The sequence below is a fragment of the Athene noctua genome, chromosome Z (genome assembly GCF_965140245.1).
Source record: "Athene noctua chromosome Z, bAthNoc1.hap1.1, whole genome shotgun sequence".
In the NCBI taxonomy this organism is placed as follows: domain Eukaryota; kingdom Metazoa; phylum Chordata; class Aves; order Strigiformes; family Strigidae; genus Athene; species Athene noctua.
In genome coordinates, this window is record NC_134077.1 from 83,679,840 (window position 1) to 84,256,555 (window position 576,716).

General features: G+C 40.1%; 7 protein-coding genes across 16 annotated transcripts; 4 read left to right on the plus strand and 3 right to left on the minus strand.

Annotated features, from left to right (window-relative positions):
• Window positions 1–4,709: 4,709 nt before the first annotated feature.
• CKMT2 (creatine kinase, mitochondrial 2) lies at window positions 4,710–31,382 on the plus strand. Its single transcript, XM_074932920.1, has 11 exons — window positions 4,710–4,861; window positions 11,178–11,251; window positions 14,363–14,535; window positions 15,820–16,018; window positions 18,242–18,337; window positions 19,078–19,299; window positions 21,695–21,780; window positions 24,272–24,395; window positions 26,738–26,872; window positions 27,221–27,346; window positions 31,153–31,382. Exons 3-11 carry the CDS (start codon window positions 14,384–14,386, stop codon window positions 31,270–31,272), a joined length of 1,260 nt encoding a protein of 419 aa, XP_074789021.1. The 5' UTR covers window positions 4,710–4,861; window positions 11,178–11,251; window positions 14,363–14,383; the 3' UTR covers window positions 31,273–31,382.
• A 14,245-nt stretch (window positions 31,383–45,627) lies between these two features.
• On the plus strand, window positions 45,628–53,066 carry ZCCHC9 (zinc finger CCHC-type containing 9). 3 transcript variants are annotated; one of them, XM_074932922.1, is made up of 6 exons: window positions 45,628–45,693; window positions 45,975–46,339; window positions 47,492–47,642; window positions 47,916–48,008; window positions 49,103–49,171; window positions 51,318–53,066. In XM_074932922.1, exons 2-6 carry the CDS (start codon window positions 45,995–45,997, stop codon window positions 51,431–51,433), a joined length of 774 nt encoding a protein of 257 aa, XP_074789023.1. In that variant the 5' UTR covers window positions 45,628–45,693; window positions 45,975–45,994; the 3' UTR covers window positions 51,434–53,066. The 3 variants fall into 3 exon arrangements, with proteins under 3 accessions (XP_074789023.1, XP_074789022.1, XP_074789024.1); XM_074932921.1 differs by having other exon boundaries at window positions 45,689–45,772; XM_074932923.1 differs by lacking the exon at window positions 45,628–45,693 and adding an exon at window positions 45,802–45,824.
• A 2,703-nt stretch (window positions 53,067–55,769) lies between these two features.
• ACOT12 (acyl-CoA thioesterase 12) lies at window positions 55,770–88,082 on the minus strand. Of its 2 annotated transcripts, none has more exons than XM_074932918.1 (15): window positions 87,876–88,082; window positions 85,196–85,265; window positions 81,050–81,110; window positions 79,903–80,004; window positions 77,573–77,705; window positions 75,314–75,464; window positions 71,820–71,939; window positions 70,281–70,431; window positions 68,462–68,517; window positions 66,931–66,991; window positions 65,380–65,463; window positions 60,180–60,313; window positions 58,624–58,752; window positions 57,403–57,529; window positions 55,770–56,577 (listed from the first exon to the last, which is right to left on the minus strand). In XM_074932918.1, the coding sequence occupies exons 1-15, from the start codon at window positions 88,009–88,011 to the stop codon at window positions 56,443–56,445; spliced, it is 1,650 nt and encodes a 549-aa protein (XP_074789019.1). In that variant the 5' UTR covers window positions 88,012–88,082; the 3' UTR covers window positions 55,770–56,442. The 2 variants fall into 2 exon arrangements, with proteins under 2 accessions (XP_074789019.1, XP_074789020.1); XM_074932919.1 differs by having other exon boundaries at window positions 77,564–77,705.
• Window positions 88,083–91,938: 3,856 nt separating this feature from the next.
• On the minus strand, window positions 91,939–285,476 carry SSBP2 (single stranded DNA binding protein 2). Of its 6 annotated transcripts, none has more exons than XM_074932432.1 (17): window positions 285,351–285,476; window positions 243,399–243,471; window positions 237,423–237,484; window positions 235,693–235,777; window positions 161,315–161,404; window positions 142,290–142,349; window positions 137,470–137,536; window positions 137,219–137,289; window positions 133,313–133,380; window positions 127,046–127,094; window positions 125,488–125,520; window positions 120,866–120,920; window positions 117,638–117,708; window positions 116,258–116,336; window positions 113,232–113,260; window positions 107,991–108,089; window positions 91,939–105,189 (listed from the first exon to the last, which is right to left on the minus strand). In XM_074932432.1, exons 1-17 carry the CDS (start codon window positions 285,407–285,409, stop codon window positions 105,160–105,162), a joined length of 1,080 nt encoding a protein of 359 aa, XP_074788533.1. In that variant the 5' UTR covers window positions 285,410–285,476; the 3' UTR covers window positions 91,939–105,159. The 6 variants fall into 6 exon arrangements, with proteins under 6 accessions (XP_074788533.1, XP_074788532.1, XP_074788530.1 ...); XM_074932431.1 differs by having other exon boundaries at window positions 125,485–125,520; XM_074932429.1 differs by having other exon boundaries at window positions 125,485–125,520; window positions 133,313–133,404.
• A 71,361-nt stretch (window positions 285,477–356,837) lies between these two features.
• On the plus strand, window positions 356,838–438,808 carry ATG10 (autophagy related 10). Its single transcript, XM_074931687.1, has 8 exons — window positions 356,838–356,898; window positions 358,777–358,902; window positions 363,835–363,954; window positions 408,451–408,577; window positions 417,599–417,696; window positions 437,352–437,449; window positions 437,715–437,834; window positions 438,217–438,808. The coding sequence occupies exons 2-8, from the start codon at window positions 358,777–358,779 to the stop codon at window positions 438,227–438,229; spliced, it is 702 nt and encodes a 233-aa protein (XP_074787788.1). The 5' UTR covers window positions 356,838–356,898; the 3' UTR covers window positions 438,230–438,808.
• Window positions 438,809–451,441: 12,633 nt separating this feature from the next.
• On the minus strand, window positions 451,442–453,720 carry RPS23 (ribosomal protein S23). Its single transcript, XM_074932854.1, has 4 exons — window positions 453,404–453,720; window positions 452,970–453,129; window positions 452,110–452,230; window positions 451,442–451,638 (listed from the first exon to the last, which is right to left on the minus strand). Exons 1-4 carry the CDS (start codon window positions 453,405–453,407, stop codon window positions 451,492–451,494), a joined length of 432 nt encoding a protein of 143 aa, XP_074788955.1. The 5' UTR covers window positions 453,408–453,720; the 3' UTR covers window positions 451,442–451,491.
• A 4,877-nt stretch (window positions 453,721–458,597) lies between these two features.
• On the plus strand, window positions 458,598–475,861 carry LOC141973763 (V-type proton ATPase subunit S1-like protein). Of its 2 annotated transcripts, none has more exons than XM_074932659.1 (8): window positions 458,598–458,802; window positions 461,170–461,408; window positions 467,401–467,441; window positions 468,294–468,355; window positions 470,103–470,344; window positions 472,939–472,989; window positions 473,716–473,959; window positions 475,139–475,861. In XM_074932659.1, exons 2-8 carry the CDS (start codon window positions 461,284–461,286, stop codon window positions 475,439–475,441), a joined length of 1,068 nt encoding a protein of 355 aa, XP_074788760.1. In that variant the 5' UTR covers window positions 458,598–458,802; window positions 461,170–461,283; the 3' UTR covers window positions 475,442–475,861. The 2 variants fall into 2 exon arrangements, with proteins under 2 accessions (XP_074788760.1, XP_074788761.1); XM_074932660.1 differs by lacking the exon at window positions 458,598–458,802 and adding an exon at window positions 460,172–460,340.
• Window positions 475,862–576,716: the final 100,855 nt, after the last annotated feature.

The window sequence follows — 576,716 nt, forward strand, 5'->3', positions numbered from 1 at the left end:
GTTCTAAATCCATCTAAAAGTCCATCCATCAAATTCAGACTCTCTACGTTAGAGAAAAGGGTGTTGTAGAGGACTGTGTCAAAGGCCTTACAGAATTCCAGAAAAGTGACATCCGTATCTCCTCTTTTCTTGTCTAGTGATGCAGCCACTCCATTGCAGAAGGACACTAGATCAGTCAGTCATGATTTGCCATGTTGACTGTCTCTCCTCAGCTCCCTGCCTTCTATATTTTTTCCATATGTCTTCCAGGATGATCTGCTCCGTGAACTTACTGGGCACAGTGAGATCATGGATTATGCTTTTAAGACATATTAGAAGGGGGGTGGCTGTTTTCTACTTTATAGTTGCAAGAAAACAACTAAATACTCTGTAAAATGGTAGGCTACTGAAATAATCAAATATCTGAGGAAATCTGACAGCACACAACTCTATTCTTAATCTCGATCATGAAGAAAGAGGGGGAAGCTAGCTGGTACAGACTGGTCAAAATCCTCAGTTCTGTGAAGAAAAACTGAAACTGATCTTGACTGATTGTGCAGAGCTAGTGAATGAGAATCGTGAAGACTGAACTATGCCTTGAAAATTATATTCTAGTATTCCGGCCCTCTCTGTGTATCACCTGGTAGTAAAATCTGAGAAGAGCAGATTTCTGCTTGAAATTTCCAGTTTCGAAGAGGACTGAAACAATCACTGGTGTTCATTCCAATTCCCTGAATGCTGGAGACAACCCTGTACGTGTGGGTTGGTAAGTGTGGTAGCAGAAGACATTTCAATTTTATTTTCCTAGAGGTAGCAACTCCACTGGGTAAGCCTCTTTGAATCAGACACCACCCTACTGTGTTAAAGCTTATGGTGTGCACATGCCTGGATGGATGGGTCAGAGAGTAATAATCATTATTACTAAAGGCTTGTGTTCTCTCCTGCTACTCTTCCTGGAAGCTCTTCATGTATACAGATTGGGGACAATTCATATAAATCATGTCAAGACCCTAGATATCTTTCACATAAATCAACATACTAACTTTTCCAGCCAAAGACACAAAATCCCATCAATGCTTTCTATTCCGCTCTAAATCTAATATTTTATTTATTTCATTTTATTAACTGTTAAAATTTCATCTCTAGTGGGAGAGCCATCTGAAAAAGAGCACCTTTTTCCTTCTCTAATCATGCCTGCTGGAGTTTCCATGACAAAAAGTGCTGGATCAGCATGGTGGAAAGAGGGAACATGTCCAGAGTTCCACATATCTGAATATATTTGTTGGGTGTGTTACTCTTATTACGCTCTTGAATTCCCTGACAATCACAATCTCAGGACTGATTAATTTTGCCATTTTAGTAATTTTAAATTAACTGCTGCATTTTCAGTACTGTTTTATGAGGGGAATAAGTATCCCACCTGTGGAAATGCTAGTATTAGAGATCCAGATCCATAGCTGGGTTGTGTTTTGAGGAGAGAGCAATGGTGTGCCTGACTGTGAGCCTCCATCGCCAGCTGTGGCTGGCCTTGTGGCAGCAGTGGAAGAACAGAATGAATATCCTCTGCTGGCTTGGAAAGCAGAGAATGTCAAAGTGTCCTTTTGTAAAGCAGTAATGTTTGTTTGCAGCCGTGTTCTCAGCATATACCCTTGAGAGAAAAGAGCATTTCAGTAAGATACAAATACTCTTTTTTCATTTTTTAAATGACACAAAAGCATCGCCAAAATGTCATGCAAGAGCAACTTTACAAAGGGCTGAAATTGCCTGAAACAGAATTGTCCCTTTGACATGCACGATCTACACTAGACAATTCCTACCTTCAGTCTTTCCACTCTAATTAAAAACATAAACATTGTGATAGTGTGCAATGCAGCCTGCAACACAGCTGGCAAAAATAGTATGATCACTTTTTAGGCAATTGAGCTGAAGGCTACATGGCTCTGTTGTAAGGATTTTGGATATTTTCCCTTTTCCAAAGGGTCAAGTCCATTTTTAGAAAAACCTTTTCTCCTCTCTTTGGCCAGAAAACACACTGCTAATTATAGAGAACCTTTCATATAGTATGTGGTGGATGTCCTGTGAAGAGCAACTTCAATAACTTAAAATAACTCGGGTTATTTTTAACAGGTTGGTTGGATCTAGTTGAGCTCTTTATTTAGTAGACATTTATTAGCACCTTAAAGTGCCTTTCTTTAATATAAGTAATCATAACTGTAGGAGGACTGCTCTGTGCCTACTTATGCACTTGGTCATGGTGAATTTCTGCCCATGCTTAGCACCAAGTACTTCCATAAATTCCTTCAACTGCAGTGGGACGTAAGTGGTTGAATGCCACATCAAACCAGAATATTTTTCCAGTCTGAAATCTCAGTGACTGCATATACTCTATGTAAGTGGGTACTGAACATCCACAGCCACAGGGAAATCTCAGTAAGATGTCTGGAAACCGTTTGATAAACAATTATATTTATTCCCAAGATGGTATGCTTCACTGCATTACTCTAAGTCTGCATTTAGGAATCTCAAACATCAAAGGCCCATCGAACTTGAAAACCAATGATTGCCATTGCATTGGGGGCAAGCTGACTGCTGGCTTGTAAGGATACCGTGTGTAGTGTCTCTGCAGCTGTACAGTAACAGAGCTCTGACTCCAACAGCAGGAGAGCTAGTGATTGCTGTCCTTGCAGGCTCTTTATAACAAACTCAGCATCCTCTAATTCCTCATTTGATACATATGCTAAGTAAGAATAACTAAACTTATAATTTCTGTCCTGATACCTTTGATTACTAATAAATTATTTCCCATGTATGTAGTTTGACTTTATAGACATTTTCTTGAAAGAATTGTGCTAATCAGAAAGGATTGCCCATAAAACAAAATTAGCTGCATCTGGTCTGCATAGGTAACTTCTCTGTTCAGCAGCTTTCCAAAACAAACTTCAATGGGGCACAAATTATTGCTGAATTTCAGTTGAACTCCCTGTGCAGGGACAGATGGCATTAATATGAATAGCAATTCAATTAACACTCAGCTACTGCTACCTCCCCAGCACAAGCAATGAAACCAAGACAGCATTTTAATTGGGAGATTTCACATAAATATTTAGGTTAGATAGAGAAGAAAATAGGGCATTATTTATGGATGGTTCTTAGCATCCCAACTGTTTCTGTAACAGAGTTCCTCATAAAATAGATCAAAGAACAGTAGTAAGACTAAACTATTTTTTAAGTATTAATGGTATATTCCTCAGAAGTCATAAGGGAACTTGCTAATGCTCTTTGTCAGGTGTTTGTGAAGTTAGCTACCTGGCTGAGTTTTGTTTGCATCTTCTGTTCTTCCAGGCTCTGAGCTGGCAAATAGCTTAAACAACATCTGTGTAAGACAGCAAGGCACTTCAGTTCATGGTCTCACCTACTTGGAGGTGAAGTTCTTTGTCTGTTCAAGGGCTTTAAGAAGAAGGCTGCCTTTAGTCAAAAATTTAAAATTAAGTACACACCTCAGTCGGGAGCTGCTGAACTGGAGTGTGGGAGCTGCATCGCTGACCAAGACATGACAGTGGCCACCACAGAAATGCTAGTACACAAAGCCCTGCATTAAATGCAGGCTGTGGGGCTTACAGCAAAAGATGTGACACAGCCATAAAGTAACTCTCAATGACTACAAAAGCAAAAGCTGGTTTCTGGTTTCTTTGCCAGTTCCTGCACAAGGGTGGACTTCTTATGCTCATATTTCTGTACTTGTGTTACTGTAAGAGATCCTCAACTGGATTTTTTTTTCTGCTAATACCAGAAACATAGTGTTGGGTAGATAAAAGCAGGTATGGTAAAGAGAGGGTGTTTCAAATACTTGGTAGTCCATATCCATTGATTCAGAGGGGCTGGTTTTTTTATAATTAGTGGTAGGCATGCATGGCTCTCATTAGTCCAAACAAGTAATGACATTTTGGGGAGAGACATCTACACTTTTTAAAGTTTCAAAAATCTGAGATTTGAGTTTAGGAAGTTGCTATGAATAATTCAAGGAATTCTAAATGTACAAAGGAAGAAGTATTTTAAAGTCTTAGATTTTTAAAAGCCTCACAGTACTGGCCTCTGTGTTCCTCTGTCAGCCTTGATAAATGCTCAGCTTTGCTAGGAGCAGAGCTAAGTGAATGAAACTGATTATTCTTTTTTTTGCTTTCCAAAATATCAGGTGTTATTTCTTCCAGTACTTTACCACTGTGTAGCTCTAGTAATTCTAAATGGTAGGCTTCAGATACCCTCCTTTTACATTTCATGTTTCTGGACCCCTCTGCCTTACAAAGAGTCAATGTAGGAATTAAAAAGTAAAGAGGGGAAAAAAGAAATGCGCACTGTGATCTCAGCTCATCCTGCATCCCATTCCTGCTCTGATTTGTTTCCATGTGGGATGCATGCAGGTGGATGTATCCTGCTCTCTGTGTCTCAGTAGGTGTTCAGGCAGGCAAAGCAATCCAGCACAGAAGCTGCTCTTGACCTTTCTCTTTTGGCTGTTACTAAATGGGCCCTTGGGGGTGGATCAGAGGAGGTGCATCTCATTGCAGTTAAGCATCTGGCCAACCATTTGCTGACGTGAACTCTTCCCCCTTGGTAAGTGTTTGAAAGATGATGTTGCTATCACCCAACTGCTACATGCCCCCCTCCTGCCACATCCCGCTTACATCAAGGGCACCCTTGTGCAAGCAAATGTTATTCATATAACCCAGTGAAATAGGATTGGCCACTGCAGCAATTATTTTCGTTTCCCTCACACCCTTTTCACCCTCTCATATTACCTGGGCTCCTGTCAGCACACCGACGTGTTATTCCCTTTACACTCTGGGCTCCTTGCAGGCAGCAGGACGTCTCTACCTTCAGCCTCAAGGTCAGTTTAACTACCTGTATTGCTTTTCTAGCCTCAGATTCTGGCATTTCCGATATAAGCATTATTTAAAATGAATTCAAAGCACCACAGGATATGGTGTAATTTGGTTATAATTTATTGATTTGCATAACTACCTGGTGCAGGAAAAAAATGTGTCAGCCCGCTATGCAGCTGCTTCAAATGCTGACCCTTAAGTAACAGTTTAAGTAAGGGAAAAATAAGTCCCTTTACAGATGTGTAACAAGTTCAGAGATAACATCTCTAATTCAATAAGGGGTTTTTTGGATTTTGGTAGTAGTAGCTCTCTGCACTGTGGAGATGAGGGTTTTATGCTGTAAAATAGTGTCAGACTGATTCAGAAGGGCAAGCACTCCCCACACCATGGTTGGGCTTCAGTAGTAGAATCTGAGCTTCTGAGTCTCACCTGGTCAGGTCTGAGTTGCCAGACCTTCAGCTGATAGAAATCAAAAATCATGTTGGTACTAAGGGATAGTTACTAAGGGGTAGTTGTCTGATCTATGAAGAATCACTGATGTGTGTGACTTCTGTTTTGAAGAAGACCTTCCATGTCTTCTCTACATGAATCTATCCATAGTTGCATAGTTTTGGTATTTTTTTCCAGATTATTAGTTTTTTATAACCATTCACTGACCTCTGGCATTACAAGGAGAAAGAAAGTGAAATTTAATTGATTTTTCATGGAGATACTCCATGCTGTGATTAAGGCACAGTTAGAATGATATCTGCACTGGCATTGTTTCTGCACTCTGGAGACTGTATCTTAAAGCCGAACTAGTCAAAAAGGTTTGAGTCTTGCTGAGGGTCAGCTGTAAGAAATTGAAAAACACCACCAATATTGCTTTATGAGAATTAACTTTTTAATTTACATCTTATCTTCTGAACCTGTAGATGATACAGCAAACCAAGAGCAAGGTAAAACTGTTTTCTGGGCATCTAAAAATGGTCTCTCATGCATGTAGTCACTTGTGACATTTATTGCAGATATTTCTAAGGTGCCAGCAACTTCCATAGACGGGCAGAGAAAACTTTCCACTGGCATCTGTAGCCTTTAACTCAAGCTAAAGATGACTCAAAGGACTTACTTCTCAAATATAAAAGACCTGCCTCCTTCTCCCTCCACCACGTGAAAGTTCAGCTCACTGCAGTGATACCGTTAGCTAAACAGCTTAACAGTTTAAGACGTGCGTATACGTTATCTGTCATTATGAGCCTGTGTGAATTTTAGCTATCACTCTGCCATACCTCTAAATGTCACTCAGGATCACATGGTGTGGCAATTAATACCACCCAAGGCATGGTTCAAATATTTAATCCAGTTCTATTTCTAGAAATGTCACTGTAACCCTTGTACCTTCCTTCGCTCCTTGGCTAAAAGCACATGTGCTGCCTAGTGTGAAATATAGGATGACCAATAACTGTTTTCAAATACATTAAGAGAAGAATGGAGCTGACAACTTCCTCTTTAAAAGAAGTTCAGGAAAGTGAAGAATTATTTGCAAAACCTTTTTTTTTTTTTTTAATAGTTAAAGTAGTAGTGAAGTTCACAAGTCCCTTAAAGAATAAAGAAGTGGTTTGTGCATTTCTGATGATTCACTCTCCTCTGAAGTTCCCAGAGAGGGATGCAGCAGCTCCACTGATGTGCAGATCCCAGGATCTCCATGTGCAATGGGACACGGCTGAGGCAGTCCGAGCATGGTGGTAGCTGTGAATCAAATGTCCTGGAGACTCTCTGAAGCCTCTAGCCAAAGCAGCTATGTCAGAGTTTTCTTGATTTAAAAGAAGGAGCTTTTTGGTATTAGTGAGGAACCTGCTGTACAAATGCCATATTTCTTCTGGAGAGCACTTTCACCTTAAACAGAGGCTTTAATCTAGGTATATCGACTGTAAGAGGGGAAAGTGGTTTAAAGCCCTGACATAGGCATTCTCCAATTGTTTCCATCCTGGGCTTCAAACTGTAGTTCCAAGCAGCCCCTTCACCTTAAACGATACTTGCAATCCTTTGGTCTGTTTCTCAACAAGCATCAAATTTGCACTAGAGACTTCGGCTAAATCTTGCTGCTGGATTTTATCTCCGTCTTCTGGACATGGTAGGTGATACATATATTAAAACCCAAATACACTCCAGGCAGGATATTAATGTCCTGGTTACAGGTAGCTGAGCATGTCTTCGGGGGGAAAGCAGAGAGAGAAAGGCTATGACCTCTAAGATCATGACCTTTCAGACACATTTTGCTGATTCACTGCCCACAAGTCATCATGATGTATGGGAATACCACTTTAGGAAAGGCAACACCAATTTGACTTTGAATTTTTTTACCCTTTATGGTGCCAATGTGGTGAGAGGATGGGAATAAAGAAACCTTGATTTTGAAGACACTTCTACATGCTGTACATCTTAGTGGCTGTTAATTTAAGTCAGTGTTGCATTTATTCCCTTCACAATTAACCACTGCAGACATTGATCCACAAGATGACTTGTAAGGAATTAATCAAGACTGTTCACTGTAGGAGGGAACCTGGTGCATGGAAGATACACAACAGCTGTTTCTGAGCCAACTGCTCTGTGTTTCTTCGTGCCCTGATTTTTGCTTTCTCCAAGCGATAGTACAAGTACAACGACCTTGGAAATAAAAGTTTAAAGGACTTGTTGACAGTGACAAATTCCTCTCTCAGAGCTACTGAGCCATGTTCCATGCCCTGGCCTTGGCCCAAAATGTAATCCTGGAGGCACAAAAATTACATCTTAACTAGTTATCATGAGGCAAAGCCAGTATCCAAAGTATGAGCAGAATGACATAATAAGGCGAAAATATGCAAGGTAAATTGTCCGAGCATCTTGTAAAGCTGTTAGATTTGAAATACCGGGAATCTTTAAAGTGCCTTGCGGCACACCTGACTAATAAAAAAAAAAAAACAAACAAAACCTTCCCTGTCACTTTACTTGTAGAAAATCCACCTGATGCTTGATACCAGTTGAAACATGTATATCTTACCCTCCAACTTCACCAGTGAAAGGATACCCAGTTGTGGTCACTGCTGAAGACCACGCTACCTGCAAAGGAGAGGAAGACAGACGTGTTGTAAGTGCTGGGTGACAGTAGAGCAAATCAGCTCTGACTGTGGTAAGGAAAGGCAGGAGATACATCACTTGAATAGGACCGTTCCATGAGAGCCAGCAACCTTGTCACTCACAACAGTGATGCCATGTGCAGCAGGAGTAGGTGCACAGTCCCAGTTACAGCACAGTCTGTCACTGCAGTGCTCATGAGGTCCTGTTTTTGTGTTTCTGCCATCTGCTAAAAGATTTGAGAAGCTCATGCTCTTCTCTCCCTGATATTCCCTGCCTGCTCTTCTTTCCATCAGACTGCAACAAGGTCAGGGCTGTCCTAGTCTGTGGATGTGAGATAGCACTCCATTTTATATTTCCCCACTGCAAAATACCAGTTCTCGTTTAGTCCCTTTGGGCTGCTGTGTCTCCTGATGTGCCGGCGTCTGTTGATCTGCATACAGAATGTACACGGTACTCCAGCTTCATTACAGACTTACCCCAAAACAGTACAGTTTAGATCACATCTATGAATATTTCTTACACAATATGTCAAAATCCCTACATCATCAAATAAGTAATGAAGAAGCTGTCTGACTCTTAATGTGCCTATCTGTTACATTTTGGAAAAGCTGTATTACTACTATCAGAGTATTGTTTGAGTGACACATGCCACAGATCCCAAGAATCTTGGTGAAATCTATAAAATAAAGTTATTAAGGTTTATATGTTGAAAAAAGTGTTGTGTTCAACACCACAGAAATTAGACCTCGCTTGGACAACTGAAGAAGACATGTTCATAGAACTAAAATTCAGTGCAGGTTTAGATGCAGCTAATTCTGCCTTATGTGTTGCTGAAGTCCAGATTCACACATAGCTTGTAGTGCATTGAAAGAACTTGAAAAGTCCTCAAAGTTGGTGCAGTTACAAGCCACTTAGCAGTGGGGAAAAAAAGAAAAAAGAAAAAAAAAAGAAAAAAGAAAACCATAAATTATAATTGGGAACTATTTAAGAATATTTTATCAGTACATACAGAATCCCACAACAGAGGAGAAAACTTCTCTGCTTATTAGGAAGCATTCCAGTTTAAAGGGAAAGATAATAGTAAAAAAAAAATTATGGGACTGATAGAGACTTAAGTTAACCAGGTTCCTGCTATTGCAGACAACCCCATCACATAATCTTACTCGGAAGTGTATCTGTGTTAATATCAGATATATTTCCTGACTGCTGCGGTCAGGAAGATGCCCAGGCCATGCTGAGGACTGCAGTCATCACTCCCTACCCACAGTTCAGGGAACTGTGTGACTCCCAAAAGGTGCCAGCACTTGGCAGCCAGTGACCACGGCATGCACTTCTAGTGAACCGCTGCAGTCCCAAGGGGCTGACATGAACTCTGAATGCATAAGCTATTTAGCAGAGATAAGCTCTGCTGCTTCCATGCTGGGGAGCTGGTGTGACCATTACTGGGATGAAAAGACAGTTCTGGTATCAGGAAGGTGTTGAGGATGAAACAAAATGGAAAGAGCTCAGCATAAAGCCAAAAAGTTATTAATAAATCTGAAAATATGATAGAAAACTGATGGAGAGATGTAAAACAGAGCTAATTATTAAGTAGCTACTTGTGGAATGCATAATGAGTAGAAATTTCTACAACAAACCAGTAAAAGTAGTAACAAAGTCCAGGGATTAAAACTGAAGACAAACAAATGTGGGCCAGAAATAAGAGGGTTTTTTGATTTTTTTTTTTAACCTGGGCTCATTAACCCTTGGAACTTCTTTATCATCTCCAGACCATACTCTCTCTTCATAGTTCTGAATGCAAGACAATGCTTTCCTAGTGCAGGTGTTTTCCTTCCAGCATACCTGATCAGCTCAGGCAAGTGCTCAATTCCTTCTCAAGGGTTAAAACTGATAATCACAAAAGTTCTTCTGATCTTGAAAACTTATTCTCTCCCCTTCCTAGCGGTGCTGCTGTAGCACCATAGGCATCTATGACAAAATGGATTTCTATCATCATGAGCACAAGAGAAGACCCTTAGGAAACTCTTACAAAAGAAAAGTATGCACTTTCATTTTTTAGGCTGAGCAGTGGTTAAATTTCCATGAAGAAAGTTAAATCCTTACAGTGGAGGCCTAATGATAGTCTGTAATAAAACTGAATCACAGCATGGTATTTCTGGTACAGTGTTCTTAGAAAAACATTATGCCTTTAACGATACCTTTAGCTGGGATAATTACGTTTCTCTGAATCCACAGAGGTGGTGATGGTGCAAACTTATTGTTAGGACAGGTTGACATTTTCTGTGGGGGAAAAAAACCAGCTGAATCTGTTAATGATTTGAGGTCAGATTTGACAAGTAGCTTTGATGAGAATTTTTTTTAGGTTGAGACCATTCCATTCAGACTCTTACAAAATTGATCTTTTTGAAGAGCTTGTTTTGAAGCCACGCATTACTTAGAAATCATGCTAATTTTAGAGAGGAAAAAAAAAAGAAAACCAAAACTAAATGGTCTTGTTTCCTGTCATATAAAGTGTCTTATTCATTATGCACCTTCATTATGTAAAAACTGTTTGCTGAACTTGTGCACCAGGTTTTTGTGCAAGTCTATTTGTGCTATTTTGATTGTATGTGGACTGACTACCTGTGCAAGGGGTAACATGGACTCGGTTTGTGCTCCAGTACTATGTGCATGTATGTTCAGAATTATAGCCCACACTTGTGGCAAGAGGCATTTACTGAATTAGGAGTTAAACCATATTGATAAAAAGAATTACAGTCACCATTCCACAGCAGTCCAGATGATGTTTTTCTTCTCATAAGACATTCTAACTTTCATGTTCCCCTAGACCCTTTGCATTTGACAGTCACAAATGATGGTCCCTGCGATGGCAATGCCACGCTGCAGTCAGAAGGTCCTACCTAAGGAGCAGAAGATCAGGCCAGCTGTCGTCTCCCAGTTCCTGCAGGCAGCAGCCACGTGATGCTATGATTGATGCTTGTCAGGTCACCTTCTCAGCAGAGTCACCTTTTCTGCAGGAGTGACTGGGTTTAAAAAGCTGAGGAACTTACCGGTAAAGACAGAAACTGAACTTCTGCTTACAGAACTGCAAAATTTGGGGATGAAAATATTAGAACAAGGAGTGCTGGGCTTCAATTGTAAGAAGAGATGTGTAGTTAAACATTAGTTTTTTAAAAAACAAAAACCGTCTGTCTTACTCTGATTTATTTTTTTATTTTTTTTTAGGTAGTTAACCTACGCAGGCTGTGGCATCTCCAGTGTTGGAGGCTTTCAAGAGCTCTTTGAGAAGCATCTGTCAGGTAAAGTAGAGCCTGCTTTGGGGTAAGGGAAACCTTTTCTGTGATCCAACAATGCAAGAATGTCTTGGGGGTAAGGCACGCAGCCACAATGGAAGATAAATTTGTCAACAAGAAAAATACTTGCATTGTGGGTTTTCATTAAAACTCAAAAAGGAAAACAATTTTATGAGCACAAAATCTGCCTTTGATCCCGTGTCCAAAGCCAATCATTCTGTCCCAAAGGTACAGACTCATTTAATGTATCAGACCCTGAAAGGGTGAGAAAACTGCTGATGCTGCCTGAACAAGGGAGAATGAGACCATGAAACTGTCCATACTGAGAGGGTCTGCTTTAGGGATTAAAGCCTGGCATTGCACATCTAGTGAAAGACAGGCATAAATAAGAGTGAGGAGGGGGTACTCATACTCATTCAATAGACTAAGTAAGGTAAAGCATCCCTGTATTTCCCAGATCAGCCATGGCACAAAGCCTTCACCGTCTGAGTTACCAAGGAAGCCTTTGCCTTTTCAAACTGGTTCCATTCCCCCCGGGTTCATCCATTTCTTTTTCTGGGTGGTTTATTTATCTTTCTGTTCACAGGCTTTGATTTCTGTTACAACCTTATACTCAGGCACACAGTGTAGTTCAGCCTGAAAGTCAAGGATGCCAAGCTACCCACAGCCACCCAGGGTACTGTTTGCACACCGCATTCTGCAGAAGGCTTGCTCTGCTCAGCTGCTCTCAGGATCAGGCACTCTTTTATCCAATGGCTGTTGCAAGGGCAAGGCAAAGGATGCGAGAAGCACTGAATCAGCAGCTAAACAACCTTTAGCTTTTAACAGCTTCAGCAAGCACAGTTTGTCTCCCAAGGAAATCACAGAGAGCAGCTTCTAGCATTCCTCACCCTCGCAGAGCTCCTGTGTACTTCTCGGCTCCTCCAGAACAAATTAATGTCAAGTGCCTAGCAAAGAGCACACTGTGCTTACCTTCCAGTCCCAGACCACAATATTTTGCTGATCCAGAGTGTAACTTTCTGGCTGGTATGTTGCTTCAATCTGTTGTGCATCCTTGATCATTGGAAAAGGCTTGAAGGTAGAAAAATACGCAGCCAGTCAATAGCTGATGTTAAAAAGGATAGGACTTTGCCATCACATTGCATTAATACAAGGGATGGAAGTTATGTGAAAACAGTAAACAACACAGTGCAGGCTTGCCAGGAAATATGTGACATGGCTAAATATAATGACCTGTCTGAGGCTATAGCTTTACCTGTTAGGCTGTGGTACGCGCCGTAGTCAATAGATGCGCTGCTCTGGTTATTTCTGAAGCATTATAATTGTTGTGCCTCACACTTCTTTCTAAATACAAACTGCACACAATTCCTCTAATTTAATCAGATGTACAGACCAGATTTGTCCCTTAAAATGACACAGGATTTATAAGCTCCCAAAAATCTGAGTCTGGTGGAGATGCTGATGAGTGCCTGGGGTCATGAAGTCATAATGTCATCAAGGGGATTTTGATATGGCTTCTAGTTTTCAGGACAGGATTTTGACTGGCAGTCAATTCCTTGCAGTAAAGATGACACATGTGAAACAGAATTATAAATACATAGAACTGCTGTGAAAATACATGTATTGTTTCTCAGACACTTAGGTATAACAATAATAGTTCTATGCAGATTAGTCATAAGCAAATATTTCCAGAGTGTAGGATGGGGATGCTATCCTGTGAAAAGGCGCAAGAACCATCTGCTAAAAACACACAAAAGAAAGCAGCACAAAAACCTCCATCACAAACCATCTAACTGATTTTGATTTACAGTCAAACAATCTCCCACTGCATTTTGGGAGGGAGAAAACCCATTGCAGTCATGAGAGCCTGTCCTGTAACTCTCACATAAATGAATTCCGAGATGGAGGAGAGACACTCGCAGAGATGATAAGGCTATGCTTGATGATCTGCCTCCTGTCCCATCTGGGTGTCAGCACATATTTCATTATATTCTTGTGCTGTGCAGCTAATTATTGAGGACTTGGAATAACAGAGGAAATTGCAACTTATTCCTGATGGAGAAAAAAAATGCCCTCACTGTGTGGTCTCTCCCTATTTCTGTTTGAGATAAATTCTTTCAGTAAAAAAAAATATTGAAATTTCTGTCAATCTATCAGCACTTTTCTCTAGAAGGAAAATTAGATAAAAGTGTATTGCATTTCAAAGGCATAAAGGAAACAGAATTATCAAAGTTCAAGTATAAAATTGTTTAAACAAGATACAGGACATGAAACAAATTACTCTCAAACTTGAAACACACCATCTCACATATGTGACTAAAGTACAAAGAAGATAGAGCTTTGAAACAGGAAACCATGCAAGCAGATGAGATCGTTTTACCAAGTGAGAAGACATAGATGCAACATTGCATTTGTCTTTAGACAGGAGTGGAAAAGGTGAAGAAGTACAGGGTTTGGGGCGAACTAACCCAGACCTACATGAAAATTACTGGAAATTAGAATACTTTGCTGGCTGAAAATAAAACCAAATGCTTCGAAGTGTTTAGTTTAACCTCTGAAAGAATGGTGAAGAAATTTCATAAACAAACACTTTTTTTAAAACTTAAAAAAAACAACTGAAGCAGCATATCCTGGGGGAAAGGTCATGTTTTCTCGTAAATCTTCAAGCCTACTTCCCAAAGATGATTTACCAGAGTCCAGTTTTAAGAATTAGCTTCTGTCAAGGACACAAATTGGAATTTGTGTCCTTTATTTAAATACAAGTTATATCTTCTGGAGGAACTCACGGGCACTGGCAATACTAGTCAAATTCTCATTCTTGGGAGAAAAAATATGCATCCTCTTCTTCAGGCTTTCATAGAACATGCCATTTTCTTTGCTAGACTTAGATATCTCCTGTACTCCAGATATAATCTCAGTAGAATTAAACACAAAAAATACATGTATAGGAATAATACATACAACTACTAACCATTTTCCTGAACACACTATATAAGTGCAAATCAATAATAAAAACAAATTTCTTCCTTACAGGGCTACCATTTAAGGTGAGAGTTTGCTTGTCATTTGCACTGCATGAGGATTTATGGTTTAACATTGGGCTGTCTTCTCTTCCAGACATCATATCCTCCAAGAGGAATGGCTAGCACCTTCTGTCGTCTCCTGGCTGGCCGTGCAACCACTGCACTCTTTGCAGCCGCAGGCACAGGGGTGTTAACCACCGGGTACCTCCTCAACCACCAAAATGTGAAGGCTGCTGTTCATGAAAAACGGAAACTCTTCCCTCCAAGGTAAGGACTTGGGGTTAGGCAGTCAGCTGAGTCACCCTGTTAACCAGGCTGGATGCAACGTTTAACTCTGTAGAGGAAGAAGATCCCTACAAAGCTGCAGAGTCCTCAGTGGCCACGCCATCTCTGTGTCTGTCCATAGGCCATGTAACCCGAAAACGAGCACCCTTTATTAATAACCCCAGTTTTAGGTAGCACCAACAATGGCCTTCAAGACCAGAAAGGAGGAATGTGAGATAGTATCAGCACTCAAAGAAAAATTGCCGAACAATGACGAGCCTAAGAAATATTTCAAACTTTAGGCAGCACACTACATTAGTCCTTATTTTATCTCATCAGCTATTGAACGTTTTGCAGCTCTACCTATTGGGCTAGCTGATTGTATGGACTGCACCATTAGGCAATGTGAAAATATTTTTATTATGCAAGCAGTAAAGAAATTTCCCATGTAACTGCTGTGACTGAAATGCTCCTAATTTGTTACAAAATGGGTGAGTGATGATTAGAAACTAATTACAGATCTCCATCTCTATAGAATAATTTTGCTGGTCATACTTGTGAAAAACAAAGGGCATCAGGCTCTGACAGACCTTTTTTTTTTTTTTTTTTTAAGTAGTGAATACTATCCTAGTTAAAATACATTCTTATAGGAATAACAGAGTTGTGCATAAAGCAAATCATTACTAGCACGAGGTAGCTGTGGTCTGACTCAGTTGCAAAAACTACATGTTATAGCACAACATCTTTATTTTCCCTGGTTTAGTACACCATGCAGCTTTCTATAAATATTGATGCTATTGAAGCAGACCCAGATATTGTAAAAGAGCGAGCTGACATAGATCAGACAGTCCCACTGATGTCCACAAAGCTGTGAGAACACCTGGGCTCTGAATTACAGAGAACTTGTTCAGCTAAACTTAATTCCCTCCCTACTAACAAAACAATGTTAGAGCTCTTTCCTTTCTGAATAAGAGTGTCTCAGCAGAGATTTAATGGGGCTTAGTACACTTTCAGATCTTGTTTGGACTCATTTTCCTGGTGGCCCCAAGTAGCAGAAAGCTGCAATTACCTGTTGGTGTGGTGGCCCACCGGTGTGCAATGTGGGATACTTTCAGTGACAAATCTTCCTTCCCAAAATTCAGTGCAAAGTATGAAGCAAGAACTAATTATACTTTTAAACCATGCTGTCTACTCTGTATCTCATGATCCCTTTAATAGCTTCATAAACTACAAGGATCACTCTTCAGAGGTGCCACATTAATTGGTTGGGATGATTGTTCTCTTCAGCGCAGACTATCCTGATCTCCGCAAACATAACAACTGCATGGCTGAGTGCCTCACGCCGGCCATTTACTCTCGGCTAAGGGACAAGATGACTCCCAATGGCTACACCCTGGACCAGTGCATCCAAACTGGGGTTGACAATCCTGGCCACCCTTTCATTAAAACTGTGGGGATGGTCGCAGGTGATGAAGAGTCCTATGAGGTAAGACATTTCCACAATACTGTTGTATTTGGTTCAGTTTTCGTGGTATGGTTCACAAGAACTTGTTAGATGAAGACAGATTCCCAGCAGGGTATGCACTCCTAAGATAAATTTTATCCCACAGAGTACATAAGTGGCAGGCCATGTGCATAAAGATGGTGTTTTCCCTACTCTTCTACATTAGGAAATGCATGAATATAAGGTGTCAGTACAGATGTCTTCTCTGCTGCAAATGAAGTTAATAAAACATACCTGCTTGGGAGCAGCTGCTACCTGACTCCAGCAACCACCCTTCTTTCTACGACTAAACTTAGTTTATGGTAAACCTATGCAAACCTAAGACACACAAAATAAAGGTAATGTGGAAATCACATTGTGGAATAGCAAGAGGCAGAAGTGAAACAAAAATGTCTTCTGTGAAGTGCCAGGCATCATTAAGCCACAGCTTTGGGATGGTTGTGGTTTGAGCTCAGAGGGAACTGAGCACCACACAGCTACTCACTCAGCCCTTCTCCCTCAGGAATGGGAAGGAGAAAATAAAGCAAAAGCCTCGGGAATCAAGATAAGAACAGGGAGGCATGATTCAACCACTATGATCATGGGCAAAAGACAGATTCATTAGGGGAAGAAAAAGAAGATCACTTTAATTCAGACACTAACAAGAACAGACACTAACAAGAACAACACTTAACAGACACAGTGGAACAGTGAGAAGCATTACCACATTTTAAAAACACCTTCTCCCCCACCCCTCCCTCTTCCCCGGGCTCGTTTTTTCCCAATTTCTCTACCTCCTCCCACAACAGCAGCACAGGGGGCAGGGAAAGGTAGTTGTGGTCAGTCCCACCACTCCTCCCTCCAAGGTGGGGGAACTCCTCACACTCTTACCCTGCTCTAGTGTGGGGTCCCTGTCACAGGAGACAGTCCTCCATGAACTTTGTCCAACATGAGTCCTTCCCACTGGTCACAGCCTATACTGAGCTGCTCCAGCATGGATCTCTCCCACATGTTGCGGTCCTTCCAGCACTGAACTACAACAGCGAGGGCTTCTTCCTACAGAGTCCCAACCTTCTTCAGGTGCAGCCACCTGCTCTGGCGTGGGCTCCTCCATAGGCTGCAGGTCAGCAACTGCTCCACCGGTGACCTCCATGGGTGGCAGGGGGGCAACCCTGCCCTCTCACCATGGGCTGCAGAAGGATCTCCTTCTCCTCCTCCTTTTCTTCAACTGACCTCAGTGTTTGCAAAGGTGCCCTCCTTGAAATTCTTCCTTGCAACTCCAACTCCTCCCTCAAGGTTTCCCTTCTTAAATACATTATCACAGAGGTGCAGCCACCATCATTATGTGGCTCGGCCTTGGCCAGAGGCAGGTCCAGGTTGGAGCTGGGGGAACTTTGAGAAACTTCTCGCAGGGGCCACTGCTTTAGCCCGCTCCCCTGCTACCAAAAACCTCACCACTCACTCAAACCCAGCACAGGGATCACGATGAAAACTGAAGACAAACAGCATCAGGGTGGACAGGCTTATTTAACTCTGGAATAAGAAGAAGAGGAAAAGAGAGGAAAGAGAGGAAAATCCTTATTTTTATTGACCTCTGTGGTCTGCTTCCTTCAGTATACCTACAATGGTATCTATTATTATACAGTCTCCTAACAGTATCCCAAACACTGGGCTGCTGAAGATGGACTGAGACATCTGGCATCCTGGACTATCAACTCCTGTGGTTCGGTCTACCCATTTAGATCTGCCACTGCCACTGCTCCTCATCTGCATGAAGGTGTGGTTGTGATTGGTGTTGACACACCTGAGCCAAGTGGCCCTAACAAGGACTAGTAGCCCATGGCAGTGAAGACATAGGGCATTATCTAAAACCAAGAGGCAAGCTGCTGGGGGACTCCGAGTGTGTGTTCTGGTTAGTAACACATCCTGAAACCTAACCTAGTTGCTACCACATCCAGTACCTGTTTGGGTAACTGGAGTAAGCTTGTAACTTAAGTAAGGTGCAATTGCACCTTCTTTCTGTTGTGAAGACAAGCAACTGCTACAGAGCACTGTCTGAGTCAAAGTACCCCTTCCCTCCATATTTACCCTGGCTGCATCTGCAAAGCTCCCTTTATGTCTGTCACCCAGGAGCCTGCACCAGGGAACTTCTACTGTGACTGAAGCTGGGGAATTAAGTGTTTCTGTAAAAATACAGACTCCTTCTAGATTCTTTTGACTCCATAGGTGTTTGCTGAGATTTTTGATCCTGTCATTAAAGTGAGACATAATGGCTATGATCCACGGACAATGAAGCATCACACAGACCTGGATGCATCCAAGGTAGGATTGAAATAAAATAACGAGTCAATAAAGGCTCAGGGCTGCTTCTTACAGCGATGATATTGTATGCAGTAGTACTTTTTCCTGATACAACTCCAAAGACACCAGTTTTATGGTTAAGGAAAGTGGGATGCCACTCATGGCTGTAACAGCAAGACAGCTGCATCCCTGCCTTGTTCCTAGCAGGGGGATCAGTCCCAGCTATTCTAAGCATTTGGGCCACGGTCTTACTTGGCACAGTGAGTCTGTTCATGAGCTTACAGACAACCATGTGTCTAAGGGTTGGAATGAAAGCAACAGCTGACTCCAACACACCCACATACACATGATCAAACCTTACCTGCTGCTTAATATTTCCTTCATAGTTCAGCTACACTGTGGTTTAGCATCTTCTGGGGCTTTCTTGTTTTGAAGGATTTTCCTTACCTGTCTCCCTTCCTCTGCCTATATCTGTGTTTCCAAAAGCCATGCAGATTCCTTCAAATTCTGGGACTGCGAAGGACTAGCAGGTTACTCTGACACATTCATTCAGTCAAAGAAACCTGTTGTTCCTATAAATCCTCCTGGTGTCTGAAACTCTGGGACGCTCTTTGTATCCTGAGTATTTATGATCTCACAGAGAGGTTGTCATACCTGGGCAGAAAGATGACCCTTTTTTTGTACAATGGGATTTAGGTTTTTTAGTGGTGGGCTACAAGACAGGGGGATATATGTGAACTAATAAATCACCCTTCCTTCAGATCACCCATGGTCAGTTTGATGAGCGCTATGTCCTCTCATCACGGGTGCGGACTGGCCGCAGCATCCGTGGCCTCAGCCTTCCTCCTGCCTGCACCAGGGCAGAGCGGAGAGAGGTGGAGAACGTTGTGGTCACCGCGCTCTCTGGGCTGAAAGGAGACCTCTCTGGGAAGTACTACAGCTTGACCAGTATGTCTGAGAGGGATCAGCAGCAGCTTATTGATGTAAGTATAGCTCCAGTGCTGACACCACCTTCATTTACTCTTGTTAATCTTTATCTTTATTTGGGGTACATGCTTTCCTGTGCACCTAAGGAGGATAAACACATCATTAACCCAGTAGTTAATGGCCTGTTGATATTTTTAATGTGATGGCAAATCATCCAGGTTCTATATTTTGGCTATGTACATAACTGTGCTCGTCCAAAACACGGAGCTATATTCCAGACAGCAAGATCTGTGCCAAAGCAAAGATACATGGCTGCTGACACCTCTTAGGACAAATAACGAGGAAAATTCAGGACAATTCAGGACATTTTCTTCGTCGTTTCCTTGAGCAAAAATTGATTATTTTCTATATTGATAACCATTTTTAACTAAAAATGTTACACGGAGATAAGCATTACATATTATCTGTATTCTAGACTCAGCGTGGGAGGCTTTGTCTGTAATTTCTTCACATCAAAACTACACTAATTTTAATTTCCCCAGAACGGCTGTAGCCTGCTGCACCCAGGTGACCTTTTCTTAGTCCTGTAGCTGTGTTTAAGGACTTGAAGGATCATCAACTGTCCATAATGACAGTTTGCATTGTCACACGGATGGAAACACAAGGATTTCCATCACAGATTTTGTCACAGCATGTGACATGTCAAACAAACCTTGAATGTGCATTTTAAATATCCAAAAGAATGGCTGTACCCTGTTAGCTATATTCATGGCACATTAATCCATAACATCAACCAAAAGGGAGCTGATGAAGTAACATAACTATTTTTAACCCTGGAACTAGGTGTCTCAGGCTGGATTAACCAGGAGTTAAGAATTTATGTAAGGTCAGTAACTTTTTAAATTGAATGTCCTTGGTAATATGTTTATTGACAAGAAGTTGATGACCTATTGTAGGTTTTATTTCATTGCCTTTTTTCAGCAAGTGAGAGCTCCTCAGAAAGAAGAGGTAGAAATAGGAGTGCAGAAAATATAGTTCCTTCATAGTTTAAGGCTAAATCCTTTGGGAAGTGGAATAGGCTTCACTGATTCAGCACCTTACCTTGTTTTGTTTGGTTTTGTGGTAATGGAATTTATAGAAATCAGGGCATCGAATGTTGTAACCTCAGGTTCCATCTTTAATTCATACCTTTGCTTATCTCCCCCAGTACTTTAGGACCTTGAACCTTTATGGTATGAGGCTTCCCACCAGCCTTTAATAAGCACCATTTGATCTTGTTAAGATCAAATCAGTGCTAGCTGAATGGCATTCAGTACAGAAGGCATTTGGTACTTTGCAGATTTGGGCCATATGCACATAAGAAAAACTAATAGTGTTCAGCTGTTTTCTTGCAAAAGGGGAATTTTTCTTTCAAGCAAAAGTGTCAAGTGAAGGAAGCTGCGGAAGGAAATGTTGTGTCCCTGTGAAGAGCAAAGAGAGCTCTATACCTACTCTTTCTGCATGGTTGGGGTTCTGGCTGCATCATATCCATCACGGGGTATTGAAAGACGAAAACCTAAAATTCTCCACTAAGGGAAAAAAAGAAGTAAAGCATAACAACTTGTCTACCATGTCATATTTATTCTGGATAGCTTGCTTTACTGTTCTTAATTAAATCCTACAAACACCCCCCCACTCCACCCCCACCCCCCCTGCATTTGATATGGCAGTGTTTGAGGAATTAAGAATTAATAATTTTTCAACACACACATGAAAATCAAATATTTATTTGCTTTGTGAAAAAAACAGCTCAGTTAAAAAAAAAAATCTAAATGATCTGGAATGAGGCAAGTCAGTGGCACAGCAAATGCTACACTTATTAAATCAGAAATAGCATCTCTGTTAAGGAACGAATGAGTCTGTGATTCCAAAAGGTCAAGCTTAGCACTGATTTAATTCCTACCTTGACTTCATGCTCAGAATAAATTGCTGAATCTTTGTACTGGAGAAATATCTTTCGGAACTAGCTCTTTGGTTTTGTTTTTTTTTTTTTTTCCTTCTTTTAATCTTTAAGAACTCATTGCCTTCTCCTACCCTGAAATACATTTGTATGCAGAAAACGTCTCTGGTACGAACAGTCAGGTCCTTCCAGAGTACCCTTTGGTGTGTGTATGTGGCATTAGGTCCCCACCTCCCATTCCTACCTACTGAAAAATATTTTTGGCAAAACATGGACATATTACCAATGTCAATGAGAATCTGAAAGACTCAAGAAAATCACCTGGGTAAAATGCTTTTAGTTCTCAGAAGGAACCAGATTCACAAACTTTGATTTACTTGGACATTGATTGCCTTCACATAAAGTGTATTAGACAACATTAGACAACATTATGCTGCTTCCTTGAATAACCTGAATTTTGTTTTGTTTCTCTCTCTCTTCCTCTCTCCTTTTTGCCCCATTTCTCTGTCCAGGATCATTTTCTCTTTGATAAGCCAGTGTCCCCTTTGTTAACATGTGCTGGGATGGCACGTGACTGGCCAGATGCTAGAGGAATCTGGTATGTTGTGTGACATGCAGAAGCTTGTGTCATGTTTTAAAGATTATGTTACAAGTCTCCTTGCTTGTCCTAACCTTGCAGTCACTCTGTCCCCATACTCACAGCATGTTCAATTTGATTAAAAAAAAAAAAAAAAAAAGTTTTCTTGCTTAATTTAAACAAACAAAAGAATACAAAACAAAATCCAGTAACGAACGGCAGAATGGGACATCATACACACTACACAGAATCATAGGCATGGCTCCTTCTTTGGGTTTTTATCTCCCTTTTTTCTCTTTCTAGATAAAAATTTGATGGGGGAAAGAGCCCATGAGTCACCTTGCGGTCAGAAGAGCTGAGGTTACAAAAGCAGCTCTAACAGCAGATTGTAGCCGTGCTGTCTGCTAGGAACCACTGGCCATACAGCTGCAGGACACCACACTGCAAATTCCTGTCCCCCTCCTCACTGTCAAGTGACAGAATGTTATTTTAATTCCCAGAGCTGAAAATAAGCCTTTCTTTCCAAACAAACTGGTCAAAAAGGAGATACAGAAATTGAATTTCCTAATTTGTTCTAGGTCTGTTTCTACTTTCACAACACACTTGACGTATCGTGTGCCTAAATACGGTATTTTTTGTGGAAAGACAGGGGTAATAGCTCTGAGATCACCCACTAGCAGAGGATGGGGGCAGCTGTGCAGTGCATATCATCTGCATCTATCCTGCTATGCTTCTAGGTGTTACGAGATGCTTTAATTCTGAAAAAAAAAAAAGGCTAAAAAGGATTCTGAGGAATCACCTAGCCTGTTTTCTTGCCCTAGGCAGGCCCATGATCAGAGAGGATGGGAATTTATGTGGAAAAAACCCCAACGGTTCTCCAAGCAGTGTCTGACAATACTGGCTCTTGTTCAGAAGCACAGCCAATATTACTGCAATGAGCTAAACTTGATTTCTGACAGGGAGCAGGCACTGTGAAACCTGATCACCCCTGAAACCTGATGACCTGCTGTAAATGTGTGAGGATTTTTTTATTTCAACAAGCTTCAGATTAGTGCCCTGGTCCCCATCTAAATATGAGGAAGAGGAAAAGGGTAAAGCTGAGGCATCCCATTCATTTTCTCTATAAAAAAGCAGAAGAAATACCATCAATATAATTACTATCCAGGGATCTGCTGAAAAAAACAGACTTCTTTTTTTTTTTTTTTTTTTTTTCCTTGTTTTACATGTGAAATATCAGGCAGACTGGAAAAAGATTAGTATGATTGGAAAGTATTTCAGTAAGCCACATTCAGAAAACCCGTCTTTCTCTTGAAAAAAAAAAAAAAATTAATCAAAAAGAGCACATGTTCTGGAAATTATTTTGCTTATAATGATTGTGATCCTGTCCTTGTTATGGGCTTCAGGACCTATTCCCACTGACCTCACTGTGGCAATAGCACAGTTTAAATGCACTCACCATGGCCTCCCTCTGTGTTCCTTAAAGCAATCAGGAGACATAGTCAATTAAGGGGGGAGCTGAGTCAGGCCAATCTCAGACTCGTTGGAAAACCCTCCCCTGAACATTTGTACCTGACAGGAGATGAGGTAACTGGACCTCAGGTGACCATAATGTCAGGGCACAGGATGTTTACACAATCTCAGAGTTGCTTTGGCAAACACCAAGTGCAAAAAAACCTCTTATGCACAGTAAAAGACCAGCTGAAACTCAGGATCTCAGTGAACCTGAACTTTCAAATTTCATGGGTTTCAAACCTGGTAATATTCCACGGTTTGTACAAATGTGTCTGATCCCATCAATCACCTTCCACATGCTGTAGAAAGACTGTAGTAGAAAAGAAAGTGAAGAAAAAGCCAGGAAAAGTGAACTCAGGTTTGACCCAGCACTTAAAAAACTGAGTCACATCTGTTTGAGGTAAGCGGGGGTATCTTCAGCCATTTTCACCTTGACTGACAAGGCAGCATCACTAACGTGCTGTCCAGAAGCAACATGCAGCTGCTGCCCTCGGACATGTAACTTGACTGATGTGGCAATCCAGTGATACCAAGCAATACAGAGAGCACTGGGATTTGATTTAGGGAGGAATACAATTAAGTAAGGACATATTGCTTGGCCCCCAGCCAACATGTAAATGTTTTTTCCTAGCTACACAGTTTTCTAAGAACAATAAAAACATCCCTGATGACAGAGGATGCAGAGCTTGGCCTCTCCCTTTGCTGCAACTCCCAGCTCATGCGAGAGGACAACATATTTTTCCTCACTCAGTACCACGGTGCATGATGTGATCAGAAAATCTGCTCTCCTTGCTGTGCCTGAGAAACCCCTATAATGCCATTGGCATGGGGGAACCAACTGTGAAAGCAGCTCAAATCTCCAACTCCACAGAACAATGTTATTTCACCATGCTTAACCGCTCCTCAGCCCTGAAAGACTGTGAAAAAAATAAGGATAGGGAGAACTATTTTTCAGGGCTTCTCTTTTTAAATATACTATTTTTTTTCCCCTCTCAACCAGGCATAACAATGAGAAGACATTTCTCATCTGGATTAATGAAGAGGACCACACCAGGGTGATCTCCATGGAGAAGGGTGGCAACATGAAACGGGTGTTTGAAAGATTTTGCCGTGGTTTAAAAGAGGTAGTATCTCAATGAGTTTATTACTTCTGCTTGTTTATTGTTGGGCTGTTGTCAGAACTGCTTACTGCGGTTCTGACTGAGGTGACATCTCCAGGAGCAACAAAATAAGTAACACCAGTCCACATAGCAACCCACACTAATGCAGTTAAAGAAGGAAACATGGGCAAATTGCTAGCTGAGTTGCAGGGGAAAATAAATAAAATATCTTTGTGGCTTTTCCATTCAAATCTTAAGCACAGGCTGGCTGAAAAAATATCCCTTTTTGCCAGTTTGTGCCTGTGGGCTGTGGGAATTCATAACTCAAGCATTTGATTTGGATTGCTTGATTTGCTTAAATGAAGACTTTATTTGGCCCAGCCTCCTGGTTCTCATTCCTGAGCAGAGTGGATGCTGCTGAGGTTGTGCACAGGATTCAGAGCTTAGGACCCCTTGGCTCACTTCCGCTTTCAGGGAGATACGTGGTTTTGTGATGGAACTACTAAGAATGATAGCCAGGGTGCCAGGATTTTATTGTGGTCTAGCTATTCACAAAGATAAAAAAGCTTTCATGAGACAGTGTGTGGATTAAAACAGTTTCATCTAGACAATCCATGGCTCAAATCAGCTCTGGGTCCAGTGCAGCCCTGTGTACTGCTCGGGCACAGAAAGAGCTGCTTTATCAGGGAAAGAGGACTTTACTGTGTCCCACAAGCAATATAACTACATGCAGTGGAACTGATGATGTGGCCAAAAAGTATTATCCACTACTATTTCCACATCATTCCTGGACGGACTGCCATAGTACAGGGAAGCCTACAGGTTAAGCTATGGAAGACTGAAATGGGTTTGAAATTGTCTTCAAGACTGTGAGAATATTCAGGCTGCATAAAAGAAGTATTTGTCCTCATTGGGGTCCTTGGCACACTTACTTCACCTGCACTGCTGGAGGAACAGCATTTCTCTTCATCACACTGCTTTTCTTCCTGGGTATGGAAATGCATATTGGGCCAGCCTTGGACCTCTTGTTTCGTTCATGTCACCTTGGCAAAACAGCTTCTCTGACTCTCTAGAGACACCCCTCTCCAAGAAAATCCCCAGCAAGCTAACACAGCTGTGCACTGCTTCCAAATCACTGCACAGCCCTCAGCCAAAAGAAAGCAAGGCCAAGCAGGGACAGCAGGGAGCTACAACCTCTTGGTTGTGGAAGCAGAGGAAGTTCAGGACATCCATAGGGAAGTTGGAGTATGTAGTAGGTTTGGGAACACGGAGAACAAAAGCACCTAATGGATGCTTCTTTGGCATTGTGGTGGTTAACTGGGACCTGTTAGGTCCAGGGCATACCCGTGAGACTGACCAGTGCACGGCTGGTGGGTGCTGTTCCCAGATTTGCCTCTGCTACTGTGCTTAGCTCACATTCAACAGAGGTGGAGCTATGGGAAGTGGCCAGGCAGCTTCAGAAACTGCGACCAGAGCAGGTGTCTGTGTCAGGAAACCAGGTCTAGTTTCCCACTATCAATTCTGGTGTCCTCACACAGTATAGATATGATGTTAGGAGAGTCCTTTAATCTGTAGCCATCTGCAGAACAAAAGTATTCACCTGTATTTGCAGAGGTCTTATGAGCATGAGCTGGTTTATGTATCCAATTCTCCTCTGAAGGAGAAGATAACTGAATTGAAATTGTATTTGGATTACAGAAGTCCAGGAAGTGTAGATGAGTGAACAGACTATCAGCCTGTTCAAAGGTCAATAGACCCTTGTGATTTTTCTGCAGATAATTATTTTACTCTCCTTTCTAATCTGGTCAGAGGTCTACTAATGAAAAGCATTATATACAAGCTATGTTGTCTCCTTATAATGGAAGTATGGCTGTTAATACTAAGCATTTAGAAGTCAAGTGTCCTCCCTCGAGAGTCAGAGCATCACCTTGAAAACTACACAGAACTCAGCTTCAGCTCCTTTTGTTTGCTTCATAGTGTTTGAGTTCTTTGGCCTTGTGTGTTGCAACCTTGCTCCAAAAATACCAAGGTTAGAAATGCATGACAAAAGCCTTATTTCTTATGTGAAGGTATGGCTTCCTGGGCTAAAGCTATACCACCATGACAGGGAGCTGTGTGATAAAGAGTCTGAAAGCTAGTGGTTGTGAGAAAATGAAGAAATCCTTGTAAAATGCACTGGAGATCTTGGTGCCTGATGAGTGCAAACATCTGCATCAGACGCAAACCAGACTCTACTCAGGTGTAAATTTATGCAACTCCACAGAAACATGGTGAAAAGAATCTCAGCTATAAGCAGACATCTTAAAATTAGACATTTGTATGCTGCCCTTTTCTTTTTGCCTTTTTTTTTTTTTTTCCCATCATAGGTGGAAAGATTAATTAAGGAACGGGGCTGGGAGTTCATGTGGAACGAGCGTCTTGGGTATGTTCTGACCTGTCCTTCCAACCTCGGAACTGGTTTACGTGCTGGAGTCCATGTTAAGCTGCCCAAACTAAGCAAGGTAATTTAAAAGGCCAGTGACATCAGTCAGCTCTTCTGATTTATAAAAGAACAAGTGAAAAATGACAGTTTACAGAGACTGCACATTAGCATGATGTGTAACAAGGTCCCAGGGATAATGTATGACTAATTGAGCACACTTTTATTCTGCAAATTATCGTATTTGTTATGGAAATTAATCTACTCAGCAGACAGCCACCAAGACAGGGTGTAATCCAAGGACTGAGAAAACTATCCGACTCTGCCTGTCTTTCTGGAGATGTTATTAGGTCATGGATGATATCATTGCAACAATCCAGCAAATACGCAGCGTAAAAGGCAATAAGCTCAAGCCTGTTTCTTCTGATAGGATCCCAGGTTTCAAAAAATCCTGGACAACCTGCGTCTGCAAAAGCGTGGCACTGGTGGAGTGGACACAGCAGCTGTAGCAGATGTTTATGATATCTCCAACCTGGACCGCATGGGTCGCTCAGAGGTAACCTGTTTTTTCTTTCCCCCCTTGCTTTTCAGCTCAGATCCGTACTGATATGAGTCACTTTCCCTCTGGTTGGTTTTCCTCTGCTGACCTCAGTGTAGCCATGGCAGCTTTCACTCCTGATGAATTTGGTCCAATAGAAGTGCTTACTCAAAGAAAAATTATTAACATGCTTGACAAATATTCCTGTCACAGCAATGAAAAAAACCCAACCCAGAGCAAGTTCCACAAATGTGACTTGCTCTCACTACATGCTGAGTATCTCCGTGGAGAGCACGCAGGGGCTGGAATGATTTGGTTTTGGTAACAGACATCCCTCAGGATGATGTTTCTCAGCATCTCAGCGCAAACTCTCGGACCTGCCTGCCTGCTGGAGTGCCCAGCTATAAAATTGGTGTCCAGCGGCCTCTGCAGTGCTGGACTCAAGACATGTTTGTAAGTTGTACAGCGGGCACTGAGCTAGCCACTACACATTGGGTGGTACCTGCTGCATCCACTGCAAATTCTTGGGGAAATAAACTGAGATCAAGTCCTAACCCACCCAGGGAGTCAGGCACTGAAAGCAAGACTGGTTTAAGGTGTGTTCATTTTAGTATTCAGTTGTGCACTTTCTCCACAGTTACACAGCAGGACAAGACAAGTCCTTTCACCCCAAAATAACTGAGGAGGAGGAGTTGGTGCCATCTTCAAGTGTCATATGTGGCACTGAGCAGAGAATCCGGGAGAGCTAGGTTTAAATCAGGGCAAAGACTTAAGTGTCAGATCTGAGCCCTCCTTGTTGGACTGTAGGCTATGATAAGATGGGTTCGTCTCAGACATTTGTTTTGAAGCTATTTCAATTTGAATGAGTATTTGTTGTGCCAGGGAGTGGAAACAATCGTACAGCCTGGTGGTGCTCCTGCTCTCCTGGGAGACTCAAGTCCCAGACCTCATTCTAGTTTCACATTTAAGTATTTTATAAAGGAGAACAGCTCCTAAGGGCAGATCTACTGGAGGATGGGGGAGAAACAGCTGTTTCAAAGAGTTGCAGCCTCCTTCCACTAGCCCTGCCTGAGCCAAACCCTTATTCCAGGTCACAGGCTGTAAGTCCTGTGGCACCACTACATCTTCACTTTCCTCAGCTGTGCTCACCCTTGGCAACATTGAGAAAAACCAAGACAAAAATTTACCTTGAAAGGTAAAGTCCGGTGATTTGAGCACTCTGATAGTTAGGTAAGAAACACAGGTTCAAACCTTCTGTCAAACATGTCTTTCACCCTGTCAGAGGTGTGCTGTAACCTCTCAGCTATGATCAGTTGGGCAGGTCCTGGTGGGACTGACGTCTTGAGGACCCTTTTTCTCCACTAGCAATGCAACACACGATTCGGGCTCAGATGCCAACCTGCTTGTACACATCAGGACTTGAAGGGCTGCCTGCTTGCCCAGCAGCAAAATTTTAATTACCTTGGGGGCTTTGCTGCAAGTTAAAACTCCATTGCAAAGAAAAGCACGGTGTCAAGGTGTGTTTGTCCAGAAGAGAACAGCTTTAGCATCTTAGATAAAGATGCAGCCCAACACCTGTGTTCAGCCTGATTCTGGGTAGGTTTTCATAACATGAATATAACACTGCAATAACGCACCTGGGTTACAACTAGATTCAAACTGGTTCCCAGACAGCCAGCTGGCTTCCCTTGCTCACCTTGGGTTTTCTGCCACTGAGACAGAGCCAAGTCGGGTCTTCTGTCTTATTCAGACATGCCCTTGAATGCTGTCACGGACAAGGGTCATTTGGACAGAGGTTTGGAAATTTTGAACATTGGGATTTCATGTAGGCAGCTACGTACCTTTGGATTTAGACTGAAATAAATAAGAGTGAAAAACTATTAAGCTACATTAATTTGCAAAAACAGTATGTGACAAAGACATTTATTAATACCTGAAACATCATGTGTGCTTTATACTAAAATAACACTAATAATACAAAAGGATTATATGGCATGATTAACTAACAGGAGTTCTACTGACAGATGGCCTAAACCTATAAATTTTTGTTTATATGAAGATTACTACTGAAGTCAGTGATGCCTCGTACAGCAAGGATTCAAAAGTTTAAGTCAATAGATAAGATACAATCCCTACCTTGAAGATTTTGAAATCTAAATAAGACAAGACAAACTCAAGGGGATAGAAATGTTTTATTATAAGACTTTTTTTTTTTTCAATACATAATAAAATAAATTCCATTATGTGTTAAATGTGTTTGCAGAACTGAATTATGTTCCCAAAGATGCAAGATAAAATTGTTTGGGTTTTTGCTTTGTTTCAATTATTGGTCAATGCAAACTTGATATGAAATTTCCTTTCTCCTGCAGGCTGCGAATTCAGACCTCTGATTTCCCAACACAGCTGGTCTGTAAAAGACAATAAAATAAACTGCTAAACCACTGAAATGCTTTATAATAAAAACAAATCCCTTGAAAATCAGTGACTGTCACAATAAAGAGACAATGGGATTAGGTCTTCACATTTGGTTTTAACAAGTCAGTCATTAAAGGTTGCTAATGAACCATTTCATGAAGATTAAGAAAAATCAGTGCTATAGTTTGCTAGCTAACTATACCACAGGGCCTGTGGTCCTTGCATGTCACCCCCTGTGGAGAAAGTCTGCTGGGGACAAGGCACCTTGTATTTTTCAGAACTTCTGAAAAGGGTAACAAAGACACCACTACACCCTGCCATATAGAACTGCCAATTTTGGCACTGCTCTGGGCCTTGAGCTAATCCCACCCCTGTCAATGTAAATCTAGAGCTGAAAACAAAGGACTGATGGATGATGCAGAGCCAGCATGAGTTTAGGATGAGTGCCTCTGCTTCAGAGATGTAGGTCCTGGGCTTGGCAAAACTGCCTTGGGAGAGCCAGCATGCTTGGCAGAACAAGTAGGACATCTCTCCGCACAGCTGACAAATCATCACAGCAGGGTTCATGGTCATGTGCAGGGGAACATATGGTCCTGAGACATGCCTGTGGAGAAGTACGAGACCCTGGTTTGACGAGCTGTCTCAGGTAGTCTAAATGTCTGTGGCCAAACAGATATTCCTGCCATCTTCCCAGTCCCTGCCACATGAAGGACTCCTACCCCATGCCTCCAGCAGCACTCAGGGCCAGCGTGAATCAGGGAAAGGAGCCTCTCTCTTCCTCTCCTTGCACCACCATCCCAGTTAGTTTCAGTCTGACTCTGTGCTCACAGAGGCACTACCAGCCTGGAACCCAGGAAGACACAGCAAGGGCACTTGCTGATTCAGTGAAAACTGTCTGATGATGCTGAGCACTCACAGCACTGCTGTTTTGGTTTCTTTGTTGCCATACACTGCGTGCAGGGAACACAATGGACAGGCATCCCTGCCTGTGCCAGGCATTACTTCTCAGCAAACATCTGGGAAGGATCCTGCACCCTCATGGTGGTCACATTTGAAATAGGTCTCTCAACTCATGACTAAACATTTTATATAAGGATTTCCATTACTTTGCTTTTTTCCTATAGGAATATGAGCAGAAGCAGAATTTGGTGGAAATAACGTCAGGTGCCAATTTTAAAACTTCTGTTGCTGGCAGTTCAAAGTTAGGGCCAACAGGAGAAGGGAATTACTATGAGTTTCCACTGGACCAGCATGACCCATACTCCCTGTGCCACAGGGTGTGTGATCTCTATGCCATGACCATCCTTACTTATAGCTTTACCTGCTGTCATTGTACTACAAGCCAATTTTCCCTTCCTCTACTAACAATAGCTAAAGCTTCTACTACTATTATTTTCTTCTTCTCGTAGGTGGAGCTAGTCCAGATTGTCATTGATGGGGTCAATTATCTAGTTGACTGTGAGAAGAAACTGGAAAGAGGTCAAGACATCAAAGTGCCACCCCCATTGCCTCAGTTTGTCAGGAAGTGATCTTGCTCCTGATGGCGGCACCTGATGGTAAATATGGCTGCCATTCTGACAGAAAGGCACCTCTGTATATCTCTGTATAAATATCATGTGCAATAAAACACTGCCCAATACCTGATGTCTCTTAGATGCCTGGCTGCACTGGCAGGAACTAGTCTTTGTGCAGCTTTGCTAGGATGTACCCAATACAACCACCTGGGTATGCTCTTTTGTGGGGCCTGCTTCCCTTCCTTGGTTGGTGATAAAAGTAGGACCTCAGTGATACAAAAAGCACAGATCTCTAATTCTGTCCTACATTTTCACTTATGGCCTTACTTACAAGTCTCCCACAAGCACCCTATTTTCATTCACAGACACATTTCTCTCCAGTGACTGTCCAGGCAGCCAAAATCTCCCAGCCTGAGGGGCAGGTGCTGCGAAGTGCTCACTGCTTTTTCAGCAACTGCTGGACACCATGGTGAGTTCAGCAGTTAACTGGAGTTGCCTTCAGTCGCTGAAGGAACCCAGTGGTGTCTCTGCATGGGAGCTGTCTTCTCAGTCCAGGATTGGTCTGCACACAAACATCTTTACCATGTCATCCCAAACCCTCACACTTTTTCACTCCTAGAGAACTCACCAGGTCACTTCTCAGCTGTTTCCCTCGGGCATCCTTTCTGGCCTGTGGTCTCAGGCTGCAGCAAGCTGGCCCAGAAATCAGCAGGCAAATCAGTTTGCTGATACTCTTCAGCCAACATAAACCTGTCAAGTATGGCCTGCCCCAGTCTTCTCCTGCAGCTTTTAGGTTCCAGGTGATGAGGACCAGGCTCCAGTTAACCATCACTCATCAAAGTCTTAGCACATACTGCCACCCTGAGTAAGATCTTCTCCGTGGTCACCACTGTTCCATGTGGTGAGCAGCTTGGTAGAAATTAAAAATAGCAGACACTAACAGTCCCACTGCTTCTTTTTAGCATACTGAAACATATTCAGTGATTCACAGTAACCACATTCAAAACACCAGTTCTTAAGAAAAAAAAAGTCAAAGCATGCTCTGTTGAATGCACTGTCTGTGTTTCTGCTGAGCTAGGAGTAGTATCAGCAGAAAATGTTTCAGGACTGTGTGGGCAGGAAAAGGACACTCCAAGGTGACCACTGTTGCTGTAGGCATTGGTATGTCTCGGGCATACAGTCCAGTAGTACCCAAACTGGTGCTCTGGAGCCCACTGCAGCACCTTGAGCAATGCTAGTTTAGTTTATAAAACTCATGCACTGTGAGCTCTGGGAAAACATTGATAAAATATTTGTTAGACTTAGTTTAATTCTCATGTGGTAGGAGCTCTCCTAACAAAGCATCCTTCATCAGAAGCCTCTCAGCTGACATCTACTGTGCAGTGCCAGCCTGGTACAAAGCCCCTTTAGGTTTTTCAGTGAGTTGTATCTGAAGAGCCGTGACTGGATAGCTAGGCCATAACCAGTTACAGACTTTAAAAATCACAATTGGAAGAGAATTGAGAGCTAGATGGTGAAGTAGCAGCTCTTGGAAATCAGCATCATGGTGCACTCTCATTTCTTGCTCAGGAGAGCTGTTGCGTATAAAGTAGGTTGGAGCTTCCATAGGATTGCTGTTTCTTCCTCATCTATGTTGGGTACATTCCCTAACATTTTGCTACCGTTTTTCTAAATGGTGGCTAATAATAGTAATTCTGGGGGAGGGAAAGAGAATTCTGCTAATTTCACACAGAAGGCAAACAAGTAAAACTGGAAAGACTTCACTGTTAGCTCTCCAAAATATTCAGATCAACACAAAATTCAACTGTGAGCCGAATGTACTCAGATTATAGCTTCTACTCTTTTCTCCTGCTGACTGACAAACCATTGATAGGCAGTGTCCAGCTGGTAGCGTGCATCCAGCAGTGTTCAGCAAAGTCCAGCTGGCAGATATTTACTAATAGCGATCCTGAGGGGTTGTCGTTGGACCTGATGATACTGTTTTAATACCTTTAATAACGACCTGGATGATGAGGTGCATTACATGGTCAGCCGGTCCACTGTTGGTGCTGAATAAAAGGGAGCAGCTGGTATCAGTGGAGAGCAGGGCTGCTCTTCAGAGGGCATTTGACTGTAGAAATAGGCTGGGAGAAATCTTATGATGAAGTTCAACAAAGGCAGAGGGAATGTCCTGCTCCTGGGATGGAGCAACTCCATGTAACAGCACAAGCTGGGGGAAAACTGGGTGGAAAGCAGCCTTGCAAGGACTGGTGGACAGCAAGTTGAACATGAGCCAGCAGTATGCCCATACTGGGCTGTACTACACATGAGTGTAACCAACAGCTTGAGGGACACAATTATTTCCCCTCTGTTTGGTACTTGTGTGACTTCATCTGAAGTACCACATCCAGTTTGGGGCTTCTCCAGTACAGTAAAGACAATGAAAAACTGAACCAAGTCCTGGTCAGAGCCAAAAGAGAGTGAGGGGGTCTGAAGCATGATGCATAATGCGAAGCTGAGGGAGCTGGGTTTGTTCAGTCTGGAGAAAAGGCGGCTAAGGGCAGATGCTACTGATGTCCACAACTGTTGTCTGCATCGGAGGATGCAGAGAAGAAAAGCTCAAGACTTTTCTTGGAGGTGCACAGTAACAGAACAAGAGGCAACAGACACAAGCAGGGACACTGGAAATTCCAGTCTGAGATGAGGAAGACGTTCTGCAGTATGAGGATGGTCAAACACTGGAGCAGACTTGGAGATACTCAAAACTCAAGGAACAAGGTCATGAGCAATCTGATTTAAGTTGGCCCTGCTTTGGGGTTGGGGTACAATGGGTGGGATGTGTTGGACCAGGTCACCTTCAGACCTCCAGTCTAGATAATTCTGTGATCCCGTGATCTAATCAATTACTGCAAAATATCTGCAGATGAGTAAATAAACCAGAGAAATGCTCTGGCCATGCTGTGCTCTGACCAGACATGGAATTGTAAGTCTGCACAAAATATGGATACCCTGATATGATTTACTTTCTGCTATGATTAAACTGTGGCTTTCTCTGTATTGCCGGCTTCCAGGTGTGTCCTTCCCATACAAAATACTCTTCCTCATATGGATTATTTTGTAAAGGCTTGTTATTTGCCATCTACATTTTTCACTTCTGTGATCTATCTCACTCTCCATGACCTTTATACTGTCAGCAAGAGTAACTCAGCTCATTAATATGAATGATGTATTCTCATTCTGCACTCCACATCACTATTTAATATTTTAAAATAAACTTGGACAGTCACATATCTATTAACATTATGTTGGACATCTTTACTCAGTGCTGCTCCATCATTACGGTCCTCAGATCAGTTTTCTGTCTGCTTGGACCACATTTATCTCCAGGTCAAGTACATTCTGGGGCTGGGGGGTGTGGGGAGGTGTGTGGGGATCTGTTCCTGTAAACCTTCAATGACAGCTTAAAGGCAGCAACACTGCAGTTGCACTGGTTCCAGAGGATACGCTCTGGTGAATGGCTGCAGCAGGAAATAAACAACCTGAAAGGTTATCAGACAAAGAAAAAGAATCATACAGATTATGATTCAACAAGAAGATACTGAAGGTTAAAAAGCTGGGCTGGTGCACTAACCCTAGACATACAATGTTACTTCTTGCCTTCTCATATTTAGTTTTCTCATGACACCAATTTTGCATTGCTGAGATTCCTTTCTGGCAATAAAACTCTTTCCTGATGGATTCAGACACTGGTTCTCTATAAATCTTTGAAATGTATTTGATTAAATATTCCAAGTAGAGCTATATGCCATGCCTCAAGTACTTTAATAATCTTCTTGATGAACACTTCAGCGACTAGGGATCAGCAAAAGTAAACACAGGTCATGCTCCACCAAAGCCCACCTGAGGTCCATCAGGCAGTTCATGCAGGGTAAGAACTGGAGAGGAATTTGCCATTGGAGGGCAAGGGAAAAGTGGGAAATGTACTCTGAGCTCTACCAGGAAATGGACAATGACTTTGCAAGGGGTGCCTCTGTACAACTGTGAACACATTCTTTTGTGTTGAAACTGCCATACAAATATTGATCTAACAATAAATACCTTGTCTAAATGGCTGGGGTGATGGGAATAAACTGTGTTGATTTGCATTTGTACCATAGGGGGACCAAAGGCCTTCAGAAAGCTACAGAACCTTTGACCTGTACACTACCAGAATGTTAGCATACGGACAGACCTGCTTTTTCAAGGCACATAGGCAATAAAGAGACAAAACAGTGGATGAGAGAAGCACAGGCTGAAAGCACAGGAGAGAAGAGCCAAGGGAAACAGAAGTTAAGTAATTCTCAGAGAGTCAGGAGCATAATTACATTTATCAGGAGGTTCAAACATGCACACGCAAGACAAATTATTTGTGCCGAGCCTGAAATGGGTTTGGAGATGTATTGAACTTCACGCACACAGAAACTGACCACAAGAAACACCAGCTCTTGCAACAAACCATGGCCTGGCTAAGAAGCAGTCAAAAAACTGGAAGGTCCAGGGGTGGCTCAAATGTAAAAGTCAAGCCAGGAGCAGAGTGGGAGCCTGCACCAAGGTGAGGGAGGCAGGAAACCCAAGCCCAGGGCATGGAGCAGCACATGTGGGGCTGCCCTGGGAGGAGGCAAGGGATGCTTCAGGACAGCAAATGCAAAGAAAGAGAAACACACACATATACTTTCACAAAGAAGGCTAAAACTTTACTGTACTTGAGTCCTTTCTTTGGCTGGGATAAAGATAATTTTTCTTCTTAGTAACTAGAATAGTGCTGTGTTTTGGATTCAGTGTGGGATTTGGTATCAGAAGGACATTGACATATACTGATGATTCCAGTTGTTGCCAAGACGTCAAGGACTTTTCAACTTGTCCTGCCTGTGTGCAAGTGCACAAGAAGCTGGGAGGGAGCACAGTCAGAGAAACGGATTCAAAATGGCCAATGGAATATTGTATATTGTACAATGTCATGCTCAGTATACAGGTGAGGGTTGGCTGGGAAGTTCGGGGACTATCTTTTAGGGGAGCAATCGGGGGACTATCTTTTGGGGGACAATTGGGATTGCAGTTTTACTAGCCAAGTACAGGCAGTGCTTCAGTAGGCAGGTGGTGAGCAACTGCACTGTCCATTACTCGTTTGTATATTCTATTATTATAATTATTATCATTATTATTTGAATTTTATTTTATTGCAATTATTAAATTGTTTTTATCTCAACCTACAAGTGTCCTTACCTTTACCCCTCCAATCCTCTCCCACATCCCCCGGGCGGGGAGCGTGAGTGAGCAGCTGCGTGGTGTTTGGCTGCCCGCTGAGCTGAAACCACAACAGTCCTTCTAGGTGTCCAACGTAGGACTCAAAGTGTTGAGATAATGACAGATCTGAAAGCAAATTTGTTAGAAGCAGTCATTGTATTGGTTTAGTAGTCGCTAGTTGCAATGGTGTTTCTTTTGGTCTCAAAGTTGGTGTGGTTGTTCTTAAAGTTGCCTTATGTAATACCTTACTTGCAGTATATACTCCCTGTTGTGCTGTTTATTACCCGTGGGACCTGGGCTAAAGTTATCGTGTTGTACTGTGTAACACCGACTTAGGACAGAAGAACAAATACGTTATTTGCACTCAGCATTGCCGTCACCTCCGTACTTCGGGAGCCACCTATTGGAAACCATTAATAATTACACCTTCTACCTTTTCTCCACGAAGAGCCAACCTGTGGAGGAGATACCTTCCCAGATCTTCCCCTTCTCCGACAGGCTAATTACAATAGCATTTGAAAAACTGAAAAGTTTCTAATATCCTTCAGATGTTGAAATCACGGTCCTATTGCTAGTAACCCGGAATAAAGTTCAGGACTTGTTTAGGGTTAAACATCAGTGCAGATGTGAGTGTTGTGCAGCTACTCCAACCCCCATGACAAGAACTGAGGCTACTCAAACCTGACAACAGGCTTTGCAACTATTCACACCCCAGTGATGGGTGATGCAGCTGAACCAGTGCCAGTATCAGTTGCCCCCATACAGAAGAAGAAATGGATACAAAAGTCATCATGCTTAGAAAGGGATGAAGAAGCTACTCCTAGGAAGGAAGATGAGGAAGAGGAGGAAGACGAGGAAGACAGGATGGTAATCACCACCACTCGATCTCAATCCCTGAGTGAGCTGTGGGATATACGAAAATATTTCAGCCACCATCAAGGTGAGCACGTTGTCACTGGGTTGTTCAGATGCTGGAATAATGGGGCCAGTAGCTTGGCAGGCAGCTGGAGTCCCTTACTAAGGAAGGGGGCATTGATAAAGCGATTGGAGAAGGAGCACAAGCCTCCAGCCTCTGGAGGAGGCCCTTGTTACGTGTGAGGGAATGGTATCCCTTGAAGGAAGTGATCGGGACTGAAGCCCAGCTCCTCCTGGCACCCTGACTGCCAGTGCAGGGCTGGATGTTCAGAGGGAGTGTCCCCTCTACACACCATGCAGCTGATGCCACAGGGAGTGAATGAGTTGCACTGATCACAGTATAGGCTCAGACAGGGAGACCCAGACATCTGGGAATAACGGGGGTGATCACAAACTGACCAGAAGACAAAGATTTTAGAATGGTGCCAGAGGAAGAGGTGATGTGTGCTGAAGAGGCCCCACCATATAATAAACTACTGGATAACGAGAAGCGATGTGCCCTGTTTACTGACGGGTCCTGTCGCATTGTGGGAAAACACTGAAGGTGGAAGGCAGCTGCATGGAGCTCCACACAACTGGTTGCTGAAGCTGGTGAAGGAGAAGGAGAATTGAGTCGGTTCACCAAGGTGAAAGCCATCCAGCTGGCCTTGGATATCACTGAGCGAGAAAAGTGGTCAGTGCTCTACCTCTGTACTGACTCACGGATGGTGGCAAATGTGCTGTGGGGGTGGTTACACCAGTGGAAACGGAGCAACTGGCAGTGTAGAGGCAAACCCGTCTGGGCTGCTGAATTATGGCAAGATATTGCTGCTTGGGTAGAGAATCTGGCTGTGAAAGTACTCCATGTAAACGCTCATGTACCCAAGAGCTGGGCCACTGAAGAACATCAGAACAGCCAACGGGTGGATCAGGCTGCCAAGATCAAGGTGTCTCATGTAGATCTGGACTGGCAACATAAGGGTGAACAATTTATGGCTCGCTGGGCCCATGACTCCTCAGGCCATCAGGGCAGAGATGGAACATACAGATGGGCTCGTGACCGAGGGGTGGACTTAACAATGGATGCTCTTGCACAGGTAATCTATAAATGTGAGACATGTTACGATCAAGCAAGCCAAATGGTTAAAGCCCATTTGGTATGGAGGATGGTCAAAATATAAATATGGGGAAGCCTGGCAGATTGATTATATCATGCTCCCACAAACTCAGCACGGCATACACTATGTGCTTACAAGGGTGGAAGCAGCCATCAGATGGCTGGAAACATATTCCATACCCCATGCCACTGCCTGGAACATCATTTTAGGCCTTGAGAAGTCTTGTGGTGGCATGGCACGCCAGAAAGAACTGAGTCAGATAATGGGACTCATTTTTGAAATAATCTCATAGACACTTGAGTCAAAGAACATGGTATTGAGTGCACATATCACGTCTTCTATCATGCACCAGCCTCTGGGAAGATTAAGTGATTCAGTGGGTTGCTAAAAACTACACTGAGAGCAATGGGTGGTGGAACTTTCAAACATCAAAATAAAGTTAGCTAAAGCCACTATCATCATCCATCAAAAGCCTATCCATCACTAGAGAGCTGAATGTTAACTGTTTGTACAGAAAAACAGCAAAACAGTGGAGGATTTACTGTAACACTGCTTTTTTTCCTAAGCAACATAACACAATGTGCACTATAGCACCATCAGAGTGGTTAGACTGGCCGGAGAGGTCACTACAGATTGGAAATTGGCCAATGTGACACCCATCTATAAGAAGGGTCAGAAGGATGATCCAGGAAATTACAAGCCTGTCAGCTTGACTTCGGTGCCCGGGAAGCTGATGGAGCAGCTCACCCTGAGTACCATCACACAACACATGAGGGACAACCAGATGCTCAGGCCCAGTCAGCGTGGGGTTATGAAAGGCAGGTCCTGCCTGACAAACCTGATCTCCTTCTACGACAGGGCGACCTGCTTATTGGATGAGGGAAAGGCTGTGGATGTTGTTTACCTTGGCTTTAGTAAGGCTTTTGACAACATTTCCCACAGCATTCTCCTGGTGAAACTGGCTGCTCGAGGCTTGGATGGGCATACGCCTCGCTGGGTAAAAACTGTCTGGACGGACGGGCCCAGAGAGTTGTGGTGAATGGAGTTAAATCCCGCTGGCGGCCGGTCACGAGTGGTGTCCCCCAGGGCTGGGTGTTGGGGCCACTCCTGTTTAACATCTTTATTGATGATCCAGACGAGGGGATCGAGTGCACCCTCGGTCAGTTTGCAGGTGACACCCAGTTGGGTGGGAGTGTTGATCTGCTCGAGGGCAGGGAGGCTCTGCAGAGAGACCTGGACAGGCTGGAGCCATGGGCTGAGCCCAACTGGGGGAGTTTCACTGAGGGCAAATGCCGGGGGCTGCCCTTGGACCACAACAACCCCCAGCAGCGCTACAGGCTTGGGGAGGAGTGGCTGGAGAGCTGCCAGTCAGAGAGGGGCCTGGGGGGTGATTGACAGCCGGCTGAACAGGAGCCAGCAGTGTGCCCAGGGGGCCAAGAAGGCCAATGGCATCTTGGTTTGTGTCAGCACTAGCGTGGCCAGCAGGGACAGGGAAGGGATCTGACCCCTGGGCTCGGCACTGGTGAGGCCGCCCCTCGATTCCTGGGTTCAGTTTTGGGCCCCTCACTCCTAAAAGGACATTGAATGACTCGAGCGTGTCCAGAGAAGGGCAACGGAGCTGGTGCAGGGTCTGGAGCACAGGTCTGCTGGGGAGCGGCTGAGGGAACTGGGGGGTTTAGTCTGGAGAAGAGGAGGCTGAGGGGAGACCTCATCGCCCTCTACAGCTGCCTGAAAGGAGGGTGCAGAGAGGGGGGATGAGTCTCTTTAACCAAGTAATAAGCGATAGGACAAGAGGAATGGCCTCAAGTTGCACCAGGGAAGGTCTAGGCTAGATATTATGAAGCATTTATTTCCAGAAGGGGTTGTTGGGAGTTGGAATGGGCTGCCCAGGGAGGTGGTGGAGTCCCCATCCCTGGAGGGGTTTAAGAGTCGGGTCGACATAGCGCTGAGGGATCTGGTGTAGTTGGGAACTGTCACTGTTGGGTTGATGGTTGCACTGGATGATCTTCAAGGTCCTTTCCAACCTAGACGATTCTGTGATACTGAGGTATCTTTGAATTTTGGCTTTATTTGACACACTGGTGTTCACATAACTCATGGAAAGAGCAAACAAAATTCATGCCTCACTAGGGGGGTCCCCTGTAATGAAGTCTTTGGTAAGGTGGGAGTACATGCATGGAACTGATTTATTTTCTGAAGCCTGATTTAAAAGCTTAAGACATAAGCCTGTAGCTATGACAGTTGTAATTGATTTCATTTGTTGCATCTAACACCTAAAATCACTCACTGTCCTACAAAACCCGACTAGACAGACTTCCAAAGTTCATGAAACGTCACTCTTACAAGACTAATGCATACCTGAACAGACCTGATGTAAGTTTTCTCTGGAAATATCAAAAAAGGGAGTAGATAACATGGGGAATGACTTACAGCTAATATTTATATGCAGAATTACTTTACTAGTAAGATTTGTTTGAATGCAATTTAAGACCTGCCAAAGTAATTAATGTTCATCTTTCTACTCTAATGCCTTTTACAGCTTACTTTCAGCTTAAAGGCTTAATTAAAAGATTAAAGACTTTAAACAGCCATTTCTTTTTCTTGCAAATATGCCTGAAGACATGGCATAACCGAAGTACACTACATTAGTAAAGAAGTCCTACCAAGTCAGGTCTTTCAAGGGGCTACAAACATACAATCATCTTTTGCACATCACATTGTTGCTGACTGATATCACATTTTTAATTCACTCCGTATAAATTATTATAGAAGAAAATTGGGCTCCTAATGAGAAATACCAGCTATATTACAAAACTAAGTTTATCAGTAAAGAAGGGTAATGAACATATTTTGTTCACCTACCTATTTTTCTGGGAACTCAGGTAGATCCAAGAGTTTCCTAGACAAAGGGGAAAAAAAGTTGATTAATGATGTCAGTCATTTTTAGTTCATTCTGTGCAAATGTGTATGCACAGGAGGGAGGGGGAGAGAAACAGGCCACCATCCCACCTCCTCAGAGCTCGCTCTGCTTCTCCCCCACAGGGCATCCCACTCGAGTTGTTTGAGACGTCCTCTTTACCAACAGTTTCTTGTTTATGAATAGTTTGTGACACCACATCTTCCAAATTTTCATTTTGATATAGAAATAGTAAATAGCAGTGTTTCTTTGCAGTGTACTGTAACTAAATAGAATAAGTGACCACAGATTAACCTTTAAAGACTTCAGTTGAATCCAGGCACTTAAGCACTTGCCTAAATATAAACCTTTAAATATGAGAGTTGATCCAGCAATATATGTGAGTTGATTGAGCAACATTCAAGCACTTGTCAAATATGCTAAAAAATTAGAATTCTTCAAAAGCAACACAACCTGGAAATAATATAGGGTGATGGTCAGCTGAGCAGGTTTACTGAAGGTGATGCAGCCTTGGCTGTAGCAAGTAAAATCCATAAATGCAGTATATGTAATCATTTAACATAGACAAGAAAGCCAAAAAAAAGATCAGTAATCTGTCAGTTTATGGTGAATCATCTAAAGGGAATCCCTGTACAGAAGCCCTCAGAATACTGCAGATATAAAAGAATTTAAGCAGCAAATGGCCTTACTTTTCCCTTTCTCTCCCCAAGCTTAAATCAAAATTATACCAACCAAGAAAATGTCATCCTGACACTCTGGCAAGTAGTAACTATGCAAACAACACAGGCAAAAAAGAGTGAACGCAGACACCATCAGTCACATGTACATACAATGAAAGTCACTGGTACATCTTCAGTAGATAAAACTTCCTTTTTTGGGGTTTGAAGTTTATTAATATTATCAACTAGAACAAATCCAAAGCTACCTGTCAAACTTTGTAAAGAACTTGACACTGTGACACATTCAGCTTCATGGCTGTGCCTGTATCAAATACCAGACTATGGGAGATGTCTTTATATTCTTTTTCTAATTTACTACAGTCCTTCTTTGGGCCCCAAAAATGCACCTGCATCATCTCCATTTTGTAAAGGAGCTGCAGCACAGCTGTGAATCCCGGGGTTTGCAGGCAAAATATTTTTCCCTTGGTATTTCTTCATGATTTCTTATTACTGCATCCTTCTTGTCCTTTTGCATTTTTCACTCTTCTAAACCTAAATCACAGGCCCTGTCCAGCATTTAACCACTGTAATTTTTTGTGTCAGCCCACCTTCCCAAGACATGCTTCTTTCAGATCTACCATTGAGATCTAAGAGGACAACTCCCATGAACATGAATGACAAGTCAGGCCTTGAATTATGCTACTGGATACAATAACAGGTGAATCAAAGAAAAAATAAAAGCATCTTTGAAGGAGAAAGAATCGCACATGCTCCTCTTTGTCTGATTATTAACATCAAATGATTCAAATCACGATATTCCAGGAGATTTCATCACAAGTTACCAGAGTTGCTATAGGATCCACTGGTCCAGACTTTCAATTCTGTTGTCTCAAATCTCCAAAGCATTTTATGTATGTGATGGAACTATGAAGGAAGTCTCGTAAGAGAGATATTAGACAGTGCTGCCACAAACACTGTGCTGTGGACAGGCAATTTGCTTTCTCTTAGTAAAATATGAAAAAAAGGCAATAAAATTTGGATGACTGCTGTCTTGCTCATTTTTCACCTGCTGCCTCTGTACAGAAGAGCTCCCAGGCAACAAATATCAAGTTGTAACAAACCTAAACCAGTGCAAATTTTAACAAGCATGGTCACTATCAAAAAACTGACATTTGGAGGGGAAATGCTGTCTTACTGATTTAGCAGAAAAGTGTTAAACAGTGTTTTCCACTGCCTGCAAACCTCGTCAGTGATCCTAAGGGCCACCAACCCTGCGTAGACACACACACACATAAAATTTCAGACTGAAAAAGAAAGACGATACATTTAATACTTCATAAGAACAGAACGCAAAGCAAGTGCCTTCTCATTGGTCTTGCTTATGTTGGTCTTCATCTTTTCTCTACACCCATTTCCATGTCCAGCACAGCAGTGGATGACCTGTCTGTTGTGAGCTCAGGAAGGAGGAAAGAGGAAGCTGCAGCCAAACAAAAACCTGCACAGAAGTGAAACCAGTGAGCAGCCTGCATTCACCGAGAGGCATGCTGCTGTCTCCACTCAGTCAAAATAAGCTGTTAGACAGACGGACATACATACACGGATGTAACTAAATGTATGTGTGCGCGTATTTTTGCTTGACAAGTAAATCGGTCCTCGCCCACTGTAATACATAAAATTAATCTGGCCATGCATGCTACACACAGATTAGCAGACACTTCATCCCAGGGCTTTAAAAAATCCCACCATTTAAAAACTTTCTAACACATCTATACACACCTATTCATAAACCACCACCTAATATATACATAGCATACCTATGCCTGAAATATGTGTGATGCCCATGGGATCTTTGATTGCCTTTATCTTCCCTACCCTTGGGTTTCCAGCTGCCCTTTCTGGCTGTGCGAAACAGCTTTGGCTCTGATTTTGAATCTGCAGGCTCGCGGGCAGCACGTTGCAGGAACAACTGGGACTTCATGCTGTGCTTGAGCTGTAATATCGACAAATTAGTTATTTTTAATTATTTTTAATGATTATTTATGATTTTATGTCTTAGCATATTAACAGTGACTCTTAAATCACATTCATTAATTACTTTTACCTATTATTCTTAAATCTGTCCTTGTTCTTGCTGGCAGTGATGCAGTTTAAGAGCAAGATCAACGCATGCTTTGTGCACACCTCCCTCTAGCGGACGGAAAGCCCGGGAAGATCACCAAAGAACAGCAAGGCAGTGTCTCTATCTAGGGAGACGCAAATACTAAGGATAACTAATGAAGAAGGAATGGTGCCCAGCTGTCCTTATAACATCAGCTCAAGATTACCCGGGAAGTAATGGACATTTAGTAAAATGCTAAAAATACCAGAAACAGAAGACTGATTTGAGAAAAAAGTCTTACTGGATTTATAAAAATTTATTTAATTGCTAAGCAGGAGCCTCTAACATTATAGTCCTGGAGATTTATTTTGTGAGCCTTCAGGGAGTGGTTTGGAGAGAACAGAATGTGTCATAAATTATATCTCAAAAAGCTATCCTCCTTGAGAAAGCCTGCTGTAAATTTTTCATCTTTAGGTTTGGATCAGCTTCACTATTGCACCATGTGGGTAGGGACCACTTTGGTGACGCAGCATTGCTCTTGGTGAAAGATAAACCCCACTTAAATAAGACTGACTTTTCTGGACAATATGACCATTTGAACTGGTGTAACTGCACCAGCAATTCTCCCCATCTGTGAAAAGCAGCCAAGCAGGCCCCAGCCTCTGCAGCCTCCCCTTCCTTGCTATCTCTGTGGCACCCCTGCAACGTCACCCTGTGCTGTGACTGGGGCACGGCACGGCACGTTGCTCCCCTACACTGGGATGCAGGAACTCAGCAGGCACGAGCTGCTGTGCCCATTCACCCACTCCACCTTGAAGGCTGCTGGCAGCAGGGAGAAAGGTCCTTGCACACGGACAGCAGCTCCTGCCACCCCTTTGATCCCCCAACTCCTCTGGCTGCTGCCAGGAAGGCACAGGGTGCCTGCAAACTGCTACGTCCCACAGCCCTTCTATCCCTGCAGTAACGAAGCTAAAAGTCTGGAAGAGGGTTAGTCGTTTCGAAGTGCCTTCACAAACCGCCAAGGCACGCTGCGTCAAGGGGCGCATCCCTTCAATGAGGCCATATAGAGAACAGCCCTACACACGTTACTGTTGGCTGGCAGGCGGGAACACCGCGGTTAAGCAGCAGGAGCACATCATGACCCCACGGGCGGCCTCTGAGTGCGGCAGAGAACCGCTCCGGGGGGGCAGCGACGCCGATGGACCGGTCCCCCCAGGAGGCGCTTGCGGCCTCCTGCCCGCGTTCGCGGCGGGGCGGGGCGGGCCCGGCGGTGACACCTCCACCGCGCTCCTGAGGGGGCGCGTCCCCGCCGCGCTGCCCGCGCCCCCGCGTCCCGCCCACAACATGGCGGCCGGGCGGACCCGGAGCGGACGGAAGTGACGTCGTCTCCCTGCTGGCCTGCCCGCCCCATTGGCTGCTGCTTCACTTCCGGCGCGCGGCGGGCCGGGCCGCTCTGTGAGGGCATCTCTACTGCCTCGGCGGACTCGGGTGAGCGGCGTCTCGGCGGGCCCCTCCGGCTCGGCCCCGCCGGCGGCCTCCCCCTCTGGAGACGGGCCGCGGGGGCTCGGTGAGCCGCCCCGGCAGCGCCGCCGTCCTGGGAGGCGGGCGAGGGGCCGGGGGTGAGGGAGGGCGAGCGCCAGCGGGCGGAGCGGGGGGCGTCTCAAGGGTGCACAGGGGTCGGCCGCCTGAGGGAGCGCAGGCCGCGCTGCGCTCCCCCGCGGGCTAGGGGCTCTGCGGGCCCCCCTGTTCACCTGTGGGTCTCTGTTCAGGAGCTGTCCGCGCCGCTGCCATGACCCGATGGGCTCGCCGAAACGGCGCTGCCGGCGCGAAGGCGCTGGATGCGACCCCCTGGGAGGAGATGGCGAGCGGCCCCTGGGGGCGGGAGGGCCGCTCAGGCCCTCTCTCCCTGAAGAAGGAGCAAGAGAAGAGGAAGAAGAAGAACAAAAAGAAGAAAGAATATCTGAACGAGGACGTCAACGGGTTTGCGGCGTACCTGCGGCAGAGCTCGCGGGGTGGCGAGGTGGCCGAAGCAGACAGCGCGGCGTTGGAGAAGGAGGTCGCGGTGGCCTTGAGGAAGGACAAGCGGCGGGAGAATAGGAGGCTGAAGAGACAAGAAGTGAAGAAAAATGCCATGGTGAGTTTTCCCTTGAGTCGTGGGTGTTTCCCTGTCACTGGTAACTTGTTTAAAAACTTGGGAAAAGCTGCGTGGGGAAAACGCATATTCCTTGTTCCTTATTCTCTGCTGATGCTGTCAGGGGGTGGTTCAGTGAGGAGACCGAGTGCTGTAACTCGTGGAAGGGTAGCGTGTGCTAAGTGACACTTCAGGTTAATAAAGTGAACTTGAATGGTTCAACTTTGAAGCAAACAATGAATTTCCCCCTAAGTCTTAGCCTTTAATACAGCTCTTCATGTTCAACACTGTTCGTGCTACCCTTTGGTAAATTCTCAGCCCCTCTTGGCTCCTAGGTGAAACTAATTCAGTGCATTTCTATATGTAATTCATTACTACAATGTTCCTGCTGTTTTGGGGCCTCTTTTGGCACTGTCTTCAGCTTGAGAATTGGAGTGAGACCTCCATCAGACTTTAGTAAGGCTATAAAAGAAGTTATCCCAGCACAGACTTACACATTCAGCATAGATTCATGCTGAATGTAATCTGGGAACATAGTAAAGAGAGTTACTACTAATTAATCTGAGATATCGAAGTTCTTTATGAGTAAATTATAGGACTGGTGCAACATTGCTTATATTTGCCTAAGCACTTACCGCAGTAGTGCTTTAGGAGCTTGTGAACTATGTTATCGTTCAAATCGAGTATCTTTACTCATCCAGGGCACTCAGTTGTCAATGAGTGAACACCCTGTACAGTGCATTGTTGGTAAAAGGAGAAAAGAACCATAATAATATGACTTAATGGCACAGACCACTAACAGTTATTTTGTGACAGGGTACAGTGTCTCTTGTCTAGCTATTTTTCCCTGAGGAGAAAATCCCTTGATATGTTTGGCTTCTGAGATTCTGGAAGGCCTTATTAGACTGTGATTTTCAGGTCTTTGAGTGCAATTCACAGAATCTTGTCTTTTTATAGTAACCTTAAATCTCAACAGTAGAAATACATATAGTACCCTCAGGGTTTCAGTCAAGAGAAATAGTGGTCTAGTAAAAGTCTAGGGGAAAATCAGGTAATAGGAGTGAGTGAATTCTTCAGTAATGTCACTTTTATAAGTGATATGTGTTTTGCTAAGTGTCTATGAAAATGCATATAACACAATTTTTATTTTCAAAGGTATGTTTCCACTGTAGAGAACCTGGCCACGGTGTTGCTGATTGCCCTGCAGTACTTGAAAGTCAAGATATGGGTACAGGAATCTGTTACCGGTGCGGATCCACAGAACATGACATCAGCAAATGCAAAGCAAAAATAGATCCAGCGGTTGGTATGTCTCAGAAATTTGTATTTTGAGATGCTTTGGTCTGAGTTTTCTGACTACTGAAATATAAGCTTTGTGGTTTAGTAATTTAACTATTCTGAGGAGATAGGTTAATATGTTTAAAGGAATTCAATATTAGAACTACCTAACAGTGTAAGAGACAGTATAGTTTTTATAGTGTAATAGTGCAGTAAAATATTGTCTTTATGGTGTGTTCACAGTTGTCTATGACGTTAAAAAGTTTTTAACGTGGATCATAAACTCTATGGGATTTTTCAGGGGCATTTCCTTATGCGAAATGTTTCATCTGTGGTGAGATGGGTCATCTGTCAAGGTCATGTCCAGATAATCCCAAGGGATTGTATGCAGAAGGTGAGTGTACTGATTTACTAAAACCAAACCATATTTTTCATACTTACCTGATATGGAACAAAGTAACATTGCAAGTGAATGAGGATCTGACTGAAAGGAATTTCCAAATCTCTTTTGCTATTGGTAAAAGCAGATTAATTCTGGGGAATTCAGTGTTAATACCCCTGATTGCCCAGGGATTTCTGTTTTAATTGTAAGCTTAGTGTTAAACAAAATGATACGCAAAGTACAAGAACTTGATTGTGCTTACAGTATCAGGAGGCACACAAAGAAACAAAATCATAATAGGGTGCATGTATGTAAGTCCGTGTGTATTTAAATGAACATATACCAAAGTAAAAACATAGTCATATATAGCTTAAGACTTTGAGAGGTGTTCACATGAAACAAGGGCTTCACTAGAAAGAAGATGTGTTCGGTTTAAGTGACTTTAATGAGAAATGTGATCTAAGTTTGAAGACTGCACTTATGTTCTTCTCTGCCTGATTTCTCTGTTGGCACTGACAAACAGCATTCTGTCTCCCTGTACAAACTTGAAGGTCTGGCAAACTCAAAAGGGTGATCTTACAGCATGGTTTAATTGGTAGAAAAATCATTTTACTTTCAGTGTTTGGATTATGAGTAGAATTTGTATTTCATATCTCAGTACCTGCAGTTGGATTACCTGCCTCAGGAACTCCTATTAATTTCAGAATTTCATTTGAATATGAACTTCAGCAGATTTCAGCTTGTTTCTCAAAAAGTGAGCTTTACAACAAATCAGAAATACTCAGTGTGTGGTGACTGGAATTTGTAGTATGTGATGCTTTACAGCACAGTGTGATTGCAAACAGCTCTGTCAGACAGAGAGACAGAGGAGGCTGTGTTTGCAGGCTTCTAAGGCTGGCTGCATATCTGCTCCACAGTGTTATAAAATAGAATATTATTGTGCCAGGGAAGGCAGACCTGTCTGTAGGGACATTTCCTAATCTTACAGTTTGTCACCACAGTTAAGTAGAAGATTTTTCAAGATACACACAAGAGAAAGAGTTTGGGGTTTTTGTTGTGTTTGTGGTTTTTTTACCTGGATGAGTAACAACTGTCTCCCTTAACAGGTGGTGGGTGCAGACTTTGTGGCTCTGTGGAGCACTTCAGAAAAGACTGTCCAGAAAAACAGAACGCAGGTGAGATGCAGGGAGTGTACAGAGTGGAGTTTGAGTGCACAGTTGAGTAATGCTTATTTACTGCTTTGCCTGACTTTTGTCAGGAGAAAAAAAGCTTTGAGAAGAGAAGTTGCAAATAGTAAATGTGATCTTCCTTTGGGAGTGAGCCCTTATATTAAGGGGTACGTGGGGGAGGCATTAAGTTGCAATGGAAAACTTGAGCTTTCTGTTAAAAAATTATAGCTTGTGGGTTTCTGAAGATAACACGAGCTAATGTGTATTTATTAGCCAATATTTATGCTGCTGTTCACAACTTAGCAGCTGTAGGACAGAACTGGTTTCTTCTTTTGATTCTGATTTCTGTGTGAAGTAGTGGAACTGGATGTAATGTCAGTTGCAGGGTGATGGTGCTGGCAGCTTGCAAAAAGCTCCATGTGCAGGCAAGTGTTCAAGTCATCCAAGACAGCAGAGAAAGAGGAGACGGGAGGTTTGTCCAGGGGGACTCACCAGATAATCTGCTTACTTACGTGTGCTTCAGTTATCTTTGTGGGTGGAAAAATTAAATTATATACAAAAAAAACCTGTGCTAAGGAATGCAAAAAGCATCAAACAAGGGTTTGAAGAATGATTCTGTTACTGAAGTGTGACATTTTGGTGCATTTTTCTACTTTGTTTGCCTGGCTTATACAACTTAAATTCCACTGAAGTGGCATATATTATTATGTAAGAAATAGGCAGTAGAGGCCTATACTTTAGCCGTTTTGTGTATCTGATCTTAACATATATGATGTTGTTGTATGCAAGAGCATATGTAACATTCCAGACGTGCTGCTTTGCTAGCTTAGAACAAGTGAGAGTGATTCTTAACTGGTATGACAGAAGTTTCTGGTATGAAAAGACTTTAAAATTTCCCTGGACTCATCCTCTGTGGCCGATTGTTGGGCAGTGCCCACTCAGCTGCTGAGTTGAAAGCCTGTAATGTACCCCTTTTGGGATTTCTGCACACTACTTTTATGGCAAACTACCTCTGTGTGGTTAACACTTTTTGTAAATCCAAAACCAGTACAGGTGCTGTAGGAGAAAGGAAACATTTGTAGGGAAGGGCACTGCTCAAAGCTGGGCTGGCTATTCCCAGGACACGTCAGCCTTCAGTTGTTAGGGCAGTCCAATGCAAGCCTTTCTGCTCTCTTGCAGTAGGGTTCTGAATTATATGTGAAGCAGAAATTGAATTTTTTCTGCCTTTTTTTGGAGAAGTTTTATGTCCATAATGAAGATTGACAACTGCTATTTGATTTCCCAAGGTACATCGACTTTATGCCGATGCTTCAAAACTAGTATTGCTGGTTACAAATAGTTGAAATAACTGGAACCGTGACACTGTTAGTAGGAATTGTAATACTCTTTGAATCAGTTTGCATCATGCAAAGTACTTTCAGACTACAGGAAGGTAGCTGATAGCTGTCAAAGAAGTTTAGGCACTACAGCTTGTTACCTCTTTAGGTTAGAGGTATTTGGTCTGCTTTAACATACAGAAGTTATTCCAGGTAAACATTGGTATATATGTGTGGTATTCTTGTTGTAATTTGATTTGTCGCTCTAAAAATTAGATTGTCATTCAGAAAAGAACTATCAGTTGATTAATGGTGTTTTCTCTGGGAAAGGGGTGTGAATCGGTCTAAGTTCATTTAAACAGCAAAAGAATGATGTTGACTGTATGCAGGGATGTAAGTTGAGAAGTGTAAATTTTGTTCTGTTGTGCCTCTTCAGGCTTAGTTTTCTCATCTGTGCAACAGAGGAGGTCTTTCCTGTATATCCAGAGATGCTTGACATATTCTGAATCTTCATCATAAGAGTTATTTGAACTTGTGGGAGAGCTAATATATCATCTGCATGCTCTCTGAATGTTTCTTTGGACAGACAAATAGGAAAAAACATGTAGCAGTGATTTCTGAACCTTGACAATCTGCATGGGGGAAGAAAAGGAGTTTACAAAACACAATTTAAAAAAAGTTGTGTCAGGAAAGTTGGTTTCAGAGGTACAACTAAACGCACAGATCTTTGGTGAATCAATGACAGGCCTTTGTGGGCCAAACCTTCCTCAAATGCAAAAGTCTGACCAAACAGTAATGCTTAGCCTTTCCATAATCTCTTGTCTCTCACTCTGCAGATCAGGTTACAGTTGGGCGATGGGCCACTGGAATGAGCGCAGATTATGAAGAAATTACAGAAACACCAAAGCTGCAAAAAACAAAAGTTAAAGTACCCAAAGTTGTTACTTTTTGAAGTCCTCTTGGTTCTAAACCACTGTGAGCCTGCACTGCTTCACTCCAGAGTAGTGACTCTGTGAAAGTGGATTGCTGGTTCCAGAAAATCAAGCAAACTGCTGCTGCTAAATTATTTCTGTTTTGGTCCCCCCTCACTTTTCCAGTTTGTTTCCCAGACTCACTCAGTTTACAGAAAAGCTGGGATCAACAGAAATGCAGCAAGTGGAAATTTTATTTTTATACGTCTCTGCTGAAGTACAGCATTCCCTCTCACTGCCAGCCCTCTGAAGAGGGAAACTGGCTATTTGTAACAGGGATCTGGTTGCAGTAACCAAACAGGGCATGTGCATTTTATCACGGGGGTTTATGACCACTGGATCTCGGTGGTTGGTATTGTTACCTTACAAGTGCTGCTTTTACTTGTCAGAGATGAACACAATCATGCTGATCTTATCAAGAGCATTTTTCTGTTTCTCTGTTTCATTCTTCTGTTTTCTAAAGAGTCTCACTGGGTTTTGGCTTGGTGTTGCCTTATCCTTTTAGGAAGAATTGGTTTTTTGCTCTAAGTGCCAACGTGAGCAGTCTTGTGGCAAAGTTATTTGGTATACTCTGTGGCCTGTAGTACTGGGGTTGCAATTCTTGCTGCTCATGGTAGGTCAGGTAAAATGTGTACATGCATTAATCTGATCGCTTGCGCATGTTTGAGTGTTTGTTCACTGATAGAAACAGAATCATGCCCTTCCTCTGATACCTGTAGTGAAATACACCTGAAAAGACTTGGAGAGCAAGTGAGCCACTTGCTTAGTTTCTTTACTTTTTTCAAGGAAAGTGCTTAAAAATCTTCATTGTTTCTATCCCTTGGTGAGTTGGGAGTAAGCTTTGCTTTGTCTTATGCATGCCTGCTTAATGGCAGACTGACTTACTTTAAAATGGAGACTGCAGCCTGAAAAACTACACCCTTAGAAAAAGTATCAAAACCGACTCAAAACGAAGTTCCTGCAACAGCTCTCCAAATACTGTGCATAGTACTCAGCCAGTGCAGCTGGTGGTGGTTGGCCTTCACTGTGGATCATCCCTCCTGAGGTGAGCCAGGAAGCTGGATGTCTCAAGCTCCTCTCACAGGCAGCGCCTTGTGCTGAGCACGCGCCCTGGCAGCGTTCCGGGGAGGAGCTGTGCTGTGTCCACGCTGTGCTCCCCGTGCTGCGCCACCTGGCGCGGACCTGTGTGCCGGCCACGTCGGGCTCCTCGCTCCTCTGCTGCGGCTCTGGTTGCCATCGGACGAGTACAGGACTTCAGTGCTCCAGAAATCTTAAATGTGCCTTCTAAACACTTCAGCTTGCCTCACGCAGTAATAAGTAACATTCCTTGAGGGAAAGCTGCAGAGTGGTAATGCTGTTGCTTCTAAAGCAGTCATTTACCCTTCCAATAAGTGCCCTAAGGATCCATATGTCAGCTGGGTGAGAACACGGAAGGAACATCAGAGCCCAGACTGGAGCTCAGGACTGGGTTTTGAGGTGCTTAGGACCAGCTACTGAAACTGTAGGGTTGGAACATAGTTTTGTTACAGCAGAAGTCAAGGACAGGAATTTAATTGTGTGGATATATTTTATATTTGTACATGTTAATTATTTTTAATAAAATGCTGCTAAAGAATGCAATAGTTGGAGCTCTTATTTTAGGGTTTCTGGTTCTGCTTTGGATACAAAGGCACATTAAGTTGACTAAGATGGGGCATGTGTATTCAGTTTATAATAACTGGAGCACACATTTAAATGGGGAAGAGGAGTGGATGTGACTGAAATCAAGGATTAATTACAGAGTTTTAATTAGGTTAAAGCTCAAAGCAGTATCACTTTATTGTGGACATTTTGCAACACATTTTTTCCGCCTTAAAAAGTGTTTCTATTATATGAATAAGTATATTGTTTAAAAAGCATCCGTTTAGATAATTTCCTGTCTTCAAAAACTCTCTGGTATTGTGCCATGTCCTTTTGCCCATAGGAACTTGAAGCCCTGCACAGTGGTACCGACAGTTCCCAGATAAGGGGTTGTTGTAGATGGTGTGGTGTGAGTTGTGGTTTCAGAGCACAGCCTCTCCTCCCGAGGAAATGGCTGCTGTGAGCCTGTGGCTAAAAGCCAGACGTGGTTGCCCAGTTGTGCTAATGCAGTCTGCGGCAGAAGCGTCCCTTTGACAGAACTGAGTTATGCAGTCATTCGGAGGAAAAGAGAATTCACGGTTCCCTTCCCACAGCTGATCAGTGTCCCTTCTGCTTGCTGAGAGGGACTGCTAAAACTGGGATGACTGAGAGGGCAGTTGTGGCAAAAGAAGTTCCACAAGCAGCAGTGGATTAATCTTTGTTCTTGAAATACTGGAGCTCAAGTGGGACATGCTGGTGTCCAGCTTGCACACCTGAACCCCTTCAGTCCTTGTCATGCTCCTCTGGGGGTCAGTGAGCCTTACGGCCCTCACTAGGTGAAACAACCTTGAGTTTTGTACCTGTTGCTTTGATCCATCTTGCACTAAAAAAACCCACTTGTTGGGTTTCTACACCTGACTACTGCTCTGTTCTCCCCTGAGAAGAAATAACGGCCTTCTTCAGACTTAGAAAATCGCAGGGTAGGGGCTCTGTAAGAATTTCAGTAGAAAGGCAGCAGCTGTTCCCAGGTAATCACATGTGCTTGCGTGGGACCCCCTCTTATCCTCTGCTTCAGTGACTGCTGAGAAAAAGATGGCGCTGAAATGCTTGTACTAAGCTCTAAAGCAGCTGCACAGGTTAGCAATTTTCAGTAACTTGCACAAAACTATTTGTTAAATGCACCCACTAATCTCTTTTCAGGTGATTTCACAAAGGTATGTGTAGTTGAAGAAAGCTGTTGGAAAAGCTATTTTAAAAGGTGCTGCATGTAAAGTTGCATTGTGTCCACAGATAAATTCAGAAGTTAGGCAAATAATTGAGTTTAAGGCAAAGTCTGTGCACCAGAAACCTTAATTTCCTTGTCTTAGAAGTTGCAGAGAGGTTGGTAAAATACAATCCTTGGTCTATGTTAAAAAGACTCTCCCCCCAGGCCAAAGGCATCTGGTGGCTGCTTCTGGAGGTACTTTGTGATACAAGGGCCAAGGTCTCAGGTTTGGAGGCACAGGGCAGAACCTCTCATATGGGCCTGAGCTTGGCAGAATGCTAATATTTCAAAACTGCCAAAAAATGTTCTCCAGATAGCCCTTGCAGTAGCCACACTGAGCTCAGGGTGTAAGTGCCTCTAAAGGCAAGTTATAAATCGTGCTGCGTAGGAAGTCACCCAAACAGCTGGTAAGAAATGCTTGGTGCAGGCAGCGTTGGGACTCCTCGTCCCCAATGTGTAGTGCATGTATTTAGAGCTGAACATTAGGTGTCTCTGCTCACTAAAAATTGGGACTGCAGAGACTTACCTGCCCACCCCAGAGCTTGTCTGCCATCATCTGCACCCAGCAAGTGTGGGCAGGACTCGCAGAGCTGAGCCCCTGGGCCACAGAGGACGCCTGGACCCTTCTACTACCAGCTGAGCCGGGAGGAGGCAAGCAGGGCCTCAGAGGTTTTTGTGCCGGGAGGGGGCTGCCCTGTGGCTGCTGTCCTCAGCCCATAGGATGAGGTGTTGCACCTTACCCACGTGAGAAAAATGATCATCCAAAATCAGGATCTGGATCTATAATCTCTCCTCCAGAGCCGAAGACCAGGACCCGCTTTAGTTTTTTTATTTCTAGTGCAAAGGTATCCCTGTGTTGTGTGGCACGCTGAGGCCAGCCTTCACTAGGCATAGAAGGCAGCAGCTGATTCCACTGGTGCTTTGGTTCAAGGTCGTACCCAAACTAAACTAGTCTTGTTGAGGGGCCAGGTGATTCACGGTGCTGGTGTACCCACAGGGCTTCCAGGACTCCAGTTGGTGTCTCTTCTGCAGCACCTGGTAGACGTGCCATGTCCAAAATGTGCAGGCATGCTGTAACTATAAATCACTGATGAAAGCTTTGATTTGGTTATGGGTCAAATTGAAGATATTGTTTAAGTGGGAACTGGACCAGAGCCCTAGAGCTCTTGCTCTACCAAGGGTGAGACTACAGAAGATAAAATGCCACTGCTACAGTTCACAAGCTTTGATTCTCTTAACACCCCCGCATTCATGTTACAATCTGACTGCTGATGATCATACTTGTTTTCCTGAACAAGGCTCTTTTTAGCAAAAATAAGAGCAGAAAACATAGTAGACGCAGCACAATAAAACCTCTGAAACCATTCTCCCTTTTCATCTGTGAGGGAGCGGATCCAAGAGTCTTACTGTTCTGCATTTATTCAACACTAGCAAAACAGTCTTGCACAGAACTTGCCAGCAGGAGGTCATGGCGCTTTGCAAGAGGCCAACAGCCCCCATCATCAGTACAAAGCGGTCTTTCTGGAACATCTGATGCCACTTCAGAGATAACCCTAATAAAAGTTGCGATGGATTTGTATAACCTCAGAAACATAATTTATTGGAATTCACAGATAAACTACAAGCATTAACAATTAAAGCCCAAATATTAGCAAACACTAACTTATATGGGGTATAATCAAGTTATATGTAATGGCTGCACAAGGACTTAAGACAACCAGGTCAGAGCACTGGATAAGCTACTTAGCAGCCCCACTTCTCTGCAAATTACACAGGGCATTTACTGATTTAAGACTGACTGAATGCTATTACATTCAGAATAACATCAAAATAGTGAAATAGTCCTATGAGCTACAATTCTGCTGGGCCAAGTTCTGCCTCCATTCATTAATGCAATCAAGAGCAGTATCTGTCCCTTAGTCTTTGTAAAATTAAAAATTGGACCCTAAAGCCTAATCTTAATTTGACAGAAAATGTTTGTACTGGATGTTCTCAGGCTCAAGCCCAATACTGGCTACATGATCTACAGTAACTAACCTGCAGAAAAATGATCAACATGCATGCAGGAATTTAAACCAGTACTGCTTGAAAATTTTTAGAGGTCTCTTCAGAAATCTGTTTTTAACTTCAATACTTGCTGCCTTTCAGCTCCAAGAACTTTATACATTCCAAAGCAGTGTCTTCAATGGATTTTGATGAGCCAGTGAGATTTGCAGCTAAGTACGGCATAACACCTGATGTCACTTGATTGAAGTAACACACCTGTTTAAACAAAAATAAATGAAACAAAGAAGCCTATGGAATGCAATAGTTAGCAATTTTTTGCAGTCTAGATGAGTATCAAAGTTTTTATGGATGCTAATAGAAACACATAGTGCTTCTGAAACTGAAGACAATAATTAGCAAAATAGACATGCCTTTTTTGCAGTACTTTAATGATCTCGGTGTCCTCACTACTGACAGGTCCTCAAGCATCTGTAGGTAAATGTACACAGCAGTGCATCAAGAAACATTGTGTGTAAACTGTTAAATATATGTGCTTTATGAACAAAGCTGTTGCCTGAAGAAAGAATTCCAGCCATTGAGAGTGAATATTTTCAGAAATATATTTTCTTAAATGAAAAAGTTATAGCCTTCCCATGGGAAAAATCAAAAGGGGAAGACTGTCATTGATTCAGAGATGGGATTCATACTGCATAATTTCTGACATATGAACGTTTAATCATTTAATCTGAACTAATTCCTTGGATTTCTTCTGTAGTCAGTGAAGTGAGATGGACACCACCAGAGACCAGTTTAATGCGCACCTTCTAGAAGTGTGTTTTAGGATTGAATGAATGACTCTGGAGGTGCCTGGCCATCTCCAGTGCTTAGTTTAGATTTCATTCCTAACATTCACGTTGGGCAAGACAGATTGCACTTTGTGGAACAAAGAATGTCTTAATAACCAAGCTGAACTCTGGGTAAAGTGACTCATTTTTTGTTGTATTGCTGTTACTGTTCTAGACTGTCAGCTCGAATAAGATTATATGCACATGTATATACTACTGGAAAGGAGACACAGCTGAGGTCTGCAGAAGTACTTACTGTACAGGAGCTGTTGCAGTCACTGTAGATCTGGAATCCAGCACAAAGGACTTCACTTCTGCAGTATTCTGAAGAAGGTGGCATAGACTTGAGGGTCACTGACTTTACAGCTACTATGTAGGGTTCACTGCAGGGCAAAGGGAAGAATCAAATATGTCTTCAACGAGATGTTAAAAAAGATACTTGTAAATGACTAGACACAACTACACCAAAGATGTGATTTTTGTATGAAGGCAAACAAGCTCCTGTATGTTTAAAGATGTATGTTAAAAGATTCAGCCCTTTTGAGTCTCATTAAGGCTTTGACACAGATTCCAATCAAGAAGGCTTCTGTGGAAAGCCACAGAACAGTCACACATAAAACACCCACTTCTTAAAACTTATCCACCTCACCATGACCCACATATACAGAATCAGGGCCTGGGAGCAAACCTTACTAAGAGGCTTTACAGCATGGCCCCAGAAAGGTAGGCAGGATTCAGTTCCCAGATGTGGGGGTAAAAAAGCAAACATTGCAGAATATGGCATTTTGGAAGCAGTGTTCTGTCAGCATGAAGAATTACTGAATATAAGACAGAAACTGAGAATAAAGAACAATGATAGATCAAATGATCCTGTTTGTCCATGTTTCATTAGGCAAGAACAAAAGGAAATCTAATAAAAAAAAATCGATGTATATTAAAGTGATGATGAGATTTTTTAAACCACATTCAGCAGCAAAATTTAAATTTAAAAAAAAAAAAAAAGCATCACACTGAGATTTCAAGAAAGGCCAAGTACCTCCTTCAATCAGAAAATCTCCAGAATTACTTTGAATGGGATTATAGTCACTTAAAACAAACAAACTACCAGTTATGTGCTTTCCACTGACAGGCCCTCTGGGACATGTTTTTTTTCCAGAATGCCTGTTTGCAATTCTGGCCTATTTTCCCTCAGGATGGACCACTCCTGATGAGTCACTATCAAAGAAGCAATACTGGATTACACTACAGATTTGTGATGCTCTGAATTTACTTCATTGCACCTTCATATTGCAAAACAAATCTGGTTGTGCAAACTCAAGAAGCAACATATTTTATTTTAAATCAGCTACTAATCTAATTTTCTAAAAAATAAAATGCCATCTTTGCCACCCAGTGACAGGCCTAGATAAAGGTCAACAGTAATTAAAACTGTGGCTCCAAAGTGCTCACAGTTTTAAACTTGAAATTGTATACTCACCTTGGCTTACAGGGTTGCCTTTGAGACACAAGAATCACAAAATCTCTGGATTTATGGCCAGTGATGGGTGGAGATGTAACATAATATATCTTCTCATCTTCATTCACAGCTTGTAGGACTTTGCAAGTTCTGCAAATACATTTAACCCACACATATGCAGATGCAGACCCTGATGTAGGCAATAGCATCTCTTATGAAAAGCACAATATCAACATATATTCCATTCTAACATTAAGCCTACAAGTTTTATGTTCAGTCAGCAAGAAAGAGAGAAAGACAGAGTGAAAAATTGAGGTTTTCTGCAACACTTCATCTGACATCACCTCTCTGTCCCACAGAACTGTTAAAAAGTGCTGCAAGGTGCTACCGCCATGTCTTAAAGGCGTATCTTTTGCATTCTGTCGATTTCTGTTTGGAATTACATCAGCTTGCTGAATGAAAACATTGTCCATCTGACACACCACAAGACAGTCAGGAAACATTTGTAAAATTTTATTCAAAGTGTGTCCTACTCCTTTTGGACAGGGCCACCTGGGTAGGACACACTCTTTCACTGTCTTGGAAGTACTGATCACTATTCCTTGAGTTTTCACTACAAAAAAAAAAAAAAGTCAGAATTTTCCTATACACTGGCAGTAATTGATTTATTTAATTTCAGCTTCTACTGCCTCAGCAATAATCACTGCTAAGCTGGTATTCAATTTTGACCAGTCAATCAGGCTACACAGTAGTCGTAAGAAAGGTGAGATTTTTGGCTGTAGATACAGAAAGTCAACATAGTATTTCTTCAGATTTCATTTGTCCCAAGCCATAAATTCAGCAGAGATTGTACATTTTCAAATATCCCTAAGCTTCCACTTTCACCCTCTGATCTATCTTTCAGAAGAGGATGACTAACTGAAAAAAGTTTCTCCTTTAAGAGAATATTTACCAAACTGGTGTCATATCAACTCAATTCTCTCTAGTCATTATTCTACACCATATAAGGTAAATAAAAAACCTCAAACACCTTTACAGCAATTCTGAAACCCATTCCAATTCTCATACACTTTATAAGATGCTATTTTTCTAAAAATATGCATTTTGAAGAACCCCATTTCTTGCTTTCTCACATTGAATGTACGATGAAGCTGAGCATGAGTGTCCTGAACAATACCAACATGAAGGAGTCCACACTTTGCCTTACTTCTTACAGAGAGCACGCACAATATATCTGCCTCAAATTATATGCAATTTACTAAACTTAAGCCTTTTAAGACACACATGTCTAGGCATGGAATTGTGTTCATTTTAGAAAAGGGTAACCTCTGTCCCAGCTGTCTCTCTTGACAGTCCAGAGCAACTGTGTTTTAAAATCAGACTAAGAACAAATTAAATTTTATTTTTAAGGTAAGAAAAAACAATCCATACTTTGACTAATGAACCTTTAATGTCAGCTTTTACAGCAATTCCTTCTTAATTAGGTAGAAAAGTGTCAACATCTCAAAAAATATTTGTATCCGAAAAGGTTAGTTGTCAGTGGACTCAAACAGTCTTAAAGAAAGGTAAGTTCTTACAAGAAATGTTTGTCCCATTGTTGGCGGAATGTGAAGTCAGACAGAAGGGAGAAAGCTAGATGTGACGGTACCTTCACCTGCATTTCAACTTTGAGTGACAACACATCACCCTCCTCATGAGTCCATATTTTTATCTGAAAAGTGAACAACATATTTAAACCAAATAATTATTACTATAAATATTTTAACACTTACAAATGTTACACATTTAGGACTTAAGCAGATTTTCTCAGGACTACCTATGTAACTATATCTGACAGAAGGCATCTTAGTATTCAAGATTAGTGTAACATTAAAATACAGCACAATGTAAAATCAAGTACGCTGATCGCATACTGACATCACACAGCTTTTATTACGTCGCTTTAGGGATAGCTGAATTAGCTTGCAAGTGGAACTGGATGAGCAGGAGGCCAGTATGACCTTCTCACACTGTGCATACAGAGTCTCTAAATACCCTTCAAGCTGCAGGTGCCTTGGAACAAACTGAGTCATTTCAGTGTATTTTTTTTCTTGTCAGGACCATGTAAATGTCATCATAAACAACATCAGATCCACTTAGGAATGAAGGTAAAAGGCTCTTCTCAGCCTTGTTATAGAAAGTCTCCTCATAGAGACTCCAGAAACTAACGGGGCAGCCTGAGGAACCAATGCAATTATTTTTGTGAATTTGGCGTCAGGTGACAGGAGATAGGACTTTTTAAACCTGGGCAGGTGAGTACTAGTCTAGAATTCTACCATTTTTTTAACCCAAACCTTTAAGCCCTTGAGCCAGGTCGAGTTACATAAATATGGGAAAGCAGGGAAAGGTAACATACAATTTATTAGGAAGGCATGAAATAAACTTTATTAATGTAGGTTTGTGTAAAGTATCTACAGGTGATGGTTACTTAAAGCTTTCCAGAAATTTGAAACTACAGAGCAGAATCCATTGGATGTGGCTCTGGTGAGCAGGAGCAAGCTGGAGTGTGGCCATACTAGAGATGAGCATCCTTGCAGTATGTGTGAGACTTCATCAAAATAAGACAAACCAGGCAACTGCCCTCCCTGCCATCTGGATTTTGGAACACATCCAGCAATCCTGCAGATTGCAGCTTCGGAGAGCTTATCTACAGATATCCATAAGGGACCAAATTTTTACAAAAACACTTTCTGAGCTTTAACAGGGATGGTTTTGTATGATACAGGGTCAGTCCAGTAGCCTTGTCTTTAATTAGTAGTTAGTAGAATTCAGCCACTTCAGCTCTGTTTGTCTATGCAAATCAGTCACACTTTGGCCTATGTCCCCTTCCCCTGAAACGACTCAACATTTCTCTTTCCAAAATATCTTTTTTTTCCTTCTCCCCTATGTGAAGCAGACCGCCTGGACTTGATGATATACTGAAAAACCATTTCAAAGCATAGTTTTGCCTTACATGTCCCACACTTGCAGTATTTTGTCTTATTTTGGGTCTATTTCTAGTCATAGGCCTAAACTCTAACACAGAGAATTCAGAAGGAATAATACAATCCTTGCAAAAGAAGGGCTTGGCATGTTCCATAAACCCTGTATAATGGAAGAAGATGGGTAGAAGAGAGTGCTTGGAATTAGTCCCAATTTTTAATCTGATATGCTAAATGGCTTCTCAAATCCTAGAAAGTTTTACCAGATTTTCATTTCTAAGTGATACAATATTCATGAGCTTTGTCATCTCTGTTGCTTTTTTTTTTGCTTTTTTTTTTTTTTTCTGTATTAATAATTAACAGTCTTTTGGTTAACAGAGCATTTGTTCAACAACACAGATTTTGTATGTTTTCATATTTTTCATGTTTTGGAATAAGAAAAAAAAAAAGCCAACATAATCCAGCAAACATCTTGCTGAAATAAAGTCTGGCATAAAACAAAAGGCCTACAAGCTTTAGAAACCAGATGCAGGATGCATGGATCAATATTGCTCTAAGGCATAGAAGAGAAATCATGCTGTCTTAGGAGTCTTCTAGACTTGAAAAATCACAAAACAAAGTGGGAGGTGCAGCTGTTAAGTGGACATTGGCAACGCTAGATTACTACTATAGGCCTAAAAGTCTTGGGGCTCTATGTGAAAGAGCTCACAGTGCCGCTTTCTACCTTCAAAAACCGTCAACCAACTTGGAGTCATTCTAGTTCCAGGGAGAAGGAGACAAATCTTCTGCATATAGAGAAGCTCACACTGCTTTGCCAAACCTACCTACCAGAATATTTAATTCTAAAACATTTAAGTTCAGTCTAATGTCTCCTTTCCCATAGTACTCTGCCTTCAGACTGATCAGTACTACCATCTGATTCCCACTACTTGTTCTTTCAGCCTCTCCCCAAGAAACCATTTCATGGACATTGAAGAGATCTGTTTGACTGGAGATGCTGCTATGTGTGTCTACCAGAGAAGGCTGAGTAGTTGTTCTGTGCCTACTCCACTGTACAAGGATCAAGACCTGGTATAAGAGTGCAGAGAACCTAAGACCGCAAGATGTGTGTGTGCTGGCCTGCAGTGCTTAAGGAAAGATGATGTAATGTTTAGAGCTGGCAGAAAGCCTTCTTGGAGCTGCACCTATACCAGCATTTAGGGATTCGAGCACACATCTGAATTTGACTGGAGGAGCTGTATAGGTAAAGTCCAGGATAGATTTCACTCTCACTTTCTTTACCAAAGAGCAAATCTAATACACCTAGTGTGTTAATTTATAGGTAAGCATACAGTCACATATCAGCACAAATGTACCTTCTGCCTACTGCTGACATCCACACTTTGTCAGCAGCCTACCTTGTGCCTGCATGTAGATGTAAGTAAGTAAGAAGACTTACTGGAATAAATGGTACACAGCAAGTGAAGAGGCCTGCGTAAGTGTGGTTTGCTACCACTGTTCACTGCATACATCCTTTCAGACAAAAAAAAAGGTAGTGTGCTACCCTGGATCCCTGACACTTCTTTAAGGAATATCTTTAAGTATTCTGACAGATTATGCAGAACTATCCAGAACAATGGGAGTAGATGGCAACTCTCCACCCATTGACAGCATCAGTGTGGTTTGCATCCTACATCCCTCCTGAGATTTTGCTAGATTTAAGATGTGTACTTCCATTGGATGAAAGAACAGCTAGGAAAAGCTACTGAGGTTTTGCCACCAGATAAGGCCTAAATGGCTTAGAGGCAGATCTTACTATCAAGACTATTTTAAGATATTGAGAAGGGGGTGAAAGTTCCTGACTCCAGTAGTACTGGAAGGTACCTGGTGTCTTGCTGAGAGAAAGAAATAACATCATGCTGTTTTGAAATGTCATTGTCATGGTTTGATCTCGGCTGGCAGCCGAACACTACACAGACACTCTCATCCTCCCCCTGCCTGGTGAATGGGGGTGATATCAGAGGGATAAAGGGACATTTGTAGGTTGAGATAAAAAACAGTTTAGTAATTGTAATAAACCAAAACAATAACAGTAATAGAAAGTACAAATGGGTAATGCACAACGCCACTGCTCACCACCCACTGACCAATACACAGCCTGCCCTCAGCCAGCGATCCTGACAGAATGAAGATCCCACCATTGCAGACCAGAAGGGAGAGAGAACCCACCTCCTTTATATACTGAGCCTAACCTCACAGGATATGGACTACTCCAGTGGCCAATCCAGGTTCAGCACTCCAGCTGTGCCCCCTCCCAGTTTAAGGAAAATAACTCTATCTCAGCCAAAACCAGAACAGTCATCCAGAATGTGCATGGGGTTTGTGTTTTTTGTATGAAGTAATTTCTTCATAACATTTGGTGCTGGTCCTATTACAGGTTTCAAGCATTTAGTATTAAGAAAGAAACTGAAATTGTGGCAGTCCCAGTGGATGCAGAAAGGAAGTTTCACATGGATAATAATGCAGTCTTAGCAGAGGCTTGAAAAATAACGCTTAATGATTCAGTCTGATTGTTCAAGCTTGGTTTTTCCAGCATGAGAGCTGTCCATCATCTATTTGCCACAGCACTGTTTGCTGAAAGTTATTAACCACTGGAACAACCTACACATGGAAATAGCAACTTTTCCATCACTGGAATTCCTCATGATTTATATATGCTCTTGCTCAAGTAGCTTATCGACTAGATCCAAGAATAAGTAAGTAAAGTTTCATAGCCTGTGACATGCAGGAGGTCAGTCTGAAAGATTGTAACAGTCTTTTCTTGTCTCAAAACATCTCTGAATCTACATGATCTTAAAGTAAGCTTAGTGACTGAATAACCCTATTTCAGAAACCAAACCTTAAGATATCTCTCAACAGTTTGGAAAATATGCACTGCATCTAGATTAAAACTGAGTTTTCCCAACTAAATTATCTTGCTACTGGTTTTATTAACAGCATCTTCCTACCTTAAAACTGGCTTACACAAGATTCCTTACTGATTCTGATCTTATAACACTGGTCAATGAACAGGGAGGTGCTTTGCTTTCAGGCTTTTGTACTTTTTAAATAGAAAAAGGGCAGAAAGAAAAATAGCTGAAAGAAAAAACATGCACAGAAAAAGTCAAGTGGTCTTCTGAGAAAACAAAGACTGAAAAATCGGGTATATAAATTGCTGCTACCCGCCCACTGGCAGTGTCCATTTGGAACCATCGCATGATAGTGACTGCTACTTAGAAATTTCTCCCATGCTGCAAAACTGGTAAAGGCAGAATATTACAGACAGCCACACCCATTTTGCTTATCACAGTGATACAAGAAGCCCCAAGAGCACTGCCTAAGCAAAGATGTTCTAGTTTGGTGTTTTGCTGGAATCAAGCAATTTAGCAAAACCACAGAAGCACATCAGTTGTGGCAAAGAAAATGCATCACACAAATGAGATGGTAACTGTGTTTTTACACTCTGCTGTGTGTTGCTCAGCAAGCACAGCTGATCAGTTGCTAGCAAGCCAGCCCTTCTGGGATCCCAAGTCCTGTGTTGATTCACAACCCATTCAGACCATCTTAGAAGAACTCTTTGGCACTTCCAGGTTGCAAAGCACTCTGGACAATCAGAGGTTGCTTTGCAACATTTCAGGGCAACTGCAGTTTTGGTTTTCAGACCTAGCCACTGTAAAAACAAACACTGCCTAGCCAGTGTATTTATTTACACATGTAAAACAATGTTTTTCTCTGCCCACCTCTTATGGTGAGACATAACTGAAGTGGCCATGTAGCTATTACACAATTATGCACTTACATCATCCAGCATACTGGTTATTTCCCATCCCGGTTTTGCTGCTAGCTGTGCCAGTGCAGCTATATTGCTGTAACTCACGTATGCCTGAAACACAAGAAACATTTCTGAAAATGAAGTGGTAAAGGTACATTTCACTAAACATTGCAGAAACGAGATGCTCTTTTTCTGTCAATCGCAAACAAATACCTATTTTCCCCTAAGTGTTTTCCTTCCAGAAAACACAGTCAAGTAGTTTCTGAATTAAATACTTTCAATAGCCAGATGATGTGCTCACATGGCTGTTGGCAAAACAACCTTAACTAAACAAAAACATAATACTACTTTTGGTTTCTCCAATTATGAAGCAGTGCAGAAAAACTGTGACCACCAGAGATGTAATACAGGTAACCTCTCAGACCACTAAATTAATGGGTTTGTCCATCTTCCTCCCAAGTAATTAAAACCTACTAGAAAATTAACCTCTTCGTTGCCATCAAGCTGTGGTTTATCTTGACAACTGCTTTACACAGCAGGCTCAGAGCATAAAAAGTGAAAATATATCCTTTATTTATGTTTGACTACAGTGGATGGAGTTCTTCTTTAATCACTGCATAAAGAGAATAAAGCCTTAGACTCTTTAATGACAGATTTTAATTTAATATTAAATAAATCTTAAGCCATTTTTATCATTGTGAGCATATTTATATTTATTGTTTTGCAGAAAATAAATGCTGCTTCAGACAGTGGAAATGCCACTGTTAACAGCAAATCACTTGCTGCATATAATTTTTATTTTTTTTTCCATGTAATGGAAAAAGACCTGGTAAAATTTCTGGGAGCCACTGAGATCTTAAAAGCAAAGAAAATTTAACCACAAAAATTTGACACTGAAACAACATTTAGGGTGTCTATAAATCCATCTAAATTCAGGTTCGTCTCTTCATTTCATGACATAGGCACATTCTGTGGCCTAGGATGTCCAAGCCAGAAACACATAATTCTTGATGCAGAGTGTCTAGAAATGAACATTTTCACCTCTCCTTCTCATAGAAAGAAAGTTTACACTATTTCACTTTTCATCTGTCTGTTGGCATTGCCCTGTCTCTCCCCACACTTTTAGCATTTACTAAATGGTCTCCTCACAGCAATTTTTAAGAAAGTCAGTGTCTGAATAAAGAAAAAAAAAAAAACAACCCCAAACTAATTCCTCTACAGGAGAATTCAGTTTTTTTATGACCTGGGGACATGGGGACATAAATCTGTAGGAGACCTTACTACTCAGCTGCTTAAGGGACCACCTGTAAAAAGAGTCTATCTTAAAGAAATCTTTTATGATTTGTAAGAGATTTACTCTTAAATCAATAGGGAACCATCTACTCTCTTCTTTCAGAATTAAAAAAAACATTCCTTATTTTACATTTATCCATTCTTCCATGACTGTTTTAACACTTAAGTACACAAGGTCCGCTCTGGAAAGTGATATGGTCTGTTCAACTGTTTTACACATCCAAAAAATGTACAGATACATCACTTTTAATACAAGCAGACAGTAGGATATGATCCCCAGATTACCTGGTTACTTCTCTCCCAGGGATCAGAAGGTTTGTCTTCTTTAGCAGACAGCATGCATTTTCTAAAACAAAATTAAAAGAAAAATAATAGTGTGAATTGGTTTTTTACACTTTTCTTCTATATATGCTAGAAACAGTCACTTCTACAGGCTTAAGTGTCTTCTAAGTACAAATATTTTACCATTTTTTGGTTGTAAGACAGGTTTGCAAGAATTCCTTTTTCTTGCCATGAAAGATGGCAAAAAAAAATAACCTACAGAGCCAGCTATTTCTAAGATTAGCATCCTCTAATAATTTCAGTGGAACTCAGGCAAAATTATTTGGAAAGTTAAAAAACGTAACAGCTATGTTTGAGGCAACTGTGACTACTTAACTGTGATGGATGTACTCAACCGCCCCTTAACCAAACTTGCAGTGGTTTGGTACAGGCTCCAAAGGAGGTAAAGGCCTGAGCTGTAGCTAGGCCAGGAACTCCTCTGGGAAACCCACAAAGGAACAGAGTGACCCAGTGAGCATATGAGCTTGGATCACCAATCATGCAATTAACAGCTGAATAGCAGGTTGTTTTTCCAAGACTCATTTATCAAGGAACAAATAAAGTTGTGGGCACAAGGAGTCTCATGCATACCTTTCCCATTGTATGCAATCTGACTATGGGCCAACCACTCTATCCCATAAATATGACAGCCTAAGTGAGCCTTCTCTGATCTCTCCCTGCTAGGCAGTGAGGCTGCATGGCAGTGATCTCCCTGTGAGCTGGGATGTCTCTTAAGGTTGCTCCTCCACTCAGAGACCTTTTACAAATGACAGACTTTGGATAAGCCCAATTCAAGTTCTCCCTGGATGGTAACTGGGCTGCACACCAGCTGACTCTCCCATTGAGCAGGGATGCCTCTCAGGTTTTGAGATTCTTTATCTGAGATTAAGAGATCCTTCCTTACCCAAGGCAGAGAGATCCCTTATTCACAGCAGATCCTTGGTAAATGACTGATAGCATGATGAGTTAATATCAATGAAATCCATGTAGCTAATTCCATTAGACATAAACTGTTGTCCCAATCTGAGACTAGGGCTAGATCTAGTTGAATCCAGACTCCCTTCTGATAAGTTTAGGAAGCAAGGGGGTCCACTCTGAATCTCGTGACTCAATGAGAGAGTCTCCCTTTTTGCATGTCTGGTCTCTGTGTAAATCACTCTAGATTGATTCTAACTCGATTTTCTTTTGTATGTTTCTTCTGTGTAGCAAGCCATAGAGTGAAACTTGCCAGCAAACCTTGTCAAGTCGCACTTTCACAAATTCAGATCACTTTTTGCTAATACATTTGAAGGTGATTCTTTAAGTGATCTAAATCTCCCATTCATGACAAGTAGGCATAATCAGCAGGATTCTAAATCAGGATTTGCGACAAATTGAGTGTAGTTGACAGGATCTCAAATCACTCATCCACAATATTAACAATGATCACATTTTTAGAGCATATATTAAAAAATAAGGTTTTCAAAATCACATTCGCCTTGTAACCCAACAATACCTGGCTAGTCGAATTCTCCTTCGGGCAATAGCTCCATAGTATCGCCTCAGGCCATCCTTTATAAAAGGTAAACCAGACAGTAACACATCTGATTATTTTAGGACACCCTCTTAAAAAAATACAACTAAACCCTATTTTTTTATAGATGGGCAAATGCCAGAGTTGTATTACAAATAAATAAAGAATTGTACTCTGTGCATTAGACTTTCCCCAGATTAACTTGACTCAGTGATTCACTTCTGACTTGACAATATTCCCTTAAATTTGCAAAAACAATCAATAGAGAAGTTGTGTCAGACTAGCATTCTCCTAGCAATTTTTGGGTCCTAAACCAGTGGCAGTGCACCATACACATCTATTCTTTCTAAATGTGCCACCCACCAAATAAACTAGTAAGCCAATTCATCATCATCTGATGTTCAAAGCACAAAGGAAGCACGGAAGAATCCTTATTCTACTGCACATGGATCTGGGACACAGAGAAAGCACTGTGCAAATGGATGTGATCTGCCCCTCAAGGTGGCAGGTCTTTCCCTTCCCCTACTGTTACTCTGCCGGGGTGGATTTTTTTTTGCAGCACAGAAGTGACTGAAGAGCATACACCACACCAAACTGCATTAAAGGTCAATAGGACTTGTTATCTTGAAGGGTACGTCACTTTGAAAAAACTTATTTTTCTATGCTTTTAAGAGCTGACATGTAGCTTCTGGAATAAGAAGAATCTCCAGATTAGTGGATCTCAGCCTTTTTTAAACATAAGAATACATAATATTTTTTTAAGACTTCTCTTACCTGTTTTGTAGAGCACTGCCATACTAGTTGTCAAATGTCAGTCAAATGACAACCAAAAGTTTAAACTACCTTGAGCACATGCAAATTTTCCCAGATTTGCTTGCTTGACTTTTGAAGGAATGGGTGTACATGTTTCTATCTTGATATTTAGCTTGTGGATGGCTCTCTGAGGAGGTCTTTAAGGGAAGCACTGTTTTTCTGACAGAAGCTAAATTGCTATGGCTTTTTTTGGTTTGTTTTTTTGTTTGTTTTTCCTCTTGGAGCAGTCTGTAATGGGCAGTAGTGAACCTTACTGCCTCACCTAGTACAGAGGACACATTGATTTATAGGTCCAGTTGCCATCCTGTGACATAAATGTTAAGTTCACTGATGTTAAATAATCATTTAATTTCTGTCTATACTGGCACTCTAAAAATTTCATAATTGGAGAATTAAGGTTAATGACAGGTGACATCACAGCAAATAATTCAACTATAGTATTCAGATGGCTCAGTGTGCTTCATGAACCACTTTTCAGGGGAACACATGCTGAGATCTCCATGTCATAGCAACCAGAAGCCCACTTCTGTCATGGGATTCCTACAGACTTCTTTATTAACTCTGTTTCTCATCTTTGTTAAGGGTTTATAAAAATAAACTTTATTCACTGAACACTTAAGAGTCAGTTTTTTGCTGTCTGAGCGGCTTCTAGTCAGTAAAAATTGCACAAGACAGATACAAACAGGTGCAAAAGTCTGTAAAAAGCAGATTCTTTTGCCCTGCCCATTAACTTCAGAACTTCTAATGATGACTACCCTCCACTACACCTTTCAGTTTTGGATGACTGAAGTTAACAATGACAAATCTCTCACTCAAAGTCAAAGATTTCATTTAGAGGTTTTCTGCTTTGCAATAAGGTGCATTTCAGTGCACAACCTTGTTTAGTCCTTGCTTTCCTAGCAGGATTACAGTGTGACATGCAGTGTGCTGGGCTGGACCACATAATCTCATGTATGCATTCATCCTACTCCTGAGAATGACAGCTGACCTTTGTAGTAGGTTTGATTCTAGGGAAGGTGAGCAGCTCTCCTTTGTCATTTACAGCTTTAAAAATGAGAAACGCGCTGTTAATGTGCCGTGCTTGGTCTTTGATCCATTCTTCACAGTTATATGCCTCAACACGGACACCAACCTCCACACTGAAATAGAAGTTTAAATTAATTATTGAACTACTACAAGTGATGCAGCCATGAGATATACTACAAAGGGCTGCTGTACACTTTCCTGTGTGCAGGAAGCCTGACTCAAATACCTTGTATAGTATACAAAATAAATTACTCAGTCTGAATGTACACATTTCAGAAATAAAATAAAATAAAAAGTGGTACTAGAGAAATAGCATTAATAAGAAAAACGAAAATTGAGCTAAGTAGCAAAATGAACACGAGTAAGCATACTGTGAAAACAAACAGCAAAAGTGATCAGGATGATATTGATTTGACATTCAGCAGAAGCATATATGAAGGTAATTCATGCCCCTACTGGCATTCTGAGGGGACTAAATACACCTACAAAGAAAACAGCCATAAAACAGCAATGACAGGATAACATTTGTCTCATGTACAGTTGGAGCAGGAATTACTTTAGCTTCTGCCTTCTTGTAGCTTGTCTTGCTATACTTCTTGCAACTTCTGAACATGTTCTCCTGCTGAAACAGGGCTCCACATCAGATGTGTCACACCCTTGGCATAACCAGAGGGTCTGTTGTCCCAAAGCACCATTTCTGTAAATGGGGAAATAGCCTAGAAGGGACGTACTATCCCTTTGCCTAAGGTCAGAGGGGAGTCGTTCTCTGAGGCAAATATAACAGTATCCCTGAAACTGCAGAGGAGATAGCGTATGCATAGGAGAGAGAAAGAGACAGTAACCATTAGCAGGCAGGATCTGTGCATGATTGGTCAACAGCCACATCACTAAATTCCAGGAGCAGGCATTCAGTGTGCCAAAAATCTATGTTTCACGCTTACAGTGACCATGTGCTCAACTGAAGATAAAATTTCAGCATGGGCTGTAGCCATTTATTCCAAACTGCAACTGGCAAAGACTCACCCCTGCATACACCCAAACCAAGGCTGGGAAGAAATAAACAAAACAAAGCATGAATTTTGCCAGTAACCAGCAGTAAATAGAACTCAGATCTGTCAATGATGCCAAGACAGGAAGATCCTGGCAGCAAGCTGAAGTTTTCTGAAGAATCAAAGGTGTGGGACCAACTCATCCCTTGAAAATCTCTGAATTTCAGAGATATACTTATGGTCTGAGCCTGCAGAACTGGGATTTGGTTACAAATGATCTTTAAATTGAGAGTGAAAGTCAGAGAATAATTTTTTTTCAGATTTCACTAAGTAAAGAAAGCACATATAGACAGATAGATACAGAGACATAGATAGATGTAGATATCCCTCAAAGCCCCAGCTGAAGAATAATTCATTAAATAATGCAAATCTTACTGATAGCTGAAACCTGAAAGCTGCAGTCAGGTTGGTGCTGGAGAAGTCAAGGAAGACAAGTAGATGAGGAATTTTACCTATTCTGAAATGTATTGTTCACAATCGCATTGAAGACAAGGCGGTCGCCCACAACAGATGGTCCCCAGAATTTAAACATATTGACTGATTTCAGGATGGGATATGAACGACAAAGGCGGCTGAAAAAGAAAGCAAGAGAGACAGAGAAAATCATACAGTCATGTTAGAGAACCTCCTTTGTTAGGTTTGAAGTGGGTAGTGATTATAACAACAAGGTTAGCACAACCTAGAAAATAACTGTATTACACTAATTTATTCCATAACCTACTGAAATACAGTTAACATGTTCAGCTACAAGAGGACATAATTCAAGCTTCAAACATAATAATACCACTTACGTTGTGCTGTTTCATTTTCAACACACTTTACAAACACTGACTAATTAATACTCACTGCTTGATATTATCTTCTTTTGGAGCCAGACTGTGAACCCCTTACCTACAAAGTAGCCACTTGCTTCACGGAGTCGCATTAATTTCTATATGACTGCATCAGGAGTAGGATATTGTCCAGTATGTAAAAATGCCAGATCATAAAGCCTTTAAACCATTAAAAGAAACCTGGGCAGGAGATTGAGCACCAGAAACAGCATTCTAGCAAAATGTCAATCTATCTATTCTTTTAATTATTGGTACTCTTTTCTTGTTTGTCAGATGTTTTCTGCTAGTGTTGCATGAAATAAGACTAAAAAACTACTCATATAACTACCAAATATGTAGTTGGTTTTGTTTTGTTTTTTAATTTGGTCTGATTTAATAAATTATGTGCAGTTTGCTTCTGGTGCTGACTTGGGAAACTCATCTTTGCACATACAAAAGAGACAGAAAGATGTTGAACTGATCACTCATCAACGCAGTAACACAGGACTATTGGCTAAATTTCAAAAGCTGAAAGCACAAACACAAAAATCTTAGTAATTCTATTCCCTTTGTCCTTCCAATTGCATAGTGCATCCACTCACCTGTCTTTCCTTATTTCAGACCTGATCCTGGACTGTGTTCAATTACACGCAGTCAGGTTCAGCTGGGTTGTTCTACTGGACCTCTTTGAAGTGCTTGTGAAATAGCCTATAGCCACTCTGGCAAAACTTTGCTGGCCTAGTACAGAATACTGTCTGGGCCAGGTGAGTACCCTTTCCAGGAACATACGAGCAAAGATACTCTTTGGACAGATACAGTGGACAAAGAGATATACACCTGATCAAACCCAGCTACACTGCTAAAGGAAAAGTCTTGCAATACTGTGTCATCTACAATAGGGAATTCCAACAACGCACCACTTTTCTGAACTTCACAGATGTTCCAGAAAAAAATCTGCAGTACAGATACAGCTTAAGGCTTTGTGGATCAGGATCTAGTTTGCAAGCTTTCCACAGCTGGCAAAAATTAGGTTTCTTCAGCAGTTCTAAATGTAGTCAAAGCCCCACTCTTTACTGGGATCTCTGTGCATCACATGAATAGGGAACAATATACAATAATGTCATTTATTTTTAGACTTTGAAAAAACATGCTCCGTCCTCATCTATGTGTGCAAAACTCCTCAGTAAGAATCCCATATGCACATCTGAGAATAGATTTTTCATTGTGCAGTTTTTAAACTTGAAAAATACAGCTTTGTAGTGTTCCTAGCTTTTAACTCAACTGCACTCTGCAAACTAATGTGCCAGTATTGTTAAACACACACAATTATCTGTAGCTAATTAATTGACTGGTACATCTTTTTAATAGACTAATAAATTCAAATGACTTTGTGATTTCATTAAGAATAATTTGCTCTTCTGATTGGAAATGGTAAATGGTGTTCTTATTTACAATGTTCACTATAAAGATGCAAACACAATTTTTGAAAATAAAGAGGAACAAAACAGAAATTTGGCCTAAATACTCAATTTTTCCCGGAAAACTATGCACTGAATGCTTTTACTGCAAGTGTAAGAAATAAGAAAGGACAGATCCAGTTCAAACTATTATTACTAATATTCAAATGGATTTACTGCTATCTGCAAGATTTCAATTTCCTGTCCAGGCAAAATTGTGGGAGTGGTGGGGGGGAGAGGGGAGAAAGGAAGGCCTTTAAAAGACCTTTAAAATGCCTGTAGAAATGTATTTGTCAAGGGTTAGCCCTCCTCTTCCATTCTTCCATCAGAGTTTGTGGCCATAGCAACTCTTAACTGGCACCTTCAAAGGTCAGGTCTAATTGTGAGTGGCCTTGCAAAAGGTTTGTAGCAAGACTAGCTATTTCTCAAGCACAAACTACAAAATCTCTGTTCTCAACAAGCCTCTGTCACCAGCTATTATTTCTGAAATTTTCAACATGACAAATCTTGTTTGACATTCATTAGTTCAAAGAAAATTTTTTCAGTACTCGGTTTGCTGATGTTTTCCTTCTCTTTTTAAACTTAATTGTGACTCTCACTAGCTAAAATCTGTCAAATGAAAACAGGTAAATATTTTGGGTCATGTTATGGCAAAAATCTGAAACAATCCCTTTGAAGTCAACAAAATTACACACTGGGGTAAGGTCAGTGCATTCTAATATTACTAAAACAAGCTGTTTATCCAACCACTACAGAAAATCTGTTGTTATCAGTAAAACTACTGGCTACAAATCAAAACTATATGAATAATGAATGGAGAAGTCATTTAATTATTAAAGTTAAAAAGTGAAAACATATCTAACATCCCTGCAGTGAATTAGGTCACTCAGTATGCAAGGAGAATTCAAACTGAAACTCAAGTGTTGCTTACAAAGAAGCTTTGTACAGCATCCAAGAACAAGGAAGGAGAAAAACAATGGCTTGATTTCAGGGGAAAAGAAATTAAATTATTATGTCTAGGCCATACTGAGAAGCAATAGTAGGCAGTGTCACAAAAATACTTTGCACTTACTACCTGAATATGTCAGAGCTAAAAACAGAGCTTTAAACTGCTAAAAATATTACAACTCATAGGATGCAGGACTCCAAAATACTAAAAGGTTAAGTGACTTGTGGAAGGTTATGCATCCATTCTGTGTGTGCACCAACAAAAGAGAACGTGCTTCTTTTGATTCTTCTTCTCTGACTTATTCTTTCTTCTGACATAAGGATCTGCAGACTAGAAGGCTGTTCACTTCTGGGTATCAATTGATAGAGGGTCACTATCTGTTTTATTCTGATTTAACAACTTTACTTTTTTAAAATACAACCACAGGAAGTTTCTAATCCTATGTCCAACGCTGACTTTCTGCAGAGATTCTCAAGAGGATAACATACCCTCTTTTGCCTTAGGGTCTGCATGTAATAGAAGAATAATATTTGACTCCCACAGTGGTGTGGCATGCTGTGGGAACTGTACCACACAAATAGTTCAATGGCCTCCTGCAATCTGAGGAGAAAGAAAAGTCACAAAAGTTTGGGTCTGTATTTTTCATAAAATAAATCCCTGTGAAACCCTTAATATTAACATCACATCCATTGAGAACCATGTGTAAAGACTATGATGCAGAAAAGTACCTTGCTGAAATACTTGCCACTGTCTCCATCCAAGCCATGATCTGGCCACCAAAAGTGTTTCCATGATGGTTTGCATGAGGAGGCTGGACAAGCTCAATACTCTGTACTTGGGTAAGGTCAGTTGAAACTGCATCTTCCTCTTCAAAAGTATCTGAAATATGGCAGAAATGTATTAATGAATTATTTCAGCTAGTAACTTTGATAGGCAAGAACACTCCCAGTTACTGAAGTGTGCCACTTGCTTCAGACACAATGAAAAGAAGAAAAAAGGAAGGACAGAAAAGATATCTGTTCTTTGCAAAGGAAGCAAGAGGCTAAAGATTTCCTCCGTTCTTCCAAGAGACACAAGAGGTGGGGGATGGTGCAATCCACAGTCTATCACAGCAGAGTGAGTCTTCCCGGCCCTCACTATATCCTTTAAAGAAGCTCTGTAAGAAGCAGTTATTGTGAAACTTGGCTAGTGGTGAATGCAGGAGCCAGCAGCCTCAGCAGGTGCTTGTGATTATTTATGGCTGCTATGCGTGACCTCTGACAGATGTTTTCAGAGCAGTTTATCACTTAGATGCTTTTCATAGACTTTGACATTTGGGCATGACGTCACATGGTATGGACTATCCCTCTGGTCAGCTGGGGTCAGCTGTCCCAGTCTCCTCGCTGGTGAGGTGGTGTGAGAAGCAAAAAAATGCCTTGACTCTGAGTAAGCGCTGCTCAGCTATAACCAAAACATCAAAACTCTTTCTAGCACAAATCCAAAACATAGCCCCATACAAGCTACTGTGAAGAAAATTAACTCTACCCAGCCAAAACCAGCACAACCATGTATGAGAGGCACCTGTGCAAATGTGTCTAATCAAGGTTGGAGTATGACTTGATTATTTCATAACCTGTTACTAATCTTGTGATTACCAGAGACAATACAGAACACACAAAAGAGAGAAATATGGATGTGAATCAGTAACCACCTTCTACTGAGTATTTCCAGTTCCACTCTCAAATGTTTATCCATACATCCTCATGCTAATCTTTGAGTTTTTTTCAGTTGTATTTTATAAGAACAGATTTAGGCATGAGATGAAGTCAGTCATTTTAAAAGTACATATCTTCACTAAAAGCTACTTGACCTGAATTGTACTTTTGACTTTTGCCATAATTAACTAACTTTATGATTATATAAATGTGTGGATGCAGCATTTGACTAACTCGCACTTTGGACCTACTTGAGTTGTTGCGTAAGATCCACTCAGAAGACAAACTTCACTGTCGGGATCTGATTTATACCTATTTTGCTACCTGGCAGACTTCACATGCAATATTTTTCTCTCTCTTTACTGTATTGTGCTTGTTCTGTCCCTTTAAGGAGGTGAATTAGTGCTAACAATTATAACATCCTTCGAGGAAGTTTCCAGGCAAGGCAGTGGAAACCAAAATCATCAACCTCTGATTTGTCTTTAATGGTATTAACCATAAGACTATTACCATAAAGTCAAATAACTTGTTTGCTCAAGTCTCTTCAGGTCCACACAGTCTTACTGAATTGTTAAGACTAGAATTTGTATTTACAACATGTTTCATCTTTCCTCAGTAAAACCACATGATGTCTGTTGTTTATACATGGAGTTACAGCTCAGATTTTCCAAATACCAGCATATTTCTTAACTGTTGTGAGTAATTTCTTCTGCAGGGTAACACAGCAACTTTTGAACACAACCATCATTAAGAACTGAGTTACTATCAGAAGTAAAGACAAACCTGTTTCTTCACTCAATTTTTCTAATTTGGTTAATTTTTTTTTAACATGTTTTGACCTCCATGAAATGAAGTTTCTCCTGCTTGTTGGGAATGATCTCACAGCGTAAACATAGTTCTTAGTGCTTTCTTGCAAAGACATGGCCATAAACCTGAGTGAATTTTATCTATCTACATTACAACTAGTGTCATAGGACTTTATTACCATATTGCAAAGTGCTATGTAAACTGTTAAACTTTACACATATAACCTACATGAAGATCTTCATTTCGTGTCTATTTAAATGCTTGGCCTTCAATCCTGCATTTTTAAGTCTGGAGTTTCTGAAAGACAAATAAATACCACTCTGCTAGAATAACTGTCTTACACACCCTCACAAATCCGGCACACGCTTTTCTATGTGATACCACAACATCAAGGAGCTTTACTCAGATGTTTTGTGTGCTTTTTTCCTCCCTTTCAGCTACCCATAAGTCATTTGTTCCATCTTCTATGCTGACCACAGTAATCACCTTCCTTATTACTCTCCTCCATCAGGTTCTGAAAGACCTGTTCATAGCCCAGTCGGATTCTTCTTCTCTCAATAGCCAGAGTGTACTCCAGGTGGTCTTCTGTAGACAGAACCTTTACAGGTTCTAATTCAATCTAAGCAAACAAAAAAAAAAAGAAAAGAAAAGAAGTACTGAAAGCCACAATCATAACAAAGCGTACTTTGAACTTAAATGGCATCAGCATTTTCTACAACCTTTTGCTATCAACTGTCCATGATGACAAGTTGTATTAATACAAACAAGCACAGAGTTAAAGTTCAAGAGATTCTGCATTATCCTTTCAGAATTATTAAAACTCAATGACAAAGTGCTTTTAGCTTTTAAATACAAACATCCCTGAGAGCACATGAAGTTTAAGACAGTTCTCAGTAAAAAAAAAGAAAACAGAAAAAAGAAAAAAAAATCTTAATATGAGGGTTAGAGTATTGACTTTTTGTATCAGAAAAATAATTCAGTCACATTGATCAGTGGTGTAGTATATTGGAAGGTGTACACCAGAGCTCACTTCCCCTCACTACACACATAGCCCTCTTCCTCTTTAACAATACACTCCATACTCACAGATCCATTCCAGCTATGTGAGGACTTATATTCAAAGAAGCACTGGTTTCCTGAGGTGGAGAAGAAACCCATGAACACCCAGCACTTGGTGCAGCTTCAGCCTCTATATATTCATGCCCAAAATCCTCCATGTGCCCTTCTCCTGCCAGGATCAGAACTTTTGCTCCCTTAAGTGCTAATTCCCATGTATGTCAGTTCAATGACAGACCGAACCCAAACCTGCACTGGCTTAAGAAAACTACAACATTTAGATAAATACTGCAGAAGTGCCACTGAACAGTCACTTGTGTGATTTGTCTACAAGGTCTAGCCTCAGAAACCTTAAAATAATGTACAAGCACTGCAACACAGACAAATTCAACACTTTGTATCCTGCAGTGCTGCTGCTAAAATTTCTCAGTCTTTGAGTCTTCATGCAAACCTTCTTGCAGTTTCCTTTGTTCCTTTCTGGTCCCCCTCAAGAGCTTCCTAGCTTTTTCCAGATGGTCCAGCTAAAAGATTAAGACAGTGAGTGCATACTGTTGCTCTCTGCAAAACTTTAGCAACAGTTGTTCAGAAAAGTGGATTTGAAAAAAACAGTCTTTAATTTCTCCAAGACTTTAATTTGTGATGGAATTTGAACTGAAGCCTCAAACTCCCTCTGGGGCATTCCTGTCTTAAGCCTAATCTCAGTTAATCATCACCAATTTAATCTGAATTAACCTCTCAGGAAATTTGGACAAAAGGTAAATAGGTTGATGACATGGATATATCAAACCAATAGTAAACAATCCTTAGTTTATACTATTTTAGTGCTTTAAGTGCTTTAGCCCTTATCTTTTCAGAGACAAGGCAGGCTTTAGTTTTGGTGAAACTGTTCTGATCTGTGAAACTGTAATACAGCATTGCAGAAAAGAAAGCAGAAATGATTTGATATATTAATCACTTACGGGATGACTGCTCTCTGCCAGTCTGCAGTGGATGTTAAAAGGGCAGAGTCACTGTCATAACACATTCAACAAGACAGAAAAGTCAGATCTATGATTCTAGTTGCTCATGTTCAAGGAAGTAGAATAGGACATACAAAGCAAATTTATTAAGATGGTCTGAGGAATATTCGGCCTTTCTCATGTGAAAACTTTAAAAGAATTGTGCCTGTTTGGCGCAGCAACGTGAAGGCCAGCCAGTACCATGGCTGACTTCTAAATACCTCCAGGAAGCCAAACACTGGGGAAAAGAAAAAGCAATGGCATGAAAACTAATGAACATGAATGGCAAACAATTAACTTAGATTGGAAGCTAGCTTAAAAATTTATTCTATCTGAACAGTGATATTTGAACAACCTCCTCAAAAGGGAGAGTGAAGGATAAAGAAACCCGATCTTCAACACCCTTACAGGTTTCAGGATAATAGATCAGTTTTTGAAAAGGAGAGAGACTGTGCAGACTCACAGATATCTCTCTTCCAGCACTTGCATTTGTCAATACTGCAGCTCTTTACAAAGACACCAGTTCTATTACTAGCAAATGTGCAAGAAAAAGTGGAAACAATAAAAATCCCCTAACAATTTCAGAGCAAAGATGTGTGAAAAAAAACGTCCATAAAGTCTGGACTTCATGCTGATTTCCTATTACTGATCAGAATAAACAGGTATGAACATTTTCCTGTGTTTCACAACCACAAAAGTTGGGTTATTTCACAGAAACTCTGTCCTAGTAACTTGAAGCTCATAAGAAAACAGAAAGAATACCTTTCCACCACCAACTGGTTTGGCTACATATGTTGCGTATGCCACGCTCACTATTTTTTCAACATTAGTCAAAACATCCTGTACTGTCACCTTGATGCCAACCTACAAGGAAGGAGGTAGTGGAGGAAGGAGACAAAAAAACAGTATTTACATCATTGTCAGTTGAATTGAGACTCACCATTTTTGCAGTGTTAATAAAATTAATCATATCCAGTCTCTCAAACCTAAAAGAGGTAAAAAACCTGCTCTGCTAATACTGATACATCTCTGAACATGTAAGAACTTTGCAGCATTTGCTGAGCTCTGAAAAGCTTTTCAGTACAACTGTATAAGTATGTATGTAGAGTAAAATGAAAAATAGAAAAGACACTCAGATTTGGTTTTACGGATATCTCTCTCCATTTACTTGTGTGCCATTTGGAGTCCCCATCGGAATCTTTCTAAGATCTGTGTGAGATAGAAAGTCTGTATAAATGTATAAAACACACTGAAACACTTGAAGGTGAAGCATTGTATTTGATCCTGTGAGACAGGCCTGATGTGTATCAAAGCTTATGATTTTTCTCTGATTTTTAAAACTTTTTGGAATGCATTCTCTGTGAGATGCACCACTCACACTAGTATTAATGAGAATTGGATTTGGGCACAATGCAGAGAAAAGCACCCTTGAACCTTAAGGTTCAATTCCAATTTCAAGTAAGTGATTGGGCAATGCATTGCATACTTGTTACAATATGGAGAATAAGAACATGCATACACCTGAGATAAATATTTTTGTACCAGAAGTTTCAAAACTACATAGAACTCCATCTGTTCAGTGGATCCTACTCTGATCCAAAGACTGCTTAGAGGTCAATAGCTTTGGACAGGACCAACACTACCTATTCCATCCTGTTCATTACTCCTGCCAAAGATTTAAAGTCCTCAGGGTCCAGTTTCTATTTTGACATGGATTATTTTACAGGAATTGTGCAATTATAATAGTCATTATGAAATCAGAGTTTCATTAAGTGGTGTTATGGTTTAGGTATCTGCACAAAGCTTCTTCTGAAACAAATAAGACTGGTCCCATGTTACATTCCTCTACTCCTCCTACCTCTCTTCTGTTCTTTAGATATTGTTAGGAATAAGAGTGATGATCTCTTACCTCCATACTGGTTTTGAATGCTCTGTTCACCTTAGCCTTGATTGTAATAATTTGTCCAACTCTGTTAAGAAGAATAACATTTTATGGTATGTAATCATGCAGCTCAATAAGGGCTTGAACCTGCCTCTCTAGGTATTCCTAGTAGTAGTGAAGAAAATCTCATTAATCAGTCTGTGTCTTCCATACTGTACTGAAAATGCACCGAAACAGGTTTAGCACTGTTAGTCATCAATTAGGCTTCATTCATGCTCAGTAATTATTTTTGTTACTCAGAAAATTGCAAAAGCTTAACACCAGCATTCTTTCTCCTTGCTGATGTCTGTATGATGTCAGGTGTGCTCTAGGCCCCAAGCCCCCAAGAACTTTTGACCTAGATTCTGCTTTTGCTCAAAGGCACATCTTGTGGTGAGTAACACCAAATCATTAAGTATAGCTGCAAAACCACACAAGATATACCCCATGTGCATTCTTGAGCATACAGATACATGCACATGAGGAAAAAAATCCCAGGACAAAAAGTGCTCTTTGACATGTTTGAAGGGTGAGTAAAGAGTTCACTTTCTACATTTTGGCCAAAACCAAGGCTGCAGCATGTCCCTTCTGTCCTAACAGTGTATCACTGAACAACTACTCTTTCCCATTTGCCTACATAGAATACCTAGACAGAATTACATATTTTTACTTACATAGAATCAAATTTAAATGAGAAAATAATTTCTTTCCTTCTAAAGTACCTGCTATGTATTGGTAACAAGAATAACCCTTGTCTTCAACCTCCTAACATCCTAACAGAAGGCAATGCTGAAAGGCTGGACAGACAGCACTTTCTCCTGAAGTTGCCTTATTGAGCAGAGCAGTAAAAGAATATGATGTGCATGGTAAGTAAGAGCCACAGCCACAATAACTGGGCATGAGGCCACTTTCTTCGGGGGATTTAGACTGACTTGCAACTGCTAAAGATCAGACCCAGAGCAGGCAAAGTACAGCTAGCTACATCTGAGACTGCAAAATATAACTCAGACTGCTTGAGTACCTATGTAAGATAGGCATTTACAGCTAATGATTTGACATGGTTATGACGTCAGTTTATAAAGAAAAATTCTTTATAATTTCTTCCTAATTTAATGAATAGAGTTTTGACATTTAAAAGTAAAGCTTTTCTTAAACTCTTTATCTCAATGCCAGAATTTCCAATGAATTGTTACCAAACACTAAGGAAATAGGAAACCTGCTCGATAACAGTACCAGACAGGAACCACCAATTGCACAGAAACTGTCTCTTTCTTGTCCACATTCAAGAACGCTAGTGGAAGCCTTTGAGTAGACAGGGGAAAAAAAAAATGGTTAAAGGAAAGAATTAAGACCATCTGCAGATACACAGCCCTCATTAGTTTTTGAAGAATACGTTCAGAAGGAGTTTTTCCATCATGCATTGCAAAGAAAAAGCACAATCATTAATGTACTAGTTCTAAACTGCACAACTAAGGGAACCACCAGTTCATTTACAAAAAAGAGAATGTGTTCAGTAACAAAATATTTATGTTTAAGATTGGAAAAGAAGTTAACATTATGGTCTCATAAAAAGGCCTTAGAAAGCATGAGACAGAACTCACTCAAGTACCCTGAAACACCTCTGAAAACTCTGTCATAAAACTCCCAAGAGAATTACAGTAACAGAGCAGTAGAGGTAATGACAAGGTGAAAAAAAGACAGAGTACATTAATGAGATAAACTCTGTGTTTGAATACGACACATGCTGATAGTGAGTGTGAGGCTTTTCTTAGAAGAGGGAGAGTCCAGAGTCCCTACAGATGCTTGCAGAGGACGTTGCTGTCCCTTCCAAGAACATGATGCTGCATTGTCCATGACGTCCCAGCAGGGACTGCAGAGGTCTCTACCTCAGGCTTACTGGCAGGGTGAAACCTTTGTGACCTTTGTCAGTGACACCTCCCTGGTGACCTCTCCTCCTCTGTGCAAGACATTGCATAACAGAGTTTGAGAGAGGTAAGTCTGGGTCTGTCCACCTTTGAGGAAACTGCAGGGTGGGAACAACAGAACAAAGCCGGATGTGATCTCACTCAGCCTGAGACACCAGTCCCGCAATGAGGTGAGTTTAGACTGCAGACATTAGACACCCTGACTGACTGACTGGCATCTCGCCTGGTGCTCCAGTCTGTGCAGCTGGACTCACATTTCCCTGTAGAAAAGTGTAGGCCTCTGGGGTCCATGGCCATATCAGCAAATAATGATGTCTGAACTGAGGTGGTCAGGTGGTGTGATACCAAAACACCTTTTCATACACTTTCAGGAGCTGTTTCAGAATGAAATGTTTTACGTTGTATCATGTATTCTGGCTCTGGACAAACTGATGTAAGCCAAAAGATCTGATCAGCTTGGATGCTTAACAGATATGTAAGGGCAGAAGTCCCAGACCACCATGCTTTCACTTATAACCGGCAGAAAGCTTTTGAAATGTATCAGAGTGAACTGAGTATGATTTACATATGGAGCGCTAACAAAATTTAAATAAATATAATTTAAAATCAGATGTTCTTATTACCACCGAATTGATGCATTAAAAGACAAGGAGGAGGGATTTATTAGTTATCATGGCATAAAACTGAGTTTTGCAACATACAGATTTGTAGAAATCTGTTTCCATGTCAACTGAAAAGAAATATGCACACAAGAGTTAATCCTTACAGAACATCTGGTAACCTGAGTTAGGCAAATGAAACCTTGCAGCAGGTAACTTACAGAACATGTTTTTAATTTACTAGAATGAGATACAAGAGCTCTCTTATTTGTGTAAGATGTTTGTATAATCAACAAGATCTGGCAAAATTCAGGACGTTACACAGTAACCTACAAACAGGATGTTAGGGATGACCTGAGGCTGAAAAATAATTACAGAAACCACTTCACAGTTGCTATGTTTGTACCCTATATCCTTGTTAAAAATGAAACATTGGCACCACAAGTGGAAAGAGAACTAAAGACACAGTCAGAAACAAATTGGGAAGGAAAAGTATTTTCATTATATTTTAGAAGCTCTGTTCTGCTCTCAGAAACAAGATCAAAATTGCTCTGAAGCTACTGAAGTCTGAAACATTAGGCCTGAAAGAAAAACATTACCCTGACTTCATTTGTAGGAATCTTTGATTACAGTTTTCACAGACAGAATTTTTTCCTAAGGACAAAATTAAAACCACAGAACAATTACAGGCAAGACAAACACCTTAAAAATTTTGTAAAACAGAACAAGAAATTCTCCTGTTCTGGATTCAGTATGACCATGCTCACTTCTTTGCCACTGGTTCTAGATCTCATCCTAATGGCCACTACTCTAAAAATCCACTGTTCAGAAGTGGGAGTGGATACTTATCTTACACTTGTGTACTCGAAACAGTTTTGAATTGACATCAGCTGTACATTGGACAGACAATGTTGCTTCATTCACAGTCAGGACAACTGCAAGAGCATTGGTCAGTGTAACCAGGTCCATGCCATCTAAGCACTCATTAATTTCCAGATTGGAGAAAACTACAGAGTAATGCCTTTAAGTTTCTGTAATGATATGGTTTAGGAATAAATTTGCTATTTCCTCTTACAGTAGCTTTTATCCCTTGGAAAATAACGAAAAATGGTTAAAACAAAAATTAAGTTTTGTATTATCTTGTAGACTTAGTCAATTTTCAGTGATCACAAATGCAAAACATTTCAGTTTTGTTATATCACAATTTTTATTTTAAAAGAAAAGAGAAGGTAAGAAATAAAGAGCACTTGCAACAATAAAAAACCCAATAACTGTTACAGGCATGTATTCCTTATTTAACAGAGCTAAGTAATGGCCTGCAGCATTCACTTAACTAAAGCCAAAGATCACTGAACTGTAAGTTTTTCACCTGGCACCTAGGTTGCCAAGTCAAAGTAACTACAGTTTATTTTTGATCTGTGAAATTGATCTGTTTTCTAGGTGGGTCAGGTTATCACAGATAGAAAAGAATAATATTGAGACTTAACCCTGTGACTCTGGGGAGTTCATTGGCCTGCTATCTCAGATTTTATAATGCCTCCATTTATCTCTGCCAAAAAATAATAATCTATAGAGTGAAAACATCCGACAGTTGTTAACTGGTTTTGTACCTGGCAGCCTCTTCAAACTGTATGTCATCCATAGATGCTGTCACACAAGACACGCCAGCATGTTTCTCAGCTTCAAAAGAGACACATGGACACACAATTACCACATTGCATTTGCAGCAAGCTATTCATCTATATACTTGTGAGAGACAGAGATGAAACACAGTAGATCCCAGTTCCTTTGATCACCCTAATGCAAGTTTGCTGTGGACCCCTTAGAAAAAAAGAAGCTAAAGATTAAAGTTAATAGTTACCGTGAAATAAGGGTAACATCAGGAGATGAGACTAGATGAGGTAATGATTCTACTCAGTTTGAAAAGCTCTGTTTAAGGGTTTTCTCTAAAAATGAACATCCTGGTAAGAAAGGACTAACAAGCATGTTGCACCACAAAAAGAGTCACAAAGTGTTAATCAGTGTGGAAGTTTTGTCACTTGAGGATTCTCAGACACAGGAGAAAGATCTACTGGCTAGTTAGCGTGGCCACAGCAGTGGAAAGCAGGTAAGTACATGTCCTCAGTGCTGTACTAAAAATGCAGACCCTAAATAAAACCAAATACAAACAAGATTTAAAAAAATCAAAACCATGTATTTACTTATTGTAAAATATTTTTACCAAAATTTGAACTGTGTTCTTCATCTGCCTAGTATGCATTTTATTGTGAAAAATAATGCACCCTATGTGTATTAATTATGAAGGTTAATCTGGAAAAGGCAAACTTCTTCTTTATTGTTAATGTTTAATAGACCAATAGTTTTCTTTTACAGCAAGTTATTGTGATTTATTATTTATTTGACCATAGCGCCTAGAGTTCCAAGTCAGAGGCTAAATCTCTACCACAGTAAGAGCTGCATAAACCTGGAACCTTTGGAACCCCTGTTCCAAAAAGTTTCCTGAGTGACAGAGGCAAAAGAGAACACTAGCAGGAAACCTAGGAAATAGCACTGCAAAACAGGCAGGAATTCTCACTTCCAAGCAGCCCAATATTTTTAGTGAGCATCGCAAGAAAAAGCTTGGAGGAATTGGAGGATGGTGTACCAGTTATACGAGTATCTGAGGGGTTCCCTTTCAAAATACGAGGGTTAAACACATGAAGGCACTTACCAGAAATACAGAAAACTGCAGTGAAAGGGAAGAGGTCACTGTTGACTAAGGCTGGAATCACCACTGTGATAGGTAATGCAAGGCAATGAGTAAGATAGTGATAGTCATAAATAGCCTCAAAAGTGAGGAAGCAGCCAGCCAGGTGGATCACACAGAAAGCAGCAGGATATGAAGTGAGGAAGGTGCAAAGCCCAGGCACTTGCAACTGCACCAGCTGGCACTGATGCATGAGGAGAGATGGGAAAGTCAAAGAAATCCGTGCCTGGCATGTTGAGTTTGCTGTGACCGAAAAAGCAAAGCGAGGGTAGATGTTAAAAAAATCCTTTGTGTGCAATGGGACTAGCCCTGTAGCATGAATGACGGCTGCTGCCCTAAGTCTAACCAAGTAAAAGCAATTATGAAAGTAAGCTCTAGTGGCAGATTTGCAACTGATGAAGATCATCACAGGTTAACCCGAGTCCAGGGAGCAAAGATGAACCATTGTAGCAGCAGAGACCTGAGTTCAAGGGTTGCTGAGATCAGTCCAGAGTCTCTTCACAAAGAGCTCCGTTAAGGGGTAAAATTGCTGAAGGGCTGAAATCAAATGACTCTTTCGTCCTAAAATAAATCTCAAAAAAAGTGTGATCATACTAGGAAGTTGCTACGTGCTAGGTAGTTTCTGGGTTATTGTGTGGGACAAGTTCTCCAGGATCCCAACTCTTTCTATATAGGAAGCGCGGATTATGTAAAGCCGCTCCAAGCGCGGCACACACCTACGCAGCGAGCGCACCACGGTCACTGCGTCGCATGGAGACGCCATCCAGACATGAGTTCCCCAAATATACCCGCTATTCTCCACAAGGCTCATTATGGACTGCTAATGTATGCAGCTGTACTTGGAAACGGAGTTCACTGACAGCAGAGATGGCAGAGCCTTGGGTTTTCTTAGTGCTTTAGATGCGGCTTTCACTTCCTGAAGTTAGCTGAGGAGATTTTAAAAGTTTTTGAAGCTGAGTTACACCAGACACAGAGTGCTCTTCATGCTGGTTGCACTTGTGGTGTGTTGTTTGTGTTTTTTTTTTCTACCCATGTGCCAGCATTCTTAAATTAGTACTTTTCTTCTAGTATTTCTCTTTTTTCCATCCCTTTTTTTCCCTCCGCTGCTCTTTTGAAATTCTCCTCATCCTAACCACCATCACCCTCTTCGTCGCTATCCCCTGAGGTCTGATGTTCCTCTCCAGCCCCACACGCCCTCTCACTCCCTTGATGCCTGTTCCTAATCCGAACCCCCAAATCTCATACATTCCCCCTGCCTGAAACCTTCCCTCGAGCCCCCCTTTCCCCAGCTCCCCAGGGGCAAAATTTCACCTCCTCCTCGCCTGTCATCGACAAATACCGGGACGGGGCTACCGGTATTCAGTGAAGGAGGGGCTGTCCGCACGCAGCCGGCGAGTTCAAGCCGCATTTCTGAGGGGAGCGGGCACAGGGAAGCCTCCGGGGCACAGCGCGGCGGGGGCGCCTCTCTCCGCCGCCCTGAGGCGACGCTCCGCCGCCCGCCCTCCCGCCCTCCGGCCGGGCCGCTGCCGCCCCTGCCTCTCTACCTGCGAGGCAGGCGGCGGCGTCCATCCACTTGAGGAGCTGCCCGGCGCCCAGCTCCGCGCGGTGGTTGGCGTGGGCCGGGAAGACGGTCTGGCACATGCAGATGCTGCCGCCCGCCGCCGCCCCGCACAGCTCCATGGCGCCAAGAGTGAGGGGGGCAGCGGCGGCCGAGGCTCCCCCGGGCACGCAGAGAGGCAGCGCTGGCCCGGCTCGGCCCCTCGCTGCCTCCTGGGTTGGGGCGGGACCGTCCCGCCCAACGCCCGGGGCTGAGGCGAACTCGCCTCTGGCCGGGGCCGGGCCGGGGAGGCGGGAAGGAGCCGCCGTTCTGAGGGGAAGCGAGGGGGTGCCGGGGCGCGCACCGGAGCACCGCAGAGCCAACGCGGCCCCCGCGGCGGGGAGGAGGGTGGCAGCGGGGCTGTGGCCCGTTTTTACCGCCCTGCTGCCCGTGTCCCCTGTCCTCAGACCTCTGAGGCCGCCTCAAGGCCCGGCGTCCGCCGCCACGATGGCAAGAGCCTGTGCCACTGGCGGCTTTCAGTGTGCACATCTCCACTGGAATATTTATAATCCGCCCAGATTATTATTATTTTTCTTTTATTGAAGTCTTGCTCTCCTGTGTTGTCACCAACTTGACAGCCCAGCAGATGGGCCCAGGGAAGACACGTTCCCATCTCCAGAGGCTGGTGATCCCGGCAGGAAGGTGCCGTGGCCTGCTGAACCCCTGTCACTGCTGGTATGGACATTTTGACACCTACCTCGGTTGCCATGGCCCCAGTCACGTGTTCCTGCGGGAGTTAATAGCTGGAGACCTCATAGAGGGCTTCTCCTCCTGCATCCTCCTCCTCCTCACATAGCTAGCAGGGTACTGCAGGATATTGCTGCTCTTGCAATCTATTAAAATATAAGCATTGCTGAGGAAGAGTAGAACGATGGCTCCTGAATCGGTCAGGAAGGTCAACATTTGACTATTGCCATGGATACAGCATTATTGCTATTGAAGCCTCAATCACGTTGAAGAGGCCAGTTAGGAGATGTTCAGGGGCTGGGCTTGTCATCTGTTAAGGCAGGGCTGGTCAGTGAAGCAGACCTGTTGCTTCAACAGAGCAGAGTGTGTAACCTGTAAATGGTCTTTAAGGAAAGACTGCAAAGCTTATATTTGACTCTGCTATTTTTCCCGTCCTGAATATTGTAAATAGCATGGTTTTCAATAGAGCAGAAAGAGTATTTGTTTTCTGTAGTGTTTCCTTACAGTCTTTATCATCTAGCTACAACTTGTTATCCACTATTCCACTGACAGGCTTCCCATGTTTATTAAAAACATACATAAATTTATATCATGAATGCTGCTTCATTTAAACATTGTTAAAGATCCAGCTTCAACCTGTAACAGCCAGGAAAATTTGAATTTTAACCAACCTGCCTCACCAAGATAGTGTTTCCAAGTACAGTAGGGATTTTCTTCCCACATGATTTGTTATTATCCTTGCACTATAGCAACATCTCCATTTCTTTGTAACATACCCTTTTAGCAAGCAACAGGATGGCTTGTACCATCATACTAGTTACATTCCAGAGGACACTGGCTCTCAGAATCAGCATGCTATGCTATTCCCTAGATTTATTTCTGTTCTGTTGCTTCAGAAAAAAAAAGTTTGTACTGATTTCTCTTTCCTTCTTTGACTGGCTTCTATGAAGGAAAGAAACAGACTCTCTTGAAGTGGCAGTGGCCAACCTTCGTCTTGCTAGCTGAACTGGGTTTGTCCAGTGTGCAGCCAGTATTTTCACCTATCTGCTCAATCCAGATGACAAAAACTCAAGTATCAACTTCTCACACCATGGATCCTGGATCTCAGAAGAGTTTAACAGATCTTAACCTTTCTCTATTTAAAAAAAAAAACCAAACAACCAAACTTGTGTTTTGCCTGCATAGGCCACTAATTTTCAAATTTGTTTTCAGATTTACCTTTGTCATGCTCATTGATCAGGATTTCTCTAAGATAATGCTTATTTGTTGTTCTTTCACAGGTAGCTTTCCCCTCCATTTAACATAGTGCCAGTGGTCAGGTGTTTGGCTCATAATATATCTGTTGTCTGCTGGGAGATTAGGAGCTACAAAGCTGTTAGTGTCACAGAGAGGTAAAAGTTAAATCTAAATCTGCTCACACCTAAAACTCTCTGAAGTATGTGGAGGAGTACATGCTTGGGGTGAGTGGTAGGCAGAACTCTCTTAGGCTGCATGAAGGAGATTTTAAGAAACAGAGAAGGTGACTTCTTCATTTCTGTTGGGAAAAGCTGGTATTTGAAAAACACACCTCAGAGCTGTACATACCCCTTGATGTCTAAGGTAAGGATGTATTTTGAAATATGTCCGCTGGAAGTAGAGCTGCCCTTCAAGAACAGGAATGGCCACCCAGGATGCAAATAAGCAACACACAGGCCTTCCACGTCAATGGACACTTGGCAGACACACCTGGAGACTGAGGTGAGGGAACTCACAGCCTAAAATGCCCCTTTCCCAATGAGCCTCTGCTTTTGTATGCTGCATTTCTCCTGCCCTCCAGCTCCTCTCCTTGGACCCTGTCTGCTGAGATAACAGACTTCAGTGCCTGTCTTCCAGCTGGCTTCAGACTCCTTTCTCTGCAGTCCATTATACTCCTTTAGTTTCTTACGGAGTCTCTACTGGAGTAACTATTTTACAGTGTTCAGTGTATTTGTCATCAGAAAATACCTGCATGGTCAGTATTGCTCTCCTTTCACAGCTGAAAAATCATAAAAATTAAGTTACTGGCCCAAGTTCACAGAGATCTGTACTTTTCCGTGGTTTCCCAGTTGAAAAGTACCTTTTGTGGCACAGTAGCCTATACTGGCACCTCTGGCATCACCACTAGATAAAGGCAGCTGGACCAACACTACGCAGCTGGGAAGCAGCTTTGTGAACCACCAGGTTTCTCTTTATTGATGCCCACTGTGGTGATAGGAACAAATGGTCAAGGGCAGATGGAGGATGCCTTACATCCAAACCCATATATCACTCAGTCACTGACTTAATGAGAATTGGTGGTGAATTAGTGAGCTCAACTTTAGAAGTCTGGTTAACCGACTAAGAAATTAACTTCCCTTCAAGAGCTGTTGCTTGCTAATGCAGTTTTAAAAAGATTTTGTTGCTAAATGATTCGCGCTTAATGGCTTGAGGCTTCTCCCGCTGAACTGAAACAATAAAAACAACAAAACCAAGAGTGCAGTACTGTTTTAAATACATTTTCAAAGAAAAAAACAGAATGGCTATTAGGTTACCATCTCCTAATAACATGCATTTGTAATTGAAGCAACATTACTTAAAAAACTGTGCAGCACAACAGTGCATCTCACGAGTGTTGTGAGGAACAAGACATGATGCCTGTACAGGAATTGTGCCAGAAGAGGCACAATTAATAAAAGATGAGCTCATTATTAGATGTGAATAAATCTTCTGTAAAGTCATTAAAGCCAGCAAGAAGTACTGTTCAGTCATACAGCACATAGACAGCTAGCAGCCCACTCAACTAAGAGTGTAACTGCTCCAGCCGTGCCTTTCATCCAAGTTAGAATTTATTCTGAGAAATGGTATAGAAAAAGGGAGTAGCAAAGGAGGCTTGATTAAGAACCAAAATTCCACAAAAGTCTCTAATCTAGAATTGGTTTTCAGGTTTCTACCAAAATTCATTCTATATTTAAACAGATGTATGTGTGACTGGAAAGCTTTAGTGTTCCTTGGAAAATAACACTCGTGATAATCGTGACATCTTTAACACCTTCACAAATCTTTTCTTACCAATGGAGTCAGCAGCTGTAGGACACACCTCCAAAATGGATCTTTTTTGGTAATGTTTTAAATACAGATGTCCATTACTGCAGCAAATCAACTACAATACATAGCTGTGCATCTTTTTAGACTATACTTCTATCTTCTTGAAACTATTACTGCCTGAAGTTATAAATGTTTTAGAGATTTGTATGCTTCTTTCATAACCCTAGTTATGGAAAAAAGGTTTTTTTTGACACAGCTTGTGAAAATACAACTACTTCTTGTAAAATGAAACTTTATTCTAAAATGTATCCAAAATTGCAAGACACAAGCACCATTAAACAGATAAATAGACATATATTTATGTACAGAGAGCATCAAAACACAAAACAATTGTTAATATAATTCTTATACCATTTTAATGAGTATCCATCAATAAAACTTTACAATTTAAAGAAGACTTTTCAATTGCAAAACAGTTGTAAAATCATACGTATAAATTATGTTTACTACAATTCCAATAACAGAGGCAAAGTAAAATACAAAAATAATAATCAATACTGCAAATTCAAATACAAAACCCAAAGTAATGCTGCACAGGTACATATGTACACTGGATGAATTCATGCAGCTAGGCAGTGCAACAAATTAACTGCTGAGTTTAACTTATCACAAAATGGAACAACCATGTCAGCAAACAGAAGAAAATATATTTTTGTAACAAATCATAGTGCATTTTGAAGTTAGACTTTATAAAATGATTGTTGAGTGATATACTTCTAAAATTCCCCATGTTATCTGAGATTCCCCAACTCCTCCTGCAAAATAAAATACAAATGAGAAAAGCTAAAAACCCCACTGTAGTGTAGAGTCTGATGTACAGGTACCATCTTGATTTTTTTTTATTCTCGGTATCAGACTTGTCTGAAGTGTGCACGTCCACAGGGACATGCATTCCTCCTTGCTACCAAAAGTAAACCTTTCACGCTCCAGTGCTATCTCCATAAGCTGAATCTCACACGATGCATAGACTGCACTGGTTTAGAGAGACACAGCTGAGCCTTGAACAAAGAACTCTTAAATCCCTATGAAGTACAGAGAGAGAGTAAAATGGAGGATAGAGAGACCTCATTACTCCTGAAGCTCCTATCCCTAATTGCTTTAATTACATAAACACAGAATAACATAAGAGGCTTTTATGGCTTGGATGAAATTTCTGCTAATTTGCTGGGCAAGCGCAAAGCCCATGTTTCTCCACAGGGCTTGCCTTTCACAGTGCAGAAGGCTACAGACTGTTTTGGTGGGTGAAAGGAAGCCTCAGGTAACTATATAGAAAAATACTTCCGCGGTGAAAATGCATCAGCAATAAAGAACAGAATCAAAACAGAACCTTTTGAAAACTGTGATTTCTTGTGTAGCTGCGATACTAAAACATGGCTGTTCACCCTTCAGTTCTGCGTTGGTTGGTATATCATGAACATGTAGCTAAAACTGAGGTTCATGCCTCATTGAATATTACCGATTAAGTGTCAAAACTAGATGAGATACAATTACATAGTCTGACACTTTTTTTTTTTTCTTAAAATCTCAAGTGATAAGCACGCTCAGTGTTTTCACTAAGAAGTTACCACTAAAATGCTACATTTCTTTGCTGAGAAGACATTAATTTACAGCAGACTGTAAACTACTGAAGAGTGGCTCCCCACATCCTTTGTGCTTCCAAAACCCCCTTTCAAGCCATTTTTAACTTTAAAGTTGATGGGAGTTATGAGCAAAAAAGGGATGCAGAAAAACACCTGTATTGTGTAAATAAGGTAGCAATTTACACATCAGCATTTCTAAATTTCCAACATGCAAGCATATGTAGAGAGAAGCTAAGAGACAGCATGCACTGTGTCATTGTGCTTATGTCAGATGAGAATGGCATGAACTATGGCATTTTCACCTGGGAAAACATAAATGTTAGCCCCAGAAGACTCAAATAGCCAGTATTAATGAAGCCATCCGCTACTATGTAGTAAAGAACACCCCAAAAGAGGGAAAAAGTTTGTCTGCTTGTAGCTTATAGATACTGAAGCTGAAGAGAATTACAAAGGCACGATACAAGCCTGTATTTCTTGTAAATTATATATATATTCAGGTATTTTTGCTCATACCCCCTCAAAATACTGAACAGTAAAATGTAAGTGAATATACAAATGTTAACTGAAAGTTAAGCACTAAAAATAAATGATTGCTGGAGAAGACAGCTCATTACTTGCTACACTTCTACCCTTCCTGGGTGGTGAGCTTGTCCACCTTTCCTCCATTGGCTGACAATAACCACCAAGATATTCAAGAACGTGGTGATCCACCGAGAAAACTGGAAGAGTGTCAGACGACAGAATGCCTTTATGCATCTGAAAAGTTGTCAGTACGTGGCTGTCACAGCAATCTTTTCCACTGCAACTGTTTTACCTTTGGCCCAGAATTCACTAAGAACCTAGAAACATTAACTGGAATTTCATACCCATTTTCATGCAGAGATGAGGCTAAAATAATCTGTGAAGGTAACATTCTGGTTCAGTTCAGCACTCAAAATATTGAACAGCAGAGCAGGGATTGTACTAGCGTATCATAAAAACCAGATCTTAATTTTTCTATTAATAGCTACACATGATGCATAACATTTTCAACACCGAATGACTTGCAACTTGGGAAATAAAGCAAATGTATCAATACCACTCCTGTTAAACTCACAAAACAATTACACCCACTTTTGTGTGATGAAGCTATATGGCAACTTTGGAGACAGCTGCTCTCTCAGGCCCAGCTGTGAGAATTGTGGACACATCATGAAGGTGAAAAGGTGTGAGTTACAACATTCGCATTTTTAAACTTCAGCTGTTCCTCAGCTCACAACAAGAACTGGTACAACTGCTGTTATGATTTTGTACTGGCAGTTAATGAAGAAAGCTAGCAAGTTGAACTAGAATAAGGTAGGTGTACGGTTCAAGCCTGAGGTGGAACCTGCTATAAATGGGCTTTGCTAATCCACAGCAATGCTGTTGGCAAAGATCTGGTCTGTCTGAAACTGGGTACTTTCCTCATGTCCAGACCAGCATGTGAAATCGCATACATTTTCTGCCAAGCTCAAAACTCAAAAAGCCATGAACTGCCATTGCTACCTGTATTCTCACAATCCTAAATTAGGAGCTCCTAGATTCATTACTTAAAGCTCTCAGGAAAGGAATCCTCAGCCATCTCTAGAACGTATGAACATTAATATCTTAGTTACAACCTCACAGCTGTATTTAAAAGCAGCATATGCTATTGCTGGTGTTGATTCATCTATGCAATCGTTTCTTCATGTGTTGCATTCAATGAATGAATCATTGCAGTCAAAGCGAGAGCCCACTTAACAAATAAAGGTGAGGGTTTCTAAGCAGGTGTAAACCTAGAAATGTTCAAACAAGTTAGTTCAAATTACACTTCTTCATAAAAAAGAAAGCAAAGATGGAGAAAATAGCAACTATAGGGCAGAAATCTTGTGTTTGAAGGATTCAGAAACTCATCTGGAAGCCGCTCAGACTCAGGTTCTTAGGAGCTGCATTATTCTTGCCCATACCAGGCTCAAATACACTTTTGTGTCTAGGGACGTGAAGGTAAATATAAACCCTTGGATTCATTCCTCCTAATTGTAGGCCTTTAAAAGCATGCAGGATTTATCAGTGGAGAGGGCAATTGATGCCGTAATACAATCTACCAGAGGCATCCCCTCTTCTGTCCCTCCTCTGATTTGCGGAAGAGTCTTATGCTGGTAATTTTTAGGCAGCTAAAATTAGGGCAGGATGAATCAGGACACAGTGTGGAGCGGAAACTAGTCCGATGGGGTGCTACAGTTATTACCCTTACAAAACAGTCTGTAAAAGCCTCATCTGAGGCTCCAACCCAGGTACGCTTTGTGGTTCGTGACCCACAATCCATGTCTTTGCAGCTCCCCAGTCTCACAACGAACTTTTTAAAGATACATGAGTGAGGCTTGATTTTATGACCTTCTTGGCCTTGTTTGGTCCTTAGACAAGGCAGCTTCTCCGAATACCAGATTCCCGGAGCTGTGCTACACCAGCTGTCAGAGGCACTCTCTGAGGGGAGGCTCTCATGATATACAAATGCACAGAGGGTTGTATTTTGGTATGACAGAGTCAAAACCACCAAACCTCTCAGCACTTCAACAGCTGTGAAAAACAGCTGTACGTTTCAAAAAGGATTTTGAAAGAAGGGAAGCCTTCAGGGACAAGTCTGTTTTCTGACAGAGTCTAAGGGCCTCAAATAAAGATGTATTTGTGGTACATATTCCAAAGGCTTACTATGATGCTGTGGGAATTCTGTATTGCCATGCTTTTGAACTCTTTCAATATGGCATGGATTGGCTCTTTGTGGTAGCTGTTGATAATGAAGCACACACTGAGGAGAAATAAAGCTTTTCTCAAATACATGACCTTTGCAAGATCCCCAATATTATCAATATTAATGCTTAAGGTCAGAGGCAGTATCAAGTTTTGCAGGTATTTTCTACACTAATATTTATATTGACAAATTTAATTCTTGCTGGCTTGGAAAATTACCGTGGTTTTCTTTACTTCCAAAGAGTGGAGTTTGAACATGAGGTTCATTTATGATGTTCAAAGTCATTGTCTAAAATACACTTGCCTAATTGTTTAAATGTGACCTGCAAATACTTGGGAATAAGGGACTCGGATTACCCTGTTGGTTTCTGCAATGGGCTGAAGTAATCTGTAGAAACATGGGGGTTTTCTACCTTAGAAATGCAGGGAATTTATCTACAGAGTGGCTTGGAAGTGTGGGGAACATATATTACAAGTACTCAGTCTTATGTAAAGGTGCAAAGTCACAAACAAAGAGTGCCTTTATTCCAAAGATTAACATAGACATTTAAAACTATCAATAAAAAAACACAGAACTTAAAACAATACATATAAGAATCCCCTTCAAATTTCCCAGCTTTTTCGCTTTCCCCATCATTGTGTTTCAGTCTAGACAGGACTTGAATTTCTGATGTCAGAAACCAGCAAAGAACACACACACATTTTCAGGTCTTTGTTGTGTATCATAAAATACTAATTAAAAAAGAATCCAGAGTTCAAGAATTCATATTATTTTTCTGTCTCAATAAACAGACAAATAATTAAATTCTCCTTAAAACACTGCCTCATGTAAAGCCTCTGGTAGCTGGGGACAGGGACACAATACAGAGGCAGTGCTTTACCCACTCCATACCCTTAGAGATGGGTTTCTGTCCTGGCACTGATGCAGAAGTTTTTTGAAAAAAAAAGACACCAGAGAAAAAGCTAGTATGTCTTTGCTCACATAGTGCAAGGAAGCCTGCAGGCTGGCGGGTCTCTCTGCGAGAGGTGCGCTGGCCAGGGGACAGCAAGAGGAGAGACTTTCCCTCCTGTTCCCTGCACAGGGTCTGATCTCTCAGGCTCGCAGGTGCCGGCAGGGGGAGAGCACACACTGCACACCCGGCACGGAGCCACGAGATGTGCTAACCTGCAGTTGCCTGTTGTCTGCTAAAATCCAACCCCAAGCTCTCAGAAAGGATATGAACTGGGTTGAATTATCTTACATTACATTTAATATTCCCGTAAATGGCTTATATATCTGCTGTTTGAAATAAATTCTGAAACCACTAAGCGTGCTTAACAAAGCTTTAACTATATGTGAACAGCAAGGTTTGAGGACAGAACAAGTACTGTTGTAGTATATAATACACATGGCTGTACAATCAAAAGCCACCTCTTGCTTCAAAACAAGAATTTACAGTAGTAAGCAATGGTGACAAGGTTTCTTACACAAAACCTACAGGAATTTACAGAATATGCATGGATCACTGAGGTTATAATGCCAGCAGTAGACTACACGAGTATCTTGTGCAATGTGAACAAAGTTGACAATAGTTTACCAATGCTTAAGTAATTCACATCAATATGGTAACCCACCCACTATCAAATCTTCCTCCTCTCCCCATCCGAAACAAGTTGCTAGATGCGTGTACAGCAATCCATAAAAAAAATCAATCTGTTTTTGTGGTTTTAGGCAAACATGCACAAAATAGATTCACTGCAACATTTTTGCAAGGGGATACTTGCCACAAAAAAAAAGCACTCACAATTCGTCTCTAAGCATAGGCACCATTTTGATTCACACTTCTCAAATAGCCACTACAAGGCAAAAAAGTTTATTGTAAGAATGCTTTTTTTCCTGAAAAAAAAAAAAAAAGTACTTGATTCTTAACTAACAGAAAGTGCCAGCTTCCACTTTGCTCATGCCACTCTTCCATGTCTCACTCCTTATTTATCATTACACTCAAGTGTCCCTAATGAAATAAACTTTATACAGTAGGGCTCTAGTTACAGATGTGAACTTTCTGTATGTTTATTGGGCAAATAGCTCTTATTTTTGTGCAAAGATCTGGCACAGTACATTTAACGGGAAAATCTAAGTAAGAGAGAAAAAACCATGAAGATTAAAGAACAAAAATAAAGCCTACAAATATCCAGTTCATCCAGTTGATAATATGGCTCCTCAAGGATCGGAGCAGTTGTTCCATAGCAATAATTCTTCACATCAGAAGTGATTACTGATGATTTCACTCTAAAGGGACAAATATAGGTTTGGTCATGGTTACTGTTAAAATTCCCTCCTAATCTGAGGAACTGTATATATCTCTGTAACAGACCAAACTTCTAAACTGTATGGTCTATTTCCTTGTATAACCAGGGTATTGCGAAAATGCATCACCTTGCAAAATCCCCATGTTTTGTGCTGATTCCCTATGAAAACTGGTACTAAACTGCCAGAATTTTCTCTTAGCAAAGTCTTATTGTCTCGGCACTGTAAAATCTTAAGAGTGCCCCAGAGCCAACTGCAAGAATTGTACAAGTTTTCATGAGAACAGCGAGGTAGCATATGAATACTGTGTTTCTGAGCGCGCACCTGGTGGATATATTATCCAGTCCTTAATTACCAGACCCTGTGAACAAGCCTGCTTGACCACTCGGTTACTCTTCTGAGAGATACAACCACAGAACCCTGCACAGCTAAAGGGCACCCTGAATCATCCATGAGATACAGTGAAAACACAGAACAGACAAATGAAATGACTATTTGTGAATTAGGTTCTTACAAAGTCATACATATCAGATGTTAGGTAATCCACTTTGGGGGATGTGGAAGGAGCTTTCAACATAAAGTCCAGATGTATTATTCATATCGAGTAGGTAGTAAATCTTGTTTTGATCTGATTTCCCCAAAAACATGTCTTTCAGCAAGTTATTTATGATGCTGAAATCAAATAAATAAACGAATAAAAAGATAATTTGTTTTCTTTTGCAGATTGAATTAAATAGTGGCTAGAAAGTGACCATTTCAAATTATAACTGAAAATTGCAATTTTATTAAATGTTAAAACATGTACCCAAGAAAACCTTTGTACATTTTTATGGCAAGTTTTCCCATTACATGAGAGGCTTTCTTACACATTTTAAGCTTAAATGGAGAACAGTCACCAAATAGAAGTTTGGACTAAAATTGCAAAGCTGTTAGCTATGTTGAGGGAAACTACGGCTGTACAATTGAAAACAAGGTGGAAGGACAAGTTCACAAAAATAGTTCATGGAATAGTGAACAATGGTCTAATAAAATAAGAAACAGAAGAAAGCCAAATCTGGTCTGCGTATCAGTACTAGATACACAAACATGTTCCTGAATTGCTAAAATCTTTAAAATAATGTCTGCTTAGGGAAGACTTAATTTGAGCTTCTAGGCTGTCCATGCTCAAGCATGGTTTTAGCACATTAGCAGTCCCACTGTCCGGAACAATACTACTTGTATTCTTAAATCTGTTTAAAATTAACTAGGTGCAGGCTTAATTTCAAACAAATGTGAATGAGTTTTCAGGATCAGAGCTTTAATATGCTGAGTAGATGATCCATTTATTTTCTCTAAATTTATTACTGTAATTTGTTTCTAAGAACACTGGCAAACAATTTGCATGCATGCAGGCAGTCAAAGCACTATTTTATATAAGGGTTTTTTTCTTGTTTTCCATGTTGAAGCATCATTTTGGTAATTTCATCAGACCCTCTGTATTTTGCTCTACTTACTCAATTTACGTATCTGCCAAATAATGTCACACCTCAGATAGATTATATATTTCACCCAGATCAGGGTGAAATCCTACCAAAAAAATGACATTATGTGAGTGGTTTCATAAAAGTTTGAGCAGGACAACTGGCATGAGCAGCAGTTTACAGGACTGAGCCAGTAATGCCTGGAAAGTAGACAGAGGAAGCTGCACACCCTAAAATTTAAATCTAAATAATTTATCAGAGTGTGCTGAATTTTTACAGTTATTTCATATCATTAAATCCTGAATTAAAACCTTAGTGTGATCAGTTTGAAGAGAAATGAGCTGTCACTGTTGAAAGAGTTTTTTGGGTTTTATCTGAAAGATGCACTTTGTCAGGATTCCCATCCTTAGGGCCTAACCAAACCCAAGAATGTTTGGGACAGGAGTCATGGTTATATCATTACTTAAGATGAATTAAAGAAAAATAAATTTACCTGTACTGATTTTTTTTTTCATCATTAAGCTCTATATTACATTCTCCAAATGCAAGCATGTAGGGTCAAATCTTGAAGAATCCAGTCCGTATTTAGCAACCACAAAACCCACAAAGAATCAGAGCTGACTAGGAACAGGAGATAACACTTGAATTTAACTAACTAAGCTGAGAAACCAGTGAAATATGTATCAGTTGTAAATTCATTTTGACTGGTCAAGGGTAAAAAAGAAAAAAATGTTCAGCACTGAATACTGTAACAGCTGGTCCCTCACTGAATTACCCATCTAATTCTAAATCCTCTGTACGTGCAATATTTCATTTGCTAGCCACAGAACAAGGGAAAATTCAAATGATTTTTAGACAGTTCAGGAAGCTGTCCTTCACACACATGAATTGCGATCTATAAAGAAGCAAGAGTCTGTTCACTTCTTCCTAATTTGAATTATTTAAAATAAATAACTAGCCCATGTATTTCTCACTGCTTATTCCCACTTCAAGAGAAAGCAACAGCTGGAGGTCTTGGGGCATGGGCATTCAATGCAAATTAAGTGGAGCAGGCTGCTAAGTCTGAAAGTTGCTACCGTCCCTGAATACGTGACCCACTGGTGGTCTGGGCTATGCAACCAGAAGGCTTCCAAATAAAATCAGTAAATGTGGCCTCAGCCACAGTCTGATGGGTGACCCTCTGATCTGGGCACTGTCACTCTGAGATGCCTCTGAGCCAAGCTGAGGCACTTTTATGTCACTGGACAGCATACTGTGTGGCCAAGTCTTGACTCAAGGTTATTGCCATGTTTTTTACATGCACCAAGCTCCCACAGTGGAGGGAGGGAACATGGAGTACAACTACAGCTCTTCCTCACGCACAGGCAATTAAGAAAATAATGCAACCCATACATGCAAATATCTAGGTATTTTTTTAATGCACGTCAGGCCACATGCTTTACATGTGATTCAGAGTTTCTTTCTTGCCCTAAACCCCGTTCTTGCCTATACAAAATTTGGACATGGAGATAAAATCTGAGTAGAAATACTCCTTTTCATAGGTTTAAGCAGGAGGTAAAAATACTGGTTTCACTGTGAAAAATCACATCAATCCCAATTTTGGCTGATTACTACAAGACCAGAATATTTGCCAGAGTTCTCCTAGTATGAGAGATTTATCACTCCCTATTTTTCTAAGACCTTATCAATTCTTTTTTTTTAAAAAGCTTTACTTTAACCTTGCCTGAAAGATCCATTTATTCTATTTATTTCTATATTAAAGAGAGAAATCTAACTAAAAACCCAGTGTGGAAAAACTTAAGTGCACCACTTAAGATAAAAATGAAATTCCTCTCAGAGCTGAACAAGTTCTGACATTATCAATACTGCTGTTACGTAAGGACAGATATAAACAGCAGTTACATTACACACTGATACCTAGCGCATTAGAAGCATAAGCGGGAGTGAAGAGTCAGTGCTTGGAAACAGTCTTTCTCTCCACTTTAATACTCTAGATATGATGAAAATCCTACAATCAAAAAATGAACAATCAAAAAGCTCTATGCATATTTGAAAAAAAAACCAAAAAACCAAACAAACGCAAAGGGATACTGATAATTTTAAAGTTGAGTATTTAGCATGTGAGATTGTTTTCTAATGGTTCAGCTGCAGAACCTATGTATGGTTATCATCACCTGATCTTACAATGCCTGAGTAACCTTACCCATGTACGCAGGCATAGGGATGTAACCATTCCCTACAGAAAGCAAGACGATTAAAATTCTAACACTAAGATATGTGGTAAGTATTCAAGCAGATCTTCCAAATCTATAATTTCCAAGCTTGCACATTTTTTATTCCACCTGTCTGTGGGGCTATGTTTGAGAAGTGCTGGACATACCTAGTAACTTGCAATATCAGGGCACAAAATGACAGGCTACAAAAGCAGGGCCTGATCCTGTTCATTTTGAAGTCAGGAATGTATTTATTGAGATTAATGCTGCAGGATCAATGCAACAACGTTTAACGATATTGATGTTTTGGAAAAGAAATGGAAACAAAGATATGCCGGCAGTGAGAAAAATTGTATAGAAGGGAGTTCGAAAGAACTACAGAAGAAAAGCTATGTCCCTGAAAGGACGTCATGCTCTTGTATATAAATTAGGATAATGTATTTTGATAATGATATTTAAGGGGTTTCTTTGCACAAGTTTAATTTAATGGTCAGACTTTCATCCTTAACAGGTGCCTATAAGCTAAAATATTGCAGGTAATGCCAAATTCAGAAACTCTGCTTAATTCTGCCACGGTATGGATCTTCAGCAGCAGCATGTACTCTGTCTTGTAGGAGAGCCCTCAGGGGTGCCACCATGGGCAGCTGCCGCGTGGTCACTGGACACACTGCTTGCCTGCAGCAGCCCCGGGTTGGTGTGGGACAGTACAGGGGGTACTGCTGGAGATGCAGAACAGACCCCACACGCATCCAACATCTCATCTTAAGAGCTCACTTGAGGGCACGCTTACGTGGTGCATGAGTGGGCTTTGGCACCTGATGAATAATCCAGACATACCTATTTATCTTAGTCCAGTAGTAGTGACATCATCTGATTGAAAGTGAGCAGGAAAGAGTCCTAAAGTCTTTCTTAGAAGGCTACCAAGGATAATATAGATGTCAAATGCAGGCTGCAAGGATGGACTCTGCAGTGCTTATAGCAGAAGCTATGGTGCACTGGGGGCATAGCCACTGAAACCAGTGGTATTAGTGACAACAGCAAAGGGTCTGAGGAAATTAGATCTGATTTTGTAGTTTTGTTTACTCAAATCGATAGTAGGGGCTTCTTGCATCTTTTGAGACAGCCACAAAGTGTTTTCCAAAGATAAGCAAATTAATATAACCTTCATAATCACTGGGAATAAAGTCCACAAACCAGATAATGACTATCTAGTATATGTTTACAACTAATCAAAGTAGTTATTATTACTAAAATTAATGCTACCAAAATCTTTGATATTTTAACATAGTTTTAAGCCTCTGTTTTATCTTTTAATAGCCTCAACAAGAGAGTAAAAAGTGACACCTTTTTATTTTCATATACTATATATGAAATATTATATATATAATATATGTAAATAAAAATGGGCTAGGAGACTGTATTATTCCTTACACATCCCGTTATGTGCATCTACCATCACAATGAGCCGATTACATAATGTTCTTTATCACAAGTTCATGCTAAAAATCTTGCAAGACTTCAAGGACATTCTACATCTCAGAACTGCTCCTCCCACATAAGTGGTTCTTCTATATGCAAAGTCCAACAAGGGGACTTTGCGTTTTGCCTGTGATGTGAATTTTTGTTCAGCCATTTGGTGCCTGCATTGCTGATCGTCAACCTTTTGATCACTACACAACTGAAAACTTTTGTTTTCCTGGGGGAGCTGAAAGTCATTAGGAACTAAAAGTACCATAATGGTTTTAAAGTTTTGCCTGAAGAGACATGGGATTGCCTCCAGAAGCATTTCCTTTAAGACCATATGTCTTTTCTCCACTCTGTCCTCAGCTTTCATGTCTAACAACCTGACCTTCTTATGAAATGGCTCAGATCTTTGTTTCTCTTCTGTTCATGGCAAAAGGTAAGACCCTCACAAGGTCAGTAGTCATAAAAACTTTACTCCATCATTTTGGCTAAAAGAAAAAAACCCCAAAGCTTTTTACTGGAAAGTTTTGGGGGAATTCATTCTGGTAGACGTGGTGAAAAATACACACCCAAGTATCAGGGTGACCTGATTTTCTGACTGGGCTTGGGAAATACTGTTTAGAATTAGGGCTGTGGATTGTTGTGATTCAGCCAAGAATCACCGAAAATGGGAAAAATAATAGTAAGTTATTAAAGATATTTTCGTGATAAGGACTCTACTGTATTTCCACTAACTACGACCCCTACAGAAAATCATGCTAAATAGAAAACTCATTTCCAAGGGCAGAAGCAGCCCTGACATTTTATTGCTAGATTCTATAGCAATTGGAGCTCGCTTACAGTAACCTTATAGTACTCTATATAAACTGAGAAGCTTGTATCAAATTCAGGCTTCCATTTAAAATAGATATTGCAGATATTAGGCTTCAATTAAAGAAGAAAAATAACCTTCAGTGCTTCTTTTTTTTAAAGGTAAAGTGTAAAAAAAAAAAAATCACCAAACTAGGTGAAAATTATTAAATTTCTCCAAAAAATTAAGATGAGCTTTCTTCTATTTCTTGAGACAGCACAGTTTGTGATTCACAGGGTAACTGGTATCAAACACAAGTTAATGAAAGCTCTTATAAGCAATTTTATTCCTATCCGTAATGGCAGACATTTACAAAATCAGAAGAATTTATCATTTGAGTTCACCTTAAAAAATAACTTATAAAGCAGTGATATATGCAACATAAAACAGTTCAGGAGGGGAGAGGGAAAGCAAATTTTAATAATTAAAATGTAAACGTGAAAAAAAAAAGAAAGATGGAATAAAAGTCCCTACTTCTCATTTCTACTTAAGATGTCATGTGATAGTATTTTACAACGTCCTGCAGGTCTATATATGTATGTGTGCATTTCTATATCACACACACGTACATATACATTAACCCACACATGTACATACACAGACAATTGTTTGCAGTTCCATCTTGGGCAGTTCTGTTACGCCACTCTTTAAGCTGTCTCAATCATGTTTGGGACCCAATTTCTTGACAAAACAGGGGAGATGGTAGAAAAAAAAAATGGCGGGTCTGATTGTGTCTGAGATCCTTTTGTTAAACTGTACACTGGGACGAATAATTTTCTTCTGCAGTAGCTCTCTGAAGAGGGCCAACTCACTGTGGTCTTCATGGCGAGACTTGTTAACGGATCACACACTCATTGTCATGCTAGGGGAGTACTGAAAAAAGAGGAATTCACATTTTAACAACCATTTTTTCCCCCAGGTAACTAAAACCACTTCTGGACCACAGCAATAAGTTCAAATGTCAACACGCTCTTTGAACTTCCTCCTAAAATTGTACCGTAGCCTGTTCTAAGGCTGTAGTTCAATTTGTGGTATTGCAACTTCTGTTATGCTTCTCTCATTATGCAAAAATACAGCTACTGCTGAGAAAGCCAACTCCCTTGAAGACTGTTTTGGTGTTACCCGGGTGGTGTGATGAACCAATACTTCACTGATACTTTCCACGCCTTTTCCTGGTCAATGCTGGCTACTGGGGGGATTAGTTAGGCAGATGGCTAGTCTCAAGTAGACCAGCTGCATTCATGGTTAGCTGAACCACATAAATATTTTGGAGAGCTTTTTATGGGAAGAAAGGAATAAAGATATGCATTACTGGAATTAAACTAGGTTTTCAGTCTGTATTATTCTGTATTACCAATTCTAGGAGGCAAGCTGATCCACGGTCATTCTCCTTTATGTGAACCAAAAATTAAATCACTGCATTACATTATTATTGTAACACAAATTGAACTGCAGCCCTTATACAAGCTATAGTTGCCCACAAGTTAGCAGGTACTTCATTACACCAATCAATGGGGCACCACAATGCCTAGAAGTGCACATCTATATGCCTAATCTGTTTTTCAGTTGAAAACTTCAGACTGCAGAAACACTTGATTTGGCCTAAAATCTTCTAAGTAGAGGAAAATGTTCACAAGCAGAAGTATTAGCATTATGAAAACTGACAGAACAAACAGAAAGATAAATTTGCCTTTGCAAAAACAGATATGCAGTAAAAATCCTGCTAAAGCTAGAGTTTCAAGCCGTCTGTTTCCAAGTGTCCAAGCATATTAGAAAAAGCATTTTGTATGGGTCTTTCCCGTTATGTAAACTACATAGAATGGACTACTTGGGCAATGTCTACTTTGTTGCTTGTCATGTCTCTGATGGTTTGTCTGCTTTAGGGCTTGTTCCCATCATGTCCTGCTGAGCATTCCCACAGTGGGCCAGCAAAGCCAGTAAGAACATGCTTATCTTTAGCCAAAGTCAGAGACCAGCTCAAATGCTTAAAGCAAAGCATCTGCTCAAGCGATTTCCAGTATCTGAGCCAAAGTACCTGGGAAATTACTTTGGGCAAGGAATCGAAAGATGATCTGAAGCTATTTGTGATTTTTAACATTATTATCCAAGCACTATTCCCCATGCCCAGCCAAAACTCCTGGTGAACTGAATAGCAAATCTGCCTGAGAAAGGACTTCATAATACTGCCTACTCTAAGTAGCCAAGTAACAAAATATGAATCAGAAAGCAAGACAGTTCCCAAGGGCTACAATGTGACCCATGTTAGAAAGGAACCGATACCTAGAAGTAGACTCGAATGCACAGGGCATGTATAATGCATGTCTTGTAGGCATACACTTCATGTAAAACCTCTGAGAAATATGGGTTCCAGATTCTTCCAGGTAGGAAAACAAAACCTAGGAGCACCTAGAATCCAGTAAGTGTCTGAGAAAACTAATTTTCTTTTGTGTACAATTGAAGTCCTTCTTTTCATGACCTTAGTGTGGTGAACTGGCCTGTCGATAAGACTCCCTGCTCTCTGTACAAGCAACATATGCCAAATCGAGAGTCAAGGATTACCGTGATCAAGGATCACACTGTCATGGAGATTCTAGGGTTATTGGTTTTTTGGCAGATATTGAAACATCATTTGTTTGGGGTTCTACAAACCAATTTTCTCCAATACTTCACAAAATCTGAACGTGTGCCCTCTTTATGAAGACACCAACAGCCAACTATATAGAAACTCTTCCTTTTCACTAAAGCAAAACCCCAAAAACTTGGTTCCCATGACATCTGTCATGTAATTTGACTGTTTCTGTGATCTAATGGAAACTGTTCACTCATCATAATTTCTGAAGTTCACCACTGGCATAGTTAATGAAGCTGCACTCACTTCTGGCAGCAGTGATTTCCAATAAGAATAGAAGTGCTGAAGTCACTCAGCACTTCTGAAAAATCAGGCCACTCCTATTTAGGAACCTAAATGTGGGTTTAGAAACCCAGCTTCAGGCACATGAGTATGAAAATACTATAGTCTTGCTTTGTAATGGATTTTACACCATGTTTTGCTGCCTCTAGCATTCTCCATATTAAAAAAGCATCATCTGTACCAGAACGAACACTAGAGGGAACCTTTGCTTTTTCTGGCTCTTAATAGCACACTGCATCTTTGCAACATGAAATCTACTTCTGCTTTAATTATACGCCTCAGTGTGAATCTTGTTCTAAAAGACATTCCCTGCAAAACACATTGTTTAGGAGTCAAAGGTTGGGCAACCACACATTGAAACACTCAGATGTAAAAATACGTCAACTATGTGTATTTAGGCTGCTTGGATATTGCCTGACATTGTGCATTACTGAATATGTGAAGCATAATTACTACTGCTTGACAGATCTAACTTTCATTGACAACTGACCTCTTAATCTAGGAAAAGAGCTTCTGCAGTAAATCTACACCTCCCACATTTTCCAGTTTCAGCTCAACTTCTAGCAGTCTTTTGCACAATTTTTTGTCAAATCAATACTATAATTTTAGAAGCTAGTAAAAAACACATAAGGCACAGTACTGCATTATAAGTACGCTACAAAACTGTTTGTTCTTGCTGTTATTTTTCTTTTTTTAAACAAAAGACACAAGATAAAGGTTCACAAAGTTAAAAACCCCCAAACCTAGGTAAAGAAATACTTACACTCTCACTCTGAAAAGGGTTTAGGAAGTTTCCACCCATCTCACCGTCATCCCGGGGAGTGCCAGGCTGATTACTCATGCTCATATTACTGGGAGAGTTCTGTTAAATAAGATTTTAAGATACAGATTAAGTGCTGAAGATTTCAGTTCATTTCCCAGCTTCACCAAAGTGTGCCAAAGGCATGTTTTTCATGATACTGCAGTGCACCGAGATGCATTGTGCAAGGCACTGAGATTTTCAAAGACAAAATATAAGTGTCTGAAGAGTTCTGCATGATTCAGTCACTAATTTTAGTAATGTAAAGTAATGTTTTCTTCCCTGAAGCAAGAATTATTTACTCGTAATTCTTCTTTTCAGGTTATAGCCAACATCATCTCCTGCTAGGTCAGGAAAAGCTATAAATGGCTGCAGCAGGTATACGATGTAGCCCTGCCACTACATTATATCATGTGGTCAAATTCACTGAAGTCTCTGAACGTGTGCCTTGACATTTGTGACTTACGAATACGTAATTAAAGGTAGACATACAGCTGGATCTGGTCCACACAGACAAAAGCCTGTGCCTGAGGTCTTTGTTCATAGTGTTCCCAGTTTATTGAAATAGTTTCACAAGTTGTTCACAAGTGGGATTCAAGTGCTAAACCACTTCACTGAGCACAGCTAATACACAGCATTTATAGGAAAGAAGAGTTAACAAGAGTTTTAGAGAAAAGACTCTGAGTAATAGCTGGGATAACCAACGCTTTCAGGAGAAGCTACACTTTGCTATTTGCTTGTGCAGAGCATAATGCAACGGTGTTTTAATCTACCTTTTTGGTGTCTAGGTGTAACTGAAATGCTAATAAATAGTAACAATATAAAGGCTTCTGAAGATAAATTCCTTTCTTTTACAGACATGGACAAACACCTCTGTTATGTTCAGAAAATGCTGTCAAGATTCAGTCACTTAAAGAAAAGGTGAAACAAGATAATTGTCACTAAAATTATTCTGAGTCAATAGCTAATACATGATTATTACAGACTGTACAATTAGTTGGGTATTTTTATAAAATTGATTTGAGGTACCCTACCATGCCTGGAGCATGGGCAACTCTCTTTCCATCACTGTTAAGACTCCTACTTATAGAAGGAGCTGCGATGGAAAACGAGCAGTCAGGGAAAGTGGGGAGTGAAGTCATGGACATCATTATGAAATGCTTATGTCTATCACAGTTCTTCCCTTCATATTTTTTTTTAATTCAGCAAAATTGAATGCAATATTGCTGTTGAGATTTTACTTATACAAATGCAAATTTGGTATGTCACAATAAATTTAACACAAACTTGGTGGAGGCAATGGGCAAGCTAACAAAATGCAACTCCAAGTAGTGATCTTGATCAATCATAATAGCTCTAAGAATACTAAGTGAATTTGTCCTCTTCTTCTGTTATTCTCAGTTACAATCCTGACACTGTACATCTGTTAGCACAGATATTTTTTCTTTAAAAACCCCAGGTATTTTTCACTTTGAAAATACCTGCATGCAGTCTTCATTTAGTATAATTAAACCTCCAATAACTCAAACTTTGAATGAAAAATTGGAAACATTCTTGGCACTTTCCTCATAACTAGAAGGGCTATCTATCCTACCCTGGCACTTTAAAGATGTACACCAGAGTGTTCACTCAACAGAAAATGGGATGGGATAGCTATCGCTTTTACTTCCCCTTCATAACATATTTCTGCATGCTCCTGTTTGTAACCACGAAGTCCCACCTTGACCGCTGTCCGTAAGTTAAATACTGCAACATATTGCACTGTTTCACAGATTTACTTCACATCCAAACAGAACAAAAAAGGTAATTCTCAGCTTCACCAAATACCACAACTGAAATGAGTTACGTTTTGCTACTATATCAGCAGATTAGAATGTCTGACCGCTGTACTCACTAGCCACTTTGTAATGTATTTTGTATGGTTAGTAAAAGGCTGCTGCTAAGTTTTCCCCATATTCCTCTGAGGCAGTATCACCATTCTTAGTCTGAAAGGCCAAGTATGTATATGGGCTCAGCTCGGTGTATTTATTTTCAGTTATAGATGAATTATAAATTGTGTAAGCAACATGCAACCGTTAACTTTTTTATTAGCATCTGAAATGCAGCTTACAGAGCTGGGTCAAAGCCCCTGCCTTACCCCTTTTGCTTTCTTCAGTCTAGTTCACTGCTTCTCAAACTGCGATCCCCAGATCTCCAGGAATCACTGGACAACATGTCCATCAAATACAAAAGCCTAACTAGTTGATTAACATCAGACAGTAAATGTGTTATTCAGGAAAGTTAGTATAACAAATATTTATTTAGGGATTCACAGTCTGAAAAAAGCTGATATATACTGCTTTAGTTCAACCACCACAGCTACTGTACCTAAAGCAGGAATAAATTCAGGGAAGTTCTGTTGCCTGTGTTATGCAGGAGGTCATACTACAGAATCGTATCAGTCCCTTCTGGCCTTAAAATCTATGAATATAAAGTTTAAAACCCACTAAGGCCTTGCCACATTTATTTTATATGATGCTCCTGCACTTTTGTTTGTTCCTGGGGGATTTACCCCTATTTTATCTTGCTCTGCGTAGCACAAAGCTTTGAAATTCTGCAACTGCAATGGTACGCCAGCCCCAAAGGTTCAAATTCCTGACATAAACACTTTTATAGCAACTCCCCATGGCTGCTTTTATAGCCAGTATGGGGTCTAGCATTGTAGCACTAGCTGAGTTTTTCCAAAGCAAGTATATATTTGATGCCTGCACGGATTCTATGGGCACTGCAAGAAACACTGGTTATTAATGTTTATTTAATATGCATAATTTCAGTTCATTTACTTCCTCCATCTCAATCTACTTCATAAAAACTTAATGTTTTGCCATTCAGCCAATTAAATTAAAATCTTCTTTAGAAAATGTAGCTCTGAATTCTGTGAGCTGTACCAATTCTACCAAAACTGGACTAATTTTCTATGTCTTCTGCGAACAGATAACCATGTCCTCTAGTATGCATTTTACTCTACTGAAGTCCTGTGCCTGGACTTGACCATCCCACCCCAAACTGTATTAACTTCAGTGAACAATTTCCATCACTGAAAACTGTGAAGAAGCCAACTGCAAGACTAGTTGGTGACGTATGCAAGGTGACGCGTCAGCAAGAACAATCCTGGTAACTGTGTACAAAATTGGAAGGCAGCCACATCATTTTGCATGTATCAACCCCAGAAATCTACTCTTCCTTGCAAGCATAACTTTTCCATTCAAGTTTCGAAAGCATTAGGTATTACTACCTACCTGAAATTACCACTGCTACCCCCACACTTTCACTACTGTCAGTAAAGGCTGCATACTGGGCAGTGCTACCCCGAAAGGACATAGTGGCTTAACAGGACAACTCTGTTACTTCCAAAGTTAGCAGCATTTTTCTTGTAGTCATTTGAAAAAGACCTGCATCAAATGTGATTTCCATGAGTTATTTATTAAAGTTAACAAATTACAAGACTTCCAGGTGATTTTTGGATGCCAGCAAGTTTTTAGAGCTCCTGATACTTGTATTAGCGCATATATACTGATACTTAATATCAGTGAGTTGAATAAAGGGTTTTAAAAATAATCCCATGGTAAACTAATGGAAATGTTTTCGGTTTTATTCCTTAAAAAATATTGGAGTTTGCAATAAAAATACTGAAGAAAAAATACAGACATTGACTTAAAAAGTGCTGTACACTTATCTCATTGGAGGCTTTTATTGAATCTACCCTGCACATCTAAGCACAGTACAACAAAAGCAACGTGGTCATTTCAATCCATCATTTTTACTCTTTGGAGAGCCTAAAAATGTTATAGATCTCAAACAAGTACAAAAATATGGGACTGCTGTAGATGCTGCTCCCTCACAGGAGCAGCAATGGCCTTGGACACATATTGTGAGGTCCTCCTCTCCAGGGAAGACACATGCTAAGCACACTTTACAGGCTACCCCTCTCCCATACCACACCACCAGAAGACCACAAACTAGGGAACCATACAGGGTTCTTGTCCTCCTTTTTGGATATATAAATATGCATCATAAATGAAGAATGATTCCTGCCTTTTGAACACCTGGAAGTATATTTTCAACAAACTCACACTACAACTTCTGTGTTCACCCATGGGAATTTAGGTGAGCATTTTGTCCCCTACATGTTGGCATCTCATCATAGCTCCTGAGAGCAGACCTACAACAAGGTCCCTAGTATGACTGGACCTAAGGCAGAGCAGCCTTAGGTAGATCTGCAATGGCCAAGTCTGCACTGGGGGAGATCTAGTGACAGCACCATGGTACTACGTCCTTGGGCATCCGAAATATACTGGCAGCTGATATGCCCCAAAACAAGCTTACACTCCTTTCTTGGAAGATTGTTAAGAATTTTGCTACAAATGAATAAATGGTAAGATTTTAACTGAAACAACCGCTTTATCAATTTCCGCACTTAGAGATCAAATGTACAAAAGTGCAGGGAGATTGTTGTAGTGATACATTTATTACTTCCAGTCAGTTACACCTCAAAACGCTGAGTACAAAACATAGTGTTTTGCAGGGGACTGATATATGCCACTTTATTAATACCAAATAAGATCATTAATTCCTAAATTAATGATGATCACATATGTAGTAGTTCTATTTTTATGGAAGAAGTGACACATTCAAGCACAGTATTATTTTCGTAGATGCAAAATCCCTGCAGGTTAAACTCTCATTCATTTCCAACTATTTAATGGTTGTGATACCAAAATAGTGCTTCTTCTGAAACGACTTCTTAATCTAGCTTTTAGGAACTTATACTAATGATTAAGATATTAACATTGCCTTACAGAGCAATCATGCAGTGCACAAATGTAACATCCTAATGACATTTGCTCAAATTTATATTTAACTAGAATTGATTATTAGAACTATATTCATTTGTCTTAACAGTATGGAAGATTATAACATGATCAATCAGATTATGAACTCGATATAATTAATGACATTCATTAATACACATCATTATGCAGTAAGGAATAAGTCTACTTCTATTGATTATACTGGTTTTAAATTTTCAATTAATACTAATTCTGTCTTCACAGCCTCCAAAGCAGAAAATGTAGATATGTAACAAAAAGCATTGTAATAGCGAGAAAGAAGATATGTTTAGAGTGAAACATTATAAAAATTCCAAATATTTGATCAGATACTCACTTTGGAAATACTGTCCATGTCTCCTGAGCCTTAAATTAAAATAGACAAGTATTCCGTTAGTTTTGAGCGGAAGTTAACCATTGTATTTTTTTCACAGTAAATATATAACATGTTTTCAAACATAACCAACCATACATCATCTCACTTCCTTCCCAGTCTCTCTTAGCAAAAGTTTACAATCAGTACTGAACAATGTTAGTCTTTTCTCCGTGTACACAGCTGGTGCAAAAAGCAAGAAAATAATGACGGACACACTTCTGATCTGTATCGGTTATTTGGATGGCAGCCTTTCAGGATGAGACAGCACAGCACAACTTAAGAAACTGTATGTCCAACCTCCCTGTCCTCTTAACCACGGTAGGGTACAGGTACTGCCATTAATTTGGGGTTCATCCACCTATGGGAAATGTTGCTTCACCTTAAGCAAAAAAAAAGCAAAATCATGGCTAACTAGTAAAAGTTGATACTCCTGAGAAAAAAAACCCCAAACACTATTATCACTAAGGTTAGCTGGGAGGGGGTTTATTAATGTCTCTTCTCCCAGAAACAGATGCTTACTACTGAAATTGGCTGAAATGACATCAATTTTTGATGCATTACAAATACTGATGATGACAGTATCTTTCAGAAGAAAGCAGATGATCATGAGGACCAGAGTAACAGAAACCAAATAAAATTAAATATAATGAGTGCCAAGACTATCGAAAATATTTTTTTCACATGTCGTAGCTCTCACTTAGGTAAAAGCAAGAATAAAGGAAATACAACTTTAGGATGGATGTATCAAGAAAACCATTTTTAGCAGCTCCAGTAAACAACTCTGGTCACCTATTTTCGGGAAAGAAAAATTCTAGAAGAATACTGAACACAAAACTAGAAGAGTATCCGAGAAAAACAAGAAAATGGAGTTGTGGGAGGAGACTGAAATAGCTTACTATACTTAGCCAGGCAAATTAAGGCTGAGAAGGAATGTGATTTCTCTCTATAAATACATCAGATACATAAATGTTGCAAAGAGTTATTTTGTCATGGCCCAAAGGATAAATTTTGGTGGAAACCAGGAAAAGACTTCTAAACATCAGAGCTATGAAGAGATATCCAACAGAAGGGTTGTGCTCAAGGAAGCTGGAAAAGTTCAAGATAGATCTTGACCAATTTATCCACCTGATTATGAGACACAGCTGCCTACTGCTGTGTGGAAATGAATGCAGCGTATCTCCCGTTAAAGAACTCGGGTTTCAGTTTATGTATGAACTTACCCCCAGCAAGCAGTCATCATTAATTTGACTAAGCACTTTATTGCTTTCACTAGAGAAAATAACTGACCAAATGCTTGGTACACATAAAATCCTTCCACAACTGTTTCAGTTTAATTTCTTCTTTTAGCTAGGAAATATTTCTCAGGCTATAGAAAGTGACAGAAGAAAGATGTGTATTACATTTTACACAGTTTTTCATTTATTTGAATGTAATGTGTATCATTATTAATTAAAACAACAATCCATTTTAGGACTGTAATATGTAAAGAAAGGCTGTAAAATCACAAGGTGTCCTTATGCAAAGTAATCTAGGAATTTCAGGGACATGCTTTCCTAGAAAAAAAGATAATTTTATTAGGAAATAGATGCCTACTGCTGAATTTTAATCGTTCAGAACGTGTCTGCTAAATGAGGTTCGATGGCTTAATTTTTTCTCATCTTGTCACAGCCTCTTTGAATTTCTCCCTTTGTCTTATCTGTTTATGCCTCCTGTCTCATAACCTCCAACTTTTAGGCTACAAGTGACAGATTCCCACCCACCATGGTAGTACGGACTTAAATGGTATGGAGTTTAGGTTTGCACGTGCCTGTGCTGGGAAGATGACAGAGATTTTCTCTGGTGATAGAAGCAAGGGGAACGCTGGCAGCTTGGCTTCCGCCTGCCTGACCTGTATCCAGCTTGCTTGGTTTTCTCCCCATAAAGGAAAGCACTGCTCAGCAGGGTGTTGCTGGTGCCCCTGTGGACATCAGGCCAGTTCCCAGATGTAGAGGAGAACCTTACTGGTGGACCAGGGGGATAGAAGAAGAAGAAGAACAGGTTCCCCCCTGTTGTTACCTGCATGACTGACAACCCTTCATGCAGATAGAAGTGAGAAGTACAAAGCAAGAACTGTAATCAGAGCTCTACTGGCCCAGGGTTAGGGTATGAGCAGGAATAAAAACAAGGTATTTATTGACCTTGTGGGTATGGAAGAAGGAGGCATAAATGCAATTTATTTAGCTGTAGCATGTTTCTTAAATTCCTTTCAAGAGTATCATGTTTCCAGCAAAAAGTAAGAGGAAAGAGTTTGCTGGGATGGTCAAGAGATAAAGCAGTCTGTGTTTTTTGCAGAGTTATGCAAGGCTTCTCATCTAAATAGGAGTCCTTCAAAAATCATAGTGTCAAAAGTCAAGCAGTACGCCGTTCGTCCTGCCTCTGCACTCCCGGACAAGAATTCATGTTCTTTTAGGGGCATTAAAATTGACATCTGTCTGAAGCGGCTAATGGGGATGGAGTAATAATATTCACATCTAACAGACATATGGCTTAAGTATAGAACCAATAAGGATATCCAAGTGTTGGGATAAAACCACCTTTACACATGCTTCAAAATATGTAAAACTTACTTCCTGATAATTGATATAAGTGTGCACCAGCATGTCATAATTACACCTTCTCAAGATTTTCAAAGAGAAAGAGAGGTAAATAAAAATGGCTCTTAAGTCTTCACCTCTGCATTACTGTGATGGTATCCTTTAGACAGGTTTTCGTCAACTGGAGTAAAACTATACTCTTACGTAAATAAAATACTTCTTCCAGTTGTGCACTATGTATGCCAACTCATATATTTAAAAAGTATCTTAATACTTCTTATTGAGGCATATACAGCTTTTTTAGTTTTTAAAAGATTATTACATACAGTCTTCCACATAATTCAAATAACTGGTTATGGAAAATGGCACTAGTAATTGAAAATTCACAGTGTTCATAATAGTTACTACCGTTACCTAATGATCCATTCATATGATGTGAATCCATTCCACCCAGTCCACTCATAGGTCCATCTGACCCTGGCCCCATTGGAAACTACGAAAGGATCAGACATTAAAAACTGGTATTACTGTACAAGTTTTTGTAGATAATCTAGTAAAAATAAAATATTCCTCAGGAAAAAAAAAAAAAAAAAAAAGGAAAAATGCACAGTCCCAGCTCTGAATGCACAAATCAAGTGAAAGTCTTTCATGAGAAGACTACAAAAACATCATTGCTTTTGTTCACTTTTTCCAATGCTACCTTCATAATTTTTGGAAACGCTCACCTCTATAAACTGGAATATAATTTAGGAATAATTTGTAATTTACTTCAACAGTTTGTGTATGACTTTCAAACTTGCTTGTACTGACCGAGCTCTGCTCCACTGAAGTTACAGGCAGCTTTATGTTTCTCTTCAATGAGTAATTGATTAATTAACATTTTTCAAACCCCACCTTATCCAGAGTCAGGCTACTCCGCATTACCTTTGCAGCATGAGCGGTTTCTGTCCAATTTTAGCTATTAGTCTTAAATTTAGTTCTTCAAAAACTTAAAGACATTAACATTACAGAAAAATTTCTAAAATTCACCATATAATGATTTATCAATATCTAACTATCTATATTTTTAAGTTCTACTGGCCTTTTCTTCAAAAGGCCCTTAATATGGATCATGATTAAATTATATATGGTTGTAATCAGAGAAATACAGTAAAACTGAAGGCATGGAGAAAGATCAGAAGAAACAAGTTCTACCTAAGAATCCAGACTTTTGTCAGCTCTAGGACTGCTGAAATTTAGACTAAAATAGTCAAAAAGTTAACTAGTTCATTAGGCAAACGCTTAAATGCTATTAACAGGTTTCATTCTTAACATCTCATTTAGCTAAACAGGGAAGTTTGTTTCTTCTCAGAGGCATTAATTTTATCCTTTTTTATAGAACATCAGGGCAACATAATACTGCAATCTCATCATCCCTTTTCAAAGGTAGGTAATTTTTTATAACAGAAGTATGAATCCTGCAGAAAGTAATGCTTAGTGGCAGCTCCTAGGATGACATCTTATCACAAATAAGTCTATTGCACCACAGTGTGACAAACTATATTGTCCCCAAGATCCACATGCAGAAGCCTCTAAGGTCTTTTCCATGTAGAAGAATATACTCCAATCATTATTTTGCATGTATTGGCATGATTGATTTGGGAAACATGAAAATGCATGTGGTCGGGGGGAAGCAACTGAAGTGTCACCCATAGAAATGAAAAACTTAGTATTAATGATATGTGATGGAAACATAGTGTTTGGATAAAAAAGGCTGTATAATTCAAAGAAGTATATAACTAGATTCATATTTACATTAGGTCTGTTGGGTCCAGGTGGTACTGCATTCATTAAAGTGTACATGTTGTCTCCAGAGTTGGTTGAATCTGTAATAAGAGATTATTTTAAGTGCTAATATATACCTTTCAATAAAACTACTCATCTAATACACTTCCTGTCATTTTGTTCATATTATTTCTGTGCCTGAATCACTGATACACAGTGGTAAAATAGAAGATTTCATTCCCTTTCTATCTATTGCTACCACACAACAGAGCTATGAAAAGAAATAATTGCAATAGTCCCTAAGTGACTACTTCTAGACTCCAGTTTTATGCATGACTGTTAAAACGTTTATAAATCACCAAGTATCTGTAACTATTTAATTCCATAAACCCTTTTTCCTGGAGTTCCAAATTACTTCACTCATCTTCAGTATTCTCTATAAAACAGGAGTTTCTTTCTTATCAATACTTCCTGTAATTTGTTTTCCCTCTATTAATAAATGATAAAGAGCTTCTCATTATATGGCCTGCAAGTTAGTATAGCACATGAAGATTTTTTATTCTTATCCATGTCAGTCTATTTGATTTTGGATATATATACACAGGGGAACATTGTGCAATATCCTCACTCCAAGGACAGCTTTAGCTGATATATCTTCATGGTACAGTGTGGTGCAATGCTTCAAAAAAACCCTGAATCCAACACCAACAAAACCATCCTGGCACAGCATGGTGCTTAAGCTAGTAAATTCTGCCAAGAGTTTCACTTGGCCTTGCCAGAGCCTGACGCAGCTATATTGTTTCTCAGTACTTTCCCTGCAATTGATGCACATGAACTTTCAGGTGGAGCACCTCCAGAGTTGAAATACAGGAATCAACCTAGAAAACTCTTCTGGTTAAACTTAAGTTGAACTTAAGAAACCAGTCTAAGAACCATCAGTAGATACAAATTATTCATTCTGATCTCTAGCTTATCCTCGCTGCCAATACACACAAAATCTTAACAACCCTTTATCAGTATTTGTATGAAAGAGAAGGCAAAAAATGCAGCAGATAGTAAACAAACTGGGCAAAAACCTTTCTCAAGGGAACTCGACAAGAGATAGGCCATGTAATGAAAAAGTTTACTGAAAGGAGAACGACCTAAGGAAAGTCTAAATGCAACCCTAAGGGGACAGCATGATTAAAAAAAGTATTGGCAGCTCTGGAAAATCAGTATCTGCAGAAAGAATAAAGTATAGTTTAGTACTTTGTACCTAGATCCTCCAAAACACCATTCCACCTCTTTGAACCAGTCTTGAGATTAACAACACAGATAAAAACCACTGCTGAGCTGTAATTCCTACTCCAAGACAAGGTGATGGGGAAATTCTGAGGTAGAAATAGTGAAAGTGAGAAAGCTGAAACCATTAAAATGTGTTGGAACTGGGAATGCAGCCTGATCTCCTGCAAAAATGTATTTGTATGTACACTGGGAAGCTAAAATCAAGGTTTTTATCTATTCCAAATCTTTCTGAGACAGTTTTCTAAGCATTAATTCACCTGGGTGAGTAAATAATTCCATTATATACAGAGCACTATGTATCACTAGAACATTCAAATATGCTGTTGGAGGAAGAGGGGGAACAAAAACCTCTTAGCCTAAAGTTATCAAAGTAAAATTAGCATATAAAAAGTTATTTTTAGCATTGAATGAGGTAGGCAAAAAGTTCTTCAACCAACAGATCCTTTTGCAACATACTTCCCTGGCTCACCCCATGTTCTGCTGGCTCATGTAAAAATACATACAGGCTGGTTGGGCCACGGGAGACCTCCGAGCTGGTTTGTCTCAGAGGCAAGTAAATACCTTTGCAAAATTCTCAGGTGGCCAATTTCTAAGTGTTTTCACACTTTGGAAATCAGAGCCTAAAACATCTTTGAGTCTCTAACTGAAAATCAGAACAACTGGCAGCAGAAGCTTTATTTGAGCTGCACAGAGACAGCCTAACATGTGCCATAACTGCAGTGCTGACTATTTTTAAAACTGCAGGCTATGCATAAGTTTGTTTTATGTTAAAAGAGACTCTTAAATTTTAAATGCCAGCTTGCACTGATTATCTTTTGCACTAATAATATGAACAAGGGAGTCCTATGCTTTATCTTAGGTTGCATTTTTTTAAAGACCTGGAATTACATTTACTGAAGGTATTATATTGGTGCAAGGAGTTTTCATAGCTAGTTAGGAAACTTCCCGACCTTCTTGTGCTGTAGAGGATAGCAAGAACATGTGAGACATAAGGACTGAGGATGCTGAGGGAACAGCATCCCTCTTAGCTGGTGAAAGTGAGCTACAAAGGCAGATATTGGCCAAAAGGAGTAGCTATTGAATACTGGGTTACACAAGATGTAATTAGTTTCATTCTATCAGATTTCTGATGATGTCCATGGGAGGGGACAGCATCCTCCGCATTCTACAGTTCTACCTTCATATCAGAATCTTTGCAGAACATCGATGGAGAGAAATACTTACATCTAGTTGACCACCTTCAAGCCTCGGGAAGCTAGCTAGCCATCCCGAACCCTTCCATCGTACCCCTCGTTTCTTCAAACCTTAGTAGGAATGTGGCCAATCTTTTGCATGGCCAAAATCTCTATATGGTCAGAATTGCAAGATACAGACCATGTTACTTAGGGAAAAAATGGGGCAGTTTAAGTTCTGGGAACAGATCACTGGTAGGACATGACGATGGCTCCTCTGGGGCCTTACTCCTCCATTACAAGACAGAAGAGAGCAACCTGTCCAGCATGACCCTGCTGTCAGTCAGAGGACATAGCCACAGGATGCAGCACATCACTCAAGAGCCACATGTTGGACAGGTCTATCCCATAGGATACTTTAGGGAAGTTTCAGCAGATCTGTCAATCTCCTGATTTCCAAACTGGTGGAATTGTCCCAAAGAATATTAGTAAAAGCAAACAGAGCCTGCATCTTCTTTTGTTTTTAACTTGGTATTGCTGAAATGGTGCAAGAAAAGATGGGCTCAAAAGCCAGAGACATTAATTACTCTGAACTGCAGAGATACAATGCTTTGTATTTCTGCATCATAACAGGGAGAGAGAGAAAGAAAGTGAAAGTGGAGAAAAAAAGCTGATACAGAAAGTATAAAAGCAATAATTTATCATTATCTGATTATCAAAATCAAAGTCTGAAAAATAATTTGTGTACTTCCTAAAAATCCTTTAAAATTATCTTTCATTATTTCTGAACATATTTCAGTACCTGCAGGACTAGGCATGATAGGTGTTCCTGGTGGCCCTCCACCTCCTGGTGGTCCCTAGAGAGAGAAGAAAATGTCAGTTAGCATGAAAGGGAAAAAATACTGCAGTAAAAAAGAACACAGTATAAATTAAGAGAGAAAAAAAAAAAAAAGGATCATGAATATCATGAGTTACTCTGGTAAAAACACACAGATTTTCTGATAAGCTAGTGAAACAGCTCATCACAGGTTAAGACAAGGTAACTAACTGTGTCAGTGAGCTCTGGCACAGACTTCTGTATGTGGGTATACAGACCCAAAAGATCCATTAGTCAATAACTCTGTGTCATGCTGTGAGTCAGACAAGAGAAATACTTGGAGCACAGCCTAAGACAATTACATTTAATACCCTCAACCTACTTCATTACCACTGTTTTTTCAGCTGGCATTTCTGTTTTGTTGTAATCTGTACAGTCAATAGTCAAGTAAACAATGTTTGCTAAGCACGATACAATGGGGTGTCCTATGGGGACAGAAGAGCCTAATCACCTTAAGAAAGCTTTCTTTTTTAAGCAGTCTTGGTATCTTGATGCAATAGGCATCTTAATTCTGTCTGTATAATATCCTACAATTTTTAAAAGAACATCTGTATCCATAATTTCTTCTCAAATAATAACAAATGGATTAAAAAGGGCAGGATAATGCTGGGTACAGTCATATCATGTGCCTAGACTGCTAAATCAAAGATAAAACCAAAAAAAGCCCCACCAAAACCATCAAGAAACATGTTTTCTTAGTTTCAGGTATCTCTGTTTTGCAAATCTGTTTATGAGTAAGAACTGTACACAAACTGCTCTGGCTGTTACACAAGCTTTTTAAAGTGCTTAAAAAACTTCTCCATGAATTTTATTCTAAATGTCCAAATTGCTTAGTACAAACAGAACTGTAACTTCTTGCTTCCTATGTTTTCCACATCCACAAATATTTTTAAGTAACATGAAAAACTACCCACTTCCAGTTTGTAAAAATGTCTGTCAGTAAAAGTCAATAAATATTGACTTTCCATTATATAAAATACAGATTGCTAACAATGATTCTTTTAATTGCCATATGACTCTTACTATATTGTTATATCTTTTCTTATATTTTAAAATTTTCTTACATTTTAAAATACTGTTCCAGATACACATTTTTTTCAGCAGCACTGAAAATAAAGGTTTGATTGTTCCTGCCTGCTTACAAGGGCATTGCTGAGATCTGCTATAATTCACTCAGGTATTTTGGAATGACGCAGAGAAGTCTTGCATTTAGAACAACAGACCCTGTTTCTCAATGGCCTACTTAAAATAACATTTCTCACAAAACATCTAGCAGTAACATACTAGAATACAGGATTTTCAGACAATCAGTAATGTTATCAGCTTTTCAGATTGATACTGCTCCTCTGTGGGTTTGTACACATAAAATACTTTCAGCGGGAAGTATCTCTGTCTGCTAGCCAGTGATCAACTCACAGTTAATTGTAGATGAAACAGTAATTTTTTACCCAGAATCAGCAGCACATCCCTGCAGTCAGTCAACATATATACCTCTACGACCTATTATGTAACCCCACCTACCAGTTCTTGATTTTGTGCTTCCTCTTGTTTGTGAACTAAGCAAGGTCACCGAGTACCTTTCATAAAGTGTGCAAGAACAAAGGCTTGCTCCATCGTGAAACCCACAGAGCAGCTTATAAAAATCAAGGCATAATCACGACTTCATGTCATAGCTTCCCTCCCTCCAATTACAACTGAATCAGAAATTAAATGTATTAAGATTGGGCTTCCCAAAACTGTGTTAATGGCCTATTCAACCCTCGGCAATAAGAAATTCCCCCATTGCTGCTGCAGAGCTACAGACTCCAAATTCAAAGGGACATTTGAATCACATACATGACCTCCTAGTCATCACAGGCTACGACTTTTTATCCATGTACTTGTGCACGAAGCTCAGTAACTTGATTTTTTTAGGTTTATATGCATTTTTCAGCATCATTTAAAGAGATGTAGAAACCACTGACTCGTCATTTATTAGAAAAGTTACTTATCTTCACTACTAACTTTCACATCTGATTTTCATTTTGTATTTATTCTCATTGTTTGTATATTTACTTCTCTTAGAAAGTCTTTTGGTATCAGCTATTTTCAACTCTGAGAATATAGTAATATGTAATAGAATTATTTCTCAAACCGACCGCATTAAGCTCTCAAAGCGTGTGGTTCCAGATCACAAATCCTTTGGCTAAAAGGCTGCTTTAAGAGCTCTCTATTCCACACGTCCTCAAATACTTGCTCTCTTGGACTATTGCCCCCCAGTTTTGCTTATTTAGCTGTTTGTATAGCTGGAGTTCATGCACTCCTTTTCCAAAAGTGATGAGCCTTTCTGAAGCAAGACTACTCTCTCAGCATCAGACAAGACATGCACTGTGCAAGCATTTATGCTGGCAGAAGATTTCAACCCTTGGCCCATCTCAGCTGCTTCACCACTGTCCTCTGCTAGCGGCAGCCTCAGCTCAGTTTGGAGCTCCCACTGTGAGTGTCCCTCCACTTATTTTGGGTCAACTTGAGTGCTTCAGCAAGGACCTGGTTCTTTAAATGCCTCATTCAACTTCAGTTATTTTGGATGAAAAGGGTCACTCATCCAGGGAACTCCAGTGGCAGACCTGAAGGAGTGGTAACCTTCAGCAGCAGAGTGGGGACAAGGAATCAGGCAGAAACCTTTCCCACTAGCACAGCTGGAGTCCAGAGAGCACATCTGAACCAAGGCTCAGGCATTTTCTCCTATACTTCAATCTTTTGTGTGTCTCATTCTTGCCTCTTTGCAGATCTTTTTATTTCCCTTCAATGTTGCCAATTAGATGCAATGTTCCAGCATCAGGCTCATCACTGTAACTCAAAGAAGTAAAATCACCTCTTTACTCTTACTCCTCCTCTACCTATCCAATGATATATGGCCATGCCCTCTCTTCTCCAAGTGATTTATCCGAGCTGACCTTTGGTTTGATGTGAGTTAAACCAACAGAGTCTGCTTCTACAACTTGCTTTTTACTTAGATTTGTTTCTTTAAAGTAACTTTCTATAGTATCTTATTTTCTACTTTTCTCAGGACTTCATACTTCTGAAAAATGAGAATATGAACTCAAATATGAAAAAAAAAATCTTCAAAATCTGCAACACTAACTGACCAGTACTGTCTTGAGTGAACCGAAGGAAACCTCTTCTCAACAGAGAGAAATTTACGAAGTTCTGTATTAAAAGAACTGGTTTGGAGATCAGCAGATTTGGACTGTTTCCACTAAACATATGTCAAAATGAATACTATGGTTATGGACATTTATGAGAATCATAACCTTTTTCACAGCTAATTGTCTAAATAAAGGACAAAAGAAGTTGATTTTGTCTAAACAAAACAAACTCATTCTTGAACTCATCCTTCAGCTCTGCAGGATCATCTCTCTTACAAGAACTGAAAGTAAAATAAACCTATAAGCAGCACAAACATATGAAAAAACACTGGTATAATGTCCTCATGGTGAAGGACCTGATATTTCCATATTCTGAATTAGCTTCACGTTTTATGCTGGTTAAAGTCAATGCCCTGCAGCTGTCTAATCTTCAGGTGATAAAACATGAAATATCAAGAGAAAGGTCTACTGAAACATGACCAACCAACAGAAATTTGGAATCCAACATAAATATATATATATATATATATATATATATATATATAAAAATTCTCCCTTGTTTCCCTGTGACACCAGTACTAAGCATGTGATAAAAATAGATGAAACAATATGCCTTAGAAGAGTACATCAGAAGTATAAATAATCCAAGTACAACGGTAACAACAACAATAAAGAGCCTAAAAGGATAAACAAAGTTAATCTCTCAGGAGACAAAAAACAGCAGTATATACTCCAATAAAGAACATTCTGTTGATAGCTAAAGTGCATTTGTTAATTTTCAGAGAGAGGGTTAAGACATTTTGTGTTCTTTTGAATGACAGATCAAAGCTGGGCCTATTACAAAGTTTTAACTATATCATTTGAAAGTACAGACTAAAAAAAAAAACCGATACCAACTAATTCATAATAAATCAAGACACTGTCTGTAAAATGAAAGCATAACAAACTACGGAGAAAAACAGAATTTTCAAGTCTTCAGAAGGCAATTATAAGAATATAAATTTCCCTTAAAATCTTAGCTATAAGGGCTGATTTGTGTATTTTTGGGGAGACAAAAGCTTGTTCTAATTCTTAAAATGCTTTTTTTTCTGAAGTTCAGAGAATCATACACAATATTGTGCTACTGAGAAAGCTGGTTTTTTTTGTCCTTTATTACTGAAGACAATGTATTGCGTTGTTTATACAAATGTTTGCTGAAATAAAACAACACTCAGGGCAATACTGACCAGACTAAAAATTCCAGTTAAGGACATCAACATATGCACCGTGGATAGCAGGAAAAAAACCTAAGTGCAGATCACTTGTTCAGTTCTCAACCAATACACAAGGGTTCTTCTTAAAATCTGGACAGCTATTTCTTTGCCTACATAAAATTAGTACCTATTCTAATCAGCACACACACACAAGTGTACTTACTACATAGTTCCCAGGGGATGCTGAAGAATAAGGTATCTGTAATATCAACAGAAACGATACAGTATTTTTTTTTTCTGCAGTGAGATGGAGTCCATACACACATTTATGTACAGCTGTAGATTAATGCTTATTTGTTTAATATTTTTCAAGACACAGTTAAGTAGTACAGGAAAAAGCTACTGTTGACAAAACAAGTACCTCCCCTTGTCGTTGCAAGTATGCTCAAGTGCAAAAGTAGCAATATAGACACAAAACAAATTCAATACCCAATACTTCACAGTAAAATATTCAGTTACTGTGCTCTGGTAGTCACTCTAATTAAATTAATATGAATGACATAATTCAGACACTTAAATGTCCATAGGCTGAGATCTGGTATCTGCTCTCCATTGTTTAATAAGTGAGGAACGCATTTGTAACAGCCAGCATCATTTTTTTAAGATACCAGTTACAAGGTCTAGCAAGAATTCAGTTCTTGCATCTACTACAAGAGTCTTATTCTTATTGTGGGAGCCAGATTAAGGTCTGTAAATATCTGCAAGTCTAGTAAAAGGTTAAAATGTAAGATTATTAAGGCAATATGCTTTATAAGGTTGTAGACAACTTGTCAGCAAAATCATTTTTACAAATATATCTATTACTGGACATCTCAATAGAATGAAAATATTTCAGCTGTCAACTGAAAAATACCCTAACATCCATTTTAGTTGGATACATGCAAAAGAAAACTGAGGAAGAGTTTTAGCTCTTTTTTTTTTTTTTCCCCTGACTGTCATTAGCAGAATTAAAAAATGAGAACTGACAACAAAAGAAAGAACCAGGCTAGTGTGTTAAGCCAGACCCATCTTATCCAACTGCAAGTGCTAAAAAAGGACACATTTTTATACTAATGATGTATGATCACTGAATGAAAATGAAAACTTTACCTTTGTGTTTTCTTAAGAAATACCAGACACTGTTGTTCATGTGGGATGCCTCCCTGACCTCCTCTTTCTTCAAGCTGCTATTAGACTACCTCATTTTGTAGTTGTTGCAATGAAATTTGAGTCCAGTGCTTTTTACAAAAAGCGTGTAAAAATGTCTGATGTCTTGCAAGCAATTGCTCATGATTCCATATTCCCTAGCTAAGAGCAGCAAATGTGCTTTTGTTATGTAAAATATGTGAGCACACATTAAGCCATATCTTAACGAGCTGCGATTTCTGTAGAGCTTGCTGGCCAGATAGTGTTGACCTAACTCATTTTACTTGTGCTAAAGGAAGCTAAAATGTATTTTAAATACACCCTAGAATAACTTTTGTGTTATGGAAGTGCTGTAACTGGTGTTAAGATGCAGAGCTGTTGTGTGATTATGAACAGAGCTTGGATATTTGCAGGTCAGTGAGCTCTCTGTTCAGATGTGCTCCTCACTGTACCTGCTCTGCATCAGGGTTACAGGGAAAAATATAAAACATGCAGTATTCTATTTGTTGAATGATGTGGAATTTTCTTTCTGGTGTATTTATGAGAAATACTTCCCTAAATATAAGATAATGTATAATGTATTTTAAATATTTACTTACAGAATTGGCATTAGTCGGATTTGGCCAAGGTCTACCACCCCCAGGACCCCTGTAACAAAAGATGAAAGATGAGATACAGAACAATCCCCATCTTCTGACCAGCTCTGAGGAAGCAATTGAAAGTAATCTGTTTCCAGAGCAAGGAAGGAGATGGCTTTTTTTAAGTTAATATGTGTTTATAAACCATAACTACACCAAGTTACAATGCTATAGCAAAATTCTCATTGTTGCACTACCATTATCATTTAATCAGTTTATAAGTTGATTAAAGATTATTTGTTTATTACTACAACCCTGCAACTCACATTTAAGACACTCTAGGTCCTTACTCATTCTGGTAATTCTGTACTCTTCAGGTCAGGACCTGCCAGAATGGCACCATAAGATTTCTTCCCCAGTAGCTGCATTGCCAGAGGCAGAGGCACAGTTTTGCATTGGTCCCAAACACTTGCAAATTTAGGAAGTGTCAGACGTTCCCCCTTTATAGTCTCAATGGAATAAGCTGAAAGATATTGCAAATTTATGTCCCTTGAAGTGCTTTCCTTCCATTTGCAGAGAAATTAACACCATGTTACGTAGATGCAGCATTTTAATGTGACACAGAGGTTTTGCAAAGAGTAAAAACACAAGTTCCCAAATTCTTTAGGTTTTCATGAGGAGTGTTTTCCCTTGTACTCTGATAACCTTTTTAAAAATATTTGGAGGAAGTATCACATGTTCCACGGAAGTCTAGTTACAGTACAGACAAAAGCAGAAAGGTACTAAAAATGTTAAGTGTAACTTCAGTCACAGAAAGAATACTTTTGCTTATATAAATAAGTACCTTTCTGAAGAATTGAGGATGCAGGCATTTACTGAGTATGGATCTAGATTACTGTTAGTAAGGTTTCATTAGTGAAAGTGATGCTAGTACCTTACGAACGTTTTTGAAAAACCTTTTTTTTTTTAAAAAGATCAAGACACAGAAAATATGTTGCTATAACCTGTGTCTGATAATAATAATAATAAATCTCATGTATTAAAAATTTAAACCATGCCATTTTATACATACACTTTAAATATATGTTTAGGCGTGTATCTACAGTTTGCTACTTGACTAAGGCTGCCTTATCTCCGCAGAAGTTACAGAAGCATGAAAGTTATCATACAGCAGGCAAAATGGAAATTTCAAACTTTTCAGACATTCTCACTATGCTTGGCCCAAATGGTGTACACATGATTAAGTGGCAGCTCCCCAGCAGGAGGGACAAGAGTGTTCTGCAGGCAGATCTGTTTGATAAAGCCAACTCTGAGGAGACATCAGAGGGGTACTAAAAGCAGAAGGGAATGGGGAAAGGAAAAAAGCAAAAACTGCCCAGACAGAGCACGTTCTTCTCACAACTCTTGGTGTTATTTTAAGTTTCTTGCTCTTAGCTGAGCTCAGAAAAATAGTTTGGTGGTTAGGGTTCGTCTTTTAACAGTCCTGAGGGAATTAAGCCATATGGGAGGTAAAATCTCCAAGTTTACAGTCATAACACCTCAATAACCATAATTATTTCTGGGAGCATTAAGAGCTCCTACTTATTTATAAATAAGATTAAATCACTTTTTGAAGGCCCTGACAACTAAGAGGCAGAGCAGATGACAAAACTTTTGCATTTAAAATGGAATTTTGGCCTCATTTGCTTTAGAAAATCAACATTAGCCACGACAGCTTACCAGACATGGGAGAGTGATTTAAATATAGAGAAGAAAGCAGGCTTTATTAATGCATTCAGGAAGTTTTCTATCTATTTTAAAGCTTTGCATAACTAAAAACTATTAGATATAGATATGTTGCGCAACGGATTTAATATTGAATCTTATTTTTTTATTACACTGTTGATGAAACTATAAAGAAATTAACTCAAACAATCAACTGAAAGTTGATTTATTTCTGCTGACATATTTTTGGAAGGTTAGAAAACAGGAATGTAGGTGATTGTCTTTTCTGCCTTCTTCAATGGGAGGAGGGGAGGCAAAGCAAGGAAAAGGACTCACAGCACTCATGCTCCTCAGGTCAAATATTTAGCAACTTCTCTGCTAATGATTACAAGGTGAAATATGAGGTGAGGGTTTTTTTTTTCCCTTTTTTTCTTTTTTCTATGTACTATATTTGGTTTATTGTATCCTCTATTGTAGAGAAATCAGGAATATTTGTAACAACACCGGAAGTCCCACACTTGTTGGTGTGGCATTAAGTAACGCAAATATATCTAGGAAAAAGCATCAAATGGAAAATAGCTGTGACGACACTGCAGATTACAGTAACTACAGAGATATTAAAAAGCCGACTCAGATATGTGATTGGATTAAGGCACAGCAACATGGAAATTTAGACAGGCCTTATGAGGAGACTGGGAAACTCACCTTTCACCTAAAAAGCTGTTGGAACTTGCAAATTTACTGGAAGCCATGAACAGTTCTAAGTATAGACTTAGAAAACACTGTAGCAGGTTCTGCTGGAAAGCCATATGGTTTTTGTGGAGCCAACTGTTGTTAGCTTATAAAACACATTAAAAAAAACCCCCTACCTGCATTTTTTTAAAGAATTCAATACAATCAGGTTTTTTGCCCTTTATTAAATGTTTACCTTGGAAGCATTAACAGAGTCATAAAACACTAATATGAATGTACCAATTCCAAAATAGAGTCATTTATTAAGTATCTATCGCTATGACTAATTACAGCTGGATTTTATCCTTAAAAGTTAGTCCTATAGCATTGATCCTAGTACCTGAAAAAATAAAGTCTGAAATTTCAGTTTCCCAGGGGGCAAATATATCCAATCAGGAAATTAAACATCTAGACACAAGTCTGTGAATTGAAGTTAAAAACAAAATCACGTTTCTTTTTCTTTCCAGGCATGACAGAGATATTCTTAGTGCTTGAGACAGCACTGCAGGTCACATGGGCCATTAAAAAGTGTCACTGAAATGTAACACTGCTGCCTGAAATTTGCCATTTTGTTCCAAAGAGGGCATTTTTCCACAAAGAAATAAAATCTTACTAAAAACGGCAACACCAAGTTTCAACTTAAAACCTTATAGTTAAAGTTATTTTGTAGAAGAACACAGGATACATACCAGCTGCCTCAAACCGTAATCTGATAGGCATTAGTTATGATGGAGCAAGCAATTATTTAGCAGTACTACATCTATGGAGAATATGCTCCTGGACCAAAGTACTGTCTATGAGCTCTCAAACTGGTTGTTGTCATTTTTGACAATAAAGAACAGTTTTTCATCCAGAAAAAATGTAAAATTATATTTGGCAGATATTCTGCTCTTAACCAAAACAGCTTCCTTTTGCACCTTCTGAGAAGAGAAAGCTGGATTTTAAATGGCAACTGTTTTTGTAAAGTACACACTTTAATGTTTTAACATTGCCAAAAATCCAAATACATTGAATAGAACACTGAAAAAATTTCATGTAAGAAAAGGACATGGCTATGTAAAGAAAAATGTACGTTACTATAAGGCAATATCCTTATATATAGCTATCCGTTTCCTAGAAATGTAAGTACACTAAATGATTTACACTGTTGTTTTTTAGGACTGTGCAATTGAAAAATTGTAAGGAATAATACAAAGAATATATTTAACACAGTTGGGTCAGTCTATTGCCATTGCCTGCAGGTTATCCTTGGATGCACTCTGATCCTGAATGCTGGAATTTACCACACAAGTCCTCACTAAGATTTTGGTGTAAGGACAACTTTTGACAGCAGTACTTTACAGTAAGAAATAGACCTGATGTCCTGGAAACACAATTAAAAGAAACCCAGACCATCATAACCCATTTGTTTCTTTTTGATCAGTATATGTCACTCTGTTTGACAGATGAAAAAAATTACTCAGCTTGACGATAAAAAAATTATTCATACAGTCAGGCATGTGATAACAGAGCTCCTTACAAAGGTCTGTGATTCAGCATGTTAACACAGGTCATGATATGCTATAGCTTAATATTCTAGTACTAGCACTTTGGACTCTCTTATGCCTTTAAAGTGCATTGTAATAAGCAAAGGGACACTATGGAGTCGTGTTCAAAACCAAGAGTGAGTATTCTGTTCCCACTTACATCTGACCTGGAATAAAGATGAATTTGTATGAAATCTAAATGACTGGAGTATATGCCTGGTAAGTCATGGAGACAGCTACAGTTACCTACTTCAAAATTATTGTTTCACATCTTGTTCTTCTCAGAAGATCACATACTCTATCATAAAGTCCATGAATTTCCCAAGTAAAGGACTCCAATTCATGGTGTCCTCTTCAAGAGGACATACAAGTTCAAAGGAAAATACACTTCCCACATCACTGAATTAAAAGATCTACATACATTTACTGGTTTATGTACTTATGTATATTTACATTTCACAACATGAAATGTGATTATTAAATGCTGCACTATGGAAATGTTAGTATTTCAATCTTTCTGGCAGACCAGGAATTCTTTTCGTCATTCAGGAACCTTTTCTTATTTTTCTCATATAAACTCTCATTTATGTGAATAAGTAGCCTCAAAAAATCTTGGCTATCCTCGATTTTAATTCTACAGCATTTTATTTTAGAAAGTTAATTTACTTTTCTTATAATTCAATTTCCTCCTGAGGACAGTCTCTGTAATGCTTATATTACATTCACACTGAATTTTAAATATCTAGATTTTTTTCTAGATCAATTTTATTTAAAAGAAGAAATTCCTACCCTTGGGAAGGTTCCCAGAATTGTCTTGAGTCCAATATATGATGTCTATAATACAGTAAAACCCAATTTAAGATTTTATTTGCTTCAAGAATTCAAGGTATGTCTGGAAATAAGAAGAAATTAAGGATATGGTGGATTATATATCTTGTTAATGGCATTATCTATCTCACCACCTCTTTTACTTTTTCATGTTGGTAACTATTTACTAGAAATTAAAATTATCATCTCTCATTTATGTTTCCTATAAAAATAAGAGTAAAAATGGGTATAATATAATGATAACAAGCATATACAAATCTTCACTGTGTTTTCTGTGTCAATCCCTGAAAACTCATTCTTGAAAGGTGAAATTGTAAAATGAGTAAGAGAATAACATGTTCTCTGCTTTAGATTATAAAATAATTCTAGTGTCTTGATAGCTGGACCACCATGTTGCCTTCTGTAGAAGGCAACACATGGTCTGCAAAATGTTGGCTATGAAAACATGTACTAACTTCAGTAGAGGTAAGGCCATGATACAAGAATGACTTGGTAATCTCTGGTCTGTGGTATGCTAAAGGTAACTACTGCAGCCCTTAACATTTGTGAATCTCTTAAGAGAGAAATCTAAACAATACAAGGAGCACCTTGTTTGGTTGTTTTTGTTTTTGTTTTTGTTTTTGTTTTTCCCCAGGCTTGTTAATCATGCAAGCAATTCCAAGCAAGCAAACGTGCAGAAGATTGATCGTGTTGGGCCACTTGGTATGCCAAAATCCTCATCTTAGATCTAGTCTACTCTAGATACACTAATTTTGTATCTTAAATTTTTCTACACACTTAGAAAGCAGGGTTGTATACAGGTATAAAAGGCATAATACACTCCCATGACTAAATCCATGCCTGGAATAAATCAGTATAACTTAATTGAATTCAGTCTACATCAATTTCTACCAAACGATGACTCAATCCCAGAAGTACATAGAAACACTGAAAACCTTACACTCATATCTGTAATACTCTTCTATCTGTTTACAGTGGAAATAAATGGGGTTATGGAAATAAAAACAGCAACAGAGAGAGAATCATGCACACTTCTTTCAAATATGTCTTTTTTTATAAATAGTTCTAGACAATGGTTTTATTTTGCCAAAATTAAGTACTTCTTTATTTTGCAGAAAAGAACCATACTTGACCATTTTTAACAGAGTATTTAATCAGTAAAGTAAAAACATAAATTTAAATAATGTATTTTTTAAAAAATGCATCCAAGGATACATCGGTGAATATACTGACAAAATATTCCCAATATTTGAACTTTGACCTGTGAAAGAAACTGAGTAGTTGTACAGACCTGCAGGGACACCAAAGCACCTGCTGTAAGAGATGCATGCAGAAGAAGGAAACTGCCATGGGTTCACTTTTAAAAATTGCAGTTACTAGTCATCAAAGCATGTTACTTAACCAAGCATGTTATCCTTGTCTTATGTATCCCAAATGTTACTTCTACAATGAAATAATGATTTTTCTAAATATTATAAGATTTTATTATTGTGCTTACATGTTCATTCCAGGCATCCCCGGGCCACCTAAAGCATTCAGTGGGGGTCTCATTGCACCTCCATAGTTCTGCAATGATAACCAAGGGTCAGACTACCACAAAACAAAAAAACAAAACCAAAGAGGAGGGGGAAAGAAAGGACAGCAGGTTAATGATATCCCTACATAACTGCTGACTGGATAGGCCAGTGTAATTCATTCTTTCAGGAGTTTCCATTGTTGACTTAAAAAAATAATAGTTAACCCCAAGGAGAAAGAATTACAAACAACAGAAATAGGCTGAGAATACTTAAAATGTCATTTGTTTCAGGACGAATCATTTACACATATACAGGTCAAGGCAACAGCCTGCAAGGGACAGGTTTTATAACGTACTCAACTTTTATATCAAGGGAGCTCATTCAAAATCAGAAACCTGGATTTCTAAGACTTCTACATCATGGATTTTAAATAGAATTATTTTAAATCATATTTTATTAGGATATCAATGAATACTTGTATAAAATTATACCATATGATACCACTTTTATAACATACAACATAACTGTCACTTCAGTTTTCTAATCAGCCAGTTTAATAAGTCTATGGTAACCTATATGAAAAGTATTAAATATGATAATGAATGTCACAGTAATGCCAGCAAATGAATTGCCCAGTGCCTATAAAATCTGAATTTATGCTCTGATAATGCAAAAAAAAGCCAAACCACACTATTTACATGAAAAAATAAATTAGACCTATTTTCTTCAGGGGAATACAAGCAGAACAGCCTATCTCACCTCACAATCATAATGCCCTCCTAATCTGTGTCAATCCTGCTACATTTTTCTGATATTTGAAAAGAATGGATAATACTAAATTCTCTGAACAGCTGTGCATTTTGGAAGGAGAATGGGGACAAAGAAGAGGTTTACTTCAAAAAAATTTAGGTCAGTGTTATGGTTTATTTTCCAATAATGAAACTATTACTCTATTTCATGTATAGTATACTATAAACTCCATAAACTATATGACTCACGCTTATGGGTGTTCTCTATATTGGTCTGATTCACTAAACCATGTAAACATGAAGCCAAGAATACATGGGAGAAATCCAACAATGATATTCAAAGTGTTATTCTGGTGCTGTTTATACCTTGACTGATATGATGTATCAGCTATCTAGAACTGATCTGTAACTAGAAGAGCTTCTGTTACTGGAAACAGAACCCCCAAACTTAAAATTTCTTCATTGCTACCAATCCTAGAACTGTCTAAATGATAGCTGGTTTGCAAGAACACAGAGGCTGCAAACAAACGTCCTCTTCCAGACCCAGCAGTGCCGTCTGAAGATCGTATTATCTGCAGCTGCTGGACATCAATCACTACCCATTCCTGCCTTTCAGTGTGCAGCTGGTAGACTGATTGGTGCACACGGTCAGGCAAATGTCAGCCAGATTAACTCTAACCTCCTATTTAACCTAGGTTATCCTAGATGATTTTGCCTGAGCAACTCCTTTGTCAGAACTATAAGGCAGTAACTGGTGGCTAGTAAAAACTGCTGGGCACAGTAATGTCCCCAGTGGCATGACTGGATCTGGAAAAGAACACAGTCTGACTGTAAGAAAACAGCCATCTGTTTTATTTCATTTTTCCATCTTGATGTGGAGGGATAAGGCATTCTCCCTATGTGGTCTGTCTGGTATCTTCCCGCTTTATTTTAATTCAGGACTCATTTGTGTTGACTGGGGTTAAAGATCTCTATGGAATCCTGTAGAACCGGAATAATCCTAACCAAATGTACTTCTAATTATGGCTAATCCTCATCAAATGTACTCCTTCGTCCTAAAATAAGAGTGCTGTCATTAAGGCTACCAATATATACATCCCTTCAGCTGCAGCCACGCTCTCTGCAGAAGTTAGCGCCTCAATTTGTTCCTTACAGTTTTTTTACTCAAAGTCACCACTACCACTGTTTATCCTGTAGTTAAATTCTTCACAAAAATGCTCCCTAATGTCAGGTGGCTAAAATGAGCCAGGTTAGCCAACTTTTTTCTTAAATATTTAAGATGATCTGATTCTTTTTGACCGGAGGATGTGGGAGGATCACCAGCAGATATAAAGGATGGGAAGAAGTAGCAGTCACAGATTGGACGTAGTACCCCATTCATCTAGCATAACTACAGCTTGAAAAGAGCTAATTCTTTGGAGCTTTTCAGAGTTTCAAGCATTTGCAACCATCCACTGCATTTTTTTTTTCATAGTATTTAGTTTCAAACAGACTAGAATCATAATATACAAAACTGAGGTAAATTTTCTGTAAGTTTTCAAGCATATGCATGCTATACTTGCTATATTGGACATAAGCTTTTTTCTATCAACACATTAAGTGTTTTGCAAGTTGACTGCTTGTGCAGCAAGGCAGCACGGCCTCCCACTACGGGCAGACCTGAGTCAACTTTACAGCACTGAAGCAAGAGGATGTTAAAAGTAGGTGTGAAAGATTCATCAGATTTGGTTTTAGAACTGAATTCTGAAAAGATCCTAAAAGCCATATACAAAGCTAGATGATGAACCATTTATAGAAAAGATTGATTTGTGAACATAAATTTTGTGTAGATTAGCTACATATTTCCCCATTTTAAGAGGATGTTCGGTACAAGAAAGAAGAACTTTACAAAACCACAGGATTTTAGAGAGCAAAAATGAAAAAATTATTCTTATAAACACTGGCATGAGATTTGCCTGCTGCGTGACTAATGATGCTGCATAAAGTATCAGCTCAATCTCATATGGCAGCATTGCAAATCTTCTCTTTCTACCTCCAGAAGGAAAGTGGTAAATATACTTCAATGCTACAGAAAAAAACCCCAAATGTATTTAATAATGGATTGTTGGTCACACAGAAGATGATGTGTAGAACTGCACAACTGGTTTCTACCAAGAAGACCCAAAATTTAAAGACACTTATGACCAGATTTGAAAGGCAAAGCTACTTAATAATTTAAAATTCAGTTGCTATTACAAGGAACAAAAAAAAAGTCACTCGAGAGATTATGTGAAATGGGTAAGTGGAGGCACAACAAGCATACTGTAAAACAAAATACTGACACCACCAGTATATACCACCACCACCTGTTTTCTCTCACTAAGAGTGATGATAAAATACAGAATAATATTTTAGATTCATATTTCAGGTATGCATCAGAATTAATTTGTTTTCTACCCTAGTTTACTGTTGAAATGTAATACTGACAAATATCCACTCATATTTTCACACTTTTGAAGAAAGAGCCTATGAACAACTATGACCAGGTCAGGACCATGGAGAAGGATGATTCTTGCAATCAAAGGTTGCTTTGCTCCTTGGAAACAGAGCAAGAGATGCTTGCGATTGACAAGGGGGAGAAATGGCAGCATTAACGTCTCTTTTTACAGTAAAATCTCTCTAGCACTCACCAAAAATCTAGATCAATAGCAGATGAAATTAAAACTCTACAGAATTTTTGGGGGTATTTTTGGTACAAAGAGTTTGCCTAAATTAAAAGTATTAATCCTTTCCTTCTAAACAGCATAAGTAATTAGGTTTGGAAGATGAGGAAACACCTAATCAGTCCTTGGTATCCTTTACAAATGTCAGCCTTTGATTACAACATACACTGGCTATAGGACAAACATAACTTTTCTGAAATAAGCAAGTAAAAGAGATTCCTCTTTTAATTTCAAAACTTAATTCAAATGACTGATACTTTCATTTTAGACTCTTTACAGTTGCAACTCAGAATTAATGTTTGTAAAACAGAAATTTCTATTTTAAAATGGGATTACAAAAACAAATCCTGGCCATCTTCAAGCTATGGAAAGCCAGAGTAATATATTATAAGTATAGGCCTATCAATAAATATAGGTATCTATCTGTGAAAGGTACCTGTGGTCCTAATGGAACCATTCCTCTTGGAGGAGTCATTCTCTGCATTGGCCCACCCATGTTTGGATGCCCTGCAGATAAAATGATGTAACTTAAAAAACTATGCAATACACAAACACCTGCTAAAACAACTTCAACAAATCATTCCTTTTTAATTAACAAAAAGCTGAAAAAGCTGCAGTAAGCAGAACAGAAGGTGCAAGTTTGAGAACACAGTACTTCTGAATGGTCCAAATAATTATTTCACTCACCTTGCTGCCGTGTTGGGTCCATCCCGCTAGGCAATAATGGCTGACTTCCTGGAACACCTCCAAGTGCCTGCAGGAACAGAAACCATATATTAAAAGCATACAATGCTTTGAAATATATAAGGCATAATGCAGATATTTTGGTTTTAATTCCCAGATGTTTCTTCTCAGTCAACAGTAATGTGGTATAGTTAACTTTCTGTCATGGTTTAAACCCAATCTGCAGCCAAACACCACACAGCTGCTGACTCCCCCACCCCCTCCAGGGGTATGGGGGGATATTATTGGAGGGTAAAGGGAGATATGTAGGTTGAGATAAGAAAAAAAAAATTAAATAACATGAAACAATAACAGAAGTACAAACGGGTAATGCATAATGCGATGGCTCACCACCTGCCAACAGATACCCAGCTGTTTTGCTGATTAGGGAGACCAATTAAACTCAGACATCATAGTGAAAAAGGAGCAGGTGTATTTTACTAGAAATAACTAAATAATATAACAGAATAACACAGAAAACATACAATAAGAAAGGACAGAACAGTGCACTTAAATAGGAAAATACAGGGTAATGCATGAAAACATGACTACCTGAGAGAGAGAATAGTGATTAAGAAAGATCCATCACCACTGGCACACGTTACCATCACCCAGCCCCGCAGTGGCTGGGCAGCCCCGGTCACAGCGAGGGTTTGCAGAGCCTGTCCCGGCAAGGGGGAAATCCTACGCGGTGCCTCCACCCGTAGGTGAGGCTGCCAAAGTCGCTGTGAGCGGGTCCAGCCTTATATACCCCAAAATCAACAAGCCAGAATAGCTGGCACCTTTGTTTTAAGTGGAAATACCTGGTTTCAATCTCACATTAGATTCCCCCAGAGCCTGGCCAGGGCTCAAGGGAGAAGCTCAGGGGGTTTCTCTGCTTATCTGATGGGATTATGTGCAAGGTCTCACATCAGGTCTCGGGGACAGACACCTGCCTCCATGACTCTGTTGTTCTATTCACATACAAAGGGAGGGAAAGCTACATCCTCCATGCATATTTCATTAAGGATTACACTCTGAGTTAACAGTTTCGGTTCAGGTCCTGTTGCTCAGGCTTCAACACTCCCACCTTTTCAATCAGGATGCATGGTTTATTATAACTTAGTATAATACCTGTTAGCACAATGGTTATCAGTTGTAAAATATACAGGATTCATCTATAGGTCAGCTCTGGCTTGGGCCTATTGTCCAAGCCTTAACACTTCACCAGCCTGTTCCTGGCTAGAAATCCTGAAGAAAACCAAGATCCCGAAACCACAATCCTGGAAGCAAGAGAGAATCCCCTCCTTCCTGGCCAACTCTCCTCTATATACTGACCATGATTGAACATGATAGGGAATATTCCATTGGCCAGTTTGGGTCTGGTGCTCTGGCTGTGCTCCCTCCCAGCTTCTTGTACACCTGAGCACGGGCAGGAGACGGTGAGTTGAAAACTCCTTGATCTCTTGGCAGCAACTGAAAACATCGGTCTATTATTGGCATTCTTCTCATACCAAATCCCATACTGAATGCAAAACACAGCACTATTCTAGCTACTAAGAAAAAAAAAAAAAAAAGCTCTATCGCAGCTGAAACCAGGACACTTCCTAAATGCCCTAACTAAATGTCCTAAGTGCCCAAATAAACCAGAAGTCCTGAATGTCCCATGACCCTGACTATGGATCCATATGGACAAATTCTTGGACTTCTGTTCAATTATGTACAAATAATCTCCAAAATATGTCTGCCTAATTTGCTTCCCCCTGCACAATACTTCCTTCACTTTAGCTTACCTGTTACTTAACCTGCAAAGACTGTCTTTTTCTTGGGTATGTGACAAGTTATCCAAAGCTTATATTGCTACAGTTTTCCCTTTTACTCATTATTTTAACATTCCTTTCAGGTCAGGATGCGGACACTGATATTCTCTGAGAGTCAGCTGTAGCTGAGCCAACTGCACAGCATTCGCAGGGTATGGTTAATTAGGGCTGTGATATGGGGGACATTTTGTCTTCCACTCTACCTTACTCTTGAAGGGCACCAGTGCCAAGATAAGCTTATTATTCATCTATGCTCTTAAATCTTGCCTTCAAGTGTGAAGGTACATTGTGTTGTCATTTCACCTCTGGTCCAAATCACAAACACTTCTTTTATTTTTCCACATTTTAATCTGCCCTTTGGGCTTACAGTAACTGAAATTAGGTTTAAAGATAATTTCTACAGTCTCTAACTTACAGTTTAGTTAACTAGAAAAATGTTTTTATGAGTGGATCTTTGTAGCTGATCCACTAGGTGCTATTTAGCATTTCAAAACACCACCACATTTTCAGTAAAAACGTATCCAGAATGAGGAAATCTCTTATTATGAAAGTAATCTACTCAGGCAATACGTGTATTGCTTACTGTGGGAAAGGATAAGCTACTCATAACCTAGCAATACTGTAGTAGTCTTGGATACATACAAAGGGGAACCTATCTGCAAATATTATAGTTTGTTTCCACAAGAGGTAGGAAATTAAACAATAAGATACATGTTATTGCCTCAAAGGTAATACAGTCAAAAGGTACTGCACTGCAAGATGAATGGAATAAACAATCCGAGATACCATAATTTAAACCAGAATTTTACATGTACTCCAGTGGCTTCAAGTCTGGATGATACATAAGAACGATACATGAAGTGCATGAAGAAGTGTCAAATACTAACAAAGCGGGACCTGGTCACTTCTGCCAGAGATGGCAGGTGACATGCAAGGACACAGAGGCATTTGCTGCTGTGAGCACATGTGACCGGTGACTTAACTCATGCAGTCATCACACTGTGGATCCTTACAGAAGAGACTGTGGTCTACCTCAGACATACCTCTTTTCAAGAAAAACAAGTGTACCTGCACAGCACAGCGCACTGCCAAACAGCAAACAAAGTATGTGATCGAGTACTGGAGACAATTTAGGGGCACTCCAGTGGCAGTCGGTTGGTGCTGACGTTCGTGCTACAAAGCCTAGATCTAGCTCAGATAACCCTTACACAGCACTGGACAGTGCTGTGCACGTGTGCCCTGTGTTACCCTTCCTCACCTAAGAAACACAATCCCTACTGCAAGGCACTCAGGAATAGAGTTACAGTGGGAATTTTAAATCTGATTTTTACTGACTTCCAACTCATCAGAATTTCAGCCTTAAAGCTGCACAATGGTTTATTACTTCCACACACTGCCCATCTATACTGCAACATAAGCAATGACAGCGCTGTTAAAAGCAGTAATTCATGAATGCAGTATAATGTAAATGAATTGCAAAGGCTGTATTTCACTAAGATTATGCGATTATGTCACATTTCTGAACTGAAAATATCACAATGTGCAGACAAAAATCTTCCGAAACTAAAAATGCAGGTTGGCAGCACTTTCTCAGCATTCGTCACATCCACTTTCTACCTGCCAGTATTTACAGTCTTCAGAAACATAGAAAGCAAAACAAAGGAATATGTGAAGCCCAAACACTGGTGTATTTTTGGCTAAGACAGAACTGAAAGGTGCAAAAATCAGAAAGTATTTTGTACTGAGTTACAGTATGTCTGTAACAAATATTTCACTGAAGTGCTAATGACACTGCACTCTTCTGTTGTTCCTTGATGATCATTTCAACAAGGCTAATTTCATTTCCCTTGTTAAAAAGTAGCTATGGTACAGGTAACTTAACCAGCTCCCAAACATCACCATGTTTGATTTGGAGGAACACTGGAAGAAGTCTTGTGACCTCATCTATCCAACTCACTGAATTTTAAACTTCAACATTCTGGCAATATTGTGCCAGTGCTGAAGACAAGGTTGTTGACATTGTGTTACACATATATAAAAAATAGCCAGAACTGAGGTTGGAGTGGAAAAGACTCCTCATCAAGCTGTGACAAGAAGCCTGGAAGTCTAAGTTGCACCAAAAAAATCCATTCCATCTGTCCTATCAAACTTTCCCAATATTGTAAATGACCCAGTTTTAGTTTCAGAGCTCCACTGTTTTTCTGTCTGCTTATCTCTAACTTTTCATCTGTTGACAACTGCTTTCTCCTCCTCTATCTGCACTATGGAGAACTTAAAAATACACTGCTATCTGCTTCCAGAACCATCTTTTCACAGATGGGCCAATAAAGGTCTCTGCTGACGAACAGCAGCTCATTACTCATTCTTGTTACGCTGGCATGCATAGACTTTGATGGAGATGGGAGGAAATTGGGAACTCGATGCTTTTATAAAGTTCTGAGAGTGTCTAGAAGAGCCATTGAATGCTTTATGATATCTATGATATCTGTGTCTCCCCAATAATCTCCACACTTGCTGTGAAATAAACATACTTTACCTATCCAACAGAGAATAGGATGGAGTGATGCATTTTGTGCAGAATAAAGTCCAAAAATTCTCAGAGCTAACTCCTGATGTGGTTAGTGAAGTTTAGAGAGTGTAACAGCTATGAGGACATTCTGCCTTCAGTCTCAGAGCATGCAGTGTAGGCTGGCTGAGGTTAATGCAGCACCACAGAAGGCAAGTATATTCTCCTTCTGCAAATAGGCTTAACATACAATAAATTTTGAGGTGTAGACACTGATCGAGCATGGGAAAGTGAACTGGAAGTGGCATGGCCACACCTTATCAAAATAACTACTTAATGGTCAGACAAAATGGGATGGAGAGGGACTGAGCAACTTTTGTAGCCAATGAGCCGCTGGTAGCCAACAAACCAACACTGCCTCCTCCCAGTGCTGCACCATGACCCTGGACCACAACAGTGCATCAGTGACAAATTCTTACCTGATTGGGTATTCTTAAAGGTGGCCTTGGCCCTCCAGGGTACCGAGGGGACATGAAAGGCTATGAAAAAAAAAAAAATACCGCTAAGTAATTCAATGTAGCTTGTAAATATCACATTGAGTCACTGGGCATATGGCTTGGGTCATGCTCACACTTCAGGCATCCAGTTTAAATATTTCCACAGAGCATTCAGTATAATCTTCCACAATATTTAGCAGAACTAAATAAATTTAAAGATTCTTAGCAAATCCATCTACCAAGACAAATTATTTAAAACTGTTACAGCTATTGTGAACACAGGACATAAATTAACTGAGAAGAATAATAAACTATTTAGATCATATAATCACAAATCTGTACTTTCCACTGGCAAAGGGAAAGATAGAAAACCTAGAATATAAAATAAAAATGTTTTGGGGAGAGTCAAGAGGTAACTAACAGCAAAATAATTTGCAAATACTTTCTATTCACTTTTTCATAGTAACATCAAAATGCAATACAAACTTTAACCTGTGAGGGCACAGATTTCAGGTTTATATCATAAATATTTAGAACTTTGGTGGTTTAAAAGCCATATTAATTCAATGTTATTCCTTCCATCCCTCCATACGTGACTCCATGCTCTCAAAACCAAATATATACCCAAATCTGTCATACCATCCTGCACCCTGTGAGGTTCTAGTGGCTCTTGGCTACTACTACAGTACTTTGTAGCCCACAAACAACGTCATCCCATTACAATAAACAAATGGTAGTATCAGTAAATACGTTTAACATTTCCATTACATCCCAAAGTGTGACAGTAATCTAGAAATCTAAAAAGCTGAGAGGTTAGCGGCAAGTGTGAGATCTACAGGAAAAAGGCACAAACATCTGACGAAACAGATGATGAAGAGGATCATTTTGGCAAGCAAATGTACCTATAACTCTAAAAGAAAATGAGGAGCTGAAATTATGCTTTGACTGTGAATACAGGGACAAAAAATACTGATTCTTTATATGATGAAAGAGGAGCTCACTTCAGTTCATGACACTGCCACTGGAGACAAGGGAGAGAAAAAAGAAAGGAGTCTGCAGGGGCTTCCCAGGGGCAATCTCTGATGACAAATGAGCTGCTGCACATTTCAACCCACTCTTTGGGGTCTCTTCAAATAGAAACAGATATACCTACACAGGCATCATCTAGTCAGCTCTAGCTAAGGACCACTGGCAAGTCACTAGAAGTCTATGATCAACTTCACTGTTTTACAAATGAATAGCATATTTTAGCTCCATCAGCAGCACTATGTTACAAACTGAAATGCCAGTGATCATCAGTGTTGGTAATGCACGTATTAATAGCAGCAATAGCTAGCAAAATAATTATAATTATGTTACCAATAATTAGCAATTTTTCCTATGATCTTGCATAAAAAATTTAACGGAACCTTTCACATCTCAGAATCAGATGAAAGCTGAAATAATGTAAGCTACATAAATACATGTGCAGAATAGGTACTAGAAAGTAATTTAAAATACAGAGAGTGCACAAACTGTAGAAGGAAGTTCAATGACAATTGTGAAAAATTACTTTAATAAAAAAGGCATTTCAAATGATGTGCTATAGAAGAGGGAGGCTTCTTCATGCCCTCTCTCTGATGGCAAGATTCACTGATAAGAAAGAAAGAAAAAGGGCTGTACATGTGGTGAAGGCTGTAAACATGCAGGCCCTTATAAAACAGTAAAAGTGTAAGGAGGTTAGAATTTCACCAATTTCCATAAAGGTCAACCAAGTGCATTGTATGGAGTGCACACACTCTAGTGAGTATCTTGCACTTAGCTTGCCTCACTCAGCAAATGAAACCTTAACTTGTACATCTCATAAAAGGAAAATCAGTAGTGTCTCAATTCAACCATATCTTAATGCAGAATCACCCTACTAATATAAGTATGTAATAGTGCATTATTGTCAGAACACCTGCTCCTTCCTTCCCATCCTTTCCAGGATGGAAACCTGCTCGTCCCCTCTCTTCCCAGTAGGTTCACCTTTCCATGCATTTATAAAAATACCTAAAACTTACCTTTTGTATAGAATTTAAATTTTATTTTAACAGCTGAAACAAATACCCTACTGCATTAAGGAGAGAAAGAGGCTTACTCATATAAAGTCACAATTTCACTTTTCAAAATATGACTTGCATTGTTTCTGCCTGACAATTAGAGTCCATTATTTTTTGGTTTGCTGTGCCCCTGAGGTCAGTAGCTGCTTAAATTTCTGCAAAGGTCTGGATTTAAACAGGTCTCAAGTCTATTTAATAAAAGACTCAGAGAGTAAGTCTAGTATTCTTCTCTGAAATTATATATAAATCATGATTTAAAAATTTTTTTCTGAGGCATTGTTCCCTGAAGCATCAAAAGAGACTTTGAGAGACAGTTCATCTATTCTTAACTGACTCATTAGTTTATTGTATGGAGTAACTACAGGAGCATCTTTGATACAACTCTGTCTTATAAGAAGGTTTATATATTATAAATATTTACTTATCTATGTATTCCCCTTAAAAATATTTGTGTAAGTGTTTAAACCTTCTCCTATTCTTTAAGCAACTGAACCCAAGTGGAACCGCAACATATGACTTCATCTAGTAAATTTCAAATAGTTCTCATGGTTCTTGATGATCCATGGATACAAACACTGCCCAGTTCAATAGGCAGAAAAAAAGATATAAAAAACTGGGAAGCACAACTAATGTTTTAATGAATACAAGTATCAGTAAAGGTCCACATAGCATCGCAGAAAATGGTGAGCTAGTAACGTTCAAGGACAATTCTGAAAATTTTACACTGATTTGGACCAACATTTAGTATTTAAACTTACCACAAAAATTCTACCATTAAAAAGAAAAACTTTAAATATGCTCATTTTTGTGCCAGCTACTAAAGTCCTCCCTCTCCCAACATCATGTTTGTCCACAAAAATTTCTACTGAGATGGATCAAGACAAGAAAGAAATTCTGTCAAACATTTTAATGAAAATAAATACGAACAGCTTTTCACTATATTGGTAGCATTTTTTTCAAGTCTCTCTCACACACACACAAACACACACACACACACATATTATTAAGCACCAGGCATTCTGAAAGACACAAACTCAAGCAGTAGGCACTTTTTGTCACATGTTGTTTCGCTACTTCCTTTGCAATTACTAAGAACAGCTGACATGTAGTCTCTGATCTAGTTCTACTTTGTTGTTAAGGGTTGCTGAAATGACCATGTCTTAAGGAGGAACCACTGTGAACTTAACATTTCTTACACCTACTAGATCTCTTTCCTTGACTTCTTGGAAACTTTTTCTTCCCCTTCTCTTAATGATATTGCTGCCCATGAATCACAAAAAGTAATGGGTTCAAAATATGGGCACTAAATTAAAACCAGTGACCACAGGTTTTGAATTGGCCAGTGTAGCACTTGTCTTCTGAAGACAAACAATAAATTCTTCTCATGTTGAAGACTTGGACATTTCTGCCTGCTACATCAGCCTTGTGTCAATCCAAAATTCACCACCTTGATAGTCGAAAACCTTTAATGGATCTCCACACTAAATTTTCAGCAAGATATATTCCTTATTTGTCTCGGAGTTCAGAGGGAGAGACTGGATAGGTGCCATGGTAATGAATCAAATACTTCCTTGCCTACCCCAGCTAGCAGGGATGGAGAGGCTGTCAGTAATGCACAGAATACAAGAGCACTTCTTCCACCTAAGCATTATAGAAGTATGGCTCTTCAAAAAATAGTCAGGGTAAAAAATAGAAATAAATAATTAAGCTGGAAAAATATGCCAGATGATATGTGATTAGTAATGCACCAATAACTTTAGCTATCAGGTAGGAACAAGACAGATGGGCAAAAGATCTTATCTCCCAGAGCCCTCTCTATGCAAAAGGATGTACAATACTCTTCAAAAAATATATGTGGTATTTCAGGGCCAGATCTTGCTTAAGATGTTGCAAAGCCTGTCTCACGGAAACCAATCTCTTGCAGCTAATCTGACTTGAGGAAGAAGGGTATTACCAGAGTGGCTCCATCACACAGTAATTTCCAGGTGCTGAAGTGGGTCTCAAGGGTTTCCAGTCACTACTGCAGCCTTCAAATCCCTCTAATCTTCAGCAGGGATATATCAAGTGCTAAGAAGTGTAAACAACACTATTGTGCACTTCCATAAACTGCAATTAACCTCTCAAATGGAGTTCAGGAACTGACACATGTATTAAGAAAAGCAAAAAACTAAACCAAACCCCAAACAAAAACCCAACCCAACTCAAAAATGAACAAACAAGAAAAAAAAAAACAAAGGAAAAAAAGAAAGAAGGTGGTAACATGAAGAAAAAAAAATAGCAGGCAAGAATGTCATATCTAAGCCACAACTGAGATGGAGATGCTATCAGTGTTTGAAAAAGATGTGTCATGCAAGTTGCAGCAACTGCAGAAGATTCTGGTAACTGTTTTGGAGAACAGCTGACCAAACACATCTGCAAACACCAGTATATTTTAATTACTGTCTTCGGGTATAAAATTCAGTAATTTGGTATCACAAAAAGCATCCTGAAGGCTGGTGTCGTGCAGCTGAGACCAAAGAAATACCAGCAGAAGCTTCTACTAAACTGGGTGAAAAAGAAGCCAGAAAAGCCTTTTCTATAGTCACCACAGAATATATTTAGTTTTATTTAGTATTTAGTAACTTAAAAGCGTTTTTTTGTATTTAGTATTTTATATTTGTATTTAGTATTTTATTTGTATTTAGTAACTTAAAAGTGAAAAAAATCCCAACACCTAAAAGAAGTACTTAAAAAAATACTAAAATGATACTAGAAGAAAGACTACACAATATAAAATCAATATGTGAAATGTTAAATTTAGTAAGATCCCTGTTCTTACTTGTAGCATCCTATCCTGTTGAATTGTTAAAAATACTTAAAAAGAATTAAAGTTCAAGAACTTGAATGATGGTGCCAGACTTTCTACTACTTTTTGTTATGCTTCTGCTAAAGAAAGAATCCAATGGTGTACAGGGAGAGTAAAGGTTATCTTATAAACTGTGTATTTAATACAATTTTTCGAGTCGTGTGTGCATGTGCAATGTAAAAATCTCATAAAATACTATTATTCATAATCTCTGGGAACACTGGGGGACAAGCAGATAATAAGTTTCTCAGTAGGGAAGTCTTTGAAGAAGCAGCATTGAAGCACAGTAGTCTTACTGCCCATATTTTGGTTCCAGTATTCAGGAAAAATGATTTCACAAAAAATACCCACCAGGAAGCTGATGACATAATGGCACAGAAGCTGGCACGTTCTTCTGCCAGCTGTGTAATTCTTACTCTTTTTTTAGTTGTTTGGGCAACTCTAGAACATGGTGTGTTTTAGTTTTCTTGTCCCTAATACTGGTGGAATAAAATAATTTAAAAGATGATGTTCTACTAAGTATGACAGATTTCAATAAATCTATTTTAATTTAAATTTATATCCTTTCCAAAAGATGGGAATACAATTTACTTGCTTCCAAATATGGGTTTGGGCAGGGTTTTTTTGCATTGACATTATCCTTTTTTTTTACTCATACCATCAATTTATTGACCACATTTTGACCCACATATATTGCACAATTTACAATAATCCACAGTCAACAAACTAATCCTGAATATTGCTTACATTTCAATTCCCATTGAGATCGAATTCCTACTGAGATGAATTTACTATAGATATCCGTATCTGTTCCAACACACACATATTACCCTATGACTTGTTATACTGAATAGAACAACCTCATGTAGTAAACACGCACACACCAGGAAAACAAATAAATGTAGTTCAAAAAATATTACCACAGTTATTGCGCATGCGTAATGGAGAGGTTGCACACATCTGCTAACTGTAAAAATACCAAGAGTCAAAATGCCAGTGAATAAAGCTCGGGCTGAGGAGAATAAAATGGAATGAATATTGCTTGAACATGAGAACCCTGCCTAACTGGCAAGAAAAACCTCACCTTGCTCAGTAACGGTACTTTAAAGAAGCTTGAAAAAGCTTTCAACCAGCTGAACAGGAGCCAGCAGTGTGCCCAGGGGGCCAAGAAGGCCAATGGCATCCTGGCTTGTGTCAGCACTAGCGTGGCCAGCAGGGACAGGGAAGGGATCTGACCCCTGGGCTCGGCACTGGTGAGGCCGCACCTCGATTCCTGGGTTCAGTTTTGGGCCCCTCACTCCAAAAAGGCCATTGAATGACTCGAGCGTGGCCAGAGAAGGGCAACGGAGCTGGGGCAGGGTCTGGAGCACAGGTCTGCTGGGGAGCGGCTGAGGGAACTGGGGGGTTTAGTCTGGAGAAGAGGAGGCTGAGGGGAGACCTCATCGCCCTCTACAGCTGCCTGAAAGGAGGGTGCAGAGAGGGGGGATGAGTCTCTTTAACCAAGTAACAAGCGATAGGACAAGAGGGAATGGCCTCAAGTTGCACCAGGGAACGTTTAGACTAGATGTCAGGAAGCGTTTCTTTCCAGAAGGGGTTGCTGGGCGTTGGCATGGGCTGCCCAGGGAGGCGGTGGAGTCCCCATCCCTGGAGGGGCTTAAGAGTCGGGTCGACATAGCGCTGAGGGATCTGGTGGAGTTGGGAACGGTCAGTGTGAGGTTAATGGTTGGACTGGATGATCTTCAAGGTCTCTTCCAACCTTGATAATTCTGTGAAAATAACAATGCTCATCTAGATTCACATTAACATCTTCCCAGCTGGCTGTACTAAAAGGTTTTTCAGGTCGGGAAAATATGTGTTTGTCTGGTCAAAGGAAAACAGGAGGTGTGTTTTAAAGCATACCACCAATCTGGTTTAAATGACTACATTTAAGGCTGCTGCAGAAAGCAGGGCAGCACTTATCCAGCCAAAATACACCCTCTGAGGCCAACTGGCTTGCAGTGGGTGACCTGCTAAGCAGGATGCATGGAAGCCCCAGGATGGATGCCCTTGATGCACTGAGTACTCATGCCATGAAGATATCCCTGCCCAGCTCGGCCCTCCTGCTGTGCCCAAGATAAGCATTCCTACAGGAGATCTCCGAAAAGGGAAGGTGTTTACATATCTCAGGTACTTCAGCACAGTGTCAGCCAAAACTGGTCAACCACCTGCAGGTGGCCTTACCTGGACACCTCTGCCTGCCAGGGATCTCTCTCTGCCCCAGCCTGGGGCAGCACCACCCCACTGCAGGTGAGTGGTGGACATCAGGGAGAGAGGATCAGTCTCTAACAACAGCTCATCCCGACCCAGAAGAGGATGCCCATATCACAGTCTTACTGCATTTTACATGGCTTAAGAAAGCACAGGAACAGGTTCTGCTTGCACCAGACAGTACTCTGCAGAGCTTCCCAAAACCACCTCTAAATTGTGTTTAGAAGCAAACAAAAAACAAGTGCTAACTGTTTTTCAGCATACTATAGTGTGTTTTTTTAACCTGCATTATCAAATTTAGAACAATGTGCTTAGACTGTATGTCTCAACACCCCGAGAGGTGGATGATGCTCCTAACTGGAGAACATCACTTAGGGGAATAACAAGAGCACAACACAAATTAAAAAATACAAGAGGCAACACAGTTTTAGCACTCAGTACAAAAAAAGACTGAAATGGTATTAATTGGCTTGTGTAATTCAGTCACCATAATCAGGACAAAGTCTAAACACTACTGAAATGGGAACTGCAGTTCTAATGTGTACACACGATGACTAATTAATTAATTGTGCTGCTACTGAAGGAGTAGGTATTGTAAGAGGGTCTAAGCTGCCACCATCAAGGTCATAAGATAGGTGGAAATTCTCATGACTAAATCTCTTCACTTATTAATTTGGAGTTCTAAATTATAAGTGAAATAAACCAGAAATCTTTGTTCTCCTCTCCTCCATTAAAAAAATGAATTAAATTGCAGAGTTACCTATTCTGTCTCTGAAAATACAATTCAGATTCATCTTTTTTGGTTTTCAAATTCTATTTCTGTTATAAAGATTGACAGCACTTAACTATTAATAGTCTGAATGGCAAGAAAGAAGACTGCTTGAAGTTTTAATTTTCTTGTTATGGTAGCAGTACTAAAAAATGACTAGGAAGTAACATTTTAATGTATCTCCTCAAGACTTCTGTATTTTATAAGATGGTTTAGAGGTGCTTTACAATTCCCACTGGTGTGCGTACTTCCATTCTCAATGAAATGGGGCTTTGTACACTTGAAGAGTACCAGTGGTGAACCATAAAATATGTGTGAATTGAATGTATGCAAGTTAGTTTACAATTCATATACTTTCATTTATTTAGTTTCCTCTGTGTTTTTTTGTGGACATCTCCATCAGCAATAACAGTCACCACAGTGTATAAGAGACTCCTCATTAACACATTTTAATTCTAACCAGGACTAAAGTAAATTAGCTCTCAAAATGACATTCTTTTGCAGGCACAGCCTGCTGATAAGCACAAACACGTAACTTTTCCTCTACAAAGCTCAGACAGGCTATCATCAATTCTTAACAAAAAATTGTTTTGCTATTCAATTGCATTTTACTATTAATTATACAACCCTTCAACTCCCCAATTGGCTACCACAGTGTTAGAAGTCTTTGTTTTATATTTTGCTAAAGTATTTCAGAGATCAAATTTGGGTCACACACTACACAACTTCTAATCTACCTGTATAAATCAAACTAGATGTTTTCATCTACACTGTTTCACATAAAATTGTATTAGATTCTCAGCACTGAGACAAGATTTCTCTCTACGTTGGCCTTTCCTGATGACCAAACCTATTTCCATGAGCAAGTTCTCCTCTGTGCTTCAGATGAAGATCCCTGTAAAAATAATTTCCATATTTATGGTTTTCTAAGAGCAGTCTGACACACTCCAGCAACCTATAAATAGCAACAGTAAGAAGTTTGATTTAATTTAGAGAATAGCACAAAATTAAAACTGGTTTTAGAAAATCGAAAAGCCTTTCACACGCATCTGTCTTTCCACATATAAAATTCCAAAAGTTACAAAAGTACTAGAATTTCAAACAAAATTAATGCTTTATCCCTGGACAAGAAATACAGGACTCATTCCACCATATGGAAGAATACTGCAATACATACCTTGCATACATGTATACATTCATGTATAGGAGAATGAAGAAACAAACTCTCTTTAAAAAAAACCCACAAAACCTCTTTTGTCCCTAGCTAGACATTTCTCTGTGATGCTAAGAGCAGGATCTGCCCACTTGTCTGGCTACTTCTGCAGAAATTTGAGAAAGTAAATAAATAACACTCATTTGGATAACAGATGATCTTTAGGAATTATACTGTTACTACATCTGTCTCACTTTGTGGGAAATGTCATTATCTCAAGCTCAAGAAGATTTAGAAAATGAGAGAGAAAGGGGCTAAGTTCTGCACATGATATTTAATGGAAATTTTGAAAGAAACGAAACTTTAGAAGGGCTATTACCTACATGCATTTTAAATCAGGTTAATAACTTTAATTTTTATTAAATACAAATGCTACAGAAAATAGAGCATTTCAAACCTGACAACCTAGAATGAAAACATCAAGGAGTATCACCCTCTTTTCAAAAAATAAACAAACTGTGCTTTTAGAATCATGCACACCTATCACTAAGCTTAAGAAAGCATTTTCTTATATTTAGTAAACCACCTAGTCACCCCTGATTATGATATACGATTGAGTTTTTGGAACAACTTTGACAATGACAAGCTGGAGTTTTGTTATTCCTGCTGTTATATTTAATAAATAAAGTATTTCAAAGCTACCTGCATTATCATCATTTTGGCTTCAAACACAAACACTTGTGTCTCATGTAAAAGGAAGAGTCAGACTCTGACAGTAACTGAATTAACCTCAGCAGAAGGAAGCATGGTATATAAATGACAGCCCTTCTCCTACTCTTTAGTACCACTTCAGCAGCAATGCCAATTTCAGTGTATGATCAGTGCGCTTAAATTTCTGAAATTTATCTCGCAAAGAGAGAGCTTGAATTTTCAGGATAAGATTTTAAAGTTCAGAACAGATTTCCTAGCGCAATGACTTGTGCCCAATTCCACCTCTTCCCCTTGCACCACTTCACAGCTAGCAGTGGGTCTGTGGCTGCTTGAGATGTACATGAGGAAGGGGCGGCAGGGGAAGCGCAGAGCTTATTTAGCTACTCAAGCTGAGTAGTCTTAATTTGTTCTAACAGTTATGAGCAGTAAACTATTAACACAACTGTAGGATAAAATTATCAAAGCCAGCAGATTTTGGACACCTTTATCTTTTTAAAGTTGACTTTTTTTCCTGATATTTAGAGAAAATTAACAAAAAAGAAAGGAACAAACATAAACTACTTACGGTTCTCTCTAGATGCTAATTCAATCTCATATAGTCTCAAAAGTCAAAATAGTTTTTAAAATTAAAAAAAAAAAAAAGCCTGGTACTGGCAAGGACAAAAATGCATAGATCCCAATTCTACAAAGAATTAGACATACACATAATTGTATGCACTTGGGTGTTCCCAGTGGCTATCAGTCTGCTATACAGGGGTGGATGTCTTTACAAACAACAGATTCCAAAAATACAATAAAATTCTGCTTACTAAAATTAATTATATAAACCCGGGGGGGGGGGGGGGAAATCCCCTTTAAAATCTATTTTCAAAGCATTTCCAAGGCCTACCAAAGCTGCTAGCTTTACGCACAAGCTGTATTTGTAGGTTTGGTGAAATTTCCTTCGCTCACAGTAATGTTTTAACAACCATAGATACTTTTCAAGCTTCTGAGACTTCCCTGTATCTGCTCTGCTAAGGGCCCAATTCTTTAACTTTTCATTCCTTCCCCTGCAATTATCTCATTTGCTCCACTGGAATTTACGATAGGTGTGAACATGTAGAAAATCCATCTAATTTTGCAGTCATGCTCCAGCTCATTTTTAATGATTTGTACATTCTAGTTTAGAAAAAAATAAGGCAGTGCTGCAGAAGTGGGAATAGCATGAGGCTCAGCAGTTAAAGGTAAGTGATGAAGCAGGATGCTACCATTGTTAAGTAGGGCTGTTTGAAGATGGGGTGTAAAACATGGTAATTCCCTGGAAAACCAGGAAACTATGTGTTAAGGGAAAACAATAGTTGAAATAGTTCAAAGGCATTTTAAAAAAAACCGAAATGGTTTAAAATCTATATAGATCCAAGTTATGGTCATGCCAAGACCAGTCTCAGAGATGCCTGCATCTTCTAGCTTTAGTCATGTAATTTAGCAGCTGGAATTAGGAATCCTCATTCCTTGTGCAAACAACGACCCCTCAGTGGACAATTCAGAGAAGCAACACAGCCACTCCAAAATGGCTTTAAAGGGACGCTGGAGGATTTCTTCTTCCTCATCATTCTTACTACTGGATGCTTGTTCAAATGAGCAATCTAGGACGACGTTCTTCAAGTGTGAAGGGGCTGAGGATCATGTACCCAGCAGATCCCTGGCCAATGCAGTAGTTTTAGGGAGACTAATAAACATGAGCTAGGTTAAAGTGAGTGCAAGGACTGAGTAAAACCACAAAGGGGCTGTTTTTACACCAGCTCCCATGGAATCAAAGGATATATAAAGGTACCATCCATATTTGGGAGACTTTGACCAATGACTTTTAAAAAGGAACACATATTCTACGCTTTCCCTTGGAAAACAGCCCAATCATCATTTTGCTTGTTAGTTTTCTTGGGGGTATATAGCAAGGATTTAACAGTTCTAATCAAATGCTGCATTTATTGAATTTGTAATACAAATTCTATTTTTTGAAATGTCTCATAGCATGACTTTACTATAGATTGTAAATATAAGTATAATTTAAAACAGTACATTATAAAGATATTTTACATCCTTACACAGAAGCAAGCTTAGAAATCCATTTTCTTTTTAAATATAAATAGTCCACTATTTCTGTTTCAAAATGCAAGAGGTGTGCGTTGTTATTGATTTTTAGTTCTCTAACTTACTGTGCTTATTTTCACTATCTAAATGCTATTTAAACTTTTTTTTTGTAGCAAATAGTAATGCTAGGCAGGAAAAGAAATGTAAAAGTTCTCTCTGCTCATGTATCTTACTGTAATGATGCTCTCCTAATGCATTAGGTCACCTCTACTAAGGCACAACAAGGCTAAAAATAATACTTTAGAATAATATGGATTGAGCTAAAATGAGAATGAACAACTGCCACTAGATGGCACGACAGCCTTACAGTACTTTGGTGGGTTGGGTTATATCTGTTCCGAGCCCCCCCCCCCCCGTCTATATATAAGAGGAATATGTAACATTTGTATTTCAAACATGGTGTCGACACATTTTTCCCATGCCACTGCAAGTATATCTGATGATCACAAATTGGTGAATGAAGTAAACATTTGGCAATTCCTTTAGAATATATATATATGCACTACAGAAATAAGGTTTAGTGGCAAGCTCAACTAGAACAAATTTTAACAAATTTGTTGAATAAAAAGTAATGCATTTAAAAGAGAGAGTGATTTACTTATATGTGAAAAGGCATAGACAGTGGTAGAATATAACTTTTAAAAATATTACCAAATCAAACAAGTGAACTGTCAATTATCAGACAACCTGCTTCCTCTAAACCTCATTTGGCACTTGATGAGTTAACTATTCAGCAGTGTCTCTCAGGTGAGTTAAGCACAAACGCAAAGTTGTTACCTGCCTGAGTGCCTCTGAAAACCAGATAGGTTCCTTATACAAAAGCAGACACAGCAAACTTTTGGACCACCATGTAATAAAAGAGGTGAAGATAACTGGGGCTTAATTAAACATGCATATAAATGTTTCTCACAATTGCAGAGTAGAAATAATCAAACAGTGCTGGTTGTTACTAACTTGGAGAAACCTGATGAATTCCACTGGATTAGAACCTAGAACTTCTGAGCAACTCGGGCTAGTGGAAGGTGTCCCTGACCATGACAGAGCGGTTGGACTAGATGACTTTAAGGGTTCCTTCCAACTCAAACCATTCCACGATTCTATGATTTTAACTCTGCATTTAAGTGTTTTAAAACTGGGAAAGTAACTAAAACATAAATAAAATCCCGTAAAATCAACACTTTCTGTTTAAAAATTCAAAACAATTCAATGAACACAAGCTCAAAACTTCCCTCTGGCTTCTCTTTATTCGCCTACTAAAGCTGATATTGTCCACAAAGATCAAATAAATAGTCGGCAAAAAACCCAAATGCAATGTATCTCAAATTTTTTAGCCAATTTAAAGATCAGTGAAGAGATGGATGGAAACAGGCTGGCACTTCACTACCTGAAGAGCAGTGGTTTGCACCTGAACACAACCCTCACATTTCATGTGGGCACACTGGCATGTGCTGTAGAACAGAAGTATAACCAGGCTTCAAAATTTCCATGACAATATTTCCAAATATTCATGCTGTTATCTTCTAACTATATACTGTACTATGATGTGCAAGTATAAAACATGATATTTTTCCAACCTCAATGTCCTCAAGAAGGAGGAAGTGAGGCTAGTACTGAACACTTTGAAGACATTGCTCTGCTGGTATCTAAGAGGGCTTTCACAAGTAACAATTCTGTACTGCATATAACCAACCCTGGTGAAAAATGCTGGCTGTCCTCAGGCCACAAGCTGGAATATTGGCTGTGAAAATCTGCAACTCTTTGAATTTCATTCCCTAATCCTCTTTGATCACAAGTGGATGAATTTAACTCACCATAAATAAGTTTATTACAACATTTTGTAAAGCTCTGGCTGCTGACATTACAGAATCATGGAATCGTCTAGGTTAGAAAAGACCTTGAAGATCATCCAGTTCAACCTTTAACCTCAACTGACCGTTCCCAACTCCACCAGATCCCTCAGCGCTATGTCGACCCGACTCTTAAGCCCCTCCAGGGATGGGGACTCCACCGCCTCCCTGGTCAGCCCGTGCCAACGCCCAGCAACCCCTTCTGGAAAGAAACGCTTCCTGACATCTGGTCTAAACGTTCCCTGGTACAATTTGAGGCCATTCCCTCTTGTCCTATCGCTTATTACTAGGTTAAAGAGACTTATCCCCAGCTCTCTGCACCCTCCTTTCAGGCAGCTGTAGAGGGCGATGAGGTCTCCCCTCAGCCTCCTCCAGACTAAACCCCCCAGTTCCCTCAGCCGCTCCCCGTACGACCTGTGCTCCAGACCCTGCCCCAGCTCCGTTGCCCTTCTCTGGACACGCTCGAGTCATTCAATGGCCTTTTTGGAGTGAGGGGCCCAAAACTGAACCCAGGAATCGAGGTGCGGCCTCACCAGTGCCGAGCCCAGGGGTCAGATCCCTTCCCTGTCCCTGCTGGCCACGCTAGTGCTGACACAAGCCAGGATGTCATTGGCCTTCTTGGCCCCCTGGGCACACTGCTGGCTCCTGTTCAGCCGGCTGTCAATCAACACCCCCAGGTCCCTCTCTGACTGGCAGCTCTCCAGCCACTCCTCCCCAGGCCTGTAGCCCTGCTGGGGGTTGTTGTGGCCCAAGGGCAGCCCCCGGCATTTGCCCTCAGTGAAACTCCCCCAGTTGGGCTCAGCCCATGGCTCCAGCCTGTCCAGGTCTCTCTGCAGAGCCTCCCTACCCTCGAGCAGATCAACACTCCCACCCAGCTGGGTGTCACCTGCAAACTGACCGAGGGTGCACTTGATCCCCTCGTCCGGATCATCAATAAAGATGTTAAACAGGAGTGGCCCCAACACCCAGCCCTGGGGGACACCACTCGTAACCGGCCACCAACCAGGTTTAACTCCATTCACCACAAGACTTTGGGCCCGGTCATCCAGACAGTTTTTTTACCCAGCAAAGCCACAAGCAGCCAGTTTTGCCAGGAGAATGTTGTGGGAAACGGTGTCAAAGGCCTTATTAAAGTCATCCAACCATTAACCTTCTCTGAGGATCCGTATTCAAGAAAGCAACTTAGCAGAAGCACTGACCCACCAGACAGACATCACCCCATTGAACTGCACTTGACCAGTTATTTCAGCCTGAGACAAAATCCACTCAAACTTTTTTGAGTTTAGGAGTCTTGTATGACAGAACTATTGTCCTTGCTCCTCCTGTATGCAGTCTCACACTCAGTTTTGCTGCTAATGGACCAAGAGCAGATTCTGTTACTCTGTAACTCTAATTTATTTCCAGAGTATCACCTAGTCTATTCACTGAAAGAAGGATAAAAAAAATACAGAGCTATGAAATTCAAAGTTACTCTAAAATACATACATACCAGTAGATGAAATTAAGACACATCCTAACACTCCATAAAACTGTTTCCTTGACTTTCAAATTTAGTTTTTGACACTGTAAACAATTATCTTTAAAAAAAAAAAAGTAATTTAATTTTATGATAATGGTTGTGCACAACTCTACCACCTTCCTTTCACTGTATATTTGCAAGGTGTTGCCTTTTTGGACTGTCAGCACTGTAGTGATCATCATCCATCATCTGAACTGAAGTATAAAACTACAAGTACAGAGAGATACAAGACAAATTCAGCTGCTGGCTTCGGAAGTCCACTGCTGTGGACAGGCATAAAATGCCAGAGCTTCTAATTAATGTTAGTGCTAGTGGCCTACATATACATGATAAATCTCATTTTATAAAGAGTGTTTTAAAAGATACTGTCTGAGAAACCATACTTCTCCTACATTTATCTATCTCCACATGCTACACTAGTGTACCAATTATTTTCTTTTCTGAAAAATAAAAGAAATTTATTTTATTTTCTAAAAAAATAAATGTCACACAAACAATGCTAGTGGTCAGCAGTACCAATAAAACTGTAACTGGTTCCCAGCACAGTCCCCATCTAAGTTGCCACCTTTCCCTAACTTGTCTGGCAAGAAGTAACTGCAACAGCAAAAGCATCCATTACGCTTACATCCCAGTTAGCGGTTAGTGATGCACACCGAAGTAGAGTTGTGGTACAAAACTAAGAGACAGTACTGATGAGAAATGAAATGACATTAAATTGTCTAGCAATTCTGAGTTAGCCAAGCAGAGCTGCAATGGCTGTCAACAGCTTTACCTTAGGCCGATCCAAACATTATGAAAGGAAAAGGCATCCTTATAATTTGATGATGACCTTCTAGATAAATTTTAGGTTGCAAAAAGTTGAAATGTTACTGTGTTTTCGTAGTGCAAAGTCTTAGTGAACTAAAAATAGATATGAGTGCCATTCTCCCACTGTTTCTATAATCTTCTGAATCTTAAAAACCCGAATTGTTCGCTTTCATAATGTAAGTTGCAGGTCTAAATTCCAAACTCTCAGTGAAAGAAGGCCGGCAGTTCATAGAAAGGCTGAAGTTTCTCAGTATTCACATCCAGACAGATGAACATGTTTTCTGTGTGTTTGGTTTATTCTTGTGATCAGTTGGGATCAGACGAATTGCAGAAGAGTATACAGAAACCAACTGTCTAGTTAAAGGTGTACTAGAAAGAAAGCACCCATGAAAGAAGTAGGAAGTTTTGATCATGAGTTTCTCTTTCTTGCTTGTCATTTCACCTGCTTTTTATGGCAGCAGATGATGCTCCTCAATTTTCAAGGTTCACATACACGGCTATGTCTGCCAATATATTTTCTTGTCTTCAGATAAATTGACATTGGTAAGATTCAGCTCTGTCTGAAGGTATTACAAGATATTAACTGCTTCTTGACAACACTCACTCCAACACAGCAACACACTGTCATGGACTGTCTATACATACTTGTTTTATACACACCTTGCAGTTTCAGCACATTGTTATATAACTGACTGGATTTTGGCTTAGGTCCCCTTACTGGGATTGCTCCCAACCACATCAATGCATCCGCTATCAAACTTGCAGTTGGATTTGCTAACTAGCATGCTATTTCTTTACATATATTCTTAAGCAGATGACTACAGCAAAAAGTAATAATCTCTTGAAAAATGTTTCTTTGATTGACAAGGTCATTCAACTGAGGAAAATAGATCTCTATCAATTAAAACTGTAAAGAACTAATCTTGAGTATTGCATGTTACAGAGAGACATGATGGCACAGACCCAGCAGTTTCAAGGACAGGTGAAGGGTGATGTCTGGAGGAGACCAGAACAGAACTGTGTAGACCAGCTCTTGGAACCTGCCTTGCAGAAGACTCATTGGCCATGCTGTTGAGTTCATGATAACTCTGATTAATGTCATAAAGTATGTTACACTGAAAATGGATTTTCTCCTATTTGTTTTCCATCCCAGGCCTTGCAAAAAGAGTCGGCTGTTGGTGGGGCTTCAAGTAAGACTTAAGTCAGATACCAAAAGATCACGACGTTTAACCTTACTTAACTTTCTATCATCCTGTGTTTCTTACATCTTTCAAGATCTAGTCACTAGAAATCTCTTCACACTTCTGAAAACAAATCTCCCAGAAAACCTTTGAAATAGTTACTCTCTACTCTGTATTTCACATACTTGCCGTATCTGAACCCCTTACCCTCTTAATTGTCCTCAAAGACAGTGAAAGAAAACAAACTTTAAATTCCTTTGACATTACAACTGGAGTAGACAGCTAAAATGAAAAAAAGTGAAATATTTATACAATATAAAAATTAAGATAAAATTGCTTTTAAAAAATCTACCTAATCAGCTGTTAAAAACAGTTAAAAGGAGAAATAAATTAATTAATTAGTTCTGCCAGCTCCTGAGGATTTTGTGACTGGCAACAATACGGTTCCTTATTGTTGCCAGTCACAAAAATCCTTATTAATGAAAAGATACTTGCAAGTATCTTTTCATTCATGTATTAAAAATTATGCCTCAGCTTTTGAGTTGATGAAGGAAACAACATGTTCATGCCAGGTTCAGGGTTTCTTTATGTAGGCATCAATACTGCAGATAGCAGTTTTTTTCCTCTGTGACTGTAGGAAAAGGAAGACCATACTTAATACCTTTGTCACTTACGCATAGTGCAAATAAAGACTGTTGATATTCTGCCATTTTTGTGCAAACACCATTTGGATAAAAAGATAAATAAAACATTTTTTTCCTTTTTTTTTCCAGATGAAATATGCTTCTTTTGTCTGTGTATCTCAGAGAAGAAGGAAAAAGACTCTACTTGGATTTCAGCATTTGGTTTTTACAGAACATCCTATGATGATGTTCTCCCCACATCACAGTCCTGGAAATCTGGGCTGTTTCTTTCATATCATGAGATCAAGTCCGTGAAGTGGAAATTTCTGTTCTTCCTAAAGAGCTGTTTCAATGCTAGAGATGCTGCTAGTTTTTGCTCCTGCTGCACAGTCACAGTTTGCCAGTGTAAAGAAAAACAATCAAGCTTTAGTGAAGAGGAGATGCATCTTGGATTACAACTGTTAGGTTGGCCTTGCACTAAAACCTACAATTTTTTCCATCATAGTATTCTGTCCTGTCAATGTCCACAGTGATAACTGCGTATTTAATTTCATTTATGACAAAACTTTATAGAAGCAACACATGGTCTAAATCCTTGGCTTGTTTGTTTTAGGCATTAGGGTTAAGATCTCCAATGTGCAAGGAGATGTTCAGTGGGATATTCTTAATTGTCTAGGTCTAATTCCCACTGAAACTTGAGCATCTTAAAAATCTGGCCTGTGGCTTTACCACAAAGCTAAACACGACCAACAACGTTCTTACTTTAAAGTTTCAATGCAATGTATGTATATTATCACAAGAAATTACTTTAAAATTATATTCAAGCATTTTCAGTCTCCACTTATAAACTGGCACCATTTCTTATCCTTGAAATTTTGAAATTAGTTGTGCTGTAATATCTCATAAATGAAATACTTGTCAGTCAGAGAGATCCCTTCCTTTCCACCTATTCACTTCTATTAAAAAATAAATTGTCAAGTATTGCACCATATAGTAAGACATAGTTTAGAACAGGACCTTCTCTAAGACTTGTAAACAGTATTATGGAGGATTTTCTATCCTAAAATTCCTGTAATCATAATTTTTCTGAATACCTGAAAAAACCCCGGTGGTACAGGACCTACTGGCATGCCATCTCCTGGGGGAATGTTTCCTAGCACTGGACTGGGAGCTGCTGCAGCACTCTGAAAAGAACAAAGGGAGAATAAACCTTTGTCATTGCATGGTAGGCATTAAACCCCCTCCCCCCAAAAAAACCCCAAATCAAAAAAGCCCCCAAAACCTGACCAAAATGCAGAAAGTAATTCTCTGGATATGTCATGACGTCATTCTTTCATCTGAAGGTAAATTAAAATTGTATAGTATTTGGTCTTCATTTATACAAGTATTATGATTTATTAAAATAACAAAGGTATGTTGAGGGGAAGGGTGCTAGAGATCGCATGGATATACAAATATGTGTCAATTAAATAAATCTCTACTAGGTTTTTAAAAATATTGCATCTGAGTGTGTTTACATATATACAAATGTGAACGTAACTTGCACACTTTTTCTTGTAATATGTGTATAACCATCCTCACACATGCACAAGGATATACATATAGCGTAAAGAAATTAATGCATTTTATCAGCAATTTCCAAGCACTTTAAAGGTAATCTTAACAGACTGTAATATTCTTTCAGAACTACATCACGTTTCAAAACAGTGTTCTGTTACAAACAGTACAAGAAGGAATGCTTACCATTTTGCTGGTAATGCTTATGATTTTCCCAACCCCACAAATAACCACCATGACAAATTAAAAGAATTCAGGTTATGTTTTTGAGAAGGTAAAGAAAAAAAGGGTTTTTAAGACGTGAGTCAAAGGATTAAATTAGTTACCTTTGCAAATCCTTCAGTTTGAATAAGCAAGTAAAGAATATTGCTTCTGGCAATTTACAAGTAGGAGATTGCCACAAAAAGGGAAGCCACACTGTTATTGTTGTCATGTATTGGAACCTGAATTACTTTTAATTTCTAGCAGTCTTCCTTCCTGCAATATGTTTCTGTAGGGCACAAGGCTGAATCACCCATAAAGGCTTACAATCTTCTGTGAAAGTACTCGTGCACACACAATGCATCGAGAGCCACTTGCAGCTTACTAATGACCTGCCAACATCTGCCCTACAGAATATGAATGGCTTGCGTTTATTAACTTATCATCTATTGTAAGCGCACACTTGATATCCAAAAGATGCAGATGTGGAAATTGTATTTCCAGGTGTCTGGCACACTATCTAGGAAATTGAAGAATAATGCTGGAAAGTTTTGAAAACTGGCACAAAGAAGGGCTGACCTTTTTAAACCAAGCAGAAAGGAAATAGTTAATTAACACAAGACTCTTGAATGGCTTAAACTATGCTTTGGAATCAAACTTCTGAACAACTAGCAGTAGCATATTTAGCATCTAAGCTGTATGTTCCTTCCAAACAAAAGTCTAGAACATATCATTAAAATACAAAGACTGCAAAACATGCTGGCTTCAGAACTGAGTACAAGACTTCACTAGAAAACTCTGTAAAAACCATTCTTATTTATGCAAGGATCTGGTCTGCTGGATCAGTGTTAAAATACTATATAATTGCAATTGACAGAGAAAGCCAGGCAGGTGAGTTGGATGCAGCCAACATTTTTGAATCATAATACCCTCTCATGAGAGGCTACCACAAACGAATCCAACCACCAGCCTATAAAGCTGTAGCAAATAAGGACGGTTGTCCGCTAGCCACTGCTATTCTTTGGGCACTGCCTGAAGTTCATGAGACTGGAGTATGATGCTGCGTAGGTGCAGGCAAAATCGTGCAAGTCCCTGGAAGGTGTCAGGTACTTCTCTCAGGTCTGTGGAAGTCTCTTGGCCTCCCAGACAGAGGGGGAAATAAGCAAGTGGTATGAATGCACAGAAGTAATTCCTGAAGAACAGAATAATTTTGTTACCCTTCCTTTCTTTTGCATGGCTTCAGTGAATGTCTACTAATTACTTTCAGATCATCTACATTTCCAAAGGGAAACAGAAGATAAAAAGTTTTCAGCTTTTTTTTTTTTTTTTTAAGCACAAAAATGACCTGTTTAAACTGAGTATTGGGTAACAATGTCAACTGAAATCATGAATAGGTGTAGACACAGTTTGAGTGAAGTGTGTTGGATCTTACCTCCATATGTACAGGTTTTCTAGATGAAGAATCAGTAGCATCACTGATGAAGAAAATCAATTATGTTAAAAGCCTGAGCATCTTAAATGTCTGAAACAGCCTGCACTCCAGCCTTTGACTAAGGAGTAGCCCATTAAAAGGGCACTAATAATGATGAATCTTATTACAGTATCATCCATCCTTGCATATTAATTCCTGATTGCCCCTATGCTACTTTAGCTGTGTCCACCTTTACCAGCCATGTAATATGCACTGTCAAATGTCCAGTGGAGCCAACGCCACAGAATAAAGCATTTGAACAGACTGTAATAAATCACCTGGCAAATGTATCTCAACAGCATGAAGTCAGATAGGCAAAACACTCTCAAAATTGCAAGATCTCAGAAAAAGAGCTAAGCAGCACCTCCTTGACACACCACCAGTTTTCAGAAGCCTCCCATCCCAGGTTCCTCACTCCTGTTCACATTATTTAAACTCAACTACGCCAGGCATTAATGCATGACAGAGTGCCTTAATGCACTCAATGGGTCATAGATGTCTTCCACAACTGCAGCTTCCCACAGAGCCCCCAGGTGATGAAAGGATGTAAGAGAAGGCGGCAATGCCTTCTCAGGATGCAGTGCTCCTACAGGGATATAGGGATCTGCCTCTGCTGAATTCATGCCATTTCCTGCACTTTAAAGAAGGAAAATGGCAAAACAGACTTAAAAGTTTAAGAAAAGAATTAAAATTGTATGTTAAGATTTATGCTAGCCATTAAACCTCCTTGCAAGGCATTATAAGAAATATGTCTAAAGATAACATTTTCATAATTGCCTCAATAGCGGTTTCTTAAAAATTTAAGGTTTTTTTCTTATTTTTGAATCTGACTTAGCAGTGATACAAGAGGAAGAGAGCTTTGCTCCTCAGTGAACCTCAGAGTACACAACTTAGAGAGAGAGAACCTCAGTGAACCTCAGAGAGTGCACAACTCTCCTGGAGTGGTAAAATGGGCACAGGGTGATTCTGTCTCCTCAGGTACAGACATAGCCATGAATGACCGTAAGTCTACCTCACACGTGCAATTAAATGCATTGCTTTCAGAGGTGCTGCCAGTTCCTGTGAAAGGCACATCGCTCCGAAGTAACCACTTTTTAGGAGGAGCGGGTTTTGTACAACAATGTTGATGAAGAAGATAATGTAGAAAGGAGCCAGATGAAGCCAACACACGAGGCTGGAGAGCTTCTACAGCCTTCTCTGAAAGCCTTCTGCTCAAGAACTGAAGTTCCATTCTGCCCAGAGGGTGGACAAAACATCTGAGCAGTGCTATCAGATGGGTATCAGAGAAATAATTTGTAATAATGAAGGAAGAAGAAAAGCAAGGTCTTGTGGAGGTGATTACATAACAAGTGATCCAGACTGATTTAGTCAATCTTGGTTCTTGTGGTTTCCGGAGAAAAAGGTCTCAACCAGAAGGGAACTAGCTCTTTGTTTCAGGCTAGTTACTCAAAATTAAATTCATTTATTAATGCTGGCCATTTTTTGATTGTGAACCATGATGTTTTGGGGAAGTATCCAATGTGTTGATTTTAATTGGCCTAATTATTTGAGATTTAATTATATCACTCGTGCAAAACCGTCTCTCCTTTATATTTCTGAGAAGGAGGACAGAATGATGCAAAATTTGAGTGGCTGTAATAGTGGATCAGTTTTACTGACATTTGAAGTACTGCTTAATAATTGTAAGAATATTATAGTTATAGGCATTCTGCAATAGTCCAGTCTGAGGTGTTACAGAAACATCAACTTCTATCTTTCATTATTTAATGTACTAGGCTTTTTTTCTGTTTTCATGTTTGTTTGTTTGGGATTACCTTCGCTGATGGGCACTGAAGTCCCAAAACCAGAAATAAAGCATTTTCAGTGTTTTAGGTATATTACATTTTCTAGCTTGCACTATCCAATGGTTTTAAGAACTTATACCAATAAGTAGATCAATAAGCAAACCTGCAAATGCTGCATTAAAAATATTCTTATTTATTCTATCCTGATTAATTATTCAGTTCTTTTTTTACAGTCCCACAGCAAACCATGCCTTCTTTTTGCATGCATTACAAGTTGTTCACCATTTATACTTCCATTAGTTTGATACTCCCTGCAACTTGCTTTCCCTGCTTTTCATAATAGGATGAAATAGGAAAGTTTAAATGGTCCAATACTTTTGTATAGTATCTTACCCCCTTAAAAATGGAAAACTGTATTTGCTTTTGTAGCTAGAATACTGAATTTATCATATATCTTTACAAATATTAATTGAAAAGGTATACTTGAAAGAAACTTATTGTGATCATTGTTTACCAGCACTACCCTTGACAATGTAAAAATAGATTACTATATTAAAAAGATCAAAACTAGCTATGGGTTAGACTGGTTTTTACAATACAGAAATCACAAAGTAAATAAAAAATTTAAAAGTTTAGTTATTGCATTAGTATGGTATCTGAAATATAAAAATCTGCAACACAGGCTATCACAAGAAGTGGTTTATGATGGAAGCTCACAGAATAATTCAATTTACAATCAATTAATTTTACAAATAAAGGACTTTGACTTTATGTATAAAAATCCTTATCCAGCTCATTCACAAATCTGGGCTTTTAATTTCAGGTATTTTGCTTAGATTAGGGAATCCTTATTTTTATCCGAAGTGAGAAATTTATCACGTTACTAAATTTTTCCACCAAAAGGAGACTTCTAATGTTTTAGAAGTCTATTTGATGATGAATGATGAAATCTACCTGGTGATGGATGAGAAGTGGACCTCACGTACAAGACACACCTATGGCCACTCTTGTCCACTCATTCCCTTATCATCCCAGCCTCCTCCATAAACCTCCTCTGCATCAGCCCTAAATCTGCTGAGTTAGCTGGAGAGTCCCAGTTCCTGCTGAATTACTAGAGGTGGTGGGTACCCACATCTTCAGCTGCATCAAGCAACAAGACAATCCCTCCTGCTACTGGCTTATTCGGAGACAAGTGTCCTTGTGTCCTGTCTTCTGTGGTAAAGCATGAGCGCAGTACTGGTGTGTTGTGCTCTGAAGACCTCGCAACTAAAAGTCCCTGCTGGACTCTAGACAAAGACAAGGTAGTGCTTCTAAAGGTCACTGAAACTACTGGGACCAGTGTCCATGATGCAGGCAAGTTTAAACTTCTATGTTAGGATTTGATGATGCTAAAACTGGCATCAAAGAGGAAGAGAGAGTAACAGTTTGTTGAGAACACAGCAATAGTGTCAGGATAAAAAAGGAGCTGGTTTGGAAGAAGGCATGGAGCTAGACCTAAGTAAGGCCCAGGTGCTTGCCAGTGCTGTCAAGTGTGCTAGTTTGAGTCCCTCTCTTCAAAATAAGTTATTTCTACAGGGAGAGTCTGAAACAGTTAAAAAGTCGATTTTCCCTTTTAATGATGTTTCCTCTCACTATTCCTACAGCAGATATGACTGTAGTTTCCCAGTACCTACTGTCACATAGCACACATGAGTGAGGTGTGCCTGAGAACGCTTTGCTGTCAGCCCAACTTGTGACCCTTCCACATACTGCTGGAAGCAACAGCCTTTTGATAGTTACAGGCTGACAGACCCTCTGACAAATGGTTCTTATTCCCTAATATTAGGGTTAAACAGAGTGTTCTCTGGAGGGGCACTGCAATGCCTACCTAGAAGGTTCACACATTTTTGCCACACGGCCTGATACACGGTGAGTGTGATGCACTGTGAATGTGGCAGTACAGGCAAGCCAGGATGAACACATGAAAGTGAATTAACAGCATCAGTATGATTAAAAATTTTCATCCTCGTAGGATTTTGTAGCACAAATGTGTCTCAGAACATTCTGGAAGAACAAACCTCCAACTTGCCTTCACAAGTCCTACAAGCTGAACAGCATGATCAGAAACATCTTACTGCAGAACTGGCTCTAAGGTATTGCAACTGCAAGTTGTATGCACTAATTTTCTGGGTTCAAGATGAAGAAACTAACTAAAAATACCCAAGAAACTTTGTGTTTACACCAGATCTCAAAAGTCCAAAGACTAAGCAGCACTTGTTAAAAGTACTGTATGGTGTAGGAACTCCTACTTCTCATATCCCATTTGCTCAAACTCTAATTAATTACTTTAATAATCCAACTGAAAGCTTTGCTTTTGATTATTCAAAAATTTTATATCTGATTTTGAGTGATAATCAGAAAAAACTGCTAACGTTCGCTAAACTATTGTAAGCAGTGCCAGACATACCTTAGTTTTTTTTCCTCTTTCTGAATCCTGCTTCAGGGAGAAGTTAGGTCATGAGAATTTTGGCAAGATCTTCAAAAATAATAACACTTAAATCATTTTCTCTGAAATACAGGTTTTTCATCAAGAGTGTTATTTTCATAAGAAATCTAATACAGAGCAATTCCGAGAACTAGCTGTATTATATATGCTGTATTACATTTCATCTAAACCTTAACGTGACTAAGATGTATTCACTCCTCAAGTTCAAGTATAGAAATATGAATAGGAAATATAGATACAACTGGCACTTAATGTGGTGTTAAGGATCATTTTGATCCTGTAATAAATAAACCCATTATTATTTTACTTTAAAATCACTGAGCTTTCTAAGTTGAATGAATTTAAATGTCTTTTTTTAAATTGTAGCATAAGTATTAATATAATCTTTTCATATATGCAACCAAAATACACAGAAACCAAACAAAAATATTCCGTCATGGAAGATATTAATACAATCAGCTGATTCAAAACAAGAGCAGAAATGTTCAGCATCTCAGCTTACTTTTGTATATGATATTAATGTATAGGTAATTTAAATAAACTGAACAGCAAATGTGTCAAGATGGATGTGAAGGACAACACAGGGAAACTACAACTGCCGTTGGTACCAAGTCTGAAACACTGATGACAACAGCATACTGTTGGCAGGAAAAGCAAGAAAATGTTTAATTTTTGGTATATATCTTCTTGAAACCCATGCTGAAAACTCACACTGATGCTAAGCATAAATAAGACTCTGCTAGTCAGTTGATACAGCTCTGAGATGAATGTACGAGTAAGTTCATATGAAAGTCAAACATCTCTCCAAATCAGTATTGCTTAATTCATCACATCCAGCGATGCCAATTAAGAGACTGTAAATAAACAGGAACAGATGACATTGGGGCCATTGTGTTTAGCGGTGACCAGTCCCTGATGCACCAAAAGCACAATACTAAGAGAAAAATAATGTAAAAGCCAACTGTCTATTTTTGTCACTTTCTCATACCCTCCTTTTTCCAGAAATTTTGTTAAGTTAAGCGCAGGATTCTGGTTGCTTTCCCATAAAGGCATGGATATGTATAATGCACCAAAAAGATAACTGCTTATTACCAACTTACTAGCTACCATCTTGGAATTCTTCTAATTCACAGTATTTCATGCTTTCTCAAGCTTACTACAAACAAACAAGAAACTAACAACAGAGAGAAACACGCAAGATCATGTATTAAGTTTTATCACATTTTACCGAGTATTTTTGACGCAACTATATTGTCCTCTTTAGCAGAACACCTATAGAATTGTTTCTTTCTTTCCTGAGGACGAAGAAGAAATATTTAGTACTACTTTTTCAAGTTCATGAATTTGGGAGATGATGGGAATTAGGGAATTTAAATTCAGGTGGTTTTTTTTTTCCTCTGAAAAGACAAATGATGGACAAATTTATTTCCAGTCACATTCACCACATGCTTCATTTCTGGTCATTTGCTAGCTTCATAGACATACTGTAGTCAGTACTGCAACAACATCAGCAAATTTACATTTCTAAACACTTCAGCTTGCAATTTAACAATTTTTTTCTAAGCCATTAGCTAGTCACAAAATCATGCTTCATTATTTTTTAACTACCACAAATCAGAGAAAGAAATGTTAAGAGGAACTACAATGGTTAACCTTCTCATTTTTTTCAAGACAGAACAAAAAAAACTACTCACCACTCTGAACAACAAAAAAAAGAAATAAGAAAATTTAAATAAGCTGTTATTCTTTTTACAGAGCCTTTGAACACTCAGCTGTACACAAAAGACCCATAACCCCTAGACTGAGCAGCTATGGTTTACTTAAAATGAATTGAAGATCTTGCCCCAAAGGGTAGATTCATCACAGTGATAGAAGCAAGCCATTTGAAAGATCTGGACCACAAGACCTAATTAATTCTTGGTGTAGTTCCACTGATATATTTTTGTTTAAAATGTTTCATTTCTGCTCTGTAATAGGAAGGCATTCATGTGACAGCAGTTGTCTGAGAAGTGTAACTGTAAAAGGTTATAATGCTATTTCTTGTAACTTATCAGTTTTCCTCAAATTGGAGCTCCTCAGAGTTTGATCTGGACTCTGGCATTGTATTTCTTTTCACTCCATCTAACACATTATTATGAGTGATGAAAAATATATAATGTCATATGATAATAATTCTATGAATAGCCAAGTTATGTATCTGTTACCAGAAGAAAAAAATTACATTTAATCTCATTTTCAGGGGAAAAAATGTTGTTTTGCTCAGTTTACATCAGTACACCTGTTCACCTAGTGAGAAGCAGACCTGTTGACAAGGATGGCACACTCTGGGGCTCCATCCATTCTTCTTTCCCCAAGAAATAATCCTACCCCCAAAACAAACCCACCGTAAGCAAAGCTTCCCTGTATCTTTAGGAAGATTAGTTTGTGTTACTGTATCCCAGTGCCCAATCTGGGGATTTCATCTATTAGCTGAAATAGTGAAATTCTATTACAGAACTGAAAACCAGGTATCAGGTTGGAAGTATACTGTTAAGAGTAACAGAAATTATTTTTAAGTAAACCTTTTCTATCAATGAATAAAAGGGTTTAAAATTCTTGTCAAAAGACAGCATTTCAGTCCTGTCTCTTGGCTGCTTCTTGGATGACTTAGAACACAATTTTCAGACAAATGTTTCTCTAAAGTATGGTTATAAAGAAAAGCTATTTTAAAATGAATATTGGCCACTGGAAATTACTAAAATCACTATTGCACTTAGGTATCAACAGAATGTTCACTTTAAAAAAAAAGTGCAAAATTATTTAAGTATGCAAATAAGGAATCAAATTTCTGTCCATTCTTTTTCATAATGGAACAGAACTGTACTTAAAAGCTGAGTATCTGGCTTGTCCTGTTTCTTTATGAAGATGCAAAATAATTGTTTTCAGATAATTTTCTAGTAATCTTTCATTTCAGCTTAATTCCAAGCCCTGTGCTATTTAGTAATGTGTACCTACGTACAGAATCGAAACACCAAGGGTTAGGCAGCTGAGTTACGTTATGCTTTTGATAAAATGCAACAGTACTGTCGGATTCATCAGTAATAACCACGCTGCTGACAAGTTAAAGGCACTTGAGGACACAAAACATTGCTGTTGCAGCTTGGAGCCGAGTTGCAGTGATATTTCAATGAAATGACTTCTTTCCAGAAGTGACACTTACACCCCTCCTCCAGATTCCCTGGAGACCAAGACTGCTTCGGTCTGCTAGCTTAACAACCACAAAATACTCAATGCGCTATTTTTTTCCAAGCTGCACCTCCAGATCACATCTTTGTTGAATAACTGACATCACAGACCATAGGTTTAACCCACTGCCTTCCTCATCAGGAGGAATCTGAATGAAGGTTTGCAAAGATGCTTCTCCTAAAAAGGAGAAAAACGATTCAAATTGTTTAACTTACGTGATCATGACATATTATGAGTATCCGAATGAATTTCTACATCAGTCATCAGATCAAAGCATTGCTTTTACGTTTAAAATCGCTGAAATACAGAACTGCATCTATTGTCTTTTCTCAGAATTTTCTCAACAGCTGATGAGGTCATAATAATAGGACTGCAAAAAAGAGGAATATTGCTATAAGATTTTTAATATATACAGTCAAATATGGCTAGCTCCTGAAATAATTATTCCAAATAATTTTAAATGGTGACTGATGATATGACATCCTCTCCAATCAGGTCAAAAATAGGTACCTAAAGCTAATTTTTAGAAATACAGTGCTTAGTCCACCTATGAGTTTCAGTAACCGACAATCACTGTGCTTAAGTCAAGACACACTGCACAAAGTGGGCTGACCACTGCTAGCCTCCCTGCTCCAAACATGCTCCATTTTGTTCTGTTGATGTTCTACAAAAAATTCAGTTGGTACAATTGTACTAGTTGGTTTAGTATGACAAGACTATCTTATAATCTAACTTTCTTTAGTAATTAGGATGGTTGGCACAAAATCTTTTAATCTTTTAATTAACCTAACTGTTAAACCCATTTTGTTTTCCAAAGATTTAAAGATTGCCATCATGTTGTATTCCAGTTCTCATGCCACTGCACTCCACACAACAGTCAAGTTCTCTCCTATTTTAAGAATACAGTGGTTAGCAATGATAAGATTAAAGTTTATCTGCATCTCTCTATCTTTTCTAAGTTATGAAACACAATTAACAAAATACACTGTGATTTGAAAGACCAAATTTTGATTATGAAATAAAAAATAGACAAGTTTGGGGTTAGGGTTAGTCACATGGGAGTGACTCAGCAATCTTGGCAATATATGCATATCTTGAGGAAAAAAAAAGAAAAAAACAAAGAAAAAAACCCCAACACAACAGAAGAAAACTCAGTAATTCCCTCTCCATCCAAAATGGATTTTTGTCTCCATTTGTAGCTGACTGCAAAAGAAAGCATTCACACAACTCCCTGAATTTTATTTCAGAAGGAGCTGAACTGCAGAATTTACCTCATGATGAAACTGCTTGTCTGCTCAAGAAATAGTATATTTTGGGTGTTCCTGTCCAGATCTTCGTGTCATGAAATTCCTCTTTAACAACCATTACTAAAATACTAACTAGAGATGTATCTCTGTCTTTTTCAAGGCTGTGCTGTAAATGTTATTGCTCTGTCCTAAAACATGAAAATATGTGACTTAACAATACTGTAATATTGACAGCACATTTTCATAGACAAAACATACATTTAGATTTTTTGAACATTACCTCCTTGTTGACTGAGTTAGTGGCAGGTAACACAATACATACTTTAGGCTGAATTTCAGGGCTTTAAAATCAGTGGTATTTCCTGTGTATACTGGTGCTGAAAAATAAGTGCTTAATTCCATAACCAGTATATGTTCATTTTAAGACACTGAGAGACTGCAGCTAAAAAACTGCCACACATTGTTGTTGTCGTTGTTGTTATTATTATTATTATTATTATTATTCCCTTAAAGAGGTTTCTCTGTTTTCCTTAAGAGTGAAGCTGTTCCCTAAATGTCCTGAAGTTAATTCCATAAGCAGAAAAAATCATCACAAGGCTAACACTTTCAGGAAACTAACAAGCATTTGAAAATTAAAGATATATGCTGGAATATCTCAATTTCCATATAACACTGAATAAAGCCTTTAGGAATACTTCCCTACCATCCTAACTAGACCAGTGAGGCTCATCTCCTCAGGCACCCTCTACAGCCACCACAAAGAGAAAGCCGCTCCAAGACGTCCTCTGGAGGAGCGTGTCTTTTCCCATCATCTACCAAGGATGCGTAGGGAGACCAGCCTTACCAAAACTGAGATTCACTTTTGTGAAAACTCCCTATATGTTCAAGAATTTTTAGCTTAACTGAAGTGTTGCATGCAACGTACAGTGCACAGCATTTATAACAAAATACAGTCCAACAGACAGGACTTTTCAAACATGCCTGTAACTTGGGTTTTCAGCAACAGCTAGAATGTTTACCTCTTAATATTCACATCTGAGAAAAACATTGCCAATTTGAAGAAAGCTAGCCTGTACAGTATCTAATTTTTCTCATGTTGTCTGAGTATCTATCTTTGGATAAATGCAACTTGTTGAGCACAGAGTTAACACCTCTAAGTGCTAAAACAGAATTACGCACTGTGCTTATGAAGACCTAACATTTTCATGCCGGTGACTATTTGCTATGAAGTAGTTATCTTGGGTAGCCGACTAATAACAGGAGCCCAACCTGCTACTCCATGGGGTACAAGAATTCAAGGAAGAGGCAGTCATCCGCACTCAAGGGACAGCAGAGGACTCAGTCCTCCAAGGACCTGCCTGTGTAAAGCTTTTTAGATGTTCTTCTAAATGCTTCAGTATCTGAAATACACTGCCTGTGTCTCAAACACTTTCTGTCTGGAATGGTAGTCTGATGCACATGTCTGAGACTTTTTAAAATTTAGGATATGGGTAAAAAACAAACAAACAAACAAAAAAACCTCAAACCAAAAGGACTAATAAATGGCACTTGAAACCCAGCAGTTCTGCCACCCCACCAAAGAAGCCAGGCAGAACAGCAGTGTCCCTAAAGTTAAACACAAATGGATTACTGAAGATAAAAAAACCTAAACTCTCCCCTTCCTTTGGGAATTACATACAGTGCATCATGCAAGACAACAAAATCTGTGAGTGCCCAGCATGCACCCATGGCTTGCTAAGGACTTGAGCTGAGAACAAACAGCCTTGCCAGGAAAAGCCCCAGCTTCAGCCACAATTAAACTTGCTGGGTCCCCAAGTCACACTGCAAAGCAGATAAAACCCAGGTGGTTGTCTCAGGTTACTTCTCCTCAGGGAACCAATTATTTTATACCCCATGGTGTGAAAATCCATGGTGGTGATAATGAGAACCTGAATCTTTTAGGGTTAACTAGCTAGTACAGCTCTTAAACAGACCTTTAAAATCTTAAGATTTTGCCTATTCTAATATTATTTATGTTTTTAAGTAGTGCCCGCACAGACACTGGCATGGCCCTTCCTCCATGCTGCCAGCAAGCCCTGAACGTGGGGAGCCCAGTCAAGGCACCTCCCTTCCTGGAGGGATGCTGATTCACACACACCTTCCACTTGAAAAATGCCAGTATTGGTAGTGTGTTTTCAAATACATATGTTAATACAGGGAATAAGAGACAAAATCCATCTGATTTAAGACTGATTGCAAAAACTTCTACTTCACCATGTAATTCTCTGCTGCACCCATGAAGGAAAAAAAAAAAAAAAAATCAGCCTAAATCAGGAACATGGTATGAAAAAATTCCCTTCACAAACTGACAGAATTATGTCAGCAGCTGGAAACAGTCAGGCACCTGTCATCAACAATGGTACTGTCCAACCGTGCCTGTAATAAACATTTACACATGCACAGATTGAACATAGATAGACTTTAAATATGAGTTATAGGTATAGATATTTTCACTGAAGAGGCACATACTACAGGGAAGGAATCCTTATAAAGTAAAGCATGTATAAAAAAAAAATATTTATATAAATAAATTATGTCACATAATATCAATCCAAAAGAAAAGCAAGCACCTTTTCCCAAGCTCCCTGACAAAGCGCATGGGTGCAAACCTAACTGTCATAGTCACCTTCACTTCAGCACAGTTTCCAAGCTGACCTAAAAGACCAGAGATAAATGTTAGTGCTTACTGGTTGCCATAATCCATACTTCACTATACATAAAATGCTGGCTTCTTCCTCTCAGGTAACACTGAGAGGCTGGCAGGAAGGTAAGCAGAGATAGATCCAGTTTAGCACTGCTCACTGAAGAAAATTATCTGAAGTGGAGGACAGCACCTGGACACCTTAACACCTCCTAGTCCAAAATGCTATTAGAAGTTACTTTAAACTCAGGTGAAACCACAGCAGTCTAAGAACTATGTAATATACAGGCTGGTAACAAGAGAAAACAAGAACTAAAAAAAATTAAAGCTTACTCCCCCACCTAAACTATCAGAAAAAATTAACAAATTAATAAAATTGAAGCCTTCTCAGACAGGTTGGGTAACTACAGAGAGCTGTCTGGTTGCAAGTGCTATGCTACCATGGGATAATATAAGCTACAAATTGCTGAAGAAAACTATTACTCTGGCAGTGCCCTCTACTACCAGGTAAAGAGCCTGTATTATGTTGGGAAAGTTGGTAGTGACGATACAAACTTTTGATGGGAAATTATACAGCTCTCGCTATCTGCTGATAAGATTCACACCACTAAGTAGTAGTAGGAAGCTGACATTCTTCTTCCTTCAATCCTAAATGGGGGAAGTTTTGACAAGGCCTACTTGTACAAGACAGCTGCTGAGCTACCGCAACTCTGTTCACATCTGCGCGGTGTTTAGTTAACAGAACGAGGGAAATGCAGCATTTATTGGTATTTCCTCTGAGCAACAGCCAAGGCACAGAACCTTAAAGCTCATCTATCCCATCGTCTCTTCTTCTTCAATTCCACTTCTAAGTCTTCTAATCCCTAGAAACAACTCTAGGCTTTTCACTTTCCGGGGACTTCACTCCATCTCACAAAAATAACCAAGTTTCTGCTGGCAGAGGGTTCCACGGGAGGGGTATCCATGTTTAGTACTAAAGCTGACAAAACTGAGGTAGTGTCAGGTAACAGTTGATAATTAAGAAGTACTTCATTCAACTGCTTAATCTACCCCAGTAGCCTCAACACACCAAGTCCCGATGAAAGGAAAAGGATGCAGATTTCTGGGATGGTTATGTTGGTTCTTTTGCAAATTACTTCATCAAGGCTTAAACCTCCTTACCTGTATGCTTGATGTCCTTCTCATTCCCAAGTTCATGTGAAATGAACAGCTACCACATTTGATTTTCCTTGTGAGCACCACTACCCCCAATGACGCAGTGCAACACTGTGGCTTTGCTTCATGAAAGTGACTTTCCATGGTCTGTTTTCTAGAAAAGAGTCTGTTTTCTCATTCCTTGTGATTATTACTTACATTTCTATTTTGATAATAAAAATAATATATAACAGAGGCTGCTCTCCTTACTAAGCACTCAATTTGCTACCTCTTTAAAATGGGTAATGACCACCACCTTCTCAAAACTGCCTATATTGTACAGCAAATGCTTAACACAGTTTGTAAGCAACAAATACTGCTCTGTTACAAGTGTTTCTCTCACTCCTGCTGTCCTATTAGCCCCTTCATATCAGCACTGAGGTATGAATAATGCACACCAAATACAGTCAGAACAGATGAGCTGGACGAAGAAAATAATAGGGTTTTTTTGATAACTTGGTAAGAAGAAAGTTCAAGAGACACTAGATAATAAAGTTTCAAGTACCAGGAATATATAATTCCTACTCGGGTATGTTTCATTTGCAACCTAATTAAAATGTTACCATTCCAGCCTTGATATCCAAGAGAAAGGTGCAGAGTTTTTTAACAGAAGGATAACCAAAAGTTTATTTTTTCCCTTAGTGGTCCCATCTTGGTGTTATTCCTGTACAGACTTGTGTTTGTGGCATATTGTATACTGATGTATACATAGCAAGATTCACATTTAGCGCAACTATTTCAGGTCAGTGAATGTCTAGCTATAGCTAGACTGAATGAAACAACTTGTAATTTCCAGAGTGAAAAGCAGTCAAAAACACAGTAGTAACTATGTGAAAAGGTGACAAAAATATGGGCTTAAATATATACAATATATAGTATAGAAGCTTGGACAAAATGTTTAACTTCTCAGGCTGAGGTAACTTTATCACAATTTTTATCAGCCACAGTAATGAACTTATACAGCCTTCCAATTATTTTTTAAAGTCCTCCTTCATGCACAGAACAGCGTGCGTGACAATGATATATGCACACTTGATAAGGCACCATAAAAAACAAGCTTCCATTTTATTACTTGACTCGGTGTAACCATTGTTAAATCCTTCTCATCCTCAACAACCCTCAACCCTATCAGTGCCTATTCCTGTGATATTTGTCAGGCACTCTAGCTCTGAGTGTATGTTTTTTTTCTGAGAAAAGAGAGGTTTTAAAATAAAAAACCAAGTGGTTTTGCCACAAGTACCAACACAAAATTACAAGAAGCAAGGGTAGATCTCTCTGCATTTTCAAATCTAAGTTGTGCCATAGCTGGCACATGAAGAAAAAGACGTGTCTGCCTGCAGGAAGCCTTTGTAAGTATTCAAAACCCCAAATTTGGGGTGCTCTGCATCTGTCATAGATGCTACTCAGATCCACGTGCGAGGAATGAACAGTGATGCCCCCTGCACCCACCAGCAGCTGCAGAAAACACACCTGGAGTCTGCAAGGAGGTTTATTTTGGGTGGCCTCTGGAGGTCAAAGGAGGAGAGTAGAAGATGGCAAGGCAGTCTAGGACTCACAGTGGGGAAAGTAAAGGTAAACAGTCTTTTTAGGGCAGTTCTGAGTCACCTCCATCCTTGCAATGGAAGAAAAACAAAATTGCAATGCAGGGCAGAAAGTTCAAAATACGCCTGCGAAGGGTATTTTAAAACTGCCTGTTGGTCTCAAAACTGTCCTGTAACCAACACTTCCCTTCAGAGATGAAAATGTTTTGCACAGGCAACCCTCCCCCCCAGCACTTTTTAGGCTGTTGCTTTTGGCTGAGGCTACTGTTACAACAGGAAATAAAAATTATATTACTCAGGAAGGAAGCTAATGAGTTTCCCCTCCCCCAAATGTCATTAGACACTTCCTGAATAAAGGAGAAGCACATTAATATAAAGAATGGTGGTACGTAAGTAACCAGAAGCTGAGCCTGCTGTATGATTAAAGCTACGCACAGTTTCTGGATGGAGAAGGAATACCATGTAGCTGCTGTAAAGCACCACCACCATTACGCTGCTTTATAATGTCTGTGCCAAAGTGTTTTGTCCACTCTGTTTTTAAATGACTCAAAAGCAGTGATGCTTTCATCACTTCCTCTGGGAGAATATGCCAGGCGATAAAACAACTCCTTGTAAGGAGCGTTTTCCACGCACTTACTTAGAAGGTACTCTATTCATTTTATTGTTTTTAATTTAGGGCCACTTAATAAAACCCCAAATCTGGGCTTTTATTGTTTGGTTTGGTTTGTAGATTTTGGAAGTTCTTTAGACTGAGGGATTTCCCAGTTAGGGAAATATCCAAAGCCTGAAAAATACACAAAATACAAACCACCAAATTTTTGAGGCTCAGTGACTGACCTTGCTGTGTTACTAGCATTCAGCATTACTGAGCTTTTTCAGTAACCTTTTCAGTGAATAGAATATAAGCATTTTTGCATCACTCTATGATAAAGAAACTGTATAAAGACTTAAGTCAAAATCATCAAATTTTCCATGTAGTTAATCTGTATAATGTATTTTGCACTGTAGTTACTTTAATTCATTCTTGGCATGGTGATTTTATTTTATAATCTATTTACTGTAAATAATTTAGGGGGTGATTCTGAAAAAATGTAAGCAAGTACCATCTGAAGTGAGTACAATATGAAAGACTGAAGTTTTGCACCTGTTTAAAATCTTCACAGAAGCAAACCTTCCCTGTAGAGAAGTACCCTTTCATTAATGGTTTGATCACAAACACATAAAATATTTCAGTTTATAGCTATTCATCATGAGATGGGCTTTTCTGACAACCTCAGCGTGACTATCAGTGAAAGCTACAGTGTATTTCCAGGATAAATGCCCATGTGCTGTATGGCATTTCCTATCATCTACAATGACCTCTTGGTCCTTTCTTCTCCTCCTTCCTCTCCAACGTTTTCAAGACAGTACCTGCAAACTCCACTTTTTCTGCTTTGGCATATTCTCTTCTCACTTTAATTTTCTCTTCAACTTGTTTCCTTGCCTCCTTTCCATTCCTCTCAACTCCTCAATCCACTACTCCTTTCGCCTTTTCTCATTTAGTTTAGTTGCAGAGACTCAATATGATGCTAAAAAAATTAAACCAGATTTTCAAGTTTAACTCTTTCTGGCAAAAACGGATAGGGAATGAAAGTGCCCCTACTGGAATACTGTCTGGGCCACATGCCCAGCAGCACATAGTCCTCATCAGAGAAAAAGATAAAGTTAATGAGGAGAGAGCAACTGCTTGCCATAGCTTCTCCCAGTATTTGCATTCTGCAACTTCTGTATTTAAACACTGTCTCAGAATTATTCTACATGCCATTTAGTTAGTTTTAATTTCAAACAACACCTGAAATGTAGAAAACAAAATAATTAAGAGCTTAACTTACATAATTTTAATTTTACCCATCCTTTTCCTAGTGTTACAATACATGCATTATTTTATTGTACTTATAATATAAAATAGGGCCATTTCATAATCACACTAAGACATTTTAGAGTGTGTCTCACGCTGAGATCTTAACATTTCAGTAGCTGAGACACTTGGCTTTTTTGTCTTCCAAGGAAATTAAGACAGCAATCCACCAACATGACACCGTGCCTGTTGAGTCTCAAGATTTAATTACAGGATCTTATTTTTTGAAGAGGAGTCCCTATGCCATGTTTAAAAGAACAAAAATGTGTCATTTAATCCATATTGATTAAATTCCTTTGCTACACATTGCAGATAAACATTGTGTTAGTGATGCTAACATACAATACTTAGAAGGCAAAAAAAAAGAAAATCTTCCTTCCCAATTTGTTCACCCATTCAAGAAGTACAGCTATTATTTACAGTCGAAACTAGCAGCCTTTGGCTACAAGAACTGAACAACAAAACTAGTTTAAATTATTGAAGAGAATCTCTCCGTGAAGTAGGACAAGCTGGACTGAGGCCAACGCTACTAGTCAGTTTTAACCAGGTTTTGTTCACAGTGACCCTACCTAAGACCAGAATGCCTTCAGACACTGCAGTGTGGACAGAAACAATCAAAAAATCCCAGCAAAACAAAAAGTACATACATGCATAAAACCTTTCATGTCTCTCGCTCTACAGAAAGTAAATGTTAGTGAACAGTTGAATTTCAGCACTTCTTAATTCCTCAAAAAAAGCAGAGTAACTCTGCAAGGAATTAACACTAGATTAACCAAAAATTGTATTTTTTTCCCATAACTGATTGCTTTATGTTTTCAGCACTCAAAACATGTACTCTAACTTTGAGTAGGAATGTATCTGGTTGAGAGTGTTTTTTCACACTCCTCACAAAGCTTGTCATTAATCACCAGCCAAACATCTAACAGTTTGCAGCTTCTTACATAACAGAGCCTCTACATCTGTGGTTTCTGATACCAGCATATTTTCCTAATATGAGCATAAACTGTAAATACACATAACGTTTTCCCACAATTTTTCTTATCAGTTGTAGCTAAGCAACACAAAATCTAAACCTCACACAAACCCCTAAATCGTTACCCCACTATTCCACAACCATTTTTTCTTCATTTAAAAGCCAATAAACATTACATTAAAACAGAAACATACTAAACTATTCATTTTTTTCCTGTCTTTTTTTTTTTTTTCTTTTTTTCTGGTTAACATGTTGCAAAGCCAGCAAAACGGACGAAAGATCATCCCAAGACTAGAAAGGTGTTTAAGCAGCACAGGCATTTTAAAACTACTGCATCCTTCGGGGGACAGCCCTCTAGTTTCCCTGCAGGTGATGCTCTGAGCCTGCTAGCCCCAGGCCAAAACACCATGCACTTAGTTCTCTGCTACAGAGAGCAAACAGAAACTACGGGGCTCAAACATAAACTCTGCATCTCTAGATACAGATAAATTATAAGCATTTTAAGGATGACAATCAAAGATATCTAGAAAACGTCTGACTGGTTTTTTTCATCCCTTAAAAGAATGGACTTCCTAATAATAAAGTAATGAAGCAGTAAATACTCTCGCACCCTTATACTGTAATTTATTTCATGTGCCCTGTTCTGCTTTTTGTTGAGAAAATTGCTCAAGTATGCTAAAAAAATCAGAACTGCTTCAAAATCCATTTGAATTCCGTAAGATTTTTCATTTTTGGCCTATTATACTGACACTATCACTTAATATCCATATGAAGAGCAAGTTTCTTTTCACCTGGAGATCTACAAAGTGCTGGGCAGAGAAATCTGTTTATCTTTAAGGTATTCAACATCTTTGAAATTAAGATGCGAATATTCAAAGAATGCCTCCCACACCAAGCCTAAAGATAGTAATGTTTCATTCCCATTGTATATTTTGAACTCCAGAGCTGGCAGTTTTGGATTTCTGAATTTCTGAGTGCACTGGTTTTACCTCAGAACATAGAAAAGACTGCACAATGATTTCATCAAAGCTCAGAAAATATTTTTAACCCTTATTTAAAATTATGTTCAGTTTGCCTTCATACTTCTTACTCCATCTCGGGGGAGATCCAACTCTTCCATAGCACTTCAGCTCTTTTGTAAGGCATAAACAGGTCATTTATGTAGCACTAAATCAGTTGCAGATTCATATGATACAGCAAAAACCTTCTGAACTGGTTTTCTAGAACTAAGCCATCTAACAGTCCTGAAAAATTGACTCAAAATGAGCTTAGCCATTGCAGATAAGACTTGAAATAATAGAACGCAAACAGAAAATCCTAATAGTTTAAAACTAATATAGGGAATTTTGACAGGCTTGGTTTGAAGCTAAGTCCATCACAATACTATGAGGCAGTGGCACATAACAGTAATGACTATTGTAGCTTTATAGAAACGGCTATTACAACAGTGGCTACCCAAGATTTAAAGAAAACCAACAGCAACAAAACCAGCAAAAAAAGCACTCTCCTTGATATTACCAAAGTGAAAATAAAGCCCTTCTTGACTTGTATTTTCAAAAACAGTAAACCAAGCTTCCCTGAGAATCACCTTGTAATTATATGGTTTCTAACCGCTACAACCTTACACATCCATTATGTATTTAAATAAATAATAGTTTCTTTGGTGTAGTAATAACAATGAAGGGTATCTTAATATAAATCAGAAGTCTGTACTTGTAAAAAAAAAAAATCTAGACCAAGCAGGATATAACTTCTCTGGGGACTGAGGAGGCCTTGTGTGTAAACTGTCAACTCCTTCCTCTTCCCTCTGCAGCAGGAAAGGAAGCATTAAGGGTGGGACATCTCTTACATGTCTTATAAAAAAATCCTAGGGATCACATATAGGGCAGAAAAAACACCTATATCGCAGACAGAAATAAATGCATTTTTTTCATCAGGGAGGAAAAGAAAAGACCCATAATTACCATATTGCTAGCTGACACAGGAGGAGAGAGGTGGAGTAAATGCACAAACCATGTAAATACAAATACGTATGGCTGGACTTTTTGTACTGGCTGGTAACAAAGGGGGGAAAAAAAAACCCTTCAGATAAAGTTCTTTCTAAGAATGGAGCAAGCCAAAACCTTCTCAGCATTTGAGGGAAGAGAATGCACTTACAGCCATCCACAGTGCTTAGATCTGTGCCAGCTAAATCTCACTTAATAGGATTTCAGTAAATTTCATTCAAAATTGTTATATTGGAAAAGGAACTTCTTACTCTAAAATTATTTAATTTATGACTCACAAGTCACTTAGTTACTGAGGTCACAAGTTCTATGAAGACAAAACTGACACCAGAGAACAATCAATCCTCAGTCAAAGTTATTTATTTTCACTGAAGTCAGTGAAAGAGCTTAAGAGGTAATTTTAGAAAGGTCCAAGGAGGGATTCTACATTGTCTCAGAAAAACATTTTCAGTTCAGCAGGTTCATATCTTGGTGTAACTTTTCTTGTACTTTTAACGGATGTTAATCTGTCTGTGACAGAATTTCACAGGCCCCTAAGCAGTAGTTCATGCCTGTGGTGGTTTCGTAGAAAGTTCAGAGAGATTTCCTTTCACAACAGGCTTCCTGGGTTTCAAGAGAGCTTTAAAGATTGTATTTGTTTCAAAGACATTTGCTTGAAGGCTTTGTTCATGGAAAGTATGAAATTACTGTGCCATTTACCTGTACACCATAAAAGGTACCTTCAGTTGGACAGGCTGACACCTGTGGCCATTCCTAGCTTTGAGCACCCGCAACCCTTAAGGGTTCTCTCCGCAGAATCAATGAGGACATGAAGGTCTTTGGGAGCATTAAAAGACACTGCACATCCCAAAGTGGCTTCTCCAGACTTTTGTTCAAGAAACTTGGATGTAGTCGCATTTGAGAGGATTAGGGATAATCTTCAAGGATTATAATGAAAAGACAGAAAGACGAAGCAGGATTTTACCAAAACCTGGCTCTGGTTGATCACCACAACAGATACCCTTTTCTTCTGGGAGAAGCAGTCAGCTAATGTGCAATTCAACTGAGAGCCACAGAATAATAAATGAACACATTGCTACTCAGCCTACTTTAGTGGAGGCAGTCAGTGCTGCTCTTTTACTTCGACAAAAACAAATTAGGATGAAACATGCATACAGGGCAGATAATTCACAGGGCAAAGTATCTCAAGGCAATTGTCACTATATCAAAAAGAGGGCAGAAAGAACTAGCAAAGGAGAATATGGCCAGTGCACAACGTAATCCCATAAACCTCTACAACACTCTTAAAGAAGTTAGTTTCTTACTAAGTCTAGTCCAACCCCTTTACTTACAGCAGAACTGACTACAGCAGGACTGGGTCCAGCCAGGTTTTGACTGTCTCCAAGAATGCAGGCTCCACAGTCTTTCTCTGGGAAGTGTCTACCACCACAGTAAAACCATTTTTTGTGATGTCTAAATGGATTTTCCTGTAGTTCAACTTGTGCCCGTGTGTATTAACTCATCTCAATTAGCAAGATCTTGTATTAATTTGTGCTCAATATTCAAGTTACAACAGACATACACTAAAATGAATTAAGCACTGTAAAATTACTCCAGCTAGTTTAAAAGGGTATCTCCAATTCACTACATGGTACCCCTTAAAAAAAAAATTAAACAGCTATCATCTTATGCATAAGAGCAAAAACGTGGTCAAAGAAACAGTACTTAAAAGAGTTTCCTTAGGTAATAGGTAAAATGCAAGCAGAGTTTTGAAAAGAGATTATTTTTCACCAGACTTTAAATAGAAAAGTATAAAAAAGATTCAGGAGTGGAAAGTATACTTGTTGGCCTTGCAAAGACATTTCAGGGCTGGTTGTCCAGCTCAGAAGTCTGAGTCCAAGCTCAAAACCAGAGCTGCAGCTGTTTGTTTGATAAGATTATTTTTATGCTGCTTCCTAAAGAGTCTGTTATTTTAGTATTTCTTTTTCAAAAGAATTCACCGAAGCTCCACTCACTTCAAACTTCGAGGACTACCAAAGTGACCAGGGCTCAAAAATTAAGAAGATGGATATTCCAATGACCAGGAAGGACCTGACCTTTCATCAGACAAACTGCAGAATTCAGTTTTTTTCCTGTACATGTTTGCTTAAAGCAGCAAGAAAGCAGCATAGCATGCGTTTCAAGTAGCCTATCATTGTTGAAGCCATGCCTTACATCAATACTCAGCACTCAGGCATGATACATGCACAGCTGCACAGCCACCACAGCTCTATTATTACATGGCAGAAGGGAAAAGGATTGAGTAAATCTCTAGAAAATACTATACAAGTAGTCAAAATTTTTCAATGATCACAGATATTATTCATTAACTTATACCAAACACAGCAATTCTAATTAGACTGATATAATCATGAAGTGACCAGGGCTAGTTAGGTAAAACTAGCCTGGTTTACGTCAACCCGTCTGCCACTTCTTAGCTGGAGGAGTAATTAATGTAACCCAGAAACACCTTATCCACTGCTAAGGTGTGCCTATTGCCATGGATGTAAATTATTAGCAAGTGTTCATTGTGGTATTACTTCCAAAAAGAAAAAAAAAAAAAAGTTCGAAAAAGTTCACTGAAGAAGGAAACTAGCTTGAGTTGAAAAATCAAATAAATAATACTAAAACATCCATTCTACCAATAATAAACTAAAACATACCATTCTATCAATTCTACCAAGCAAAGTTCCAATTCAGCAATGTTATGATGTGTGATGAGGATCTAAACATGGAAGAAAGAAACCAGCTGGTGAATAAAAATATTTTTCTAGAAAAGTATTGTAGAGGTATGAAGTTTACATAATCTTGAAAGTAAGATGAAGTAGAAAGGTCTTAGTCAATTTCAAAGAGAGAAAGGAAGGAAGAACTCCCTAGAGGTATAAAATACGAAGGAAAGACAAAGAAAAGCATAAGCATGCCTAAGATTATTCATCAGCAGCAGTGTCTTTTCTTCATAATTAAGCTTTAGTAGTTTAATTTAAAGACATGTTTAAGTCCTTAACTGAACAGGTATGAATACGAAGTTGTGCAAAGCAAGCCCTAAAAACAGAATTACAAAATATTATATTATTTGCAGATTATTTAAAAAATGAGCTTTCAATTATCACCTACTACCTTTATTCCTCAAAGCCAGCAGAAGCATCTGAAAACACCCGACTCCGTGATAAATAACTAAAATGAGGGACTAATCTGATGCTAAAACATTAGCTATAACAGACATCTCACAGCTTAGCTGCTGCGCCATATGGGAAGAAGTACAAAAACTAGTGACAGAATCTATTAACTCTAAAAGGTACTTTTTTCACTTGAACAAGCATTGTTTAAAAGCATGTCTGCAATTCACATCTTCTGCTATCAAATTAAAAAAAAAAAGTGAAATCATACAACCCTTGACAACATCTGAAGAGTCTTCACAATACTAAGGAATACCCAAGGAAAAAATTGTTTTTTACACTAAGGAATCTTGTGCCACGATGCTCTGCAAAGTCATTCTTGTATATGTGGTGCACATTTTCTGTAGTCATAGAAATTACGAATCTGTAATAAAACTAAACTAGATAGAAGTCTTCTGAAATATGGCAAAGCAGCTCTTCACCTCTAAACCGATATATAAAATTATTATCCTACTTCTATCAAATGAGGTCACTTGCATCATTGTATTTAATCTATTTTACAGTTATACAAGAGAAGACTTAATTTCATCATCTTTCTATACATGTATAGAAATCTCATTAACAACAATGAGAATTTCATATCAACAGGGAGAAATATATCCAGTCACAGGGACTTAGGAGAATTTCTCATGTTACCTTTTTTTTTTTTTCCTGCAATATCTGCATATGCTCCCTCTGAAAGGATACGGAAACAATTTGCAGGTCTCAGTAGTTGAACAAAGATTAAAAATAAATATGGGTCATTAGGATTTTTGGAATTAAAAGCCCAGGCTCACACTGTGGTTTAAAGCAACTGCAGTACCCAAAGCTGCTTGATCTTAGTTGTTGTATTGAAAAGATTGATAAGAGGAGCACAGAATTGGAAAAAGAAAAATTATCAATTTGACTCCAAGCTAAACAATAATCAAAGCAAAAGAAGTGCCAATACTTAATCAATCCCTTTTAAGATTGGACCCTTCCAATTTACATGTCTACTGCAGCCAGATTAAATGGAGGCCATAAGGCAAACAATTTTAGATTTTCTGGGATTAAACCTTCTGATGCAAGATAAGCATTTTCCTTATATTGGCCATACTAATGGCTAAAACCAAAGACTATTATGGTGATGATTCTAATCAACAGAATCCTCACAGAGATGCTACATCTCTCATCAAGCAACATCCTCCAGGATAAGTTACAAGACTCACAAATTCTCATTCTTCAGCACAGGTAAGATTCTTAAAAGAGCTTAAAAGAAAGGCACCATTTCACACACACAAATCAAATCTGCATGGTTATTTGTTGAACTCAACATTTTTCACAGTATGGTTATTTTACGAAATCATAATATAAACACAGATTTTGAGCATTCTAATAAGGCATAATATCTTGTTTGAGCATGAGTTTCTATGAAACTCACATAATTCGGTTTTGCAATTGCTCTTATATAAAATTTTTAAGAAATCAAAACATTTCTACTTCTACTTAGGTATTTGCAACAATCATGTACCCTGTAAGGTTACCAGGTGAGTGCAGCCAGAAAGGGTTAACATTTATTTTGGCATTCATATGTGGTTGCATTCTTTTATTAACCAAAACCAAAGACTGATGCAATCACTGCTGAATAAAATGCAGCTTCTGCCCATCATTTCTAGACTCAAAAATACAAAGGAAAATGTTGTCATGGAAACCAGTCTATCCCAAAGGTATAGTGCACTTTGCTAGATCCAAATTATACTAGTATCCAGACTTCCCCTAATAGTAGAGACAACTTAAATTCTTTGCAACATCACACATCATGCTGAGCATGGCCGCAATTTAACACAACTAAGAACAGCCTGGATTTTAAACAAATTACTAAGTAATGTTAAGAAATGTATCTAAATTATGAGTTTTGGTAATGCATGAAGCTATAAAATCTTCAAGCAAATATGAAGATGAATGCTAAATCACAAAAGACAAGCACCAAGTAATTGAAGATTACAAAATGTTTTTGGAGAAGAATCTGAGTGTTCATGCTAGCCTTTGGCTAATTTTCCAGCACTTTCAAATGGATACATGATTCCAATCCATCTCTGCACCTAAATGCTGTGTATTTACACATTTGCTGTGCTAAATTCCAAATTTTTAAATAAAAAGAATAATAAAGCTGAAGAGCTTTAATAGTGATATTTCTATTGGGAAACTTCTCTATGTGAAGATGTCTGCTGCAATTCTATGTTAAAGACTGCATTTTGTTAAAACTTCATCGCATAAGCACAAAATTTGACATCATCATCCCGGTGCTTCCAGTTAAATGTAAAACAGGATGTAAGTAAGAGCAACGTGAAGGGGAAGTGTAAGAGTAATCACATGAACTGCATTTGGCCATGAACACAGCCTGATCACTAACTACAGATCTATAAATTGATGCTAGTACATGGGTCAGATACCTCGTGCTGTCTTTCCACACTGGCCTTACTCAATCCTTCCAACAAGTCAGCTTCTCAGCCCCCTCTGAGTAGAGCTCCTTGGATGAGACAGCAGAGCTCCCAGCCGCTGAGCCCCTGCGGCAGGGGTACACCAGAATGTCACACTTAGTGGACAGGAGGGTGTCTGGTCTGCAATACCAGTGTTTGTTTATACTCGTGCACACGCTCCCCTACAGAAACACCCTAAATAAGATTAAAATTGTATGTATTTTCATAGGGATATCATGAATACTGCGGTGTTTTAAACCTAAAATTTTCTCATATCTGAATACTGGAATTGTTTTGACGGTATATGTGGAATTAGTTGCTTTGCCCGGTATCACAAAATGAGTCAGTAAGCAAACCTATGAATCTAGTTCAGAAACATACGGTTTGCTTATCTGATCATAAGATAAAGATCCCTCCGGATACTGCAATCACAAAAATAATCTGGCCTTCCAATGCTATTTCTCTAACGCCTGAAATGAACCATCTTTGTATTCACCACAGGTTCTACTTGGTAAAGAACTCAATGCTCTTGCAATGTCCTTAGGGTCCTTCAAACACCACTGAAGGCGAGTGAATTCAAAATGGCAAAAGATAGCTCAAATTATGCAGTTTTAAGTAAAAAATGAGGTTTTTCTTTGTAGTTTAAGAAACACTGTGCTAAAGTCTGGTATTTGAGATGAGGGTGATGATTACATCAACCCAGAACAATATAATCCACAATCTGCAAGTGCAGTCTCAGTGGGAGGGTATTACCTGTCAACTGAAATAACTACGCCCAAATTCTCATTAATATTTTTCCAGAAAGAGCAACTCCTGGACACCACATGACATCCTACTTCAGATGTAATTCTTGCTCAGATATCTGACACTAAATGCACCACTGTAGTACATAAAGAAAAAAAGTCAAAAAGCATTCTGGATCCAGGTGAATCACGGCTAAGCAGAAAAACAGGCTAATGAAAAGTAATTCCAACTTTGACTACTGAATAGATAAAAAGAAGCTTCTCAAAGATTTTAATTACAGACTGTCTCAAGAATATTCATGCACCAATGCATTTATTAAGAACTAGGTGAAAAAGGAAAATGTCTGCCTATTTGATTTCCAACTCAAGGAAATGCAATCTCAGAAAATATTCCTCTGAAGGACCAGTACTTTCAGCCTCCCCAAAGGAGGACAAGAGCTATAAAAACTGCTGCCAACCAACCAAAAAGGCAAAATAAGAGAGTCATAAGATGACTCTAAGGTCCCAGTTTCAACTCCTTCCAACTTGCCAATGACCCTGTTAGCTAACGACACCAGGAGGCTCAAATTGTACACTTGGACTTGGTGAACTTCTGCATGGCATGACCCAATGTAAAAACCTTGCACAAAAGCAGTTAAAAAAACAATAGGAAGTTTACAACAGAACTTTTTGCTGGCAGAGGAGCACTGGTGATGGGACTGGGGAGCCTTGCCAGTTTCTGAAGTGCTGAGGGTAAGTAAAGCAGAGAGCTTTGCAGAGCAATAGATATGTTTGCCTCTGTCCTCTGCTGCATTACTCTTCTTGCACAACTTCTCCTCTACCATGCTCTCTGTACACTTCCCATCCCTCTATTTCCCATGTTCTTGCTCCCTGTGTCTTGATCTCTTTGCTGCTTCTCTGATGGCTGTCCTTCAGGCTACCACACGCACAGTCCCAAGCTGTCCGTAGTCAGCACTCCTTCTCCACTGCCCTCCCAAGGCTGGCTGGCAAGAAGTTCTCTCCCATCTCCCAAATTTATCATTTTTCCTCAGGCTTGCTCCTCACAGGACTCACTATGCAGCTTCCAAGGGGTCATCCAGCTGATGAGGAGCCACTAATTTATCTTGAATTTGTATAAATTATACTAGCGCAGAAGCATTTTTTTCCCCCAAGTTAAGCTGAAAGTGTATGTGAAGATGAATCAAGAGAGTCTACTGGAGATGGAAAAAGTAAAGCCTTTAATCACACATAATGCAGTTAAATCTAGGACTGTCTGAAGAAGAACCACAACATGATGCACTGGAAATGTGTTTACTGGAGGGTCTTCCTCCTGGCATTTCTGGGAGGAATCCATTAATCATGCCAACACATGTCTGTCTTGGCAACTCTATGAAAAAGACAGAAGTTTGTTTCTTAAATACTTATTAATAATTGTGAAATATACGGACAGACAACCCTGGAAATAGTATTTTTTTATTCAATAGATATATATTCATATATTTCAATGTAACTTGTTTTGATGATCTGTGCTGTATCAGGAGCTTTTGACAATGGTTCAAACACCTCTTGCCAAAACTGATGGATAGGGAGAAATCAACCTGATGTTCACAGTTCAGTTTCCACAGTCACACAGAATTTTACCTTTCTTAGAAAAGTAAAGTTATGAGGTAGTACAATTCTGAAGAACATCCAAGCTCCCTCCTAGGACATTAATATTTTACTCTGCTTCTCCATGACAGTTTAGGCAATTAGTGCCAAAAGTGAGACAGTGGATTTGCTACACTGCTATCTACTTACCCAGAAATGAATAATCAAAAGATGGCAATGAAGCTGATAATCTGGGGACTAACTGAATGTCCATTTCAAACTTTAAAATGCCATATCTGCCTAGCAATTCAAGCCTGTGATTTTTTTAAAGTACATTCCTTTCAAAATCATCTTGAAGTGCCCTAACAGCATCAGGCTGTCTATGATTTTGACAGGTCACCGCTTCTGAACTTCAGTTTCTGGTAGCTCAGTCTCAAGGTCAACAAAGGCTGGCAATGAGGTGAAGGTGGTGAATTCTACCACGGACAATGCATCCAAGGAACTAAGCTATACTGACAAGCGAGAAGAGCACATCATCTTACACACTGACAATTTGGATACTCAAAAAACCCCTCTAAATTAGGTGTCAAGCTTAAAACTTGTGTCAGATCATGATAACTACTCTAAGGCAATAAAAAAAATAACGATTTATGGAATGTGTTCACTAGACACAGTCTATGAAAATTTTTAAAAATAATTGTAATTATCAAAATTAATAACCATAATGGTGGTTTTCTGTTCCACAATTTCCCCCCTTTCTACAGACTTTCAAGAAACCCCAAATGATGCTGTAAATGTAATGGCATGCTTTGTGGGCACGCTTTAACTTTTTCTTTGAATAACATTTTAGATGCTCAATGGGAACATGAACAGAAATGTAATTTTAAATACATTTAAAGATGAAAACCTGACATGGTCTACTGTCAGTAGCTGACTTCTGTGAGACTAATAAAAATTTTAAACTGTAGGATATATCATACCCTAGTAACCTACATATCCTATTTACAAGTCTTGTTCAGAATGTTTCAAAGGTAACAAAATAAAACTCTGACTCTTCATACAGTCTGCAGTTTCACAAGCCTGTCTTGGAACAACTTGAAACTGGAGAAAATTTTATTCTAGATTTCTACAGTCTGTAAAGTTCACTCATGGGAATTTCCATCCTAGGACTTGAGATACACTCATTCATACTACAACTAATGAAAAATTATTTATTTGTTATTGCTAATCATCCACGATGGATGTTCTCTGGGCTATATTTAAACAAATTACATTCTTCAACACCACCAACCCCTCCAAATCCTTCATCTGCTTCTATTTAGTGGCTATTAAAATATCTTAGATAACTCACACTTCAATGTTCTTAGCATTGTGGAAAACACTGTTCCAACTCAGGACTTCCCAGTAGTTACAAATGACTATAACCTTTTGTAAATGAAGAGATAGATAATCTCATTTATTTTTTCTGAATTTAGGCAGCCACAATCTGAGGCATACAAAACTGTGAATCATGTATGGAAAATCTATTCCTTCTTGAGCACAATCGCTGTGCAGAACTCGTTACATGGAGTAGAGTCTACGACTTGCTGATATTTAAGCTGCTACATGCGCATTACTGGCCTAGCCATAATATGTTCCTGGGGAATACAATAGTCTACCAATCTTATATTACTGCCAAAACAAAATCAATGTCATTGTTTGCTCAACAATATTCAATACTCGTCTTTGACAACTCTATTCCAAACATTACAAAGTAACACCTGTACAGAGTTAATACTGACAAATTTTTCAGAGTGACTGAAAAATTGTGCCATTTCCCCATAAATACAGTGAAAGCTGTGAATAATAAAGAATTAGTGTGAGAAAAGCAGCAAATTATCTGGAGCAAAGGGAGTATTGATGGCAATTAGTCTGCCACTACCCTTACTTTTATTTAAATGGTTGAAACTTCTTGTCTCGTATTTATTTTTCTGTCTTCTGCATTTGATTCCATCTATATTTTCAACTTTCTTCTTAGCTTGTTTTTGTTCCAGGTTAACTGTATTTCCAGACCACATTATGCCTATCAAACTGCAATACTATAGATAGTCCTTTCAGTATCTTGCAAAAGTCAAACAGGAAATTTTAATGCCTCACTGATAAATACTACCTGCCTGCACACAACACCATATTTCCTTAAGCTGCTGATAGAACTTAAAAATAGGCAGTATTACAAATTAACACATGGGCAATTCAGTGCCACCTGAAATAAGGCACAATTAAAGTTCAGAAATTCACAGAATCACAGAATAGTTGAGGTTGGAAGGGACATCTGGACATCACTCAGTCACGGGATCACAGCAGGGTCATCTAGAGCAGGCTGCTCATATCCTTGTCCACATGGGTTTTGAGTATCTGCATGTGTGACCTCTACATCCCCTCTGGGCAATCTTTTTGACCTTAACACCCTTACAAGTGAGGTACTTACTACGTTTACAAGGAATCTCCTGTATTTCAATTTTTGCTCTTTGCCTCCTGTTCTTTCAGTACGCACCACTAAGAAGAGGCTTCTTTACTCCCATCACATATTTATACACACAGACAAGGTCCCCTTAAACCTTCTTTTCTCCATGCTGAACAGACCCAGCTCTCCCCTCTACTCCTCCTTTGTACAAAAGATGCTCCAAGCTCTTAATCATCTTTGTACCCCACTGCTCAACTCACTCCAGTAATTGCTTTTCTTTTACTGTGAAATCCAGAACTGGACACAGCACCCTAGATGTGTCCCACCAGGGCTGAGAGAAGGATAACCTTCCTCAGCCCCTGGGTGCTGTTGGCTGCCTTCACTGCAAGGGCACACTGCTGACTTATGGTCAGCCTGGTGTCCACCAAGATCCCCAGGTCCTTTCTGCAAAGCTGCCTCACAGGCAACTGGTCCCCAGCCTGTACTGGTCCCTGAGGTTATTTCTCTTCAACCATCAGGACTTTGCATTTCCCTTTGTTGATCTTCACAAGGTTCCTGTGGGCCCATTTCTCCAACCTATCAAAGTTCCTTTGAAAGGCAACATAACTTCCTGGTCTACCAACCAATCCTCCTGCTTTCGTGTACCTACTCACTTGCTCGGGGTTCACTCTACTCCATCATCAGATGATTAATGAAGATGCACACACAACTCCATCAACTTCCCAGAAATGGGAGGTGAGGCTGATTGGCCTGTAGTTTCCTGGATCCACCTGACTGTTCTTCCCAAAGACAGGAGGAGATATTTTCTTTCTTCTAGTCCTCAGAAACCTACCCTGATCACCATGGCCTCTCAAAGATAATCAAGAGTGGTTTGCAATGACATTGGCCAGCTCACTCTGTACTTGCAGGTGCATCCCATCAGGTCACAGAGACTTCTGTATGTCTAATTTATCTAATGTTCCCTAACTGCATCCTCCATCATCAAGGATAAGTCTTTGTTGCTTCAGTCCTTCCCATGGGTGTCAGAAGCTTGAGACTCCTGAAGGCAAGTCATACCAATAAAGACCAAGGTCAAGAAGGCATTAAGTACCTTGGCCATTTCCATGTCCTTTGTCACCAAAGCCCTGTTCAGTTCAGCAGTAGGACCACCTTCTCAGGACTTCCTTTAGCTGCTGATACACCTGCATAAGCGTTTGCTGTTGCCCTTCATTGCCTCCCTAGCTTTCATTTCAGCACTCTAAATGAAGTATTTCACTTGAAAACAGTCATATCACATTTGCTCGTCCACAATTTGGAAGAAACTAAGATCGAACTCCTACCTCCCCCTGCATACAGCAGACATATCTGGTGAATTACCTACCACCTTAATCGGTACTTTTCTTAGAAATAAGCTGAGGGCAGAGGGACGCTCTTGCAGCAAATACCCCATGCGCTTGCACTACCTCAGAAGCTCTAGAATCCCTGAAGAGGACTGAGAAAGCAATCACAAAACTAATCATTATTTGCACTGGAGAACAAAGGTAGTGGAGATCCGGACTTTCCCCTGGCTCTTGGTCTGCCAGAGGAAGAGGCAGAAGATCTATTTAAACTTCTTGTTTTGTATCTGTTCTTACGATGTCACTCTGAGCTTTTTCTAATTCAAAAAGTTAATTATTCTAGTCATTATTCCAAACTACTTTAAGCATTCCTGGCCTTCAGGTGACTTGCCCCCAAGTACAGTTATGACAAGGTCGTAGCTTCTGCTGATTCTGGGCCTCATCACAAGATATTCCAGGTCACCTAGAGAGGGCTTTGGTATTATTGCACAGAGCTGAGATGTTCCCTTACAATCTGGATGTCTCAGTGCCAAAGTATGTTATTAATACCTTGTTTCCCATGTCTGGGAAAGCAGGGGGTCGGAGGGAGAGAAAGTACAAGGGATCCATGAAGATCACAAAGGATGGCAGCCTACTTTCTGTTTCACAGCAAGGCTGCTAGCTTACGAATGGCAGGCCATTTTTGACAATTTCTTTAAACTTCAGCTGAAATTATTTAGACTGCAACCATTGCATCTTTTTTTTGGCTCTCGTCTATTTCAACATCACTAAAATATACCAGCAGTATCTTAAAATTTTCTGATCATCTGTGGTTTCCAGGGACCAGGCAGATGTGCTTCATACTGCCCTCATGAATCTCTTCTGCGTGTTAAAACCTCCATCCATGAGAACTGTAGCATCTTCAGAATTTTTACATCTTTGAAGTCCAAGAGAAAGCATTTTTATCAGTGTTGCACAATCTTACATATTTACTGTCTTCAGGCTTTATCTATTTGAAGCAGAATTCAAATTGTTCAAATATTCGGTGGCTTACCGAATTTCAGAATGTGTCACAGCCAACTGAACAGAACAAGAGACTGAATTATGGGGTGGGACATCTAGACTAACAATAATTGTCAGGTGTGAATAATTCATAGAGCATTAATCACCTTCCTAGCATATTGCTACTGCTAGCATCCAGAAAAGGTTCACTTTGAATAATCTGAAACAGTAGAAAACGTTGGTGCTGCAGACTTGTAAACTGTTCAGGTTTGTAGTAAAAGCAAAGATTTCTGTGGGACAGGCAGAGCACTGGACTGTACAGAACAGCACTGCAAGAATGCAAGTTAAAACAGGATGGATTTGGGAAGCACAGATGAGAAGTATACCTGTGATAAAATGGAAAAGTGAGACCAGTCGAGAGACCAAAAAGAGGGACCAAGAGACACATTTCTTAAATGTAAGCTGCAGAAGATTTTCTTTTCAGTCTCATGCAAGAGGCATTTATGAGCTAGGCCAGCAGAGCTAGTAGGCACAAACAACAAAATTTAGGGAAGACATTAAGTTAAATTCATTCATGCTACTCCTAGAAAGCTTCTTTTTTTTGACTGTGACAATGGCTAAAAATATGCGAAAGCACTTTATACCATTAAGTTAAAACTGCATTTTACACAAGTATTGAAATTAAATCTTCTTGTCCCTTCATCCAACAAAGAAAAGAACAAAATTTAAAACAAAATCTAGCATCTAAAGCTCTTCTTATCTAGTGCTTTGTGGTTTTTTTCCCACACTGGTAGAGCAACAGCTGTTTCTGAATATTTTCAAACACAAGAGGTTTTCTTTTAATGCTGCTGTACAACATGGCCAAAATTTAAAGTGACAAAAAATTAAAGCTTGTTATTGTCATAATAATGGCAGTGTAGCATGTTTCAATGGTTCTTAGAGACTTGTCTTCTGGAGTTAAAATCAATTACACCTGTGCTGTCTATTGCTGAATTATTCCAAAATTACAACCTCTGCTGAGGTTCAAAAAAATCCCGAGTTGATTCATGTGTAAACTCTGTATTTTTAAATGAAGGACATATCTAAGAGATAAAGTATGATGAAAATAACGTAAAGAACCGTGCAAAATAATAGAACATGTAACATGACATATTTTTCAGCACACAATGCTATACCAATTTACCAATTCTCTTTACAACTGCTGTTTTCAGGATTAGGTTTATTTCTGAAATAAATGATTACTTAGAAGATTTATAATTCTGTTTCAAGATAAATATGGTAGGAATAATTCCCTTCAAGAATGGCTACAAGATTGCATGAGCAAGCAGGACACTGCTGATATTTTTTACCACTTCGGGCTTGATGTTCTGATACACAAGATGATTTCATATCAAACTCAGAAAATACCTTTTTTTTTGATGTGGCCTCGGAGTGAACCTAATTAGTCTGATTTCGCCAGACAGACAGCAGAGCAAGGGAATCAAGAAGGATCTAATACATTCAGCATAGAAGCAGATACATCTGACTTGCTCACACAAGCAGTATTCAGATGGTGTTGCTGCTGTTCCCTCTAAATTTCCATAGATTTAAACTGGAGGAAAAATTCTCCAGCTTTGCTTTTAACTAAATGTAAGATTCTGAAAATACACCTACTTCCAAGGACTCTAAAAAATCCTACTACTCCAAATTCGGTAAAACAGCTCTATTTTACAGGAGTACAAGAGAAAGCTTTATGGTTACAATACTACAGATCCACAACATGCTGATTTTTTTTTTGCTAAAATGTGCTACCTAAGCAGATGGAACATCACTGCTTTTTTTAAACCATGAACCTTTAATGAAAGCAGGGCATCCCAGTACTTCTGTCACCTTTTGCTGAAGTTCAGATTTCTACAAATAGCCATTCTGAGTTGCTGAAATAATTCAGTTTTTTAATAATAGCATTATTTTACATTTTTCACATCAAAAAAGTTGAACCTAAGAATCATAACTGTAGAACGCAAGTAAGGAACATCATAACTAAAATGGAGTAAATTTAGAGAGCTAGTTGTTATAAACAGATGACAGCAGGAAGTACTAATGCGAATATTTGCAGCTTTCAGCAAAAGCAGAGTGTGCTGCAGGCACCACCACCGCTGACCGGCTGGCTATCTGATGGCATCGTGGGTGGCACCCAGGCATGCACCCTGTACTCTTTGGGGTGGGATGCCCTTTCTGAAAACTCTTGAGTTTTCCACGCTCTGTGAATCTCAGTCCCAAATTCAGCCACAAAAAAAGCAGAAAAATTACGTTCAAGGTCATTCCGTTTTTGGTTTTGGGTTGGGTTTTTTTTTTTTTTTTCATTCCCCAACTGGTATTTGAATAAAATATCAAACTTACTGACTAGCAATCATAGGGGAGGGACAATTTCAGACTACAAAGTATAACTAACCCATTCAAGTACTTCAAGTTTTTCATGAAACTAATAGAAGGCTTCAACTCCACTGATTCCATCCAAGGTATAGTAAGTTGAATTTAAAATCCCATTTCACTGGAAAGAGCTAGGTTAAAACACCTATTAAGATTTACAGCTACAAACTAAATAATTGACAAATACGATTTCTTAAGGAAACTGTTGAACCAAAGTATCTTACTTCCATTTATAAAACCTAAAGAAACAAAATTAGTGGTTATTGTGTGCAGAAAAAAACATATTTGAACTATGTAGAAGTTGTATAAGTTAGAAACAAAAATTATCCAGAAAAAACAAGTGCACACAAAAATCTCCAATGGTTATGCTCCCAAGAAGCTTTAATACTCTGTAATGATTCCTCTTGTCTACCATATGTTAATTTTGGCAGCCGTTCCTCGACAACTATTGTCAGTGCAGCTGATCTGACACTGGGATCTCACTAGCCATTACACCTCCCACAATCTGCAAGCATTAAGTGGAATTTTCTTTTTATCATCTTCAAAGGCACGTTTATGGTTTTTTAGTCTTTAAATCATTAAATGAAAGGAACTGATTAAATGACTTCAACATAAAAATTTATCAGAAAGAAAGAGCTTCAAAACCCTATCTTACCAGATTTGTTTAAGGACTTTATTACACAGGAATAGGACTGTAAGAAATCAGTACAAAATCCTTGCAAATTCTGGCTTCATGGAAAGTAAGTGAAAGTTTTGATGTCAGCCTGGCCAAAACTTCATCTCCTGATTTTTTGCAAAAATCTACCTTGAGTGAAAATCTTGTAGGTAGACATTATAAAACAGATTAGAGTTCAATATAAATATGTAGATGGACAGATGTCAGAATCTGCAAATGTTACCATTTTAGTAAAACTAAGAAATAAATGAATTACTTATGGCACCTTTATTTTGTTTGTATATGTAAATATTTGGCAAAACTGAATTGAAACTGAAATTCACAATAATAAACCTTTTTCTGGCAACAGATCTAAATACATAGATTAGTAAAGACATACTATTCAGGTTCCCCTAGCATATGAAATTAATTATTTTACTAATAAAATAAACAACTCATGCTTGAAGTATATAATTTACTGAGATACTAAGGAGCCAGTCTCTGTTATAGCTGACTTTTCAAGGAGGATGTGAGCAATTTTATAGAAAGAAAAATTCACAGTCTAACAGGAGTTTCAGTGCAATCAGCTGTCAGATGCCCTTCTTTGTATCATTGTCACACAGGCCAGTGATGCCTCCCTCCCCCAATCAGAAGAGTAGCAGTAAGCCACCATGATTTAGTGAACCTGTAGAGACAAAGCCCCAAGCACTGCCTCTGTCAGAATTATCTCCTCTTCACAAAACCTTTCTTTCAGCTTTGGAAAATACTAAATATTTTCTCTACTCACAGAATTTTAAGTTATAACTCAATAAGTCATTTTGCAAATACCTAAAAAAAAAAGTTAAATAATCGTCAAAACTCTTCCTACCCAATCTTTCCTGTGAACTAAGGAGGTCGAGCCCCTGTTAGCTCAATTAAGAGATGACCTATGCAAACTCTTTACCGAACACTTGAAAACACAGGGAAATTGGAAGCCAAGAGATGCAGCACAGAAGTAGGAAGTGACATATTATTTACCACTACTAAAAGCACTGTCTGCATATGAGGAAACATAAACAGGAAAATCAGCAGAACAATTTGCATTGTGGTTTACAGTGCACATGTACACGAACACAGTCTAGAGCTCATCTCTGTGAATACACAGGCTCATAATGCATTTATGGACACCACGTTGCAGTAGGAGCATACCAATAAAATTTGGTAATTGCATGAAGTTGAAAGGTCTCAGTAGTGAAGAAAAGGATCAGAGTGTCACTGGTGAAGAAACAGATGGATAGGATGACCCTCAAAGGGATTAAATCTAACAAGTGTAAAGTAGAAGATTAATAGCACACCTATAAATTAATAGTATCTATTTTTTAAAAAAATCGAAGTTATTAATCTATAGCAAGATGAATATATATTAATAAAGAATGATTATGATATCATGAAAGCAAACATAAATCCGAAATTTTAAGTAATTTTGGTAAGCATAGGAAAACACTGGTCTGCAAGATCCTGCCTGGGACACTGTGACAACTCTGACCATTCAGTCTAAATAAAATTAATTTGATCTGTAACAGAATTAGAGAAACACTAGTATGACAACTGCAACAGTGGGAAAAGCTTTGACCCTTAAGTGGTGGTGGAGATCTAATCAGGCTTCTATGGCCATTTGTTAACCATGACTATTTTCATGATGTACAACCAATTTATGTACTGGTGGAACCAATTTAAGGTGGAGCATTTTCAGATGGAGTATGTTCTTTTTACTTTGACATCTTTTGAAGCAAAACATCTGTATAAAATTAAACAAAAATTAACATGACATTCTTCCACATGTAGCCTTTTTTCTGGTTTTGGGGGAAGGAGAGGGTGTTGACAATAGATTGACACAAACCATATTATAAAATCATCAGTTAGAATGAAAAGAAATAAAATCATGCTAATAGAAAGGTTTGTTCCAGCTCCCATATTTGGGGGGTAAAGTGTAAAATGACCAATTCTATCTCCTTCATATATAAAATGCTGGAAAAAATGTTACAGGTGCTCATGTCTGTGTTCATATAGTACACTATTTTGTAACAGTCTTGTGCAATATGGTCATAGGTTCTTATGACCAAAATAACTCCAAATAAATTCCTAGCAAACAGAACTGTAAATATTGTTCTACTTCTTTTGACTTTGATCATGCTACACCAAGTTACCCTGGATGAAAAGCTGCCCCAAAACATTAATGTCAAATCCTGGTTCCAGTAGTGCAGAACAGGGAAAAAGAAACGAAAGACTGAGACAAACAAGGTAAAGTCTTTTTTGAATATAAACCCAAGCAGTTTTTCTTGCAAGTTAGTTCTCAAATTAGATTGTTTCCTTCAATGCTTATATGTAATGCTAATAATTTATATTCTTTAATATTTAAGACCAGTAAGAAATTTCAAATGCCTTTATAGGTAGTAATATCCACTTCCCCCATCTTACAGGAGCACAAAAAAGACACAGCAAGTTTGAGGAAAAAAGTTCACAGGGCAGAACAACAACAAGACAAGGTGGAGACAGGGAATCCCCGAAGTCCCAGCCCCAATCCAACCCTTTTTATCATACTATCTTTTGTAAAACTGTAAATTGAGTTCACAATGCAAGTATGTTTAGATGAAGAATTAGAACATTCCCAATCTCCTGGGTTCATTATTGAAGCAGGTGTTATTACAGCTTTGTATTTACATAACACATATAAATCTTCTCCTACTTAATTTTGAACAATTGTGATCTAATAAACATGTACAGTCACATATATATTGTTCAAATCTGTAGCTGCGTACATTCAGTTGATAAAGGCACACAACATGTTAATTGCATTAAGGCACGCAGAGAGGCATGGATCATACGATCTGTCCACTGCCCTGGCAAACAGCCCACGAAGGACAAATGTGCAAAAGCTGGCTGATGCCTCCTGAAGTAGCATGCAATGAAATACAAACCACACTGAGTGACCAAACACACTTGAAACTTAACTACAGCAAAAATACTTGCTTATTGTCATGACCCAGTGTAACTGCAGCAGACCTGTACATAGCAGAGCTTATTATTTTTTTCCCAGAAAATCTCTGCTCAGTTGCAAGGACCCAAGAGAACAAATGGTACTTGAAGAAAATGGGGAGGGGGAAGGAAAATCATGTTCAACAATAGACAAGCATTTATCTTGACGTCACATTTCATCCACAATGCTAAAGAGATGGCAGCAGGTCATTTTATCGTGGCCACTTGTGTACAGGTCAGTGGAAGGTATTTTAGAACAAACGGTTTTCTAGGCATGTAATAACTGTATAGAAAAGTGAAAAATTCAATTTCAGAGAAAAGGAGTCACTTAAGAACTGTGAGGTTCAAAAATCTAGAGAATGTCCTTCAATTTCAATATAAATCTATGATATATTTTTTTAAAATTACAGCTAATGCTGGAAATCACAATAATAAATTAATTGAGGATTTTACATATTAACATAAAATGAACTCTATTTTTAAAAAGTGTTACTTCTTTCTCAAAGATAAGACACAAAATGCAAAATTCTGCCTACTTTTGTTGGAAGGGGGTGAAATCTAACTGTACCATGTGTAAATAACTAATAACAGCAAAAATCCCTGCCATAAAATCCTGGTGACCTAACTTACTCAAGCTTGTACTAAAGTAAAATTTCCCATAAATGATGCAAACAACTGTGAACAAGCATGTTTTCTTTCTCTTCTTCACTCACACTGCACCACCTCACCTCTGTTTTCGAAGAGACTTACTCTTGAACACAATGTCTGCCGTTATTTTAAATATGCCACTGTAATTACCCAAAGGGTCTGCACATGAATACTGCCTTAAAGAAAATTTTTTAAAAGTCCTTCCCCTGACTAGAAATCTCACTATTTCTTTTTCATCCCAAGCAAGCTGCAAGTATTAAATAAAATACAATAGTCTAAAGTGCAAAATATCTTAAAATACGAAAATTTTCATGTGAAAACATGATCACCAGACACTTCTCTGGACAGCAAATTAAAATCTGGTGATTGGCTGCATATGAATAAGTATGTCAAGGAATGTCTTTGATCAGAAAATACTGTATTTTATCTTTATAAAAGGTAATTTTTAAGAGATAAACTGTTGGCACAAGCAACTTATCAGTGAAGGTGTTAAATGAAAATTTGCATCACAGTAAAACTAGAAAATTTGTTTTTCTAAACTAGGTATTAAAAATTACTCTTAGGCTAAAATGAGATGGCTATACTATGGCATCAGAACCCTTCCATGCCTTCCCTTCATTTAGGCTCTCCACAGAGAACATCCCATTGTTTGTACACAGGCAGACTTGAACTCTGAGCATACTCAAGCCCACCAACCATTAATTTAACAGGCTAAGCCACCACCTAACTATCAAAGACTGCATATAGAGTTTGCAGAAAACTAACCTCCTCCTTCACCATTCAAAAATCCAATTAATTACTCCGCTAGCCTACAAACGTCAAAACTGTTCTCATTTTTTTGAAAAACTCTGTAATATTAATATTCAAAATCTAGCTCACTGTGTAATTATTTCCCATAACAAATGTACTATATGGAGTAACAGCTTATAATCCTTTCTGGAAAACATCACCCCAAATCAAAGTTGGTTCTGTATTAAATATGAATGATCCAAAAACCACTTGGATCTTATCATGAGGGCATATACAAGAAAGCTGTAAGGAAGAAAGTTTTTAACAGCTGTACCACAGGTCTTGCTTATGAAAGAAGGGAAATGTGCCTCCCGTACACGTGTTACAGACAGTATCAGTGTCAGATGTCAAGCTAACATTTGCATTCACACTTACTATGTTGAAACTCTAATAAATGCTGGCTTTTTCTTCTCTTGAATGAGAAAGGAAAAGACAACTACTGAGAGCACATACTGCTGCCATTGACAGAGACTTCAGAAATATTCTTTGCTCCACTCTTCACTATTACTTACTGTGAATATCATATGAAGGCCAGGGAACACAACGTTTTTCAGTATTTTCAAGAGAAAGCATCTTCTCAGTTACAATTCTTGAGAAACTTGGTTTGAAAAGGCTTGTTCAGGATGTAAACAAAACTATTTATATTGCTTATCTAGTGTAAATCTGTCAGAATAGAAATTAACACCACAGTAACTTTTATTCCTTCATTGCAGAACCTTTGTATTTGATTTCCATATTTCTCTACATAATTCATAGACAGATGTCACTTATGTGTGTTATAAAATGTGATATAATAGGTAGGTTGGATGTTACTTATTAGAAAAGGTCAAAAATAATCTTTTAGGATTTTGAAATTTTACTAGGATTTGATATGGCATGACCATTAAATATTTTAATGAAATAAAATTTAATAGCACAGAAAAAAGATCAAAATAAATGACAATGTGTATCTTGAAATTAAAAAGGCATATTCTTCCATCATGATGTTTTTTCAGAATGAAGTATTTATCCACTTTTAAAAACTATTTCCATAGTAATCTAAATTGACAGCAATGGTGGAGAATGCTAGCATGTAATTAAACAATATTTTCCTTTAAAGGTTTCGTCAGTAAAATTGTACTGATAATTATCATCAACAGAAACTTTATTTTACTATCAAATAAGCCTAAAATGTTTGTGAATTAAGATGCCAATAACAGAAATATTCTTAAACCAAATATATTATTTGAATCTGATGTTGAAATCCATATTTGTTATTAAATACTGCAATATACATATTTTTAAAGTTATTTAATTATGTTCTACCTCTATTTTAAATGAAAGAGAAGATTGTGAGTGAGAGCTTACTGTACTATAAAAAAACCTCTGGTAATTCAAACCTACAAGAGTGAGAGTTTAAAAACAGTACTTTTCCACACAAATAAACTATAATGATCATAACCCAACAAACTTAACTATTATAAAACAACTGGAGTTACACCACATCTTAAAATAAGTCCTGCTTCCACAGTATACAATGTAATGTACAACTGATTTTAGATAAAGTTAACAGAATTCCTGTTGAGTAGATTCAGCTTTTCTGAAAATTTAGTTTAATCATGGAAGTACAAACCATACATGCCCTCCAGTGCATCAATTTTTTTAAGTGCCATATTCCAAGACCTTTTAAAAAAAAACTTTCTCATTGTGAAAAATTAATCAAGCAGCAAAGTACTTACAATGTCTTAGATATGTGGCTGAAAGTCCAAAAAGATTTTGTCAAGTATCAGATGCCTGATAAGCATCTGAGGAATACGATGATGGTAAGATATGGGACGATGACCGAGGAGAGATGCAGCTGACTGGAGATAAAGAAATGACAGAGAATATAGCCATGACAGAACGTCAAGCAGCAAATACGAAGAATAAGGAAAAGGAGAAATAAATCTTTGTAAAAGACAGAAAACGGGAGGAGAGGAGATCCATATGGTTAAAATTACATTTTCATCACTCAGAATTGAACAGTGCCATTTCAGAAGCTGGACCAAGACACAGAGAATCCTTCAACACAGAGACTGTAGGACAAAAAGCTTACAACACTGTGATTGATTGTTAAAAACCAGTATTTAGCCATATGTCAGCCTTTTGCTGCCTACCAATACTGCTGTGGAAACAGAACATATGTAAAACCCCTCTAGAACCATACCCTATCACTACAAGGGACAAAAAACTTGAAAGTCAGCAGAAAACTCTGAAAGCAGAGTTGAGGTAAGTTGATCATGGCATTGTACTTGATTCTGGTTTTCTAATATTATATGTTTGCTTCATCCCTGAAATACATTTAAACATAACTTTCTAATATTTTTATACCACTCATTGTGGATGTTGCTATTATCCCCCAAAATGTCAAACCCCTTCTGACATCATGCACTCTTGACTTTCACACTTTAAATGGCAGAGCGTCCTACAGCCTAAACATACAGGGTGAGAAATTTTTTTCCTTTAATCAGTTCTACCTTCACCATTCTTAAATTTTATTCAGTACCTCTTTTGTTGTGAATAGCCCTGAAAATCATCCATTTTAATTCATAAACATTGATTCTTGCATTACTCCACTCCTATAAAACTGCAGCCTCTCTCATCCAAATCTACTGATTATAATTTATGACCAACATCATGCTTGTCCCACCTCTATGCTCACAAATTTATACCCTTTGAACCCAAAAGACTGATTGTCTTCCTATCATTAACTACTGAGTAGGTGAAAACACTCTAGTGACCAAGAATAATCTTAATTTTAATGACTTAATTTCGATTTTTAAAGAACTTTAATTCTAGTTATTACAAAAATAACATCACATAGTTCTTACTTCTGCAAGTGAAGTAGTCTTTCTATTGATTCTCTAAACCAAAATACAGGAATAGGACAGTTTTGGAGAAAGGGTGAGTTGAGAAGGGAAATAAAACCACCTGTGTAATTAGCTCTAATATCTTCAATATCATGTATTCAGTTTCTATGTTCTTTCTTGCTACTCATGCGTAAGTGTCCTTTTTTTGTAGCTGAGGTGATCAATATTGCACACAGAAGGCAGATGAGGCCATAACACTCATTCTTCATAATGAGGTTATAAAATTTTCCATGCTGTTTACCACTCTGTTTATTATGCAAGTCTCACACAAGCTTATTTTCCTGTGTTGTCATAAATAATTTCAAACTGAGGAACATTTTTTGGATAGCTAAGGAGCAAACTTCCTTAAATCCCAGTTTCACAAATACTATGAGCTGATACCAAAATAAGCCATCAAAAGCCAGCAGCACTGCGAACAACATGAGAAGGCTGAATACAAAATGCTTGTGTCATAAAGCTGGTTAGTTTGAGCTCTGGATTTATACATCATGTGAATAATTAAGTAGTGTTTTTCATAGATGGCATGTTTTGTCAAACAAACTTTTATTAAAAAGTGTATATATTAATTTATACGGTAATTATATTAATATAGATTTCTTTATATACTAAGAAGGATTACAAATTTTAGCGACAAATGTGCAAACCGAACAGCAGTATGTCTGCAATTAGAACACTGCGCTCAGCTTTGGAAACACTGGAATTTCCCAGGAATGACTACAAAAAGTGACTGAGTTGCTGAACAACAGAAGTTATGAACCAAATATTTACGATACCGAACATCCACCTTATAACAGAATTAAAATTCTGTTGATATAGGCACTAACATACATTAAAATCTTTGATCATAAGGGGCTCACCAGTCTTACTGGAGCATAACAAGATCCAACAGCTGGATGTTAAAGTCATGTTTTTTAAAACTGATACGTATTCAACAATAAATGCTACTTCCTAGAAGTCAGGATTATTAAATTCTGAAATCACTCAATAAGAGAGGTCATGGGCTTACGTTGTTAAGGTGGGACCATGGCATTTTTTAAAGTTATGCTCTTATCCACTCTGAGAAAAAAAATCATCTTGTGTGCACTGGAGCCCGATTTTCTCTGCTTCTTTCTTTTTTTCGTCCTAGGGAGAACCGGGTTGCTTGCATTGTACTCAATGTTCTTGCAACAGTTGTAACCCTGCACAGTGGCACCCATCATAATAAAATATCATCCTTAACAGCTTCTTTTGGTTGCCTTTCAGAGTCCAGGAGCAATTACGAACAAAAGTTCAGCTTATGAGTTTTATTCTTCCCTTTTCACTGAAGTAGGACTGGTTGGACATGATGAAGTAACACAGCCTCTCCTTTTCAGAAGCTAGTTTTTGACTTGACAGAGATATGGGTGACACTTCATAGTCTCAGAAAGCCAGAAAGTCAGACTGACCCCTTTAATCTTCCCTTCTGATTTTAATTTTACCTTAATTAGTGTTTCGGATCACAGTTACAGATTAATGCCCTGCACAGAGTTCCACACTGAATTATCTGACAGTCCAGACCCTCTTCTCCATTGTTATAGTGATGAGAATTAAGTATTTTATGGGTTAGTCCCAATTTTTAAACAATTGAGACATTTCTCAGTTTAGCTTTCCCAACCCTCTGATTATTTTGTAGGTTGTCTTAAATAAACTTAAAGAATTGGTTTAATTTTCTACTTTTGACCACAGAATCTTGAAAATCCATTCTCATCCTTCTAATTTTCCCTTGAACACTGCATGCTGAAATTCACATTACGTACAATTTACCTCATGAAAATTTCCATATGTCTTTGGAGATGATTTTACACTTTACTGGTTAAGTATCCCATCTTACCTCCCCTTTCTGTTCAATAGTATACAGACTTCTAAGAAACTGCTTGTTCTCTTAAGTAACATCCAGACCATGTCTCGAGTTTCTTTTACTTTTTAACATTTAACCTCAGGGTCTCTCTGACTAACTAGCTCATTTTATTGAAATCACTTCCTCTAAAGCTTAGTCTCCTTCTGTGTTGCCGTTTGGTTCTATATCTCCCCCTAGGATGTTGAATTTAATTATACTGCAATTATTATTAAATCGGTGGCTCAGCCATTCCATCTCAAATTAACTTCAGTTCACTATTTAATATTGAGAATAATGTTGGCTCTCCAACTAACTGTTCTGAAGAAGTTCTTTAATGTGCTAAAAAGCGTACCAAAAATTTTGTGCTAGTCACCCATTTAATTCTACCTAACTGAAGTCCTGCATTACAATAATTTAGACAAGATTGCACAGACTTCAGCTCTCTGTTGGTAAACCAGTACCTTTGCTTGATTTATGTCTGATTATGCAGCATATTTAGTTTCCTTCATCTGGGGATGAAAATCTGAAAACTACTGGCTTTAAATCCACCAGCTAACAATGCCTGTGTAAAGAAATAAGCAAAACTTGAATAAAATAAGCATTGCTTGAACTATATGACTGCCACTTCTCACTTTTCACTTGCACAGAAATGCACACCACATCTGAAAATATGGCCAAAAACCAGTATACTCTGGAAATCTTTGCCTACAGGGGCTAATAAATTTCAGCCCGCCTCGGGGCTTTTTTTCTTTGCAATGAGATCCCATGCTTATTATTACTAATCATTCACACTTTAATAAAAAGAACCCAGGCAAATCAGAACCTGATTATGGGAGACATTGTACCAACAAACCCAGACAATACTTACCACAAATAATTTACAGTTTAAATAGAGACAAGGTCTAAGAAAAGGACAATTATGCCCACCTTATGGGTCAGGAACTTGAGGCAGAGAAATTAAATTATCTTCATACAGGAATCCTGCCTCAAAATTGAGCATTTTCCTCAGCCTTCACCACTTAACACCTTTGTGGATATATAGAGAGATAGATATATATACACATTTAACTACAAGATTACCCATTATTTTGGAATTGGAAGGGAAGGAATAAAAAGAAATCATTGAAAGTCCTCCCTCTACCTCTGTCTTCTGTGTACTGAATGGTTTAATGCTGCATGATAACCCGTCATAAACAAGGAGTCAAACTGGTTTGCCTGTATGTAGCAACACAGGCATGTTTACCTCCTCTGTTAAACAAACAACAATTGTTTGTAGTATTTTTACATTTTGCTAATATGCTGTGGATATTAGAAAAAACTGAAACACTATTAAAAAATTATGCATAATGATCATGCAGAATATACATAAGATCATGATGCAAGTGACTGATGTGTCTGACTGATGTGTCTCTCACCAGTGGTTTAATGACAGAAAAGGAGTTCATTAACACACACAAGAACTGAAAACATCACACAGCAACAGTTGAGTACCCTCCTTTATGGCTTTTAACATTTACTAGTTTGCCATATGAAGAATTTAATGAATCTGTTATACCCAGACTACTTGGAAAGACCAGTGATGACTTTCACTGCCTTTTTTTACTGTTGGGATTTATTTCCTCATTCTTTGATTAAAGGAATGTTAGAAATGCAATCATAGTTTGTATTCCTTGTTCTGTATTGTCTGACAAATACATGTTCTGTAATATAGGAAATATGTTAATTCTTAAAAGTCTGATCATGCATTACAAAGGGAATCAGTCACACTGAAAAGACTTGATTTTGAAACTGGAAACTATTGTGTCACTGGTAATGCCAGGAATACCTCCACAGATTACTTTACAGACTTTTGTATAATCCAGGTATCCCAGAAGGGACGTGAATCAACAGTTATTCAACACAGATGTACCTCACCATGAACCAATTGTAAAAGAAACAACATGACCTCTCTGAAGTAGACGAGCTCTACTTCACTCTTGTATAACTAGCACTGTTAAACTACACACCATGTTTAATTTATATCTGAATATTTATATAAACTAGTCTATTTGATATCCCCATCTCTTTGCTCCAAAAACCTTCATAAATACAAGCTTTTACACATATATGTACACCAGTGTATACAGATTTTAATTTGTGCCCTACAGTCAGGTTAACTGCTGCCTCATTAACAACTGAGAAGTATATTTCATTCCTGCCAACATAACTGAAATGTGACTTTATTGTTGCTTTATTCTGTTGTAGAACAATAATTAGAGGAATAAATAGAAGTTTATTCCCCTTTCCAGTGTAGCAAGAGAAGACTTCAGAGTTTTGTCATTACTAGGGCAGGTCGTGCCTTTGCAGAGGAAGAGACGTCTAGAAATGGCCCCAGAAGTAAGAAAACCTGAGAATGTCTCATCTGAAATACATTGATAATGTACCACCTGAGATCTATCATGTAGTTTATTCAATGAACCATACTTTAATATTAGACTGCTGATACTGTCTTTCACTTGACTACTTAGTTTTTAGACATGGCAAGCCTTAACCTGTGCATGTTGTTGGATGTTCATAAAGGGGCAGAAAAGCACACTACTTCCTTACATCCTCTTACTCATGTGCCCACATCTAAAGCTTAATAGAAAGCATAGAATGTATTGCATCTTTTTGCTTTGTTTACTAGAAAAAGGTTATTTGTCCATTCTTTCACAATTTAGGAAAAAAGGGAACATAAAGCTCATTTTGCACATACTCTTTAGTTCACAGTTTTCTGAGTATTTAGAAACTGTACAAAACAGTTCTGCTTCAGATTCTCTTGCTGACCTCAACATGTCAGGCTTGGCACTACTTAAAATAGGATGATTTTCTAAATACCAAGGTCCCTTTGACCTCCAAGAACACAGAACTGCCTGCACTGACTGACTACTGCAGCTGTGCACAGGGAGTCATGAGAAAAGAGAAAATAAAATAAAAATACATGTCCAAGTTTCCCTTCCTGAAGAAGGGAAATTGCTTTGCTTGAGATCTTCTGTTAAGTGCAAAATTATCATCAAAGAGGATATGGAAACTGTTGCTTAGATATAGTAATATCTTTACAGGCACAACTATCTGCCAGTTGAATCTCTGGGAAAGAATTTACTTTTAGGTTGTATCATGGTTAACTGAAGAGGTTAAAGCAACACTCAAACAAAGTCTGGATTTTTCTGTTATTACTGTCTTCCTATTCTACTCAGACAAGGTTTTCCAGATCTGCATAGAAAGGGATACAAGATTATTTTTTTTTAATGCTGCTGAGTGGAAAATATTTTCTCCTTTGTTTATTCTTTTTTTCCTGTGCTGTACATGAGGATGAACATCCAGGGTATTAAAATAACTCAATCATTGTTTTAAAAAACAAACATGTACACCCTAGGGGAATAATCCTTCCTGAATTTCTTCCTTAGATGTATCCAGATCCAATTCTGAGAACTCTTTTTCTCCTTCACATGAGAGAGGAAGAGATACACATGCTCTTGCTTCTTCATGTTTGGGATTTTCTTTTTTGTTTTTCTTTGATCTTTGGACTTGCTTGAAGAGGAATTTCAACTATAAATTTATAAAAATACTCTTTTCCAACCTCTTCCAAGTAAGAGGGATTAGTCTTCCTAGCAATACCCTTGCTGCAAAATAAAGACAAGTCAAACCAACGTTAAGATTTTGTGGCACCTCTTCTTACTATGACACAGCGAAGTTTTGGACAGACTGAAGTTACGTTTGAAGGGAGATGATAGATGTTGATTGGAGATCTGTTTACACTCACGGGAAATAAGGGATCACCTCACTTCCTCTGCATGAAATTGGTATAAAAGTGTCAGGCAAAGATTCAGAGAAGAAAGAAGAGAAAGATGGTTTGTTTCTCTCGAGTAACTGAACTGATTTATAATCAGGGCACTTGCAGCTGCAAAGAACCATCTGAAAGAAGACTGCTGAACTCAAAGCAGACACAAGACTTTCTCAGAAAGTCCGAAAACAACAGTATTAAGAAGGGAAAAGTGTTAAATCACTAACAGAAATTAATCTAAAATTCCAAAGTAATTTTAATACATTTGAAACACAGCACACAGCAGTGAATTGGTAAGCAACTTTCTAACATAAACAACATATTGAGTAACAGCTAAAATTGTTCAGCTCAAGTTAAGTATGACAATACTCACAAAACCATCTCCACTTGGCTGTGTATTGTCTCAAATCTTTCTCCACAGTTATCTAATTTTATCCCTATAATTTATACCTTTGTTGGGTTTATACCTTTTTTTCAAAACTATCATTTGGATTATTAGAGACACTACTGATCACACCTTTACTTCTGAAGATTTGTTATTTGGAAATTCAGTATTTTTCAAAAAACACACTAATATAATGGGGTATGTCTTTGACTCCTCTAATTTATTTTAAACAACGTACATATATCTTTCGTGTACCATCTCTGGTCATCAGGCCTTATTCGTACTCCAGCCTAAGGAGCTGCAATATTCAACTCTAAAAATCTCCCCCTCGAGACTACCAGCTTTTTTTCTCCCCTCACCTTGCCCCTTCCTATGACATTATCAAGGCCTGAATATTTGCAAGTAACAGAGCTATATATATCTGGAAAATATGTGTTTTTCTGCATAAATGGAAATTGGTATGTGCTCTTCTGGTTTAAATATAAAGAGCAATTTTGTTATCTATAACTAGGTCTGAAGGTTTTGGTCATGCTATTACTGCCTGACCATACCCAAACAATCATCATTCTTTACTTTATCAGTTTTTCTCAGTTGTTTATACATCTCTAACCTGCATCTGACATGCTTCAATATTTAGGGAAAGACTCTGGTGGCAGGAAATAGCTCAGATGTGAAAAATAACTAACTAAAATAGACTCTTGCCTGCATACAGCTACAGAACAGCCTTGAGGTCACTGTAACATTTCTGGCAACTAAATCTGACCTTGCTAGCCCTGTAATTGGTAGATACCAAGATACTTACATGTGCAAGTCATCATATATCTAATAACAAATTCTGGAATTGATGCTGGTATCAAATTTCACAAATGTAATTCCACCTTTTCTCAGCTGGACTAGAAAGAGAGGAAAATTACATTTAATAAATTAAACCAGATATGCTGCTTTAAAAAAAAAAAAAAAATCTTTGCCAATTTATATGTATGAAGGAAAGAGAACAAAAAGACCATTTTTTTTAGACTTTTCTATTATGCTTCATCATTCACTGCAGATGGCAAAATGAGAAGCACTTCACTATTTACTCTGCTTTTTGGGACACCATGTATCCTAAAAGTCTCTTTGTCTTTCAAGTCCTGTCCCTCTCCACGGTATTTTAAAGACTTGCTGATGGTAGGTAAGGTTGAAGTGTCTATATAAGGCTTGTCCCCAGGGTACAGAGCATCAGCAGCTTCGAAGCTGATGTAGAACAGAGCCTGCTTAGACTGGAAGTTCTGGGGAAAGAGTTTGTTCAAGCACTGCATGTCAAGCCATCCTCAATAATTTCATGTTAAGACTGCAATTATTTTTTGCTATGGCAAATATAAAGAGGACTACACTGCCCCAAATAGAACATATTCTTCCTATGCAACTCCAAGCATGACTGTTTCTGAAGAAGTGCAAAATCAGTCCTCTAGGATAGGGCAAAAATAATTACAACGTCAGATAAATACCATTAATATTAGTTTTTTTCAGCTACCAGAAGATCAAGCACTATAAACAGATGGATACAGAGAACCAGGAAGACTCAAGGAAGAAATGAGGCAATATTGACTACCACCTCAGCAGCAGACAAATCAAATAGCAATGTGTTTCCCTGACTTTTAATATTAAAAAAAAAAAAAACAAAAAACAAAACCAAACAAACCAACCTAACAACTGAACAAAAAACACGTCTCACACTGAAGCCAAGTTTAGGGATTAATCTGAAGAATGGTAACAAGGTAAGTCTGAGGATATTCAGAGAGCTTCTCTTCAACACAAAGCAAAAGCACTGGAGTGCTTGTCTGAGAATCTATGCAGGAAGGGCAAAAACAGTATTATGGCAGGTGATGACCTTTTGATTAGCAAGTGGTAACAGAGGAGTGTAATCTCTGAAAGGAATGGAAAGAAACACAGAATTGGCAACCAGCAGCATGTAGCTAAGAAAGTAAGCAGCAAGTTAGAAAAAGAATCTTTACAGAAGTATTCTGGATAAATACTGGTGTACAAAACCTAGTTTTTTCAAGGCCTGAGAAAAGCACGATTCCATAATTAAGATATTGGTTATGCACAAAGACAATAGCTTTAGCTGTGTAGAAAGACAGGAATGATAATATATACAGTAACTGGAAAATACTTGCAGATCTGAAAGCATATCTGGTAAGGATAAAGAGATCTGGTAAGTATCTGATAAGGAGAACAAGGAAAAGAGGCTACCAAGTTTACAAGCCTGAGGGCAAGCAGAAAGACTACTGATTGCACCATGTGGTCAAAGAAGATGGCAGAGCGAAATAGAGGATACTCTTATTTCCCCATTTCAGTCAATGAGCTTGGAACAGTGCAAGACAAAAGCCAGCATGTTGATTTGGGACCCAAAAAAAAGTTTTAAAAGATGTAAATAGGTAGAATTATAAAGATAGTAGCTGAGTTTGTGTTTGGAAGTAAAATAGAAGTGAATATACCAAGAGGAAAAAGGGCAGAAAGCTGGTGAAAATGAGAAAGGTGGCAAAAAGATGAAGAAAAGCCACCACAGGAAACACTGAAAGTGTATATGGCAAGACAGGAGATGAATGAGGTGAGTATATAGCCAAGTAATTAATGGTACTGAAGGCGGGACAAGGTTGAATTGAATCAACAGCAGGTCAAGACTTCCACTTCACTTTAATGTTGCAGGTTAAATCTGGATTGGAGAAGGTCTCTCATGTCTTTGAAGGAGAGGTATCCCACATGCACACGCAGTGAGAGATGAAAAGCTGCTGGTAGACAGTAATGTGGCTCAAGGAAAGGGGAATCAATATTTTTTTTGTATTCTTAAAGATGAGAGGGACGGAAAACCTTTTGTTAAAAATAAGGTGGGAACAGAGATTAAGAAGAGAAAGGTAAAGAATTATGCAAGACATGCAAGAGAAGAGAACTGAAAGACTGGAACAAGCAGAAGAAGAGATAAGACCCTTCCTGAATCTGTGACAGAATAAAACGGAAGAAGGAAAGGCAAACCAAAGGAGGGGAAAGGTCACGCTATATTTTATTATGCTATTATTTTATTATTTTTAAGAAATCAGTGAGATCACACATGGAGAAGGATGGGAGGGAGTAGCCAAAGACTTCAGCAGGGATCCAAAAGCAGGGAAGAGCCAAGTGAGATGGCAAGTAGGGGATCTGATTATGTCTGAGTGTAGAGCTGTTCAGTGACAAAGATGGCAGAGCTGGAAAAAAAAAAAAAAAAAAAAAAAAAAGAGATAAATCTGTAGCAAAAGGAAGTCGGGCTGGTCACAGGATTTCCGCTAGAGATACTGTGCTACATGAGAGCAGGACTGGAGGAAGCGGATGTTGGGAGACTGCCAGGGCCAGCAGTTGGGGGGGGGGGGGGGGGGGAAAGAGGACAGCACAGTTTACCTAAGAGCTCTGTTCAAATATATGGTTAGAGGAGGACAAACCCAGGAGTCTGAACAAACAGAGGTCAGGACCTGTAGTGTTTGCTTCTGCAGAGCAGAATTTGCAGGGGATTTGACAGGATTCATCTTGCTCTCAGATGGGGGGGGAAAGAAAGAAACGATGGGTGAGCGTGCAGAAAACTGAAATTTTAATTACCTTAAAATATTAATAATCTTCAGGAAATCTCCCCTTTGATTTAGGGAATCCCAGCTTTTCAATGGCATCAGCACTTATGTGCAGAACTGGAGGCTTATGAGCTGTTTCTGAGTGCCTAACCTACTGGGCCCTTCATCTAGAAGTGGTTTTGATCCAGTACTTATTAAAAGGAGCTCTCAACAAGACCAGAGGTTTTTCAAACCTCAGTTTTACATACCAGCATGTCAACATTCAAGCAGTTCCTGCTCACATCAACCACACAGTTTCAAGCTTAAATACATGTTCCCTCCTCCAGTGATTGCTGCGATGTAATTGTTTTCAACACAAGTACTGTTGAAAGATATATGCTTGACATTATTTCATCAATTAAATATTGAAATTAGAGACAGCTCCATTTTGAGACATACAAATTATAACATGTGCATTCATCAGATATATTTACATCTATACGTTTATACATCTTGCAAATCTAATTCCAATTTCACTGCAGTGCAATCCAGCAGTCAGTGCTATCTTGAGGGGAGCGGGGCAGATTTTAAAAAAAGGTTCTTTAGAACTACCTCAAAAAATTGCTTTTTCAATAAGTGCCTTGAAAATTCAAGTTCAGGAGCAGCAACGCTGATTTATTTTAAAGAAGACCATACAATACCATTATCCTCTGGAAAAATTATCTTAGATCTTGACCAATTGTTCTAGGAGTCTAAATCACAGCCTTTTCTGAAATCTCCCAGTCCTCAGTCTTGTAGCACACTCTCCAAATCCCCACTACAGTGGTATTAAATTAGTAGACATGCAAATTAACCAAATACCGACAACTTAGGTCCTTATTACTCCCAAATACTCCTGAAATTCTCAATAAGTTTGCCACAGTACAGGAAATCTAATTTTGCTGGAGAGCAATGGATTTTAAAATTTTTACATATTAGACTTCATGTTAGGAGCTGTGTTTCAGAACCACGTACATATACAATATAACTTAATAAGCAAAAAGGGGGTTTATATTAAACAGCAGATAAAAGCTTGGTTCCAGAAGTCAGTACAAAAGTAATCCAGCATCTAAACGACTCAGCATTTTACTTTGTATCTAAAAAAAAAAAGTATTGTAGAGACACAGCCTGTGCTAATTGCATATCTTCAGAAATAAAAGGGAAAAAAAAAAAAATCCCAAACCTGGAAGAATTCACACAGAAATAAATGTCAGCTACTTTAATCAGCAGATATGTTTCTGGATATAATGGTGAATTCATTAATTTGGGGGTTGTCATTACTGTAAAAAGCTACCAAGAAGTCCACAGGTGAAAATAAGCTATAAAGAATATGGTTGTACTTAATCTATACCTAGCACAGAAATGAGAAGAAGAACATTTTCCACAGTTTGACACTGGATACGGGGCCCATTTCTAAGTTTCTTACGTTCCATAACAGAGGTTTAACTTCAGCAGCTGCTGCAATACAAAAGCCCCTTGACAATATTAAGCTGAATACTGCTGAGCAGCTCGAACAAAGAATATCGACAACAGTGTTTAGGTCCCAAAAGAGTACATTTAGAAACCAAATAACTGGAAACGATACTTGAACCAATTCTGTGGTTCATCAAACATACGCAATAATATGTTGATTCTAGTGCAGTTACAGGCGATGAATCTGAATGCCCGTCAGGTCAGGATTAAAAAATAAAGCAGAGCTCTTGGCATGTCAGGAATTGATGTTATTTTCTGAAACAGTCAGTAATTCTAGAAGAGGTTTGGAGGGAAGGTATAACATACCACAAGGCTTCTCATGAAATATACAGGACTGCATATTTGCCTATAGAAGTTGTGAACCAAGAGGGAATGTAAAGAAGTTCCAATTAAAAAAAAAAAAAAAAGAGGAAAAAAATTAAAAATCTAAATCACTTAGTAGTGGAGGACTACCAGAACTATGTGACAGAGTGTTGAAAAAAGGAGAAGACTAGAAAAAATATTTGCATATTTTTCCAAGGCTGATAGCCAGTTTTGAGACAGACATTCCAGAATGCTTGACAGTAATACTTCATTTTACCATTTTTATACAAGATACTAAATACCTGTACAGAAAGTGAAAATATAATTTTAAAAACAGAATCAGTGACCTCAAGGGATTTATTCTACTGTGCACAGACACAAGAACATGGGTTCAATTTGAGTAATGTTAGTTGAGCCCGCAAACTGGTAGCATCTGTTCGATACTAGATGGCTTGTGAAAAAATGGTTGGTTATGTCACTCAGCAGGACGATGAGACATACTGTCTGCACACAGAAAAGCCAACATAAAATATTAACTGACTTACCTTAAAATATTTTCAGAGAGGTCAAGATTAGGATCTCAAACAAAGGTAAATAAATGCAGAGATCTAACACTGCTAAATATGCAATGAAAACACAAGTGAAGAAAGAATCTTTGCCTCATCTAATTTATTACACGCACACACCAAGAGGACTGCTCAGAGTGGTCAGGTTGTCTTTGTATTCCAAAGCATCATTTAAAAAGTCTTTTTCACTGATCCGTAGAGGAAATCATTACGCTTCAGTACTTCACTAGAATCAGGGACACAAAAGCAACTCATATAACTTGTGCTATTAGGTACATCAGAACTACCAGCTTAAACCCTGAACTTTACAAAACACTCTTCCTGCTTAAACACTAGGCCTGGTTGTCACAGTAACATTAATGCTAAGCAAGTGTAATATTCTTTAGTCCATCACTTTCTATTTATTTTTAAAACAAAAGTAAAAATACTGGTTGTTTTGGGGATTATACAGCTTTCTTTTGTGTTTCTCTAGATTTGAAAGGACATTTCAGTGAAAATGACTCTTTTAAAGTAAAATGGACCTTAAGCAGGACGGCTAAAGTTAGTTTGGAACTGCTCGTGTACTAACACACATGAAAACCTTTTCTTGGTGAATTGCTTCTCTCAACATTTTTTAATATGAACATTTTCTCCTCAAGCTTTTTATGTGAATGATCTCACAAGCATTTAGAAAAGCTGCATGTAGAAGGAGTATTAAAGAGAGAAAATTGATCCACGATAAATAAAACAATCCTCCCAGCCACTCCTCCTTTTCTGCATCCAGACCTCGTGATGTCAAAGTGGGTAACCCCCTCACTAGTGATGCTCCAGAGGGCTCTGTGCTGGTTCCTCATGAGAATCTCACAGCCCCTCTGGAGCACTGCACTGGTCTACATGAGACAGCTCTGCAGACACACTTGGAAGATACTCATAGTGAGATCCTGGCAAAGACACTCTAAAATACTGCAAACACATAAAAGACTTAAAAATCAGAACATCAAGTTTAGACTTTCAACAATTATGCTACTCCATTTTACTCTGGCAATTTGTGCAACAGCAATTAACTAGTGTGCAAATGGCTTTTTACAGAGCAGGCAAACACTTAAACTAGAGTTCACGAGCCACAGGGCTATCAAGAGCATTAGGTTCAAAACTTCTCTTTTATACTAAAGGAAGCACTCTCAAATGCAAGCAGCACTAAAATTTCAGATAAAATTATGGGGAAAAACTGAGGAGGCTTTAGGATACATCTGCTGCGACAGGAAAACATCTTTTAATAAACTCTGGCAGTTTTTCTTCTCCAGAAATTAAGTGTTTGGAGATTTTCAGGTCAATCACTTTTATTTACTACATGTTGCTGACTCAAAAACAAGACAAATGACAAATGGCATTTTTAAAACTTTGTCCTGTAACTATTTTTCCTTTTTACCTCACTAAATTTCACCCCAGTTTAATGACCAGTTCACTTAATTATACTAACTTTACAAAGAGTCTAGAACACCAAGTATTGCAGCACAACTCCTAACCATATTCAATGTATCTTCTGAACCAGCACCAGTACAGGTTTGCTAAACCTTTTTATCTTCCATGAAAGTCACACTTTAGGAAACGACGCCAACAGTGTTTTGTCTCTTGGGGCACCTGAATTACTGCTGAAGACAACCAGAGGAATCAAATGTCACTGACAGAACATACAGTCCAATCATCGAGTGTCCATCCCTGAAGAGTCAAATGATAAGCCGGAAAAAAACCCCACACTTCCCGCAGTGAAAACAGACATTTTTAGCTTAAGAAGAGCAAAAGACCCCTGGTCTATAAGGTCTGGTATCTATGAAAGGCTAGACAGTCATAAACAACAATCTTTTGGCCAACGAAAGAGTTTGAGGTCATCCAAAAGTAAGTTTAAGGATGGACAGATTCAGCGTCATAGGAAATAAAACGACCACCCAGTATGCAGCACTGCATCACAGCTGTGCAACTCCATGTGTTTTAAAATGTTCAAGTCAGATGTGTTTATCTGCAACACAGAAATGGACACATTTTAGTTTTGCAGCTTCAGTAGCTCCATGGCTTGCTTATTCAGCAAAAACATAACATAAAAATTACTACAAAAAACGCAATTTTCGCTGACAGCATTCTGCTTCCAGGAGAAGACACGATATACATGTTTAGGTAATGGTTGTGTATAATTGCTTACAACACACACAGAAACAATAATTCAGTTTCTGCTATTACCGTGGCAGTATCTCAATGACTGCAACATTTGCTAGGCTCCATTTAATAAAGTTGGAACACATTTTATGACACCACTTCTAGTCACTAATAAATAGGAAAACTAGTATGCAAATGTTTTATGATCTATTTCTTGAAAAATTTCCTTTGATCTGAACTTGAAATTCTGAAAACTGTGAGCAATCTAAAAAGAGAAAACATCAGGTATTTGAATTACTATGTCTTACTATAACTTTTTTAAACCAGGAAGTTCGTAACAGAACTGAGGTGTGTCTTTTATGTGACTGGTTTATGGAGTCCTTTTGGTTAATCCAGTATTACTCCTCTATCCAGAAAAATGCCTGTTTGTTAAGAACAAAGATATTACTACAGACACATGTATGAATTGAGCCATATCTTGAAACAATAAACCCTGATATTTACAAAGATAAGTATCCTAATACCTATACATGCACTCAGCCTCCTCAATAGCCAGCCTGATTTACAACAGCAGGAGCACCTCTGGAGTTCATCTCACTTCATTAAAAGGTACTGCACACTCCAGAGAATTTGAAGGCAAGAAGGAAAAAAAAAAAAACAAAAAAAAGACTACCTATATTAGCAAGAACTTGTAGCCAATCTTTAGACATGCATAGCTGAGATTTAATTCATAGTGTCAAAATCATCAGAGCCCAAATTACTAGCTTTTTCAGCTCCTGCTCTCATTAAATATATTTTTAAGTCACATAACAAAACCGGGGATTTTAACCATCATTCAAACCTAGGCTCAACGTTAATAACGTTAATTATGTTAACCAGGCCATTTCCAGTTAATGCTATTAACAAATCATCCTTTGCTCTTTCTGCCAGAGCTGTTTTTGAACCAGTGGGGCCTGAGTTACACAAAATCCCACTCCAGGAGAACAGGAGACGGGAACCTCGTTAACATCAATCCCCTGCGGCTCACAAGAACAGAATAGCTGGGGTAGCTGAAGCACACTGCAATGCACATACTGTTATACAACTACCTTTTTCTTTATTTTTTTAAGACCGATTTATTTTGCATTTTGGGTAGTTGACAAATTAAGAAGAAATCACAAAATAAACATATCAAGTTGGCAATTTTTTCTCTTCCATTTACTTCATAGTTTTTAAGTCCCATGCCACTCAACAGTAAAGGCACTGTTTGTTAGGGCTGTCTAATCTACAGAAATATGGGCTAACCCAAACTGTCATTGACGAACATTTCAAAGACTGTGGTAAGATCAAAGAGGGTCTTCTGGAAGGATGTGAAGTTTCCAGACAACATAATTTGTGTGCCTACCATGGGATTTAAATACAACATAGCTGAACATAGGTATTTAATAAAAAAATACTGTCTAGAAAAATCCATCCAGTTGGAGATGTCCAACTGCTATCACAGCCTCTTTTTTTAAAACCAAATTTGTAGTTGTTTAACTTTCCTTTTCCTTCCCAAAAGCGCCCTTTTTTAGCAGCTCTGCAATTCAGTGCTCAGACTGCAGTTTCTCTTGGTACAACTCCAGAAACCAGGCATTCCCAGCAGAACTCCACTAGACAAACACTCGTACTCAGCTTCATGGGAAGGGTAGTGGCACCCACCTTTCTCCTCAAACCACTGCTGAGGATGTCAAATCTCCACTCTCCCTGTAAAAATGTCCTGTAAGCATGGTGAATCACTCAGTAACTATGTGCACAGGGTTATTTTCTGTGGGACCCTTGCTCCACAGATGGACTGAGCTGCACATTCCTCCAGCATCATCTTGTAGCACAAGAGGGTGGTAAGGGAGAAGAGTGCAAGGATGGTATTTACAAATTTACAGCATTTAGGTCATTTACAAAACAGTGGGTTTAGTTTGTAGACCAGCCTCTAATAATGTTTCCAGTATGCAGAAGCATCATATCATCAAAGATTACTTTGGCTATGGTGAGTGAGCTACCTCATCCTTTCGTCCCGCACAAAATGCAACAATCCCACCAGAAGGAACACAGTGAGGTTCAGTCCTTCATTCTTTCGTTCCATCCACCCATCCATCAACAGATATCTCTATAAAGTCTCAGAGAGCAACTTCAGCCGAAGGGTACTGGGAAAAAAAGTGCCCATCCTCAGGCAGACACCTTGGACAGACAATTCAGCTGGAACAACTCAAGTTTAAGAAAATTTTGAGTAACAGAAAGTAGTTTTTGAAAGAATCTTAAACTAGAGATTCCACTTCATAAAATTACTACACATATTTTAAGAGAACTGCAAGTTACACTTGTTTGTGTGTTTTAGTGGTAATAAAACCTGTACATTAATTATAAAGGTTCTAGAACTGCCACTATGGGATGAGATGACATCTAGTAACAGGGTAGAACATTAAAAATCTATTAAAGACCTCCTTTGAAATCACCCTCTTGGACATGCCTACAATACCATTTTCTTGTGCTAATTTGGATTTCAGGAAACTGAATAGAAGCGATGTTAACTTTACTGAGGAGATGTCTTTTTTTGATACCTAATCATTTTCCATCATTCACTCAGGTCATGTTTTCTAAGCAATCAAGCTGGCTAAAAAAGATATTTCTAAAAAATAATGAAAGCTTAGTTCCTTGTACTATTTAAGAAACATGATTTAGGGAACAGAAGCTTCAACAAAATCCCCCACAAACTGTAGTGCTGAAAAAAAAAAAAAAAACCACCACCAATTTTGTTCCAGGAAGAAGAAATTCTGCAAACTATCAGGGAAGACAGCAGGGATGTAAACAAGCTCCCTTTTTCCTATTAAGAGGAAAAGGAAATAATTTCCCCTATGTGTCTCACTGTTGAAAAGGTGTGGGATTAAACCTCAAACTTGACAGAGCAGGAAGAAGCTTTGTATCAAAGCCCAGAATGAATATTCATGGATGTACACAAATGCACCATATTAACTCTCCAAGAACGAATAGTATTCAGCTAGATACTGGAAACAGCCCAGCTCCAAGCCCACCACAGCCAAGCATCAAAAAAGACCACCAACAAAGGGAATACAGAAACCCGAGATGCTGACAGATCCATAACTTCCTTCTTAATGCTAGAGGAAAAGGTTTCCATGCAGACAGTGAGAGGAAACCTTTCTCCCCTCCAGCACCAAGGAGGACAGAAGATCCCCACAAACACTGGAGGAATGGTCATCACACAGTGAGAGAAAGAACAGTTGGCAGGAGGCTGTTTATTTTTAATTTTGTTTATCTTTCAAGGCAGGAGGGCAGTTACTGCAAATGCTAAATAAAACTATTCGACTAGCAGTGAGTAAACAGTTCTAAATGAGTGAAAGCCAAGACAGCAGCTGGATCTGACTGAGGAGTGGTAGGAGCTATACCCTAGTGATCCATAAGTCCACAATCCCACACATGTCCACCATATCACAACAGGGGGAAAGCAGATGAACCAAGAAAAATAAAGCAATTGGCAACAGGAGTCAGAAAACACCATGTTGCTGTACACAGAATAATGTAAAACTATGAAAACAGTGGGAAAATAGAATATTATAAATTTACTGCTAGGATGGAGTAAAAAGCTTTCTGCAGTGATATATAACAGTTGTCCAGGGAATCCCTCTTCAACTAATTTGTCCTTATAAACAGAAATTTTGAGATTTTCTTCACAGAGGGAATTGGAAAAGGGTCTCTTTGCACACAAATATTCAGAAAAAAACCCAGACTAAATTAATTAATAGCTGCTTTCTATATTGAGAAATAACTCTAAAATTGGACAGTAAACAAGAACGACCCAGTGTGTTCATAGCATTTCCTATGATCCTGATACTGCATATATATATATATATATGTCAGTTTAATGAGAGTATTCACACATAAAATGCTACTCGACCATGAAATTGTTTGCTAGATTAGGGCCAAAGTCCCTGATCCTGCTATCAGATCTGAACAGGCAGATCACAACATCTGTGTAGATCTGTGATAAAGTCAATGAGGTCATGCTCCACAGGGATTCAAGTGTCTGCCTTTACAAATCTCACAGCAAATCTTACTCATGTAAAACTGATTTATGAAGTGTAACATCACACTCCACTATATGCATATATACTATCCGTATGCTTTTCTGACTCTCTCTTAGAAAAGATATTAAAACTCACCTCACGTATTATATTCCTTTATTTTATAGTTAAGAATTCTGTACATGTCATAGACTAAAAATTCAGTTTTGCAATACATTTAAAGAAATCAGGTCTGAAAGCAGAACTGGAATATGTTTTCCAGATTCTCTATGGCTCAGAACATAGTATTTATCACACACCTTATAAAAAGCTTTGTCTTCCTCCTCCTACGTCAGAGTAAACTAGATAGGTCATGCACCTCTTCTGGCGTGAATGATGCAGAGTACTACTTTCTTGGCAGGGCAAACTAGCCTCTTGTGTTACAGACTGCTGCATTTGTTTTGTTATAGGTATCTTCGCTAACTGGCATAAACCTAGTTTGTGGATGTTACTGCTGACAGCACTACAGAGATGTCCACTTAAGTTAAGGAGGAGTCACAATGAAACAGCCTACAATGACAAACTATGCAAAGCAGATTTTCACCTTAATTCAAGATTAATTTTGATTCTACTTGATTATGCTATAATCTCCTTATCTCTAGGTAAACATGCATGCATGTGTTTTGTTCTGCAATACCATACACAGGAATGAGATGTTCTATTTGCATACATTGAAGGTTTACATATTTTCAGTGGTTAACATGTTTAGAATGCAAAGATTTCAAAACAAGAAGAAAGATTTCAAGACATTTGCAAAACTGATATTCTAATATTCAGATCTGTACAACATTTTTCTCAAGTAAAACATTCTGTGCAAGTTCAAGAACCCATTTTAGCACAATTGCTTGTAATATTAAGGCATTAATTTGGTGGAAAAATTCAAAAATACTATTATCTGTTCCCTCTGACTCATGTTACATAATGTGCATTTCACATTTAGGCTGAAGTTTGGATGTGACAGTTCTAGTCAGCCATGGATATCCATGTTCCCTCAAGAGGCTTGCCTGCCTTTCCTCCTCATTACTTCATTTTTCGCCACCTCTCATAAGGCATTTGTTGTTCAGCTGTTCTTATTAAGGGCTGCATGTCTCCCACAATTTGTGATCTTCAGGATTCATCTTTCATCATATTAGAAAGCAGATGGAAGTTATAAGTATTTGGTTTTTCCAGGAATGTGTTAAGCAAGTCTGAAATGACTCACTTAGACGTATTAACAGAGCAGTTGAGCTTATTACAAAATCCGTGTTTGGCATATTGTGTGGAAGTAAGACTCTCAGTTTCACTTTTACTTTTTATGAGGCTAAAGAAGAACACATGAAATCACAGTGCCTCAAATCTAGCCAGATACTGGTATCAGAAAAATGCTTTACATCCATGTAGTACTGGATTGCACTGTATTCTTCTGGTGGGGACAAATGTATCGCTACACACAGATGTGCACATGGAGGCACAGACCTTTGCAGAGTTCTCAAAATCCCTCTCTCAATTAGCTCAGAGACAAATCGCACTAGCTAAGCTAGAACTGCTAAATTCAAACATTTAATAGAAGGCTACCTAAATCATTGAGCATTAATAAACACCAGATGAAATACTGATATGGAAAATAAAGCATCAGAAGAAAGAATACCAAGGGGGAGGAAGACTCTGCTGAGAAGTGGGTTGTTGCAAGGCTTTAATCCAACATTGTTTCTCTATTGTTCAAATGTTTGCTCAGTACTTTATTGATATAAAGCATTACACACAATCAGTGTTAAATATTAATGTCATGTCTTTAACTCTAAATTCAGAGCATTTGTTAGTCAATTTAACATTCCCAGTGTTACTAAGCTACAACTTAACTTCCTTTAATAACTTTTTGGAGTGCTGTAAAAACACTATGCAATGAATAAACATGGTTCGTATGCCAACAGTGGTACATACAATGTTTTTAAATACAACTATTAACCGTAAAGTTTAAAAATGGGACATTTCTCAATACATGCTACTTAAACTTGCAATAGGATGTATCTTCTCATTCTTAAAATCAAAATAATTTCAAAAGAAGCAAAGGTTCTACAACTTTTGAGGGAGTATCTAAAATGCACAAGGTTTACACTTTTGTATATTAAATTACTAAAATGCATGTTGTGAAATGTGTATATGTGTAAGAAGTGCTTCCATTTATAAAAGAAAAAATATCCTCTCTCCATTAAAAACTTGATTTTGAGTTCACTCCAAATTATAAAGTTTAAAACCTAAACTGTAATACAGCTTTCACTGTGGTAGCATAAATAATCCATTATAGCAAATGAAAAAAAGAAAATAAAAATTTGAACCACCAGAGTTCCATTCCAAATACATAAGGAGTACTGCATGAAATTTTACACCAAGATACATTTAACAACATCACTCTCAGAAATGGTTGAAGTTGACAATTGTTCATCAGGACAAACAAGCAGAAAAAAATAATGCAGTATTCTGAGATATCCTTCAAACTGGTCAAAGATTTACAGTGGAGTCTTCTTCCCAGCAGTCACATATGTCATAACTTTAGAGCAGAAGTGCCTTGGTTTTATTTTAATTATAAAGAAAACCCTAGACTTCAAAACACAGAGAAGTGAACCCATAGAAACATCTATTACAGACTAAAGCATCTAACAATTTAACAGTGTGTCTATCAACATTTAAAAAAAAAAAAAAATCTTGCAACAAGATTTTACCTATATATCACAAAATCTAAACTACTCTGGAAGGTTGCAAAGCAGCCTGAGCATTACAGCCACCTTCCTTAGTCTTTTGACCTCTACCTCATCCTGTTCACTCCACATCATCTTTTAAATCACTGACTTCTCCTGTAACTACTTGAATCTTTACATACTACCCCTTTCCTAAAGGCAAAACAAAGTTTTGTCCCACTTCATAAATTTGGCAGGGTTTTATATACAATGCATATAAATCTTTTTAGTGCTCTATTCTGAATAAATACTATTTTTTGCACGAAACATTCCCGGAAAGTCTCCCCTCATTAGGAAGGCTGTTATCTCCTATTGTTTTCAGTGGAAATGAAGCATAAAACGGTTCTTAGAAAAAAGGCACTCTTTCAACATGTCCACTGCCTCCCTCTGGGAACTATGAAAGAGGAGCTAAACTACCTTCAGGGGAGATGGTGGTTCCTTACACTGTCAGAGTCTTCCACTTAACTTAAACTAATTAACCATTTTACTTCTAAATTCTAAGAAAATTAAATCTCCACTCAAAGGAGAAGTGTTGAAATTTCGAGGAGGAAATGTTGCTTTTTCTCTCTGAAACAAATGGCTTGGTCCTCACATTAAAAGAGAAGCACAGCACAAATTTACCTGTTAAATTACCACTATAAAGAGAAAAAAATGTGGGTTGTTACAACTAACACAGTAGCACTCTGTAACAGAGTTTACAATTAACATTTATGACACAGTAGTTCAAATCCAATCATCATATTATTCAATAATTTATGGAAAGGAATGATGAAGGAAGATGGTAGGAGCAGAATGAGCACATCTTCCTTCTTCATGAAAATGTAAGAATGAGAATTCTCTTGGGGGTATTTCTTAACAGGAAACAAAAAAGAAAATAAAACTGTAATTTCCTGCAAAAGGGATCTCTATAATCCAAGGAAAGTACGAATTTGTCAATGTTGAAAATTTCTGAAGAGCAAACAAAATCAGTTTCATAGTCTTGGAAATAACAATGCAACATTTTGAGATACACCTGTAAATATGTGGACGAAATCCTGACACAAGTCAATGCAGTTTTGCAGAAAGTGATGCCTACTCTGACTGGGGGCCAGAGCACGCTTTTAATTAATCCTTTCCACACAATTTCATTAAAGAACATCTACTAAGCAATAAAATTTAAGAGCTGAAGAGACTGAAGACGTTAAGCTTCCTGTGTACAATTCCACCAATACCATCATACAAGACTCTCAGATATGAGAAGGCCAAGGACTCACCACCTTGTGAGACACATTAACAGAGTATTCTGCACAAAATATGATTTATTAAGTGTTCATTTTATTTTTCTAATCATAGAATGGTTTGGTTTGGATTGGAAGGGACCTTAAATATCATCTAGTTCCAACCTCCCCTGCCCCGGGCAGGGACACCTTCCAGTAGCCCAGGTTGCCCAAAGCCCCGTCCAACCTGGCCCTGAACCCTTCCAGGGAGGGGGCAGCCACAGCTTCTCCGGGAAACCTGTGCCAGGGCCTCACCACCCTCATAGTAAACAACCCCCCCATCCAGAGTCCCTCCCCCGTTCCCGCAGCCCCTTTCAGCCCTGGGAGGCCGCTCTAAGGTCTCCCCGGAGCCTTCTCTCCTCCAGCTGAACCCCCCAACTCTCCCAGCCCGTCCTCACAGGGGGTGCTCCAGCCCCCTGATCACCTTCGGGGTGTCCCCTGGACCTGAGCAGGTCCATGTCCTTCTGCTGTTGGTGCCCCCAGAGCTGGACACTGCAGGGGGGGTCTCATGAGAGTAGAGGGGGAGAATCCCCTCCCTCGCCCTACTGGGCACATTTGATGCAGACCAGGATACCCAATGCAGTCTTTAACCATATGGATTTACTTATTTACTTAATGTGTTCAGATATGGAATTTCAAAGCAAATGCCAGATTTCCTTAGTCTCCTTCTAGCTTTCATATGTAAGAATATATTTTACTATACATATACCTGAACACCAGGAAGTGATACATGATCACTGCAGAATGAAAAGCAGTAAAGAAAGACATTTCATTCATACTTAAAAATGAATGCTATTTACACAAAAAGCAAAGGATATTGTTTTAACAATGACTGTATGGAAGGAGATGATGTTCATTTCCATACTACTTATAAAAAGAATGCTATGGCCACTTAAAATAATTTTTCTTTTAAGAAATTACCTTTTTCTAGTTTTAAGAAATAACCTGTTCTCCAGGTTTTATAAGGTTGTTCTAGTTTTGAAAAATAACCAGCTCACCAGGTTTTAAGAAATAACCTGTTCTCCAAGTTTCACTATACATATACCTTAACATCGGGAAGTGAGACATGACCTCTGCAGAATGAAAAGAACAGTAAAGAAAGACATTTCATTCGTACTTAAAAATCAACACTGCCATCACAAAAAGTATACTGTTAAGATAATGACTGTATGGAAAGAGATGCTTTTCATTAAATTAATTTTTTTCTAGTTTTAACAAATAACCTGTTCTCCAAGTGGACACAGGTAGTATCTACACAGCAGAAGGAATCACATGTATGAAGAACATATTCTGAAGGTGCATGATACAGTGATGACCAGTACACACATAAGGGGCCTCCCACAAGTTTACAGAACTCATATACAGAAATAATAGCTAGCTCAGATCAGAAGCACTGCATTTGGTAAAACAGCCCTTGAGCATCACTGAGCAAAGCAGGCCACTCACAAACTACGCAGGGTATTTTTTTAGGTGTTGGAATGGGCTGCCCAGGGAGGTGGTGGAGTCCCCATCCCTGGAGGGGTTTAAGAGTCGGGTCGACATAGCGCTGAGGGATCTGGTGGAGTTGGGAACTGTCAGTGTTGGGTTGATGGTTGAACTGGATGATCTTCAAGGTCTTTTCCAACCTAGTCAATTCTGTGATTCTGTATTGCACATGTTCCTTGATCAAAGGAAATCACACCTACCTACAGAACTGTGCCTGGGAACCTCTGCTTCTAAAGACCATGGAGAACCTCAAAAACAGAGAGGGAAGCAATGGCGAGAGTTTCTCCTGAGTTTTCAGGAAGGCTACCAATAGCTCAGAGATCTGAAATCTGTAGATCTCATTCATCATGGACCCACACAATTCATGATCCCATGGCAATACAATCTGGCATTCATTCCACAAGTGAAACTGAATTCAGCATTTTGTAGATTATCGCCAATTCTGTTGCACTGTCCCCTGCTCCTGCCTTGGTACTTATCATCTCTTGCTCTTCCACACTTTGGGATGATGGGGAGCTTTTGTTTTGATTTTTTGTTTTAAGCAGATGGAGTTAACATGCAGACAGCTGCAAACCAGATCTAGAATTCAATTTTCAGCAAGTAACCTGGAAGGACCTAGAAGCACAATCTGCCCTAGCTAGGCAGCCAGCAGATCACAGCAGCAGTGCTAGGCAGGCAAGAAAATCAACAACTAAAATAAGTTCTTCCATCCCTTATACACAAAAGGCAGAGAAGGATGTCCTGTGATGGACTGCCTGGAAGAGACTGTGACTGCAGCTAAACATGAGCTGAGACCACCTGGGGAATACAAGAAGAAAATAAATTTTCAAAAATTATCATGAAACAGAAGCGAAAGCTTCCATGTGTTTAGATCAACAAAAATCTGCATCTAGAAGGCAGTTCTGTGTGGCTTTTAAAAGATGCAGTTTGATGAAACTATAATAAAGCAGTCCTCATTGCAGAACACAGTTTCACTATGCTGTGAGAACATAAGGCTGGAGATTTATGGTCACATCCAACAAACATTTAATGATGCCTTCAGAGAACATCTCACGGGCCTTTCACGGTAATCTTCAATACAAGAAAGATTTAAAAATATTAATAACCTGCCAAATTATGAGTACTGCTAATGATAAATTTTGGGATTTGAGGCATTTAGGGCAGGCAAGTTTCTCTTAGTTCTGCCGTAAGAAGATGGGTCCAGGGAAGAAAGTAGCAGGCTTTTCCCCCATAAAATGCAGCAATAAATGCAGAGACCCAGGTTGCTCTTGTGAAAGACTCACAAAGAGATAGATCAGCCATCTCCCAAACTCTATGCCCAGTAATTCTAGAAAAAAAATTATTTGTATCACTATGACCTTTAAAAGGAATAATCTGGACAGAACTGATTATAGCACAGTCTCTAATATACCCTACAAACTTCACGTAAAAACTAAGCTCCCTGTCATACAACTCACTATTAAAACATGCTATCGAGTCAGGAGGAAATGTGATACCAGCTTATGAGACTGTGGAGTCTCTGGAGCAATGAATGTGTCTTTATTCATACCCCAAAAATTACCTGGCATTCTTTAGGGAGTCATAAAACCAAACACGAGACTCTTACTCATACCAAAAGTGATCTTTCAAAGAGTTGTGAAGAAGACACCTATAAAACCTTACCTGAAAAATAATCAAGATTTTACTCTAGCTACTTGTGAGAATTAATAGATCCCTCTTTGCACCAACACTACATGCAAAAATTTCCATTGCAAGGACAATAAGAGGGGCACAGGAACTTCTGGACTGTAAAAAGATCTAAAATGTTGTGTACAGAAATCATCTTGTAAGGAAAAACTTTCCAAGGAACCACCCCTCCAAACCCAGGGTCTAGAGATGTGAATGAAAGGCCAGGCCTGAGGAAGAGGAGAATGGTCACTTGTGGCAGTCAGAAGTTCACTGGTAGCGGTGCTGCTAAAAATACATTCTTTGAGGAATCACAAGGTTTATGTTTTATTTACCCTTTCGACCCACTACGTTTTCAGCTTGTAAAGAAGTGGAAAGAAGGCAGGACCAAGATGCATGCTGGAACCTGCTTTTCTCATCAGAAGATCTCAGTTCAAAACCCATAGAAATGAGATCTTGACTAGAGAGATTAAGAAATCTCTTTTGGAAACTGTGAAGAAATAAAAAACCATTCTACAGTGAAGACTAACTTTTGCCTCAGAGCATCCATGTAAATGATCTTTCACAAGACTTCAAAGTGCAGTTTTCCTCCAGGAAACGTAATAGGTACCTGGTAAAGAAACATGGGGTTTTCTGCTTCAAAAGTGTTAGTCCTGCTACTGAAATGCCCACAATATTAACAGGCTAGGTGAACAAGCACCAGTTTTATTTCCTGAGCTACCTGAAATGTAAATAATTTCTAATTCTACATAATTCACACTGAAACTTCAATGCCAGAACCTATCTCCCTGATTCAGCACACACTTTCATGACATGTATATGTCTTTTCAAGCCTAAAATATATTATCTAAATACTTAGCGAGTTCAGAACCTTGTTCACTCAGAAGAAAACATTTCATATTGCAAATCTCAGTAAAAAAAAAAAAAAAAGAATCCTTTTAGAGAGTATGAAGGACTTGCAAATACTTAACCTCACTCAGGATGAACATAGAAAATCTTCTTTTAAAGACAGAGTAGGCCTTCGCTTTTCTATTTATTGGATTTTCACTAAGATGAGCACTGTTAGTACTGCAAGCACTTACAGCTTCCACCTTGAGAGTCACTTCATGTTCCTGCTGTCAGACATGAAAGATTCTTCTCCTCTCACTAGCTCGATAAAAATCAGAACTTGTATTAGTACAATCTGAACACAATGAAACTGTACTTCCAAACCCTTTCTGCACAGAACAGGGATGCTACTACACAGAGACCTGCACACACATGTGTATCAGAAAATTTAAATAAGTTACCTGAAATAGTATTTCTTGTTCTTTTACAAAATAGTCAAGAACATCCTCAGTAGCATAGACTGACAGTTTGCTTGATAAGGCAGAGTTGGTATTAGAGGTAACTCCATTATTACTCTTTTTCAGGACAGCACCAGAGTCCAAGCAGGATCCTGCTATTCTTCTCACCCAAGTATGTTGCAGATATACAAAGTGCAGCTGCAGATATTTAACTGCATTCAATGACAACCAAAGCACATGCTGAAATCTAATGGCAAAGCAAATAATCAGATAAAGATCATCCCTCAAAAAAAGCATTCAGGGAGGTGGGGGTGTGACGGGGAGCGGAAGGAATCAAATGGTGTTATTTTTGCAACTGCAGTTAACAGACTGTAAAACTTAAAGTAAACTTAAAAAACAAAAATCTTTCTGGATCTCTTCATTTTGAGTCAAACCTCTGTGTGTTCCAGACTGACTCACAACTACGTTGACTGAGGCAGCAGTATTTCACAAATCATTAAATCATCTGCGAGTGCTTTCCTCCTCACCCAAACATTCTTAAACCTTTCTTTCTTCACAGAAGCAAAGACAGAAAAGATATGCTTAAGCTAATACAGCCTGCTTAGTGTTAAAGATGACACATCTGGTGTAACCAGACCACTCGCACCTTCAGCCAGAGTCATTTGTCTTAGATGGAGTAGAGCGTATACCTAATAAAAAATTCTGAATTGCTAGTATGAATTAATAAATAACCCTTCTGTGCTTTTTTACTTACAATTGCAGTTTTCAGACATGACAGTACAGCTACAAATGCTCAATTACTTGACCTGCAGCATGATAACAGGGTTTTGATTTACCACACCCCTCAGCCTGATGGAGAAGACAGAATCCAGCAATGAGCTTTCTAGTGGTCTTCACTGATGATGGAATTTTGACCTCTCTGGAGTCAATGGCAAAACACTACATGGGTCAAAATTTCACTTAATAAATGTTTATCTTCCTCTGCTGTGAAGTATGCCTGGCTGTATTTTATAATAATTTCTCATATTCTTTAATATAAGCACACAATACACTCATAAAGTATTAAATATATGTAAGATTTCAAGAGTATGCATGTTAATGACTGTCTTACTAAGCAAAAAGCGTATGATGCTAAGGAATACCATGAGTCTTGCTTGATATTAGACAAGTTTATCCCAATTGTGACAAAAGTAATGGAAAAGCTAGCTTTTCCTGTCACCTTAAAAGATTAAGGGGAAACAGGATTTAGAAATACCTGGTGAATTAATTTCTAAAATAAACCAATTTCTTTCTAAAATAAACATTCATCCTGTCTTAAAACATTGATGTGCATATAGAAGTATATAATTTTATTTTTCCTTCATCGAATGTGACTTTATACAGTAACATAAACATTCAGACAATCACAAAATTGAATCACACACAGAAGTTATTTGAGTATTTTCTCTGTTTTTTTGAATTATGACAATACGCATCATAATGCAGACAGAACTGAGAAATAAGGCCATGTAATATTCCAAGACCTGAAGAAGTTAGAAACGCTAAAAGGGTGATGATGGTTAAACAACATTTTTTTTTATTTTACATTCATTTGATTCACCTACACAAATTCTTAGTATACCTCAAAATGTAGAATCAGTAGTGAACTTACTGATCAATGAAACTCTCATGAGTTTAAAGAATTGCAGACTCCACTCCTTTTTAGATTTCCAAGTTCTTTTTCACTGAAAATTTTGATCATTTTGTTTCAGAATTATTTCACAACATTTACAGATTTCAGATTGTTGGCTTTTGTTACGCAAATTATAGTTTCAGAGCACAGTGTCCACACTGAAGACAACTATTGTAGTGTAGATTCTGATCTCCACAAATTTAATTTGCTAATGTCATTCCTTGCACTCATGAACTATTCTTGTAAAACTATTTCTCCTTTAGTGGGGAATTAAACCTTGCTCTAATAACAATGATTCAAAACAACGGGTAAGTATTGTATTTTTCCGACAATGAAATAGTTAAAAAAGAACAGGTAAAAAAGACTACAGCAATTGTACTTGAAAGACTTACTTCATTTTTAAGTTGAGGAATATGCTTTACCAAGTTGGTTGACCTTAACACTTCTGTGGGTAGAAAACTTCCGTATATCTTTGTTCCTCTCTCTGACAGATTTCTTTTGTTATGACTAATGATCAGTGTAACCCAGAGATGACTGTGAAAAACTGTGCAAGCTTCTTTACCAGTTAGCCTCAGAGTCTAACCACTAAGAACAGGGTATTAAAGTGGCATTGGTCCGTAAGTAAAATATGCTAAACAGTTCTGTGTTGATGGTGCATTTACAACGTAAGTCATTGTTAAGTACAAATAAGGCAAGATCACCATTAGCTCACATACTGTAGGATGCCAAGCCATTATCAGATTATGACAACAGAAAATGGAAAAACAGAAAACAGAAAATAGTCTCTTTTAGCTGATTCATTTCTGATTTCCCAAATTTCTGTTTGTAAGACACTGGGCTATGGCAGTCTAATTTTATGTGTAGAAATATTTTTCTTCAGTAACTAGACGTCATTCCTAAGACAGGCTTGGAAAACACTCAACGGAAGAGGTTTCAGAGTTGTATCGTGAGAGTTATACTCCCTCTTTAGACTACATCAGTGGCCCAAAGCAACAATAAACTAAGAGTGGTCAGCCTTCTAAGGATTTTGTCAGTAAAAAAGTAATCACCAGATGGAAAGGAGCTGACATAGCAGAAGGAACTCAAATTCCATCCTAAATCTGGAATGTAGTTCTGCATTTTTGGACAGCTCCTTTTACATCATGAGAATGGAGAAATCAGAAGGAAACTGTTGCAATGTTTTGAACCGTAGAATATTTTGTTTTATTATTATTAGTCCTTGCAGGCAGAACACCACCAAACGCCCTGCTGTGTTTTGAACTAAGTCTCAAAGGCACCAAAACTGGCATAATACACTGCCTTGTATTTCTTCTGTTCTCTTGGCCCAGATGATTTTGCATTTAACTTATCATATGATGCCTGTGTTTATTACACTGATGAAAAATACCTCCATCAGGATACAAAAATACCTGAAGAATAAATGACATTTTAAGTCAGTACGGTCCTGACAGAAACCAGCTGATCAATTCCATCTACTGAACAGCCTTTTGTTTAGCACCAACAGAGTACAGGTATTTGGACAGGACATATCTGTGCTTCCATTTACCCTGTGCCTTTGTGACCACCCTGATGTGTCCCTGTCAGGGATGAGAGAAGGACATTCTTCGTTCTGCATTAACACATGAGTCAGCACTTTGATTTCTGAGATGGCTTCCACGAGTTATCCGTATAGCACCGGGTAATCAAAGAATTAGAAAGTCCTAATTCTAAGGCGTTCCCAGAAAGCTGAGTTATTTATATATGACTGACTACACCTGCATTTTTGAGCCACTATAATGCAGAGATACTTCTCTATCACATTTATACATACAATTAATGAAAGTGTGGTAAAGACACACAAAACTTACATAGTCATGAAAGGCTTTTGCTTCACTTGAATGTTCACATGTTTCTCGTCTTTCTGGAGCTGCACAGTAGAGATCCCAAAATACACTGCAAGTTAAGAAGTTACAGAGATGGTGAAAAAAGCATTGTAATACTCGTGTAGATTTTATGGTGAACACACACCATATATAGAAAGATACATATCACTTCCTTGCCAAGGGATGAAAACATTTCTATGAAAGAATTTAATTTTGTAAAACATCTATGAGGAATCTAGTCCTGCTATCTGATTCTCTGAGGCAAGCAGTGCTGTATTCCTTTAATGCCACTGTAGTATAGACCAAGAAGCTATTCTAATAGACAAGGTTTAAGAGTGTAAAGTGTATTACTGAAGCTCTGTATTTAACCTCATCCCTCTGGCAACTGCTGCAATTAACTTCCACAAAGCACAGAAAGGGACAGATTTGTAATAACATGAAAAGGCAAGCAACTGGAGAGAAAACTGGGAGTTCTTCCAAGGTCCAATACTGTGCTTTAAACAAAAGTTCCAAGAGAAACAGGTGTATGGACAAGAGTAGGAAATAGACGGGTAGTTCTTTGGTTACAAAAGAGTGAAAGGGAATTATGGGACCCCCACTGGTCTTTTTCCTCAACGCCCTTCAGATAGAGTTATAAACAAATCAGTTCTAACACAAAGTTTCCAGAATTAAATCATGTGTATGCTAGAACAATTAAAAGAATAAAATTTGTTAAGAGTTTCACAGTGCTTCTTTATTTAGACTTAATCCTCTGTAACTTGGTCCAGCACCATAACAAGGAATTATGGAAAATTTGAGCACTCTGCTGCAGACAATCAAAATTAAGGATAATACAGACATCAGAGATACAAGGGTCATGGTCTTCTTGCCAGGTTTCTGTCACATAGCTAAAAGCTATGAGAGAAAATTCAGTGAAGAATATGCTATGTTCCATGCAGCTGTCCAAATAACTTGGGTTCAGATGGGACCACTTTAAAACTTGTAAATTCTTGCATTCTTGACAGTTGGACATACTCATTGTAATTTTGTATTCTTTCAAACACAAGCACATTGTGCATAGTCAAATCATGTGACAACTAATAAATACCATGGCTAAATAGCAGTGACTACGAGCACTCTTTTCTCCCTGGGAATTCTACACACACAGATGTGTCTGTGCACACCAGTATTTATAAGCAAATGGTATCATGCATTAAAAATCATGAGTCAACTCCATGTCTACCTGTCTTCTGAGCAGAGAGACACTGTGTAAACGCAGACAGTGGAGCACCAAGCCCATGCTAATGCACACTGCCTCTCAAAAAGGCTGGTAGCTTGGGTTCAGCTAATTACTTTCATATGCTCTTCCTGTGACTAGAATCTAGAATGTAGACTGAGGGAGCTCACATCTATATGCATAATCTCTGTTTAGGTTATATAGAATGATCTCTTAAATGCATAATTTACTGGAAGGTGATGAAGAAAGAAACACAGGCCACTTTCTTTCAAAGATGCTTTCTTATCAATGCACTATGCAATACTTATTTTCCTGTATCTAACATCTGTATCTTTTTCGATATTCAAATTTCGTTCTTTCATTCCTTAACAAGAAAATGGTTCTTGATCCTCATCTTCACATTCCTTTTGCTACATTCACCTGAATTTGTCGCCTCCAGCTGCTAGAACTAGCAATCAACATATTCTAAAAATCAGAGGAAAAGAAAATTCGTACTTACCACCACCAGGAATGCAAGAATCCTGGCGGCTCCCCAAGTGTGATGTTTTTTTCCCATCTTATCTAAAACAAACCCATAAAAACAGTTGTTCATTTTTACAGTCATTGTACCTAAAAAGCATTAATTAATTCATGCAGCTAGCAAAAAGAGAAAGTATTTTGTAGTTATGAACAGCTTTATCATCAGTCTGGATGGCCATATTACTTTATTACACTTGTTAATATAGCTGATACTTAAAATAAACTTTTCTTACTCTAAGAAGGCATATTTTAGATTTTTTTTTTTTAATGTTCTGAATACAATTTTATTAACGATGTCAATTTTATCACTTCACCTTTTTAAGGTCAAACATGCATGACAAAAAAACTCCCAAAACTCAGTATTAAAAAGTACCTTTAAAATAATCTGAAAGATTTTCCAATTTGCACTAACATAGAAGACACAGAACTAATGTTACTGATTCAGCAGGTGGCAGTCTTCCCTCCACATCCAAAGCAAGACAGTGTTTTATAATCCTCAAGGAGTGTTTTACTTTATGAGGTAATGTGGCAAATAGGAGCAGCATCAGTTTAAACTCAGTCTCCCACTACTCACTGCAGAGCTAGTTTAGTTTGGTTTGTCTGTGCTGGCACAGCCTCTCCTGAAGGGCTATACTGGCTGTGACTTCTTTCCCACCCAGGAAACTTGGTTTGTTTTTAACACTGTTTTCAAAGGAGATACAGTTTAATAATTCCTACCCTTGATTTCACACTTCTCTTGTTGATCAGCAAACCCATCAGACAACATAATGCATGGTGACAGCATTCTGTCTCTCTGCAATACTTCCCAAATGTTGTATCTTAACTACAATCACACAACTGTTTTATTAATGACATAGTTTGTCCTTAACTACAAAATTAAATAGTTCGGAATATAATAAAGCCCGTGTAACTGCTTAAGGAGCTCCGTTGCAAATAACTGGAGGTCCTGCAGAAATATACACAACACTGTACAGAAGGATGTCTCATGTTAAAACTGGGTGGAAACTAGGGCGTTGCATGCACTCAAATTCCTCCAGTTACAACTACACATAGCATTATTTCCTGTCCAATTTTGTTTTGAAAAAAAATGTTTAAACACAAACCATATTCTGCTCTAGGGACAGAAGTAATGGCAGACAAAAAGAATTATTTTAATGAAACACTTAAACAGCCTTAATATAAGAGGTATTTAAAGATTCATATATAAAAGTACATGAAAACATAGATAGTTCATACTGCCAGAGGCACTGGTGAAGCTGGCATTTTCCAAAAGAGACTAAAACTTTGATTCTCAACTGCAACTTGATTTCCACCTCCAATTCTTAAGAAATTTATATACATACAAGTTCTGTCAATAGCTTGCAGGAGAAGAATATGTAGTTCATACACCTAAAAATGTTCTTTGCACTCATACAAAGTAACCAAATGTAATTTTAATATATTAATACTACTATTCAAAAAAATTTTTGCTGTTTAAAAATTATTTTTAAAAGGTAACCTTGAGGCACTATCACTTCTGCTGGTAAAGCTGCCAGCATGAACCAACTGCACAGGGCTTAACCCCACCACCACCATGTAACAGTAGTTAATATATAAAAAGCATCTTCTAAAAAGCTCCTGCTTAAGTACTGGCAGATAAAAATATTAATAAAAATGAAAAATATAAATAAAAGCCAAAGCTACTACAAAGGTGTTACATGGTCTTCAAATACACCCTACCGAAGCATGACTGCTCCTCACATGCACTGGGAATGGCTTGGAAGGGCTTACTGGAGGAGTTTCACTGAGGGCAAATGCCGGGGGCTGCCCTTGGGCCACAACAACCCCCAGCAGCGCTACAGGCTTGGGGAGGAGTGGCTGGAGAGCTGCCAGTCAGAGAGGGACCTGGGGGGGTTGATTGACAGCTGGCTGAACAGGAGCCAGCAGTGTGCCCAGGGGGCGAAGAAGGCCAATGGCATCCTGGCTTGTGTCAGCACTGGTGTGGCCAGCAGGGACAGGGAAGGGATCTGACCCCTGGGCTTGGCACTGGTGAGGCCGCCCCTCGATTCTGGGGTTCAGTTTTGGGCCCCTCACTCCAAAAAGGCCATTGAATGACTCGAGCGTGTCCAGAGAAGGGCAACGGAGCTGGTGCAGGGTCTGGAGCACAGGTCTGATGGGGAGCGGCTGGGGGAACTGGGGGGTTTAGTCTGGAGAAGAGGAGGCTGAGGGGAGACCTCATCGCCCTCTACAGCTGCCTGAAAGGAGGGTGCAGAGAGGGGGGATGAGTCTCTTTGACCTAGTAGTAAGAGATAGGACAAGAGGGAATGGCCTCAAGTTGCACCAGGGAACGTTTAGACTAGATATTAGGAAGCATTTCTTTCCAGAATGGGTTGTTGGGCATTGGCATGGGCTGCCCAGGGAGGCGGTGGAGTCCCCATCCCTGGAGGGGTTTAAGAGTCGGGTCGACATAGCGCTGAGGGATCTGGTGTAGTTGGGAACTGTCAATGTTGGGTTGATGGTTGCACTGGATGATCTTCAAGGTCTTTTCCAACCTAGATAATTTTGTAATTCTGTGATCCTGTGAATACACAGTACTTCTGAGAAGTTTCAAAGGTAGCACAATGAAGAGATGCAACATACAACCAAACCAAAAAATCATTCCTGAACTTGAAACATCCTTCAGTTAAGAGTAAAAACTATGTCAGTGTGGAAGTTTGGGACTTCTTTGAAGGTGTTTTGTTTTGTTTTTCAAAAAATACATACTTCTGTCTCACATGGCAGATGTCAGTCTGTCTGACCACAGAGGCTTAAAAAGATTTATAAAGAACTATTAATTTTAGAAAAATGCCTTCACTGCTGACTGTACTGATGAAGCTCATAGCCAGTGATTGATTAACTGGGAAATGCCCACCTTCCTGGTCCAGCCAAGGTAATGGATTTTTCCTCCAAGGCTACTACCTAACTTCAAGGATAGAAAATACATGGGATAAGGATCAGTTCTTCAAGGAAAATGTAGCAGCTGAGACACCAAAGGGTTCTGGATAAGAACAGCTTCTTTTGTTTGAAAAAGGTGCATACCCCATCTAAATAGCTCTATTCAACCCTCATCAGCAATGACACAGTTTTGATGAAAGCTGAAGCTCCTAGCCATTTTGCCAATAGTATGATGAACAGGTATGAAACAGCTGTTGAGTCACTTCAACCCACAACTTCCTGCCATGTCTCCTGAAAGGAAGTAAAATTGCAGACCAAGATACAATAGTTATAGCCAATAAACTGAAGAGGTCTCTGCTATCACGAGATCCAGGAAAATGCTAGATGAGTGTGAGGTCCTATATTTTAGAGATGAAGGCAATGAAGCTTTGAAGGCTGTACTCAACAAGTACCACAAAGCACAGTTCACCTTGTAGCTTAAAAATCAGCAGAGGCCTTCTAGACCTTACTGACTCATAGAATCATAGAATCACAGAACAGATCAGGTTAGAAGGGACCTCGAAAGATCATGTGGTACAGTCCTTTTTGGGAAAAGGGGCCCACATGAGATTATCTAACACTCTGTCCAGTTGCATCTTGAAAACTTCCAGTGATGAGCACTCTACCATGTCCCTGAAGAGGCTGTTCCAGCAAATGACTGTTCTTACTATCAAAAAAACAATTATTTCTTGTATGAAGATGAAATCCCTCTCTGTGCAACGTGTACCCACTGCCCCTGGTCTTCTCCATATGGCTCCTTATGAAGGGAAAGCCTTTGTTCTCTTCATAGTCACCCTTCAAGTACTGGAACAGTGTGATGTCCCACCTGAGCCTTCTCCTACCCAGGAAAAAAAAGCCCTAACTCCTTTAGTCTTACCTCACAGCACAGTTTCTCCAGCTCTTTGACTTTTGGATCAGTTCTACAAAATCCAAACTGGACATAAAGCATTACAAAAATATAGGAATGTTTAGGACCACCATCTCTAAGTTATGTAGTAGCAGAGTGGATTCCATGATAACCAACTTAAATTTTCTTAATTTTGTTTCATTACTCTTAGTCACGCTCCCTGGTAGATCTTTAAGGAAGGGCTCTTAATTTCATGTATACATTATATATGTATATATATATATGTATATGTATATATATATATATATGAGACGACTGATTGCTGTATAGCTCAAAAAATCCATGTATGCTTACATTTTTTATGCCCCAACACTGAGTCCTATTGCTGCTTGGAACTATTTAATCTTTAACAAAATCCACCTAAACAATCCTGGCAGGTGCAGACTGCTAGAGCAGAGAGGGCATTGAGCCCAAACAGCCATGCTTTGTAAGGAGAGACCAAACCAATATAAACTTCCTCCTGTGCCACCTGGGTGTCTCCTACACCTGAAATACTCTCCAAACAAGCTCATAGCAACAGGGCAGTTGCTTCTTATCATCTCTGAGCCAGACAAGACAAAAACACATGGAAAGTTGTAACTTCCACTACATCATAAATTCGCTATAAGACTTCTTTGCGCTTGTCTCAACTATGTTCTCTTATTTTCATCCCATATGCCAATACTCAAACAAAAAAAAGCTGACTCACATGGGCTACAGGGTTGGGGTAGCTATTTGTGGTTTACAGCCCAGGACTGAATGGGCATTACAATGTTACGACCTGTCTACTACACAATCAACTACCATTTTTTTTTCTGCTGCTTTTACCACTTCCTGTTTAACTCCTGCATTTTAATTTATTTTCTCCTAGCTGTATTAGTGTAAAGATTTCTCAGTCTGCACTTGTCCATCCAAATATAATTTCTTCCAGGTTTTTCTGTATCAGTGATAACTGCCTCTGGTTCAACATACAACCACTCACAAATACTGTCAGTATTTACCCTTCTGCACTGATAATGAATGAGGTAAATAAACACACAGCTTTGTGTGAAATCTAACAGACACCTCATACCAACTCTATACATTATTATTTGTCCCTGCCCCATCTTTACTGTCTATTGGCTAGTATCACTCTTAATTTGAAAGATTTGATATATTGTCATATTACATTTGTTTAGACCTGAAAGTTTCTCTATAACCCAAGACTAAATTAGTTTTAAAAGCTAAGTTTCAAGACACTGTATTGAATGTTTTCTAGAAATCTAAATGTCATACCAGTTATACTTCTGCCAACTGCTCATTTTGGAAATATATCATAAAAACACAATGAGCAAAATGGATCTTGCACAGTGTATTATTTACAAATGACAGCTGTTTTGGGAAAGCCAAGATGATACTCTCTATTATTTTATCTCTTATTTTTCCACTGCTTTACCAAAGAGAAAAAACAATTGTCAAAAACATACTTTACTATAAACATAAACTGATACTACCACAATTCTACAGCTTTTCCTTATCTCTGCTACATGAATTTTCTATAACCACCACAAACAATGCTCTGGGTTCCCATCCATCCCTCTCCCACCTCCAAAATGTCATCACCAGCATAGTAATTATGGTTGTAGATATAATTGATTTGCCAGATGAAAAGAAGGGAAGTGGTTAGTGGCATGGTAAGAATACACATAGACATCAGCACTGCTTAAGAGAATGAGAACTGCAAGTGTATGACAGTAGGATGTAAAATACATGACTGCTGTTTGTATTTTGGAAGGGTACGTCTTCATGGTTGGAAGTATCAACAATAAATTAGAAGGTCATAAAAAAGGATTACCATTGATCCATTTTCTAACATGCACATTTATTACAGAAAATAGATTAATCTTTCCTCAGTGTAGTAGCAAATCACAGAATAGGGATAACAAATCACAGCAAAATTATTTATGCAAAGTTAAATGACATGGCAAACCAGCTCCCACAGAATCAGAAATCTATGCTGATCAATGTAAACAGATATTCGAAGTTGTCACTGATGTTTTTATTCTAGACCAATGTGTCCGTATTTCACCTGCACACACTGGAAAGCTGTGCAAAGGGAAAAAGGATGGGGAAACATACCTCTGATAAAAACGTCTGGGCCGATTTCTGTGCTCCTACATGGAGCAGATATTCATATACGTACAGTGCTAATCTGAAAAATAAACAAAAAAACACAGTATTTAGTATTGTGCATTTGTTTGCTCCTCTTCTTTAGAAACAAGAGATTATCACAAATTTGAGGTGCACTCTATTGCCTTTCACAAACCACTATATACTGAACATGTCAAATCTATAACCTATACCATAATTTTTAAACTAGACATGTAGATCAGTCTTGGCTGAGGTGTTTAAATAGTAGTTAATTAATTATTATTAAACCCCAAATTACTCAATGTCAAAATTTTTAATGGTATTCAGACAAGCGCCCACTGCCGGTCTGTATTTGCCCGCTCTATACCATGCTTCTTCTAAATATGATATATTCTTACAGCAACACCAATTATATTTCCAGTTCAAATTTTTTTACATGTGGAATGTGTCAAGCTGTTAGCATACTTCAACAATAGTAATCTGTGTTTATTCAAAGAACATACAAACTCCAGACTGCATCAAAAATGATCCCGTCATCTATCCACGGCATGCAGTACAACCACATCTCTCAAGAGAAGTGCAAACAGATTTTTAGATTCATTCAGACTTGCGCATCTAGGAGCTCCGATGGCAACAGAGCTACAAACTACTGTCAAAGCTCCCAAAGGAGTTTCCAAAAAGTGATCTTCAGCACCCAAGCACATCTCCAACTCAGCCCAAAGATCTAGAATAAGAATCTCAGTGCAGAAAGAAGAGTCATTCCCTGAATGACTCACACTTGGGCTGGGAAACCCTATTCAGCAGCCCAAGAACAGGGCAGCAGTAACAACCATCAACTTCCATTCATACAGCCTATGTAGGCGACATTTGACTTAGAAAACCAAAGAGGTAACACCTTGTATTCCTCAGCTGACTCTACACAGAGGCTCCCATCTGCCTTCATGTTTCAAGTCTTTCAAAAAGAAATCTTGTTTAAAAGAATGATTTAATAATAATGATTGGAAATTGCCTATAAAACATTTCACAGTCCAAGAATATAAACGAAAGTCAGGCGTGTGTCTTTTAAATTTGCTAGCTGAACTGTTTTTAAGAAGTAAAATGTATTCGCATGTACTTTGTGATACACCACTGTTCTTATTTGAAGCATTTTACTATTCATATTGAAAAATATGCAGTTTAACTAAACAAAGTAGAGAAGCAGAGAATTTTTCTGTTACTGTTCAAAACACTATGCAATATTAGATGTGATAACTGTCATCATAGCACTGACAGAAGTAATTATTGCAGTAACTTATTAAGTATGAAATTTTAAAATCCGGGAGAGGCATTCAATAAAAATTGTTTTCACTAGTTGTTTATACTTTGTACATGCAATATATATACTACTTTACTCCCTAACTTCAAAAGCAAAAATGCACTTTTTTCCCCAAATTTAAAAAAAAAAAAATTTGATATTCAAACACGTGACTGGGTTTAGTTTGAACCTTGAGAAGGGTCATATATTTCCACTTTTTAATTCCAGTACAAACCCAGTTATTTATCAGTTGGTATTGTGCTATATCAACAAATCCAGATCTCAGCAGAAAACACTTGGTTCTTCCAGTGGAGCACAGTATGATCCAGCACTCCACTGAGAAGCAGCTCTGAGAGGACACGGTGATATGTCCCTCTTAAGTACTGTGGAGAGAGAGGGGATCATGTACTCTCTAGACTCTCATCCCAAAAGCAGAATGGCATATGTCAAAAAAAAAGTCACATCTTGTTGACTTAATTCTTCCCAGTTCAGCTATCATTCAATTTTTAAGCAATAAATGGTTGCAGACACAATCTAAAATCTAAGAAAAGACTTAAAGACAGAGAGGAAGCACTTTCAACAATAGCCAAGATGGCTTGAATACCCAATAACACTTTAAAGCATCTAGTTTGTCTTCCAAGATTCCCTTTTTTGTTCTTATCAAAACATGAAGCCTGTAGTCCAGATAAAAGGATTTGTGCAATCATATCCTTTCTACCCAGCAAAGTGAAACAGCACAAAATCCAGGAGTTTATTACAGGCACACCACCTTCATAAGTCTGCCATCTGTTGAAAGCTTTAGCAAATACTGCACCATGACACCCAAACCGACAGTGCAATACTTTAATATTGAGACAAATTTGTGAGTCTTATCTCAGGATTCCTGGAGTCTACTAGCAAAACACAGAACACACAGCTGTGCTCCAGCACAAATCAACATCGTTATCTTGTGCCCATCTTTGCACAGGATGGTCCAAAAAATCTGAGATATTTCAACACTGTGAAAAAGACAACCCTAAGACCTTGACTGAACAACACCGAATGTGCTAATTAAGCATAATTAAAACTAGAACAACATCTCCAACTCTTTGACTTGCATTATTACATCTTGGTCTAAACATACCAGCAATGAAATTAAATGGTGCAACTATTAAGTGCAGGGGGTAAACACAGCAGTTTTCAGGAAAAGAATAAATACTCTGGGTTTTAGGCTTCCAAGTTTATTCACCTGCAGTAAATCAAGAGCAGGACCATGCTGGCAAGGGGACAGCCTGGCTCCTGTGCCAGGAAAGCCAGGACCACCTTCCATGAACAGATGTGAGACAGAAGGCACAACACAAAATAACCTGATTGGGTCTTATTAGATCTAGATCGCTGATCTATCCCTAGTTATTATGCTGTCAGGAAGTCTTTACAGAAGTTAACGATGTTATAGCTTCATTCAGAAATAAATGCATTTACCACAGAGATCAAAAGAAAGATACTAATGTTTTACTGCATTAGCTGTAGCAAAAGAATCAATGGAAAAGGATGCTCTGAGGAAAGACAGCAAAGAAACCCAAAAAAGATAAAACACTGTGTAACAAGGAGGATTACCAGATATACGAAATTTAACTTCTCATAAAACCAGAATAAGACAAAAATTAGGCTCTAGTCCAAGAGTGTAAAATTAACAAATGAATAAACTATTTAACACCTCAACAGAATACAAAGAAAATAATAACGAGATGATCTTCAACACTAAAGGACTTCGGTTTCAAGTGGCATTTTAAATGACAGTTTTTACTCATTAAACTGGTGTGAGAAACCGTGTAAAAGCAGCAAGGAAACATATGTTAAATTTTCACATTTGCATACTTGTTGACATCCCATGAGTAATGTGAGGAAAAAATATTTCCAATCAATTTATGACAACGCTGAAGTAATTTTTGTTATAGGCCAGAGTTCCCTCTCCCTGTCAAGACAATTAGATCACACATTCATTTATGGCCTGACAATACATTAATTCTATTTTAAAAAATGAAGTTACTGTCTAGCCCTTACTGCTACAGTTGCCATTTTGCTAAGCTGGTGTGTTTTTCATGAAGTTTCTGCTCTAATTGGACAAGGCATTCATACACCCTACAAGTACCTATGAACTTCAAACAGATGAACCATTTAAGTGGTTCTGGTCAACCAGTTATCAGAATATTACCAGGAAATAAACAGTAATCACTCCAACTGTGGAATTACCTCCTTATATGTTAAGGGGTGAAGATGGAATTAGTTTAATGAGAACCTGCAACCAAAGCCTTGCAGCAGTATGTCCACTGATGAAAAATAGGTGGTAAACTCCCCCAAATCCAAGTCAAAAGATCAAAACAACACCAAACTTTGTAAAAGGCAGTGAAAAACTAAAAGCACCAGGAATATGTTCACCTGATCTGTTTTTTGTGTCTAACTTAGGTGTACTGAGTCAGTCCCTGCACTGGCTGGCAAGTTTCATTGACTATATGTAGAATACTCAACCAGCTGTTCAAATGAGCATATGCCTACAGAAGGGCGGCTCAGGTTATCATGACAGAGTCTTTCAGGAAATAATTTGTCCATAAAAGGTAAAACAAGTGGTATCTTTGTGTCATCCCATAAGAAGACACATACTGAGAAAGTTTCTGTCTCTCAATCTAAGACTGAAATTCAAGCACCAAGTTTGATTTATCACTATGTCTAAGGAGACAAAGAACAAAATGAGAATGGCCTGATTTTTCCATGAAGTTCAAAAGTTGAGCTTACAGGAGTAAGGAACTGCAATAAATTAGCTTCTGCTTTGTCTTGAAAGCTGCCCAGTAAACCTGCCAGGAGCAGGCAACTATTATACATAGCTCCACACAGCTTTCATTGTTTTATCAGCCACATGTCATAATTAAAAATATATATAATTTAACTGAGGGTATAGTGGTGTATAATCATTATCCAGAAAGTTATAAAATCAATGTGATGGAGCAAAAGCCTGCAGCTCCCCAGCTTTGTCAGTGTGTCAAAGCACAGTCTGGGTGCTGTACCTGCCTGGTGCAGCACCAACAGTCAGCTTAACACTGCAATAAACAACTGCTGCCTCTTCCCCAAAACATCCACAATGGTGAACTGCACGTTATAGAAATGTTCCTAGATGCTACCACCTCCTCTGCCATCAGTCGCCAAACAAACAAAGAAAAAAAAAAAAGTAAAACCAAGCATTTATAATAACAGGAATGCTTCTGATCTGAGCATCACCAAGATAGTTCTAGTATTCTTGGACTGTTAAGACTTCATTTTTTGAAACTATTCACATATGGAAAGTTCTGTATACTACTCATGACCCATTTAACTTTTGGTTTTTTAAACAGCTAATAAAAAACACAATGAAAACTAGTAAATCAATATCCATATATGAATTTTAGTTTGTGTGAAGAAGAGGTAAAGCAGCTGAGCAACATTTAAAAGTAGCTCCATAGAAAAGTTCTTGTATGTTCCTCTCTGTGTTTCAGGAGTCTTGCAGTATTCTGAAATCACTACTCCTACTGATTTGGAGAAGCAGCTTTTTTTTTCCTTCCAAAAAGGTATATAGACTTCATTGCAAATCCAGAGACTCCTAGGAATATCTCTCATTTAATATCCAAAATATAAACCTCATTCTCTGAAATAAGATCAAGTAGTACTGAATAATTATTTTAAATACAACAGCTGAAAACACCTCAAATTGAGTGGTTTCTTGAAAAAATTCTCTTGAATCCATCAATGCAGTACTTTAAAAACTGCTCGGAAGTTCTTGATGGCGAGCAGGTTTTGGTAAGTTTCAGCAAAAGCAAAGAGTTTTTTATTTTTCTTTTAGAAAATTTCGTATTTTTAACAGACGTATGACAAACTCTTTCTCCCTATTTGATCATACTGTCAGTCTTTTCCTCTCTCTCCCTCTCTATATATTTATATACTAATATAATTTTTCACTATATTTTTTTAATATCTCTTTCATATATACATATGTACATAATACAGTATTTTCCCATACATCTCATCTGAGATTTAGGTGATTCAGTCTGCCGCCAATTATCCATGACAAGAGAGGACTGGGACAGGAGACCACACAGGTCATGCTGGGTACAAAGTGCTTTGCTGCACAAAGCCAAACCCACAGAGTCACCGGTGCATACCAGTGGGATGATCAATTTGGATGCAGCATCAAACTTGAGCTATACCAAAGAATTTAGTTACCTTTCTTTCATTTGCTTAGGCAGGTACATTAACAATGACCTCCACATTACAGACATCTATCTGCACGCACACCCCTAGCACATCAGTTCCCCGTTTCACCTACACATAATTTACATTCTGGTTTCTTTACCTTGAGGCCAGCAAACTACTCTTTTTAAGAGCCTCTAATCATGACAGTCTACTGTGGTTTTTTCCCAGCTGAAAACATGATCTATGTTAATGTTAGCGCTCTGTATCCTATCAACAAAGTGATCGGTTTTCTTATAAACACATGGGTATTAAATGAAACCCAAACACTGGTCTGAGAAAACAGTATGTCCCAAAGGAGGTACCTGATGTTTGTTCGGCTGTGTGCACTGCCTTTTCTGAGAGTTCCTATCACAGCCCTGTAAACACAGGCAGCATAGAAGTGTATGTATTCAACATTATTCATATCCATTTATTTCTTTCTCTCTCTGTAGACAGCAGAAAACATTCTTCTTGTATGCACCTAAATATCTGGGGCTTATACCCAGTGCTATAATGAACAGTAGCCTCAGTGCCTTCTATTAGGCCAATGGTACTTTCCGAAAAAGCTCATCCTTCTAAATTTACAGTTTTACAGATAGGGGAAGCCTTCTTCTACCCTGATTCGGGACAGGTAGATTCACCTCTAGCCTCTCTTCTACTTGATTGCTTGCAAGATGTCCTGAAAATATGCCTTGGTAAGTCTGGTCACCCTCCCCTTGATTATATACACTGCTTCAAGTGTTAACTGTTGTAAACTAGTAACTGCACTTTTAACAGTATTAAAAATAATGGCAGGGTTTTTTCAGTTTAACCATATACTTCCAACTCACAGATGCTTTTTGCATTCCTATTTCACATGTTTTTAATACTTAGCCTCCTGTAGACTTTAAGTCCTGGCATAACTATTTGCAACACCACATTAACTTACGCAGCAATATATAACTAAACATTGACTAGGTATCTGGTATCCCTTGATCTTACAAAAAAGATCAGAGATACATCCCATGGCGGTCTCTGCAGCCTCTCCCACAAGCACTTAATTGCATGGTTTAGCATATTCTCATCTGCTAAGGATGTCTTGGTTTGTGCTAAGATGTCACACTGCACAGTGTTCCCCACTTTCATCTGACTCTGGCTGAATGTAATATTTATTTCTGTCTCAGGTCTCAGCTTGTAGAGATTACTACAGAGCCAAAGTATTATAAAATTAAAACACTCTCCTGTAGACTCCATCTTGAATGGAATAATTTCCATTGATTTCCAAATACTTCATAAGCTAGATTTTCTTGATGACCACTAAGGTTTCAAACAAAAATCTCTGTCCTTTTCGCACCCATATTTTGCACATACATTCCTCAAAAAGTTTTCCAGCAGAATTTCACAGGCATCCTAGCCCATGGTTAAGAAAGAAGGTTCATGCACCTGAAAGCTTGTATTTTTCCAGCCATATTTTCTGTAGCCTCCTCTCCTACCTTCTCGCTTCCCCCAGCCTAATGTCACTAGCCTACAAAGATAAACCATTTAAACGTATCATTCCTGAACGGACATTACAGACAAGTCTTTGCTGTCTGTGAGGGTGAAAGACTGTTGCCCCCTTCCTTCTTCCCTGCACCTGGGGGCCAGCAAGTGAAGGCTTATTCCAGGCTAGTTAAACTGATGCTGATGGAAATATTTTGTCATACGGGATGAGTTTGCTGTAGCAGAGAAAGCAGGACAAGCTCCTTGGGTGCTCTGGTGACTTGCAGAGACCATGGGCAGTAAAATGCCTTTATCATGTAATTCTCAGGGCAGTCCAACATGAAGCCAGTCTAATGCTCAGGTAGCCTTTGCCCTTTTTGCTTCTCCTCATGAAGGGCAAGCTATTTACACTGAAATAGCCCAGTTCCAGCCACTGACACTGAGCACCAAAACCATCCTCTTCTCACCACTCTGTTATTTCTTCTCCCCTTCCCACCTAAGGGATTTGAAAATTAACCCAATCAAAAAAAAGTGAACAGTTTTCTGCTTGCTGAGTGAGCTGAATCAGCCTGCCAAGGGCCAGATCAGCCACACAGGAGCAGAAAGAAGCAGGAGCGTTCATTTTGGCAGCCCTGGACTGCTAACACAGCTCTGCTCACGCTGTTGATTCCTCCTGCTGGCTAGGATCTCAAACCTGACATTTTATGAAAACATATGTTTTTTCAAGGTAATCTCTAAATAGTTTCTTGGGCTTAAACTATATAAACTATTCAACTTATCAGAACTATAAAATATGCTAAACAGCAGCTAAAAAAATAGTTATATGACAAGACACATTTTAAAGTGTAAGCTGAGACTTTTATGAAAATACATGAGATTCTAACTCTTCCTGGTAATAAAGGTGCTAACTTTGGTCTTCCCTGCTTCTTCCAATGGGATAGTAATGGGTTTATACATGCTATTTTCTTCTCTGGTATATAGTTTGCTATAGTAAACGAGTTTAATGCAATGCATTCTGCCCTGGGAGTAAGCAGAGCAAGCAGCACGGAGCTGTTGTAAGGAGAGTCACCGGCAGAGAGCAAAGCACAAACATAGTCTTTAACAAATGCAAACTTTAAAGCTATACACATGCCACGGGATTACCAGTAGGTAGTCCCTAGCTGAGCAGCTAGTATATGACACTTCTTTGTATACCTAAAACACTTGTTACATGTGACAGAAGATTGCTTTGAAATCCTGTATCGACAGAAACCAAGGCTGACACTGACCCATGACACTGCAAACACCAGGTTTCACTGCTCACCATTTGCCACTTGTCACCCACTGTACTCAAAGGAAAAGTCAATTTGCAAAATCTGCCAGTGACTGAAATGTTTTAAATGTATGAAGAAAAAAATTTGTATTTATACACAAACAGAAAAACAGTGACTGGCTTCTAACCAATGACTTGGTAGCACAAACAGGCTGTTGAGAACATTGTGACTGTACAACTGGTGCTTCAGCACTGCTTGCCTACGGCACAGGCAAATGACTCCTTCTCAAGGTACAACAGCTCGCGGGGAGGGCTACCACCTTCAACACTTCACAGTGGTCTTTCACATGGGAGAGTCCCTTCACCCCACAGTGAGATGCACTGCTGAGTACTGGAGGTACTGCCAGCCTGCTTCAGTGCAAAGCCAGCCAGGTCACCTTTGATCAGCTTCAGCAGCAGCTGTAGCCATGACGGCCTTACGTTGCACAGATGCCAGCAAGGGGTTACCATGGCTCTGTTGTGGTAATAGCTCCAAGCAGTGGAGTAATATTATCTTAAACTATTACAGCTGTTCCTAAAGCAACTGTCTACCCTGGAACAAAAAGAACCTCTCACTGTCTACAGCAGCACCAGGAGAAGGCTGAGAAGGAGGAAGCATGAATGTATACTGCCAGCTCCCCAAGGATGAGTTAGACTCATCTCAGATCAACACTAATTGGACATGCAATACCCATCAGCCCCCACAAAAAAGTGCATCACATAACTTGATTTTCATCCATATGAAAAAAACAGTATTTCTGATTATCTGCCTTCTAAAAGGACCTATGTTTTTGCTAGTAGCTTTCCTACCTCTTCTCAGGAAGTATAGATTTAATATTAAATATGGTGGGTGGGTCCACAACATTGAAGATTAGCAGGAATCACTGCTGCTGAAACCTAAAATCCTCTCTTCAAAGACGTAGGGTGAGACAGCACATTAGAACCTCACTTACCAAAACATGGAGTGAAGAAGTGGAAGAGGAGGACCCTGGCTGGTACCACAGACAGGCTGGCAGTCTCACACTGATGGTCTCTTTTGTGAGAGTCATGGTTAACGATGGGCAAAATTTTTTTTTCTTCTTTTACAGTGTATCATGGTTAAGACCAGTTGCAGATAATTAGTCAAAGATGGAATCATTCCTCCCCACTCAGTGCCTGCTCTAGTTATGTTTTTAAACTGTGTTAAGAAAAAACTCCGTACTCAGCGGTTGATTGGATGCTCTAAAAAGCTCCCTTCTTAGTTTCACAAACTGGCACATTACCGTAGGAATATGCCAGCATATGTGTCAGCATACCTACAGGCTGATGGGGCAGCCAACTGGCAACAGAGGCAAATCCAGTCATCTACCTGGAAAGCCATTGAGCTGATCCTGCCCAGTCTTTCAGCACACCCGTATGACAACCCACAAGTAAGAAAGAGCTGAAGAATTTGGGTTCAGAGAGCAGCATACAGCTGTGGCTGTTTCTAGGGGACACAGATCTCCTTCTGTAAAAGGCTGTGTTTTGGAGAGTAGACTTGTAAATTTAACGGCTGGATTAGACAAAACATCTCCAATCTACTAGCACAATGTTTTCTGTATTTCATTGCAAGTTTCTTGTTGGAATGAAATAGTCACAGACTGACTATTACTAATACTCCTGGCTGGCAGATTATCTCAATGGCAAGTTGAAATAATGAACATTATCACAAAAGAATAAAACAGTAGACTTCCAGGAGCCACAATCAATCATGAAACAGAGAATTAGTCTCAAGAGGGAAGGGAAGAAAACAAGGATGAAGAGACAAGCAATAACAAGTCACCTCATGAATCTTACGGGAATCATATGGGATGAGAAAATTGAGGATTAATTTCCCTAAGTATCTATCTAAAAAGTGATGGTGGAAAGTAATTTGTATGACTGATTATGAAATGATAGCATTTTGTTCTGGAGAGAGGAAGTTCTGAAAGCATCAGAGTAAGTCTAACAGACCTCAGAAGTCAAACAAATTCAGGGAATTGGTGGAAAGAGTTTCTTCAAACCAGACAACCTGAAGTAAAAAAGTGCAAGACAAACATTAGGTGATTCAGGCTACACTAAAAAAACTCAGGGGGAAAAATCAATGGAAGACAGGAAATAGTAAGAGGTTATTCTGGCTGCATTAAAAATTCCTCACTAATCCAAGAAAAAGGTGCAACAACAACAACAAAAAAATAAAGGCACATAACAGTATTAAGGAACAAGACAACCATGCAGGTGACAAATGAAGAAAGGCTGAAGTGCCAAATGAGTTATAATGAGCAAGGACATAAGGCAGCAGGAACAAAGCCTATACCACCAAAGAACTGGAGTTCCACTATTCAATGCAAGAAGCATGCAAAGCAAAGAGAAGGTAGGGTAGTCGGTGCATGCTTTGTTTCCACCTCCACAAAACAGCAGAAGGAAGCTTTACTAGTTAAATAACACAGGAATACACACAGCAGGAGGAAACAACAGGTTAAAAAACAGCTTAGTTAAGAGCTGTACTACTGGGGAGAGTGCTGGAGCACACTGCCTCAAGAGTGCTAAGAAATGAGCCAAAGTATTTTCAGAACTTAAAGGAACTGAACAGAGTCTAGTACACACCTTTTGTAATTAAAATATGAAAGGGCCCGGGGATTCACATACCACCCAGAAATAACCCTTACCACCACAAAATTTCACTTTTTTGTATCAGACAAGCCATCAACATGACATTGACTCTGTTTCTTAAGAGCGGATCATGTGAATTCTACCTTCAGTAAAATCCAAATCCCTTCTCTGATAGAACCGGCACTGCTAGAACAGGGACAGCAGACCCTGACCTCAGTGTAAATCATCCTGGCCTCTGCCAAAAGAGGCAACCAGTGGCAGCCCTGGCTGCACATTAGGGTGCCCCACACGTGGCAGCTGTGAGGTCCCTTTTGGTGCAGCATCAAAAGAGGCTGTGACCAACCTGCTGGTACCAGTAGGTGTCCATTTGGATGTCAGCAGGGAGTCAGCTGTACGTTCACGTTTTCTCCAATGCTACTGCTCTGCAAAAGCTGGAGATGCAGGTGTGAAGGGAAAAAAAATAAGCTTTTTCTACAGCCCATGCCCCTCCTCCCCCAGTTCAGAATGGCTTTCCTGTATTTATTTTGGATGCTGGGTCATAGCTTTTGAATGCCTTGCGATTCCAGAGCTGCAAATGACACAATGTCAACTCTGACATGAACTTTTATGCAATTCCTTCATTCCTTCTGAGTCAGTTTCTCTGTAGATGTCATGACCACTGCTTGCCTGCTTAACAGTGTACTGAATAGCGCAGGCCCATTCAACATCTGACAGCCAAGGCCACCAGAAAAAGCAGTTTTCAAGGGTATGCTGTTAGTTTCACCTTTCTCAATCTTGGGGTCCAGTAGATGACAACCAAGCATCAGCCTGAACCATAAAGTTTCCCTTCCAAAATGGGAAGCTCTACTGCTGGTCCCTGGGAATAATAACCCATCGGCCTTGAGACTGCTACTTATGTTGGGTGACAAGTTCTGTACAGGGGCCTGAGGTGGCCTCAAGGCATTTCTCTAAAAAGAAAAACAACTACCCCAGCCAAGAGATAGTCTTTATATGTACAGGTGTAAGCGTATGTACAGAAATTCTCAGCACACATAAACTGATCCTACAAAACTTCATGCACGGTATTCCTCCTCAAATCACTGCCATTTTCACCCACAGGACAACTACATGCGATTTGATATTATCAGACCTACCAACTGCCATATGGCTGCCAGGCCTGTCACACCTGTCTGCTGAATTCTCACACATCTGGCTAACCCGCTAGGCAGCTTTAAACATTTGCCTGCTATCCCTCCCCTTGGCTGATAGAGACACAGTCAGTAGACAGTTGGAGGTATCCTCTTGCTGCTCCCCAAACTGGATTATGGCCAAGATGGATCAGCCAAGACCACCATCTTACTCAACATTTCCACTCAGCTACAACTCCAGATAAGCTCAAGCACCCAGCCGCAAGCTACAGTTCATGCATGACAAGTTTGCTGAGTTTTGAGTCCTCTCTCAAACTGCCCAGGGGATAGCCTACTACCCAGATATAGATGTATTTTACAACTTAACAGATAATTTGCTTAGACTCCTAACTGAAAGTTACCGGAAATATTTTCTTTTGAAATGCAGGTCATAAAAAAAATTACTAATTTCAATATCCTCCCACATTTTTTTATAGTGAGGATACTTTCCAAACAGAAATAATACCATGAAGAGAAGGAAGATATTTGTAAATCTGTCTAACAGAGTTGCTCCACACAAAAAAACCCCAACACCCTACCCCACAAAAAATTCAGCAACAATTAAGTCTGGCAGCTGTGAAGCTATACTACCAAAGGTTTGACTAGTAGTCTAGAAAATTTTAATGCTAACTCTCTGAATTGCTTCTTGATGGTCTTTGAAAGGCAGAAACCAGACACTGGACAAAAGGGAAGAAATTATTTTATTCCATACTGATGGTTGTGTTTGGTGGAAAAATTGATGCAGTATTGTATTTCCTTGTAATTAAAACTGGGAAAATAAGCAAACTACTTATTGGACAACTTCTGGCTGAGTACTTCTTATTTCTAAATTAAAACTTAAATGACATAAGCATCAAAAAGACTGAAATTCTACCATTTGTGGGACACAATTCAGGCTGGCTGTTTTGCTGTTACGAATTACAAATGCATTTCTGTACAGTACATATTCAATTCAGAAAATGTTATCTTACATTTGGCTTACAGTGGAAAACAGAAAACTGTTTTCTTAGTTGGAATGCTGGAATCAGTTTTTAAATTAACTTAATTGACCCTTCATAAGCAGGCCAGTCAAGAAATACAGAATGTAAGTCAATGCTCTATTGCCAAGATACAGTTGCTGCAGCAGAACAGTAAACAGTCAAATGGGAGCCTTCGACAGGCCATAGACAAGTTTTAAGATGCCTGGAGTTAGCATGGGAAGAAAAGGCAGGGTGCAACAGAGAAAGCGGAAAGGGCAACAGAGAAAATGGGAGGCAACAGAGAAAGGAACAGAAAAGAGAGGGGAAATAAAGAAGGAAAACAAATTCAGATGGGTTCTTTGCAGCTAAACAATTTAGTCTTCCAAAAGTTAGCATCAAGGCTTATGCTTCAATAAACTGATGTGCCCCAACACTGCACACCTTTTAATATAACTGAATGAGTCCACACCTGACCCCAGCTATGGGAGCACAATTCACATCACCAATACCCTTGGAGATTACCATCAGTAAGCATACAAAGCATAGCAAAGCATAGCAAGCATAGCAAATAGTGCTTAAAACTGTCAGCTTGTGACCAAAAAGGAAAAAGATAGTGAAGATGTCTTAATGGACTCAAAGATCTACAATTTATAAATACTCGTGAGCTCTATGCAAGAACTTTAGGCTTGGAGGTAGTTTTGCTATAGGAAAGTTTCAGAAAACATTTCCCAAAATACCATCAGTGATAAAGCATTTCAGATAAACATCCTCTGTAGTAAAAGCACAAAAATTTAACCTTCAAAATGTACTCAAAAATGTTTTATTAAATATAAACACTACTTTGCCTGGTCCTCAGTTTCAAGCTACTGCCTGAGCAGCATTTTTAATTTCTCAGTGACATTTTAAAGAATTCTGAGCAAACTGCTTGAGAACACAGAAAAGTTGATTGAAAAGACAAAACTTTCACGTTTTTAATTTCTCAGTTAAACATGAATATTAATATTGTGCAAATATTTGTATTTAAGAGGCTGTTTACACACTATTTAAAATTGACCTGTGTTATTTATACGGTATTAAATAGATCTGATCTCAAGCCACACAGCTACACACACTGCAATAGTTATGCTGCTATAACACGCTTCATTTATTACCTTCATCATCCTTTCTTTGTTTTCTCTTTCTCTGTTACCAGAAAAAAAAGAAATTGATCTTGAATTACTCTGGAAACTCTTAAGACCAGATTTCAACGTAAGAAGCAGTAGTCCGCTCAGCATATAGGAGTTACAAATAGCAGAAAGCAAGACATCTGCCTTGCTGAACCTTACCCTAAACAAGACTCCTGCCTGCAGAAGCAAGGTAAAAAAGGCGCTTTTTTTTATGACTGTGTCTTTTCCAGTTTACTGGCATTATCTCTACTAAGTTGTGATGAAATGTTAGTACTACTATGGGTGGGAAAGGGGGATGGAGGCTTTAAGAGTCCTCTCCAAAGAGCTATTGTACAAGTTGCTTCAAGTACCAGCTGATGAAAAAAAGCTAGATACACTCTTTCTACCAAACTACATACTTCTTTTTACCAGCTTACATAAGTAAACCAATTTATGCTTCCCTGTTTCATGTTTTATACATGGAAAAGAAAGGCTGAACACATCAGGTTTTTTCAGACACAACCACTTCAGTTTAACAATGCACGATGATCAAATTATTATAAAACTATAATTTTATGTTACGTAAAACTTTTCAATGACAAATTAAGATTATGCATCAAACTATACTCTTTCAGCATGTTTAAGCTTTTTCCAAAAATATGTTTGTTCAAGTTTCTGAATAACTGCAAAAACTGTGAGTGAAGAAAATTGATTTAAACTTGCAACAAATAGCATTAAAGCGAAAAGAAAGACGACACTTGTGATTCATTACCGAACTGTTTCTGTATTAACTGTTCCCTTGAAATTAAATGCAGTAAAAAAAAATTCAGTTCTCACTGAAAAGAGTTCAAATCACTGTATTTTGGTGATAGAATGGTAAGTCAAATCATGGTTGCAAAACAGACTGTAAAAATCTTCATTGTTTGGATGAGAAGTGACCACAAGTCACACAAGAGTGTGGCTATCAACAAAAATGCCTCTTTTCCACTGTTAAATTTCAGTTAAGATTCAGCAACACACGGAAGAAAACTAACCTCTGCACAAAGTTATCTCCTACTTGACATACAAAAATAGTCCTCCTTATTTTTGGTTAGTTATCCTGGGCCCTGTATAAACCACAAATACTTGAGATTGAACACAGAAGACTGACACAAAGATGTCCACTCTGAAAATCTCTAGAGTGAGTTAGCTGTATGTCCCCTCAGTTGTCTTACACTGGCATAACATACACCTAGGCAAAACAGAGAGCACTGGAAAAGGTTTACCTGTAGAGGCTGGGGAACTCCATCATTGAAGGTTTTCAAGAGAAACTAGAGCGAGCCATGGCTGACCTGATCACGATGGACACACTTCAAGGAAAACTTCTGGACTACCTGACCTCCAGGGGTCCCCTCTGACCAACATTTCTATGATTTTATAAACCGTTTCCAAAGATGCATTTGCACCATCTTCCCTCTTCATCACATACAGCTTATTCGCTATCCCACTCCTCCACACCAGAGCCAGTCATTCAGAGTTGCTTCACACCTGCATGCATCCCTTCCACCGTACATTATATTCCTCTACAGAACCATTCCAAGAACAAGAAAAGTCAACTTAAGAAGAGAGGAGACAGTAGTAGGACTACATCAGAGAAGAGGCTCAAATTTCCTCTACCATTAAATAGCCGCTGGAAACTTCATCCAAAATACACACTGGAAAAGGGTTTCTCAAAAGCCTAAGAGCTGAATATCCTCTCTCATGCTTAGCAGAGACAGACCAAAACAGAGAAAAGGATGGACTATACGTGAAATGAATGAAAACCATCAGTTATCATTAAAGAAAAAAGATTGGGAAGGGGAATCACAAAGAGCCACCTCTCCCATGACCAGAAGAAAAGCTTCATGACATCTCTATCATATTAATTTAGTATGATGGGAAATACATCTGCAAAAGTTTCCTTCCTTGAGAGAAAAAAGTAGATACAGATCTCAGAAGAAAGAGCACACATATACAAAAATCTGCATTAAATGCAAGATTTGCATTTGCATCATCAGCTGGTTGCATTAAAACCAAAAATAAACAAAACATAACTGCATGTTTAAATACAGAAATTAGTTTTCATTTGGAAAACCATTTTTACTCTAAACCTGACTCAAGATGAGATTTCACTCTAAATCTTATATTCAAGTGGTAATACCCTAATTTATCTTCCAAATTACAGATGCTCAACTTGGTCTTATGTCTATTTAAAAAACAATATTAATTAGTTTTAAAATTTTTCTTTTATTAGTATGTTACAAGACAGCTTGTTCAGGCATTCACAGCTCTGGATTTCACTGTCACCTCAAAAAGCCAACACTGCTTCATTTCCTCCTCAGTAGCGTTTTACTAGAAAGTTGCAGTCAAGTCTTGGGATTCTATTTAGTATTAAAAATATTTATAAATCTATATTAAGTAAATTAAATGTTTAATATACATTTTAACAAAGGGTCATTTGTTATGGATTTTAGTGCTGCAGTTACACAAAACACTGTCTTTAACACCTTCTACTGGTGTGCTTACTGCCATATATAATATACATTCTTCATGACTGTAACCTATTTAATAACATACATTAATTATTTATTAGCCCTCTATAAATAATTTATAATCGTACCCTTACTATAAAGCATGACTGGACTGGCCTTCACTTCCACAACAAAAGAGCCTGCAGTATTTTAACAGCTTCATTAAGAAGTAAACCCTACTTAGAAAGAACTTAACAGCAATATACATTTTGTGATATAAAAATACAACCAAATGGCATAGCCTGTCATTTATCTCAGTAATATGCAATGGATTTCCCACAAATTTATGTGAATTGGTTACAATGTCACTGCAAGCGAAACTAGAATCATGTTTAGCTACAATAAAAGAAGCTTTTTATACCTCTGTCATGCAACTATTGGATCAATTTGGTTTTCCTCCTTGGGCACCTAACTTCCCAGTTTTGTGAGCACAGGAGGTGCAGTCCAGGTGGGCTGCCTTGGTATCTCCAATAAACCAAAACCAAATTTTAATACCAAATTCCCAGCAGCAGCTTGTCCATATGCTAAATTATTCTAAAAATACCACTTCCCACCTCTGTGATCTGCATGTGCTATTTCAGGTAGGTAGCTGTCAGGTTGGTACACGTATTTTAGTCATAAAACTCACGTACATCTTCACTGACCCAACACTGGACTATGACCAGCATTTACTTTCCTCCACACTGTTTCAGAGGTCTTTCCTGCTTCTCTGGGTAACTTGACATTGACACAAATAATCTCCAGAGCCAGCAGCTCAGCACCAGAGTACTCCCATGCAGATAACACTGGATGCTGAAAAGCCTGCAAGACCACTCTCCTACTTCTCCGATCACATACAGGTTGGAGAGTCTTGGAAGTACTTTTTTTTTTTTTTTTTTTATGAGCACATCTCAGCTGAGGTTGCCTAGGATCTCTTGATTGCTCAACAGGCATCAAAGTTTTAGGAAAACTGTGTATTTCGCCACTCTAGGTTTTAAACACAGGCGTTGGAAATAGTTCCATATGTTAAATAAGTGTCAACTTCATTTTCAGGGTAGCTGACATCCTGTATATTTTTAGTATTAAAATCAGTTATTAGTTTTAGTATGTATATGGCATTCTGTGATTCCTTCTGGCACGGCACTGGCTTACTTTTACTATAAATGCTACTCTTGTCACATGAGAACCACATTAAATTTAAAGCAAATACTTACAGCACAGCAAAACACAAGAAAATTTCCTTAACAGCAAGACACAAGGAACAACACTTTGCTGCTAAGTTTCAACTCTGCTGTTTGCACCTCCCTTCCCTGGGATTCTTCTCCAACTCTGTGAGTAATCAACCACAGCTTTGTAACCGTGCTTAAACTTGAGGCGTTTTTTGGTTTAAACTCAGGATTTTCCTTACAGAGGGCATCCCCTCTGAATAACACTAGGAGATCTTATGTGACCTAAGCAAACTGGTGGAACATCAAACCCAAGTATCACTGGTGGTACACCTATCACTTGTGCTGCCTATCTCTGAAAGCATGTTCTGTCAGAGAACAACAACTAACTGCAAGTAAGACCACATGCAAAAAAGGAAACAAACAAACAAACCAACCAACAACACAGATATCAGGAAGGATTCAGCATGGCCTTGTAATTCCTTGTTCCCATCAGTCTGGATTCATTCAGGAAAGATACATTGCACCAGGGGAAAAAGGAAAACAAAAACAAAGGCTCACAGGGTAAAATTAATTAATGTGTCTCAAAACTACTCATCTATTTTAAATTAATGAGAAAATATAAATCACAGTCAAGGCTGCTCTTTGTACATGTGAAAAACGCCCATCTTAAATAATAATGTCCTTTCCAGACCTAAATTATGCCTACTATGTGCCATCTCAACACAAAAGCACAAACAGAAAAAAACAAGTTCTTACCCATATGAAGTTCACAGGAAAGTTGACAAACTAACAACTACGTAATTTGAATAAAAAAGAAGTTTAAAGTTCATAGATGAAGAAACACCAATCATTGCCTTATAAGATACGTGAGGAAAAAGGAAAACGGCCAACATAGAAGAGAATACCCATGTACGTTCAGGTAAAAGAAAACATAAGGGAAGCACAGACCCTGAGAAATAACCACGGGATGACACACAACATTGTGCAGCATTCAAGACCCTTGGGCCAAGACAGCCTAAGCTGGCTGGCTGGAGGTACCAGGCACGAATTGGAAGAGCAGATATAGTGGTTACAGCAGCAGGAAAGAAGGCGTGCAAGTAACTTCAAGATCCTCTGTCAACACCTTCTGGTCTCCTGCCAGGCAAATTGAGTGCTAATACAGGAGACATAGGTAGGCAGAGCACGCTGGTATACTCCTAGATAATCATACCTGTAAAGGTGATGTAATCTTTCTATTGCTTGGTCAACAAGGCAATTCCACCTGGAATTTGGAGTCACTAAAAAGGTCTTTAGCACCCTTCAGGGTGATGAACACAACTTCCCAGCACTCCTTTATGCAGCTATCCAGTCCTTTGAAGATTAGTCCCTGGAGGTATGCAGCACTGACTAGCTTTGAAGATGTCCTTAAACTATAAAACAAGAATCCTGTGTAGGGAAAAGATACATGTATGGGAACAATAACTGAACAAAAAAACCTGAGATAAAGATCTGTCAAGTCCAATGTGAAACTCAAAACCCCAGCAAGATCAGCATAGTTAAAAGCTGCTCATTATTTTGTAATGTGTTCCCTTTGCAGTGCTTCTGACCTAAATAATGTCCTTGCTTTTTAGAAGACAGCTACTCAATGGTTCAACATTGCTCGCCCTCTCCAATATTGCTCAAGACTTCTGTGATAATCACAGTAAAAGGTAAGGGACAGCAACCTAAAACCCAGGGATTTCTGCTGTCTTGAGCCCCAGAGAAAATGACAGGGGCCCTACACCTAAAATTATATGCCCTTGAAAACAGTGTAAGGGACAAGAGGTAGGTAAGTCTGTAATTGCAGCTACCAAGAAACTGCAACAGATGGAGAGATGCACTTGGAAACACATTTACCTTTTACAGCCTTTTCTGTTAAACTACATAGTCTCTCTTCAACCCTAGAAATGTGGAAATGGGGGAAGGAGGGAGTAGTTGCAGATGCACAAATCTTGCTAGGATGAAAGTAAAAGAAGTCTAGGCTCTATGGGGCCACACCTTTATAAAATATTTCTAATGGAAATCCTGCAATTCCCCTAACTCTCCCTGCACATGCCATAACCATGGAACAGAAATATAATTTGAACTAAAATATTTTTTTTTTCAAAGTAGCTTGTCACTGGTGCCAGCCACTAGATTGGATTTAAGCCCCATGGGAGTATTGGGATTTGATGGTGAGAAAAGTCTAACTGGGCCTTTCACCACCTACTTCTGAGCATTTACCTTCTACTAGGCATTTTACTAAGACCTCCTTAAAATCACAAAAAAACGTTTTTACCTAACAGATCTGTTATGGCCAACAAAGGGAAAAAAAAAAGATCTCCTCACAAGGCACATATAACACAACCCCCATCTCTGCTCACAGACAGTGAAGACCCTGCTGGTGCACAGAAAGATAATCCTGGCTGTTATCACTGGGATCACACATTTCTTGTGTTGTAGTTTTGAAGGAGTGGTACAATTTGTCCCCTGCTATTAACTGGTGAACGGTACAGCCCAGCTGCTCACCCAGATATATGAAGCTCCACTTCATCTCCATGGAAAGCAAATCCTAAAGATGAGCGACTCCTATCCTTATTAAGGATCAATCCCGGAACAGCACCCTGTGCGTGGCTTGGGCAAGGGCTGCTTGCAGCAAAACACGTAGCGTACAGCCAGTTCACTTCCAGATTGCATCCCCCAAATACAAGCACTCATGCTCCATTTATACTTATGTCCTGCCCAAGTTCAAAAAAGGAAGGGAACTCACAGGACAGTCCCCACTTCATCTCCCTTCCAGACTTGCTGGGGATGTAAGGGACAAGCTGCTTCATGAGCACTGGGTGTAGCCCCCCCCCCCCCTCTTTTTTTTTATTCCAGAGAGAGGGTTTCTGTGTCTTACACTCACACAAAGCACACTCAAGACCTTCCAGTGCTACAAAAGCCAAAAGACCTGCTCCTCATGCCCTGTCCATAAACGTTTCTCCTCTACTGCTGCAGGTGGACTGGCGTTTGTTCTCTGGCAGCCTTGGGGCTTATCATCAGTCCTGTGTTTGCTTATGCCCCATTACAGCTTTTAGACAAGCTTGATGTTTTATGACTACTTGAAAATGCTGGTTTGTTCAGCACAACAGCTGCCAAATATTCCGTAGAAAGGCAAACCTTATACTTTGTTTAATTTTCAACACAACACTTAAAAAATCTAACTATGCAAAAAAATCATTATCATCTCTTCATTTCATTTGGAGGACCACTTACTAAAACAGAGAAAAGTCTTTTCTCAGTACCTTTCTCTATTTTAGTAATCCCACCTATTGACTTTAAGAAAAGTAAGTAATTGTTTGTGAAAATCTCACCTCAAAGTCAAGTAGCAGGCAACATTTGGTGCTCTTTTATGAATTTGATCACACCGCTATGGTGACAATTTCATTAAACCACTGAAATTAGAATATTTCCCTTTTTTTCTGGAAGCAAAATACAAGCGGTAACAATGATTTTTTAGATCTTTAGACAACATTATTGAAATAATTATACAGGAATGCAAGACTAAAGGTTATCTAGAGGCTGAAATTTCTGATCATTCACCTCAGATCAGAACGATCTTTCCTGTTGTTTACAGATTTTTAAGGGCTTTTTTCACTCAAAAGCCTATAAAAGAACTTTCCTTAAAACAGTAGAAAAAGTAAGAGAGTATGTTACCACTTCTCATTTCAAGGTGTGTCCAGTCGTCCCCCCAGAATGTTGAGAAAGTATTTATGCTATTTTTGTTTCAGAGTCTCTAACGGAGATTAGTATTGGCACTGTTCAAGTTTGTGGTGTTTAATACATGATGGATCAAATGTCTAGACCTAAAAAATGTACGTGAATTTGAACATACCATGCTGAAGTGGTACCACCATTCTCAAATCAAGTGAACACACACAAAAAAACCCAACCAACCCACTCCCAAACCAACCAACCAAATCCTATCATTGAACACTTCATCTCAGTGTTTGTGATGTCAAACTCAAGCATTCAGTACACTACTCTAAACAGAGAATGGGTTTCCCTTAATGCTTCTGTTCCAAGTGTTTGTGTGTTAATTTTTAAAACAACTTTTCAAAGCCAACTGGCAGCTCTTTAGGCTGTTGCTTTTCTTTCACATGCCTTCTCCCAAATTTGCAGGTAAGAAGGGAAGATCAGCCCCCTAAAGTGTTTTTTTATACTTTGTTCAAGGTTAAAAATGCATAGAAACTTTTCTATGGGTAGTTGCAAACTTTGCATCACGACTAAACTTCAAACCCAGTAAACCGGAACTGAAGTTTAACAGGAGGAAGCTTCGTAACCACTGGTTTTACAGAGCAATCCAGTTCCCCAAACTGGAGTTCAGGTGACCTGCTGGGTACCAGCATGGGTGATTTTCTCCCATTTATTCTACATGGGCTAATGGGTTAAAGCTGATGCTTGCATGTGACTATATTTTACATAAATACATACACACAGAGACAAAACTTAATCTACTTATCCATTTAAAATCTCTGCTGTTTTTCCTAGTGGCCAAGTTGCTATAGAGCTCTGTTGTGTTGTGCAGGAAAGCAGAGCTTCATTCCTGCTCTAGTTATTTCACTCCCCAGGGCTGCCATGAATACAACAAATGAGATCACATGAACTGTGGTCTTGTCAGATCTCATAAGCAAATAAGAGTTGGCCTGGTCATTATTAGCATAGGAGATTGCAAATTCCTTGTTTCTTTTGAAACAAAGACTATGAAACTTTCTGTACACTGAGCTGAAGTCACTCGGTGCATCTTCTCTGTAACATCATCCTTTCCTCCCAAGTATTTTACTGTATTGCTTTTCATGTTAAAGAAGGACCACTGGAAAAACTAGTACAAAAGGCAAAAATAATGAGTCAGCTGCTCAGTTTATTTAGGGTCCCTGCAACTCACATGGCAGTTTAAAAGAAGTTGCACAGGAAATTCAGTCAGCAAAATAAATAAAATTATTAGGACTGGATTTGCAAAGAAAAAAAGTCAAGAAATTTCCAACCAAAATGCCAACGTTACAAAACAATTAAAACTAATGAAATATTTAATGGTCTCAGTAAGAGTTAAAAATCTTAAGGTTAGTGTTTAGTTAATCTGGCAGGTCCACTGAGAAGTCCCGACACAGACTAGACAACATACCCGAGGTAGCAGTGTTGATCCACAGCTTCTCAGCAGCATCAGTCAACTTAGAGCACAGAGACCAACAGTGCAAAACAACAGCAGCCTACCTAAAGCTACACTTTAAACGGTGCACTGAGATTCTTGGTGCAAAAAGGCACAAAAATCGGCCGGTATCTAGGGGTACAACAATGAACCTGCATCTTTAAAAGGCCCCACAACTCACATGGCAAGTTTCCAAAAACACTGCACTTACCAAGATAAAAATCTCCACAGTGCTTAACAGACACAACCATTTTTCTAAGTGCTTTGAAAAAAAGAAATCAAAAACTGATGCACATGTATTAAATTGGATCCTCAAGCAGAGATTTATATCTAAGTAGGGAGTAGTGACTGCCCAATCTCAGGGAGGAGCAGGGGAGTTAGTATTAAACAAATACATTAAAAAAACCCAACACCACACTACTATCTTAAGCGCCAGATTTAATGCTTCAGCTTTGCAAATGACTACTGGAAGGTCCAAGGTCCCTGAAGGAATAGTTGGGTGGTGAATAGCTGCTCTAACGCGTTTGCATAGAGCTGCTGTAGACTTGCCAATACATACTTGCATCCAGCTGGTCCCGATTAATAGGATATGTCATGGTAGTTGTGGGCAGCCTTCAAGCAGCTCTAACTTATGCCACAGACCAGACCGGTAACCAGAGGATTCAAAACAAAGACTATGCATAGGTGGCACAAAGCGATCTCCCCACTCTGCAGAACTGCATCAGATAACGAAGTGGATAGGAGTAGAGCAATTTAATGTATTGCCATATATAAACAAACATCTTGGAGGCTATAATAAGAAGAAGGTAGTATGGACAATTTATATCCAACAGCCATTTAATTCTCATTTTAAACTGAGCATGATTTCCACCATCTGCCCCTCCCACCCCACCTCCCAAATCCTACAGAGACACCTCTGGAATATCTGCTGGAATCACTACATTTCACTGAGGCAAATCGTTGTATGACCAGTAACAACAACAATATTCTCAAAAAAAATTGAAGGAATCATTTGCCTACAGAAGATATAAATCCAGTGACCTAAACAGAATTACTATTCAGACAGATTATTGTTTTCAATACACAGAAATATGTCTGTCAAAGCAACAAGATAGCTTTTCATCTTTAGTCTGAAACTTTGTTAGGAAGAGGGGAAAGAACTGATGATAGTAGGATCTGTTAAATTATTGTGCCAGCAAGTTCAATTTGGAATATTAAAGAACTTCATCAGACTCTAAGCCAGGCAACCAATAAAACAATAATATTAGTAATAAGAGAGCATTCTGCTGCTTAAAAGATACTTGGAAAAAAGAAGAATAAAAAGAATTTCAGAGAATATATATTTCATTGTGCAAGTTCCCATTTTATGATTTTCTGCTCTTTTTAGTTTATTTACTTCTGAGTGTTTTTAAGCTGAGTATCAATTACATATATATTTTTAATACTAAACACCACCTCTTAAAATGAAGAGGAAGATTCAGCATCAGCCAAAGAATGGAGTAATGAGGCTGACTGAAATACTTTAAACCAGGACTCAAACTTCCCCCCCAGGACTCAAACTTCCCCCCAAATTCTGAAATGTTCTGATTCCTGGGACTAAGCGCAGGCAATCTAGCAAGCATGCTCATGAATATATTAACTGACAAGAACCATTCCCCCCCTGGTTAATATATACGGAGGGAAAACATGTAAAGAGGCTCAAATAGCTAAATATCTCAGGCTAAAAATATCGAGAACTCCCTCAGCTGGAAGTTGTTAGCAGAACTCTGATAAAAATAAGGAACCAGGACAGCATAAATTCTTTCCCTTCCCTGCAGAAAATAAACTACATTTGAGAGGAAAGTATTCAAAACATAATAAAAGAGGTGACTCACCCCTATCAACATACAGTACACACTGGAAGGAGGGCTAGGGTGGGGGAAGGGGGATACAAACCCAACCGTGAAGTTCTGGTGGGAGGAGAACAGCAACTCCTGGCTCCCAGCACCACCGAAACACACAGCTCCTGCCTCCGGCGTCAATCTGAACCCGTTACCACAGCAGTTTTGTAATACACACAGTACTCCTGGCCTGAAGGATGACCTGTGGCACTTGACGGTCTTCAGAGAAAGGTAAATGACCAAACCGAGTAAATGATTGCTCCGGGAGCCTTCTGTGGAGGTTAACTCTCCCCCTCAAGTGGGAAGCTCCTCCAGAAGGCTGCTAACACCTACGGCAATAACTGAAACACCATAGATATTTTAAATTAACCTCTTAGCCAACAAGATTTCCAGTCCCAGACTGCATTCTTTTTTTATTTATTTTTCAAACTTAAGGTGACGTAGTGAAACGAACAAACCCAGACCTTCATGAGCCAGCTTTGTTTTGGTCTGCAGGTAGACACATGCCTATCATTCAGGTGTTGCATTTTTGTGAGCAGGCAATGTATTGAAAAGCAAGCACGATTCACCTATGTTTAACAGCCTTCCAAACTTGGAAGAATAAAGTCGGCCAGCAGAATGGGCTCATGTCAACTATACAAGAAACCAACCAACCATGATGCTTTAGGACAACTAAACCAGCAAATAATCTATAATGGTATCACATTACTTCATTCTGGATGGAGAATTGTTAAAGCGCTGGAGGAACTGCATAAAGAGAAATGATCTTGCTAAAGCATATCACACACGTCTTACCCTTTCATAATCACGTAACTGAAATTTGTACATCACATTGGGTCATACTACACTAGAGACACTCAAAAGGGTTTGGATTTTTAGAACCATCTCAAGTGCCTCCTTCAGTGCAGCATCTGACAGAAGGATGGAACTAACATCTTTGCTTACCAAGAGAAATAGAAATTCACAAAAGAAAGAGAATAGCGGTACACGTCTGCTGACCTCCAGCAGACACTAGCTGAACGTCACTTATATGAACGCCCAAGAGTGTGACATTGAAAAAAAAAAAAGATAAAGGTAATTCTGTCACAGGAAATACTCATATCCCAACAACTTCAGGCAGTGACATTCTTGGACTCTACATTACCAATACAGAATCTTTAGAGGCAAGGCATCTGTGGGATGGAAAATGACAGTTTACTGAGTTTGAAACTTTGAATGTAAAGGAAAAAAAAATGTGACTGCTATGTAAGGGCACCTCAACATCTTCACTGAAGGAATGTCCCAGCATAACGCATGGGTTAAATCATGTCACTAAATGTTATGATCTCTCCTACCAATTTAAGAACTAATTTCTTTCTTTTACATGTTGGATGAAAAAACATGCAGAGAGATGCTGGGAAGCTTCCTATGCTGAGCAGTGGGTTGAAGGAAGAGATGGAAAGCCTTGTCCAATGAGCACCTCCAAGTAGCCAGGCATATCGTATATCAGTGTAAAATACATAGCATTTTAATCTTATGGTCCTTACAGCCATAAGACTGTGGAGCAAAGAGGATTCAAACACAACCTTGATATTTAAGCCAGTTTATGTACTGCTTCAAAAAGTGGAACATCTGGCCTGTCCTCTTCGAATGTTTACATTTAGCTAAAATATCTGATGCTAGCTTAAGATCACAGGTCCCACTCCATTCACATTACGCAGTGTCCTGCATCCAGTACATTAACCTCATCTTTCCCAAAGCACAAGTTCTTTACCCATTTGACGTTCTGTTGTGCTGAAGACACTATATCATATTACACGCCTTTCACAAACAGTTGTAGTAAAGTTCATCATCAATACACAAGCACATTGTTTTTGCAATGCATGTGCTAAGGAATCAGCTAGGAGAGGACTATCAGGTGAGAAAACAGGACAGCACCATGGACTGCATCCTGTTTTTCATGTTGCTTTCAGATTTTCCCCAACTAGGAATCACTGTGAGGTTCTCTCACCAACAAAAGGTGCTGCTCTGGACTCCAGCCACGGTACTGTGTGAGGCCAAATCTTTAAGTGCTGTCATTCACTAGACCAAATCAATAGAGCTGCGTGGGGAGGGGAACACAACAAACCCACAACACAAAACAAACGGACAAAAAAAAAAGGCAAACAAACATGGATAAATGTTTGGGGCATGAAAGCTTCTTCAGGTCACTTGGGCTGCCAAAAGGGAAGAAAAAACCCCTGTTTTTGATAAGCTTGCATCAATTGCCATGGGGGCTATCCAGGGAGACACATTGCTGGAAGCTTTTTGGAGGAATCTTGTTTTACCAGGTAAGCATTAGGTGAGTTGTACATTCCTAGGCAGAAAAAAAAGATTACTTATATAGACAGCTTTCGTTGTTTTCAGATGCTTTCATTCACATTGCTCTAAACAAATTGCTTTAAGAAGTTTGGTTGTTGGGTACTCCTGTCATTATTCCTAAAGAGAAGTAAATCACAGGTGTTGAATACAAAGTCAGCTTTGGTGAGGTAAGTGCAGTTATTACACAACAGACCATACGCAGGCCATAGGTAGGACACAGTAAATTCCATGGTTCCATACCAAGAGACATGACAAGAGTGTAAGTGTGAGACCGAATAAGCTTGGAAGTGGATCATGAGTTCAGTTAGTCTGTTAACTCTGAAAATGACTCTTCTAATTTTATTTCCTATTTGAATCAAAAATGTGTGGGTTTGGGTTTTTTTATCAGCCTGTTTCAGTGATTCAATACATGCAGGTGATGTTTAGTTGCCTGTTCCAAGACAAAGATATTAACCCTGCCTTCCAAACTCGACTATATACATACCTATGCATATATACATACACAAACACACACAACACAATGCAGAAAATCAGTACATTCAATGTTAGACTGGGAGAATGCAATGGTCATCCCTTTTCAGTTATGTTAATTCCTTAAATATGCTATGGGACTGGAAAAAACAGAAATTCCAAGAAAGTCGTGGGCATGCTAAAAAGTAACCGTCACAGAACTGGCCTTAAGTTTAGCTGAAATCCGTAATGGAATTACAAAAGCGAAAAGACTATGAAAACACATTTTGATGCCGCAGAATGCAGAGCAACTACTTTGCCAAATTACACTATTGGTCTCCTTAATCTAGTTTCTGGTTTTCCTTTACAGCCCTGTTGGAATGCTTCAAAATAAGGTGTTAGAAAGCCTGAGGCATATATGACACTGTCACCAGTTAGGTTTCCCTTCATTTTCCTCTATTAGTTTTCCACTTGTATCCTGAATTAATGAGAATTTCCAGTGTTTGTTCTGAATGGAAGAGCGTGTGCACTGAAGTACCTTTGTAGACTCAAGGCTCTTCTCCATAACAATATACTATACCAGAGAGCCCCTCTAATTATGTTTTGTCTATAGAATGTATACACTCTGCAAAGAGAAATTAAACAGAAACTAATACCAAAACACTTTCCTAAGTTTCACGTGTTTCCTCTTGGCTGCACTTCATCATCCCTAGTCCCTGCATTAGCAGAAAGTCCCTTTTGCACTACCTTCTCTTTTGCTTTGCCCACACCATCTTTTAACAAACACTCCTGAATTGTTACAAAGCCTGTGACTATGCCAGAGGACATCCAGCTACAGGACTTGAGCATTTCACACAGTTTAGCTGTGAAAATGGAGACTGCTACCAAGTATACTTCCATAACTAGTGGGTAACTGTGAACCAACACTATGTGTGCAAAGCTGGCTGCTCCAATGAAGTAGGACACAAAGATTTTTAGCTTTGGGTGACGTCTTGAGTGTTTTACCAGTTCAGGTTACTAAGCATCAAGATGGCATTGAAGAGGGAGAAACAAGACTGTTTTATCACTGTCAATCTTCCTATAGTCCCTGATACAGGCTGCAGTTTTTGGCAGATGCTCTTTGTCAAAAGTGTGTGCACAAGAGCCTGGAATATGGAACAGGTACACCCACAGTCTGCTGTAGGCTTGACTGTACATTTTCAAATGCATTGATTTGGCTCGCAGTCTAAATATTAAAACCACAGATTCCTTTTTCAACTTTCAAAAGTATTTTATAAGAGCTTTACTAGACAGTAACACAACTAAAATACTGCTCAATTCAGCCGTATTGTTTTACAGGAAAAATAGTTACAGTTTTAAGACACGAAAACCTCCTGTCTACTATGCTGCCTTTTTTTTTTTTTTTTTCGTTCAAATGAGTAATCCCACACAGAATTGGAGACTGACACCAGGAAATGCAAACTTTTTTTTTTTTTTCCCCTCTAATTTTGAATAATTAACTGCAGACTTACAGGGCTGTTTGGGGAATACTGAGAAAGGTTTATAAGTAGTTTTTTGCAATTACTAGAATTAATATGAATATACCTGCATCCAGTATTTCAGTTGGATTTTGGTTTTAATCAACCATTTAAGGTGTTCTGTGAAATCATTCAAAATAATATTTTCATTCACTCTTTATAGGTTCCCCTACTGGAGCTGGACAAATTATTTAAGTCTTGAATCTTCAAGGCATAAGGAACAGCTTTTGTAATGTTTTGCTGCATTACACTCTCTCATTTTATTTCTAAAAAGATTTAAAAATACATATAACTAGGTTTGCAGTTATACATTTCCACAGATACCAGTCTTGAAAGACTAAACATCTTTCTTTTGTAATTAGATGTAGTATAGTAAAATTAAAGGCGACACTGAATTTGGGGAGCTGCAGCAGAAGTCAGAAACACCAATGTGTTGTACCTTTCAGATCTGCTTGTCAAGCATATCACCATTACTAGAGGTGTATTTGCGTATTTCTCATGCTGCTCTTCATCTTCTGATCAGAAGCTCTCCTTTATCTTTTCCAGGTTTGTATTTTTTTATGTACTGTCCTGTGTGCAAGCTCTAGGTGATTATTTGTTAATCACATCCTTTTCCCATTCCAACCCAGAAAAATCAACTTTAATTTATATTATTTTACAACATGCCTATAAACGCATAGGAAAACCAAACTTAATTCCTCAGGCCATGATAAAATTTTTAAAACATCCCCTCTGTGTATAATACTCCATAAATATTTTGTTAACACTGGCATCATCTCAGAAGTCTTTTTGACTTGCAGAAGGGAGCACGTCCCCTACCTGTGCAGTGGCAGGAGACACCAGCAGTTCTACGTTATTCCAGACTGACTGCTGGAACAAGCTACTGAGCAGCAGCTTAAAGAAGATGCAATAAATACAGACAACTTTTCACTATATTACTCAAAGGCCTTTGACTTGCAATTCACATTTCAAGGCAGAATAAACAATATACACTGATTTAGGGGGGGGTTAGTAATAAACAATTAAAGGAGCCTAACAGTTCAAGACCGTCAATGGGAGTTGCAGCCTTCACGTCTAGGGCAGCTTCAGATTCAGCAGCAGAGCTTCATTATTCCTAATACACCTGAGGAAATATCATTAACTCATCCACACTCCCAACCACATAAATAGCGTCTATCAACTAACCACCACTACCTCAATTCAAAGGCTGACCTGAACAACAGTAATCAGATCCATCCAAGACAGGCCCCCGTTCTTTGTGGGTTAGTTGGGAGAGAAGAACAGTAAATAAAGCATTTAGCGTGGAGAAAGCAAAGAGGCTTTGGTTTATCAAATCTCACTGTTGCAATTACAAGGGTCTGATAAAGCACCATGACTTCCGTAGTAGGAGCATCGGGTGGCATCCTTACTTTCAGCCTCATAAATCACAGAATATTTATGACACAATCATACAGCCTGTCAGGCATATGATCCATTTTGTCCTGAGACTGTCAAGAACAACATATTTATTAAGAAATTATAGTTCCATAGCTGCACTCAGGTATTTTCTTCAGAAAGCACAGCCCTTCCCAGGGAAAGGCCAACATGACAGCACAGGCTGCCACTGATTTTGCTGTAAATTTTTTTAACCTATGAGAACAGTTTCCAAGACTAACACTGGCACTTTTTAAAAAGTATTATATTGATTATCACTGAAAACACAGATATTATTTTACCTCCCTCCACCTACCTGCAAAAATACTTATATCCCAACAGTAGAACACTCTAACCTCCAAATGCATCAGATGAACTTAAAAATGCAAACAGTAAAACATTTTCAATATCAAAACAAAAAAAAATATTGGATGGAAATTGACATACATATACTGATAATATTTTCAAAACAGTGGCTTGTTTCTAGAAAAATTATAGGAGTTTGGTTTTGCTTTAAGGTGAAATCTCTCCCAAAAGTCAGAGGCTCTGCAAATAAAATAAAAATTAATATAAAACACGGACTATGTGTAATGAATACCTTCTTAGGTTAATTTCTTCTCTATGATTGAAATTCCATTTCAAAGACAATCTTTTATTTAGGAATGAGAGATAGGAAAGAAACAAAATAGCCAAGCCTAAGTAGCAAACCAGCACTTTCATTGACAATTTAGGCTTGATCACTCCCATCAAGAGTTTGGGGTTAACATCAATGGTTGTACTTCATATAGACCCATACTTAGCAAAAAGTATTGGTAACATCATGGTCAGCTTCCAGATAAATGCTTCTACCTGAACAACAGAAATTCACTCTGAAACAGAAGCCCAAAGGTATACTGTAAAACCTAACAAGGTTGGGATCAAGCAGCTTGTAAATTCAATGCTAGGAGGCACTAAGAAGACAGACAATCCTCAGGATCCACAATCTCAGCTGACAAACTGTACCTGCCATTAGAAGTGTGACTTCTGACACCCAGATTTTTACAAATTGGTAATGTCCTAATTGATACTTGCACAGGAAACAAGGTGAGGAAAAAAGCGTGCTCTCAGTACACTTAGAAGGAAACCCAACCAGTCACTGTTCTTTCCCAGGTAAATCCAGCTTAAAGCTAAAACCCGAAAACTCCAATACACTTGCCTGAAATAAGAGTACAAGCAATTTCAATAGTCTACAGAAAAACAAATGGGCAACATAAATTAGATTCATTTACATTTTGTCTTTTTATTATAAATGAAGTTGGTTCTGCCAAAACCAAGACGTAGATGTCAAAGCTGCATGCAGGCTGGGGTCTGGGGAACCAAAGGCTGGTACGCAAAAGGCTCGGGTCGCTCTGGGCACACAGAATGGAGGTGCAAAGAGATGAGGGAGAGGAAGGGCTTCAGGGGGCCAACTGTAAGGAGGCACTTAGGAGAGTAGGACAGAGAGATGTTTGTCAAGTGTACAATAGCCCGGATGTTAGACCGCTTTCTGAGAAAAAATGAAACCCCCAAAAAAGAACCTGAACTTACTTAACTCTTCAAGTGAAAGTCAAACTCACAGCACAGTATATGGTGAAGCTCTGCCACTGCACAGATAAGCAAGCCAGATACATAGGCAGGCAGAAATTAGCTGTCCAACTTCTTTGTCCAACTGTCCAAGCACTCAAATGATGACCAGCAGTCAGTATTTTGGCCTGTTTGCACCTATTACATTAGTTTGGTATTGGAGAAAACAAAACCAAAAAAAAAAGAAACAGAAAAATCTTACCATGCCATATTATGTATAAAATATTTTTTAAAAAGTAATTTTCATTCAGACATCAGCTTGACATTCAAAAAATATACAGAAAACAACTGCAGAAACAAATTATAAACATCTTCAGAATACAAACATAAAGTCAATATTATCTGTCAAGAAAAAGAACCTGTCAGCTCCGTTTGGTTTACCTGGAAGGAACACTCCACAGTGAGTAAGGAGGAACACATAGATGGCTTACTAGAAGATGCAGGAGTTCTGATTCTTAGCCTATCACACGACATCTATGTAAGCAAACTGTCTTCATAAAATTAAAAATCAGTGTACAGTTACATGAAAAATATAATGGAAGAATCATTACCAGTATGTTTCTACAAATGAGAAAATGTTTCAAGAAAGCTCTTGCTATCCTAAGCTAATTCCATTAATGAGTTGTATGTAGAAATAAAAAACTGTACATCATAAATTGGGAAAGATTCTAAACCCTTTTGGGGACATGAACAGAATAAGGAAAGTTAAATAAGAGAAAATTCAATACAGACAAATGTAGAGTACTATGCTCAGGAATAAGAAATCAAATACACAAATATGAAATGGGGAATAATTGGCTAGGCAGCAGTATTGTAAAAAGAACCTGGAGGGCATGTGAACTGCAAAATGGATTATTTAAAAAAAAAAAAAAAAAAACAAACAAAAAACCAAACCAAATCCACAGGAAAAAAACCACAAAAAATCCCAAACCAAAACACACCACCAACAGAAAACAGGCAAGTGTTCTACGGAGTATTATCATCAGTGTTTTATATATAAACCCAAGTAGTATATATTACCTCAAAAAAGAGGTAATTATTTCATTCTGCTCAGTTCTATCCTCTGATCTGGACATGCAACTAATAATATGGAGAAGAACCAGAAAGAGTCCAGAGGCAAGAAACACAGAAGGTCGGAAGTAGAAAAGATGACCCACCACAAGAATCTTCAGTTTGTATTTTTATATTTAATGAAGAGAGAAAGAAAAAAGCTAGGACACTTAACGGCCTTGCTACTGCCACCTTTCAGCTTCTTAGAAAAGAGCATTGTATGTTCTCATCTGTTACCCTCCTGGGACTGGCAGAAAGAAATATCCTAAAGCCTAGAGAAGCATGCAGAGAGGTCATCAAGGTTTCTGAATTAACACATTTGTTGCCGTCTGAGGAAGATTTTCTCTTAGTAGCTGAAACAACAGCTTTGTTTTACCTGACCACTACCTAAACAATCTGGATTTAGGGGTCTCCAACTCAACTGAGTAGACACCAAAAGAAACTTCCATTTCAGCTCAACCTGAAACACCACTCCTTTCTGTTCTGTTTGTACACCAACAAAGCACGAATGAAGTGGCCATAATCCCAAGCAACACAGCTGAGAAGCCTTGAAGTTGTAGCTACAAAATATTCATGGCGAAAACCCATCACAGCTAGAACCATCATCTAGCTGAAGCTTTTGCAGAAAACTCTTTAAAAAGCAACCGTTTTGAGCAGTTGCTAATTACCTGCACTTGCAGAGTACCACATCAGGCTGTGTAGGATCATGCCCTTTTCTGCGCTCAGAGGGTTCCCGGAGTGACTCTACCCAATTACAATGCCACCCTGAATCGTAAAATTATGTATTTGTAGTCTCCCTCCCTAAGGGAAGCAGGCTGGCGAGGTCATTGGTGCGTAAGTACACAACTGCCCACCATGGATAACTTTTGAGCTCATTTTCCAGTTTCAAGTACATCCAAAAAAGAGCAGACTCAAAAAAATATTACATTTCTACAAGTTGCTTCAGCTGTTCGCTTTCAGAAAAACACAGCAGCATGACCTCAAGAAGAGAGATGTCCAGGAAATCAGGCTTCACCCGTTCTGTAGCTCACGGGACTGCTTGTTTCCACTGTGCCCTGGGCTGAATCACAGTCTGCCCGAGGCAGAAGTTATGTGCTGTACCAGGAGAGATGGCAGACTCTGGGGTGGAGGAGACCATGCTCCAGATGGGTCCTTCTGAGACCACCAGAAAAGGCCCTCCACCTCTGGGTGTGCCACTGGATGGCTCTGTGTCATAAGCCACCCAGCTGAAGCAAACTTTGTGCAGGGGATGAATCATTTTCTGTTGCTCATCTTCCAGATCCCCGATGTAATAAAATGGCATCTCATCCTTAAGAATCAGCGGCAAAAGAGATGATGGAAGTTGTATGTACATACCAGTGGTTTACGTGATGCTCAAAAAAAAAACCAAAACCCACAAACCAACAGGGCTACCCAGCTCAAATTGGCCACCCAATAATCAGCAAATATTTTTGCCTTTCACCTTTCTGCACCTTACTGCCATTTCTAAAACTGGTGGGCAAGCAGGAGTGGCTCAGTGCATATTTTTAAAGGTTTGTGAAAATCAGACACTGTGGTGCTGAGCACCAAAGAAACAACATACTCTTCCTCTAGGAACAGCTGTATTATGAAACAGCAAGCCAGCCATAAGGCACATACCGCATGACAGCAAAATAGCAAATTATCAAATAGCTACTCATTATGAAAACAATGCTCTATTCTGCACAATAAAAACCCCAGAGTTTTTCCAGAGGAAAAAAATAAATCAGTGAACATGCAAATGAGAACAAACTAAGAACAACGCTTAGTATACATCCATATTTCCCAAGTTCAAGAGAACATTACTGAGAATGCAAGTACAACACCCAGACATTGCACTTGGGCACACACAGGCACACTATTCCAGAAGCTTTTAAATGGCAAATCCTCTCCTTCTGTCACAAAGCTTTGACATCTCAGCTGAGCTACAGGTTTTAGGACTACCACACACCTCTCCACCATTTCAGTCAAGTCAGTATTTCATAGGTATCTGTAGGTTTTATCTGGATGCTAAGACATGTTACCCCTTGGTCTCACAGGTACTTGCTGGCAGCAAAGGAATGGTCATTTTCTAGTACCTGGAGGGACATTATGTTCCTCATTTAACAAAAACCTTCCATTTCCAGACCCCTCTCCTTGAAGGCACTGCTGTCCTGAGTCTGCTCCCTGCTCCACACGAGGTCTGCTTTCCCTGTCTAGATGCACCAGCTCCCACCCAGACCTGATACCCATGCCAGACCCCTTAGGGAGCAATTCTTTGTCTTGTCTCTCCAGACCAGCCATTTCCACCCCGATTCCTCCATCCTCCTTCAGGAGCCAACCTCCACTATCTCTACATCCTGGCAGCTCAGGGCTGCAGGCTCCAACTGCTCATGTTTACACTCCCCTTCCCACCAGCACCCAGTCCCATTTTTTTCCTCCTCAAGCCACTCCTCTGATCCCAGTATCTGCTGTGCTCCCAGCAAAGATGAAATATTCAGCGATTACAGTTAGTAAGCCTTAAGCATATGCAAATTGATCTTTTTGAAAAGGCTTGTATCCTGGCTAAATTCAGATGCTTTGTCATGCAAATGAAAAAAGACACATCCCTGGAATAAAATCCCTCATCCTTTTTCAACTAGATTTCAAGTGTTTCAAAGGAGAGGGGTACTATTGGTCTTCCATGGTAAAAGTTGTGAGAACTTTTAAAACATTGGAAAACACATTTTTTCTCTGCCTAATTTTCAAAATGAGCCAAAGATATTTCAACTGAACTTCTACACACAAAGAAATCAAATAAATCAGCATAAGACTTATAGATGACATTATAGGTTTTCCACCCAAACAGTGAATGTTTGGTAAAGTTTTTAAAATCCTGTTTGGCTACTTTAATACTTGTGACATTATCGTATGCCTATAATTTAAGCAAAATGAATTATTAATAGACACTGGTTTCTGTTAACTACCGTCTCCTCCAGCAGGATTTAATTACCCCTTAGCCAAGCCCGAATCATGCTCACTCTAGTCAAGAGTGCATCTGCTGTAGCCAGTGCCTCTGAGCGGGCTCCAGAAGTCCTTGCTCTTCAGTAGCAAGTTTACTGGGCACTGCAGAGCCCACGAAAGCTCCAATCGGACACCTCATTATGTTCATCATTAAGAAAAAGCACAGGAAAAAAAAAAACAAACAACAAACCTTACGTGATAAGACCTTCTGTGTAGAGGAAGTAATGCAAAAACTGAAGCTTTTTTTTCCCCTTGGTTCTTGCCAGTCCAATAAAGCACCTGTATGTGCTTAACTGTATGGAAATAAATATCCCTGCTGTAATCAGTACGCTTCAAAGTCGGGTATGTATTTCAGGGTGCTGCCATGCTGAAGTTACGTTTCTGTGGTCCACCACACCTCTTGTTCTGACTATCAGCACCTGCTAAATCTCCACTCCAAAAGCAGTTATTCTTAGTGGCCTGAACTGCAACATACACGTTATCTGAAACAGTCATAAACTGCCCAAGATACCTGTGCAGTGTGAAAGAGGACCTGAAGCACCGTTACCAAGAATAAATACCAACAAATACTATTTCCAGAACCTTCCCTTCTGCAAAGAATATACTTTAAAAGTATATTCTTCTAAAATGGGGAAAAGCTTTATGTTCGTAGACTCCCAGAGCAGTATGCCTGCAACTTTTACAAGTTAGACAATGGATGAAATCAGTGTACAAATGTCAAGCCTGAATTTTGTAAACCAGGTTGGATTAAACTAGCAACTTTGTTTTCAAAGCGGGGCGGGGGGAAATGGGGGTGGAGATCAATGTATCTTTCGCCACCTGAGCCTTAAAAAGTAACTCACCATTTCCCGGGGATAAGCAGCAAATTTCTCACTGAAGTCAATAAATTTTAATCTGTATCTTATTTTTATGTAGTTTACAAACATTACAATGGAAAAAAAGTAACCGAACTATGTAAATTCATACAATGCTGTCTTTCCAAATTTAGAAAAAAAACCAACCAAACAAAACCCCAAAACCCGCTCCTATCTTTAGAAATTCACAAATCCTCAAAAGCCCTTGAAAATCTCAATCTTCTTAAACAGCAGCAGAATTACATGAGGAAAGCATTGGTGAGTTTTTCTCTATTTACAGAGAACTCTACTGCCATCAACAAGAAAATGACAGAAGTTGTGTAAATTTCACTCTGCTTTCTGCTGGGGAAGAGAGATTTATCAAGGCGGGCACTCACACCACTCACATAAAGGAGCTGCACACCCAAACAGCCAACCACCCAAAACAGACTTGAGGGGAGACAACAAAGGAGACATCTTTCTTCTTCAAAGCAGCAGCAGCAAAGTGGAAAAGAAAAATGTCCATCTTCCCCCATGTGACCAACTGGCCAAGATCAAACTTAGGAGACATTTACAACTAGGGTCATGCAAAACAAGGGAGCAAGAATACCATGATAGCAGCAATCAAATATTCTCATTTTCTCTACATCCTCTCCCACAAAAAGCTGAAAATCAATCAATAAACGACTCTAATGCTTGCTTCTATGTTGTAATTTTGATCATCCATCCTTTCCTCTCAAAGTAGATCGTCGTCTCTATCTAGTCCACTACGTGGCTAGTGTAAATGCCTATAAAAGTCCAGTTGGAAAAGCTACACAAAATTTGTATAGTCTGGTCCTTTCCCCAACACTAAGAAGTTTACAGAGTTTCACCATTCAATGAAATGTCAGCACGTTCAAGCTCCTAATCTGAATTAACCCAATTTTAAGGAATAAGGAAAAAAAAAATCCAGAGATACCTTTGCTTATGAAGAGATAAAAAAAAGAGGATGTTTAGAAAAATTTTAGTATTTTTCCTTTTACAATGTAGATTAGCCTCATTTGGCCCCAGCACAGCACAAGTGGAGGAAGAGCTACTGTTTAATATAACTTTCTCATCCTTTTATGCAAGAGGGATGTCCTGAACCCAGAATTAAGTCCCAGCTGTTCCAGAACAGGAGGAGGGGGCACAACGCCACTTGTGATTTTTTCTCTTCGTTTTCTTTGCACCTCACAGGTACCACGTGCCTTCATTTTTTACCTAGCTGTGCTGTACTGTACCTCTCTGGCATAAAATTAGGTATTATTTTTCCCAAAATTCATCTATCCACACTTCATATGTGTTGTTAAGCTACATAATAGAGATAATTTACCCCAGAGGTCAGGCAGAAGGGACAAAGAGAAAGACCATAAAACGAATGCCATCTTTGGAACTGAAAATTTGCCAAGGGCTACTATAAATGACTAGCAAAACTTGTTCATTTTAATAGAAACTACATAACCTCAAAGGACATAAATATTAAAGACAGCATATAGAGAGATACTGCACTACAAACATACTTGGCACTGGATTGGTCTGTAAAATATATCACATCCTTGATTACAAACAACATCTGAACAACACACATCTTTTCCACACTTGATAAATACTCTTTTCACACCCTAGTCCTGTCACTGGCACACATCCTCATGGGGAAGATACATGTTCCTTATAATTAGGCCATCCAAACCCAAGGTAGTGTATTTTTTTTATTATTATTTTTTTCCTGAATTATTACAACTATATTTCAGAGATCAGTTGCTGGCTACAAATTTTAGATACTTAAAACCTTGAGGAAACATGACGGAGTTAAGTTACATGTTCTGTTCTAAAAACTTTCAAATTAAACAATTACAATCCCACTCTTCTTGATTAAGTAAGTACTTAATGTATCAGTCAAACATATGTTTTCTCTGTGGTTTTCAAATTAACACAATCTCGTGCATAAGTCGGAACTGTATTTTTGTAGGAGCTATTTAATTCAATGGAAACTTTTCTGAGAAGAACTCATGGATCACCTTGGGAGCAGCATTGCATGGCTGTAAAACAATGCCATAAGAAAGAGAACGAAAATGTAAATACGGCTTTTTGGATGCCAGAAAGAAAACATGAAAATGGCAATGATGTGATCTGATCTAAGAAGAAATTTGAAAAGATGTAACAGAAAAAAATCTGGAATGTAGTGTATATAATGGTATTCCACATCATAAACCAAGTATTTAGTCTTTTTTTTTTTTTTTTTTTCCAATAAAGGAAAGGATGGTTATGGAAGCGGGAGGGGGGAAGAAAGGAAAACAGTGTTTCTAAATTTCAAGTTGTGTTTATCCACAAGTAGATGCTACCAAGAAGTTACCAATTCATCAAGTCCATGACTTAAGAACAAACCATTGCAGTGTTTTGCATAAAATAATCTATACACAAGGAATTCACATTTCCAGCTGTTAGTTACAGCGAGTGGGAGACAAAGTGTATTTAAATCGAACAGCACCATCTAGCAGGCCCCCCATAACTTTACTTAGAAGGGCAGTTGCTACTTGGCAGTAGGTCAGTTTGGCAGGCTTGCCCTGAAAATTATTAAGCATTTTCATACCGCATGAAGTATGTGCTTTATAGCAGCAAGAATCCAGAAGAAAAATCAGATACAATGAAAGAAGATGACCGAAAAAACAGTTTAAAGTTTCAGCCCCAGGACCTGAACAGTTGCCTGTGTGACTTGCATTGGGTAGTTTCTGCAACACAGAATGAAAAGAACGTGATCTTCATTTGATCCGACAAACGGCAGCCCTATAGGTTTATCTAGTCCCACAACGCGATCCTACTGTGCCCTTCAGGAACTTACTAAGTGTACTGACAAACACCAGCAACTACGTAGCCCGAGAATATGGTTTCATTGTATAATTTCGCTCTAACAAACAAACAACGCTTCCACCAGCCACTTAAGCAATTATTTTTAAAATTATCCCTATGCTGGGGGTAAGAAGTGACACTAGTTGATTAGATTTTAGTGCCCAAGCTGCATCTCCCACGCCATCCCAGCATTTAACATTTCGTGTCAGTGCTGCCCCTCTGTCTTTCTCTACCTTTCCATTGCAAAGTTACGTGTGAAATTTCTGAACATAACAACACTTTAAATTTCCCCTAGCATCTCCCTCTCCTGCAGCAACAGGGATGCCTGGCCTGCTGCTGTTCCAGGAAGCACGCATGCCAGTCTGTGGAATTAGGAAGTCTCTAAAATACTGCAGAAAAAAAAAAAAAAAAAAAACAACCCACAAAAAAAAACCCAAAAACCCAAAACAACAAAAAAAACCACCCCACCCAATACAACAACAAAAACCCCACCAAAGTAAAAAACCCCAAAACTTTTAGGTGAAGGTTCAAGACAAACTGCCTGAAGGAAAACTCATCAGCCGTGCCCGGACTATTGAGCTTGGTGTTAAACGCAATTCTGGAGCAATGCGATTTTTGCAGAGGATAGGTGCAAACCTGGTTTCTGGACGGGGGTCTCCACCTCCGGACCCCCTCATCAGCTTCACCCCGACCTTCCCCAGGCTGCGGCCACCTCCGATACGCTTCCTCCTCCTCCTCTTCCCCCTCAAACGGGCTTGTCCTCCCCCTTCACCACCGCCGCCTCCTCCCCGTGCTAACCCGGCCTCCCCAACGCCAAGAAGCTGCCACTACGGTACAACTTAAAGAGACGCCGTCCATTCCAAAAACTCGTTTTCCTCCCCAATTCTTTCCCGCCTGCCCTAACCGCAGCACAGCGGGAGGGAGGTACCCCCGGGGGTGCCCGCCCGCCGCATCCCGCCGAGCAGCTGCGCGGGGGCCCGGTCCCCGCCGCTTCCCGCGGGCGCCGTCGGTCTCACCCCGCTCCCAAGAGCCGTGCGCTTACACGGGGAAGGGAAAGAAAATAAAGCAGCCCCCGCACGGTTCATCTCGAGATTTTATTCGCTTTTTTTTTTTTTTTTTTTTTTTAACCCGGGAAAAAGAAAAAAGAAAAAAAAAATAAGTTTTCGCAGGGTGTTTCGGCATCAGTCGAAATCAGGCCGGGGGTAGGGTCTGTGTGTCTGTGTGTCTGTGTGCGAGGGAGCCCCGTCGCGCACCGGTACCCCACCGGAAAAGAAAAAAAAAAAAAAAAAAGGGGGGGTGCCCATGCCGGCAGCACCTTTGTTTGGCGGGGCGGGAGCCGGAGCGCGGCGCCCCCCCCCCGCCGTGCGCCCCGGAGAACAATGCGCGGCGGGGCCGGGGCCGTCGGGCTGCGCGGTCCCGGGGAAAAGTTGCGAAGCGGCGACTTGGGAAGCAGCGGGAGGCGGCCCCCGCCCCCGCCGCCCCCCTCCCGCTCCGCGTCCCCCCCGCGTCCCCGTCCCTGGGCTCTTTGTTACCCAAGTTGTCCCGGCACCTTGCGCCGCCGAGCCCCGCGGAGGGCCCCGGGGGCGGGGGGAGCCCGGCGCCGCTCGCCCGCCCGCCCCGCGGCGGACCGGCCGCGGAAGGGAGCGGGGCGGGGAGCGGGAGAGGGGGGCAGGGGGGGGGCGCGCCCCGCTACGACCCCCTCAGCAAACCGCCGCTGTCCCGCCGCGGGGACCTGCCCTCCGCGCCTCTCCCGCCGCGCAGCGCGGCCGCCTGCCCCCTCACGCCGGCCCGGGCGGCGCCGGGCCCCTGTCGGTCTGTCGGTCGGTCTGCCGGTCCGTCCAGCCTCCCGCCGCGCACCGCCCGCCGCCAGGAAAGTTACTTTGCGCGCAGGGTCGGCGGCCGCGTAACGCGCGGTGCGGCCGCGCGGCCCGCGGGGCTGTACTCACTTCTCCCTGGCCTGGCTGTCGGACGGGACGCTGCTGTTGCTCTTGCCTTTGCCGTACATGCCTGCAGAGAGCTCCGACTGTCACGCACCTGTCAACCCATCACAGCCTCCCCGGGAACAGCCCCGTCACCATGGAGACGCCGCCACACACACATCCCATTGGCCGGCCGGGCGGCAGGGCACGCCCCCCCCGCGCCGTGATCGACAGGCGGGGACCCGGACGGGCTGCTCCCTCCTCCTCCTCCTCCTCCTCCCCCCCCGCCCCCTCGGCTCCTCCCCCCCGCCCCCCCGCGCTCTCCCTTCCCCGGCGCAAGGGGGAATTAGAAACGGTTCTAGAAGGATTTTAAACAACCGGCTGTTCCGAGCGCGCGCCACCCGCCCGCCGCCGCTGCCGGCGAGGGAGAGCGCCGCGGCGACCGGCAAACTGCGGACCGGACTCGCTCGGCAGCCGGCGCGACAGGCAGCCCGCGGCCTCCCCGCCGCCCGCCGCCTCCTCCTCGCTCCCCCCAGCCCTCCGCGCGGCGCTGCCGCCTCCCGTCCCCCCGCCGCCCCCCACACCCCCCCGCCGCGGCCGCCAGACCCCTCAGGGTCCGCGCCCTGCCGCTCGGCCTCCTCGGGGCCGCCGGGGTCGCCTCGCCCCGGCCCCTCAGCGCCTGGCCCGCACACCCCCGGGGACCCCCGAACCCCCCACACCCGCCGTCGGGCACCTCCCGCAGAGACCTGCCCGGCGCCCCCGTTTCCTCAGCGCCGCAGGTCAAAGCCTCCCCTGCCGGGAGGGCCGGGAAGGGCGAGGGGCTGCCCGGGGGAGCCTGCCCTGCGGCGGCAGGGCGAGCCCCGAGCAGGCCGGCCCGCAGGGACACGTCCCCGCGCTCGTAGGCGAAGGGGCACTTGGGCCTCGTGGGCTAGAGCCGAGCCTTTGGCGATTGGAGGTGGGGAGGAAACGTTTCCTGAACCAAAACAGCGTGGCTTAGAAATGCTTAAAAAAAAAAAAAACTAAAGAAAATTCAAGGAAATGCTTTGATTTTTTTAAAGGTACATTGCAAGTAATTGTATGTTCCAGAGAGATGATAGGAAGAGGAGCAACCACTGGGACCATTTATTACTTGCTTTCTTCAAAGTACCCCGGTCTCTGGGTTTCTTTTGCTCTTTCTGCTAAAGTATAATCCCAAATCTTGCAGATGTTGATACCTGCTTATCTTCACAAACGTGTGACTAATCTTGTAAACCTACTCACGTGTATAACCCGAGGGGGCTTTTAGTGTTTAATGTCAAGCCCTCGGAGCGTCTTTTTTTTGGTCAGGCCAGGTTGTAAATATATCCATCTCCCCATTGTGTTGGCAGGCAAAGGTCACAAACAATAAGCACCACGCAAAATGCGAGGAGGGAAGTTGTACAAGGCATAGACCACCAGCATCTGTTTATCATTGTTGGAGCTGCAGGGAAAAAAAAAGTATCCTCTGGATTTTGAGCTGCTAGAGTGAAGGGAATGGTGAATGAGGTGGAATTGTTGGGGGGGGGGGGGGGTTAAGAGCATATTAATGAGCGACTGGAACAAATTAGTGATGGAGTAGCAGAGACAAGAGAAAGAAGCAAGAGGCTGAATAGTCCGAGGTGCTTGTAGCTGCACATAGGCAGCTCCCTGCCACAGCACGGATTGTGTGGGATGTGTGCTTTTGCAACTCGCTGCAATAATTCATCAGATTAAAGCATACCACAACAAAAGCCATTTTGTGCCAAAGTTGGTTGTGTGTTTCGAGCTTTCACCCTGCTATTTTTTTTGTGTTACCAGGTCAGTGGGAGATAGTGGTTGAAGTGGAGCTAGTGAAGGAAGTAAACTAGGCTTTTTTTTTTTTTTCTGGGCCTGCTGGCAGCAGTCATCCTGGCCTCCACATCATGGCAGGACCAAGGCTCCTGCTTACCTCCAAGTTAGGCCAGCATATGCAGAGGAAGAACGCTGAGCAAGGTGGCAACAGCAGGTTATGGTTGGAAAAGAAAGTGTGTAGGAAATGGCAGGAGAAAACGGTCGAGGAAGGAGTGAATGGAAGGGTAGGAGAAGCTAACAGAGGAAGAGAGGGAGTCAAAAATTACCATGAGTGAGAACAGAAAAAGGAAAGCAGTACAAAAACAATGCACACTGAATTTGGGTGAAAGAAGGGGGGAAAGACTGGGGAGAGAATCTGAAAAGGGCACGTTAATGAAGCATGGACCAAAGGGAGGTATTTTGCCCTCATTCATTCCTGAGTAACGCTTACATGTCTTGTACCATGGAGTTCAGGTGGAGGCTAGCCATGTGACTGATTGCATTCAGTGTGAATACGGGTAGCAGAAAACGGTACAAAGAGAGAAAGGCAGAGAAAGAATCAGGACAGAGAACAAAGGGCTTGGGTAAAATATATAAAAAATAAGAGTTGCTGAGGGAAGGAAAAGAGTGAGCATGGATATCCTTGGGCAAGCACACAAAGGACAGTTGACACTTACTTTGGTACAGGATCATCTTAATCCAGAGTACAGTTTTAATCTAAATATTTGCTTGCCCTTGTGAAAGAGCCATTATCATCCCATCAGATACCTTGACTGCCTCCTGTGCTGCCACCCATCAGCCATAGTATCAGCACAGCTTTCTCCTGAAACTGATAATAGTGGTGAGATCATTCCTGGGCAAGGCAGTCTTCTTTGCATCTTTTGTTTTTCTTCTCCTCCCTGCAAAATCTCTTGTTTTGTTTGCCTCAATAGTTTTGATTGTTTGTGGTTTGAAGGGTGGGGGGGCTATCTTCAGAAGAAGGCTTTATCAGCATTGTGTCAACCTTGTATGGGGAAAAGTTTTGTTCTGGAAAATGGCAGTGTTGAGGTGTTGCCTAAAAATGCAATGATGAGGTTGTTGTAATGTCCTTTGGATACGCATTCCATGACAAGATTTTCGCCGCTGAAAATGCTTTGTTCCCATTTTTCATGTGATTTGTTTGCATTCTTGTGATTTATTTTGGTCTGAAGGACTGCAGATGCCTTCCATGTTCATAGAATAAATCGTGATTTGGGGCAGAGTGGAATGAACTTTTTGAGGGTAGGGGTGGATGCTTGGTCATGAGCTCCCAACAACAGTGCTAAAGCTCATTCTCTTTACAGGTCTGGTTCCCAGGCTACCATTAACATTCAGGTGACAACTTTGAAATTTTCCGTAAAGATCTTTCAGTGGAAAATGCAGAAATCGTGCTAGTACTTATTTATTATGCATATGAAAAATAGAGCACAAAAAGGAACAAGGCACTGGTGGAACTCCGCTGTAGATTTGCCAGGCTAACGTTACAACTACCTTTGCAAGAATGCTATCATGGTGCATACCTGTCAGCACCACACAGACCTTATCACCTGTAAGTTTGCTTAGTAAGCAGGTAAACTAACATGAAAACATCCAAATAGTCTTGTGAAGTTTTACATGTCATTAATTCTTTAAGTGTTTATACACATATAGTATCTGCATATCTGTGCCCTTGCTCCGGTCATTTTGAGCACAAACAGGGCTCTTAGCAGCAGCAGTTGTATCTCATGAAGGCAGTACTGTAATTAATGAGATTTGAGGCACAAATACTGAGACAAATTTAAGTTTCTAATATCAGAAATGAAGATCCAGCCTTTGTTAAAAAAGGGGATGAGGGGTGGCAGTACTTTAAAGCTTCTCAGTCCGACACTGGAAAGGAATTCACAATGTATTTTTAGAGTGTTATAAAAATCTCTTACATAATGCTGATTAATTCTTAGGTTTTAGAGAAGAGCACCGGGCTTTGTGTATAAGAGTGTTGACCAGCTAAGCCACTAAAAAGGGCTGGTTCGGGCTGGATTTTTTTTTTTTTTTTAACTTCTTGGATACAGAAAGCTGCAATTATTCAATTATTACAGGATTTTGCTTTTGTTTGGGCGTGTATGAATATTTTTCTGGAAACTACGTCTTATTCTTGGAAGTCTTTATCATTTTAAAACATATGTTATGTTATATCACCCTGTCTGAGATATAGGGTTGCTACAAACTGGGTGGGTTTTTTTTTTTCCCTCTTTCTTACTGCAGCTAGTTATGTTATGGATTAACGTTAAGAATGTCTGCAGTGAAACATTACTTGTGTGGCTCTGTAAGACTTGCCTAATGTAACTTATATTACAGAATCATGATTTTTCTCATACACTTACAGTAATATATACAATTTCTATATAGTTCTGCCCATTCTGTTGATTTTCAAAATCATCAATTAATCTTAACTGGCTGGTTTCACTCAGCTCTTAAGAAAGGGCTATTCAGGAAATTAAGTTGATAAATGGTGCTTCCTTATTTTAATTCTAGTTATGTACAGTTATCATTGTGTACCTGGAAAGACTTTTTTTTTTTTTTTTTTTATATCATGGAAAAGTGACGGTTTTCTTTGGTCTTTTTCAAAAGATACGTGACCAAGGCAGCTTTGAAGCCTTTCTGGAGAATCCTTCCTCCTTCTGTAGTATGTTTAATCTTTCTGTGGAGTTTCTAACTATGAACCTCATTCTGCAGACTTTCTTTCTTGTGCCATACAGATGAGTAAGAATTGCTCAGGTGAGTGAGATGAGCCCTAAATCATTATTGGAGAATGAAGATAGGAGGAATGCATGAGTCACAAGTGCAAAACAAAAGCTTTACTTGTCCCTCTTTTCCAGTTGGAAGGAAATAAAAGTAATTATAGCTCAGTGGTAGGGAGGGATGATCCTTATGGGTCCCTTCCAACTTGAGATATTCTATGAACTCTATGATTCTAAGTCTCCAAGCAAGGCTGACTAATAACCTGTTTGCCACCCAGGTTTCCTGCCAGCAAGGGCTCTTCTCTTTCCCTCCATGATACCTTGTGTAGGTGTTTCTGCAGTTCCCCTGAAGGAGTCTCTGCCACCACAGCCAGCCAGTGCTGGTCTGCAGTGTTTGGTTGCCTGAACTCTTTCTTGCTGAAGGACACTTGCCTTGCAGAGCAGCTCAGGAAAGGGAGCAGGGGACATCAAGCACAGAGCTACAGGACACGGAGAGGCACTGCTGTGTGCCAGAACCAGCTGGAAGAATGTGCAATCTGCTGCAGTTACTTCTGTAACACAGTCTGTCCTTGCTTTCTCACTCTCATTCTCCCATGAAAGCTAAGTTACAGCCCTGCTTCCCCCTTGCACTTTCTTTTTCCGGTGAGAACCAGTTTCCTCCTGTCTTTGGAGAGGAAGCAAGGAAGCTTGCAGCCTCCTGTTACACAGTTCATCCATGAAGGGGCCGGGGAGAACCTGGGTATGTTCAGCTTAGAAATAAAACTTGGTAAGAATAAAACTTTAATGAGTTTATTGCTCTCCCTGACGATGATATATATGGTTGCTCTCACGTGTAAATACCCTGGCTTCCAATTTGTGTACACGAGCAATTCAGAGTATTGGAAATTATCTGTAAAGGTCACACAGTGACACACAGTCTGAATCGTGAGTTCATACGATGGAAAAAAACCCACATGTTTGTGAGTACTGCTTTCCTCCATATTAGCTCTTACAACTTCATTCTCTAGTGTCTTATGTGGTTTCAGATCTCCCCGATGCTATTTCCACCGGAGGGGCTTTCACAACATCTCGCTTGCTGGCTCTCGCACACACACGCTCACATGTGTGTCTTCTCTGTTGCTGGCTAAGGGTTGAACCCGTGCTGTCTCTCACATAGAAAAGCTCAGATACGGTCTCCCTCTTCTCCCCAGCCACATATTTTCACTTCTGGAACCCGAATTGCTACTTTTTTGTCAAATTTGGTTGATAATTGGGTAATGGGTTAAAATTATGACTAACATACACATAAAAACCCGCAGCATGTAGAATCGCCCTCATTTCTTTGGTTAGCATGACTAAAACTGGTTGTTTTAAGCTATCTGACTGAAACTACATGTTACCAGACAACCCAGTCTACGGGGGAAAAAAAAAAAATAAAAATAATAATACATAGCCTCAGTTATTAATCATTTGTAGGATAGCTGAAAGTCACCAATTGCTGGTTCAGTGATGTGTCACATCAGGAATGCGATTCTTTGTGCTGTGCGTGCCAATAACTAGAAGAAAAACAGCTTGAAAACCGAGGTTATAGGTGGATGTGAGGCTAAATTGGACCCCAGTCCTACTCTAAGCTCCACATGGGCAGATTTATCTTTGCATGATGTGGGTGCAGGGATTTGTGGGTAAGAACTTCACTGGTACGGTGCCTTAGCTGCCACTTTTAGCATTTAGTGCTATGCTAGAAAAACAAAACAAAAACAACCCAGAAATTACATTAGTAGAATCAAAACTGCTTTTATTGTCAGGGTGACTACACTCAGCAATATGTTACAGAAGAAGGATGAACCCAGTATGGAGTTGCTGGTCATTCCTGAGTTGCTTTGACATATGCAGACAGCTGTCAACTTCAACAGGCTTATTTAAAACATTTGTTTCTTTTGGTTTTAGGATTATTCAAAATGCAATTTTGTGAAGCTCTACCAATGAGGTTGCATACTGTGGGCTGTAGGCCTGGAGCTGCAGGTGTTGCACCAGCATAGCAGCAGAAAGGCTTTGGCTTTAGCCAGCAATTAGCCATGATCAGGGCAAATAACCTCTTCAGAACTCTCAAGATTTTTACATCTATTAAATTCTGTTCATAAAAAAAAGATTCCCAAGCAACCAGTAGCACTCAAAGTGAAGATCTAGGAAAATAAATGGCCATGGCTATCATACTGTGACAGATTTGGCAAACCTTTACAGAGTTTTAGAAAACAAACACATGATGTTCTATTCTCTATGTAGGTCTTTACATTAGAAGTTCATACTTAAGACAAAAGATTAATAAAATCGTTCTCTCTACGTATTTACTGAGCACATATTGATGAATTAAGTATCATCCCAGTGGTGTACCGTATCAGCCGTGCTCTACCAACACATTCAAACATACAGCAGTTTTGTGGAACTTTTCTGCCTTCTTTTACGTGTATAACCGCAAGAAGATGGAGGTCATTTCACCATGTATTGTGGGCTTAATAGTCAAAGGAGCTAATTTCTCTGGATCTCAAGAATCCTAGAAAATAATACTAATGTCTGGGGGCTTGCTCTTCTTTTCAGCAAGTACGAAATGTGTGGTCTCTGATAGCCAAGTGTTATTTAATTTGCTTTCAACACCAACATTTGAGCTTCTTCTGCTTTTTATGAACTATCTAAGGTTTTCATGTTCAGTTAAGAATAGATATATTTAAAAGTGCTAAAATTTCACTCTGTTTTGGACCTGGGGCTCAAGGAGAGTGTGGTGATGATTTAAAACACTGGCATATACCAAATCAAAGTTATACCAGATCTAACTGATTGTTTAACAGATGGCCAATAGCAGTATTAAAAGTGAGAAAGACAACCACAGCATTATTCATTCGTTTTTACTTATATATGTTTTGTTTCTCTTAAACTTCCAGGAGTTCCACAGATTAATAAATGAACAAAACCATTACAGGAATATAGTCCACAAAACCTTTCCAAAAATCCAGCAAAACAATATAGGAAATTGATTTAAAATGCTTGATAATGTATGAAACCAAGGGAAAAAAAAAAAAGTAAGATAATGTTGCTTATTTCTCGCACAGGCTTTCATTGAACCAAAAGTAGATGGAACTTTTTTATTTCTCAGTTTCAGGTAATACACACTGCTGAATTTGTGTTGTCAATATTTTTTGGCTTTTCTTGGGTAATTGAGAGATAGGAGGAACTACAGCAAATTCAGTCCCTGTTACAACTGTGTGTTACAGTTACAATCACGCCAGAGGGACCAGATGACAACCTTTTCATTCTGGGTTCACTATGGGTAAAGAAGGGTAAAGCAGGGTTATAATGAGGTGTAGGCAGTGTCACAGCACCGAGGATGCACTAGCTTGGGAGGGGAACCCTTTGACTCTAAATATCTTCTGTGATATCAGTACTGGGGGATTGTGAAGATAATTTGCTACTTAGGTTCATCTTTGGTTCAATATTTCTTGGTTTCTATTTTGAATAGGTATAGGTAAAAGGCAAGCATACGCTGTAATGTTAACACGTGAATATTGTGTTAGAGATTTGTTTTGGGTTTGTGCAGCAGATTGTTTTGTGAAACAGAGCCCTTTATAGAAACCATACCATTACTTGTGTTCTTTGGCAATTCCATTTATAAAAGTTACTCATGTTTACACACACGCACGCGCGCACACACACACACACATGATAATGTTCATATATATTGTTCATCTGGTGAGGAAGAAATAAAAAAAGAAATTGATACCAGTCTGCATATGTGTTCAAAAGCTTCGTGAATTCTTCAAGCTCTGCTGTGGATCAGATTTCATGAAACTGCAATAAAAAAATCCTTTTTTACCTTGTCTTTGTGTGTTCTGAGGTGGGTTTGTAAGGTTTGAATTACTAGGTAATCACCAGGAAGTCTCCTTTTCATGAGCCTGCAGCTGGGAAATGGACAGTTTAATATTAATGGAAAGAACAAACTCTCCTTCTTTCTCTCCCATTTCTTCTCTGCACTTATGCTTCATCTTTTTTCTCCTCTCAGGTCCCCATCCTGAAATTGCCTTTCTGAAAGTCTAGGAGGAACAACAAAGCAAGAGTAGAGCCCAGTTTTTCTAAATCCTGGTTATTGACATCAGTGAGTGTCATATGACACTAACATGAATATTCGGGACAGAAAAATCCAATCCATTGATGTATCTGCAATTATTTATTCAACTAAGAAACTAATATTGCATGAATCTGCAGACTTTCCTTCTGAAATGAAATTCTCTACCATCACTGTGCTGGGGGGGAGGTATGGAAATAATCACTTCTGGCTTCTAAAAGAAGGAAAATATGAAAACGTTTATTGAAAATGAATAGGCACAAATGATTGAGCTTTAATAGAAGTAAACAGTAGCAGAGTGTAGTATGGTGCATATCCACACCTGTGCTGTCTGTACAGCATGAACGTCTTTAGGATGCCATTGGCTTCCATCCTCTAACGATGTATCTAGGAGGGTTTCTGGATAATACACCTTCCACTGCTGTTTACTTCTAGACCCATTCTGGCTTCACTTTCAAACAAGTTGAGCAAGGAGTTGGAAGTTAATTGCTGAAGTTTAGCACATCACAGTTTTTTAGATTAAAGGACACTTACTCATATTCTTTCTCATTTAAGCCAACTGCTGGAAATCCAGTGTGATGAATGAGAGGACAACGCCAACGCAGGGTCTCCAGGGACTGCTAGGTCCAAGGCCAACATAAAATTAACCCTCTTCGGGCTTTCTAGCAGAAAGGGGTTCTTTGCACACAAAGGGATGTGAGAGCCTGCGGGGGGACTACAGAACTCATAGGACTGGACTGAACTGAGAGCTCTAAAAGGTTTCCCACTTCTCCATTTCTGGATATAAAGGGTATATTTGAATAAAAACCTTTGCTGACAACTTCTCTGCTGGTTGAGTCACTCTTCCCTTGTCTAAGTCTGGTGGTGTTACTTAAGGAGCTGAACTGAATGAGCTCGTCTGACCTCTTGTTTTGGCCCATGAGAGATTTGTTTACGCAGGCCGAGCAGTTCTCAGGGTTGAAGCCACTTGCTTTCTCCCTAGGTGGTCTTTCTGTCCAATGAAGGGTGGTACTGTGGGTCTGTGAGGAGAATCAAGTCCTGGTCTGAGCAACTGGAACAGGGAAAGTTACAAAATGAAGTCGTGAACAAGGGAACAGAGATGCCTTAGGGCTGTATTAGAAACTGGCTTCTCCCATCTGTTCTCTCCTGTTCAGTTCTCCACATTCTTACTGCTGGTAGTCTGGCGCTGTCATGGTAGTTTCCTAGGATATCTAAGTAAGAAGCCTGAAATTTAAGGTAAATTGTGTTATTTAAAATATCTTTCTTTTACTGTTTTTCATACCCAAGGTCAAAATTTATAACCCAGCTTCATGATGCTCACCTGACCTGTGGTAGCCTTTTTCCCCTGGTGATTTAAAAACAGGCTTGAGAAGCAGAGATGTTTTAATTCCTTCCATTTCCTTTTCTTTCCTTTTTTTTCTTTTTAATTCTCTTCTGCACTAAAAAAAAATCCCAAAACATTCTTCCTGCAGCATAAGATATGTCTGACTACTGCATCCCCAGGTATAGATTTTAGAAAGGAAAGAAGCGGTGCATTGTTTGATCTGACTGTTGCTAATATGCAACAGTTCAGGGTAGGAAGGCAGCTCTTGAGAAACTCCTCCCTCTCCTGGAAGGGCCTCATGTCCAGTTCTGATAATTTACTTAATTCCAGGCATTGGTAAACGAACCAGGATGTGGAAGGGCATGTATATGAAAGAGGAAGACTTTTTAATCTCGCGAGCTGGCCTCAGGGGTTTTGGTTCAGAAACAGACAGGAGTTATATAGAATTCCCAGAATACAGCTGGTGCACCCATAACTGCATTGGCTATAATAGGATTTTTTACTGTGCTAGGAATGAAATATCGGGATCTCATTGTTATCTTTCCTTGTGCAGCTGTAAAGAATTTATTTGTGACTTTTACAATATCCAGAGGTGGTTCCTTTGTACCCTTTTTCAATAAAGTTGAAATGCCAAAAGTTTTTTAGTTTCTTATTACTCTCTTTGCCCAGTACAAAACCCTTGTAGCAATCCTGAGACTGGCACATCTGTCCTATTGTGAACCTTTTCTGAAAGAGACTATTTTAATTTTCCTGCATAGCTGGTCTTTCTAATGTCATTTTTAGTTAGCCCCAATATCGAGTCATTTCCAACATGTTGAGTTCAACAAGCTCATGCCAAACTAGCAAGACATTTATTAATGGTTCTGAAAAGCTATGTTATTTTATCTATTCTTGACAAAACTCTGGGTCATACCTCAGATTTTAGGCATTCTCTGTTCAGTGTATTGAAATGTCTTGTAAGCCTGAAGTGTCCCACCTTAAAATGGAAAAACTGTCATACATGACTGTGGGGATAAAAGTATTTCACTATAGGAAAAGATAATCTCAGTTGCCCAGAATACTAAAGGATCAGGAAGCCATTTCATTTCCACATGCTAGCTTTCTCCCTGGTCTCTTTATTTTTTTGTGTGAGACTACGATTCTTTAAAGGGTTTGGCCCTGATTTCTCATTGTCTTAAGTGGAAGCAGGAGAAGGCACTTCATGTGACTTCCCAAATACTCCACTTTCCATCATGAGTCTGTGGCTACTCATAAGAATTGTTTGGGATTTGGTACTGCTGTTTGAGCGTATTGAATCCTGACAAACATAATGCTTTTCTTAAAATCTGTCACTATTAAAGGTAGCTTGCGTGTTAATGGAAACGATAAATTAATCCAGCAAAGAAATGCACAATAATAAAGAGAGTCCATTTTAGATTATACTTCTCTTTCTCCCTGAATACCGATTCCTTAACATCAATTTTAAGAAATACCTTTTTTTTTCCACTGAAACTTCTTTTTACTCTTTTATTGACTTTTATGAATCCCCCTTCACCTCCATAGGTGCTTGTAATGTCTAGCGAAACAATACATTTTAAATTCAGGTGTAGCAGGTCTGATCATGTTGTCTATTCATGAGTGAGTTTCCTATTGAAACCAGGACAGATCATGGTGTAGGACTAAGCACTACTGCTGAGGAATAAGGAAATAAGAAAGTTCAGATTTTTGGAAGGACATGAGGAAAACTGTGAAGAAAAAACGTTCTCTTAACCCCTTCCAGTGAATCTACCACACGTATACATATGTCTATCTTCAACAGCTATTACCAAACAATCTCCTTCTCATTCAAGAAGTACTTGGACAGATGGAAGTCAAAACAGTAGGGGACTAATAAACTGTTTCAAGGTTCCCAAATTAGGTCTGCTTAAAAATAAAAAAATAATTTTTAAATGCTAGCATCCAATCGGAGTGTTGTCACTGATTTCCATGGTTCTGGCAGTATCTGGCTTCTAACACAAATACAAATGTCGTAATTTGTTTTCCATTCCCTCTGATGTCAATGTAAACAATCTTTTGGATGGATTTGGATATTTCTCTGCATGAGTATGAAGCCTAACTCAACAGTATTGTGTTAGTTTATGAGAAGCAGAAGGGGAATCTGACAAGTTTAGTGACATTGTCCAAGCTATCTGAAATGTAGAAAATGTCTTACATAATGAAAAGCATATTAGAGTTTAAAATACATTCTATATTCATTGTTTAACTGTACAGTAGAAGACAACTATGTCAAGACTTGAGTTAAAAATGACCAAGCCAAAGCAAAAGGCATAGAAATAGTCAACATGTTTCATACAATACACTAAGTCTTCTGAAGCTATTAAAATGTTTCCTGATGATATTTTCTTTTCTCTCATGAGAAAGTCAGTTTGTATAGGATCATGTACAATACTCAGAGAAGATTCATTCCTATTCTTTTAAGAATAATCTGATGCATCTTCCCCTGAATCAATCTATCTATCTATCTATCTATCTATCTATCTATCTATCTATCTATCATCTATCTTTGCTCTTGCAATTTGAATTGGAATTCAGTCAACTGCATTTCCCAAGGAAGTCTTACATTCAGACCCAAGTTAGCAAAAGTATTTGTGTACTGCTTACAAACTATTAATAACTTTTGACAGAGGTCTTTAAGCCCATTTTTTAACCGACTTACTGGAAGTATTTTAGGAGTTCTTTTTTCAGAAACGGTTCAGGCAAGCAGATGAACATAAGTGGGCATTGTGTATAAAAGTTGCCCATTTTGCTGTTCTAGGTGCTGCACTTCGTGTGAGAATTCAGGGGCAAGTATGCCTTGTAACAAAGGATGCTCCAGCATACCACGGGCAGCACAGTATTTCTGTCCTTGCCTGTAGGCCTGGCTCTTAATTTTGAAGTCCAGTCACTTTGTGCTCTGCTAACAACATTGTTTACCGCAAAAGGCTCAGCAAAAACTACTGCTAAAATTGTTCAGTGGCCAGTTGTGTTTTTTGAAATTAGTTTTCAGACTGAGTAGCTGCCTGCTGTGAGGAGGTTTACGGTAGAGTGTCTCTCCTGACTGCCAGAAGTTGCCTAGGACCTTTTCATGCACAAGCAATGCATTTTAAAATATGCACTTGCTTAGGCACATTATTATTCTAAATGTCTTGAAGTTATGTTCTCACTCTTTGTCACCATAGAAATGATTATACAATTACTTACCAGTTTTTCCAAAGAAGGACTGCCTGTGTATCTGGGTACGGATACAATGGCTCTCCAAGGCATTGAAGAATTCACAGAATCGTAGAATGGTTTGGGTTGGAAGGGACCTTAAAGATCATCCAGTTCCAACCCCCCCGGCAGGGACACCTTCCACCAGCCCAGGCTGCCCAAAGCCCCGTCCAACCTGGCCTTGAACCCTTCCAGGGAGGGGGCAGCCACAGCTGCTCTGGGAAACCTGTGCCAGGGCCTCACCACCCTCACAGGGAAGAACTTCTTCCTAATATCTAATCTAAATCACCCCTCTTTCAGTTTAAAACCGTTACCCCTCATCCTATCGCTACACCCCCTGATCCAGAGTCCCTCCCTCCTTCCCTATCGCCCCTTTCAGCCCTGGGAGGTCGCTCTAAGGTCTCCCTGGAGCCTTTTCTCCTCCAGCTGAACCCCCCAGCTCTCTCAGCCTGTCCTCACAGGGGGTGCTCCAGCCCCCCCAGCGTCTTAGTGGTCTCCTCTGGACACGGTCCTGTGCTGGGGACTCCAGAGCTGGACCCAGCACTGCAGGGGGGGTCTCACAATAGCAGAATACAGGGGGAGAATCCCCCCCCGGCCCTGCTGCCCACCCTGCTCTGCGTGCAGCCCAGCACACGGTTGGCTTTCTGGGCTGTGAGCACACATTGCTGGCTCATGCTGAGATTCTCATCAACCAGCACCCCCAAATCCTTCTCCACAGGGCTACTCTCGTTCCATTCTCTGCCTATATTAGTGCTTGGCATTGCCCTGACCCATGTGCAGGACCTTGCTCTTGGCCTTGTTGAACTCCATGAGGTTCACACGGTCCCACCTCTCCAACCTGTCCAGGTCCCTCTAGACAGCACATCCCTTCCCTCCAGCGTTTCGACCCCACCATACAGCTCGGTGTCACTGGCAAACTTGCTGAGGGTGCACTTGATCCCACTGACCATGTCACCAACAAAGATGTTAAACAGCGCCGGTCCCAACACCGATCCCTGAGGACGCCGCTCGTCACTGCTCTCCACTGGGACATTGAGCCATTGGCTGCAACTCTTTGAGTGTGACCAAAGAATATTACTTGACTGCAAATAATAGACCATCTCGTCACTACCCAGGCCCTAGCAGGAAATGAGCAGCCACATTTTGAAGGGAGCAGGCAAGGCTGACTGTGGGCATGTCCTCTTCCAGCTGCAGCTTTACCAGCTGGAGAAACTGTTGCCGTAGCATGGTGCTCTGTTGCTGTCACCTCTCCAAGGTTGTGCTTCCAGGTCTGCCAGGCAAGATGCTTCAGAATGTGATGCTTAAGCCTTTTTAGTCAAAGCTATTCCCCAGTTATAGCACAAGCCGTATAGATGCAACACAACGTGAGCAATGCTGCTATTTCAGGTGCAGCAGAGGACCTGTGGGCAGATGTTCTCACTGTACTTGCACGTGCAATGGCATCTGGGAGCATTTAGTCCAAAAAGGGTATGTGTGAACTTCACCCCTTTTGGCAGCCTCAGTGTTAAGTTGAGGTGGTGAGCACTTGCTCATGGTTTAGCCAATAGTCAAAGAACAGATATTTTACACTTAAATCAACCAGGCTGGTTTTCTGTTTTCATTCCTTTTTTTTTGACCACTTGATTGAACTGCATGCAGCAACACACAAAAGTCGTCTTTAAGATACTTCCTATTTCACTGAATAGTAGTATACAATTCATTCACTTTCTTCAAACCTCTTTCAAGTTCAATTTTGATTTCTGCCCCACTATTATATTCCTCAGTGTTTCGTCTGTAGAAATAACCTTTTATGAATCTTGAGTTCAGTGCCCAAATTCCCTACAAGTTTTAAGAATTCCCTTCTCTGAGTAGTACATGAATTAAAGACACTGAAGAGAGCCCTTTCAATGTGAAATACATAAAAGCAAATGGGAATATAAAAACACAGAATGCAAACAGAAAAATGCAAACACAAATGCTTTCCATAATACACTGGAAAGCAAATGAAAGGGTAAGGTTTTTGACAGAGGAAAGCAATTGTCTAGGAAAATAAAAATTATAAATCTTTAGAAAGGAATATTTGCAGTGTTTTTTTCTGAAATGGGGAGAAGTATACTGGACAAGGTCTCAAAGTTAATCAGATGCTGTGCTCATTTAAGAGTCTTAAAGAGCAGACATTGCCTGTCTGTCATGCAGTTGTATGTCTGTCAACTGTCTCTTAGGTTGAGGCTCTAGAGGATCCCAGATGTGCCAGTGGAACCTCAGGAGCCAAAAACCTACCCAAACTGTCTAGAATTCTTATTTGTCTTGATTTTTTTTTTTTTTTCTCTTCTGGCAAGTTCAGAAAGGTTAATGGAAACAACTAGTTAAGAGTAAAGTTGGACCTAAAGTGTTCATTACCTAACAATTTATTTTTCATCTTCCAGAACCCTTTTTTTTTTACAGTCTTAAACAGTCTACTTTAAAAGAAACACTTTTTTTATGCTTTCCCCTGTTTCTAAACAGTGGAGAAGTACTGAAATGCAGTGCCAAAGCCTTTTCTTCCAGTATTTCCATCCCATTAGAAACCACAAAGTGAGGCAAATGCTGAGAGCAAGCCTCTTCTTGCAAAACTTCCAGTTCAATCTACTGAACACAGAGGTTTGGATGAGTTTGATTAAGCTTGCAAAGGTTGACTCAGTACTTCATCCTCCACTGCTAGGTAAATTGAATCATGGGATTTATAAAGAATAAACCTCGCCAGACAAACCTGATTGCATTTTTGATGGAATTATAAAATTAGCAGATGATGGGAAAGCAGTAGATGTAATATATCTGGATTTCAGGAAAGCATTTGATACTGCCTCATGAAATCTTACTTGAAAAATTAATTCAGGTTGGCTGCAAGTAGAGCACTGTCATGTGGGACAAGGAGCTCAAACCTCATGAAAAAGGACAGTGACAAGAGGCAGCAGAGACTGGCCTGTGCTCCTGACCTCAGCGCTCTGAGGACATCACCTCTGGTCCTCCATGAGGAGATACAGCCGCAACGCTCTCTGTGGGCTCCCGCCGAGTCTGGATGTGCTGCCATGGTTGTACTTGATTAGGGTGGAGGACTGGAATTTAGCCTGCTGATGTGACCAGGTAATGTGCAACCCATCCGCCACATGGGATGGGGGCTTGGTGTCACAGCAGGAGTCATATGCTGCTTTCCTGGAAGTCAGTGATGCTGGAATCTGAGAGAGAAAGTTGTGGGTTTTCTCTTCAAAGGGTGCTGGGGAATGGGGGATAATGAAGGCAAAATTCACCTGCCTTGTTGGGGAAGGGGTGAGAGTCCTTAAAAGCATGATTATCTACCAGGTAAAGTAAAGGAGACAGAGATCTTTGAAGAACACAAACTCTCCCAAGACTGATTTGTTCCTTTATGTCAAGGAAAAGAGACATTACACTGTTATATAAAATATTCTGCTGTGATTTCACATTTCATTCTGAAGGCATCATCCTGAGAAAAAATATTGACAAACAGAGGTAATTTTAGAGAAGGATCAAAGCAAAATGTCCAGATGCTGATGTGACAGAATTTATGTTTTTATATACACACACATATATATATATGTATAAATAGCTTGGCTAAAATGCAACCCGTGGGGGCTTGGCAAGGTACCAGCATTTTGAGGCCATAAGAAGACAAATACATTTGGCCTTTACCAGTCAATTCAGGGATACTGCAGCTGACTCCAGTAGGAGTTTCCTGAGGAAAAGATGGATCCTTTGGGTTTATACAGAGTAGCTGACTGTGGAGAAAGTGGCAAACTGGGATGAAATCAGTAAAAGAAATTAGTTGAAATAAAGGGAAAACTCCTAAGAGTGTACATCCTACAACGTTCCCAAGGAAAAAGTAAATAGCTCATCCATCAGAACATTTACATCTAATTTGGATAAAAACTAGTTTTTTTCCACATGGATTCCCCTGGACCCTGCCAATTCCTTGAAAGCTCACAGGAGTCTCAGTGGGATTTGGTTACACCTCAGCAGAAGACAAGCCCTTATCCACCCAGTAGAAAAATATTTCTTCTGGCTATCTGCCATGTAGAAACCAGATCTTAGCATTCATTTCAGTTCCTTCTTTAGGTTTTTCACATGCCGTCTCTCCTTTCCCGCCCGTTCTGCATGCCTTTGCCCTCATTGGTAAGGGCCAGGTCTGCAGCTGCAGAAGAGCTTAGTTCGTGCCATGCTCTACAGAACCTGTTCCCAGCAGCATCGATTCCCATCAGTTTCACTTTGCAGGAAGCACTGCTGAAAGGGTTTCTGCACTGGAGCATCCTGCAGGTTTTGACTGTGCAAAGGAGGTTAACTCTTATCATCTAGACAGGGCAGATTTGGCCATGCAAGCTACCAATTTGTTTATCTCTCTTCAGTGGTTAGTCTTTTTTTAAATACTGGAAGCTCAAATCTAAAAATCCACTGCTTTCCTAAGACCTTTTAAGTCAAATTTCAAAAGCAGTCTTTTATTGCTGGGTTATAAACCCCTTTACACAAGGAAAGCTTTAAGTCTGAATATTAAAGTGAAGTGTTTAAAGTTCCTTTCTGGATTGTGAACCTATTATTAAAGCAGGATGGAAACTAGTTTGCAGTCTGCCTTTTACACAGAGCATCCATACTGCCAGAGTCCAAAATGAAGTCACTTTTTTGGATTAGGCACCAACCACAGAAGGCTTAGAAATGCCACTTGTAATTAAAAACATTGTGCCTGGATCCTTCTGTCTTTATCAAGGTTAAATGGCCACTGAAAGCAATACAAGTTGAGACTGAAGAACAACAGCAAGCTCGTGTCCTCTATTTTCTAATATATTTAACTGTTTATGGATGCTAGGAAAGCTTTGTACATCTTGTATGTTTCAACAGTAAAATGGATGCAATTTCCTCTGACTTTGATAGTGATTGTAATAACAGTTAGTGCTCTGTGAGGCCAAGCAGAGCCACCTTTCCTTGTCCCCTTCTCCATGCCATATGAGATTGACTGTCAACCCTTCAGTGTGGACAAATGTGTGAGCTGTTGTTGCAGCTTTCTTTGTTTTTTTCAGCTCTATCTGTTGTATTTCTACTAATGCCTTGTCTACTTTATGGATCAAAGACTTTTATCTAGCCGCCTGGAAGAGCTTAGCACAATGCAGCCCTGATCCTGCCTGAGCTATCACAATATCAATACTAACTGCACAGCATTTTAATTCTTAAAAATGTTATGTAAACTAGACGGGCTTGGTTCAATAAAGGATGCATGCAGGTACCTGAAACAGGGCTTGATTGGAACTGAAGAGCTAAGCAGAATATGATAGTCTAAAATATCCCACTCCAGCTACCGGCAGCTGTTGGGTTAATAGGCCTGTTCCTTTTCAGCTCAACATTTTGCTGGGCACCACATAGTCCAGTTTGACATCTCCTGCCTTAACTTTCACTGCACTATAGAAAATACATGCCTTTCCATTCAGGTTCCCTCCACTGCCCCTGTTAAATATTCTCAGGATATGTTACATAGGATCAGACCTTTCCAATTATACAGCTCTAGCCACATTTTTTCACCGTACTGCAGGGACAGAAGAGCAGAAGAGACTTGGCTAGCTGGAAGATAGACCCAGCTCACCACCTCCCCAGAACCATATGCCAGATTCCGTGAGGATTACGTAGAAAAGGTGAACATCACCCTGCAGACTAGTGATCAGGGCATTTACCTTACTCCCAGGGCACATTCTGCAGCTTGCTGGGTTAGACCATCATCAGACAAGAATGAAGAAGAGTGTTTTGGGCACAGTTTAAAACTCAAGAGTTCCCCTGATCTGTTGACTGCTCTCGAGGCGTCTCCCCAGTCTGCAACTTGTCTGCCATCTGGGACTCCATGCCTCACTCAACAGCCCCTGGGTTTACAACCAGTCCTAGGCTCCCCTCCTGGGGATGGAGCTTAAAAGCCACATAGCTGCTTTCCCCCCCCCAACACAATATTCTCAGTATCAGTGAATCCTTTGCAACCACATCTTTTTAGAGGGATCCCCATTTCACCATAAATCTTCTGTGCCCAAGTTTAGATTAGTCTTTCTGATAAGGACTCCCAAATGTGCTGAATTTGGCATGAAGTTATTTTATGCACTTAGCAGACCACAAAGCAGAGGAGAAATGCCAACAGCTCATTAACCCTTGTATCCCCCTCCTTTTAACCATATTCATTATATCATTTACCAATGCAGTAGAAGTACTATGGCCAACTGTCAGGAAAGACTGGAGGGTCAAGTATAGCATCCAGGCATCCAGTCCTGGAGCTGCTCAAGTGAACAACAATAGGTAAATTCCCCACTGGGATGCACTTGTTCCTCCACCACACTAATCCATGATGAATCTCAGCTGAACACCAACCTTCAATTTTTATATTTTTTTTCTTAAATGCATCTATAAATCTGGATGTCATACTCCTTATCACTTCACCCTGGTGCCATATGTCTAGGTGGTTTACAAAATCCCAGCCTACAAGCAAGAGTAAAGTTGTGGGTAAGAAACTGCTGGCGATTTCTGATCCAGTGCTGGTCAGAGAGTTTCACAGATGATCTTCAGTTTCTGTCACCAGTGGCAATGTCTTTAGAAATATTACAGCCTGCAACAGGGGTGGAAGGGCTAATAGTACTAATATCGTACAATTTAATTCCGGTTTTGTCAGTGAATCAGCAGTATTCGGAGAGCTGTAAATCCTTGTAATTCTTGCCTGCTGACAATGCAGGATGGTGTGCCGAGCGTCCGTGCCGTGCTCTGGAGGGGTGGTTCTGTGGACACTGTTGAGCCAGTGCCTTGCTGGAAGACCTCTGGATTGCTGCCATCAGAGCCAGGGTCAAGAAATACTCCTCGGTGAAGTAAAATCTAAGGTAACGTTATGCAGTGCGGTGAGGGACTCTGCATCGCGTGTGTAGGTGTGTTACACTAGCTAACAGCATAACAAGGCACAGCAAGGCAGCCACTTCTTATTTTTGTTTTGTTCACATGAAGATAGCATGTGTGTCTCAGTGAAAAGTACAGGCTTTTTAGTATACTTTAATTGAATGTGAAGGTTTCTCTGTTCCCTTCTGGGGTGCTGGAATGCAGGGCTGGAGATAAGGCAAGCACTAAAAGCAGGGGGTAACTGGGGCCCTGTTGTCTGTGGACAGGTAGGGCAAAAATCACAAGGGAAATGTGTATGTTATTAGCTGTCTCAGTTAATAAAAACTGAATATATTTGACACATTTAACAGTTTAAATATCTCTTTAAATGTTTTACTGGCAACATTTTAAAGCCATAGATATTTCTGCACTGAGCCGTGGAACTGTGAAGGAGTTGTCTCATGTTTTGAGCATAGAAAATGTCTAGAAAGGCAAAAAGGGCAGCTTTAGGTATGGGAAACTGGAAAAAATCCTGCATATGCTGATACTTCTTTATACACGCACTTATATTTGCAAACACACACATACACTCTTTGTGCAAAGCTTTTGTTCTGAGGGAGTAGATTAGGGTGGAACTAGGAACAGAACAGACTTTGAATGCAACAGCTGTAAGAGGACAGTAAGAGGAAAACACTGAAAGCCAAGGACACTGTCAGGTACAAAGCTGAGATAGGAGATACAAGAAATGCATAAAAGTGGAAGGATGATCGTACACTTGGATGGAAGAGGTGGCAAGGCTGCTGAGCTCTAAGACACATGTCAAACTTTAGTATTACACCCCCTACACTGTCCTTCCCAAGAAGGCTACCAAAGGTGACACAGCACATGTGGTCAAGGGGAAGAACTATCAGAATTTCTCTTCCCACAACTATTAATGTGCGACCAAATACTTCTCAATGGGATGGAGGCAGTGTGTGTGACACTGTCACAGGTCTAAAGACCAAAGTCACACGGTTATAGATGTTTACCATCATCAAGCAGGAACTTCAATGAGACCATGCTTCTCTGCACCACATTACCAGAAAAGGGTTGAAGAACAAATTGAGATTCACTGATAAATTATGGCTTGTATCCTGCTACAAACACCGCCTTAGCATTTGAAATGCATGACAGAAAACTGTCCTAAATGATCACTGACCTTCAAACAGAAGGGGGAAGAAAGCCAGACCCAACTTGACAATGTCTTCTCTGAAGCAAAAAACCCTATATTTAACTGGATTCTCATGAAAGATCACGTGTGCCACAAGAGGATAAATTTGGAGCATTCTCAGTTTCAGAGTGAATATTTTATATAAACACACTAAACAGTATAGGAAAAATACAGTGCTCTCCACAACAGTAATGCTCAGTGAGCTAAAAAACCAGACTGGGCCAGATCTTAGTTATAATTCCCAAAGCAACCTATTCTTGAGTAAAAGTCTCCTGAGAGATACCTTACATAATAGGAAATTGTGGATAATCACAGAAAATACATCAAAGCCATTTCAGATATTTCTAACACAACAAGTATATACTAAATGTTAGAGAAAAAAAAAAATCTGCACATTAACATTTCAGTTTTTATTTTGTATGGGTTGGAATATTTCTTCCACAGGCGGGGTTTATAAATTTGATAGGGCATGGAGTTCTGACCAGTCTGCTGTGTGTTATATTCAGACTGTATGATCTCAACAGGAGAGCACAGAAAGGGAACAGACATAGCGGATCAGAAGCAGTCAGGGAACATTAACTGCATACATGCATAATTATTACTACAGTGACCTGATGGAAATTTTGCAAGGATTTCAAAATACTACTGTGTACTAGAAGCATGAAGAATGAAACCTTTCTCAAGCCCTTTTGTGTTTCCATACACATGCTAACAAATAGAAATGAAAAATAATATTATAAACAGATACTAATTTGTAACAGCCTCTCAAATTTCAGTAGGGATTTTCAAGAGAGAGTAACCGAGTGCTTTGAAAATGGTCGAAGACTGCAGTGATACATAAAATCAAATTGGATGTTATTTCTATGTAGCCCATACAGGAATAATTACAAAAATAACAAAATGAGAGAGGGGGAGGGACTCTTACTGATATAGCCTTCACAGTGTGTGTTGGGGATCCATCTGTCTGTCTCTATATGTGTGTTTGTTGATTTTCTATGTTATGGAAGTATTATCATAACTTAAAGGTGGAAAAAGAAAAAAATCAAATTTATCACACGGGTTTTTTTCAACACAGCACCATGGTGTTGAACACTGTGCACTAACTTTGTCAGAGCGCTAGGTCAGAGCTGGGGACTGCAGAGTTTTAAAATATGCTGAAATTAATGAAACACAATCCACTGATCCATGGTTTTATACCAGCCTGTCTCAGTCTAAGGTCAAACTAGAAAAGTTTTCTGACGAGAGCTGTAGGTCTGATTCTCTTTTAGCTTTGCTGCTGAATTAGCTGGTTAGCAAAATAAGTACAATATAACACATAAAATCCTCCAAAAGAAAGAAAAAAAATCTACAAATTTAGGTTAAAAACAAAAGTTATGGTAACGTTAGTGTCTCTAAGTTTTGCAATAATCCTCCAGTACTTTTGCATCCCAAAAGGCTCCAGATGTGACCAGCCACTGCAAAATGGCAAGTTGTTTATCAGCATTCTGCATTGCAAACTGGCACCTGTAATTTCACTCTCACTTTGCATCAGCAGAATTAAGATATCCAGAAAAACCCTACTAAGACAGGTTTCTGTGTATTAATGCGTAAACATTTATAGTAAAATGCCCTGGTTTTCGCCCTCAAGGTGAGGTATACAGCATCCGATTCTTCCTCCTGCTCAGCTGCATGTATGCAGCAAGATCCAAGTATTTCTCTCTGATGGGTGTTAAGGGTAGCTGTATCAAGCAAAAGAGAGAAAATGAATATAAACCAGTTACTGACAGCAGTTATTAAACACTTGATTTTTTTCCCCATCTTGCCACGAACTGCTTTTTTAAGCTGTGAGGACCAGAGGCAGCAGAGTGATGGGCCTTGCCACTGCCCACCCATGGGCTCGCTGGCACAACACTCACACTATATATATATAATGTATATGTATGTGCTGACCAGATCCTGCAAACTTCACTTGTGCCCACAGTCTCTACTGATGCAGCCATCACTTTGAAGAGATAATGGGGTCCCAAGCTCTTGCAATCACTGACAGATTGTATGGGGGAAGGTATGGGGAGCCTGAACGCTTGTGCAGAATTTGAAAATTGCCTAGTTTTGATTGTGTTCCCTTCCTGATCTGGTCTATTCACAGCTTCATTTTGTTTTGGGGAAGAAAGCTTCCTCCTGATTACTTCTTTCTAAAAATGAGTGCCACCTTCTTCATTTTTACAGGTGATGAATTCTGTTGTTGATAAAAGCTACAAAATAAGGCATGCTACACTCAAGGGGCAGATATATTTTCAGAAAGTCACCTCCTTATTTGTGAGAAGCACCTGCCAATTAACATGCTTAAAAATATCACTAGAGTTATGTAAGATCTTTCAAAATTCTGCTTCTTGACTCTGCAGTACTTCACCTATTACTAAAAGTAATCAAGCTTCAATATGCTTTAAAATAAACTCAAAGCCAAACAGCCCTAATTTCATATAAGCAAGAAATTCTTAACTTCTTCCTCTTGTGCATAATTATTCAAACCTGAGCATACGACATGCAGCCTGATCTTGCACTAATGGTCTTGCTGCAAGTGTGACTCTGTGTCCCTGGTCAAGCACCCTCCAAGCATGGTACCAGTGTTACCAGCCACACCATCTTTCTCCATTAATGATATATAATACGTGTGACACTGCTTACAATTTATTGGCATTCGGGCCGCAATGGCTGAATGAACTCCAGGCTCAGCATATCAAGTCAGCTGCCCAGGGTCATTCTGGTCTCACATAATTTTGCTTTTCTAAATTTTTTAAGCGAAGACTATATGAAAATTACTCTTCTGGAGTAGGTTCTGGCAGGTACCTTCTTTGGCAATAGGTGCAGTTTTGAGGGTCAGAGGAGAGTGATTTCAGGTAACGTGGGTCTCTACTAGGAGTTACACATACATCTGAGCTACAAAGAGCACAAGGGCAGGATAAACGTGCTGCTTGTGGCACTTCCAAGTTTGTGCTGTAAAATGCATTTAAAGTCAATGGGATTTATGTAATACAAATATTAGGTCCTTCATAGCTACTGTTTATTATACGGTGTGTTAGAAGCAAAAAAAGGTTTTCTGGCTTAAAATTATAGAAGATAATGAAAGTGATACACGGTATTTTTGTTTTCAGGAACTGATTCAGGCCACTGATGTTAATGAGAATTTTTCTTCCGTGAGCTTTGGATCAGGCTTTAAGGCTACAATGTCTAAATAAAAAAATAAAGAAAGAAAAATAATCATCCCACACACTTTATCATTCACCACCCGCTTAGAGATTTTTAGGACTGGACCTCTGATGAGGGAGGACCTTTTTTTTACTGCAGGTGCTCCAGGAAAGTAAGAAGAGCTGGTAAGCGTCTATTATTTCCATAGTCTTGCAGCTTCAGTAAAACCAAATATATTTAGCCTGATGACTTGATTCTCTCATCAGAAAGATATGTGAGTAAGAATTGTTGTCTATCTTGTAAAAACAGCACTACACTTGTACATGCATGTGTAGAACTGTTAAAGATTTTACAAGATACATGGGAATGTGTGCCTGCTTATCTAAGGAAAGAACTGAGCTCAACATTTTAAAAAAATCCACCCTCTAGCCGAGACCTTGCCTGCCAAGTTTTAGCTGTGTGTTCTCTGTTTGAGGCACATACTCCCACATCCTGCACTGAGAGGTGAATACACTCTTTAATTTAGAGTGAAGATTTAGGAGCAAATTCTACTTTCATTTACATCATTAAAATCCTAATGAGGCTGTAAATCAGGGTAAGAATATGGCTGAGGTCGATAGGGTTGGATGGATTTAAATGACTGTAGAATTTGTCCATTTTAGGTGGAAATATAAACCAGACTAGCCAATGTAGAGCGCAGAAACAAATATAAACGCAGAAAGAAAAAGATTTCACATTCTTATTAAGATCTGAACGGAGTAAGAATAGCCCCCAATTTTGGGTCTGAATGGTTTGCTTCTTCCCGAAAAGAGGTAACAGTGAAAATGTTTACTGTCCTAACTCAAAATGATGAATAACAAATATGTTAAACTGGCCAAATAATAATTTACAAAGGTTTGAAATGCAATTGTTTTGCTGAGACATCCTCGATAGGGTAGTAATTAGAATTATGTTTGTGTATTTCAGGGTTTACAATTTTCTTTAAACTATTAACAAAACTTTATGTATTTATTTCCAAAATATAACACCACAATTATCCATGATTTCCTTTTTGTAAGTAGTCTCCAATATTTCAAATATCGTATGTGGAATGATCTGGCAATATATATGCATTATATTCACTGAGAGCTTTGGTTATGCACGGACAGTGAATTTGTTCTTGAATTTGAAATCGCAGTATGCTTAATTATGCCAAAATGCAATCTCAATTTGGTTTTTATTCTGTATTGGAAAAAAAAAAAACTTGAGAAAAAACCCCCAAACCAAACCTGCAGTTGGTATCATATTCTACATATGTAGTTATTGCTTAATAGTTTTGTAGGCAGTGCATGTCTAGGATGGTGTTGTGCATCGAAGCAGCTGCCGTCTCATGAGATGATGTTGATGTGGCTTGTCCCAGGCAGGGTTGACACGATGCCACCTCTTTTTTCCTGTCTTTCTCTCTTTCCCTGGCTCACTTTTATTTAGTGATTCTCAGTTTTCCGTTATATTTGAAGTCTCAAATAACATTGTTTTATAGTGTTTCAGTACAAGAGAGCATAATTTAGAAGCTGAAAAAAGTATGCCCTGTCCAGACTACTAGTTTAAATGGAAGCCTCCAAGCACAGCCCATGGAATCAGCCTCTCAGCTGAGCTGCAGCCAACTTGTTTTTGTATTCCTTAAAAAGACATGCAGCACTTCCAGGAAATACAGGACAATAAACGAGTCACTAAAACAGTAGTTGTTTTCATTAAAACACACAGTAATGTTATCATATATAAAATTTAATATTAACATTCCAGGGCAAAATTATTTCTGATAATGAGTAGAAGCATAATATCAGGGACCGTTTTTTCTTACAAATAATATTAATATGAGCTGATGCAAGTGGTGAGATTGCCTAATACCATTTTGCTGACACAAGACATGTAATGAGAATCTATGGAATATGGCATATAAGCCCATTGTCTTGTGAGCAAAGCTCATGTCTTCAAAACTGCACAGCAGCAAATCTGTGATTTAATTGTGAAGCTCTTTCCTTACAGACAGCATTAATTTCATATAACACCAATGTTAATTATGTTTATATTAGAGAGATACAAACATGATTACTGTTTTTTTCTGAAATGTGAAGGGAGGTTTTAAAAAACAAGACAAAATTCTGTGTAAGATTTCAAACCTGCAAGAGAATTTGTAGAAAAAGAATTGCATTTAACAGACTTGAAAATTAAAATTGTTAGAAATTTGTCCTCTGTTATATGTGTCATGATCCCAGCTCAAAATTCTCTGTTTTCTTTGAAAACTGTTCAGTATCTATTTTCCTGTATCCTTTGATCTACCTCACAATATCATAACACATCCCAACACTTGAAACAGACTTTAAGACTGGCTTATGCAAAGGGCAGCATCTAAGGGAATGAAAAGGTCTGAGGATTTGTACTACATTGTTGAAATTGCTTAATATCTAGAATTCTTGAGAGTCAAGTCGGTGATCCGCAATGCCCTCTTTGTAGTTGCTATTTAACCTAGGAGATAGTAGTTCCTAAGTAAATGTAAAACCATGTGTGCATAGACATACTTCCTGATTTAACGATTACATAATATTACATACATTAAAAACAGTAAAGCTTATAATTAGATTTCTGGTGAAAACATTTACATTTCTCAGTCTAAAATACAATATGCATTAAATGTTTGAAATATTTGCTTAAAATGTGCTGTTTCTATGAACAATCCTAACAGTAAACCTATTAGCTAAAATATTCACAGAAAGTAAACAAAAGGAGCATGAGCACAGCCAAATCAAATTCAACCTTCTGTCTTAGTAAACACTTGTGGAAGCTTGTTTAAAAGCATGTTGCTTGCTCTGTCTCAGAGTCCCTCTGTGATAGGCATGGAGTCTTTCAGAACTTCTAAATACCATTCTTTCCAGAACTACAAAACATATAAATATACATTTGCTCCCAAACAACAACAGAAGAATTTTTATAGAAGTAAAACAGCGTAAGGCAGCAAAGTCAAGCACTCAACAGCCAGGAAGTCCTGGCATGAGTCTTGCCTGAGAAGCTGTACTTACTACCCATGTGCATGGTGATGCAGTCTTGCAGGACATGTACTTAGGTAATTTTTTTTGAAAGATCACCTGCTCATTTAGCGCATGGAACAGTTTTACAAGCTAACAGACTTATGTATAGCATAGTACACTTCTTTGGCCCCATTGTGAAAACAGAACAATTAACTTTCTCCTAGGTTTGCCTACGATTTCCATATGTTTATAATGTCTGGAGGTACAAAAGTATTCATCAGTTCATTTTCAGAACGACTGCGAAAATAACAAGGGTGCAAACTGAGGTAAAGCGAAATAAAAAATTTACACATTTGGTGACAAATCTGTGAATGTCCGTGTTCTTTCTTCTGACCAATTAGCATTTTTATTATTTTGTATGTTCATTTCCATTAGGAGCTTAAAGTCTACATAGCTGCCCCATTGGTACCTGTCTCCAAACCGTGCATTTTCAACCCTAGCCCCTTTTTGGCTGCTGTCAACCCTAGAGATGTCCACAGTACAGAAAGATGTATAAATTTTCCTTGTTAAGGTTATCTAAGCTGGTCTGCTTCTGGGCATACCTGGAAACACATCCGTCTTGTCAACACAGGCAATTTGGCTATCACAGCCCTGTCAAGAGCTGCAGTCTAAATATCCCTTGACTTAACCTCACTTACGTGTTTGGTGTATTAGAAATCAGAATGACTGGCTCAACCTGTGGACGGAGTCTCAGGAAGGTACCCTTAATCACCAATCTGCCATTTTCTGAAAGTACATGGAAGACACTAAGGACAGTGTAATAATGCAGGCTGGGATTCGACACACAAAAACCTTCTCACGGTGACATCTGATGCGGAAATATCACAGTATTCAAAGACCTTGATGCCTGAAGGATGACACCTCTAATAGCAGATTGCCTCCTAGTGCCACGCGAAGGTAATGACTGAGAAGGCAAAATACCAGATCACCAACACCAACACAGGTATTTTCTTGTGAGTCCTGCATTTAATTAATGAGTAGATTTCTTATTACGAATTTTAATGCCTCCTTCTATGAGTGGGTCATCATTTTCAAACGAAGAGTAAAAATAATCTCAAATTTGCTTAAAAAAAAAAATATAATCAAAAAGACCCTTTCATCCACCCCCAAAAAGGTTGTTTCTGGTTCCTATCATGAGTTAGAGAAACACCTTGTTTTAAGAAGTTTGTACCAGGGACATTCTGCCTCTTTTTTTGTCTACTTCAAACTTTAATTTAGCCGAATCAACCACTTATTTTATATTCTGGTGTAATAAACCTTTACTGTCTCTTTACGTATATCATATATATGATGGGGGAAAAAAAATTTTTGTCTTACATCCTTGGGGAAAAAAAAAAAAATGTCTTACATCCTTTTTTCTTTTGAGGATGTCTTTTGGAAGCACAGCTCCTCCATCTTCTTTCCAAAAATGATATACATGATCTATACTTCTCTCTGCTTGCTTGGCAGAAGTAAAACAATTTTTTATCTCCCACCCTTCAGATCTTTGAGTAAGAACAGTCAAGTGAATTTCACACCTCACACAATTGCAAAGGAATTACAGGCACATTGAGAACACTTGACTCAGTTTGCTTTCAGGATAATGTATTTTTGGTAAGAAGTAAAATTTACAGTATATAAAACATATCTTTGCAAATGAAATCTAGCAGCATAAGGAAACATTATATATATATATTTCACTTTAAACATACATTTGAGAAAACAGAAGAGAATGCCCAGTGTAGTATCTAGCAGCCTTAGACAAAGGAGACAGAATTGCTTCATACATGGCTGAATGTGTTTTGCAGGGATCAAATGCGAATATGTGCACAGATCAAAGGGGGCACAATGCAAGTCATAATCTTTCCAACACTCACCTCAGTTTACACAAAGATCCCCATGATGTGGTGCAGACTTATCTGCACCACTCCACTTGCCAGCTGTAAGGAGGAAAGCACCATAAGTTAAAAACATCAAAGTGTGCTTTTGTGTTGCCCCAGATTACAAAGCCTACCGTGGAAACTGAGCAAGCCTTCTCATGGAGCCTGTTCTGCTCATGGAGAAGGAGTGTGCAACTTTCCTGTGCAGGAGAGGAGGAGGAGGAGGAAGGAGCCCTGAGGAGACAAAAAAAAGGCAGGAATGTTATTTATTGAAAAACTGACTGAACGAACTTGCAGAAATTACTCAGCTTCTTTCATTCTGAGTGCTCCATGTATCAAAAGTCCTTTAAGATCTCTTAGAAGTGCCACAACACTACTTCTTGCACAAACAGCAGTGAAAAAGCCTTGTTTTAGGATGAATGCCACAAATAAAGTAGCACTTCTACCATTAGTGTAATTTCACTCTGGTCAGATCCTTAATAGATTAAACCACTTTGTCTCAGAAGCCTGATACAATGCAAGAAACGATGGGAACCCTGAGTATCCATGGGAATTAATGTTTATCTTTGGAAGGTCAAAATCTATCACAGTTTCAGTTTTCAGCTTAACATAGGGACAGAGTTCCTAAGGTTCAGCTCTTTAAAAAACCTGTAATAAAACTGTCTAGAACAAAAAGTTTGACTTGCTCCCACAGGATTCATTATTTCCCAAATAAATGCAATGTGGCATTTCAAGATGTTTATATTGGGACTTCACCAGTTGTTATATATATGAAATGTAATAGTATTCAGTAATAGTTCATGGCAGAGTTCTTTTTAAAATGTAATATAGTGACAGCATTCAGACATATTACATATTTCATTTGAATAAGAAAAAGTTTATGATTCGCTTGTGTTACAGAAATTGTATTTTACTGTCATTATCAAAATTACATTATGTAAGTACTGCACAATTTTAATACCAAATTATCTTTTCACAGAAAAAATGTGTGGTCAATTACAGTGTATTAAAATCCCAAACACCATATTCATATTACATTACAAACATTTTTTGTGCATTGTCTCTTCACTGTAGCTTCACTGTTTCATCAGATATAACCTCACGGTTGAAATTTACAAAAAATGGTCTGAATTGGAAAGTATATACAGTAGATATTGATATTGGGATCTGTTACGCTAAATATACATGTTAATTGTCTGTGTGCTATTATGCTTATCTTTCTATGGATTTTTGGCTAATTTTCCAGGTCCAGAATATTAACAGGGTTTTTAGTATGCACAGATTAAGATATTCTATTAGGGATAGAATGGCTAAATGGGTGAAACAAGAAATGCAGTAAAAAGCTGTTGTCTGTGGAGTTGTAAATAGTTTCTAGCAAACATGTTGCTGCTTACTCTGCTAAGGCTCAATGCAGCAAAGAACAACTGGGCCTGGAGAATTGGATTGCTTTATTTGCTTGAATTCATGGGTGGCTCTTATTGCTCTAGGTCAGTTATTAATGAGGAAAAGGAGGTTAATGGAAATAGAGGATACACACAGTCCAACATTTATCTTTCTGTGAAACCCATGTAATATCAGATAAAACCAGTACTCATGCTGATTACAAAATCAGATGCTTTTCAAACATGTCTGAATTTAAACGAACATTTTTTAGTACATGACACGAAAGAGTGTAGCCCCAACAATTGATATACACACAATGCATTAATGCGACGCTCTAATTTCACATTAGAGATGGCTCAGCATCCAAGCTGATGCTGTTTCTGAGCAAGCTACTGATAAATATGTACTGCTGTAACAATAGAGAGTCTTCTCCTTTTCCATCATCCGGGGGAGTCCGTGCCTTTCAGTACACCACAATTATCCAAGCTCAAGGGGTGAGTTCATCCCCGTTCTCTTTCTTGGTTGTTCTGCAAACAGGCTAAGACAGCGCCTGGACTCTGGTGACAAGCATTCCTCCTTTTCTCCTGATTTTTTGTCTAATTTGTTTTATTGAAAAAGCTGCACCATCAGTATGAGGTCAAAGGACCGGGTTAAAAACCAGGAGATGGGGTGGAAAATAGTAGAAGAGGCACTACAGGACTGGTCTCTTTGAAATAGGCAGCTGTAGTCACACAGCACCAACTCTGTCCCCATTAGTGCAGTGCAATGCAGATCTACAGAGAGAGTTGTTGCTGTGAACCTGATGTCCACAATGTATTTTTGGGAGGTTTCACTCAAGACTGGTCCCATGGACAGAATGCTGTGTTGACTCAAATTGGATGGGTTCTTAGGGTTCATCTTTTGATTCAGCTTTATCTGACAGAAAACTGATCTGCACGCTTTATGATGCAAACAAAAGAATGGTAAGTTAGGATTGAGATCCACTTGAAAAACAAACTGGTTTGAACTAAAAGTGATAATGCAGATGGGCTCTTCAGGTCATTCTTTGCCATGCATTTCTGCATCTTAATTTATCTGTGCTTCCTCATATCTGAAAAGGAGAGATGGGCTGGAATAAAGAAGCAAACTTCTTCAGTTGGCAAGTAAATGCCTCTTGAATATGCTGAATTTCAGAGCAGCATTCCCAAACAATTCCGTAACTGCACAAACATTAGAGTGTTTTGATTTATCTTATTAAAGAATAGGTCTGAACAGTCACCTGAGAGCTGGACCTCCATTTGCTGTAAACCAGCGTAACATTAGAGCGGGTAGGGCAAATAAGGACAACGACAATGAACGCAGAGCATGCAATAATGTTTTACATTTTTAATCTTAATGTATGTGATGTCTGAGCGGTTACTGAAAAATGAATATAACTAATAGCAAAGGGAATACACATGTAAATCTACAATGATTAATTACTAGGATATGATAAAAAATGGAGAAATCTAGCATGTAGAGAAAAAGTGGTTTACCACAGCTGTTTGGGCATAGCTGATATCCCTAACTGGAAAAATCATGTCCTTACTATGGAGGACCGTGTATCCATGCTGGAGGAATTCATACCGTTTCTTGAGAACAGAGTAGGGAAGGACACAGTATCAGGGATGGGAACATATTTTGGACTATTCATTATGTACTGTGTAATGTCCATACCCTCTTTTCATTGGTATGATTTTATTTAGTATAAATCATTACTGTTACTGTACTACCGCAAAATCCCCATCCTTCAGTGCCTACTGCTGTGCAAACACAGACAAAAAGAGGGCTCTTGTTCCAAGAACTTTAAAAATGAGCAAAGGTACAATTACCCATGACACCTGACCAGGGGCTTACGGGCTTGGTGTTGCTCTACACTGACGTGCTGTATATAGTGTTTCAGCCCATCATCTGCAGGTACCATCATAACCAGGTTGTCTTGGTAGTGTACCCTGTCTTGGTCCTCTTTTGGCCAGTGACCAGATGGAGGGGAAGGGACTCTGCATACTCTTCTCTGGCACATCACAGACCAAGAGACAAAAATAACGAGATTCCACTACCAGTGTTTAACCTTTTAAGCTAACAGAATTGTAAGCGTGAAAAAATTTATTTGCATGAAGACCATGGGAGATGTGTGATGTCTTAATTCTAAATAAAATCCAAGCTTTTAATACAATTTTATAGGAGATTATAATTTTTACTATGTATAAGAAGCATTTAACTTCTGGTAATTTAGGAGACATTCCAATTCAACCATCCAGAAAGGCCAAATTATACATAATAAATGATTGTTGAGAAAGAGGTATCACGTTATCTGTCTTGTCCACAGCAAATTATAAAGCTATTCTAAACCACAAATGTTCAGTTCTTAATCAAAGAAACTACTTACAATAATTTTACTACAGATTTTTATATAGCTGTGAGGATGTACGTCTGATGGAAGGATGATAAAATGTTTTTATAAGATCAAATGTTATTTAAAAATTCATATTGCTGTATGTCTTGAAATTGTACTGGCAAATCTTTTCATTTTTCTCTCCTCTTCAGTATTGCCATAGGCTCAGTACTGCAGTCTTTACAAGCAAAAATATCCTGTATGGTTTGCCTACATGATGACATTGGGGGGGGGGGGGGGGAACGACACGACGGACGGGATGGGACACAGGCATTACAGCAGCCTCCGAGTAGTAACGATGACAGTGAGGTCCTGCTTCCTTAACCAAAGTCACTGCAAGTTTTGCCTGAGTGAGGAGGTTAGGATTGGGTACCTGGAAAAAAAGAAAATAATGAGACATAACTAGGAATAATGGGGTGCTATGAAGACATGGAAAATGTAGGTTGAATATCATTAAAATCTTCCTGACAGTGAGCTCTATTATATCAGGGAATAATCTCATTGACTTCAATGGGAGAACTGCCAGAATAAGAACTGAGCAAAGGCTGGAGTAGCCTTGGTCCTGATCCAAAGCCCACTGATATCAGTGGGGATATTTCCATAGATTTCAGTGGGGTTTGGATCAGACCCAGGGTGAACAGTGCAGGTACATTTGACTGAACCCGCGCAATTCCCAACCCTTTCTTCATAATTGTTGTGAATAGCTGTTAGATGCATCTAAATACAGGCAACACATGGTGTTACCGGTTCACTCAAGCACAGCTAAAGCTGATCAGTTTAAGAAGCATTTTCCATGTGGTGCAAATGCAAAGAAGCTGTTAAAATTACCCGATTGCTGTTGTGCAATCAGGTAATTTAAACAACAGAGGCTACCATGAAGAGCACAGGTGTGTAGTAAGGCTATACGGTGGTGTGGACTGGAGCTTATGTACTTCTAACACAGAGGGGTATGGAGGCTGGGCCTTAGCTGAATTAGAAATCTCTGATTTTTATTTTCATGCCTATGAAGGCAATGGGCAAAAAAGCAGGGAAGCTATGAGCAAGGAAGCACCAGGCACAGCATCAGATACTTGCAGAGCAGTGTGAAGGAAAAGTGAAGAAACAATCTCTTTTTTTTCATTCATCTTGTGTATACTCTTGGTAAATAAACTGGATCATGTCAGAGTTGCCAGCTCCTGCGTCTGTTTCTCTCCTCACAGACAAAACTTGCAGGAGTATAAACTTTAACTACTACCTGATTCAAGAAAGGCAACAGACTAAATATTTGTGGCTTATGCCTTTGCACATATAATCTAAATCATATGTTGTTTTGTAGACACCGGTGCTTAAATGCATTTTACTACTGGCTCCCACTGAACCTCAGTGAAGTGTCACAAATACCAAATATTAAAAATTAAATATTTTAACAGCAAACATGCTTTTGTCCTTTACTGAATTCTCTGCACCTGGGTCTTTTTTTCAGCACCTCAGATGGCTCTCCAGCCTATCCATATGTTTCTATCCTCAGCAACAGACTGGCAGTTACTTATGTGAAGGTTTCTGTTTCTCAGTAAAGTTTCTATTAGCTCATTGTTGAGTCACTGATGGGAGAAGGGAAGGGAAGCAAAGAGGAAGGCCTAAAGCTCATCAATTTTTTAAGTGATATGTGTACCACAGCCAGTGAGAAGGAGCTGTAGAAATCTGTGGCACTCACATGAGACTAATATAACCAGGTTAAATAAAACTGCTGCATTTGATCAAGTAAATTTATTAAAACCTCAGAATCTATGTATGGGGAAAAATGAATATACAACTTCTAAAATTTTAACTTGCAGCACTCATCGGGCTGTGACACATTTGGAGAGGGTTTGCAGTAGCTCCAGCATGTTGCTCTGGTTACTATGGTACTTTATGACTGTATTAGTTTAACCCAAAGCAAAATGACTGAAAAAAAAATAGGCAGCTGAAGACAAATTTAATTGACTGGCCCCACCTCTCCCATAATAATTTAAAGTTTTTCAATCAGACAAGTCATAGGAACTATCTGGAATATCCTCTAGTCATTGCAGTGCCTCAGTGCAGATTCAGTTCCAGACATACCATTCTGTATACCTGGTACATCTAACTTCATCCTAGAAAACTCCAGTGATGAAGGCTTCATCCTAGGCTATATATTCCAGTGTTTCTCTGGCCTCACTGTTAGAAAGATTTTCTTAATACCAAACCTACATCTCCCTAACTGCAAATTTATCCACCAGCAAACATGGAAAAGAATGCATTGCCTTTCTTTCACAGCTATTTTTTAGCCATTTGAAGTCTCGTACCATGCTTCTGTATTTTTCTATGTAGACAACACAGCCCCATTTCCTTCACTTTTCCCTCACAGATGAAGTTTTCTAGTCCTCATTCTCCTTGACTGTCCCTTTACTTTCTCTAGGTTCTTATCAAATTGTGGATCACAAGCCGCTCAGGCTGTACCAGAAGAGGCCTTATCAGCACAGGGTAAAGCAGGCTTAATTTGCAAGTTTTGAGGATGCCACTCCCAAATACGTTTCTCTGAAAAAATGTTCACCTCTTTTTGCAACAGTCTGAAGTTTTTGAATCTTGTTAAACTTTGGTTTACTAGAACTCCAGTACTTTTTTTCTGCAGTCCAAAGTCTGTCTTTTCCCTGTGTAGCTGGATACTACTTCCTAGGAGTGAAATTTTGCAGTTATTGTATTGAATTTCATCCTGGCTTTCAGAATTTTTCAACAAAATTTTTATCACCCTGTCCTTGAACGCAACTGTGGCTGCCCTCCACTCGCAGTTCTCCTCAGATGATAGAAACATTTTCTATTCTATTATCTAAGTTACTGCTAAAACTGCTACATAGTATTGGACCAGAAAAGACCCCAGTGTGGAATCCCATTTGATATGTTTCTACTGTAATAATGAACCTCTGATACCTATGATCTCAAAATACATTTTCAGTAAGCTGTTTAGTAGTTTCATGTAGCCATGTTTCTTTGCCTTGCACATGAGAATTATATGGCATAGTGACAAAAGCCCACTGAAGTCAAAGATGTATGATGTCTACTTCTTCTTCCTATTCTTGACACCCGTTACTCTGTCATAGAAGAAAATCAGATTGGTTTGACATGATTTGCTCTTGACAATTTAATGTTTGTTGCTACTTATCTCTTTGTTGTCGTTCAGAAGCCCATAAATAGTTTAACTAATTGGTCTATGATTGAAGTTAAGATGACTGATCTTTTGTGAGTTCCTCCTCTCTCACTTGTTTGTTCCTTTTCGGCAGTCTGGAACCTCAAACATCCTTCATGTGCTTTCAAAAATAACTAGTAATAATGCTGCAACTGCCACAGCTAGACCTCTAAATAATATCCAAGCTCAATTTCACCAGTTGCAACGCATTTTAATACATCTTATGTTGTTCAGGTATCCAAGATTTTTTCCCCCCAACTGTAGTCTCAGTTCTTACCCCTTTATCTTTGGTGCTAAAATAACTTTTGTTGTCTGACCATGGGGTTTGTTGCCGTTAAGATGGAAATTTTTAAAAATGGCTTTTTTAGTATCAGTATATTTTTCTTCTTTTTGAGAAGTAAACCAACTTTCTCCCTTGATTTTCTTCTTCCTACTACAATGCCTTTAGAATACCCTCCTGCTATGCTTTATATTTCTCATGAGATGTATTTCATTTTTTGTCTCGGCCCTTTTAATTTATCCCCATGTTTTTATACTCCTTTTTTTTTTTTTTTTTTTTTTTTCTTTGTAATTTGACCTAGTTACCAACTTCCTATGCTCTCTTCTTGTGTTTTAAGTCATTGAAACACTCCTGATTTAGCTACATTCACTCTTAATGTGCTTCTGCATTGGAAGAGTTTATGCTTCTGCCTTTAATACAAGTTTTTAAAGGCAAATCTATTGGGTATCTCAGCTTGTTTCCCAGAAAATCTTTCCAATTACATGTATTTATTGAATAATTACTTTGTGTCCGTTGGTTTTATTTTGCCTTCCCATCTTAAGGACCAGGAGCTTTGATATTTTATGGTCAGTCTCACCCAAGCTGCTTTACCATCTTCATGTCCTTAACCAGTCCCCAACGGCTGGCTTGAATAAAATCTGGAAGACCTTCCCTTTTTCCCCCACAATTCTATAAAATTGTTTTTAACACATTTCTAGAACTTGATGGTTTGCCTCCTATTTTTCTGGTTTCCTTACCAGATGTCCAGAGCAGTTAAATTTCTGCATTTCACCAAGTCCAGCGCTTTCACACAATTCTATCAGTTTACAAAAGCATCATTCACTTAATCTTCCCGCTTCAGTGGCATACAAAAGCCTACGCTGTGACAGTGTTCTTATTTTTTCCTCTTACTTTCACCCACAAACTTACAACCCATCTATCTTCTTTCTCACCCTGGACCTTAGAACAATTCTTGTATAATCTTGATATGCAAGAAAACACTCCCTCTCTTTTGCCCTCCCCACCCTTCCAGAGCAAGTTATACCCTTCTGTATTAATATTCTAGTCATGTAAATTACTTGAACAAGTGCCTGCTATGCCAATTAACTTGCAGTTTTGATCATGCACTGAGACTTTCAGCTCTTCCTGTTAATCCCCCTACTTTTTGCTATACAGAACCGTAAGATATTGAGTAGATGGCTTCATCCTTCTCCTTGTCCCTCCTATAACCCTATTATGAATATCCCTAGCTATTCTACTTGTAGGCCTTTGAACCGAACAACTTCTTTTCTAACAAACACATAGATTCTTGTAACAAATTCTCATTATTTCTAATTTAATGTCCTCATAACTAGGGTTGCAAGCCTATGCCATCCCAATTAACAAAGACAAATCAGAACAATTAATTTTAAAGACACTTCCTCCTCTCTAGCTAACTTGCAGGTGGCTGGAAGAAAGAAAGGAAAGGGCTGGCTAAAACAGGAGATCACATAAACTAAGCCTCCATATGAAGGCTTAGGAATGAGCCTTCATATGGAGGAAGTCACTTGTTCAAGGGAACCAGACTGAGACATGGAGGAATGTCTGGGTTATGATCAGGAAGGACAGAGGTCTAGATAAGATAAACAGTTAATTAAAATACTTTTTGGAGGCCTTTCTTCCCCAAATACTTATTCCACTGGTAAGTAAGCAATTGCCCAATTTCTGCATATCACTACGGCAAGGGGGAAAATTTTAGGCACCCATTTGATTGAGGTTCAAGTACATTGGCCACAACTGAAAAAAGGATAAATGGGATTTCCCTCAGGATGGGCTGAAGCATTTGTCCTGACATTTGGGGTTGCACTGACTGGTTATTGTCCTGCCGTCCACAGTCATGTCTGGCTTTGGGTGTCAGTCCCACAGCCACGCAGTTCATGCCATGCATCTGCACTCAGCGCAGAGTCAGATTTCAAGAGTGAGACATTTTGCACCTACACCTGAGCTCCTCTGCACACGGAAGCCATCTGGATTTTTTAGGACTATCAGCACAGCAGTGAACCAATATACACACTTTATAAAGGACTGAGACTTAAGAGCATGCTTAAGTCCCAGACTAATATAAACCTAGACCAAATCTGGAAAATAATACAGATATAGACTGAAACCAGTAAAAAGATAGAAATGCACTGAACTGTAGAACAGCTAAAACCTGGGGAGCTCCCGAGTAGCTCATTTACACCTCTGAAGGTAGCCCACATCATCAACCCAAAATGGCACGTCAGTGGCAATATTCAGACATGATCACAACTATTATCAGGTATGTGAAAAATCATAAAGTCTGACATTGCATTTTCTCTACTTTTTTTGAAGACGGTTTACGCTTTTTTTCTTTCATTTTTCTGATATTTGCAAAGGGAGATAACCACAGACTCCTTTAAAATAATGTAATGTTACCAGAAGTCATCAAGAACTCTACTGAAAAATATATAAAATAGTAGGCTGAACTAGGGGCTGAATTGAAAAGTGGTTTTTGAAATGCTTGTTAAAATAAGGCCCCGTTTTGAGGAAATAATGAAAAACGCGAACATTTCTGCTACTTAATAATATTAAAATTCCCTGGGTTACTGAAGCTCCACAGATACTTAGGGAAGCTATTAGAAAAAAATTGGGGGGATTTAGGAGAGCCTTTCAGCATCTTGTGAAAGCACATTTTCTACCAGATGTTTGTAAAGAAAGGAAAAAAAGAGTATTTTGATTCCATTGAATCATCAGCTGCATGAGAATCTTTGTCTTCTGAAAGCCCCTTAAGCACTTTCTCTAGATCAAATATTAAGAGGAACTTTTATTAATTATTTTTTTTTTTTTTTTCTGTAGATGATAAAGGCTGTGTTTGGAAGCTTCTCATAAAATTATCTAACAATTTGGGAGACAGGTTCCTATTTTCTGGGATCTTTCCAGAACATCACTAGCTAGAGTATGGTGGTATTTTTAAGACTACCAGAAGATGTTGTTTGTCATGCAGAACTCTCCCTGTCACAAAATCGTGTGTAAAATATCAAAATAATATATTTTAATGCCACTGATAATTGCCATCACTTAGTAAAAGCAAAAGCAAATCATATTCATGTGGAAGAATTTGCTTTCTCTCTCCTCAGGCTTTATTGAAGCATGATTTTCAAACTCTCTGTGATGATCACATGCATAATTGCTGCTGTTGCTGTTTTTCAATGCTTCCAGTTTATGTCACATTTCTAATGAAAACCAATACATAGCAGTCACCATGAATAAGCCAACGTTTACCAATAATGACCATACAATGGCATCTGGAATACCACGGCTATCGCCTACGAACGTTCAGAAAAAAAATACATGGGCAACTTGGATGCGACCTGAAAACCGGAGGGTCTTGCCTCCTGAGCACCTTGCGCGGATTTTCAGTGGCAGAGCTGCTGAAGCCGGCGTTAGCAGCTCTCCCACCCCTCCAGCTGCTTCTTCCCACCCTTGGGCCGCCCACAGCCAAAGAAACAGCTGTGCCAGCACAATGCAGCGGGCGGTACGGGAACAAGGGCTGGGAATGAGGAGGGCTGCTTAAAACGCTGAAGAAGTACATGCGGTGGTGTTGTACAGTGCTTAAGTTCCTTAGGTGGTTTTAAAACCATCTCCATTCATTCACTCAGCACAATTACTCTGCTACTTTACCCCATCTCTTCTTGGGTACAGCCTCGGGAGAACAGGAGGAAAAAACACCCTGTGGCCAGCCATGATTTCTTCCCCATATTGGTTGACACTGAGGATTAATTAAGGTCCAAGTGCACTGACAAAACTTCAACCACTGGATGAAACCACAGAACCAAGTCCAGTAGGAGACAAACCTCTGATGGACACCAGAGCAAGCTCTGAGTTGGTGGAAATGATGGAGCACACAGCATTAGTTTAGTGGAGTGACAAAATTGAGTAGCCCTGTCACCCTTCATAAGCACAGTGAAAAACTCAGACTAACCAGATTTGGTAAGCAACAACCTTGTGCCCTGTAACAGTGATCTTTGTAGGCTGCATTTTCAACAGTGCTAAAATGCACATCTCTGTTGCCCACATTGGGGTAAATATGTGTAGCACAGTCAGATACACTGAAAAACGCCCTGTTAGGATTAGTTGTTTTCAGTTCTCTGTTGTTTTTCACTTGGTGTAAACATGGTTAGAAATTAGAAAGATACTCTTGGCTGATCCCTAACAACGCTGTTGTACATCTGTCCAACATAAGGGTGCAGACCCAAGACAAGCCATAGTGGGCAGGACCAGCTGGACTGATGGATGGCCAAACAACTCCAGAATGTGGGAGGCAGCAGGCTGTATGGGGACAGAAATACACCTGGCCCTTAGCCAACCGTGCTGACAATCCCACCAACGACAGGCTGCGAGTGCAGGCTGCAGAGCAGGATAGCTGACGGTAGAGCTGTGCTGTTGCCCTGTGTGCAGGGGCAGGCAGGCGGTTACGCACCTCGTTATCTCAGGCTACCACGGCTTTGCTTGCCCTGCTCAGTGGGTTGACTTCCCTGGCTATTTGCTCTGTTGTGCAGCAGGAGGAATGAAAGCAGGTTGTTCATAGCCTTTGCCAGCAGCCTTAAGTGAAGTGTGGTAGGTAGATACTTCAGTGGGGTGGAAAAAATTCATCCTGGCCCTGCTTACAGGAGAAAGTGAAGCTGTGAATTTGAAGAGCACTACCCACTCCACGGTAACAGCTTGCATGCACATTTCTACACGGGCACAAAAGTGAGGTAATTCAAGGTAGTCTTAACCCTCATTTTATGCATGCACACAGTCAGTTCCACCACAGGAGCTCACTGTTGCAAATTCACACCCTAACTCACCCTGCAGGGACTTGTCCATGTGTTCATATCCCAAGGCAATCTGGCCTAACACAGTGTCACAGTGGAAGTGAGACCGCTACTGTCCCAAAACAGAAAATGAATTACTTCCTAGCCATCAAAGAAAGAGCCAAGTTGGTGAAATGAGAATCTGCTATATGAATAAATATATTTTGGTGGATGTAAAGTGGATTAATACTAGTCTCTCAGCTTGAGAAACCCAAGTCACGTGAACGAACAAATGTAATTGAAAGCGTGTGTCTCCGTGGTAGGTATTTTTCAAAAAATGAAAGTGACCACACAGTTTGAAACAACTCATTAATTTGCAATTTCTTCTTTGTTCAAAACAAACATAGGTGTATCATTTAGGGATTAGATCTCCTACTCTCTTTGGTTCTTTAATCTGTTTCAGTAGTCGCTTAAATAAAAGTTCAAGGAACCATCAGTAAAGATGTGTAGTAATCTGCCTAGTATCTGTACCTCACTTGTTTATTCTCAGATTGAGTGATGATCTGGAACCTGACGTTTTATACCACCTTCTGTACATGTTTGTTTTAGTTTATCTATTATGATTTCAAACGTTCTTGCTACTCATAAAAAAAAATCTTTCTTTTGTAGCTTGTAACTACTTGACCTCCGTTATCTATTGTGACAATGTGTCCCCTCATCTAAAGTCATGTGGTTTGATAAAATGTTTTCTTTCATTGGTAGTGAATTTGTAAACTTTCGTTTTCAGTGACTGTTCTACTGTCCTTAATGTATCAAACAGTGGGAACAGAAGCTCTCAATGTTTCTTTCTGCAACAAACCATGAAATCAGCATTGGCATACCAAGCAAGGACATAACAATCCTTATTCAGACATACTGGTCAAAACCACTGCCTGCCCCTGGTGTTGCATTAACAAGAGCATGTATCTCTTGGAAACAGTATCTTAAAATGATTGATTTTTAGTTATGAGTAACTCTTAGAGGCTCAGCAAAACACTAAAATAAAGACTTGAAGGGGGTCCTATGCTCCCCCTAACTTTTCAGTTGTGCTATGCTAGTTTCTAAAGGGGTAACATGAAGAATTGTTTGGCTTCAGGCATTAGGATTGCCTACATGCAGTCCACCAGTTCCTCATAAATACACCCTTCTTACTCTGCAAATGGAGATGCCTGCTCACAGACTGATCTGCAGGATCCTGCATGACATCTGGCTTCTTCCAGCATTATCAAAATGCTGCTGCAAAGAGCTCCTACAAATGTACGACTGAAACAGTACATGCCATAGCTTGTGTCTCCCCAGCCTGAGACTGAAAGCACTCTTTCTTTCCAGCTTCGAATTCACAAACTCAGGTTTTTGATGTGCTAGATCACTGTGTTGTGGCACTAAGCCTTAGAAGAGGATGATTTCTTCTCATGACCTTCAGGATCTTTGGAGATCTTCTTGGAGCTTCTGGACCAATCTCTTCCCTGAAAGAATCAAGATATTTTTCCAAGTTCCATGTTATTTGTGCATGAGAAAAATTTGGACATAGAGCAGCTAACACCTGGAAGCTACTTGCATGAAAAAAAGATGGCTGAAAAAGCCAAGGAGCTAATCCTCACAATCTGCAACTAGTCCTTGAAATAAGTCTCCAAACAGCAAGACCAAACATGTTAATTCTTCGGAGGTTGAAGAAAAACTTGAAAAAATAACCATAATTCAGTTTTGTATAGGTTGCACCAGCAAGGATTTGGCTCAGAAAAGCCCTTGATTAATACAAACAAAATAGGTATAGGTGGTTCAGAAGAATTACAGAACTAAACAGGAAGGCTGAATTAGGGTAATGGGTGAATCTGAATTAGGGCAATGGGTGAGTCTGACCTAGGAAGGATGAATCAGGGTAATTGGCACTCACCTGTCTGATGAGAGAATGTTAACGGTACGTAGCTCTGGGTACCACATGTGAAACCCCGATCTCAGTGGGAATTTTGAACTGATATTTCAGCATCTGGTTTTTATGTCACTCTTCAAAAAGAGAAGAGATAGTATTGGTATATGTGTGTGTGTCTAATCAAAGTGCTCTTTTTTTTCAGATAGTAAAAAAAGTCAGGCATTAATTAGCGGCAAGTAGCGGAGTTGGGCAAAGAGCTCAACTTGGAGAATACACCTGAACTGTGGAGAATACAGCTGAAAGAGCAAAGTGGACCAGTCTGGAAAAAGCAGCAGATGGAGTGGAGTTCACAGAATGATGTAGAGCAATAGGCTGTAATAGTGAACAATCCTGGACAGGGAATTAAGGAAGAAATGAAGTAGGCCAGCTTGCCAGGAGGCAGCAGGGCTTACTGGACAGCTCTGATTTCAATGAGTCTCTTACAAGCCACGTTTGCAGGATGTCAATAGTACTCATACTGCATTTATTTTATTTATTAATAGACATCTCTGTGGCAATGGTGAACGCATAAATACTCCAAAGATACAAAAACATAACAGTCGATGCAACATCTCCGTATGATGAAGCTGTGTCATGACACGTTTTAACGTGTCATGACATTAAGCAGCGGCTGGCTGATGTGGTGATGAAGTATCAGGGCACCGCAGTTAACGGCAACCGTAACTCTGCCGGTAGTGGGGTTGATCTGACCTGCATAAAACGTGAACAGAGGGACAGCCTCATCTTCAGTGGGAAAAACAAGAGCGACACAATGTTACTGCTCCCCAACGTGAAATACTGCCCAACTTCCTTAAAAATGGGTGCTTAAGGCAAGATCCTCATGACCCTGGTTCAGGAGCCTTGTCCTCAAGAGGTGCCGGGTCAGTGGGAATTGTTACATACCGGACATTTTTTACGTTCAAGATGGGCCTCTGAGCACGTATCCAGAAAATTCCTCTTGGAGCCCAAAACGCTGTGCTGTTGAGGAGGGCTGGCAGAGCAGCCCATCCGCTGCCAGCCACCTCCTGGTCCGCCAGCATCAGACAGACCTCACCGCTGCCTGGGGCCGGCGCCCGGTGTCCGGTGGGGGGTTCCCGGCGGGACGGGGGTCGGGGCGCACGCCAGGGCCAGGGGCGCCACGGACGAGGCCTCTCGGCCGTGCGGGGCCTGGGCTGAGGCGCCGCGGGGGCTCCAGGCCCTCAGCGGGCCCGCGAGAGGGACAGACCCCAGAGGGGAACCCGGCAGGGCGCTCGGCCAGCACCTGCCCCGCCGAGACCCGGGGGGACGGCGGCGGGGGGGGCTCGGGCCGGGGCGGGGGGCAGCGGCCGCCCCAAACTTGGCGGCGGAGCCCGGCAGCCCTCTCCGGGCAGCGATCTGCAGCGTGAATCAGCCCTCGCCAGCAGACGCGGCGCCTCTCCTGCGCCTGCCAGCTTCCCGCAGGAGGGAGAAGGGGGGAAAAGGAAAAAAACCCACCGACGGGAGATCCCACCCCCACGCTGCCCCCCGACCCCTCCGGCCTCCCCCGGCCCCGGCCTCGGCCCGGCTGCAGGGGCGGCGTGTGCCGCTCGGCCGCCGCCCGCCCCCCAGGCCCGGGCAGCCGGGAGCCGCGCTCCCGCTCCCACTTCGTCTTGGCAGGGCACCGCCATCAGACGGAGTGGGAGGAAGAAACATTAACTCCAGCAGCTGTTTCTTGACCCCGGCTGTCAGTCTGCCCGAGAACACGTTTGGGTTGCTTTTTTTTTTTTTTTTTTTAATTATTATTTTAAATTCGAAGAGTCCGGGGGTGGGGAGGTGGTGGGGGAGGGACACACACACACACACACACACACACACAAAGAGGGACTTTTCGGAAAAAAGTTGGGTACCCCCCCCCATGTCCCCCCCTGCTCGCCGCCCCTCAGGCGGGCGCGGGGCTGCGGCGCGCACCTGGGCGCTACCGCCCGCCGCGCGCGGGCACGCACTCACGGACACACACACACTCACGCGCGTGCACACACGCACCAACACACTCACGCGCGTGCACTCGCACACACTCGCACACACTCGCACACACACACACACACCCAGAGCCCGCGCTAAGACCCGTAGCTCGACTACAGTAATTCCCCAGCATGGGCGGCTTGAAACTGCTCGGGCTGAATAGCATTTGCTGTTCCGTCCCGGCGGCCGCCTCCCGCCGGCCCCGCGCGGCGCTGCCGCGCTCCCCTCCCGCTGGAAGTTGTGCTGACACAGGCTCCTGCCGCACCAAGTTTGTCAACAGCCGCGCGCCCCGCGCGCTCCTCCCGCCGGCGGGAACCGGGCGGCCGGTGTCTCGCGTGGGGGGGACACACACGGGACACACACACACACACACACAGACACACGCGCGACGCCCCTCAGTTGTCACACACACACACACACACACGCCCCCCCCCGTACCCCCGCGGGTGGGGTGCCCTGTGTGAGGCGGCGGGGTGGGCCGCGCCGTCCTCTGAGGCGAGGCGGCAGGACAGCGACCTGAGGGTGTGGGTAGTGTGGGGGGTTTTTGCCCATTACGTTGGATCTTTTTTAGCTTTTTTTCATAAGTGTCTGTGTGTGTGGGGGGGGTGACATTGCTGTGCTGTGTGACTTGGAGAGGGCGGCCACGGGTGGGGTTCGTGTGGAGGCATTTGCTCCTGCGGTGGCCATGCGTCAGAGAAAGGGGTGCTGAAAATGCCCGTCCTTGTCTCCTGAAGCAGAGCAGAACCCAGGAGCGCAGAATGCATGAACACGCACATACACACGTGGAGTACGAGCAGGTATGCCCACACCTTTGTTGTCAGGCAGGTCGAAGGCTTGACTCGATGCCTTCCACTCACATGGGACCGAGGTTGCTTGAAGTTGCTTCTACATATCTTGAGGGTTTGGAGGTTTCTGGGGGGTGGTTTTCTATTGGCTTCCTGCCCTCTGAGTCCTCTGAAGGCTTCGTGAAAAGAGGATTAACTCTTTGCTGTGCTCAAAATGCACATTCCACACACACCCTTTTCAGCCCTTTAGCAAAGCTGTAACCTGCCATACCTAAGGGTTACGACTGAAGAGAGGAAGAAGAGCAGGCACAGCAGTAACACTTCAAACTACTGGGGACGGCTCTTCCCCCTTTCCTCTCATTTACTTCATGTTTTACAGCATCGGGTTGTCTGTGAGCAGAAAGCATGCAAGCATACCTGCACCAGTGCCCTCATCTGTATTGAGAAAGCCAAAAAGCTGGAAAGCTTTGGCCTGCAAAGTGCCGACCATCAGTGCAGCTTATGCCAAGGAAGCTCTCAAAGGGCATGTTTACAAAGTGAGCAGTCCCACTTGCTTTGGCAGATACGGTCCTCAAAGGGAAGACTTGCAGTACTCAGTAGTAACCCTGCTGCTCGCCGTGCTTCAAACATGCTGCCTGTTTTGAGTCTAAACTGAGCATCTATCCACAGCAATCTTGTTGTAGCTAATAAAGATGCAGCAGTGGTTCAGTCCTCCCCAGCATCTTTAACATGGGAAAAGGAACTAGAGGAAAATGAATATTGAAATGAACATGCCTGTGGCTGTTTGTGCGTTGGGGAAGAAGGTGTGAGGAGGAGCATTGTGAGAGCTGGCTGAGGGCAACCAGTTCACGAGGGACGGAGCAGGATGCTCAACTTTACTTGCGGTTCTATAGACAACAGGCAATTTGTCCTGATCAACTTTTTTTGAATGAAATAGTAGTTATACATTCTATACTAACTGTAAAAAAAATCTTGAATGCATGTTATAGATGGTTTGAGGCATATTTGCCTTAAACTAGCAGAGGGTATTTTTCCCATTCAGTAAAGAAGGAATACTAGTCTCTGACTCCCCAGATCTATACAAAGCCTCCTTATTTTGAGGTGATCAGAAAGATACATTTTGAGTTCCTCTAAACTTAATTTGATTATAACTGGTCAATAGCTGTGTTTTGGGTTTTTAAAATAAAAATGATGGTTATACAAATGAATGATCACTTCTGTATGTCGGAATGTCTGGAGCTGCCTGAACAAAAAGCAAAGATGCTCTCACTGCTCTTTAAGAAAAACCTTACCATCTTCTTTTAAAGTTTGTGGAAAATACTGTGTTAGTGCCTAAGATGATCAGGCTGACCTATTTTTCTTTTTTCCTTTTTTTTTTTTTTTTTTTGGGGGGGGGGGCAGGGTGTCTTTCAAGTTAGTACAGTTGTGTTCTGGGGAAAAGGAGTTGGAGTTCTTATCATAATTTGCCCACCATATGCTTCTGACTCTGCTAACTGTGGGGCGCAGGTGAGTCATAGGTGACAGTTTTCAGGACTTGTTTCCAGATACACAGACAAGTAATTTTCACAAGTCCTTATTTCTAACCATAATAAACTATACCATAATGAGAACTGTGCCTAGTTTTTAAAAGCTTCAGAAATTGCTGATGGACGCAGGAAAATAATGAATGAGCGTATGGCTGTACACATTTGAAATATGCACAGTTTACTATTTTTGTGATGCTTTTACCTTGTTAATTGCATTTTTCTCCAACATTAATTGCCCAGTCTTTAAGTGAAAGGTATTAGCCTGTGTGAAGACTCTGAGCGCTGTACTCATTTGGATTCAATTACTCGTAAGCTAAATAGTAAATTAATTTGCAAATGTTGGTATCAGATGCCTTAGTGTTGGGCCAAAGTAGGACATCGAGAACAGAAGGTATGTGGGGCTGGGTGCTGGGGATATTGAAGATGTATTGCTAATTGAATATTTTCTTGGAACTTTTTAAAGTCACATGTTAATTACAGGTTGTAATTATATGATTTTTATTCCAAAAGTTTTATTTCAAAGAATCTTTATTTTAAAGCCTATTATAAAATACAGTGTGAAAACAACCCTTAAGTCACAGAACTGATAAGGAATTAATTTGGCTTTGGGATGTTAATATGTACCTTCCTGTTGGAACTACCTGCCCACATGAACCACAGTGAAGGGATCTCTCCCTATCATCCTTCAGATGTATTTGATTTTATGTTACTCGAATGGGACTACTGGTCTGTTTAAACACCGAACCCTGTGAGCTGATCAAGCCTCTGGCAAAGCCGGTATTTTCAGTCCTTTTGACTTCTGCTGGAACCAGTGCTGCTCTTTGTGCATGAGGGTGTTGGCACCTTGATGGATTGGGCCCTGGGCTCTCCTAAGTCTTTTGCCTCAGTTGACTGCAGAGGGTCTGCCATTAAGAAATCTGTGGATAATATAACGCTTTAGCATTGCAGATAAATAGTGACTTTTGTGTGTTTGACTTTCTAAATCTTCCTGGAGAGGCACAAATTATTCAATCAAGCTGTTTATCAAAGCTGTTTCTGAATGAGGTCTCAAGGCACACATTCATCATTGTGAGAAATTCCTTCTGAGGCTTTTAAGGGGTTCCTTTTCTAATCTGTACCTATAGAACCATTTTGGTAACTGAAAATGATTAAACAATTTTGTGGTTTCATGCATGCTTATATAGTATATAATGTCAGTGGTTGCTAAGATGACCCATTCATTCATCTAAATTTGCTGAGGCATATTAGAGACTGCTTATGCAAATTTCTCTGAAAATGGCAAATGAATGGTGGTGCTCTTAACTCCACCCACTTGCCACCATTTTGTTTGCAGATCGTGTAAATAGAAGAACAAAATTTGCTCATCACACACACAAGGTGGCATAACCTGTGCCTGCACAGAGGACACTGAACTAGCCAAGATTCAAATTTTCTTGTCATTAGTCACAGAGATCCCATGACAAATTTTGGTAAATTTAGTCCAACTTGAGGTAAACAGGAAAAATAAAAGTGTGGGGAATAAAAGGTAACCTCATTGTGATAGTTTGTCTTCTGTACTCTTAGTTTATATACTCCCATTGCAGCCTAACCTCAGTCTAATGAACTGTGTTTATAAAATATCTCCATTTATAGCAACATTAACAGAAGCTGGTCATCAGCTCCAGTGGAGAGGGAATTCACACAAGGCTGACCAGAAAACAGTAATCTTGATTTTCGTGTTCTTGTCAATAGTTAGCATTTAAGTGCACACCTTTTTTTTTTTTTTAATTAATTTAGTATTTCTGTTTAAAACACTGTTTAAATATTGAAATATTATGTGGAATGATTGGAATATATGATATTCAATTCAGTGTTTAGTATTCTCATGCAGTAACTTTTTCTTAGTGAGCAAACACTCAGGTTTTATAATATATATATATATATATATATATATATCTATCTAAAAACGTGTCCTGCAGCATTTGTTTTATGCATATTTAATAATAAGGCAGGTGTAGAGAATGTATTGCATGAGTGTAAAGACAAATCCAGTGCAGCACTGTTCTGCACAAAAAAAATATGGTGAGGCAGTAGATGGTGAACAGGAGTTTGTGCACTACAGTTAGCAGGTATAATGGTTTAATACACAGATGAAAGTAACTGGAAAAAAATGGTTTAATCTCTTTAGAGTGCAACCACTGTATATTCAGTGAAGGCTAATCCCTAAAATCCTAACTCAGTTGCAGCTGAGGAAAAACATCAGACTTGATTGCATTGTATATAATTGACTAATGTTTTAAGAGAGTCCTCAAAATAGTGGACATAACTTAATTTTCCTTGCATATTACCTGGTGGTAACTAGGTAGTGTCCAAAACTTCTGAAACTAGCTAAAGGGTTTTTCTAAATCTAATCTAAGCTGTAATATGTTCCATATTTTATTCAGAAATTACTTTAAGCGCCTTGTAACTGTAAGTGCATCTTGTGCATATTTTTAATCCAAATGCAATATTTACCATTCATGAAGAAGGTAGTATGATATCTGAGCAGAATAATAATAATCAAAGTCCATAAACATAAGGCATCTTTGCAGGACCCTGCAGCTGCTTCCACTGAATTTGGTGACGAAAATCCCAGAGACTGAGAACTTATGGATCAGTTTTCCGAGAATATTATGGTAATACAAAGAAACAGAAATAATAACAATAAAAGAGTAAACAATTGAAAAAACAAACTGTTCCTTGGCCCATGCAGATGAAATTCATGTTTTTCTAAAGTTTTTATGCTAACTTTTTGTTCTTCTTCACTGCAGTTGATAACCATCTCTGTGATGTTTTGTGCGAGAGTAATTTTATGTTAGTGTTGATGCCAGTTTTAACCCAAGAATACCTTGCCTGAAGTTGGTATCTGTGGTTGTTTTATAATGTCAATCATGTTTTTACATGTTTAGCAGCAGTGCTAATGAAGGTATGATGCATAGAGGGTGTGCTAATTTTATGTTTAGCTAAAATGTGTATAATGCTTAGGTTTGAAAATGAAGGTGGTAAAAAATAGATTAATGAGGTCTGGATAAACAGTTGCTAATGGATTAAATTATAATAAATACTCATGTAGACTCTTTTTCCTGAAAAAAATTGCATCGTGTTTTCTAGCTGTTAGAGAAATTTCTTAGCCTAGAAGGAACAACTGCTGAAAAAAAACAGTTTGATAGCTTATAGTTATTATCTCTTGAATCACTTTAGATTTGGGCAGCAGTTTATTTATTGGTACAGTGGCTACCAATCTTCTAGTCATGAATCATGGCAGAGTATTTAAGTTATCCCTGTGGACAAAATCTTAAATCTTTCCTTTTTATGGCAGGACTTACAAAATGTTTTTGCTTACTGTCTATTAGGAAATTACTTAAATAATGAACCAAATGCCCATTTAGCATGTGGCTTAATTCATTAATATATACCACAAGAAAACGTAAACATCTGACGTGTGTATTTAACATGTCAGTGGCTCTCTAAAATGTGAATATGGTCAGCAAATGAACTTAGTAGAAAACTGAAATCTGTGTTTATATCCCACTAATGATACAGGTCTGAACTGCAGAATAAAGGACGCCGATGCTGAGCACGGTCCTGTATCTGACAGTCCTTATGTAAGGTAAACCTTTCTGCTCACTACCTCGTTAATTATTATTGTACAGGCAGAGGCTTACTAGTATATTCATGATGATGCATCAAACTAACAAATATCTAGCTTGTCCTGTTCTTTATGCACTTTATCTGCTTGCACTTCTTTTAGCTCCACAAGTTAACAGCTGTATTAATCTTAATTTATGTTTGCAGTAAATCTAACAGAAGATGGAGAGGAGGTAAATACTGGAACTATCAAGATGCATCTCCTGTCAAGTAAGTTTTCTGACTAAAACATTTCAGTATGTCAGAAAATATGTTTCTGAATCTTGGTTTGACTACTGGTGAGTCAGGGTGACGCTTTGGGAGTACTTGATTCCTCTGGTCAGACGTTAGGGGCCAAATCTTGATCCAAGTGTTGAGTGATTTCAGAGCCTTCGTGCACCTCTGTTGCATGGATATATGGTATGACTGCAGTCAGATCGGTCTTGAGAGAGTTTCTTCCCCGCTGAAAAAAAAAATCGACGTATAGTTGATCAGGGGAAGGAGAATGTGTTAGTTCAAGGTCTGGTGTGGGTGACCTCTGCGGTGACTTCAGGGGGCGTGGAGTTGCTCTTTGCAGGAGGAAGGGATCGGTGCCATGCAATACGGACAAGGACTATCGCCAAGAGCGTGAGTGTCCTGCGGCAGTACCAGCCCCTGCTAGTCGACTAGCAAGGTAGTGTAGCAGGAACCATTCTTCAGTTAAGGAAAAGTGAACAGGACTGTCACCTGGAGCAGTCTGGAAAAGGTTATTTTAGAGTAGTGCAAAATGACTGTTTTCATATACCTCCGTGTGCTAATGCAGCAAGCTTTAGCTGTAGTTGCGCTGTAATACACCAGAGATAAATGGCATGCCACTCGAAAAGCACTCTCCATCTTTTGCCTGTACATTTTTGAAGGAGTGCTGTGATACTCTCAGATTGTGTATTAAATGTGTCCCCAAATTAAAAGCATTTTGACTGATGATGAGAAAGATCAAATCTGTCATCTAAGAGCTGAGTTTGATAATACAAGGATGGAGAACATCCAGCTAAGGAGGAAATTTAATACTATGTTTTTATTACAAAAATGTAACAACAGTTTACAATGTCCAGATGCTGTTCACAAAAGTCCCATGAGAGGTAACCTGTTCCCCATAGCCTTGCAAGCTCTCATGGGTGGCTGCCACCCTGCTCAACCTTTAATTTACTGTGCTGTGATAGTAAAAAGATGTATCCTGTTTTGTATACCTGCCCTTAGATGTAAAAAGAAGCGTCTCTCCAAAGTATGTTAACGCACATCAGTTTAGTTTTTAAGTGCACTCCTGCTGGGATGAGCTAGTGTAGTAAAGGATTTTTTTTATGAACAGAATTAAACAGATTGATCTGATTGATACTAGGAAATGTGTTGACTATATGATTATGTAGCTATTGCAGACTAGCATGCTTGTATTTATAAATACTCTGAGTTACCACTGTAATTTCTGTGGACTGTTTTGTGTGTCCTTCGTGTTTCCTTTTTTGAGGGGGGAAATGATTACTGTTATTGTTACAGTGTTGAGTCTAGATACCAGTATTTTTGGCTGGGGAGAATAAATGGCTGTAACATCATCAGACTTGCATAGATCTACGCAAGTATTCTAAAAATGAACATGTTGTAAACTGGGAGGGAATAATATGAGCATGGAAGTCTGTAGCCAGTGTTAAACAATCAGATTACTCAGTTGCACAGTGTAAATTGTATTCCCTCTACAAAAATTAGCTGGGCAGGGTGTAATAATCACAGGCTTGTTTCTGGGACTTGGGGAGGAAGAAGTGAAACCAAAGCACAGCTAGTGCTGCTGTTTTTTGAAACAGGGTGTGTGAGGAATTTGGAGAAAGAGAATGTTTGGGCAACTTTTTTTTTTTTTTTTTTTTTTCCCTGAAGAAAGAGAGAGGAAAAAAAAAGGGTAAATCTGTTCCTGTAAGATTTTTTGAAAAGGGAACAGTTAGAACTTCTGCTCCTTTTCCTACAAGGAAAAGTCCTCTTGATATGTTACGAAGTTTTTTCTTGCACATTGAGGTGGACAGCAATAAGAGAGTGATTCTCGAGGGACCTAGGATTGCCCCCACCCACCAGCTCAGACTTTTCTTGTGAGTCTTTGCAAGAGTGATGACGGTACCAGAAGAGCAGTTCCTGAGTTTAGGTCCCGCTGCTGAAGTCTTCGTGCATTTGTGGGTTACAGGAATCATGAGGACATAATCAGTGAGGAATTCAGAGAGGCTGGGGAAAAGAAAAGAGCTCCCGAAGTGACAGTGGGACTGCTCCCTCCATCTGTGGGGTTCAGGTTGCCCACCAGGTCAGGTCATAGTACTGCCCTTCTCCTGGTCTCCTCAATAAAGCTCTGTTGAACTGCAAAGAAGCTGCTGCAATTCAGTCACAGGATGGGTCTCTCTCTAATTTACCCAACATCTTAATTTCTGTTTCCATGGAGAGGGTTTCAAGCCAACCCCTTCCTGTGATTACAAAACTCCTCATCTGTGGGAACTGCCCGCTGTGTGCCCCTGGGCACCCATCCCTCGTCTTTGTCTGTGTGTGTCTCTCTGAGCTTTGTGTTCTGATGTATTCTCTCCCTTCTGTATGTCCCCCTAAGCCAGGCCTAATATACTCAGATCATGTGTTCTGGTAATCCTGAGTATTAGACTACCTGTTTCATCAAGACTTATGTTACTAACAGTTCACTGTAAGCGGTATGGTGTGGATAGTAACTTCTTGTGACTGAGTCTCACATCTCCTGCTGATGTGAACGTGTTCAGTTGGTAATAACTTCTCCAGTCTTCTGGCTGAAGTGTTCCAGGCCAGTTGTCCACATCCAGCTTAGACACAGACACATGCTTATACATTAGAGTTCGGTGATCATGTTGTGTTTTCCACAGGCACTCTCTCCTTGTCAGTGCCCAGGGTGGACATGCTTGTAGATAAACCATGGCTTGTAAGAAGGGAGGATATTTTCTGTAAGGACCTCTAACTCACTTGGTCTGGAAGGTAGAAGGTATTTGGTTGATGAGTCAGGATATTGCTAACACAGAAAGGATGCTTTAATGATTAAAACCATGAGTGCTGCTCTGGTAATTCAGATTCATATGTGACAAGAAGTAAGGAATTTAACCAAATGTCTCACAGGTGGTCACTGTCTGTGCCCTCCTCCTTTTCTCACTTCCTGACTGGAGACTTTAATTGTGGCCTAATTTGTGGAAGGTGTGAGAGCTCATGGTTGTAAACAAAATCAAAGGGGACCATCCTTGGCATATGTAAGTTCTCTGAAAAAAAAAAAATTAAGTCCTAGGCATACCAAATTAACAAATATCTCTGGCTTTCTTCCATGCACTGCAGTTCTCTTCTATAAAACAGCACATGGTCAGAGGGAGTACTGTCCCACCTCACACAGGAACTGTGAGGATTCTTCTGATGGAGTGCTTTCTTTATGAGACCTCCCAAAAAGCAGTTAATAATTCAGTCTTCCAAACAGGGTTTAAATTCAGTACAGTAAATAAGAACTGCAACAACATAATAGAAAATGAGGAAAAGCATAAAAGTATGTGTAAATGCTCATTAAAAGTATATCATCTATTCTGTGCCCCAAAAAGGTGGGCAAGTACTATACAATTCAGTTACTAATGACTATACCAGCATGCTGGTGTGTAAGGCAGACAAATGAAAGCTTAATTCTCTATTTTGTGACATTTGAAATTCTATTTTTGACATTGCAAATGTAATAATATTATTTTGACATATTCTTTTGTGTACAGTATGTATAAACAGTGATAGTATTGCTAATATGAATGTTGCTCTTCAGAGGGCCGCTTTACTGGTGGGACGGTCACTTGAAGTCCTGGATAAATCCACATTTTATAAAACCAAAGAAATCATAAACATAAAAGTACCAAAGAAGTAAGCCTGTGCATATGTTTTAATCCCTCAGCAGTCTTCCTAAAATGCTAAAGGGCACTTCTCATTAATGAGGCCAACACAACCAAAATCGAAGCCAAGATGCCAGAGAACAGTTCAGCCAAAATAAAACCAAAAGAATTTTCAGCTTGTTTTCAAAACAGTGCAATTCGGGACTTTATTTGATGTATTTTGCCAATACGTCTCTTAAAAACATATCTGAATGTAAGAAAGGATGCAGAATTTTTGGGGGAGCTGTTTTAGTGCCCAGAAGCTAAAAAGGTCAGAGGGAAAAAAATGCTTAAAAACATGTTCATATCAAGAAGGAAATTTTTACCTTATCTGGAAAGTAGCTATTGCAACCTTTTAATGCAAGATCAGCACAAATATGAAGACAGAGATAATGCAAAGGTTATGAGGCTGGTTTTGCTTCATATGTCAGGTTTTGGAAAGACAGATGGAGTGATTTTGTATTTGGTTTAAAACTGCAGCCTTTATGAGGAGTTTTAATTGCGTAGTAACCAACTGTATAGTGAAACTGAGCTCTGTGACAAAAGGTTTAAGATGTCCGAATACACTGGTGGTTGTTCGAGTGTGTAATACATATCTGTCACTCTGAATGCTGGCATACACACTGTCCACAGCCATTTCACAGAATCACACAGAATCACAGAATCACAGAATCGTCTAGGTTGGAAAAGACCTTGAAGATCATCCAGTCCAACCATCAACCCAACACTGACAGTTCCCAACTACACCAGATCCCTCAGCGCTATGTCGACCCAACTCTTAAACCCCTCCAGGGATGGGGACTCCACCACCTCCCTGGGCAGCCCGTGCCAACGCCCAACAACCCCTTCTGGAAAGAAATGCTTCCTAATATCTAGTCTGGACCTTCCCTGGTGCAACTTGAGGCCATTCCCTCTTGTCCTATCGCTTGTTACTTGGTTAAAGAGACTCATCCCCCCTCTCTGCACCCTCCTTTCAGGCAGCTGTAGAGGGCGATGAGGTCTCCCCTCAGCCTCCTCTTCTCCAGACTAAACCCCCCAGTTCCCTCAGCCGCTCCCCAGCATACCTGTGCTCCAGACCCTGCCCCAGCTCCGTTGCCCTTCTCTGGACACGCTCGAGTCATTCAATGGCCTTTTTGGAGTGAGGGGCCCAAAACTGAACCCAGGAATCGAGGTGCGGCCTCACCAGTGCCGAGTACAGGGGTCAGATCCCTTCCCTGTGCCTGCTGGCCACGCTAGTGCTGACACAAGCCAGGATGCCATTGGCCTTCTTGGCCCCCTGGGCACACTGCTGGCTCCTGTTCAGCCGGCTGTCAATCAACACCCCCAGGTCCCTCTCTGACTGGCAGCTCTCCAGCCACTCCTCCCCAAGCCTGTAGCGCTGCTGGGGGTTGTTGTGGCCCAAGGGCAGCCCCCGGCATTTGCCCTCAGTGAAACTCCCCCAGTTGGGCTCAGCCCATGGCTCCAGCCTGTCCAGGTCTCTCTGCAGAGCCTCCCTACCCTCGAGCAGACCAACACTCCCACCCAGCTGGGTGTCACCTGCAAACTGACTGAGGGTGCACTCGATCCCCTCGTCTGGATCATGAATAAAGATGTTAAACAGGAGTGGCCCCAACACCCAGCCCTGGGGGACACCACTCGTGGCCAGCTGCCAACTGGATTTAACTCCCTTCACCACAACTCTCTGGGCCCGGCTGTCCAGACAGTTTTTTACCCAGCAAAGCGTGTGCCCATCCAAGCCTCGAGCAGCCAGTTTCGCCAGGAGAATGCTGTGGGAATGGTGTCAAAAGCCTTACTGAAGTCAAGGTAAACAACATCCACAGCCTTTCCCTCATCCAATAAGCAGGTCGCACTCTTGTAGAAGGAGATCGGGTTTATTCAGCAGGACCTGCCTTTCATAAACCCATGCTGACTGGCTATTTCAGATAACCAGAACAACTCTTTGGCTTGTAGGACAATCCTTGCTGGAAGGGACCTCAGGGGGTCTCTAGTCCTACCTTCTGCCCCAGGCAGGGTGAGTTACAAGATCAGACCATGTTGCCCAGGGCTGTTCTCAGCTGGGTCTTGAAAACCTCCAAGGAGACTTGGAGGCTGGAAAACCTCTCCAGCCAACCTGGGTTGTCCTCATCATGCAAAGTTTTCCCCTGGTATCTAAGCCAGAACTTCTCTTGTTTCAGCCTATGCCCACTGTATTTTTAAAAACCATGTTTTAATTGGATTGCAAATGTTATACCTAACTCCTCACTGATAACATTCTAAATAAATATATAATTTGAACTGTAGCTGAAGCTGAATTATATTAAAAGTAATATTAGTATGGAGTAGTAGCTTTGTATGATTAGAATGCTCCAAATTCCAAACAAAATTGTAACACTGAAATAGAAAAATCGCTGGATGATAAAATATTTGTTAGCATCATAAATGTAAATGATGCAGGTATTCCCCAAAGAGAGTAAAACTCAGCAAAATGGATCTAAATAAAAAACTAAACAAGCTGAGATTTGTACAAACTTGTCCTGCACACACCTTCAAGAAATATTATATACTGCTGCGATCAAAAGGATCGTCTGCAGTTTCCATATGATACCATCATTTTATGACTGACATTTAGTGTTATAGCTCATGGATACAAACTTGGAAGAATATTAACAATATCCCATCTAATGACCCTGTGTTTTTTATACTCTCTGTCTCGGCATGTCTGCTCAGTGAGAGGCTTTCTCCTTTCTAACAAGTTTCTCTCAGTACTGCTCAAAAGGTTTGTGACGTTATTAGTTCACAGTGACAGAAGACATACCTGGCATTGAAGTGGTGAGTAAATAAATAAAAAAACCAGCAGAGAATGACTAGGAAGGAGGCACTCCCTCATACTACCAAACCTCCCTTACTCATCCATCCCACTAGACAGCAGGGCAGGGCTAGAGTAAAGCACATGTAGAACATGTAGTACAGAAAATTTCCCTTTGAGGAGTATATGTTTTTTACAACATGCATTTCTCTGAGTAAAATCTGTCTTGAGTCAGAACATTCCAGTGCTTCAAGCTATTTCTTTATATCTTTCTTCTGCAGGGCAAAGGATGTCTAAAACATGTAGTAAGATTTGACCGCCTATAACCAGCTGCTACAGACCTGTCTTGAACAGACTACATACAAATAGCACAGGACAAAGGGATCTATGCTTAGGGAACAGATACATGCTTCAGAGGTAAGACCAAGTGCCAGCAGAGTCATGAAGTTTATGTTAAGCATTGCAGTGTAACCACATGCCCTGGAATGAATTACTGAGCTTCTTAAATGGTCATGCTAATGTTTTTACTTATGAGTTCTTACCTGTAGAGGTATGGTCTCATAATTACTGTAATTACAAGGCTTATGAGTCTCATCACTCAAATCACCTTGCTCCCTCAAGACATTCTCAAAATTGCTATCTGTCTGATTCCCACACACTAAAAAGGTAATTTTGGAGTAAAGTTTCCACACTGAAAAAACCAACCCAAACAGTCAAAGAAATATGTTATTTATGTCTTTCAACCCCCTACACACTGAGAGATTTCCTTTCTAAACCTCTGCCATGTCATCCCCACCATCCACAGGTGACATATGGAACCCCCCTACCTCGAGCAGGCAGTCCAAAGCACGTACAATTAGGTTTATGGTGATAAGCACAGTTAGTGAGGATTGCACACGGTACATAGTGAAAACTACCACGCATCGTTTTCTTAACTGGTGTTTGAGTTAATGTCAGACAAGAGATGATGATGAAGAAATATTTATCTGTACTGCCACTCTTGGAATTTCTAATAGTGTCAGCTACATCACTGAGAGCTGTGCTAACGGCTGGAATGTCAAGTGTGCTCAGGATTAAGGTTATTGAATATTTCTTTGTTCTTTTTTTTCCTTTAAAATCATAGAATCATAGAACAGTTTGGGTTGGAAGGGACCTTAAAGATCATCTAGTTCCAACCCCCCCTGCCCGGGCAGGGACACCTTCCACTAGCCCAGGTTGCCCAAAGCCCCGTCCAACCTGGCCTTGAACCCTTCCAGGGAGGGGGCAGCCACAGCTTCTCTGGGAAACCTGTGCCAGGGCCTCACCACCCTCACAGGGAAGAATTTCTTATCTAAATCTACCGTCTTTCGGTTTAAAACTGTTACCCCTCATCCTATCCCCACACCCCCTGATGACGAGTCCCTCCCCCCTTTCCCGCAGCCCCTTTCAGCCCTGGGGGGCCGCTCTAAGGTCTCCCCGGAGCCTTCTCTCCTCCAGCTGAACCCCCCAACTCTCTCAGCCTGTCCTCACAGGGGGATGCTCCAGCCCCCTGAGCATTTTCATGTTCTCCTCTGGACTTGCTGCAACAGGTCCATGTCCTTCTGATATTGGTGCCCCCAGAACTGGACCCAGCACTGCAGGGGGAGTCTCACAAGAGTGGAGTAGGCAGGGAAAATCCCCCCCCCTCGCCCTGCTGCCCACACTGCTCTGGGTGCAGCCCAGCACACAGTTGCCTTCCTGATCTGTGAGTGCACATTGCTGGCTCATGTCCAGTTTTTCATCCACTAGTACCCCCATGTCCTTCTCTGCAGAGCTGCTCTCAATCCACTCTTTGCCCAGCCTGTATCTGTGTTTGGGATTGCCCTGACCCTTGCACTTGGCCCTGTTTAACTCCATGAGGTTTGCACATCCCACCTCTCCAACCTGTCCAGGTTCCTCAGGATGGCACATCCCTTCCCTCCAGCAAATCAAGTGCACTACTCAGCTCGGTGTTGTTGGTAAACCTGCTGAGGGTGCACTCGATCCCACTGTCTGTGTCATTGATGAAGATACTCAATAGTATCGGTCCCAGTATGGACCCATGAGCAACACTGCTGGTTACTGGTCTCCACTTGGATGCTGAGCCATTGTCTGTAACTCTTTGGACGCAGCCATCTGCCCAGTTCCTTACCCACCTAGCAGTCCACCCTTCAAACCCATCTCCCTCCAATTTACTGGCAAAGTTTGAGTCTACTTAAGCATCACATGGAGCTAAGTATTTCTCTTAGCTATCAAGACAGAAATTATTTAGAATGCAAAAGAAATCTTCTATCCTACAGGGAATAGCTGTGTGCTTCATTTTGAAAGTTCAGGATTGCCTTATGGCTAAATATGTGCATGTGTGAAATCTGAAATTTGTGGAGATGGTGGCTGTTTAGCCCCAAAATACATAAAAGAAAAGCAGGAAAAAATATAAAAGAGGAACATTTAAAAATGTATCCTCTTTTACAGTCCCAAAGAATTGTAAAAAAAGATTGTCTTTTTAAAGAATATCGGGTAAATTTAATATCTAATTTCAGTTGTTAAAGATATCTTAATTCTTCTTTAAGGACCTAATTACTGCCTCATTGAAACTAATGCAGAGGGTCATCCAATGAAGAGAGAGTATGCTATAAATAGAAATCTCAACTAGAGAGCTGCTACTGGAATGTTCATGATACTGTGTAATCCAAACAAGCAGATAAATTAAAGCATGTTCAATAAATGAAATGTAGGGTATATAACTTCCACTCTCTTAGTGTTATATCTTATTTATGTCTAACTTTACATCATGCACAGTACAGTTATAGTTAAATCTGATTTGTGGCAACCTGAGCTTTATAAATGTCATCCCTTTAGCCTTTTCTGGACTGAGTTGTAGATACTCCATTTCATGAAGTACTAAATGTTCTCTGAAAAAGAGCCTTCATTACAGAAGTAACGTTGGCTTCTTAGGAGCAGCCAGGAGACTTGAGGGCAATATGGCTTAGTTTGGACCTTTCATCTCTAATAAATCCATTCTGATTACATAATTCTTAAAAAGTCTCACAATTATAATAAACTTGTACTGTCTCCAGTAGACCTTTATCTGATGATATATCCAATAATAATATTAAAACAGGAGGGATCTGGACAAATCTGGACTTACCTTGTCAATGTTGTATTGACTGTGAATATGGTTACAGGATACTATTTTATAACTTCTTATTTCCAATCATACTGCAACATCTTACCTCTTGTTTCAGACACAAATATAAAAAAAAAAATCGTGAAGGAAATGAATATGGCTTGCTAGGAAGACCCTCCCTAAGCTGAATTAAGTGTTATGCTTTTCACTTGTTTAATATCATGTCTCAAAATCCTTCAGTTCCAGTAGTCTGATTATCTCATCATCCTGCCTTCGATTCCCTTTTACTCTAAACAGTAATGTACATTTTCATAATAATTATACTTTGATTTCCTATATACCCATGTTTTCATCTGAGTGTCTGAAAGGGCCTTAAGTAGTATTGAATTAATCTTCAAAAACACCTATTACATTATCACTCTCATCCTCATTCTGCAGTTAGACGAAAATAACAGCAAGAAGCAAGTAACCTGCCAAAAGTTACTTTGAGAGAGGTAGTGGCAGAGCTGGAAGCAGATGTGAGCTCCAAATGGAAGACACCACTCTCATCACTTGCCCCCAGTAATCCTCCAGCTGGTAAAACAGGAGACAGCAGCAGTTACTCCACTTCTGGATACCTGCAAAGAGCTGTTACCTCCCAGGGTGCTAACCACTGCTTTTAGCCACTTCCATGTCTAAACATTTTCCTAAAAAAGAGAAGATATTTACTGGACAGACAACATTTGTACATGCTGTTGAAAACATACAGGGAAATATTTTTTTTACATAAGCAAAATATGACCATCCATAATAAGGTCGTGTTGTTTGACTGTGAGCAGGCAAGGGGACAAGAAAAGTTACCAAGTGTTGGAGTAAAGGGGATTAAACAGAAAGTGACCTGGATTTGTGGAAGCCTTCCCGGTGGCAGACAAGAGAAACAGGGCTGAGAAACACAGTGCTCCAGTTCACTTCTGCTGGGTGGGTCTCATCTCAATTGGTGCTTGGGGGTACATTCCACTGTTGTTACATAGGGAATTACTACCTCTCTGGCCTCTAAATTACAATTCATGTACAATATGTATACATTGTACATTAGGGATCTGTAATTTAAATTTATGTGTTATTTTGGCTTTGCTTCTTGCATTAGGCTGTTGTAGTGAAAAGTTCTAGGAAAAGGAATCTGTCTCTTAAAGATGATTTAGTTTGAATCGTATCCAATTAACTCTCAATTGTCTGTGGACAGTGTGTGCCAGATGTGGCCCATTTTGTTGTAGAGCAATATGTAAGCCAAACACTTAAAAGCTCTATTTTAGCTATATATCAGCTAACCCCCCCTATAAATCCATGTCAGCTCTGTGTGGATCCAGCCATCATGTCTCGGCACTGTCCTCCAGCTATGAGGAGCACAGAGGTGCCGTTGCTTTTCCGATTCTGCACGGACCTCTCCGAATGATGCTGGAGTGGAGCCGGTAAACGCGGCCGGAGGGAACCCTGTTGCCGCGCCTTCGCACTGTGCTGCTCTGCGCTCAGGCAGGGGTGCCGGCTCTGCAACGTGTGCTCCGCCGCAGCATTTTGGAGTGCTCTACAAAGATGGCCAGGAAGCGCAGCAGAAGTCGTTTCACCTCCAGTTCTAGGGCTGTGCTGGCTACGCTGGATCTCAGCTATTTCCAAGCTGATGCTTTCAGCCACGCGCCACAGTACCGGTATTATGTGGGTTTGTCGTTCGTCAGGTGTTGCAGCCCCATCATTACTCCAGATAATGGAGAGTAATTGCTGGACTAAATTAATTCTGACATACCTTCATTGACTTTAGCAGAGTTACACCGGGGGTAAATTTGGCCCATGGATTTTGTTGTTACGTTAAGAAGCTGTCAGCGTGGTGTACAGATTAGGGGAGCTGACACTGATGAGTTGGTGAAGCTAAAGTGTGCTATTTCACAGTGTTATTAAATAAATCATTCCAATTTCAATGACAGTCTGCTCTTCACCCTCTTGTCTTCCTTTCTTTGACTCTTACTGTATTATTTACCTTGTGAAAATGCTGCAGGTGACTAAAGTGCAATGACTGAAGCTCAGGACTGGAAGTGGTTTGCATAACCTCTACACCTTCCCTGCATGAAATATTCCAGTGCAGCATAGCTGTGTTACAGGTAAATATAACTTCAATGAACGGCACGGAGTTACACCCTCTTATGCCAGGGTAAATTTGGTCAACCAGGTCAGTGTGTTCAGAATCGTAGACAAGTAAGAAATTACCAGGCATTAGGAGGAAAAAAGAGTACTGAGGCTGCAAGAGAAGTTATTTTGAAATTCTGCTGACAGCAGTTTGGAGGACTGGACCCCCCACAAATTCTTTTTTTTTTTCGTTTATTTCTGTGGTAGTATTCAGCAGCAGTTTTGGGGTCAGGAAAGTATTCCAGCACTGTTCAAAGGATCATCTGATTTAGTATACGCAATGATTTTATGCAGCCATGTTGCAAGTTAAACTTTGTCTGAATAAATGTACAATTTGGGGGGTGTGTGTGTGTGGGTGGGTGGGGGGTGTATTACAAACTGGATTTGACTGCCTCAGTACTTTAACAGCTGATTTGAATTTTGAAGGTTTGATAAATTTCTGGAGTGTAGTAACTCAAGGGAATGAAATAAAGCCTTTGACCTTGTTCCAATAAGAATAAACAAAAACATGAGCATCATATATTAACTAAAGTTAGTTAACAGAGAATTTTGTGAAATCTAGTATAGACACAATATTTCAGCACATACTAACCTGTCCATTTCAAATGGCAGGTCCTTTCTGTGGTGTAAAGAGAAATGTTTTCATTAATAGTCCAGTCTCAGTTGAATGGTAAATTGCTCACTGCTCACTTAATCATTTTGTCAGGCTAGCTTCTGATTTTTTCCAATCCTGGCAGGTGACACTTATGTGTATTTTCAGGCAGTGAGAATTTTCTTTGTGAGTCCAAACTAATGAAGAAACAAACTCAGCAGACTGACTCCTAAACTTTCCATTAATTGATACGATGATCTTCCACTGGGCTTCTAAAAATCTCATTTGCATATCCTGATGAAAACCCCATCACTGGCTGAAATGACATTTTTGTCTTTCATTCTGATGCATTCACTATGTTTATAATTTCAGTAGTAAGCTTGGAAAACACGATTCATGATGTGTTAGGAATCAACCTTATTCTCAATTTGTAATACGTGCTGTATGACAAAAGAAATGTAATTTTAGAAAGGATTATAATGTTTTTATCATGCTGAGGCTGTTCACTTGCTGGATTTATCACAAATGGGAAAATACTGAAAATGTTGAGTTAGAGGATGTGATGTTACGTTGATGAAGACGATAAAGTACATGGCTTTTCTCCAGTGCTTTATATCAAACTGGATAAATACTATTTTTTTCTCTTTCTGGGACAGGCACTTCCAAGTAGGAATAGGTATTGGACAGCAAATACAATTCTCACTCAGACTGGTTGCACTTTTATTTATTGCTTTCATTGTTGTGTATTAAGGTCAAGTTCCATGTTTTAGGTTACTTTGTTTCTACACCCATTTAGCTTATTGAAAAACGGCTTTGAACTGGTAACATCATCACCAGGCTATGCACCTGCACTTGAGAGACACTTAGTCACATTTTTTCCAAGTAAACTTGTAAATTTCTTGCAGAAGTATCTCCAATCTGCTGTTCATAAACTTGCACTAGTTTAGCAGGCATGCTGTCTGACAGTGCGGTTTAATTTCAGTATTGAAGGTCCATGTTCATAGCCCAAATAATGTTTTTTAGGGTACAGAAGTCCATGCACAGCTTTTCTTTTGCTGACGTCAGAAGTTATTTTCACAGCACCAGCATGTCTTCAGTCAGCCTAATGGATACTCACTCCAGGTCTACTGTTCCACTGCTCGGTATCTAACTGATTTTTCTTTTGGGACCTATGCAATTAGAGAATGGTCTTTAATAAGAAAAATTAGTTGTTGCTAAAATTGAGGGAGCAGTAGTACTCTATGGGTAACAACATAGGGCTTCATTTTGTCTGTGAGCTTAAGCACTAGTTTGTTACTTTGGTGTCACCGGCCTTGCCAGATTTCCCACATTGCTGTTCAAAACCCTGCCCTTACCATCCATCAAGCCTTTACTGAGCTAAAGTGCATCGTTCTTCTGTCTGGCATAACTCTTCAAGGACAGACTGGGGGCATCTGCAGTCCCTTGGTATCTCCAGAGCTGTCTGGGACCACACCCAACTACAGAAGCATTCATCTCTGAAAACCTCTTTGGTTCCTCTTTGGGACCGTAAGGGGAAAAACAGGGTTTTGCAAAGCAAAATAAAACACAAGAAACAATTTGATTCCTGGAAAGACACCTGTGATGGTCCCCAGGAATCCTGAAATCAAACATAAGATCATATACATCCCTAGTGTGCAGGATGTTGTGTGCATACAATGCTGTGACATAAATATGTTAAGTTAAACTTGCTGGGATACAACATACACTGAATTGTACATAAATACTTTTTAACAGGCATACCTCTCATGATGTTGCTGGCTGCATGTTAAATCCTCAGAGGGGTTTCCAAGGCAGGAAATGGGTTTGGTATGGATTGGAAAACAGCCTTGAAGGGATTAATTCAGCTCGTGTAAATTAGAGCAACCATAAGGGAAAGTTTGTCTCTTCAACAGCCTGAAATGAGGAAAGGTGGCTTCCTGCCTCCTCAGCTTGCTTTCACTTCGCTGCAGTGCCAGTACAGGTAAGGCCAATGTCCTGCCGTCACGCAATTTGTGCTGCAGGCAGGAGTCAGAGTATGTTTTGGCTGGCACCTGAACAGAACTTCTCCAGAATGAAGCACAAAAGAGTTACTGCTATATACCTCCCTGGGTGAGGTGCACACCTGCAGTCAGGAATCTGCTGTGACAGACAAGGTCACCTATTGATGCCCTTTTCCATATGACAGCTCTCAAATAGTTGCACATTAGTCAGATCGGTCAGAAAGAGGAGGCCAGAGTATCCTAGTAAATGGGACCGGGTGTTATGGCTTCTACCAGATTAATCAAAACCCAGCATTTGTTTAAAGTAATGTTTTATGCATTTTGGTGCCATTTGAATTCTTGTCACTCTTCATTTGTTCAGAAATATCTGCCTTCTAAAGATATGAATTCATCTGCAATTTTTGACCAATGATCAGTAACGCTATGTGATATCTGCTACTACTGCTATTTTGCTTAGCTTCTAATGGACAATTTCCTCTCACATGTTTTTCTCTGCAAAAATGATAGCGGAGGGTGCAAGCTTTTTTTTTTTTTTTAAAAAAAAAATAATTCAGTTTTATATAGCTTCTGTTGTTGAATTACTTTACTAAAAAACAATGTACAATCTGTCATTCATCATTGATGAAGAAATTCCCTCTCGTTCTTCAGTTCAGTAAGTCTCCTTAAATAAGAATTCGTAACTTTTACGGTAAACCTTCAAGTTAAGCTCTGAGTCTTTCCTCTACAAAAGGCAGATGATTAATTGGTCTGCTCTTGCCTGTCACATCTCATCCAGGCAGCTTCCCTCTTGACCTTTCTATCTATCATCTGAGGAAAATACTCTCAAAACACAGCTTTGCATGTTACATTATATAATTTCGGGTTCATAATATTTTGTAGGAATCAAGAATAAAATCCTGTTCTCCTAGCATCAATATCTGCTCGTCTTGACTCACTTCAGTGTTAATTATGAGCTGCTAATTTTATATGTGGGCCTGCAGATCTATGCCAGATGAATAATCGGAGTAGTTTACTCTGGAGCTTAGCACTAGGCTTTATTTATCTTATATGTGTAAAATGAATCCTAGTTCTGATATAGCTAGCATCCTGAACAAAAATATTTCACACATTGTACTTTGAACTGCTTTCTGATTTGCTGATTTTAGCAAAAAGGACAGTGATAGCATAGGTTTGCTGGTTTAATAAAACAAGAGAGACAGATGGTAACTCGCTTTTTTATTACAATTATATATATTTACTATAGGTTCTAACAGTATTTTTTATTGTACTTTCATAAAATCCTGTGTTATAATGACCTTTGCTCCACAATCTGCAGATATTTTAATGCTGTTTTGACCATGAACTTGTAAGCCGATTTAAAAGTTTATCTTTCTATATCAATTAGTCCTCCTCATTACTCTCAACATCTCCCCAATCCAATTTCCCTGCTTAGGAGAAATATTTTTGAGCCCTTCAACTGCTATTATCTTTTATATTAATGACATGGATATTTCATATGTAGCCTGTCTCAAGTTGATTTCAATATGTATTGGTCTAATAGGAAAAAAAAAACCCCAAACCAAACCAAGAATGGAACATGGATAACAGTAACAGAAAGAGAATACCAAATGAGTGAAAAAACCCCCAATCTGAAGCCTGAAAGAATTATTAAACTTCTAGATAAAGTCAGTACAAAGAAGTAGGAAAAATTGCCAAAAAACAGGAGGTGGCAACAATTAACTGCATTATGCTAGTACTCTCTTCAGTGCTGGTTGGTAGCTGCTGAAGTGGAATAAAAATACTCATGAAAAATGTATGCTGTTTGTTTACCTCTTGGTTTGTTTCCTTTTGAACTTCCCCTCAGAAAAATCACAGGGCCCAAGAGCAAGTGTGTTGAAGGCACAGATCATGCGTCTACAAAATTCAGCTCCATTTGCCAGCCTAACACAGTCACCGCAGCCTTCCACAAGTTACTTAATTCGTCTTTTCCTGCCAGTAAAAGGAAAACAACGCTGCTTGTCTACTTTGTAACAGCACTGTAATATTACAGTGATTATTGGAAAAAAAGGTTTGTTAACAATTTTGAAATAGTAACTCTTCACCTCCCAAGTTCTGTCAGGGGAATTTCAACTATTAAGTCTCCTAAACAAACAAAGCAGAAGAATGCAGGATATCTTATGTTTAATTCTTGTTACGTATTATTGGTGCATAATCTCCACAAGCACTATTAATTTAATGATAGACAATGAAGAGATTTAAATTAAGCAGTCAGCCATGGTAAATGTTTGCTAATATCAGTTTTGAGTGGAATGAAGTCCAGAGTTACAGTTTTGCAGATGTATATGCAATCCTTAAATTGTAGATGGGGTACATTTGCTTCTGTGACCATGTTAGTACAGCAAGTGAAGAAACTTTGTTATAGCACAAATGATACGCTGGGTTTGAACATGCTGTCCGGCAGCCTCATGAGGCATTTTCATGAGCATTTTCCTTTGGCTATACTATTATTTCTTATTTGGCTCACCTGGCAATATTCCTTTACTATAAAAGTCTGCCACGCAAGGTACTGCCAGGCACTGGCAATCATAGGTTATTATCTCTTTTTGTTTAGCAACATTGCTCAGCATTAGAAATTAAGAGTAATCAAAAACTAAAGTGGAAGAAATAGAGTTAGAATTACTGTGAATTTCCCAGGATCTGAACCATACTAAGGAGGATTTGTGGAACTGAATGTACATCATGTTAATTCTATCAGCCCGAGAGCTGTAATAGTACCTTTTTTTTTTTGAAGAGTGCTGCCTGTACTGTTTGATTGATCAGTGGGTTCTGAACAAAGCTATGTTTCTTGGGACCAAACAACAGGATGAAGAGATGAAAATGACCTTTTAGACACTGTGCAGTTCACCACTTGGCTGTTCAGTTTAGTTGCAAAAGTTCCAACCAACAAAGATCCTACAACTGTATTTTACTCTCAAAAAATTATCAATATGGGAAAATATGTATATATTAATATATTTAGAATAAACCAAACTGATCTGATGACATATCTGTTTGAAGTGTATAAACATCTAAGGAGTGACACAAGGAACAGGACTATTAATGCAGAGATGACATGGAAACCTGAGGCATTTATTCAGAGTAGAGGCAAGAGAAGGAAGAGAAAGGAGAGAAACCCCCATGTTGGGACCTCTTGTCGAGTAATTTTAGAACGACAGCAAAGGCATTTCCCTTGATAAAGAGGCACTCATTGCAACTTACTGAAATGCTCTGGCAACAACACTGGAGATGACCAAGCTGATACCAGATGCTGTAAGAATATACCATGAATCTGATGTGCTCTGCAGACAGACAAAAAAGGTTAACAGACATAGGAAACTGAAACTATTAGCCCAAATTTGTGAACAGCAGAGCCAGGATTAGAATCCACCTCCAGTAGGTACAATATCCTATCTACATAGAGATATATTGTATTTCTATTAGCAATTATGTATGGATACTAACAGTTTTTAAAAGTTAAGCATTTTAGACCTTAACTAACACAAAGAGTTACTTATGCTCTTCACGAGGAAGCCAGCAAGTCCTGACAGGGGATATTCAGGTCAACCATTTATTATTTTTAACAATATGTAATTACTTAATATTGTATATGTCCAGTTTAAGGTCCATAGATAATATTGCCTGACTGCAACACTCTAACGGTATGGCTAAAGCCTATACTCTTTAAAAATGACCACTAGTCATTGAGATCCTAGTTACTGGATGTTCTTGGTTTTTACAGGGGCTCACAATTTTAAATAAAGTAAATGGATCTGAATACATGGAGACTGTGGCTTAGTTTTCTGGAAACTTCCAGTCATGGCAACTCCTTCGTGAACTTCAGTGCAAAATTAGGCCCTGTATCTGCCACTTTTTATATGAGCTATGTCTTAAACTTGATGATTCTTCCCTAGGAAAAGTCAGAGAGACAGTAACAAAGCTAAAATTAGAAACCAGAGGCTGTAGCTTCCAAGGCAATGCACATTACGTGACATTTTTTCAATACCACAGGCATTTTCTGTTAGCAAAAATGGCTTACAGATTATATTCCACAGTGTAAAATTATTTCTTCAGAACTCAGGGTTGGATGACCACATGGTTGTTTACCAAACTTCAAACCCCCAACATTGAAGAGAAATAGTGAAGAACAACATAAGAAATTAATTCTGATGATTAAATAATGACTATAACATCACAAATTATAGTTATAATGGCACCACCCAAGTTATGCAACTGCTTTCAAAAATAATATATGCAATCGAAAGAGTAGTCTATGGAGGGACCATAATCTGTTCAAAGCATATTACAGTTAATCATTCTCCAGAACACCTTTGTGAAACAAAACTTTGCTTATACATACCTAATGTTGAAAACTACAGGCTTAGACGGAACATTTCATTGTTCACAAAGAGTAGCAAAATTTATCTTTAAATATGAATCATGGTATGTATTTGAGGAAATCAGCTGCTAAGAGCCAAAATCTAGAAAATGGACTTTTAAGAACTAAGAGAAATGGTTCACCTCAGTAAACTTCAGTAAAAAGCTTTGGCCCTTGTGAGCTCTCCAGACCCAGCAAATTACAAGCACATTTGGATTGGCACAGTTGGAGAACATCACATTACAACCAGCTGGAGAAAAGCACTATTTGCATATGGAGGCTCTCCACCAAGCAGTATGGTCTCCAAGCTGATGGGACAGCTCTTGTTTACTCTGAATGCAATGGTCATAAAACTCTTTGAAATGGCAGTTTACAGCTAAATAGGTAAAGCCAACATTGTATGTTCCACTTAAGTCTATCCAACTACAGTGTGTTCTGCACATACTAGTTTGGATAGCTTAGTCATGCCAGATAAGACCTTACCCCTGAAAAATGTATGGTTTACTGGACTTGTAAATTTAAAAATGATTCTGCTAACATTTGCATAGCAAATCAACTTCTGTGCACCTACCAAATTCACAGATCTGAAAGCAATTATAAAAACAACACAGCTGGGTAACACAGTGAACACCGAGAACACACTCTGGGCATCTCTTATAAATAGCTCAGGATTATGGTTTTGGTGAGGCACTGCATTTCTTCGTATTTCAGACAACCTAACCATTTTGGACTACTCTTCTATTTATCCCCCACGTTATGTTATGAGACAGTGCGCAGGTGACCTGGCTATTTTAATTTCACATTCCCCTCTCCTTGTCGTCGTTAGGGAAAAAAGTAATTACATTATATATTTGTATGGTAGGGAGAGAAAGGCGATTACGTCTGCGAAACCAAGTAGAAACATTCAGATAAAACCGGCATTGTGAAGCTCCTGGAGGAAGGCCAACCTGCACCAAACTGACCCGGGGCTAAAACACTCTTTTGGGGGCGGGAGGCGGGGGCTGCCCGAAGAGATGGGAGAGGGGAGGGCTTGCTGAGAAGGCTCACGTCCTACCGCCTCAGGGAGGGGAGCGGAGGGGAAGAGAAAGGCCGGCGCGGCACGGCACGGCGCGGCGCGGCTCCGCACACCCCTCTGCCCGCCCGCGCCGCCACCCCCCTGACGGGGCTGCCGCGCCTCCCGCCGCGCATGCGCAGCCGCCTCCCGCCGGCCGCTGCGGGGCGCGCATGCGTGGGGGGCGGGGGCGGGTGCGCGGCCCGGCGCTGGCGGGAGGAGGAGGAGGAGGAGGAGGAGGTGGAGGAGGAGGAGGAGGAGGAGGAGGAGGTGGGCGAGGGCACGGTACGTGGTGGGCGGCGCGGCGGGGCTGCTCCGTCCCGTTCTCCCCGTCCTGCGCCCCTCTCGGAGGAGGCTGTCCTCTGGGTTGCGGCCCCCCCCCCCCCCCCTTTCCTCCGTGCGCGGCCTGCCCCGGGCCTCGCCTCGCCTCGCCTCAGGCGGGACCCGGGGCCCCACCGCTGCCTCACCCGGCCCACGGCGCCCGCCCGCCTGCCCCGGTGCACGTCGCCTGGCTGTCCCGGCCGGCAACCCGCCCGGCGCGGGGGCTGAGGGGGCGAGGGCCGGGCCGGGGAAACTGTCCCGGCGGGCCGGCGGCGGCTCGGCAGCGCGGGGCGGCCCGGGAGGACGAGTGGGGTGGGTTAGCTCGGATCTGCTCGTCACTCTTTTCTGGGGTAGTTTAAGAAAGAAAGGGAGGTGTCCTGCACAGGTGCCAGCAGCCTGGTACCTCGTTACAGCTGGTAATTTCCTAAAGCACACAGGTCTGCTTGGAACGTATGTGGGTACGACGCTCTCGTTACGTGCATTTACCGCAGTCTTGCAGTCCGTCATCGGCCGGGAGACTGGGGAACTGCAGAAACATTCGCAGTGTCTGTTTTCCACGTTTCCTTTTGACATCTAGGTAGCACAAACAGAGTAACGGGGCTTAGGTTAACTGCCGTTGAGAAGAACGTATTTTCAAATGCTAGATAAATAATTCAATGGCAGACAGGGTGAGGCCGTCATTTAGAGACGGAGCCTTAAAAATAACATTGCATCAGGTTATGTGTCCTTTGTATTTCTTGTTAAGAAAATGTGTGATCTGTTGTAGTAGTTAACTGAGGATTTGTATGTGGTGCTGCAGTGATGCCCGAAGTCTAGAAACACGTTGAAACTGCTGTATTTACAATACATCCTCTTTGAAAGGGAGGGAAAAGTAAAATGGCCAGATTCTCTTGAGAGTTTTTCTGTTATCTTTAAGACCCCGGAGGGAGGCATTTGAGGGGTTAGGAAAGGGTTCATCTGAAGTGTACTGTAACCCCGGAAGCCACATTGTTGGGCCATAGCTGTACTGCTGGCATGAGCAGGAACTCTGATGGCCGTCATGTAGGCTCTGTGTCCGCAAACATGAGAGCTGCTAAGCTTTTGTGGAGCCATTCAGTTCCCCAAGGAAAAGGTGTTAGGAAGTAGTCCACAAATGGGTTCAGGTTTCTGGTGGCCGATTGGACTGTACTGCTAAGGAAATATGTCAGAACTGCAGTACTTTGTCCAGCTCTGCGCTCCCCAGTACAAGAAAGATAATGCCGTACTGGAGCAAGTGCAGTTAAAGGCCACTTAGCTGATTAAGGCCGTCTGATGTAGGAGGCAAGGCTGAGAGAGCTGCGACTCTTCAGCCTGGAGAAGAGTCAGTGGGACCTACAATTGTGTATAAATGCCTGATGGGAGGGAATATAGAAGTGGAGCCAGGCTTTTTTCAGTACTGTGCAGTGAAAGCACAAGAGGCAGTGAGCACAAACATACATACATTTTTTCATTTAAACAGAAGAAAAATTATTGCTGCAATGGTAATTGAACACTGGAACAGGTTCCCTAGAGAGGTTGTGGCATCTCAATCCTTGGAGGTAATCAATACACAACTGGAAATGATCCTGAGCAGCCTGCGCTAGTTGACCCTACTGTGAGCAGGGGGATCGGACTAGACAATCTCCAGACGTTCCTTTCAACCTCAGCCGTTCCGTGTGTCTATGATTCTCTAATGTACCTGAAGAAAGATGTCTTTGTTTTACTTAAAGAAACAGTGTTTTTTTCCGGAGTGCTTTGTTATTTTAGTATTCAATTGCTACAGATCAGTGAAAGTTTTAAGTGTTCATTTCATCTGTCAGTACTAACATTTAGTTTGCTCTGCAGATGTCTTGCAGCGTGGCAGGTGAAGAGGACTTCTTTTTGGAAGAAAAAAAATTCAAGCAGTACTGTGAAGAATTTGTTAAACATTCACTGCAGATAGGAGATGGTTGGGAGTGGAAAACTAGCAAGGTAAAATACATGATCATGGTGTCAGTTTTTAGATACCCTTGCTGGCCTTTTTTGAGCTATTGACAACCACCACAAGCTGGAACATCCTTTAAGGAGGGTTTACAACATGTGACATAAACGGCATTTTACACACCTGGTCCCAAGAACAAAATGGTGCATAGGTGGTTTACATGAGGATTGAGGCCAGTACATGTATTGAATAAGGTTTATGAATCCAGAAACAGCTGCTGGGATGCCCTTGTGCAGCTTGTTCTTTAACAAAGGGGTAGGATTACCTGGATGATTTCTGTTTTGAATAAAAAATGTCTCTTAATACGTTATGCAGTCTTCATTTTCAGAATTCCCACTGATGGGGAAATGGTCACAGCTCTCAACAATGAATGGTTAGCTATGCTTAAAATTGAATTAAAAAAAAAAAAAAAAAAGAAAGCTGTTGCTTTTAATCTTGACTGCCTAGCTTCATCTTCCAGCCTTTGGAAGCTGTACCTTGTCTGCTAAGCTGAGGACCCTTTTTTATCAAAACTCTCCCTGTTTTGATACGTTATGTTCAGATCAATTAATCCCCTAACCTTGTCAGTGTAAAACGAAAACTAGTTGAGCTCCCTGACTATTTGACGTCCTCTCTAATATTTTAATTAGTCTGGTGGATCTCCCCTGAATCTTTTCCAGTATATAATAATCCTTTTTCAACTGTGGGCGGAACTAGACAATAAATGTTGTATTACTGTGAAATTCAAACCGTCCTACTCCAGGTGAGTGGTTGTGGTTATGTAGCCAATGATCACTGTAATGCTTTAAGCTGAAAGAGCACATAGTCTTGTTCTAGATGTGTGACTTAATATTTTGTATTGAAACACATGTCAGCTGTATACAGCAACCAGAAAGATCTGTCTGTATTAATTGATCAATCCTCATTATTTACTGCTTCCCCATAACTTTCAGACCTCACCAATAATAATTACATGTTGTTTCTAGGCCATTAATCAAAATTTAAATAGTGTGGGGCCAAGACTAGTCCCACAGGACCCCATTAGAATCACTTCTTTTATGACGATTCCCCATTTTTTTAAGTTAGATTCAAGATCTGTGAATTAATCATTTTTTCATCCTTTAGTGGGTGTCAGATTAGTGTGGGATTATTTTAGTTTTTTAATTTCTGTTTGTGGAATCAGCACTTTTGTGGAAGTCTGAGCGTATATTGATATGACTTGTATGTTTATCTACCAAACATGTCTTTTTTAGTTACCTTGACACAATCTATTTTTCTTAGAAAGTAACTACATTTACCGTATATATTTCTTTATTTACTGAATTCTGTATGATGTCTTTGTTGTTTTGCTTGGGATGATGTCAAGATAAGATGTATATAGTTACACACATATACAAATTAGCCAGTATATAAACATACATTGATACATGCTGGCTTTAACAATGCCTAATGATAACCACTTCATACTAATGTCCTGCTTAACCACTGCTAAAGTAAAAACTTTGTAAGTTGTGGTTTACGGCTACATAATTTGTATTTGTTCTGTAATAACAACAGAAATATTTTAAATATTTGCTTTTGCTACTTTGAATGCTTCTGTTATTTTCCATCTAATAATAATAAATCCACACTATTCTAGAATTTCTTTTTGCCACACTTTTTTGATGGGTGGGCAGTGTAGGTTTTCATGTTCTCTTGCTTCTCTGGCCAAGTAATGGATGGGTTTGGATACCCATTATTATTATCTATTTCTTCTTTCTGCTGTAGAAAATTTACTGCTCTATTTTTTTGGTGTTTTTTTTTACTTTAATGGCTTTAGTGATTTCCCACGCTTTCATAAGTTTTGAGGAGAAGAATCGTGCTTGTACTATTTTGAAATGCAACAAGTTCTGGAGTAAATGTATGCCATCATTTCTCATTTCTACATCAATAATTGTACATTAACATTTGTAACCCTTTCATCACAGATGAAATGACATTTCAGTAAGAAGTAGGATCTTGGCCTTAGATGCATTCTGTTTAGAAGTTTTTTAAAAGAGTGCAAATATTAGCCAAGTGTTACAATGCACCCTTTCTTACAGGCAACCATTTGAAACTTTAGATTTCAGTCCAAGGCTATATTTGTGAGGATTTATTCAACAAAGAAAGATGCTCTGAGCCTCTGTTGGGAATTTAATACATGGGTCAAAGTTTGAACTTTCTGTGAAATAAGAAGCTTTGCTGGAAATGGCAGAATGAGATAGATTTTTGTTCTCACATATAAAAAAATTGTAAGAGGGTTTTTTTTTTTTAATGGACCAAGTTGGCGACTCTGCGATTTCATTGTGTGATAAAAACCTGGCCATTGAGACCATCCATTTATAGTATGTAGTCTGGAAAGGAAGTTTTTCGTTAACAAGATGTCTCATTGTCTTTTTCCTTTTTTTACCAATATATGTGTGGTGGGTAGTTTGGGCACTCTTAATTTTGCTGATGTAATGCACTTGGATCCCGTTCCTCATTCCATACTTACGTGAATAGACCCATTGATAGCAATAAGACCACACAAGAAAACCAGGCTTGTAGAACTGTGTTCTTGTGTTCCTGTGCTTTCTGTAGAGATTAAATTTAGATGATGAAATACTCATTGTTTTTGTGGAGCTGGCTCTTGTGGCATAACTCACATGGTCCAAGCAGAACCCTGTATTTATAGCTGTAAGTGAAATGTTATAAACTATGTTATTTTTATAATCTTTTTGGTTTGGTTTGGTTTTTTGTGTTTGTGTTGTTTGTTTTTTTTTTTTTTCCAAGAGGAAAGATGTAAAAAAGCCATGAGCACCTCTACTGTAGGACCTGATGGAGCTAAACTTGGATGCTGTTATTAGGGATGTATAGTTAAATCTCGGCTGTGAAGGCCCCTTGCTCGCTTTCTGCTTTATGTTGGTTTCATATTTAGTTAGGTTAATCTAGGTAATCTTATCAAAGGCTGTATCGGTTCATTTTTCCTTATAATACTCACAAGATAGTTGCAGTAGAAATGGACTCCCTTTCCACATTAATGAGATCAAAGTCTTACTAAAGTATTGATTTATTTATAGGGGCAGAAGTGTACAAAACACGTAACACTACAGAGAGTGCAACAGGAGGGAATCCTTCTCTTTCCTGCCACCTCTCCTGTAGCCTCTGACATACAGCTATCAAATACAGAGGCTGCTAATGCCAGGTTTCCATCTATCCATAGCTGTTTTTTCATGGCACTCACATACTAGAGAATGCAAATGCTGTGGAGCTTGACTCCTTTCTGCTGACAGGAAGAACTGGTTCGGGGAGGTGAACGCCATATCCAGCCCTTCTCTGGCAAAGCTCATTGTGCCTTGAGGGCATTTTACCTCTGTGGGTGGCTGTCGTACTTTCCTTGCTGCTCTTAGGGGGATAAATACCAGCGCAAGTAGCCTTACTCCTTCCTCTCACAGGAAGCTCCATACGGAGATTTGAGAGTGTTGAGAGTGAGAGAACTGGCTTTTGTACCACCAAGTTAGGCTTAATTTTTCTGTCACTGTTGTCCTCTGCATGCTTGATTCTTCACTGCACACGATGCAGTTGATTCTGCAGCCAGGACATCCAGCCAAGTTTGGCGGATTCATGCTTTTGATGAAATTTAGTGAGAAAATAAGGCATGCAGTAGGAGAAGTAACAAGCAAGGTAATTGCTCATAGTATGATTCATGCTTAAAAATTCATGGACAAAAATACATGTAGAGAGCATTATAAGTTTTTATGTGTGAAACTTGATAAGAACAATGTAAACGAGTAGCCCATAGCAGATTCTGTAGGTACATATATTCTACAGTGTCCTTGAAAAAGAACTAGTGTGTCAGAGTAAAGCCCATGTTTATTTAAAGGTCAGAATACGTGAAATAAACTCTCTTAGCAATGACAGATTAACCAAGGAGTTAAATTATAGTTAAATTTGCAGCCTTGTCAAGCAATTTAATGCTACGTTAATGAATTTTGTAGAACGACTGTTTTGAATAGAATCCTTTTTCATCAGATGTCATGCATATGCTTTTTGTGTTTGTCTAAAATAAAACATAATGAAACAGCTAATAAAACCCAAATTTATTTGTTTCCTTTGAGAAATAAGTTCTTAACATGCAACTACTGTTCTTTGTGCTCTGTATACTCTTTCTGCTTTCAGAGTGTACACTTTTCCAGTGATCTGTTACTAAACTTTTTCACTCTTCTTGCTTCTAATTAAAAAAAATAATGTTTATGTATGTGTGCGGGTAGTCAGGTCATCAAGGAGGGAAAGCTCCTAAAACCTTTTGCCTCTCTGAAACTGCACAAGAGCCTTTTACAACAGTAGACCATGTGGCCTGGGAAGCAGAATGATAAAAAGGGAAAAGGGAGAAAGTACAGCTCGCTCTGTTTTCTCTTACATTTGACCCTCAGAGGTGATCAAGGGAAGGGAACAAATTGTGACTCTGCACACGTAAGTTCTGAAGTGTTTTTTTGGGTTTTTTTCAGGACTTTATGAAAGTTAGAGGGGGAACAGAGAAAAAATAAACCCGTCTAGCCAAGAATTGGAAGTTTATACTGGTGTGAAAGCATTGCTTGAAATAGATAGGTGAGAATTGTTAGTAGCTGCTCATCTCTTCATGACTATAGTGCACTGTCTTCCAGTTCTTTGGCACTCATCCTGATCCCCCGGTACCAGTTGTCTTATTCAGTTAATAGCTATATTAAATTTTAATTTCACTGTTCAGGTCCTTGACTTCCTTTAACACCAAGAACTAGTGTAAACTACCTGTGAGAAGATGCTGAAAAGCAGTGCAGTCATCTGTGCCTGTAAAAGGACTTGGACCTTATGCCTAAATACCATGCTCTGATTATTTTTTAGAACAGTGATGGCATTTAGGATTTTGGTTACAGAAAATTTTTTTCTTTCTTGTTTTCTGAACACAGGACCTTGGTGATGGATATCTTAGTAAAACACACTTCCAAGTAAGATATAGAAACATCGCACCACATCTCAAGGAGAGAAACAATGATAACACTGAACAAACGTTATTTACAGATGTTGAAGTAAGTACAGATTTTAGACTTTCGTGGTTATAAAATAAATCATAAGCAGGATTTTTAAAAATACTATAATGTTAAATTAAATCTCTCCAGAAGGATTTCAAATCTTAAATTACCAGTGGCTTTTAATTATTCTTATAGTTGTTCTCATTCAGTACAGATACATGGGTGATGAAAATCGGGAGGGAATGGAAAGGCTCCAGCATCTTTTATGTATGTATTTTCCTCATGGAAGGATAATATTTCTTTTCACATTCATTCATTAAAAATAAGGAAGCTGGGGTTTTTTGGTGGAAAAAAGATTAAGTATTAATATTTAGTTATCTTAGAGGTAAATATTAATTAAAAAATAAAACTTTTTTTTTAATATTAATTTGAAGTGATATTTACTGAATAAATCAGTTGTGTATAAGAATTTTGTGCTCAGTGTATACTTTTCTGCTGTGGAACTAACTTAAAATACTGTGTAATTTTTTTGAAACTGATGGTGGGAAATAAAATAATTCAGTGTTCTTGAAGGAGAATAAACTACTTTCTTCCAGAAAATGAAGACCATTCATTAAACTCAGAGTGAACTGATCTGAATAATTATTTGCTTGTTTGATTCTGCGTTAGACCTCCAGACTACTGACTAATCAAGATATAAACAGTAGAAATTCACTCCCTTGTTATGTTGTTACCATAAATATGAAAAGAAATCTTGGATTATAATTGACTAAAAATGGTGTGTTCTATGTATTATAAACTGTTGAATAGATGGACATGGTATATTTTCCAGTTAACCTTTTTCTGCAACAGTTCCTTCTTTCATCAGCACACTGATTTTTTTTTTTTTTTCTCATAAAGACTCTGGTACAAGGTCTGAAATCAGTATTCTGTTGAGTTGGTTTCTGAAGGAAATGGCACTTAAAACAACCATTCTGTTTGTTAGTCTGTGATGTAGTTGTTTCTGCTGATTTCTGAGTTCACTGACACGTTTCAGCTGTATTTTAAAGAGGGGTAGATACCAAAAAGTATTTGGTTCTTAAAAATTTTGTGAAAGCAGACAGCTGGCTAGATGAAAATTACTTTTACTGGCAGGTAGAAGTCTGATCTTTATGTTCTGTTTGGCTAGTTGGTGTGAGTACAGAACTGGACTAAAGCATCACCTTGGTCCCTCAGATTGCCATGGGGAAGAGCAAGGGTTCACATGACCCAAGTAAGCTGGAGACAAGACATCGTTCTGTTACCACTAAGACAATTCATTCAATTCACTGGAAAAAAAAGAGAAGTTTTACAACTGTTGCTGATACACCAGCTTTGATATGAATCCATCTAATCTTTAGAATCATTACATTGCATTTGTTTGATAAATATCAATTACAAGCATAGTATGTAAGCCATCTGAAGGGTAGCTGAAGCATTTATTTTCATTTGAATTCTAGTCTTTCTTGAAATGACGGCCAATACCTGTGCTTCTGAGATTGTTACTTAATTGTTACTATGACAGTGTTTGTATACTTCAGTCCTGACTTGTAAGAACAGATTACTGTTTATATTCAAAATTGGTTTTGACAATTGTGACTTTTTTTTTTTTTTTTTATAATGAATCAGGTCTTCATTACAGATTGTATTTTGAAAGAACATCTTGTGAAAAGCTATTGAGTCCTTCTTCTGGAGAGAAGTGTCAGCTATAGGAAAAGTGTCACAACATAAAAAAGGCTTCAGAGTCTGTAACGTACTGAAACGGAATTTAATGTACTGATTTTTTAATATACTGAAATACGATTTCAGGATAAACTTTATTGTTTATCAGGATACTAATATTAATAATTACCTATTGAAATACTGTAAAGATTTCTATTTTGAATCACAGGAATGTCTAGGTTGGAAGGGACCTTGAACATTAGCTGGTTCTCTTTGAGAAGGAGCCCTTGTTCATGTTGTGTAGTAGCAGTAAAGATGAAGAGTGAATCAAAAGAAAGGTCTTAGAAAATTACATAGGTAATAAGACAGAAGAAAAAAATTGAAATTCTGTCCAAAATATGCACTGCTTAACAGAGATTATGTCAGATTTATATTCTTCATTGAACTGAAGGGTAACCAGGCTGTTAAAGTTACTTAATCTAGAAAATCGGAGAAGCACACCAATAAGTTGGAAAATGGAATTTGCTATGGATACGTAAAGTAAAAATATATATATTTAACACTGAGAAGAAAGATAGAAGTGGTGACTGTAGAGGGGATGAATTTGCTCAAGCACAGCAGTGTATGTATAAGATGCATGTTCTTTTCCACAGATGTCGAATGCAAGAGTCCTATTGGCACTGTTCTAACAGTCTGTTATTTAATGAGGTTTTGTTTTTGTAAAAATACATGTTGCACCCATAAATCACATGGTGTTATGGAGTTAAATGCAATCGCTTTCAATAAGTTGTTGAAATGGCTTGTATCGGGAATAGCGTGGCCAGCAGGGACAGGGAAGGGATCTGACCCCTGTACTCGGCACTGGTGAGGCCGCACCTCGATTCCTGGGTTCAGTTTTGGGCCCCTCACCCCAAAAAGGCCATTGAATGACTCGAGCGTGTCCAGAGAAGGGCAACGGAGCTGGGGCAGGGTCTGGAGCACAGGTCTGCTGGGGAGCGGCTGAGGGAACTGGGGGGTTTAGTCTGGAGAAGAGGAGGCTGAGGGGAGACCTCATCGCCCTCTACAGCTGCCTGACAGGAGGGTGCAGAGAGGGGAGATGAGCCTTTTTAACCAAATAACAAGCGATAGAACAAGAGGGAATGGCCTCAAGTTGCACCAGGGAAGGTTTAGACTGAGTATCAGGAAGCATTTCTTTCCAGAAGGGGTTGTTGGGCGTTGGCATGGGCTGCCCAGGGAGGTGGTGGAGTCCCCATCCCTGGAGGGGTTTTAAGAGCAGGGTCAATTTAGAGCTCAAGGATATGCTGTAGTTGGGAACTGTCAGTGCTAGGTGAATGGTTGGACTAGATGATCTCCAGGGTCCTTTCCAACCTAGATGATTCTGTGATTCTGTGAAGTACATTTGTATGAATAGAGTTCAGCAAAAGTTGTGGTCTTGGTAGAACTTGGAAAGGTTTCCACTGATTATACACATTCAATATTTAGTGTTTTTTTCCTTAGAAAATTTATAAATTTTGTTTTTAAATATTTCAAGTCTAAAGGAGCTATAGATAAGAATTTTCGTTTATTTTGGTGAAAATGTGGTCATTGTCTGATAGTTGCATATTTCACAATTTTCAGTTTCACAATTACTGTTATCATCTAGAATTTCCTATATTGTATCTGTACTATTTGTGTCTTATTGAGGTATTTCCATCTGTCAGTAGTCTGATCTCCTTCAAGGCATGGTAGGAGGGATGATGCATAGTTTTATGTAAGATAATTAACTAGGAACAATAAGAAAGGAAAATTAGAGGAATTAAAGTCCACGTAATCACTCTCCATTCTTAGGAACAGCCAGTGTTGACAAAAAGACAAGCTAAAAAATGTACTGTGGTATATGACAGGGCATAAGAAACCACAAGCTTTTCCTCTCTTGTTCCTGGGAATCCAGTCCAGTTATTACAAATAGAATGTTGGTTTTGGCAGGCAAGGTGAAAATTAGGAGAAAAATTAGAAGGCAGTTTTGAACCTGTGTGGAAGTACAGGAAAATTATCCATAGTGAGAATTTAACTCCTATTTAAGTAATTGAACCAAAGACACATCAGGGAAGAAGTGACGTTGATTAAATCAGTGAGTATATGTTGTTGTAACTAAGAGTACAGTCAGGATGTTGAAACTGCAGAGAAGCACAATTATTACTGTTCTGTTAATTTTTAATCTGTGAAATCATTATACTAAAGTATAATGATACCACACAGAAAAAAGTAACTTCATTCAAATAGAAAATCAATTATCAGTTATCACAGTATCAAAAATGTACTAGTCTTATGGGATCTTCAGGGAACCTGATCAAATGCTTTTAAAAGTTTATTTCAGCTCATTAGTCATATGGACAGTTAATGTTTCCAACTTTCCACCTCATTGTCTGGTATCTAAATATTTGGTGCCTTCCTGGTGAAGGAGTGGTGAATAACTATGTATTCTGGTCTTTTCTACAGAGCAGTCTGTATTATGTGGTGTGCTTGATTCAATTTATACAAGTTGTGTTTTCATCTGAAAACCAAGAATAAAATTGTGTGTGGGTTTCTTTCTGCTTATTTTAGATATCTGCAATATAGAGCTTGTCACTTAAATCTTTGTTTCAGCCTGAGGAGGTAAAAAAACATTTTTGGGTATAAATCAGTCAACCTATTTTAGGTGTCTTCTCTAGGAGAAGATGAGTCTAAAAGTGTCTGGTTTTCTTCACTGATGATCAAGGGGATGGTTAACCTAGACATAGATGTCTGCATTTTGTCATGTGAACCTCATACAGCAAAATACGGATCTGAGTTCTCTGAAAGCAGTAGTAGTTTTTGCTGGTGACTTCACTGGGGCCAAGATTTCACTTTGACAGCAAGGTTTATACTTAGTTGAGGACTGTGTTTTGTAAAGTAGGAACTCCAAAAAGACTCCACGTTGGAGCAACAGACATTGGCTTAAGCTTTGATTGAAATCTGACATTGAGGCTGGAGTGCTCCTGCAGTGGAACACTGTGGCCTATGTGATAGTGGGAGTCAGAACAGGCAGTTCACATAAAGAATCTGCACATTGCTGGCACACCAAAATACCACCCTGTTTTGGGGGAGTGGTGGTGTGAGTTGCTGTATTCTGTCTCCTGCTGGAACTTGTTACTTGCACAGAGGTTCCTGTATCGCAGGTGTTGTGAGGTAGTAGGGATGAGCTGATGGGCAGGGAGTTGCTGTAATGGGAGGCAGCCTGCTCTGTAGGACCAGCAGTGATAAGCAGAAGCCATGATCAGGTTTGGGAACCACTATGCTGCACTGCAGCAAGTTGGTGAGTTATCTAGTATGAAGCAGGTTTTCCATTTTCTGTAACTTCAAGACTTCTGCCATGGACATAATAGTTAATTGATGGTTTCTTCAGCTCATTGGCAAGCCTACAGAATTCAGGCTGTCTCCTTGTTATCCTTTCACGTGTCAGTGAACCTTTGATATCTGCCAGTTTCCAGACGCACTTGCTAATTCCTGAGCTGTTTTAGGCAGCAGAGGAACTGCCTTATGAACTCACATGAGGACTGTATAGGGTGTTGGGAACTGTGACAAGTCTCACAGCTTTAAGTGGGTACAGTATAAGTGCTGTGAGTTGGATTTTACTGTTTATATTGAAACAACTTTTAACACAAGCTTAAATGAAGGTAAATGTAAAAAAAGGGGATGCACAGACACTGTGAAGCAAGGTATCTGAAGACAGGTATCCATAAATACTAGTATCTACTTTGAGCACTTGAAAAAAGTCTTTCTTTTTATACTTGGCAGTAACTGAGTTGTCAAGGCATTTATCCAATCAGATACTTGGGGATCCTGTTTTGTGCAGACCCTAGCTTTCCCTTTGCCATCTCACTAGAAAAGGATTGAGAATGTTCCTTTTGAATGCCATTCTCTGATTTGTAGGTTTAGTTTAATCAAGATGTTTGCTTTAGAGTCCATATTGGTAAACAGAAACTACTAATGACATTGTGACTAACCATAAACAAACTTTTGACCGAGTTTGTGGCCAACACCCTTCTAACCAGTGAGATCAGATTCAGTCCCTAGGATAAGAGCTGAAGAGTTCATAAATCTTACAGAGAATCTTCCAATACAATAAAAATAGCACAGGATGCAAAACAAGGAATTAATACAAACAAACGGTGCCATTTAAAAAATTTTAAGTTGCAATTTTGTTCTGGTTAAATTTTTATTGAATCAGTTGTTGTCTTTCTGTGCTGTCCTGACTTTATGCCAGATGAGTGTCATCTATACTTTTCCACAGACAGCATAAATCTTGTGTAACCACCATACTGTGTTCTGTCTAATTCAACAACAATCTTCAGTGTATATTCTTTCTTGATCCAAATCATATCTGTTCTGCCAAGAGATCTGTCAGGGTCTGTATCAATAGAACATGAAATTGTGTCTTCTTTTGTGTAACTTCATTTATATGTGGAAAAAAGTTTAAAATATTTCTGTGTTGTCAATCTTATATTACCCAGATTTATAAGAGATTTCATGTAAGTTCTTCACAAGGTCTTCACTGAAACTAGGTGCAGTGATGACCAGCTGTGGGAGGTAATAAGTTTGATGCACTTAACCTGGGCTTGGTTTTGAGGGGTATTGTGGCACTGTATAAGTCTGTATAAGGCACTGTATAAGATATCTTGACTGTATAAGGCAGTAGCTTCTGCTTCCACTGAAGGTGGACTACTACCTTTCTGTATTTGTGTTTTTTTTTCCCTTCTTCAATCATCCTTCTTTCTTCCAGTCTAAGTAAATCACAGTGAACAGAATGGTTTTTCCTCCCTATGATTGAAACTATTCAAATGCTACAAAGTCTTATTCCACTTACTTTGAGTCCAGGTAGCCAACTGCACTGAAATGATACTTTTCATTCTAGATTTTAGTATTTATCATTAGCTGTATCCAACTCTAGCTTTTGTTAAGTGCTATGTAGACATGTTTTAAGCAAGGGAAGAACAATTACATCTATTATTATGTGAATTGTTCATAATGTGAAAAATCGTGTACAAAATCCAAAATGAAGATAGTCCTTCTGCCTCAAAGAGCTTATATTCTAAAAGACTAAAGTAGGAAAATCTGGATTCACTTTATGCATTCTTCTTGTTTATTATTCAAATAGCTCAAGGGAAGCAGTAACTTGGAGTAATAATTTTCTGTGTGTGGTTTGTGTCATCTCATCTGGGTATTGCAGAAGTGAGTCAGCGTGGAGCCATTTCTGAAGCTAGAGCCATTTCTACTTTGTGAAGGAGTGGGTAGGTTGGGAATGTTGAAAGTGTGTTAATACCTGATGTTGCCTTTGGAAAATGAGCACTGAGCTTCACAAACATGTTAAGTTTTGTGTTTACTTTCACACCTTTGCTGGTAGTTGTTCATTAGTGTTAGCGAAGATCTACCTGATGGAGGATGTGGAAATGAGTCTGGTGTCTTTCTTAAATTTCATACTACCATGTGATTTGCAGTTCAGCTGTGCTGTTCAGTTTATAACAACTAGAAAGTTACAACTCTTAGTAATTACTAATAATTTATTCTCTAAACAAATCCAGTATTTTTAGAATTAAGAGCAACTCTTTTTTCTGTGTAAAAGTAAACAAGATGACCTCAGTGTAAACATTTGCATAACCACAGTATTTGTTGGATGGTTAAAAAATGTGAAGTGAAAACTCAGCAAACAGCACTTAAGGAGAAAAATGTAAATACATTTAATGGAATCCAGCACTCCCTGCAGAAAATAGGGTGCCTATAGAGGGAGAAAATCAAGTATTTCATACTCAGCTAAAATATCAGTTTGTAATGAATGATCCAAGCTTAAGAGCAGTTCAGTGGCTCAGAAACAGGTGAGTTTGTCCTTAGTCTTTCACATAGTTTCCTTGTTGCTCTGAGAAGGGAAGTAAACCATGTTGCATCTGTATTCAATCCCAAAATACAGTCCCTTGAAAAACTGATGTTGGGAAGCTTTGGTAGATTTGATAGGAAGAATATACTCTAATTTCGGTTTGTCTCAGATCTGCTCAGACCCTTTTCATCACTCTTGGCTTCCTATCCCAATTCCATTAGGTCTCTGAGGACTGAGCCCTTCTTTTGGTGCTGTTGCCCAAAATGTTGCTAGTCAGCCTTAACTGGGCCACGGTACATGTTTGTGCCCCATAATTCTGTGTTGACCAGGCCACTGTTTGGCCCCATCTGCCAAATTGCGTTAATGCTTCATTGTCTACCATATGTACCAGAAACCTTTTCAAATGCAAGGTCACAGAAAGGAAACACAAATTATTGGTGGAAACCTGTGAAAAATAAATCAAGAAACCACTTATTCTAAGGAGATCTAAAGTGTGTTGCAAAATGCAGTGAAGATGCTTGTGATTTTGTTTAAAAATGTATTAATCTGAAAATGGAATTAGTCTTTATTGAACCACAAGGAAATGTTCTGGTGTGGATTTTATTAACTGTGTTCTACATGAAAAGGCTTGGCAGGAGAATGACATTGTTTAGAAATATCAAGGCTGGAAGAAACTTCAGTGTAGATATTACACCCCTTACTTGAGTTGGAGAAACCTCAATAAAGAAAGAATGCTGTGGTGACAGAAGTCATTTGAATCCCAGATAAGTCCTGCTTCTGGACTCTGTCACTGATGGCACGTCTCAGTCTTCATGGAAGAGGCTAAATGCTTCTGCTCCTGTAGACTTCTGAGACATGGGAAGTTTTTGTCTCCTACGCACAGACCTTTCTAGATAATTTTCTGAGTGTCACTTTGGTATCTGGCAAATCTTGTTAACAGTAGTTACATTTAGTTTACAACAGCTTTGATGACATTCTGTTGGCTTGACTATCATTGTGGGTGGTGGGACTCTGATCTTAATTCTCTACCTTATGCATTTTTTGATTGCTGTTCTGTTTTACCCAGTACGATATGCTTAATAAGTTTTCACAAACCTTAGAAATTATATCAAAGAAAATACATAAACTAATTATAAATCTTTTGAGAGAACTAAAGAAGCACATTGTATGACCTCCAAAAATTATTTCTTTTTAGTTTACATGTTAGCACAGAGTAATTTCAATTTGTATATGCTATCTTAGGATTCAGAGTTGTCGCTTAATATTAGCAAATAAATGCTACATCAAACACAGGAAAAGATGCTCTAATTTAGATTTGGTAACTGAATGTGACAGTTTACTTAAGAGTTACCATGGTTGAAGCATGGTGTAATCCCAGCAGAATGTCTTCCTTCTGCAGTAAATAAACATCCATTTCCTATGGAACACACATTGAAACTATGGTAAGTGAGGATGGTTTTCCCAGAATCCGAACTGTGAGAGACTAGTAATACCACTGACAAAAGTATTTGTAAGCTCCCTCACTTGGCCTCATGGTCCTGTATTACAGACATGAAAAAGCAATATTGTTATTTTTTTTCCATTTAGTGCATTTTTTTAATGACATCTAGAAAGTTGTTTTTAAAACTATATATATGTGTGGTTTTAGTGCATCTAGACCAAAAAAACAACCCGGGCTGAAGTATTTGAACTTTTAAAATTCTTCAGGTTAAAATTTCATTAAATAATTTTAAAATGTGATTTAATTTAATAAATGTACAGTCTGTGTTTTTTCACATGTTCCTTTTTAATAAATTATCATTATTATGAGATTCTAAAAATAATTTTTAAAAATGGTGCCAGAGTGGATGTCAGCAGTAATTGTCTTTACCCTGTAAATTATGCTGACTAATTTACCTTAAAACTGTGTGTAATTGCATATACAGCAGAAGTATCAGAGATAACACAGGCCACACATTCAGATAGTTTACCTACCTGGGCTGTGGGTTTCCTACCTCAATTTGCCAGGGTAATGTCTTTTTTTACAAGGCTTGGTGACTTTTTCATCAGATGTTTTGATAGCCACATGCTTGAAATGCCTTGATATCTGGGCAAAAGATCCCAAGATTCCAAATGCTGCAATTTCGTTAGTGGAAGAACTTGCGGGAAATTAAAATCTGGTTTTCTGTTTTCAATTTAAAAAGATTACTATAGTAGTCTTAGTAAGGAAAACTGTTACAAAGAGATATTTCTTGTTTGTCGTGTTACTATTTTAAAAAAAATTGTTCACAATACAGTGTTTTGTTGTTACAATGTATTGTCCCCCCCTCTGGTTTTTTCCCTCCCCAAAAAGTTCAAATTGAGCTACCTTGAGTGGAAGAGACGCTGAAGTGATGGGCATATCAGCAGTGCTTATGGTGGCACATGTGGCCACACCATGGCATCCTATTATATTATTTAATATATTAAAACTAGTGTGTGTTGTAGCATAGTACCATTGTGGCATTTCCTGAGCAGTTCTGTACTTGTGGATGATAGGAACGAAGAGTCTTGGGGGGGAGCATATCAGTAGGATAGAATGATTCTTCATCACATACGAGCAAATAGATACTAAACACCTCCCTAGCCAAACCTCCCAAATCAGGAGTTGAAAGAGGCTTTATGCTGTTTTTACTCAGTATGACTCGTAAATGGGGACAAGCATGCGTTTAAAAGCTCACTAGCATGCAAAAAGACCCACATACCTTACTCTGAATTTTACTTTCGCAGTTTGCTTTATGTCTAAATTGCGTTTTAAGATTATGCACTTTAGGGTTCAATGGAACACATGATGCATATTGGTGGTAGTGGTTCAGAACTGATTAATCACTGAGATAGGCAAAATGCAAAAGGATTATCCTCCAAGCATGTACATTGAAACTGACAGGGATGTTGTATATAATAGAAAGAAGATTAATGTTAAAATTCATAAAAACGGTTATTCGTGTGTGTTTGGAATAATCTGGCCTTAAGAAGGTAAAGGGAAGGGATTTTGGAGCAATAGAAATACTTTTGAAATTAATTGATATAGTATTATATTTTGGTTTGGCCAGCATAGGGTATGGAGATAGCCACCTGATAAATGAGTAGCATTTTTGGAAGCCCGGGTTTTAATGTGTGCTTATGTTTTATGTCCCTGCATATGTCATAAGTTGGTGATGGTGGCAAATAGGGATGGAAGGAGTGAAGAAGAATGAGCCTTGCTCCAGCACTCTGGGTGGCATTGCTGCACCAGCTTGTTGGGCGGTATATGCTGTGCCAGGTGTGGATTTGTTTGCTCCCTCCCAGAGTTGGCGAGGGAGTCCTGAGGGAGATTGCAACACCCTAATCATAATTTCAGCATTAGACTGCTCCAGGGGCAGTCTGATGATGTGCTGCCCTAACTTCAGCCAGAGCATTGTCTTTTTATCCAGACTATTTTTCAAATATTTATGACATTCGCTCACAAACAAGAAACAGGACACTGTAGTATTTGTCAGTACTGTTCTACCACAAAGGAGACAAAATCGCAATCTAGTCAATTGTTAGCATTTTACTTTTTATAGCAAACCCCAAAATACTTCATGTTGCCAGTCTTGCATATATGCCTGCCTCCGTTTCTTTTAAATTAAGTTGTTCTGGGAGAGTATTATGCTCTTAATTTTCCAGGGACAATGCTCATCTGTATTGGAGCAATGCCCTTATTTTCCTAGGTGCCTGTATTTTGTAGCAGCATTATGTGATCAGTCTTTCAGTGTGCTTGGATGCACAGAATCACAGAATCATCAAGGTTGGAAAAGACCTTGAGGATCATCCAGTCCAACCATTAACTTCACAGTGACCGTTCTCAACTCTACCAGATCCCTCAGCGCTGTGTCAACCCGACTGTTCAACCCCTCCAGGGATGGGGACTCCACCGCCTCCCTGGGCAGCCCGTGCTAACGCCCAACAACCCCTTCTGGAAAGAAATACTTCCTAAGAGCCAATCTAAAATTACTTGTATGCAACACACAGGTAATGTTGGCTTAGAGTAAATATTGCAGAGAAGCGTGGCTTCCTCAGAACCAGGCAAAATGGCCAAACTTCCACATGATGCTGCTGTGCAGAAAATTCATTGTTACTGTCCTTTAAGCTGTGATGAGAAACTGTAAGTTTTGTTTCCTCCCCAACACCATCTCATAATTACTGTCGCTGAATTGTTCGCATGGATCACTCTCAGGTTACACAAAACAATCCATTTTTATTGTAACAAAACTATTACAAAGAACAGTTACTATTTCCTACTCTGGTAAAAGATGCAGTCTCATCCTTTTCTTTCTGCATGCTAAATCTTTCTGTATCACAAATCTTACTTATTAGCCTTGTTATTTAAAAAGCAGCCACTGCTGGTCTTATGTTAATATTGTAAAGATAGCAATTTAGCTTTCATATTGAGGTCAGAATGTGGTGTTCCTCGAGGACATTATAGGGTTATACTGTGTAATCAGTGTGTGATTTTGAGGTCTAGTCCTTCCTAGATACAGCTAAATAGCATTGAAGTTCATTGAGATTTAGGAAATTCCACTGCAGGAAAATGTGTTCTAGAGTTAATGAAATGTTTTATTGTCAATAATAGCAATAACTTATCTTTCCTTATACAGACAAACACAGTGAGGAGACACTGCTTTCTTACCTTTTTTTGAGTCAAGTCTCAGTATATGTCCTTTAAAAATGTGGCTGTGAAAATAAGACTTTTTCCTACTGGAGTGGTACTCAGCATGATACTACCAAAGCAGAGTGTTAAAATTTAGTACTAATGTGATTATGAACACCCCAATTTCAAAATTCCTATTCTAGTTTACAACAGAAATGAAATTGGTTCTGTGACTTTGTATGAGATACAGGTGTTTTCCTGAATGAGTGAGACAGTGTATCTTTAATGTATATTAGGTAATTTTTAGTTGAATCCGGCTTGTTAATATTGTGTAATCTTTCTGCCCTGGTTTGCCAGGGACTAGTTCAGACATTGCTTAGACATGCTTATTGACAATTTAAATGAGGTACTCTCACTTCTACTGTATACAAGATACTGAAAGCACATTCTAAGCAAAGAGAACTTGATCAAATGTTCATATATGTTTGGGGACAGGAAAATACACTGCTTAGCATAAATGGATGTCTGTAACCAGGAGTATTTTGCTCAATGGGTAGCTTTCTCATGACGATCTGTGGTGGTGGCAATGAAAATAAGTAATTTGAATTGACTCAAGCATTTTTTTACCATTTTTCTCGGTATTCTGGAAGAAGATGTAATGCCATATGCTAAATAATATTTAAGTTGCTTTCTTGAAAAGAAAACAATGAATTGTGAAAACTCTTCGGGATCTTGAGATAGCCATTTCTGGGGGATAAGTGATAAACTAAGATGCAGAAAGGCAGATGGCTGTAGTACAGAAGAGAGAAAGCAGTGGCTTGTAAGAGATTGAAGACTTGTACTGTAGGTAATAGATCATATTTTATCATATAAGCTTGAGTCCATCTAGTGACTTTCGTAACACAGTCATTAGTATTTATTTCCATCTGTATTTTGTATTTTTCCCAATTTGATAGCTTGCCAGTAAAATTTCTTTCCCACACAGCTGAACCTAGCTTGCAGACTGACAGGGCACAAAAAAACACCTTCAGAGGAAAGCACATTAAAAAGCTTAGAAATCACCAGAAAGTGTTAACGGCTCTGTTGGCTGTTACACAATGGGATGCAGGAATTGCAATAATGTTCTTCTTCCATCTGGTGCCTGCAAACTTGCTGTTTTCTGAGGCATTCATTGCTGTAGCAAACTGTTCATTTATTCATTCATGTGTAGTTGCCTGTTATTCTTTGGAAAAGATTTGGGTTGAAATCGGCTCAGTTCTTTGTTACAGAAGTGCTCAGTGTCAAACATATTACAAGAAGATGTCAGTCCAAATGCAAATATCATGAAATTTCAAAGCATCTCCGCATGTTGTATATATTTGGAATGTACTGTGAAGGTGTAGTCCCAGGAGTGAGGATTCTGACTGACAATACTCAAAGGAAAATCATGCAATATCTGTGCCAAAATGTCTGTCTTAGAATGAAATTTCAATTTCCGTTTTAAATTTCCTGGCTTATGTTAGCTCACATCTCGGCCTTAAATTTTCCTCTTTTCTTAGCATCTCTGTAGTTATTTTCTTTGTTACATCTGGACTGGTTAATTTTCTGGAGTGAGAGATAGCTACTGTTTGGAAGGTGTCACTCAGAGAGAAGAATGGTTTCATGATCTAAAGGATGGGGAAGAGCTGGAGCTGGTGCTTATCATTCCAGTGGCAAAAGAAGACAACTTGCTTCTGGAATGGGCCTCCTCATTTCCTTATATTGGCTACCAGTTCGGGCAATACTGGGGTTGCCAGTTTTGTCACTTTACTGCAGAGCAGGGACCGTCTAGGTCCTCATGAGGAATATCTGGAAGAAACATGGGCCTCAGCCTGCTGGCAGGATTAGTATTTACAGCTTTCATAGGAAAAGCTTCACAGTTCTGTTAGGAGGAAAGTGAGTGAAGACAGGGACAGGACACTTTCTTCTTATTGCCAGACCAGGAAATAAAGGAATTGATATGTAATTTCTGAGCACAAACCAGTCAAAAATGTCCAACTCTTGGTCCTCCCTGAACATCTGAAATAACTGTGCTCACATGGCAAGAGTCTTTGATGATGTGTTCATAGCAAGACAGGCTTGCCAGGTTAGCCATCACCTGTCTTGCCTTCTGTTCTCCCAGAATTTAAATTAATCTCTTGAGTCCAGCAGTAGGGAGCATGTAAGTGAACTTATTAACAATTTTCATGAAAGTATTATAGGAATTCCTAGCATTCTGCCCATTTTAGTTAAATGTCATATAATAATATGCATCTATGCAAATCTTGTCTTGCTTTCAGAAAGTGTGAGCAACAAGGGGTGTGAACTGAGACTGCGCTGGAAACATTCATTTTGGTATATGGAAACTTTTAGGTGTTTTACTATGTAACTGTTGTCTTTTTCACCTTTTTCTTGGAGGATTGGTGTTCTCTGTATTGATCTAACTATGGTAGTTCTTTATGGAATTTGTCACTGTGTGTTGTATACCTACGTGCTACAGGTGCAGTGACTGAAATGCTTAACAGCAGTTACTGGACTAGAGAACCCTTGTGAAGAAGGAGCAGTTTCCATCCACTCTTGGTATGTTACTTGTGGGAGAAAAAAATCAGTATTTCACAGAAAAGGCTCAATCAAGTGAGACTGTTTTGGTCTTATAGCTAATGAGAGAAGTTTGAAGAATAAGCTGTAACTGGTAGGATGGCAGTACTGCAGAAAAAAATTGGGAAGGTGTAAACAATGTACAGATATATAGCATTACAACCTGCACAGTAAATGTGCTTATAAAAGTTTCTTTAAAATTGCACTGTGTGTTCTCCCTACACAGTTTTGAACTGTTAACATCCTGGCTACTTTTTACAATTCGTTGATACAATAGGCTGATAATGTGCACATTTCTGTTTCAAACAATCAGCTACTGTGTTACGAGATCTCAATTAAATAAATAGGAAACTTCATATGAAGTGTAGTTTATGCTGAGGTCTTCTCTTACAGATTTCAGTATTAAAGATATTTAGGATGAAAGCATAGCTCCAATAGGCAGTAATATGGAAAAGCCAGTGGTTGTGGGTAACAGTTTTTTTACTGATTTCCTTCGAAATTACCTTAAGAGGTCATACTGTCTGTCTCTCACTCCACCACAATGTATTTTCAAGTTGTTTGCCCAGGTCAGTCACATCCGGCAGAGATTATCCATAATTATCTGAAGATACTAAGTTCCCATTAAGCTTTGCAATACCAGTTAGTGAGATGGAGAAGAAAGGCACTGGTAATAACTCAAGTGGCTGATTTCCACCCAGGGCTGAAGAAGAGGGAAGGGAGGGATGGAAGCCATAGTGAGATCCTGAGATTTATTTAGCCTGTGTCTACATTAGTACTGTGGTTCAGAGCAATAGTGTAGTTTTGGAGCAAAACCCCCAGCTGTCTCTGATTCCCCTAAGTGGTTGGTTTGGTACACATGAACTAGATTTCTTTTGGAGGAAACTAAACTAAGAGAGTTGTTCCAAGTATGTACTTCATGGGCACCAACTCTCAATGGAGATATAAGGGTCTAAACCAAAGACTGATTTTTATGTTATGTTTTATAGCTTTGAACCACGTGTAGTTAATCTTTCAGTTCAGAGAATCAGGCTATGTCCAATCTGCAGTAAAATCTTGGAGCTCCATACACTGTAGGTTTTGGGGTCTCCACCAAGTATGAATGCCCTTGATCTATTCCTGTAGTGCTGTATTACTACTTGCTGATACAGGTGTAGCCCTGAGTGGCTTAGTGTAGCAGCACTTGTGCCCAGTAAAGTGGTCCTAAACTAAGGACCTAAATTCATGTGTAGTAAGTGGAGAGCAGTATGTTGTTTTGAGTATCTCTAAATAAAGATCTTGTCTGCTTGAGTTTAGGCAGCAGCTATACAGACATACATGGTCTGCTTTTGGACACCTTCAAAGCCAGTTATTTCTTCACCAACTAAATTGAAACTTGAGCCCTGAATCTGAATTAATGATCTGAATTCAGTGTTTAGCTTAAGCAAACTGAATTCCATCTTCCAGCTTCATTAGTTCTTCAGCCTGTGAAATTTTTCTTTTCCCTCCTTTATGCACTGCTCAGTCAAATCCACACTTTTGAGATGTTAGCAGATAATACTGATCATGTTAGAAGTGAGGTGTTACAAGAATCAGTAAAACATGACTAACAGTCATCCCGTTTTTGGCATCTGGACCATATGATTTTCAGCAATCTCTAGAAGCTAAGTGTAGGTTTCTGAACTGATGTGGTACTTAGCAGTGGTGAGTTCTTTACCTATCTTTACTGGAAGGTTCTGAGTACATTGTGCCTTGTAAAATCAGGCCACATAGGCACTGAAATAGAAACCTGCTAATGTAAATCCAAGTTTCTGATATTGAGGGTTTTGTTCAAGATTTAGAAGATAAGGCAGGGTTAATTGTCTTGAGTAGTTATGCAGGTTTGCATGAATGAACACAAGAGCAAGAAAAAGCTACCTACGTGAAATCCTAAATCCCTGATAGGATGCATGGAATACATTTAAATGTATCTCATTTGTAGGATCCTTGTGCTTCAGCAGTGTTGCAGCGTGTGTTTTAATGTATGTTTAATGTATGTTTAACTAGTCCAGTGATTAAAATGTAGAAATGCAGTTAAAGAATGATGGAGGAGAGTATGCAATCAGAATTTTGATCCCGTGGACTGGTTTTAGCTAGAATTATTTAGCTTTCAAAAATAAATATTACAGCTGCAGACATTTAAACACAAATGTAAATGGTAGAAACTCATTAATTTCTAGTTTTAAAAATATTTTTATATGCTGTTTGTTGTTAGATGCTTATTTTCATGTTCTCCAGGCTTTTTCCCACATTTTGAAAGGGTAGAAACATACTTGCCATTTAACATCAAAGACAGTTTTTGTGTAAACCATAACTGCACAAATTTGAATTCTCAGAAAAATATTAAACATTGGAAAGATCAGAATGCAAAAGGTCTGCTGTACTGAGTTAGCAAGGTATAATACTATCCTTTGGATTGTTTTGATCTGATTTTCTGTGATGTGTGTTTCTGTCTCTGCCCTTGCCTCTACTCAGAAATTCTTCCATCAGTGGAATGATGTTAACCACATTTGAGCAAGGTAGAGGTTTTTAAAGATAATTAAGCTGCTGTAAGTTTTATGGAATTAAATGACTGAGTGGAGGACAGAGACTGTAAAAGTTCTCTGCCTGAGGGAAAACTTGCAGCATGTGCTGATAACTTACTGTGTTCCAGAGAATCCACATGAGAAAGACCATAGAAATTTCCCAGCTGAAGCAAAAGCCCTGTCCTTCCTTGGACCTAAAACTCAGTTGACCACAAGATGCAAATCTGAAGGAAAGAAAAATCAATCAGATAAAACATTTCAAAATAATTCAAGGTAATTCTGAGTGTACAGTATTTAACAGGCAACTTGATGAGCAATTTCAAAATGTTTTGTCATGTGGATTTGATGCACTATGAAAAAAGAAACGTAAGTTGATTAAAGAGCTACGCTTACATAAATAAAAGATTGGTTTTTTGCTATTGGATGTTTTCCTCCTCTTTCCTCAAGTACCTACGCTTTGGGAAAACAGAGAGTGCATATGAGTAACTGTGAGTAAAGTCGCTGATGTGCAGCCTTGTAGCCCTGTCAGAATGTGCTGGGTATATGGATATTAAAACATTGCAATCTCTGGTGAAGCTCAGCATAGCTTTAGTTGATACAATGTCTGTCCCTGTGAATAGCAGATTTGAAGGTCTGTGAGTAGTAAAACTGTGCTGAACCTTTCTGAAGGTTCTGAAGGCAGTTTTACCTCTAAAAATAACTGAGTTTAACATCCATTTTTTTAAGTCTTCCTAATGAAAACTGCCCAGATACTACTGTGATAGAAATATTGGTAAAAAGGAAGAAATAGAAAAATAAAATGAGTGGTGTTGTTACTGATGTCTTTCAGTAGGTTCACTTCATTATTTTAAATTGAAATCCCCGTTGTAATCTTATGCACTTATTTTTCTGGAAGGTGTACCCACAATATTTTATTTAGCTGGTACTTTCAGATTTTGTCCACAGGTATTTTAAACTATCTGAGAATTCACTTCTACCTGTTGTTTTTCAAAGGCAGACCTTTATCATAGATCTCCTAACTAGATGTAAACAACAGTTTTATACTGACAGCTGGTTATGTTGTAGATGTTCCAGTGAATTATATCTCTTTTTTCAGTCAGGTCTAGAAACCTTGCTGTGATGAGTTGTTCCCTTAGACATGTGGAGTCCTTCATAAAAGACAGCTCTCTTCAAAGATGTAAATAATATGTAATTAAAAAGCATAATCAGTTTTCTTTAGTGATTGAAGAACATTTAATAATCGTACATGAGTAATACAGCAAAGTGCTTAAGCAAATAAAATCGAGTGCCTTGAAAATTTTAAAATAATAACTATTAGGAACTGAACACTTAAAACTTTGAACTGAACCTACTAATAATATGTAGACAAACAAGGAGTGAATAGATGAATAGCAACAAGTGTTAAGAGTAGGAGGGAAGTGAGCTGATGCAATACTTTGGTAGGGAAGGGGATGAGCCTGTTCTAGTCAGTTAGAGTCTACTTTTAGAGCAATTTCAGAACCTCAGAAGTTAGATTACAGATAGTTACCTTTTCAGGATCATGAGAGCAGAATGGTGCATTTTCCGTCCATTCTCTTTTCATTTTCGTCTTTTGATCCGTCTTCTAAATCTTCCCATACCAGTATCAAAGAATGGGTATTTAAAAATATCTTATCTCTGACTGTAAATACAGTTGTATTCATCTGGTTCTGAAATAAAATATTTGGTTTTAAATAAAAATTTAGTAAAATGCTAGAAATTCAAAACATTGATTAAATTTCATGATACATATTGGACTAGCCAATTGTGAATGCCACTGAGAGTAGGGAGAACCCTTGTAAATGGGTTCTCCCACTACACTCACACAGTTTGCACTTATGTTGCAAATAACAGAGAAGAGATAGAAAGAGAAAACATTTTTCAGATGTTTTGAACATCCGTATTTCAAACATGGCTGTAACAAGGAAACAGGTTAGGTTGTAAGATGTTTTTCAGGGACCTTCTATTTATTCTCTTTTTGAAAAAGTTATGAGTGCTTAATTCTGGAGGCAGAGTAGCTGTTATAATTCATTACTTTGTTAGACATAATCAACCTCGTAGGATATTTTGTGAACCCAAGCAGAGTGTCATACTAACATGACTGGGTTCTCTCTGGTACTTGAGCCATCTCTCTAGAAGTTGTGAACATGCCTTTGCTGAAACAGATGATTCATTCCGATAATGTCAGAAAGCCAAGCAATATAATAAAATGAGTGCATACACTGAATAGTTTCCATCTGTCCATACCTTCTCTGTGTTCAGCAGTGTGTTACTCCCTGTATTTTATTGTCAAATAAACAGGAATACATATGATTCTTTCTCTTTCCTTATTTTCCGTCTTTCCTTTTGCTGCACTTTATAGTGTTTTGTTTGAATATTTTTAGTAATGGTAGATAAATAGCAATCATATCCTTAGTATTTGGAAGAATACAGAAAGCTTCCTCAACACATGTCTCCAAAAATAGGTTCGGAAAAATATTTGTTATGGAACTAGAAATCAGTTTTGGAGGATTTACAACATTTAAAGTTACAAGAATAGTTGAAACAAGAAGTTCCTACCATGTTAATAATAGCACTTGAAGGCAAAATTGTAGAATTATTTTTCCCCACTAGTCTATTGCAAGTGGTTTGTTGATAACTATGGCATTACTAAATTTAATCATTCCTCTGGTATTATTTCTAAAAGTGGTAAGAGTCTTCTCTGTGTAACAGCTGATGGATTTTTTTCAGCAGTTGGGTTTCTTAATGAGCAAAACCTGAAACTCTTTCAGATTTGGTTTTAGCATGTAGTAGTAATTACAGAATAGCTAGCCTTAGAAAACAAGCTTGAATGCATGTATCACGAACTGTTTCTGTTTAAAATAAATAGATGGACAACTTAAGTATTTACATTTCTTAATTTCCAAAGGATAAATTGTAATTTCTTAAAGATGTTTAATGATTTTGGCTGAAGCATGCTTTGTCTTCCTTTCAATCAAAAGTGCAGAATAGTCTGAAACCAAACCATTGTAGCAAGATCATTAGGAAAATAAAACAACCTTAAGGGATGGAGCAAAGGTATAGCTTAGAGGTTTTATATATAAAATAAGAATTCCCCAAAGGAGTACCTGCATTATATCTTGAAAATAGGTCTGAAAAGATGCTAAGACTGATGTCAAAAGGTGCTTTAACCTTGCATATAGAAAGATTAAAGGAAGAGAAGCAAGCCCAGGGAAGAGGCTGTAGACAAAATTATATTTTACTCTCTCTACCAGGTAAATGGAAATAAATTCCCATTTTCAGTAAAGATGATTTCAGAGAAGACAGGATAGCTAATGAAAATAGGGGTGTATTACTTCGATTGAAGGGGAAAGGAAAATTTGAGAGGTCATGAAGCAGAAGGTAAGAGATAACTTCTACCCTAGAATTCCTGTCAGGTGTCTTGTCTTGTTGGGTGATAGTGTTGGAATGCAAAAAAATTTTTCTTTTTTTTAATTTAAAAAGCCAAAAGTCTTTAGGTTTGTTAGCCTAACATCAGTGGTATTCAAGGTTTTTGAATAAAGAAGAAATAAGTAAAGGTTGAAAATGGAAATAGAATGGAATGCAATATGGGGTTACAGAAAATAATGGATATATTAAACCTTTATCTATCATATGGCAAAATAACTGATTTTTTGGAGAAAGAAAATTCAAAATTCTAATCCATTTAGAGTTTAGTAAAACTTTTTATATTAGTAGCACACAAGAAAACAAAGCTGACTGATCATAGCACAAAAATTTGCCCTCAGACAAATATTTTAACTAGTAATTGTAGTACAAGAAGTAGGAGAGGGTAAACTAAAAGTAATGATGGCAAAATATCTGGAGGCCTTGTCAAAACATGAGAAGATAAGTTCCTATGGAGAGAACTAGAGGACCTTGAGGACTGATATAAGAGAAACAGCATGGAATTTAGTGGTGCAAAGTATAAGGTCATGTACTGGGGGAGTGAGGATAAGATAAATCTGTTTCAGAAACTTGTGGCTCATTAGTTGAAATGACTGAGGAGAAATAAATGGGTGCTTTAGTTGATCATAGGACTACTATGAACTGCTAATGGACATGAATGAAATAAAGACAATTTTAGGTTCTGTCTGGGTGTTGCTCTCAGATGAAATTGGTTGAAGACTCATCTGTTGTACTGTATGTTTAATTTCAGTTACTCCCACTCCAAAAAAAAAGAGAATTAAAAAAAAAGTAGAAATGTTATGTTGATTGGAAAAATCAGACTGGGAGAAGCCTGTCTTATGAGAAAAGGCCAGAAGAATTAATCTTATTTAGCCTAGAAGAAAAAACAAAACCTGAAAGGAAATATAATTTATCTCTGATAATACATTGAGGAAAAAACATTTTAAATGCAAGAGCATGAAAAAACTATTTAAATTAAACAAAAATGTCAGCACTGGAATTAAAAGTTATAAACTGAACTTGGATAAATTTGCACTAGAACCAGAGAAGTGAGATGCTGAAATGGCTTTCCAAAAGAAACAATCATATCCAGAAGTCAGTTAGTTGTCAGATAAAACTATATAAATTAGTGAAAGACATTATGTGGTGTTTGATACGTGTGATAATGAGATACTGAACTTAATGACCCAGAAGGTCCCTTGCCCTCCTGTCTCATACATCATTATTGTTGTGTGTTATCCATAACTGTGGTGAAAAACAGGTATTTAGAGTTAATGCCTGTCTGTCTGTCTCTTATCAGGTTTTGCAAGGCTGCTTGGAGGGGCAGAAAATTAGAGCAGAGGTTGTTCAAGAAGGTATATATTACCCTGCAAAACAGGACTCTCATCTTTACATTATCTGTGTGAGAGATTTTCACTTTTGCCCAAGATAAAGGGTCCTAAAATCCTGGGATCTGATTTTGAGAAAATGCAATCCTGAAAATCTCTCAGATTTTATTTTTTCAGAACCCGTCTCCTAAATTCTGTTTTCATGTGAAGTTTAGCTAGGAATTTCTCCTTTTATGTCCTTTCAAATTAGAGAGGTACTTTTCACAGCAGAGGAAACACAGGGCAGAAAATATAGGAAGTTTATCAAGAATTAGTCTAACAATTCACCATGCTAGCTGGCATTTTCCTCTTACTGTTTGTAGCCCTGCTTCATCACTGAGAGTCTGGCATACCATGGGGAATGCCTGTCTTAGGATAAGCTTTCAAAAGAAAATAAGGAAATAATTTGGTTTAGTTGGAGGAAGTGAGCTGAGAATTTGTGGGTGAGATTTTGTGCATGGTCACCCTTCATATGTGTGAGAAAGAGATCAGGAGTGTTTGCTACAGTTGGACTGCAGAGGAACATGTAGAGAAAATCTGGGATAAGCAGACAGTCATTCGTATGGCCTAAGATTGTTCCCTGCTAGAACTTAATGATGGTACACATTGCTTTTTATTTTCACCACAGACTGAATGGGGAGCTTTTGTGCTGCCATGGTTCAGCCCTGATACTGCTACTCAGAAGTATGATTATTAGTAATGCTAAGCAGAGCCCGTGGCCCTCAGGTAGCTTATGTCCACTTCGTAATGAACATTAGACATTTAGGAATTGTGGTGGGATGAGACAAACAAATTATTAAATCCCCTTGGTTGCTTTGATTTTTTTCCCCCCCTGGGATTGAAAATGCGAGTTGTCATGGCCATTTGTAGTATATCAGTGTAAAAATTACATTCTTATCTGATGAAAAGAACTAGGAAGTGATTATTAAGCAGGGGAGCAGAGGGGATGAGAAGTCCTATATCCTGAACACAAATCAGAGAAAGATGGTGGAGAGAGCACTGCTTGGAGCAGCCTCAAAGGATGAAAACTTGGTCCGGGCTCTTGCAACTTAGATTTAGAGCTGAGCTCTGATGAATTAAAGAGAGAGGATGCTGCAAGGTTAGTTATTTATTTCACCTTCATAGCTGAGCTTTGCCTTGAAGCAGTGAAACACTCTCGTGGCTAAAAATACTATTTTTAATGAAACACAATTTTAGATTATCCATAGCTTTAGATTTTTACCTTTTTCTTGGCAATCTTGTTCCCATCTTTGTTACCAAGAACATAATCTTTTGTTTTCTTTGGTGAAATTTGTTTTCATTTGTAAGTCATCTGGTGTTAAAAATGAGCAGAACTGACAGACAGGCTTTTCCAGAGAATATATATCCTAGGAAAATAGCATGTAAAGCTGCCAAGCAGCAGGGATCTACAACCTGAGAGAAGGTTGGGTTTTTCTGGAGTTGGGCATGAATCCTGCCAGCTGGATGTGCACCATGTGCACCTGGTATTAGCTGCTGACTGGTCGGAAAACATTGTGGCAGGTACAGGTGGAGTAAAGCAGAGCCCTGGGCAATCCCTCAGATTGTTACATGCTTCTGCACACTTGCACTTCAGAAAAGCACTTTTTACCCAATCTTTACAAAGGGCTAGAATTCAGGAACCATGTTATGAATTGAAGTGTGTGTGCTATTAAATGGTCCGTATTAGCTACCTTCTAGTGGCCGAAAGTGCAGTGGTTTGGAAAAAGAACAAATGTTTTTGAAAGTACCATTTTATATGTCTGTGCTGAAAGCTTGCCCTAGAGAAATAGATGAGTTTTGAATATTAACATTGTTCTTAACTTCCCTTGCCCTTGTTCTCAACTCCACGCATCTTCATGAACTTTCTATTATTTTTTTGCTTATTATTTTGCTTTCATGTTAGAAAAATGAACCAATACATAGTAAAGAGTTTGAGGTGAATACTTTTTTGATAATGATAAAATGAAGACTGTGTAGGAATCAGCTACAAAAGTGTTGAATTTTCATTTCCTTTTTCCTAAGCCAGAAGACCATTCTGCATTTTTTCAGAAATACCTTCACTTCCGTTTAATTTTTTTATACAGAAGTGATCAGCTGCCTTTATCTCTGTATTAGGACTAAGGCCAGTAGTTCTGAGTTTGTGTAGGCACTGTTTTTTTTGGCCTATATTGGTGTTCTCTTGCTAATGTTCCTTGAAGCCTCATGAGGATCCCCAGGAGACAAAGCTGTAGCACATGTAAGGTTTGTATATATTCCATACAGACTTGTAGAAGCCTATGTTTCGTCAGGTGTGCCTCTTAAAGCACGTCCGTGCAGCCACAGGAGGTGAAGAGGATAGATGATCTTTACAGTCAGTGTCTTAGTAGAGGTTTGTACTGAAAAAAAAAAAAAAAAGCTAACCTTGATTATGGAATTATAGTTTTATATGAGAAAATCTAATATTAATGTGCTCTCTTTAGGTTAATTTTGTCTGAGTGACTCAGACAGTTCCCAATGTGATTGGCAATCAATAGCAATAACATGAGCACTAAGTCATGTTTCTTCATCAAAATGACAAGCCTCAGAGCAGACAGTGTAATTGTTTGCTTTTCTGCACAGATAGAGACATGATTGCTCTGCTTTTTTCTAAAGAGTGAGTTCATGGGGGCTGAAGAAATTGATGTGTAAAGTACCAGAGATTTATGTAAGAATAGGGAAGTGTAAATATAAAACAGAATGGGCATTTAAAAAGTCTCGCTAAACATTCGCAGCAGTCGCTAATGACAGGTATTTTATAAATACCCTCTAGAAATTTGAGACAGAGTGGAGCTTCTGTGTGGCATCTCAGAGAGGCTTGTTAACGTGAAAATAGAACAGTGTTAAGTACATACATAAATGGTCTTTTAGGAAGAGAAACAAGCATTTTAGAGTTTATGCAAGTAATGTAACTTATGCAACTGCTGTTTCTCAACAGTATCTAACCTTAAACCTTGGAACCAAAATAAGATCTCTAGTAATTTTTTTAACTTCCCAACATGACATATGATTTTTCTTGTTTTCTTGAGTCTTATCTGTAATAAAGAATTAAATATCACTATTCTCTTTTTATTTATAGTTAGCAAAGTTATATTTTTCTGTCTAGCATCTGATTTTTTTCCTGTGTGTTCCAAATGTTATGTGTCTTCTGGCTCAGTTATATGTGTGTTACTTAATATCTGCAATATCAACAGTTCCTTCAATACCACTGTGATTAAGAGAGAAGCCAGAAAAAGTTAGTTATTTTTGAGAGCACCTGATATCAAAGGGATGAAAGCTACAGAAATCTTGAAGGCCAGATTGTTTCTCACTATGAAATTTCAAGACTGTCAGGAGGAGGAGTGGGGCAAGGAGATTTAATGGTTTTGAGATGGAGCTAGCACCTCTAAGAGAATATGTGGTGTATGATTGCTGTGCAAGGCTGGTACTAGACTTGATGCTGCATCCTGTTCCTTGTTGATGATGAGCTAACTCACATTTCAAGTATTTCAATTGATGTGTGGGCAGGGGTTTTATCTAACATTTATGCATTTTGGAAAACCTGGACCTCAGTAAAGCTCAACATGTGATCTGCCAGGTTAACGAGATTGAGGTATTCTGCATGTATTTGTACATTTTTTCCTTTTTGTTCCAAATCAAATAAATTGTGTAAAACTGTGTCATATATCATGAAGGCTGCTCACGTACAACCACCATGAACCATGGCAATAAGAAAAAAAAGCAAATACAGTATAGCTGGTCAGTCTGTTTTAGAAAGCTGATGCCAGCCCTATTTTATACACGCATCATCCTTCATAATTTTAAGGAAATATATGTATATTTAGTTGTTGTTACAAAATTCATTTTTTTTCCCCATTTTCATATTTCCTCCAAAGATTATGTTAAGAATTAAGATTTTTCTACTACAGTTTTATGTAAAAAAAATTAAGATTCTTTACCATAAGGAAAAATTGTATGATTGAAGAACTAACAGGAATGCTAACAGAGGGAAATATCGAAAGAGAATTTTTAGTCAGAATATGTTAAACTCTGTTTTAAGTGTGCTTTTGGCACCTACTTCTGTGATTATTGCTTATTGGAATAGAAGACAAATTTGTAAAAGAGTTAACCCTCTCAGTGTTTAAATTGTACTTCTAAGTTAAAGATACAAATACATCTTGCATCTACTGTTGCTTCTCTGGCATCAAGTTCTGTGCCTGGGTTTACACTGGAAGTCACTTACAAGCATGATAATATTAGTTTTACAGGCACAGTCATATGGTTTTCTTTGGTTATATCTATTAATACTGTTGCACCAGCTGAAGAAGTTCACAAATCTTGGTGGTACCACATTCAAATATTACTGCAGTTTGTTCTTCAAGGTTGCTGAAAACTAAGTACTATTTTTGCTGATGGCGGGGATTTCAAAAGCACATTGTCTAATAGTTCACAGAACAATTTGGCAGTATTTTTGTCCTCAAACTTAGGTATTTACTACAGAGAGTTATTCTTCTTACTTTAAGTTCTTTGTCATATTGTTTCAAAGCACATTTTGACAGTGGCTAAAGCTGTGAAGGCTCCAGAATGTATTATAAGGTTGTCTGAGACATGTTTGTTTTGTCCTGTGATTAAAGGTAGTGCCAACCTTTGAGAAAATATTAAGCATGGTTTGTACTGATTTCAATTTTAAAATTAAACCGTTACAAAAAGAATTTTCTGAACATGTTTTCTACCACTGAATTACTACACCTTGATAATATTTGAGCTTCTTTTTGGAATGTTGGATTTTGAAAACAAACCCTCTTGTGTGTTTTACTGCCATTCCTTGTATAAAAGGTTGCTAATGTTCATGAATGGTTTACCTACTGAAGCGTTAGTGCTGGTTTTGAAGTTATTTTACTTAACTAGTGAGTTGTAAGTACTAATTATTGTGTTGTGTGTTTGGAAATACACAGCATTTTGACACAAATCAGAATTATTAAATTATACTCTCAGTTCTTGTGAATTTACCACGTAAGTTTGATCAAAGCACTTCACCCTTCTGCCTCAGTTTTCACAGAGTAGCTTGTGTTTGTAGGGAGTAGAAGTTAAAACAACTTGGTAAAAGAGTAATCTTGATACCGGATGTGCAGTGGACTTTGTAATGCTACTCCATATTAAAAAACCTCCTTATAATATTCAATAAAACTATTAAGGCAAGAACTTTACCTTGCATTCATCCATCATTGCATTGTAATGGTTATTTTCCTTTCAACTATTCCCAACTTAAACAAGGAATAGATATATTTAGGACCTTTTCTTTCCCTGATATACATTGGTCCTTCTAGGCTTATTACTGAAAATTTTGCTTTTTTTTTTTTTTTTTTTTTTTTTAAAGCTAGAACTGTAGAATAAGGAAACATGCTGCAATGTAAAAAATTAAAATCATATGAGTAAAGATTGAGAGGATAAAAATCTCAAGACTGAGCTGTTTGGTATTTATGTTACAGGTGATTGACCTATACTTTAAATTTAGAACAAACTGTATTTCACAATAGAACTGTAAGTAATTTTTTTGCAGTGGTCTACATTCTTATTCCATGTGACACATTAAAACATGTAGAATTAAGCAAGGGATAAATTTGACCCCATTTTTCTTGTTTTTATTGTCATCCAATTTTAATTTTGCGGTTTTCCCTGAGCAGAGGAGAGGGGGAAACATTATGTTGCCCAAATGAAACACAGTATATGATGTGAGGAATTCCTACTGCATGTTCTGTAGTAATGAGAGCATGTTTATCATTATGGATTCCCCTGCTGCAGGTTGTTTATTCAGCTTGAGTAGCAACCATGTTTTCTATTTGAGTACTAACATACTGCATTGTAAGTAGTTATGCATTTCTCTGGTGATCCATATCTCTGAGCAACTGGAGGACAATTCAAAAAAAGAAAAAGAAGTGGCATTAGAGGAGGACTAGAGGGCTAGCTCAGCCCCGTGTACCCTCAAATTTAGTTTGAAATACAACTTCCTGTCTAGTGGGAGGAAAAAACAATTTTTTTCTTACTGGATGTGTCCTAAGTGCTGGAAAGTGTGGAACAAGTTCATGTGAACATTTATACTGGAGGGAAGACAAGGAACATTGTTTCTAATACCATTGAAATACTGCCACTTTAAAAAGCTCTTTTAGAAAAATGAAAGAAACTATTTGGAGGTGTCTCAATAATATGACAAGTCTGCACTGAGCGTGCTCTACCAGGAGGCCATACCAGCAAAGTGCTGCTGGTGTGGACATAGTTCAGGAGCCACCATTAGTGATTTCTGCTGCAGTAGTACGTGCAACCATCTCTGGCCCCACATGAGATGAATTTAGCTGATAAAACCACAGATTTGCCCGTATGACTGCACCTCCTGCACAGTATTAGAGTCTGCTGCTATCTCACTCCTTCACATTATTGAGCAGCTTAGGTGTTTTAGGTGATATATGAGGCAGATCTGTAGAGATGGTAGATGCTTTAGCTCTAGACCTTGGGGACGGGGCTGTTTTGAAGTAAGACCTTTGATTTTATTTTCATTCAGATTTATGTATTGTCAGTTGTTTTCAGAGGCAAAGAACAAAACTGATGTAACTGTAGCTTTCTACCTGGTGAGCTGCAATAAATTGATTTTGATTTCACGTTCTGTCATGTAAATGCATACTTAGGCTCTTGAGCTACTTTTACAGTATGCTCTGTGTGTTCACGTAGTAAAAGCCTTACAAAAGGATTTGAAATGTTCCTGGTATCAATATGAAATAAATGGATTTTCTTTGACTAGTAAGTGGCTTTATTTTTCTTTTTTTTCAGAGTTGTGTTAGAGAATCTTTTAATGGAAGACTCATTTTCTACAAACTCAAATTTTTTTCAGGAATTTATTTTTATAATTAGACAAATTAAAGCAAAGGATCAGTTTAATCCTACTGAAAGTGTGACAACGTATTAAATTTTTTTTTGAGTTTTTTTTTAGCAGCAGTTCAAGAATATGCTGCATTGCCCAGCAGAGCTGTATTTTTTACATCTTCCCTCACCGATGCTCTGTTGGGGAAAATGGCATTATACTTGTGGTGGTATAGTATTTCCTTTGACTATATGGCCATTAGAGTAGTGAAGTGCCTTTGAATGTCTTGAGGTAGATAATAGGCTGGCTGGAAACCCTGTTTTATGGGTGAGAATTGGACGTGCATTAGGCTGTGCACACTACTAGGATTATGAAACTGAATGTCCAGCTGATTCTAAGTGAATTGGTTCAGCAGATTAATATGACACACTTTAATTTGGAAATAACCAACATTTTATTTTTTAATATTTACCATCTCTAACCAGAAAGTTTTTGTCATGTGAAAAATGCTTATATTTAACTTTTATGTTGATGATAGAAAAAGACAAATATTAAAATACTGGAATTTCTCATGGAATGGAAATTGCAGTATCTGGTCAGATCTAAGCATTTTGAGTTCTCTTTTCTTTGTGTAAAACATGGCTGAGCAAATGAGATCTGTGAAGTGTGGGGGGAGAATCCCTGGTTGCAACAGGAGAATGAGGGGCATTCATCTTTTGATTTGTTGATACTGTCAATACTTTTGTGACAAACGGGGAGAGCAGAGCTGAGATCAGCTTGTGGGTAATCTTGATGTGGCAACGCTTGTGTTATAAACTCTATTTCCTCTAACAGTTTCTATCTTCTGCTCTATTGACCGTGCTTCCCAGCTTTGTATCATCAGCAAAACTTGTCAACAATCTCATGCTTTTGTGCTGAGGTTATAAAAGAATATTTTAACTAAGATTACTTTACAGACCTACTTTAGAGGTGCTTAGTTAGTCAACTGTCTCCTGGTCAGTAACTATCCTTTTAGCATGTCCCATTATTATCTCCCCTTTTCCAGTATTTCTCATGTATTTCCCATATTTCTTACATATTACATTTTTAACATAATCACCATCTTCTGCAGTTTAAATAATAATTTCCCATTTGGCACAGTATCAAATATTTTACTGAATCCAGACAGATTGAATCTCCCGCATTTCCTTGTCCAGTAATTTAGTTATCTTATCAGAGGAAGATATCAGGTTAGTTTGGCATGCACTTCCTTTGGTAAACCTATGTTATGTTTTATCCCAGTTTCTGTATAACTCTATATGTTTAATTACTGTTTTCTTCAAAAATGGTTCTAACTCCTGTATACACTGAAGTTAGACAACAGTTACTTAAGTAGCCTTTTTTTCCCCTCTCTTAAATGCACATACTTCGTTTATTGTTTTTTATTCAGGTATTATCACTCCAGCATGATTCAGTTACAAAAAACCCTTTCTGCTGGGTCTGTACCTTCATGTTTCCAGACTTTTGGACTGGAGCTTGTTCCCATCTCCTTCCTTGGCTTTCCGACCAGTGACCAAGATATGTCTCGGTCATCTATCATGGGATGAATGTACCCTCATCCTCATTAACCATTATATCGTGCTCCCATCTCCTACTGTAGTGCTCTGAATGCACATACTGGGTACTGAGACAAAATCTGAAATTAGGCTTGGGGCTGTTCCTTTGTTATTTTTAATTTAAACCTCAGTCTTACTATATCTTTTCACCACTTTTTTTCCTTTTTTTTTCTCCTACTCATGCCTGGTGAGCCTTTTGCCATTTGTAAGTGTAAATCCAGCTTGAATTTTGGCAGTTTTTGCTCTCTCCTTCGAACTTAGACTCCAAGATGTAGCTTTTTTTGCTTGCCATTCCTCTTTTCTATTCTCTGTAGGTAATTTTTGCATACTGTTGTTATCCTTTCTGAGGTGATTATTCAGTCAGTTAAGTCTGCAGCTTTTTTCTACAGTGAGGGTTTTTTTCAGTGGTTCAGGGTGTAAATTTTAGGCAGTTTTTATATTTCTGATTGAAATAAATTTGAGCCTTTTCCAAATTCCAGTCCTTCACCTTTTTAATTTGGCTGCTTTAACACATTATCTCCCTTAATTTCTCAAATATTTTTAAAAAACCCTTAACATAGATTTAGAAAGGTTTATCATGGACAGTTTCTCTCAACAGATACTCAGTACAGGAGGATCTGTAAAATACCTGTTCTGTGATCATCTGCATATTGCAGACCAAAAAATATAATACAAAGTGAAGATCTGTTGTAAAATACCAACAGCCTTTTCTTTAATTTGTAAAATTCCTAGCTGATCGTAGAAAGCAGAGTACACTCTGATCTTGTGGCCAAAACATTACAATTTCAGTGATCTCTGCCGGTCAGATGAAGAGATTCCCACCTGATTTACAGTCTTGCAGTTGGTTGGTTTTGAGAGCTTGAGCAAGGAGCAACAGTCAGATAGGCTTAGTATCATGTATGCACCCCTCTTGAAATCTTAGAGTCATTTATTTTACATAAGCAGCTCTCCTGTAATCATCTTGAAATATCGTTAATCCACATTAAAATACTTTTTTGTTATTTCAGCGATGTTCGTGAAGTATCACATCTGAGAAACAAAGAGTCTTGCCAATGTTAGAAACATTGCCTCCTGCAGTTCCTGGCAGTACTAATCTCTCTAACAGTATTTGAGAGATTTCTATCCAAATAAAATCCTATTGGTCCTATTTGTACTCTTATAGACCCTATTTTTATATTTCTTCCCCCAGATGATTTTTGACCCAAGATAATGTATCTTCATCTGTGTGACCTGGATTTCTCTGCAGCATTCACAGCTGGAACATAGGCACTGAAAGTATTTTCTCTCAAAGGGAGAACCCCCTGTAATATCTTCCTCCAGCCGTGCACCAGCTATCCACCAGAAGTCTCTGGTTCTTCCCATGTTTTCTGAGTTCTTGAATCAGTGTACCAACACTGTGAGTGGTTCTCTTTGAGCTCTCCCCATCTCCTGTATAACTCAAATACAGAACTTTAAATAACTCTGAACGCTAATTTCAAGGATCATACTTCCTCTCCTCTAATAATATTTCCAGCACTACTACTTTTTTTTCTTTTTTTAAAAAAAACCCCTTTTATTTATATTTTACTATTTCTTCACTTATGGTTTTATTCTGTTTGGATAACATGCAAATCTTTCACAACACTTTTCTCTTGATTTCCTGTTTTAAAGCTAGATGTGACTATAAACATGAGTGACCCATGTTTAAATGAAGTCTTTTTGTTGAGTGAAGTCAGTTTTGTGTGAGTGTCTACCAGTGATGAAACATCCCCAAACCTTTCAAAGTAGATTGATAAGTAGTCTGCTGATCAACACTATGTAGTTATGACTCTACCCTCCTTCCCTTGAAAAGGCAAATCCCACAGAATCACAGAATTTCTACCAAAATTTCCATGAAGCTTTCATTTCTTTGAGCATTTTCCTCTGCCTTCTGGTGTTGTTTGTGAGTTGTTTCTGTAGAAATGTGCATTTATGGTTGGTCTCAGTATGAGGAATATGCAGTGGAGTTTCCCATGCTTCATCTCCATCCAGGGCTCGGAAGTCACATACTGAGTGACAAGAATAAAGAGTATGGAGTACCTCTGCTAACTCTCTGTCCTGTGTGCTGAATGAGGTGAAGAGTCCTTTGGGAAAAACCTGCTGTTTGCTGTAAATAAAAATTTCCTATCTTTACACCGATGCTGTGCATAGGTGTGCAAACATTTGTGAAAACGTTTGCATTGATACGAAAAGCCAACATTTACCTTTTTTTTTTTCTTTTTTTTTTTTTCTGTAAACTGCATAACAATTCAACGTATGAAAGATTCTGGTACTTGGGAATAGATTCCTACAGCCCTAAATTCTTGATCTGCTCACACATTACTTCCAGACTCAGCAAAGTCAAAAATGCAGAGGTCCTCTTACCTGAAACTTAACTGAGTAGGGACCTCAGCAGTACTGTTTGAAATATCATGTGGACACCAGGCCTTCATTCTAAAATTATTCCTTCAGGGATTGCAGTTGAATTGCAGAAACCTATAAACAGAAGTTAAGGAAAAATGAATTAAATTGTGTCTTTGAATTTGGTGTAGCGCTACCATTCATAGCCTCTGCCTTATGAATGAAGATATCATATAGGATGTTAAAAATATATTTAATGTATTTTTAGTTGCTTTTTCTTCCCCTACTTCCTTTGTTTCCCACGTGACTGAAGTTTAATATTTAGGAAAGCATGCTCTTAGTTGATTCTAGATTAATTCCTTTACATAACCCGAAATAATTTAAGTAGTAAATATCTTGCTGTTTCTGTGGGACCCTATTTGGGGTACATGCAGCAGCATGCAGTATAATAAAAGGTTCTTTCAGCAAATGTTTAGGAAAATACTTTCCAAGAGATCTGCACATGATTAGAATTACTGAGTGCTCTCCTCTTCGGCTTCCTGTTTTGGAATTAAACGCCTTCGGGACACTTGGAATATCTCAGTTTTGAAAAGCAGCAGCAATTTAACCAATTAAATACTCCACCGTCTTAGCTGTGATTTCAGTTAGTTGTAAAGAGGGAAGAATATATGAAATAGTCCCCGAGATACCTTAATCAAATTGAAGGAATAAATTTAACTCCAGTCGCCACAGAGTAGCTATTGAGGGAAATTAGAGCAGAAAAAATGTAGCAACAGTCAAAGTGACATTCTGGCTCTTTCTCTGCACATGTATACAATTACTAACTCTTTCCTTACTTCTTGTATCCTGTGTTTCTGATCCTGTGGGATACTGAGCGAATCACATTCTGATGCAGTTGGGGTTGGGGCTGTGGAGCCTCTCGTGCTTTGTGCCCTCTGAACACCAACACTGCCTGCAGAGGCTAGCACAGCGTGGTGTGTTGTTCACCGGGGCCCTGGAGTACATGGGCTCTGTTCCCTGCTCCAGCGAACATTCGGTGACTCGTACAAAGTGGAACAGGAGAGACGTCACCTCAAGTGCTTTGTGGCTCGGTGTCTGAAGTGCCCTTCTGAGGGAGGAGGATTGTGCTTTCCTGTCTCCCCACGCAGAAGGAGGAACTGTGCAAAATGGGTGAATGCAGCATTGAGAGGGAGGAGGCAAACATCAGCTCTCCTTTTCATTCTCAAGTTTTCTGCTGCACCCAAAAAAGAAAAATCTGAACCTTTTTTTGAAACAATTTGCTAATTGCTTGAAGTATTTTACATTGCTTATTTATAAAGTTTGAAGCAAAATTTAGATATGCTTGTTGAACAGTTGCATACACAGCAATCTCTTCAGGTCCCTCCACTTATTACTGAGCAATTCAACTACAAGACGAACTCCTTAAAATGAGATAAATTAATGTATTTAACAGCTCACCCATTATGTGGATTTTGCATCTGTGTAAAATTTCTGTAGTAACACTATACATGAACTTGGCCAAGCATAGTTATGTGTGTTCCATTTTTTGATTTTTGTAAACAGTCTGCTACAGTGGTGTTGTCTGGTCATTGTATTTATGTAGTATTATTGACCATTACAGGTGTTTTCCACCACATACATGGTGGAAATATTTGGGTATTCCTGATTCTGTACTGTCAATTCTTGTCAAATAAAGCAGAGTTTGCATGAAGATAAAAGCTGTTAGAAGATTCAGTCCAGACAGAAACATTGTAAATAATTCATACGAATTGCCTACTTGGCTTTAATGAATTGTAAAGCAAATGTCAAATTCTCAGTTTTGGAGTATAAGGTGCAGTTGTATTGAGAAGTACAAAATTCTTGGTAGTGTGTTATTATAGGCGAGATCCTTTTATTTTCTTTATTTTTCCATAGAAGTGTTCTAACCATATTATTCAGCCATAGGAATATAGTATAGCTATCTTTATTGTTAGATAATACCTTAACAGGCAATTTTTAATTGCAAGAACGTATTGCACTGTGTATTCTTATTTGAATGTTGTGAATTTTAGCTGCATTTTGTCAAACTACAATTACTTCTTTGTAAGGCTTGCTAGTAGTTAAATTTGCGTTGAGGTCTATTATGTACCGTATTCCTGGAAATTAATACTATTTTGTAATACAGCATGGCAGTTTTCATTTGAGATTACATTAATAAAAAAAGTAATTCAGTAGTTTCTTTCCAGACATTATGAATGTCTCCAATATACTTTTGGGCTGGTTGTGATTAATGACATTTGATAACATTATATTTATTAATACTTAGAATAATCTTGCAGAGTATTTTGTTTGAAAATGAACTGAAGGGCTTTTGACCAGTCCAAATCTGAATTCGGAGCTTCACATTTTCTGTGTAACAATGATTAGACACTAGAAAATAAGTACATATGTATTACATCATATATTCATAAAATAAACAGTTTTTTCAGAGCAAGCAAAAACTGAAATTAATTGTCTTGGTAGGGCCTGGTCCTGTTCCATAAAAAATATATTTACTATTTCTATATGTCTCCAAAAAGAAAACAGCAGCGAATCCTAATATGCTACTAGTTTTATCTAAGTGTAGCAACAAATTCAGATTTTTTGTTTTTGAGAATTTACAAGGAAATTTATTATTATTTTGAGTGATAGTTAAAATTTTTGAATTAAGATTATTTTGAATTTGACACAGATCATTATATTTTAATTTTCCCATGATCTTAATAAGAGAATAATATATATGCTTTAGTCTTAACATGTAGTTAATTTAATTGGATCTCTCCTCTTCAAGTAACCTAGTTGTAATTAGGCTACATTGTTTATGATTATTGCTTCTAATTGTTGCGCTTATAGACTATGGACAATCTTAGATTAGCATCTCAGGTAACTTTTAAGTTTTATCATTTTGACAGATATTAACTTAATGGGAAACCATTTCCTTTCTCAACTAGGCAGCATTAAACTATTATACTTCTTGCAGTAAGTGGCTGTCCCAGTGATGCTGCCTTTCTCTTGCCATGTTCTGGGTGGGCACCCGTGCGGAAAAGCCTCCCTGAAGTGCTTGCCTGGCCACACTGTGGTGGCCAAGCCTTTGCCACAGCAAACGACTCCAGAACTGCACCATGCCTACTTCCCCTTCAGCCACTTTTAACTGTAAACCTTTAACTTCACATTTCTTGTTTTTATAATGCCAGATTTTGTGACAATTTGAGCATTTCTGTCTGTAACTTTTTCACTTGAATTACTGCTAAACACTGTCTGTCAGTCTTGGCACCATTTTCCTACAGTTTCCCATCTGAGAAATTAATGAGGATTGGAGTTTGTCTTCTATAAAGTAAAGGTTTGTAGGCATTTGCTGTCAGTCTCCCCATTGAATTAAGCATGGCCAAAACTGGGTTGCTGCTGAGATTCTCAAAGCAGAAATAATAATCCTTGTTCTAAAAAAATAAAACTGACCTAAAATGTAGCTGAACTGCTACCTTTGTCTTCTAGCGTAGCTTTTTTTTTTTTTCTTTTTGCCTATTATAAAGCATATTATTATGAAGCATAGAGTCCAATCCTGGAAGCACTTCAGTTCAAAAAAGCAATAATCCTGTGAAAAAGTACTTCAACCATGAAGCAGTAACTTTTCCCAATTTGTACAAATGCAAGATAATGAAAAAAATAGTGGGAAAATACTGCAATTTGGTCTGTATTTGTCTGGTTAAAATTCAGTGATAGAAAACCTTGCTTGTGTTTGAATTTTTTTTTTTTTACTCTAATAATTATTGCAAACTAGCTGCAACAATGCATGTTTATACCTACTTGATCTGTTTTTCATGAGCCTTGAAACTGTGCACCTCTGTCTATATGCGTAGCTTGTTCTCATATGGTAGCACTGTTGAGGACTGGCATGTTTTGAAAGTATTTTTTTATTATGGCATGGGCATGAAATTCCAAAAATTTATATTAATCATAGTTTTCATGCTGTTATCCTAGAGTAGGAAGATTCACAGACCTAAATCACTAGAGGTTATATACACCAAAGAACATGGTTGCACTTGGAAGCTTTGGCCAAAATTTGGTCCAGAAGAAACCCTTGTCACCTACCCCGTGACCTGGGGTGTGCCTGGGAGCCCTGGGAGTCAGTCCCAGGTTGGTCATGACATGAATTTCCGTGACCCGTTTCACCCTTAGGACTGGATCTAGCAGGGCTCCTGCAAACACAAGTGCCAGAATGTGCCCTGCAGAAGATGTCTAGACGAGATGCTGAGTGTCTTGTATTGCCCTGTAGTTTGAGGGAGGTTATGGGCCATCCTGATTTAGGTTCTCTTTGTTGGCAGAGGGGCGGGAAGCTGCCTCATTGGGTGTTAAGGTATTGTGGAAGCTGTTCTGCTTCATATGGAGTAATTAATTGTATGTGGAATGAGACAGAGGAAAGGACTTTGAGCCCCTGTTTACAGGACTCAGAAGAAGAGTCTGGAGTTCTGGTGCTGCAGAGGGTCACCATACTTTATCTGTCCCGCATGACTTTTCTTACAGAAAGGCTAGAAGCAAAAAAGAGGGGGTATGGGTACCACTGTCCCTATTTGCTTTTTCTCTCACCATATTGAGAAAGAAGGACTACTGTAAATGCCTGATTCAGAGGAATAATACTGACAGAGAATATTGTCTGTAGGTTGTGGAAATAAATGCATTCCTTCAGTTTACAGATGAGGTTGCTCTGTTCTTCTTCAAGGTGTGTCTCTAGCTTTGTGTGCACCCTTCTTATAGCAATTCCAAGTGGTCTAGGTTACCCCATCGTCCCTCAGCAGGTGGGCCTCACGCTCCTTCTGTTACCTTGCCTTGTTTTCTAGTTCTGCTGGGTAGTTTCCACCAGAAGAGGTTTCCTAACCGTGCCGTGTCTCAGTGCTTCAGCCCTGTTCAGAATGGACTTTTGTACTTCCTGCATAAAAGGAGAAAACATTTCTTCTTCTGGAGGAGAGAAACCACCAAAATCTGCATTTTATATCTGACAATCCAGGAAGAGCGGATAGTGATTTTGAAAGAATTCCCCACCTTTCTGTGAAGAAAAAAATCACAACTGTTCTGTTTTCATGGTCCATTGCTTCTTTTGCTTAAATAGGTTTTGCTTTCACTTGTGATAGCAGTTTGGAAGCAATCAAGAGACAAATCTTATTTGCAGCCATTAGAAGCAATTGTTAATGCATGAGGGACTATGGCAATTTTATGTGCTGTGTCTTTTTGGGGTGGCAGTCTTGATTTTGGTCTTTTGGTATGCCCAGAGTGACAGAAGGCTGTGGGTTTTTTTTGTTACCTGTTTTTTTTGGGGGGGAAAAATAGTCATTCTAATAATGACTGGATGCTTTAGCAATGACACAGTCAGGGTGCTGACTTGCTGTCAGATTTTCCTTTGGGAAACAAAATATTCCAGGGATCTGTGTGCCCATAGGAATCTGTTGCCTGTTTATATTAACTCACCTCTGAGTTTTTCCATTGGTGGCGTAGTAGCTTTTCAAGAAAGCTGTGTCTTCCAAAAGAAGGCTTTTTGAGCATGGCATTCGCTAACATAAGCAACTAATTTAAGGGCCGTTTTCTTCCTCTGTTATTGAAGGGCAGTATTTAACCCTGTTCCTCACTTGGCTAACTGAACTTGAAGAAATCCAAGATAGTGGGGAGGATTTTGTAGGTGTATGCAGAAAATAAACCTGTAAGGTAACTGTTATTCTTCAGAGCTGGTTTTTTATCCTCATATGGCTTCATCTGTCACTAATAATGGTGGCACTGGAAAACACACGTGGAGATTGTTGTTTTCCCCGTATATGCTTCACATAAGAGAGCAATTTATTAATATATATAAAAATGCTGCAACTGGTGGCAAAGACATTTGTACACTATTCATCTTACACTTAAATTATTCAGGAAGATGTCCACATTTTTATGCATTTTTACAGGCCATGATAGAGTGGGCTACGTTTGATTAGAACCTATAAATTTTAGCATAGTATGAATATTTAATAGTGAATAGAAAATACTTGCAATCACTTAATACAAAGTGAAATTATCCTACTATTTTAAAGGAAAAATCCTATGTGCTGGGGTGGTTTTGAGGTTCTTGCAATTCTTGGTTTGTTGGTTTTGTTTTTTTTTTTCCTCAGCATGTTTAGCTTTGCAAGGAGATTTTTTTCATTTTCTAGGCCTCCTTGCAATTTTCAAGTAATACTTCATTTTGAGACTTGAATCCCGGCACTGGGCATACTGTCAGTTCAGCCTTTGCTCAGTCGGCCAGGCTCCCATCTCCTGCCATCTTCTGGCTTACGGGGACTATCTGAGCTGGTTGTGAGGGTGTGTGGTGGGCTCCTGCCTGGAGGTCTAGCTCTCCTCCTCTCCGATCAGTGTTTCGTTGCTGACCACTGCCACTCCTTGCTGTGTTTTCAGCTTGGAAGGGAAAGGGAGGATGGGATCCAGAGATTCAAGATACGTGTAAGGGTGGGGGATAACTTGAGACTCTGCACAGGAGGGACAAAAAACAACATCAGAATGACCTGCAGAGACTAGACCTGTGGGGGCTGCAGGCAAAAAGGTGAGACACGGTACAAATAAATGTGGAGAACACCCAGGAGGAAGAATAAAGAGTGCAGATACAATCTCACCACGCTGCCGCACCCTCCACATTAAGCTCTGTTTTAATTCTATCTGATGAACACTGTCCTACCATTCAGTTTTCATGTTCAGATCTCCCTATTTGCCAAAGGGAAGGTGTTGAACGGGGAGGGGAACTGCTCCCTGAAAGCTCTTGTGTTTCACACGGTAGCTCACAGTCATCTCTGAAGAAAGAGAAATGCTGTGCTGGAGAAACAGTGATACGTTTGTTTTCAACTTTAGAGGCTGAAATGAAATTAAGTGTAAATGTATTCCAAGAAATGAAACAAGATTTGCTTACTAATCTGGATTGCATCTCTTTTTTTCCCCCCTCATAATGAAACTAGCATTACCAGTAACTATGCCTGCGTCACCTCTTCCTCCCTTTCCTGCTTGCATCCCAATACTGCCATGCCCCTGCAGGAGAATTTTCCAGGAGGCTGGCCTGCAGCAGGAGGAAATAGAGGTCAAGACAGCATGAAAGGAGATGAGGGACATGGGATCTGGGAGACAGGCAACAGTGACTGGAGATCCAGGAGAAATATGCCTGCTGTTCTTTAAACCTCTTCTCTTAGCTTTTCCCCCAAAACGGACATTAGGGCCTGCTTCTTCATGTCAGAGGGAATTTGGGCTGAGGAGCAAGGAAGGCTGGCTCAGCTGGTCTCTGCTGGCGAGGTGGAGAGAGGGAAATGTTTGGTGTCAGAAGAGAAAAATCTCTTTTTTATTAGGTAACTCTGCCGCCTTCCCAGTTTACCCTGTCTGTCATTTCCCTGGCCCTTCCCTTTCCTTTGGAGCCCTCCCTCCAAAGCTGACCTGCCTTAACCCATACCTTCCTGCCGCTCTTCAGTCTGCTAGCACAGTTACTGCTAAAGTATCAAAACACACTATTAACTCTCTCCTGCTGACAAATTAACATGTTACCAGGGGTTTTAAACTTGCCTTCTTCATCAGGAGGAATAAAAATAGTACAAATACGTTATTTTGCCTTCAGAATGACATGCGGCATCATTTCTTAGCTATTGATTTAAATAATTTAGCATTTTAAAATGAAGAAATCGACTTAATTTGTTTAGGGGATACTTAAAGATTGAGAACAATTTTGTATCAATTAAAATTAGTGATAATTCATTTATGATGAAACTAATATAATTAATTAGGTAGTTGCTGCTTATGTTTTTTTCTAATACATACATTGCTTTTAAACATCTGCTCAACAGTCCATTATGATAGCATGAGAACAATTTTACGTGAGAGCAATAGAGGAGCAGATGCTTCCTGATGACAACTTCACAATTTGTTTAGGAAACAGTCAGTGAGTCCTGGATTCACAGTTCTAACTTGAAGCATGGCAAGCATGCAAGCTAATTTGCAAAGCAGAAACAAAAAATTGGGAAATCAAATTCAAATCAAATTACTTCATAGCATTTTTAGTGATCGCAGTTTGGTCAAAGCCCCTTTTTTGTTAATGCTTTAATTTTTTTTTAATGCAGGTATTTGTTTTATCTTTACAAGATCTAAGAAAAATTATGATTTTTTTTGTGATGTGTGTGCATGTATGAATCCTTTGCAGCAGTCACAAAGTCTTCTGAAGTTAAAATTGATTTTGATGTTGTCTTTTACAGTAACTGAAATTCAGCATTAGCTCAAAAAGAGAGCAACACTATACGTATAAAAAGAAACTAGAACAATTACTTGAAGAAAAAACTTAAAATAGGTTATCATATGATATATATAAATAAAATTAGATATTTTTTTTTTTATGTTACACGTCCGTTTTATATTTATGACTTTATCAGTAGCTAAAAAGAGAAATATTCTTTTGGGCTGATATAAAACTCTCTGAGGCTCCATGGGTTTATTCAGCCATGCACAGATTTTTAGAGGTTCCAAAGGTCGCCTAAAATGACTGTACTCATTTTATTCATCTCATCAGCAAAGTTCATCTCATCAGCTAGAGAGATACCATCAAGACTTTTAGGCTCCAGAATACAGTTTCCCTGCATAAATGCTGTGCGTTGTACTTACAGAGACTGTAAAGTACAGGATTACACATCGATGCTGTATCTTTTTATGTAAGAAATCTTGAAACTGCTGTTTACTGAAAGGGAAGGGGATTAGAGGTAGCCCTAAGAAGGATTCAGCTATTTGCCTTTGTATGCAGATCACAAATACAATGTGCCCACTTGTCACTAGAAACAGCAGAAAAAGACATCAGAGTATCAGAAACTTCTCTTGAGTTAAGTGTAAAAACTTTGTAGTAGTCTGAAGTCCATCTTGTTGCAGAGCAGAAGAATGTCAGTTTTCAAGGCTTCTTTGAGCTTTTCATTCAGCTGAATGCTTCATTTCAGAAGCTGCCTAAACTCTTACTCAAAAAAATCCAAGATAATGCAAAATAAATGTGTCTGAACATACTCTGCTCTCCAAAAGAGTAAAGCAATAAAGCTGCCTTCTTCCCTTCTTTGCTGCCTCTCCTGCCATCAAACTATGTACATCTGGAAGGTCACTTCTGGTTGAAATCACCTTTCTCTAGAACTAATAGGATATTTTGGGAAGCACCTCACCATCTAATGTACATCTGGTAATGGCAGGAATTCTTGAGATTTCTCAGTGGCTGTCTCAAGGAACAATGAAATTACAAAGTATCTCCTTTCCTTTTGCTACTCCAGCAAAGGAAGATAGAAGTTGCTTACCAGCTGAAATCTGTGCTAACCCAGTAAGTTGAATTCTTAATGATGTTGTTCTAGGTTAATTTGGGACTTTCTGATATAGTAAGTAGTTTTTATAAAGCGTGTTTTCCCTAAAGGTATACAGCTTTGAGTATTTAATTTTTGAGAGAGTATTAACTTGCTTCTTTTCCTAAGTATTTAGAGGTAATAAAGAATATGGCTTCTTATCATTCAGTCTAAAATAGTCACAAATTAGATACCAGTATTTATGTGAGGGTATATAGTCATTTTACCCTTATATACAGAAAGCAGGAGAGAGAATATGTGTATACATACATCTTTTTTTTTAGAACAGTAGTATTTAATACGTGAACAGATAGTCTTGCCATTTCCAGAAGTATTTTCTTATGGTAAGGTAAGCTAGTGACTAAGCAATAGGCGAGGCCATAATATCTGATGAAACATTAATGTCTGTAAAGCAGTATGATTTTGATTCCAGGAGGTTGATCCAAAAGTGTTCCGTAAATTTTAATGTAGGTTCAGTTCTGAATATGGACTCCTTCCCACCCCTGCAAACTTGAAAGTCAATCTGTAGTTTTTTGTTTTCTTTTACCACAAGCTGCTGCTGTTCTTTCTTTTACTATTCTCACTAAAGCATTGAGAATGGATCAATTTTAAAGAAAGTTCAGCTTACTATAGAGAATAAATTTCTGTTTTCCTGGAGATTTTTTAAAAATCTGTTTTCACATCTGATCAGAGGATATGACCTGTGTGAGGTGGAAGTGAATTTGCCTTCTTAGTCCATTACACATTTACATGGGAACTGGGCGTAGCATACCTAACTCTGCCTGGCCTGTGAGGTCAGATACAGTTATCATCACTGCTCCTTCTGGCATGTTGTCTTTAGTATCCCTTCACATACAGGTTTTAAAACTAGGTTAACGCAGAAAGCTCTTTCTTTCACCTTCCCTTCCAATGCTTTAGATATCTGTTTCCTGATGAACTAAATTAAACCATTCCTGCAGCTGTCCAGAATTTCTCAGAAACCTTCTGTTCTGTTCTGAAAATCTATGATTTTCTCATTTAATGTCCAGAAATGTATTTACAGTACCTTGGTCTGTAGCTTCCCAAGGTCTGTGCTTCCCATTCATGATCTTGTATCCATGTGCCTCAGAAGCATCTTGTTGCCTAATACACTAAGTTTGGGCGAAACCACTTTTATGGGGGCTATCAAAGAAAAAAAGCAAGTTTTTTGTGTGTCATTGCTGTTACAGTTTATCAATTTTTATATCTCTTCATAGATTCATTAATCGGTGAGTTAAGGTTGTAAGATAAAAATGCAAAATAGCTTTAGATTTCTTGTGTGTTAAACCAGCATAGTGGTTCTTCTTTTCAGTCTTTTTTATTTTGATTGGACAGAGACAGTAAGCCAATATTCACAGTTCCTTGGCAATAGTCGACTTGTGAAATGCACACCCAACCTGTGGGGCATTATGGTTGCTTAGTTCATGTATGTAAATTTTGGGGGTTGAAAACTGAACAAGTCCACACCCATGGTGTCTTCTTGGAAAGTTTGTTCCTGCATTTAATTACATTATTAATGTAATGGTTCCATTTTCAGATATGTTGAGTATCCACAATTTTTAGAAAATGCAAAACAACTGGGTACTTAGCTCTGTTTGAGTATTAATTTGAAATGTTAGGAAATTTATGCTGCAGCTGGGGCATATATCTTCCATCTCTTCTGATTTATTTCAGATCTACAAACTTCACTTAATTTATACCTGAAATATACGTTAGCATGAAGAAACTATTTCTGTTTTAGAAGTATTATTAGAAAAAATAACCTCTGGCAAAAAGCCTTTCAAGAAAGTAGAAAAGAATTTTTGGTAGATACATTTGGTTTGTCTTTTGGCAAGCAAAATCAGATTATTTAAGGATACACTTTTAAAATGGTCTGCACTAAGGGGTAGAGATGCTTCTGTAGTCACCTTACTGTACCAGTTATTGTGGCATAAACATTGTAGAGAGCTTTTGTCTTTTGCTTAGAAAAGCAGCCTGCACTTAGAAAGACCTCAGGTCTGCAAATGCTTACACATAGTTCACAGTAAGTCTTTAAGAGGCCTTTGTAGGTTTTGGACTTCTGTGATTTTCTTGCTAGTACTGAAAAATTCCTTCGGGAATTTAAATGAGTAGCGCTGCGAAAGGGGTGATTGCCATTATTTCTGTTCTGTATATTTATTTAATTTATTACAGTAGTAGTAATTACTTTTCCCTCGATACAGAAGTTGATGTATTACTGTGTTCATGTTTGTTGTTTTAGGAGTCTTTGGATGATTCTCAAGTGGCTGGATTTTGTGCAACAGAAGAAGTGATTCGCTATGAATATCATATCTTGTACTCCAGCAGCTACCAAGTACCTGTGCTTTATTTTAGAGCATGCTTTTTAGGTAAGACCAACCTTTTCTTAGACAGAGGGAAGAATAAAAGTATGTTGGATGCAATAAATATTAAAATCACAGATTTAAATTGAGGAACAGAGTAGTGCCCATATGTAGTAAGAAAGTAAGAGATGAGGCTGTTCACCAGCAAATTTTGTGATACTCCTAACACTGGGCTTCAGGACCTTGGAGTAGATGATATCATCTCAGCTTGGAGGAGGCTGATCTTTGGCTCCTGGCATCTTGCCGGTGGTTGACTAAAACTGATGGTCCTTTTTCATGTTTCTGCAGGTTTGAATTTGGCTACAAAATAAGTGGACATAATTACAGTGCTTCAGCAGAACTGTGTCTCTTTCTTTGGAGCCTGAATTTGAGCCACAAGTCTGGGGTCTAAATGTACCTTTAAAAGAGTATGCTTCTTTCTATTTAAATTTGCTGCTTGAAAAAAATAAAACAATACCGATAAGGTATTGCTCTTTTCTGTCTATTAAAACTGGCTCTTGAAACACTAACTGATCCTTCTTTCCTCCCTGATATGTACATCTTGTTACCCATTACTCAACTGCTATAGCCACTGTGATTTCACTCACCATCCTGTCAGGAAGGAAGGAGGAACACACAGCCTCTCTCCAAGGCCACTGTTAGTGTCACTTATTTAATCAGCAACCATAGAGTGATCACACTGCAGCACTGGCTGTGCTCTGTCCGTCTCTGCCCGAAGACTGTGTACCTAGGGTGGAGGGATTGAAATCTTCAAGTCATTTCATTCAGTATCCTGCACGGTAGCATCAGCATCTTTTGTGTTTTGAATAATCTCCTAACTTTATCTAGATAAAGATGTCTGAATGTTGCCAGTGATATCTTTTCCTTTTTAATTAAAAAGTAGCTTAAGCTGCTTTGAATGTGTTTGGTAGATTTAATCACTCTCTGCATTATATTGTTTAATGGTTTCTAATTTTGCAGTGTTAGCATTTTAAAAGGCACTTTAGATTTAAAATTGAAGAACAAATTCTCATAGACTCCCTGGTGGAAAGATGTTAGTCTGAGGTGCAGTTTCAGGAATGGATAATTTGGGGTAAATTTTCAAACTGGGATGTGGGGAATTGGGGACATTGCTCTGTCTTTACCACCAACAGAACTCATTTGCACACATCCTACTGCAAATTTATTCCTAGAATTATTACAGGCATTTACAAATGCACAATGTTTTGCCTTTAAACTTATTATGCAGACAGGAAGATAAAGAAAGTTTTGCTGTAAGAGACAGATTAACCTATTTGTGGTCCTGAAAAATGTCATCTTTTTGGTTTTAGCTGAATTAATAGTGCACTGTCTCTACAGAAGAGGATGGAGACTCTGCAGGTAGAGGAAATAGGACACTCTTTCTACTGTACTGTACTTTCATATAATTAGTATTCACCATAAGCAGTTAATCACCAGAGAAGAGCTCCCAGAGACAAAACAAGTTGTTTAGCTTGTCAGCATCAGGGAATCGGAGGTGTTGAAACATGACTCCTTATAGCTGGAAGTGGATATTACAGAAGCTAGTGGATGATCTAATACACAATCGTAGTATTACGTGCCAACAGCTCCCCTTGCAGTACAAAACTGTAATTGTTCCTACAAGTACAATTATGTTTTAAAACACTTATTGGGAACCTTTCACAATAAAAAACAAGGACTTTTAAAAGATAATTCTTAAAGTCACCTGGGTTCTCTTCAGCATTTAACATTCTCTTTTAACATTTAACGTTCTCTGACTCTTGAAGAGAGGAGGGTACAAAATGCTGGCAGTAAGTACTTTTCCTATAATATTTTCAGCTAGTATTTGCTGATTTTAATTATGGATAGTTTACTTTTGGAAATGAAAAATTTTGTCATCCTTGCACACCTATGCTGCACACTCTGAAGATCCCAACATGAGGTTTCTAGGAATGTGCAGATGACAGTCACTCACAATCACTTGAGATATCTGAGCAAAGTATCTTTTGTCTTGTCCTGAACCTGGTATGAGGAGAACTCTAGGTAATGCCCTGAGATTTTTTTCCTTTGAGGTAATAGTCTTCATGTGATAGGCTCCTCACCTTATTTCTCAGACAGCTAGTATTGTTCACTGCATTCCTCATCTGAAATAATCAGGAAAGAATCTTCTGAGACCTACATCAATTTCCCAGTCTGAATTCCTACCATTATTTGTAGATTAAGTAACAGAATTGGTTCCTCACAAGTGCCTTGTGAGCCGTTCATGGTTTCCCTTGAATCCTGTCCATACTGATCCTCATGTTAATTAGAGCTTGTTGCAGGAGGTGAAGGAGAGCTATAATCCTTCCAGTGTTTCCACAGCTCTGCCCTGTCTTGCCTTGCCCAGCAGCAGGGCACAGAGTTTGCATTCAAAACTGCTTCCTCTGTAGCAGTATGTTAAGTGGCCATTACACCTCGAGGCCTGCCTAGGAAATAATAATTCTTCTGTTCGACCTGACTAAGTAGTTTTGCTTGTTTTGCAATATTCACTTCCTCACTTTGTCTGTTATAATATCAACTGGTGCCAGCCTGTCCAAATCTGTGCTCTTCAAGAAGATTCCCTAAAAAACTTTTCTAAGACAGTTAAATCCTGCCTTTCTCCCATCGTATGTGAGTCCAGGTTCATTGACTTGGTCTCCCACAGTTCCTCCTAGGAAAAAGGCTTCCACTGGAGTTGCTGGGGAGATTTTCTGTCATGTTCAGCATGGTTGGCATCTTCAGGAGCTTGTGTCAGTGAGGGCATCCAGTTTTCACTCCTCTCTGCTAGCAATTGTGCTCAAACATTACAGATCAGTTCTTCCTGCAGAAGGGCAAAAGTTGCATTATATTCTTATACTTGCTGCTGTCTAAATTGGATGCAATAATTTTCTGGAATTCACCTTTAGACCTCTTTTTTTGGTGAGATGAAGTTTGAAAGGTAGTGCAAGGTAAGGTTTTGAAATTCTAATTACAGCAGAACTAAAACATTCTGAGAGACATCTAAACTTTTTGGTAGTCTCTGGGGATAGATTTACAGAGAAGATTTTGTTCTGTGCAAGGACAAATGCTTCAGCTGAAAATAATGATTAAGTGTGATGACTCTGTCTGGAAAGATGTTTGAGAACATTATAGGATACCAGAAGTTATTTTTAGGTTACATATATATATATATATATATATGTATGTGTGTGTGTAAGAAACATGTTCGCTACCTCATGACGTGGCATATATACCTAAATTCAGACCTACTGAAGTCCCACTCTGTGTCAGGAGGAGCTCCAGACAGTGGTCCTCAGTACCTTAGAGTCTCAGAGAACTAGGTGTCATTTCTCAAAAATCAGTTTTATACATGCCATACCGTTCAGAAAGAGCCGCCCTTCTTTCTTTCTCTGGCTTCAGAGATTACCACATAGGTAGTAGAAGAAATGCATGAACCCCTGCTGATATCTGATGTCAGCAATTAGCCCTCTTAGAGACAGATGGTATAGGCAATTAGCCTTCCCCTTCAGTGCTGGCATCAGCCAGATGGGCTGGGCTAGGTCCAGTAAGCTTTCTTTAATCAGCAGAGTGTTTTCCTCTTTTCTTAGTCTTTAAGGTGTCAAGGAACTTTGGTCTTTTCCTGAACTGTCATCATCTGAAGCCATACGTTCAAAAACCTCTTGCACCACAGTGAGGTGGGAGCAGCAACACAATCACAGGTGGACACAGGCATCATTCAGGAATCCCCTGCATGTAAAGAAAATAATGGCTTGTCTCACACTTCTTTTGTATTTTTCCTGCAAAGGTACAGAAAGAATCATGAATGCTGTCTAAGCACTGACAAGAAAGAGCAGAACTAATGGGGGTCAGTAAGGAATGTAGCCTAACTCCTCTAGAAAAGAGAAGGAATGGGATTTTCAAGTTGATGTGCTCAAAATATGTCTAGCTCTCTGATGTACAGATAGATCCCTGCCAATCAAAAATGCGTTAGTGGTTAGAGAGGGGGAGCTTGTAAGATAATGTAACTTCCTCCAACCCTGAAGGCATGACTTTCTGTATTCATAGCCATACAGGGCCTGACTTGTACTTTCCAGAATACAGAAGTAATCTCTGCGCTCTAAAGCATGTAACAACTAGCTCTCAGAAAGATAGCTCCTCTTAAGACCATGTCCCATTCAAACTGGTTTTATTGTGGCTTTGAACATAAATAAAATTTTAACATAAATAAAAAATCAGATATTATCCTAAGCTGCTTTTTTTCTTTTATGGCAATGGTTTCTTAAGAATGTTTATTTGGAAAGTATACCAGAATGAAGCCTCAAAACAATTTGTGCACCATTTCACCTTTAATTGGAAATCCAAGAAATTATTAAAAGCCCTCAGTAAACATCAAAAAAACCAGAATACAGGAACTTGGAAAGCCTGAAAATTTTCTCTGAAAATGTATGTGAAATTTGTATGCCTAAAGAATTTATGCTCTTTACAGAAATTACGGTGCCAAGTCAGCTGGGAGCTGCAACTCATATGTAGCCTTAATGCCACACCTTGCTGCTGTGAGGGGGCACTCAACCATCTGCTTTTCAGCTATTTATTTGTGGTGACATAAATGAGTTAACCCCAAGTTGACCATCAAGAAGCTTTTCTCAGAAAAGTTTGTTATAGTCTAGACAGTTTAAATAGTAAAAAATCTGAGTTTGTGATAGAAAGGCTGTAGTTGTTCTTCCCTGACTGTTAAAGGCAGATGAACTGGTTGATTCGAGCCCATAGTTAATTAATGGCAGAGACAGAACCCATACGTAGAAGTTACTGACTCTTATCCTTTATCTTTTTTTCTCTTAACAAAAATCTTAGTTGGTTGTTTCCCAGGCTCCATTGGCCTTTCTTGCTGGGTAGATGTCAAGTTTATCTTGTCAGAGTCTGCATTTTGCAGAGTCTGGGTTAGTACAGATGAACTGATGATGTGTTGTCTGCCTGATTTCTGGCATTACGGGCATGGAGCTTCAGACAAAGGTACAGTAAATCTGGCATGACCCACCAGCAGCTATTGCTGTGTGCTGTACATTTCCTTTCACTATCTGTAATTATTTAATGAGCTGAATGATGCAAAATGTACGAATAACCACAAACTTTTTCTTCTGTCTGCACACCCGTTCCCAGCTAGACTTGGGATAAGATTTGGGCCAAGCTGCAAGCATCCCAACAGCTGTGTCATCGTGGGTGGATGATGAGTAAATGTATTGCTGGGTGAATTTGAAGCCTCTACCTTCCTCTCCTGCCACTTCTCTTGGCATGATGCTGCTGTTGCCTTCATTTTCTGGCTGAACATTGTGAGTTCAGCTCCATCACAGGAAAGAATGAGACAAGAAGCAGAGAAGCTGCTTGGCTCAGCAGGTGCCACAGTGGCCTCTTGTTGCTAGCAGCAACAATTACAGACTTCTCTGTCAGCCCAGCTGGATATCTGAGGTCTCAGTGGGTTGCAAGAACGTGTAACAGGGCTCCTTAACATGTGAATGCTGGCAGCCCTGGAAAGAGGGGTCTAGAAGTGCCTGGAGAATACAGATGTGTGTTTTGTGCAAATCTGGGAGCTTGCAGATAAAATGGGTTCACTTACATTATCCTAAGCAGATGACCAAATTCACACAAACCTAGAAGTTTTAAAGGACAAAACACACCTCCAGCCAGATTGCCTGAAATGGTATATTGGTTCTGTCTGAGATGGAGTTACTTTTCCCCGTAGCAGCCCTCCTAGTGCTGTGCTTTGCATGGGTAGCTGGAAGGGTGCTGGTGACACGCCGGCGTGTTGGCTGCTGCTGAGCAATGCTCGCACAGCACCAGGGCTGCCTCTCCAACATTGCCCCCTCACCAGTAGCCTGGGGGTGGGCAGGATCCTGGGAGGGCACATAGCAGGACAGCTGGCCCAGACTGGCCACAGGGATATTCCATACCATATGACCTCTGCGCAGCAAGAAAAGCTAAGAGAGAGGGGAGCAGGGGGGATGTTCATTATTATGACATTTGTCATCCAGAGCAACCACTACACATACTGAAGCTCTGCTTCCTGGAGAGTGGCTGAACATCACCTGCTTATGGGAAGTAGAGAATAAAATCTTTTGTTTTCCTTTGCTTTCGTGTATGACCTTTGCTTTTGCTTCATTAAATTGTCCTTATGTCAACCCACAAGTCATTCGTTATATTCTCTTTCCCTTGTCCAACTGAGGAGGGGAGTGATAGAGCAGCTTGGGTAGGCACCTGGCATCCACCCAAAGTCAACCCACCACAAACTAGTTTTGTCATCCACACTTACCTTCTGACACTGAAACAGTAACAAAACCAAAACAGACTGCAAAAACTCCAAACTCCTCTTCTTCTTCCCCAGATGCTTTCTAACAAACAGTCCTAGCAGTCATTTTAAGATCTTAAGTGTACTTGGTTTGTTGTTGGTGGTGTTATTGTTTTCTAATTGAGAGGGAAAATGACAGACTTTCAGGTTTTCATCCCACAAAAGAGTGTGGGGAAACTGTCCATCCATCCTGTCTCCTTTTGCAAGGGTCTTGCGTTTCCCAGCTATGTAGTTGAACCTCACATCCATTTTAAGTATTGGTAGCTTGTTCTTTCTTGCTGCATCTGGTCTCCCATCTTCTAGAAAACAAAGCTAGTCAGTTAAATAAGAATTTACAGGAACACAATAGTTGGGAGCATGTATGAAAGTTTAGTTTAAAAACTACAATTAATTCAAACCTATTAAAAGTTTAGTGAAATATATTAAAGTAGTCCAGGAAATAAAAAATGTAGGGAAATTTAAATCCAAGCATATTTTAATGTGTAAGTGCATAGTCAGAATGCCCAGATCAGTTTTTTGTTCCTGTGTGAAATATTGCAATTACTCTGTATAAACTATTGAAGTATTTTACTCTGTGATCTCACTCCGATGTGAAGTGAAACTTTCAGTTTGAATGTCTTTGTATTTTTCTCTGAAAAGAAAATAATTCTATATTGAAATATTATGGAACCATAGAACCATAAAATGGTTTGTGTTGCACAGGACATTAAAGACAACCTACTTCCAACCCCCCCACCATGAGCAGGGCCACCTTCCACTAGCCCAGGTTGCCCAAAGCCCCGTCCAACCTGGCCTTGAACCCTTCCAGGGAGGGGGCAGCCACAGCTTCTCTGGGAAACCTGTGCCAGGGCCTCACCACCTTCATAGTAAAGAACTTATCCCTTATATATAATCCACATCACCCCTCTTTCAGTTTAAAACCGTTACCCCTCATCCTATCCCCACACCCCCTGATGACGAGTCCCTCCCCCCTTTCCCGCAGCCCCTTTCAGCCCTGGGAGCCGCTCTAAGGTCTCCCCGGAGCCTTCTCCTCCAGCTGAACCCCCCAACTCTCCCAGCCTGTCCTCACAGGGGGGTGCTCCAGCCCCCTGAGCATCTTTGTGGCCTCCTCTGGACACTCTTGAGCAGGTCCGTGTCCTTCTGCTGTTGGTGCCCCCAGAGCTGGACCCAGCCCTGCAGGGGGGTCTCATGAGAGTGGAATACAGGGGGAGAATCCCTTCCCTCGCCCTGCTGCCCACACTGCTCTGGGTGCAGCGCACGACACGGTTGGCTTTCTGAGTTGCAAGTGCACATTGCTGGCTCATGCTGAGCTTCTGATCAACCAGTATATGATATCATGGGAGATATAATATATGATGGAAGATGTACTGCTTCTCATACATGAAGTAATAAAATCCATGAGATGAAGACAAAACTCAGTTTTAACTAATATTATTAATGCCTCAATAATTTTTGATTGTTTCTGTAAATGAGATTAACCATTAGAATCAGAGTAATCCGATCCATATCTATGATCTGAACTTGCTCAAGTGTTACAATAAAAATTCTCAAAGAAATGCAAAGAAAGGTGTGCAGAACAAAATCTAGAGTGGCAAATCAAATTTTGCGTTAGAATGTGTGTTGTTCTAGATTTTACATTTGGACTTTCTCTGGATACTCTTTGCAGGTTGAATAGAAAACAGAAAATTGCAAGTATGCATGGCATCTCATATTACCTGCACACAGATGATCTGAGTGTAAATACATCCTTCTAAAGTTAACTTATGCTCTTGTAACAAATTTCGTAGTAAATTAATGTTAGACCATCTCCAGCACAAATCTAGCATGATAGTCTAACAAGTGTCACGTTCACAAGTGTGGCATGGTATGCCTAGTTAATACGCTGTTACCACCTCAGATACTTTATTTGCCACATGCTTCTGCTGTGTGGTGCTTCTGTAAGTTCAAAACTTGGTGCTTTTTTATAAATATGGGCAGAAATTAAGACAAAACAGAGTCTGTAGGCTGCTGGTTTTAACTTATATCTAAACATGGCATTCAAATGTTAATTGGGTGAATAAATCTTTTTCGTTTTACAGACATGAAAATGTCAGTTGAATAAAACTATTTATCACAGGATGATGGTTTCTGACACCGAATAAATGCCAAGAAGAAGCTACTTATTGAAAGTATATCAAAATATTCTATTGCTGTTTGCCAAAAACAAATATTCAGGAAAAATTGACATGCTTATTTTCTAAGTGGTTGACACTAATATCTTGGTATAATTCTAACATTAAAACTAAAACCTGATGTAACAAAGCTATATAAATGCAGCTCAGGAAGAAATAGGCATCTAGGTTACCAAAATGATGTAAGTAAACGTTTGTCTGCAGAATTTTGTTCTTTAGATTTTTTCTGTTCTCTCATTGTATTTGTATTTACATGAGATAACCATTTATGATACTGTTTTGTGGTTTTAAATTTATCTCATCCAAGCATTGTTTTACAGAATTAGTTTAACTTCACACCTTACAACCTGAACAGTAAGTTGTTACTCTCAGGTGACAGAGAAGAATGCTGAACAGGGAATCCAGAGTAGTGTTGTATGCCCCCTCAGTCAGGATTTGAGCAACACTGTTTTGGAGTTATGGGGTCAGCAGGGTCTCAGTCACATTTTGCTCTTATTTTTGACTGTGGATCGTTGTTTCCCCCCCCACCCCCCCCAACAGATGGAAGACCTTTAACTCTGGATGAAATATGGAAAAATGTTCATGCATGCTACCAGGTTCGTCTGCTGGAGGGGCCCTGGGACACTATTACACAGCAGGTGAGAAACCACTGGTCCTTTACAAAATTGATGAATGCAATATATGCCTGAATCCTCAGTGGCCTTATTCCCCTCCTGGACACGAGTAAAATATATAAAAGTCTAACTGAGTTTGTGCTGAGCCCATTACCAACAGTAGTTTTAGTCCAGGATTTTGAAGGATATATAGGTGTTCACCGTGTAAGATTTAATGTGACAATATCTTTCATTTAAAATACTTTTCCAAAGCCAATCCTGAAAACTTCAGGCAATTTCTGAGGATTCATGGATTTGGGTAAATATACAAAAGTAGACTTATTTATGTAAGTAAAATGTATTAGTGTAACATTTCACAGATTGTCTGTTAATCAGATTACTAAAAAAGACTGTAATTTTCAATTTTACATAAACTTGCAATCTTTAGGATTGAAGGAGAGAAAACTGGTCTCTCAATCAATAAGTTATTGCTGACTATGTCCTTAAGAACTGATAGTTAATGAATGCCATGTTTTACAAGAGGAAACAGATTAATAAACTGTGACATCACTGCCTTCTTTTAGAGCTATTCAAATCACTTTCATTTAAAGTGGTTTTAAAGTCACCAGATCATTTCAGCAGCTGTTCCCAGGCTTGCGATGATGGCTCTCTGGAAAACAGTCATACTTGTTCAAGGAAGAGTGAGAGGCAAGTTGGTTGCTCTGGTTTGTTCCTTGGCTCCAGGCCTCCAGTGCAATCTTGGACAAAGAATAAAGACTCTTTGGGTGTGAATATTTTATCATCAAACAAAGATACTAATGTGTCCTTTCTTTCTCCCCTTTCCTTCCTTAATTTTTTGTTTTTAGCTGTTTCCAGGTACACAGGTCTCTTACCACAGCATCCCAACAGGGATGTAGCCTCAGCTGAGTTCTACAGGTGTTTCCTTAATTCAGCTAATACAATTTAATTACAGGATGCCTATTTGTAGGTGGTACTCAATGATGATAACACAAGCAGCATTAATGTTTTTGCAGCCACAGACTATTTTTCATATATTATAAAAGCTCCCTGAGAACCTAACAAGCATTGTTTTTTTGGTGTTTGCTGTTCATGTCTGAATTCCAGTTCTGAGTTTGCAGATTCTCATAATACATGCTTTTACATAAAGTATTAATTACCTGACTTGTCTACTGCAGAATGCAGATGAGAAATTTAGGTTTTAATAAAATCATGCAACATGGTAGCAGATAACCGATTTTCTGCGCAAGAAAGTATTCAGATTTTTCAGTAAAGTTTCGTGATTTATGGCTGAAATTTCAGGTTTGTGGCTAAATCAGTCATGACTGTTTCTGCATAGAGAGGCAGAGGATTCAATTAACTTTGCCTTCGCTGCATCCACCTCCTTGCATTCCTGGTAGACGGATACCAGTAACCCTGCAATCGATGCTAGGTATCCTTTAGGGCTGACAAGTCTGGTATTTCCCAGCTGAGCTGTTGTGGCTTGTGAGTAGTTTATATTCCCACCTTCAAAAATGTACAGGAGAATCTGCTATGTGCATTCCAGAGATGGTGTGCTTTTTCTACACTCCTGTTTTACTGTGGCCTGAAGCTGCATTGAAGCTCCTCTGTAGAAAGCACAGTCTCTTTCTACTCATCTGCGAGGCACTTCAAGAACCTACAGCTCTGTATAGATAATAAATAATAATGCAGTGCTACTGAGAATAAAGCATAAACAGTATGTTTGGAATGTGTAAAGCCAGAGTGGTGGAAGCCAAAAGGAAAACCAGGTCACTCTCACCCAGAGATTGTTTTTGCCTCTTAAGGAGTAATAAAGTAAAACTGTCCTGCAGCTAGTAACTAGAGATGCGTGTGAGATACATACACACAAAGGCTTGCAGAAACAGAGTTCATGGGTGGTAAAATGCGTGGAGTGCTGAACCTTTTGTCTCTGTGACACCTCTCCAGAGACAATTTAGACAGTTTGAGTCCGGTGACAAGCACAAACTAAAACGTAAGGAAAAACATTTTGGAGAAAGTAGCAAAGTTATAGCAGGAAAATACTATGGAACATAACATCAAGGTGACTTTCCATTAAATAAGGAGATTACTGTTTATCCTAGAGTAATACAGACTGTACCTCAGGCTGATAGCACAATACTGGAACTGCTGGCAGGTAGCAGAAGCCAGACAAGTTAAGATCCCCCAGCAATCCCACTACATAATTTGGAATAAATTTGCTTTTTTTCCCTGTGCCATTTGTATGTGCGCCTTTTTGCTGTGCGTACCTGTGGCTCAAGGCCATTGAATTCCACTGACTTCAGTGAGGTTAGCCTGCTTTACATCAGTATTGAACTTGGTCCAAAGGCCCCAGCTGCATTCCTGGATTGGAAATGTACTTTCCCACATGGCTGCAAGAGAGAGCCTCCAGGAGAGCAGCTTTAAGAGGTCTACAGTTTTAATTTTAGATGAAAGCAGAAAGGCACTAGGCAGTGAGGGTGCATTTGCTTATGGTCATTCAGTCAAGTGATAAGAAGACAAGGGAATGCGTGGTTTGTGGAAGTGTACATCTCTGGAGCTGAATCAGAGGAGAGGAAAGGATCAGTACAATTAGCAGTGTGAATACTACCATATTTTCAGTGCCAGCAACCACTGGTGCAACAAACACTTCCCCTTGTAAACTGAGAGATGCATATGCCAGTCCAAATATAAAACAGCAGTAGAAATCAGTGTATTCTCAAAGGAATTATGAAAGATAATAAAAACATACTGTAAGCGCTAGCCTGCAAGCCTCAGATCAAAGCAAGAGTTAGGTCTACATGAAAAAGAGTGGTTTTGCCTCTCAAATGAATCAGTGTTCTGAATTGAAATACAGTTTTCTGTTTCTGATTTTGTGGTGACCCATTTTGTTATGTGGGTTAGGCTTTGCCTACAGGGACACAGATCATATAATGCAAGTCATTGGGCAGACTCACCAAATCAGGCTTGAACTCTCAGCACACATGAACAGCAGAGAGAAAAGGTTTAGGATTTTGCTCCAAAACAGATACAAAATTTAAATTCTACAAGCAATCCACCACAGAGAAGAAAAATTGAGCTTACCACTGTCCATGCATAATGTTACTTAACGTTTAACTAGGGCTGATTTTTCACTATGATTCAATAGTTGGCAGATTAGGAAAAGAAAGTCATGATGCCTTTTCTCCAAGATCCAGGATGTTACACTAATCATTTGGGACTTATATTCCATATATTTTATGAAATATGGGTGCCATGCCTGTGCACATTTTTAATACAGCTATGTTTTGGCTTATAGTCTCTATGGTAAAATACATCTGTGATCAGGATCTGAGACATTTCCTAAGCTCCAAAGAATTTACCTTTTTAGCAATTACATTTCCAAAACCAAATTTTAGGTAGAATTTGAACTTTTTTGGTTGCTTTTGGCTATTGTGGAAAGCCACTCTCATTTGCAGAGAAAGCATCTTCAAATATTTTTACTGACTAGATTATTTTTATTGCAAAAAGCAGAAGTCAACTAGTTACCTTCTCATAAATAAATTAGCATGATAAGGTTGCATAGTATTTTATAATGATAATTGATAAATGGTGATGATTTAATTGCACTTCCTCTAGTAATAATCTTAAAATGCTCGAATGAAGCTCCTGTGATTGGCTGTCTTCTGAGTTAAATCTCCCTGGAGTCTTCAGTCATCCCTTTCTACATCCGGCGATAACTTGCTTTAGCTGTTTTAAATAATACAAATCAATTATAACACACAGCTGTTTAACAAAACTTCTAAATGTTGCTACAGGTCTCTGTGGGTATTTCCTGATGGCTTATAATGACATCAATTTAGCACACCTGGTAAGATCTGTGTGAGCTGGAAGCAGCTTAATTCTGCAATGACAGGAAAATTAAGGAGTATTTATGGATTACTGTTGCATTTCAGAACCATTGCCAACTGTGATTTTAGCTTCTTTTTAGAGAGTCAGAAAGGGAATTGCAGACATTGCATGCTTGTCTCCTGAACAGTTTATTTGTAACTTGGTGGATGCTTTTGAAGATATCCTGTATTAGTTATTTCCCTCTACATGTTGTACACAGAAGAATGTCTCTTTACCTTTTTGAATTAATGGACGCTAGAAATGTAGTCTTCACAAGAAGCTCCCTTCCAAGTCTTTGTAGCCTTTCCTGAACGGCAGACAGAGCTTTCCTCAGCTGTCCCTGTGTTGGATTTTCCCATTCAACTTGATTTAGGATGGAGTCCCAGCCTTACATCCCTCATACCACCATGCTGGGTAACCTTCTGGGCTCTTCAGGCTGCCAGCCCTGGTGTTTCTCCTGACTGCATTGCTTTTTAAAAGTACTTATTAAGCTAGTTATATATCAGCTGTAAGAGCGAATAAGAGATCTAGATGTTTGGAAGAGGCGGGGGGGGGGAGGGGTAAAGACATATATGTCAGACTAAGAGAAGTTGCAAATAAGATGAATGTAAATATATAACTAAGACCAGTTAATAGTGGAAAACAAAACCAAGACACATTCTCCAAAAACTCAGGCAAATGTATCCAGCTAAAAGAAAGTTACAGTAAATGGAAAGAGAAGTCTAGACAAAAGAATGATGAGGTAAGTCACCGTGGTAATGGATGGCAGCAAGAGAGGCACATATTTCTCTCACATGTACTGTGATATTCAGCAGAGAAGTCCAGTACAGTTTTAAGTAAATACACAGTGGCATTGTGTGAAACAGCTCAAACATATTGGCCCTTCTTTGTGTAATTGAACAGCAGATCCACCACATTAATGTCCATGTATAATATACCAGAGGCATAGTTAAGTTGGCAGCAGTCCAAAACTGCCATGGTCAAATGCTAAATGATGAGACAATTTGAAATTAATAGACCACAAGAACAGGAAAAAGGTTCAAAAACAAAGAACAGAGAGTAGAGAATAGAAATATGGAACAAAGGGGGAGAAATCTTCCTGATTATAAAGGTAAACATATTTTACCACATGGTAGTGCATGATTTAACAACCAGGAATTTAAAAAACAAGGATAACTACTGTTTGGTCAATCTGTATACGCTACATTTTACCTTTTATCATTTTGGAAATCTCTCCCAAGATGAATGTGAGATGTGAAACAGCAGAAACTGACTCTATGCTTATAGCCACAATTTCTGTCTTTAGACTATGTGGTATTAGGTCCTTGCTGTAGAAGTTGGAAATACAGAGGCCATAAGTACCTGAAAAGATCAGATTTTGTTCTCTAATTTTTAGAAGCCTGCCTTTCAAAATCATGGTATGGTTATCATGAAGATTTAAGAGCTTAGTGACTTCACCAGATACTATTCCACATAAGCTACATGCATTATTGCATACAGCAAGAAAGCAATTTTGAAAGTTTTAATGTATGTCTAGTGGCCCAAATTTCAAATAATAATTGAAATATTTTAAAATATAAATGAAAAAAATGAACAGAGGCGCTCAGCTGTGTTGGTGATCCATGTTTATATTTTTCCAGCTATAAGATAACTGACAGTCTGAGATGGCAGTATTCAAGACTGAAGCCTTTTTTTGTTAGAATGGGTATGGGATAGCCATTGGCAGTACATGGATTTTCACCCTGCTGTGTTTGGGTGCTCTAAACCTATTGTGAAGTACCTGCATCAAGGACCAAAACAATAGTGTAGTCTCCACACCCATTGGTTTCTCTGGAGAGTGTGAACTGGCACTGCATTGGTGATGGATACAGTCACCTATTAGAAGTTGAACAGCGACCCATTTATTTCCCAGGCACCTTGTGAAAGTTGTTTAAAAGTAGTAGAGTATTTACTGGCTTGGAAAATGGGTGAAGGCACTAGTCATTTTTCATGCTTTATTTGCCCTGATGGGTATTTATAAAAATGTATATAAAGTAGAACAACTTCAACAGGGGAAAGTAAAGCATTCCCGCCTCAGAATGCCATGTAGGTCAATGGTAGGAAGTTAAGAGATTTACTCTAAATCAAGCAGAAAAGAAATTTGAATCTAGGTCTCTTGTGTCTCTAGTGAGTTCTCTACTTGCTTGTGGAGTAAAGGAGTGTATAACTGCCTGCACATCTTTCTTTTCATGTGTTTTGTGCAAGACTGTCTTTGGTAGGCATGCTGGGTGAATGCCTACAGGCTATCTGCATTGCTGTCACAGACACGCTCTGGGACTCACACTGGGGTACAGGACGAACTGATCATCTTTTCAAGATGCAGTTGTTTATGCACATGCCCAGCGACAGAAATGTAGGGGTTTTTGATCTGTGGGGAGAGACAACACTCTTAAGAAATATGCATTTCTAAGGTTACAATGAAACTGAGTCATAATTCTACAAGTTTTAAATATAAGCCCTTTGAACAGATACATCCAAGTCCATTTTTGATTCTCGACACTTGTGCAAGTCCATGCCTTAGCTATTTTTTTTCTATGTAGAAGCAAACTAACAAGAGACTTTTAAAACCTGGTGAATGGACCGAATCACAGTCAGTACCAAGTATCACTAGAAACTGTTTTTAAGTGTGATGTTGCCATAAAGCCTGACCTCCCCCTGAGAAAACAAAGTCATAAACACAATCAAGTATAGGTACTAAGGCTTAATCAATGCTTAGTTATGATGGAATGTAAAATCAAATATCCAAGGATAGAAGTCGAATTGCATTATTGCAGGAAACTCAACAGCTGAAAAACTGCCCTTTCATAAAGCAAGAATGAAAGCTTGCTGACTTGAAGGTCCTGCAGAAATAGTCAAAAAAATTAATCTGTGAGTCAGGACTCTGAAGGATTATGGAAGTTACAGAGCACATGTGGCCATACATCCCTCCCCCTCTTGCCCTTTTTAACCAAAACTGTTCAGATGCAGTTACTTCTCTTACCAAAATGTGAGTTAGAGCTGTGTGTGCAAGGCACTGCCCCCAGCCACAGGAGTGGACACGTTTCATGTGTGATACCTTAGTCTTGGATTTGACAACAATAAATCAGCGTTTTGCTTGTTTAGTGCTTTTCTGTCTCTCCAGAAAAATATTCAGAGCATTCTCATACCAAGTGTAAATGTAGTGGTTTGTGGAGACAGTGCAAATCTAAGCCTCAAGATTATGTGAATTCTGATCTTCTGCCAGTCTGAAATTCTGCTTCCTGAAGAGTGCAAAAACCTTCAGGATTTTTAAGAATGAGAAGTTTTCTGTTGTTGTATTGACTGTGTTATTCTGTCACTCTGTCTTCTCATAAAACTTCTTTTTCATGTGCCTCTCCTTCATGGCACTGCAGAAAAGATAAACCTAATGGTTTAATTTAGGAATGGCAATCTCTGCAAACACACCTTTCTTCAAAGTTTCTTTTTCCTTTGGTGTGTTTCTGCTCTTCTATAACCTTGCATAAACTCTTAAGTAGTTGGTTTTTATGTGGTGGTCTATTAAAAGATGATCCACAGTGCTTCAAGTCTTAGCTTAAAGGGTCACCTTGTATAACTCTGAAGATAAGAAGGTGTGGACTGTTGATACCAATGCTAGTCAAGTAAGGACTGAAGGTGATTCTGCGGGTTTCCTTCTGCACTGTTCATGCACCTTCAGGTGCAGACTAGTCAACTATTTTCTGAGTCCTCCTCTACAATTATCAAAGCTGTTCCCACTTACTAATAGCACTTCTTCTGCTACAAGGGATGAATTAGCAACACTGTCCCACAAAGTACTGATCTTAAGTTTCAGAATAGTAAGTGATAAGAAATTATGTGTCTGTTTTTTCCTCAACATTTATTACTCAATTTCATCTGAATGAGGTGTTTTTCTTCTGTCATTTGATACTTAGCAGGTAGTTGTAATATAATCTGTTATATGTCCATTCTGTCATATAAAAAGTAGTCAAGCAGACCTAAACTACCTAAATAACAGCACAGAACTGCACTATTTCTATATTAATCCAGAGTCTGCTCTATTTCAATATGTAGTTAAGAATCTGGAAGATGTATTCTTTATAGTACTTCAATAATCCTGTCCATTACATCACTTAATTTATAGCAGTGTTAACAGAAAAATCAATAAACATTATTTCTAAAATGTCAGGGATGTTAATGGTGTGATTTAAAAAGGGAGAAGGATTCAAAACTCTGAACAGAACACATTGATATAGTGTTGTAGAGGCACATCTTGCTGAAACTGTGGTAGGGAGGATTTAAATCATTATGGCTCAGTCATCTTGAAAAATGTGTGTAGGTAGCTATTCTTAGACATACAAATCTTTCTTGCCATATTGTGGGATTTTGCTAAGTGGGGGAGGCTGTATACAGTATATCTTAACAGAAGGTTGCTAAGATCACTCTTAAATCATTTTGAATCATATCAACAGTTGCTATGGATCCCCTGCTAATATTTTTGGAAAATTATTAGTACAACTTCCTGAGGAAAAGGCGTCTTACTAGTATATATTGGAAAGCTGTTACGCAGGGAAAAATCTAAGAATGGGAAAGCTGGGTGGGTATTTATTTCCAGCTAAAATTTTCTGTGGTGTATTGAACTTCTGTGGTTTAAACCAAGCGGTAGTGCTGTACAAGCTAGTGAGTAGGTTTTATTTTAAAACTAAGCATTAAGTAATAATGTATAGCTGCCCTACAGTTTAATCGTGCTTTTTCCAGTAAGATTTTTTGGACATAAACCCAATCCAACTAATTTCATAGGAGGAAAAAAACACATAGTGGTCTAATACTGAATGATGTAGAATAAATATGCAGGTTTAATGGATAATTTACATGGAGAGATAAAAAGCAGTAGGAGGATCCTTGGCATTTTCTGGGGCACTATTTAGGATAGACTTTTAAGTCCTGGTACTACTGTTACTTGAGTTGATCATTATTCTGAAAGGAAGATCCAATTATATTTTTCACACAGATATGTAATTAATTGAATGAATTGCAATGTAATAGTATTGATTCTCTTGATTGTTTTCTACTTCTGTAGAACTGTTTCCCTGCTACACATTGCATTTACAGATAATTTATCTAGCAGTGGCTTTGCTTCCACAGAGCTTCCCAAGCAGAGATTTTGCGGAAGAAATTATAATATGTTCCTGCCCTGGTCTGTCATTTCTCCTTGTAGGCTAAGGTGGGTTGCTCTTCTGCCTTTTCCCTGCCATGACCTCTAACAATCCTACCACAATGAAGCCGGTTACTGAACATTCCCCCTTACTGAATGTTTTTGTGAAAAATTACGAAATACACAACAACATTGATTGCACAATATGAAAGAAGTGGATATCATATGACACATTTAGCTCTGTTTAAAAGGCAATTGGTATGGTCACAAGGCACTGAAAACTTAACAATTTCCCTTTTTGTTTTCTATGTAGCAAAGGTTTTTGGTCAAGCCCTTTGGCTTTTTTTTTTGTTTTTTTTTTTTTTAATAAAAAAGCATTGTAATTGCCATTTAAGTGGAAGTTAGGTATCCACGTTAACAGTAAGCAATTTGTACTTAAGCACCTGTGCTCTCAAGTTGTGGAAGCAGATGGTATCAGCAGTTCAAAAGCATTTAGACAAATTCATGAGACCACTTGTCCATAAATGGATGCAAAATTACCAGGCAGGAATGTGCCCTCCATCATCCTTAATACAGCAGACGTGCTGGAACAGTCCAAGGGGAGTGAACCACAGAAAGAGGCCAGACTCGTGTTCTCCTAAAATAGCCTTTCCAACTGCCGCTGTTGGAGACAGGGTGCATTGCTAGGTGGACCACTGGTCCAATCCAGTCAGGCAGTTCTTACGTTTTCAAGTCAGCTGTTCAGAAAAGAAAGTGAACTCATCCAAGGAGGTTAATTTACTCCATATAATCAGACTTGTATGTGAAGCTGTATACAGTCTCCAAGGCTCACAAAACCAGCTGAGAGCTCTTGAATTTGAAAGTCAACTGGAGTCCCTTTTTGGCTTCTCTTTTTGTATATTTTATTTCTGACTACATAGCAGCCTGGTTCAAGAATAAGGAGAGAGGCCACCCAAAATCCCCCTGCAGAGTGGGAGCTATGGCTCCTATAGAAATGGTGGGTTCCAGCTTCCATAAGCTTGTAACTCTTCTGTGCTCTCAGAATAGAACTTGGTGTTTCAGTCCAGTGTTGACTGAGACACTGATGTGATCAAAGTATTTTCTAAACTCTGAATACCAGTTTCATGAAAGTGTTTAGCTGAAGTCATGAGGTGGGCTCTTTAGCCTTGCAGGAGACAGTTTCAATGTCCTTTCGGTGTTTTCTGTTGCCCACCTTTGTCATGCCAGCAGTCACTGTTCTGGTGGCTGCTAATCCCTGTTCAGACCTCTAACTCTACGTGCTGCCTATACAGATCCATAAGTACCTTGGGCAAACTTGTGACAGAATTGACTTTTAGGTAGTATGGAGTTTGTAGCATTATATTGAGTCTATCTTTAGGAGAATTACTGTGAACATTGACAGTCCAACTGTGTCTGTCAGTGCAGGAACACTGGATAATCAGTTTCAACAGTGATTCAGAGTACTTAGTCCAACAAATGTTATTTCAAATGATAGGTAATATAAGATGCTTTGACTGGAGGAGAGCACAGACATCTGCCTCTACAGGGAGAGATGAGGAACAAAGAAAGTCTTCCTTTGACCTGAACTCAAAATGAAGGTTGAATCGCACTTGTGTGGACATGTCATTGCCTCCTTATATTTGATATAGTTAAATTAGTGTTCTGTTGCTCTGCTGCAGCAGAAATTTGCTTTCCATTCATTACCTTGTGGTAATTGTGTGTCTTCTGACTGTTACAGCTATCAGTCATACTGCCTTCTTGATAAACTGTAAAGAGGAGGTAGGAATATTTGCCATCCCATTTGCTGGTTACAGTATTTCAAACACAAAAGTCTTATGAAATCTCTCTTCCCAGTATCTTTTTGTCCAGGAATTCCTGTGATTATAAAATGAACCCTTTCAGGGCACATTTGTCAAATGTCAGTATTGATTTTTTTTTTCTTAATTTACCATTTTTTAATCAGGGTAGGAAATCTGTCTCCAGTATCTTTTCCATACTTAACACAGCTTGTTGGATCGTTCAGTTTTGCACCTTAGATGAATCTCTTAACTTAAGAACAGATTTTAAATAGTAATTAATTAAGACTATATGCTACATAACTAAAATGGTGACAACTGAATTAATCTTATTTTGGCAAGCATGGAAGAAGAATCATCTGTTTATTTTCTTAGGAAAATGGCTAGGATGCCATTTCTTGACAATATAACTATGGACCTGCCAATTTTTAACTATAAAGTTTTCTTAAAGAATCCTAAATGCAACTACATGCTTGTGAGAGTTTAAGCTTTAAAAACACAGTTTTGTCTGAGCGTCACCTAGTGCTTTGATTCCTTGGGTTCTTGAAATTAATAATTCAATTATTTATATATGTATATAATTTTTTAAAAATATAGATAACAATAAAAAATAACAAAATAAAAAAATGACAATATAACAATATATAACTGTATAAATATATATCAGCAGTGTTGGCTATTCTTGATTAATGTTCCTGTATTAGCTATTAACAGCTTAAAAAAAAGAGTTATAAATTGTAAAAAAGGATCACCACCCCCTCAAAACTGTAAATATTCTAAAGTTAGGCAGATTTGGGGAATGAAATATGAAATAGGTCTTGGTCATTTTGTTATTATATTTTGTCTTCTGTAGTATCAAGTATAGTAATAATAATTATAAGTTATAATAATAATAAGTTTGCACAAAAGTGCATATGCACGTCACGTCTTATGGTAGTGTTCTCTGTTGTTATCATTGTCATAGTTATAGAAATCATTATATGGGGAATATTTTTATCTTTTGAATACACCTAAAAGAGGAAGGGCCTAAAGATGTAAACTAAAGTAAAACTTCTGATTTAAACCCATTTCCATCTGCCACCCTTGAACACTCTTTACTTCTGGCAAACTGGCTTTGTCTGTGACTTTCTAACTTGCACTGTGCATTATACAAGAGAAGTAAAGCTGTCTTCAAAGATTGTGGATATTGTTCCTGTTTTGGATGCACCCTGATAGTTCTGATAGCTTTAAAAATGGAAGAGCAAGATTGATGTTTTTGTGGCATCAAACTGTAGACATATTTAGCTGTCACATTCAGCAGAAGCTGCAGCTGTCAATATAAGTAGCAATAAGTTAGCAATGTAGAAGTGATGTGTGCATGGAGCATAGGGGCCAGAGCTCAGTCCGAAGGAAAAGACAGTTTTATTGCCAGCTGTAGTAAAGAGGTGGCATTCAGGCTGTGATCAGCCAGGCTTAATGACATTAGCAGGGTTTTATGATGTTCTTTACAAAAAGCGCAGTTTATGCCATGAAGTTTTTGTTTCTTCAGAACCTGCTTTTCCACCTTCTTGGCCATGGTGGGTTTGAAACAGCAGGTACAAAGTGGTAGGTGTTGTTCATTTTAAAGAAATTCTGACTGCATTAAGTGTCCTCACAGAGTTTGTGTTGTAGGATCTGCCAAAGCAACTCCATTTTTCTCAGAAAAACTTGGCCATTTGATTAATTGCCTCTTCAGCTGGACTTCATATTTGATGAAAGAGTATAGGATATAGCTTAGCTGGTTGTGTGGGGTTAGTATTAGTGAAAGTATTAATAAAAACTTTTCACTAAAGTTAGTTGGCATGTCTTTCGAAATACACAGGGAGCAGATACATTAAATCATAAGAGCAATTGCAACTGCTTGTCTGCAAAGAAGAACTTGAGCATAAATCAAAATCTCTCTGCAGCCTTCTCTTCCAAAAAGAGGTTCAGTAATGACAGAAATTTTCTTTTTTGGTCTAGTTTGCACTTCTTTGTCTCATCAGGGTCCCTTCAAGTTTTCCCTTGCTCAGTACCATTGCAGATTTATTTTGATTGTCTAAGAAAATGAAGGAGAACAGCGGTAGTTGTACTTTCATAGTCATTCTTCAGCACCTGTTACGGACAGAAGTTGTTTTTTTCATCTTCAATGGTCTTAGCAGTGGGAGTGCTTCTCTGGATTTTATGGCAAAGTTATAGAAACTTTCCTCAGTTATATCAGTAGGATGACTTGGCTTCTGCTTGTAAATTGAAATCAAGGTGACTATAAATATGTTATCTGTCCCAGATAATAAACTGTATCACATGTCCACTAGGATAAATGGCTTCTTTTGAGTTGATGACTTTTTTTTTAGGCTTTTTGGAGTTGATGGCTGTTACAGCAAGAACATTTATTTCAGCAGCCATTTTGCCGTCTCTGGATTTTTTGTTAATTATAATTTATCTGTAACCTATACCAATCTTATTATTAAAACATTATTTTTATGAAATGGCTGCATTAATTGAAATGTTGTGACCTGTGTCAGTAGGATGGAGAAGCCCTATACAATTAGTATCCTAACAACAGCTTTATTACTATGATCTATACCTTCTATCAGGATGATAAAAGTTCCCTATGTGATTACAGTTCCTCTTAACACTGTGCCTGCAACATAGTGGTTCCATAGTAATAGAGTTGCTGTTGTAGTAATTCCATTATTAGAGGAAAATCTTCTGTGAGGAGAATTGGAGAGAGAAGTTTGGAACATTTTTCTTGTGACAGTTGTCACCGTCCTGTTGCCTTTGCAAGCACCATTACTGGCCCTTATAAACACAACATGCATATCCTCATCTGGCTTCAGTTCTCAGGCTTAAAGTGTCCCTAGCCTTCATTCATACAAAGGTTCCTCAATTTTTACACCTGACCCTGAACAAATGTGTAATTTAAGCATAAAGTAGTCCCTTTGACCTCAAGCTCAACACAGTTTAAGTTCCACGTGTGCTATTCTGGTCGTGGTACACAGTCAATCTGAAGAGCAAAATTTTATTTCTTTCTGAATGAGTAGCGTTAGATTTTGTTAACACATAAATTATTATTGATGTATATAAAAATAAGGAATGAAAATAAGATAGTCTGTGAATTCAAGAAGATAAAGTACCTATAGTATCATAATCTTGAGTAAAGGATTTTTACTGAAAAACAGGCATTTGTTTCAGTAAGCATGGTCAAAAATTGGTGAAAAGGGAAGAGCGTGTAACTTCTTTATTCATTGCATCACTATTTCTCTTTCCCTAAGTGGAAGAGATTATGGGGGACATGTTTTATTAATCCTGCCTTCTTTTTCTGACCTAATGAATGGGTTTGTGAACACTGATGGGAAAATGTCTGAGAAGAATTGGTCCTGGCTGTGGTATTTGTGCATAAAAGTTTTGACACCCCTCCATGAATTTATTTTTGCAAAGCAACATCATGCAAACTGGATTGGGGAAAAGGCAGTTTCGGGCACAAATCCCTTGCACTATCATAAATGGAGAGACCGTAAATGTTATGATGGATGCTTGAAGGCAGTTTAATGTAGCAATGGAGAAAATAGAAGCCATTACTACTGGAAGAGCTCCAGTTATGACAGAGAAAATAAATGCTGCTGTTACAAGAGATGTACTGACAACAAAATACCTGCTGGCTGGGGAACAGAAGAGCAGAGCATAGTACAGGTACCTACAGGCAATTACCCGTTACCTGAAGTAATGTTTATTTTTAGTTTAAACCTGACATGGATTGTATTTCTTATATGCAGTGCTTGTTAAATGGACATAATGCAATCTGATGGAAGTTTTAGACTTAAACTTGTACTTAGGCACTACCCAATCTTTGCCACTGTCCAGATTCATGTCTTAACATTTCACTGTGCTGTAGGCGCTGCACAGGAGAGGGGATGAAGTTAGTTTTTCACATTGTAATTCTTGATGACCCTGTGAGGGATGGTCCAGTTTCATTAGTCAGTGATGACAGGACAGGCGAAGGATGGTTGATCAAGCCTTCAATTTCTGATGGACATTATGGGAAGAGGCCTCCTTACACCACACAGGAAAAGCTGCTGCTCAACTGAAATGTTTTCCAGTTTTCTGGGAGCCTGTCGCATTCATTTTTTGTTGTTGCTGCTGAGGACTCAGGCACACTATCTAACATAAACGTCAGTGGAAGGGGTTTAAGGTCACCGGTTTAAGCTCACAGCTGAGGCAGCTCAGCACCAGTGCAGAAGTGGTTATAGCTGCACAGCTAATGAATCGTAAGCTGTTGTGCTGCCAGCGCTCAGTCACATTCAATCTTGTGTAGCATTCTTAAACAAAACTACATGAATTTTCAAACTACCCAATGAAACGTTTACCACCTTTCATCCATCTCTCTCTTGCATGGTTTTGTATGGCAGGAGTTGAGGTAACGGCTATAGAAATGAGTACAGAACATCCTTACAAATCTTTCTTGAAGCCTCCTAGTAAAGAGGTCCTTCTACAGAAAATAAATGAAGCAACATTTTGAGCTTTCAAATTCAATGGAGCTAGTTGCTGCCTGTAAAAATTTTATTTTCTATGAAAGTTGGGTCAGACTCTGAGGGATATGCAGATGTATGACGGACTCCAGCGTACGGTGCTGAACAGACAGTGTTATGAATCAGCTTCATAGATAGATACAAGAAAATAATGCTGTTGCTTTCAAATAAACTGTGTGTCAGTGTACTACTCTTCTGGATAGAAGTAGAACTCTTCTGGACAACCTGCAAATGGGTTCTTGCTGCACAATGCCAGTGAGTAATTGTGAGAATTGACTCGAAACTCTCCCACATTACTGTCTAAAGTGCATTTCCACATGTCCAGTTTGGAGAAGATTAGTTGCAAACTAAGAGTGGGAAGACTCTTTTATACTATTTAAAGTGGGGTTTTTTGCCATAGTCCAATAGGACTTTAGATTTTTCATCTAACGGGCTTATGGATCAGGCTGGCTGAAGGCTAGTATTGCTGCCCTAATATTTTGCTCAGGATACATTTCACTGCATGTGGAATATCATTCCACCAGATGGCTGCAGCAGGTAGTAAATATGCTCATGAAGCTGATACAGCACAAACTTTCACTCATTCTCACATTTCTGATAGTGTTTGAGAAGGACTTGGGATTTGTTGTACTACAGATGCACAGCCCTCTCTTAGGGCATGCCATGAGCAACAGAAGTGCGAGCTCACTGCTTTTCCTGACTTCAGAGCTGACCTACAGGGACTGCTCCCTTATGGTGACAAGATAAACCACCATCTTCAGTTCCAGACTCATCTGCAGTGGCTACCAGCAAGGGCACTAATTAGTGGTACTTTGTGTGAAACCTGACAATCGCATATACAGCTCTGGTGCAGTACTGAGTTCTAGCTACCTCCAGCCCAGGCCTAATCTGAACTGTGACCTGGCAATGTAAAGGCTCTGTAGCCCATTACCAATTCTGAAATCATTCCGGACTTTGATAACTCTTGCATTTTTATTGGCAGCTGTCCGGTACTTCCTCCTCAGAGCTGCTGTGTCAGTGATTTAACCTTCACTGTACATTAAAGCCTCGTGGGTATGCCATTATATACAGGATTTGGAATTTAGGATTTGACTGAATCAGATCTGATGCTCTCAGAGTGTTTTCCCTGACGCTCAACAGCCCTGCCTCAGCCTTTTTGCTTTTTAGAGGCTGCTGCTTAATGGGTCTTGGCTCAGGATTTCTTTTAATCTCTTGTGCTTTTGTGGTTTTCCTATCCATGTGTGAGATATCCCTTTCAGGTTTTGAATAAACAGCATGGCATTCTTGCACTTTCATGCTTTTTGTTTAGGGAAAGAAAGGCACATGCAGCAAGCTTATTGCATAATTCTGACTTTGGACACAGCCGTTTTGCATGAGATCACACATGTGGACTTTCAGTGCTGAAGGATCTGTGTAATAATGAATTTAAGTTTCCTGGATTAGAGGTAAACAAATAATTGACAGTGTTCAGTTTTCAAAAATACCGCGATAAATGGAAACCAAAGCAGATCTTTCTGAATGTGCAGACATGCAGCTTTAGTGCACATGCCATTCTCAAAGTCCGGCCAGGACGCAGCATGAGTTAAACTAAACCCTGGATTATTTCATTGTTGCCATTCAAAATTCTGTGTATTGTAGTGATATTTATACTACCCTGGCACATCTGTTACTTCAGGATGTGTAGGAAGCAACCCTTGATAATTCGAGGAAAAGGAGACAAGTTAGGAAGAAGGTTTCACTAACCAAGACCAAGTGTTCTCAGAGCCTTCATATCAACCCAGGAGCTGATGGCTGGGTGCTGTGGCAAAAACCTCTCCCTTTACATCTGTTGGATCTGGAGGGGAAGAAAGAGCCTTTCCACCTGTTCAAAAAGAATGGAGGAGAGATTGCAGGGAATTTGGAGTGTGAACAAATTTCACCTCTATCACATGCTCATAAGTTACAGATATTGATGCCAGCGATGGTGGGACCAAGGATGTTACCCTTTTGAAAAGCTGAGTAGCAATGCACTTTGCTTTTTCATAAGGACATCTAATTGTTAGAGTTTGGGAATCTTTTTCAGTGTCACTCTGTCATGTAAGAAGAGGAAGGACTAAAAGAAGAAGGACGTACAATGTAAAGTTAGTGAACTATTAAAAAAAATAAAATCTGGCCTCCATTTGTCTCTCACTGGTGGTTTCCTGAAGCAAAAAGTGCAGGATAGAATCAAATACCAGGTGACAGAATGATTGGGAATTACTTCAAGCTTAATATTCAGCTTTGGGAATTATTTTTATGCCTTGTTCAGAGTGCTAAATCACTTAAAGCCCAGATTGTTTTTGCTGCTCTTTTGGGGAGTGTGTGCTACCTCTTTATGCTCTTTCTGTGTAAGGAAGTTAGCTAAAATTGCTGCCTAGTTTCTTTTTTTTTTTTTTTTTCTTAATAGTTTTGTAAATATTGTTAGCTATCTTTTTTTGTTGTTGTTATCTTTGAGGAATACCATTGGCACAATCTATGTATTTTCTGGAATTATTTTAAGACCTAAGCTGATTTAAACTAGCAGATAGTTAGAAAGGAGTTTTAATACAAACTGCCACTTTTTCTCCACGGAAAAGAACATCAGTTCACTTTTACCAACAGCAGATGGTAGCATTCTTGTGCAAGTTATCTGTTTGCAACTGCAATGTCATAAAATGATTGATCCTCATGAGTACATTTTCAGCATAAGAACCAAGTGTCCTTCAGCTGTAAGAGACCCTGTTCAATATTTAATAATATAGAACATGTCCTATTTGCTGAACATGACAGGCTAGGATTTGTTTTTTGTTTCTCGGCAAGGGGTTGGAGAAAGAGTTTTCACTGTGTAGCAGAAAGACTTTGTAAGCATCTTCTCTTCAGTGCAGGCAGTTTACTACATGCTAAGATAAAATGCCATCACAGAATTAGGGGACTCTGGCTACAACTGTATCAGCTTGGACAAGGGAAATCTGTGTTGGAGCATCAATTTAGTATTGCTTTTTCACTACTGGGAAACAGAGCCATCACAAGAAGCACATCTAAGGAAAAGGGTCTTTACCCAGGATAAACCACCTGTCATGTTAATCCTCATAGTCGGTCTCTGCCGTGTCTCTGGTGAGTAGCATAGTGCAGTGGACCAGGCTCACATGGCTGAACTGGGAATGCCATGCAGAGGCAGTGATCCTGCTGTTTTCTTGGTCGTGGTCCATGCCTGCCTCTCCCCACCCCGCTGCCTTGCATTCTGTGCTTTACAGCTGTGGAGGAGTCCTGGGCTTAGCGGCATCCAAGCACAGTCTGCTCAGCTGTAAACAGGCTATCATGGTGTTTGTTTTGTATTTGATATCTTCCTTGCCTGGAATCCCTTTCTAGCCATTCCCTGCTGTGCTGTATGTCCCTTCTTGTGCATGGGGATGAGGTAGGATTTGTTTATTTTGGTGCAGAAGCACTAGCAGTGACCTCAGCAGCATTAAAGGAAAATCACTTCCCTAGGGCATGGTGCATGAGACAGTCAGATATGCTGATCTCGTGGTATCACCCATGTAAGAGCTGATGAGATCACCGTTATGCATTGAGCGCAAGCTTGATTAAGTCAGAACACGTTTTCTGTTCAAGTGCATGCTGGAGATGAATGTGAAATCTTTATGGAGCGTTGGATTGAGTTTTCAGCAGCACTGTGTGCAGTGTGGAGAGGAACAGACAGTCTTACCATGTTGTAGGGAGTGTGTCTGTCTGCAAATTTAACTGTCACTAAATGATTTTCTTCTTTTCCTTAGGATAGTTTTGACTGGGCTTCTCAAAGAACTGTTTTAGGACATTTTGCTGTAGAATAGCCTAAAATAATAAGCCACCTCATGGAAGTTAAAGCCACCTTGAGGGCTCTTCTTCCTTCTTGCTCTGCCTCACAGGCTCCAAATTAAATTTGCTTTGCAGCACCATTTTGGAAGGATAAGGGGTCAAGGTTGTTAAAAAACTTTTCAATGGAGTGGATTTGTGTCATGTATTACTTTTGATAAGGTACTTGTTCATACAGTAGCTTTGCCTACTTGCATTTGGGTAATGCTGATTGAGTAACATGAGTTACTTTTGCAAACCATTACATTTTATCAAAAACGGTGGCATAACCTGGTTGGTGATCTTATTTCCCTTTTAAGATAGGAGAATGTGGACTCAAATATTAATTTGTCAATGACTATCAGTAAAAGAGCAATGTTGGTTAGATTCTGAAATGAGAAGAGTTGTGTCAAGGATCCTGCTTTGCCTTTTTCAAATGCATACAGTGTCATTTCTGTTTTCTTCTTGCATAATAAAACAACTGATATTCCTTCTTAGGAGCACCCCTTACTTGGGCAGCCATATTTTTTTCTGCACCCCTGCCGGACTAATGAATTCATGTCTCCTATACTGACCAGTTCACAGAAACAGAACAGGTGAGACACTCTACTGTGCCTTGCAAGGCGTTATGCAGTGCAGATAAAGTAAATCAGCCAGGAAGTGGAAATGGTCAAAACAACTTTCTTGGTCCAAACAGAATAAGATTCTGGATTGTCACCTAAGGGCTGAAAGGTAAAATATATCTGGTATAGATAAAGTGAAGGGATAGTTATTTTATGACTGTCAAGCGTGTTTGCAATTCAGAAGAGGCTGGGATAATATGTTTACGGTAAATTTTTGTTGTTTTTTTTTTTACCCTAGACACACAAATTACATTATATTATGGCTTAGTACTGTAGGCCCAGTTGTGGGTCTGAATCTGCCCCTGAGTTACGCAAAAGCAGCACTTAAACAGAATATAAATGCTGATGCAGTTGAAAGGTAAGAGAAAATTAAATCACTTTTTTTCTCTCCCATACTCCTGTGAAGTTAAAAAGATCAGATGGGTGACTGGCAGAAACATTATCTTCTCCTTTGGAGCTCTTGGTTGAGTTCATTTAGGACTCACCTTTTGATGACTTGCTCACATGGCTGCCTTGTTGCCTTACTTTGCAATGAAAATTTCTGCTGGGAGAGGTGTGTTGGCCCACTGCTGACACAATTCATGACTGTCAGAAGGTTCCTGATGTCCTGGGGTCTTTCTCACGTGTGTCAAAGCATTTCATGGCGGTCCCTTCAGCAAATGGTTGGTGGTATGATCTAGCATAACTCTGCTACAATGGTTTTCATTCCATCTCTTCTTCCTGTTTGATCTCCACTTCAGACCTCTGAGCTGAAGGACAGATGATGGTTTGTTGGGAGATAATGGACATGTGAGCAATCCTACACATGTGCACGCCTCGGCAAGGACATAGAACAAAGAACTCAGCAACCAACTCCAGGAGATGGGTTGGGCGGAGAAAGACATTGAGTGTAGCGCTTATTATCCAATCGTGACAAGGCTCGAAGCGTGTGGACAAAGCTAACTGTCCAGTCATAAGGATTGTACCATGTACTGTTCGCGTGCACAGGAGAAGCCTATAAAAGGGCTTGCTTACCTTCAACAAATGGGCATTGCTTGATGTCCTGGTTCAGCTAGGATAGGGTTAAGCTTCCCAACAGAGAGAGAGGGGGAAGGGATCTCCAGCTGGGTTATTCATACCATGCTGGCGTCAGGTCCAGGGGCAGAACCTTTTCACTTTGTTTTTTTGGCGGGCTCGGTGGCGGGAATCCTTTGTCCGTGAACCAGCTACTGGTATTTCTGTGTATATCTTTTATCTTGCTCACTGTTATTGCTGTTCATTGTTATTATCACTGTTACTGTTGTTGTTCAGATTGTTCTATCACTCTGTTGTATTAAATTCCTTGTTACTTTAGCCCGGGTCTGTGCCTAACTTCCAGCCCGACCGGCCATGGGTGGGGGAGGGGCAATGGCAACGTGCTCTCCGATCCCGGCAGGAGCTAAACCTGCACACTTGATCATACCGGTTGTGTGTGAGTCCATAGCTCCCGCAATGGTTAGCTGAAGTAAAGCTATTGCTGACTTCCATTCCTAGGGATGAAATCAAACAAAGGAATCATTCCTGACTGGTAAGCAATGCCGTGTGGAAAGGTGACTGTTCATGGCTCTTTCTCTGACAAGACCTTGCCTGGCTGCAGTGGAACACTGTCCTGGTTCAGCTAGGATAGGGTTAAGTTTCCCCAGCAGTGGGAAGGGATCTCCAGGCAGGTTATTCATACCATGCTGACGTCAGGTCCGGCACTGAAGCGCGGGAACAGTTTCCTGTGGGCTTTTGTCGCGGGAAGCACACACGATGGGCTGGCTTTGTCCTTTGCAGCATTTATCTTTATATCTTTTGTTTACTGTTACTACTGTTTATTGTTGTTGTTATTGCTATTGTTGTTGTTCCGATTGTTATTTATTACACTGTTGTATTAAATCTTTCCTTATTTCAACCCCGAGGTTTGTGCCTCACTTCCAGCCCTGCCCGGTCCGAGGGTCGGGGAGGGACAACGACAATGTGGTCTCTGGTCCCGGCAGGGCCTAAACCACCACAAACACCTAAGAGTTGGGTGAAGCTGTGACAACTCTCAAGCACCACCAAGACATGAACTCCTTTGCATTTGCATTGACCCCTTGAAGTCACTTACCTCCTACCTCTTTTTACTTTGGTTATGGCTTTAGTAAGACTACATATGAATGCACAAGCCTGTGGTTCCTTGATAGAGATTGAGATAGGGGGTTTGGGTCTGCTGAACTTATCTATGAAAAATCACATCTCCAGGAATCAGCACCATCTGTGAGGATATGTACAACAAAATATTTGTAGGATGTGATTTAAATGTGTGCAATCAGTGTATGGGCTGTGACTACCTAGGGACCACCTTCTCCACCACAGCCTGATGCATGGACCAACCTTGTGTTCCACACCACACGCAGAATATCCTAATCCCAGGACTAAATAATATTTTTCTGAGAATATTTTGTGTAAGTCATGCTTGAGAGAATAAACAAGATCAGGACTGTAGACAGAGTACTTAGAGCCTGCATCTCCAGAGTTCAAGGTGCTTAATGTTATTGTATGAGAACATCTGGCTTTTCTGTGCTTCACTGCCTCCAAAAGAAGCTTTACTATACCCTGTGGGAGTTACTGTTGTAGTCAATTAGTATTTCTCATTGTACTAGTAGTTGTTCACAGGTTTAGTCCCTATCTTGAAGTCTTTATGCAAGCTTCCCCTGACAGCTGTTGATTTTTGGGCAAGTAGAAACTGCATGGGAGTGCAATCAGGGAAAACCAGGTTAAAAGTAACTTCCATAAAAATAATCTTGGATTCTTTCCCAATCACATTTTATTTTTGGTATAAAACAGACCACAAGTCCTGAGCAGTTGAGAAGGAATTACAGATTTTACTTTATAAGTTCAGCAGTAAGTCAAATATATGTCAAATGCCACATCAGAGGTAGAAAAGTGAAATACTTCGGGTTTCAGAATCATAGAATCATATCATAGAACCATAGAACAGTTTGGGTTGGAAGGGACCTTAAAGATCATCTAGTTCCAACCCCCCTGCCATGTGCAGGGACACCTTCCACCAGCCCAGGTTGCCCAAAGCCCCGTCCAACCTGGCCTTGAACCCTTCCAGGGAGGGGGCAGCCACAGCTTCTCTGGGCAACCTGTGCCAGGGCCTCACCACCCTCACAGGGAAGAATTTCTTCCTTACATCTAACCTAAATCTCCGCTCTTTCAGGTTAAAACCATTACCCCTCATCCTATCCCCACACCCCCCGATCCAGAGTCCCTCCCTCCTTTCCCGCAGCCCCTTTCAGCCCTGGGAGGCCGCTCTAAGGTCTCCCCGGAGCCTTCTCTCCTCCAGCTGAACCCCCCAACTCTCCCAGCCTGTCCTCACAGGGGGGCTCCAGCTCCCCCAGCATCTCCGTGGCCTCCTCTGGCCCCGCTCCAGCAGGTCCGTGTCCTTCTGCTGTTGGTGCCCCAGAGCTGGACCCAGCACTGCAGGGGGGTCTCACGAGAGCAGAGTAGAGGGGGAGAATCCCCTCCCTTGCCCTGCTGGACACACTTCCCGTGATGCAGCCCAGGACACGGTTGGCTTTCTGGGCTGTGAGCTTGCTCACAGTCAGTTTTCCATCCACTACTACTCCCAAGTCCTTCTCCTCAGGGCCGTTCTCCATCCACTCGTTTCTCAGTCTGGATTAGTGCTTGGTATTTCTCCGACCCATGGGCAGGACTTTGCACTTGGCCTTGTTGAACTCCATGAGGTTTGCTCAGACCCACCTCTCCAGCCTGCCCAGGTCCCTCTGGATGACATCCCTTCCCTCCAGCGTGTCAACCCCACCACACAGCTCGGTCTTGTCAGCAAACTTGCTAAGGGTGCACTCAATCCCACTGTCCATGTCAACGACAAATGTATTAAAGAGTGCCGGTCCCAACATAGACCCCTGAGGACACTGCTCATCACTGCTCTCCACTTGGACATTGAGGTGTTGACTGCAATTCTCTGAGTGCGACCATCCAGCCAATTCCTTATCCGCCAAGTGGTCCATCCATCAAATCCATGTCTCTCCAATTTAGACAAGGATGTTGTGTGGGACAGTGTCAGAAGGTTTGCATAAGTCCTGGTAGATGACGTCACTTGCTCTTCCCTTATTTACCAACTCTGTAACACCAAATTTGTCAGGCACAGTTATGCCCTTAGTGAAGCCATGTTGGTTGTCACCAATCACTTCCTTATTTTCCATGTGCCTAGTACAGTTTCCAGGAGGATCCTCTCCATGATCTTGCTGGGCACAGGGGTGAGACTGACTGGCCTGTGGTTCCCTGCAGTTCTTTATTTCCATATTTAAAATGGGGGTTATTTTTCCCCCTTTCCAGTCAGTGGGAACATCACCAGACTGCCACAGCTTCTCTAATATGATGGATAGTGGCTTAGCCACTTCATCTGCTGGTTCCTGCAGGACATGCAGATGCATTTCATCAGTTTCCTTAGATGGTCTTGAACCTGATCTTCTCCTACAGTGGGCAGTTCTTCCTTCTCCCAATCCCTGCCTTTACCTTCTGTGTCTTGGGCAGTGTGGCTGAAGCACCTGATGGTGAAGTCTGAGGCAAAAATGTTGTTGAGTACCTCAGCTTTCTCCATATCCTGGATGATCAGGTCTTCCATTTCTTTCTGGAGAGGGCCCACGTTTTCCCTAGTCTTTATTTTTATCACTGACATACCTGTGAAACATTTTGTATTGTTCTTGATGTCCCTGGACAGATTTAATTCTATCAGGGCTTTGGTTTTCCTAACCTAACCTGGCTACCCAGACAGTTTCTCTGTATTCCTCCCAGGCTACGTGTCCTTGCTTCCATTCTCTATAGGCTTCCATTTTATGCTTGACTTTGTCCAGGAGCTCCTTGTTCATCCATGCAGGCCTCCTGGTGTTCTTACCTGACTTCCTCTTTGTCTGGAGGCATCACTCCTGAGCTTGGAGGTGATTCTTGAATGTTATCCAGTTTTCTTGGGCCCTTCCTCCCTCCAGGGCTTTATCCCATGTTACTTTGTCAAGCAGATCCCTGAAGAGGCCAAAGTCTGCTCTCCTGGAGTCCAGGGTAGTGAGCTTGCTGTGCTCCCTTCTCACCGCCTCCATGATCTCCAGCTCCACCAGTTCATGGTCACTGCAACCAAGGCTGCCCTTGTGGTCCACACTCCCCACTGGCCCCTCCTTGTTGGTGGGAACAAGGTCCAGCATAGCACCTCTGTCACTTGGAGAAGGAAGTTATCAACACATTCCAGGATTGCTTATGTGCTTCAGTTTGTCCCTCCACAGATGTCAGGGTGGTTGAAGTCCCCCATGAGGACCAGGGCTTATGAACGTGAGGCTGCTCCTCTGTCTATAGAGGGTTTCATCTGCTTGGTCTTCCTGGGCGGGTGGCCTGTAGTGGATCCCCACTATAATGTCACCTATCCCTGCCCTCCCTTTAGCCCTGACCCATAAGCTCTCAGCTTGCCCCTTATCCACCCCCAGGCAGAGCTCCGTGCACTCCAGCCAGTCACTGACATAGAGGGCAACCCTTTTGTCCTTGTTTGTCCTGTCTGTCCTTTCTAAAGAGCCTGTATCCTTCCATGCCAACTCTCCAGTATTGGAGCCATCCCACCATGTCTCTGTGATGCCAATAAGATCATAGCCCTGCAGGCATGTGCACATCTCTACCTCCTCTTGCTTATTCCTGACACTACGTGCGTTTGCATAGAGGCATTTAAGTTGGGCCCCAATGAAGCTGACTTACTAGATGGACAGTGCTGTTCTGCGGGTGCTCTCCTGCTGAGCGGTGACCCCTCTCCAGGCTCTGGGCATCTATTGCAGGCACTGGCATCAAGGTAGTGGGAGTGGGATGGATCGAGATTCCCCCCTCCTGGCAACTTTAGTTTAAAGCCTCTTCACCAGCTCGGCAAGCCTATGATTGAAGATGCTTTTCCCTTTCTCAGACAGGTGGACCCCACCAGTCCCCAGCAGACCAGGTTTCTCAAAGCAAGTACTGTAGTCTAAGTAGCTGAGCCCCTGGCTGTGGCACCGGTCCTGTAACCAGTTGTTGATTTGCCAGATTTGATCGGTCCTTTCAAACCCCTTTGACCAGGAGGGTTGATGAAAAAACTCCCTGTGCTCCAGAGTCCCTTACTTCTGCTCCCAGGGCTCTGTAGTCCTTCTTGATGCTCCTCACGCTGCTCCTGGCTCAATCACTGGTGCCCACATGAAACAGCAGTGGAATATAGTGGACTGTACGAGGCTCTTGGTGACATCACTGATTCAAGAATCTGGGTTTTCAGATATTTTGATTGGTTGCATCATTTTAACTTTCATCATAGAATGATAGAATCATAGAATGGTTTGGGTTGGAAGGGACCTAACCATACACTCACTTGGCTGCACACACAAGTTGTTGCCGGTTTCCAAAGCTGTTTCTGTCTTGCTTCCTTCCTGATGATGCCTCTTCAAATTCCTCTTCAGTCCCTTGACCCTGTTCCCACAGTTACTGAGACACGATGGTGTAATGGGGAGCATGAAACGGTGTTGTGGTTTAACTGCAGCCAACGGCTAAGCACAACACAGGAGCTTGCTTGCTCCTCCCCCCGTCCCAGTGAGTGGGATGGGGAGGTGTGTCAAAAAAAGAGTAAAATTCGTGGGTTGAGATAAGAACAGTTTCATAACTGAAATAAAGTATAATACAATAACAAAATAATAATAATAATAATAATAATAATAATAATAATAATAATAATGATGATGGAATATGATAAGTAAAAAAGAGAGAGATAAAACCCAAGAAAAGTGATACACAATGCAACTGCTCACCACCCACTGACCAGTGCCTGAGCACTGGCCCCCTCCCTCTCCAGCCAACTCCCCCCAGTTTCTATACTGGGCATGACATGCTATGGTATGGAATATCCCTTTGGCGTGTTCAGGTCAGCTGTCCTGGCTGTGCCTCCTCCCAGCTTCTTGTGCACCTCCTTGCTGGCAGAGCATGGGAAACCAAAAAATCCTTAATTTAGGATAAGCACTACTTAGCAACAACTAAAACATCAGTATGTTATTAACATTATTCTTACATTAAATTCAAAACATAGCACTGTACCAGCTCCTAGGAATAAATTTAATTCTATCCCAGCCAAAACGCAGACAAATGGATAAGCAAACTGACAGTTCCCCTGCCCTGCTACAATTCTTAACCATTTAACACCATAAATGAAGTAAGAGAGCAGTGTCATCATCCATGTCAATGTTTTCCTGAAATTTGCCCAGAATGCCACTAGACAAAAATTAATCTCAGTACAAATACACTAAGATTAGATTGAGAAACAAATACAGGACAATATAAATATTTGGGATCAAGGAGAGAGATAATCCCATTTAGATATCTACTATCTAATGTCTTAAGTGGGCAGTAGGCATCGAATTTCCCATTTACATCTGTGCCTTAATGACTTACAGGATATTTTATACAGAATGTTTATGTACAGAAATCCTATTTTACTTCAAAATCAAGTTAATTGCAGCACTATTTTGTAATTTAATTTAGCACATCTATTGAAGATTGTTAGATCTGAACTTGGGTTTTGGCTACATACCTTATCTGAAATCTTGCAACTTACCAGAAAGAAAATTTCCAGTTCTAAATGGTTTTATAAATTTGCTCCATTGTGCATTCTTACTAATCTAGGAGGACATACTGAGGACCATTGCTTCTGGGGACTTCTTTTTAAGAGAACTGACTCATACCTGCCCTTGGTTACAAGAATCAGCAAGAAGAATGAATTTTATGTGTTCAACTATGCCAAAAATATGCTTTTTTTTGTGGAATGCAATTGCTACCTACATAATTCCTCATTTGTGTCAGTGTGATCAGGTTAGAATTTAACCCCCATCTGGTCTGCCAGAAGGTTTGTAGTTGGTTGGTTTTGGTTACTAAAAGAAACATTCCTTTGGTCAAATTGCATGCTTGTTTTCACAACAGTAAATGTTGAGCTAGTTAATTAGAGCTGAATATAGTGAAGTAATACCAATTCTTGTTGCAACTCCATTAATTTCAGCAAAACTTTTTCAATAACTTTTTTTTTTCCCATTTGCTATGATGATGGATTAATGAGTTTGTTTGTACATCTGTATTTATGCTGCATAGCATTTCAATTCCAGCACAAAGGAAACACGATTGCTCTTTCCTCTGAACTGTGAAGTTACAACTCTTTCCTCCAAAGTACTCTTCTAGAGAACAGAGTAGGTATGAATATCTGTGCATATTTTTAATAACATGTAGGCTTTTGAAAGCATTTCAGCGTTTAGAGCATTTCTTATCAATAAGTTCTTACCATCTAGAATAAAAAAAAATATATACCCGAAGTTCATAGCCGTAAAACTAACCTTCTGTTGACTGCTCAGGAAGAATGAGGAAGGTGCCACACCTGTTATCTTTATGTCCTAGATTTCATTAGAGTCTTAAAAAACCCTGCACCACAAGGAAGTTTTCACTTCACCACTTGAGAGCTTGTTGTAACTGTCACCTACTGAAGATGAATTTCAACTGAAGGCGAGAGTTTACTGCTGTGTTTAAAAAGAGAATGGATTTACAGAGCCTTGCCTCAAACACCTTCTTTTTCCTCAAGCCTGTTAGAAAACAACATGTTTTCCTGTAGAGTTATTTTTCAGTAATGTTTTTAGTACAGCATGCTGGAAGAGGTAGCCCTGTCTAAAGAGATTAGGCTGCGTGCTTCTCTGTGCACTGCTGGGTTCAGCAGCCGGGCACCATTAGCCTCATCAGCAGAGGCCAGACGGAGGGAGATAATATTCAGGTGCTTCCTTTCCCCACTCTTGTTGCTGCCCAGGATTGGGCTATCTGTAGAGAAGAATCCCAGTAAGATTTTCACCAGCAGTCATTTGCATCACCAGAAAAAATCCCTGATGTGGTGCCTGTGTCTTTTGGAATATGTCACCTTAAAATGTAGAGGCCAGTCTTAATGATTTTTGCTTCTGCTGAGCAAGGGTTGCAATTGATGCCACTCCACTTTCAGGGGCATGGGAGAATGTGGGCTGAGCATAGGTTGAAAACGATTTGTCAAACAGTGGAAATGAACTAATCCTTCTTTCCTCTGCACCTGATCCAGATGAAAAACCTGAACTGAATTTTGGTGGATTCCAGCCAGGCCTTACCCCACCAAGCACTGACTGCTTCTGCAAGGTTTGTAAGGTTCATTCTCCTGTGTCCAGCAGTCAGGTCTTGTTAGCTTCATATGGTTAGCCAAGTGCTTTAATGTTTACTAATATGCTTCGCTAATGAAGTAGAAACATGGACTGCCATATCTATTGCATGAGCTCACCTCTTCTCTGTGGATTCCCCTCTGTTATGGAGGATTTGGGGTGTATAACACATAGTTTCAATGCTTCTTCATGAGGCTTTAAACCCCTCTCACAGTGACTTGGTGATGTGGTTTGGCTTGGCTCATCTTCCTCTGACTTCTTCTACAGTGTCCAGGTAACACAAGTTATTCCTGGGCACTGGCAGAATTCATGGATGGATTTGCTAGAAGAATCCTGGTGCCCAAGTACAATGTCATATACTAAACATGCTTGTAAAAGAAATAATAAAATGCAACTCAAAATGTGCAGCTAGCTTTAATAGCTTTGTACTTTACTTGTCCGGATCCCAGTTCTGTGGGTCCTCCTACTCCTGACTATTACAGGTACCTTCACCTTAACAGCAGTCTCACTTCTGCTGTGTTGCAAGAAGTGAACAAAAAAGCCCAAGCCCTTAATTCAACCAAACCTGTAAAATGTACACGTGCTTGGTGGAGTAACAAGCACCTGTGTCCTTCTCATCTGCATTTTTGATCTAACAAGGTTTCAGGTGAATTTATTCCATAAGCTCTCGTGTTTCCGTGTAGCATCTAGCCACCATTTAGGTATGCCACAACTGCAATGCAGTGTGTCCCATTTTCCTAACAGGAACTCACTGAATCAGTTAAAAGATAAATTTTTGAAGATTTCCTTTGTCATAGTCCACATAAACAACTTTTTGCTGTATGCCTTTTATGTTTCAGCCTTATCCCCTCGTTGTACTGATAGCAACATCTAGTGGCAAGATTACCTCATGACAATGCCCTCCTTTTGGAAATAGTCTCGCTCCAGTTACCTCTGGATAAATCTTCATCTCCTGTCCTGCCAGACTGACTTTAGAATTTGAAAATAATTTGAATCGTGAGCATTTCGGTAGTCCTCTTCACTGGCTGAAGTAAAATCCTTTTTTTCAAAGGAGTACTACTGGCAGCCCTACTAATAATTTTTGCTACGCAAGGAAGGCAAAACAAACCCAAACAGACCTTGTTTCCTGGAATAACAAAACCAAGGCTGCTGATTTTCTTAGTTGAAGTAATGTGTCTCCTGTAGAAACTGAGCTGGAATCCTAACACCGGCAGTTGTGTAGCATAACATTTGCATACATAAGACCATGATTTTTAGATTAAACTAGCTGACTGGGATCTGTCTTTTCCACCAGAAGCTGCTGTCAGAACTGCAAGCTGTGAGTTATAGTTCAGTGTTCAGGTTTGCTCATCCTGTAGCTTCCAGTCTTACTGTAATCAAGGCTCACCTGAACAAAACTGATGACATTCTAGCTGTTTTTCATGTAATTTTGTATCTGACTTCTCTCATGTGTGTACCTGCAGTTGGTTTGATGCATATTATTAGTAAATATAGCTGTATTGATGGCAGTCAATGCTTTCAAATCTGGCTGTCTACTTACATATTTCTGCTCCTAGACGAAGGCTGGATTTCAGAGACGTTGTTGTAGAATATGCATGTGTCTACGGTGTGCTACCACGATTGCTGCGTATCTGTTCCAAGTTTCACAGAAGCATTAGACAGCCACAGCAGACGTGGTAAGGAGGTATCTGGGATTTCTGGGTGTACAATAGCGTGGTTAAAATTACTGTGCATAAACAGTAGCTTTGATTCAGTGAAGCTGTAAGAAATACTAGGCAGATGTAGATGATCCTGAAAACCCATCTGCATAACATTTTGGGTGAAAAGAGAACACATCCAGAATACGCATATGGTTGCATGAAAGAAAAAAAATTCCCAGCAGTTAACCCTCCACTAGCCAAGAAAGCAGAAGGGCTAGGAAGCACAGTAAAATGACACTGGGTACCCTGGCGAGCCGTGGGGATGGCTGGTGCCACTCAGCCTCTTCTAACATGCTACTGGAGTGGAACAGGCTACAGGGAGTGCGTTTACACTGTATCCAAGATTAGTCAAGGAGTTAAGGCCTCGCTCTGGAAATCTTAAATGGTATTTAAATCAGGTTCCAACAGAGTTTAGTCTTAATTCTGGAACTGCCGAGAGCTGCTTTCCCAGAATTCCCCCATAAAGCTGGGAAGGGGCTGCAGCAAAAGCCGTTTGCGTTAGGAGTGGGGCTACTGCATTTACAAGGGTAAGGGAAAGCCAAGTTCAGCACTGCTTCTGCACCTGAACAAGGATTTGAATCCGAGTCTCACAAATTCCCAGATGACTAAGCTACATAATACCCAATAGTAGAGATTCTCAATCTGTTCTTAAATTTTACTCCATTTTCATATAAATTAATGAATACTAATTGAAGTCTTTTGGATGAACACACAGATGAATTGTGATTGTAATGAGGGAATTGTTTACACTCTAACTTCAGCCAAATAAATATTTTGAGGTTTTATTGCATAAAATAGCTCTAACGTGTAACAAAGAACCCAGCGCTCTGCTATAAGCTCTGTGCAAAATGTACTTTCAAGGGGCCAAATTCAAGATAAGATATGTGTGCAAGTATCAACAGAACAGAAGATCTGGCAGTGATGTAAAGGCTGATACATGGGGGACATGTTGGCTTCTTGGTTGATGTTCTGTTCCATAACTATTAGTTCTGGCATGCACATTTTTAAGTGATGTTGAAAACGGGACAATACAGAGAGAAAAATGATTTAAGATATGAACTGATGAAGTATGTTTTCCAAATAGCCTGATTATGGGGCAGATATTTTTGAAAAGTAAAAAACCAAATCCAACTATTTAAAGTTTTTTTAATTATCCAAGCCAAAAAGCCCCACTCAAAGACATGTTTAAGTCAGTACCCAGCAGTTAAATGAAAGCAGCTGGAATGCACTGAAAGAAACAGGTGTCTTCCAATCAGGCAGACTTGCCCAAATCCAACTAGTTAGACTTAATTTGCACTTAACATGAAAGCAACTGGGTGAAGTTCTATGGGCTGAGCAGGACAGAGATGAGATTAGAGAAATGGTTTAATAATCCCCTTCAGGACCTAAACCTGATGAATTGCCATTGCCTGTCTTCACACTAGCAACTGGAACTGCTGTCATCATTTGAAGATTATTAATAAATACCATTTTCCTAAATTACAGTGACCATTTTTGATTTGAAGAAGGCTGTTTTCCAAAATAAGCATTAAAATTCATGAAATTTCTCCTCCCAACTTGCTTGAGGGGATGTTTTGATTCCTGATGAATTTAACAGTCCCAGAGAAACATTAGGGGTTTTTTGGCCAGACCTAGCAGTAAGAAATTTCATTTCAGTTCCTACGGGAAGAGTTCTATGACTGACATGATGACTGAAGATAAAATTCCAGCTACACTAGACTAGTAGTTTATTTCTTCTATAAAAGACTGAATCTGTAATTAAGTTCTGGACTGTGTAGTATTTATTGCAGTTAATAAAAACATATCCCAAACAGTATCTATGCTCAGCCACTGAACAGATAGGCAAACCCAAGGAATTAGTGTCTAATACTTCAGGCTCTGAAAAAAAAATATCCCAACCCCAGAACAACCACGTAACAAATCCACCTTTAAATAGTTATGCAAGTAACCAAAGTACAGTTATCCTGTGCTCTTGAAAAGCAACTGATCTTTCTTCATATTTCACAGGGTGTTTTATAAAACACATTTTAACTTTTAAAAAAAGATACTGAATAACTAGCAAAACATTACATAAGATTCAACAGAAAAACAAGATCCAATCTTGATGGCTGACAGATCTTTTCTTCCTAAGTTATATTCCCTAAGTGCTGTACTAACCTCCAGTAAGAAATACTGACAGAGGAAAACAAGGAAACCTTAACTTTACTGTAAGATACGGCAGTGAACTCGTTACAGCCCCAGCCCCTTCCACTGCAGAAGCCACCCCTCACAGTATGGTTTCACCGTGGTGCAGACCCCTTAGGATCCTTAAGGCTGTGTCCCCAAAGCCATTGTTAGCCCAATTCCACCTTTGGTGCACACAGCAGCTCAGTCCTGGACTGTGTGTGCCGGGGTGACACTGTGGTTCTCCTCCTCCGTGCTCTTACACATCTCCAGCTGTAGATTGCGTAGGTGACACAGCAAACACCGGAGACCTTCCCCCTCCACAACACAGCCTATGCCTTAGGTCAGAGCCCTGCTCTGCTGTGCCGGCATCATACTTGGACCCAAGCTTCAAAATGTTTATTATTCTGCACAATCGGCAGCATCACAATCCAGAAGTTGTTTCGCAGGGCCCCTCTTCACCAGAGCTTTCTGGAAGAAGGGTTTATGAGGGTACAAAGGCCTCAGAGGTATCTATCGATCCATACTGACAGGATGGTCACTGCTCTAGTTACTAAGCTGAAGGAACCTTTGTGAAGGTGCTGGCGCTCAGGGATGGTCCACAAAGCACCAACACGCCCCTCCCTTCTATGTATGAAGTTGACCTCTGAAGTTCCTGGCAGACCACTGTGTTGCTCCACACAACAGAAAGGTAAATTTGGAAACACAAGTGCTTTTCAAGCTCACTGTAGTTGTAGAGATGCTCTGGCTCTCTTCTGTCATTCAGCAGCAAAGCATCCGACAGAAGGAAAAGCCAGCTGCCATCAGCAAAAAAGGCAGTACGCACCCACGTCTGAGGTATGATGCTTTTAGTTACACGCTGAGAAACGGGAAGCCTTAAATAACGAGCACAGAAGTTTTTTCCAATCGAAAATTTTATTAACATTATTACCAAACCAATCTAAATTTATGATCTTGGTCTCTCCTTCTTGCCCTTGTACAAGGCCAACAGAGAAACATTGGCTACTTTGACAACCTTGAAGCGAACTCCAGGAATGTCACCAACAGCGTGACCCTTCCGACCGAAACCAGCAACCAGAACTTCATCGTTCTCCTGCAACGGAAGACCATGTAGTTAGAAAGACATAAACATTAAACTGGTACACACTTCTGAAATGGGTAACATTAAATTGAAGCCACATCCCAGACTCCTCTCAGGAAAGCATGGAAATAGCGAAGGCTACTGAAAGATATACTTGAATAAAGGGCTCTTACCACGCTCAGTGTTTTGGAAACACAAGCTGAGATGATGTTTAGCTTGCAGAACCACAGCTGAGAACTTTGCCAAGAAGGGGAAAGTATAAAAACATCTCTGGCATTTTTCATCTGCCTCTGCAGTTACAGCTTTAAGATACACATGGTGCTGAATACCATAAGCCCTTGTCTAACTATCCCCTAAATCTTCCCATTATGTGTTTTTTTGTTTTGTTTTGGTTTTTTTTGGTGTGGTTTGTTGTTTTGATTTTTTTCTTTTTTTACTGTGACATACAATTTTTTACAGATGACTTCCTGAAAATTAACTCACCTCAATGAAGTTCAGGCAACCATCGTTGGGAACAAAAGCTGTTATTTTTTTGCCATTCTTTATCAGCTGGACTCTAACACATTTCCTGATGGCAGAGTTGGGCTGCTTAGCTTCTACTCCACTAAAGTGTAAGCACATGGAAACAAATTAGCAAAAATCAGTCTGATGAACTAGCAGATCAACACCAATTACTGTATTACTTTGTACTAAATGCAGGCTGCATCTCTCCTTCAAAACCAAAAACTATTACTCATCTATTTAGAACTGCTCAATGTATAAAAGCCCAGTTCCTAAGTGAGTAAAAACTGAAAACTGATCACCTACAGACACATACCAAATCGGTAATAAGAATCTGGAGGGGAAAAAGAAACCCGAAACTAAACACCTTGGGGCCCTTACAGTGTCCCAGTGAAGCTTCTAAGTTACGAAAGAAAAAACCAAAAAGGCCAAAGACAAGTAAATGGGATCTTGGCACATATGAAAAATCCCCCCTCCCCCCCCCCTCAAGATTCCAAATGGAGTTAAGTGACGTTTTTATTCATTTGCTTCTAAATAAGCAAAACATTTGAACTGACACGTGTATGAGAAAAATGCTTTTCAGCACTGCCACGTAGAAAACCGTTTCCAACCTAGCACATGATAGTAAATAGAAATGTGGCAAGTTACAGGTGGTAAAACCTCCCACGTATTTAGAAAATAAAACGGCTTAGCAGGGCTTCTTTCTTGAGGCCGCTCTCCAAGGCCTCATGTTCCGGGGCACTCCCCCCACGCTGCGCGCCGGCCGGCTGCCGAGGCAGGCACACCGGCGGCGGTGGTGGTGGGGTTCGTCGCCCACCCGCCCCCCGCGGAGCTGTACCCACACTTTCTCCAGGACGATCCCCTTGGCGTGGGAAGCGCCGCCGAAGGGGTTGGCCTTCAGCGCCGTGCCCAAGTGAGCCTTCTTGTACTGCTTGTCGTGCCACTTCTGGTCGCGGCGGTGGCTGCGGAGCTTCCGGGCGGTGCGGAGCCCTCGGCACTTCCCTGCGGAACAAGGGCACGGATGAGGGGGCAGCTCCCCCCCGCAGACCCCAGGGCCGGGAGGCGGCCCAGCGGCATGTGGCCACCCCGCTCTGCCTGCGCGGGGACGGGGCCCAACCAGGCCCGGCCGCGTCGCTCCCGTGGAGGGCAACGGCGCCGCCACCGCCCAGCCCGGAGTCGGGCTCGCGGGGCAGGGCGGGGAGAGCGCTGCGGCCCCCCCGGCGGTGCCCCCGCCGCCCCGCCGCGGCCCCCGGCCCGGCCCCGCCGCCGCCCTCACCCATCCTTGCGCCGCCGCTGCCGAGCGCGAAAGAGGGAGGCGGCTCCGCGGCGCCGCCCTTAGCTGCGGCCGCGAGGCCCCGCCGCGGGCTGCCCGCGCCGCGCCTGACCGAAACTCCCGCCCGGCACCGTGCGGGGCCGCCCGGCCCGGCCCGGCCCCAGTTCGATTCCCTCAGCGGGCGGCGGCAGCTCGCTACCGGCGGAGATTCGTCCCTGGTTTCACGTTGCTTAATATTTCTGTGGGAGTTATCGGCCGCGCTAGGGAAGGGAGGCAGGGAGGGCAGCGCTGCCTGCTCGAGGTGCGGCAGCCGCAGGGCGCTTCAGCTTCTCGGAGGAGAGGAGGCACGGCAAGGCGCGAAGGGCGGCGGCGTTCGCTTGGGCTTCCCCAAGTGGCCCTGTGCGGCCCTTCTCGGTAGCGTCAGGCGTCCTTGCAGAGCCCTCCGGGGTGAAGAGAAACGGAGCGTGACTCCCGCATCGGAACAGGCACGGAGCAGTCTTAAAAGGGAGGAGAGCAGGGTGGCAGCGGCCCCGTGCGCGGAGTGGCCTCGGCTGCAGGTCGGGGCGCCCGTCCTTCCTCCACAGTGCTCCTGGAGCTCACCGAGCCCCTCCGTTCCTCTGCATCCTCATCTGATGGATGCAGCAGGCGCCTGCCAAGCTGCTCACAGCTGCAAAAGCAGAAATCTCACGTATGGGGTAGTGAGGGTGAGCAAGGAAGGTACCAAGGAGCTCTGATGGTAGCCGAGCCAGGATTTCCTACGTCCAACTTTAGACATAAATGATTGCGTTGTCCCTGAGTTTTCCAGTGGATCTACACTGGAGTAAAATGCTGTAACAAAAATAAGTATTAATTTTGAAAGCTACTGTTAGCCCATACTGTTAAACTAACCCCTGCAGATGCCAACCAAACAGGCACAGCTGCCTCATTCAGGCAGTCCGCTCCCTGAAACAAAAAGTCATGAACATTCACTTCCCTCTTTGAAATTACTGTGAAGGGGCAGTAATTTGATTTAAATGTATCTTTACTAACACTACCTGTGCTTACAGCTTAAATAGAAAATACTCTGTGTGTGTCTCATCCCAAGTGGTGGGTTACCATGGGTAGGAGAGGGGTGAATCTTTTGAATTCCCTGAGAGCCTGAGTGCAGGTGGAAGAGCTGATCTCTGCTCGGCAGAGCTGCAGGGCAGCCGAGTCACCACAGTGACTCAGGGAACAGTTATGCTGGGGACTTTATTAACTGACCACCTTAGTGAGTGGAGACAAGCTGGCAACAATCAACTGATAACCATCAGGGCAACAAATAAAGGCACTGTGGCGACGAGACTATTTTCATAAGGACCCATCATCATGCAACTGATTGCAATTCAACGTGTACAAAACTTACACAGGTGAATATATGTAACAGAGTGAAAGAGAGAGGAGGAGGGGATAGGAAAAGGGCAATCCACATTCTCGGGGATCCCAACGTCAAAGAATAGCCAGCTTGGCCAGTAGGTGGTGGGCTGACAAAGACACACCTGGGGTGTTGCCTTTATATAGCCTTTCTAACACATGTGCAATACGTTGTTCCAGAAGGTTCTCATTTTCTCTGGCTTGTACCTGCACGGTTAAGCAAGTTCTGTGTCTGGGCAAAAACAGGAGGGAGGGGGAGAAAAACAGGTCATCACTCCACCTCTGCAAGGGCTCGCTCTGCTTCTTCCCCACAGGATGTCCTACTGGAGTTGGTCGAGACATCCTCTTTACCAACAGTTTCTTGTTTGTGAACAATTTGTGACAGTGTGTTTATGTGGGGCTGGTTTTACATTCAATCTGGATAGAATAAATAATCAAAAAACATTAAATAAATTATTAAAGTACTAGAAATCAAAACCCAGAAAAGCCAGCAACAGTTTCAGGAGCAAACCTTACTATTATAAAAAGCACCTCTTTAGAAGATGCAATTCCAATGTGGAGAATGCAGTCGCTGTCTGGTAATTTTAAGAATAGGGGAGTTAATCTTGTAAAAATGCTACCGCTTTGCTTTACAATCTTAAGAATATTAGGCATACTTAAAAGCTGACTAGGAAGGAAATTGATGAATAAATAAAAATGAATGTACTGAAACAATCTGTAGTATTTGGTGCACAAATATTCACTAACACGTTAAGATCTAGGAAAGAGGTGATTTTAAATATAAAACTGCAGGTTTTGCGGTTTCTTTTTAAGCTTTAGTAGGACTTTGGGACACTTCCATTGTGACAGGTTTTCTTCATTTCACAATGTTCTTCAAAATTGGTATTGTTGGTTTGATCTGAAACCAAGGAGAAGTGCTCAGGTTTAGCGTCATTTATTGCAAATACGCTCGCTCAGACATCTCACCCAGTGTTTAATAACACGCAGAGGATATATTTGTATATATAAACCGTTACAACACAGAAAAGCATACAAAAATTATCAAATTAAAATGCTGGTAGTCTAGCTTGCACAGAAGGAACAGAGACACACTGGCTACTTTGACAGCCTTGAACTCCATGACTGGTGCCAACAGAGTGACCCTTCCAAAGCAACCAGAAATTTGTCATTTTCCTAGAATTTAGCAGTAACCAGACTGTTAAAAACAATTGTACAATTTAATTGAAATAGCAAATAAGAATAAAGCCAAGTAAGGCTAGCAACCACGACTTGGTTTGGTAAACTTACATGCATATGTACAGTGGAGCAGCAGCACCCCGAGTCTCTTGAAATATTCTCAGGTTGGAAAATTTGACCTCGATTTCCCAGTCTGTGTTTGCTAACCAGCAGAACGCAGTAGTTCAACACTCTCCAAAGCCTAGGGTGAGTAAGGTTACTATTTCTGAGCAGTTACAACGGGACAGTTAACTTCCTTGGTATTGGGTGCAGGTTATTTACCTTGATGAAGTTCAGGCAACTGCCGTTGGAAACAAGGGCCATTATTTTCCTGCCACCCCGGATCAGCTGGACTCTGACACGTCGCTGGATGGCAGAGCTGGGCTGCTTTACTCCCCCGAGTCTGTTTGATGGAGGAGCAAACCAGACACCGAGCAGCAGTTTCTTCATGTGGGACAGCCCCATGGTTGGTCCCTGCCAGCACCCTGGTACAGATGCGGCCCTGTCCCCGATGCTCCGGACTCTGCGGAGCTGTGCTTGTGCAGGTGGCTACACGACCCTGCTGTCATGGGGGTCCCTCTTCTCCCTGGCTAGGTGTTTTTGCAGTGAAATAATCCCAAATTAGTAACTCTGTTGGGAACAGCCGCCCAGTAGGACTGCTGGCAGCTGGGTGGAAACAGGTTATTGTTGTCGGAGAATGCCAGCACTGTTACATAAGGACTTCTAAAATTAAATGTTTCGGTTAGCCAAGCAGATAAATCCACCCAAAATCCCAGAATTTATCTTAAACCCCCCAGTATAATCTGATCTCCAGCACGCCCTGTGAAATCTGGTTTCTGACGTCCCACAGAGCTGGAAAATGAAAGCCTCAATGGGAGGGCATCAGGCACCGACCTCCCTGCAGTCGCTCCTGGGCTCCCCACTGCTCTTGCCCCACATCCCCGCCACCCCACAGCAGCAGCTCTGCTCCCCTGGCTCACCGGCTGCCGTGCCCTGCACTGTCTGGGGAACTACAGCTCCCGTTGTCCCTGCTGCCATTTTGGGCCCGCTTGACCATGACACACCTGGCTGTAAAATGCTTCCAGGTGTTCAGGTGCTTCACAAAACACCGATGGGTGTAAAACAAATCAGACCTTCTGGCTGCCCCTGTTACTTTTTCCAGGGGAGTAGAGATACACAAGTGTTAGGACCTCCTTCCACAGTGGTATATCTACGGTGTAATGCAAACTGAACTTTTCTGTGTGTTTTTTTTGTGTGTTCTGCCCCCCTAACCCCCAAAGGTAGACCAAGAATGAGGAGCTTCATTTTTGACCCCCTCTCCCTCCAGACCAGGTGCAGTAAGGCCTGGAGTCTGAAGGTTTCTCTGGATAGGATGGGATCCTTTGGGGTTGCTGGGAAGGGTGCAAGGAATAGAAGGAAGTCAGGAAAGAGAGTTGTAACAGGATTTATTTTTGCCTCATCCCAGCCGGTGTGGTGGAGATGAAGGCTGAAAGGCCAGCAAGCTAACTAGTTGCCCAGAAAGAGGATTTTGTTGGAACTGAGACAAGCTTTTTCTATACTTAAAGGCCAATTTTCTGTCCATGCTTCTGTTGCATTGTGAATATATCTGAAACAGAGGGACAATGCATGTCTCAAAGTAAAAATTAGTAATGATATATTAGGTGCTAGTACCTTACACAGTGGCTGAAGCTCATACTTTGTTTGAGACATGTTATGTTAGAAAGCTGCTCAGTTCATGGTGGCCTGATCCATCATCTGAAGGTAATTATAAACTGTGTTGAAAATGATTGTGCCGTTGTCTGCCTAAGGAGATGCTAGCCAAAGAGATAAGTTATCCGTGTTTAAAATTAGGTCTGCAGTCTCATTCATTGCATGCAGACTCAGTGTGTGTATAATCATCACAGCAGCATCAGGCAGAACAGCTGTCACCTCAGGGTCTCCATTAGCGTTTCTGTAATCATTCTGTTTGACAGGAGGTTTGCTGGGCTCTGGTGACACATCTGGGGATGTGGGGTGCCAGCAATACTGACTGGCTAACCTATCAGTCTATGATTGTTTGCTTCACAAACCTCACAAAACTGTGAAACCTTACACTGAATATAATGCCAGCTGCTTGCTTAACTACCTTTTCTGTGCGGTAGATCCAAAAAAAGAACAGTGTTTAAAGTACAGTATGATCTCCTGCTGTGCCTCCTCCCTGGTGGTAGACATGTCTGGACTGCTATGATACTAAGTAAAAAACAACTAAATGGGAGCTGCTTTATCATCAGAAGACGAGTTCAGAGGGCAAAAAAAGAGATGATAAACAGCAGTTTAATCCTCTTACTTGGAATATTGGCCCCTTTTAGCCCACCATAGTCCATCTTACAGGATGCAAAGAAGGCTGTTGTCTTCCCACTGACTTTGTCCTGTAGGAGGTTCATCATATGCCTGTGTGGAGTTGAATGTGACCTCGTGTGTTACATAAAACAGTGTGTGGGTTTTGTCCATGATCCTCTGTTCACCCTTTGTCCGCTGTGTAAGTATGTAGCTGAATCATGTGGCCAAGCAAGCGTTGTTTGGTTGACTTCAACGTAAAACAGGCGAATGTACAACAGTGATTCATCGACAGAATCACAAGAGCTCATCTAATCATTCCCTTGTCAGGGCTACTGCATGCAAGGCTGCATTCAAGTTTTCTTTTTAAACTCAGTAATGCAGAGATGTTGGTTTTGTCATCATTCTTCACCAGAATGAAATAATGCTTAGGATGACTTCTTTGCTTTCAGTGGATCTAATTTCTTTTTAGATACCAGGTGAGTCTGTTTATGCTTGAACCTCATGAAAAAGCAAAATTTTTAAGAACTGTATCACATGTTTAATGTTGTTTTTATTAAGTGTCAAGATGTAAGGGAAGACTTTGCTTCATGCTCTTTGTGTGTGCCATTATTTCAGATAATGATAGCTGATTAGTGAATTGCTACCAAACCCCGTATCATTAGTGTACAGTGAGAAAGTCAGTGTATTTTCACTGATTTATACTGGTTTAACCTATGTTGACAGTTTGGCATTACGTGTTTTCTTGGGTCTGCAAAAACCTTTGTTCCTGAGCAAATTGACTGTAATTTTCCCCTCTTTGTGTGAAACAGCGGTCTGAGAAGGCAGGTTCGCTTTAGAAATTGGTAGCACCGCGGAAACACACAGGCTGGAAGTACAATTAAAGATACATTCTGTTGTCACAGAATGGACGGCAGGACATTATCTTGTGTTCAGCCTGTACTGACTTCAGCTGTGGCCTGCCACATGTTGTTTATATTTCTTTCTCTGCCCTCAAAGGACAAGTTATTTGTTAATTTGTGCCATACTGGTTTGTATTTCAGTGTTTTTATTTCTTAGCTTTTGTTCCCATGCTGATGAAGAAAATAGAGCATAGAAAATAGCAGCATGTGAATGAAATCTCAGGGCACCATCAGAAAGCTTCTTTGTTCCTTCCCCCCCCCCCCCCCCCCCCCCTTATTTTGGAGAGACTGTGAGTCAGGAGTACTGAAACATTTAACTGGCCAGTGACATTAGTGTCCTCACAGTTTTTGAAGAGTGTGTGACACTTCTGCCTCTTCCTAGGGCTGCTTAAAATTTTCAGCTGAGCCATGTCTCTGTACTGGTGTAATAATTCTAAGTTTAGCCTCATACATTTCTGGTGCTTCACAGAAAACTTAGAGATTATTTTCAGCTGGTACTTGTTTATCACTACATTCTCTTATCTCATCTTGCAAGCTGGGATTCTCACATAAGTATCTGGATTCCTTCTTAAATTGGATAGAAGCAGTAATACTGAGGACAAGCCGTTGAGACATTTTTAAGATTAGTAAATACTCTCTGCATCACTGAAGGAAATTGAGTTAAGATGGTAAATCCTTTTTAATAGTTATGATGCTAAAGCCTCTATCTTTGTCTTATATCTGGAATGCAATAGACTGGAGCTCTTAATCAGGAAAGAAGGGCTTACTCTGTGATCACATTAGCAGGTAGCTGATGTCAGCTGCCGAGCAAGAAAGCAGTGGGTGTGTGGGGGCTATTTCTGTACATAGATAGGTGTATAGCAGCAGATTGTGCCTACGTCCTGTCTGATATTTAAGTGTAGAGGGATGCACTGTGTCTAAATGTCAGCCAAGTGCTGGTCCAAGCTTCCTTTCAAGAGTGAGCTGCCCACGCTGAATGTGGATACCAGGAACACATTTCTGCTTGTGCCCCAGAGTTCCCTCCGGGCTGGTCACAGATCCCCGTCTGTGTTCACAAGGGTGGCCAGACTGCACATGAGCACGCTGCAGAGCCCTGTCGTTAACCTGGTCCACCAGTGAGTATCCTGATTTCAGCTTTCCTGGTGCCCTGCAGACACTTTAGTGCAAAGCTCAGTTAGCGAGCAATGTGCAGAGAGTGCACGTGGGTCAGAGGTTTGAGGAGTCAGCTCATGTGCCTTGTCCTCTTCTTTGGCATCATGAGCACAGCTGATGGGTATTCTGAGAAGGCTGATGAGGGCAGAGGGTCTGCAGAAGAGGTGCCAGTGCCTGCGACTCACGTATCTTTTGAGGATGACCCATCCCAGAACCAACCTGCTGTATCCACAGCATGTATGCACCTTGTTGTTTCGGCCTGACAGTCCAGAAAGAGAGGCACTGTAATTCTGTGGGTATGTAATAACCATGGTCTGGTTAGAGTTATCCATGAGTATACAAACAACAGAGGCAGAAAGCTGGACACTCACAAACTGAATTAGTGCTGAAGAAAGGAAACCACTTCCAAATACTTGATTTCTAAGCCTGCTGTGTTTGCTTTCACATCTGTAAAAGGGGGATAATACTATTACTCGGAAGGTATTGTGAGACTTAATACATGTTATTCTTTCTCTGATTATCATACAGAAAAAGAAATTCCAGAGCTGTTTGGAAACAGCACCTCTACCTTTCTTTAAGGCTAGGGTTGAGTACAGATGAGCTCTTCAGTGTGATTTTAGAGCCTGGAGAGACCATCTGATTTTATTTCTTTTTTTCCTTAGCACATAGCTCACATCCTGGCATAATTTCCCCAGAACGTGTAATCCTTAATTCACAGGGAAGCTGGAATGTGCCAGCGGCAGGTGTCTGCTGACAGAATAAATCTGAGCACACGAAGAATTTCTCCCGTAGGTACAGATGCAGTGATGGAGTGGTGAATCCTGCCCGCGATTGGCTGGATCTGCTGCCTCTCACGCTGCCAGGCAGAGCGCTGGTGCCCGGCTGCCCGCTGGACCAGAGGAGCAGATGTGTGTGGAGGGACTGGCTCTCTTCTCAATGGGGAGAAACGCTGCCGTTAGGTTCCTACTGCTTTTGTTGTGTGTGGGATTCGCGGTGCCTGTGGAGCAAGTGATTGCAGCGGCGGATGGCAGGTTGGTAATTGAGTGTATGGACAAATTGTTGGAATTGAGTGCATGTTGTAAATGTTGTAATTTGGTCATTTGTGTTGTGTGGTAGCGGATTCAGTTTAGAATGTTAGGACACAGTTTTAATTTTCTTTTCAGGTTTGAAACCACCTGGAGCTAATACAGAAATGAATTACTTTGAAGCGTATGGTGCGTTAAAAATGTAACTTTAAAACGATTTTAGAAAACATACTAGAAATTATTTTAAAATAGTTTTCTGGGCATATGGCTTGCATCACATTTTAATGACTCTTACTCTGACTTTCCCTAGTCTGTGTAAAAAGAGTTATAAATAGAATAACAGTAAGGGTGTGAAAACTACTCCAAGAAACATAGGTGCTAAAACATTCTACTTACATAGAACAAATATTTGAAGCATGAGTTCAATATTGCAGAGAAGTACTAAACTTATGAAATTACTATATATTTGGATTTATCATTTTTTTAGTGCTATTTCATTCTCTGATGAAACATAAACAGGAAGCCCAAATCAAGGAGTCAAAAGAGAGGACTTTCTAGAGCCAAGCATTACAAATGTGAAAACAGCCTAAACTGTATTAGTTGAATCATGCTCCAAAGTCACTAATAGATCAAATATTCTGATGAAGGTCACAGCTGGCAGTAAAATCTGTGCGTTTAAGACAAGAAGAATATGTGGTGATTTGCTTAAGCTTGTGTTAAGAGATCTGGTAGTCAGTTACTAATAAATACTACAATATGTTTTCATTTAAATAGCTTGCTGTTCTTCTCTGCTAGTTTTCAGGTGTGTTAGTGTCTTCTTAGTATAATTGCACTCTTCTGCAATCAGATCAAAATCTGAGAGAGAACAAGCAGCATTACATTAACTTTATTACAATAAATATTAAGAAATTATGTTGCGATCTTGATATCAGTGAATTGAATGGGGATTTTGCCCTTGCATTCCATGGAGGTGGGATCATGCCTGCACAGTGTTAATCTGCTAGAAGTTCTATGAGCTCAATTTCTTCTTTTATATTAAAAATGAAAGCTTGAGTATGTTGGCATTCTGATCCAGTTCTTATTGGACATCCATTCAAGTGCAGATTGAACCCCAGTACTCAGTACATTGTAAAATAATTATGTAAATCTGTTACCGTGGCAAAAAACACATGAGGCTAGTAAAATATGACACGTAATACTTAAAATTTAAAAACTATAGGAGTCATGGGCTTTGTAGACATTTCTTAATGGTAGAACTTAAATACATATATTTAAAACTTAATAACATTTGATGTTATGATGTTTCTTAGAAGGAACTAGCTTTTGCCCTGAATCTGAGCTCCCAGGTTTACACATTTATAATTTTAATAACTTCATTGAAATTACTTGTGACCAGTGTCCCTGCGACGACAACCAGTTCATTGCTACCTGGACCTCAGCAAGCATTGATCACCTTTCATCATAAATTTGGTTTTAGTGCGTTTGAAAGTTCACATGTTATTTTCCAATTAAATGCTTCATAAATTAATTGAAACTAGTTCAGCAGCCAGTGAGGCAGTCTGCATCTGGACAATATTGTTATTCGAGTGATCATTCTGCAGTAATTGAAATACTGGAGTAGTGTGTATTTTGTCATCTGATGCAGTTTATCAGAGCGGCTATGTGAAGAGTAAAAGGCAGTGTGAATATGGCTTCCCTTAACCTGGTGGCATGAAAACTGTCTGTGGCCTTCACACTCAACGACTGCTGAGTGCCAGGCTTACTCATATGGCTTGTTTGGGTGGATGAAAGACTACTCACGTGAAAGTCTTCAAGGGCTGGAGTCTGTATGAACTTTTTCAGACAAACAAGCCAGACTTGGTTATCTTATGTAGGTGGATAATGTCATCTGATAAGAGGGAATTTACTCTTCTTTATACTTATAATCTTATTTAATTGGGTTTTACATAGTGATTAGTCATCCCAGTGCTTTGTATTAGGGCTAATCCAATTTCATGTGGATTTCTGATATACTTGGTATGGTAAACATATAATATATGGGTGTATCCGGGCTAGTTACTTATGAGTTGGTAAGGAAGAATATCAGTCATCAAATCATATACCATGTGTGCAACTGAATTTCAAGTTTTAGGGTAGAGTGGCTGAAAAAAATTACAAATTTAATAGTCTAGTCTCTAATTCAGTGTGCTAAAAATGATTTGCTGTCATCGATTCGCAGGTCTAACCACTGTTTGCTGATAGTTTTGCAGGCAGTGGAGAAGGCTCTAGGGCTAGCTAGTTTCCTGTCACTTAAACATGTACTTCACTTTTTTATACACAGAAAAGAATACATATTTTTAATTGATTGCTATTTTCCCATTTTTTCTTTCAATGTTTTTGTTCTATGAAACATACTTCAGCTGAGGACAAAAAGGCTTCACTGCCAGACATCACCTGTGAATTCTCCAGCTTGCCTGATTTGGCAGCAGGACCACTGTTGAAGGCCACCTGTTCCTGTCACAGATCACACACTTCTGGGGCACCTCAGGGTTGTGAGTGTCACAGGCAGCTGACAGACCCGATAACGTCCACATTAACTTGTGACTGCTCAGAAACTGGGAGGCGATCCTCCCCTTATGCCACTGATAGACTGTGCCATAGCGATCTGGCTTCAGTAAGACAAAGCAGAGGCTCCAAGCCTTGCCATGACGGAGTTCCCTCTCCTTTCTGTAACGGGGCTGCACGCGCTCTGCAAGAGCAAAGAGGGCAGCCAGCGTTGCTAATAAGCAGAGTAACAAGCAGGAGTACCTGGGGGAAGTTGCTCCACATCCTTGCCTCCGCCTCCACCTGCCTCCCAAGCCATCCGGCTGATCATATTTGTCATGCTGTGGTACTTACCGGTGGCTGCCGGGTTGCTCTCTCCACTTCATTCCTCATGACATTGTGCATATTTCATTAGTGGTGCACACTCATCTATATTTGAGTATCTTCATGCTGAGAGCAGAAACTTGACATTTCGTCTGGAGCAGCATGGCTGCGCGTTGCTGTCATTTTATATGGGAATCAGAGGAGTCCTAACTGCATTGTCGTGAGCTCCCAACCTGCACCCGCAGGCTCTGTGGAGGCTGGTTATAACTGTTCTGCTCAGGTTATAAGCCCATGGGGGCGTTTGCCATGAGTTATGCCTCATACATTTGTTGTATGCTCTCCTCAAGTCTTGATGTTGCCTATCAATTAGCATTCCTCAAGGTGATATAATTGGCATGACCATGGTATTAGTCTTAGCCCAGATGGAAAGCTAAATAATGATTTTTTTTTTTTTTTTTTTTAGTTAACAATTGTGAAAAACAAAAATAACCTTTCCTCTTCCCAGAACAGCATAAAAACCTTTCAAGTGCAGTGAGGAATGAAATGAGCCACACAATTTTACACCAGTCTCTTCTCATCCCAATGTTTTAGTCTGCACACTACAGCATGGTGATTTCCAAACTGGAGTAATGGACTATGAGCTTTTAATTATGTATTTAGGGAGGAGCTAAAATTGCAACTAAGCGTGACTAAATATATAAAGGTACAACTAAATATAACTAAAGTTTGTACAACTAAATAATTGACATTAATTTCCTTTTGGTGTGCCTCATTTTTGTAGCTATTATAATGAAAAGATGCCCCAGAATTGCCCTTTCCAGCCTCAAGGCACATTCTGTCATGAAGGAAGACTAGAAAAGAAAAATAAGGCTGCATCAAGTCAGAAAACCCATGTTCCTGATCGTTAAATAACCTAAGAGAGAGTTTTGCCTGAGTAATAAAACAAGGTTTGGTCCATTTTGGTCATGTCTTTTGCTACCTGTCTGTCAAAATAAGGACTATTTCCACCATTTCTGAAGGCTGGCCACTCTTGGCACAAGACCTCTGAGCTGCTTGGAGACCTCAGCCCAGCACTAACCCTGGCACCAAAGCGGGAGAAGGTGGGACCCGCTCTGAAAGTGCACAGCCTTCTTGAAGTCACTGGGATTTAACAGCTACGACTGAGGAGAAAGTTGGTCTCACTATACGTAAATAAAGCTGCCAGACTGGTTTTAAACAGTGTTGTCTACAATTAAATTTTTGCACATACGATCTTTTTAAGGTTCTTTCAGCTCAGATCGCAGTCGCTGCTGCAGTGCTGCAGAGCTTGGCTGTCTTTTTGTGCTGTGTTACCTTTTCTCTGGAGACCATCTTCTGCTTTATTGCCCTGGCTGCTGAAGAGACCGAGCAGCCTGCCTGATGGTCTGGAGCAAAGCTGCTCATCAGACCTGGTGTTTGTCAGCAAAATGACAAGCTGGAATACAGACTCCGCTTCACTTTTATCTGTTTTGCCTTCTGGGTTGGAGGGGTTTGCAAGGGGACACGAGAGACCTGTTTGTGACAGCAGAGAGTATGCCTGCAAAAGGACATTCTCACTGGAGAGACGCTGATCAGAAGAGGCTCCTGCCCTCCTGAACCTCCAGAGCAAGCAAGACATTGTGTGTGAAATCTGTGCTTTGCTGAAGCTGGTAACATTACCAAGGGTTTCAGGCAAACCAGGTTCAGTGTGATCAAACTCTCTGACTGCCAGAGCTACAAGGGCATGGCAGCAAGCAGGGCAGGCTCTAAGCCATCCCATGTTTCTTCTTTGGTGGTGTTATATTGTTTGAACTCTTATTTGTGTGCCATTAAGGATGCTACAATGAGAATTATGTTGGGATCGCTCCTGCAGTACATCCTGTTGGGTAGCACAGATCCTCCTACCCAGGGAGTCCATCGGGGAGAGGGTTTGCCCAGATGTTCAAGGGCTCCCCAGTGAGGCCAGAGCTTCGACTCTATAATTCAAATACCTTATGGTACAATTTATACATAAACATTGAAAACTGCTTTTACTTGTAGTCCTTATATGCTGGTCTTTGTGTGTATCTTTTCAAGTGTTTTGATTTTGTGGTGGATTGGAAAGGTGGTAAGAAACAAGACAAGACAAGATGGAAGTGTATTTCCATGTGAGGTGGCTATGAGGCAGGTCTGTCCCACCATTGCTTACGACCTGGAAGCACTGTGTGGGCAGAAGCTGGGCAGGGTGTACAGAGTCTCTGGGATGACACTTGGCTGTGAGTGTGGGACTGTCGGTGTGTCCACGGGCTGAGGAGTGCTGACAGCAGGCTTGAGAAGTGGACACATGTCATTGGATCAGTAGATCAATCCACGTAGGGGGCTGCAATCCATGTAGAGGGCAGGAAGGTGTTCCTGTGACTCAAGGAGTGGAGTCTGGGCCTAAGGGAGAGCCTGGTTTCTTGGACTTTGGTTTTATAGGACTTTTGGTGATACATGTGAATCTGCTGGGCTCGATTCTGTAGTTCAGGAAGGCAGATCATACTTACCAGCTGAAGACTTATCCTTAAATCACACCAAAGAAGGAAATCAAAGGCTAAAAATTTCACAAGCCTGATAGTTGTCCCTTGAAATGTGCTTCACTTGTGCCCTACCTTGCAGCTGGCTTCCGTGTGATTTAGGAACAGTTGGAACCATTCAGCTATCTTTAGATGGCTGTAAATCTGGGCTCAAGGCATACTAGCCTCGTGCATTTGCTCTCTTCTGGAGGAATTCAACGTGTTGCTTCTGAAACTCAATGGGGGCTGAGGATGGTGCAGTGCTATCCTTTAGTTCCCCAGCTTGTGGGCTGGAACTGGTTCAGTCTCTAACCAAACCTCATGTCTCATGGAAAGGGACAAGAGGGTTAAAGAAGCCCTTAGACAATATGGTAAGGATATGGGAATGCCTGGTGGGGGTGATCCACCCGAGGAATCTCTGAAAATGAAACATTTTTATCCTGGGTACACTGGCTTTGGGATTAATTTGCCCTGTCCCCGGGACATTAACCAGCCAAGAGTCTGAGCTATATTTGGAAGGTTTTGTTGAATTAAGCAGGAATAGGAGCTCTCCCCAGTATACTTGATGCAGACTTTAAATTCAGATGCTGTACAGTAAACGTTTTTCTCCTCTCTTCTAGTTCACGTGCATTTTCAGATCAAGATTCTCTGCAAAGAAATGGTAAGGCTTTCAGTGGGCTGAATGCCTGGATACTGGCTGTTAGTGTGGCTGCAAAAGATCTTCATTCCCAGATGCTGCTTCTATTGCCATCGGTGACTGTCAAATGTTTTGTTAAAGTATATCCCTCTTTAACAAATACTCTTTAAAGGATTTACCTGGTAAAAATAATAATTTACGGACTGACTCTGAGATGCGGTGAGAATGTGGAAGAAAGAAGTATTAAAGAAAGATTAACTCTTTTTTTTTTTTTTTTTTTTTTTTAAAAAAAAAACCAAACAACACCAAACACCTGAATAAAAAGAGTTAAATGTTTGAAGATGGAGCTGTGAGAGTGTCCATGAAATGACCTGTCATCTGTGAGACTTCATTCTCCTGGAAAACGGTTGGGCTGTCAGGTTATTTGTCACAGCTTCCCGTCTCTGGCCAGTACAAGGAAAGAAATTCCCATCCATAGTTAACACGCTTTTGCCATGCAATTCAACACACCCTTTGACAATAGAGTTTGCTCTGTGAAGAAAGAAGAAGCTTTTGTTAAGTGTATTTAGGATGAATAAATACATGACTGAATGCTCTCTTTTTTGGGCACTGGAGTTCTTCCCAGTAAGGGTGGCAAGAAGTTCAATGAAAAAAAGAGGAACCTTTTTGTACGAGTAAGGTGAAGTAAGCTAGAAAATACATGTATCAAAGGCAATATTAACACCAAGCCAAATATTTTCCAAAAGAAAATCAGGTATTCTGAAGTACACATTTTGTGCAGGCGTAATTATTGTTTTCATAAGAATATTCAAGGTTATGCTTTTATAAGTAATTGCACGTTTTTTTTGTAGGCTAATAATACACTTTCTTCTGCAGGTCGACGTTATGACGGCAGTGTGAAGCCAAAATCTAGTGTAAATCAAGTAGCAATTACACAGGTAATGTTTGAAGGACTAGATCTGTAAAGTTTTTTCATAGCACATTTAGATATTTTCATTTGCATTATAGAATTAAGTAACACATTGTTTACAAGAAACAGCCAACTCTCTAAATCATTGTGATGTGGGTGCTGATTCACCACCTGCAGTACAAGATTATCTTCTGCTTTTCTGAGAAATTAGGTTAGACTTCAGTTGACACCACTGGTGCTGACTGGCAGTGGGTTTTGGTGCAAGGTCTTACTGGAAAATCAAGATCCTATCATCCATATTCTGAACCATGCCATTTGACTGCTGCAGCCAGTATTTTGCTTATATCACTTGGTACTAAAAGAATAGTTGAAGAAAAACTGCCAATTATTTAAATTCAGTGGGAGTTTTTCCAGAGTCCAGCCTGTAGGTCTTGTGAAAAACTGAGCATAAAAGGCTTCCTTACCAAAAACCCGGCAAGTGATGCAATCTCATGTAAATAATCTGTTAATTAAATCTCTCTCATCTCTGCTTCTGAGAAGTCAGCCTTACCATTTATACAAATGACAGTCATAGTCAGTGTTTTCTGCTGGCTGTTTTCTGACCTTGCTTTCAGCTTGTTCCTGTGAGTATTTACTAATTTTAATCCTAAAGCAGTTTTGTGCCATATGTAAGGTCAAGTATCAGTAGGGGTCTTTCAGGGTCTGAGCTGGGAGATATGGTTTGCTAATCTGAACAGGAAAAAAAAAAAAATCTCTCTTTAAGCCAAGACAAAGCTTTGGGGCTTAACCACATCCCTTCTGGAGCCTGGTAGATGCTGTTTATGACTGGGACTCAGAACAACTCTTCTGTTTGTACATGATTTGAACTTGCTTAATCATATGACATGCAAAATAGCCATGCAGACGTTGTATATGTTATATTCTGAGAGGACATATGTGTAGATGGAAAAGACATGTTCCCTGGAAATTTTAGTTTTAAATATGGAAATGACAGATTTTTAAGTCCTTTCTGAGCCCTAACTCACTGTCTCAAATTATATTGCCTGGCAGCCAAATTGTCCTCCTTTTGCTATGAAATTTGTCTTAGAAGGGACAGCATTTATCTAATGTCTACAGATGACATGGAAGCTGCAGTCTCCAGGTTTCATCTTGTGAATGACTGATTTTGCAAAGGCAGGGACCCACACTGAGCCGTCCTGTTCGGCAGCAGGCATTTTGCTGATTTTAAAGCCATCAGGAACCAAACTATCTGCAGGTAGATGTAGACTTGGACATCTTTTTTCATTTGGACAGCTGCATAGTGTGCTTTTAGCATGGTAGGCTGTGTCCTTGGCCAAAACTGAGTCCACTTTACTGTGTTGAATTAATTCTCACAGGCGTCCTAGAGAGTCTTCTGCTGGGCAGAAGAGTGAGCACTTTGTGAGCATCTATATTTGCTTCAACTTTTTATATTGGGCAGCTCTACAGCGTGCTGGGGTGAGCCGGGACCTTGCCAGAAATATGGTTTGCCCCAGTGATACTACTCTAGTAGGATAAATATAACTCATACTGTCTCTCTGGCCAGTTTTGCTGGAGCTAGAGGTCTGTATGGACCCATTCCCATGGTGGGAAAAGGTTAGCCAGGGATTTCTCTGCTTCCTCAGTTCAGTACTGCTGCGGCTGAGAACTGGCTCCACAGATGGTCACCGAGTTCTGGCCTCCTGTATTCCAGTAGGATTGAGAGTAACTCCTGATATACACAACTTCTGATGCTAATCTTTTATGTGGTCAATCAGGTTGTCAGCTACAATTTGAGCCGGAAAGGACAGTGGAAAAAAGCATCCTGGAGGCCGTTCACCCACAGCCACTACAGCCCTCTCAATGTCACGGTTAATGGCAGCCCCTGCATTCTCTTCTGGGCCAAGAGGATCATGATTAAGTTTGAAAACCACACGCAGCTGGATTTGACGGAGAAGACATTTGGTGTCCATGCAACAGTGGATATTGGAGATTCAAACTGCAGTGAAGACAATGCAATGTAAGGTGGCTTTCTACTCTGCTGATGGAACCAGTAGCAAATACCAAGTCTAGTAAATACATACTGAAGGAAACAGATCTTGTATTATGTGGTGTAGAGCCCCAGGGGCCAACTCCTTCCTATAACGTCCTGACATTGCAGGCAGCAGGGCAGCATGGGTTATATACTTTCAGACCAGTCTTTCATGGGGCACATGGATGTACATAGCTGTTTTAGTCCCTTGCAGTGGAGTAGTCAATCCTTGTGACCAGCCAGTTTTGCTCTTTAGTGCCTACGAGGCTGAAGCTGTTGATCTCTTTAGTCTCCATCTGTCTTACATGGCTGCTTCGGAGATTGAGTAGTGTATCCTAGGCTGAACATGGGGGCTTAGGGGCTGGCTGTGCATGACTACTTATTCCTTCATAGGATGTGTGCCAGCAATAACGTAAACCATTGGTACAAGATGCAGATGTGCATTTAGGAACAGAGTTAGGTAGCCCCAAGTCCCAGGATGTCACCTGTGAGTTGCTAGAACCAAAGAGTGAATGCACTACAGGTTTGATGAAAGGTCTCTGAAAACTTGAACTGTATATCCCAGTCTGTCATGAATTTCTTCTGCATGAGCAGCATTTAGCAGCTTTGCTCCTGCTAAACCTGAGTGAGAGCTATATAGTAACCTAACAAGATCTAAAATCCTCCAATCGTGTGACTGTACTAGAGAAGCATATATATTTTTTTTATTTCCTTTGTCATGTACTTGCCCACTTTTCTCCCTCCATGTAGTGTGCTGGCTGGATTCTTTTCTAATACCAGGTCATTGATTCCAGTCTGGTAGGCAAGAGTCTAAAAATTAGGAGATGGATACCTAACTGGCCATGTGCTGAAGGTGAGCACTGAGTCTGCTCCATAAATGGTGTTTAAATCTGTAATGACACACAACAATAAAAATAACATGACCAAACCCAGCAGTTCCACATGTACACCTCAAGGCATTTCCACAGAAAGGAGGTATAACCTCTTTCTGATTATATGTATGTGAAGGATAATCCAAGGTGCACAGAAGTATTAGTGAGGTTATAAGAAAGCTAAAAGCATAATGGAAAAAGAAGCCAGGTTTTCTCCCCATGGCATCATAATATTCAGTAAGACAGTCTGGATTTTACATCATCAGCATTTGAACTAATTCAGCACCATGTTTTGACAGACAGGTAGAGAATGGAATAGCATTATTTTATAATAGGAAAATGGGTAATCTGGGCTCATGAGTCAGGATTAGACTCAGTTTAATTGCCAAATACAAGTCTTGAGTAAGATTTTCAGTCAACCTGCATCTGGCTGTAGCAGAGAAGAAAGGGAAAAACTGGTTTGAATGTTACTCTGTAGTCTCATGTTTAAGGACTGACCTGAATTGTGCCAGTTGATGGCTGACTGCTCGCATGATGCATTGCCACATTTTTCTCACCACAGAAAACTTCTCTCTTCTCCAGCCTTCTTGGTTAAGACAATACTCCGTTGTGGCTTTAGGCCAGGTTTAAAGCTGGTTTATACTGTCTAATCAATGCAAAGTAGCTGGAGCCAGGGAAAAATATTTGACCCCAAACACATATGGATTTACTAGATGAATATAATAAAGTGGGGGGTTTTTATGCACCACCTTCTGGATCAGGCCACTGAGTTGAACACCATATTTTTCTGTGTCTAATCCTCAACTGTCCATGACTTCCCTTTGTAGTAAATCAAGGAATAACTAGATACAGTGTTCTGGCTTATTGGACCAGTGTCAAGGTACAAGAAGAAGTCTAGATCTTGCATAAAATCAGAGGGTTAGTAGTGGGGGTTTTAAATTTTCTTTGACTTTAGATTTGGAAGTCTTTCAGATGCTGCACTATGCTTTGTCGCTAACAGTCTGAAAATGTTATGTCAACACTGAGAATATATTATGGGGGTTTTAAGAGGCAAAATACTCTTAAGCCAGAAAAATGTATGCCACGCAATTAGGCAGTGCTACAATGCATGAATTCCAGAGGTGGTAGAAGGATGGTAGAGTACACATTAGTTTACAATTAACTTGCTAGGGCCATTCAGTTTAGTAAACTTCATGTGCCCAAGCTCACCACAGATGAGCTTTGTGGAGCTACCTCAGTCAGTGTAGTTATATTGCTTTAATGATGCACATGTGTGGAATTTGAACTCAAATGTCATCTGCATTTCTTATGCTCTAGTATCTAAAAAGATGAGAGTAATGTGGTGGTTTACACTTTCTAATGACATACAGAAGTGGTTCATGACTAAGATACGGCTTGAGAAGGAGGACGCAGATCAAATTAACATAATTGTCAACCGGTGTTGGAAGCAGCGGGATTGGAGTATGTTGAAAGTTGAGCATACAGTTCTGATCTTTCTAGATGGTCTAGGCCTCATTCAAATTAATGGCTGAACTACCAGATTTCACTGGGGGAAGTTTTAATCCTTTCAGTTTTTTTTTCTACTGACTTCAAAGGTATACTGTGCAAAAGGCTCCATGTATAACTGTGCTTAATCTTTATGTGCTGCTTTTTTTCCTTAAGATTTCTGAAGTTTTTATCTAGCCTGATGTTACTTGCTTTTTGACCTAGGCTTTCTCTGAAGTTTGGTGACATTGGCAATCTAAAGGGACTTGTTATTAGGTAAGTTTATATGATAAAGAAGATATTACAGGTTTAAAGAAAAGATAAAGATGATAAAGAAAATATTACGTGGTAATATCCATTGTTATACAGTGGCTTGTGTAATTTGTTTTGGGAGAAAACAAATGTGATAGAATGGTTGTTTATCAGACAGCTGCATTTAATGGGTCTGTCATTTTGCACACAAGGTCTGCATTGTTTTATTAAGGCATTTCTTCTATGTTGACTCTTCAGGTCATCTCTTGAGTAGAATCTTCCCATGTCTTAGATTTTTGCTAAACCTTGGTAATTAAGTACAATTCGGCTGGGAATTTCGCTGTGAGAACTGACATTGTGGACTGCTCAGGCATCAGACCGTGACCTACTTTATGTTTGCTTCCTGGCAATCAAAGGAAACAAAATTTCTTGATAAATAGTTTTCCATATATCAGATGGATGTACAATACAGTGTTGCGTATAGTCTTTTTTCAGTCATTTGGGAAAAATCCCTCATGTTTCCTCTCACTGTGTGGGAGAGCAGCAAATTCCTTCAGCTGCAACAATGAAGAAACTCAAATAACTTTCCCGACTCAACAGAGGGAGCTGGAGCTCACACTACTATAAATGGATGAAACTCTCTTAACACCAGTGTGTCTTCTAAGATTATTCAACATGTGAATTTAATAGTTAGAACTTTTAGTTAGACCTGCTTTCTTACTCACCTTTCTTCCCATACACTATTTTCAGATTATTATTAACAACTAGCTATTACCAGCTGTCTGTTCAGAACTGGTTCAGTTTACACAGACTGCAACTTCTTTACAACCACTCCATACAAGCGACGTTTAATGCAACCAGAATATATGCACCAGCAAGTTACTCCTACCACTGTGAACATGTGAGCAGCCTGCAGAGATATGATGCACTCCTCATACCCAGTTCTGCAAATGATCTTTCAAAGCTTTGGGAAGTCACTTTTATTGATTTCCAGGTAATGTCATGGAATTAAGGAAGATGGATCCCGTAGGTAGACTGGTGGGAAATTTTGTACTTCACTGCCAGGAAGGGATGACCTTCCATATACAGTTTACAGGATCTCCATGGAACTTAAAATAGAAATTGAATAAAAATGAAGGCTTAAATTAAATGTGTCTTTCTGTCAAAGAAAATGAAGGGCTGTATAGATTTTCTGCAGTTTCTTGCCTGGGTTTCCCTTTAGCTTGAGGAGTGAGTTTAACTTTCAGTGTTACACCTCTCTGAGCTGGTCTCTCAAACCCTGCATCAATAACAGCATCAGTCACCACGTGTGGGATTCATCTCCCTTAAATTTTCATGCCTAGTATTTTTAACCTTGTGCCCAGTCTGCCTCTAAAGCCACTGGATAATTCCTCTGACTCATCTTAATTCCTTATTTCAAGATGAGATTAATAATTTTCTGAAAATGCACATTTTTCTGCATTTGACAATAAGGAAGCCTAATATGACTGGACTGTGATGTTTTGCTTTTAGTTACCTAAATTACAGAGGATGAAGAGCTGAAAAAGGGAATTGGGGGAAAAGTTGATCCCCCTTTTCTGACTATGTGATAAATGCTAATCTAGTGAAGCAGTCAATTCTCTGAATGCCAATGTGATAATCTTCTTGTTAGAACTGAAGCCACAAATAAAACTCACTGGTATTTGCCATAGTTGAGTGCGACTTGAAGTAGTTTAGCTGATTTGCTGCCATATACTGCAAAGTTCTAGTATTAGGGTAGTCATTTGACAATATTTCCTTGTTTGTCATGTTGAAGTTTATGCAGTTTGAAACAAAGACTCTGGAGATTCTCAACAAATTATATTGGAAATGCACCATTAACTTGAAAGGTACCACGCTTACAACTAAATATGACTGGGCTATCAAGACTGATCATAGAAGATTTTGTTTAAAACACAACCGCAAATCCTTTGGGCAGCAGACTGAAGGGGATTAGAATAACTGGTGGTTCCTAGAAGAGTGACCTGGATAGACTCTGAGTGTTAACTCCTGCTAGTACTGATAGATATGCTTGCGCAATAAGCAGATATTAGATTAAAAATTCTTTCTGGCATCAGGAGCAAATTCATGAAGTTGTTTTTAACCAAGACAGCAATTACTTTATTTAATATGAGCCCTTTTATTCTCTTTGTAGATTCAAGGTTTTAACATTCAAGAAGGACATTTTGCCTATGCAAAGGACTGTGCATCCTTTTTCTCTCCGGCAATACTTATGGGATTGGTTATGTCACTGATTCTGCTGCTGGTTCTTGCCTATGCTCTTCATATGTTGATCCACCTGAAATCTCTTGACAGGCACTATGAATGCAAAGCTTCTCCAGCCTATTTTGCACAGATGAAAGACAATGACATGGGGGATGAGAAAGAGCCACTGAGAAGCAGTGGAAATGAGTCTTATGAACTTAGAAACCAACAATTCTGTAAAATCTATATTTAGCAGTATGCATCTGTCTCAGTGAAACAAGTGGTGTTTTCTTCTGCTGGCACTGTTATAGGTAGCTTGTGCAGATTTTTCACCAACTGCTGAAAGGAAAATTAGGTAACAGACTGTTTAGCTTGTTACTGTCTGTTATTTATTGATAACCATCTCAAAGATGCCTTGGGAAGAAAAATTCCTTTGTGAGTAAGAGATTTCATGTGATGGGAGTTTATTCCTGTAGTGCAAAACCAAAATGCATCTTTTCAACCAGCTTACCAAGTCCTGGAGGGGGAAGCAGTTATGGACCCTTTGAAGTTAAATAAAGATAAAAAAAAACTGAAAAAAAAAAAATCTCTTTGCTTATCTTTCAGAAGACAAGATTTTTCCTGCTTTTGCATTTGCTTCATCCACCCTGCTTTGCGTCCTGACAAAATAGCATCCATTCCTTTCTCAGTATATGTGTTCCTTTCATTTTTCAAATTGCATCCTCCCTTCTTTGTCCTCATAAACTTTTCTTCCTTTGGAGTTTTGGAGCCATATAGGTTGCGTATTATGCACTGCACTGCTGAAATAGCGAGGGCTCTGGTACAGCAGCATCTTGATACTGTTCTCTGTCTAAGATGGAGGATTACTGTAAGATCTAGTGGGAGAAGAGTAGACATCTGGTCAAAGGCTTACCCTTAACTTTCCGGCTCAACTCTATGCCAAAAGACGGATTATAAGCATTATACCCTGTAATTCTAGGTTAATTTCTATCAAATCCCATCAGTCTCCCTTGAGAGTTTTACCTGAGTGGAGATAGCCAGTGCTGTTATAGAAACTATATATAAACAAAGTGGTGGAAGCTCCCCAGCAGTGAAAAGGATACTGCAATATAATTTCCACTACTCCTTCTGACTGTTAAGATACTGTATTCCCACTCATCCTTTCTTCTGTTAGAGTCAAAGTTTGGGAACTCCAAGTTAGCCTGTAATTCAGTCCTGACTTCTAGCAAGGAAGAGCACAGTAATGTACTTACTAACTGTACCACTTTTAGGTCACAGATTTACTAAACAAACACCTTTTAGTTTTTAGATAATGGATCTAATTATTTGCTTGCGGTCTTTGTAAACTATACTGCAGTGCTCTTTAAACACCTTGAGAGATGTTCAAAGATCTCCTGTTTATTATCACAGATGACACACAGACTAGATGTGGAGTCCAAAGCAGATAGTTGATTTAGGAAGGCACTTCAAAGGAAAAAAAAAAATCTTTGAACTGTAACTAGATGTAAGAGACAGGCTTCTAGGGACTTGGCCAGGCTGCTTCTGGGTAGCTACTGCCAAGCTTAATCTGTTTCATAAAGGAAGCGAGCAAAACGATGAATATCTGGGAATGTGAAGAAGGGTAAAATGAGAAGGTGCAAATAAAGCCCACAGTATTCTACATGGAGTGGCAAAACACTCGCTGGCTTGGTCCCCTCTGCTTACACACATCGATGACAGATGTAGGCTGATGCAGTGTTAGGAGTTCAGGATGCCAGTGCTAAACAGGTGATGGTTCCTCAGAGTGGAGAGCAGCGCTGTTGTGCCTGGGATTTGCTTGCCTGTCAGGCAATAAAAACCTGACACTAATCAGTGGTAGCCTGACTGTCAGAATTACCGTCATTCACTGATGTGAAATACCCACTCTGCAGAGCTGTGCATGGTGGCTTTGGGCATGGCAGTGCTCCCTAAACCTCATGTTCTCAGAGGCACGAGTGCACTAGTTCGTCCCACAGAGCTCATTTAACCTTCTGGTTAGCAGCTGATGATGCTGTCAGTATAGTTCTTACCTATCATTTCCTTGCATGTTTTAAAAAGGCAGTATTAGCACCCTTGCTGTAAGAGGTTCTTATAAGACTGATAAATCAGGAATAAGGGAGCTTCCCTCTAATCATATCCCTTGCTCCTCATGTCCTAAACCTCCTTCTGTAGCTGTTTTCCAGCCCCCTATGTTCCCATGCCGTGTCATGGTTTTGAGGATGAGGTCATAACTGCTGGAGACTCAGCACTGCAAATCTCCAGCACGCGTCGGTGCAGAATTGTTGGTGCAGAATTAAAAGATGGGTGGGGCCCTTTCAGCAGGAATGCACTTGAACAAGGGACATTAATTTATACCCACTATTTACAAGGCAAACCACAAGAAAAAGAAAATGCGGATAAAAATTAAAAACCTGTCAACAAAAAAGCCCACCACCTTTTCTTTTTTCATTTTTTTCTAAACCATGACACAACTGATGTTACACCTGGGATCTCTTGGGTAGAGGAGTATAGTTAGTAATTATCTTCTCTCTGCTGGGACTTTTCATGTTGCCATCCTGCCTGGCAGTGACAGACGATTCTACTCTGCCAGGTATGCTCAGTGTCATATTTCTACTCAGAGGCCAGAAAGAGTTAAAAAGGATAAATACACTAACTGAAATTAGGAAATTCAGCGTCCAGTCATAGGGCTGGAATTATAAACCATACGTTTGTAAAGAGTTAATGATGCCTTAGTAGAAAAAACACCACAGGAAAAAAATCATCATCATCACAGTTTCTGTCTCCTTGTGCCACATATAAAAGCAAGCACCCATGGTTGAAAAAGACAAAATGTGGATTTTTTCATTCCTGGTAGCTCTGTGCTTTCTGTGAGCCAAACGCTCCTTATCAAATGCACTTTTTTGAAACAACAGAGACATTCCATTGCTCTGATCCTGAAACAACAAAATTCAAGTTAAAATGATTCTTGCTGCAAAAATAAACTACGTTGGCACTAAGAGACTCATTAATAAAATATAAGCTTTTTTACACAGTCCACGTTCTGCATAATTCCATTGCTGCACGAGAACACAGCAGCCTTTTCAACATATATATGTTCATTCAAACAAAAGCCTCATAATCATCTTTTCAAAACTCATTCACTGTTTTAAATTCAGGGCCCCATCCACTCTCACTCAAAGTCAAGGCAAGGGTCTCATTTCCTTTAACTGAAACAGCATAAATTTAGCAAACTGTGCAGCTCTCACTGTGCAATGATAACACTGAACTGAATAAATACATTTGTTTCTCATACATTTCAGCTGCTGTAGTTAAAATTTTATATAATTGCTTCTTTCCTTCAAGTTTTTAAGATGGTGGCATTTCCCTTCCCACCTTTAAACATTGTTTCTTGCTGTAGCAGTACTGATATTTCTGGCAGATTTTTATTTATTTATTTTTTAAATTGAGGACTTCCAGAAAGCTGGATGCAACCTTTGGTTTCAGAAACTGTTCCCAGGAGCACAAGAAGGCCTGTTTGGGAAAATGGTAGCCTGGCACAAAGGGAAATAGCCACTTCAGTCCTGAAAAGCTGCATCTGACCATGAGTAACAAAGAACCATATCTTTAGCTGCTGTTGCAGCTTACTTAAATGCACAAAAAATAGAGTTGGTGGAAGAACAATTCCCATGGGATAATCTTAACTCAGCATCATCCTGAGAAGATCTTTCAATATGCAACACCAGGGCTTTCAGCTAGCATTCAAGCTACCATTACTGATTCTCTGCATTGTATCTTATCTTAGTAGTTCAGGAAGTAGCAAATCAATCTTCAGTTCTTTCCACGTGGTCCATTGTTCATCTTACCCTCTGATGTTTACATTTTTCAGAATGGGTCTGTTCTTCACCATTACTTGAATAACGCTTAAGTTTTTTTCCATGCCAGTAAGAATTGTGATATGGCATTTAACTGCTATATGCTAGATCTTAAATCTGATTCAATGGTTCCTAGCTCACTCCTTAATTTGCTGTAACATTACCGGCTATATTTGATGTTACAGAGCAAAGCTCCAAAACTACCTTTAGAGCTATGCAAACCCTGTTAACACAAATCATATTCATTGTAATAAAATTTACATTAGAAGTTAAAATTTGCCCCAGCAGAAGCAGCGCATCTTGCATGAAGCCACTTTGGGGTGCCATGCTGTGTGGTCTTCTGAGCTTGGTCTGCTTGCAGTAATAGAGTCAAGAGAGGTGAGCACAGACTGAACAGCCAGTTTGGGGTTCATCATCAAGTCAGCAGGCACACCGTCTGAGAGAACTCTGTCCCTGCCCTGAAATAGTGCTGCTCTCTGTCTTTCTGCCTGTGCAGGTAAAGCCTCTTTGTGGAGACAAAGCATTTTATTAAGGAAGAATTTACATCGCCTAGAGGAGAGTGAGCCAAGTAACCCACCTAAGGGATCTCAAACTTTGCAGTAGCAGTACATGCTGCAAATAGTTCCAATAAATGTGATTTTCTGTGTGTGTAGCATTTCCATGGGTAATATCGATGTATTTGCAGCTGCTTCTGAACAACAAAGCAGCAGTTGAGACAGGAGGACAGCTATGCCAGTAATCAGCTTTTCCAGAAAGACGGCTGTCAACACAGGTTCATACTCTGCTGAAAACTCTATTTTCCATGACAATTAGTTCTTAGCCTTCATGGAAACTTACATGAAAGCTAGGAAATAAGGTTCCTGTGGTAGAGTTTTAGATACGGGCTTAACCTCAGAGGAACACTCTGTTAATAATGAAGCCATTCATGAGATAAGAAACCAGAAGTGCTAAACCTTGTATGTGTACTTTTGCACTTCTATTCCTTCAAGCTGATGTCTTATCATTTATCAGAAAATGAAAGTTGTTTCTTCTGAGTCAGTAGTGTAAATTTGCTTGAGACTCATGTAAATAGCGAAGAATAACAGAGAGATTCAATTCCTGCAAATTTTGGAACAGTCTTCCTGAACTTTTTGCATCTACCTAATTCTGAATGTTTTTTCTGGATAAGTTTTATAATTTCAGTACATCAGCATGCCCTATGTGAGCTACCTAAAGATTTGAATTGGTTATTGCAAATTATTTGTGTGTTTGTAGGTAAGTACTGCTGTTTGGGAACATAAAGGAATATGGATTTAGGATGGAAACTCACACAGATGTCTGCATACGGCTCTTTTCTCTATTAATTTACCTGCTTTATAACCCTCTCCACTTACATATGGCAGAACTTTCTTCATCTTAATACCATGATTGGATGATCTATTTTCTGAACTGATTTATCAGCGTTCATAATCAAAGTCATTACTCCATTTGTTTCATTAAATCCTACTGTATGAGGCAGGGACAGATTTTTCTGTCTTGCACTCAAAGGTCACCCTTGGAACTATAAGCTGCATCATTGCTCCAGGCTGGGAGAAGGAGAGGCAGCCTGGCTGTGAGCCTGGGCCGCCTGCCCGCCCGAGGCACCCCCACCAGCGCACTGCTCGGGGTCTGCTCCATCTCAGATGGGTGAGCTGATGGGTGATGCAACCACCGCTAGCGACTGCTCTGAGGCAAACTCCTGCACTTCCAGCACTTAGGCGTTCTCTTGTAAAAGTAAGTTTTCCAAACAAAGGTCTTTTTTTCAATGCATCTTAATGAGCTTTTGCATGTACAGAGCATTTTATTAACACCAGCTACTTGATCGCTGCAGCCTTTCAGCTTACTCTCTTTGGGAAAGGCAGTCTCCTGCCTTTAGCTTCGAGATTAAGTGGATTGATCAGAGCTGCAGAAAGAGCAGCAACACATCCCATGCTGTCTTGGGCGATCAAGTTGCCTCTCAGATGCCCAGGAGCCAAGCTAGCTACCCAGAGAGGCAGGAGGTTTAGCTCAGGTCCTCAGAGGCCATCGGTGTCAGCTGGATCCTTTCCTCTCTTCCACATTCTTGCCAGTACCATCATATGATCAAGCATCCTCTTGAGAAAAACAGGTTTTCTGTCATTCCTACATGTCTGCAGTGGAAGGCATTTATTATCTCTCTTCTCTGACCAAAAAAAAAAAAAAAAAAGTGCAAGATTTTCAGCCCTAGACATGATTTCTCATTGTTTTCTTCCAGTTAAAGCTAGTTTTCCCAGTGAAAAGGGCACAGAAGAGGGCCCAGCTCCACCTTAGCAGGAGTAGCACCACCACAGATTTTATTTAAGAAGTGATGAGGCAGGGGCAGCTTTCTCTGTCTTACATGCAAGCAGCGCAAGGCAGCTGGGTTTTTGTCAGGCTCCGGTGGGATGCTCTGGATGTCTGTAAAGTGGTTTGGAGGCGATCCTGGTTCCCAGGAAGTGGTGTGGTGTGATGGGCTGTGAGAGGACAGAGGGCTGGGGAAGAGAGGTGGGGACCTGGGTAGGATGAGGGACTGTGGGGAGGATCAGTGAGGGCATCAGCCATTTTCTACTGCTTTGCAAGTGTTTGCCCCTCATTTCTCCAGGGCAGGGCAGGCTGTCTACTTGCTCTGAACAGCAGCTTTCTGCAGTCGGAAACTCACCAAGCTCTTATCCTTGAAGTTACAGCATTTTTTCTTATCAAGAATGAGCAGGTTTTTCACTCCCAGCTTCAGTTTTCCATCACAAAATATTAATCAAGGCTCTTCAAAAAACTGAAAAGCTTTGTTCCAGTTGCAACTGTAACTTCAAAAATGTGAAGCCTAAGAGAAAGAGACAGTTTTATCCTCAATCCTTGAAAATCCCACATTCAACCAGTCTGAAACCACAGTCTGTGAAATGAGGTATGGAGTCATCACAAATCTTGCCCCTAATCATGGAACGTGGAACAGAGGTTCATAGCCCTAAGTCTGAGCACTAAACAAAAATAGCTGTGCTCCAGTGCCCACATCCCTGCTGGAAAAGTGATGGCTCTGTGAATTATAGCCGCAATATGCTGTCCTTGTTGTATTTTACCTTATACAGAAATATTTCTCCAATAGTACGGTTGCTTTTCAGAGTAAAGAAACTATGAAACTAAAAAAGACAGACACTCAGGCCCAAGGGAGAGCAGACAGAAAAGAAGAAAAAGTGGAAATGGTGAAGAACCTAAATTCAGGAACAGCATCGAATGTCCTCTAACCTAGAGATGTGTTGCTCTGCAAGACATCTCTAAAAATGCCTTGTGCTGGTTACGTTTGTCCTGTAGAGGATAGTATGTCCTTGGAGAAATCCTTTCAGGTCTGTCTTTCCTTTTTAGGTATGGGTGGAAATCCTTAAACCTATTCCCAAAGAAGCATACCCTCAGTATTAACATTCTTTAATTAAAATGTGCTTCTGTTACATTTGGCTTGAGGTGACTTATCTCCGTGCACAATAAAAGAAAGAATTTTAAAGCCAGCTGTTCATCTTGTGGATCCCTTTTGTTACCGTGGCTGTTGCCTGTAGTGCCAACCAGGAATTTTTAAGGGTTGAAATGTTTTATATAAAAAAATATAATAAAACCGAGACTCTGCCATAAACACTTGAGACCTTTGTCCCCAGGACATGCCATGCAGCCTCTTAAATTTTTCAAGAACTCCACAGTGAAAATTAAAAAGATGCAGAATTACACATATAATCTTGCTGTGGCACTGGGAAGATTAATGGACCACTGAGATAGCGGAAGTGATAGTGTAAACCTCTCTGACGGCAGATTTTTCATGTAATTAAAGTGATCAGGAAAACAGCTCTGAAAATCTGCCTAGTGAATTATGTGAAACCTTTGTAGGAGTTTGTGTGGAAGTAGCTGGAGCATCATACCCAAGTAGTGTCTGAATACATATTTAGCTATGTTTCTTTGGCTGGCCGCTAGAAAGTCATTTCTAGGCTATGTCATAATTCACTTTTTTGTTGTTTGTTCTACAGAGGGGGCAGCTGCGGTGGCTGTGAGCTGGCTGTGCCGCCTTGGCAGCCGGTTTTTGCGTTGATTTGGAGCCGGACAGCCACCTGGTGAACGCCTCTGGCCATTGCAGCTCCCGCCCCGTGGGTGTCGGTGCAGGTGGGGAAATGGAAACAGAACCGTTCCCCCATGTTTCTCTTCCCGGATAATCAGGCCACGTTATATGACCACAGTCACCCTGTTAGAAGGTATTTGTCATTTTATATGTTGACATATTATGGAATATCATAGAATCACAGAACGGTTAGGGTTGGAAGGGACCTTAAGGATCATCCAGTCCCAACCCCCCTGCCCTGGGCAGGGCCACCTTCCACCAGCCCAGGTTGCCCAAAGCCCCGTCCAACCTGGCCTTGAGCCCTTCCAGGGAGGGGGCAGCCACAGCTTCTCTGGGAAACCTGTGCCAGGGCCTCACCACCCTCACAGGGAAGAACTTCTTCCTTACATCTAACCTAAATCTCCGCTCTTTCAGTTTAAAACCGTTACCCCTCATCCTATCCCCACACCCCCTGATGACGAGTCCCTCCACCCGTTCCCGCAGCCCCTTTCAGCCCTGGGGGGCCGCTCTAAGGTCTCCCCGGAGCCTTCTCTCCTCCAGCTGAACCCCCCAACTCTCCCAGCCTGTCCTCACAGGGGTGCTCCAGCCCCCCCAGCATCTCCGTGGCCTCCTCTGGCCCCACTCCAGCAGGTCCGTGTCCTTCTGCTGTTGGTGCCCCAGAGCTGGACCCAGCACTGCAGGGGGGTCTCACGAGAGCAGAGTAGAGGGGGAGAATCCCCCCCTCGCCCTGTGCCCACACTGCTCTGGGTGCAGCCCAGCACATGGTTGGCTTTCTGGGCTGTGAGCACACATTGCTGGCTCATGTCTAGCTTTTCATCCACCAACACCCCCAAGTCCTTCTCCTCAGGGCCGCTCTCCATCCACTCATTGCCCAGCTTGTGTCTGTGCTTGGGATTGCCCCGACCCATGGGCAGGACCTTGCACTTGGCCCTGTTGAACTCCATGATGTTTGCACATCCCACCTCTCCAGCCCGTGCAGGTCCCTCCAGCGTGTCAACCCCACCACACAGCTCGGGTCGTTGGCAGACATTCTGAGGGAATAATATATGACCTATCACTAAGGCACTTAATTTTCCAACTACTGCAGGAGTCTACCCAGGTACACGAACGGCACCTGAACAAGCTGTTAGAAAGACATAAAGACAAGTACAGGAGTGAGCTGCAGATGTCAGCCTGCATCTTGCAAGCTGTTCCAGGCAGAGGCAGTCTGCTGTCTCTGTAATCCCACTAAAATCAGAAGGTTACACATTCAGGAAGCTGCAAATCATTTATGCAAACAGATTACATCCTACCAGAGAATACTGCGATGCTGTCAGTTTCAGTGGTGACTGATTTCAGCAGGAACCCTCACTTTACATGCAAGGGGTGAGGGATCTGGACTTGGATCTGGGATCTCACTAATTTTGTGTCTCTACTTCCAAACCCAGAAGTGAGTTGATGGTTGCAATTACTAATTAATGTTTTGTGGTCCTTTAGGAAGCCTAATGTCCAAACTGTTCTGAATTACTAAAGTGTCATTGCTTCCAGGACATGCTAAAAAAGTCACTGGGAATTTCAAAGGAAACCCAGGTAATGTTTCTGAGCTGATTTATGGAGAATGGAAACCCTCACCTGCTGCTGCTGAAGACGTGCTGGATGGCTGTGCCTGGTGCAGGAGAGCAGCTACAGTGCTGAAGAACACACAGTGGTACACCATGAAGACCAACCTCTCTCCAAAGGCCCCTCTAAGAGGGAGGGTTGGACCTCAGCTCCAACCTAATGCGACCAGTCTCACCTAATTCTGTGTGGCCCGTCCCCCTCTGCCCCAGCTCTCCAGTAGGAGACCTGAGACCCATGAAAGGCCACCATGTGCCACCTCCACTCATGGGGAGACAAATGGTAGGGGCTCTGTGCAGAGACCCATCTGAGTTTTTTTAGCATGATATGAGCTGGAACAAGCGAAGTGCCATGGCCAGGGCACAGTGAGGGCTGCTCCCTAAGGGTCAGGGAGATGTCCCTCTTGCCCTGAGCATGGCAAGGAGGGACTGAGGGCCTGGGCTGGGCTGAAATGGGGCCCACCCTGGAAAATGGGCAGGGGTGGGGGAGACTTATCTCAGGGACCTGAGGGCCCATTAGTATCCATGAGGACTCTGACAGCTCTCTCCTGATCTCATGTTGTTTTCTGAAGAGTTCACTTTCTTCCTACCTTTATACCTGAAGGGAGCAACATCTTCAATTCTCTGCCATTAATAAATGCACAGAAAGATCAGGGCTAATCAACACCTGAGTCTGCTTAGCCCTTTTTGATCTCCCTAAGATTCTCATGATGCAGGGACCTTCACTGCTGTCTTAAATACTACGGATATTTATCAGGTCATACATTTTATCAGACATCCTTGAATTTCCAATAAATTAAATAAAAAGTCAGGAAACACTACTGAATTGTTAGACTAGCTCTAGCTATCTAGGAGCTTTGCTTTATGAGAGCAATTATAGAACAATCTGAAATTAATTCTAATAGATGAAGCTCAAATAAATTATGTTGCTATTGACCCTTTACATCCAATGAGCTGGAAAAGTGGCGTCCCTCTTGTGTTAAAATTTTACAAACAAAGCAACTTCATTAGATCAATTAGTTTGCATATATATGTTAACAAAAAGACTTCACTGTCAGGGAGGAAAAATTAATCTGAAAAATAATTCCCAAATTCAAGACTCTTAATTTGTGGATTGCTTCTCTGACATCAGTTTATCTAAACTTCATCTAGATTTATTTTTCTCTTCTTAGCTAGGGGCATTTTTTATTCTTCTTAACCAGCTTGCCACATAACATGTATTACCAGCAGAGCTCACATAAACTCCGAGCGCTGAGATTTATAAAGCCTCTCACATTACAAATTAACAGGATAATTCCAAAAGATTTAATGTACTCAGGGCTACAACCTTTGCAAATCAGCAACACCCCACGCCAGACAGCCCATGGCATGTTCTGCTGCTTTTAAAACCCTCTGCGTGATGAAGCCACCCTGGTGCTTGGTGGCTGTGCAAGGGACTGGGGTATGTTCTTGCTAGTGTGAAGTGCTAAGACTTGGACAACCAGCCGAAGCCAGAGTTGACCTATAGATGAATCCTGTATATTTTCTAACTGATAACCCTTGTGCTAATAGGTATTATACTAAGTTATAACAAACCACCTATTCTGCTGTAAGAAGTGGAAGTACTGAAGCCTGAGCAACAGGCCCTGAGCCAAAGCTGCTAACTCAGTATGTAGTCATTAGTGAAATATGTATGCTCATTAATGGAAGATGTAGCTTAGATATCATATACTCATTACTGGTGATGGATGAAATGAAAACATGTCTATCCTGGATGTATCTCTCTTCTTCTCTGTGCAGGGGTAAGTTAACAAAGCCGTGAAGCCAGCTGTCCGGCCTTGGGACAGACGTATGGCCTTGTTTCAAAAAGAACATAAATAAATGAGATAAGGAGGGAAACTCCCTGAGCTTCTTCCTTGAGCCCTGGCCAAGCTCTGGGGGAATCTAATGTGAGAGTGAAACCAGATGTTCTGCTCAAAAAAAAAGGTGTCAACTATTCTGGCTTGTTGCTTTTTAGTATACAAGGCTGGACCCGCTCACAGCGACTTTGGCAGCCTCACCTACGGGTGGAGGCACCGCGCAGGATTTCCCCATTGCCGGGACAGGCTCTGCAAACCCTCGCTGTGACCGGGGCTGCCCAGCCACTGCGGGGCTGGGTGATGGTAACGTGTGCAAGTGGTGATGGATCTTTCTTAATCACTATTCTCTCTCTCAGGTAGTCATGATGTGATACATTACCCTGTATTCTCCTATTTGTTTAAGTGCACTGTTCTGTCTTTCCTTACTGTATGTTTTCTGTATTATTCTGTTACATTATTTAGTTATTTGGAGTAAAATACGCCTGCTCTTTTCACTCTGGTGTCTGAGTTTAATTGATATCGCTCATCAGCAAAACACTGTGCAATGCACACTGCACTGTGAAGTATACTAATAGCACCACCATTACGAGTACAACCACAGTGATCTTCTAGACTTAACATTTCTTCTCAATAACCTGAGAAAATGCCTCTTGTGGAACCACTGATCTGTGGAGCCAGCAACTACACAACCCCCCAGCTGCTCTCTGATGCCTATCTGCGAGGGTGTGCTGTTGGTGAATGTCACGTAATTTTGGTTAAAGACAATAATGTTGTCTTAGCACATGTCGCAGCTGTGTGGTCCTCAGGAAAGCTGAGGTTCAAGTACTAGGGAAATGCAGAATGGGATTGCTGAAGTTGTAGTGTTAATACACTCCTTTCTGTGGTCATATGCAGGAGCATAGGAAAATAGATGCCCTAGAGAAGAAGAAATCCCACTAGGACTATTAATCTGGATGATATATTCCCTATATAAGTATAAAGTGCTATGTTCTTCCATGGCAAAATCTGAGAGAGTTTGTAAAATCATTCCATTTCATGTTTGTATATCAGTCTTGAGACTCCAGAGTGCCAATATCTCCTTACACATGTCTTGTAATCAATTTGGTTACTGAGGGAGCCAAATTATCACTTCAAACAGATATTGTCCAGTCAAAAATTTCTAGGGCTCCTCCCCATGCTGCTGTGCTCAATATATATATATATTAAAGTCTCAACATAATCCAGTCAAAGCTTATTTTCTATCATACTAAAATCCTGATTCCTCAGAGCGTAGGTATGTAGAAGTTTTCTGCATGTTTCACAGAACAGCAGCAGTCATAAAAAAGTTCTGTTAGGTGCTAATTTTGTCTTCCAAGTAACGTATTCTGATAAATTTTCTCTTTAATATCCAATAATAAGTAGACCTTAGCAGAAAACTAGCTGGACTGGGGCCAGTGGATAATCATGCCAAAACTGTGACAAATGATATCTAAAATTAACAGGTATTATTTCACTTCCTTATTCTGGAGACAGATCATTCTTTACTCATTTGCAATATCAAAATTCAGTAAAACACTGTATAATATGAAGAGGATCCTAAAGTTTCAAAAATAATGGGTTTTCTTTGTTTGTTTGTTTGTTTTCTTTCAGGCAGTTTTTATACTAATGAGTATGTCTCAGCAATACTTGAGGCTTTGTCATGTCACTTGGGTGAAGGTGGTGGTTGTAGGTAGACAGCCATCTTTCTGTGGCGGACAGATGTACCTCTGATAACTCCTCACAGGTGGTTTTAAATACGGTAATCATCTCCCTTGGCTGGGTCAAGGCTGAAAACACGAGACTTAAAAGACCTGTGGCACTTTCACTGGTGAAGCTGTTGTCTCTGGAGCTGGCGGGAGATACTTTCCTCAAAAAGCATTCGATTTCAATACCTTTTCCACAACCTCTGCCTGAATCCACTCTTACTTGCAACCTGATACTGGGAAGATAAAGCCATCAGGAAAAAAGATAGCATTGGTAGTTTTCACCCAGGCATTCAGATGCTTAGAGTCGTTTATTCATAACAAGGGAAGAGCAAGACCTGGATGAATATCTCCTATGATCTTTCTCAAGCTTTATCATTTTTTATCTTTTCATCTTTTTAGCAGTTACAGGGAGACTGGGATCCCTTTTCAGGTTTTTTATTGCATCTTCAGTCATGTAAAAGCCTGCTCAGCTGTTCTCCTTTCACCCAGGATAACAGGACTGGTCAAGTGCGAGAGCATGAAGTCTTGCTCAGATATATGCAGGAGGCTTTTCAGTATGAACTGCTCTTCAAAGAATCTTACAGCCAAACTGTAGCAATAATGATTTCTTCAAAGCAGGAAAATTCCCTGCAAAGCCAATTTTCTTCTTTCAAACAAGGAAATAAATAAATAATGGTAAACGTGTGGTGGTTTTTTTTTTTTTTTTTGGTTCACAACTGTTTTTACATTGTCTTCCTAGGCCCCAGTAATTTAAGCTTGAAAAAAAGAGAATTTGTTGTAAGTTAGTATACAAGAGTAGATTTGCTATGGTGTTTTTTGAGGTTTCCAGAAAATATACATTCCTTGAGTGGATGATGTGTCTGGTAAAATATTACATTCTCTGCCCACCATTGCATTTTCTCTATAACACAGCTATATAATTTTTTATATGTTAATGAAAATGCTGCTGATACTAACATTGGAAATTCAGACACACTACCGTTTTCTCTGAAGACTGTAATTTATTGATTATTTTTAGGACACTTTCACTTCGTTTTTTCTTAACTCTGAATGTAGAAACTTCCAAGACACAAACAAGAACTCTGCCACAGAAACAATACAATTTCTCTCTTCTGACTGATCAAATCAGAGACAGGGCAGGAACTGACCTTGGCTTTAATCTGTGAAAAGTGAGATCAGTTATGGAAATTTATCTATTTGTATTCCCTTGGAGTCCTTCAGAGGTGCCATGGGGAATCATGTCCCCATTATGCTGTACACTGCATTAACACCAAGTAAAAGATAGTACATGTCAATTAGAAGGTCAGTTACCTTCTACAGTCTGAGTCTTTTGTCCCTGTCCAGAAGTGATTATATTGACTAATTTGTCCCTCTCTGTGTCCAAATGACTGTCTTCAGGGATGAATTACTCATTGTCTTGCTTTGCTCCATGTTTCAGAGAAGGAAACCTGCCCAGAGTGCTAAAATTGCCTTCCATCCACCCTCCTTTGGGGCAGAATGGGAACCAGCATGTGTGGCCTGAGGGACAGACCAGGGATGAGAAGTGGACAAAGCAAATGGGAGTTGTGGAGCTTCAAGATGGCTTATGATTAACCTCCAGAAGCTGATCTGAGAGCCACCCTCTCCTGATAGAGCCACCAAGTAAGGGATGAACACCTCCCATAGCCCAAGGGGATTAAAATACATCCCTTTGTGAACACAGAGGAGGCTCCTCTAACTGTTGAAACACTTGAGAACATCGGCTGGTCAGCCTCTGCTTGTGTGCTAAAGCAAGACTTCTGGAAAAAAAGTAGGCAGTGTCTAAGTATTTCAACAGAAGATGGAGTTATTTCTAGACTAAGCTTTTCAGTCCAGCACACTGGGAAAAAAAAAAAAAAAAAAGGCATGAAGAAATCTGAGTGGTAAAGTGTTTTGAGCCTATCTTGTACCTGCAGTGTTCATTACACCCTTGCTGTAGCTTCTTGTAGCCAACAGATTTTAAAAAGTTTGTTTTCACATACCAGCTTTGTCTGTTTCTATCTGATAGGTGTTCATGCTTATCAAATGTCACAGTCACTTTTAACCTGCCCAAAGGCACTCTAGATAGGAATGTCAGTTTTATTCTGAAAAAAACTGCATAGGAACCTGGGTTTATGTACCTTTCCTTCTAACAGATGGGCAGCAGGAGCGTGTGCATTGAGGGAAGAAAACACCACTGTGAACTGGGGATACACAGAGAAAGAGGTGGCAAGTTCCTGCTTGGTACAATGGGTTAAAACTCTACCTGGCCATTCTAATACTATTATCTAGGTCCTTTGAGTCACCAGATGGGAGACAGGGGAGAAATGAACTCAGGAGAGCATCAAAAATGATTGTGTGTCCTTCATTCCCTGCCCAGGCAAAACCTGCTGCCACCCCATTCTTGACTTGACACAGTCCTAGATTTTTCCTCTGCCACAGTAACTGTTGGATCCACTGTTAGGAAAAACCCAAACAAAGCCTATACTGCCTTATAAAGAGACTTTACTTGACTGTGCATAACACCTCGGTCTGTTGAGTCAGATTCTCAGCTGGCATGTAATCAGTTTTAGATGATGCATGTGCTGCTTTGCCTTATTTATTCTCACCACTTCTGGCCACATACTCATTTAAAATACAGGAGTCTAACTGAAATACTGGAAAAGCCAGTATGGATTTCTCAAGAGATTTAGTGGGCTTTGGAGTTGGCATGAGTGGGCCAGAACAGTGGTCTGTTTTCCCCCCATCCATCAGTGGCGGATAACAAGGAATTCTGGGATTAGATGAAACTTGGGGTCACCCCCTGCATTCTGTGCCGTGCAGTATGTCTGAGGGGAGTCCTGCCCGACCGCCCGCGGAGGCACAGCCTGGGCCCTGTGGCAGGAAGAGGAGCCTCTTGCTCCGTGTTTGATTCTCTCTGCCCATCTCATTCCCTCTCTTTACTTGTTCAGCTTGGTTTCCTGTGGTATGATCTTGCCCTTCTGACTGTCAGTCTAGAAGACTGACATCTGCCTTGTGCAGAACAGCTCCCTTAATTAGCCCCAGGAGCATCCTGCTTGTGGTCTTTTCCCCTTTTCTGTCTCCTGCCATGCAGACGGCTAGTGAAGAGCCTTCCCTCTGATGATTTTCGCTTGTGCCCTTGCCATAGGATTCGTACCTGACGTTTTCCATAGCTGCTTACCAGTGACACTTGAGTAACTCAAAGCCCACCCTTTGGTGGACAACAAGGAATTTTCTCCCATCTGCCTCCTGCTCTCTTCCCCCTCCTTTTTTTCCTTCCAAACTTTTTTGGACTCTGAGAGATTTTATACTTAACAAGCCTGAGCGCTGCTGCTCTCTGCCCTTCCATAGAGTCATTCCTTGGGGTCTGCACTTCCCCTCTTTGTTCCTTGTGGTTGTCAGATGTGATTTCCCATGGTTCCTTACAGACATGATGCAAAGCAAAGGAGCAATCATAAGCCTCAGGCGTTCTTCCTCTTTGAGAAGAGGGTCAGGTCAAGGCTAGCTGTGATGAATGTTGCCAGTCTGATGAAGGCAATCCATTTAATAAGGGGATGCAGATGCTTGGGGAGAAGACAGCTCTTCTACAATCCCAACTTGATACAATTAAAGATGTGGAAAATCTTTTTCCTCCTCATATCCTGAAAACCTTGTGGCAGATGACTGCGTCTCACTGGATAAGAGATTAAACGAGGCTATTGTATGAGAGAAAATGTCTAGAGTATGGCAATGAAAATTACCCAGTGCCTGGGGAGGAGAAACCACATGAGGAGAACTTTAAAAAGACCAGAACTATTTAGTATGGAAAGGCAAACAGGAGGAAGAAATATGATAGTGTGACATACTTTATTGGAGGATGTAAAGGCAGCCAAACAAGGGATATTTTCTCAGATAAACCCCTTGATCTACGGACATGGGGTCACTTCACAGCATATAAGGGCAACATCTTTCAGACAAGTCAGTTGAATTTATTTGTGTCATGCATATGTGGTTCACAACGACACAAGGAAATCCAGGAGTCTAAAGGAATACAACTGCTCTGCCAGGCCTTGCGTGCAGAAAGTGACATTCATGTATCTGGCTCTGGTTTTGCACATCCTCACAGATGGATCCATGCTGAGCACATATGCAGCACAGGGCTGCAGTCCTCTCCTTCCTTTCCCCAGATGTGAGCTGGCTGTGTCCAGCACATGGGATGGTGGAGCAGGAGAGAGGCTCTGCTCCTCTGCAGATGTAAGTGCACCATCTGGAAGTTGCTCCTTTGCCAATGCCTGCATCTATATTGTGCAGTGTCCTCCTCTCAATGCTGGGGGAGAATGTGCCTGAGAAGCTGGAGTATATCATCTACCCAGAGTAGGTTGGAGGAGAAAGGACAATAGTCCTCCCTGTTGATACCGATAGCATCATATATGTATGTGTATGCTTGTGTGTGTATAGATCTAATTCTTTTAGACACATCATAGTGTTTTATGATTTCCTTTATGATTTCCTGCGGGACCTCCATTCAATTATAGGCTGCTGCTGAGTTTAAAAGGAACAATGTCAGGGAAATGTAATGGCTGAAAGAAGCTGCTTGACTTTCTAAGGCTGTACATAGGAGTGTATTGCTCTGTAGAAGGCAGATGCTAATATTAGAAGAGGTGTGATTAAAAAGATCTGGAGACAGGTATAGTTTGCTTAAAGGTAAGAAGTGGAGATCTCTCTCAGGTCAATATCGCATGCAGATCTTTACTTCATTCTTAATGTTAACAGTGTGACTACACTTGCAAGAGGTTAATTGTCTTTACCTGTTTTGGTAGCTTTCTCCTCTGTAATGAGCCAATACATGTATCTTGCAGTGAAAGCTGTGTGCATCACACCAATGCGTGTGAGCTCATCAGAAGTCTGCGTAGGGAAGTGTCATGGAAGAGCAGCAGGTTGATGTCACAGGAATTGATTTCCTTACACCTGCCACTGCAGCTCCCATTCCTCTTACCAGTTTTTTTTCCACAATCGCAGATATCTGAATTAGGTCCCATGTCAGAATCCAAGAGGCTTTCCAGTGCCTGAAAACCAAAGATCTCCATGGTGGAAGCTCTCTCTGGCAGATGGCAGCTACACAAATTATGATCCATACACGCAAACGTCTGGGACATAACTGACCATGAAGATTTTGAAGCTTGGGTCAAAGCTGTCCAAAACATCAGCTTAAGGACAGGGCTGTCAAAACCAAGAACAGTTACAATGCTCCTGTTTGCTTTCTTTGCATTTTAACAGATTCCTTCAGGTATCTCTGGTCACACTGACTTCTACTAGCAGCCTGGAAACCCACAAGCACTCAAATTAAAGTCAAAGGGTCAATGGCAGAGTGTCTCCTGTAGCTGTGTGGGCTGTGTTTGGCACGGGTTTGTGTCTCTCCTGGAATAAAACAGATGCCAGAACGTGGTTCCCCTTCCTCTAATTGCCTCTGACTTTGGGCACAGACTGTTAACCTTGCCAGGGAAAGTCAGTGCCTCTCCTTCCACGTCCAAGTCCCAAGTGCATGTGCTGCAGAACAGGACTTGCCCAGGTGTGGACCAGCACCATCCCTTCTTGGGGGGGTTACAGCTGCCTGGGGAGGTTTTCACAGGACCTGGGAGGGAGCCAGGAAGCAAAGACCAGGGTCAGGAAAGTTGGGTGTGGTCCCTGGCTGGCAAAACCAGTGCAAGGAGAGGCACAAAGTCCCATTCCCACATCAGGGAACTCTTCCCACTCTCACTCCTCTCAGAGCACAGCTGGGATGTGGAATTTGGCTTAACAGTAGAGAGTGGCCAGGCCAGACTGCAAAGGTGAGCGGCCACCAGAGAGAAATAGCAGAGGAAAGGTTTGCTGGTGAGAAGGAATGGGGTGAGAAGACCTAGTAACCATATAGGGATGATTTGTGCTTTCCAGGAGGTCTGTGTGACATGTCAGGAAAAATAAATGCCTCGAGCAGTTGCCTTACAGACTGCCACATTATGCTTGCAAACCTGCAGTCCTTCACCTTTTTCTTTCTGTTAACTGCTGTGCATCCACTTGCCAACACATGCTACCTAATCACTCAGCCTGTCTGAAGGGCCATATTCCCTGACATCTGCAGCTTTGGTGACAGCCGAGAAACCTTAGGATCTTCAGAATTACATTCCTGCAGGAAGAAACATGAGAAATTCATTATTTTTTAACAGAGTTTTATTGACAAACTGCTCTGAAAACAATCCCATATGGGATTCAATTACCAGCAGTTTTAGAACATATCAAAGGAAGCATCTGTAAACCCAGAAAATGACTTACAGTTTATGACACCCGTCTTTACGTTCCAAGCTGCTAAAGAGTTCTGAAGTCCTCAATTCTGAAATATGGAGCTAGGCTGGATTATACTGTCCCGGTTACACAATGCTGCATGATGGAAGGCAAAGACAGTTGGCTGTTCTACACAGTTATGGAAAGCAGGTGAACCTATAGGAGGGCAGAGCCTGAGAAGCGTAAATCCAAAGCATATTTCCGCAGGGTGATTAGAAAGATCCCAGGAGATGTTGCTACGTTCTCCATTTTAGAACAGTTTGAAGACGGCTCCCCTCCTTTATCTCTGTATCTAACACTACCCACTGAGCCTGTTTAGCAGTATGTAACCTTTGCTGAACATACCTATAAACGGTGGGTCTGATTTCACTCCTGCTGAAGTCAGTAAGAGGCAATCAGTATGTTTAGCAGGAGGTGGATTACCCCTAGCCTCATTAGTATAATTTTCTTTTACAGCTGTGGACCAACCTCGCTCTTGCTTTAACAAGGAGGTATAAATTAAGATGTACTTAAGGTGATCTGCCATGCCTTGCATGAATTTCCCTCTCCCGTGTCTTCAGTACGTTCCCCTGTGACTTCTGCTGGGAACTCATGGAAGATTAAGGAGAAGAGAGATGTTTAAGGTTTCCCTGACTCACTGCCTACCCCTGCTGCCTCACCAGTCTTTCTTCCAGCTTTGCAGAGTGAAGCCAATACCTGAATTTATCAGATATCTCCCCCAGAGAATTTACACAGCCGCATGTAGGTTGTGTGAGCATTAACCAATCACAACATCCCTCTGAGAATCTTTTTAAAAAAAATTTAACGATGGTTACTGTTTCCCTATTAGAACGAATTTCCCAAGCCACTTGCCTCTTTTTAGAGGCTGTGCTCCATCTCACATGATTCATGGACTGGCCATTACTCTAAAGATGAAGGCACATCTAAATCTATGCATCTCCAGTCATGTGTCACCAGTGGTTGAAGTCTCCTAATGGTCAGATCTCCTGTTTAGGGAATTACAGGAGCATTGATTTAGCTGAAAGAATATCTGTATCACAGGGGCAGCGAGGGGTCCTGATGCTGTCCGTGCTGGTGCACCCTTATGTTTGTGCAGTCTTCACACCCACAGTGGAACAAAGACAAGGTGCTGTGAGCCAAGGAAGCAACTGATTGACCAGGAGAGCTGGTCAGCGCTGCATCAAATCTAAGGCTTGGGTAAAAGGTCAGTGCTCATCAGATGTTGTGACACCAGCAGTTCAGCAAGACACCATGAGGATTAGAGTGGAGTATAGCAATTCCACACGTGATTACGGAAAAGTAAGTGTACGGAAGCCGTTTTGAGAAGATGGGTGCACAGACCGTTCATACCAGCTTTGTCTACTGTGCCAGGAAACTGTGAGCTTTGACCGAGTGCTGGCATTTGCCCAACAGCTTTTTACCTTTCGTTTGGTCCAAATAGAAAGTGTAACAAAAGGTAATAAGAGCTAAATTATTAAAGGGTCTTTAAACAGCTGAGAAGTCAAGGGCCATTTCTAGATCAAAGCAACCGAACTTAAGCAAGTGTATATACTTTTGACAAACTGGTCTTCTTATCGGAAGCAGCCTACTTGTAATTAAAACATTGCAGCTGCAGTCCTAGAAGAATGGAAATACTAAAAAGCAGTAAAATCTTACCACTGGCTGAGCTTAGCATCAAGACTCTATGGAGAAAAAAGAGTGCGTCTCCAGGAGTTTAACACAGGGTTCCCAACAAAATCCCCCTCTGCCTGAGTGGTACCAGGAGAGAAAAAAAATCGGGGAATCCACTTGTTTATCTTCTTAATCAACATGCTTCGTGTAAGGAAGTTAGCCCCTGGGAATGATTTGCTGCGAAGTGTATCTCCTCTGTTAGCCTTTGCCGCTGAATAAGGTTTTCTGCAGTACACAGATGAGGTACAGAGCGCTCTGATAGTGAGGTCTGGGATGAATTGTCTGTCGGTGAAATCTGCCTGCTGCAGTCCTCTGCCTATTTGCTGAAAACTATCGCCCTTGATTTCTGGTGTAGTCTGACTTCTCCAAAGACAGCTGTAGACCTTGCACCGCAGAAGACCTCTTTAAAATATTCCAGAATGGATTTATTGGTACTGGGTGATGGTTGGCTGGTGAGGCACAAGTCATAGGACCGGACAGAGTGCACCTGAGGGTGTTGAGGTTGTCAGTGTGCATCACTGAGAAGCTGTGCCAGTTTTGAAAGGTCCTGGTGGTTAGTGGTGGCTTCTGATGTCTGGAGAAAGTAAATTGTCACACCCATCTGCAAAAAGAGCAAGAGGAACGATGCAGAAAACAACCGTGTGGTTGGTGTCCCCTCAGTCCCTTGTAAGATTCTGAAGCAAATTGTCTGGGAAATCATATGCAGACACAAGGAAAAAAAAAATAAAAAATCTTGGGAAAATCCAGCAGGTATTCCTCAAGGAAAAAATCCTGCCTGGTCAACCCGGTTGCCTTCTGTGATGACTAGTCCTGCAGATGAGGGGAGGGCAGTGGACGTCAAGTACCTTCAACTTCTGTAGTATCTTTGTGACAAATTGTGGAGATATGGGTTGGGTGGGTGGAGTACGAGGTTAGTGATACCTCAAAGTGTAATAGTCAGTGATGTGAAGCTTAGCTGGCAGTACACGATGCCCTGCACCTGACAGGCAGCGGCCCCACGCCACTCTACAGAGATCAGTGTTGACAGAGTAGGGAGCATCTCTGCCAAAAAGGGGTCTGGGGGTCATGATGGACATCAAGCTGACCCTGATTTAGCAGTACACCCTTCTGGGGATGAAGGCCAACCATTTGCTAGGCTGCGTTGCCAAGTGTGGCGTCAGCGAGTCAAGGGCAGCAATTATTCCCCTCTGCTTGGAATTCATGTGGCTGCATCTACGTCCAGTTTTACTGACCCCTCTGTGTGAGACAGTCAAACAAATCCGTCACAGGGCCACAAAGATTAATAGGGTGCACAACAGGAAGCCGATGGAACAGGGGTTTTTCAGCCTGCAGAAGTGAAGGCTAAGGGGATGAAATCTACTTGCTGTTCTGAACTACCCACTTTTTTGAGGGGCATGGCGAAAGGATAAGTGATGGTGGATACAAGTAGCAGCAAGGGAAATTCCAGCAGGTTATATGAAAAGTTGTTTCATAGTGGGGGTCATTAGGAGTTGGAAGAGGTTACCCAGAAAGTCTGTGGACTCTTCATCCCTGAATATATTTGAAACTCAGCTGGATGAAGCCCTGATGAACTTGATGCCACTTTGAAGCAGGTCTCTTTTTGAGGAGGACGTCGGGCTAGATGACCTCCAGAGGTCCCTTCTAACCTGAATTAGTCTATCGTTCTGTGATGCTACAAAGCGATTTTTGTTTTTTCTCAGTTTTCTGCAACTTCTTCAGCTCTTTCCTCCACATTACTCAGCACTGTCCTGCTCCCTTTACAGATTATTTCTTCTCGCCAGACGTGTTTGTGCAATGTGAAATCTCGTCACGTGATTGCTGCACAGACTTTTCCATCAGTTGTGTTATCCATCAGCCTTATTTTAAGGGAAACTCTTAGTTCAGGGAAAGCTCTAACACTGTTTAATTCACCTCTGCTGAAATCAGGTCTGATCTCCATAGCTGAATGACCGTCTCCTTTTGAGGTTATGGCTCTGGTGTAATATTTGAGGAAAGAAGAAACATTTCATGAATTGGACTCCCAATTGTCCCATCTTCCCAAAACCTCAAACAGCATCACATGGTGGACGTTGCTTCTTGTCACAGCGCTCTTACAAAGAGCAACGGAAACAGAAGTACAGTAAGTCCAGGCTGGGCATGTTTCTCTGTTTACCACTTACAGCATAATTATAGCCACTCCAATAAACTAGGATTTTTTCTAGCAAAATTTTTCTTAGGAGCACGGGGAGCCAGCCTCACAGCCGCTTCGCCGTGCAAGGAACAGCACGCAGAGGGGCAATTTCCCCTTTGCAGCTTCGCTCACGGGAACAACTGCTTCGTTTGGTGTTTCTCTTTCTGTCTCCCCCCTCGTAGTTACAGGTCAGTGAGCAGTCTCTTAGGGTGTGGCTAATTAATAGCGCACTGCTCCTAGGAAGAGGCAGTCTGATGCCTGGTATCCCATCTAACTTCTCCTTTAATCCTGGCATACCTTCAGCTGATTTTGGTGGTTGCTGATCTCGGGGTAAGTTTAGAGATGAGAAAACTGACCTAGCAGATTTTCTGGTTACTTCATGTACTTTTCCTCAATCTAAATTACAGTGTTAGGTCTCCAGTATACACTTGTTTGCATGGGCTTGGTAAAACCCAAGTAACTATACTTCTGCAGTCTTCTGAATGAAAGCGGTTTTTAATTTTCTTATTTGAATTTTTACCTAGCTAACTCACAACCTTATTCTAAACAAATCTGGTTTAAATAATAATATGCAGGGGCTGTGGTGCAATGGGCTTTGCTTAAATGTGACAGCCGGGAGGTGAACAGACTCAGCTGCGGACGAAGCACTTTGAGTTCAAACGTTGTTCTCAAGGCCGTTTCCAGTTAATCTAACCTCCTCTGTGCCACAGGCTGCAGCAGCTTTTATATTTTTGCTATGGGAGCATAACGGCCAGCTAGATTCCAGTAGATCTTGCCCTTTGAGAAAGCTTCTGTGTGTGGACCAGGTCAAACAGAAGGGTGGGACAGAATTTTTTTCAACCAATGGCAAGGTGACCTCAGGGACTGCTGAAACAGGGGTCAGTGTGGCCACCTAGGGAAGAAGGTTTGGCTTCCTGCAGTGGAAATTGCCATCCACACGTCTGGGAGAGTGGAGGCCCTCCAGCAGTGGAACGTAGACCTCAGGCTGTGTTGATATACATGACCTGGATATGAGGGGGTAGCAAACAGAAACCCTGTTCTTAAGAAACAAGGCTGTGTTTAGGAAATGTGCCAGCAGGTGATGGAAGAGACAGTGGGTTTGCTTCTGGAGACACATGTGAGCTGGAAAGTTGGGGCAGCATGCAGACTGAGTAGACTACACAATGCTCCAAAGTAAGTATCTTTTAAAATACGACTCTGACAAGCTTATCTCAGTCTCGGTCTAATATATTCTGTCTTACAGTAGATGTATCAGGCCAGTAGCGGACCAGTGCCAGTGAAACACTTTGGGATAGCAGGCATCAGATCTTCCTGTGAGGAAGTGCTGAAGATGCCACCACACGTCTTACTGTCAAGAGGATCTGAAGTTCCCTTTGAAACTGCCCTCCTCCTCGCAGGTTCCCCTTCTTCAACACCTTATCACAGAGGCGCAGCCACCGTCGGTAATTGCCTCGGCCCTGGCCAGAGGCAGGCCTGACTTGGAGCCGGGGGAGCTTCGAGAAGCTTCTCACAGCAGCCACCCCTTAGCCCCTCTGCCGCTACCAAGCCCCGCCACACACAAACCCACCAGCAGAGCCTTCGCCCTGAGCACTGCCCTGAAGAGCCCGTGGCCAAGATCCAATCAGTCCCATCTCAGTGTCTGGACTCAGAGCTGACCTGCAGCTCTCGTTTGTGCAAGGCCGGGGTGGCTCCGGCTTCACCTTCACCCGCCCCTTGGGCCGCTGAGGCCAGAACGAGCCGGGGACAGCCGTCCCCCAGGGGCCTTCCCACCCTCAGAGCCAAAGCCCTGCTCCAGGCCCCAAGGACCTCGGTGGCCCTACAGCGGACGCCTGCCGTCGCCCCTGCGCAGCAGCCCGGGGGACGCCAGGCCCTCTGCTGCCCTCTGCCCCTCTCTGCTCCTGTCGGCTGTGGGGACGGTGCCACTCGCAGCAGCCGAGCGCTTGGAGGGGCATGGAGACTCCCCGGCCCTGCCGGGACACAGTGGCCACTGGCCCGTTGAGGGGAGCCCAGGCCTGGGCTGAGGAGGGGGCTGGAGCCCCGGGCACAGCAGGGGAGCTGGAGCCGTCCCGGTGCCCGAGGGGCGGCCCTGCTCTCTGGCAAGAAAATGGTGCCCGGAACGGGGCCTCCAGGGCCTCAGGGGCCCCCTGGGCCTCAGGGGCCAATCCCAGCAGCGTCCGTTGGTGACGTCAGCAGCCGCCATTACACAACCCCTGCGGCTGGCCCACAGCTCGGTTGGCAGTTGAACTTCTGGCAGTGGGTGTGATTAGTCGAGGAGCCCACAGACAGTGAGGCGAGTTAAAAAAAGGTTCTTTGAAGCGCCAAGGATGCCTCCCCGGCCCCCCAAACGGAAGAGGGCTGGCGGGAGCAGCAGCAGCTCTGGCGGGTCAGTCCAGCCCATGGACGTTGACCTGCCACAGCGGGGCCGTGAGCCCATGGAGGTGGATCCTCCTCGAGAGCTGGAGGAGCAGATGGAGGTGGATCCACCTCGTGGTATGGAAGAGCCCATGGAGGTGGATCCAGCTGGACAAGAGGAGGACCCCATGGAGGTGGATCCGGCTGGAGAAGAGGAGGACCCCATGGAGGTGGATCCATCTCCTGTGGGGCTGATGGGGCACGGCAGCACCATGGCCGGGTGCCCAAAGCGCTGCAGAGCCCGGGGGGGCTCTCAGCCGGGCTCCCAATAGCCCCCTCCCCACAAGTAGTGCTAGCCCCGAGGGGACCAGCCACTCCGACACCCGGTAAGCTCATCATGTCAAGCTGCAGCTGAGCCCGGCTTTCCCACCCCCACCCCCTCCCCTCATAACCGTGGCCATCTCCTCTGCCCTGATCCCAAAGAGGTGAGGAGAGGGGCTGCCATTTTCTGTCTGGCAGTGCCATAGCGCCGGGAGGAGGCCCATGGAGCCTGCTGGAGCCCACCGAGGACCATCGAGGTGTGCTGGAGACCCCTGAGGGCCACCGAGGAGAGCCCGAGGACACTGAGGATCACTGAGGACCGCCGGAGAACCCCAAGGACTCCTGAGGACCATCGAGGACTGCCAAAGAGCCCCAAGGACTGCTGAGGATCATTGAGGACCGCTGGAAAACCCTGAGGACCGCCGGAGACCCCCAAGGACCACCGAGTACCACTGAAGACTGTTTGACTCCCCTGGAGGCCATCGAGGTGACTGGGGCCTGGAGGTGGCATTTTCTCAGCCTGAGGATGAGGAAGGCAGTGGGGGGTGGCTGTCCTCACCCAGCTCTCGCCTCAGCTCCCCAGCGGCTGCGTGAAGGGGAAGCCAGACCTGCCCTGGCAGTGCGCAGAGAGCAGCAGAGCACCAAAGAAGGCAGGTGCCTGTGGTGGTTCTGGCGGGGACAGAGTTAGTTTTCTTCCTAGCAGCTAGTCCAGTGCTGTAGTTTGGATTTAGTAGGAGAATGATGCGGATAACTTGCTGATTCTGTAGTCGGTGCTAAGCAGTGCTCGTCCTGAGTCACGTGACAGCACCATGGATGACCAGCTTTCTCTGCCGAGGCAGCCTGGGGCTCACCCAGCTCTCTCCCTGTCCCTTCTCTGTGCACAGGACACCAGAAGGAGCCAAGAAACCCCGAGTGACCCTTGCCCCATCACTGCGACTCCTGGAGAAGGAGCAGAGTCACCACCATGTCGTGAGTGTCTCTCTGACCAGGCGTTGTGCCCAGCACTGCTCCTCCCGCCGAGCAGCGCAGGCATCACTGCTCCCCCGCTGCCACTGCTGCTCTCTGGGCCCGTGGAGGCCGTTCAGCACCAGGAGGCTGGAGAGGCTGGTGGCAGGCCAGGCAGAGGGCGTAACGGCTGCCTTTGCCCTCTGGCTGTGCCGGGCTGCAGGGATGGGTGTGCAGTGGGATGGTGGGCTGGGGGCTCTTTCTGCTGCATGGTTGCTCTCTAAGCGCAGCCTGGTTCTTGCAGGCTGATCTCAAGCAAGGGCCTCCGACGGTCCCGTCTCGCAGCAAAGGGGGACTTTGCCGCTCACCAGGTGAGTTTGGGAAAGAAAGGCCCCTCCAGCAATCGGCTGGGCTGTGCTCCCTTGTCCCTTGAGTGTCCCCATGCAGGTTGGGCAGCCCAAGGGAGGACGTCAGCCGGAGGAGAAAGGACGGCGCTCGGCAGCGTTCACTGGACGTGGTTCTGCGGGGACACGCAGCCTCTGGTGCTGCCCACAGCCTGGAGGAGGACAGGGCCAGGGCTGGGCCAGGCTGTCCTGGGGACACGCTAGCTCTGACGAGCCCCCAAGCCGGAGCTGTTGAGCCGGAGACACGGTTCCAGCTGCCGGCTCCGTGCCCGTCCTGCCGCACCGCTCAGCACCGTGCTGCCAGCAGGGCAGGGCAGGGCAGGCTCCGGGAGCACTGGCCTGGCAGCATCCACTGAGGGGCTCTTCTCTCTCTTCCTTTGCAGCAGAAGGGAGCAGCAGCAGCATCAGGAGGAGGAGGTGGCGGAGGCGGAGGAGGAGGAGGAGGAGGAGGAGGTGGCGGAGGCGGAGGAGGAGGAGGAGGAGGAGGAGGAGGAGGAGGTGGCGGAGGAGGAGGAGGAGGAGGAGGTGGAGGAGGACGAGGAGGAGGAGGTGGCGGAGGCGGAGGAGGAGGAGGAGGAGGAGGAGGAGGAGGAGGAGGAGGGTGGCACACTGACCCAGCTCAGCCAGGTGAGCCAGCCTGGCCAGGGGGGACCCAGCCCTGGCCTGGCAGCATCCACTGACTGGCTCTTCTCTCTTTTCCTTTGCAGCAGAAGGCAGAAACAGCAGGAGGACGAGAAGGAGGAGGAGGAGGAGGAGGAGGAAGAGGAGGAGGAGGAGGAGGAGGAGGAGGAAGAGGAGGAGGAGGAGGAGGAGGAGGAGGAGAAGGAGGAGGAGGAGGAGGAGGAGGAGGAGGAGGTGTCAGAGGCGGAGGAGTCGGCGGAGGAGTCGGAGGAGGCGAAGGAGGAGGAGGAGGAGGAGGAGGAGGAGGAGGAGGTGGCGGAGGCGGAGGAGGCGGAGGAGGAGGAGGAGGAGGAGGAGGAGGAGGAGGAGGAGGAGAAGGAGGAGGAGGAGAAGGAGGAGAAGAAGGAGGAGGAGGAGGAGGAGGAGGGTGGCACGCTGCCCCAGCTCAGCCCGGTAAGCCAGCCTGGCCAGGGGGGCCCCAGCCCTCCCTCCACAGGCACCAGGGGGGCAACAGGAAAATGCCAGAAGGTGCAGCAGGTCAGGCTGCCCCGGTGCGTGCCCATAGGCAACACCAGCAACGGCTCTCTCCTCTGGGCCATCAGCAATTCCTCATAAATGGCGTTCCCCAAAGAGAGGGCAAAAAACCCCTGCCCCTTCCTGCCTTCATGGATTCACCAGAGCTTTCTGACTCTGTCCTTGCAGGTGCTGATCCATTCTCCCTGCCTGAACCGCTGTGACTCCGGGGCACCCACAGCTGCTGTCTACAATAAAAAGATCTTTTCTCTCTTATGACCGAGTCTGCCACAAGATATTGTGGATGGGAGCTGCTGTTCTGAGATGAACCCTCAGGGAGGGAGGGGTTTGGGATCGCCCCTTTCCCAGCACCCTTCTCAGTGGGCGTCAGGGCTGAGTCGAGGTGCTTTAGGAGGGAAACCCAAGCCCAGCGTCAGGCAGGAGGGTGGAGTTTGGAAGGAGCGAGTGACAAGAATAGGGACAAGTTGGTATCTCTCAGAATCTAAACGTAGCCACCTCCAGCCCCTCTGACACCTAAGGATAAACTGGGATGCAAGGGGGTTTAGTTTCTGTCAAATTACACTGTAAGGGGACAGGGGTCAATGTTGGGGACACCGCAGGGATGGAGGCGTCACCACAGACCCCCTGGGGACACCCTGGTCCCCTCCCATTTGTGGGGCATCAAAGTGGGGTGCACCCCAGGGATAGGGATGTCCCCAAGTGCCAGCCTGGGGTCCTAAAGCTCATGGTATGTCAGCATGGGGGGACACCCCGAGGATGGGGACATCACTAAGAGTCACCTTGTGGTCCCTCAGGATAATGAGGCATCAATGTGGGGGACGTCTCATGGATGGGAATGATCCAAGAGCCACCTTGGTGTCCCCATGTCCCCTCCCATGCCCACGGTGATGATTTGAGGACGTCCAGGGGAGCCTGAGGGCTGTGTGTGTGGTGTCCCCGTTTCCCCCCCCGGGGTGCCCCTGTGTCCTGCATCCTGGTTGATGCCGTGGACGCACAAGTGGAGGCTCTTGGTGGTTTTCCTCATCAGCCCGGTGTGGTCCCCGGTGGGGATGGCGAGGGACGCACACGGGTGACAACAAGCTCCCCAAACCTGAGGGGAGTAGTTGTGGGGAGCACTGGGACACCCCCCCTTTCCAGGTGTCCTTGAGAGTTTGGGGGTGCAGGGATAGGGGTGTGGCATCGGTGGGACCCCCCCCAGAAACCCTGCAGGGGATGGTGGGGACAGCAGGGACACAGTGTGTGGGGCAACTGGGGGGTGTGGGGGAGTTACAGTGCTCCCCACTAGTCCCTAATATTTTGGGGGGGGCTCAAGGGGTTTCTGGGTTTCTCCAGCGATTTTGCAGGGTGATTTTCAGACCAGGAAGTTTGCTCTTGCCATATTCAACTAAGTCCCAGCAGGACTCAAGCTAAGGAAGTGTCAACAGGGACTGGAAAGCACAGAGAACACTTTTATTGAGCTATACCCACCTCTTCCCTTCACCCTTTGTGTCTCTCTGGTTTATTGTGTGCAACAAGAGGCCACTGGAACAGGCTCATGTGACTTCTGGTGTGATCGCTAGGACTTCCCTCAATTCACTCTGTCCTGAAATAGAGCAAGTCTTTAACAACAGCCTCAATTTCTCGATTTGCAAATCACCAGTGATGGAAAATGAGATTTAGTATGGGGTAAATCGTTTCAATCTTTTCCTACTTTGAACTGGTTTACTTCCAATTCCAGCTCCTGCTTGCTTGTTGCACCTATGCCTGCTCAGCTGATAAAACACTCTGGGAAACGTGTGTTCTCCATGGAGATGAGTAGGCTAAAGAGATAAGTTTTCTCAAGCCTTTCTCTCTCCCTTATTCATAGCTTTCCTATTCTTCAGTCAGTGTTAAGGATCCTTACAGTTACGCCAGTATTCTCTACACTATCGAGATCCTCATTTACCTGCTAGAAACAGGCACAAGAGTGTTGCAGACGTTGCCCCAGCACTAAGCCCAGTAGCATTTAGCATCCCTATCCCTAGTCAATATTCCCAGTGTACACACCCAAAATTCCTGTTAGTACTCTGACTGTATTTCACATTACAGATCATGATGTAGAGAATATCTATCCTTAAATCTAAAGATCACTGTTTCCCATGACAGAAATACTATATCCTGTATATATATATATATTATTTATCTTACACATGTGGTTTTCTATCTGTCTGCTCAGACAAATGTGTATCATTGGTATGTGCCTATGCTAATCCAGGTTGTTCTCTCTCAGTGTCCTGTTCTCTCTTCGTTTTTTACTATTCTCACAGTCTTGCTGTCATCTGCCAAGTTCAACACTAAGAGTTTTATGTATTTTCCCTAGATCATTCACAAAATGTTGTATATATAGGGTCAATAACTAATTTCTGCAATTGCAGTAAAAGCACATCTACTTGTTTTTGTTTGTCTGTTCACAACTATCCTTAGAAATCTGCTATTTAATGTATGCCATGTGTGGGTTTGTTTTTTTTTTTTTAATTAGTGTGTTGTGTGGTATCGAGTGAAATGTCTTGGAAAAGAGCATTATACATCAGTTGCATTATTGGACTGAATGAATAATTTTGTATAAATATCTGAAAATTATATTTTCTGCTGACATAAAGATTTTGTGAATATCTGATTAATTCAAAAAAGAGTTTAAAGTTTCAGGCAAATTTTAAAAAGTCAGAAGGGTTGATTAAGGTTTTTTTCTAGTGGAACATTTAAAATTTGTGTCAAACACCACTCTGGCACCAAAATGTGATTTAGAAGAGGTTAAGAACTTCTTGAAGAGGAAATAGCTTCTTAAAAGGAAATACGAATGAGATATGATGCAAAATCATTAATTTTTTTTTTATGTTGTTAAGAAGCGTACTGTCTAATGCACTTTTTCCTGTCAGAATTTGTTTACCAGCCTTCACAGCTGGGGCATAAGCTTGATGACTGGTACTGTGGGAAACAAGTACCAGTTACAAAACTGTGATAAAGTGTTGCCCCATACTAGCTGACAGGGAAAAATCATCAGGATTTATGCTGAAATAGTCCTGAATAAATGAAATATAACAAAACAATATAACGTGATCAATAGTAAGGCAAAAAAGATAGAAGATGTGATGGACTATCTCATCAAGATCAGACCATTACCATGGCCTGTTCTGCCATTGTGATGCATTTGCCAAATGCCAGTTTAAAACTTCCTAATTTCTGCCCTTCATTGCCTATGTTGGAGGGAATCTTGCTGCTCTCATGTGTAAGCCATCAGATTTCAAGTCCAAGACTGTTCATAGATAGTTTATACACTGTTGTTACTGTGCCAATAATGTCATTTAGCTTGATAGCCATCCTTCCTCCCTGAGGTTTACCCACTGGTGTATTTTTAGAGATCAGTCACACTCCCTCTCGATGCCGACTTTGATATGCTAAGCAAGTCTTTCACTTATCCCCTGTAACGGCGGCTGCCTTCTCCGCTGATTGTCCCAGCAATCCAGCCCTGTATCTGTTCCAGTTTTGGCTCGTCTTTGAACACAGATGGCTCAATTGTATAGGCTATTCCAGATGAGGTTTCATCCCTGTTTAATAAAATAGCATTAATGGCTTACCTGTCTCCTGGATACCTCATCTGATGTGCCAGAGGACCGCATTTGCGTTTTTCACATGACTTTGATGATAAAGCGGGTCTGAGGTACTAATCAATGCAACAGACATACACACTAAGGCAAATGACTCCAGTCCTGTGTTTGCTTTGTTCCAGACCGTCATCATTACTCAGATTTTACAGTTTTATTAAAATCCTTGGCGTGGAATGTGCAGTTTCTTGTGGCAACTCTTCTGGTATTCTAGGATGGAGCTATTTGGTCTCTCCTAAATCTAACGTTATGTATGTGGACCTTTGTCTCTGCTGGCTGCTGATGGCAGGAGCGTGGTGAAAGCCATGCCATCAGCCTAACTGGTAGCATCTGGGATGGTAAATAAGCACTAAAGAGACCTATGAGCTGAGAGTGCTATGTTAGAGGAGGAATACTTGTATCTAACCAGGATAAGCAGACCACATGATGAGCTGACATGTGTAGAAGCCAGTGAATACAGATGAGGTTGCTCAAATAATTGTTTAGGGGTGTAGTTCAGGTCCTGTGGGAGGCGGAGAAATTTTTCATTTGCCTGGGACTGGCTGTAGCTGTCCTTTTGACAAAATCAGGTGTTTAAGAAGGGTTTGCAGTTTCAAACACTGGGAGCTGTCAGGCACTCATAAGTAGTGGTCTGATGAGGTGGAGAACTTGGACAGAGAGCTTTAAACCAAAGGTGCTGGCTGGTTACAGAACTCCCATCACTAGCAAAGAGGAAGCACTTGCAAGGAAAGCACTGAAGTCTGCTTGGATGAATCATCCCATCAAAAGAAATGAAGGGAAAGCTGAGGCTGTTAAGGAGTTGAAAACGGTCGTCAGTAATGTGAAGTCAAAATGAAGGGGTCATGCCAGTATAGATTAAAGCAGAGCAGTGTTAGATTTGGCAGCAATCAGCCCACTGTAGTTTAATTATAGAAACCAAAAGAGGCAAGACAATGAATGGGACCAGTCTAAGGGTAGAATTTTATGTGACATGTTTAAGGATTAACTAGACGTGGCATCAGGTGAAACAATTTTATCTCATAGCACAAGAAAGATGATAAAACAAAGCACACTGGCAAAGGCAGGAAGAGGCAGATAAAGATGAGCACGTGAGGGTGGAGATTACCATGTCTGAATGACACAAAGTTTATGCTGAAATCTGTAAAAAAAAAGAAATTCATCTTAACACTGGAAAGACTGTTGCTTTTATCTTGTTTTTCTCTAAAATAATTATTTTCCCTCATTCCTTTATGCTCCCAATGAAAAAAAATACAAGTCTTAAATTTTCCTTTCTGTAGTGAGAGAGAAAATTATGCCTTCATCATTTGCTACCATATGGTTGGGGTTTTCAGAAGATTTCATAGTCATTCTACTTGTCCCCCACTGGTGTCCATGATGGAATGTCTATAGGATGAAATATCCTTTGCTGATCATGAGGAGAGGTTCCATAGTAGAAGAGATTGCTTCTGTATTTATTCGCCTCATAATCTGTGGGATAGACATCAGTTATTCTGCTACCATCCTTACATTTGCAGCATTGATCTCTGACTTTGTGAGATAATCAGTGTGGTCAGTCACAATTATGTATTATGTTAGCAATACAAAATTTCATACTGTGGTACATGCCTTTACTTAGATGTTTTCAAAACTCTGTTCCTTGTTTTACTTGTTCAAACTGAAACTAGACTAAATAAATACCATCACTGCATTGTTGTAGAACATGATTTCCTCTTCCTTCCCTTTAGTCATAATTTTGGTCCTCAAAAATTCATGATGCATTATGATCACAGGAAGTGGCAGCTGTACAACCTCTCAGTTATATCTCTGAATATGAAAGTACTTTATGGCTTGCACCAGATACCTGCTTGTGTGGCTCCTTTTTTCCAACAAAATAAATGGGGCCAGCTGGCTTTGATGTGTCTTCATTGGGCCAATGAACCTTTTTGGCTGAGGTTCTCAACCAAGTGCTTTGTAGAGGTTGAGTCCTCTGCAGCTTCCTTCATCTTCCCTCCCTTCAGGTCAGCAGGATGGTAACCACTCATCTCCTCTTCCAGCACAAAGTGCATCTCTTGTGGTGCCATCTGAAGAACCTGCCCAAAGCTGCCACCACAGCATGTTTTGATGTAGGCCTGCTGTTACTGTTCTTCTTTTTTTTCTTCCTCCCCTTTAATTCTTTTTTTTTTTTTTTTTTTTTTCCCCCCCCCCCCCCCCACTTCTGCACTTTCTACTTCTTCTCCTGCACTGACTTTGTGAAGAAGCCCACCAGACTGATCCCCCTGGGTGCCAACTGGGCTTGTAGATTTGCACATATGAATGGCAATGAGCAGGGTCCGCACTGTGTCCAATATCATCCATAACCCTGGGAGTAGTCTTCCTATTCCTTCTTTGTATTGATGGCTTAGAAAAGAGTAGCTTCACTGTGTTAACCATCAAAGAGTCACAAAGTGAATTTCCAAAGAATATTTTGTCTTCTAACCAGATGACACCCATCAACTTCAGAAAGACTTCAGTGATCTTGCTTTTGTGGACCTGCTCCTAGTGACTGACATTAAACACCATCAATTTTGATTATCCACCTTGCAAATGAAGAAGACATTATTTCTCAATGTGAAGTAGTGGACATCACATCACATCACACCACACAGAATAGCAGAGGGTGTAAATTCACATCCTAATTTTCTCAGTGTAACTTATTTGCATGCCCGAAGTAAGATATTTCAAAGGAGCTGATGTCATTTCATACAAACACAAGGTCACAGCTTAAATCTTTCTAAATCACCACCAACTGCGCCACAAATTTCAAAAGCTGGTTACACCACTGCACCAATTATTTGCACCATCAGTCTCAAAGCCTGTGGGCTCTATGTTTGGAGAGTATTTGGCAGAAATAGACATAGTTCAACATGTAAATCAAGATCAGATTCTTCAGTTTACTCCTGGATACCCGGAATACTTTAGCTGCTTTCAATCACAGGTGTGTTTTCCTTTTTTGTTTTTGTCTGTATTATATTCTGCAGCTGATAAGAGACTCAGGGCAGATTCACCATTTTTTTCCAGTGATGGCACTGCACTGATAAAAACATAAATATTTCTAAACCACAGGTTCCAATGCTACCTTATTTACACAAGTATTTGCTTTTTGTAAGTTCGATTAGAGAAGATGAGGTTATTGTGATATATTTGAGCAAGCAAAAAAATAGATTTGTCTGAAAATCAAACAATTGCCTAATGAAAATTGAAATATGTAGATCAACTCTGTGCTATATGCACAATCTTGAAAAACATTGAGTTTTTTATGAGGTAGGAGGCAGCACTGGAAGACAACTGGGTGATCACGGCTGATTTGGGTCGTGACATTCGGCAGGTATTAGGACAATGTAAAAACAAGATGTCTGTATTTCAGGCTTTGTCTGGAATGGCAGCTCCTGAAAACAACAAAAGGCTGATCAAAATGTTCAGATTCTGATTTGTTGCTTTTCTTGAAACTGGGAAATTGGAAATATCAAGATGTAGATTTTTTTTTTTTTTTTACTTTTTTCCTTTGTCATATTCTGTCTGTATCTGCAATATAAAAAATGCATGAGTTGTTCTGCACAACAGACTGGATAATGCCCAATCATGCATTCAATACGGCAGGGCTTTACAAAAGCTGTTCTGCAGTCAATATCCATTCAACAATTTACTGAAATACTCTATATGCATTTTTTCTTTTCAAGCAGTCTAAAGGAGAATCCAAACCAGTCTCTGGTAAGAACACACATTACACTGTAATATACCACTGTTGCAATTACACTTCAGACCAGGAGAGACTTAAGCGCCTATATTGCTTTCCTGCTGAGTTTTTTCATATACAGCAGAATTCTTGGGAGTTAAAATGACTCTGTACCTTGCTAGTGGCGAATGTATCTGGAATTAAAAAGCTGAAATCTTTGAATCAAGGTATGCAAGTTACTGCTTTAAGAGTCTTGGAAATTGCAATTACAGTGCTGGTTAGATGCAGTGCTATTAGTCACGTACCAGGATGATATGCAATGTTAATTCCACATACATTTTTCTGTACTTGTTATCTTCTAATAACTGTTGCCTAACGTTGAAATAGCAGTTTGATTTTATTAAAATATTTCTCAAAATAAGAACTCTTGGACCATATTTACTAGGGAAAAAAAAAAAAAAAAAAAAAAAAAGGATTCTAGGTAAAACCTTCTGGCTCTCTTTCTGAAAACGACTTTTCATCATGGATAAGGTCTGACAAGTGAACCAGGTCAAGCAGTATGCATTATCTCTTCAGAGTTCTTTTGAGACATGCTTTTAATTTAATACTAGCTCTATTTAAAGCTCAGCGCTTGATTTTTTGGTTAGGAATGTCTGATGACCTTTGGAAAGTAGACATTTACTTTGCAAAAAAAAAGGCATGATGTAGCTAACAGTCCCCTTAACTTGTCCATAATGACAGTAAATGCACACACTTTTTGGCATATGTAATTACAGACCTCTAATCTGAATGTTTGGTTTAGATTAAAAGAAGAAAGGTGGGCAAATTATTTATCATTTGTCAAAAGGCCCGGTCCAGGAACAAGGGGACAGATGCTGACTCCCCTTTCTTTCACTGGGAATTATATGAAGTAGAAATAATGGAGGGAAAGGCATTGATTTTGGAGTTTAAATTTACACGTAGTTAAACCCCACTGAAGTTAAATGTAGGTGTGTACTTTAAGTACTGTAGGGTTTTACACCCAAGTGCAAGTAACTGTTATAAATCAATTATGTAGACCATTAATACCATCCTTCTCTCCATTCTGAGTAGTTTGGGCCTTCTTAAAAATCACTTTGAGTGTTTGATGTGACAATTCAGAGAAGTCTAAGTCATTGGCTCACACTCAAGTACATTGTGAATGTAACTCACTCACTTGTGTAGTTCCTCTCTGGTTGTAAAAACGAATGAAGAGATTACTATCAGAAAGCTGTAAACTATGCTTGCTGGCTTTATTTTGGCATAGGATGGCTCAAGAATTTATAATTTTACAATGAAACTTCTATCTCAGACTGCTTAAAAACTGGGGGAGGGAGAGGTGTGGAAGTTGTTATTCTGGGTTCACCTGCACTTCTCTCCAACAGTGACCCCAGCGCTGTTTGCATCTGGGTTGCAATTAGACAATATTCTTTGTCTAGACATTACAAATGATTGAAACCAGACCTTCTCATCTGAGGGAGAATTGAGTTAGCCTTTATTAACTTGAAGTTATTAATTTCACAAGTTACAAAGAAATCATTGATGCGAAACTCTATTTTTAGATTTCAAGCTGTAAACGCTTTCCAAGACCAAACTATATGGGGGGCAGTACAGTAAATGTCGCTGTTTCTTTACTGAGCATTTCAGTTAGCGCCTACCTTCAAACAGAAATAGCTACAGCCACCTAGCACTTGCCATATGAAGCTTTTATCTCCAGCCACTCAAGCCCAGCACTACCTTAGGTGATTGCTTACTACCTATGGTGCCCACAGCCACCCTTGGGGATGTGCTTTGGCTAGCACACTGAAGGCCTGTTTGTAACTGTGTTATCTTCTCCTTTCTCTGCAGAATAGGTTTCCAGCTGGCCCTGAGGTACAGGTCTACCTAAGAGCTTAGGTACCTGAAATTCATCTAGCACTTGCTGGAGCCAAGAGATTTTAGTAGGTTCACATCCCAGTTTGCCTTGGAGGACAGGGATAACTTTTCTTGGACTTTAGAAGTCGTCCATGGACAGGGTTGTACCATCCTTTAGACACTGTTTACAAAGAAACTTCAACTGAAGTTTGTTGTACCCCTTTGGATGTGTGGATTGTGAGTCCTTGGTACACCTACAAATCTGACATTCCACAGGACCAGGGCTGCAGCATTCCCCAGGGGACATTCCCCTATAGTCAGGTGAATATGGGAGTTCATAGGTATAAAGAAGAACCAAACCAAATTCAGAGAGAACAGCCATTTGACAATTCTTTTTTTATTTAATTCATTGCCCAGCTTTTTTCACATCTCAAAACTGTCAGTGAACTTGAAGTATTCAAATTTTCTAATCAAGTAAGCATAACAGTTGCTTTCTTTTAGAAAGAAGAAAAGATAGGAAAGAAATCTAAGATGAGCATTTAATTGTTCATTACCCAAATGAGATTCTCCACAGAAAGTGTCTGCAGAGCCACTGCACTTTAGGATAACTTTTGTGTTGGGGGCAGAGTCTGATTTGTGTCAGTGGTTAGGATGCCTCAACTTCAGATGGTGGGAGGTTGCAGCGAGGTGTGTGACAGCTGTGACTATTGCATCCAAAAGGGATACAAAGGTACAGAAGGGCCGTGTTCACACCTGCCAATATAGGAGGGTATGTTTGATGTCCCCCCACCAAATACTAGGCTGTGAAGTGGTGTGACTACTTCTGACAGGTATTTCCACTGTCCAAGTACCATTAAAGAATAGCTTTGGTGCCCCTTTTCCAAGGATCATTTTGAAAATCACAATCTAAATCTCAGAGAAAAATGAAAGGTGCTATCTTAATGGACTGCTTCTAACATGATAGAAATGAACACTTCTTACCTGTTGCCTGTTTTCTTTTTTTTTTTTTTAAAAGTATATAAAAAAATGCATAATGCTAAAAAATTGCATATAAACTTTTAGCTCCTACATACGAAAAATGATGGTGTTGCCCGGTAGTGGCTCATGCTAATGGAAAACACTCAAAAGACTTTCTGTCATTATTGTTTAACCTGAGAAACTTGAATGACAGAACAAGTGTCAACACCTGCTTGAAGCCTCATTCTTCAGCATTATTCTCAGTGATGAGAAGAGGGTGCTTCAGTGCTGTCAGACTTAATCTGGAAAACAGCCTCACGAGCTGGGAAGGAGATAGTTCACCAGTCACATAGTGCATCAGCATCATGGCTGTATCTAGCATGTGGAAAGAGGCTGTTGGTTATTCCAGTTTCAGAGTGTCATGAAAAGGAACAGAGGAAACTGACTTCTCTGACATTTTTATAAATCTTCTGTTGGGCATTTAACCTTGTTCTTCACTTCCACTCAGGTTGTCTCAATTACTTTTTCTCCACAGTCACGGTTCCAGCATGCCAAATTGTCACTTATCTTCTTAATATGTCTCTGACTTTTGGGAGCTTTCATTTTGCATGTTGGAAAATGAGACATGGTCACTGTCTAAACTGCAAGAATGAAGAGAGCTTGCACAGTCCAGCACCTGAGCCTCCCTCTTGGCTTTGCTCCTGCTCCATGAGTGATATACGTGCATTTGTTTCTGGGGGAAGGGAACCTGTGCCCTCGTCTAGGGCTCAAACCCCTGAAAAGAATTTAAGTACCTTGATTCAGGCATCTGATCCTCCTTGCTATCACAGACTGAGAGGTCATGCATCTAAAACATACGTGCTATGGAGCTGGTGATGAAGCTGAATCACACGTTCCTGATGGTGTTTTCTGTGCTAGCAAAGCAGAAAAGAAGCAATGACAAAAACTGAAAGCATAATAGTAATGGAGCTTAGCTGCCGTGTATGAAATGAGAGACAAACATAGCCTAATGAGAAACAGAGTGGCCTGTGAGGAAGGGCAAAACAATGCTTGTACTATGGGGGGAAACATGAGAAAGGCAAATAAGTTGCCAGCTGCGTGAGTTTATTGCAAGCAAAAAAACCCCAACCACCCCACCATTTTGCAAACAGTGACAGAAACAGTCTGGAAGGGTTTGCCAAGTGGAGAATGGCAGTGAGATCTCCTTGGATGATATTGTTTTCACTGCTTCCCACTGTGCTGGAGCCATGATAAGCAAAGCAACAAGCTGGTTTGCCCAGCTGAAATTTTGGGTTGCATCAAAGCATGGACTCAAGCATGCAAGCTTCACACCTGGCAGTAGCTTGACAGCCAGCTTAACGGGGTTTAAAAATCACTGAAGAATGATATTGTATCCGCCACATTGCAGGAGAGCAACTCCTATTATTCATCACTATTTGTACTTTACCTGGGTGTGGGGCTAAGAGCAGTGCATGCTGGTATAGCTGAATAAAGCAGACTAGATTTCAAAACCTTTTCTTAAAAGAAACCATTGCCTCTACCTTCAGCAAACAGCTAGGATTAGGGAAACAGTTAGTATTTATCATTTACAGGATGGAGTCACAACACTCACTGAAATTTGTAGTCTTGCTGATGGAGCCGCTCGTGACATAGACAGGAGGGACACAGGGTAAGAGAGGATGATCAAAGCGATTTCAGGTGATGGACAGATGGCTAGGTAGATAATGTGAAGATTAAGAGTCAGTATGTAACTGTCAGAGTATGCAATTCATATCCTCTGAAGGACAAAAAACCCCCCTTGTTCACTTTTTCTACATGGCTGCTTTCACCAGCTCTTAGTACATCCATCTCCCAATGTAAGTGGTCAAAAAGGAATAAAAGGGAGAGGTTTAATAAATTCTTTATTGCTTTCCATACTCCTAGAAGATTTTGCTGTTATCCTTATAAATCTTTTTATTTACCTGAAAATCACATCTCCTTAACTGCAGGCTTCCTTGAAGCACCAGCACGGCACCATGTGTGCCCGCTCCTCCTCCTTCACTCCCTCCCCCGTTGTGTGCTCAGAGCTGTCGTGCAGTTTTCATGTCAGCCCTCGTCAGCTGCATTTCTTCAAGCATCTTTCTTTGTTCTAATGTAGTTGCCAGAAGTGTGCCGTGTCCGAGCTGTTACCATGACATGTCCTCAAAGGACGCTGCTCTGGTCACTCTCTGCTTTCATCTTCTGTGCTGTCAAATTGTTTTCACCCATGATGGCCCTTGTCCATCAAACGTACACTCCCTCTAAATACCCTCAGGCAGGAAACCCATTAGCAGATGGACTTCATGACCTTCTCCAGAAAGCAGTGAATTTACAGCTGTGTGTAGTGTGCAGAAGTGACGGAAGGTTTATTTATTCTGCTTTGTTTAAAGATGTTATTTTCTTCTGCGGGAGCAGATTTCTTTGTGCCCAGAGGGAGGAATCATCTCTTTAGGCTGCTTTCTCCACCTGGTTATCGCCTTTAATTTAGTACCTGCTAACAAGGGGAAATCTGTATTTCAGGGACTCGGCACTGACAGAAAATGCTTCTCCAGGCGTCCTGTTTGAAGTGCTACTAAACGTGGTGCTAGAATTGGAGTGAGATCTCACACCAAGGAGGTGGGGAGCCGTCCCCCTTTGTTCAGGGGAAAGAGAAAAAAGCCCTTAAGGAAAGCTCCTTTCTATCGTAGCTGATGGAAACAAGGACACTGCCACATCAGAGAAATGCAAGCCAGGTGCGGGGCTGGTTAGCAGCCCGCGCTCTGCAGCCTGGCTGTCTGCACCGAGGGCAAAATGCAAACATATGGACCTTGACATCATCCCACCGAGCTGTGTGTGCATGGCAGACGGCGGGAGGAGGCTGTGCACAGACATCCTTGCCTCTGCCCAGCCCTGCCAGTGGATGCGGGCATGGTCTTCAGTCAGCCCTGGCTCCTCATCGCTGACCGCCCGTGTTTTCACCCCCGAGGTCTGATGGCCAAGTTGCATGAGGCAACTAACAAATGCTTAAGCCAGCATTGCCGGTGTGAAGTGAGGGGGGCTGATGCAGGCAGCTCTGCTAGAACATTTTCAGGAGGGCAATGCCTAATAAAAGAGCTGTGCTGAGCTGCTGGGAATGGACCACTGCTGGGGGAGCATGAGTACATCCTCTGTGCCCAGCAAGAAGCATTCAGAGCAGTGTAGATATGTGGGTGGAAAAAACAGTGAGAAAGGCCACAGAGAGCCAAAGCCACATTTGCAATGCATCCATGAGGAAAAGGGTAAGAAAGAGTGTTCAGGAAGAGTCCTAGCTGGAAAACGTTTTGGAGTTTTGAACGGAAAAGTCTTGTCTCCTGCTGGTCGAACACAATGGGGGAAGGGAAATAGGGCTTTGTACATTCTCTGCAGAAAAATAGGAGTGCATCAGAGAAATATCTGATTTCTTCATCAATGACTTCTACTAATGGAAACAGTATGTCTGTCCCCAAATTTTGGCTAACTGCTCAAATTGAAATGGGTGACAATGCTACAGGATCATCCCACAGAGCTAGCTTTCCCCCCATTGCTGCAGAGAGATGCTAACTTCATGTTCTGTGCTGGCAAGGTTTGTTTATCCACAGAGAAGAATTTTTTTTTTTTTTTTTTTTTTTAACTCTTTGCCCCATTGCTGTCCTTCTTTGGGGATCAGACAAGCTGACTGCTCTGAGTGAGGGACCGCTGGCTGCTGTGGTTTCCTTCCCATCATCAGAGTAGTGACCTGGCTCTCTGCTGCTCTGTACAATACCAGATTTACCTTTCCTTTGTGTGTGCAGGGATCCCTGTGCTGTGTGCAGTGCCTGTATGTACCCATTACAGGTACAAACACGTGAGCAGTGGCTGCTACCTCCCAGTGTAGGTGTAGGTGAGTGGTCACTAACAGTGCGCTGTACACCACCACTAAGAATTGTTGTGGTATACCTATCTATAACAGCAAACTTTCAAATAATACCCTTATTTAAATGTACAGCATATATTCAGGGAGCATGACAACTCTGACTGGTTTCTGTAAACTGTAGTGAATTTGATGACTGGTATTTTTATTATAATGTCCTCCTCTCCTTGTCCATGATACTGTATGAATTGCTGAAATATTGCCACAGCATGTTATCTTTAAAAAAAGGAAAAAGAAAACTTACAATTTAAACTGGAGGGGAGAGCACTGTGGTGAACAGTTTGTTCTGTTGCCTGGTAATAGATTTTTGAGTTGGAAAGTATTTGCAATAGCTTGTTGACAAGACACACATGTTTATTAGGAGCGAAAATGATACCTAGTAGCTTAATCTCGCTGTCTGCAGAAACGGCAAAAAGCCCTCAAACCGACAGCAACTGAGCAGCAGAGGGCATCAGCAGCCTGCGTTTAAAGGCTGTAATGACGGGCGCATTTACTAGCAGACCTTAATAGGACAATGCTGTTTTAACTAGCGGATGGAAACCCTTAAAGCATCCTTGTAACCGTGACAAGTCAGTGTGGTGAAGCATTTTATGTTGCTGTATTTTCAAAAATAAAATATAAATACGGCAAACAATGGCCTGGCACCAGAATACAGCGGGCAGTATCTACTGGCGGTGATAAACTAGGCAGGTCACTTTGCTGTGACTGCCTCGCCAGCTGAAGCCGAGGGGTTCACTCTGGATTAAACAAAGCCATGTGCTATTTACAATGTGGTTTGAGTTTGTGCTCGCAGAGGTTTGCAGTGCCCCTATGGAACAATAGCTCACTGAACAGGACAAATGTAGAACAGCTTATGAACAATGAACAAACAGTAAGAGGGAGCTGGGTTGTTTTAATTCTCATCCAAAATCCAAGGCAATTGGTTTCTTAACGGAAAATAAAAAACTTATGAAGCTGCTGGTACATTGTCACCAGGCGAGCAACCATTCAGCATCCTGGAAATTGAATTCACATTTTTGGGAAGCTTCTTGGACTAGTGGACGGAGCAACACTGGATGGTGCCAATCTTCTCTCATACTGTGGCCTTTGCTGTTTCCTTTAAAGGATTTTGTCAGAAATGGAGGGCTCTAAAATGGCTGCAGCCTGAGACATTTAGAAGTCTGCCCCACATATGCTCTGAGTAGGGAACCTGGGGAAAAGAAAAACAGAGGAGTGGTTCATCCCTGTGCAGTGAATTCTTTTTCTTGAAATTCATATCCTCTAAACTAGGATAAAGCCTGACCATTTCAGAATCCCGTGTTCCCCCAGTGCAAATCGCAGTGCTCCTGCAGCCTGAGGGCAGGTTTTGTCATCGCTACAGAGATGAAGAACCTTGGTTTGCATGCAAAAGGCAACAAAACTTGTCTTGAAAGTGGTGACCTTGGCCCTTTGTTGCGATAGATTTACCATACTCGGGAGGCAGTTGCTTCTTTGCCTTTCTTTCTCCTGCGTTTCAGTGAGCAGAGAAAGAGAGGGATTGTGAGAATATTGACCCCAGTGGAAAAAGATACAGGTCTTAACATATTTTTTTTAAAGGTGCTTGTATTTCCTCTGATTGTAAATCTCCCAGAAACTGATAGTTTAACTGCAAGAGTGATGCTCAGTGAGGAAAAGCAAATGAAGACAAAATCACAGATGCAAGTGAAATAAATGGTGCCTGAAATGCTAACTAAGTATCTTCACTGTTCAAAGGAGCTTGAAGAGGTACATGCATTGCCCTTACATTTCCTGTCCCAGGATCTCATTTGTCACCAACTTCATTTTCACTGAGGCTGAGGGCTGGTTTCTCAAGGACTGTGGGTGCCCGGGGAGGAGAGCGAGGGCAGTGCAGCGTAGGAAGCTCTGTTAACCTTGTACATCTGCTGCCTTGCTTTCTCACATCTATTGACAAACAGAGAACTACACCACCAGTAATATCTCCTTCACAGGCCAGCACAGAGGCTAGCTGTGACAGTTTGGGATCATGCCAAGCAAGCGTTTCAGTCCAGGCTATACCACTTCATTCCCAAAAGACCTCTTATGCCACCTGGAGCTTAATGTCACACTCTTTACAAGTATCTTGCACCAAGGCTTCCACCAGGCTAGCAGAAACAGCTCTCTTCCATGCCATTAGCTGACCATCAGGATTGTCTCCGTTTGAATGACCTTCTTTCACAAGTTTAGGTCTGCCATGACCTTCTGCTCTTTGGCTGCTTGACTCAGCCCCAGGCTACAGCCATAAGAGGGTTTGAGATGCTTCATGTGTGCGAGGGCTAGTGCACTGGCGCTCAGATAACATGCATGATTTCTGGGAAGCTGCATCAGGAAGAAGTAAAGGCAGATGTATAATCAATGACTGACAAAGCGTGCCAAGAGTTGCTTCTAAATTCCAGTAGATCTTCCTTAGACATAAATTGACTTTACAACTTCAGGGCATGCGCTTACTTGATTACTCTCCAGATACAAAGGTCCTTCAGTTTTTTGAACACATGGGAAAGATTATATCAGAGTGAAAATGTGGGCCTCACTGAAGCCAGGAAGGAAGTAGAGCCCAGCATATTTTCCAGAGGTGTGGATAAGCTACAAGATTGCATGAAGTTCATGTCAGTCATTACCTTTTATCTATGCTGGAAAGCAAAGCGCCAGTAAAATGGATGTGCTAAGTTTAAACACTTTTCCAGAAAGCTGCATTTATCCAGAGGGGATTTTTTTTCCTGGAAGCAGTGATCAGTAATAACTTTTGGAGGAATTCTCCAGCTCCTGTTATTGCAGCTGAGTCTTCTTCCTTCCTTTCTCCATTATCTTTTCCAAAACATGTTCTCTTTGAATATTCTCCTAAAAGATTTTCCCAAATGGAGCTCTTCTTGCTAGCTCATGGGTAAGTTTTTATTGGTGGTATGTTGGTTACTTGATTTGTTCCTTCTGTGTAAGTTAAGGCGCTGAGTAGAAGACAACATTTTTTGGCCATGATGATGAAAAAAGAAGCAAAATAACATTCTACATAATCTGGATGCACTTGACCGCAGGGTCTAGGATTGGAGTTCGGGTGGTGGGGTATTTTATTGCAGTGTTTCTGAAGGGTGTGGCACATCAAGGCCCAGGACACTGAGGTTTCCTCTTTCCCTTGAGCAACACTTGACTTGAATGTGCTGTAGCTTGCAGCTGGAAAAGTTATCTTCATTGGCAGCTCATGTACTTGTAGATCCCTCTGCTAAGAAGGCCCACAGCAAGTCCATGCAGGGGTATATTTACATGGTGTCCTTTCACATTTTATTGCAGCCAGCCAGCCAGCATAAAATTGGAGGATATGGATACCTCCAAAAATTCGGGGGAGATAAACCTGTCTCCTGAATTTAAGCTTCAGAGCAATAACTTGAAGGTGATACAGTCTGGAATACAGTAGAAAAGGATAACCTGAAAAAGGCTCACAAAGCTCTGCTGAAGATGCTCTCCTCCCAGAAGGATAGTGCCTTGTTTTTGAACTATGGGTATTCTTTTTGTTTATTCTTACCTCCCATCTTGAGAAGCAAATTGGTCTCAGTTCTGAATTATCAAGACTGACATAGGGTGTGCCCTGGAATATTTTTAACAAAAAAGAAAAAAAGAAAAAGAAAAGAAAAAAAGAAAAAAAAAAAGAGGAAAAATAGAAAGAGAAATAAATCAAAGTACCCTTTGCATTATGCTGGTCTACTATTTTTTTTTTTTTCTAGAAACAACATTGTGGATACAAATGGATTAGCACATAATGTTGAAATATTGTGAATATGCTGACATCTCATTGTTTTGCTCAGGAAGTAGTTTGTCATTGTTACAAAAATGTAACATGACTGTTTCAAAGTTAATTGAGTATGTTGCAAGAATTTTTAAAATCTCCAGTAAACCCACTGGTCAATAAACAACTGTATCTCCTTGGACTTTCCATATGAGAGTGGGAAAACCTCCAAAGAACAAGTAGGTATTTATTCAGGGGTTGAGATTAATGGCACGGACATGTTCAGAAGAACCAGCAAGGAGCCAGGGTAGTGAGAGATCAGACTGAACACTTTCTGCAGGGAAGGAAGCTAGTATAAAAACCCTCCTCTTCCCAGACTTCATTATCTCAGAGAGCAGTTCTGGATGGGATTCAGGAGGCCAATATCAGCATTAAGACAGCCACTGGATCTGAAGAAGAAGGACGTTTCAATGTGATGCCATTGCTTAAAAGCCCATGACCTCATCCCTGTGGCAGCAGAGGAGCAGTCAGCCCACACACCAAGAAGTAGGTCTCTTTCCCAGACAATGGAAGAGGTGGTCCTCACCCTGGCTTAGGACACGTCTCAATGGAATGAGGTGACCACTGTGTTTTCTGTAGTTCTGAGAGGAAAGCCACAAGCCCTGAAGGCACGGAAAGACCTTATTTATGAACCTGCTCCAGGCTTACAGGAGAGAAGTGTAAACAATTGAGTGTTGTGAAAGCTGAGGTTCTCAGACACGCCTAGGAAGCAGACCTTTAGAGAACCTTAGACAGTTAAGGGCTTGGGGTTAAATAGCAGCTTTGTGAAGTCCAGTGTTTTTCAACAATGGCAGTAGTTGCCCAAAAACTCCCGGAGGCATCTGTATCTCTGCTGGGAATCTCACCATGTGATTTGAAGTAACTGAAAAAAGAGGTGACTTGAAGTATTGGTTGATAGATTTATCCTTTGTAATGAAATTCTCAGATGACTGCATCTCTTCTTTTGGTTTGTGAACAGCTCAGAGCTGATCCTGTTTCAGAGTTATCTCAAATATTTGCTGAAAAGGTTCAGTGTGTTTGGCTGGGTTCATAGAATTGAGGATCACTAGGTCATCCTTTCCCATGGTCTACAGCAGGTTTCTGCAAGCTCTGGGGCACAGGCTCAGCCTGATGCCCCAAGCCCTGCCAAATGATCTGGGGCACACATGTCTCTGGGAGAGGGCAGCGAATGAAGCTGGTCCCCATTAACTTCTACTCAAACTGGTCCCATCCTGGTGGTGGGACTATTCTATGATGGGCAGGTGTGAGTCCTGCCTCAGTAATGTCTAGTTGGCTTCATGGTACCTCTTCAGACCTCTGCTGGGTCCTTGTAGAGGGCAGGAGGCTTCCTACCATAACCTGGGATGGAGCTGAGCCCCTGCCTCTCTCACCTCCCTGGTTCAACTTGTGTGTTGTCTTCCTTTAAAAGTGTGAGAAAATTCTCATCCTGTATGGTAACGTTCTGAATTTTCAGGTATCCAAATCTACCCATGTAGAACAACAGGCATCCTATAATGTGGGATGATACTTTATCCCGTAAACACCCTGGTTTCTATTACACATTAACTCACAAGGGAAGGCAGCAGTCACTTTGAAACAAGATGGTTTAAGAAGGTTTTCCTCACTTTTTCACAAATAAGGTGTAACTTGCCATTTTCAAAGCACGTTTAAGCCACCAAGGTGGGACTGTGTGTCTGCTCCTGGAAAATCCCAATGCTTAGACATCAAATAAGTGACCAGTTCCTAGTCCCGTCTTTTTTTTTCACTTGTAGGGAACATTTGAATGCATTCTTGCATCCCCAGCAAATGCTCTAATGGATGGACTATTGGTTATTCAAAGTGGATTTCTCTCATTGTCTTCTGGCAGAAACAGTCTGCTCTGCATAAAAAAAAATCCCATGACTAGGCATGTAAGCTTATGGCTATAACCCAACACATTGTTTTTTTATGCAGAGTTGAACAGCTACAACAGACAGAGAAAATAAAAAAAACCACCCCACAAACCAAGAGACAGCTGGGTACTCACCTGGGATATGAATTCAAGATATAGCACTCACTCAATGTGCATCTCTCACATCCATTTGGATTGCTCTAACACCAGATGCTTTGAGCCTTCATTTTCTGGACTTTTTGCAGACAAAAAACACCTCCAAAAGCGTTCTCCAGCTTCACAATCCTGAAGAAAGGGAACATCTTTCTGGCCAGAGAGATCACAGGACTTTCTCACTGAATCCTCTTACTGTAGGCTGTACATAAAATGGAGGTTATTTCTAGACAGAAGACGATAATTTCTTCAGAGGATCAAATGGTGGTCACCTCGTCACTGGAGATTTTCAAGATGTGACTGAACAGGGTGCTAATCTTGTTGAGGTTCCCTTTCCCACAAAAGGTTGGCTTAGATGACCTTTTGATCTCCCTTCCAACTTGAACTGTTCTGGGATTCTATGATAAAGTGCATCCAGAGAGATAGGAAACTCACTCCTTGGAGGTTTCTTAACTTTTCCTGCAAATAAATGGAGAACTTGGTTATCTTAACTGAGTCTGCAGTTAATTTTACCATATTAAAGAATTGGCTGCTGTAACACCTTGTAAGGTAAAGCTCTAAGGCCTGCTGATATACTAACTGAACTAATTCAACTAACTCAGTCAGAATGTACTGATCTTAATTCACTTGTCTTTTGTAGACTCTCTTAAACTAGTTTACAGTTGCTGTCTTTTGGCACACATTAAACCAGAAACAAACGTTGAGTCAATAATAAGCCTTCCTCAGCTGGAGTAATATAATTTTTAAGAGGAAGACCGTCATATGCTTTTACAGTGCCTAAGAAAACAGAGCTCTTATCTCTATTTAAGTAATAATTACAAACTAAAATAGTTTATTTGGCTACATTTAGCTAATTGTTTCCAAGTTGATGTACACAGATGTCTGCAGCTTCCCCGTATAGATAGATCCTGGATCACAGGGCACGGATTCCCACTTCAAACAACAGAATAATGGTAGCAAATGAAGGATAGCATACAGTAAATTGTGGATGTATGAATTAATGAATTCCTTTACTTCAATTAATTGTGTATATCGCTGTGGTTATCAACCACTTTTGTGAACAAAAGCCCATTTATGGGTAATAATAATAACAACTAGCAAGAACGTGTCCCAAAGAAATGGCTACTGAAATAACAAGTGTTAAGAATCAAGGTTTTGTCTTGTGACACTACCTCTGTATTTGTGATGTTCTTTTGTGCTAGTCTGAATTAATTAGATTGAAGCTGGAGGTTTGAAGTGAAGTAAAATGATATCATTGAACTGTGATAATAATACTTAGCACAGTATTTCGGGGTATTTCTGCTCCTGCTTGAGCTGAAGCTGAAATAGATGACAGTAGTTTCACTGACTCTGAACTCGAAAATTGTAACTGACAGTGAAATCTGTTTTCATATTCTGTTTCTTTTCAAAATGTGTTAGAAATGTTAATGAATTCATATCCTTATGATTAATAAGTAACAACATTTCTGTTTTACAGAAGACAAATGGCTACAGGAGACATGAGTGTGAGGACTGTCAGACCATGGACTAAAAGTGGCTGTGGTAAAGGTGGTGGAATAGCTATACTGAGAATCTCATCTATCTGAGTCAGCCTGGTATTTTTCATCTGCACTTTCGATCTGCTTTAAGAAGAGTTAGACTGTGACAATAAATTCTTCAATTAGAAATATTGTCCTTCCAATCCTTTGGGCTTTTTCTAGTATCTTTTTTGTCCTCCTGGAGGGAATTGTTCACTTTCAAGTTAAACTGTGAACAATGCTGCAGTGGGGTCACCCAGATGAAAAATATACTTGAAACCAGAAGCAGGCATTTTGCTTTTCATCGGTGGCTAGGAGTGGCAGGGAAAGTTTAAGGCAGATTCTTGAATAAAATACTTAAATGCTTTCTTTTGCAGTTGATTTTCATGCTAAAATAATAATTAAAAAATTAAGTAAAAAAGAGGACGGCAATCTTTCCTTAAGTGGAGTGTTATTTTGCTGATGAGGTAAACCTAACTGACATCAAGAATAGCTTAAGCCTGCCAACTACATGCTGACATTGGCTGGCTGTGCCTTTCCTTCAGCCACTGCTGTAACGGAGATTTAAGTCATCTTCCATGCTTTCCATATTGCACATGGAGATGTAAGAGCAACAGGATGAGAAAAAGAAAGTGGAGGTCGTTGTAGTGGTGGAATGGACCTGTAAGGAAAGCATTGAAATCCTTGGCATTTGGGACATGTAAAACTGGATGTTACATCATATTAATATAAGAACATTATACCACAACTGTCAGGAAGTAAGGAAAGCATTTGTGCCTATGTACAGCTCCATGGCATTGCTGAAGCTCTCGAAACAGCATCACATGCCTGAGAAGATCAGTGGTCTCACTAAGCCCCAGACAGCAGCTGACACGGTCACTGGTGGCTTTGGAGATCTGTGCCACAGCACAGTTATGCACCTTGTTGGACTAGACACATTTTACTTAACCAAATATTAGATGAAACACTGGTTTTGTTTTCTTTTAGAAAGATGGAGGTTATTAGAAGATGTGGGTTTAATAGAAGATGCAGTATCCTAAACCAGCAAAAGGCAGAGAAGAAATCAGTCATTTAGGCATCTGCTGTGAAGCCAAGAGGGCTGGCAAAGCAGACAGATCTGTCATGCTAATCTAACTACAGGGAGCAAGAGATGTATGAACACTGTTCCTTCTTTCCTTCTAGGCTCCAGGAATGAAAGACAGGTGTTTTTTTTTTTTTTGTTTTTTGTTTTTTTTTTTTTTTGTTTTGTTTTTTTTTAATTTTAGGAGCTGTTTGGGCCACTAAGCAAAACCTAATAATGGCTACCCATTGAGTTTTAAGAGTTTTTGTTTTCTTACTCTTTCCTTTTTTTTTTTTTTTTTTTTTAATTTTTCCTTTTTCTTTTTTTTTCTAAGGCTTGAGGGACTATTCTATTTGAGGAGCTTGCCTAGAGACTTTTCACATGGTTGAATCCTGTGGAAAATTTATTGTCATCAGAAAAAGGGGTGGGGGTGAGGGGCGAGAAGAAAAAAAAAAAAGAATCACATGAGTTTTCTTCCAAACCCTTTTCCAGATTTATTTTTCTGCTTTAGTTTTCATGGGAAAATCCCTCTGTGTGGTTATACATCTATTTTAGTGTTTTTACTTGTCAGTATTTTGTTTTTGTAGCTGCTCTGAATCTTTTAGCTTAGAAACTCTTATGCTGTTTGTTGATGGAGAAAGAAATGGTATTGGAAATTGCAGTGATGTAACATTTGGAGACACTGCAATTAAAACCCAGTTTCTCTCATTGCTAGTGGCTGCAGCAAAGACTGGGGTTATCAAGCAGCAGTTGTGACTCCCCAGTGTGTTTCTGGCTTTATGTCAGGTCCAGCTGAGGGATGATCACTCTTCTATCAGCTGGCAAGAGGTGTCCATAACCCTGGGCGAGCTGGGAGAGCTGGCATGAAAATGGTATTTCTGCAGTGACCCAAGACACCTGTAGCTCCCTGTTTTGTTGATGGCTACATGGTGCAGCTCATGTAAGGAGAGGAATCGGGGAGTATGAAGGAGGGTGATTGCTTCTGAGGCATCTGACAAGTTCATGTTGTGATTTAAAGGTGTTTTCTAAGGTTCTTCCTGAAGTTGCAGCCCTGGCAGAGAATATAACAGAGGGGCAAGCACCACACATTGCAGCTTCAGGAAGGGCTGGGCTTCAGGAATGCGTTCTTCTCCAGGAGGGTTTTGCAGCACTGTATTGGGTTACCCAAAGAAGCTGTGAAATCTCCATCCATGGAGATTGTCAAGAAGTGGGTGGTCAAAGCCACTTTTGATCTGGTTGTGACAGTCCCTCTTGGAGCAGCTTGGGCTGGAGAGCCCAGAGGTCCCTTCCAGCCAATAGTGCTATGATTGTATGGAGGGACCTTAAAACAGTGTCATGCAGCAGGGATGAATGAAATACTTCTGTCTGGAGATGGTTTGTCTTTTGGGTTCAGGAGAAAGGATATCAGGCAATCTGCAGGGGGAACCTTAGAGCATGACATTAATTCAGTGAAGAAAGGGAGAATATAAGAGACATTCTTCTCACATGGATATGTAACATGTTCTTAGTTTTTTTTCAGTTGGACTTCACCTACTAAACAACCTGTTAAAATGGACAATTATTTTTTACATTCTGACATATTTTTGACCCCACATGAATAATTGAGATGAATGCCTCATTTTTTTTTTCCCAAGAAAAAGACTAATATTAAATAACTATGCAATTTTATTAATGTAAAAAGATGAATAGAACCCTTTCCATGGGATCAGATGCCCAAATTTAACAGTAAGAAATATTGGAGCTCTACATTCCTGCAGTTCATGGAAAAACTTATGCTAACAGACAGCTGAAATTTTCTGGAGTACAAATAAATTTACTGGAGGAGATGCAAGAAAGCCTGGGCAATAGTTAGAGAAGAATATCGATTCACTAATTCTGTGAATATTTTTTCCTGTGTCTCAGGGTCTGGTCACAGATCTGGGACAAGAGTGACTACATTTTATGGATTATGAGTGGTTGAGGAGAAAGTGACAAGAATGTTTGAGGACTTGGAAAAATGTCTCTCTCTCATGGGAGTCTGAAGACATGGAGATACCTTTTTAGTAGAAGGAGATGAATAAAGAGGGAAATGGTAAAAGGTCACAATAAGACCATCAGTTTGTAGAAGGATGTGCAGAAGAGATGAGAACCACTGTTTTCTCATTCTCATAACACAGAAAATGGAAGGCATTAAATTTTGAAGCTGCCAGATTATAATGTTACACACAAATAATAAATACTGTGTCCAGTAGCATGTCTTGCCTGTGGACTTGCTGCCACTGGATGCTCCTAAGCCTAGAAATCAGAAAAATTCAAAGGTCACTTCTGTGAAAAGAATATTTGAGCCAGATACTTCTGACAAGACAATAAAGTCTCTTGAGGTTTTAAATTAAACTCTAATGGCTTGTAATTAATAAGGGACTTTTACTCAGCAAATCACCCATCCTGGCCCTGTGTAACAGATTGTGAATCTTCTTTTTAAGCATTTGGTCTTTGTCATATCCCTTATAGCAAGAAAATTTCTGGGCATTTATATATTACTGTGTGCTTCTAGCTTTATTGTACTCCTTGCGAAATCAGTGGGATTTTTACTTTAATGGAAAAATATATTCTAGTTAATTTAATAATAATTTTAAATGCAACAGCTTGAATATATTCCTGCTTTGTTTTGAAGACTTTATGGATTATATTCACTGAGCAGATGTGTTTATACCAGAGTTCTATCTGTTGTGCATACCCATTTACTGATTCGTACTGGGATGAGTTTACATATGGTTACGGATGATGGGATGGTTTTATGTCTCCACTTCCCCTTCCACCCCCCTACCTCTCCCCTTTATGTTTTAAGTTGTGTAATTGACTTATTGAAGTGTGGGTTGAGTTCCATAAACTGTTGATAACTATGGTTTGATTGTAGCACAACGGTCAGTTGGCTGTGGGTGAGTTTTAGGGATGCTTTTCTCTGATATAGAATGTTTCCTTGATTCATCTGAAATTAAAAGAAGAAAATACAACTGTATTACAGTTGCCTTGACTGAAAACCCCGTTACCCATGGACAGGCTGCTGATATGTGATTAAGACAAAGCTTATCTAGTGATGATTAACGATATATCAGTATTCACCCAACATGCATCCCTCCAAGGCACACAAAAATATGGCTTATGTCACGGAAGGTAATTAATAATTTCAGGGTCTGATTTCCCTGGTCCCTGCCTCTAGTTTGGCCACAGTGAAGTGATGTTAGATTGGCAATTGGCTGTGTAAGAGAATGAATGGACTGGGGATGGAGCCACACAGGGATTCACCCTCTTCTCCCTTCTTTCCTTTCCCTTCACAGACTTGCAAAAACCTGTTCAATAGTAGACTGACTTGCAGACTGAAATTTCCACAGCCAGTCACTGTTGACAGGGATAGAGATTGGGGAACAGAGCTGAGGCCGGCAGTTTTATAATCCAGTTGTGTTGAAATGTATCATTGTCAGTTCTGTTATTTAGAAGAAAATCCTCAGTTTGACTCAGAAGATGAAGATTCACTGTGTAAAAAAGATGAAATATCAGTGTCTGAGAAGACAATATGTGTAAGTAACACACCAGGCTCATTGTTCCTGCATATATGAATTCTCATCATGGTATGTCTTAAGCCGAGCTTCACATCAAAGCATTATTTCAGTGAGCTCCACAGACAGGCAGTTGCTTCTCTTTTCAAAAATAGGAAGAAGACAGATTCTGGGGGAATTTCTGAAAAATTTTGTTCATGTACCTAGTCCTTTGGTATCCAAAATAGAATTGGTGGTACTATGCACAGAAGTAAAGGTTTGTTGTGGTGTGCTGTGGACCAGCCTTGCAGTGTGACATCAGGTTTGCTTCTGTCTGCCCCCCAGAAGCGTTCAAGCAGAGTCTCTTCATGCCATTTCATCTGCAGTGGATGCAGCAGGTAGTAAAACTATGTGGCTGATGACAGGAGATGGAAACCTCTGAAGCAGATTCAGATCTGGGGCCAGATTTTCATCTCATTTTTTCACACCCGTGGTGCTTTCCCCAACTTCTGTGAATGTACCAGCGTGACAAGAGGAGTACTTGGCCTCTGTTTCACTGGTGGTGAACAGTTGTTCAACAGGTCTTGACTCCTATGAGTGAGGGGGGGAAGAAAAATAAATCCCTTTTCTATATCTATTTGCTGCTAGATGCTTCTGATCACTTATAATTTCTTGAAATGCCTTTTGCGTATATATTTGTATGAGTATGTATCTATGTATGGATCTTTCTATCTAATAATTTACCTATCTATCTGCATGCCTGTGTACACTTACAGACAGACACTCACCACTGCCTAATGGTCAGGCAGTATGACTGTTGCATACCAGTAACAAGGGTACTGGCAAATTTCTTAAAAAATATTATAGGAGAGCACTGAAATCCAGTAGTCCCTGAAGAATTTCTTGAACACACAGTGTATCTGGAATGTCAAAATGGTCCTTGGAGATATGCAGACTAATAAACCAGGCAGGACAGTCATATCATGTTTATGATTATGCGTATTCCCCCATGAAATAAAACTGTACAATTGTGATTGGAGGCAGAGAGTTATCAGCTGGAAACAGCTGTGCTGCTGAAACACCCGGTGGCAGGCTATATAAATATTAACAAAGATACCCCAAACTCAACTGTGTCTGTATTTATATATGTTTTGTTGCCAGCTGAGGCAGCTGTCAAGAGGCTTGACTTTGGGGAAATGGATGTGAGTTAGAAATTACAGAGTTTGAAGCCTTTCTATTCATTTTGATTGTCCATTAGCATTTAAAAATGTGTACTGAAAGGATCCATCAGACGTATAAAGCTGTGTGCTTCGGAAAGCCACTTCAAGTGCCACAAGTTCATTTTCAAAGCAGTCTTTTAAAAAGAAGGAACCATCTGCTTTAGGGCAGACTGATTCCGAGCAGGTTTTTTGTAAGGAAACTCGTCACTTGCAATATATTTCAAGGACTTGGTGTATCATAGAAACACACTTCTCTTCGCAGCAACCAGCCCAGGGACTACCTCTCTGCTTACACTGGTACAAATCAGGAGCAAGTTCCCTGAAATTAAAGGAGCCATGCTAGACAAAAATGGCATGGGAGAGGGACCCAAACTCCTGGTGTTTCTGTTCCTCAGCTTTTCCAGCAGCAATGGGGAAGGTCTGCAAGCTCCCATGAGCAGTGCCTGCCCCTGCCCCTGATCCAGCTCGGTGTAATGCACTGGTGGCAAGGCATGGAGTGTCCCCACACAGCCTGGAGGTGGGTCAGCCTTGCAGGGTTTTTTTGTAGAAACAGCCTTCCTCTATCCTCAGTTATTTAGGAGGTGTTAGCTCAGACTGCAGGATGGAAACACAGTATACCTGGCTCTAGTTTGTATGCACTTACCTATGCTTACTCAAAGGGAGGGCATGGGAATAAGCAAAAGGAAAATTCTCAGGTTGATTGTAATGACAGTTTTAGTTAAAGATGTATTCTTTAAAACCATTCTTTATGCAAAGACTAATTGCACAGGCTATGCGTTATGATTTCACAAGTGCTCTCTTTTTTTGTTCTTTGTGAAGCAGGGATTTACATTCTTCCCAGATCTGCCACTTTTCCTACTGTCCTAAAATCTCTGTCCCTACTACAGGTACCCAAGGGATGGTTGTTCCACCTCACAAAAGACTTCAGTGTTTCTATATTTCCTTTTATTGTGAGTCAGACAAACACACTGAAGATTTTCTGTACAGGTCAGTCCTAGAAAAAAAGATCTTGAACTGTATAAAGCAATTAATTTTGCTTAGCTGATTTTCTTTCAGCTAATTGCACTCTGATAATTTCAAAGTGGGATTCTCTGGTGTGGCAAGAGATTTTTTGTGTGTGTTCTTGCACTCCAGATCCCCCTGTCTCAGCCTGGGTTTATGAGGAATTTGGAGTCTGGTTCTGCTGAGGTTTCCTCAACAATGCTGCCTGCTCAGGGAGAACAAAAGCCGACGATGAATTCCAGCGATGTGCATTGGGATAATTATACCCCTGTCTCGACTGAAAAAAAAAAAAAAAGGAAAACTTAAAAAAAAGAGCCCAGCTGCCTTTTTGTTTCCACTCTCATGCCAGACAGCTTTTAGATAGCTGTGGGAGTGGTGACGGGTGAGGTGCACACCTGAGTATTGTGCCTGAGCATTGTCGGACTGGATGCTGACAGACTTCATGAACCGTGGTCTTACATACTTCAGATTTAATCTAAATACTCTTCTGACAAGCATTTGCTTTCCATGCTGTTCTCCACTAAGATGTCCCACTGTGGGTGCTGCACAGTGAACAGAATATAGCTGGAGCAGAAAGGAAAAAAGCACTTAACTCTATTGTTTTGATGATTGTAGTAAAGTAATTATTGTTGCTTTATGACTTCTAATTTCTGTTAAGTTATGTAGGATCTTAATTGTTTGGAAAACAACATCAGAAGGCATCAGTTGGTAAGCTTCTACAGAAATCAGTACTGTAATACAAAATGCGATAATCAAACTCCTTGAGGTGATGGGCTGAATTTTTTGGTACCTGCTTTTCTGTTTTTCTGAAATGTGTATGGGATACCAACTTGTGCCTGCTTTGCCATTCACTTTGCCAGAGTCTGAGAGTCTTCTGTGTTGAAATGTAGACAAAAATTTTATCTGTAGCCCATTTTTCTTTTTGTTTTTCTTTATTTTTCTATTTTTTTCTTTAAAATAAAGCCCTGACAAACCTGCTTTTGCTTCTCCATGTGGATTTATCTTTTAGTTAGATGGAAGAATCAGATCCAAAAGCAACTGGCTGCTGAAATGCTCGATTTTTTTTTTTTTCACTTGAGTAAGTAAAGTTGCCATCCAGCAAAGGCCCAGGAGAATGCTTAACATTCACTAGCCACAAATGCTTCAAATTAATCAGATGCTTAAATGTTTTGCATATTTAAAAGAGGATAACTGTGATTCAGGAGAGTAATTCTGATTTGGGAATTAACACCATATGGAAGTACATTGACAACTGTACACGAGTGACTGTGTTTATATGGAGAAGTGATAGCAATACAAGCTTCCCAGGTGTGTACTTCTGTCTCTGTTCAAAACAATACACATTTCAAGGTTACACCTGCAATATTTAAATGATTTAGTAAAGTTTATTGAATGGAAAACAAAGACAAGGAAATCAGAGAAATACCTCTGACAAACAAAGAAAGGTATACTCAGGGAAATTTAAGCAGCCTGTGTTAGGCAGCATGGGTGAAAAACTGGCAGTAATTCAAGTGTTTGCAAGATGTGTTTGTTTTCTCGAATCTCCAATTTACTCTAATAGGCATATTATGTTCAGGCATGAACAACTAAATCCCATGTGAAATGAATGAAAATGCTCGAAATACATGGTACAGTGAGCCTGTATACATTTAAGCATATGAAGACTTGGTTGTTGTCTATTTAAGCTTGCAGTAAAGCCAAGGTTCACACAGAGTGGGTTGTTGGTTTTTTGTTTTTTTTTTTTTTTTTTGTCTAAGCACAGATGTCTAATGTCTGTTCTTCACTTGCCTTTGTCTTTGTTGACCATTTAAATTAATTCCATTACAGCTGTTACCATCTTGTCCATGCCGTTTTCTCAAAGCATAGTTTGTTCATGCAACACAAAATGCCAGTAATAAAAACAAGAATGGTGCAAGGACTAATTCCACATATGATAAGGAGGAGCTGCAAGTTGAGCACATGAAGATTAGGGACAGCAGAATTAGCAAGCCAAGTGCTAAAGATGCCGGTGCATCATTCCATGTCATTCTATTACTATTTTTTCTCTGTGTTTTTGCAAAAATAAAAATAATTAATGAAAGTGTTATCAGAAGTATAATTTCATGCAAGCATAAAGGGAGTCACAGAGGAAATGTTAATTCCTGGGCATAGCTTTTGTGGAGGATTCCAGGATCTCAAGGACAGGAAAGGTGAGACAGTGTTCATCTCTGTTACCATTTAAATCTAGTATTGGTATTACTGAAGCTAAGAAGACAGTGTATGTCTGTGGTAATGCTGCACTTGTCCATGATGAGATCTGACCATCAGTAGTTCAAAGCACGTACCACAATTAGGATTTTAAGGTTGCATCTTTATAACAACAAAGCAAAATTTTCTAGAAGGTTTTGGGATTGTTTATGCTTTGAATCTCCCTGACAACAAAATCTTGACTGCATGGTACAGTCTGCAGACCATGGCTGACTAAACAGCAACCACAATGGTACCAAGAAGTGGTAGCTGACTTTGCTAAAGTAGATGGATTTACTAGTTATCAGCTAATTCTACATTCTGTGTACTGTAATAATTAATTTGTTTTTTTCTCTGGTGATATCACTTCTCTGATAATCACTTCTCTCTCTGCCTAATCATTAAGTTGACACAAATGCCACCAGTTTTTACCATCTGGTCCACAGTTGAAAGCCCTTGCCTGCTACTGTTCAGTAATTACTGTTTCATGTGTACCTTGACAGTAACTGATGGAAATGTTTTTAGTCTGAATTCAAACAACTATTCCAACTTTACTAGTCCTAAGCTTCAGATTTTGCCTAATTGTGGAAAGGAAAGTAGGCACTTCTGGTTCTGTCTAGACATGGCTCTGTTAAGTGCATGTCTGATCATATGAGTTACTCGCTCCGGTAATATTAATAAATGGGACCAAGCCAAATAAAAGACAGTTCCATTAAATTCTCTGAGCTCATAGGGTGGTTATAAAGTCAACATGCTGTGCTATGTTAACATCTGACCAGTGAAATAGTTGTTTCCTGATCCCAGCTTTGGCTTTCAGCCACAAAAAACACAAGACAGATGCTATGCTTTAGTAGGGTCAGGGTTATCAGAGACCTGTGATTAATAGTAGGTTACTTTGCTTTTTTGACACTTTTGTTCTGTTGATTACAAAGGACTCCTAGCCACGATTTTTCATTGATTTGGTGGACTATATGATAGATGAGAAGAAAAGAAGGACCATTCTGAATTTGAGCTCTTCCTGGAAAAATACAGGCATGGGTGCAGTTTGGACTCCTGGTTTACTCTGGGCTTGTTTGATGTGGATGCTACTGATACTGGTATCTTAGAGGGCAAAGAGGCTAAGCCTCCTCACAGAGGTAACAGCTGTAAATGCAAACAAGGTGTTCTTAGCTATTTACTGATTTCCCATCAGGCAACAATGCTGGAGAATTGAAAACACCGACTTTAAAAGTGCATCAAAGTGATTTATTAGTCTTTGAAGTAGGAAGTTATTTATAATGGAGGGTGTTCTCTGATGGACTGATAGGCTTGCAGTGTGCATGAGTGATCCAAGTCAGAAAGAGGTTTGTAAAAGGATATCAGAGTGTTATAACTTAAAATTGTGGGTACTTTATTCCCTGTAAACATGGGCATTCTATGCCATTACCATGATTTTTGTTTGGTTTTTCTTCTTTCTCAAGCACTGCCCCCTAAGCAACAATATAAGCCATATTGACAGTGACATGTGAAAAATAAAATCCTATGCAGGGTGATGCTTTCAATCCCAAATCATTGATAAACAGAGGTGATACCTCTCCAGGCAGAACATTGATGGGTCCATTGAAAACAGATATTTAAAACCTCTCTGCATATGACTTAAATGAGATATATCACTAATAGTCTGTCACTGTAGGAGGCTCTTTTAAAACTTTCCTAATAAATGGATGAGGTGGAATTTGATGCCAATGTACCAAGTCCTGCTGACTGCAGAAAGCTACTGGTTCTCTTCTTTTACCTATCATATAACAGAAGTTTGGGTTTTTTTCCCTTTTCCTCACATTTACTTCTCTCCCCTTTATGTTTTAATATCAGAAAATGTTTTGATCATTATCATGTTAAGGCAGTCATTCAGATAGACTGATGATAGAGCTATACTCAAGGTCAGGAAACCCTGCTTCTGAGACACCTCCTTGCCTTGACTACCTCGACTATCATGAGTGGTTGGATGGTTGGTGTGAAAACAGAGAGCAAGCAACACAGTATCCTATGCCAGACATTGCTGGCCATTTTCATATTCCTCTTCTGCTTAATCTGTGGTGCTGTGGGATGTGCAGCGCTCCCTAAACTCCAGTTTATCCTTCAAATTTAGAATTGTCTTCCCAAATTTTTTTGTTACCTATACTTTCTAATAATGCCACATCTCCACATTAAATGCAGCGAGGTACTTACTTGGCCTAGGAGACACTGTGGTAGGAATATTTTAGTAATAATTGGTTGCAAATGATATACATGGATTGTTGTTGTCTTCCTGGGTTGGTATTTTTAAAAAAATTAATTCAGCAGTGTTTGTGTACCTAATTAATTTTGGCTGCTTGATAAATTTCAGTTTACCATTTGAACATGTTTTCTGTCAGTTGGACTGTTACTTCCTGTGTTTGTTTGCTTTTTTTTTTTTTTTTTTTTTTTTGTTAAAGGAGATTATAAATGGGCAGAACTTTTGCTTCTAAGTAAAAATATGCCTTCTTAAGTAATTGCCTGAATTGCAATATGTTTGTTATTGTTTCTAATTGCTAATTCTCTTGATGCAGGTCAGCACCTTTTTGGTTCAAATGTCTCAAGAATGAGTCACAAGAACAACAGAAAATAAGTTCATTGTAATACTGCTTGGAAAAAACAGTCAACATAATTACTCTGCCCTATTGCTCTTTTCCCTGGCTTCAATAAGATAAAATCCTGTTTTGTCACAAGAAAAGTTGAGTAACAGGTTCATTTGGATGTCAAGATGAGCAGTTTATAAGCATCCTGATTTGAACCTTGAACTACTGCCTAATCTGCTGATCTTTCTAGTTCCACAAGTGACATTCAATAAAATTTTGCTTCAGGAGGTAGCTGGAAACTTAGCGTTATTTCCTCTGCATGAATCCTTAATATATTTTTTTTTAAATGTAAAATAAAATTTAAAATAAGGAAAGATTTCTTTCATATAACAGTGATAAAGAGAGAAAAAGAGAAAGTTAAAATGTTAATGTAGAATATAAAATGTAAATGATAAAAAAATTTACAAACTTCAGGAAATATTAACATGTATTGCTTAAAGGGAACAGTCTCTTGTGGAGGTAAGATTAAATATTTCCCAAAAAGAATGAACAAAGTCATCAGACATTTGAGGGAAAAGAGATACATGTATTAGTAAGGAAGTGTAGTAAGGTGACAAAGCACCTGTTCTGTTAACAAGTTATGTTCAAAATAGGTTACAGAGAAAATAGGCTGGAGGAAGCTGTGCAGGAAAGCTGATTTGTGGTGCCATCAGGAGATTTCAGCTTGGCTTGACCAAAGATGGAAATGAAATTTTATGGGATTAAGCATTATTAAGAGAACAGAGTTCAAATAAGGTGATATTTTTGCATCTTAAGCTTGTCTCTGGAGTAGCACTGGAACTACTCTGCATCCCACACAGAATAATTTTTTAAAGAAGCTCTTGAAGGACAAGACTGTGAGATGAAGCCTGGCCTGCAAAGAGGGAGGTTGAAGAAGACAGTGAGATGGTCAAAGGTGCAAGTGCATCCAGGACAAGAGCAGCAAAGGACTTGGCTCTGCAGTCTGTTGTCCTCTCTCTTGTGAAGTACCTGTGTGGATGGACATCTGTGTGCAAATAAGAGCTCTGTCACTGGCAGTCAGCTGTTGCCCATGAGGTTTTGCAATTAAGCCTGAATCTGCAGAGCAGACTGGTGGGGTCTGAAAGGCCAGATATCTTTCTGGGCCATGCGCTGCAGAGCTGCACATTGCTGGCAGAGCAATGAGAAGCCACAGCTCCCTTCAGGACGTGTGGCCTCTCTGACCTTAACCACAGGTAGCTTTCTGCAGCTCATACGGTGGAGCTGTGGGCTGGTGAAGGCAGAAATTGGCATCCAGGCAAAAGAGGGAGTGAGAGCATACAAGTGAATGTATTCTTGCAGACTGAGAAATGCCTGCTGAGACCAGGACATGGGTTTCCTGGCAAGAAGGACTGAAGTGGCTGTTCCTCAGGACAGTGTGGCTGCCGCGTGTACACTGGGAAGGCTTTTGTCACCATCAGTGATGCTGACAGGTGGGATATGGGGACAGGACAGAAAGGGACATGGTGAAATGAAAGAATGTGTCACTGCCTGCAGTTTCCTGTGAGTTTGACAGCAATGTTGGAAGCAGCTCAGAGCAATCCATTAGGCTGCAGAGCTTGCAGACTGCTGGAAGGCAGCTTCATCCCAGCACCTGCCTGGCTTGCAGCCTTGCTCACCAGAGCCCCGCCTCTCCTCCGAGGGAAGGAAAGGACAGGGAATAAAGAAAATATCTCACCATCATTTTGACCTGCCTTCCAAAGCCCAGTGCTTTTTGTTGCATGGCAGCAAAGACCATGGTCCACATGTGATGCTAACAGCAAGTGCGTATCCAGTCTCATAATGGTGGAGGGGTGATGGGGCCAAGCTACCAGCAGACCTGATGCTACCTGCAGGCTGGGGCTCTGCCCCTGCCCTGTCATGGACTAGTACAACCTGGGTGTGGGGCAGAAGCAGCTTTGTGAGCTCTGAGGGATGCTGTGGAGATGGATGTGTAAGGTATCTCCTCGCCCTGGGCTTAAAGGGGATGAAGGACTGGTGAGGGGAGTAGGACGGGGCTGTGCTCCTAGTCTGTGGTCATGAAGATGGCTTGTGGGAAGGTAGGGCTGTGCTTATGGGGCACTGAGTTAGGAAGTTATTGTGAGAGGAGGGGAGATGTTTGGCTCTTAGTGTTGCACTGTTTTCTTTTTTCCTAATGGGTCTACCTCAGGAAGGTTGTCGACCTCTGCTGTAGGCTATAGGAACACCAGCTGCCATGGATGTCTACATGTACTAGCTCTTAGGCAGGGACAGAGAAGAAAAGGGTAGCATGAGCGTCCACTCCCAGGCTTTGCATTTACTATTCCAGGGCAAATATCTTTTAATTTTCATGGATGTTTTGAAAAGTTTTGGTTTCTGCCCAATGCAGTATTAAAAACATTTCCAAAATCTGCTTGCTATTATGTTTCTTGTCACCATTATATTTTTATGTAGCTCCAGCAACCTGAAGCCCTAAAGAAAAGGGAACTCAATATTTCTTTTGGTGGAATAAGGGCAAAAAGCACTTATCATGGTGTGGAGGAGGCACTCTTGACTAGTATCTTGAGGTTTGATTTTAGCTTTGCAACACCTTGAAATGAATAAATTAAAGCACAGAAGTATTTTGAGGTGCAGCAATATCACACTCTGCTTTTAAGGTGAGTAGTCACGCTGATCAAACGGTGTTTGTGTGTGTGAGTTGAGATGAGAGGGAATTGGATCCTGCCAGAAGTTCCCTCCATGGGCAAGGGACCCCTCTGGGGTTCTGCCTTCTGCCTTCCTAGCTCTGAGGATGGGGTGATGTGCTGGCAGCTTGAAGGTATCTTGCAGAATAAAGCTGTCTGGAGGAACTCTCAAACTGAGAACTGAACAAGTGCTAGAAGGTGTTATCTCATTAGTCTCCACAGGAGCAGGAGGAGGATGAGAGTTAGGATTATTACGAGTATGCTCTGGGGCTTGGGAGTCTTGTTTAATAGATGTTGTTGATTTATTTGTTGTTAGCTTTTGCAACATATTCTTCTGCCTTATTTTCTCAGTTCTCTTAAATACACGTTTTGGGAATGGGGAAGTTTGCTTTATACTCATGTGTATGAAATGGATTTTTTTGGCAGGCTTCTAGGCAAGGACACTGATTTCCTACCTGCTCTTTATGAAGTTGTAAATAATGCTCCTCAAATATGGCCTCCTTTTTTATGGACAACACCACCCAGAAAAAGAGTCATATTTGGGTTCTACTTTTTCAGATGTAGGGTACAAGTATATTTGTGACTTCTAAATTAAATGGTTAGCTGGTGTTTGGAAACTCGCAGGTTGCATCAGCCAAGAAAGGCAGCAGTCAGGTAATCCTGTTTATCTCCGGATCCTAAGCCCCTAATCAAATAGAAACTTAATTTCTTTGTTCAGAGATCCAAACCTGTGTTCTTCAGCTCGGGATTTTGGCTCCTTCTCAGGGTTACACACAACCATTAACTTTGATCTCCGCTGGCTCATTCCTTGGTATTAGTTTTCCCATTTTTTTGCTGTCTCTGCCCTACTGGAAGAACTTCATGTAGGCATAGTACTGGCCTCTAGAGAAGCCCCCATTTTTAACAGTACTTTGGACTACTATGCAGCAGGCAACTAATTTTGCAATTATCATTAAGTGGTCCAATAGTTTCTCTCTTCCTAAAAGAAAGTCCATATCCAATTGCTGTAACAATTAAAATATATAATATACCCCAAACTTCTTGATCTTATTACTAGGGACAGCCTTGTATAGGTAGACAGCAGTAACATAATCCTGCCGCAATCTGAAAAGAACTTTTTATTTGGGTGTTTGAAGTAAGAAACAAGAGAGACCTATGAAATCATTGATTTCATGGAAGAAAAGCAGGGGGCAGCAGCAATTTCTTCGCATTTTTCTGTGGACCATTTGGTGGACATCTCCACTGGAGAAGGTTTTGCTGTGTCCATGCTCTATGGTACTCACTGCTGGGAGGTGCAGAGCCTGAAAAAAGTGTAAGTGACCTCAGTAACTATCCAGATCCTGAAAAAGTATGCTCTTTGGTTCAGTGGATGCAGTTTCCAGCTTTGGATGTCCCTAAAGAATGAGTTTCTGAAAACAAGAAGGATTTGCTAATAGAAATAGGATTCTGTTCAGGCTTCCCTGAACATCTGCTGTTGACACTGCTGGTATGGCAGACTGGGCCAGAAGGTCCTTCCTGTGTGGCAACTCCTGTGCCCTGTGTCTCATTCCCTGACGACAATTATTGTGTGTCCCTGCTGCAGCAGCAGGAATTTGCTTTCAACCTTCTCATCTCCTCGCTCCACTGCCTCCAGCATCTCTTCATCAGCAGCTTGCTGACCTGTGCTATTTTTTTCTTCCCTTGATGTGGAGAGTATAGGCACAACGGCTGTTCGGGTATTGGAAGGGGTTAATCAGGTTTATCAGCTGGACAATTTTAAAATAAATTGACAAGGAACTAGGAGAGCAGTTGTTATAATCAGGCTCAGCATTAAACATCAAACTGAATGTAATGAACCTGTAAAAGAGCATTCAGACCACTTAAGTGAAAGAGTCACCTGCATGGTTTTCTATTTATCTGGCAATTGGGGATTAGAACATGCTACAGGACAAATTATCTGCTGTATGGACAACAGTGTATCGCCACTGCTACCTTGAGTTTTGTGACTTCTCCAAGGATCACTGAACCTACGTGCTTTTCCTCTTCCCATTATTCTTTGCTAGTGCTGGTTTTACATTTGGTGATTATTCTTTGGGAAACATAACAAACAACACATAAACTGAAATCACCAGGTCTGTTTCCCTCTAATGAGCAATGACAGAGTTTCATTTAGGTTTTTTACACCTATCTAGAGCTGCTAGGACACTCTCCAAAGAGTGCTGCGCCGGGAAAATTATGATGTCATTGTAGATGTCTTGCTTATTTCCCCAGAATAAATGAACATCACCATGAAACTCCAGGAGGAAAACTTGGCTGTGCTGGAGTTATGGAGCTATTAAAGCAGCTGAGACTAAGGTTTGCATTTAAGTCAAGGGGTTATTTGGAGGTCACCATCGTACACTTTTATTTGGAGTCCTAAATATGTGTTTAAGTGCCTCACTTAAATAATTTTGTTCATAATGAGGCTGGTTTGGCTTCTCTTCTCTGAAATACTGTAGACGAAATGTGTTACTGAATTCACTGTGAATTTTTTAAAATTCTAAAGCTACAAAAAGAATAATTTCTTTCATAATTCTTCAGGTGTCTATTTTATAGGGTGTTTTAAATGAAAGCTGTAACATGAAATCACAAAGATTAGCAGTGTGCTGAAACTAGCTGTCTCTTCTTTCAAAGAACCAGCTGTCATTTCTTCCTTAAGATGATTTACCCTTCTAGGTTCAGCAATTGTGCATTCTTTGAAGCACAGCAGGAGACTGTCTGTATCAAAAGGAAGATAATTTCCAAAATGCTCTTCATAATTATTATAATAATGGTCTATTGCTGCAATTTTCAGGCTCTACAGCTAAGAGAATTATGAACTTACATGCACTGGTTGTTTACAGCAGGGAATCAAACAAAGGCAAAGACGTAGCAGAGTGTAGGACTTGCCACAGTGTTCAGGATCATGGCTGTGGAGCCATGTGTATTGCTTTAGGAAGGATCACCCGTAGTTCAAAACCAAGGTCTAGCTGAGGCATCGTACAATGTTTATACGAGGAAAATATTTCTAGCCCACACCATTTGCAGGATGCAAATGTAAATGATTTGATTTCCTAGTGACTGAATGGATATCAGAAATTATCTAGTACCTTAAAAATGAGATCACTCAATGTATCATGCATTCTACCACACTGTAGAAAGAAACTGACTTTTTCAAATTTTCATCAGATGTACTACAATTTCATGAAGTATCATCATCTTTTAATAGCTTGAGAAGTTGCGTTGTGTCATTGATATATTTTAAATATCTGAAGTATCCTCTGTTCCTTGTTTGTGACCTTTCCAAATGAGTATATCAATCTTTAGCCTTCAGTACCTATGTTAAGATTACCATTACCCTATCTAGAAAGACCTGTTCTAGTAAAATCCCACTTTTATTAAAAGAGTTGTATCTATGGTGGCTATGTGCATTTTATTTCTCATATTCAATATTTTCATCATGCATTCTTTGGAGCTCTTTTAACTTTCTTCACAGTAAAAAGCACTGTGTTTATATTTATACTGTTTCACTTTCTTAACTCAAAACATTAACAACCCCTTTTAATTTCTGTCTGCTCTGTCCTGTTTGTTTTGATGAAGGAACATGGCTCCTAGCAGTGTGCCATCTGCAGAAGGGTGGTGATTGTGCATTGCTTTTGCCAGCAATGAACATTATTCTTCATGGTGCTTTTGTTTTCTTCATCAGTTTTTGGCCTGACCGTGTTTTTCTTTTGCAACTTCCATCTGTTTTGTTTGGTTTTTTGTTGTTGTTGTTGTGGTTTTTTTGTTTTTTTTGTTTTTTTTTTCCTGATCTGAACAGCCACTGAAGATATACTTTATTTTAAATGATAGTACCATTGATCAATTTCATGGCTGGACCAAAACTTCATATTAAAATTTTACAGATCAAATAACATTAATTCTGAAGACAGGATCATCTTGCAAACACATGTAATTTCAACTGTTTTCTTTCCTCTGGTCATTAATCAGCACTCAAAATCTCAGTGCTTTATTCTGCTTTTTGTTCTTCATGCTAATATGCTGAAAACCAAAGTTTTCATTTTCTTTTTGGCAATACATACAACTGCAATACCTGTTTCATCTCTGAAGTGTTGTAAGCTGAAGACTTTCTTTTCCAAAAATGAACCACAACTTCTTTCAACTGTTCCTGAGTTGGCAATGCAGAAGGAGCAGAATAATTTCAGTGGACACAGGGATTTTGTCTGCTTGGCCTTTGGGCCAGCTCTTTGTGCTGGGTTTTTCAGCTACCTTGGTGGGTGTTACATACTGTTTAGGTAAATGGTGGATGCTTTGTCTGTCCCTGTATGGGGAAAAGCCAGAAAACTTCAGTCTGTGGTCATAAATCTGGAAACATTCATAAGCATTAAGTTCACCTTAAAAAAAGGAGAAAAGGAAAAAAAAAGGAAAAAAGGATCTTACACAATGATAGATTATGTTTGTACACCTCTCTCAGTATTTTGTTCAGCATTATTAGCATGTAGGCTTTGATTGAAACCCTGCTTATTATTTTACTTGGTTGGAATCCAATTTGCAGTGAGCCAGTTGCTCACTGCCAAGGTTAACAATTCATAGGATGGAGAAGGGGACTTAGAGACTCCGCTTCCCTCATGGTTTTTGCGCTTTCTTTTTTAAAACTGTATTGTTCTTGCTCACCTTTCTACTCCTAAACCATCACTTACACAATTTCCAGCTACTCCGCTTTTCTTCTTCCCCTTGCAACCTTTATTTTACTTTTAATAAAATATACCTCTGAAAGGTTTAGTTTAGATTTGTTTAGAAAATGGGTGTAGGTGTACAAATATAAGAGAATAAGTATAAAAGTATGAAGGAGGTGTTGTGTGATTATTGTTCTGGTTTTGTTGTTTTGTTTTTTTGTTTTTTTGTTTTTTTTTCCATTCATACATTAAATATCAAAACAACCATTGCAAGAGCAATTCAGAATGACTTCAAGTGTCACTGAATAACTTTAGGGAACAGCTTCTCCTCTAACCTCACAGCACCCCCTGTCCCTTGAAAAACTCAACCCAAAAAACTCAGTACTTGAAGACTTAGGTTTGTCTGCTGTTTTCTTAAATCTCAGAAATCTCATTTCAAGCCTTTTGTTCATAGCAAAGGGTGAAGGTACATACCTTGGACACCTCATGCCTGCCTCCAGGGATAGGGCAGTAGCTAATGGATGGTGTCCAAGCCTGATAGCTTAGTGCCTTGTAAAGAGAAGACAGGGTGAGTGGTGGGAGAAAACTGACAGTTACTGTGATAAAGCCCATCACATCGTTCCTAACTTATGTACATGTGTCCAAAGGAGTGAGGTATGTGTGTTACCTGAGAGATCCCTTATGCAGGAGTTACTCTACTCTGGTACTCAGGTCTTGCTGACATTTCGGCAGGTAAATAAGAGGTGACTGCAGTCTGCTGTGCATGAGTCATGCCGAAAGCATCATGTGTGGAGGTGTGAAGGACTGAAGAGAAGATGGGGGTTATACAGTAGTCTTCTTGTGGTGTGGTGTTAAGGCAGATGGGGCTACACCTTGCAGAGAGACATGGGGATACCACTGAGCAGAGCAGAGTTACCTGGTGGAGGGTACACAGCATCCAGTGATTTCTCAAGAGCTGCTGAATCTTAACAAGAAAGGACAAAATACCATCAGCTGAATTGGATGTCACAAGTTTCATGGCACTAGACCCATCAATGTAAAGCTGAGCTTCTTGTCTTTATTGCTCTCTGGTAGAGAAATGCATGGTTAGAAGAGTACTGAAGATGTCCCTTAGTCTAGCCCTCTGTGCAGAGTCACCAACCCGCACTGGTATCCTCAAGCCCAGTAACGAGGCTTGTATAATCTCTTTATATGTGCATTGCTTCCCTAGCTATATTGTGAGAAAAATGTACCTAATGCTTCACCCACGTTGTCTTTACTTCAAATTGATACCATTACCCTGTTCTGCTCCTTCTGGCATAGAGAGTTCTAGCATTCAGTTGTTGTGTATGGTATTTTTCTTTTAGCAGGTTTACAATCCCATATTAACTTCTGGCTCCTCTGCCGCCTCAGCGATTATTACCCATTTCCTGATTATATAATTCTTTCCCCTTAGCTGCTTATTGCAGTTACCAGTAAGTGTTTTATTACAGAGGTGACTATTTGATAACTACAACAGTGAAAATGGTAGATCCGGAGTTCAAATGCATCTGCTGTTAGGCAAAGAGTGCCATGTGGTTCCTAAATTTTTGTAATCCCTACTATACTCTTTGTTATAATAAGATGGGAATTGTGGTTGTGCTGTGAAAGATTGGAAGGTTTAGTAGCTAATGGGTATGGTGAGAGAAATTGCAGACATAGTCTATTTTCCAGCATCTTGACAGTTTTATTACTTAGCGGTTACCATAGACTACTTCTTTCTTTTAATTCTTAAAATGGACTCTCTCTTACTTTGTGTCTCTGTGCCATCCAGCATTACCTACTATGTAGAAATCTGGATACTGTTTTCAACTTTTCTACCACATCACATAACTGGAGAGTGAAAACTTGAGTAGTTCTCAACTTAGGGAGGATGGTCTCTGACAGTGTTTGATATCAATAAATTGCTTCCGCTTGTGAACAGCTTGAAATAAACAAAACTCAAGAACACCAAGTAGCCTGTTAGCTCTAGAGGTCTTCATTTGGTGTAAGGTGCTTTGAAAACAAGCACACAGAAAAAATTCAGCCTTAAAAGGAGCCTGTTAATAATTTTTAATAATATGTTCCATCCTGTCATTTGCTATTATAACGAGAAATCTTATGCAGAACAAGCTAATCTACTTCCTCCTTTCCTTTCCTTTCCTTTCCTTTCCTTTCCTTTCCTTTCCTTTCCTTTCCTTTCCTTTCCTTTCCTTTCCTTTCCTTTCCTTTCCTTTCCTTTCCTTTCCTTTCCTTTCCTTTCCTTTCCTTTCCTTTCCTTTCCTTTCCTTTCCTTTCCTTTCCTTTCCTTTCCTTTCCTTTCCTTTCCTTTCCTTTCCTTTCCTTTCCTTTCCTTTCCTTTCCTTTCCTTTCCTTTCCTTTCCTTTCCTTTCCTTTCCTTTCCTTTCCTTTCCTTTCCTTTCCTTTCCTTTCCTTTCCTTTCCTTTCCTTTCCCTTCCCTTCCCTTCCCTTCCCTTCCCTTCCCTTCCCTTCCCTTCCCTTCCCTTCCCTTCCCTTCCCTTCCCTTCCCTTCCCTTCCCTTCCCTTCCCTTCCCTTCCCTTCCCTTCCCTTCCCTTCCCTTCCCTTCCCTTCCCTTCCCTTCCCTTCCCTTCCCTTCCCTTCCCTTCCCTTCCCTTCCCTTCCCTTCCCTTCCCTTCCCTTCCCTTCCCCTTCCTCTTCCTCTTCCTCTTCCCCCTTCCCTTCCCCCTTTTTTTTTTTTTTCCTACTGTTGGACTGCAGGCTTCCTACTTATATGATGTGGGCTGTATGCTGAAATAAGCCCTCGGCCCACATGGAGCCCTGGGCCCAGCTGACTTCTCCGGCAGTCTCTGCAACAGGTCCCCAGCCCTGCTGTCCCTGCTTTCTTGGCCCAGCTTCAAGCTAACCCCTCTCCCACACCACACCCTTTATATCTCAGTTTTATATTTCCTAGTTTTTGATGTCTTTCAATGTTGACCTTGCGCTGCTTTCATGCACCACATGTGGCAGGCAGGCAGGCAGAAGGGGAGTTTGACCGTAAGTCTGGAGGGTTTTGTGGAGCTAGCCTAGCACTTAATCTCATGGTGGAAAAAGGAGTCAGCGAAATTCTTCAGGTCCTCGTTTCTCCCTCACCTACCTCCATGCCACCAATGAATGGTTAGGTCACTGTTAATGGTTTTGTTCTTTTTTCTTCCTGGCATTATGTGTTTTGGGAACTTGTAGTTTATATAACTCAGATTTGGAGTCTTATTTTATTGTTTTGTGCTGCAAATCCTGCTCTAAGGTAGCCTAGGTATGTGGTCTGTAACCATTAGAGTCCATAACAAGTTATCAGGAAAAAACTAGGGCACCTGACAGACCCCTGTTATATGAAGAAGAAAATTTGCATTTTCATCTTCTAGTAGTGTCCCAGTCCCACAAAATACCTAAGATGTGCTTGCAGCCACTATTTTTCACCATGGGGCAGAGGGGAAAATGTTCTTTTACACAGATGAGTTGCTGTATAGCACTAAGTACTCAATACTGTATATGATGAGAGCAGTAGAAGGTTTCTGCTAGTCATATTATTTCTTATGTTCACATATGTAAGTAATCTGCATATATTAATGTACATGGAGTATATATATTCATTTGCATATTTTAATGTACATACAGTATGTACTTCCAACTCCTTCAGGGAAATCTTCAAGGGATCTTTCAGAAGTTGGGAGTGTGCAAAACTCAGCAGAGCCAGCCATGCTCACAGTGTATATTATTGTAGTGGGCCCTTAAGAGAGTTTTTGTGAAGAAAGCTGCTTCTGCAAAAGGTGATTCAGAAACTGTTTATTTAAGATGGCTTAAGGATGCTTTATATTACTACAGTGGCAAAAAACACATATATGGGACATATACTTGGAAAAACCATGCTCCATAGTAGCACAGCATATAGGTTATAAAATAAAATTACAGTATGGGTCTATTACACATTCACATTAGAAACACTCATATAGTGTATCTTATCATAGTTAAAACCTTATTTTTCCTTTTTGGTCATATTAAATAACTAATATAACCATTTTAATAAATCAGCCACTGAACTCCTTTTACATACGATAGATGGTATTTCTTGCCAGCAGAGTAACGCAGTTTAACAGTTGTGCTTCATATTATACATCTCTGCAAGTTGGAAATCTGGATGATAAATGGTGTGATAAACATTGGAGAGGTACCAAATTCCAAGGAGATTAGTATTGCCTCCATTATATAAAACTAAATGAGAAAAAACTATTTTACATCAACTTTTAAATTGACAGCTAAGGAAACAGTTAAAGGTGTTTGGATAGCAATCAGAATTTCTCTTTAATTATTTCACCACATCCTTTGTCACAGCTACTCTGATATTTCCTTTATAGAAATCGTTTTAAGATCATAGCTGGATATAGGATGCCCTGTTCCCACTGAGCGTTGTTTCAGAAAAGTTGGTTAGTGGCTTCTTTTCCAGACATGCGCTCACACAGATCTCCGCCTATTAAAACAGTGTTGTCATTAATTTCCCCTCTTTCCAAAGGTGATGGCTTCGAGGGTCACAGTTGCAATTGCCTTTCTTCTGTTGGCAGTGGATCTGTAGATTTTTATATCAGTCTGGCTTGTTCAGTTTCTAGCCTGGAATAATTTTTTTTTTTTTTTTTAATAAAGAGTAAATACTTGTTCATGAGAACCAGGGTCCAGCAGTGAGGTATTGTTACTTTAAGCAATGCTGACTTTTCCTGGAGGGTTTCAACACCAGGATGCTCATTGGCTACTAGACTAATTGCTTTACACTGCAAACGATGCCCAGGGGTGAAATAACACAAATACTGAGGCAAATTTTCCAACATGTGTTCTTTAAAATTCCCCACTGAGCTGGAAGAGTGACCTTTGGTGAACAAATGTTCTTTCACCTTCAGTGTTCAAAACTATTAATGTTTTAGTATGCTTACATGATTAATTCACAGGCTTTCTTTTCAACACAGTAATTTCTGGACTCTGCCTTTCTTGTGGCCTCAGATTTGGGGCAATTTGTTCTCTGTCAATGGTTTATTCAGCACAACTACGTTTGATTATACCTTTAATAGTTACTGAGTAAGAGTTGCACTTAGTTACCTTGGCTTTAGCCTTTCAAACAGGAAGACTTTAGCCGTGTTATTCTATAAGGCTGATCTTTGCAGCTGAGACGGCTTGCCGAAGATTCTGTAGGCTGGGAAGATCCATTAGTAACATACTGAATTTCCCAGCAGTGTAGCTTTTTCATGGTTTTGCATGGTGATGAGTGATGAGTCCTTTCTGATATGAAGCTTTCTCTTACCTTGCAATTTTTTGAAAACCTGGTAAGGAGGAAAGCTGCAGATATTTATTTTTTTTTTTAATCAATAGAAAATTAAAGATGATAGGCATCCGTGAGTCTGAGCTATAGGGCAAAAGTCTTGCCTGATGTTCTTTAGGTCATGTAGTAGCCCTGATTCCTGCCCTCATTTAGCAGCATGCCTGTAATTTAAAGTCTGACTTAGGTGATAACTACTTTCCAGTGCTGAACCCCATTTACTCTTTGTTAATTAACGCGTCATTTACTGCCCAGTAACTACTGCGGCTGGAAGACAAGGAAACCATATCTGTATTTCTGCCTGCTATAACTTCTGAGTGACTCTAGACTCTCTGATAAAAGGTTTCCACTTGCTCATATTTCATTAGAGATTTTGCTCAGAAGTTATAAGATCTGTCTTTGGAGATCCTGAAACACAGCTCAAACAAATCACAATCTTGGCCAAGATTTTTTCCTGGCTGACTTTTATGTTGCTAATAATCCACTCCTATTCTTTGACCAAGATGGTGTTCTCTCTAAGGTTTATTTCTTGCACAATTCTGAATAATTCTTCCTTTTTTTTTTTTTTTTTTTTTTTTTTATTCCCCCCCGCCCTCAGCAGGGTGTACCATCTTCACTCAGTGTGTATTAATGAGGAATCCTGTTCAGTCAGACTTCGACTTTACAGGTCCTTGCGTATTTCACCCTAGTCCTCTTCTGTGTTTTACAGTACACTTGGAGTCCTTGGTAAATGTGATGTCATTTGCCTCTTAGAAATGTAATGTATGTATCTCCTCCAGCCCCAAATCAGTGACTTGCTGTAATGCAGTGTCAGATGGCATTTAAAGTGTCTGCTCTGTGAGAAATTCTAAAAAAAAAAAAAGCAAAAAAAAAGCAGCTCTACTTTGGAACAAACCTTTAAAATGTCTCATGGATGGAACATTTCCTTCCACGTGTTTTCAAAACAAAATTGATGCTGGACCTCCAGACAGTACAAGGATCTTCAGCCCTGGCCCCAGGCATCTAGATACTTTTTGTTGTGCAAACAGGAGATTAGGCTGCAAATCTCCCAGTCTCAGTGTCTTCCCGAGTGGAGAAGTCCTGAATGCTGTGAGCTGTGCCTCTTGGGTCCTGGCTCTATGGCTGTGTGCAAGGTGGGCTGCTGGGCAAACAGGCAAACTGGCAGGGAACCAGGCAGCTGCTTTCCTTCTAAGTATTTGACAAAATCAAAATGTACCGTGGGAACGTGTTGCTTTCATGGAATTGGCATTTTTTCTAACGGAAAAAATTTAGTTTGGAAAATTTCTGTCCAACTCTAATTGTAATGTTTCTCTTCAGGCCATGGATTTTGACTTTTCCTATGGGAAATTATGGACAATGAGGCTATTATTAAAACAAGAAGAGATAAAACTTTGTATATGTATAGTACACTACTTATCAACCCCGTCATTCTTAAGAGTATGATGAAGAATACTTATCCATTCAAATTGCTTAGAATTTACTGAAAATAATACTTTATTGGAATCAGTATGAGTGTAAAATACATTCCTCCCCCCATTTAGGCACTTTTAATTATTCAGCAGTCATTTTTATCCTGATGGCTGTGTCTTACTCAGCATCCCTGCTCCAAAGAGGACAATACAAGCAAGGAAAAAAGCATCTTGTGGATCCAACAGGCTATTTTGAGATTTGGGATGCATATGGTGCGAGTAAGGAGAGGGAAACACAAATTCTCTTGACAGCTGTGTTCACTCGTCCTGCTTCCTCTCTGTACAGATGGTTCACAAATGCTGCAGCAGGATTAGGATGGGGTAGAGCCTGACCTGTTCAGTCTGCATTGATGAGTAGGGTGGAGTGTCATCTACTCCTGCAATAAAGCATTGGTAGATTTAGGAAACTTCACTGACATAATGGAAAACGATATTTTCTGTTGGGAGTAGTTCAGCTTAGATGAATCCCACTGCATGAAATGTTTTCTGGGGAGAAAAAAATTAAAATTGATGAAATATTCTGTTTTGAGACTTAAACCTGGCTTTTTAGGTCATTGTTTTTCTTTAAAGATGTAGCATAGAGGGGAAACATGGTTGAAGTTAAGAGAGAGGTGAACAATGCATATGTTTTTACTCACCTGTAAAATATTTTTTCCCGGATTTTTTCAGCTGTAAAGTTCTACCTTTCCTCCCTGAATAAAGAAGATAAAAACATCCAAATTCTAATGTTATTAGAGGAGAAAAAGTTTCTTTTTTTCTGTGTCTGGTCAGCTGTACATTATTATGTCTTCTTCTGATGAAGTGTATCAGGAAAAGCCATGTGATTTAGGATTCTAGCTCCCTGATAAAACAGCTTTCAGAGTAGGTCAACTTTAGGATAAAACCTGAACAAGAAGTGGTACTTAAAGGTGCGTTTCAGAGCAACTCCTTCCCCAAGAAGATGTTCTTTTTTGTGCATTTGCTAATGAAATAAAAATGCCAAAAATCATGATAAAATTAGCAGAAAAAAAAAAAATAAACAGCAGTGAGTGACCTACTAGTAAGCCATACCTGTTTTCTGTTCGCTGATTTCATCTGCTTTTGTTTAGGAGTCACACAGCATATGCTTGAGAGAATGCAGGTGTGCTCCAGAAATCAAAAGCCACTCAGCTTTGAAGGGAGGGAGGGATTTCTTCTTGTCCAGCAGTCCTCCTGGCTTGGAGGTAACCTGCATGTGCCTCTCCTTGCACCTGCACCCCCAGCATGGCTGCTGGGAGCGTCAGAGTCTGGGGAGAGCAGTGAAGTTGGGTCTCTGTGAGAGGTCTTGAGAGACCTCTTTCCTTCATCGTTTGAGGCTGTTATGTTAAAAAGACAGCGATTGACTCAGATGGCTGGGAAGAAGATTGTTAGGGGAAAAGGAAAAAACAGCTTGCAAAACTGCAATCCACAAAAGAATTCAGATGAGTTCTGTACAGTACATGTGTTCAGAGGTTTAGATAAATAATGTAAAAAAGTGACTTTTACTTGCTACAGCCCTCTATTTGAATAGACCCATGGGCCATCTAGACCCACTTTTTTTCTAAAAAGCAATCAGTACCACACATAACTAAAGAAGTGCAGAATTCACACATGGATGATGCTGGAACATAACAGCATTATATGAAATATAATATATACTTCAGTAAATTCAGTCCTTGTATTTCCTTAACTCTATCCCCTCTGTGATCACTCCTTGCATAACCCAGTTATAGATGCACGTGTGACCTTGTTTCTTGGTTAGTACAAGAGGAAATCACTTTGTGAAAAAAGGTGCTATATTATGAAGAGATCTTGAAGACATGTCACCTCACTATCCAAAGTATTAGTTGAAATAAAGAGCATAGGGCTGCAATGCCAGTGAAAGTGCACTGATTATGCTCAGGGATTTTGCTGGGCTCTGAGGAAACGTGTGATGGAAAAGTCTCTGAGCAAACTGCTTCTTGGGGCTGTGCATGGGAATGGCCCCCGGGAGGGCCATCTCACGAGCGCTGCCTTGTAGAGTGGTTTGTGAGCATCTTGACTGGCACAGGACAGAGGCATGCCAGGTACCCTGGTTTGATGGCTTGACAGTGACAGTGATGAAGTTCCAGTGTCTGGGACTATTCCTGAGAACTGCTTTGTTTATTAATGTGTTTTTTCAGTCTCTGCTTCCAAGTAGCGGAAGGACAATCATAATGCTAGAGCTTTACCCTGATGAACCTTCTTTGCTTTACTTTGAATCCGTTATTTCTTGTCACATCCATCAGGAAGTAGAGAAAATCTGGTTCTTTTCCTCTTCCCATCTGTCTGCTTTATATTTGAAGAATATTACCATGTCTCCCACTAACCTTCTTTAGACTGAACAACTTAGTTTTTTTCATTCTTTACTTGCAGGTCATGTTTTCTAGACCTCCACGTATTTTCACTGCTTCCTGCTTTTCCTGAACAGACATGTAACATTCTACCCAGGAGAGCTTAGCTAAGTGTTGAGGACAATATTGATAAAAATAATTAATGTAGCATATGATTATCTTTCCCTTTCCATGCACGAAGTAAGTGGTAGAACTGTTATTGGTAACATTATCTAAACCTTGACTTGACTAGACAGGATATTCTCCTGATACTTGATCTCTTCTCTCTTAATGGAGGGATGCTTCTGAGCTCTGGAACTTGTACAGTTCACATTATAAATACAATGTGACTCAAGTTTTGATGCTTATTTTTACCCCATCTTTTAATCTTGATGGTATATAACAAATTAGCTTTATATAGAAGTATTTTATGTACTTAATGTTTTCAATTATTTTAGGTGTAGTTTCAGGTTTCTTCTCACTGGTGTGAGAAGACATGCATGAAGAATGTCCCTAAGTTGTCATCTCAGCCAGGGTGCATTGAGCCTAGAGTGGGTAGGGGAAATGAGCATGACCCCATGATTTGACACGTGAGGTAGACCTGGAGGGTTGTGGAAACAACACCTAGCTCTAGGACCTTCCTGAATTTTCTCATTCTGCATTCCAGGTGAGAAAAACGAGTGTTATGCTGAACTGCCAGTGCAGGAGCAGGAACGGTGAAATAAGGTGGAGACAAGCTCCCTGGGTCCTTTCAGAAAAAAACACAGCAGTAACAGGGTTACATTTTCTGTCTGTGCTTACTTAACCTCTTGCGTCCTTTCCTTCACTGTGTCTGAGCTTTTTCCCCCTGGCTACCTTACTCTTGAGTAACTGGAGAAAGACAGCTCAGATACTTTTGTTCCTTCATGACAAAGATTAGGGACACCCATAATATTCCCCCATCGCTGTTCCTGGGGACACTCCACTAATACAATCTGGAAGACTAAAATCTCTTTCACAGAAGCCAGTCTACTACTTGAAATGTTTTTGTAGTGGTTGTGAACTACCTAGCAATATCTAGGGGATCTAGACAATTCCTAGTTTAAACAGGGAGAAGTTTGCACAGAACAAATTGTTTAAACCAAATATTTTTCAAAGCAGTAAAAAGTTCTTTCTGAGAATAGTGTCTTTAGGGTTTGGCGCTTTTTTTCTTTGTTTTATTTTTTGGAGACAGCTAGGTATAGAAAGAGCAAATATTTTTCATGTGATAACTCATGATTTTTAAAAAGGATAAAAATGAGGAATCTTCTTAAAAAACACCAGGTATTGAAGACCATTGTAATAACATATAGAAGTTCATATATATTCACACAGAACCTTAGTCATATTTTTATATATTGAAAGAAAACAAATACAGCCCTGTAATGTTGAATATCAGGACGTCTATTTAATACAAGTCCTATTTAAACCACTTATACTTGGCTTGTCATTTTCTATATAGCAGGAATTCTTATTCTCTAAGCCCAGAGGGTCCCTCTGACTGTGATATCATTGAGGGCAAGGGGTAACAGTTTACATCCATTGCCTTATGTATTTTAAGTTGTTTTGGTGATAGAGTCCATGTCTAGCAGCCAGAGTCCCTGATTTCAGGTGGAGAAAATGTTATATGATCCCAGAGGTTGGCTGTGGAGTTCCAACATGAGCTTAGGAAAACAAAACACTAAAAACAATTATTAGATATTTCAGTCTCAGGAATCTGGGAAGACGAGTCTGCTCCATAACTGCTACATGCTCCAGGGATGCAGAAGAGTCATGATTATAAACTTGGAGGAGTGTTAAAAAAATAAATGAAACTACAGTGTCTTAGAAGCAGCTGAAACAGGGCAAAGCTGGAGATGCGATTAATTCCTGAAAGACCCTTTCTCTCCTTGTGGAATAATTCACATTTCAGAAAGTCTGGTGCTGATCTGGGCTTCTGATGTGACTTTTAAAGTTCAAAAGGCCACCTTTCTCTTTCATATGTATTTCTAGAGGCTTTGGATAGGCAAAGAGTTGCATTTCATCTATTACTTCTTATTGGGAAAATGTCTTTATAATACTTCAAGGACTTGAACATGGATATCTATGCCAGGTTGAAGATCGGCAACTCCAGCAGTTTATTTAAACTGAGGGATAAAGACAGCTTTCATCTCTACCTAAATAGATCATTATCACCACAGCTGCAGATTTTCTGTTATTGATTTCTCTCCACCTGGTTGTCAACAGCAGCTCAAACCTGTTTGGAGATTTTAATTCAAATTCTTGAACTTGACTATGCAATCTCTCTCTGTGAGCAAATATCAGCCATTTTACCCATACTGCATGATCCCTGCAATTCCAGAGAATCATCAGCAAAGCAGGCAGCTGGTCCAGCACACTTTATAATGCAGTTCAAAAATGGAAACTGTTCAGAGGTGAAGTGCTCAGAGAAGCCCTGAAGAAACATTTATGAGACGATGCAATAATATTGTATTGCTTAATGGAAGTTCATTAGCTATAGCGAGTTTTACTTTTTGCCAGAAAGAGTAGCAAGAGTTAAGAAATCTATACAAAGGGCTTTTGGGCTGAATCTGGTTCTTAAAAGATGTTATATGGGTTCCAACCTTCTGTATATTGTGCAGTCAGTGCAAGCTATCCTAGTCCTTGCCTTTCATGGTAAGTTGCTGAGCCAGGGTATTGTAAGGTCTATGTGTCCATTGGGGAAGGATAAATTTCATAAAAAATTACAGTATATGATTCTTTCTTTATATTTTCTAGTGTGAAGTACCAGATGTTGGAGCTCAAAGCTAAAGATGAAGAAGTGACCTTGCTCTCCTGTTATCCCACTGTTACTGCTTAGTATGGAAGAGCTCCTGGAATTGCTTAGCCCACCCTTCTCACAACATATTGAGAATATCTGCAGTTCAGAACAATGGATGTTACAGCAGTCAGGCATGTACAAAAGTCATCATTCTTCTGTGCCACGTGTTTTATGCTGGCCATGGGGAAGGAGTGACACAGATAAAAGAATCAATGTTATCTCCATAGCATTCCAGAACTCACCTGCTTCAATCATGTTACCTGTGCAGGTAATGCATCTAGGTCCTTTCATATAGCAGCACCAGTTGTAATATTTTTATGATTTACTAAGTAACAAGGAATAAAATTTACTCTGTAGATGATTTAATCTAATTAATGCGTTGGAATAACTGCCCAGTTAAGTAGTTCACTAAAACAAATAACCCTCAGGTGACTCAACTGTATGCATAAGAAAATGCTTTAAACAGATTTTTAAGAAGTTATACTTGGGATTTGTCTATAGGGCAAAAACATATTCAGTATTTCCCTACAGGGCTCTTATACAGTTGGTTTTACATCTGTGCATACAAAATGTGGAATTGTGATAATTGTTTACCTTCTTCCCACTAGTATAGTAGATTAATTTCATGGGGGTTAATCTAAAAATAGAGGCATGTGTATAAAAGCAGTGAATTTTAAAAAATATTTCTAGGAATGTCTAAGCTCATTGCAAAAAACACATATAACCATGGCCTGTAGCGTGGAATTAAGACCTTGAATATCAGTCCCTTATACTTTGCTTTAGAGGTCTAAATCCACTCCAAGTATTTTAAAGCTGCTCTACATCGTGACAACAGTTATGATACTCTCGTCAGAAGTCGCTATCTGGCCCAACATCATGCCTTTCATAGGTCCCTTTATTTCTGAGTACAGGACAGCTATTTCACTGTTCAGGCAGTGTAAGTGGCAAGGGACAAGGTGCTGGAGTGGCTGAGCACGCAGCCGTGGGCTGGTCTGAGGGACCTCTTGCTTTGACTGCTCTAGTGTCATTGACATCTGCTTGCCTTTTCCTGGTTATACAAAGAGACCAAAGCTGGGGTTAAGCCACTACCAGACATGGAGGTTGGTGCAAAGTTTGTCTGAGAATGTGTCTGGGACTGGGTGTGGGGAGCCCTGGCACAGGCTTGTTGCTTCTTCCAATGGCAGAAGTTTCCCTCCTGCCACGCTCTTCATCAGTTGTACTTGATTTGATACTAGACCTCAGTAATGCTGCTCTGTTGCATTTTCCTGAGGCAGCTTGATTGCTTTAGTACAATATTCCCTGGAATTAGCAATGCTCTTAGCTGTCTAAACCTGATCAGAAAACTCCCTGTAAAGCATATGCAAAATAAATACTTGTGTTGTTTTTACAAAATGTACTTATACTAAATTTTTCTTTCTACTTCATTGCTTAATTCTTTATTAATCTTTGTTTCAGTGTTCATAGATGAGAGGCAGACTGGGTTGCTACATTTGCTCTAAGCTGTTTTAAAAAAGACTTCAAGTGAATGTGTCCCACAGGGTGTGATAAAATAAAATTCGGTACACTTTAAGCCAATATAAACTCTGCAAAATTGAAACCTTTCATATTGTTGGAATCATCACTGGAGAAGCTTTCCAAAAGTGCCAGGAAATAGTTTTATGTATGTCTGATTAACCCTGTCCAAGCAGCAAAAGCATTAGCAGCTGATTAGATAAAGTGCTGGTTTACACTTATGGCTTATCTTTTATCTTTTTTATTATTTTTTTTTTTAAAACCATTTTTATAGCAGCATTGAATGCAATGAAGTTCATTCCTGTAAGCATCTGACCAAACCTCAGGACCCAAGCTTTTCAGATCCAGCTTGTCTGTGAATAAGAATATGCCTTCCTATGTTTGCAATTACCCCGCATTTGCTGCTATGGCTTTTGTTTGCCTCCAAAGTATCTCCATGCTTGAGCTAGCGAGAGGGGTGTGCAGGAATGGGATAATGGCTTCTTCCAGGGAAGTGAGCTGCTGTGAAGTTTCAGTTTGGGTCCAGATCAGTGCTCTTCCAATATGTGGTGTGACAATTTGGGGATACTGATTTGGGCTTGCATTCCTGTTCCTATGTCCATTACTAAATACATCTTCGAAACATAAAACATGATTACGTTAGTCTTTAGTGAAAGCAGTAGATGTTATAATGAAATCAAGAGTGTGGGACTCACCCTCCCCCACCCCCCAATATCTCAAGTGCTGTGGAATCAATTGTAGTTCAGTGACATGAAAACACATTTTACTTATTATGTTTAAAATAATGATTCATATTCTTTCCTGTGGCTATGTTAGTAAAGTAGACTATTGTTACACCAAAGATGAATTTGGCCTATTCTTCACACATCTGCCAAAACTTTCATTGATTTGGCCTCTCCTTTTATCAGAGGAGTTGGATTTTTTCTTTTTTGAAGAGTTAACCTTCTGGCATACATTGCAGCTCCTTAGAGCCAGTCGTTGTTACAGCTTAAATTACTCAGGAGGAAAAAATGAAATAGAAACGACATAAAATGGGATCATAAATGAACACAATGATTTGTCCCCAAAAAGGACAGACTATCATCTCTGGACTGTGTATTTTCATGTTTTAGGAGCAACATTGTCTCTCCTGTATTAATTTTAACAACTGCTCTGGACTTCTTTTGATGAAGTTCAGTGGTATCAGATTATTTCTTGCTGGACAAGCTGTAATTTTAGATGGGTTGTGGTTTTTTTTTTTAAATGCTAGAAAAATGTTATTCTGTTGTGGTTGAAGGACAGACTAATTAAAATGATTTTTCCAACTCCTTTATAGGAAAATAAGATGGTAAGTGCCTTCTTTGAGTGGAGATGGGAATAGATATCAGAAGCTAATGTTACTGTATTTTGATTTTTCATTTTTGAGTACTTCTCCTTTGCAAATATTTTGACTAGTGAGCTGAAGCATCCTGCTTTCTTTGTGGCTGAGGGAGCAGGAGTAGAGGTTTTAATTTGGCAATGATTTCCCTTTCCTAAGGGCCTCTTGCTGAGTTTTGAAGTTTTCTCTCACTTGGTAATTTAGTGACTGCACTGACATCACTGTTGGTTTATAAGCCCAAAGCACAAAACATCAATGAGAAGAATGAACTATTTTAGCTTGAAAATTGTGATTTTTCTCTTGTCCCATGCAATCGGTGTTACAGTATTTGGTTCTGATTAAAATGTAGCCTGAGGTTTGATATCTGCATGTTGCAATACTTTGTATCTGGTGTGCTGTATTATCTAGTGAGCATACAAGCTTATAGGTTTAGTATAGCAGGCTTTGAAACCAAATTTTTTTTTTTTTTTTTTTTTTTAAGTGAGCAAATTGTTCAGTATGAGGGAGTATCAACAAAATGTTGTAGCAGTTGCTGCCTGAAAGAACTACATGCTTGCTATCAGATTGTTGGTATGTGAATGTCTATAATGACAACATGTAAAAGTAAGTGAGATCCGAGGGAGAAAAGCAATGAACTTTGGGGGCTTTGTAACAAAGCTGCAGCCACATACTTCCTGTCCTGTAAATAACAATCAAACTGTTATTCTCCAGGGCATTACAACTCTGACTGCACTTTTTTCCCTCTTTTTGGCTCACCAATTTATGAATATATTGAAAATGTTTACTGAAAAGGTCCCTTCTGTTGCTGGCAGTTGGTTGCCAACTCTTGTTTTTACTGCTCTTGCCAAATGGTCCCTCTGCTTTATAGAACATCACCTGGGCTTCTCTGAGCTAAAGGGAAGGAAAATGCTAGGAAATTTGGAAAAGGAGTTTTTTGAGCTGTTGTCAAGGGTAACAAAACATTGACTGGGACTACTGCAAACAAATTGTTTGTAAAATTTACGAGGAAAAATTATGGAATCTCAACAAAATTATGAACGCATATTATTGAATAATTATATTAAGATTGTATTGGATGCAAAAAAAGAGTGAGATGAGACACAATTAAACCAACCATAGCGTGTTCCTAACTGTTACGAAAAAGAAGACAGCTGTGTCTTTACCAGTAAATAAGGTTGGCCAAGGCCTGTTCTCTGGCTCTGAGGACAAGTTGCGTGGCTCGATGTCTGTCCACATGGTGGACATCTGTGCTGTGGCAGTAGCAAAAGGCCGGTTTGCTGGGGAAGAGGTAAATTTTGTTGCTGTTGCTGCTATTCCTATCACATCTTGAGAATCTGTGCTCTAGTATGGTACTGCTGGGACTTCATCATCCTCAGGTCTGGAAGGATATCTAAGTGGCTGCATCCTAAAAACCAGGTGGGTAGTGACCATATAGTCCTGACAGCCTGCCTTTGTTCTCTTTCTTCAAAACCCATACTTGATTTCTTTCCTCTCCCTGCTTTTGCCTTTTGCTGGAAAGAGTTTTCTTCAATCAGCTCAGATTTGCACAGTTACTGAGGTTTCCTGAGCAAAAGATTCTAAAAGCACCACTTTGAGTAGCACAACAGTGATACAATTTTGCCAGCTCTTGAAATGGCTGATGGATGAGTTATGCCTGTTGTTTTCAAGAACTGTGCTTGAAGAAAAGACAGCACTAGCATCAGATTCTTTCTTTCCTTTTTACTGCTCTTTCCCAAAAAGAACAATACTGATGAAACCTTCAGCTGCAAAAAACTTTTCACTGTTTCCCAGAGTGAGTAGCTAATAAAAGGATGTTGAAAATACTCATTTATCTCCACCATGAAAAGCAACAAGAACTGAGTGAATCATCAAGATGAAAGCCATAATAGTGCTTTATGTCTCACCTGCTATAGCTGAGTGGTTTCATTTGAGTAAGATACTGAAGACTTTCTCTTTAAAGGTGATTATTGCAAAGGTAGGGAATCTAAGTCTCTGCACTTCACATGCTGAATGACATTTAATATACAAAACCAAAGGATTATTTAACCTTCTGGGGATATTAATTTCAATCAGTTTTCACACCCAAACTCCCAGGATGAAGAAGTACTATCCCTGCGTGTGGTGCTATGTACACTGTGAAATGCTGATGTAGGAAAGCTTTCATGGGGAAGTCTAGCTTGACTACTAGAAGCAGTCTTGCCGTGGTGGCATGGAGCTCAGTACAATACACATTTTGCAGAATATTAAGTCCATTAGTCTAGCTTCCCCCACCTCCCTAAATAACTCTCAGCTTTTCATTTTGTAGTAATTCCTCTTCGCAGTTCTAACACATACACAGTCCAAGCTGTTGCATACTATAATCTGCTAAATTTTCTGGCAAAGCTTGGCACTGTTACATTTTATCTTTTTTTTTTTTTTTCCCCCTTTTTTATTTTTTCCTTGTATTGACAGCCTCAATGCTGTCTATAAAACATAGAAAGAAATCGCACAAATTGTGAGGGTGAAATTTTGCTTTGGAAGGGAACACACTGTTCCCGTTGAAGTCTATTGAAGTCAAGGCAAAAATCTGATGACAGAATTTGCTTCCTAAGCAGAAAGAGGTCACATAGTAAACAGACTTGATTTGGCCCTGTGGGAGAAACTTGATGTGATATAGACCGTATCTGGAGGACACAAAAACTTACTTTGTCTGTTGTACAGAGTATGACAACATTTTCTTGTGTTTCCATCGGTAAGTCCCTGATATTAAAAGGAGCTAACACACAAACCCCTAAATTGGTAGATGTTATATATAGAGCTCCACATTTCTCTCAGCACAGCTAGAAGCCCTGAAGTTAACATAACTTACTCAAATGGTGACAATTTTGTGATTTTTCAGCATTTATGTGTTACTGGATTTACTAGACCAACTGTACCTCTCACTTTAAAGTGTTGTAAATCTGTAGTAATTGCGCTGAGTTTGGAAGACCGCCAGAGGCATTTACAAGTCAAATAGCGGACTTGGCCCTGATTAGCTGTTCACTGCTGCGCAATCTTCATTATGCACAAGACACTGAAAGCAATGTCTTGTCAGTTTTGAAGCTGGAAGAAAACAGGAATAATTTTCCTCGAGACAAAAGAAACAGCCTAGGCCGTAATATCAGTTTTATTAAGCCTGCTGCTGAAAATTGAGGCAGATAATGTTGGAGTCACTGTAAGCAGAGCTATGCCCCTGGGCATCTGTGGGAAGGGTTTTAGTGAAGGTGTGGAAACCTTTGGCAACATCCTGGGGATGACAAAAAGTAAATTTATAGGTGCAGATGATGTGGGAAAAGACTGGAGGTACAGAACACCCCAGGAACAAAGACAAGTGAAAATATCTTGACCTTGTTTCATTTTTCATTATCTTGGGAAGACTAGTGATCTATTAAAAAAACAAAGGGTGAAGGGAGATACTAGTAAAGCAGTAATATTTATTTTTAAAATCCTCTAATTTAGGGGTCAAGCAGTTAGGAGCCAAACAGGATCTGGAGCAGTGGCTCAGCATGCAGGTTGAGGGGAAATGGAGAGAAAAGAAAATACATGTAGGCTGATGCTCTGTGTACTGAATTTTGTAAAAGGCTGTAAGCTACTGAGATAACTGCACTGTAGAAATAACCTTTAAAAATTATTTTCGATTCTTAAGTTTTCTGTATACTGCCAAGTTGAGGTTATTATGTGCTTTTGGGAGTGCTAATCTGTATTATTGCTCTGTATGGAAAGTGAATTGAGGAGAGATCATTCTTAATAAATCCCTTCATCTGTAGGAGTACTTAAAATCAACATTACCAAGGCTACTTGAGACAGACCTGTGTATTTAAAAGCAAGTTGAGTTTACCTGCATTACTGACATGTATGGTTACAGGCACTTCACTCTGTCTTCAGTAGCATTCAGAAAAGTCCATGAATTTGATGGAACATGATCAATAGCTATCTTCATAAGCCTCTTTTTCTCCAAAGGTTTCAGACTGAATTGTTCACAGGTTTTCTTTCTCCTCTACTTCTATCCACAATATCTTGTCTGCAATGAGCTAGTACTCCAGATAGCTGAGAGAACAGTCTCTTCCTTCCCTGGCATCATTGTGCAAGCCTTTGCAGGTCACTTGCACTTTCTTTTTCCCTATGCTATAACATAAGCTTAGATGATTTCACATGGTATAATTGTATGCATTTTTATAGTTAAGTCTTTCACACTTTGCAATACACCTATGAGTGTACAACTAGAATGCAAAAATAACTTTAGAAAATGAACAGAGCACAAGAAAAAATGCATTTATTCTTTATTGAAGAACAGCCTTTTCTTTGCATTCTCACAGTTAGCTTTCTGCCCTTGCACTGGCATGTCTAAGAGCTCTTTTTATAGGGCCTCCATTACCTGGTAACCCAAATCATTCATAACACTGTGCATTTGCTAAATCTGCATTACATTTATGGTTCACTTTGTGGTGTGTCAAATGTTTCTCTCTATGAAAGCTAAAACTTTTTCTTATTTCTCTTAGTGCTTCTTTCTTCTTTGTTAGGAAGTGTGTTTACTTAAGACTAAATTATTGCATTTGGAAATGGAAGTTAGTGAAGAGCACTGGATTTGCTATCTAAGCTTACATTCAAAGGTACTTGTGACTTAGTTTCTTGTCTCTGGCCCCAGCTTAGATAAGCAATTCTAATACCCGAAAACTCATGCCCTTAAAGCCACAGGTGAAGTTGAGTGTATGTTGTGTAAAGTACTTTCTTAAAAGGAGAGCTTAGAAAATGATGGATAGCATATGCTTCAAAGGAAGGCTAACAGCTCCCTATCCCTACAAAAAGGTTAAAGCCCCACCCCCGCCACAAACAAGCTGGCAAGTAATTTTGTAATAACTTGTGCAAAAGAAAAATTCCCTCTTCGCTACAAACAGTAAATGAGCAGTTTATGAGTAGTGCCTGAGGTTTTATATCATTTTATTATTAAACAGAAAATGTCCAGACTTAGGTAAGTGAGGATGATTTTTATCACCTATCCCTTTTGAATATTTTGAATTTCAGGGATACCTTGTATTGATGAATTTCACAATATACTGTTTGAATGTATTTCATATGATCAATCTGAAACCACTTTTTTTTTTTTTTTTTTAATTATATTGGATAATGCCTTGCTGTGTTTTTTATTGTAAGTTTTACATAGGTTGTTACTGTTCAGATGCCCAAAAGTTGCTGGCTGTTTAGGATAGGATGTGCAGTATCCAAAATATAAAGTTGTGATTAATATTTGTCACCTGCATTTCAGACATAAATCCTTTCACTTCTCAGAATGCTCTGGCACCTTGCAGTCCAAAATCAACAGGCTACTTGGCCCTTCAAAACGTAATTTGAAAGCCAGTGCTGTAAGTTTGTTAAAATCTGGGGAGCTGCAGTGAGTCACAAGAATAAATAGTACTTGGAACTTGTTAAGTAGTCATTAAAAGTTAATTGATATTAACATTAATATTTTTTTTGAGTTATATGTAGACTTGAATTCATGACAATATCAACCGAGAAGTAAATGCCACACTGGATGTTACTTATTTCAATAATGGAAAAATCTTCTGTACGTGTAGGGACCAGAGGCTTTGACTTGAGATAGATGGTAGAAAGGAAAAATTATTTACTTCATGTTTACCCCGAGCTATCTAATGTGTCTGTTGAGTACAATGACATTAGGATAAGGTGCATTCTGTTTTAACCAACGTTCAGTATTACTGAAGTGCCAGGTGGGCAATGATTTTTCTCCTGTAACGAAAGAAACGATAGAATTTGCTGTGGAACAAAATGGTAAATAACTTTAACCCAGAATAATATGGGAACACATTTGAAAATCTTCACAAACTTAGTATGACCTTTTCAAAATATTCTTCATCTTTTCCAGAGATGCCAAGAGGCTTTCTTCGGCCTTTTTTTGGAAAGAAAATTTCATAATGTTCACTTTTGGAATGAGCATCCTTATTGCCCAGCATTATATTTAAGAGCAGGAGAGAATGCAGATAATGGTTGAACATCCTGGAAAACAAAACACTTCATATCTAGTCAAATCATAATTATCCAGATGACCTTAAAATGAAATTTTGCTCTTCCACATTAAAATAAAAAAATTGAAAAAAATTATTTGTCCATCCCTACATGTAAGCCAAGGCTTTTAGTTGTTTGCACTTTTGTTTCTTTTGAAGAGACCCTGATGATGACAAAATCCAATGAACTCAGGAAGTCACAACTGGGCCTTTAATCAATATGATTGATTTAAACCACCACAATAATAGTTGGTGATGAAAACTTTCACCCAGCAAATAACACATCTTGCCAGATTATGAATAAAGTGACTGTGGTAGGTAACCACAGAGTAATTCCACCCTAATGAAGTAAATAGATTCTGAAATGAAAGAAAAGACAACGAAAATCTTGATTATAATACAGCTTATATTTTAATTTGGTTAATTTTAGTGAGACCAATTTACTTCTAATATGGCCTTTTCAGTGATGAATGCCAATTCCTACACTTTTCATGTCACAGTGTCCATCTGCATTGTGTTAGAAAGAACACCATATAGTTTTGGCAGTGTGCTTAGAAAAATTTTCATTTAAAATTGGAGAATTCAACAACACATCATAAACAAAGATAATCCTTTTCCCTGCACATGTTCTCCCTCCAGTATAAAAGTGACATTTTTCTTTACCTTTGTTTTTATGGATGGGAAAAGAAGATTTTGAATTAAAATGAGATGTGCTACTTTAATAAAACAATCCTTATCTTCAAAAAGAGAGTATTTATGTTTCAGACAGGTTTGTGAAGATTAATTCATTCATGTCTGGACAGCACTTTAAGATTCTTTGGAAAGGGAATGACAGAAATACAGAAAGAAACAAGGAATGTGTAGTTTTTATGCCAAGGTGAAAAAGAACTGCAGAGGTGACTTAAAAATAGAGCTTTTTTGTTTGATAAAGTTGTATTTGCTGACATTGAATCATTTATTCTAATTACTTTGCAAGCCAGTCTCTGGAATTGGATGGTGGGATGGGATATTCCAAGGTTCAGTTTTCACTATCAAAGTGTATATCAACATATAAATTACAGTTTAGGAAACTGCTTGGGCTGAGATATTTATCTCTGAAGTAGATAATCTTGGCCAGGATACTTTAAAGTTTTTACTGGCCTTCCAATGTGGGAAAAAGAAAAAGATACTGAAGTGAAAAGAGACAGACCTTACAGAAGTGGAGACTGCAGGACCTGACCAGCTGTTAGTGCATCACGGGCCAAAAATGCTGACGGCTGAAACTCCTTCCTGAAAATCTGAGGATCGTGAAAGTCTGGATAATTTTAATATCCTCTCATCTTGTCCCAACACTATCAGTTTTGCAAATGAAATGCTGGACCATTTCTGGAGGAACTGATCTGAGGATAAATCTGACCTGACTGGTGTCCTGGTCCAATGTTGGGGGAGGTTTCGATACAATTCCAAGAGTGAGATTAAGACCCAAACAAGGTCAAAGGCCGTGTACCCAAAGTAGTTTTTTATTAATAAAAAGTAAAGAGGGGTAGCGGTAGGACAGAATAGAAGGAAAAGTCAGAAATGAAGCAAGGATGGGGGATAGGGCTGCAAGAACAGTCACCACCGTGGATCCAGTGGCGTCCCGTTGGTCCTCAGCCTTCAGTCCTTTGGAGGTGGGTGCACACGGGTCTGGCTTCCATGGTGGGTGCACACTGACAAAAACGTTCTGCTGCCTTTTTAAGTTCATGGCATCCGCTGATCAGCAGATCTGCTGGCCTTTAGTTTTTTTCTCTGGTCCCACAGGTTTTGTTGCCTCCGGCTTCAGGGCAGGAGCGTTTGCCTCTTCCCCGTTCCTTAGCAAATGCACGTGGGGTCTGGCCTCCACAGCAGAGCCACGAAGGGCTGCAGGATGGGCCCAGCTCAGCACACCTCTGCCCCTTTGAGGTTTGTCTGAAGGGTCCGGACACTGCAACCGCAAGGCGGTGGGGGAGCATCCTTCAATCCACTCCCGCTCCTCTGGGCGACATCCCCCAGAGCAATCCACAGGCCGCAGCAGCTTCTCGGGGAGGTTGGCACAGACACAAGCCTTGGGACACTCAGGGGACATTTCGGTCTCTTACAACTGAGCACCATGGGGGTTGGTCATCTGGAACAGAGCAATGTTCATGGGAGGTCACCTGATCTTTACAGAGATCCAGGTGTGGTGTGTCAATGTTCTGATGATTAAGGATACCAATTAGACAGCAGAGTGAAAAGAGCAGGTGTATTTTACTAGTGATAACAGTGTAATACAGAAAACATGCAGTAAGAAAAAGCAGAATAGTGCACTTAAAACAGCAAACTGGAAAAAAACAGGGTAATGCATTAAATCATTACTACAGGAGAGAGAGAATGGAGATTAAGAAAAAATACGTCACCACTTGCATATATCATCATCTTCCAGCCCCGCAGTGGCTGGGCAGCCCCAGTCACAGCGAGGGTTTGGAGAGCCTGTCCCGGCAAGGGGGAAATCCTACGCGGTGCCTCCACCCGTAGGTGAGGCTGCCAAAGTCGCTGTGAGCGGGTCCAGCCTTATATACAGAGATCGAGAGGCCAGAATAGCTGGCAACTTTGATTTGAGCGGAAAATTTCTGGTTTCATTCTCCTGTTGGATTCCACCCAAAGCCTGGCCAGGGCTCAGGGGGGGAAACCAAGGGAGTTTCTAACAAGGCCAGATACGTGGGTTCTCAGTCTTGAACAAGGCTGAACAAGGGAAGTTGGATACATTCTCTCCTCACTACTGATTCTATTTTGTCTAAGCTGCATCTTTCACTAGTGAGTTTACATACTTTGTTAATGACTACACACTAAGTTAGCAGCTTCAACTTGGGGCCTGTTGTTGAGGCTTCAGTACTTCAATGCTTTAGCACTTTTACATCAGCATAAGTGGGTTGTTATAACTTAGTACAATTCCTACTAGCACAATGGTTTTCAGTTACAAAACATGCAGGATTCATCTATAGGTCAACTCTGGCTTGGGCCTGTTGTCCAAGCCTTAGCACTTCAGTCAGATGTCCAGTTTAATAACTAAAAGGTTTTCAGGCTCATTCAAGAAGTTGAGGGCAGGCTGGTGGGTTTCACTCATATCTGGAGGCAGGATCCTGAGAAGGGTCTCAGCATTACCTGACCCTGCGTACTCTCCCTTGGGATTGAATGTGACAGTACTTTCCCTTCATGACTGTGTGTGAGACTTACTGCACTTTTGAGTGCCATATTCTGGAATGAAGTCAGGGAAACCTGAGAGGAATGGGACTCATTCTGCTCAGCTGAAAAGGGTCTTCAAATAAGCTCCTCTCGGGACCCAACATCATTTTAGAGGAGGCATCTATAGTCAGTGACTATGCTATGCTCTTCATCCTTTTCCCTGAGGCAGGCTAGATTCAGTACCTGATTATTAAGCATTATTTGGATTTTTTTTTTTTTTGTTATGGTCTTAAAGACTTGCAAGTAATTTTTCTTTTTTTCATGTTTGAAAGGCCAGTGTACATGATAGCACAAGGGACATCCGTGCTACATGACAGTGCAGATGGGAGCTGTTTCAAGGCTCAACAAAAGACTGCAGAACATCGCATTTTATTGCAAACTCCAGAAAATAATTTAATTTTCTGTTCTGAGGGAGACTAAAAAAATACATTGCCTGAGTCTAGAAAGTAATATGGTAGTAGAAATGGTGTACTACAGTAATAGTTCTGCAAATGTACTCTAAAAAAAAAAAAAAAAAAAAAAAAGAAACTAGTTACGTTTTGTGTGTAGTAAAACAAGTTATATTGGCATTAGTTAAAACTTCTTTCCTCCTGCCTGCAACTCTAACAATCTTAAGAAATACTGAGAACATCTATGTATTATTTAATAAAGTTCCCTGCTTCCTCTTTTCTACTGATTTAGTACTATTATATAATTCTGTTCCAGGACCTTTAGTCATGATTTATACGGGGCTAATCAAGAAATAATGAAGTCAAGATCCTAGTGGAAGATATGAAATGTAAATTGCTGCTAGTTTTCTGCTGAGGTAAGCCTGAGAGGTCTGGAGGTTATCAACAAAATGGTTTGACTGCATAGAAGACAAAGTTGGACAAGTCAGGCTTGACCTGGACCTTACCTGAAACTTGCTGACCTGACACCCACTGGCAATGACTTGGGGAAGGTTTGAAGGAAGACAGGCACTTAGACAGGTTAGAGACCACAGCATCTGAACTGCTGCCTCTTAAGTAGGTAAATGGGAGGGGCTGGTCTCCCTCTCCTAGTGTTTGTGCAACACTTTCCTCCTCCTGCTGATATCCCAGTAGTCCAGAGGAAGGCTCATTGCCTTGTCTGCTTGCATGCCAGCTCTGCCCTGTTGGGGAAAAACATAAGGAAATATAAACCTTTAGAAGTTAGGAGTAAGAGAGTTTTGCCCTATTTTGTACCAGTGTCTTTCTTAGTGTCTTTTTTTTTTTTTTTTTTTTTTTTAAATTAAATTTAAGTTTATTCCCTGTTTTGGGATGAACAAGGCTGTGCTGTTCAACTCAGCTGTGAGAAGGTGCTTCCTGCAAACTGACAGCTTTTATAGAGAGAATTAGCACATGCATAATGCAAGGTGTAAAAGTCAAGGACTCTTTTTACCAGATGCCTGTGGCCTTGTCAGCTCTGCATTTATCTGAAAATGCTTTTCATTGTGTACATTGTTCCAGGTGATCATTTAAAAATTATTTAGCTGAATCTATGACCCTAATTTTGTACTAAGACTATATTAAAATTATTTTCTTCTTTGAAAAGTTATTTCTTGATCATAATTATCCAACTGATGCTGATCATGAAAATGAGCAAGAAATGATAACCTATTTTAAAATACATAAAACAGTTCTTACAAGTTTTGCCATCAGTTTCTTCATCCACAGCTTTCAGTTTTTGGGTCTTTTTGAAGGTACAGAAGAGCAAGTGTTTTATTCTCCTCAGGCAGACTTACCTGTTTTAAGATTCAAAACGAATACATTTGTATAGCTTGTGCATTGGTAACAGGAATGACATGTCTGTGCTCTGTAGTGCAACCCCTCTGAGGTCTTGTAATCCCATCTCTGTAATGATGTATCTGTTATGAGGACGAAAAGCAGAAGTGTGCTACAGGGAGTGAGAAAGATCTGCTGACCTGGAACCAGTCAAATCTGTAGAGGCATTTAGACTGAGAACTTCATAAGACAGGAGCACTACTTAACAAAGCATAAATTAAAACTTGGGAGAGATCAATTTATTAAATGTGTAAAGCATCTGTGATTCCTACTTTAAAAAGCACTTTAACACTCATAAAAATGAGGCACGTCTCAAAGCAACATCTAATGGCTTTTGAAGATTCATAAATTTGAGTAACAATGCACCTTTGAGCACTGTCTGAACTTAAGCTATACAAGTATAGTATAATGAATTCCATTAAAAATTCAGTGCCCATATAGCTGCCAAAAGAGAACTAATTTTTTACAGGTCCTAATTTGAATGCGTGAATTACAATTTACTTGATTAAGATTGCAATTCGCTTTTACGAACAATATGCAATTTATGGGAAGGCAGAAACTGACATTTGTCATGATCTGGAGGGCAGAGTTAGAACTTGTGATGCTTCATGAGTTATAAGGCTGAGATTTTGTTCTGGGCTGCACCATCCTGGGACCATAATCTTGGATCTAGCAGAGATAAAATCTTGGTCAATGCAATAGCATTGTTTTAATTGACTCTCATCTAAGATCTTAGGTAGAAAGACATGTGTCCTATTTAGTAACATGTAAGTGTGGTAAAGATCTTCAAAGACTGCTATATCACTGTAACAGGAGCTTCTGTCAGTCTGTATTTTCATGCTGGCTTGCAGGTGAATCTCATGTATCATTCTAAAAATAGTTGGTACAACCATTTAGGCTGTGCTTTACTTTGCAGTCCTATGAAATAGACATGATATGTTTTCTTCTCATCAGTTAGACTTATGGTATTTGAATTAAAATGGCATAAAATTGGCCATATAAGAAAAATATCATGGGCCCTTCAACAATACCTCTGGACAGCTTTCTTTACCGGAGGTAATTTTAAAAATTCCTGTTGCACTTGTAGGGGAAATGAATTTTCCATTCTTTTTCTATAGTTACATAGGTACATATTACATGTGTGTAAATACATGCACAACACGAACACACATATTTTATCTACAGATGGAGAAGTCCGTGATATTTTTTTGAGCAAAGCTAGCAGTAGTCTACCTTTTGTGTAAGGACTTTCCTTTGGGTATCTGAAGGAGACAGATAACAGGCATGTCTTCTTTCGATTCTTTGAGGAAAGAATTATTCCTCACAGAACTAGAGGAGTGAGACTATAAATATTTTTCTTCAGGCATCCATTCCCATTTATCTGCTTATTACGTTTACAACACAGCCACTGAATAGTAATGAGAGCACCTGGACTGAAAAATTAAGAGTTTTAAAACAAACATAAGCCATTCTTGATTAACTGATACACAGTTTGCTTTGTTCTGTGTATAAGCTTTATATCTCAGCAGTGCAAACAAATCAGTGTAGGTATGAATTTCCTTTCTCCTGCAGTCATTGGGCTGACATTTACTAACTTGCCTAGTACTTTGGAAGAGAAAACAGTTTTACTGCATTGTTCCTGCTTTGTTCTAGATTTCTTTCTAAGACATATAAACTCCTGTAAAAATTCCGGGTGTTAATCCAGTTGCACTCTGGATCATGTTGCCTCACAGCATCACTTGTCTACAAACATTTAGTGTCTCCTTGGAGAGTGGTACCTAAACGAGGTGCCTCTCCCACCCTCAGCCTTGCTCTGGTGCTCATCCAGAAATGAAATCCTATGTGGCAAGACCAGATCTTCCATCATCGGAGGATGAGTGCAGTCTTTAACTACTGATTGCAAGTGTTTTCACTGACCAGGGAGATGCTGATCGTCTGTGATTGTTGGGAGCTGCCCAGTTCTTGCAGCAGGGAGAGGGACCAGCTGGAGGGGCGAAGGTGCTGCTGGCTGAGGGACTGGAGGAGGAAAAGAACAGTTAAAGAAGAACAGAGGAAGGATTTGGAAAAAAGTCCTTGTCTGCATTTATAACCAAATAATGGCAGGTAATGCTGGTTGCTGGTCATTGCTGGGGATTCCTCTGTGTGTTAGAAGTAAAACTTTGTTAGGCTGTATAATATATCTAAGCTTAATTAGACTGTAACATAATTTGTAGTTGCAATGTACGTATAAATACTGTTTGTGTACAGCCGATTCCTTCAGAAGGAACATGTCGAGTATGCCAGAATCTGTCCAACTGCAGTGATCCAGCCCAGCTGGGGGTCACATTTTCTGGCTGCACAAACCCATTAAAACTGGAATGCGTTGGAAGGGAGGAAGGTGAGCCTTCTCTCTGCCCAGCTGTGCAAGGGATAACGACTTCACAGGGATGTGACAAGAGTTAAATCATTATGTTTCCAAAATGTTTCAGAATTTTTGGATGAGAGTTGCCGTAGGAGTGAAAATGAAGTCAGTGTCACTCTAACACTGTCCAAGTCCGACAGCTCAGAAAGAGCTGGAGATGAAAAGAATCTTTGGAGTTGGTCATTGTAAGTGTGCATCGGACCCGGGAGATCCTGTTCCTGATGCTTAACATTAATATGTTTACTTTATGGTGGTTTATATCTTGGGTACCAATGAAAAATTAGCAAAGAGGAAAAGCGATGTGTGTGTACCTTCTCTAGTACATATGCACATAATGAATCATTTTATGCAAACTGAGGAAATCACACAGAGAAGGTGCAGTTACAGCAACAGGAAATGGGCCATTTTAAGAGGTCTTTGTTGTCCTTTTTTTCAGCGTGTGGGGGGTGACTTTAAATGGGGAAGGCTTATTATATTAATAACTCAGGAAACAGTAAATAAATAAAACGTGAGACAGTTAATCTAAATTTAAGTGCCAGGGCTTGGATCCAGCTTTGGAGGATAACACAGGAAACTCCAAAACATGTAGTGCTTTTTTGCAGAGAAAGTTTATCTCGGCGTTGCTGTCTGGCAGTGAAGGATGGGGGGCCCCAGGGCTGATGGTTTATGCAGCCACAGCAGCGCAGAAGGATCAAACTGGCTACTGAGATGGGTCTCTGCCGCTCTGCTCACCAAAGCTAGCAGCAGGAGCCATGCAAGCCAAGCAAATGGCAAAGCCTAAGGGTTTTGTAAGAGTTTCCAGGCTGATTGTCATTTATTTCACTTTCCAAGGGGGGAAGACCGAAACGAAATTAAATCGGCTTGAGTGATGTGGTCTCTGCTTCTCGGGATGTGGCTTGGACCTTCCTGTGTTGCACACTATTGCAGAGAGGTTCATGCAATTAGCTGGTCATAACAATCATCAGATATTTTAAGGTCTACGATAACAACATGTCCTGACAACTGCTCTTGTTCATGTGCTTAGAACAAGACTGATGAATGTTTAATGTAATAGCTCAGGAATCACATTTATCACACTTCATTTTCTATGAACACATTGCTTTTAATGAGACATTTTGTTATGTATAACAAAACAAAAGATGAAACATGCTATAAAAGACCCACCTGTAACATTCAGCATGAATGAATGTTAGCTAGAGCTAGTAATTTCTGAAAGCTACTTGCAAGTGTAATTAAAGTAATGAATCCCAAAGGAATAAGCTGCTTTAAAGAGAAAAGTGATTTTACACTTTCTCCTCCTATTTAAGAAGTCTCAGGTGTATTTTATAGCCCTTCCAGGCTGTTCTTTACCCAACTGGTCTTGTGTAATCTGTTACTCTTCAGCTGACCAACATCTTTGCACTGAAATTTGTATAGTAATTTGTTAGCAGACTCTAGGGTGATCTTTAGTTATTGACCGAGTGAGGTGGTTCAGATGTTTTATTATTTTGGGATGTCCAACTGGCATGTCCCAAATATTTGTGTAGTAATAAGGTTCCTGAAAATAATAGGCATTACGTAGTATATAAGAGTAGTAAAAGACCACTAGAGGCCAATATGACTCCCTTAATAAAATCGTATGGTACAGATTTTGTAACATATTTAATATTTTGCAAGAACCTAATTAAAATAGGTGTTTAATTGAGGTAAAAGGTAATAGAGTTCAAAGACTTAGCTTTTATTATGCAGTTTCTGCAGTTTCATCAATATTTTTCAACTGTTTTTTTTGGTCAATCTGCTTGACATTTCTCTTTCTGTTTGAAATTCTTGAATCAACTGTCCTTATTCTCAGCTTGGGGATACTTTTGGTTTGATGTTTTCTGAGAGCAGAAATTAAGTTCACCTTCTCTCCCTCTTTCCAATTCTCAGTGAGCTCAAATTCCTTAAGTTCCCACTTCAGATAGAAGCATCAAAGTACTGTGAAATGAGTGGTGGAATGTGAGTCAGTGAATTCTTATAAATAAGTATTTCCAATATTGTGCCAGAAACATGCCTTTTTGGCTGTTTTTCTGACTCTATTTCCAGCTTTTAGGGAGCTGATGTTCATTTACTTCCCTCTGCCCCTCATATTTGTGTCAGTGTGTGTGAATATGCAGATATACAAATAAACTCATACATGTTTATTTATACAGACCCATACCTGCACACTGTGGTGCCACTTGTAGCACGTCTCATGCATTCTCTATAACTCTATTCCAGCCAAAACCAGGCCACTGTGATTCTGCTTTATTTTCTGTCCACTTTCTGTCTTGTACCTGCATCACACAGACATTCTTTCACTATTGTTTTTGGAACAGAAGTTGCTTTGGATGATTGTATATCCTCTTCTGTCCCAAGTCTAAATACTTCTTGGTCTTTTAGAGATTATAGTCTCAAGCCACAGTAGTCACCAGGAGAAAAATATATTGTTTTACTTTCTGGATTTGGAACTCATTTTTATGTAATATCTGCCAGCACTTAATTTAAAAATATTTCAAACATCATATATTGAATTTCTGGGAGTCTTCCAGCTGATGTAAATGCTTTTCAGAGGCATTGCTTCAAATTTGGGAGAGATATTTCATTGACTACTATTCTAGCAAGATTAATCAGAGCTACAGCCATGAGTGAGAATTATATACCTTTCTGATATATTTTTTGATAGCAGGCATGTAACTTCAAGACAAAATTTTCTAATGTGGCTGACTCCCTGTCTACTTTTTCCATAATATTGCTGAGTCTTGATTCACCAAGCTTTGATTCACCCACAGAAAAAAATTATTTTTTTGTCTCCAGTATTACTGCATCAAATACATTTCAGAGGAACGGAAGCCATTAAATGTGTTTTGTGCTCGTGTTAGGCAGACAAATGTTTTTGATTTCCTTTCCTGTTATGTGATATAGTCCCAAATAAATTAAAGGGAAAGACTCAGTTTATTAGACTTTCTTCATTATTTTCTTAAACTAGAAAAGAATTTAACAATGCTACTTGATTTTGAGTCCACTTTTCTGCAGTTACTCTGACCCTGACTTCAGTTTTTAGGGATTTTATCTTTCTCTTCCCCCAGTTGTCTAGTGAAAAATAAGGTTGCAATATATGAGAATGATCCTTTATTGCCAGAGCACCTTGGTTCTTCATTTTGCAGACTTTCAAGTGTACTGCCATAATTCAATCTCAGGCATACTTTTCATTATGAACCCTGTAGCTGTATTCAGACACCAAATTAAGCGCTGAGATGACATCCTGAATAACAGACTTTTTGTGGCAATGCCAGGTCTTTCCATAAGTACACCTTCCGCCATCTTTTCTGAGAATAAACTCAAACAAAACAAAAAAATGGTCTTGGAAGAGACAGCTTAATCCTCACCCTCAGGACTTCAACAGTATTTTTGCAAGATCTGTGACTTGATCACGCAAAGTGCTGTTAAAGCTTCATTCCTGCTGGATTGTAGGATGTCTGCGGTAAAAATAATTTCCATGTGTGAATGGTCTAATCTTATAATTTAGACTATTATACATTATTATGTAGCTCAAATAAATTTACAAATTTAATTTATGTAGGCTTTGCTCTGTTACCTACTGAGAACTGCTAATGTAGATTTTCATTTGTTGTACAAAATTATTGCTTTTGTAAGTTAGTAACTAGAACGAATTAAACAAACTGCTGGTGATTACATGCACCAGAGTATTTTTTAAACCAAAGAATTCTCAGTTTTAATTTTTTAATCCATTTGTTTAATGAATACATGGTGGTTTCATATAATACTAAAGCTTTAAAGATTCCACAAAAAGTTTTCTCACAAGGACTGCACTCAAGTATGATAAAGTTACGATTTGTCTCTATTATCATCATTATTCTCATTTCACTGATGACATGACCAAGAGCACACGGTGAGTCAGTGGCAGAGTCAGGGGAAAAGAATTTGGGACTCCAGATTCTCAGTGTCCTTTTCTAGGTATTTTTCAGTTAATTCCCATGCAAAGTAAATAAACAAATGTAAACCAAACCACAAGAACGTCTATAAGAATATTGAAATGGGGGAATATGACTAAAATTTCATATGAAGTGAGATAAGGGTCAAAAGGAGTTTAGTTGTGGTGTAGTCATCTTCTGATCCAACATTTACAGTTTGGGCAAAATGGACCTGAGCAGGACTGACGTTATCTTTTAGTGCAAGCTTACAAACTTCTGAGGAGACAACTTTAAGGCAACCTTGATCTTGATAGAAATTAAAGGGGAAAATGCCTTTTCCTGTTAAGTGAAAGCAGATTTTTTAATAAAATTTAATCTCATCTGGTACCACAAACTTGTACTGTGGCAAGAGCTATGAAACTTGAGTTTCATAATTAACTTTTTCCTAATGGTGGTGTAGCGGGATATGAGGACTGTGGCTGAACGCACATCTGATGTACTTGAGGCATGAATACTCTGTGTGGTCCAC

Bases quoted from the DNA above. Each gene is read 5' to 3' on its own strand.
- CKMT2 (XM_074932920.1), top strand. From the start codon at position 14,384: ATGGCTAGCACCTTCTGTCGTCTCCTGGCTGGCCGTGCAACCACTGCA. The intron at 14,536-15,819 runs GTAAGGACTTGG...TGTTCTCTTCAG, and splicing joins CGGAAACTCTTCCCTCCAAG to CGCAGACTATCCTGATCTCC. The intron at 16,019-18,241 runs GTAAGACATTTC...TTGACTCCATAG, and splicing joins GTGATGAAGAGTCCTATGAG to GTGTTTGCTGAGATTTTTGA.
- ACOT12 (XM_074932919.1), bottom strand. From the start codon at position 88,011: ATGGAGCTGTGCGGGGCGGCGGCGGGCGGCAGCATCTGCATGTGCCAG. The intron at 77,706-79,902 runs GTATTCTTTCTG...TTGTTTGCTTAG, and splicing joins AACCAGTTGGTGGTGGAAAG to ATTGAATTAGAACCTGTAAA. The intron at 71,940-75,313 runs GTACTTTTCTGC...TTTCTTTTTCAG, and splicing joins GTGGCAAGTATTTCAGCAAG to CCGCCTTTGTCGTTCATATC.
- ATG10 (XM_074931687.1), top strand. From the start codon at position 358,777: ATGTCTTGCAGCGTGGCAGGTGAAGAGGACTTCTTTTTGGAAGAAAAA. The intron at 408,578-417,598 runs GTAAGACCAACC...CCCCCCCAACAG, and splicing joins TTTTAGAGCATGCTTTTTAG to ATGGAAGACCTTTAACTCTG. The intron at 417,697-437,351 runs GTGAGAAACCAC...ATTCCTTCTTAG, and splicing joins GGGACACTATTACACAGCAG to GAGCACCCCTTACTTGGGCA.
- RPS23 (XM_074932854.1), bottom strand. The intron at 452,231-452,969 runs GTGGGTACAGCT...CTTACACTTTAG, and splicing joins GGGATCGTCCTGGAGAAAGT to TGGAGTAGAAGCTAAGCAGC. The intron at 451,639-452,109 runs GTGAGTTAATTT...CTTCCGTTGCAG, and splicing joins GTTGCCTGAACTTCATTGAG to GAGAACGATGAAGTTCTGGT.
- LOC141973763 (XM_074932659.1), top strand. From the start codon at position 461,284: ATGTGTGTGGAGGGACTGGCTCTCTTCTCAATGGGGAGAAACGCTGCC. The intron at 461,409-467,400 runs GTTGGTAATTGA...CCTCTCTTCTAG, and splicing joins ATTGCAGCGGCGGATGGCAG to TTCACGTGCATTTTCAGATC. The intron at 470,345-472,938 runs GTAAGGTGGCTT...TTTTTGACCTAG, and splicing joins TGCAGTGAAGACAATGCAAT to GCTTTCTCTGAAGTTTGGTG.
- SSBP2 (XM_074932429.1), bottom strand. From the start codon at position 285,409: ATGTACGGCAAAGGCAAGAGCAACAGCAGCGTCCCGTCCGACAGCCAG. The intron at 243,472-285,350 runs GTGAGTACAGCC...TTTATTTTTCAG, and splicing joins GACAGCCAGGCCAGGGAGAA to ATTAGCACTGTACGTATATG. The intron at 133,405-137,218 runs GTACCTTTCACA...GTTTTGTGGTAG, and splicing joins TGGTTCCATTAGGACCACAG to TCTGACCCTTGGTTATCATT.
- ZCCHC9 (XM_074932922.1), top strand. From the start codon at position 45,995: ATGACCCGATGGGCTCGCCGAAACGGCGCTGCCGGCGCGAAGGCGCTG. The intron at 47,643-47,915 runs GTATGTCTCAGA...GGGATTTTTCAG, and splicing joins AAAAATAGATCCAGCGGTTG to GGGCATTTCCTTATGCGAAA. The intron at 48,009-49,102 runs GTGAGTGTACTG...CTCCCTTAACAG, and splicing joins CAAGGGATTGTATGCAGAAG to GTGGTGGGTGCAGACTTTGT.